The sequence below is a fragment of the Brassica rapa genome, chromosome A03 (assembly GCF_000309985.2).
Source record: "Brassica rapa cultivar Chiifu-401-42 chromosome A03, CAAS_Brap_v3.01, whole genome shotgun sequence".
In the NCBI taxonomy this organism is placed as follows: Eukaryota; Viridiplantae; Streptophyta; class Magnoliopsida; order Brassicales; family Brassicaceae; genus Brassica; species Brassica rapa.
Genome location: NC_024797.2, coordinates 20,694,819 through 21,233,869, shown reverse-complemented (window position 1 = coordinate 21,233,869; position 539,051 = coordinate 20,694,819). Strand labels below are relative to the sequence as shown.

Genomic DNA, 539,051 nt, shown 5'->3' with positions numbered 1-539,051 from the left:
AAGTAAATCAGTTCAGGAAAGATCAGCTTTTCCACTCATGCATAGAAATGAACAAACTCATGTTTCAGAAAACGAATAAACTCAATTTTCAGAAAACGAATAAACTCTGAAGGCAGACTGACATATGACATACTGTACTTAATGTGCTAAATAAGTATATGTGTATACATGTATCAAAACTATACAGTTTTGTAATGTGAGAATCGGATAATAAGCAGAACCGAGTCTAATATTATATTATGTAGGACTAAAGGTAATGAAATAACCTTACAACCCAAGGAGCAATGGATAAAAGGTTCTTGAAGACTTCGGTCACATGAAGTGCAATAGTTGCCAGCTCCTTTGAATTGTCTATTTTGTGGTCTCTTCTTGATGAACACCACTTTTGCGCTATTTATTGTATAAGCCTGTCCACAGTTTACCCGCAAACGAATTTCTATATAAATATATATATATATATATATAACTGTATTGAGACTAAGAATACTTTACTTACTTGAACGTTAGAGCAGTCGATGAGTCTCTGAAGATCTTCAAGCCGAACAACATCGTGATACACATAGCGGCGAACCTGAAGGAGTCTGTGATATCTATGCGAGGGTACACAGTGAGGGCATAGACTGATGCAACAATCAAGACAACACACGTTCTTCTCATTCTTCTTTGCCGTCTCATGGTACGGACATCCTACGAAGAATTTCTCTGCGTAAAGCGCATCCAACCATGCGGGTTTCTGAATTCCCTAACACACACCATTTACACAACTTATAATTATTTAAGTAAACAAAAATACATTTTCATACCACAATTCGGTAGCTTCTTATATCCATATTCGTATCTATAGAACGTACCAATGATTCTACACATTTACAAGGTGTCAAGATGAACATTAAGCCACAATTATAAGGAATATGGTATGATTACTTAGAATCGTATAGTAAAGTAACGGAGATGAAAGTGAGAGATTTAACACTTCAGCTGGTACCAAATTGAACAAAAAAAAGAGTAGAAAAAGTTAACCTACCATGAGGACACAACTCAGAGTAACTAGGCTTTGGAAGATGGAATTTTGGCCACTACTCACTACAAAGAGTAATAATAGGAAGAGAGACAGGTCAGTGGGGTTTGAGATGGTAGGATTTATGGAGGATCACAAGAGAGAGAGAAAAATATCATATTAAATTATTCCTCGAAAGTATAACTCTTTTTACACATTTTAAATTTGGTTTGTTGTTTATTAGTGTTGGTGAGATGAGAGAAAAAAGGAGAGAGAGAGGGGAACGTGGGAGCTGTTTCCGTGTCTCCTACTTTTAGCATATATTATTTGGTCATCTCCTTGGCTTGAGAGCTCAATTAGGTTAAACCCTCCTTGAAGAAGCTGCTCTACTTCCATTTTTTATTTCATCATTTTATCTTATAGTTCTTCATTTTATGATCAAGCAAATATATGAGATAACTGGATGACTCTTCCAAGTTGGTGTTTTAAGGATTTGTTTTGATAATCATTACTTCATTAGCCAATCGACGAAAATATCAAACTACTTTCCCTTTCGTTTCTAAATGTTTTAAAATAATTTTTTTCAAAAAGTTACATGTATCATTTTTAAAATGTAAATTCAACCAACATTTGTGTAATATATGGAGTATGAATTGTCATTTGTCCCAACATTTCGAAATGAATAGGTGTCGTGGTAATCTATAAATAGTTTGATAGGCCTGTTTTTAGATATTCATATAAGGTTACAAATTCCAAAATATTTACTGTGGATTTGATAAACATTGAATATTGATGGACGAGTCAAATTATTGCCTAGTAACAATATTACAATAGTAGCGTTCTAAATAGAAGCTATGAACCTAGCAGGGCTAAAGAAAAATAATGAACTATATAGATCTCTGTATTGCAATCCTTAAACCTTTAACTAGGACCAATATAGCCTGTACATATTAATGATTAATAGATACAAATGTAACACTATATATTCAACAGCTTACGTATGCTTATACTTTGTAAATATGGTATATTTCTCTATGCATGTAAATTACTTAGGATACTTCTATCTACTAAAGCCTCACATATTTTTGGTTCCACCAATTTAGATTCATGGAAACAAGCCACCGTCAAATTCTTAGTATATTTTATATTTAAATCACTTGTTTTATGCCGGATAAAATAATATATCGGTCTAATAGGAGTAGAAATGTACAGAGCATATGGTTAATAATAATGTTAGTAATTTATTAGTTACAATAACCAAGGAGAAAACATCAAGAAAAAGATTCGTCTGTCTTACGCCAACTTGTTCTATTTTATTGGCAAAAACGTCTAAATGGTACTGGTAAGAAAATAACGTCTGAATGGTACTTCTTGTATTGGCAGACGATTATATTTAATATGTAACCATATTAAATAATAGAATGAATGTTTTACAGGAAATTAAGGAAGATTAATTTGGTGTATATATTTAAAATATTATTTTTAAATTCTTATTATACTTATAATATTTTAATCATCAGTTCTGCAAAAATTATCGATAACAGTTTGAAACATGATTGTATATTTATAGCCTATTTATATTTTACGATTCAAATAAATTTTAATTTCATATTCTTCTTATATTTCATATCTATTAGATAGTATAATTTTAGCTTAACTATAAAATAATACAGTAGCAAAATCATAAATAAGTGAAAGTTATTTTACATGATATCATGATATTTGATTTAATAACACACAATAATAACCCAATTTATATACGATTTTAAATACGATTTTATCATCCCTTCATCCTTCATTTTTCAAACTATCTCCCTACAAAAAATTATCATGGTGGTTCATTGTCCTGGACATTAAACTCTCTCCAAAATCATGCTACGTTCAAACTGTTCTTCGTTAATATACCGCGAAGAGATATTTTTAAGACCGTCTCCTACCTTGTTTCATTATTATTTTTTCTTTATATTTTTAAATTTTTTTATTTATTTCTTGCAAAGAAATAATGAATAATTTTATTTCAAATTTGAAAATAAATTATTCACATCTTGATTTTTAAAGGATTATTTTTTTAAAATTATAATATGGTCTTTAACATTTATTTTTTATTCTGCCAAAATAATCTATATTATTACAGAAGACACTGAAATTTCTCAATTCTGACCAAAAAATAACTGAGAATTTTCAAAAAAATCAACAAAACTCTATCAAAAAGACATATAGAAAAGCCGTCATGATTCTATAGGGAATTCCCGACAAATTTCATTATGTTGGAAAATAATCCAAAATTCCTAACAATTTTCCAAAGAAAGTAGTATGTCAAAAAATTACTGATGGAATTCTGAAAAAAAAACTATGTGTTAATTCTTGATGGATTTCCAAAGATTATTTACATTATAAAAATTAAATAAAATTTGACCAGATTAAAGTTAGAGCAATTCTTTCAAATAATTATTTTTAATTTTTTGTCACAAAAATAGTTTTCAATAAAGAAAATGATCAAAATAATCATTTTTTTATTTTGAATTTTTTTTTTAATTTGAAACCCTATCTTCAAAGCACCACCCCTTAACTCTAAACCCTAAGTATAGATTACTTAACCCTAGGGTATAAATCCATTTTTAGTTTTTAATAAACTTCTTTTGATCATTTTTCTAATTGAAAGATATTTTTGTGACATAAATTAAAAAAAATGCTATCTTAAAAAAATTCTCTTAAAGTTATGGATGACCTCTTTACACTTTAAAATTATAAAAGTAAAAATAAAAAAAAAATCCATTTTAATTTTTATAAATTATATTTATATGAAATTATGTTATTCCGTAAAAATATAAATATTATAACTTAATGCAATACATATTGAACTAAAATGATTATTTAGTTAAAACTAAAATATTAAATTTTAAATAATTACGTCTTCATTTTATATAATACAGACAAAAAAATTACATAACTAAAAATGTTTTATATAGTACGGGTTAGAATTTTCTTCAAAACAAAAAAAAATCCCATTAAAAACTATTTAATAGTCATATACAAAAAATTTAGGGTAAATTATAAAAACTCGTAAAATCAATTTTTTTTTGTAAAAAAATAAAATCAAATATTTTAAATTTATAATTTACATAAAAGAAAAAATTTGTTAGCCAAAATATAATTCCACCTTTAAAAAAGCATGACAAAATCTCATAAATACTCTTCATTTTTAGAACTCTTTGTATTTGACTATGCAAAAACAAATAATCACACTCTTAAACTAACAAAACAATACATGTTAAAATCTGAACCAAAAAACTTATGATACTTATAAACCGAAAATATATTTGGCATTTTGAAAGAGTGATTTAAAATAGGTATTCTATTAAAATAAACATTAAAATTTAGACTAAAATATTTATTTTGGACTTCAATTTATATTTTCAAGTCTCATTTTTTGGTGTTTATTTGGATTTCTGAATTCTCTAGATACTCAATTTCGATTGGTAAAACTTTGGGTTCAGGTTTATTTTATACCTATCTATCTATGGAATCAAATCGGGTATCTCGTGGTTTTTGCCCATGCCCACTCTGAACAAAAAAATTTCTAGCCAAAGAGAAAATAGATACTATACTAAGGTTATAAAAACAATCTCATAAATCAGTTTCTGCAAGCAAATCATACTAAATACTAAGCGAGTTCCACACCAACCCACATTGGCCCTGCAAATAACTCTCACGAGTATTATTATTCGTTTATCTACAAACTCTTTTTCTACATCAACCAGAATCCTGAGATGCGTCCAACATGACCAGGTACTCATTTATAGCTTCGACCTCCTTGTCAAGATTGATATCATAAGCCGACAAAGCGTCAACCTTTGCAATCTCATCTGCTATGTCTCCTTCTATCTCAAGGTCCCGCCCTTCCTCCTCACCGTTGCTTGCAATCTCATCCTCCGTATCATCTTCCATCTCAGCGTCCTCTGCCTCCGCAACAATTTCATTGTTGGTGCTGCTCGTTGCACCGCCATTTTCTGTGAAAGCAGAACCTGAGGCAGAGGCGGTTCCGGGGTTTGCTGCTGGTGAAGATAGTAGCCTTTGGATTATATCTTCTCGTTTGCCACCAACCTCCAAAGCAGACGTTGCTGCAGTGCCAAAGTAGACATGTAATGAGATATAGTCAAATTCTTGACGTTGGCAATAAGAAACAAATCGAGATGGGACAAGTACCTTGTCCTCGTTCAAAGCCCATTGAAACAAGTTCGTCAACTGTTACGCCTACGTGTTGTTCTTGACGTTTTCTTTTCCTAGACTCAATGTAAACCTGTATACTTGAATTAACGTCAGGGCTTGTAAGTGCATCAAGGGCTTTCTGAAAATCGTTCTCATGTCTCCGGAGGGATTCAGCAGCAAGATCCCTTGCATATCTGCAAAGGCCAGCGTTTTAAAAAAGGCATTGAACAAACACCAACGCCAATAGCTACTTCCAAAGCAAACCAATCCTATTAATAATATAAAGAGAGACTTAAGGGCGTTCTAATAGTGATTTATCTGTTCTTGCGCAGAAAATTTTTGAACATTGTTTACCCTTTTTCTGGAACTTTTCTTCAGTGCGTCTAGAAATAATATTTTCACTGTAAAGTGGCTGTATAAAACGGTAGGATCTATTTATAGTGCATTTCTTACCCAATCAAGACGAGCCTGTCAAGCATCTGCATATCAACAGCTTTATTCATGGGTGTCACTCCATACGTCTTCTGCTCACTGAAATATCAGCTCTAGTTTAAGTTATTTAGTTAAAGATGTGACAAAACTAGTATAATTTTTGGTTATAAAAACATACAGTATCTCCTTTTGTCTCTGGAGATCGTCCTTGTGCTTTTGAGCTCTTTTGGCCCTCTCTTCAATGAGGAAATCAACAGAAGTCGCAATATCCTTATTGTTCAGCCGCAAAGCTCTCTTAGCATCCTTCTCATGGAAGCCCATACCCATAACTACGGACAGCGTTTCATCGGGTATTTGTAGCTGCATCACAATCCACAACAACAAATATTTAACTCCGTAACAATTGAATACTATCAGTAACAGTGAATTTACTAAAGTATACATACACCACTCACTGACCTGCAACAGTTTAGCATGGGCGGACTTGAGAGCATTCAAGGCTTTATCATTTTGACCAGTGTGATATGCCACCACACCTTCTAGCAACTCCAGTCTCACATATCTAAGCCAGTAGAAACAACAAATCTTCATTAACAAAGCTGTGTAAAACTACTCTGCAGATAATAACTGATACAAATGAAACAGAGCTCACAGTGCTAATTCAGGACATTGACCAGCTTGAAGGAGTCTCACACGAGAAAGGTCCTTCCCATGAGCACGCTCGAGCCCTTTCCTCGCTTTCACTAGCCGAAAGCCAGCATCTGACAAGCATTTGAGGTCCCGGAGCAAGAAATAGCACCACACAATGTCGATTTCCATTATAGGGATGTTGTCAACAAGCTGTGAGATAATGAGTTGAATTCATCAGCGAAATACAGCTTTGAGTTTGCGTAAGGACATTAAGTAAAGGATAGGGAAAAAAACCTCGAGAATCTTGGGATCACAGAGCAAGAAAGATTCCTACAAATCACACAAACAAATCAGAAACAAGGCAATGAAAAAACTGATTCCCAGCAAGCAAGAAGTTGCAGCTTACCTCAGCCATGGCAAGAACTTCAAGAGCATCAACATACAAGTCCGTCTCTATTAGACTTTTTGCCTTAGCATGTAACATAAGACCCATCATTGCAGCACTGTGGAGCAAACAAAAACAAAAAAAACAAATTTCATTAACATAAAAGTTACGAGTGGTTTCAAGTTTCAACCCTGATTGACCAATAATAATACCTCTGATCAGTCTCTGATCCAAACTTAACTTGCTGACCACCCTGATCTTCCAGCTCTATGTTATAGTCCTCCATCGGTAACGAACCATCCACGTGTCTCTTCGATAACGCCGTAGCTGCAGCTCTGTACAAGATTCAACATATACATAATAAACCAATCACGATCAAATTTCGAAAACTAACAACTAAACGCTACCGAATTGGAGAAAACTTAGGACTCACTTGAGACGTGAGAGGCGTCTCGACCTTTCTTCCTCAGCCATGATCGCCTTGCCTTCGCCTGGCGCAGCGCCTCGGCTGGAGAGGATCTTCGAGTTTTCCTTGATTCCTAATTGAGCAAGGGTCTTAGGATCATCGGCTTTGAGGATTTTTCCGGCGCAGATTAGTTTGATCGATTCGGGATCGAGGCCCGATCGGTTAGCTACTTCGTTTCTGAGCATGGTGAGAGTCCAGTTGTCGAGGTCCACCTCTAAGATGCCTCCCCATGTCCCAGCTACCTTGAGCTTCGTCATATTGATCAGTCGCCTTCTGTTAATTAGGTTTTTTGAGAATTTTGTAAAGATTAAGTTTGCGTATTTATACGATTTGTTTTGCTAGGGGATAAATATGTGTTTAATTTATATAAGAAAATACAAAACCTAGTCCCCAAGTTAGAAGTTTAGCTAAAACCCCTTCAACTTCCTCTCTTTCTCAAAACCAACCACGACTTTACGGAAATAATCTTAAAATAAGTCAACGTCAGATACTTTTAAGTAATAAAAGTGTTGCAAAAGATAAATCCTAAAGTGTGTACATCTAATGGACTAATGGTTGTCATCAAAATTTTATTTGAAATGAATTTGAATTTTGTTCCATGGCTGCCCTCATCATTTACCTCAAAAATAGAATATTCTAAGTATATTCTATTATTAATACTTATTATTAATTCTAATAATGCTATGTATTTTAATAACTTACAAATTAATCCAAATATATTTTTATGTTAAATAAATCTTTATTTAAAAACTTACAAATTTGAATTTTGTTCCATGGTTGCCCTCATCAGTTTTAGTCTCCTCTGGTAGTGGCTCTTGCTTGGTACCATGAGCCGGAGGTTTAGATATGTTTAGTCTTGTTTCGTTGCGAAGACCAGTGCATCACTTACTCTCTCTTGTGTGGTTTTCAATGCTTAGAGGTCTAGTTTCTATTCTCCTTCTCAAAGATTGTTTATGGGTTTAGTCGTTTAGAAGTAGCAGTGCAAACTAATCTAGTGATTATTGTAATTTTGGTATGTGTTACCTTTTGTTTGGGTTTGCGATTCCTTCTTGTTAAACATGTTTCCGAGAATTTAAGGTGTTTCTACTGGCTTTTAGATATTACCCTTGTATGTTTCTGAGTTTTATCAATCAAAACCAAATGTTAAAAAGAAATAAGAACTACAACCATGAAATAACATAAGAGGATTTCTTAATACGAGCTTCCTTATCTAATTATATTAACATATCGAAAACAAAAGTTCTTCTTCATGATGAGCTCGATAATGTTATCCAATTGGGTTTGGATATGAGAATAGATATGTTACAGAAAGTGTACTTCCCCAAGAAGAATGGAAGAGATGAGCAAGAACAGAAGAAGGAAACAGAGGAGGAAATGGGAGTCAACAAGGAAGTTTGACTTGGGAAGGAGAGGCTTTGACTAGAGTCAGCAGATCATGAACACATTAACCTAGCAATAAAAACAGTGAATCAGTACCCAACACACGAACCTTTGTTCATACAGGTTCAACTCTTAGCCAAAATACTATTTAAGAGAAAAGTTTCTGAGAACCTATAACCGTAATCCGTTAAATAAAACCATCACCCCTAGCTCACACAAACTGTGACAAAAAAGACATCCTCTAGTTCATCTTCTACACAATTTACAAGATCAGACTAGAAAGGAAAGCTTGTAACTGTAATCCATTTCATAAACCATCAACATACGTTATCTACCAACCGCAAGCCAGAAACTGCATACTAAAATGGACTTGCACAATTTACAAATTCTCAGACGAAGCCACGCGGCTCAGGTTCTCCGCAATAGCATCTCTGATCCTTCTCGACCCAACATATTCTTCTCCTTCATACCTCCTCGTCTCCTCCTCACACTCTTCATCTTTCATCATCACACTATCATCACGAGCCACCACCACACACTCTTCCTGCAAATCACCGTCTCCACAATCCACAAGAAAGTTATGCAACAAGCAGCCAGTAGTCACGACAAACGGCAAAAACTCGACCATCTCCAGTTTCCACTTCCTATCAAGAATCCGCCAACGAGCTCGAACCTTAGCAAAGGCAATCTCAACGGCACGCAACGCAGCGCGAGCCACGTTGTTGAATTCAAAACCATCTTCTTCATCATCGTTTGAACTGTAAGGAGTCACAAGCCACGGCAACAAAGGAAGACGAGAATCTCCGAGAACGTAACGAGGCACCGATACACCGTTTCCAAGTTCGCACGGCGCTCCATTCAAGAAGCTTCTAGAATCCTCCTCCGCCACGGAGAAAAGCTTGGTTTGCCGGAGAATCGCTTCCGGTTTCATCGTGCTCGGCCATCCAGCTGAGATATCCGCGAATCTGCCGGCGGAATCGACCAACGCTTGAACGATCAGCGAATCGAGAAGCTCCCCGTCTACATCGAACCTCGCGAATCCCAACGCGCCGCAGCAATTGGGGAGCAATCGAGGCGAATAATCAGGTTTGGGATCGTCGAGTCGCCCTAGTTTCTCGTGCACGAGCTTGCAGACGGTGAAGAAGGCGCGGGAAGCGTCGGAGACGGAATCGAACCCGAAGCGTTGAGCAAGGGAGCTGTAGGAAGCGTTGTGAGCGAGGCGGAAGAGTGTAGCCGCGAGCGAGGACGAAGGAAGGGGAGGAAGATCGGAGGAGGAGGAGAGGATTGAGAGGAGTTTGGAGAAAGTCGGCTTCGACATTCGGAAACAGTGATGCCAGCGAGGATCGTCGTTTTCTGAGGCGGAGTTTACGAAGCGGTGGAACCACGTGGTGGAGGTGGAGTGGGAAGGAGCGATGGGGAGAGATGAGAGGAGAGATTCGATGCGGAGAGACTGGTGTGGAGGGAGGAAGAGATCGTTGGTTTGGAGAAAGGAACGGGTCGCGGCGGCGGCGGAAGAGAGACGGCGAAGCAGTGGGTCATTCGGAAGGAGTTTTTCGGATTTATTAGTTGGGTTTCTGTGGGATTTTCGTTTTTTGGAATTCACGAACGCGGGAGTTCCACTGGCAGGGGATTTCATGGTGGCGGGTGAGTTTCCGGCGGCGGCGACCATTGCTTTTTGGAAACCAATGAGATGGGATCAAGTTGGAAGTTTGAAAATGTCAGCACTATGGACATTCCAGTGTCAGTAACCGTGTTTTGGTTTAGCTTCGGTTCAAGAATTTCGCTTTGTTATGTGTTTTCCGAATTACTAATCAAAATAAATCGAATATCGTCGCACCAAATATATATAGGGCTGATTGGGTTGATGTTAGGAAAAAAGTTTCCTAACTATACGATGTTTACTATAATACGGTAGAAACCATCCGTTGTATGAGAATGTGTCAACAACTACACGAAGTTTATGTTAATACATATTATATGTACGAAGTAAATAATAATATGACGGTAACATCACAATCGGGTTTAATTGATTTTAAACTAATTTAATGGGGTCAACCCGTAATTTATTAAATTTAATAAATTTAATGATTTATTATGTTTAATAAACTTAATTTATTTTGTTAATAAACTTAATAATTTATTAAACTTACTTAATAAACTTAATAACTTTATTAAACTTATTAAAAATAATAAATTTATTAAACTTAATAAACTTAATCATTTATTAATAAACTTAATCATTTACTAAACTTAATAAATTTATTAAGTTTAATAAATTATTAAGTTTATTAAGTTTAATAAATTTATTAAGTATAATAAATTATTAAGTTTATTAAGTTAAAGTTTATTAAATTACTAAGTTTATTAATAAATCAATTAAGTATATCTTATATATTAAAACAGAAGTCACAACCTTGATTCATGTGTGATTTTTTTTAAAAATGGACCTAATGGACCTATTCATAGAAATTCATACTATATTTTAATTCAGACTAATAATAAATATAAGTTTTAAAATATTTTAATCATAGTATCTTTTGATATCTTTTCATTTTAAATATAAATATATTTATTTTAAAATTCTAACAAATCTATTTAAAAAGATTTTTACAAGATCTTCATTTTCAAAATTATATTTAAATATTTTCACTAATTTCGAAATTAGTTTAAAATATTATTATACATTAATATATTCAGTTATATAAAATGAAAAATAAAAAAAATCTATAATATTTTAGTTATTATATAATCATAATCAATCATATTAAATTAAAATTATTATATTGAGCTAAATATAATAAAATTGTATTAAATTTATATATTATATTTTCGTAATTATAAAATATTTATGTTCAAAAATAAAATCTAATATGTTGGTAAGATGAGTTAACATTATCAAACTATATAATACATGTATAAAAATTAACATGTATTTCTTTAAAGTTAATAATATAAAATCTTTGTAACTACTTTAATCATAATATATTTTCATTTTAAATATAATATATATTCATATATTATATTTTAAAAATTCTAATAAATCTGTGTAATATTTAAACAATAACTTAATGTATTTTAAGTTATCGTTTAGAAATGAAAATAAATAAATTATATCCTATTTTGTCTACTTTTATAGTCATGATCATGTTAAAATATAATTATTATACTAAAATAAATATGATAAAATTATATTCAATTGATAAATTTATAAATTTTATTTTCATAAATATAAAATATTTATTTAAAATATCATATGATGATAGAACGGCTTAAAATTAACAAACTATATAATACTTGTCTAAAAATTAACATATCTTACACTTTTATATATACAATAATAAATTATCTAAAATGAATAAGCATAAAAATATTGGTAAAAAGAAATCCAGTTTTGAAATACGGGTCAGAATTTAGCATAAATTAAATACAAAATATCTTTTAAATATATTTTCTCATGAATATATTAATTTACTTAATAAATAAATGAAAATACAATAAGATAAATATATAATAAGAAGTGGCAAATACATAAGGTTTAAACAACTAATTAATTATAACATGTAAATTATAAAATTATTGTATTTGAAATAGTTATATAAATATTTAAGTATATGATTAACATTAAAAATATATACCACTTATGTTCTAAAACAATAATTTATGTATAGAAAAGTGAAAACAAACACCCGTGCGGTTGCACGGGTCAAAATCTAGTTAAACTTAAAAAATCATTAAGTTTAGTAAATTACGGATTAACCCCATTAACTTAGCTTAAAATCAATTAAACCCGATTGTGATGTTGCTACTATATTATTATTTATTTCGTACATGTGACATGTATTAACATAAACTTCGTGTAGTTGTTGATACATTCTCATACATTGGATGGTTTCTACCATATTATAGTAAACTTCGTGTAGCTAGGAAACTTTTTTCCATTAGTTTTCTCGCTACAGCCCAGTTTTAAAACAATTATACAAATCGTTACAAAACATTCCGAACCTCTTAAAATCAAAAGCTGGTTTCAGCTAATGTTTTCGGTTGCAAGCGGTTGCGGATAGAAAAATAAGTATAAAATTATTTTCAAAATTATTTTAAAATAGAAATATTATAAAAAAAAATATATACATATTTTATATATTAATTAAAATTCACAAACAGTATCATAATTCGCTTTATAAGAAATTTAAACTAACTATTTATTAGAATTTTTAAACATTTATATAATGACACCTACATAAAGATATACGCGTATATAAAACAAAATAAAAATTTTTAAAATTTTTTTTAATATAAATCTTCAAAACAAATTTTATTTAAATTATAACTTTCAACTCATTTAAATTTTTTATAAATAAACATAATATTTTTATTAATCGTATTATATTGATAATTATTATATTTTATTACAATAGTATGTTTTTCTATTTTTAATGTTATAATATGTTAATATGGGTAATTTATTATTAAACTGCTGCAATATCTTATAATCAACCAGTCACTAATATCCCGCAAACGCAAAAAATTTCAAACGTTGTACCAAACATACAAAACGCTTAATAACGTTTGAAACCGTAAACTCCCGCACCCGCAACCGTAACCGCTGCGTTTAAACCAATCGGACCATAGCCACATGTTCAAGTGACATAATTATAGATTTATACTAACACTATTACTTAATTTAACAGATTTAAACTAATTAAATTAATCTAATTTAGAATGGTTTAAACCAATTTCGAATGATCTACATTAATCTGAGTTGTATAAAGGGCTTATTGGCAAAATAGATATATTTGAGAGACAAATTAAAGAACTAACATTGATTTTGACATAATTTAATGTCAGACTTTTTGGTCTCAATCAAACTGGTTCTACCCCTTTATTTAACAAGTTGCCAGTTTCACTTCCAAATATAAGAGACGTGGTTTTTTAGGGACACTTAATTATATGAAGCATATATGACAGCTGTATACAACACACATGATGGAAAAGAAAATGTTCTATTTCATCTCACCAACATAGTAGAGTACTATAAACACAATTAGAATCATAACCAACCTCTAACCCCAACCAACCTCTAACCCAACCAACCTCTAACCCTGAAATACTAGACCCTAAACCAATCCACCTCTAAATCATAAATACTAACCCCTAAACCCAAATTCATAAACCCAAACCCAATGTAAAATATCTTTTATAAATTAAAATACAAAATAGTATATAATTAACTATTCTATTTCATCTCACCAACGTAGTATAATACTAAAACCATCAAAATTACAACCAACCTCCAACACTGAAATACTAAACCCTAAACCAACCCACCTTAAAACCATAAATACTAAACCCTAAACCCGAATTCATAAACCCAAACATAAAATATCTTTAATAAATTAAAATACGAAAATAGTAAAATTTAACTGTTCTATTTCATCTCACCAACATAGTATAGTACTATAACCATAATCAAAATCACAACCAACCTCCAACCTCAACCAACCTCAACCAACCTCCGACCCTGAAATACTAGACCCTGAACAAACCCACCTGGAAGCCCTAAATACTAAACCCAAAACCTGAATTCATAAACCCAAACTCAAATGTAAAAATAACATAAATAAATCAAAATACGGAAATAGTATATAATTAATTGTTCTATTTCATCTAACCAACGTTATATAATACATATTGCTCACATTTTGAAGTGTTTATGATTGCAGGGAAGGAGGTAATGCTTACACCAAATTCAAATTGACGCATATGGAATGTGATTTCATTCTTCCAGTGTAAGCAACAAAAAGGAAGAAGATACATAGAGTTGGAGTCACTACATAAAACATTACTACAACACGGAGGTAGTTTAGATGGTAGTATCTAAAAACAAGAAGCAAAGCTAGAACATAAAAACAATGCTTAGAAACCATAAACCCATGTCTACACGTCCTGGGTGAGTGCTCCGGCTTGACACAGTGCCAGTGTTTCAATCAAGTAGTTCTCCTCAGCTACACAAACATTTTCTTCAGTGAAAGCCACACACTTCAATTCCATCCCAACACCGTGCATTTATAACATGATAAGTGTCACTACAGCGGAGCAACCTATACAAAGCCAAAGTCGCTTAGTTCTATAAAAACATTTATTCTAAGCCAAATGTATTTGTCTTGGAATCACAAAGAGAATATGACATGAGCGAACTGATACATAGCACAAGATAAACATTTCTATTTATATGGAATAGTAAATCTATATATGACATGGTACACATGGTTACATAGAATGGAATTGTTATACATTACCATTTGCGAGGAGTGAACTACACTCGATACATAAAACAAGATAATTATTTCTATTTGATATAGTATTGTATATATACGTATAACTTGGAACACAAAAGTACATTGAATGGAATATAAATTCTAAATACCTTATGATTGTTTCTACATCATAAAGAAGTGCAAAACGGAAGGGTACGTGAATGATTAACAATTTAAGCTATTCCATGTCACATAGCATAGAGCGATCAAATAGCTCTATATATACTATCTTTGTCTCGATTCCAAACAAAATTACCATAGACTTCGATGTAAACAGATGAGTAAGACAAATCGGTAAAAGTTCAGCCCTAAATCGATTCGGTGACCTTTGTCTACTAGATCCGACATGCAACCCAAATAGGGAAAAAGAGCATCGCAAGAATAGAATCTAAAACACACACCCTAGAACTTACAGTATTGTAATATATCTGAGAAAAAGCGCCGATGTGAATGGAAAAATGGTCAGTGTGCTCCTTCTCCCCGTTTGGACTGTCACGACGTCTTCTCGCAATAGATTCCCAAAGTGGAGACGATTCCCTTTGCAACACAATTAGAGAAAGAAATAAACTCAGAGAACACAGACGGTGGCGATGGGGAGGAGGGAAACGTGGTTGGAAGAGGTGGAGAAAATTATGGATCAATTTCTCAAAAATTACTAAATAAAGGTAAAAGAAAATATGTGAATATGATTACACCACGAGTAATTTGAAACAGCTAATAACTAGGATTTTTTATTTTTATTTTCTTCAGGTTTCACCGGTAGAATGAAATGGTATTTTGGCAATATTATAGAAAAGATAGATGGTGTATCGATATATTAGGGAAATTGACTAGAAGGTGAATTATGGTTTTTTTCAGCGTCATACAGCCAAATTTTCCTTGTATAAATCAATTTTTTTTAAAGCATTTCAAGACGTCATCTAAACCAATTTTTAGAATAATGTCAAGGATTATAAACTTTATTGAATAAAAATTTTGTATTGTCAAGTAAAAAGTTCTTTATGTATTGGAACGACTGTCTATTCCCCCCTCTAAATAGCACAACCCTATGTATTCCCCCCCATGCTATCAACATCTTGACAAAACCCCCTAAAGATACAAATTCTCTTTACATAGCCCCCTTATCTCTTCAGTCCTGCCCAGATCCCCCTCTAATCTAATTTCGAAATTGAAGTTAAAAGGGTGATCAATTGCGTTTATGAAATAGCGATTGCCCACTAATTAAATCCCAACCCGACCCATTAAAATCTGACCCGAATATGTTTAAATGAAATCGATTTGGGATTTAATAAAATATAGGGTTTGGTCTATCCCCTTCCTCAGGAAGAACAGAGAAACGAGGAAGAACTGAAATAGAGAGAGACGAGAAAGACTCGGTGAGACGAGAAAGAGAGTGAGAATAACAGAGAGAGAAAGAGAGAAGAAGAACAGAGAGAGACGAGAAACAGAGTGAGAATAACAGAGAGAGAGAGAAGAAGAACAGAGAGAGACGAGAAACAGAGTGAGAATAAGAGTGAGAATAACAGAGAGAGAGAGAGAGAGAGAGAGAGACGAGAAACAGAGTGAGAATAACAGAGAGAGAGAGAGAGAAGAAGAACAGAGAGAGACGAGAAACAGAGTGAGAATAACAGAGAGAGAGAGAGAGAGAGAGAGAGAGAAGAACAGAGAGAGACGAGAAACAGAGTGAGAATAACAGAGAGAGAGAGAGAGAAGAAGAACAGAGAGAGACGAGAAACATAGTGAAAATAACAGAGAGAGAACTGAGAAGGGTTCCGAGAAAGAAAGGAGAGCAGAGGGAGTGACAAAGAAATTTCTGATCAATCATGAACAGCTTTCATCAAGAATCATGTTGTTTGTCTTTGATGCTAGGGAAAAATGGAGAGGCATCTGTTCAAATGGGTAGATGAAGTTGTGATTGATGAGATAGGAAATGTTGATGCAAAACGTGAGGAACTTGTGAATGATGTCAAGGAGCTGCGAAAGAGTATGATGGAGCATATTGTGTTTCAAAAAACAAGGTCTGATAAGATGAAGAAATGATGAGAACAAAGAGCACTTTGAGTTTCAAAAATCATATTGTCTGTGTGGTTTTGCTATATGTAATGAATTTCTTGTATGTGTTTGGAACATGTCTTTAAACTTACGTAATGAATTTCTGTCTCTATAATATGTGTTGGAACATGTCGTTGAACCTAAAGAACATTTCATCTTAAAACATGAGTTTAGACACAAACTTAAGTCTTAAAAAACAAGTCTTACATAACATGAGTTTAGACACAAAATCATTAAAAAAAGTTTTACATAACCAGCATCACAAAGTCTGACTGAAAACAAAAGCACAAGATAATTGAGACACAAAAGTCACCAACACGACTGAAAACATAACCCGGCTAGCTCTGACTCTGCGTAGGCTGTGTAAGTCTTACTTCATCTTGCCCATGAGAAGTTCCCTGAAATTAAAACCATGCATTAAATTTCATAGTATTATGCAATAAATCAAACACAATATCTCATACCTCTTCACCGCTCATCTTTTTCTTTTTCTTTGGATGAATCTTACAACCGTTTGCATTATGACCAGCCTCACCACACTTCGAACAATGGATTGTGCGACCACCTCTACCAAGCTTTTCAACCTCCTTTTTCTTTTTCTTCTTCTTCTTAGGTGATTCATGTTTGCCTTTTATTCTAGGAAACTTCTTTTGTTTCTTCTTCTTCTTTCTTCCAGGCATATCAGGCTCTGGAGGAGCAATTATTAGTGGCAAACCTGATTTCATCCACACTCTTGGTCCTCTAACTGGCTCAAGGTTGAGGTTGTAAGTGTACTGCCACATCAGTGTAGAAAAGAAATCTGACACATACTGATCAGCATTCAAACCAGCATCAATCATTGCTCCATAAGCATGTTCACAAGGAACCCCACTGATTTGCCACTTACCACAAGAACATGTATGTCTAATAGTGTTAACACTATAAGAATTTTCCTCATAGGTTACCTCAAAAACTCCACGGGTACCAGGTGTAGTTGTACATAAATCCGCAATCTTCTTCTCTTCTGTAAGCATCTTAGCTACATATTTTGTACGCATTCCGTCATGTTTATGTGAGGCTATGTTTCGTTTGGCGATGCGCTTCATGGCTTGTCTTCTTATCATCTCAAGCATCGGTACCATTGCCTTTGCTCTTGCTTTCGTGATAGTTGAGTTGAAAGACTCGGTAGCATTGTTATCCACATCTTCACAGCAGCTCCCAAGTCTATAAAAAGGTCTAGACCAAGCTCTTGGTTCCTCCTTCATCACATCATTGTATAAACTTAAGTCGTATGCCTTTAACTTCTTTACATTGTAGTCAAACTCTGTTGTAGAGTAACTCCGAGCAATGTCCCACACCATTGGTTTCAACAAATCCTTCTTGGCATGATTTTTCTTCAAGTTTTCAACAATGTGTTTTACACATTTCCTATGCTCAGCATTTGGTAACTCTGTCGCAACAGCACTCTTCAGCCCCTTAGATCGATCTGAAAGTATTACAAATCCACTGCCATCTTTCAGAACTAAGTCTCTCTTGATTTGTTGGACAAACCATAACCAGTTTTCTGTTGTTTCAGATTGGACCACAGACCAAGCAATGGGATATATTTGATTGTTTGCATCATGCCCCACAGCAGTGAGCAACACACCTTTCACAGCAACCTTCAAAAATGTACCATCAACTCCAATAACTGGCCTACAATATCCTCTCCAAGTGTCTCGAAGATTCGCAAAACATACATAAAACCGATTGAAGACATCTTTACCGTCCTTGTTTTTGTAGGTGTCTACTATGGCTGTGGATCCGTTGTTTGTGAAGAGGATCTCTTCTGCATATCCTCGCAGGTGAGAAAATTGCTCATCGTACTCCTTTTCAAGCCATCTTAAAGCTAGAAGTCTCCCTCTTTGGCACTGGTTCCTTGTGCTAACTATTTTCCACTTCTCTTTGATGATGTTTTGGATTTCTTCAGGCATTAAGTTTGCATTTTGCCTTAGCTTATCCAAAAAAAGTCTTGCAATCACTGGACTCTTCAAAAGCTTGCATTTTCCATTTGGTGTGCAGCTATGGTATTTGTACTTCGTCTTCAGTAACCATTTCTGACTATCCTTATCGTACGAGCAATAAAGCCTCCACTTACACTTCCCACCGATGCCACACACAAATGAAACTTTTGTCTTATCCCACCTATCTTGCTTTATGTTCTTTCCCTTAGTCAAAGCATACTCTAAGACAACCTCTTTGAACTCATATACGGTGTAGTAACTACTTCCCACAGCTAACTTATCATGTTTTCTATTTCTCATTCGCTTATCACGCAAATCAATTTCATCCTCAGAATCATCATCTGAACTATCTGGAATCGCAGTCCTTTCAGTCGGTATTTCATCCTCAAATTCAGCTACTGATTCTTCAATCTCAAACAAGTGTCTGCCCAAAGTATCTTCAACTTCATCCATCTTACCTCCTTTACCAGACTTGGTGTTCTCATTCTCAAACTCACTTTCATAAACTGCTTCAATTTGTGTCTCAGCAGTTTCATCCTCGATCACCTCATCTCTGTCATTACAACCGTTCAAAGTAACTCCAGGTTCAAGCTCCTCCGAACCGTCCATGAAGCTGTCTCTGTCTCGTGGTTTCTCTATCTCGTCCGAACCGTCCATGACGCTGTCTCTGTCTCGTGGTTTCTCTATCTCGTCCGAACCGTCCATGACGCTGTCTCTGTCTCGTGGTTTCTCTATCTCGTCTGAACCGTCCATGAAGCTGTCTCTGTCTCGTGGTTTCTCTATCTCCTCCGAACCAGACTCTCTCGTCTCCATTGACTTTGTTTCTTCTCTCCCTCTCAGATTCTATCGTCTCTTTTCTCTCTCTCTCTCTCTGTGTCGTAGAGATCGTAGGAAAAAAAACCTCCCGTTTGATTTTAGGTTAAAAAGTCGGGTCATGCAGCTCGGGTCGGGTCGGGTCACGCAAGTCGGGTCGGGCGGAGCTCGGATTGGATAATCGATTCTGTCTAATCGCGTTTTACACCCCTTAATCATGAATTTCGATTTTGTATTGCAGAGGTTTAATTGAGCAGAGTTAAAATAACTGGGGGTTAATATGAAGCAATTTATATGTATGGAGAGTTTCCTAATGAGATTAGTAGTTTGGGGGGGAATAAGTAGGGTTTAACTATTACAGAGGGGAATATGCAGTCATTCCTTATGTATTTTGAAAAGGTTGGAACAGAATCTAGGTAGCCAATAAAAGTTTTGTCGAGCTCGAGAGCATACCTTATCTAGAGCAGAGGAAGGAGAGATATAACTATAGTGAAGATTCATCTCAGATTCCTCTCCAAACAAAGAGACTTTAGCTCTTCTTCTTCTTCCAGAATCCTTCATTTTTATCGAAGAAGAGATAATAAAAAAAAAAACGAAATCAAGGTAAATCTCTTCAATTTCCTTGTCGTCTTCTACTGCTATGTTCTGTATCGTATTTTGAATTATCTGTTAAAAACTGTGGCTTATGCTCCTTAAACTATAACTTGTTACTTTGACTTGTTGTTTCAGATCATGGTATCATGCCGGGCACTGACGGTGACAATGGCGTTGATGGTGGTCACAGTGGGGTGCAATTTCGTTAAAGGGTATCCGGAAGAAGATCTGGTGGTGAGGCTTCCTGGTCAACCAAAGGTAGAATTCCGACAATATGCTGGATATGTCAATGTGGACTCCAAGAATGGTAGGAGTCTCTTCTACTACTTTGTTGAAGCCGACAAACAACCCGACACCAAACCCTTAACCCTTTGGCTTAACGGAGGTTTGTGTTTTTTTCTTCTTTCCCTGAAACTTTTACCTATCTATTATTGAAGATATTGGTCTTATTGCAGGCCCAGGTTGTTCTTCAGTTGGTGGAGGAGCTTTCACTGAGTTGGGTCCTTTTTACCCAACTGGTGATGGCCGTGGCCTCCGCATCAACTCCATGTCCTGGAACAAAGCCTCAAACCTTCTTTTTGTGGAGTCTCCGGCCGGTGTAGGATGGTCTTACTCCAACACAAGCTCTGATTACAACACCGGAGACGAAACTACTGGTGAAAATTTAGTATCACTTTTTTGGTTATATTAGAATTTAGAAGACTGATGTTTCTTGATATGTTTTGTTTTTTGAACAGCAAGCGATATGGTTGTCTTCTTGTTGAGATGGTTCAACAAGTTCCCAGAGTTGAAATCTCGTGACTTCTTCCTCACTGGGGAAAGCTACGCAGGTTTGTCTTTGATTATTCTGATTCTTAGTTTGAGAAAATTGCTAAGAGATTCCCAGATTTGCTCTTCTTGTTATTCTGAATATGCAACTTGACTGTCTTCATATACAATTTATTGCAGGACATTACATACCGCAACTGGCAGATGCTATACTCAGCTACAATATACACTCACGTGGGTATAAGTTCAATGTCAAAGGCATTGCGGTAAGCAGATAATCTTTATTCTTTGTTAAAACCAGGACTACTTTCATATATGTCTTTACAACTTTGAATGTAATATAAGAGGTGAACGCCACCCTCTCGTGGTTACCATAAACAGTAGAAAACGAAGATTGATCGTCTACGAATCTCATAGTTTAGTTGTTTAGTGAACTTGTCCGTGTGATGGTTTAGTAAAGCTAATAAGGTTTTGTTTGATCCGAGCTTGTAACCAAAACTTGAATTATTAACAAAGTAAATATTAGAAGAAAAAAAACAACAATTTGTTGAGAAGAAGACTATAAGTGGCAGGGTAATTGACTTTCCTGCAATTTTTTTGCTCTCTGATTCTTTTTCTTTTTTTTCTGTCAAGATTGGGAATCCACTTCTGGAGCTTGGGATGGACACTTCAGCCACGTACGATTTCTTCTGGTCGCATGGGATGATATCTGATGAAACGAGAGGCACAATCACAACCCACTGTGATTTTTCCAATCTCCATAACATGAGCAAGGTCTGTAATGATGCCCTCAAGGAAGCCGACACTATCAATGAATACGTCAACAACTACGACGTTCTCCTCGACGTATGCTACCCTTCTATTGTCCAGCAAGAGCTGAGACTCAAGCAAATGGCTACTAAGATTAGCATGGGGGTGGATGTTTGTATGACTTACGAGAGAAAGTTCTATTTCAATCTCCCTGAGGTCCAACAAGCTCTTCACGCCAACCGCACTCGTTTACCCTACCAATGGTCTATGTGCAGCAGCCTGGTGAATTACAGAGACACCGACGCGAGCATCAGCATGCTTCCGATTCTTAAGAGAATTATACAGAACAAAACTCCTGTTTGGATCTTCAGGTAAGATCCCTTTTATCTCCTTCTCATGTATTATGCAGTTAAGCTTGTTATACTTAAGATTACATGTCTAACTAAAATAATAACATAATGTTATTTAAAATAATCTTTAATTTTTATACATAAATTAGAGCTTAATGTAACATTTATAAATATATGAAAGAAAAATATAAATAAATGAGTATAATTTATTTATTTTGTAGTGGAGATCAAGATGCTGTTGTTCCACTTCTTGGTTCAAGAACTCTCGTACGAGAACTTGCTCATCATCTCAACTTCAAGACCACACTTCCCTATAGACCCTGGTTCCACAAAGATCAGGTAAGTTCTCTAATTTTACCTCTTGCCCCTCCCTGCACATGTCTCAAACAGGTTGAAAACTTGTGGTTGTAGGTTGGTGGCTGGGTCACCGAGTATGGAAAGCTATTGACGTTTGCAACGGTGAGAGGGGCGGCTCATATGGTGCCGTATGCGCAGCCTTCACGAGCTCTGCATATGTTCAGTAGCTTTGTGCATGGCCGGAGACTGCCCAACAACACACATTACTCTCCCGATGAATGAAAGAGAAGAGATATCTAATATTAGATGAGGCAGTTATGATTAGTATCAATTAGCTTGAAGTATTCTGTTTCTGCTTGCTCGCTGTGGAATGATCTAGAAGTAACGTGACTAAGATACATTTACAAGGGAAACTATAAGGTTTCACACTCATACTTTTACTGCTTTCCAGGTTACTTGGGCTGAATTTGAGAGGTTAATGATCTGAATGGTTTCTTTGGGCTGATTGGAGAGATTGTGATCTGTTAGTAATGGTCTTTCATGACAGTCGATTGCATAATGCCAAATTCATTAGCAACCGTAGAGCTAAGCTTCCCACTGGATCTACTGCAATAGTTGACTAGATAGGCTGTGTTCATCTTTACCTAACACTTTCAGTTCACAAGGTTTCTCTATATTCCAACTTTCCCATTCAATCTTCTGACTTCTGAGTATAGGTCGCTTTGCTGATCTTAAGCTATAAAGCTAATGAAACTGCAAAAACAAATATATATTGTGTAATTTCATCTCTTGTTGAACTCCAAAAATAGCACTACTTTATCAAATTTGGTATTTTGTTAATTGTATTACATCATAACACTATTCACCACACCAAATATATATATATATATACACTTTATTTTAATCTTTTCTTTAATAGTCTAATTAATTAATTCAAAATTTGTAAAATTAAAACGTATCCTAGTAGTTTGTACTTTTCGTTTTATTTTCCTACATTGAACATTAAAATATTATATTATTTTTTAATAATATAATTATATTAGTATTTATTAAATAGTTACAATGGTAACCAATTATTTTGTGTTTTTCATATTTAGTAATACAATATAAATATCATGCTATTTATTAAATAGTTAAAATTTGTAACTAAATGAGAAATGTTTTTAAAACATTATATAAATTGAAAAAAAATAGAAAAATTTCATTTATCAATTTTATTTTATATAAAATGATAATTAGCAAATTAAATTAATTACTATTTATTAATTAGCCAATATTATTTTTAATGTGGTAATTAGCCTATATTATTTTTAATGTGAAATTTGGTGTTGTGACTGGAAATGAAAAATAAAAAGAATATCAAAACACAAGCTTTGATGTTATTTCAATACTAAATTTAGTGTGTGGTTGGAGTAGGTCATTGAGTGCCATAAGATGTGAATTGAGCGTTGACGATCTCTATATTCAGAAACTTTCTTATTTTCCACTTGAATAATCTTTCAAACTCCAGTTTTTTTTCTGCTATCATCTCTCTCACAATTTGCCACAGTATCCTTGGACATCCGTGTCATAAAAATCAAGTTTTTTTCTGGTTGGTTTCGTTTTGCTTTGAAGACTTCAAAATAAATAATTGTAAGCCTTTCAGTTATCCAAGCAAAAACATATTTATTTTCCTATCTAAAAGCTCTAGTATCTGAACATATTCAGAATAAATAATAAGTTATTTATAATTATGTATAAAGAAAATAAATTATCTAAAATTTTGTATATTATGATACGGTTTTCAAAATATTTTGTGTGATAACTATAATTTCCCATCGTGTATTGTTTAAAAAATGTTTTATACTTCAAAATTAATCAGTTTACCTAATATTCTAGTACCATGTGAAAGGCGGAGACTAATACAAAACATGTTCAACAAATCAAGTAAAGTTGGAGAAAGCGAGATAACGAGAGAGCGAGAGGAGTGAGGTATATAGGTAGAGGTTGGGTTAAAGACAGGTACCACTTGGGGCTACCCACTTTAATGTAATAATGGATTACTTTCGGCCAATAAATTAGGGAGTGGAGCATCGACTACTGTGCATCTGCTCTACCAAATTTATTTGTTGATTAGTTAACCATTGTGGTCCATCTTGTAGGAGTTATAGTCGACTTTGAGTACGATTTTTATGATTTTTGTTTACTTGGAAGCAATAGTTAACTTGCGATCCGTTGTTTGGGAAAAGTACCCACTCTATTTGCACTAGCTTAATTCCCCACATGTGCAAATAGGAAATAGGTGGTTCAATCCGTTGATCCTCAATTGAAGATCAATTAATGATGCTCATTTTTAACATAAAGTGAATATCAGTTCTCATTTATGTGAATTATTTTTAGAAATTAGAACCATGATCAACACCAATAAGCGGAGCAAGGTCCGTGTAATCGTATCTTTTTATAAATGAAAATGCTATATTTTCAAACTGTGATGTGAGCTCTTTCAGTATCACATATTTGTTTTTCCTTAAATCACTGAAAGGTTAGAGTGCTTGGAAAACAAAATTATTCTAAAGTCTCAACCACTACATATTGCTTTAGTTATCTGTCTCCCATCATGTGTGTGTCCCTCGTATTAAATAGGCGAAAATGTTTACATTCATATATAGTCTTCAAACTCCCATAAGATCAGCCACACAAACAAGATGGATTGGTTCTCGTGGCTATCAAAAACCGACCTTGACCCGACCATAAGCTACGAGTACGGACTCATATTCGCCCAGAAGAAGCTCAAGAGTGAAGACATCGCACTTTTCAACCACAATTTTCTCAAGCGACATGGCATTAATGTGGCCGAACACCGCCAAGAGATTCTCAAGCTTTCGAAGAGAGAAACAGAAACAGTTAGCTACTATCACCGTCGTCCAGCCTCGGCCAAACTCATCTCTGTCCTCATTAAGGCGACCAAAAGTATTGGTAACCGCTTTAACAAGTGGCTTTTCCTCGTAGGAACCGCCGTGGTTGAACCGGCGAAGGAGAAGCAGTCGCCAGAACCTGCCAGCCGTGGAGAAGCGTTTGTGAGTGGTAAGGTCAAGATAATGCACCTAATCACGACTTTTTGCAACAGGATTTTCTATATAGATAACTACTACAAAAATAATATTTTGTTATGGAAATGGGTAACTATTTTTTAATTGTTAATCAGGAAACTCTAATCGGTTTTGGTTTATGCATTTAGGTTTTGTTATTTACATATGCGCACTTCTAAAGCTTCAGGTTACAAAAGAACAAATATATATAACTGAAGTGATTAAATAGATGAATAAGAATGAAGCAAGAACTCTATATTTGTAAATTAACGGATTTGCTATATAGATAACTAGACGGAACCTATTATATTAGTCTGGTATACGAACCAAACTGCATGTACAGTATGAATGAAGCAAGAAGTTCATATTTGTACATTAACATATGAAAAGGTAGGAGAAACTCGCAAAGTAATCTGCTTCTAAAAAAAAAATTGTCCGGATAATTACGGTTTATTGCTAGTGTGGTATTAGTTAAAACTTTTTATGTTAAGATAAGAATGTTGATTGAAAACTTTCAGGAAATAATAAAGCTAATAACGAAAAAGCTGAGTTCCAAGTGGAGAGATTGCCTGTGATAAGGAAAAAGAGGATCGCCAAATCTGGACCGTTGGATTTAAAACACCGAATGCAAGAGAAAACAACATTTCCAGCTAACCGGAGCATGAACCTATCCGGACCGTTGGATCGAAGTGTCCAAGAAAGACTCGTATTAGCATACAGAAGTCCTGTTGTGTCGGGACAGTTAGATGGAAACTTAAACGAACGGCTGAAATTATCAGGGCCGTTGAAAGGAAGACCACCGAGCCCAAGTGTGTATGTGGAGTACAGTAAAAGAGATGATGACACACGGTGGGCTACTCTATTTCACAACTTGAAGCCTACATAGATCTCAAGTATAAGTGGTTTTTGTTTAGTTTTTGGAAAACGGTATGTAGCTAAGGTACTCAGTTTGGGGTATCTGTCGTGCTAAATATACAAACTATTTCCTTATGCTCTAAAAGCATCAGCAATGCTGATACTGATGGCTTGATAACCAACGCAATTTTTTTTAATTATTTTATTAGTTTTTCCAGCTTTAAAAAAAAAGAAAAAAAATAGTAGCCAATCGCGGATTCTTACGTAGTGATGGGGTCCGCGCACAGTAACGTATCTGTGAGTAAAACGATTTTTAGCTAGGGATTAAAAAAAATAAAATTGACACAGATTCTTAAATTATTTGGGTTCCACAAATTATTATAATAATTTAATTTTAAGGATTTTTGGTTAAGGATCAGCATTGCACATGCTCTAACTTATGGGGCTATTTGTTTCTTCTATCATTCGAGTATTGCTCGTTCTGACAAAATTTAAAAGGTGAACTTGTATGTAGAAATTAGGATGCAAAACAAGTTGATCCGAGAAGTAGGCATGCAACGACCTAAGACATGTAACTACGGTTAAAAGTTCACCTTAGTCATTCGGATCAGATACATATTGTTATATCTGACTAGTTCTTATTTCTAATCTACAATCTTCCTCAATAACCGTCCACACAAAACGAATTACATGCGTTCACACAGTTCTTTTTTGTCATCTGTTCGTTTAACTTAATATGGTACGTCATTCATGCTCTTTTTTAGTGAAATGTGCTTGAAATTCTCAAATTCCATTATCAAAAAGAACAAGAAATCATGGGGGAGTCTATTGTCATCAGTAATTCTATTCTCGGACCCTAAGGCTTAAAGCTTCATGCATAACATTGTCAATGGTATCTGGAGCAAACATCTCCGCGACATTACAGTCTCCAAACTTGAAGGAAATGCATTACTGTTCCATATTCCAAACTTGACAACTCAAAACTGAGTCATAAACCAGCGGTTATGGTAGATTGAAGGTCAAACAATGTTTTTTTAAATGAAATTTTAAATTTATTGATCATCATCAAACAAACAATGTTTGTTTCTCAATGGAAGCCTGAAAACCTTCCTGATAAACATGATCTCACCTCTGCCCATATCTGGATTAAGCTACTTAGTGTTCCATTCCAATTGTTCAATGAAGACGGTCTTGAACGTATCACATGCTTACCTGGGACACTAACTATCTCCACCCATCAACAACAAATTAACAAAACTTATTTGGAGGTAGTTAAAGTACTTGCTCTTATCAGCTTAAGGAAACAGTTTCTAGAGGCGGTTAGCATTCAGTTTGAGTCTAGAGATATCAGCAAAGTGGTTGTATCCAATCCGTAGATGCCCTTGGCTTGTACCCATTGCAAAGAGATTGGTCATACAATCAAATGTTGTCCTGATGTTCCAATAACTTGCTCTGGTTGTAAATCTACAGCTCTCTCCTCTGAATCATGTCCCCAAAACAAATGTCAGACACACAAGAAGAGTACAAAGCGCTTTGTTACTCTGTGCAACAACACCTTTTCTTCTCAAACAACGTCTTGGATCCTGCGATTAGCTCATTTGACAGTTATGACGTTCCACCTGCGATTGATGAAAATTTTGCCCCAGTTATTAAGAAACAGTTACAAAGACACCAAACGCAGAGATTGCTGAATCTAGCAAAGCAAGTGGTTTTATCTGTCTCTGATTTGAGAAGATGAGTTATATTGTGATTGCGATTTGGTCCAAATTTTGATTCTCTACAAGTGCAGAAGAATTTTGTTTTAACTAAAGCACTAAAACAACGTTATTTTAGTATAATTGATTTAAAATAAACAAAAACCAAAATAGACCAATTTATGTAACAAACGCTTTTAATTTAATGGCAATAGTATATTTTCGTACCAAACAAATTTTGATTATAGAAAAAGTTTGAATTTTATATTAAAAAGTAATTATTTGTAACACCATATAAATTGAACTCATATAGTCACATTTTTAGGTAAGTTGCGCTCGCCTCTAACAAAAAAAATAAAAAATTAAGTTACGCTAGTTTTACCAAACTGCTAACATTCCGAATACCGTCAAAAATACGTGGCGAAAGAAATTATGGGACAATTATCTTTCCTAAAAATCGACAAAAAGTTTCATTTTCTGATAATGAAAGTCGCCAAGTGTGACTTCGCTATTCGCACAGCAAATAAACGCTTAAACAGTTACAAGTTCTTTTTTTCAGTGAGACAAAGACTACACAACAAAACTGAAAGTCTTTTTTTTTTTTGGTCTCTTTTTTTGTTAACTTTAAAATGGAAATGGAAACGGAAAGATTCGAATGAGAAAAATTAAAAAGTAAACTTAAATATCTGTAGAATTAATACACGCTATATTAAGAAACTGATTAAGAGTATGAATGGGGATCATATAATAAGTGGTCGATACACACCAAGTGGAAGGACTGCTTCTCTATTTCCATTCAACAATTTATTTAAGCTAATGTTAGACTACTTTTTTAAAATAATAAAATAATAATGAACCACTAGCAGTTCTATTGTATGAACAAAAGTTATAGAACCACTTTCTACAGTAATATATAGCAAATCCAGAGTGTTTCTTGTGTGTAGAACCACTGTTCGTATTTTTTTTTTTTAACTATAAGAAATAATATTTATTTGTGATTGTAGTATGTTTTTTATATCCTTACTGTTTCGCACTTGTGTTCACAATATATCATTTGAAAATTACACTACTTTATCAAAAAACAATATTGTTTTTTAATCATCCAAATTATATATATATATATATATGTTAAAATTAATTTTCTATTATATTCTGAATTAAAAATTTATATTCATTGCATTTTTTAAATAACCATAAAATTAATTTAAAATCTAAATAAAAATTTAATTCTTAACGAAATTATTTTAAATTTATTTTATACTGCTTTTATCAATTTCAATGCATCCAAAATCAGACACATATTTAATTTTAAAACTCAAAATAATAATATATATGCTTAAATCATTTTTCTTAAATTTGAATAAAATTATATAATTTTCATTTGTAAAGTGTTTTTAAAAATAAATAGTATTATAATTTCTATAGATTAATTTAGATTTGTACATTACTTTGAACTACTTTTTATTCACTTTAGCATTCAAACATATGTTTTGTACCGCCAAATCCGCTTGATCCACTTTTGTTCCGTTCGATCCGTTCGATCCACTCTTGTTCCGCTCGATCCGCTTGGTCCGCTAGATCCGCAACGCTTGATCCGCTTTCTCCATTCTGAGCCTTAGATACAAAAAGGAAATAAGCTGAGCATCTTTTGAAAAGAATTAAAAACTGTGGGAATGCACATGAAAAAAACTACTTTGGAAATGGGGAAATAATTAAAAACAAAAAAAGGAAATGTGATTCGAGGAAGACAAGAGAACCGCGTCAAGCGGCATCTCAAAATCAATCAAGCAAATCGTGTTCTTAATACGTCTGCAATTGTTTCTCTATCACCATTCGATAAAAACATAAAAACACTGAAACGAGAGAATAAAACAAAAACAAAAACAAAAACAGAGAGTTATGTTGTGTTCCAGATCTAACAGAGTGTTCTTACTTATTTGTATTCTTTCTTCACTTCTTCTTGTCGCCGCAGGAATATCGATTGCTGGTAAGACACAAAATAATTGTCGATTTTTCTTGAGTAATATATCGATTAAAGTCTCTTAAAAAAATTTGGATTGGATTGTTCCAGAAGAAGAGGAATGGGGTAGAACAAGTGTAGAAGGAAGGTTTATGGCAGAGGAAAGTGGAGAAAACTCATCTTTGGTTTTGGCTGCAAAGAGAACCAAAAGAAAAGATCCTACTGAAAATTTCAAGCTTTACACTGGTGGCTGGAACATAAGCAATTCCCATTATATTTTTGTGAGTGTCTTTATTTCTGTGGTCCATCCAAAATTCTCTCTTTCCCCCCAAGTTGGGTTTTGACTTGATCAAAAGTTTTGATCTTTACCATTGAAACCTCTGGCTTAGTGGAGTCTGGTTCTTTTAAGGTGTAAACTATGCTTTTATCAATTGAAAAATTGGATTAGTATTTATAACTAGACTGAACTAGTTTGCTGTTGATATGAATGAATGTTTTATGAAACTATTCAAAAATCTTCATCTTGAGGATACTTGTGACATGCTTATAAGCAGTTTCCTGCTTCAGAATTGGTACTTAGATTCCCTAAATTTATTTAAAATTTTGATTATTAAATGTTTAGTTATGATTATAACGAATTAATCAATGGAAACATTTAACTAGCATTTATAGTTACATGTTTGAAAACAATCTATCATATTCCCTCCTTTTTTTTTTCTTATGAGGAGGGTCTTGAACATTTTGGAGGATACTTGTGATATGCTCTAATCATTCTTTCTCATTCTTGTGCTTTTGGTGCAGTCTGTTGCTTATACGGCGCTGCCTTTTGCAGTTATAGCAGGAGTCTGGTTTGTCTTCTTTGGGCTATCCTTGTCTCTCATTTGCTTTTGCTACTGCTGCTGTGCCCGTCAACCTTACGGCTATTCCCGGATTGCTTATGCTCTCTCCCTTATCCTCCTCATATCCTTCACAATCGCAGCAATGTATCATACACTCTCTCTCTCTCTCTTTCTTTTACTGCCTCTTGTTTCTTGATATATTGTGTTTTGATATTTCCAGTGTGGGATGTGTTTTCCTTTACACGGGCCAAGGAAAGTTTCACGCCAGCACGACAGATACTTTGGACTATGTGGTGAGACAAGCGAATTTCACGTCGGAAAACCTCAGGAACGTGTCAGATTATCTCAACGCAGCGGAGAAGGTGGATGTGCAATCCTTGGTTCTTCCTGGGGATGTTCTAACGAAAATTAACGATATACAGAGAAAGATCAACTCCTCTGCAACTACTCTCTCTGTCAAAACGATGGAGAACCAAGACAAGATTCAAAGTGTCTTGAACAACATGTAAAAAATCCACTACCACCATATATTGTTATCTATTTTTCACCCTTTTTTTTATTTTGCTTATAATGTGTCTCTATTTTGTTGCAGGAGACTTGCTCTCATCCTCATCGCTGCTGTGATGCTTTTCCTTGCATTTATTGGATTTTGTAAGTCGTCTGGCTGCAAATTCTTAGGGATTGTTATTGATTACATGCTGATTATTGTCATTGTTGTTACATACAGTACTCTCTATCTTTGGACTGCAGTGCCTTGTGTATACGTAAGTGAAGTTACATTCTAATGTTTTGTTTCATCGTTGGTTAATGTTGATAAGCTCTTGTGATTAACAATGGATAGGTTGGTGATCCTTGGTTGGATTCTCGTCACCGGTACTTTCATTTTGTGTGGTGTATTTCTGATTCTACACAAGTGAGTTCTCTTCCCTTTCTACCATTTATTCAAATAATAATAATAATAATAATAATAACAATAATAATAATTCCTCTTTGTCAGCGTTGTGGGGGATACATGTGTTGCAATGGACCAATGGGTGCAGCACCCAACAGCTCACACGGCTCTAGACGATATTCTACCATGCGTTGATAATGCAACCGCAAGAGAAACATTGACTCAGACGAAGCTTGTGACATACCAGTTGGTTAACCTTCTTGACTCTGCCATCAACACAATGACCAACAGGAACTTCCCACCTCAAGCCCGTCCCTTTTACTACAACCAGTCTGGTCCCTTAATGCCCCTGCTCTGTAATCCATTCAATGCTGATCTCTCTGACCACCAGTGCCAACCCGGTGAGGTCCATCTTAGCAATGCTACAGAGGTAAACCTAAGTTTCCATCTCTCACAAACTACACGTTTTGTTTCAGAATAAGAACGACTAATATTGTAGGCCTGGCATTTTGAACTGAACCCGCCGAACCGAACCGAAATTTGGGTTAGTTCGGTGAGAAGTTTGGTTTGTAAAAAAAACTTTGGTTTTCGGTTCGGTTTCGTAATCGGTTAGTTCGGGCACAAAAAACAAATTGTTAACCAAATTTCGAACCAAACTAAACCAAAATTTTGAACCGAAGGTAACCGAAATTATCCGGATTTAATCGAATTTTGAACCGAAATATAAACCAGGAACTTCGGATAGTTTCGGTAAAAAAATTAAATACCGACCTACCCCAGTACTGAACCAAACCGAATTTTTTCCGGTTCTATCTGACGAGATTCTAGTCGAACCGAACTACCTGAATTTCAAACTACCCAAACCCGCATGCCTAACTAATTGAATACAGTATCATATATTGAAACTAGTAGAATATGTATTACAATTCGTCTCATGATTCTTATTAATTGCAGGTATGGAAGAATTACACATGTCAAATTATAACAGTGGGAACATGTAGCACGCAGGGACGCATGACACCAAAGCTTTACACCCAGATGGCTGCAGCAGTTAACGTAAGCTATGGTCTGTACAAGTACGGTCCATTCTTGGCAGATCTGCGAGGGTGTAACTTCGTGAGGTCCACATTCACTGATATAGAGAGGGATCATTGCCCCGGACTGAAGAGATACACGCGGTGGATCTATGTCGGTCTTATGTTGGTCTCTACTGCTGTAATGCTGTCTTTGGTTTTTTGGGTTATATACGCTCGAGAGAGGAGGCACCGGGTTTACACAAAAGACTACATTGCTACGCATTCTGAAGCTCCACGGGACAAGGGTCCGGAGTGAGATGTTATCATCTTCTTTTCCGGTTTTACAGTGAATATTATGTGTGTGAGAAGTTGGTGTTCTTTCTGTATAGTGGATGATGGGAGGAATCTTTGATGTTGTGATTGTTGTCAGTAATGTTCTTTATATGTTGTTAACTACTTCGATATTAGAGCTGGTGTTGCTTTGTTGAACTACAATCCTATCTTTTATTTTTTTTACTCAATGGCTGTCCTGAAGGGCAGGTAGATCAGTTGTTTTGTCTTGTAATTGTACTACGCATCAAACACCACTTGTGGTATCAATGATTTTCCAGGACATATCAATATAAACACTTGAAGATTTACTAATTCTCTATCTCTGGTCTTGTCGAGAGGGGTTGTGGCAATCAGAAGAGGCAAGCAATTTAGTAAATCTATCTGAATTTGTCTATTTCTAAACACCACTTGTGGCAATCTCTTGGAGCTTGGTGTGTACCTACATCAGTTATGGATTCGATTCCCTCTGAAAACTAAATTATCACTACTTGACCAGTTTATGCTTGGGATTCGGTCCAAGTGGTTTACATGGTAGGCCATAACAGATGATTGGTCCATCCCGTGGCATTAGTCAGAAGATATTTCAAACTCGGATCAGGCAGTATGGTACGCTTTTGGGCTAGTCCATTATATAGCACTAAGTGTGTTCCTTCCGGGGCCGACCGGATCAGCCGATAGGGTTTATCAAAAAAAAAACATAACCTATTACATGTACTACTTGACATGTCTGTATCTAAATCTATCGTCCTTTATGTTTTAGTTCTTTAATCAAGTAATATCTTTACCCTGACGAGTTTGATCCTTCCATGCACCAATAAAAAAAAAGATATACGCAACAAATTTGTTTAATGAGAATGATTGTCTCGTTTCACTACAATATATGAATCACACTAAGATAAAAAATTCAATCAGTTAGTTATGCTTATCAATAACTGTTTAGCCAACTTAACTGTTCACAAGCTATTGAGCCACTTCACAATCCAGTCATGCCATAACAAGTAGCAATGCTCTAAACACATAGACTGACCCAAACAAATAAAAAAAGGTAACCGTTACTTGGTTTAAGCTAGCAGTACTATGAATCAGAAGAAGCAAGCAATTTAGAATAGTTCATAGCATCCAAAGACTAAGTGAATTCAAGCAAGACCACAAGTTTACTATAGTCACGATCATACACTCACTTAGTCTTTTAGAGTCTATTTACAAGTATAGCCACAATTTTTTTCAGATTTCAGTGTTTATACCAACTCGGACGATATTGAAGATATGCAGTTAGGTATAAATCCTTCTCTATGATAATCTGGTATTTTTAAAAACTCAAAACGATAAATTATTTAGAGTAATCATAAACGATTTTTTAACGTTAATAAGACACGTCAAAGGTGAATATCAAGTGTGGTTTGAAGAAAATACAACAGACATACCGAAAAGGCAAACAATGCTTCATCCAGTGACTGCTCAAGTTGTAAGCTTACAAAACATTTGCATGGTGGATGAATCATAAGCTATCTAGTGAAGCAACTAAAAGAAATCGTATATTCAGTGGATGTGGATGAGTTAAAAGAGATTATCCGGTTGAAACCAACTTATAGGAATAAGGAACCAAATTAAGCATGTGCCTTCTCTGCATACGGAACTGGACGCACTTTTTTTGAAGACTACTCAAGCTATCATTATTTTGGAATGGGCTGTAAGAGTCTGATTTCAATGATTCAAGAACCTGTTAAGCTAGATGAACTTTTAACCTAAAACCAATTGGTGATAAGTGGAGTGACCCATCTATATTATATATTACTTATGATATCTTCCAACTACCGATGTGAGACACTTTGTGTCTAATAAAACCAATGACATGATCAAGTTGTTCAAAAGAACTAAAAGGGTTAAAAATGTTAAGAGATATTTTAAGATTGTTTATCAACATCAAGCGCAAAACATGACTGTGGATTCATTAGATAAGAATACATGTCTCAAAAGTTTTTTTTTTGTTTGCCAATGTTTTATTCCGGTTTGGCTTTCTTTACCACACTTAATTTAAGTAATAAAATAGTTTTGTAAAAAAAAACTCAAGGTGGAAGCACCGTAGCCTATTGGTTAAGGTTTAAAGGCTTCTACACCCAGGTCTGGGGTTCGAATCCCAGACTATGCAATTTATTGCAGATTACAAGAAATCCAGGTTTCAAGTCCCGGAGAGAACGGTTTATTAAACAATTATGCAGACTACAGAGGAAAGGCTTACAAGAGATCTTCAACATGGTGCAAGTAAATCTGGTCAGGCGTGGATCTTCATAGGACGGCTCAGGTGATGCAGTTAAGCGTAGGTTTTCATAAGAGGCAGGTAGTATTGTCGGTTGTCGAATCGTCTATGTAATCTTTCCTATATCATAATTGTAATATCATAATAAATCAGCGTTATAAAAAAAAAAAAAAAACTCAAAAACGAAAAAAAGAAAAGAAAACCTACTCGGACCAAATCTAGGGTATACACTTGACCCGTTGACCGGATCTAGAGACACATAAGCTATTCAGGTTCTCCCCTCTCTCTCTCTCCTCGTCCCCTGTAGGATTTCGTTAAAGGCTTTCTGTCTCCTCATCTCTTACAGTGTGTCCTTTTCAGTTTCAGCTGCAGTTGCGAGTAGATATGGAAGTGGTTGCCGCTAGGTCGATGGAGACGCAGACATGGGCTTGTTCTGTCACAGAGACGCTTCTCATCCTCGTCGGAAGGAACCTGGCTTGTCTGCTCCTTGCGGTATACACCCGTTTTTTTAATCTCTGACCATTATCGAGATAGCTACGTGTCCTGAATCCAAGGTCTATTAGATTTGTTTTGATTCCTTGCTTTATATGTGCATATTCAGATTTCTGTGTTAGGGATAAGATTTTTTGTCTTGCTTTTATCAATTGGTTCTAGATGGGTCTTTGTACAACTGAAGTTGAATGCAGATTTCAACAATGGCAAGTGTACATTTGCCACTTTTACTGTGTAGCTTTTGCCATATGTTGTTGGGTTATTTGGTAATAGGGATATCTTTCTTGGATTTGTATAAGACAGCAAAACAAAAAGACTTCATTTATCCAAGTTTTAAATCCATACAAATTGACTTTAGCAGTATAAGTTTTATGTTATTTGGTGTTTAAACACCTTTTGAGGTTTTTACAAAAAAAAAAAAAAAAACTTGCATATTTTTAGTATGTAATGATGAACTTGCTATGTGTATTAATTCATTACATATTTTTTCACATTCTGTTGTTTAGTTCTACTATCTTTACTGAAAGTTCAGTATTGTATCAATTGCATAAGACATTTTTGTCTAACATTAATTCTGGTGTGACAACCGCAGGCGGAAACGTTGCTGATTGGGTTGATTGCTGAAGATCAGAGGTGAGTAGAACAGCCACACACACGTTTCCTTTCTTTTTTTAAAATTGAGTCAATCTGAATTTTATCTTTTCTTTTCTCCAGGCTTTCTGTGAAGGAGGGTTACAAAAAAGGACGTCCTGATGAGGAAAACAAAGATGGTAGCGACTCTGATGATAACGATGACGACGACGATGATGAAGACGCTGATGATGATGACGAAGATGAAGATGATGCTAACGATGAAAACTTCTCTGGGGATGAAGGGGGAGAGGAAGCTGATCCAGAGGATGACCCAGTGACGAATGGTGGAGCAGGAAGCGATGATGATGACGATGATGATGGTGATGAGAGTGATAGTGATGATGATGATGAGGATGATGACGAGGAAGAAGATGATGAGGAGGAGGAAGATGACGAAGATGTTCGCCAGCCACCTGCTAAGAAGAGGAAATGAAACGTGTATTGGGATGAGTGGGGGAGTGTTTATGTGTGGTTTAAGACTTGAGAAGAGGATCGTACGTGTTGGTTTTAAGTAGTTCAGTGAAACCTACTCTTATTCAGTTTCATCTTGTTGTGTTACCATTTGTTGTTATCTCAGACTTCCGACCTGGATTTTAGTTTATGTTTCCTGTTTAGAATGTTTGTCATTGAAGGATCTTTCGCCGGGCTTCACAGTTTCTTTGTTGCTGTTTAGAATGAATGCACATAACACCACGCTTGTCTAATTAGCTTTATTAAAATAAAAACAAAGAGTAGTGAGGATATAAAAATAATATTGCTTCATACATCTCATGTCTTTTTTTCATGGTGATAATCTGGCTGTTGATGCATTTATCGGCATCTATAAGAAGTCAAAAGTCTCTCCTGGCCGCCAAACTCTCTGTCCCCAACTGGTTGTTTAAGGCCTATCGGAATGTTTGCCGGATAGTGAACTGAGTCGAATCATCCTGGTCGGGTCTAACGGCATGGGCTTCTGTAATGGTCAACTTCAAGGAATGAACAACTAATGGTGTAACATAGCAGCTATCACTTCTGCCGAAGGTAGTTTTTTTTTTTTTTGGTTCAACTTCAACTTTATATTAACCAAAGAGTAGTACATGATTTCAACCACAAGAATTCAACCACATTTACAAACAAAGTGATCTAGTACCACCCAGGAACACATAGATGGATCCTACGCTACTCGATCTTCTACTTTGTTGTAATTCTACCGAGAACAAGTTCCCTCCACGACTTGAAGAGAACTGTCTCTTAAACCCTTACAATTCGACCATACAAGTGAACGAAACATGAAACCGAGCTTAACTAACCTTATCAGGATTAAACATTAACACCAAGCATTGGTCTCCAAAACATTAGAATGCAGCACTCGGACCAGTACGTCAACACCAAACGGCGCATCTCCTGACTCGATTCAGTATCATCGATCTCAGTTTTTGGTTATAACCATATTGTTTTGCTCCTCTCAGGCTTTGGTTTATATCTTTTGCTATTTTGCTTCTTTTCAAGTTGTCTACTTTTAGTAATTTTGATTATTGTCCCTAGCTCCAGTTTTAGCAACGGTTAAGGGTCTCGTGGATAATAATCGATGTAGTGTTTGTTCCCTCTCCCGGTAGTTTGAGATTCAACGGTACTTGGTTATAGTCTAACAGCTTGCATGTTTTTACTTTTTATATATATAGTACTTGGTGGTGTTTCCATTCGTGGGATTTCAGCAAATATATATATAGCAAAAAAGATACGATGCAAATGGCCATAAGAAATAGTGTAAACAGAGATCAATCATCCAATTCAATAGTAAAACATTATTAGATGCACCATTTCTTCAACCTTAGAGATACTCCGTGAACTCATTATTAGATGCACCATTTCTTCAGTCTTAGATACTCCACCTATTCAATCCACATCATAGTAAGTTAGATTAACGTAAATAAAACAAAAAATGTAGTAAACTGTCTAAAGCATCCGTATGAATTAGATCCCAATATAAATCCTAAAACACACCACACAACATTATATTAACAATCATGAAATTAAAGGGGGGAGACTAACCAACCATCAGTCAAGGAAGCTTTCCCGAACGGAAAACAGCAAACTTGGTCATATCCGAATCCTTAAACTCAATATTGTTCGCAGAAAGAAACTCTTCGATCATAGACTTGGCACGTTCGGGCTCCTCAGTCTCGCATTCAATCTCATAGCAATTCCCAAAACCAAACTTAGTCTCATCAACCTCGAGTGTCACGCCTCTCCACTCATACACATTCCTCACATTCTCGAACCCTCCCAAACACACAAACCCCTGAAAATCCTTAAACCCGTACTCCTCTCTGACCCTCTTCAAAACCCTAGATCCAAGATCCGACAGCTTCCACGGCGAATCCACGCACTCTCCACCCAACCCCGCGTCGATCTCCTCCTCGTCTTCCTCCACGCGGCTGATCCCGTTGGCCAGCGTCGGCTTCGCCTTCAGAGAGAGGACACAGCGCTGCTGCTGCGATGTGTTGTGGAGGAAGCGGAGGCGGAGGACGGCGCGGCGGAGGGAGAGGTCGTTCTGGGGCGTGTCGAAGAAGAGGTTGCGCTGGTGGAGGGTTTTGAGGTGGAAGGGGGTGAGGAGAGTGGTGAGGCGGAGGTGAGCGGCGGCGGTGAGGAGGCGGAGCTTGACTTCGACTTCCATGGGGGGATTCTTTAGGAAGAGGAGAGGCCGATGCGGTCGGATTTGGAGGAAGGGTGTTGGCGTTTAGGGTCGATGAGGTGGAGGAGGGAGGAGGAAGATGGAGCGGTTGCGGTTGCGGTGGTGGTGGTGGTGGGTTGTTCTGATTTGCGGGATAGTTCAAGCTCGTCGCGGTCTTCGATTTTGAGTTGGATTTTTGTGGGTTTTCTTCTCAACATTTGTGATCCACAAAACTCTTTGCTTTCTCGAGTTGGTCTCGTAGGGTTTGTTGACACTAATCAATGGCTCAAATATAATGTTTTGAAAACCGGATAAAATATAATAGTCGTAATCCAACCCGGTTCAACCAAGTTTTAATTATAATCATTTACTAGGCTAGGCGGAGATCCGCATTTTAGACGGACTAATACATATCCCAAATCAATTTTAATATTAACAATAATTTATTTTATTAAATTAGATATAAATAGTAAATAAATATTACAAAATATCATCTCTATAATAATGTGAACTATTTTGTTAATGTTTTAGTTTTGAAATAAATTTCTGTATTTTTATTTATAATTTCTGTTATTTATTATAAATTTGCGAGTTACTATTTTCTGTAAAAGTAAATTATTTTATAAAAATTTTAAGCACAGAAAACATTTTTTTTTTTGTCAACAGGCACAGAAAACATCTAAAACTTCGAATATCATATAAGAAGATAATCTATTATATTAATTTTATCATTTGAAAACTCTAAATTCTAAAAACCAAAATCTAAAATAAAAACTATTTTTAAAACCCAAACAATCAAAGCCTAAAACATAAATTCGAGACCCACAATGGAATACATTATCATATAGAAAAAAAAGTTATTTCAATCGTTTCATAGGCGGAACAAGAAAAATATAATCAAAGTTATTTCAAGCAAGTGACGGAGGGGAAGGAAAATGCTGGTAGATTGAAAAGCTTTTGAAAACCGTAACACTTGCTCTCTGCTTTTTGGTCATTGGAAATTAATTAAACTCTATTCCATGCAACAACTCATATTAAGAGGATCTGAGAAACAAGATTCATAAATAAGACTGACGGAAACAATTTCTCTGAAATGTGAATGATCATAGAAAGATTTGAAAGCAATAGGAAGAGATGCAAAGTCTGATTTATTAGCGTCAAGATCCAAAAGTGATCAGTCGCGTTCACTAATGGCCGTCAAATGCTCCTCGATCTCCTCCGTTTCCAGGCAACGGAAAATAGGGTTATCAGCTCTCACAACTCCCACCTGCCAATTAGCACGAAAAAAAAACGTTATGCCTTTCACAAAGCTTTAACCAAATTCATTTCGCCCTAGCACTTTTATTCAAAACTATGATACTTCTCTGGCCAACAACAGTACAAAAAGGAGTAAAGAGTGTGTTGAATTCTGATACCTCAATCTCAGTTGCCTTGAAGTCTTCTTGAAGAACTGATTGCAGAGCGGATATGGCAGTCTGCAAAAGTCAGAAATATAATTTCTTTTTAGAATCTTGTTGGTGCATGCGATCCTATTAATTTAAACGTTTTACGGTAACATAGAAAATAACTACTAAACAATCAAAGAAAGGAGTATCGGCTACCTGCACCGTTTCATCATATGTGAAGGCAGGGTTCTCTTTCATTTTCTTCTCCAAGAAATTGATTGCTTCTTGCTCTTTCATACCAGCACTAGTTGCCTGCATCACATTCACATGTTTGCTTACTTATTACTTGAGACACTAACTATATAAACAGAAACCCTCCTATTTGCATTGTAGCTTCTGTCTTAACCCAAACAAATAAGCTATGTACGTGTACAGGCAAGATAAGATAAGCATTGGAAGCGTACAGTCTCTGGTTACACAAGATTGATAGAACACTAAATTACAGAAGAAGTAAGTGCAAGATAGCAGTAACACTTTTTTTTCCACACAGGTTTTTTTTTTCTTCAAATGCAGTAGTCTAAATATCAATATGAGTGACAAGTAGAGTGGGATTATTACCTTGTGACCGTAAAAATGACCGGCTGGATCACATTTGTAAAGCAGGGGTCCTCTCTCTTCATCCATACCCAGAACCATCGCAACTTCATAAAGACAAACAAAAACAAGAATCAGCCATAACAAGTAGATGTGTAGATATGCAAATAGGTAGGGAAGTGAGTGCAAAACTTGCCTACGCCAAGAGGTCTCATGTAAGCATGTTGAGTGTAGACCTGTGACTTGTCTGCAATCCTGTTGACAACATGATTAGTCACACTCGATAAGCACAGAGGAGGAAGAAAGGGTATTATTACCATTTAGCAAGAATGTCGGCAGGCATCTCGTAACCATATTGAAACCTAAACTCAGCAGCCTCGTTCCTTGCTTGCGTGACCAACGACCTTGAATCAGCCGTCATGCCAGTAGCTAACAACCCAAGGTACTTAGTGACAGGGAAAAGGTGAGATACGCTTGACTCATCTAGAAGCTTGTCCTGCACCATTCCCAAATAAATAAAATTAAGAAAGCAATCTTGGAACCAAAGCCCTTAAAAAGGGAAACACTCACAGGGACTTTCTTCTGGGTAACGACGCATACTGAATCCTTTCCTCGAACACCAATCGATGTGATTCCAGATGCTTTCACCGCTTTGAATGCGTATTCTACACATAAAAAATTGGGGGTGAGGGAAACAACGCGAGAAAAGAGAGATGTTGAGTTTAAAAGGAGAGGATTCGATTCGATTCGATTACTGACCTACTTGGAAGAGACGACCTTCTGGAGAGAAGATCGTGATGTGACGATCGTATCCACCGCCGCTTCCTCTGCTCATTTTTTTCTTCTCTATCGGACTTCGGTTTTTTTTTTTTTTTGGTTCTCTTCTCTGATCTAATTTTATTTAGAGTTTTCTTTCTATCTTTCTCATCAAGCCAACTGATGTAACAAAAACTAACATTATCATCATCATTCATTTATAAAATTTTCCAATTTTTTATTTTACTACTCCCTCCGTTTTTTAATATAAGTCGTTTTAGAGCTATACACGTAGATTAAGAAAACCATTAATTTCTTATATTTTCTACATTAATTTTTTATATTTTCTAGACAAAAACATCATTAATTATTTACCTAACCACAATTCAACCAATAAAAAAATAGAAGATATATTACCATTGGTCATACAATATTAATTATTAATAAATTTTACATAGAAAACCGAAAATGACATATAATTTGGAACAAAAAAGTTTCTCTAAAACGACTTATATTAAAAAACGGAGGGAGTATTATTTAATCCAAATATTTTAATATCATAAACTAAAATTGTGTTTCAACATATTTTAATAAAAATAAAGTAAACTATAATAATATATTTATAATTTAAATTTTATTTTATTTTTAAAGTATTTAGTGAATATGCTACTTAATCCAAATTGTAGTACACACTACACAATACATCTTTAAAAAAATTATTTAGTGAACAACGGAGGATATGGCAGCTGCAACTGCTTTCTTGGCGTCTGATCTTACAACACCGGAGAAACTTTAGTGGTTGCCAGATGAATGCCCTCCAGTTTCTGAATCAAAACCCCGCACTAGTAATAATAATTCATATATCAATAAAACTTGTTGAGGGACAAGAAAACCACACATTTGTTACTGTTGTATGATCGTGTAATGTGTGATACTTTAACGATCATATTGAATGGTACTAAATATAGAGAACATATCTTATCTATACGTTCGTGACAAGCTACGGGAAATAAGAGTCCAACCATCTATCTTTCTCCTTCAGGTAGCTCAGATATTTTACGACCAAATAGTAAGGAAAGAGAGAGAAAAAAAAATTTAAATGAAAAATCTCATGAGTATATTACACTAGCTAGGGGTTTACTTCCCATAGGATGAATCCAACACCAGGAAGTGAACCACAAGTCGATAACTCTCGTTGTAGAGATTCACTAACTTCACAATGTGTTCAAAAATATCACTAGTACAATTCTCTTCGGCATATATCTCAATCTCCTTCAAACACGGGAAATACTTCAAAAAATGCGCTAACACTCCCATCTCTACCGTTGTTCCTCTAAACCCTTTGATCTGTATCTTTTTCATGAGCAAACGACTTTTGTCCTCCTGAGAAACGCAGTCACATGCATCCCGGCATTTGTCTTTCCAATACTCTGTGAGACCCTGCAGGAAGCACAATATATAGAGAGAAAATAAAAAAAAGACTTCAAAAGAATTAATGATCTCTCTTTTGTGCGATCTTTTGACAAATGACATGTGTTTATACGTACCTGAAAGACTAGAGTGTCTAAATGTGGACATTTCCTTAGGATAACCGGCATTGCTTTACATCCATATGGACTGAAATAAATAAACCGTAACCATTCGAGGTTGTTGACCAGTTCACAGCATAGAGGAAACTGACCTGGAAAGTAGAATCTGACACAGCAAGTTTCTTCACATTTCTAATACCATTCATGAGTTTCCACACATTACCATACCACAGAACCTCGTTGTTATTATTATTTGACGATCTTATTTGATTGATTTGACTTGTACTTGCAATAATGTTGAGTACAACCTCAACTACATTACTGAGGTTAACTTTTGGGTAGTCCTCCGCCATGAAATCACAATAGTTAAGGTAAAGCAGATTTGGAGTATCAAACGAAAAGCTCTTTGAAATTGATGACTTTCCTTCAGCCGTGACAGTTATACCTAGCTACTTTAGGCTCGCACTTGACACGGTACAGCGCGAACGTCTCCGCGTCAAAGGGTGTATGTATAATTCCTCAAGCACAGGGAGAATAGGAAGAAGCGTCTCAAGCTTATCCGAATAAACCCGAGCCTCCTTTAAAACAAGAGTTTTAAGCATTGGTAAGAAGAAAGCCCCTTCAACTCCCCCAGGCAAACGTGCGTTCCTTAATCTCAGCTTTGTAAGTGTTCTACTGACTAACATCTCTTGAGGCAGCAAATAATCAACATCATCCTCGATGAGAAGTTCAACGTCCGAAACACCACGCTGCAGGACATTACATATCCAACGATCCACACGATCCCTCGAGGCAGTTTTACATTTGAGAGAGAATTCCCCAATGGGAGAATCACCCTGCAATGCCAAAACACTATCCACAAACGCCATGAAACTTTGCAGAATCTCGTACCTTTCTCGCTTACGCAGTTCGGGATGAAGAAACGCAGAGTCATCGATGTAAAGATTAGGGACAAACGCAATCAGATCGCGCCACCTTGTTGAGAGAACGGATGTCAAAGCAGCACGCTTTGTCGGAACGAAGGACAATATATGACAAAGAATCTCGTCTGGTAACCCGCTAATATGATCCATCTTCTACACTTTAATCGGTTTAGACGCAACAAAGTGGTTTTCTGTCTCTTGTCTGAGAGAAGCTAGTCTTATGGTTGGTTACTAGGGTTTTACCTATTGTGGCTTCCTTATAAATCCATATAATATTTATAAATCCAAGTAAAATATGCAAATCCGGAAGTTTTTCCTCCGATTTGAGTCTTTGTATTTTTAACAAAAAAATCCAAAAAAATCTATTTAAATATATTATAAAATCAAATATATTAGTAAATCCGTAAGATTGAATAACACTTGATTTGATATTGAATTTATGAATCATTAAACTAATAACACATGATTTTAATACAGATTTGAAAATCATAGAACCAATAACACTAGATTTAGTTCGGATTTTCAAATCCATTAAAATGCAACAACCGATAACTCCTACTCTCTTTACATCTCGATTTAGATATAGGAAATTAGTTTTAGGTGGTTTTTAGTCTAGCGAACCTAAGCTTAACGTTTTTCCGTCATGTTTCGTTGCTCTACAAGTTATATCCGTTTTACAAAACGAACTTTACAAAGCAGTTTGATCTTTTATCTTAACTTTTGTAAAATGAACTATGTTCAACTTGATCTTCGAAAAAGGTACATAGATAGCCTTTCAAAAAATCCAGTCCAAAGTTTATAAAATTCTTTTACTTTTTTCGTCTTTTTTTGTTTTATGTGTTTGTCGTAATTATCGTAGAAAATCTGATTCTACAAAAGTTATGTTTTCTATTACAAAACTTTAGTTTATGTTAATATCAGCAAAGTATTAAAATTGAAATACGAAAAAAACATGACACAAATTGTTTAGATTAGCCCGTTTTCTTCCAAATGTTTGAAACTTCTTGTAGGAAGTCAACAGATTTTCCCGCAGCTAACTCATACGGTAATACCACCGATAAACAAGGAAGGCCATTGGAAATTCCTTTTTAAATCTAAGCAATACCCCCTCGAAAATAAGTCGGCACGTAACACGTAAAAACATTTTTAAATTTCTGGTACAAATTACAAGTTAGAAAACATGAATTTTGTTTTACTATTTAATATTAGTTGGAATGTCAAATTAATTAAGAAGAAAACTATTTAAATTCATCTAGGAAGTAATAGAGTAGATCAAAGCTAGCAACGAGGTGTTTCCCAACGGTAAGTAGCTTTTATCCAGGCTCAAGGGAAAAAAGTTGGCATGTATAGTTTATTTTTTAACTCAGTAGTCCGACTTCTAATCTTTGCTCTTGGGATCAGCGATAGAAGCTGAAGCCAAAGCAATCAGATGGGCCATTGAAACATTCTCTGCCTTTTAATATCGCAAGGTGTGTGTGGAATCTGATTTGCAGGTGCTAGTCCGAATGATAAGAGGAGAAGAAGAGGTATGGCCCCTAAGTTAAGACCGATCATTCAGGACATTCATCAAGGCTTCTGCAATTAATGCCCATAATATGTGGTGATGTATCAGCAGAGAGGGGGAAACATGGCAGCAGATGGGATAGCTAAGGAGATTTTTTCTTTTGAGAACAATGTCCCTCGGTTGTATTCTATAGTGTCTATTTGGTTAAGCTCTTTTGTGGAGGTTGACAAACTTTTGTAATTATTGGCTAATATAGGTATTAAAAAAAAAATATTTGCTCTTGAGCTTGTGCGAGAGAATCTTATAGGTATCTCATTTCAAATCAAATAAAATCCTCAAATGAGAAAGAATCAGTATTATGTAATAACAGAGAGACTAGCAAGTTGTGTACGTGTGAAAAGCAATTTATTTATTTCTGTTCCACCGACCGCCTAAGATAACTGGATCTTATAGCCCAAAGCTGCTTCCCGACAGCTTCCATGTCCGGTCGCTCTTTCCGTGTCGGAGCAGCACACTGAAAAGCCAAACTGAACATCTTCTTCAGTATCTTCTCGTCTACTCGATCCCTCGCGTTTGGATCCACCAACTCAAACACTTTGCCCTCATTGTATTTCTCAAATGCCTGATTATTCGCAAATGAAGATTTATTTACTATATATACGTAACAAAACTTTTTAAAAAGTTAGCTTAGCTTACCCATCGAACCGTAATCCTCTCATCATGAGGTCGTCTGGCCTCTACCGGACGACGGCCAGTGAGTATCTCCACAACCAAAATCCCGAAGGAGAAAACATCGCTTTTGGCAGTGAGTTGATAAGTCCTCATGTACTCCGGGTCGAGATAACCAACTGTTCCTTTCACTTGTGTCAATATGTGGGTTTGGTTAGAGTCCGTAGGACCGCCTCTCGCAAACCCAAAGTCTGCCACTTTGGCTCTCATCCCCGTCGTGAGGATAATGTTGGACGATTTTATGTCACGGTGAATTATCTGTCTTTCTGTTTACAAAACGATTAGTAAAAATAAAAAAAAAGAATCTCAAAATAAGAGCAAAAATAAAAAAACATTATCTATACCTGCATAAGAATGGAGATATGTCAATCCATGGCAAACATCAATCACGATCTCCAACCTTTGATTGAAATTGAGAATGCTTCCGTTAGTACCTGCAGTAGTTTCTTATACTGTTTAAATCATATGTTCTTATAGCGCTATTGAACGTGTGGAAACAAAGTTCTTACCATCCAAGTGATCCCGTAGTGTACCATTTCCGACGTACTCGGTTATGATAAGTCGCTCGTCTCCTTTATCAACATAACCAAGTAGCTTCACTAGGTTCCGATGACCTATTTTCGACAAAAGATCAACTTCACTTTTGAATTCCTTCCGCAGATTCTCAAAGTGTTCCTGGTTGATCAAGTAAAAGTTATATTTCTGGTGTCTATGAATAAAAGAACAACATAGAAAATTGAAATAGATCAGACACGGTCAGATCAAAATTTGGTATAGTGATATTGTTAGCTGACAAAAAAAAAAGAACAACATAGAAAATTGAAAAAGGGTACCTTTTTGGCTCGTTTAATGGCAACGACCTGACCGTCCTCTAGAGTGCCCTTGTAGACTATACCAAAGCCTCCTTCACCAATTTGGTTACTGTCTGAAAAATTATCGGTTGCTGCAATAATTTGACTCATGGTCAGATTCAAGGGTCCCATCCTAGCACTAGGCCTCGGGGACATAGCATATCTTGATGGGCTTTCAGGTACCCGGGATGAACTAGACGAAATCATATCAGATGAAGGGCTCATTTCAAACGACGAACCTTGGTGCACTGTCAATAATAGTATTATATGAACCAACCAACCTCAATGTCAAATATCTAAACATTCAAAGAAAAAAAAAAGAGGGATATTTAGTCACCTGAGTTAGATTCTTTGGGTAGTACTTCGTGACTATTTGCTTTCCTCTCTTTGTGGAAGCAAGGACAACAAATCGCACAGCAGAATAGAAGAAACCCACTTGCTGCCAAGCTTACTTGAACATGGCTATTTTCAGATTCACCAGAATCTTCTTCTACATATTTTTCTTTCAAAAACCTTCTCCCTGCATAAAAACCAAATTAAAAAAAAAAAAAAATCAGTAGCTACAATAAATAACCAACAAACTCAAATGAGAATGTGCATACCTAGTAGATGGTGAACCGTGCAGAAGTCGTCTATAAAAGAGTCCCCAAAGACACAACCTTTGGCTTTATGAATCTGTACGGCTTCGCAAAAGCGAACTATGTGCACTGGATCTCCGTTTATTGCGAACAAACTCGGCTTTGTGTAGGTAAAGTGATCAGACTGACATGGACTCGATGATGACGATGCAGTACTTTCCTTGGGATGCAATAACATTAACAGACACAACAAAGCAGCAAACACCAATCTTGTGACGCTTCCACCCATAATTGGTGAGAGAGAGATAGAGAGTCTTATCCACAAAATAACTCAATAGACAAGACTCAGCCTCAATAAAGAGCCATTCCTGACCTAAATCATCAATTCATAAAACCTGTAAAAAAAGAAATAAAACAATTTCAGCCCGACAAGGATCTAAACTTCAATTCTCATAAACCGTAGCAAAGATCTAGCAAAAAAAACTGATAAAGGTCTCCTCGAAAACGTAATCAAGAGTGTGATGATACCAAGACCTTTGGACCTGACATGTTCAGCAAACCAAATTACAAGAAACCCAGAAGAGTTGAGCGAGAGAAGACCAAACCTGGAAGCTGGAACGCAACTTTGTAGGTTTGACTTGACTGTAAAGTACTTTGAATCAACGAAACTCTTTCCCTTGTTTCAGACAGATTTTTTTTTCTCCGACTATTTCATTTTAATGAAAAGGCCCGAAAGGGCAATTACATAGATGATGGAGAAAGTTCAACTCAACATCATTTTACATCCTTTATAGTAATTTGTCCATCCTATTTTACCCAATATACTCTGGTAAAATAAATTTTAAAGGGAACTATGTGTCTTGAAAATAGAATTGTCCATCTCATTTTCGGATTATATTGTCATGATTATCCTCAGAACTATGAAATATCAGGTAGTTTATCTTTCATTAGCAAGTATTTCTAGAAGCATATGCTGAGAATGAAAAGGAAACCTTCTGCGGAACTTTTAACTATGATAGTTTTGTACTTTTTATCTAGTGTCATCTTTGGAACTAAAAAGTATTGAGAAAAAGCACCATCTGTAGATTCTTTTTTTTCCCTAAGAGCCAGTGATGATCTAGGGATGTACAACACTTTTATATCCTTTAAGCAAAAAAAAAAAAAAAAAACTTTTATATCCTTCTTGCTTATTTTAGATTTTTCTCTAATATTACAAAGAACCCTTATTTTATTTACAGTAACAACAAATTAATATATACTTTTAAAAAGGAAAACAAAAATATTCTAATATAATTTTGTGGTACAAAGAACTAAACTTCTACATATTTAATTTAAAATCTGGAGTGGTTTGATTTTAATGACTTTTAGATAATTTTAGGAGAATTTAAAATTTTGGCATAATTTTTATTAAATCATTATAGAATCTTATTTTAAACCACGAGAATTAGATTTTTATTTTTATAAATAAAAACACCTCTCAAATATTCCAGAGACACTTAAATTACTCTTAAATCTACAATTCAAAATTTGTTCAATAATAGTAAATTTCAGATGCGATGATAAGTTTAATAACACTGATTTTTAAAGCATTTTTAAAACTCACGTTTAAATAATATAAATTTCTCATTTTAATACGAATCACTTTAAACTTTGTATGGTTTTACAACAAAATCAAATCTAAGTTTTTTATACTTTAGTATAAAAACCAATAAATTAAACCCGAAATTGAAATAAAAGTTAAACAAAAAACAAAAAAAAGAACTAAAATAATAGTTTAAAATTTTAAAACCAAAATCTGAAAAAACCAAAAACAGAAAATTACTCAAACAATAAGGCCTAAATAAAAATTGTGTAATAGTCTCGAAAAATAAAATATCCGAAAGAGGTTACGGTTAAACCTTAAATTTCCGGTTTGCGACGAAACCGATCCGGTTTGTGTAGTTGGGACAAAAACTTCTCACTTAACTTCGCCAGACACAACAGACACCTCGATCTCATCGAACCCACTCCCCTTACATACCCCACTTCACACCAAAGCAAACCTACTCTCCTCCCTTCTCTCTTCTCTCTTCTCTCTCTAGGATCTATCAGGTACCTATCTCTCCCTCTTCCTCTTTGCTTCTCTGTTTGTTTGATGGAAAAATGCAGATGTGTTTGTATTTTTAATATCTCACTCGATTGAGTTTCTCTGACGAAATATCAGAACTTGTGTCATTTGTTTTTGTTATGTCAACTTGGTTTGCTTATTATAAATCAAATAATTTGAAAACTGCAGATGGGTTTCTGAGACTTTTTCAATTCGATTTCTCCAGTGTCCTTGTCGATCTACATTTTTGTGCACATTATTATAACTTGGATTGTTAGAAAGTATTAAGGTGAGAGAGAGAGAGAGAGAAAGCTCAGAACTTAAAATCTTATCCACATTAACTTAAAATGATCAATGATTCAATGTACATGAGAGCACAAAGAAATGACTATAGCTGTACACGTGGAATCGATATGAAATATCTGATAGAAAGAAAGCTCATTGTCATTGGTCTTGTTTACATTTGCTTAAGACATGTTTTGATTCTTTACATGTTGTGACATTTTCTTTTTTGCACAGAAAAATATTTAAAATATTGTGAAGGATGGCGGCAACATCAGCAGCTTCGAGCTTGCAAATGGCTACAACAAGGGCAAGCATTTCTGCTGCCTCTAGCAAAGCAAGGACCTGCATTGTCGGTGCCAATCCAAGGAACGCATCGTGGGACAAAATTGCTTGCACTCGCCATCTATCGAACCTCGGGTGTTTGAGAAACGACAGTGCTCTTCCAGCTTCTAAAAAGAGTTTTTCCTTTTCGACAAAGGCAATGTCTGAATCCAGCGAAAGCAAGGCTTCTTCTGGACTTCCCATTGATTTGAGAGGTTACTATGTAGTCATATCTTAATCATCATTACTAAGATTGGTTGGTATTTAGAAGACAGTGAGCTGTTTGAATTAAATCAACTGCGTTAAATGGTTTCTAGGGAAAAGGGCTTTCATTGCTGGTATCGCTGATGATAATGGATATGGTTGGGCCATAGCCAAATCTCTTGCTGCTGCTGGTGCTGAAATATTGGTTGGCACTTGGGTTCCTGTAAGTTTTTTTTTTTTTTAAAACTCTATTGAGCTGCTTTTAGTTTCCTCATGTACACTGACCTTTGAATGGTGCTCTACTAGGCACTTAACATTTTTGAGACGAGCTTGAGACGTGGAAAATTCGACCAGTCACGCGTGTAAGGACTTACAACAAAACTGATCAACTCTTTGTTTCTTTTGTTTTTCCACATCATCTAATATCTCAAATTCAGGTTGCCAGACGGATCATTGATGGAGATTAAAAAGGTTTATCCTTTGGATGCTGTCTTTGACACTCCTGATGATGTCCCTGAAGATGTAAGGGAGATTTACATCTTTCACATCATATTAAAACCCTTAATATCCAAATTAGTTATGATAACATTTTATTTTTCCAGGTGAAAGCGAATAAGCGATATGCTGGATCATCAAACTGGACTGTACAGGAAGCTGCAGAATGTGTGAGACAAGATTTTGGAAGCATTGACATTCTTGTCCACTCACTTGCAAATGGACCAGAGGCAAGAACTCTATCTGAAACTGTTTTACAAGAACTTTATTCTGTTTTGCCTGATGGGAGATCTTCTGATATTTTTAGGTTAGCAAACCTCTTCTGGAGACAACGAGGAAAGGCTATCTTGCTGCTATTTCTGCTTCCAGCTACTCCTTTGTTTCCCTCCTTAGCCATTTTCTCCCAATTATGAACCCAGGTATGTCACAAAACTTTGTATTCCTCTTCTTCTTTATAATTTTTTTTTAAAAATTTTATTTGTTTCTCTATTGATTATTTAGGAGGTGCTTCTATCTCTCTTACTTACATTGCCTCTGAAAGGATCATTCCCGGGTAAGGGTCATACTATAGCTTCACCACATTGTTTGGTTTCTCAATAGATGATTACAAGTGTCTCTTTTAATTTCTGTTGTTAGGTATGGTGGAGGTATGAGTTCTGCCAAGGCCGCACTAGAGAGTGATACACGTGTGCTTGCATTTGAAGCTGGAAGGAAACAAAACATTAGAGTCAACACTATCTCTGCAGGTCCTTTGGGAAGCCGAGCAGCAAAAGCAATTGGGTTCATAGACACAATGATTGAGTATTCATACAATAACGCGCCTATTCAGAAATCACTGACCGCAGGTTCATTCATTTTCCTTCTATACAAGCATTCTCTTGTTGGCTTTCAATTTTTTTTATTGGAAATTTTATTAAAAAATGAGGAATATGATTGATGATGCAGATGAAGTTGGGAATGCAGCGGCCTTCTTGGTATCTCCATTGGCCTCTGCCATAACTGGTGCAACCATCTATGTGGACAATGGTTTGAATTCAATGGGTGTTGCTCTGGACAGCCCCGTTTTCAAAGACCTCAACAAGTAGGGTCTTCTTGATCGACGAATAGAGCATATGATCTCCCCATCGGCTTTGTTTTTCTTTTAAGTTTCAAGAGAATATGTTATGTTTCTAGTTTGTCACTTTAGCGAATGTGTAATAACTGCTGCATTATTTCTCTGATGATTGAAGTTTGCACGTTTCTACTTTTTAATTCAACCACTTCACATGTTTTATGGTTTCATAGACGGCTTTGTTCAAGTTATTTTCATTCTGTTCTAAAACTTGCCTAACCGGATCAAATGTTGATATATTATCCATGGGAGAAAATCACCTCTCAAATACTCTAAAGACACTTAAAGTGTTATTAAATCTACAACTCAAATTTTGTTTAATAATAATAGATTCCAAAATATTTTATGAAATGATAAATTCAATAACACTGAAATCAATTTTAAAATTTACGTTTGAATAACATGAATTTCTCATTTTAATACGAATCACCTCAAACTTGGTATGATTTTACAACAAAATCAAATCTAAAATTTTTTATACTTTAGTATAAAAACCAAAAAATAAAAAACTCAAAATTTAAAATAAAAATTAAACAAAAACAAAAACAAAACATAAAATAATAGTTTGAAATTTTAAAACCAATATCTGAAAAAACCAAAAACAGAAAATTAGTCAAACAATAAGGCCTAAATAAAAAAAATTGTGTAATAGTCCCGAAAAATAAAAGATCCGAAAGAGGTTACGGATAAACCTTGAATATCCGGTTTGTGACGAAACCGATCCGGTTTGTCTAGTTGGGACAAAAAACTTCTCACTTAGGTGATGATTGTTGCAATAGTTTTTAGTTTTAGTTTTTGGTTTTTAGATTTTAGTTTTTGGTTTTCAGTTTTTGGTTTTTAGTTTTTAGTTTTTAGATTTAGATTTTGGTTTTTGGTTTTGCAGTATTTTTTTTATTTTTGCAAAAATTAAGTAATGAGTTACTTTGAAATAATACAACAAAATAGAAATAAATATTTATATTTACAATTAAAATTGTCAAAATATTATGATAATTATTTTAAATTAAAATATAATAACATATTTTAATTATTATAGTTTTATTAAAAATTATATTACAATAAAATATTTATCATAAAATTTATATAAATTGCAAAAAAATAAAAATATTTAAAAGTTTGAAACTACTTAGAAATTTTTTTTATATAAATTATTTTTAATTTTATAAACTTATATAGCAATATTTTTTTTAAATATTATAAATTATATAAAAATAAAAATACTTAAAATTTTGAAACTAATTATAAAATTTTCTCATATAAATTATTTATATTTTCTTAAAATTGAATGGCTATTTTTATTTTTCATGACTAATACAATATATTGTATTACTAAAACATATTATGTTTTTATAATTTTAGTTATTTTTAATGTGACTAGTAATTATTAAAATTATTCTATTATTTTATATAGAGAAATTAATAACTAAGTTTTAAAATTAATTAATATTATTTATAAACTATATAAATTTATTTTACAGATATTAAACACAAATAAGTTATATCACATTATTTTTTAAATTATAGCTAATGTACTAAAAATTGTATGATTATTTATCTTTATAAAAATGTTATTTATTAATTATTAATTAATTAAATATTGTAGTTTCTATCAAAAAAAAATCAAAATTCGTTTTTCCTTTTAAAAGCTCACAAAAGTTGGTTTTTGGTTTTTCTTCACAAATTGGTTAAACTTTTCAAAAACTAATTTCTCTAAATTTTAAGAAATCTATTTATTAAAAATCTTGATTGGCAAATCAAATGATTTCTACAAAAACAAAACTAAAAACTAAAAATTAATTGGATGAAAAATGGTTTTTGTTTACAAAAACCAAAAACTAAAACAAAAACCACATACAATCAACCTCTTAACTTCGCCAGACACAACAAACACCTCGATCTCATCGAACCCGCTCCCCTTACATACCCCACTTCACACCAAAGCAAACCTACTCTTCTCTCTTCTCTCTTCTCTCTTCTCTCTTCTCTCTCTAGGCTCTATCAGGTATCTATCTCTCCCCCTCTCTCTCTTTGGTTCTCTGTTTGTTTGATGGAAAAATGCAGATTCGTTTTGGGTTTTTAATTATCTCAGTCAATTGAGTTTTCTCTGACGTTAAGCTGCGAAAAATCCAGAACTTGTGCCATTTGTTTTCTTTGTTATGTCAATGTGAACTTGGATTGCGTATTATAAATCAAATCATTTTTATAAATGCAGGACATTTTCAATTCTATTTCTCCAATGTCTGTGTCGATCTGCATTTTGTGCAGATTATTATAACTTGGATTGTTAGAAAGAAAGCTCATTGGTCTTCTTTACATGTTCTGACATTTTTTTTGCACAGAAAATATTTGAAATATTGCGAGGATGGCGGCAACATCAGCAGCTTCGAGCTTGCAAATGGCTACAACAAGGCCAAGCATTTCTGCTGCCTCTAGCAAAGTTGTTAAAGCAGGGATTGTCGGTGTCAATCACGGGAACGCATCATGGGATAAGCTCACTTCCACTCGACATCTATCGAACCTCGGGTGTTTGAGAAACGACAGTGCTCTTCCAGCTTCTAAAAAGAGTTTTTCCTTTTCGACAAAGGCCATGTCTGAATCCAGCGAAAGCAAGGCTTCTTCTGGACTTCCCATTGATTTGAGAGGTTACTATGTAGTCATATCTTAATCATCATTACTAAGATTGATTGCTATTTACAAGACAGTGAGCTGTTTGGATTAAATCAACTGCGTTAAATGGTTTCTAGGGAAAAGGGCCTTTATTGCTGGTATAGCTGATGATAATGGATATGGTTGGGCCATAGCCAAATCTCTTGCTGCTGCTGGTGCTGAAATTTTGGTTGGGACTTGGGTTCCTGTAAGTTTCCTTTTTTTTTGTATTACTACTTTTAGTTTCCTCATGTTCTGACCTGTGAGTGGTCTACTAGGCGCTTAACATTTTTGAGACGAGCTTGAGACGTGGAAAATTCGACCAGTCACGCGTGTAAGGACTTACAACAAAACTGATCAACTCTTTGTTTCTTTTGTTTTTCCACATCATCTAATATCTCAAATTCAGGTTGCCAGACGGATCATTGATGGAGATTAAAAAGGTTTATCCTTTGGATGCTGTCTTTGACACTCCTGATGATGTCCCTGAAGATGTAAGGGAGATTTACATCTTTCACATCATATTAAAACCCTTAATATCCAAATTAGTTATGATAACATTTTATTTTTCCAGGTGAAAGCGAATAAGCGATATGCTGGATCATCAAACTGGACTGTACAGGAAGCTGCAGAATGTGTGAGACAAGATTTTGGAAGCATTGACATTCTTGTCCACTCACTTGCAAATGGACCCGAGGCAAGAACTCTATCTGAAACTGTTTTACAAGAACTTTATTCTGTTTTGCCTGATGGGAGATCTTCTGATATTTTTAGGTTAGCAAACCTCTTCTGGAGACAACGAGGAAAGGCTATCTTGCTGCTATTTCTGCTTCCAGCTACTCCTTTGTTTCCCTCCTTAGCCATTTTCTCCCAATTATGAACCCAGGTATGTCACAAAACTTTGTATTCCTCTTCTTCTTTATAATTTTTTTTTAAAAATTTTATTTGTTTCTCTATTGATTATTTAGGAGGTGCTTCTATCTCTCTTACTTACATTGCCTCTGAAAGGATCATTCCCGGGTAAGGGTCATACTATAGCTTCACAACATTGTTTGGTTTCTCAATAGATGATTACAAGTGTCTCTTTTAATTTCTGTTGTTAGGTATGGTGGAGGTATGAGTTCTGCCAAGGCCGCACTAGAGAGTGATACACGTGTGCTTGCATTTGAAGCTGGAAGGAAACAAAACATTAGGGTCAACACCATCTCTGCAGGTCCTTTGGGAAGCCGAGCAGCGAAAGCAATTGGCTTCATAGACACCATGATTGAGTATTCATACAATAACGCGCCTATTCAGAAAACACTGACCGCAGGTTCATTCATTTTCCTTCTATACAAGCATTTCTTGTTGGCTTTCAATTTTTTTATTGGAAATTTTATTAAAAAATGAGGAATATGATTGATGATGCAGATGAAGTTGGGAATGCAGCGGCCTTCTTGGTATCTCCATTGGCATCTGCCATAACTGGTGCAACCATCTATGTGGACAATGGCTTGAATTCAATGGGTGTTGCTCTGGACAGCCCCGTTTTCAAAGACCTCAACAAGTAGGGTCTTCGAATAGAGCATATGATCTCCCCATCGGCTTTGTTTTTCTTTTAAGTTTCAAGAGAATATGTTATGTTTCTAGTTTGTCACTTTAGCTGATATGTAATAACTGCTGCACTATTTCTCTAATGATTGAAGTTTGCAAGTTTCTACTTTGTAATTGAACCACTTTACATGTTTATGGTTTCATAGACGGCTTTGTTCAAGTTGTTTTCATTCTGTTCTAATACTTGCCTGCCTAACCGGATCAAATGTTGATATCTTATCCATGGGAGAAAATCATTTTCAATACTCATTTCTTTGGGATTAAACAAAGAAAGAACAAGAGTTCAATACACAATCATCACATCCTATACTAGGACGAACTGTATCACCAAGCTAGACTACAAAGAGCTTAAAGAGAAACTAGGCCGGATATAAACTGGAGCCACAAGCCGACCATCTCGGAGACATTACAACACAAACTAAACCTTAAACCTTAAAGACACAAATCCTTCACCAGAATCACACTTCCACAAAGTAGCATCAACATAACTGTTAGGGAAGCCAAGAGCCTTAAAGGCGCTATCTGAGAAAGCCAACGAATCCAGAAGCAAGCATCAAGACCATTACAAAGATTTCACACCAAGGGTTAATCCCTCCAAACCCAAACCAACCCGCAGCTTGACAGAATAAACCTCCTGGAGATGAGAAGAACCACTTACTCAAACTGGAACCATTCTAAAGGAACAAAGCCTCGTCGGTTTTTACCGCTTAAACCGAGGCCATCAAAGACAAACATGAAGCGACAGGATACCGGAGACACAAGAACTCTGTGCCAAAAGTAAGACTCCTAAACTGACGGAGTGAGAGCGAATATGCGGTGGGGAAACATGACTAAGACCACTGGTTCAAGACTTTAGCTAATACATGTTGCTCTCAAAGCAAAACAAAAAGGCAACCACTAACGATTCAATGAAACACGAACAAGCAGGCCACACAGGATATATACTATATGATTACCATTGTCATTTTACGGAGAATTTATTGGTTTACTATAACATCAATAAACAAAATAACATCAATGAATTGATGTAGATATCTATAAATCTTCTCCTCGTTTCTCAAACTCAGAGGCGAGAAGCTGGAGCCAAGAAGGAATAATCTGTGTAGCCAACAACGGGGTCTTGAGTGTAAAACGTCTTCCGATTATATTTATTCAACTTCGCACCAACCTTAAACCGCGAAAGCAAGTCAGGGTTTGCAATAAACAGCCTGCCAAAGGAGACCAAATCAGCACCCCCTTGCTGAATGGCTTGCATACCAAGTTCCTTGTTGAAACCTCCACTAGACATAAATGTCCCATTGTAAGCCGTACGCAAGCTCTTCATTAACTTAGCTTCTTCCTCATCACTGCCTTGCCTTCCAGATTCTGTTTGCCCATAAGCGTGGTACCGAGGCTGTGTTACGTGAAGGTAAGCGAGCTTGGAGCCAGTATCGTCCTGTAACTTATTGAGCAAATCAACCACGGCAAGCCCGAGGGAGAGTGGGTCGGAATCAGTTGCATCGAGATGGTCTATTGCTGGAGATATCCTCACGCCAACTTTACTAGCTCCTATGGCTGAAACCACACCTTTCACTACCTGCAATCCACCCAATATTTTTTTAATGACATAGCTCATATCATAATATGAACAAGTTTTAACTCTAAACGCAAATTTCAGAAGAATTATGTTTTACTGACATTTGTATTGAAATAATTCATAAAATAAAAGATATTTTATTTTAAAACAAATAAACTTTCTTTTCACATTAGATGTTTACATATAAAGTAAAAAACTTTATAAATTAATAATTTTGTGATTTTAATATTTTTATTAATTTATAAAGTTATTAATTTACATAAAATTTTATTTGTAGATTTATATATATTAAAGTATATTTTATATAGAAATAAGAAGAATATTTGATTTTTTTCAAATATAACAATTTTTATCATTTTATATTACAGAAAATGTTAATTTCAATGCAGAGTTTGAAGAAACTCTGTTTGTATAAAACAAAATATATTTTAACTTTTTTTGAAAGAATATATTTAACTTTTAAAAAATTGGCACCTGAAGTAAGAATCTGCAACGGTTTTCAATGGAGCCTCCATATTGGTCGGTACGGTCATTGATCCCATTTTTCATAAACTGATCAATGAGGTAACCATGCGCTCCATGGATCTCAATCCCATCAAAACCAGCTCGGATTGCGTTAACAGCCGAGTTGCAATAATCTTCCACCACTCGAGGTATCTCCGAAGCGTGTAGAGGCCGAGGTTTAGGATATTTCGCGTGTGATCCATCAGGCAACAGAACTCGCCATCTTTCTGATATGGCTTTGTCCGTTGACGATATTGGCAATCCACCATTAGGTTGGTACACTGTTCAAAATCAAACTGAAAATGTTAAAATGATTTTCCAAATATTTTCAGAAATATTTAGTAAATAAAAAGACATACACGGATGGGAAGCTCGTCCAACATGCCATAATTGACAGAAGATGAAACCTCCTTTGGAGTGAACTGCTTCCACAACGTGCTTCCATGCCTCTACTTGTTCCTCCGAATAGATTCCTGGTACATGTGGAAACCTGAAAAAAAAATCAAACTAATTGGACTATTTGCAGCCGAGTAGCGTACATTATTATACAAGTCTTGTATATATATATATATATATATAATTTTTGTTGAAACTACAAGTCTTGTATATTGCGACATGCTAATAACGTAGGTAACGAATTTTAGTGTTCTCAAATATGTAATTCTCAACCTTTTGTCTGAATGTGTGCTGAGATTTAAAAACAAACACACATCTCCATCCTTATCTTGGCACTTAACTATTGGTAAGTTCTTTACCTACGTTAAAGCAAGTCATTTCTTTTTTTTTCGTCATAATAAATTATTTTGGTGGCGAATAGTTAACATTTTCAAATCATACACGTTTTGTTAATGGTTTATCTTTGCCTTTGATCATATCTCAATATTTTAACAATGTAAAAAGCTTTTAGATTTATTTTTGTATAGCAAAGGCTCCCACAGAGCAATAAGAATTAGTTGATTTTACATTTTAATTATAACAAATATTATAAAAGTTGGGTTATAGAGGATATTTTATAACAAAAAACTACTATGATCTGGAGAAATAAAATCTGATTTATTTCTTAGTTATTAGTTTATTACCCTTTTGAGAATAATAAACAGAACAGTTAACAGCAATTTCATCGTTGACGTGACGGGGAAAAGAAATTACCCTGCGGATCCGGGAGAGATCATGGTGCCCTCCGAGATGAGAAAACCGCCGGGAGTGGTGCGTTGAGCGTAATACTCCGCCAACGCCGCGTTCGGAACGCCGTTCAACGCCCTGCAACGTGTCATCGGCGCCAGAACCACTCTGAAACACACAAACGCGGTATGAGATTCACTATAATTCATCAAATCAATCAATCAATCAAGCTAAAATCGAATCACCTGTGAGAGAGATCGAATCTTCCCATCTTGTAAGGAGAGAAAAGTGTGTCCGTGGAGTTTCCCTGCGCCGCCATACCTCCTCCTCCGATCGATCAAGCAAAGAAAAGTCTCAGATCTGAGAAATCAACTGTCAAAGCATTGATTGGTTAGCTAAAACTTCATTTACTAGAAGAACAAAACAGTGTCCGTCTACACACAAAAAAGAGTAACCAAGTCTGTGAGGACTTTACCTTTTTAGAATTTAGAAATTGAAAGAGTGAAAGTTGGGTGTTGTGGACTTGCGATTGGTTATTGTTTTTTTATATACACAAAAGGTGAGCGGAGGAGGAAAGCTCTCGGCACTTGGACCGACCACTTTTTTTTTTTTTTGGTGTAAGACCGACCACTCTTTTCACGTGCTGATTTGTTTAGTTTGGTCCGCGTGAGCGTGAGGTGTGTTTTATTCCTTTCTTTTTCATTTTGACTTTTTTTCGCCGTATGCTGAAAAGTTAAGTCTAAGAAGCAAAATCAAAGAGAAATTGCTAGACGCTTAGTTCGCTAAAGAGCTAGGTTGCTGCTGTACATTCTTGTGTTCCATTTTCTGAAGATCTTCGACTTGTTTTTATAGCTTCGTAGACTGACCTCTCGATTCTATACTCTTTTCATTTACCTTGTATTTATAGTAATAGATCGCTTATGTAAATCTTGGGTCTATCATGACATTTTAAAAAAATTCGTTTGTTTTGAAGATATTTTTATCTTTATTCAGAATTTGCTCATGCCTAACCGGCTTAAAAATCTCATAATACCAATATATTATGCTCGTAGTGTCTGTAAAATTTCTCATATTTCAGTTTATTTTTAACATTTACGATATTCAGATTTTTAATTGTAATAAAACGAATAACTTTCTTACGTATATTTTGTCTCCCTAAACTGGTGTCGAAACAAAAAAAGAAGTAACTTTCCATTTAACAATCACAATAATAATAAACAAGGCTCAACCCAAATAACCCAATATTTAAAACTGATCCTTGGCATGTGAATGCTATTTGTCCTCGCACTTATCACTCCTAGGAAAATTGAATAAAGACAACCAATGGAATCTTTATCACTAAAGTTTCAAACACAGAGATCTGTTAAGTATGAAAGATCTCAACTGGTCTACTCCTCATCGTTCAAGTTAGCATCTTCTTCTTCTTCTTCCACATTGCTCTCTTGCCTTCCTGGAGAATTCTCTTTCTGCGGGCTTGAATTTGGCTTACTCTCCATCAATTCACCTTCTTCATCTGATGACGAAAGTGCCCTTCTTCGTCTTGCAACTGAAGCAGGTACCTGCACCCAAGCAAAACCGACGTCAAAACATTGTCTTTGATTCCAACCGAAAAAAAGAACTGGCATTGTCATTACCCCATCATCATCATCAGCATCAGGATCTTCAAGCCCAGCAGCAGCAAGAAGATCATGAGCATCATCATCATCCACAGGCTCCTCAGCTTCTTGATTCTCCTCTTCCCTATTATAATTGGTGTTGGCGTCTTCATCTTCCACTTCATTATGATCATCCATAGTAGGTGCTTCTTCATCATCATCCTCATAATGTCGAGCCCTTGAGCTTTTGTCCTTCTTTCTTCTCTTCCCACCTTTCTTTCTTTTCCGCTCGCTCGGCCTACCTTCCCCATCATCATCTTCAGCTCTATCCTTACGCTTAGATCCATGTGTGTTGCTCTTCCATTGTTCCTTAAACATTCAAAATTAAAGAACAAAATCAGAATATCCTAAACGTCTAAAGAAGTAAGCCAAGTTCAAAGTATCAAACATCATGTTTTTCTTCTTCTCGAGACTACACATCTGCATTGTAATCAAAAGCAGGGGACCACACACCTTTATGCGTTGAATTTTTTCTTCTTCTTGCTTGAGTCGTCTCAGTTCGTCTTCCTGTTTTCTTTTCTCCAACTGTCAAAGAGAGAGAATCCATCAATGCATATCACAGCCTTGAAAATATCTTCAATATAGCTAACTTGCAAGTCTGCAGTTACCTGATATTTCCTATGCTCTTCAGCTTTACGGCGTGCTTCTTCTGCCAAGGCAGCCTGACGAGCAACTTCTAGTCTCTGCCGGTTCTGTAGCTCCTCGCGCTCAGCAGCTTCACGGTGAACTTTCGCTCCTTCTAAAAGGTGTGTGCAATAGTGAACATGGGTTTGTATTTTCTTACTATCAAACCCATGAACCTGTAGGTCTGAAGCAGCAGACAACTGAGTGAACACGCGAACAGCGTTCTCTGCTTCTGTCACTGTTGAGCGCACCTGCATAGTCAATCAAGCAGATTCACTTGTCAGTTAAAAAGTCAATTATTCCCTATTCCACGAATTATTAGTGTAACTCAAACTAGGATTTCAAATCTTAGCCATTACTATACACATTGTAGAAGCATTCTAAAATCTGTTTATCTTCCCAAGTTCTACATAAACAAGCTCGTAGTCCTATCTATTCCCAAACGATGCATGCTGAAATCTGTTGATCGTCAAAGCATAAGAAACACAAGGGAAAATAGTACAAGAGATTATTTTTAGTATGACAACCTCATCAGCTGTTCTCTTCTTCTTTTGAAGTGTGGAAGATGATGATTTCTGCATAACAGCACCCAAATCAAATCTGAATGTGTAATTCGAAGGAGTCAAGTGAATGGCCCTTAACAGTGTCTTTTTGCACTCTTGCCAATGCTCAGCCTCGTAGTGGGTACGGGCCAAGTAAAGAAGAATTTGAGAGTCTGTGTTGTAAAAGAACTTCCGCAAGCAGTTTTGATACTGAAATGGAATAGAAGACATCAGCAAAACGTTGAAATTAAACCAAAAGGAGACGATACTATATAGAAATGACAAACCATTTTCACGGCTAAGGCAAAATTCCCTTGAGCGAAGTACACATGAGCCAGATTCACCCATACATCAGGCATCTGAAGAAACACACTTCCGCTTGCAGCTTCTTGAACCTAAAATATTGTCGAAGTTTCAGTGACTTGAAGAATCTAACTAGCCTAAGCATGAATGGTAAATGATCTAGCTGACCTGAGTAAAAATATCCTTGGCGATATCGAATTGTCCTTTCTCTGCTAGTATAATGCCAGAACCGTTGGCAGCGTACATGTTGGAACTATGTTGAGTCAGGACCTGTTAATCCCAACGACCAACAATGAGTAAAACTATTATCATTGACGCCCTATAAAAATATTATTGAAACGTCCACCACCCTCCACCAAAACACAATCAGGATTTATTTCCAAATTGGTAATAACGAGAAGAGAGAAGCGAAGAAAATTATACTTTAGTATAAAGTTCCTTGGCCTTCTCCAGATGTGTAGCTTCTAATTTTGGATTTCTTTTCTCATTGCGCATTGCTGCAAAGTAGTTCCAGTTTCCCTGCACCATTGCAAGAAGAAATTTTACGCCCAGCAAAAGATCTTGTAGAATAAGTGGGAACAACCAGAAACCATCTAAGGCCGTACCACACTAAATGGAAATAGAATAATATACCAGAGAAAGAATAGCGTATGAATCCTTCCCATCAGTCGCATCATTAGCAGCTCGAAGGGTTTCTTTTGCCTTAACCCAGTCATCATTTTTAAGCTCCAATTCACCAAGCAGAGACAAAGCATTTGGATTTTTATCGTCCACCTTCAGAGCTTCATTCACCTAAGAGGGGAACGTAGAAAACGCGGTCAGAAATAGAAAACAAGCTAATATATTAAAAAATGAATAGAATGTTGAAAATTGTAGAAGACCAGTTCAATAGCTAGAGGAAGGTTGTTCTGAGCTTTGGCAGTCGCAGCAAGCCTCAAATAAGCATCTATGTAGCCAGGATACTGCACGAAATAGATAGTCAGAGTAAGTCCACCGAAATCAAGAGAAGCAAAATCATCAAGCATTCAAAAAAAATTACGCGAGACATGGCAAGTATATCTTACAACCATAGAAACAAATAATACCACAAGAGAGTAAGAGTTATTATACCTTGAAAAGTATCAACCGATACAGAAAAGTCGCTGTTTCAGTTTTGTGTAACTGCTCAAGTAATCTAGCCATGTTAAACAAGGTTGTGACTTTGTTCCAAGGTACATCGACAGAGTGACCATTTTCAATCAGCCTATGGAAAATTCCAGTATCCTTGTACCCTTGAACAGATACACCTGTTTCCTCTAATTTTTCTTTTTCGTCAAGGAAGCTAATCCATATTCCATCTCCCAGAGCCTCCTTAAAATTGTCTAGCGCAGACTGAAACGACCAAGTGTATTGAAGACAATAGCCAAATTTTAAAAGAAACGAGCAGTAACAAAGGCATTACGAACCTCAAATTCTTCTTTCTCAAAATGTAAAGCACCAATGTCATTCAGGACTTCTATAGGCACTTCTTGCCCTCCCTTTTTCATGAGCGTCCGTGCCTGGGCGTTTTTTATGTTTTCAGACAATGCTCATGTACTTGAACAGGAGATACAATTATCAATACATACTTCAAATAAAACTAACCATTTTGAAGGCGTCAAGTGCAGCCCCAGTGTCAGATGATATCAGCAGCTCACCAAGGCCAACAAATGCCTACAAGATTTATGTAGAAAGTAAAGAAAGAAAATGCTTCAAAGCTTGGAAACAATTGCAATAGATAAAGATCCATAGCCCTACTGAATCTCGAGCAACATTTAAGATTTAAGAAGTTAGGAACTATGAATAAAATAACCGAAAAGGTGTTCTCAAGATCAAGTATCAACATTTTGAAAGATCAGGCTTTTGAATTATGAAACCAAACTGACCTGGGCATCACGTGGATCAAGTTTTGTGGCCTTCCGCATGTACTCAAGGGCCTTATCAGTTTTTCCAAGCTGAGTGTATAAGTGTCCGAGAGCCTAAATAAGGAAAAGAAATTTGAACATGAAGCATTTCAAATGAGAAAATAAAGGATGAAAGACCAATAAGAAAAAGCATGACCTTCAGAGTCTCGCAGTTGTCAGGGTAGACTTCTAATACTTTCTCAAAGTTGGATACTGATCCTTTGAGCTCCCCTAACTTTAGTTGTACTTGACCCAAACCTGCAACGTCAGCAAAAACAAAAACAAATGATCGACCTGAGTTAAACTAGAAACAGATAGTATGATCTTTGCTAACGACTCAGATGGTAAAATACAAAGAATGAAGGGAATTCAGTAGGGCAGGAAACAGGAATTTACCAAAGTAGGGAAACACAAACTCTTGTGGCTTATTGTTAGTTTCTTTGATGGCTGCCATATAGTACATCCCAGCCTTTTCATAGTCCCCCTAGAAGAAGAACATCATCGAACATCAGAAAGGTAGATTACACAAAGGAAACAAAATGATATATTCTCCTATATGTCAAATAAAATCGTTAAGCAAGCTTTTCTCTTTATCTTCCTCCATTTTCTTAACACTGGCAAGTTCAGAGCTTTTTCACCCTAACGTATACTAGGGTAGACCACATAGTTCCTGGCTAAACTTATCTTCAAGACAAGGTAGGCAAGATGATACAAAAAGATGTCAAACCTTGCTATGATATGACCGTGCTAAATTGTAAAAAGAATGCGACTTAGTTGGCCCATGAGTTGAGACAGCTAGTGCCGTTTCAGTCAGCTGCTCAACGAGAAAGTGCTGGCCGGTGAAAAAAAAGTGATTGGCTAAATAATTCAGGGCTGATGCGCAGTAGGGATAAATCTCAAACGCTTGCTGCATTTTCTCCATTCCTTTCCTCATTCCTAAAGCTACACACATGAAATGTCATCAGTAAAAGCCAAAAAGAAGTTTATTTAAAAGAATCTCTTCAGTAAGATTTAAAACTGAGTTATACTTACAATCATTTGCTTGTAAATCCATGATCCCAAGTGCCACAAGAGCTTCAACATTATCAGGATCTAGCTGTAGATATAGAATATGGTAAATAGCACTCTTTATTGAAGCTTTCAATAGGCTGTGTCATAAGAAAGTGAGATAAAACATCCCAGTCCTACTTGCCTGCAAAACGCGATCAAACGCTTGCCGTGCTTTATCTAGTTGTCCCAACTTATAACGACAAAGACCAATTCCCAGTCTCACAGCAGCAGGACAGCCGGGATGTAGTTGCAAGACCCTCTTAAGATAGTCAATGAATAAATGAAAAGATTATTAATTTGTTCCAAATATAGACCATATCAACTATAAATTCAAAATTTGCAAACAGAAATATATTAATTGATGATAAAAAAAAAGCATACCTTGTACAGTTGCAATGACTCAGAAAAACGTCCACGGTGAAATTCCACAGAAGCCTGTATATGTGACAGGGTAAGTTATTGATATGCAAAGTAGTAGAGAATAAGCTAATACTCCACTGTAAGATCCGGAATCTGATATACCAGCTAACTCATAATGTTCGTTTCCTAGATACATATATGTATATGTGCTTCAAGAAACAAAGAAGACATTAATGTCTTAAACAGACATAACTGTACCTACAATTCTAAATCAAGACTTTCTCAAGCAACCAAAGTTATGCTCCAAGAAACATGACAACCATGATTGTTCTTCAAGAAACTAAGAAAAAACTAAAAATCATATATAGAATCCAACAACCTACAACTCATTAGTTACGTAGCATAAAATGAAAATCATTACAGAATATACCTGACCCAGAAGAGCAGGAACGTCCTCAGAAGTGCCTAACCCAATCGTAAATGCCTGATATGCATTATCTATTTCACCCTTAGCCAGTAAGAGCTGACCTGCAAACCGACAAATTACATTTCAGGATCTTATTATCTTGAAGGCATTGTACAGGAGAATAAACATAGCTGTATCTAGTATCGAGCATGAGAAAATGAATAAGACAAGTGAGAGTGATTACCTTTGCCAACCCAAGTGGTAGGTTCACACATATTGATCCTGGAGGCTTTGTTGTAGTATTGAGTAGCCAAGATAAAATAATCTTCTTTTTCCTTGTGTTTAGTCTCGGTTTTACCAAGGTAGCAGTAATAGGCACCGAGAGCGTTCAAGATTGCTATCCTCTCGTACTTAACATCAGCATAGTACTCGTCAATATCTTATCAAGAAGAATACAAACAAATTGAGTATTCTTTCAGTTAAAATCATAATCTGAATGATGGCAGCAGTATTATCATGTACCAGAGCTTGAGCCTTCCTCCAATATTTGACGGAACTGATCAATTTTCCCTTGCTTGAAGTACTCTCTCTTCACCAAGCCAAAATCAGAAAAATTAAATTAGAAGTTATTTATCAATCCATTTAATCTGAAGAGAGCTCGATAACGAACCGCGATGATGAGCCAGAGATCGAGAGGAGCTTGTTCGGCTTTGAGGATATCGAGGATATCGGAGGCGTCACGAGGGAGCTGGTCAAGAACAACCCTAACTTCTTCTTCTGAATTCTGAACGGGGATGTACACACTCGCCATTGGATTGCACGCCGCCCTGAAAGCGAACCCTAGATTTGGGATTCTCGTTCAGAGTCAATTTTGCACTGCTAATCTGTTGATATAGAAAGAGAAGAAGGATTTGTTGACCAAAAAAAAAGAAAGAGAAGAAGGATTAGTAGAAAATAACTCTAATTTTTTTTTATTATTATTTTTTTATTTGAATTAAATATAAACAATTACCAAAAATATCAGATTCCTAATATCTTTACACTGATCAATTTTAAACTCATTTTTATTGAAAAGCAAAAGATATTTATAGCCCTAAATTAACTAATCTACGCTTAGATTTTAGAGTTGAAAAATAGAGTATAGTTTTTATAATGTGAAATTTATGATTATAACAAATACTTAAATAAATAAATAAAAAATATAATTATTTTTTTAAAAGTTACAAACATAATTTTTGATTTTCAAAAGGAAATTATGAAAAAACAAATAAATATTTTAAAAAAAATCGAAGTATAATTCGAAAACATAAAAAAAATTATTTTTTATTAAATTATTTAAATAATTATTTATTATATATAGTGAACAATGGTATAAGAGTCTTTAGCCACTTAATGAATAATATATTTTTATAGATAAATAATTACATCAAAAAAGTGGTAAACATACAAAATTTCTCTTTTTTAATTGAACCGATTTTACTAAGATTATTTTAAAAATAACATTAAATAGACCACTCAATACTTTACTATATATATCATCAAATTCCAATATAAAAATGAATAAACATTAAACTCTTTCTTTTGATGTTTTGTCATTTAATGTATCAAAAAGAAAAACATGATTATTTTCTGGAAAGAAAAATTGGAAAATGAAGATGGAGCCGAAGGGATTCCTACAAATTTTACATATTTGTATATATAATGTTAAAGAATAGTTTGAGCAAAATTTGGTTGTATAATTTATTCTTTTTTTTTTGCCGATAGATAATGATTTTGATTCTCTCGATTGAAGCTCTGAAAGAAAAGGTTATATTTTTAGTTCAGCCAATTTGAATTTGTTTGGGATGAACATAAATTTTAAAAATCTATAAAATGGCTGAATAAAACTGAACGTGAAATCATATTACATTTTTATAAACATAAAATCAAGTACGATGAAGTAAACAAAAAAAAATCAAACTCAATTTTTTAAACAACTACCACCATCAAATCAGTAAAATAAAAACAACTAGAAACATTATATGTTATTTTCTGTAATGTTTATATTTTTATTAATTTGAAACATGTTCTTACACTTAGAAGAAAGAAAAACAAAAATACAAATACATCATTGATTTTAAATTGCAAATGTATCATTATATTAGGTATTTTATCTCCGGGTCATCACATAGTTATATATTCTTATTTAAACAATGACTTTTTGGTTAAAAGTTAGAAAGGAAATATGTCTCAACCAAAAGAGTTAATGAAAATCATATGGCTATGATCGAAGAAAAAAAACATTATCATACCGATTGAGATTAAACTTTCATTAATGTCAGTTTGTTAATATTGCTATCCTTATAGCCATATAAATTAGAATTGGTGATAACAGATATTTTTGTTTTTCTCCTGAGGGTCATACTAGAGCTGTGTCCAAAAGTATAAAGGGACAACAATGAGATTTATAAATCAGGGACCAAATTATGAAATTATTACAAACCCACCCTCAAATCGTAACCATATCTTTGGTTTGCCACATTTTCCTTTGAAGTTTAAAAGTAATAGGGTAACAGTAAATATACAGAAACCGAGAACGCCTCACATTTTTCGAAGGTTGTCCAACCTTGCCTGAAGATCACTATCTATTCCCCCACCGTCCTCAGCTCCGGCCGCCTCAGCTTGCACCACCTTGTTCTTTGCTGCTGGTGCTGCCACCGCACCAGAAGGAGCATTCACCAGCTGAAACACCAACAGACCAGTTCAATCAAGTTAAGCATTTGCAGAAGCAGCCAGTCTCAGTTTCAATTCAGATTCAGTTTTGTTGATTGGATATCTAAAAAGAAGAAGAATGTGATTACCTCTTGGTTGATATCGATACCGATCTCGTCAAGGACTTGGCTAACAAGATCTTCAGTCTCTTCCTCTTCCTCATCTCCTTCCAGAGCATCATCAATAGCATCTCCCATCACCTCAGAGACCATCTCCATCTTCTCGTTCTGCCTCTCAAACTCTTGCATGATTTTCTGCAGAGACGGCAGGTTCATCTGCCTGTTCATCTGCCCCATTGCTTTAGTCACACCTTTCATTGCCTCTCCCATTGCTTGCGTTGATTTCAGAGTCTGAAATTAACACAAAACATTAGTTTTGGAAACGGAACTTTCGCAATAACCAAAGGCAAGAAGTAAAAGCATATACCTGGATCCTAAGAGAAACACCTTGGAGTTGGGATTTAAGCTTGTAAAACTTCTCAATCTGGTGTCGTGTTCTGATAAGGTCCTTTGCCATCACCTTCACAGCTCCCTGAGAGTACCAAAAATCAATTAAAGTCAAACTGTGAGTTAAACACAATCTATTCAATCAAACTTATAAAGCTCATTAAAAACTAAAAAGCATAATAAGCCAACCAAACACTTCATAACTCTAATGTACACAAGATATAGGTTAACATAAGAGAGACAAAAACAAACCATCTGTCCCTGCTTTGCTGTCTTTTTGATCTCGGTAATAAGCTTCTTCTCTTGTGTCTGAAGGCCTTGCCTCTCCCTCTCAATGTCTCTGATTGACTTATCAAGCATCCTCTTGTTTTCCCGCAGAAGTTCTGAAAACCCAAATTAAAACACCAGACGGAGGAGAAGATGTCACAAAACAATAGATCAAAATAACAGCGATGATGAAAGCCCTAACAATTCAATTTTTTTTCTTTTTTGTCACAGAAGCAATTCGAGAGGGATCTGAGGGTTTGAAGAAACCTGCGGGAGTTTTTCGCTTTCCGAAGATGGAATTCATCATGATCCAAGACGAATCTCAAACCTTTGAAGGGAAGATTATTCCAATTAGCAGAACGAGACTTCGATCGGAGTTGAACAAAAAAAGCTTTTGGTCAGGAAACGCGGAAAGTGATTCTCTTCTCCTTTAAGTTTTCTTATATTATCAACTATAGCTTTAAAATCTTTCTCATTATTAACTTCGGATACATGTATATTTCGGAATAACCCCCTCATTAAGTATTCTTTTCTATTTATTTCCTGATAAAAATATTACTGTACTTTAATAAAAAAAACCTAAGAGTGACCTCAATAGGATTTCTCAACAAAATGTTCACAAAATACATATATGTATATCTAAGTATTAATATCTATACTATTATTTATGAAGTGATTCTGCTTATTTGTCATGTTCTCCATGATTTTAGGTAATTTTGCTTATTTGTCATGTTTTTATTAGGTTTTAGCTTAGTCATTGATTTATTAATAATTTTTAGCTGAATCACTAATTTATTAATTAAAAAATATCGTAATGAATTTTTTATATAATTAAAAACGAATTTTTATTTAATAATATTAAAATCTATATGTTATACTAAAATTCTTATTTTCTTATTTGTCATATTTTATTAGGTTTTAAACTTTTATATAGGTCATTGATTTATTATTAGTTTTAACTGAGTATTTATTAATTTTTACAAACCCGTAATAAATTTTATATATAATAAAACACGCATTTTATTATAATAATATTAAATTTACATGTTATATTAAATAATTAATTATAAATTAATATAATAAAATTGTGAAAATATATTTAAAATTAAGAGAATTCTTATATATATTGTTTAGCTATCTGAAATAATATTTTTTATTATAAAGTTAAAAAACTAAGATATAAAACGGTTTATAATTGAATATTAGTCAAACAAAAATATTTATATAAAGATATTTTCTAAACTATTTCTAATATATGCGTGTTTTAAAACTTTTAACACAATAATAAGTCCATAGTTTGATGAACGCTTTTTTGACATATATAAATAATTTGATGTTTGATTTAACTATTTAAAATCATAAATAATAACTTAACTTGTGACTGAGTTTAAAATAAATTTTCTTGCTTTTACTTCAAAACCGGTTTAAGTTTAATTCGTGAAAAACTATAGCTTCAGTTGGTGACCACTAAAAGAATGAAAAAAATGAACAAAATAAAAAATAAAATTTCATTTGAGGAATTGAAAAAATAAAAAAAAATATGAATTTTTGTTCAATTTGTTCCTTATCAAAATTGCATAAGGAAATTTTTTCCTATAAATTCATTTCTCCATGGGGAACAAAGAATTCACCATAATTTTTTTTCCTTCAACATGTTCACCAATTAGAGTTTTATAATGCCGATTTTTGGATAGTAAAATAAGTATTCGACAGATGATTATGCCCGCATGTGCGGACAAAACACCTAGTTTTAATTATTCGTATTTCAAAATTACGGAAAACTCAAACATATTTTTTAAAGATTTTTTGGATTGGTAATTTGTATTTTGAGAACTTTAAAACTTTTCATTGGAGTTGCTCTAAAACATGATTTTTTTTCTCATTTGAAACGATATTAGTTAGAGATTGGTGCATGCCGTTGGATGTTTATCCATGATTGGTTGATAGATATGTATTTAAGGCTCTTAAATTAGACAAAACGAGTGTTTGCTCTTCAATTAGGGGATAAGTCTTCTTGCTTCATTAGAATTATCAAGTGCTCCCCAACTTGAATGAAGTCCTCTCTTACTACTATGGTGCCTGATATTGTGGTTGGTTCATGATACAAGCCTAGGTTGACAAATTCTTGTGGAATCGAGGTGGCAAAACTTGGCCGTCTTAACCAAAAGTGGATTCAAAGACTCGATCTAATCGTTTCAATGGATTCCGCTGGTGAACAATAATAAAGCGATTGATGAAGATGGAACTAAGTGTACCACATAAGTTGTGTAAAACTTGTGATAAAAACACACAATCAACTCTGGCCTAGAAGGTACTGCTCTCATGATCTAAGCAGAGAAGTTTCATTACAGCTGTTGTTTAAGTTCACAAAAAAAACAATTCAGTTTGTTTATTGATATTGAGTAAATACTACACAGCTGTAATGGACCTTATATATAGTCAAGTAGCTGGTGCTTTCTAGGGTCTTTGAAGCAAATAATTACATACAAAAAAATTAAAAAGCTAACTGGCGACGTCCATTTATTCAGAATCAAAGACGAGCTAAACCAAATGGAAATTCAAAAGAAACAAGGAACAAAAACCATTAGTGAACATTGTATTCGTTTGACAAAAAAAAAAAACATTGTATTCAAATACTTACCTTTTGGTTGAGATTAGGAAGGTGTCTAGGTGCATTGTTCCTTGGTTTCTTGGTTTCTAGTCTTGTTGTTCGATAGAAGAAATGATAAACAATTGGAGCTTTGGATATAAGAAGTCGTGTGGGTTGAACTCTGAATATATTAAACCCAACACCCAAAACCTAAGTTACGAGGCTCCTTAGATCTTTAGTTAGTGACACCAGAGATTGTGGAAATCTTTTGATAAATTGGTTTTGATATGAGGAGTCACACCAAAGATCGACTCTTCACAATGAACAAATTAGAATCACTCTAGAAAACATAAGGTTTAAAATTAGGAAAAAAAGAGTTGGTTTTATTCATAGTACCTAGGACGATTTATATAGAGCTGCAAATGTAGGAATCGAGATGGACCGTTAGGTCGAAATGGACCTTCAGGATCAAGATGGATAGACGGATCGTGATGAATTTTGGGGGTGGGTCGTGATGGACCTTCGGGATCGAATATGATGAAGTGACTGAGTAGTAGGAAAATGGGCTAGTAGTGAGAAATGGCGAAGTACGGAATGATTTGAAATGGAATGATAAGTTGCTGGTATGAAATTCATTGCTGGATGTTATATATGTTACTGGTTCATGTGGGCGGTTTTGAGCTCTCTGACCGAGTATTTTTGTATACTCACTCATTCTCCTTCTGTGATTCATGTGAGGAATAGTTCTGTGGACCCGACTGTGGGACTATGAATACCATCGGGGCTAGATATCTATAAACTTGGAGGATTTGGGAGCTTTACAAAACTTATTCACGTTGTTGAAAAAAAAACAAAACTTATTCATATTGTATACGGTCATTTAACTTGGTCTTAGTAATAAAGTTGTAGCGTCTATTATGTCTGGGAACAAAAAAGACACACAAGCACAAAAATGATCAAAATAAGTTTCATTAGAGTGATAAAAAAGAACTATACCCTTACTTTTTTATATATATATAAAAATATTAAAAATAAAATATGTTTTTTAATTTTCTAAAAACTATATTCAAAACTTTAACCGAACTTTTGTTTTTTATCTTTCTTTTTGAACTTTTTTTCTTTTCTTGAAACATTTTCTCTTAAACTTTTCTTTTCAAATATATATCTGAAATTGTTACTTTAAATTTTATTTTCTAAATCTTAAATTTTAAATTCCAATCCCTTTTTCTAAAATCTAAACCCTAAGTTTATATTAGTTAATTCTAGAAGTGCAAATATACTTTACCTCTTTAATGAAACTAATTTTGGTCATTTTGACCCTTGAAACCTATTTTTGTAATAAAAACTTTTTAGTTCTATAGTATTCTATTTTCTTATGTTTGCTTGATAAAAGTTTATTACAGTTTTACTAAGATCAATAAAACATTATTTTGATTTCATTGATCGTTTGCCTCTTGTTTCTATGGTATTACAAAGAACCCGACATTATTTACCTAATAATATTTGATAGATTACTTATTCGAAGTTACTAACTAAACTAACAAGTAACAAATAATATATTAAAAATAGCAACTGAAATGTATGATGTAACACCGCAAAAGTTGCCATATTGATGTAAATTAAGTTTTCTTTGTATACAAAAAATATTATCATATTCTTCTCCATATAAAATATTGTTACGTGGTTTAGAGGCTATTTTGCCTTTCCAGCTTTCCCTTGGAATGCCGTTAAGTTCGTTACTTTGCCACCACTGATGCTCTAAGTCTCTGCTTTATACATCAAAATGTATTCGTTTTTAGCAGCAAACACAATAATTTTTAGTTTAAATATTTTAGATTCTCATCCACATGAATGTGTATCGAGATTCGAAAGTCAGAGGGGCGTGTTTTCAACTGTTTCACGAACACAATAGGATTAAATACAATAAACTAAAAATACGATTTCGCACGCTCATTTATTTAACATATTGACTCTCTTGACTTAACACGACTAACTCGATCGTCTTTTAAGAAAGTAGATATGTAATTAAGTCCAGCTTCGTTTCAGGAAGATTGGATATAAACTGACCGAATAATGGACCGACCATTTAAAACAGACACATGGGTGCTACTCGGTAAAATGATCTTATTTTGGCTGTTCCACCTTATATACAGGTATGAAGAAATATGGAGATATCAAGGGTGGTTCATTAAAGTCTTTATCTTTTTCATTGTTCTAAACTTGCGATTTGCGGAGAGATATAGCCATATAGGACGTCCCAAGAAAATTATTTCAAAAGTAATTTGCGGTCTATTTTTGTACAATATGGAGTTTAAACCATAATCCGATCCTCTTTAGAAACAGTTTTCCATCAAAAGAAGTACTCACACATATATTAAACGTATCCAAAATAAAGCAATAGTAAACATTTTTAGTGAGATTAAAATTCATAATTGCAATCTTTATGATGAAAATAGATTAATTACTTTTCTCTAAAAACAATAGTGACAAAAACTATAACAGCTAGAAAAATAATATAAAGAACTTTTATAGTTTTTGCGGTCGCTTAGTCTATTAGGAGGTATACCATATATAAATTATATTGTTTCTTTTTTCTTAGGTGTAAATATTTTATGACTTTCGTATATATTTCTGTAAAGAACGTTCGTAAAATTTTGAGAGTAGATATAAAAAATTCTCCAAATCATTTATGGTATCCGTCGATATTTGATTGATGTTTGATGTTTGAATGATAATGAATTTCTTGAGACTGGAAGACAAGAAGAAAAACTGAGGTGCGAATGACGCTCCTGGTTTTAACAGAAAAGGAATTAAAGGAATCGTTCCTTTTGAAATAATGATAAGACACGACGATAAGGTTATGAGGTTTACTGCGCTCCTATTGCTCTAAGTATATGGACACGATGTTAGATCCTACTATCAAGTATACATATATCCAGATTGGCGGCATGGAAGTATAGAAGAGACAATAGATCGAAGGTGGTTCATGGATCGAAGGTAGTTCATGGGTGTGAAGCCAGGTGACGATTATAGAAAATTGATGTTACACATGTTTGACAGGTGTTGCACACAATAATCTCATATTGATCCAAAAGCTTTAATAGGACTGACAAAGATCAATGAGAAAAAAAAACCAGTGCTCATATAGTCATACTAGAAGCTCAGAAATTTGAAAACATCATTTGAAACAATTTTTTTTAAACATCACTTAAAATAAAACAGTGGAAATATAATTTGTTTTTGGCAATGGAAGTAATTTTTTTCGTTATTATGTATGCTAACACTTAATTAATGCATGATTAAACCATGTCGGTGACAGAGATGAAGGCAAAAGCTCGTGATGTTGTTGTTGCCACAAACGACATCTCGAAGAAGACCTAACACCCAATGATAAATGACATGATCAATCTGTCTCTATCCAAGTTGCTATTCTTGTCTTGAAGGCGGCCTCATCATACACTCCACATGTATTCTTCCGATAATTGACTACATTTTCTTTATTATGAAGATGAATATTTCACATGGAGGAGTGTGCATCCCCTAAATATTGAACTTACAAAATCGACTTGTATAAAACAAGAAGTAAGTGGATCATAAATTATGGTGGGTCAACGGTATGATAGTATGTCATTACTCTTAATATATTCAAGTACTTCGGTAGGGTTTTTCACAAACGCTCTTATCTTCTTTATAGCTAGCTAGCTAGTGGGTAACTGAAAATTGTTGATCTTTAAAATGTTTTAACTTAATCTGTTTCATTAAGAATTATTTAAAAGTTGTGTACATATGTCAAGAACAAATAGATAACTAAACATATTATAAGATCCTTCTAATTACTAAACACCAAACTATTGATGACTACATTTGATGAAAACATAACGTAAGTTACATAAAGTTCTTCAAAACATCAAAAACATAGAATTGGGCAATGAACAATTGAACATAACGAGGGATGAAAAGTAGCGAGGCTTTTGAAAACAGAAATGAAATAACCCAACCAAGAAAATAAAAAATGGAATGGAATGGCTGTATCTACTAAATTCCTTGTTCAGCTGCGCATTCGACTCAGGTTTTTAATCATTCAATTAGAATTTAACTTTGTGGCATAGAAAAGTAAGTTACAAAAGTGTATTGAGTGTGCTAGAGAATGTTTTGTCAACACCTTCTACCTTTTATCTCGTTTTTATAGTTCAAAATCATATTTAACGTTTTTATCTACTCCAGTTTTGGCTTCATCAGTTTTTTTTTTTGCTAAGAATGCTAATATCATATTAATGATGTTCAGATTTTACAAAGTAAATCTAATAATACTCTACCCCGGAGAAAACAAATAAAAACAAGGTAAAGCAAAAGGAGGCAACCTGCCTAAAATTACATGATCCAAAGGGACAACAGGGACCGAAATTGCTTCATCAGTTTACTGCTTGGCTCTTAGAATTCTAACTTTCCTTCCAAAATTATCTGAGTGAGAAAGTATTGAAGCCAATCTGATGATCGGTTTTAGACAGTTCGGGAAACATAAGAGAAACACTGTGGGGACCCTCCAACGTTTTGATTAGATCTCCCTGCTCCATCTTATCAGCATTGTGGATGTCGACTTTATTCTTTTGTACCACTGATAAACCAGAAACTTATGGTTTTTGTTTTTGCTTTTGAAGAGGACATGAAGATTTCTCATGTGTGATGCGGAGACATGAGAAACATCATTTATGGAGCTTTCCATACTTGTATTCAATAACAATTGTTTTACAGAGAGGAGAAGTAAGATTTTAGATGCAGTTGTTGGATTCTCGATGTTGAGCGTTACTTTAGTCCTCACATGATCAGTCATCTGAGATGATTTCAGGTCGTAGGCAATCTCTTCAATTCTACCAATCCTCTCTTCGAAGGTGTAAATTGTCTCTGTGGTGTAATAGTTAACGGCATGTGCCTTATCATGATCCAACTTCCGTAGAACAGATAAAATATGGTGGTAGATAAGGAGTCCAACCCTCCAAAATCATTGTCTAATGGTAATAAACTAACTATAATTGACGTAAAGGCTGTATTTAAATTCATCACTTTTTGTTTATTATATGAATTGATCATGATTTCCTATTATTTTCCAAAGAAAAGAGTAAGTTTATACAAACGGACAGTTTTGTTTACATTTAAAATTATATTTGTATAGCAATTAATAAGGTAAACAAAACCCAACAGTACACAACCACAAATTCATTACATTGATTTGAAAGTTAATTTCTACAAATTAACTCTGATTAAAAAAGTATACAAATTAGCCACTAGTTTGTATTTGAAGAAAATGTATATAAGCCATGTTCTTTTAATGGTCGCTGCGGCCAGCAGTTGCGTCAAAAAAAAATTACTATGACAATGGTAAACTGAACGAGTTTTGAAAACTAAATCTAACGCCAACAAGCTGACAAAGACACAACTAGAGAAGGTTGCTAACGCTGCTACTTTTCAGCGTCAGGTTTATTTATATTTTTGCCGTAGCGATTTGGAAAACAAATCGGTTTTGTCCCGCCAGCGGTGTATTTGCCATAAAAATAGGTGTAAGTTTTGAACGCCGACGCTGGTTGCAGCGTTTGCAAAAAGAACATGGCTATAATGTAGTTTCATCTTTTCCTAAACAGCCTAGAGATGGAAGTCCTACAATTTAGTCATTTATATGAAATTAGTCAAATGAAATACTGAACTGTGTTAGTAAGAAGACAATGAAAGACTCGTCTAGTTTTGTCAACAAATATGTCGCAACTCGAAATATTAACACAATTTATTTACCCAACATTGCATAATATTTTATAATGAAATAGAAAACTGATTGTGAAAGCTGTATAGCTGTACGTATGATGTCCATATTACAGTTGTAACCCATTATAATTTGAGTTCTCACAAAAGAAAGGTCCGCGAAACTTGAAAATAAGTTGGATTTTTTAAAAGTTTATTATCGTAATAAAGAAGAACGTCCCACCAAAGAATTCGTTCTTATATAAAGCCACCCACACCCCCTTAGCTTCACTCACCACATCATTCATCATCATCTCTCTCTCTCCCTCTTCAGACCGGCAATGGCTGTTTCTTCAACTCCATGGGCTCTCGTAGCTCTGTTTCTGATGGCCTCTTCTACTGTAATGGCAATTCCTCCACGGAAGGCCATTGATGTGCCATTCGGCCGAAACTACGTTCCAACTTGGGCTTTTGACCACCAGAAGCAACTCAATGGCGGTTCCGAACTCCAACTCATCCTCGACAAATACACTGGTACATTTACTACTGCAAGATATTTTGGATGGATTAGGTTCGGTCTGAAACATAGGCAAATAAAGATATATAGCTTTGGGTTTCCTATCTTTAGTTTCAGTTTTTGAAACAATATTATTTCACATTAACTTAAAAACCATACAAAAAGGTCTATATTTAGATTTTACGCAAGATATCCAAAAACATTGGGACGGCCTGGAATGGTCACTATGTTTATTTATTTTTTGTTTGGGTTCAATATTCACTTTGTTTTTATTGGGGTGAATGATAACAGGGACAGGGTTTCAATCCAAAGGGTCATATTTGTTCGGACATTTCAGTATGCACATAAAGCTGCCAGCTGGTGATACCGCTGGGGTCGTCACTGCATTTTATGTGAGTCTCACCGCAAATCTAAAAAAAAATGTGACTAAAATAGAAATACTAATCCTTTATCAAACAAACAAGAAAAATGCTAATATGTTTGTATAATTGCCGTCACCAATACAAATCTAACTAATAATTGAAAATTTTTATGTGTGAAGCTGTCGTCGACTAACAACGAGCATGACGAGATAGATTTCGAGTTTCTCGGGAACAGGACAGGCCAGCCAGCAATATTGCAGACGAATGTGTTCACAGGAGGAAAGGGAAACAGAGAGCAACGCATCTATCTCTGGTTCGACCCTTCAAAGGCTTATCATACTTACTCCATCCTCTGGAACCTCTACCAAATTGTGTATGCACTCTATCCTCATTACTTACATTACACTTTCGTATATATTAGTATATGTTAAAAGTTGTCAGGTATAACATGGTCCTACCACCACCATTATTATTTCTTTTTTTCCTATCTTGTCGCAATTTTCAAATTATTATTATTATAGTTTTCTTAATAGTGTAATTTTAACCTCGGGCGTGACCCAATCTTGATCCTGTAAAAAGTAGTGGGGTCTTGCAAGATTTTTCAGAGAGACAATTGAGTCAAAAAGACAAAAAAGTTCAGCTTTTTTTTTTTTTTAATATTCAAATGAGCTAGCATAGATGGATAGGCTAGTGACTCATTCAATCTGTCAATCATGTGCCCTAATACGGGGTTCAAATTTTAATTATAGAACGTCATATGTTCAAACCGCTGGGGTAAAACTAATACCGGTTAGTTTGATTTTTTTTTGTATTATATCAGATTCTTTGTTGACAACATACCAATCCGTGTGTTCAAGAACGCTAAGGATCTAGGAGTACGTTTCCCATTCAACCAACCGATGAAGCTATACTCGAGCCTTTGGAACGCTGACGATTGGGCCACGAGAGGAGGGCTAGAGAAAACCAATTGGGCTAATGCACCCTTCATAGCTTCCTACAGAGGATTCCACATCGACGGCTGCCAAGCTTCTGTGGAGGCCAAGTACTGTGCTACTCAAGGCCGCATGTGGTGGGATCAGAATGAGTTCCGTGACCTTGATGCCGAACAATATCGTCGTCTCAAATGGGTCCGCATGAAATGGACCATCTACAACTACTGTACCGACCGTACTAGGTTCCCAGTTATGCCAGCCGAATGTAAAAGGGACAGAGACGTGTGAGTACTATTAAGGGTTTCAAACTTTCAATGAACCGGATTACTATGAGTATTATGCTTCTGTTCAAGAGATTGATATGAAATATGTATGTTTGTTGGTACGTTATGATTATGCTTTGCTTGGACCTAAATTTATGTTATTATTCTATTGTTTAACTATGTTTCTTATAAAGTTATGTGACTTATAACACTTGCAAGTCTTTTTTTTTTTTTGGCATCTACAAATCATTTTTAGTGGTAAAATGTGCAATTGGTATTAACATTTTCTTGATTACTATTATAATTACACATCGAAATTTGACGGCAGTCTTATTATTTCCTTTTCGACCAACCGCCTAAATTTCTATGAGCAAAAAAGCTCGTCCCATACTCATTTGTTTGGGGATACTGTGTACTACTAAATGTTTTTATTTTATTTTATTGTTTTAGTCATCTAAAATATTTCATTAATCACTAAATATACTATCAAGACTACAAAATTAACCGATAAAAGATCTCTGGAACCAAAATTGGAGAAAGACAAAAACTTTCCACAAATTGTCGGCTAGCATAAATGTTATCTAACTCAATATAATTTTAAGAATTAGTTCTTTTTTTCGGCTTAAACTTGAACTACTCGTCGGTTATTCAGCTTAAGTTTAGACAAAATTGTTCAGAATGGTGAATTGCTCCACCAATAATAATACCAAAAAATAATTATGTAAAAAATATCATTTAGTTTCTTTTTTTATTGGAAACAAATAATGACAGTTTTATTATTACTTTGAAAATAATTAACTGTGGTAATTTTTGAAAAGAAAGATTAAACTTTCCTAACAAACTCTTCTGCAAACGATATCATTCTAGTATTTTTTTTTTGGAACACATGATATCATTCTAGTTTAAGTATTAGAAAGAGATGCATTTTAATAAAACTCCGTACTTAGTGTTCAAAACTAGATAATATATTTACAACTAATTAATTTAAAAAAATAAATTCATATGAGATGACAAAATTGGACTATGGAATCAAATACCCAAAGCCTAATTACACATCACATATGGTCCGGGAACAAATCAACCCAATATAAAGATTGTAATTGAAACTGGATTAGTTTGGATCCAATAATCCAATATCCAAATCGAAAAAGGAAAATAATCTACGGTTTCTGGATCCCTCTAGAATATCTGAGAAAGTGCTCCTCCTCCTCCTTTTCTCTCCTCTCTCCCAAACCTCTTCGGAACTAAACTTACTACTTAGCTCTCTACTAAAATTTAAAAAGCTTCGCGAGCACCTACCTCTTCCCATACTCTTCATTCGCTGGAAGATTCGCTTCGGTCGCCTCTTGTCAAAAGAAAAAACATGGCGGGATACGATTGTGTGCCGACGAGGATGAAGAGGAAGGAGATTGACCGAGTGAACGACGACTTCTCCGATTTTTCCCTCTCTTCTCCCGCCTCAAAGATTCGCCGACTCGTAATTTCTCTCTTCTGATTTTCCTGAAAACCCTAAGTATGTATGTTTATTTGATTTATTGTGTGTTTTGCGATGCATCAGGATTTGGATTTACCACCGATTATGGAGGAAGAGGTGGTTATGGAGGATCACGATCATATCCAGTCTTCTCCCCTAAACCAAGAGAGAGCTATTGTGCTCTTCAAGCCTCCTCCTCAACACCACCACCAGCCTCACCTCTTCGTTGATAGAAGCTTGATCTCAGGGTTGAAGAGTAAGCATTTAAGAGAGTTTATTAGAATCATTAATTAGCCTTTGAGAAGCTGTTAGACAGTGTTTAATTGGTTAGTTTCTAATAGGTGTCTTTTTTTTTTTTTTTTATCTTATTGTGCAGATAGATTTCTTCATGATGTAGGTGTAGCTGATGAAGAAGATTACAAAGCTAACAAGGAACAAGCTGTTGTTCCCTGGAACCCATCTCATTACCAGTTTTTGGAATCCAAAGGAACCTTCCAGGAACCTCGCGAGCCAGAGATTGTCGAGTTGGATGGTGATGATACTATGATGGAAGAAGCAGACATGGATGTGGAGGAAAAAGAAAACAGTAGCGTCACTAGTGGTAGTAGTGTTTCTCTGCCTGAGTGGCAGCAGCCGCAGCAACAGCAGCAGCTTCTTCACTGTATGATGCCGCAGCTTCCCCAAACGAACTCTACTCCGATATCTTGGTTTCGGTGACTTATATTTGTAATCATAGAAGCAGTGTTTGTCATCAGTAGTTTTCTAGCTGTGTATTTCACTCTTTTGCTAGGCGTTTCAGTGTGATCTTCTTCTCGGATTGAATGTAAGTCAATGTGTTTAGTAAGCGTAATGAACTTCAATGAGTGAGAGGGCCTTTTGTTCTATTTTTTGTGTGATTCAACTATAAATTTAGGATTAGCTCGCTTTATCCTTCTTAATAAAAAGATTATCTGAGCAAAAGAAACAGTTCTTTACAACTTATCATAATCTTCGATTTAAAATGACCGTCTCGTAGATCTAACGAAGTGGCCATGCAAGAACATAAACATATCAAGCGAAGCTGCACATATCGTACCCGGAGTGCCTATATGATAGACACAGTAGTTCCTCTGGCATAAGAAGATATGATCCACTCTAGAACAATAGGGAAATATACCATACAGTCCATACTAGCTGGATATTTATCTGCAAGCAAGGAATTTTTTGATAGGGTTTGGCTATCTTATAAACTGAATAATAGGGATAGCCTGAGAGATGTGGTGTTTCTTTTCGTTATGCTCTGTTTTGTTTTTGGGAATAATAGGCCCTTTTGACTCCTTATTTTCCCTTTTATTTCAACTACTTATGCTTTAATAAAATGTTCACACAATGTTAAAAAAAAAGGTGTTTACCTTATAAAAGCCAAAGCTTAATCATTCAAAACTCACAAAATCAGATGCAGTAATTGCATCTGGCAACATAGGAAAATTTTTTGGAAGATTCATTTACACTTTTAGAAACAAATTAAATTTTTCTTCATGGCTAGGGGTTCTTCACCATTTCACAATAAAACAAGCTGATGAGTTTTTTTTTTTTTTTTTTTTTTTTTTACTGTAAGTCCATTTTAGTAAGTAAGCTGATGAGTTTTCTTACTTACATTTGTGTATTCCTTCTTCCTCTTCACACGGCCCTCTACTCCCTCTGTATTACCTCCTCAAGAGGATGTTCAGTAATTAAAACTTCCACCATTCCCATATTTGTTGAGACATGGATCGCTTAATATCTCCTAAAACAGGTTTAAAAAGAAGTAGTGGTTTAGAAATCAAAGACATGCTACGTATAACAAAACTGAAGAGATAAAAGAGAGGCATTTACGTGGATGCTACACTATCAGTTCCGCTGTTATTCTGACATGCTTTCTTCAGCTAAATCCATGAGCCTCTTAAGCTCAGGCAACACATCCTTCCCCAAGTTAGGTCTGTCTCTCCGCCTCAACTCAGCGCATTGTAAACCAATTTTCGCTAAAACCAAGGCCTCTTCGAGTGGCCAGTCATGAACATCAGGATCTAAAATCTCAGCAAACGTCCCTCCTTCAATCGCCTTTTGCACCTGGTGAGTCAAGCTCATCGGTGGCTTCCCCGTGAGTAACTGCAGCACCGTGATCCCGAACGAGTACACGTCTGATTTGGTTCCAAGCATACCCGTCTGCTGGTACTCAGGATCGATATAACACAAGGTCCCAGCAGCTGACGTCACTCGATACTGCGTCACGGCGTCAGAGACCGAGGGAGGGACGAGCCTAGCGAGACCCACGTCGGCGATCTTGCTGACCATATGCTGGTCGAGCAACACGTTAGCCGGTTTAAGGTCCCGGTGCACGACCGGCTCCGGTTTCATCTGGTGGAGGAAGTTGAGACTAGTGGCGATTTCGGCTGCGATGCGGAACCGTAGCTGCCACGTAAGCGATGGAGAGTTGTTTCCTCGTTTGAGGAGAAGGTCTTCTACGCTGCCGTTTTCGAGGTGTTCGTAGACTAGACACCCGTACTCCGTGCAGGCTCCTAGCAAGAGAACCAAGTTCGGGTGTCTTATCGAGGTTAGGACTTCCACTTCTTGCTGGAACTGCGATCTTCCTTGCCTTGCGTCCGGTCTCAAGACTTTTATCGCCACTTTTGTGTAGTCTAATGTGCCCTTGTAGACAGGTCCGTAACCTCCTTCTCCAATCTTGTTATTTATTGAGAAATTTTCTGTTGCTTCTTCGATCTCCTCGATTGTATATTCCCTATACCTTCTATCACTAGTGTTCTTATCTTCTGCTTCTCTCAGAGACGCCGTTTCGATTTGTTTTCTCTTCTGTGCTTCGATTTCTGCTATTCTATTAGCGGTGGCTATTGCTTCCATTGCTGCTCTGGTCTTTGCCTTCTCGTTCTCAGCCATTGCCATTGCCGCTTCTTTGGCCTGTCTTGCTTCTTCTAGCTTGTGCTCCTTCTCTACTCTCCATTTGTGTAACTCTTTACTCTGAGAATACAAATATTTAAATGTCATTTATCTCAAAATTTGTGTGATTTTATTTCGATTACATATATTTATTACCATGTTCTTGGCTGTGATTGCTTCTTTACAGGCGGTGCTATACATTTCCATTGTATACCTGAGCTCCATTTTCAATCTTCTCATCTCAGCTTGTACATCATCCTGTAAAGATTTATAGAGTCTGTTAATGATTGGTTAATAAAAATAATAATAAAAACTGAAAATGATTAATAAATAGTATTATTTACCTGGAGTGACCACGTGGAGAGTCTCCCACTTCCCTGAGAGCCTGGGGAGAATGCCGAATATGAAGAACCCAAGTCTACGGATTGTTTCTCTGATGAGCATGAGGATGTGGCAAAGCTGCATCGGTTGTCTTCGAACTCAGAGTAAATAGAGAGACGTGACGTTGGGAACATAAGATCGACGCTTGGCCTATCACTACTCACAAACGACATGTCGGAGTCTGTCACTGAGGCCTGGTCAAATCCTCTTTGAGACCTATTCAAATTATTTGTTACTTAGTTTTGTGCAACAGAATATGAATAATAATGACAAGCACGTTGTTGTTTACGGAACATACTTATACTTGATCACGATCTCGTCCTGAGTTTCACCTTGGCCCATTGAGTTGTTGCTAGGCCGAGCTGTTATTTGTGGACGTATTGCGCAAAGTGGGGGAGGTGAAGACGTAGCTGATCTAACCGACGATATTTTACTTCCGGAGATTGCATAAACCGTACAGAAATTAGCTGCCCCTTTCATCACCATGCTGGTAACATCTGCCGCTTTGAACCGTCTATTGAAACACACAAGATTACAACACTCATAATATACTATTTTTGTGTTGATAATTAAAGAAGTTGCGTGAAGAAATATGCATACTTTAACAGAGTCATCTTGGATGCACCGAGTACTAGAATATCAATTGCATTCTCTTTGACATAGTCTATGATTCCTTTAGCAGCATCGACATCCTCCAATACCGCATCTTCACATCTTATCTGTTAACAATACTCCCAATCTTCAAACATTTTGACCATATTACGTCTATCTCTACGAATATATAATCATAAAAAGAACTAACTACTAACCAGAGCCGGACTTGTGGACATTATACTGAAACATTTGAATGGACCCCCACCCTTTGGGGACCCCCATTTTTATTTTTATTTTTCTCAAAATATACAGATATGTTTATAAAAGTTCAACTAAAATAGGGATAATTGTCCTTCACGTGATTGCAGCATTTTTTGTTCCATCTTGTTCACTTTTATATTTTATTATATGGTCAAAATAATAACTCTATATATAGACTTTTTGTTTATTTGTCAAGGTGAACCATATATAAATTCATATTATATTTTAATTATTATGGTTAAGATATAAATATATATATTTTATTATAAAAACTAGAATATTTAAAATAACAGTTTTTGTTCGTAAATTCTTTTAAAACTATATATTAGTTTGAGTAATTTTATTTCGAATAGGATTCCATAAATCACAGTTTTGGCTTTGGTACTAACCTAGGTGATATTCATATTAAATGTTTTCTTGTGACGATAATACTAAAAACCAATGAAGAGAGGCAAAAAAAAAAACTCACGTCTTTTCTGTTGCAGAAGCAGCGGAATGGAAGAAACAATTCCTTGACGTCATTACTAGACTTATTGGGGTTGGCTACAAGATCAACACCATTGAATCAGCATAATGATTTTTAATTTGTTTATGTAAAATAATTTGAACACCAATTTGAATGAATAGAGAATAAGCATCTGAGCGATACCATTTATAACTAAAGCTTGTTTGAGTTTGACATGAACAAGAGTAAGACTCTCTCCCGAGGTTACAAGATTATCAACAGCCCATTTCAGTGCAGCCTGGCTACCTTTGCCTCGATCAATCGCAACCACAACCCTTTCGTCTCTTCTCTCGCTTCGTACCATCTTTACACAATTTCCTTTTGAAACTAACAAGATAATAAAAAAAATGTTTTAAAATGAAACATTTTGGGTTTCAAAAGCCGTTGGAGTATATGCTAATTTTAGCAACAAAAAACATATAAACAAATCTTTTTCTGTTATTCTTCTGTTTCCTTTCCAACTGTCCTTTAAAGTTTTATTTTGGTGATAGCTAATATTTATCAATGTTCAAGAAATCGTTAGGTGGTAAATAGGCGACGACAAAGTTTATACATTACATGCCTACATGCCTTTTATGTAGTTATATTCAGAAGATGCAGCATAAACATGATATAAAAAGAAGAATAATACATGCGAAAGAGTTTGGAAATTGGTATCTAGTTAATTCATTGAAGTCAAAGAGAGGAACCATCGAGCATCCTTGGGATTCATGTTAGAGGGAACAAGGAAGCATTTGAGTGTATTGGTTGCAAAGATGAACACATAGATGTCCATGTTAAAAGGTTGAATTCCAGATTCAGAGGAAGTTTAGCTCATGGTTAGGTTATCCTGATAAAGTCTGAACTCTGGGAGAGTGTAGCTGAAGGTTAGTTTACCTTAAAGAGTTCATGATATAGAAGAGAGCGGTGATCCAAGAGGGTTGTGCTTGTGTTACGCGTTTGCGAATTGGTTGTAATTTACTTTCTCATTCTAGTGGATTCGAAATCTGGACGAGGTCACGAAGATGTAGGAAACGAACCCCATTAACAAACTTTGTGTACCGTTTACTCTTTGCTCTATTTATTTCTAACTCATCCGCACTTACAAGTCATTGAATTACATGTAGGTAGGCATTCATTTGTTAATTTCTTGTTTTGTATCCTCCACTAACTAGAATACTACTTACCATAGAGCTTAAGATTGATATGTACAAGTACAAAATTTCTCCATTTTATGGCTTCTCTAAGATCGTGGGGTGGATAAATACTTATTTAATAGTTTGAAGGTATCTTCGCATTTAGCATCTCATTCAACATATGTGTTGTTCCGCAAAGAGCAGGTGCAGCACTTGTGAGTCGATGTACCTCTTTTGTATTTTTTGGAGATGCGTGGTCAGTAATACTGATGATTTTTTTTTTGGGTTTGCCTCGATTTTTTTTTTGCTGAAGATATAATCCAATAATTTGCTGTGGGTGACAATGAAAATACATTTGGTTGGGTTGAATTTCATTCCGTGTTTGTTGAGGTTGTTGAAATAGGCCGTCAAATGCTTGATGTGGTCGTCAATATGAGGAGATTTTATGAGTATCTCGTCTGTGTATGCTTTCATTGTATGCCGTGGCTGTTTGGCAAACATGCAATTGATCAAAGGTTATTAAATGGCAACGTCGTTTATAGTTCAAATGGCAACCTTGTTTACTTTGCTTGGCCTATCGTGAGCTAGATTTTGAGTTTTACCAAGTGTATTTTACTCTGGTAATCTTATTTTTATTTTCGAAAGCAAAAAGCATGTATGAGAGGGCACAAAATAGGCTCCTTTTTATAAAGAAAATATTTATATAAATAAATATGAGAAATATTTAAGAATAGTACTAAATTTTCTTACAAATATAGCATACAAAACTCAAAATAACCAAAATAAATTTTATTAAAGAAATCACGTACATTTATATCTCTAGAGTTTAAATTTACGGTTTAGATTTGAGAAAGTTTGAGAGAATTAAGATTTTTAAAATATATATGTATATAATTAAGATTTAAAATAATAATTTATAAATATGTCAAAAAGAATTTTTGGATTTGAAAATAACTTTTTTAAAAATTGAAAAGTAAGAAATTGAATAAAGTTTTTTTGAAAATTAGATTTTTTTTAAATTTAATTTAATAAAACCTCTTTTGGATAATATTTCTCCTCGTATGTTTTTTTTTTAATTAAAAACTCTTTCTGAGTATTTGAAAGATGTGCCCAATAAATAACATTACCATTTATACGAAAATGTTCTAAAATGAGTTATGTGGAGTAGTGACAGATAACTCATAACAATACAAAATTAAATAATTTGGTTGAGCGAAAGGGTCCACAGGCTTCACTATCGGAACTGTATCTAGAGTGTATCACATGATTCCCAAGAGCTAATTCAGTACATCTCTTCTTCACATCCAATCTCGCCAAAATGTGGAAACTGAAGATCGCCGAGGGAGGTAGTCCGTGGCTCAGAACGACCAACAACCACGTCGGAAGGCAGTTCTGGGAGTTCGATCCGAACCTCGGGACGCCCGAAGAGCTCGCCGCCGTCGAGGAAGCGAGAAAGTCGTTTAGAGAGAACCGATTCGCGAAGAAACACAGCTCTGATCTGCTTATGCGCCTCCAGGTATCTTTCACTCCTTCGTTGACTTTCGCTGGCCATATGAATCGTACACTGTTACTTAGGAATGTGAAATGATATATATAGAGAGAGAGAGAGCGAGCGAGGTGATTTGATCTGTAGTTTTATTAGTTTATTGGAGTGGATTTTACGTAATTTCGCCTCAAATCGAATCGAATCAAATCAAACTTGTCAGCAGCGTGTGAACTGAGTGCTTTTGAGGCTTCGAATGGTGACCATCGTAACAAAAATCTCTACATATATTATATATTTATACATTTTTATAACTGTTAGAACCGCACTGTAGTTAAACCGCTTGTCCCGCACCGCTCAAACCGCAGTCACCATTCGGAGCCTGAGTAACTATAGCTCAGTTCTCAACATCTTTGTTAACTTATTGCTGCAGCTCCCGGAGGCCTTCTCTTATTGTAATCTCTTGTGTGTTGTAGTCTTCGGTTTTCTAATGGTTAAATCAAATCAGTATTTATTTGATTTCGAATTGAATATATTATCTCTCTCTCTGTATTGTAGTTTTCAAGAGAAAGCTTGAGCAGACCAGTTTTACCACAAGTGAATATCAAAGACGGTGATGATGTTACAGAGAAGATGGTGGAAACCACTTTAAAGAGGGGTGTAGATTTCTATTCAACCATACAGGCTAGTGACGGGCACTGGGCAGGAGATTATGGTGGTCCTATGTTTCTTCTACCAGGACTGGTTTGTTCCTTTTTTTTTCTTTTTTTTTTTTCAACTTTCTAAGCCAAAAACTAACACTGCTTACATTCTTTTCCAGATAATTACACTCTCCATAACTGGAGCTCTGAATACAGTATTGTCAGAACAACATAAAGCTGAAATGCGCCGTTATCTCCATAATCACCAGGCAAACAAACACTATCTCCCTATAGTTGTGTTTCCTATTGTGTTCTGTAGACACATAAAATGTCAACTTCCTGATTTTCTAAATCAATTGGTTTTAGAATGAGGACGGAGGTTGGGGTCTACATATTGAGGGCCCCAGCACCATGTTTGGGTCTGTCTTGAACTATGTTACTCTGAGGCTGCTTGGAGAAGGACCTAACGATGGTGATGGAGCTATGGAGATAGGGCGTGACTGGATACTCAATCATGGTGGCGCTACCAATATCACTTCTTGGGGGAAAATGTGGCTTTCTGTACTGACCTCTATCTCTCCTTCGATGTTTAAATCATATTTAGTATTTCTGTTACTTTATTCATTCTTTTTTTGCTTGGATCTGTGATTGAAGGTACTTGGAGCTTTTGAATGGTCTGGAAATAACCCACTGCCACCTGAGATATGGCTTCTTCCGTATATTCTGCCAATCCATCCAGGTGCTCTATACCCTCGCAAATTGGATATTGTTTCTTTTACCAGTTTACAAATTGAGTGCCTCGCATTATCAGTTCTATGTTCAATGGCTGTTTTATAACATGGATCACAGCAAAACCAAAATTGCCCATTTCTGTTTTAGCTCCTTTATGGTTCCTTAGGTCTCAGCTATTAACAATTGGACTTTGTATATAGTTGTTTACCCTGCTTGGAAATGTGCTCTAGTAGCATTGCGACTTTATGTGATATGGTATACCATTAATCATGGACAACTCAAGTAAACTAAATCTGGGAAGCATTTTTTCATCTGATCATAGATTGCAATCTATTCTGCTTTGCACGCTTGTTTAAAAGCACACAGTTATCAAATGGTTGAACTGTGCGTCCATTTATAAAGATAGATATGTTTTTTTCTTAATACAGCTTGTTTTGTAGTTCTTATTTAGATATAGGGCACAGTAGAGCTAAAGCATAATAATAATTTTCGTGCTCCAGGAAGGATGTGGTGCCATTGTCGGATGGTCTACTTACCAATGTCGTATTTGTACGGAAAACGGTTCGTGGGTCCCATAACGTCCACTGTTTTATCACTGAGAAAGGAGCTTTTCACTGTACCATATCATGAAGTCGACTGGAATGAAGCACGCAACCTTTGTGCAAAGGTTAGTCGAACTGACGTTGAATTGTAATCTGAGGATTTTTATTTTATAATGAGATCCTTGGCTGGCTGGATAACACAACTAATGATTCTTGATAGAATACAGAATATGCAGTAACTCATAGTTGCTTTTATATTGAAGGAGGATTTATACTACCCACACCCACTTGTCCAAGATATTCTTTGGGCATCACTTCACAAGATCGTTGAGCCTGTTTTAACGCGATGGCCGGGTGCAAATTTGAGAGAAAAGGCTCTCAGAACCACTTTAGAACACATTCATTACGAAGATGAGAACACAAGGTACATCTGCATAGGACCCGTGAATAAGGTATGCAAATCCAAAATTCACAACATCTTCGGTACCATTTTTTCATTGTCCATTGTTATTATTATCTAAAATGCTCAGTTTGGGGATATTTCAAAAACCTCATGCTCTATTCTGTTTTTAAACCCTCTACTTTAATCATCTTTTCCTTGTTCTCTTATAACAGGTATTAAATATGCTTTGTTGTTGGGTAGAGGACCCAAACTCAGAGGCTTTTAAGTTGCACCTACCAAGAATCCATGACTATCTTTGGGTAGCTGAAGATGGAATGAAGATGCAGGTACCGAATATTTTTTATACATGATTATGATATGTTTGTCACATGGAAGAAGGTGACTGACTGCCGAATCAGTACATTATCACGCCGCTTGAATCATTAACGCAACAGTATACAAATATAATCTTTTTTTGTTCACAAATATAAATCTTTAAATCTAACAGTAATCAGAAATCACATTACTATACTAATTTATGTGAACTTAGGAATTTTACTATAGTATGTGTTTAATGTAATAATTCTGGAGTCATAAGAAAGAAAGAAACACTCTTGAGAGCATCTGCATCTCCGTGTTTCATTCTTTCCTGTCAACCAAAACCCTTCCTTGCTTTTTTTATCCATACTCTAATGCAGCCGCAATTGACAGGGTTATAATGGAAGCCAGCTATGGGATACGAGTTTTGCTGTTCAAGCTGTTCTGGCAACCAACTTAGTCGAAGAATATGGGCCAGTTTTGAAAAAAGCACATTCATATGTCAAGAATTCTCAGGTTTGCGATAGGTGGCATCTCAGAAGATCTGCTATGTGATGTTATTTTCCCTCTCATGCTTGTTTCTTCTCATGGGATAGGTGTCAGAGGACTGCCCTGGAGATCTGAGTTACTGGTATCGACACATTTCTAAAGGGGCTTGGCCTTTCTCAACTGCAGATCATGGTTGGCCTATCTCCGATTGCACCGCAGAGGGACTTAAAGTAATAAAAAATGTGAAAGATTTAGTTACCTTTCACGGTTTCTTTTCTGGTGGTAATCAGTTTGTTTTTTCTTTCTCTCTCTTCAGGCTGCTCTTTTACTATCCAAAGTTCCTAAGGAGATTGTTGGTGAACCAGTAGATACGAAACGGTTATATGATGCTGTTAATGTTATCATTTCGTTACAGGTTAACTTTTGCTTACAATCCTTGTATCAAATACGTATTGATAACTCATAGGTTTTCTTTCCGCAAAGCAAAACAACTTCTTTGTCTGATTAGCAACTAATTTTTAATTTCAGAATGCAGATGGAGGTTTTGCGACATATGAGCTCACAAGGTCATACCCTTGGTTGGAGGTAAAGTCTATGTACCCAGATGTAGATCAGTAATGTTCTCAAGCTTGTATCTATGTGGCCAAGCTCTCAGAAACACATATGTACCTGATACCCCTTTGCTTTGCTTATATATGTTGGCAGCTAATCAATCCAGCAGAAACCTTTGGCGATATTGTTATTGACTACCCGTAAGGCGCTAGCATCTTGCCATTTTAATTGATACTTTATGCTTTGGGAAATGTTGCTTGATTCGCTAGAATGGTTCTGTAGTTACGTGGAGTGTACGTCAGCTGCAATCCAAGCGTTGGTAGCATTCCGAAAGCTATATCCTGGTCATCGGAAGAAGGAAGTAGATGAGTGCATTGAGAAGGCTGTTAAGTTCATTGAATCTATTCAAGAATCAGATGGCTCATGGTTTGTCTCTACTAGTCATGATAAAAACTATTCCTTCTTTCTGTATCTTCTAGTAGGTTTGTAAGTTGTAACCTGTGATATATATATCTGTAAGGTATGGGTCATGGGCTGTTTGCTTCACGTATGGGACATGGTTTGGAGTGAAAGGGCTTGAAGCTGCTGGAAAGACATTGAAAAACTCTCCAACTGTTGCGAAAGCTTGTGAATTTCTCTTGTCGAAACAACTTCCTTCGGGCGGATGGGGAGAAAGCTATCTTTCATGTCAAGACAAAGTTAGTACTCACTTTTGTATGTTCATTAGACTTTATTTACTTACTGCTACTTGATGAATCGTTCCCTTCTTACGAATATAGGTATATTCAAACCTTGAAGGCAACCGGTCTCATGTGGTGAATACAGCATGGGCTTTGCTATCACTCATTGGTGCTGGGCAAGTGAGTTAATTTTCAGTCTATTCTTTTTAAATCCATTTCCATTAGCACTTATATATCTCTTCTTTTTTTTGTGTGCTTAGGTGGAGGTAGATCAAAAACCCCTACATCGAGCTGCGAGATATTTGATTAATGCTCAAATGGAGAGTGGTGATTTCCCACAACAGGTAACGAGATGGATTAACACATTGGTCTTTAACGAGTTTCTGTTGGTTAACTTGATAATTATTCTCTCTCTCTCTCTCTCAGGAAATAATGGGAGTCTTCAATAGGAACTGCATGATAACGTACGCTGCTTACCGAAACATTTTCCCTATATGGGCGTTGGGGGAGTACCGTAGTAAGGTATTATTGCAACAAGGAGAATGAGTAGTAGTTCATGTTCTCTTGGGGGAGGAACTGTGTTAGCTTCAGTGCTTACTTTTTTCCAAACTTGTGTGTTTCCGTATTTCTTGTGGTTCAGTTGTCCAATCTTTGTGTACTTTACTCAAATCTTGGTTCCAGTTTTTTTTGTGGGTTCTCTGAAATTCCGGTTTTAAGAATAATGTCTTTTGATGAAAATACCCCTGCAGCCCACTTCTTTAAACACGGCCAGTATTTGATTCTCAATTCATGTTTATTGAAAAAAGATTGCAGGACCCGAAAATTCAGATTTAGTTAATGAATCAAACACTAATTGAAATCATTATTATATAAAATATAATATTTAAGAATGAAATAGATGAATATGTGCAAGTGAAATTTTATCAATTTTTAGTTCAGTAAATCTTCTGCTGTTGTTTTGGAATCAACTAAGATATATATACGGATATACCGTATACACCTTGCAAGGAGCCAAGCATCATATGTTGTTTGCATAGAAATCCAAATTGGGCGTCTGGCTAAATTCGTTTAAACTTTCCATTTTGTTGTAAAAAGAAGATATGAGATTTGTTGTAACTTATCTTATTTCGCAATAAGGTGAGTTGAATGAATGAGATGAGGTGATTACTTATTGTGGATGAGTTATGTGATCCGAAATAACTAGTTCTCATTTGATTTAGTAAACAATCTTATGGCTTTCTCAACCTATTTCTTTCTCTGTATATTTTTTTTTTTTTTAACACCAATTGCATTAATTATTCAAAAGATTTTACATAGTCATTATGCAACAATGGTGAAACTGATCTAGGAATATAATAGTAAAATTCAAATAATGCCAGTGTATCCATCTTGGATAACTTGTCCGCCACTTCATTGTCAGCTCTGTTGATCCATTTGAATTCAACCTCTTGAAACTGTCTGCTCCACCATCTTGCTTCTCTAACCCAATTATACAAACCAAACTGCAATTCCCTTGATTGTAGATTATCAAACATTTTCTTGTTATCACCTTCAAGATCACTTTAGTATATCCTCTTATCCAACATTGTTGCATAGTTACTATTAGTGCATTATATTCCGCTTCCAACGGAGATGAAACCATATTTCCTTTCGCATGTCCTGCTCCTTTATATTCACCATAATCACCACGTATCACACATCCCACCTTACATTGGGTTGTAGTTGAAGTAAAAGATGCATCAAAGTTGCATTTACACCATCCTTGTCGTGGTTTATGCCATCTACCAGCTCGAGATGTGTCAGTCAAACCACTATTATTGTTCTGTTGTAGAGGAACCGTATATCTTGCCTTTGACCACTCTTGTGCCTCTGTTTTCGCTTGTTTCAGAACTCTCCACCATTCTGTATTCCGATGTTGGAATATGAGGTTATTCTTACTTTTCCAGATTCGCCAAAGAACACTTATAGGAAAATCTTGGAACTGTGGCCATCTTGATGATATGTTGCACGTGAGACAGACATCAATCTTCTCTTCTAATGTAGCTTGTACATTGAGTAATGTGGTATTTGATATTCCGGAACCTCGCCAAATACGTTGAGCATAAGGGCAGTCAAAAAATAAGTGTACCTCTGTCTCAGGAGCAGAACAACATAGTTTACATAGATCACCTTGAGTAACATGTCTTCTTTTGAGGTTGCTCCCAGTGGCTAGTGATTTTGATAGTAATCTCCACAAAAAATGGTTAATTCTTTCTCTGTATTCTATATTTACTCAATTTCGCTTATAAAAATAATTTCAAAAATTCTCTACATAAACAAAAATGAATCTAAATATTTGAAGATTCGACAGACTATACATATTTAAAAGACTTTAGTGATTAGATTTCTACTTGACATACATATTTTTAGTTTAATTTAACATTTATTAAAAAGGTATTAATTATTTATTTTAACATATAATTAAAACATGTAAATAAACTGAACTATAAAATGTAAGTTTTTTTCTGTTCCAAGTGAATTAAGCTCGGATTTGATTTTTTCATTTGCCACTTGTATTATATGATACTATTTTAAAGTCTAATTTAAACAGTTTTGAGAAAGTAAATGTTTTAGTTTGTTACTGGAGTACTGTAAGTTTACTATTTATGGAGAGGCAACTGAATCGACTTTTTTCGTTTTCTTTTTAGTTAAGAAACACAGAACAAAACAAAGCGATGCATAAGAAAAGGCATGAAAACAGTTCAAAATTGGACACATACATTGTCAAAATACCTGAAAATAAGGTCTGCCACAAACCATTAAACCATACAAAGCCACCTATGTAAGTGTGTGTGTATATAAACACCACTTCTGTGCCTCCACAAAACATCACAAACTTAAAGAAAACCTCTCTTTTCTGGCTTCAAAACAGCTTGAAAGGGAAAAAGTTACATTTTCATTGTTTTTGTTTGTTCTCTTGGGTTGATTCACCATGGCTGCTGATATTTCATGGGAAGAAATAAAGAAGGAGAACGTTGATCTTGTTAGTATTTTATTTTATTTTATTCCTAACATATTCAGAATATCAAATATTCAAACTTATAACATGGATTTAATTTATCTAATTACAGGAGAAGATTCCGGTGGACGAAGTGTTCCAACAGCTAAAATGCTCAAGGGAAGGTCTGTCATCAGAGGAAGGAAGAAACAGACTCCAGATCTTTGGGGCCAACAAACTGGAAGAGAAAGTGGAAAACAAGTTCCTAAAGTTCTTAGGGTTTATGTGGAATCCACTTTCATGGGTGATGGAGGCAGCAGCAATCATGGCCATCGTGTTGGCAAACGGTGACGGAAGACCCCCGGATTGGCAAGACTTCGTTGGGATCATGTGTCTGCTTATTATAAATTCAACAATCAGTTTCATTGAGGAGAACAACGCAGGTAATGCCGCGGCTGCTCTCATGGCCAATCTTGCACCTAAAGCAAAGGTATTGAGAGATGGTAAATGGGGAGAGCAAGAAGCTGCAATGCTGGTGCCAGGTGACTTAATCAGCATTAAGCTGGGTGATATTGTTCCAGCGGATTCTCGTCTCCTCGAAGGTGATCCTTTAAAAATCGACCAGTCTGCACTCACCGGTGAATCTCTACCCGCCACTAAATATCCGGGAGACGAGGTCTTCTCTGGCTCCACTTGTAAACAGGGTGAGATCGAGGCCGTTGTCATCGCCACCGGTGTGCATACCTTCTTTGGCAAGGCTGCTCACCTTGTTGACAGTACTAACAACGTTGGCCATTTCCAAACGGTATAACAATGATTAAAACTAATTCTTCTGATTTTTTACTTGCGATGCAAGCAAACATTTAAACTGATTGGCCTTTGGATGTTTCAGGTCCTAACCGCGATTGGTAATTTCTGTATCTGCTCAATCGCGATAGGAATGTTGATTGAGATAATAGTAATGTATCCAATCCAGCATAGGAAGTACAGAGATGGAATCGACAATCTTCTTGTCCTTCTCATCGGAGGTATCCCAATTGCCATGCCAACTGTCTTGTCAGTGACAATGGCTATTGGATCTCATAGGTTGTCTCAGCAAGGTGCCATCACAAAACGTATGACCGCCATTGAAGAAATGGCTGGCATGGACGTTCTTTGCAGCGACAAAACCGGTACCCTCACTCTCAACAAACTAACCGTTGACAAGAACTTGATTGAGGTAATTTAATTAAAAAATTATCATCATCGCATTAATTGATATGTGTATTATTTAAATTATTTTTAATTAAAAAAATCTTTGTAGGTTTTCTGTAAAAACGCGGACAAAGATACAGTGATACTACTCTCAGCAAGAGCATCAAGAGTAGAGAACCAAGACGCCATCGATGCATGCATTGTCAACATGTTGGGCGATCCAAAAGAGGCGAGAGCTGGAATAACCGAAGTCCATTTCTTACCATTCAACCCCGTCGAAAAACGTACCGCAATCACGTACATCGATGGCAGTGGAGACTGGCATAGATGCAGCAAAGGCGCCCCCGAGCAAATCATTTCTCTCTGTGACCTCAAAGGAGAGGCACTAAAACGTGCGCACGACATCATCGACAAGTTCGCCGAGCGTGGCCTTCGTTCTCTCGGCGTTGGACGCCAAACGGTTCCTGAAAAGGACAAAGAAAGCGCTGGAACTCCTTGGGAGTTCGTTGGTCTTCTCCCGCTCTTCGACCCTCCGAGGCACGATAGTGCCGAGACCATCAGACGTGCGCTTGATCTTGGTGTCAATGTTAAGATGATCACTGGAGATCAGTTGGCTATTGGTAAAGAAACTGGTCGTAGGCTTGGGATGGGAACTAACATGTATCCTTCCTCTTCTTTGCTCGAAAACAAAGATGATGCCACCGGTGGAGTTCCGGTTGATGAGCTCATTGAGAAGGCGGATGGATTCGCTGGAGTCTTTCCTGGTAATTAACTAATAAACCTTTCTCACCAATCATATCAGATATTCTAAATTATTATTATTTATTTATTTTGGCTCAATAATTACTTGTATTATAGAGCACAAGTACGAGATTGTAAGGAGACTCCAAGAAAAGAAACATATAGTTGGAATGACCGGTGACGGTGTGAACGACGCGCCAGCGCTGAAAAAAGCAGACATTGGTATAGCAGTGGATGACGCAACCGATGCTGCAAGAAGCGCTTCGGATATCGTCTTGACCGAGCCAGGTCTTAGTGTGATCATCAGTGCGGTGCTCACAAGTCGAGCTATCTTTCAACGGATGAAGAACTACACAATCTATGCGGTTTCCATCACCATTCGTATTGTCCTAGGCTTCATGCTCGTGGCTCTCATTTGGGAGTTTGACTTTTCTCCCTTTATGGTTCTCATTATTGCGATCCTTAACGACGGGACCATCATGACCATTTCGAAAGACAGAGTCAAGCCTTCTCCGATTCCTGATTCGTGGAAGCTTAAAGAGATCTTTGCTACTGGAGTTGTTCTTGGAACATACATGGCTCTCATTACCGTCCTTTTCTTCTGGCTTGCTCATGACACTGACTTCTTCCCGGTAATAATAATTCAATTTAATAAAAAATAGCAAAAATGTCCACCGTTCTAATTAATTGTTTTGGTGGTGTTTGGTGAGTGTAGCAAAAGTTTGGAGTAAGATCACTAAAAGGACAACCAGAGGAGTTGATAGCAGTTTTGTATTTGCAAGTCAGTATAATTAGTCAAGCACTAATCTTTGTGACACGATCAAGGAGCTGGTCCTTTGTGGAACGCCCTGGATTTCTTCTTCTTATTGCATTCCTTATTGCCCAACTGGTATGTGGTTTGGTTCCATATAGTACATACACATTAATTATGGCATATAAATTAATTACTCTTATAATCTTTTCCCAAATAACAACAGGCTGCAACATTAATTGCTGCTTACGCACATTGGGAATTTGCGAGAATCAAAGGGTGCGGATGGGGATGGTGTGGAGTCATCTGGATTTACAGTATCATCACATACATTCCTCTTGACGTCCTCAAGTTCATCACCCGCTACATCCTTACTGGCAAAGCTTGGAATAACATGATTGAGAATAGGGTATGTTTTTAATCTTTATTTTTTGAACTACATAATATGCTGACATTCTTGCCTTTTTATAATAATCAAAGACTGCATTCACAACCAAGAAAGACTACGGAAGGGGAGAAAGAGAGGCCCAATGGGCTCTAGCTCAACGTACACTCCATGGACTTAAACCCCCGGAGTCAATGTTTGAAGACAAGGCAACCTTCACCGAGCTCTCTGAGATCGCTGAACAGGCTAAAAAGCGTGCTGAAGTCGCAAGGTATGTAACTGACTACTTCCAAAGATTCAATCACTAGACATTTTTCTATTACAAGATTGGTGAGGGTTGTGGTGTGCATGCAATGCAGGCTAAGAGAAGTTCACACTCTCAAAGGCCACGTGGAGTCTGTCGTAAAGCTTAAGGGCCTTGACATTGACAATCTTAACCAGCACTACACCGTCTAAGCCAAACTACAATGATATTTTAAGCACAAGACGTATGACGATGATTTGATCAATAAAGTTAGAGAAAATGGCTTTATAAAGATTAAAGATAAAGAAGGAAGCTCCTATTTGGAATATTCTTCGGTTTTGATTTCATTTCTCTTGGTTAAGAAATGATATCAATAGTGAAATTATTCTTAGCTTAAGGATAAAAAAAGAAGCTGGTGACAGGATGGACGAGTGAGAGAATAAAGTAAAGGAGACGCATCGAGAGTTATGTAATAAATTATTATTCTGTTCTTTTTTTTCTTTCTATTTCTTGTTTTTTGTTATGCTTTTGTTATGTTCTTTTTCATAATAATAAATTGAGGTTGATGGTGCTAGAAAATAAAATCCTTGTTCAACAGAAATGAAAAACACAGAGTATGTTTACAGTATGAATATATAATGTCCAAAAAACCATCCAAATCTTAAAGATAAAAAGAGACATAGACAAAAGTTTTCATAAAAATAAACTTCCAGAAATCAGAAGATAAATTTACTATTTGTCATGATGTTCCAGACAATGGCGGTCCTGAGGGGAAGGCTATGGAAGCACTGGCCTCCAGCCCTCAATATTATTAACAAATTTCGGCCTCAGTAAAATGTCTATAGTGTAGTGATTTACGTATCACCGGTAACATCAATTTCTTAGTTCAATCATTGATAACAGCTTCTCTTTTTTTTTTTTTTGCTTCCCGTCAACAAAAAATCAGGACCGGTGCAGTGCAGGCTCATCGTATAAATTATAAATTGGTTACATAACTCATCATATAAATTGACTAATTATCGGTGATTGCCATCTATAAAATGGCTACTTGTCATGGCGTTTCTACACATCGAGAGTTATGCAATAAAACATGATTCTATTGTTGTTATGCTTTTGTTATAATCTTTTTTATATTAAGGATATGATTCTTTCTTCAAATTCCAACCAGAAAGATAAAAGATAAACGACTATAAAACTGTTATCTCAGTGGTCATCTGGCTCAGTGTCATGAGTTTGCAGACACAACTGAAGATGATAGTGTCAGCAAATGGATTTACTTGTCCTAGATTGCCTCTAAGAGTTTGGCTGCTCGAGAAGAATTAAGAATCCTTTGCAGGATAGCAGAGATTGTTGTGAGTTTTACACTTCCGTTATTATATAAACACTGGTGAATTATTAATGTTGATAAGAACATCGTCTATACAAATACAATATGGCTTTTTAATTGAATCCAGCTTCCGTTAGACGTGGTTTAACCAGTGATTGTTGTCGATGATGGTGTTTTGTTTACCTATCAGCTAACTAACTCGTAAAGCTTTCTTAACATTTGGTCAAGAAGAGGCAACACAAGAAAACATTGGTGAAGAAAATATTAGTTTCAAGAGGGCATAAAAGTTTACTAAAGGATCTTCATCAAATACACATGACGTAAGTTTCTGTTCCTCCAAATTAACTTAATAATACTGAATATTGTCTTTTTGAAGATCCTGAGAGACTAAAGAAGAGAGATAGTGAGCGAAGAAGATCAAGCTTTGCGGACAATGGAACGTCTCTCTCGCTGGTACTCAACTTCACCTCTCTGATGCATTATCAACAGAGCCCTCCTCACCTGCCATTTTTAACATTCACACACAGAGTCAAAATCCACATCACTAATTGGTGATGGGGAATAAACAACTACAATTGATTTTGTATAATTAGGTACTTACCATTGAATCGTTCATTCCCATTCTAGCTAAATCCTCGATAAGTCTTCTCTCTGATAACCTTGCTCCAATCCCCATTCTTCTCTTGATCTGTGTTTCCGCTTGCTGTTTTCACATCAACTCAATTAGTCAAAATACATCTCCATCAACAATATAAAAGCTATATATGATTTTATTTCTTCCCACTAACCTTTATCTCGTTGGCCATCTCGCTCGTTATGTTAATCTGTTGATTTATCCCTGACCTTGCTGCATCCATTGTTGAGGTATCGAAAAGCTTAAAAGCTTTGCCTACATCATCTTCTGTGGCATCGTGTGACCTGGCCGATATAGCAATGTCAATACACGCCCAACAGGTTTCAGGAATCTTTATGCTAACAAGAAGATTTACTTACAGTCTCATTTTTGCAAGCGACTCACTCAGTCTGACAATAGCTTCGAGTTGTCTGACTGTGATAGGTATTGGGGCAGCCTCTCCTGTTTCATGTGCACGTCTCTTCATATCCTCTCTGATCTTGACATATTGCTGCTGCAGCTTCATAGCTGCGGCTTCTGTGAGACGGGGATGACATCTTGATCGACAGTATTGTATATATCTACAGTGACAATATCATTACATTTTAGAGACACAACTTTTGTATAAAAAACTTCAAAAGACATGATGAACGCAACACACCTCTTGAGCCAATTATCTTCCTTAGAATCTGTGTTTTCATCTGTAACTTTGTCTGCAGATGCATGAACCCTTATAATATGGCTGGCTATTTCCTGTCAAGAGATTATTCCAACATTAATCACATGTCTACTCAAGCATTCAAAGAAATCTACTATCCCAATCAAACAAATACCTTGTCTTGGGAATACTTTCTGATGTCCTTGACAATGAAGATAAGATCAAATCTAGAAAGAATTGTCGTCTGCAAGTCAATGTTGTCCTGTGCAGTCTGCAAACCCAAAAACAAAAAAAAAACCTAAGAATACTGCAAACAAGATTAGGTAAAACAATTATACTGACAAAGAAGAGTACGAGATGTCAAACCTTAAGATCATCATATCGACCAGAGGGAGGGTTAGCAGCTGCAAGAACCGAGGTTCTAGAGTTTAGGACAGTTGTTATTCCAGCTTTTGCAATGGAGATGGTTTGCTGCTCCATCGCTTCATGAATAGCAACTCTATATGCATGAAAAAACCTTCTGTCAAATTCTATTCATCAAGAAGAATTAGATTCTCTTTACCCTATGATTCTGATTTGAATTACCTATCTTCCGGTCTCATCTTGTCAAATTCATCAATACACACAACGCCTCCATCAGCCAAAACCATAGCACCACCTTCAAGATAGAACTCACGCTGCAGCAAAACACAATGTGTAAAATGAATGACAATGTCACAGCAAACTGAGTTTGAAGATATCTAAGAACAGAAAAACGCAGCAAGGATAGGACTTACTGTGCTGCTATCTCGAATCACAGAAGCAGTGAGTCCAGCAGCTGATGAACCCTTTCCAGATGTGTAAACCGCAATGGGAGCCGTCTTCTCCACAAATTTTAGAAACTAGAAAAAGAAAAAGGAAGCAAAATTAGTTCCACATCTAAGCTACAAGTGCAGTTAATAAGACTGACTTTCTTGCAAGGGTTTTAAAGAAGAGAAAACAATACTTTTAGTTATTTTATAATCATTGATACTGAGACCACAGTACCAACCTGTGATTTTGCAGTTGATGGGTCTCCTAGAAGCAAAACATTGATATCACCTCTTAGTTTCACTCCATCTGGTAGGCTCTGAATGAAAGATAAAATGATATAGACATGTCAAAATTTGCATCCAAATGCGCAGAAAAATGATAACTTAAATCGCAGTCACCTACCTTTCTTGATCCTCCAAAGAGAAGACACGCCACTGCTTTCTTCACGTCTTCGTGACCAAAGATAGAAGGTGCTATCTTGGTGCAAATGTTGCTGTAAACATCTTGACTAGCAGCAAATTTTTTGAATTCCTCCTCCTAAAAGCAATATTGTGAGAGACAAAACTGATGAGCTAAACTGCATAAAGCGATGTTCTAAGCCGGCTTATACTAAGCTAAAGGAATAAAGCCTTTTTTCCTAAAACACAATAGTGTGCTGTGAAGGTGTGAATGATGTAAGCTATCAAATACAAAAGTTCCAAATGATGCAATACTAACTTCGTCAGGAGTGAAGTTGGCAGGGCCACGGGAACTGGCCTCATTCGTGTCTTCCAATCCAACAACTCTGATGTAAGGCTGCCGAATTGCAACCGCTCCTTTATGCCTACATCAGATACACGATTGGTACAACTTTACCAGAATACAAATCCACAATCTGATTTGACAAAAAGCTTACGAGTTAGAAGATGACGAGGCTTGGAAAATGCTGTAGATACCCATCACAGTCAGTCTGGTTCCAGGTACAATTAATTGTACAAGATGCCTATCAACTGAGAGAAGCATATTTCTTGGAAGCTCTCCAGTAGGAACATCCTACAAAAGCCAGAAGATAATCAATACACTGAGATGCAAACAAAAGAGTCAAGGGATCGTCATTACCTCCGGGTTCTCCTGTAGCTTCAACGTCTGCTGATCAACATACTGGCTCCTATCAGGAACCACCATCCACGGATCAAGAGGACAAGGTTCTTCTCCAGGCTAAAACAATGTCCAATTATTGGTCTTTATCAAAAAACAGCAAAATTAAAACCACCACCAAACAGAAGAGATGATGCAAGTACCTGAGGAACATGATCACATGAGCGAGGAACAATGGCCCCACCGAGGCCAGGACGGCACGGAACCTCCCTGGTTTTCCTACAGTTCTTGCATACTAAAAACACATAAGTCGCCTTAGCCTTCACCCTGGAAGCTGCAATGCTAATCCCAGAGATCTTCACCAACTTTGAGATGTACTGTGCCTGTGGGGAAAGTTAAAGATTAAAAAATCTCCAAGTAAACAGATAACATTCAATCAGACAATCACATACCCCAAGTAATCGCATAGACACAGGATCCTCCCTTGACGTCAGCAGAATCTGCACATCACTTGGCGTAGGCTCCTCCATTTCCCCCGTCTCATTAGCTTCCCTCATTCTCAATCCAGCCAACACTTCACCCGCTGCTTTCTCGAACTAAGAAAACAACAAACTTGATTCAAACACCAATATCTTCAGGAACCCTAATTTATTCTAATTTCAGGAACCCTAATTGAGGGAATCAGGGGGTTATACCACGGGGAGAAAGTCGGCGGGAGCGGAACGGATGAGAGAAGGGAGATCGGAATCGAAGGAGAGGAGATCTTCGAGGTGGACGAGGAGTCTCTTGGGGTTATCGAGAAGGGCTTCCCTGTAGGGGAAACAGTTCTGCCCTATCTCGAAGGTTCTGATGAACTCCTTGAATTTCGTCATGACGGCATGAGGGCTGACGGTGGCGGCGTCTCCGGCCTCCGGGAACTGAGGCTGGTCGCTGTAGTATACTGCTCCTTCGTCCCACCCAGACATCTTGTTTCGTCGTCTTTCTCTCTTTCGCTCTCTCTGTGGAATGTTGTGGTGACGGAAAGGAGAGTGGGGGATGAGGGCTTTTTTACTCCGACGATGAGTTTTTGGCGGGAAGAGTGTGGCGGGAAGTAGATGGGCCGGGCTCGCTTGATCTATGAACGGATTTCTTATTTTTGGCCCATTTACCTTTTTGTATTTTTGAGTGGTTAAATTAGGTTTCAATGATGGCGGAGAAATGTACACTGTAACTTTCATAATATATATATTTTTCAAAGTATATTAGTATTATTTTATTTAGGGAAATTTTTTAAAAATACTCTATTTATATTTTAAATTTTGAAAATTACACTTCTTTAAAATTATGATAAGACATAATTTTTATCCATATTTTAATTAGATATTACAGATTTAAATAGCTAATATCAAATTTAAAACATAATTATCGTTTTCATCATGTGTAGGTTTGCTATTTTATGTTTTCTTAAAATTGCATAATATTGTTGACAGGATGTTTTATTATTTTCTAGACAAAAAATAAATACATTAAAAATGTTGGTGTGGATTGCAGTTATAAGTTTCCTTGTTGTGATCTCAGTTTCTTTTACGTTCGTCTACGACCACAAGTAACAAGAGTGCATTACATTTAGTTAATGTATGGAAAAGTGTTGACAATATCCGATTTACAACATCAGTTTGTATCAGCTTATGGATGACATTTGAATAAAAAATGTTTTGTTCTTAACTTAGATCACAATGTCTTCCAGAAATGACATAAGAATTTGGTAAATCTATTAGAAATGATGGTCTGCATTCCATGGAAAGTTGGAAACAAACAACCTGTCTAAATAACAACTAGGTAATCAAAAATGCATTATCAGTCTTATGACAAGGAGTTAAATGAACTATTTTTGAGAACCTATCTAAAGCCACAAAGACACGATACCTATCTTTTTTAGTTCTTGGAAGTTCTAACATAAAGTCAATTGATTCAGTCCAACGTTCCTTAGAAATCAGCAAAAGAGTGTGTCAATACCATGAGGCGTGCCTTGGCATTAGCCTTAGCCTGCTTACGAGAGACCCATCAGCTACAAATCTTTCTCACATCTCTCCTCATATTTGACCAATATAAATGATTGTGAAGAGTGCTCAAGGTTTTGGCAACTCCAGAGGGCCCTATCAGACTTCTTCTATGTACTTTTATATTGAACACATTTTTTTTTTAAAAAAACTGAGACTTCCATCAATAAAAATGTATTTTAGAAGGTTTTTTTAAAGAAAACTTAATTTGATTTGTACTTTGATTATCATAATTAGAAATGTATACTCCATATCTATTCAGAAAAATGACATAAAAGTGAAACTTTTACAATTAAATTGATGATAAGTTTGGACAAGAACTCAATTCGATTGTAAAGTTAGATATAATGGATAAAGTAAGGGCAACATTATCGGGGTCGTTAGCTTAAGTCCTTAGGGATTAAAAGATTTTATTTAAATCAAAATTGCAGAAAAAACGCAGGGACGCGTCCGTTTCGTCCTTAGCTAACATATTTTTTTTTTGTCCTTAGGTGCTACGTGTCGGCAAGGGAATGGTTGAACGGTTTTCTCTCTTGTTCTCGTTTCTCTCTTGTTCGACATTTCTCGTCTCTCTCTTGTTCTCTCTGCCGGCGATCGAAAGGGCGATTTTGCCGACAACGGCGCATCTCCTTCGTGACCGTTATCCCGTCGACGAATCTCCTCCCAAGTAGTTTCCGTCGACGGATCTCCTCCCTCGTCGTCTCCTCTCGACGAATCTCCTCCCAAATCGTCTCCTCTCTACGGATCTCCTCCCGAGGCATCTCTCTGCGATTCGAAGGTGAAAGGGTATGTGTTCTTCTTCCTTATGATTTGCATGTATTTGGTTTATGTTTGCGATCTACTTTAGATGAGGTTTGCATGTATTCAGACCGTGATTTGCTTGCTTTGCAATAGCTTTAGGGAATTCGTATCATTTATGTGTGAAAGGGTATGTGTTCTGTTATCGATGAAACTGAGATGTTTGATTAATTGTTGTTTATCTCATGAAACTGAGATGTCTGTTTACATGTTTGCGAGGTTATTAGGTGAGGTGAGGTTCGATCACCAGGATTGTATTAGCAAGGAGATCAAAGAGAAACAACCATTTCCTCCACAGTTTAAGGTAAACTTCTTTCTCTTCAGGTCGAATGTAATGTAGTTTGCGACCAAAGCTTTTAGATTGTGTTTTCTTTCTCTGTTTTGTTTGCGACCAAAGCTTTTAGATTGTATACTAGTTAAAGCATATAGTTTGTTTGCAAGGCCACACTTTCTTGGTAGTGTTGAGACCGTTTTCATTGTGACCAAAGCGTGTAGTTTCTTTGCAAGGCTAGTTTCTTTGGTAGTTAATGCAATTGTACTTAGGTAATTATGGTTGTGTAATGTGAAGTTACTGAGATGTACTTGTGTAGTTAGCTCATTATGGTAGTATACTTAGATAATTATGGTTGCGTTTTCTTTCTCTGTTTGGTTTGCGACCAAAACTTTTAGATTGTATACTAGTTAAAGCATATAGTTTGTTTGCAAGGCCACACTTTCTTGGTAGTGTTGAGACCGTTTTCATTGTGACCAAAGCGTGTAGTTTCTTTGCAAGGCTAGTTTCTTTGGTAGTTAATGCAATTGTACTTAGGTAATTATGGTTGTGTAATGTGAAGTTACTGAGATGTACTTGTGTAGTTAGCTCATTATGGTAGTTTTAATTACCATTTTCTACTATTTAATCCTCCTTTCACAATATCGATTCTATGTCCATCTTCTTCTTTCTCTTTTCTCTGGTATAACTCTGTCTCATTCCTTTTTCTATTCTCTTTTCACTTCTATCTTCTTTTTTCTATGGATCCAAGGAATCCGTATAGCCAGTCTGCTGGTTATACGGGCCTTCTTTACAGTCAACACGATAGTGTTAATGATGGAAACTCTCCTTTTGAGAGTTTTCCTTCTGGATCTTCACAGATCCCTCAATTCAGTTCTCAACAGGGTGAGGCTCCAACTCCACCCGCACATCCACCCGTAGAGCGTGGGAGGAGACACAAATGGACCCCAGCCGAGGACGAGATGCTTATCAGTGCCTGGTTAAATACCTCTAAGGACTCAATTGTAGGGAATAACCAAAAATCAGGCACTTTCTGGAAGCGAGTTGGAGATTATTTCTTCGCAGCTCTTTCTGGTGGAGATAGTGTTGAAAGCAGCGAGCATGTCCACTACAAGCAGAGGTGGCACAAAATAAGCAATGACACTTCCAAGTTTTGTGGTGCATTTGCGGCTGCTGAGAGACAGATATCTAGTGGTCAGCATGAGAACGATGTACTGAAGGTGGCCCATGAAATATTCTTCGCGGACCAGGGGTCCAAATTCACACTGGAGCATGCGTGGTGTGTGTTGAGGTTTGAGCAGAAATGGCTCAACCTCAACAGCACTAAAGCTCCTGATAGTTCTAAGAGGAAAACCGTTGAATCAGATTCCCAAACTACAACCACAAGTGTTGGTGAAGAAGAGATACGTCCTGAAGGTGTAAAGGCTGCAAAAGCTAAACGTAATGCAAATGGGAAGTCTGTTGATTACTATACGACGGTCCTTGAACTGAGGAAGGTGGATTTGGATAGGAAAGAAAAACTCCAGAAGCTAGCCATCTTAGACACTCTCCTAGCAAAAACCGGACCACTCACTGAGGCTGAAGAAGCAGCCAAAATCAAGCTCCTCGCCAAATATATTTAGAGAAATATCTCCTACAACCTTTGTGTGTCTTCTGTCAGTTTGTTTTTATGTTTTTAATGTGAACGGTGTTTATGTTTTTAAAGCTTTAGCCCTCCCGGTTGCTTTGTACTGAAACCTTTATCAATGAATCTATTATGTTTACTTGCAAACTTGTTCTTTACTTGCTTGTATGATGTTTATTTGCCCGTATGTTTCGCTACTATGAATGTCCATCTCTAACTTTTATTTTGTAATTTTTTGTATTTTTCAGATTACAAATGGGTCTTGATTACAGCTATTCACAACCTTCACAGGATGAGACGTTTGGTGGGGCTGAGACGGACAGTGAGTACAATGAAGTGGAAGCTCTCATTCAGCAAGACCAAGCTCAGTTACACGAAGCTCTCATTCACCAACAGGAAGCTCTCATTCAGCGTGACCAAGCCCATGCGTTTGTGTACCCTCCGCAGCCGGAGGTTGAATTCGGATTTCCACAGATATGCTACTGTGGGAGTGAACCGAAGATAGCAACGTCTAGCATCGAACCAGGACGCAGATACTACACATGTAGAAATGCAAACGATGGAGAGTGTCATGTGTGGAAATGGTGGGACGAGGCTGTAATGGAGGAGATGCGAGCTAGGGATAGACACACACATCAGTTAGCCGAGAAGGTAGATTCTATGACATTATTCAATGACCAGGCTACTGAGCAGAAGCTCGTTAGATTAGAGAACATGGTGTGTGAGTTGGCCAAGAATAAATCAAAGTGTAGCTTAGATTACTTTGTTCCGGTTATGGTTATGGTCTTTATTTTCATAGGTCTCATCATCGTATTTGTCTAATGTGTTATGGTTATGGGGAACTTCTTTGTAATGACTTCGGGTTTGTGATGTTATGGTTATGGAAACTCCTAACTAAAACTTCTTTGTAATGAACTTTTAGTAATGACTTCTTTGTAATGACTTCGGGTTGGTGATGTTATGGTTATGGAAACTCCTATGCACGTTTTAAATTCAGAAGAAGTGAACCTAAAAAGTTGTTGAAAATGTCATGAGGCAAACACGTTGTGTAACTAAAAAGTAGTTGAAATGTTCACAAGACAAACAATGGACAATCACAAGATTGTAACTTCATGAACCTATAAATGTGACGGATATTCTCGTTAAAATTATAACTTCTCTACTTCCTTCTTATACTAAAAAGAAAATTACAACTCCTCTGCTTCCTTCTTATATTAAAAACATTGCCTTCTTTTTTGATTCAAAATGGCTTCTTCTTCACATTATCATTATAACCAAAATGACGATGATGATGATCCATTTGAAAATATTTTTGAAGCTTTCTTAGAAATCCCAGATATTCTTCCCAAACCGAGAGAGCGAAAAACACGTATCTTTATTGAGAGAAACCGGGAAGAAGGCCAGGACCAGCTTTGGAATGATTATTTTAGCGAGACTCCCACATTCCCGCACAATATTTTTCGGAGACGGTTTCGAATGAACAAGACATTGTTCTTGCGTATTGTGCATCGTCTCGAGCAAGAAGTGGATTATTTTAAACCTTCAGAAGATGCAACCGGTCGGTCTAGCCTAACCGCGCTCCAAAAATGTACCGCAGCTATTCGTCAGTTGGCGTATGGTGGTGGGGCTGACACCGTTGACGAATATGTCCGACTAGGTGAAACCACAGCTAGAAAATGTTTGCACCATTTTACCAACGCGATCATCCACTTGTTTGGTGATGAATACCTTAGATCTCCTACTCCGGAGGATCTGCAAAGACTACTTTATATTGGGGAACAACGTGGATTTCCGGGAATGGTTGGAAGCATCGACTGTATGCATTGGGAGTGGAAGAATTGCCCTGCCGCTTGGAAAGGAATGTATTCACGAGGAACCGGAAAACCGACAATTGTGCTGGAGGCGGTTGCTGACTACGACCTTTGGATATGACACGCGTTTTTTGGAGCACCAGGTACTATGAACGATCTTAATATTCTTGATCGATCACCTGTTTTTGATGACGTTATTAACGGAATAGCACCACAAGTCAACTTCTATGTTAATGGTCATCCATACCATTTGGCCTATTATCTCACTGATGGGATTTATCCTGACTGGGCGACTTTTATTCAATCTATCCGTCTACCACAAAGTGACAAACATTCATTATTTGCTAAAACCCAAGAAGCTGTAAGGAAAGATGTGGAACGTGCCTTTGGAGTCCTGCAAGCTAGATTTGCATTCGTCAGAAATCCATCTAATTTATGGGATAAACACAAAATAGGAAATATTATGAGAGCATGTATCATCCTCCATAATATGATTGTCGAGGATGAACGGGCAGAAAGGACACAATATGTGGTTCCTGGATATGAAGAAAGTGAAGAGGAAAGATTTTCCGTCAATATGCCTTCGCCACTCGGTAATACAATGGATCGTCGAACAAACGTTCGCAATAGACAAGCCCATCATAATTTAAAAAATGATTTGATTGAAAATATTTGGACTAAATTTGGGCATCTTCCAAATAACATGTAATTTTTAAGTTTTTGAATTTAATAAAATGTTTGTTGTAATTTTTTTTTAATTTAATGTTAAACTTCTCTTTTATGTTTTATTTAAAATGTATCTTTTATATCTAATCACACATTAAAATAAATAATATAAAATATGCTAAGGACTTTTTTTGTCCTACCAATAATCAACAAAATTAAAAAAGTCCTTATGCATTTGTCCCTAACTAAAAAATAATACTATTTTATTCTAAGGACAAAATTAAGTAGAACCAATAATGTTGCCCTAAAATCTATTCGAGCATATTGATTGACCTCAATTAATAAAGTAAACTGAAAAAGCTTGTGCAAGAATTGATTCCATTCACCCAAAACCCAAAAAAGAAATAATTCTAATCATCTTATTAAAATCTACAGAAAGAAGAGACTGAATCCTAAAGCAAACAAACTACTTCAATAATGGAGGTCATCAATTGGAAAAACCACCACCCAAAGAAAAGAATAATAATCAGAATCTAAAAAGCAGCAGCCTCTGTTTCCTCATGAAAGCATGTCAATATAATTTATACTAAGTAGGAGGGAAGAATCTGTTGAGGTTAAAGGGCAAATTGTAGAACTCTTCATTACGGTTATCTCCTCGAAAGTTCCTAAACTTGACCCACCAAGGCATCCCTCTGTCTTTCTTCGACATCTCCACTTCAACTGTATTATCCATAAAAACCGCAATGATCAGACCAACAGTAGCTGGAGACATGAACACCGTGTTCAAGAAGGCGTTGAACCATCCCGCGTCTGTATGAACTAGCCCGTAATGTCTAGCGTCCCAGTAATGAACAAAGAACTGAGGTATCGAGATTCCAAGAAAGAGCGAAAGACCAGTGATCGTTAAGTTTCTCATGCTGTTCATGTTTGTGAACTGAAGAAACGAGAGACCAACCGCAGCTGCAAAGAAATGTAATCAAGATAAAGATTATGTTCTAGTGTTAGCCATGACATGTTTTCTATTAATCTTAATGGACTTACCAACGAGGCCGAAGAGGACACAGTGCAATGCTGCGTAGATAGGCACTGGTATAGACGCAAAAACAGCACCGAATTTGCCTGCTCGAGACAAAAAACAACACAACTTCAAGATCACATGAGAAAATACAATAGAAGTATGACTTAAGGTGTAATACCTAATATAGAGAAGAAGATCATGAAGCCTGCTGATACTTGAACAACGCGACGGCTTCCTACTCTTGTTAACCCAAGAAGTCCTACATTCTCTCTGCAATAACACATTTATTAGAGAGTGTCAGTGTGTGTATATATAAGAACATAGAACAGTGAGCTTTACTTACACTAGAACAGTAGAGCCTGTGCCTGTGCCGAAAAGACCATCAAGCAACACACCAATACCCTGACAAGAACATAGCAAATACAAATATAAGAATATGTATTTTTTTAATGTGTTTCTTTATGAAAACTACTTATATTCACCTGCCATCCAATGCCTCTACTCAATACATAAGCAGGAGGGGGTGTGGCTATAGCTAATCTTGAAGCCGCCATGTAAGCTCCAGTAGACTGCACAAACCAATCATTAATTTTAATACTCAAATCTCATTTCATCCTTCTCTAACCACAGTCTGCTTGTTTTATACCTCGACCATGGATACAAGAACCGCAGACATCATAGCAAACGAATGGCCTACTGCAAACGTTGGAGGGCCCCACTGGAGAGGGTATGGGAATTTGAACCTGGTGAGACATTAACAATGAGAATATGGAGAAAGTAAACCACAATATAAGAGCTGTTCATATACATACCATGGAGCGGTTGATATAAGATTAGCTTTGTCTGTGCGACAACTAAGCTGTGTAAGAGATGGCTTGTGTCTGTATGCTCCACTAGCGGTCAAGATAATGGCGTATATCCAAACAAATGTTACACAGATCAAGATCGGGAATCGTTCGAAGATTGGGACATCTTTGAATGGTCTGACATGTTTAAGATACTGCCAAGAAGAATGTGACATAATAATAAGCAAGAGAAGGAATGAAAGAAAAATGAAACTTAGACAAAGCTTTTTTTACTTGAGTTAGTCCAATGACAAGCAGTAGCATCGGTAGTCCAATCTCAATGCAGTTTCCAAGCTGAAAATTCAAAGTTTATAAATATATATAATTAGTTGGTGTTTAATTGCAAGTTGGGGGATACAAAGCTTCGGCCCCGAACCTCCTGGTATTCAAAAAAAAAAAAGCAAGGGTGCGGAATGGGTTACCTGTGGAAATCCTCGCTGGAACATTCCGAGACCAACCAATCCAACAACTGGTGCCATTCCAAGAGGACTGAAAAACCTGAGATTCTGAAAGTAATGAGAATTTTGGATAAAAAGAATGTTTATATAGTAAAAGGGCAATGAATGTACCTTGAGAAAAGACCCCATACTTGGCTATAGCCAAGAATGATTTGTATGCTTGATGCTACAATCAATGCCCCTTGTATAGCTCTCATAGTATGAATAAATCTCTACAAAGAACACACTAAACTTGATTTACCACAAATAATCTTGTGTGGCATATTCTGTAAGCTTGAGTTCACATTACCTCATGATCATTGGAGATCTTTTGCAAGGATGAGTCATTAATGATGTAAGCAATGGGGATTACATAAGCGAAAGAGCCTCCAACGACAGCAGGCAACCTCGTACCAAAAAGAGATTGAACAAGTGTCTTGATTCCAGCTACAAAGAGTAGCGTCTGCATAACCCTTGCTTTGTCTCCCTTTTGGACACAGATTAAGGTTTTATATTAGATTAGCACGGACATTGAACATGGAAACGTACCAAGAGATGTTGTAAAGAGGGCTTACATCAGTCCCACCCATTGCTGGTACGAGCAATGCGGGTATAAAAGCACTTGATCCAAGCATTAGAATGTAGTTTTGAAATGCTAGTAACACCGTTTCAGCTGCAATAACACACACAAACAGTGGTTTAAATTGGATTTTAGAATGTTGTTGTTACAGTTACATCCAAAACTCGTGTTTCCTTAACTAGAATTATTTAATTAGAAAATTAAGTTCAGAAGAGTCATTGGTCCATCAAACATATATAATAATATTCAACTGCACACAAACTATATAAATATATAGAAAGAGAGAGAGAGGGGGGTTTATTACGCCAAGGAGGATTAGAGTCGATACAATACTCAAGGTCTTGAAGCTGTTCCATTGGAGGATGGCTTATCTCCGCCATGGCTTCACAGCCAGAGGAAGAAGACGACGTAAAGGAAGAAGAAGCAAAAAAAAAGTAGAAGAAGCCAGGTAAAGTAGAGATATAAAGTGAGAAAAAAACAGGAAAAAATAAATAAATGTTAATATGCAGTTTTAAAAAAAAGGAAAAATAAATAAATGTAAATAAAAAGGAATCTGCAAAAGAGAGACAGTGGGCACAGCGAATTTAAAAGCTTCTCTGTAACTTCTCCTCTGGCGTGGCTTTGAATTGATGAAAGAGAGACCCTTTCCTTCTCTTTCTCCTCTTTTTGAAAATTTTGGTTATTTACGGATTCGCCCCTCATTAACTTCTCTATCGGCCAGTACTAGTAGGTGTGGGTGGGGCCATCATTACGAAGTTACTTCATTTCTCAGGTTTTTTTGGTTTTTAAATTTGTTGTTGCTAGTTGTTTGCATGACGAGATCTTTAAATGCCAAAATCTTTTCAACTTGTTTCCGAAAAAGTTCTAATTTTAGTATAAATTTTATAATATTTTTTTTTTCAAATTTACCTTTTTTAAATAATTATTTATAAATTAATTCTGTTAAATCATTTATAAATGTTTATAAATCTAAACCCAAACCATTCTTTAAATACTAAATTCTAAACAATAATTAATAATTTCTAAATCCAAATGTTAACGTATTTTTGATTGAAAATATATATTTTTTTAAAAAGCAATCAACTTATGGTATTTCATATAATATCTCAAGTTTAAAATGCAACTTTTCATTTTTTTTCCTTATAAAATATTTAAGTTCAGCCAGTTGCAAAATTATGGGTTGTATATCTTATATTTTTTTTATTGACAAGCATATTTTGTAGTAATTAGCTTAAGCCTACTGCCTAGTGTCAAACAAAATGTTTTTTTGTTGCAAGAGATGAAACCGTTTCTTTTTCTGTGTAAGCTATCAACTAAATAAACATAAACCATCATATTAGGTTGTCCAAAACTAATCAACACAACTAACATACAAAGTGTTGTTATATTTCCAAGGCTAGTAACCAAAAATAAATGAAATTTGATACCCAAAAAGATGGAGTTACTGAGGTTTGGATTTTGCATTGTACCAACAAGAAGAGTAGGCAAAAGAAAATACAGAAAAAAAAGAATAAAAATGGGACAATGCTACTACGCTGATGCTTATTCTGTATCTTTAGCAGGTCCCGTGTAAATGGTGTAGCTCACCGACATGAGAATGAGCAAACACCCAACAAGCCGGCTAAACAAGCCTGACGATCCTACTTTTCCGGTACCAAGTATCCATAACTGCGACAACACCACCTAACCCACAAGAAAGACAACTCACAACTAAGTCTTTCTACTTCACACCTTAGTAGCGAACCGAAGCCAGATTCATCATCTCGTCCTAAACCCTCAGACTGTCATTATTATTAAGGAAATGGAACTCTACCTCGATGTACAATACGTTTGCGGCTTTGCTGATTTTCTCAAGCTGAAGTCCACGTGCCAAAAGTACCTTTTAAACCAGTAGAAAACACACACATCAGCTTAATCATGAGACTTGCCTGCAAAATAAAAAACTGTGCAGAAGCAGAAGGTTGTTGATTGTCTCACCTCAGCGCAAAACGCCAGCAACCCAAGTACAATCATGCAAATAAGGGTCTCAAACGCTGGCAGCACAAAGCTCTGTATAAGAAGAATGAGTCATGAGTAAGAGTAATGATCAAGCAACACTTTTTTGTACTTGCACAAAACATACCTCCAAGGAAAACATACAAATAGCTGCAGCTGGGCAAGCTACCAAACCAAACGAAAGGACCGTGTTCCTGCGAAAATGCAAATCATTGATTGATTTCTTCATTAAACTTCAAAATTTTCACTAAAGAGGCAAACCATGTTGGATCAACGACACATCTGAATCTTAAATCTCACACTGGCTGTTCCGATGCTTTAGCAGCTGCCTTTATGAGACAATAGCTGACTCCTCCAGTGATTGATGAAAATAAACCCAACAAGAGCGCATAAATATGATGGGTTCCTTTGAGATTTTCACTCTTTACTTCTGATCCAACTACCAAGAGAAGCTAAGTGAATCAACATGACACCTTCGTTTCCTCATGCATAAAGGACATCCAGGTGGAGTTTTATGAATACATTAAATGGAACTATTTTGTTAACTCACTTCTGTACCTTGGACAGTAAGTGTTGGGCCGAAAATAAAAAGAACGCCAAAGAAGCTGCAAGCAAGACCTGGACCAGTGCAGAAAAAAAGTCAAAACACTTGCTTTGTTGTCAGCTCACAGTGCATACACATCAGGAGCTAAAGCTAGAGGAAAAAGCTTTGTACCTCCAATATCAGTTATTTTCAACTTCTCATGCAGAATAACACGTGCTGCAATGGAAGCCATAACTGGATTCACAAAGCTTAGTACAATAGCTTGGGACAAGGGCAACATTTGGATGCTGTGGTTCATAATGTCAACAACACAAGTGAAAAAGAGGGTTACAAATCTCATTTTGCTACCAATGAAAAATTGAAAACAAATTGATATTATGGTTAATAAAACGTGAGCAGAGTGTGAGTGTAATTACCTAAAGATGAAACTAAACAAAGAAAGATAACCCACAAGGGCTCGTGAAATCAAAAGCTTCCTGGCATGCGCAGGTCCAAACACTGGTTGTCCGATTCTTTTCAAGCAAATGTACGATAGTATCAAGATAATAGTGCATCTCAGGAACGCGGTCTCAAACAAAGGAATAGGCTGAACTGTCATAAGCAAAGGCATACATCAATATACTTGGATACCTGACAAAGCTAAAACGGTGAAGCAAGATTGCGCTATTCTAAGTAGAGATTCCATTTTCAACTGGATAAGACAAGCTAAAAACAGGTCCACCGTTTCAGACACCTAAACATCCCACCATGTGAGCAAAGGACAAGATGCAGAGCTTTAAACACAAATAATTTCAAAATATATAGATAACTGATAAAGCTAAAATGGTTTGAAGTAAGCTTGCACTATTCTAAGTAGAGATTCCATTTTCAACTAGAAAAGACAGAAAATTTACAAAAACATCCAATATAGATTCCCACAATGTGAACAAAAAGGACAAGATGTAAACACAAAAATAATTTCTATATGTTGAAAAGAAGTAATAATTCTTTCTAGTCTTCTCCAGATGATAAAATCAAAAGGAGAGTCACTAACCAGAAAAAGAAACTGAAAGTAACTCCATGAAGAGGTAGAGTGTGGATGACAAGGCCATACAGAGTAAGCCAGAGTAACGAGACCCACTCCACACCCATGATGAAAACTGAATGATTGGAGATATCTCAGTTTCACTTACTCTAATCACTTGCTCCTGCACACAAAACACCTCACACTCAACATTCCAAACGAAATCTGATCTCACTATCAAAATTCGCATACACTACATGGAGAATTCGTATCGAATTGTGTTGATCAAAAGCTAAGAGGAGATATTTGTCTTACCCTGGGTCTGCGGCGAGCGTAGGAGGGGGAGAAGATGTTGAACCTGGGTCTTTGGTTTTGACTCAGGAGAGGGACGATTTCGCCGGAAGCTAATGAAGGGGCCGAGGCTGATTTTTCCAAATCCGGGGAATCGAGATCGCGGACGGTGAGCTCAAGGTGGTCGTCTTCGTCGGCGATTCTGATCTCTGCCATCGCTACAGAAACTGCATCTAACGGGAAGATGACGAAAGAGTCAAAAAAAAAAAAAAAGCGCCGCGTCGAAACTCTTTCTCCAGGATCAGGATTTGACGTTTGCCGTTAAGAGGCGGCGTTAACGGCGATGATTCTTTGCTAAGTCGAAACACGGGCTTAAAGAACAGAAAATATAAATTTAATTAATATGGTTCAACGTACAGTAGTTGGAATTGATCCTCTGATTTATTAATAAGGTTGATCACACTTGGAATGGATCCTAAAATTTAATCTTATTAATAAGGTTTGATCATACTTGGAATTTGATCATTAAGTTTTTTAATTTCTTAAAGAAAGTTCGACATGGATCTGTTGTTTGATTACTTTTGTTTGAGGCCATTGTTGAATAATCTTTAACATTTGATTGCTATTACATCCTCAGCATTTTTCATTAATACAAAGATTTAAAAGATCTACTGAGACATGAGAGAGAGATTTCGTTTTTATTTATTTAGGAGAATAATACATTCATGCCTTGCAAGTTGCACAAACTTAAAAGGGAGCCATACGAGTAAACTACCAACTGAAATCTCGACAGACTTATCTGCCTTTAAAAAAATCACATTATGAAAACAGGTCGTAAAGCTCCTTTTCTCTTTATTTAAAAAGATGTGTCAAGTTCCTTTCACCATTTCACACTACTGCTTGCTCAAGTTTCTGATCACATATGGAAGTATACCTCCATGGTTGAAGTATGCCAATTCCACCTGCACATTTACTCCCATTAATTAGTTTCACATTGAGAAAATGCCTTTTTGAAAACGGATTATTCTATTCTCTTCACTTACCTCAGTGTCAAAGCGGACTGTGCACGTGAAAGACTTTCCGTTGTCTGTGGTGACGGTAACATCTTGGCCAGGTCTTATCTCTGAGATATCGGTTGGGAGATGGATCGTGTAACGCTCATGACCCGTCAATCCAAGTGTGTCTGCATCTTCGCCGGACTTAAAGCACAACGGGATGATTCCCATTCCCACCAAGTTGCTTCGGTGAATCCTTTCAAAACTCTTGGCTATCACTGCTTTCACACCCTGAAAAGTTCAAATGTCTCAGTGGATGTAAAATTTAGTGACAACTGACAAGTTTATGCAAGCGAAAGAGGATCTACGCAAACCTGTAGCATAGGTCCCTTAGCAGCCCAATCACGTGAGCTACCACTTCCATACTCGGCTCCAGCTAGGATAATTGTGTCTTCACCAGATGACTTGTACCTCTGATAATACAGTAGACATTAAACATGATCAACGTATAATCAATAATACACATTTTGACTAGATAAAAGCAACCAAAAAAAACATACCATGGCTGCGTCAAAGACTGAGAGCTTCTCTCCAGAAGGAATGTGAACAGTCTTGGGTCCAACTTCCCCATTCATGAGCTTGTTAACGATACGGATGTTAGCAAAAGTTCCCCTGGCCATTATTTCGTCATTACCACGGCGACTTCCATATGAGTTGAAGTCCTTGCGATCAACGCCACGCTCCATGAGATACTTTGCAGCGGGACTGTCCTTTTGGATGTTACCAGCTGGAGAGATGTGATCGGTGGTGATACTGTCCCCAAAGTTGAGCAAACAGTAAGCATCCTTCACACTGTGTGGACCTGGAGGATCCATGGTCATGTCCTTGAAGTATGGTGGCTCGTGAATGTAAGTCGACTTGGGATCCCACGAGTAGAGTGTGTTTTCAGGAACAGACAGCTCATTCCACATGGGGTTACCCTTGGTGATCGACTCGTATGTTGCTCGGAACATGTCAGGCAAAACACTGGACTGAACAACCTGATCCCATATGTCGAAACACTAATTTAATAATCCTGTATCAGCGGGATATTTTTTTCTCTGGTTGTAAGTTGGATATATACCTCAGCAATTTCTTCCGTGGTTGGCCAGATGTCCCTTAGGAAGACGTCCTTGCCGTTCTTTCCAGTGCCAATAGGCTCTGTTTCAAAGTCAATGTTAACCTGGGAAATAAGATGAAAAAAAGAGTGTTAAATTAGCAATATGATGATGACAAAAACGTAGGTTGAAATTTGACAAGTTCACGCAATTTATTACCGTTCCAGCAAGAGCGTAGGCAACAACCAGAGGAGGAGATGCAAGGTAGTTGGCTCTTGTTAGTGGATGAACACGACCCTCAAAGTTCCTGTTTCCAGAAAGCACAGCAGCCGCCACAATGTCTAACAATAAGCAATAACAAATTAGCCACATAGATTAGTGTAATGTAAAGGCAGAAAGTCCAAAGTAAGTCTCAGTCGTGAATCTCAAAAATACCATTTTCTGTGATAGCAGCTCCCACTGATTCATTAATTTCTCCGGAGTTACCAATGCACGTAGTGCAGCCATATCCCACAATATTGAAACCCTGCTGGTTCAGATATTCTTGCAGTCCACTGCATAGAGTGTAATGTAAACTTAATTCTCTCCACACAGAAGCAAGAACCAAGCTTCAAGCCTTTAACAACAGAGAACTTGAAAATAATATGACATACCTCTTTAGTAAGTATTTTGTAACAACTCCTGAGCCTGGCGCAAGACTTGTCTTTATCCAAGGCTTAACCTAGAGTGGCAAGTTTTTTTTATAAGGGATTAGAAAAGATCAAAGTATCAGAGAGATTTCTAGTTTGATCTAGTGATTGAAACCAACCTGTAGGCCAAGGTCACAAGCCTTTTTCGCAACAAGACCAGCACCAAGCATGACACTGGGGTTTGACGTATTAGTACAGCTTGTGATCGCAGCAATCACCACACTTCCATGTGTAATCTCTGCTGGTTTTCCATTAAACGAAAAGTTTGCCACTTTTTCTTGTGCCTCTTTAGGGATTGCAAAACCCTGCAAAAAATGTTAAGCACAATTCGTAAATAAACTGTAATAACATCCACAATGTGCAACGACAGACAGTACATAGATCGAGTAGGCGCTTAAGAAATAAGACTTCCACATAACGAAGCTTCTAATTACATACCTTGAACCCAACTTTACTATCGAGACATGAGTTCCAGTCAGCTTTCATTTCCTTCAAAGGAACACGATCATGTGGCCTGCACAGTAGATATCAATAAGATTGTCTGATCTAGTAATAAGACAATAAACTTAGTGACTACAAGAATCAAGAGAACCCATACCTCTTTGGTCCAGAAATGCAAGGTTCAACATTGTCCAGGTTCAGTTCTAGATATGACGAGTAAGCTCGATCTTGCTGAGGCTGAATTTAATCACAAAGCAAAAGAAGTCAAATAAAAACCAGAAAGGGGACGGCCAAAACCCCAAACATGTAAAGAACAAGGCTGATGTACCTCATTGTAGTCGACAAACATATTGTTTGCCCGAAGGTATGCTTCAATCATGGCCACCTGCCATAAAAGTATTAAATCAGCTCAGAGATGTGAATATACATAAGAAAGAAGATAAAAAGACAAATACTTACAGTCTCATCACTTCTTCCAGTCAATTTGAGATACTGTAGAGTAACATGATCCACAGGGAAGAAGCCCATGGTTGCACCATACTCAGGAGACATATTGGCAATTGTGGCCCTGTCAGCTAGGGACAGACCGCTCATACCATCACCTAATAAGAAAAAAGACTTAAAATTCTCCCAAAAACACGTCTTTAAAAAGGAGCAGAACACTTAAAGAGTTCACAAGGAAATAGATTACCATAAAACTCAACAAACTTTCCAACAACACCATGCTTCCTGAGTATTTGAGTCACTGTTAGAACCAAATCAGTAGCCGTAACACCATTACGCATTTTCCCGGACAGCTTGAATCCAACGACACCGGGCAATACCATACTCATCGGCTGACAAAGGAAAAAGATTTATCATTAGAAGGACGGCTGAATATAACAAAATAATTAATAGAAATGGAGAAGAAAAGTTAACAGAATAAAGTTGTCCAAGCTATATCCGTAAAGTAATCTCCGGAGTTACTAGTATAAGATGTTGGTAATGTCAACAGTCAATAGTTTACCTGGCCAAGCATAGTCGCCTCAGCTTCAATGCCTCCAACTCCCCATCCAGCAACTCCCAAGCCATCAATCATAGTTGTGTGTGAATCAGTTCCAACCACACTGTCTGGGTAGAGAACGCCTTGGGTGTTGAACACAACTCTTCCAAGATATTCCAAATTGACCTGAAATTTTCAAATCAGGGTTAAACCGAGACCAAAACTACGCAAAATCCCAATAAAACATCAAAACGAACAAAGGAAGATAATAAAATGTAAACAACATTTCAATACAGTGGAAACATTTGAAAATGATATATACGGAGAACCAAAAACATGGAGTTGCACACTGCAAAATAGTTACCTGATGCACAATACCAGAGCCAGGAGGCACAACAAGCATGTTCTGGAAAGCAGTAGAGCCCCATTTAAGGAAAGCAAACCTCTCCTTGTTCCTCTGGAACTCAAGCTCCATGTTTGCTTGCACTGCATTCTCAGATCGAGCAACATCAACTTGAACAGAATGGTCAATCACAAGATCCACCGGAACCTGGAAGCCATTGCCCAACGTAAGAAAAATCCAGAAGCCTAAGCTAAAACACATTGCAACAAAAAAAAATTGAAAAAAGTACCAAAGGGTTGATTTTGTTGGAATCACTGCCGAGCTTGTTCATAGCATCACGCATACAAGCAAGGTCAACAACAGCGGGGACTCCAGTAAAGTCCTGAAGAAGAACACGAGCTGGCTTGAACGGAATCTCGACTTGTTTAGGAGCAGTCTTTTCCCAGTCGATAATCTTCTCAACATCTCCCTTGGTGACTTGGAAGTTATCACAGTTACGAATCGCGGATTCGAGAAGAATCCTGATAGAGTAAGGCAGTTTATCTACAAAACAGCGATAATGAAATTAGATCAGCAAAACGAAGAAGATGATTTTGTGTAACAAACTTTCTGTTATTCTCGTTAGCTCTTATAGTATGAGGTGATTCCGGTTTACACGGTCCAATACAAACAGACAATTAACCAACCTAAACCATACAATTGATTTACTCTAATATAACTCCCTCTAGTGAATCAATCAAACCGTTGATAAGAGATTAATATTTACCAATCCTTGGATCGTTGAGAGCAGGCAAGCTGTAGAACTTCCCGAACTCGCCACCACCAGGCTTAGGAAGAGTAGTGAAGATCCCCTTGAAGGGATGCTCCGACGCTGAAACAAATAAAGAAAAACTCTTATGATTTGCGAAATCGAAGCTAGATCCGATCGTTTCTCAGAGAAATTATTACCCATGGAAGAGAAGTTCCTCTCGAGGCGGTCTAAACCGGGAGAGACGGCTCTGATCTGGGAGCTGAGGCGAAAGGGAGACGGTCTGGAGTGAAGGCAGTGGCTCCATCGAGGAAGCGATCGGAAAGCGGGTGAGGATGTGGAGAAAGATCTACGGCCGAGAAGAGACGACGACGGGGAAGGAGATGCGGATGCGGCGGAGGAGGAGGAGGATTGAGTCAGAGACGATCGGGAGGAGAGGAGTGTGGAGCGAGAAGAAGCGGCTCGAAGGAGGGAGGAAGATGTGGTTTTATACATGATGAGAGAAATCAAATCACGGTTTCAGATTGAGGATGGTGATGATTATGGGGGAAGGAAGGAAGGAAGGATGATTGATGATGAATCAGATGGAAAGGAACATGGAGGCGAGGTCTGACGAGTGAAGGAGAGAGAGAGAGGCGTGTGGAGACTATACGAAACGAAGACTAGGGCCGCTGAGAATATTGGATGTGCGATAATCTCTCTGTGGGCCCTGTTTGAACAAAGCATTTCTTCCCCTACCTAATAGATCGATCAGAAATGATACTCTGGACTGTGAAAAAGGTGTGAATACTGTTGTAATTGGGCTTGTTCAAATCCAATAGGCTCAATTTCAGTTCGGTTTATTGGGGTTTTCAGTTTTTTTTTTGTTACTAAAATATAATGGGAAATTGCATTCACAATACAAAATAAAAACCAAAATTCATTAACTAACTAAAAACACCATCTCTCTCCTACTTTCTCTTCCTATCTCTCTCTACTCTCTCTCTAAAAATCTAATTTCCCTTATTTTTTTGGTTATTTAGCAAATAACCCCAAATATAATTGTCAATTTAAATGGAGTATATTTTTTTCTCAGGAAGATTTTTAGTCAAATGGTTTGACTAATGGTTCACTAAATGTTTCTACACCTAGAGGTCTGAGATTAAATTCCAAAAACCGTAAATTATACATATTATGGACAAAAATGATTACAAGATATTTTCAACATGATTCAGAACGTATCATCGAACATGAATCTCATAGGACGGCTCGGAGTGACGCAGTCAGACCTGTATTCTCATCTGGTGGTAGAATTGTCGGTTATAAATCGTCTATGTAATATTTTCCAGCGTTGTAATAGCATAATTAATCTGACGTTAAAAAAATTATTTTTTCTTGATACCATCAAGGGAAAAAAGAAAAGTCATGTTTCTTTTTAATGCTGATTTATTAAGATATTACAACTATGAGAAAAATTATATAGATGATTCCACAACCGACAATACTATTTTATGAAAACCGTCTAACTACATCACTAGAAATGTCCTATGCAGATCTACGCGTAACCAATTTTATTTGCATTATGTTGAAAATTATTTGTAAGTCTTTCTTCCTTAGTCTGTTTAATTATTTAATAAAATCATTTTCTCTGGATATTGAAATCTAAACCTGTTGATGTAAAAGTATTAATAAACTCTTAATCAAACCATTGGACCAAAAGAGTTTTCACGATAAAAAAAGTATGTTACGAAAGTAACCATTAATAGAATATCAAAGAACAAAAAAGAATAGAGATGTTTCTATCATCAAATAAAATAGTCAATCTAGAAAAGTTCAAAATTTTAAAATAAAAATAATCAAAAACAAAATATAAGCATGAAATAAAAGTTTTTCCACTTTTGCATAGGCAATAGTTGGTGTCCGTTAAAGTCATACTTCCCCTCCAATTAAACATGAAAATCTGTTCGTTTATTAATAGATGAAAAATTGTCAAAACTGTTCAGACAAAATTTTAAAAATGTATTTGGTAAAATGTATCTTCGTTAATATGTGAAAACCGCATTTGATGTTTAAGAAGGTAACCTCTTGAAAAAAAGTAATCTTAGCTGGCAAAACAAATTAGGGTATGTCTGGTTCAAACATGCTGGTTGCGGTTGAACTTGCGAGAGTTTGCGGATACGGATGGTTGTAGTTTCTAACAATTTTAAAAAATTCATATGACTGGTTATGCGGTTAGAAATTTGTGCATTTGCAGAATACTTATGACTAGTTAACTACCAAATGCAGCAGCGGTTAAATAATAAATTAACAATATTTATATTTTTATATAATTATATAAGAGAAAAAGACTAGAATAGCACCAAACCAAGTTTTTGTTTCCAAAGTAGCACTCAAGGCTCAAAATCACAAAAATAGGTTTTATTAAAGAGGTAATGTACACTTATACCCCTAGGGTTAATTAATCCAAACCTTAGGGTTTAGAGTTAAGGGGTGGGGTTTTGGAATTAGGGTTTAAAATTTTATAAATAATAAATAATAAAATAAAAAATAAAAAATAAAAATTTTAAAAACAATTTCAAAAAGTATTTTTAAAATTATAAAAGAAAATCTGAAAAAAAATAAATAAAAAATTTGAATTTTTTTTTAAAAAAATTATAAAAATTTCGAATCTGAAAACATATAATCTGAAACTATAAAAATTATAAAAATTTTTTTTATTTTTATTTATTTTAGTTTATTTATTTAATTTTAAACCAAGGGTATTATAGATATTTTACCTTTTAATGAATGTCATTTTTGTGACTTTCTCCTTCTAGTGCTATTTTTGAGCCATAAACTTCAAAATGTGCTATTATTGACAATTGCCCATTATATAATATCAAAATCATAATATTATAATAAATATAAAAATTATATTTAGAAAGTTATAGTTTTAAATTTTTAAAAATTATAGAAATTATCATATTAATTAAAATATGATAGATATATTTTAGTATTTTATAATTCTAATTTTAAAAATTTATTGAATTTTTTTTTGTATTTATATTGTTTTTTTAGAAAATAAAAAAAATTATCTTCCCACAACTGCAAATGCTAACTGGAACCAGCTTTTGAATTTATACGATTTAGAGCGGTTTGAATGATTATTGCAAAACGCCAACAACCGCTATCAACCGGAAAATCTGCGTTTGCGGGTGATAGCGGGAAACCAATTATATCCTTAATATATATATATATATGTAAAGACTATAAATAAGGTCAACTGCCTCGTTCGATATCCGAATTCGACGTTTAGCAAACCCTCCTTCTCAATCATCTTCTTCTCTCCCTCTCTCTCAGCGAAACGCGTGCAGTTATGGCGATCAGTTCCTTCAAGCAAGAGCATCCTCTCGGTTAGTTTCGCCTTTCCCCTTTTCATCTTCTGATTTAACCCTAATCGCCCAATCTCGGTGATCGTTGTATCTCATCCCTCGAGTTTTTAGCTAAATTTCGAAAATCTAGTTTGCCTTAATCTTAGAAACATGTCAATTCGAGTACCAGGTTTCGTCAATTTCAATTGCTTTTCGCATATGCATTGATTTAGAGCATACGATTGAAGATTGCACTTGTCTCTCCAATTCTCATATACAATACTAATCTCTGTCCATGTATTGGAACTAATCGATGATTAAAGATTATCAGATGCACTTGATTTGTTACATAGAAACGCCATATCAGTCTTTTGGATTAGTGTATACATAATCTTGATTGAAGCTCCATATTATTATCGATACTCTGTGTTCAAGTAGAATAATGATTGCTCTTAATATGTTACAGAGAAGAGACAAGCTGAAGCTTCTCGTATCAGGGACAAGTATCCAGATAGAATACCTGTATGTACTACCAGACTCTTCCTCATTTATCTTCTTCCAAGAAAGTTTCATACTTTGGCTTATTCTGTGCGTTTGATATGTTGTGCAGGTCATCGTGGAAAGAGCCGAGAAGAGTGATGTCCCTGATATTGATAAGAAAAAGTATGTTTCTTTTTTTTCGAAATTCTTGATTTCGTAGCTTATTGCTTAGGGATGTATATGCATGTTCTTGCTATGGCTTCCTGACTTGTGTCATGTGAAAAACTTTCAGGTACTTGGTCCCGGCTGATCTGACTGTTGGTCAGTTTGTTTATGTTGTGCGCAAGAGGATCAAGCTCAGTCCGGAGAAAGCCATCTTCATTTTCGTCAAGAACATTCTTCCACCTACTGGTTTGATTATTCCCTTATCATCTTCTTGTCCAATTACTTTTTTTTTTGTCAGTGGAAGCTAATAGTGGTAGTGTTATCATGTTTTTTTTTATATTGCAGCTGCTATAATGTCTGCCATTTATGAAGAGCACAAAGACGAAGATGGGTTTCTCTACATGAGTTACAGTGGCGAGAACACGTTCGGGATCTTCTAATGCGCTTGGAGCTACCAATATATCTCTGAACCTTGATGCATCGGTCTGCTATGTACATTCTTTCGATTTCTCTCTCTGTTTAGTTATGTCTGAAACTACGGAAGTTGCTTTGTTATGATGGAACATATATTCCATCTCTTGTACTCTTCGTTTTCTTGGTCTTGCTTTGCTTTGATGCTACTATTATTAATCGCATTCTAATTCTCTTTAAGTCATCTTTACAAATATCTTTCATTACTGTCACGTTGTAATATGTACATTGTGACAACAACTTGGCTAATTAAAACAATCCGCGTAAATTATGATTACAGAAGCCACTTGGCTCACACATTGACTAATCTGATTAAAGAGTGGAAAAGAAATAAAAAAATATAATCGGACGGTGGAGAAAGAGTGATGTAGCAAAACCACAATCATATTTGTGGCTATCGTTTCTCCATCCAAAACCAAAATAACACACAAACCTCATCTCTCCACCATTAGCAGTTTATCACAGAGAGAGAGAGGAGCTGATTCCTATGGCTGCTGCTTCACTTTCTGCGAATCAAGGTTTACTAGGAACTTCCTTCTATGGAGGTTGGGGGAGTTCAATCTCCGGCGAGGATTACCACACCATGCTCGCCAAGACAACTGCGCCACGGCAAAACTTTGCTAAACTCTCACGGAAACCCATCAGAGTACAGCCAATGATGAAGAATGTCAACGAAGGCAAAGGCTTGTTCGCTCCTCTAGTCGTTGTCACCAGGAACATAGTAGGCAAGAAGAGGTTCAATCAGCTTAGAGGCAAAGCCATTGCTTTACACTCTCAGGTTTAAAATTCATCATTCTCTAAATTAGATCTTGAAAACTTAGTGCAAAGAAGAAAGAATCAATAAGTTTGTATTTTGTTTTGTTTAGGTGATTACAGAGTTCTGCAAATCGATAGGAGCTGATGCAAAGCAGAGACAAGGATTGATTAGGCTTGCTAAGAAGAATGGAGAGAGGCTTGGCTTCCTCGCTTGAGATCCCTCCCTCTTCTTCTCGTCTCTGTATACAATCATCTTCTTCTTCTTCTTGTCTCCTGTCTAGATGTATTTTTTCCAAACCTCTTTGAAAACATAAACTGCCATTCTCATTCTCAAAGTTATCTGCATCACTCTCTGAGATGATATTACTCTTTGAAACCCACATTAATCTTATATGTATAAAACAAAAAAATTACACTTTTGTTCTCAGAAAAATAAAATGTCAGAGCTGAATAGTATTCTTGGTAACACAGATACAATCATGTAAAACTCTGGAAACTGTCTTTAAGCCTAATCATAACTTTGAAACAATTAACAGATACAAAAAGATGGGTAAGCTTTCTTTTTGAGATAATATCAATTCTCGTCAAAGAAAGAATCTCCAGGATCAGGAGGAGAGGTACTGAGACGCATGCGCAAATCCCCACAGCTGCAGATTTTTAACAACATGAACATGAATTGCTTTACTTCAAGATTCATTGTATAATTATTATGTAGAACTTGATATGTTACCTCGACATTCTTCAATTCAAACTCTGCGCTGCTAGCTAAGCATTCGTTGCCAAATGTTTCAGAAGGTCCACTTGTTGCTTTCAACCTTGTTCAAGTAGAAACATAAAAAAAAAAACGATTAAAAATGGGAGTTTTCAAAATAAGATGGAGCAACAAGAATGTGCCTTACAAATCTTCGTCTAAACATAGGGCAAAGCTTCCTCCACCTCCAAAAGCCAAAAACTCATTCATACACATGTAGTAATATCGGTTGGCACCTGCACAAAATTTAACCAAGAAGGTCACTTGAGTACATATCCTTGAGGGGCTTCACTTTCTAGTTCAGGGATGATCATACATAAATTACATGAAGAGCTCTTCTAAATAACAGAAAGATTTCAACTTCCACAACATACCCTTAACAAGTTACTTGCCCCTTCCATCATCTACTATACAAAGTCTATCTTCCTTCTTTCATTAGATGGTTTTATAGCAACAATTAAACTACCTAGAACAAGTGTGGATCAAGTTTCTGAAAGAACCCAACGAAGTTCTCATGAGGAACAATTTTGAACCAATATTCAGAATATTGCCATGACAGTGGGAGAGACTTGACACTTTGAGCATTCTACTCAAATTTCACTTTACCATATTCTCCCTCTCTCATATTATCTTTTCCTCTACCTATGCGTGGTGACAATATATAGTTCATAAGAAAACAGAAGAAGAAATAGTACCGGTAGGTCTAAATATGCGAGGTTGACCATAAATAGTTGTGAACAAAAATGTCTGGCTTGTACCCTAAATCATCAAAACAACATGTGAGAGAATCAGCAATTTGAATATAAACATCACAACAAGTAGTAAGCATGCCTGATATTTCCTCTTAGGAGTAGTTGTTAACGGACATTCCAGCATAGCACCAAAAACCGCACCTTGTTTGTCTCCAGCAACCTACACCATTACCCCCCCCAATCATCACATCTCTCCTATTCAACATTTTTTTTTCAGAATGTATCTAAGAGGGCATGGCAGCAAACAAACCAGCAAACAAGGACCAGGAAGCTCAGCACTTTTACGCAGAAGCGTACGAAGCGATATCCCATGCTTCAACGTACTGCCCTTCATCCGAATTAAAAGTAGTTAATAACCAAAAAAAAAAAAAACAAATCTCTCTTATTCCAACAAAGTAAACATCATTATCTTTTTTTTGTTTACCTGTATACCAAGACCCATTTGCATCCTCTAACGATATTAGGAAGACACGCGTGCAAGAACTCGCACAAGTCAGGAGAGATAAAAGCAGAGCTCTCTGTTAACTCCTTCATCTCTCCTTCGTAGTCATCATTACCGACCGTTGTCGAAGAAGCTTGGTTCTTTTTGCAATTCTCAACAGACTCGTAGCTGTCTGTTCTAATTGGAGGAGGAGGAGGTGGTGGTGATTCAGATTCGGTGTCTTCGTTCTCGTTTCGAGCACCAAATGAGAAATAGGAAGTAAACGATTTCCCTGAAGCCTACACCATACGCATTCAAACGAAACGCATAAGCAATTGAGACAATGATCTTTTGGATTCGATCGAGATCCAAATCAGAGGACAATAGAGAGATGATCGAGAGACGTGAAGGAGATATACCTTGGGAGAATCGGTGAGGGAATGGCGAGGAGATGCAGATTGGGAAGGGGAATCGGCGAAGAGATTCGAAAGCTTCTGGGAGACTTTGTCCTTTAGAGCGTGCATTGCGATGATCAGAGACAGACGACTTTTGTCGGAGATGATGGATGGTGTGTCCAGATGCGGAGAGAATTGTCGGTGGTGTGGGGAAAGGAAAGGAGAGGAAGAAAAGAGGGTGAGACAGAGAGAGAACCTGACTCGCATGAGTCTCGGAGATGACAGCTCTAAAAAAAAAAAAAAAAAAGAGAAGACTCGAGTCAAACATTAATTAATCAAAAACAGAACAGACGATAACTAAAAAGAGGAAACTGAAGTAATTTGCATTCGTATAATGATAAATTTTGTTATAAAAAAACTTTATAAAACCATTAGACACTTGATCTTAATTGATATAATTACGATTGATTACATTAGAATAAATGAAAAATTTGCGGATCTATTTACTAAAGATTTGTCACGATATCAAGTTGTTAAATCACCGACGGAGACATTTGTTGGAAAAATTAGATTTTGGGCACGATGTAATCGTCACCTTGAGTACCAAATTATTTTTCAGACTATTCACATATATTTGGTTTGATAGATTTATTTTTGGTTTTGGGAAATATAATTACCATTGTTATAGCTTGGGAATAAGAATGCTCTGAAACCATCATATTACGGAATGTTTAAAAATTGAAGAAAAAAAAATTATTGTCAAATTTATGATTCTTCATTATCAATGTATTTTGATATTATAATTATAATTATGATTTATTTTCTTATTATTTTTTACAAACAGATGTTATCATTTAGTAAATTAAGGTTCCTACAAATATTCCATTTTGTCACAATATCCTTGATTATTACATGAAGATCGGTTTATTTTGGTTAGATAAAGGAATGTTAAAGACAAAAACATCACTAGTAAAGATTTTTAGTGATAAATTTAATTTCAATAGCATGTTATATCAATTACTATGAAATGGAAGTTTTTAAAAAAAAATTCCAAAAATATATTTTTATGTTTCTTATGAATAATATATAAATATTAAAAAAATTGGACTTAGTGAAATACAAATCGATAACTGAAAATGATGCTTCTACAATAATGATTTAATGAGTTTTCAATACTACCTTACAATCATAAAAATGCATATTTTTCCAGTTCGCTAAAATGTCACTTTAACATATTTTCACATGGACTAAGAAAAATAAAATACATTAGTGTATCTTTATTTAATGTACATATTTAAATAAAAAGAATTTAAATAAAATTTGTTGATAAGTTAAAAAGATAAAATAAATTGTATATATTACATTAAAAATATGGAATAACACTTTTTGAAACAATAAACAATCGTATAATAACACTTTAAAAGAATAGAAAGAGTATGTTTGAAAAAATTGTTTCAGACAATACGTTTTTGTATTTTTGATATATATTTGATAAAATAATGATGATGACTTATAAATTTCAAAAAATAATTGCATTTATTGAATTAATAATTGGTTTAGAGTTATGAAAAATATATAATTACTAAAATTATGCATTCTGTATTAAAATTTAATATAATTATTACTATGTGAAAATTCTAAAACATTTATTATTTTGAAACAGAAAATAGGATATGTGAAAACACTAAAAATCTATCTTTTAAAAATGAGTTAGTAATTATTTGACGAGATTTAATTTATGAACCAATAAAATGTAAGTTCATAAAAGTGTATACCTACCGATAAATAAATTATAAATCTAATAGAGTTGGCTTGATAAGAAAAAGAAATCTATAGAGTTGGCATGTGTATCAAATTGTTGCCGCATGTATGTCGGAGATGATGAATCGATTGTAGGCTTTTAATATCTTTTGATAATTCGTAGATCCGATTTGGTTTGTGTGATTTTTATGCGTTTGGTGGTTTCGAGTTATTTGAACGTTTGGCTGAATGGGTCAGTTCCGGATTCGACTCTGCTGTTGACGGTGGCCATTAAGTCGTCGTGGCGCAGGCTATGGTACCGGAGGAAGACGGGAGGCGTGCGTAGATCGTGCGGCGCATCGCCCGCTAGGATTTCGTTTGGTTATGGACTTTGGGCCAAGTTGCTTTCTTTGGTGTAGGGCTTTTGTTTTTGGGCCTCCTTTTGTTGTAATGTATGTGTGGGCTTTGGTCCTTGGACTTTATCATAATAATAACATTCAGTTGGGAAAAAAAAAAGAGTTGGCATGTGTATTGAATGCTCAAACTACTCATGCTTGTTCATTAACTTGGGGTTTGACTATTAGCGCTATCTTCTCTAACAATAAATGCGGCATGCTATTTTTTTCTGCGTCTCTCCAGACCTAATAGAGTCAAATAGATTTCGCCCACTGACGCTATTATATAGGTCAGAGGTATCAATTTGACTTATATGAGTACGATATTTAAAGTCAAAAAGTAAACCAAAACACAGGATTAGAAATAAATAAACAAATATATATATATATATATATTTATCCGTTAAATTTGATTCAGTCCGTTATTTACTTCGGTTCGATCTGAAAAATTCAGATATCCGTAAAATTTCGGAGCAAATCAAATACTAAAAATCAATCTCTATTATTAAAAGAGAAGTACCAATATAAATTACCCCTTAGTTTTCAAAGTTATTTACATTTGAATGCCACTGAAATAATAAATTTACCTACCTTTTAGTATTCTTGTCTTTTATAGTTTAATTAATGCATTTTCCTAAAATAAAGTATAACAAATTATGTTTATTTATTTAAAAAATGTTTCCTATAATCTAGGTAAACAATAAATTATAACAAGATTTTATTATAACAAGATTTTAATCAATGTCAAAAATATAACAAGATTTTATTATTACGGGGGTGATTATTTTTATTTTGGTATATTAACGACGTCTAAAAAACATAAAAGTGTTATAAAAATACATAATATAAACCACAAAATTTTAAATAAAATATTAAATTATTTAATCGTATAAATCAAATATAAAAACAGATAACCATTTTATTTTACATTAAAATTTTGATCCATAAAAAATACATTTGCACGAACACACGAGTTATATTTTAAAAATATGGTTGTAACAGTTGACGGGTCAAAAAAATAAAATAAAATTATTCATTATAAATTCTAAAATGATTGTGTTTAGAAATATATTAAATAATTATTTAGTATATATATATATATATATAAATTTTAAAAACATATATTACCATTTATATAAGATAAATATTTTTTTTTGCAAACCAAAAATGAATACCCGCGCGAATGCGCGGGTCAAGCTCTAGTATTCGTTAAAAACAAAGCAAATCACAAATACTAAAATTTTAAGAACCGGATTTCCAATATGCTCTGACAGCTATATATATATTGACTAAATGTAGAGTTTCAAATGTATGAGTTTATATAATTGATATTTTAACATATAATTTAATAAATTTTAATCACAGTATTACTTATAAAAGTATTAAAATAAAAAAATAAAAGAAATTTTATGATATCTATAACTTTTTCTTAAGTTTCTTTCTTATAACTAATTTTAAAATTTACAAATATATAATTTTACTGCTTCTTTTATTTCTTATTTTATATATCATGTAAAAATATTTAAAGAAAAATTGTATCTTCATTTTTTCTAGATTATTTGTATTAACTAAAACAAAATGATATATCTGTAACTATTCGTAAATATCCGTAAATATTTACATATTTTTTGGATATTCAGTTATTCCAGAGCAAAGTAAATCGAAAAATTTGATATCCGTAACATACGAAACAAATCACAAATATCTCCAAAAACCCGGATATCCAATCCGTGTCAAGCCCTAATATATTGTAGAAATATTGGAGGTACTTTTTGTGCACTTAACCATATTTTGTTTGTTTGTTTGATATCTCAACAAATTTCCCCTAATTTTTTTACAATATGTACCATAATGTCTTTAATTTGTATTTATTTATTTCATTTCTTAAAATTTATTTGCTTTATGTTCTTCATCACATAATAATCAAATTAGGCATTCAACTGAAAATATATATATTTTTATATATAACATTCTACACATATATTTCTATTTCATATGTGTATCATTTCCTTTTCAACTGTATATTTTTCTCTTATGATTCCATTTCAAATCTATGATATATTTTTATCTGTTTATATCAGATTATGATAGTTTAGAATGTATTCAATCATTCAAATCAAGATTGATAACAACGAGTTTTGTCTACACAGAACTTTAATTTATTTCTCTATTTAATTATATTTTATTTTTAAATTATCAATATCTAACTTACAGAAAACTAGACAAATATTATGAATTTTTTTATTTATAGCTAGATGGGTAAAACATGAAAATATTTTTGGTTATTGGATTATATATACACGATTAACATATATATCCTACTATATAAAAAAGACTAATTTAGAGCTCAATTAGAGGTGCCACATAGGATGAAATATTCTCATCCAATCATACTTCCACATCATTACGAATTTAACAACCCTAATAATAATACTAATACTAATCCTTTGGCCCAACACCAGCATAATCCAATATCTTTGAAATCTGTTTTGATAACAAGATTGTCCTTCTTCTTTGAACTTCATGGATTCAAATTTATAATGTGTCTTAATAATCAATAAGACCATTGAATATAGATCCAGGGATATAGATTAAAAATGTTTATGTTTGAAATTATATACCGTATGACACGCATGTATCGCAGTTACCGACGAAGCAAACAATTGTTTTTTAAAAGCACTATTATTAAAAAAATATGTATGAACTTTACAATAAATAATACATATATGAACCAGAAAATCTATAGTGGTAAAAATCCCTATTTGTTTTACTAATTCAAGTCAATACTATTAAATTAGGAACATGTCCAGTTAATAAAAGTTGTGTCCAACTTAAAGAAATCTAATTACATTTAGAAACTACATTTATATTCTATATATTTTGTAACCCCTGCAAATATATATTTTTAAATTAGTCTAAAATATGCCAACAAATTTAACTTCTAATGCATAAAAATATAAAGATGATGTTGTGAGATAAGAATGTACACACAAAATTTCAAATAAAAGAATTGACAAATTACATAATTTTTTAAAAAATATTTTATATAATAACTTAATAATATAAATCATAATCAAAAATACTATTCGTATCACATTTTTATTAACCGAAAAAACTCGTGCTTTCGAAGCGCGGATCAAAATATAGACTAATATAGCTCCTAATATTTACTTTAAAATTAAAATTCTCAAAAAAAAAAAAAGATTATAGACATCTACCAAGTCTGTTTAAACTATATAGTGGTTTGTTCTTGCACCAGAATCTTGGTTATACAATTCAAAACCTATTATGTTGTTTTGTTACTTTTCTCCTTAAAACAAAGACAAAGAGTAATGAACAAAGAAAAATTATGAACTTTTATTATCAGATTGTTTTTTTTTCTCTCTCGCTTCAATTTGATGACTGTAACTAATTATTTCAATTCACACAAGACTTTCAAATTTTAAACGTATCACATTAAATATAAAAATCTTCAACATATTATAATACCTAAATGTTCTTCTCGATAGACAATAATATCAGAAAGGCAAGTAGCACATCTCCTGCCACAATCAACGGCTGCACTGAAAGTTCAAAAAAATATTTTGTCTCATCAATACAAATCAACAAAATATACGAATACATTCAGTAACATTGCAAATTTGATACAAACCGGTTAACAACCTCAGCTCCACATAACATTCACATCATCTTCCACTCCGAAATTTGCAACGAGAAGAAAGGCGGAGACAACTATTACGTGTAAGTTACTCAATCAGTGGATTTCCACATTTCAAGATCTCTCTCTTTCGCTGACTCATTTTCTAATTATTTCTTTCGTCAAAGGGTCGTTTTCCTCAACACGATGGTAAAATCAAACCACAATTATCCTCCACCTGCTGGAGGTAAATCAAAATTACGATTTTACTGTGCGTTTATAGACTTCTCGAACACATACGAACCCAATCACCCCTCTATGGAATCCAAGAAATCAATTGTCCAAAATCCAGACAAAACATCTTAACTATTAAGTACAAAATCAAGAGTAGAGATAGTTTGATTTGGTAGGTATACTACGAAAATAACACAACAAAACCTTAATATTAAATTTTCGATCAATTTATCTGGTTTTTTAGTTCATAAGTTTTTTTCAAGGGGCCCTTTTTCAATGTAATTCATAAAATTTCTAATTAGTTTATTAATGGAAGACCTAAACACACTTTTAAAAGATTATTTCCAAATTCAAAACACCATAATGCTAAACAATATCTCAATTACGAAGTACTTTTACATATTTTTAATTTTCAACACGTTAATTTAATTTCCATTACTACAGAAAACCACTATACACAACCAAAAACATCAACTCCCTTCTACTTTTACATCTCTATCGATTGACTTCCAACTTCATTCGCATAAAAATAAATAATCAATCTTAAAAAAACTCAATGTCATATATTCCTTCTTATAATTGCTTTAAATCTATTTTAACAACAATCAGAAATAGCCACAACTATGGTCATACACAAATTTTAACTTCACCCAATATCCGCGCGTAGCGCGGACACGATCCTAGTATTCTTAATGAAACATTAAATATTGATTGCTGGGTAAATTGTTTTGGAGGTAAACTTACATTTTCACAAACACTACTTAAAATACAATTTTTATATTGTAGTAACGACACTTTATAAAGATTTTTAAAAATTCTATATTGATTGTTAAATCATCTAATTAAATACATAAATGAATAACAAAAATGGAGAAATATATACACTAATTACAACAGTAAACATGAATTAGATCTACAACATATGGAATACTAAAATAAAAATCTAATCAATGTATATTGGAAGGGGTTGAATATTTGATGTTCTTATAGTATATTGCAGATTGAAATATATTATATCAACGTATTATAAGAGATCTAGCAGGTAGCAACTCATGTCGTTAAATCCATTACGTCAAGATATAATTATTGTAAGTTCTTTTGTAAAAAGATAAAACTATTGTAGAATTTGGCTGGGAAAAGATGCAATACCGCAAATGTTCAAAAGAAAAAGAGATGCAATACCTGCACAAAAGGAACACAAAAGAGAATGAGAGAACAGGGTCTCATAATATTAAGAAACTCTAATATATGATTAATATATTAAATAAAAGTAAGCTTTCAGTGATAACTGCATTTTAGATGCGTAGCATATTAATATATGATTCATATTCCATACATCAAACAAACTTTTTATCACACAAACATTTATTACAACACCACTCTTTTTTTGGTAATCTTATTATAACACCACATTAGAAAAAAAAAACTTCCATTTTCTTTTATCTTTATGACAAACTTTTCAAACCCTGGTACTTCACTATATATATCTTAATTGATTCTCGTTTATTTGACTTGAGACTTATACTTCACAACCATTGCAGCATGAGGAATCCAATATGCATGATTTTCTAGTGAGCTGGATCAGTACTCTCCGGCTGAGTTTGAACAGCCTCACCAGCATAAGCACAGCACCTAGAGCAGCCACCGTAGTAGCCTCTGTAGCAACAACCATAGCGACAGTATCCTCTTCCACGACCTCCGTATCCGCCCCTACCACCGTATCCACCACCGCGGTTTCCGCCATATCCGCCACCTCGGTTTCCCCCATATCCACCACCGGGGTATCCTCCGTACCCTCTTCCTGGATACCCTCCATACTGGTCAGTTTGCATTCCTTCTTCTCTCTCTGTTTCTCAAACCCAAAACATTTGTGAATACATATTCTTCTTGTTTTGAATCTAATCAATACAACAGTAAGGGGAACTCGTACTTATTTTACAAATTACTGAATAAACATGAGTGATTGGTGAAAAAAAGAAGAAACAAGGCAATAGTGATTTCTGATCACTTTTGACTCACTCGTCTTGAAGCACACCAAAATTTTCGGAAGGGTTCGAAATAGGTTTTTCTAATTCAAAGAAAAGTTTCTACATGCTGGAGATAAGAAGGTGAAAGGTATGACAAATCAAACTTCTAAAGTGACTTCAACTTTCATGAATATTCAAATGGCCTTACATGCTTGTTCCGATCATACGTATTCAAAAATAATAATTTTCTTAGGGTATAATGACATTTCTACATACCATTGTTCTTATTTTCTGCCGAGCTATCAGCTAGGTCCCTGGCTGCCACCTCAGAGGCAATGAGGATAACAACAATGAGACTTAAGAGAAGCAAAGATTTAGAAGCCATCGTAAGCAATCTCTCAAAACACCAATGATCTATCCAAAAGTAATAGCGAAGAAGGAGCTGGTGAGTATAGTGTCCCATGCAGAACCCCTATTTATAGGATGCATGCAAGGTGGGGTGTACTTGTAAGTAAATGCTACGTGTTAACAATCCACAAGAAAACAAGAAGTTAGATTTATCTTTAAAAAGTCAATTCAATAATATGAAAAGATGTCTAAAAAAAATAGATGTCAAATGGATAAGCACAAATTGGTATCGCAAGGGCCCATAGTACGGTTAGTTGTTGGATTGGTCATAATCTTTTACACTTCGCTAATTTTGGAGTTCATAATACGCGTCATAATTATGTATGATTTTGTCAACCATAGCAAACATGACACTCTTTATTTTTTTCTAACACTGGATTGTATCATTATATAATCTCTACTATAAATGATAATAAACTACCTGCAATATATTCATGGTCGTGCCTGAATTTCGTGAGTCCCCAAGCACAAAATATATTTTTGGCTCTCCAATTATTTATTTTGAAAAAAAATTAAAATTTATGTGGCAATGAGTTTGAAAGAGTTAAACTCACGGCCGTTTACAATATAGAACTGGACAAACACCGATAGAACTAATTACACTTTGGTGAAAATATTTGGCATTTATAATAATTATACACATCACGGCTCTAACCATATGCTTGGTCAGCTTGTAGTCATACATGAGTCAAAATATATGCAGTATTGATGAATAATTTCAAGGAAAATTTCACGATGTAGTTTCTATATATAGAACCATAGACATGGTGTAAAAGCCTTTGAACCTTGAATACTAGGCCAAAATACTTCTACATAACACTTTTTTAACAAATATATATATATATATATATATAAATTATATTATTTTAAATTTATTAAAGAAGGTACAAGAAAATTAGTAATAGTAAAAACGACGAAGAAAAACAAATATCATACTAAACAACCACTAAGAAAAGATTAGACGACAAAGATTTTGAAACTTAGGACCGAAAGAAACTGTCGTCGATACGTCAGTACAATATGACAACGGAACGAGAACGGTCCCAAGCAGTCATGATAGGTGGGAAGACATTTCAGTTGCCATAATAACCGCGAGAGAGGGGCGCCCTTCAGATTTAACCACTAATTTATTCAGACCGTAAACGCATAGCGAATCCACGAAAAATCAAGGTTACATTACGATTATGCGAGAGAAGAGTAAGCTAAAACAAAAGAGAGGTTTTTGTGTTTTGAACTTGTAAGAAACTAACCCATAGAATGTAAAAACGATGTAAATTAACTTCAGAGTGGGTACCTGAAACAATTGATAGACAGAAAATGCACTAAGAATCGTTTTCGATTCTCAAACAATGTGGTTAGATTAACCTATTTCTGCAGTCTAAACTGTATGTATTAGAATTTTAGAGACTAGATTTTCGTTGAATTCATATTGTAAAAATGTATAAAGATCGAGTTTGATTCATCAGATCGTGCATTGGTCCTATTGTCTTCGAAGTTGAGGATGATCCAATTAAATCACTTTAATTCCAAGGATTTTAGAAGGTGGATGGAAGAGGAAATATTAAGATCAATCATAACAGCTATGGAGTAGGAATATGCTTTGGAGTCGTGAATTAAGGCATATATCACATTATCAAATTACTTGGAATTCGGAAACAACATAACATACAACAATAAAAACTTGCCTTGATGTTACTAATCGATTTCCAATTGTGAAAAGACAGTAACAGTTTGTGGTGGCTTCATCAAAACAAAAATAAATATTGAATGTAAAAAGTTAAGATTTTCGACTGATATGCACCCTGCCAAGATACAAAAGGAAAAAGAAGAAGAATATATAAGCAACTTCCTGATTCATATGAAGCACCAAGTAAAACATAAGTGAATGATCAAAGACATCATCCTTCTGAATTTCATAAACTGCTGAGAAACCACACTCGTCGTTTCAATAAATCATTAAACCAACGAATGATACATAATTGAATTTCTTTATCCAAGTTAGAAATTCCTAACTTGGAAAATCAATATATATTTTTTAATGAGCGACGAGTCAATTTAAAAAAAGAGAGGAAGAGTTACTTTTGGAAGGAGAAAATGCTTTCATGTAAACAAACATATATCATATATGCTTTGTCATTATTTCTGAATTATAATAAACATTTAAAATATTTTCATTTATTTTCGAATGAAATTTATATTATAGCTTCCACTATTTTGTTTCTTGTTTTTGTCAAAAATTATAAGCTTATAACCTCGCTAAAAATATCTTGATTCAAATAAAATGATTTATATTATAATGCTTATTTTATTGTCGTTATAATAGTCGGTAAATTGAAATTATTTGCTGATTCAACAGTCAAATTATGAATTATGTCTCTCACATATATGTTTTTTTGTTAAATCCATAGCTAGATCTATCCATAGCTATCTTTCTTTTAAAAAACTTATTGCCAACACGGTTGTTTAGTCGAAGTTTCAACACCTTTTAACCGTGGGGATTAGGATCAAATCACCTAAAATCAGTTTTTCTAAATTTTGAGTGTTAAATCATGTATTAAGATGAAATTCGATGATTTCTGGACATAAACATAAAAAAAAAATGGAATACTGTAACAAATAGTGGAAACAAATTTGGAGGCAAAATTAGGGTTCTTCGTCAACAGAGGCTGAAGGAAGAAGATGGAGATATTTTGATAATCAACTAATGAGAAAATCAACGAGAAATTAACCTCTATTTGAACCAGACCTGTGATTGTTCAACAAGGGCATAACACTAGGACACGTTAGAATCACATGTTTTTAGTACATGTAATAATATATACATATACTTAAAAAAAAAAACTGATCTCTGTTTTTTTTCATTGGATATTAATTAGGTCTAACCCGAACGTACTATGATATCTAGCGAGTTTCTGAACAAGGGTTTGTACAATGCAAAAATTAATAATTGATTAACTACGTTGATCGACCCCAGACAGTGAGCTCATCCCTGGTCTCCAAACGATAACCTCTAAGGATGCGAATCCCAACCCAATACTTAAAATATGTCGGTTGAGATTGGAAGGACGATGAATAACCAATAAACTCTCCAATAATGTCCAGTACTATTTTTATATGACTATATTCGTGTGAATGCGCTGTGTTTAAGACGTTTTATAGAAAAATCTAAAAGACTAGTGGGGATTGCCATTTATGGGAGGTTCAAAATTATTAACAATGAATCCAACAACCAACCATAAAGTGGCCCGACGCCATTGATACTTATCTCCTTACAGTTTGCTTAGTATTTTCCATGACTTTTCATTTTGATATTAAATTCCCTCTTAGTTCTATTGGCCTAGAGTCATTTGACTTTTCTCATTTGCTCTGCCTCGTTTTCTTTAAATAGATGGCATACATGGTAACATTTCATTCATCACTTCTCCATACAACAAATAATTATAAACAATTTAAAAATGGCTTCCAAGGCATTAGTTTTGTTGGGTCTCTTTGCAGTTCTTTTCGTCATCTCAGAAGTTGCCGCGACATCCGAAGGGCAGTCAGGTACGTAAAACTCTTTTATATATTGAGTCTAAATAGATAAAAATTTGTGAGGCTAACTGAATTTGAACGTATATTGAATGTTGTAAATTTTACGTTTCTTTTCGTTGGAATCTTTACACAAAGCCCAAAATTATTGCAAGGATACTTGGATCCAACTATTTCGTTCCCTCTAAGTCAGGAAAGTTGGTTCGAACTACGATATTTTGACTTACTCAGGTCCAAACATATAAGTATGTAAGATGTAGTCAAGAAGTCTTATTATGCGTATCAGGACCATCTCAAACATTTAAAGCAAATTTTATATAGAAATTATATACAATGTTGTGTACCATATCTTTAAAGAAAAGTTATATATACTACGAATTTATATAGATGATTTAGAAAGATTTCAAGAGAAAATTTTAGAAATCCGGGAAAGGAATGCACATCTGCACGTGCTATAATAGTATTTTTGAAAATGTGCTGTTTTGGGTTTGCAGTGAAGTCAGAGAGTGAGGATACCTTACAACCTGACCATTCTGGTGGTGGTGGCCAAGGCTACAACGGAGGCGGAGGTTACAACGGAGGGGGAGGTTACAACGGAGGGGGAGGTTACAACGGAGGAGGACACAACGGAGGAGGATACAACGGAGGAGGACACCATGGAGGAGGAGGAGGCCGTGGAGGAGGAGGATACAACGGAGGAGGCCGTGGAGGAGGTTACTGCCGCCACGGCTGCTGCTACAGAGGTTACCGTGGCTGCTCAAGGTGTTGCTCATATGCCGGCGAAGCTGTTCAGACACAGCCTGGCCACTAAAAGTCGATACTGTATTCACCACCACCATATATGCAATTATGTGTCTTTATGAGTATACATAAACCATGCTGGTGTGTTTGTAATGGTGTAAGTCCCTCAAATATAGCAAGGCCAGGATAGAATAAGAGGCCAAATTATGAGAATAAAGTTTGATTATGTTATGTCTTTGCGTTTGAGTTGTAATCTTCGTGTCTGTCATAATAAAATCGTTTGTAGTTTATGAATTCACTTTTAGTTTTGTATATCGTGTTAGAACTCAGATTTTAAGACATGTTACTTATATATTTTTGGATAAGTTTCCAATAAATTCAACAAAATGACCGAATCATAAGAGTGATTGATGCATCGCTTCAAACACTATGGAATAATGTATTGGCACAAACACAGAGTTACTCCATGGCCCGAGATAGTTTGATGGTCACGAAATTCCAATTAACGATTCTAAATCTGTGAACCACTAGATTAATATTGTATCTCACACTTGAGAACCTAGAACAAGAACAGCTCAACGAACTTCTTTGAAACCAGTGGTTTCTATATTAACTTGTTTGATCAAAATGTGATTTTACAGTAAAAATATTTATCGGCTTCCACAGGTTAGTACAATGATATACTAAGAAACTAATTTGAGCAAAGAAATTCTTAAAGTAAAGAAAATGGATATCTGATTAATTGATAGCGGAATCAGCGAAAATTAAGGTATGTGATGTTGACTTTGTATATGGATGGTATATGAGGATACTGGTATAGGAGGATACTTCTAAAGTTTTTCTTTACTTTACTTCTAAAGTTTTTCTTTGTATTTCATTTGTAAAAGATCTCATATATCTCACTTTATGGAAGTTTTATGAATCAATCCCTTTCATTTGTGAAATCTCTTTTTTTTTTGTTCAAACATTTGTGAAATCTCTTTATCTTCTAAAGTCTCTTTTATATTTTGCGATCTCTTTTATCCATGATTGAGTATATCTATTTTGGATTAATGATTTTTAAGGAGAATCTATATGGTTTGGTAGATAGATTTGAGTTATATAGTGACATTTTTATTAGGTCACGATAATTATTGTCTACTTTCGGTTTTAATGCATGTTGCTGGTGTATACACCTAGATTTGATATATGGAAATTCATGTGCATGAATCATATGGTTACTTACCTGAATTGGAATGGATATGTTATATATATAGAATACTAATCCTATTTTTGATTTAAACTTTTGTTTGTAGACTAGATTATCAACTTGTTTGTTTCCCGGTGATTTTTTTCATTATGTTTGATTAAGATTTTCTGTTACAATCTATTTATATATTATATAATTGTAAAACAATTTGTCAAGTTTGATGTATTTATTGAGAACTAAATAGTTTTTAACAGTGTTACAAAAAAAAAAAAAAAAAAAATAGTTTTTAACTACAAATTTGTGACTACAATATTTGTGGCTACAATATTAGCCATAAACTTGTTAGGAGAGATTGCCACTAAAATTTGTAGCCTCTGAGCTATAGAAACACAGTAGCTTTTAAGTCTTCACTAGTTAGTAACATAATAAGTCACTGTTACAGTCTCACTATAGGCTACAGAAAATGATCTTGCGAATACCTTGCTAGTGTGCTATAGATTAGCTACAAATCCATTTAGCGTTGGCGCTGAGGCAATGTAATAGATCTATTGCTATCTGCTTCCTGTCTAATATTAGCTATAGATGTGTGCTATATAGCTACGTAATAATCAGAAATATTATAATAATTCTTGTAGTGATTAAACATGCTTGCAGCTTTGTGTTAATATATTTCTCTTACTTATGAAATATGATTTAGATTCAGTATCATAAATCAAATTGAGAAAATGAGATAGTGTTTTAAGTTCAGTGAAAAAATGTATGTGTCTTTAATTGATGAATGCTGAATAATGTGAGTCATGGCTTCCAACATTTAGTTTACATTGCTTATTATTACTTTCAGTTCACATTTAGTTTACATTGTAGTTACACAAAACTTAAGAGTACCTAGCTCGATGATGATATTTTCTTAAACGTAATAAAGAGATAAAATAGTTTTCCAAATGAGAAACCACAAATATTTTCATATATCACGTGTTATTTTATAATATTATTTATTTATTTTAATAGTTATATAAGATTATATTAAAATACTAATATAGTTTTTTAAAAAGATTATTAGCGCACTTTAGGGATGGAGATGGAGATGGTGTTGCGCAAATCACAACTCGAACACAGAGATATGACATTATGACATTTTATTCCCATAGTTTATTTTCTTAAACTTGAGTCACTTTATTACAAAAGCACCAAGTTTATTTTATCGTCATACACACACGTAAGTGCATACAAGACTTATATATAGATAGATTATGGATATTTAGTGACCGGACTGAGTCCGAATAACTTCTCCCCCGTGCCCCCCGTGTCCCCCATGGCCCCCGTGGCCTCCATGGCCCCCGTGGCCTCCATGGCCCCCGTGGCCACCTCCAAATCCATCAGGCTTAGTCTGAACAGCTTCTCCTCCGTGGCCACCTCTTCCTCCTTTGCCCCCGTGGCTTCCTCTTCCGCCGTAACCTCGTCCATTGCCTCCATGACCACCTCCGTATCCATCAGGGTGCACAGTTTCCTCACTTCCGGACTTCACCATGCCTGCCCCCAAAAACACCACATTATTTCAAAGATTTTTGTTTAGCACGTGCCTAGTGCTATGTACATTCGTCTCCTCATTTTGATGTTAAATTTCTAATAAAAGCTTTTAAATTTTGAATATAAATTGGAATTTCTATTTTTCAAAAAACAAAGAAACATAAAACTGATGTTCTGATAAAATCGCATCAGACTTCTAAAATATTTTGGGATATTCTAATACGTATATAACAAGGATTTGACATCGTAAGTTTGTTTCTACTTAGTATTTCTAAAAATAATATACCAACTTCCAAACATAAAACGAACAAAATAGGCTGACGAATTCTTTTTGGTTTCTATAAAATAGTTTAAGGTACCCGACTGCCTTGCAGATGCCGCGGCCATTTCTGAGACAACTAGAAGAAATGCAAAGAGACCTAACAGAAGCAAAGTCTTGGATGTCATTTTCTTTAACTGCATATATATAAGTTAGCACGCTCTTTATGGAGAAGAAGAGATGAATAAAATGTTACCCTGCATTCTCTCTATTTATAGAAAAAGGAGGAGGGGATGACAAAAGACGAATTAAGTAATCTATAGTGCAATAAAAAAGATGAATATTTCTAAAAAAAAAAGAAGATGAATGTTATTCTTTTATCAAACCATAAGCAGGCCCCGGTTTTAATCATTCCGGTAAAACAAATGAATGGGGCCTAAGATTTTTGGAAACCGATTTCTTTTGTTTATTGTTAGTAATATCATCTTTTGAAGAAGATAGGAATCCACAAAAGTTGTGAGACATTTTAAAGATAAAAACAAGTAAATCTTAAATATTATTGTTCTTTATTTTAATATATAAGAAAAGTAATAAAAATATTATTTTCTTTTAAATTTGCTTTTATGAATTATTCAGGTCCCAATTTTTATTTGAGTAAATTAGCTCAATATACAAAAAGAAGTGGGATACCATAGAGTTGAGGGAAAATGGTGATGATGGGGGGAAAAAAATTGGGGGGAAATAGGGTATGGAGTGCAAATAGGGTATATGTTGTGTGTAGGGAGTACAAATTCTCTTTTTATTTTTGTATTGGACCGTACGTGATATCTCAAGACCGGGACTGACCATAAGTATCCCCTATATATTAATAGAGAAACATTTAAAAATAATAACATGTAGTTCGCACTAATTTAAAAAGTATCATGCTGAGTTGTCACGTAATTAGAACGTTAATTTTACTTACGAGGTGGTTTGAAAATCAATTGAGAGTTTTGTTAGTTCAAAATTAAATTGCTAAAGAATGTTGTATTATATAGTATGCCCGTTATATATTATTTCCTTAAATAAAACCTACAAAATTACCTAATGTGATTAAGATATATATGACAATTACTGATTCTAATTAATAAATATTTGCTAACAATCTGTATACTTTTATCATTTTTGTTTAGTTATTTATTATTAAAATAAATTACACAATTACATTAATCATATAATAAAAATTTAGATTTTTTTGTATATGTTGTATTTTTAATTTTTCAAAACAAGTATAAATTATTAAAACTGTTAAAAGTCTCACATAAACATTTGTGATCAAGGGTTAAATTTTTTTTCTATAATAAGATACAATGATTATAAAATCATATGAATAAATAATTTTATTTTAATAGGTGTTTATGTTAATATATATTATATATATATCATATCGTTTAAATTAAATTATGAATCATATGAAAATACATATTTATATTTTGATATATGCGTTGAACATATATTGAAAAGTTAATATTTTAATTTTAAAATCTTCATTGTTTTTTTAAAATGATTAAATTATTGAAACCACTAAATATTCCACATTAAAAAAATCGTTGGTGTAAAATTTTGTTACACAAATATGTAAAAAATCATAAAATTATATGAGTAGAAACCTCATTTAAAAAATATACATATTAAAAGTATATTAGATATCTATATTAATATCATTTAAATTTAATTATATATCATATACGGTAGATAAGATTGATTGTTTTGATTTATTTACCCTAAAATGATTGCAAATAAACATGAACGGTCTTTTGATTTATATGCGCACACTAATTTATTTCATATTAGTAACTGATTTTTTAATTATTTAAAATATAATTATTATTTAATTATTTCATATGCAGAAAAACATAAAATAAGTAATAACTATAAAATATTTATTCTGCATAAGGCGCAGATCTTAACCTAAGTATGTATCTATTTAATAATTTTAACTCTTAAATATTTTCTAAATCTCAGGCCAAAATAAAATAATGAAATGAGAATAAACTCAAAAATTAATATTTATATCGAGCAATAACCAAAATGAAAAAAAAACGACACAAAAATGAAAAAAATATTGAAGATAGATAGGATTGACACGTGAACGTAAACTTCTCATAACCATCATTAACTTTTAAATTGCTAAATCATGATGTAAAACCGAGCTGACATAGTTTCATTGTAACCAAATAGTAGGTCTGAGATTCTTCGGCCTAAACGTTGGGTTTTTATGCGATAATTGATTTTTTGACCTAAAATATTTTTTAAAAATGAGATCAGCTCATCATCAAACAAATTATGTAATTAACAAAAAAAATAAAAAAATATTTAAGAGCCAAAAATATTAATTCGATCAAGAATATAAATTTTGTTTTTTCATACAATATTTCGTAAATAATTTTCATATAAATTCACACTCCACAAAGCGCAGATCTTATCCTAGGTAATTGCATTATTTTCAGAAAATGTCAGTTTTAGTAGCATTTAAATAACAAGATATATATTTGCAGCTTTTGGTAATGGGATAAGTATCAAACAAAGTATACGTTATGTTGGCTCCTTTGGTGGGTTGTTGAATACATTTGTGCAGAAACTTTAAACTCGATAAAGGGCAACCTCACTAGTCTTTAAGATATTTCTTATCGACGTCTTTAGAGATAGAGCAAGCAGACACATGTTAATACATGTAGAGTTACATTATTTGATCATAGTTTAGTATTATTATTAATTGGGCACAGAAGTCGTCCACTATCTCTACTTTAAAGATCTTCTGGAAATCTTAGCCCGACAGATTTTAAGCAGTCGATAAAGACGGATCTATATCCATTGTAACTTGTAAGTAGAGCATAGAAGTAGGGATGAACAAAATATCCGTAAGTTTTGATTCGATCTATTATTCGTCGATTCGATCCAAAAATCCAGATATTCGTAATTTAACAAATCAAAGCAAATACAAAAATTCAATATCCATCAAAAGCTGAAAAAATCACAAATACTAATATTTTTCAAAAACATATATCGGATTCATCCGTTATATACATGTATATGAATATTATATATATATATATATATTAATTTTATATCTCTATTAATATTATAGTATTTTGTTCACCAAATTAATTATTTAGTTATTAAACTTTTTTAGAGTATGTAATTTTAAAAATATTTGTAATGAAATATTATTATTTTATATCAGATTTTTTATTTTTTTCTTTATTTTATATTATTTTTACAGACCGAATCGGATATAAAATGTCCAGAACAACGGATATCCATATAGTTACGGATCGAATCAAATCGAAAAAATCTATTATTCGTGCAAAGTGGAACAAATCACAAATATTTTTCAAATTATGGATATCCGCTTCATCTGCACACCTACATAAAAGAGTACGACGTAATTAGTAAGAACTACAGTTGGAGTTGCAGGTAAAGACCAAATTGGGTAGAGCTAAATGGGAACTTCCACCGAGAGGATGGAAGATGTGTAATGTGGGTTTTGCTTGGAACAAATCCACTAAACTAGCAGGTGGAGGTTGGATGATTCATAATGATAAGGGAGTAGTCATGTGTCACAGTAGAAGAGCTTTTAGAAATATTCACTCTTTTGATCATGCTTGGCTTGTGGTGATTCTCTGGGCATTGGAGAGTATGGGAAGTCAAAGGATCTCTAACGTTGTTGTGGCGGGAGAGTTTGCGGAATTTTTTGGAGCGGTTGAACGGCCTCAAGCTTGGCCCTCCTTCCTCCATCAAGTTGGTGAGATAGAGTTGGGAAATGATAGAATAGAGGGCTGTCAGTTACTGGTGGTGGCAACTTTCATTGCATAAAGTGTAACCAAACAAAGTTTGATGAGATCTTATGTTCAGAATGGTCACCTTCATTGGCTGTTTGAGCTCTTCGTCAATGAAAGCCGCAACCTCTGATTATAGGTTTCCTTATTTTTTGGGTTCGGGTATGGATGTTGGTTATCATGCCTTAGCTAATTTTTTGGATGTAAGCTGGAATGTTAGTTTGAGTTGCAGTTGCTGGTCCTTTTTGCTGCAGTCTCTGAGTATGTATGTTTGGTTTGGATTCTCAACTATCAATGGAAATTCAAAGAAAAAAAAATCCTCTTTTTCATTAATTAGTGAAAATGTACTATTGTGGGTTTATATAAGAAATTGATCATGCAAAAACCAGAGCGTGTAACGCCCATTCCCTTATCCTCACAACAGTTTTAACAAAATTCATTTCCAGGTTTAATACTTCATTGAACTATTCGTGTATGATTGAATTTGTAATTAAAAAAAATACTTCATCGAATTTGTAATTAAAAATATCTCTTTCAAATTTTGATTGATTTCGTGCGTCGTCATTTGCATCAAAATCCCGCCCGGAGAATGTTGTCTCTTGTTAGCTGACTTCTGCTGCCATGTCGCTGTAAATATGTGCAGCTCGAGGATATACAAAAACTCTATATTTTTAGTGTGTTGTGACAAAAACTCCATATTTTTAGTTTCTCCATCAACCTAAATTAAATCGGATAATTATATCAAGATCATTGTTAGCAAAAAAAAAAAACATCATCAGTATATATATATAAACTAAAAAGTTGAATTACTAAAAACAAAAGAGAGGTAAGCTTATTATTTTAATTTTTCTTGATTCTTTTATAATATTAAATATATAAATATACTAATTTGTTTTTATAGCGGAATACTAAATATATACTCACGTATACTTTTTTAAATATAAATATAAATATAAGTTACTAGTTGACAAAAAAAAATATAAGTCACTAAACTATTTTATTTTGATATAATGTAAATTGTCAGTGAATATTACATGTTTGAATACTCTATACTATCTATACTATTAAAGCAGGATCATGCAAATTGATCATGCAAAAACCAGAGCGTGTAACGCCCATTCCCTTATCCTCACAACAGTTTTAACAAAATTCATTTCCAGGTTTAATACTTCATTGAACTATTCGTGTATGATTGAATTTGTAATTAAAAAAAATACTTCATCGAATTTGTAATTAAAAATATCTCTTTCAAATTTTGATTGATTTCGTGCGTCGTCATTTGCATCAAAATCCCGCCCGGAGAATGTTGTCTCTTGTTAGCTGACTTCTGCTGCCATGTCGCTGTAAATATGTGCAGCTCGAGGATATACAAAAACTCTATATTTTTAGTGTGTTGTGACAAAAACTCCATATTTTTAGTTTCTCCATCAACCTAAATTAAATCGGATAATTATATCAAGATCATTGTTAGCAAAAAAAAAAAACATCATCAGTATATATATATAAACTAAAAAGTTGAATTACTAAAAACAAAAGAGAGGTAAGCTTATTATTTTAATTTTTCTTGATTCTTTTATAATATTAAATATATAAATATACTAATTTGTTTTTATAGCGGAATACTAAATATATACTCACGTATACTTTTTTAAATATAAATATAAATATAAGTTACTAGTTGACAAAAAAAAATATAAGTCACTAAACTATTTTATTTTGATATAATGTAAATTGTCAGTGAATATTACATGTTTGAATACTCTATACTATCTATACTATTAAAGCAGGATCATATTGTCATAATTACCTTAGGGGCATATTTTCTTCACTAACATTGCATGTTTCATTAAGGGCAATTAAGTAATATTAATAACAAATCTATATTGAGTCATTATTTTTGGATCCAGCCCAAATCAAATCTTTCTTGGGCCATTTGAGCCTATTAAAAAATCAGATTCAATTCTCACTTTTTTTTTCTTTGGGCCATTGAGTCCAAGTTCAAATAATTTTTTTTCAACTATTCTTAATTATTATTTTTTTATTTTCTTAATATAATTTAAGCATTCATAAAAATAATTGAATTTTTTTATTGAAAAGTATAAATCTTTATTAAAAGTATATAATTTTTTAATTAAAATATTAACCCCATAATAAAATTAATTTATCAGAGTTATACCAACTTAATTTATTAAAAAATAAAGTTTATTTTTTTTAACATAAATAGTCATTTAAAATGAAATCGATAAATAAAGATAAAATTTTTAAGTCTTTTATAAAATAAAACACAAATATAGAAAAATATGACATTTACTAAATATTTGTCAATTAAAAAAATAATAATAATAAATCCGCGCTTTGAAAGCGCGGATCAAAATCTAGTACTATACTTATTTCGGTTGGCTTGGCCTTTTGGCCCTTGTTGTTTATCATTGCTCTTGGGCTTGGCCTTTGTCAATAAAATTTTCAGTTGACAAAGAAGAAAGTTAAAAATATTTGTCAATGTGTGACATTTGTTAGACGTCGTAAACTTAATCTTTATATGTATCTATACTATTATTTGTTAGTAGAGGTTCTCTTCTTTCATGTGAGAACCCGAGTTCCAACCGTGTGCCATTTTCACTAGAGAACATGCCTTAGTGATTTTGCAAACACAAAACTCAAACCAAATCTAAACAAACAGCAATTAATACACACAAAACATAACAATAAAAATACAACAAGAAACCAAAGGCCAGTAGTGTCGCAATACCACGTGAAAAGTAAAGAGTTACTGATTATATCACCACTAGTTTACTCGGAAGTCCCTACGCTCATTCAAGGAGATGCATCTCTGCTTGTAAAACGATACATAGTAGCAAAATCCAAACACAAACGCCGATCCCTTTCGTCTCCCCAACCTCCCCAACCTTTGAAACCAGCTTTATAACCAGGCTGATGTTCAAACACCCGAACTCCCCATTCCTCCTTTACGTTCACAACTTTATCCGTTTCCTTAACCTCAATGTTCACGACCCCATTATCCATACAATCACCTTCCCCTCCTCTACCTTGATGCAACCCGCATTTCCCAAAGTGAACCGCACTCGTCCTAGGCCCTCTCAATGTGTAAACAGGCGAACCGAACGAAGGGAAAACCGTCGCCCACATAGTTATATCCCAATTATAATCATCAAAGAAACAAAACTCTCTCGCCTTGTGGCGTATCTTCTCCCACACACTTCTGTTAAAAGAGTACCCAACGTTCCCCATCCTCTCCGCCACCAAACTATCAAACCCTTCCCCCTTCGACTTCACATCAGACGGCGCCAAGTTAGCAGCAAAACAGTCAGGACATTTCACCCGTTTCACCCTCGCGAGAGTCTGAATATTCCGGTAAGCATTAGGGAAAAGAAAATGATCTTCTTCAATGAAAAGGACGTGACCGTCGTGATCTCTACTCTCCTCCAATCCATCCCACACGGTGTTCATCATCCACCACCAGTGATGCTTCAAAGAAACAATCTTCGGAGACCGGTGGTTCCCATACTGATCCGGATGGCCTTCACAATCCTTATCACCTTTGCTTTTGCAGTCCTTCGCCGTCGTCCCAGGGAAACTACCTCTAAATATATGAGGAGAGTAAGGCGAGAAGATCTGCTTCACCTGACAAAACTTAATACTCTCCACAATCTTGTTCATCTCTTCGAAGTAACCGTCGTGGCTAACGATAAGCAACGTCTCGCTTATCCCTTCGACTTTGGATAAGCTTTCAACCGTTACTCGAAGATACTGAGGACGATTGTGCACGTACAAGACGATAACCACACGGTCTTTCCCTAGATTCGGGTACAGATCCAGATTTCTCGGCGGGAAACTGTTCCTCCTATGCAGCCTAACCGAGATTGGATTACCTCTGGCGACACTTAGCAGTGAGACGTTACGGTTGGGTGCAAAATCAATGTCGGAGAAGGGGTTGTTTAAAGCTGTTCTGGGTACAGAGACCAACATGAGAACTAAGGAGACTGTGACTGCAAAGAGAATCCCTAAACGACATAAGGCCGTATCTTTCAATCTCTGCTTCTTCCAAGGAGTCTCCATAGGCACAAACTAGTAATAAAAAAACACAAACTCTTAAAGCAGCCTAAACAACACAAAACTCTAAATTTTCCAAATCTCCTTAAACTCCTCTGGGGAAAAAAGTTGATTCCTTTTTGATTGAGGGGAGTAATCAAACCGTGGAGAAGGATTAGAGAGACTCCAGATTTGACTTTAGAAGAAATCACGAGATGGGTGAATGAGATTTCATCAGGAAGTGAGAAAGGAAGGAAAGGAGGAGAGAGTTTTTGTGAGTCACTGAAGAAAAGTCTTAAAGAAAGACTCTTGTTTGGTTTTTGACTCTAGTGCCGAGTCTAGCGTGACTTTGGGTTTCGCATTTCATTGTCAGCTAACGATGGTTTGCTCGAATTTACATTTCTGCCATCCAATTCTGACTGCTGTTTTTTTTCTTTTTGTTTCTGGAAGCTTTAAAATGATACTTGTAAATAATAAGCAAAGCATATGGAACACCAATTTTTTTTTAATAACTTGTTTGCTTAAATTGCAATCAACATTTTGTGCGAATAGTTCGTTAGGATGTACCATCATCCTCTATGACGTAATGCATTTTACCACATGGATTAAGAAGATGCTTCACTTTAAAGATTACTAATTAATTTTCGGACTACCGACTTATTTTTACACCAAAACTTTCGTATAATAACAAATGTACACAATATTTCAATCTCTTCATAATTACACACAATTGTAGTATCTAAACATATTACGTTACTACCCCAATCAGAAAGATTGAAACTCAAAACCACACAAAGTTTAAGAACGAACTAAAACTGACAAATAGCAGTTTAAAGTTAGGTTAATATTATGTGTTTTAAAAATTAACAAAGGACTTAACCAAATTAAACCTAAAACAACTCTATCATAACCCGATTAGAAAATTTAAACCGGATTAACCCGAAATTGAAATCCCTAAAACTTTAAATCACCAATATACAAGAAGATGAACCAGAAATCGAAGAAGAAGAAGATGAAGGTGTTAATGACGGACTGAATAGAAGAACTGTGCTGGAAAATCTCTTGGTGAAGAAAGTTCTCAAGCAAGAGCCTGAGATGCTTCCATGCCACGCATCTGCTTCCCCACTCTCTCCTCAGCTCTCTTCCCTCGGCACACCTCGGCCTTAACGTTTTATTCCTATTCTACAAGGTCAGCTTATGCTTTTACCAAAAATCAATACTTGTTTGGCAAATCCGGGCCTCTCCTTAGGAAGCAAAATTTATAGAACTTCAACACTTCCCTCAGGCTTAAATCTTCTTTTGAAAAGCTAAGACCAGATCCCATCCAATTCGAGAACTACTCGTATCAATATGAACTAGTGACAGTGTCACTGTCTCATGTAAAAAATGCAGAGCAGTGAAAACCAAAATTCATGTCCTCGTGTATTCCCCTTTGCAGCTTGTGTCTCAGAATTTTTCCATCCGTTTACAAAAATAGACGGTGCAAGTATTGACACCATGGCTCATATTTGAGATTCTTGCCGCCTGATTATCAGTTTAAACTCTCATATCTCTTTGCTCTTTTTTATTGAATCTTTTAGACTTTTGGTGTGACAGAATAAACCCACCTTTGAAAATAAGATAGCTACAAAGGCTGGCTAGTTGTTCAATTATTCTTTAGTCAACCGAAGGTATCACCTAAATATGTCTTCCTCAATTGTCAAGTCCCTTTTACTCTTAAGTGCTCCGCTGAAAAAATTCACCCCAATGTTGTTACACAACATTGATCTCAGTTGCATAAGCTATTACATTTAATTAAACTGTTCTTTTGTTGCAGTTGATTCTCATCTCTCTCCTCACGGCAAACACTTACGTTGTTGATTTTCAAGAAATTATTCATAACATTTTACTAAAATGTTCAAAGATATATTTTGTGATTAATTTCAATGTCTTCGTAGGTTTTTGAATTAGTATATGTGTTTACTAGATTCGATCGGTAGATGTGTTAACGTCAATGTTTATTTGGTTTCAAGGACTAAATGTGTCAATTAGAATATAAGCATATGATGGATGTGCCTATTAGTTTCAATGTCAATGATCACAAATGTCTAAAATGAATAGTTTCAGTGTTAATTATAGAACATGTATAGGATAGATGGGTCAATTAGTTTTTGTCAATGTGACTCTATATTAGACTATAAGATCGATGTTTCAGTGTCACAATGTTTGATTTAGTGTTAAGTCATGTGCATGAAATAGAGGCTTCTTAAAAGAATTGTATCATAATTTTGAAATACCAAAGACATTGAATGAGGCAAAAAGAGAAAAAATGATGAATGAGTAAAAAAATGATTTTGCTTTTACAATAAGAAAAAAAAACATCAATGACGTAGTGAGACTGATATATAATATTTTTGATAAATGTAATGATTTCGCTAAGAAGCATAAGTACTATGATGCAATAAAACTTTTCAATGAAGAATTCATTAAATAATATAACATGTAATTATATATCATAATATTTACATGTTACACTAAAGATCAAAAGCTGCATGACAGACTAAATGATGCGAAATATCTATTAAACTCAATCCAAAATTGTTGAAAGCTAAAAAGGAATAATGTAATTCTTAATAGAGGAATCTTACAATAGTATGAAATTGTATCAATATGGTCTTGAAAATGACTTAAACCACAGTTCTTGCTCACTGTTAGTGCATTTGAAAACAAAAAAAAAAAGAATAATTTTTATATGTATGATAACTCATCTCTTTGTTTTTGCATCAAAGAATAATGTTTGATGCTTACAGAAAATTTTATCACTGCAATGGAAACATTTTTAAAAGTAATCATTTTTACAATTTTCAAGAAATCATTAATAACATTTGTGTATTGAATAATAAATAGTTCTTTTGACATTTCAATTTCTAATTTCATTCAATATAAAAATGTATCTTTGAACATTTTAGTAAAATTGACTTTTTTTTAGGCAGACAATTATGAATAACATTAGCAAGCATTACTATCCCGAAGCTATAAAACACTTTGGTGAAATGTTTATCAAAATCAAAAAGCACCCTACTAACCCAAAAGTAAGGTTTATTTTTAAGTTTCATCAACTTGCATCATTTTCAAATGATTCATATGTGTATTAATTTGTGTATTATATATAGGTATACATTAACAGATTTATCTGCTATATCAAGCTTGGAAGGCTCACTGAGGCTCTATTGGATACCGAGAAAGCTCTTGAGTTATGTCTTATTTCTGTAGAAGACATCTTTAGAAAAAAACAAGTGGAAATGCTCATGAAAGATTTTGATTGTGCCATTGAAACATTTGTATTAGATTAGCGCTTGATCCAACCCGATTTTGAGATGTGTTAGAAAATATATCATTTTAACTATTTTATATGCTTATGTGACAATGACTTTCATTAACCAAATTCTAAATGTCGTATATGCAGATGTATGATTAATTAAATTTCTTTAGTCCATACTTTTTTTTTATAGTTTCAGAGATGATTAATTAAAATTCAACATGGATAACTCAATTTTATTTACATGTTAAATGACAAAATCTATTAATTAATATTCTCTTAATCAGCCAGAAATAGTTTTTTCTAACTTTCAGCCTATTTTACTTATTTCTACAATGTTCACTTTTTTACATTTGACTAATTATTTCAAGTCATTTTAACAATTTGACATCTTTTTCAACGATTATTCGATTAATTAAATTGTCACAATTAAACATTTTTAAAAAACTTATAAATAAAACAAGATAAAATATGCGCACTACTCATCACTATGCACGTAGATAAAGTCATCAAGTTATTAAGAAATTAGCACCGTTTACTTTCACTCCAATATTTACTTTACAACCAACAAAAAAAAAAAAAAATCCCCGAAACTATAGATCGCCGTTCAACGGCAAATCTCGATTTTTTTTCTCCCCCGGCGATTCACTCCGTGATGCCTTGAATCGCCGATTACCCAGCAACTTTCACCGACACCACAAATACTAACTTTACTGTAGCATTGATTCCAAACCCCCCGCTTGGGATTCGTGCTTTCGCTACCTCGATTTCGTTCCCGATCCGCTCGAGCTAGGGAAGAAGAACCTTCAGCTATCTATTTCAAAGCCTTGTTTCGATTTCCCCACCAAAAATCTCAGTAAGATCCGATACCTCTATTCTCTTTGCTGAAAATAAGGGTTTGTTTTAGTTCAATGTTGTTATTTGTAGGGTTTCTAATTTGAGAAACTAAGTTGGGGCTTTTAAGTTAAATCCACTGAAAAGGGTTTATCTTGATTCATTGAAGAAGTTAATAGCTTCAATCTAACGCCTTTGGTGGAAATTTGTTGAAAATGTAGCTCTTTTTTTTTATTTCCATTTACTTTAATTATCTAAATCTATTTGTTTAATTGTTTGATTCTCTCAGATGTTTAAGTGTAAGCCATGTTTTAAAACTCGTTAGGCGCTACGCGTGCGGCAAGGTAGCGCCTAGCGCCGAATCAATAAATCGGGAATTAAACGTAGAATAATCGGCGATTTATTTTTGTTATCTATAATATGTTCCAGAGATTATTACATAAAACAGCTGTGGCGTAGTGGATGAGACTCACTAGATAGACAAAGCAACCTGTGTTCGAACCCTTGGTGGTGTATTTTTTTACATTTTTCTTTATTTTTTATTTAAAGAAGGATAGAAACGTCATTTACCAATCGTCTTCTTCTTAAGGGTTTCTGATTTTCTGCGACTTTAACACGACGGCTGTGTAGTTTTGATGGTTTTTGAAGCAATTTTCTTTGTTTTTCTTGATGTTCTTGCTTAAGATTAGTAGATCTAACATATATTACTCGATTTTGAAACCTAAATGACTAAAAACTCAAGTTTTTTTTGTAATCCGATTTTTTCACCGCATACCTTCAACTCGCCACGCTAGATCACCGTAGAGCGCTTTCTCGGCCGCCGAATCGGCTAGGCGGTCATCACTGTGTAAGTGCTGTTTTGTTTAGTTTTATCTTTTGGTCTGAAAATGTTAACTTTAAAAGAATAATGCTGTTCTCTTGAAATACTTGCAGATAATGATGACCTGTTGGTGCTTGCGAGAACGGTCTTAGTTTCCTATTTAGCAAGAGTTGGTTTTTATATATTTGGTTCTTCTATCAACAATGGAAGCATACAGAGAGGAAGCTCTTAGAGTGAAACAGGTCGCCGAGAGGAGATTCGCTGAAAAAGATTTCGCATCCGCAAGGAGCTACGCATTGAAAGCTAGGTCCTTATCTCCTGATTTGGAAGGTTTGGCTCAGATGATTGCCACGTTCGAAGTTTACTTGGCTTCTCAGTGTAGAAGCGGCGGCGGTCAAATCGACTACTACGCGGTTCTTGGACTCAAACCCTCTGCTGGGAAACGAGACGTGAAGAAACAGTACAAGAAGATGGCCGTCTTGCTCCATCCGGACAAGAACAAATGTATTGGAGCTGACGGTGCGTTCCATCTCGTATCCGAAGCGTGGAAGTTCTTGTCCAATGAGTTTAACAAAAGCACTTTTTATTACAAGAGAAAGAAGCATATCGAGTCCTCCACGGTGGTTCAGAAGCACCGCGCAGAGTACGCGCCGGGAACTGCAGCGTTTGATCGGTTTCCACCATCGTCATCATCAGAGAGACTCGACACTTTCTGGACTGTGTGCACCTCTTGCAAAGTTCAGTATGAGTACCTGAGGAAGTACGTGAACAAGAGGCTTTCGTGTAAGAACTGCCGCGGAGCGTTTATAGCTGTAGAAACAGGTCCAGCTCCCGTTAGTGCACCTTTTCATTACACGCATCCATCTCATGCGCCTCCTCCTCTGCATAGTAATGGCTATAGCTCGCATAGCTACGATGCACGCATGCCCACAAACTCCACCTATCTCTTAGGCCACCACTATCCTTCGCAGGGACATGGTTATGAATATGGTTCATATGATTGGAGCTCATCGTACCCTGAAACAGCCTCCCCAGGGAATCTTGATTTGAAGCGTGTGTCCTCTGTGTCCAACGGGTATCCTTACAAGCACAGCAAATCAGTAGCTACCACGGGGATAATAAATAAAGTTAAAGACGGTTCCAACGGGACAAGCTCGGTTAAAACCAAACCGGACGGTCTGATCTATGCTAACCCGCCCGGCCTTTCTACTCACACGGCTGCAGTTAAGGTCGGCAGACCTGAGAAGAAGAGCAGAGTATTTATTGAAGCGTCTGTTAATGGATTTGTTGAGAACCCTTTGATGAGATCTGCTCCAGTGTCGAAGACAGCGAATGCAGAATTCAAACTTCACGGCCAAAGCTACGGTTCAACTAGGCGGTGGTCTGCTGCATCAGTACTGGATACACGGAAGCCATTACTTCAAAAGGCAAGAGCAGATATTAAGCAAAGACTGGATTCAATAAGATTGGCTTCAGAGGCGGCAGCAGCAGCAGCAGCAACGGCGGCTGTTGAAGAAGACACGAGACCAGTTGATTCCTGTAAGTTGGGAGATGTTACGGCGGGGCGCAAAACCAGTGGGCCTATAACGGTTCCAGACTCTGACTTCCATGACTTCGATAAAAACAGATCGGAGGAGTGCTTTGAGCCAAGACAGATATGGGCAATCTATGATGAAGATGACGGCATGCCGCGTCTGTACTGTGTGGTCAGGGAAGTGCTCTCTCTTGAGCCCTTTAAGATTGACATTGCCTACTTAAGTTCCAAAACCGACATCGAGTTCGGGTCCATGAAGTGGGTACAATACGGGTTCACAAAGTCCTGCGGACATTTCAGGATACAAAACTATGACGTAGTCGAACAAGTCAACATCTTCTCGCATCTTTTAAGAGGCAGGAAGACAGGGAGAGGTGGCTGTGTCCGAATCTTCCCCAAAACTGGTGACATCTGGGCTGTCTACAAGAACTGGTCGCTGAACTGGAACGAGTCGACGCCTGACGAAGTGAGGCACGAGTATGAGATGGTCGAGATCCTTGATGAGTATACTGAACAGTACGGTGTGTGCATTGCGCCTCTTGTTAAGCTGGAGGGATACAAGACAGTGTATCACAGGAGCGGGAAGGAGGACGGTAAGAAATGGATACCGAGGAGCGAGATGCTGCGGTTTTCGCATCAAGTGCCGTCTTGGTTTCTCAAAGGTGCAACTAGCGGCTTTCCTGGGAACTGCTGGGACTTGGATCCGGCTGCAATCCCCGAGGAGCTGCTTCACGTCGGAGCAGAAGCCTGATTGATGATTCCAGTGAGGAGAAGGAAGGTTTCAGATTTAGACCCAAGTGTAATAGTTGTATCAGCGAAGACTAGAGATGTAAGAGAGAGACTGTTGACACGCAAAAGATTCTGTTTGGTCACTAAAGCTTATTGTATTAGGTGATGTTCAACGAGTAAACAAAGCGTAGTTGGTTTTTGTTTGCTCTCTTCGTCTCCTTCTTTTTACATTATTGACATTAGCGATGACAAATTTTACAGTGCAGTTATTAAAACTAGCAATTTATCTTTCCATTTCTTACCAATTTTTTAAAACATTTAGTTATGGAATATATTGAAAAATTCCACAGACGGAACCCAATTTTAGATACTTCCACTATGTATACCTTTTAAAATCATCAATTTTGATATTTTCAAGAAATGATGTAAAAACTTTTAAAATAATTGATGTGGAGAGGAGAAGCCATTAGAGAACTCAGAGGTTGTCATTTACTCGTCAAAGTTAACTGGAGTGAATCAATCTCAGTTGAATTCTCCCAAAAACCGGTTCTCATAGGAGGAGAAACCGATGCCGAGGGAGGCTGGATTTGAACCGATGACATGTGTTTTGAGGTAAAATTAAACATTATATATGAAACATATAGAATATATGTTATTATCAATTATTTATGAGTTGTTAGTGATAAAATTCTTCAACTATTTTTAAATCGTAAATAAATCTCAATTAATTTTTAATATCTTTTAACATTTAACTTACAAACTGTTCCTTAGCTTACAAACAATTAACGAATTCATTGTAACACAATACACACCTCCTCTTCTCATCCCGCAATAAATTCTCTTTCGCATTTTTGTTATATCAATATTATTTCTATTCGTACAAGTTTTTTGTCTTTCTTTCTATTTTCAGATATAATAAATTATACATATTATTATAATACATTATTAATTTTCTAATCTGTAATCACAAAGAAAAAGAATTTTTTTTTTGGGGTTTCGATGTTATAGAAAAGGAATTTTGTAATCGCCACAAACTGTTATATATATTTTAAAAAAAGTCTCACTCACAGAGGCAAAGGAAAGATAGAGGGTCTCGTTGCACCGTTGAGAGTTGAAAACAATAACGAAGATGTCCAATCTTCCAAGGGATATGGCGGAGGAGGTGCTCTCTAAGGTTCCACTGACGTCTCTGAGAAAGATCCGATCTACTTGCAAAGAGTGGAAGACTTTATCCAAACGCAGGAGCTTTGCGAAGAAGCACCTTGGTCAAGCAAGCGTAGGAGCAGCAGCACACAAGGTGATCATGATGATGGACTTAAGAATTTATTTGATGAACATCAACCTTAACAACAAGAACGTTGAATCATTATCAAGCGTGAAGGTAAACTTATTCCGGGTTCAGATGAAGTCGATATCTCTCGAGTCTTCCACTGCGATGGCTTATTGTCATTCATCCCTAAAGACAGCACACTAGGCGCGTCGTTTGTAACCCGTATTCAGGGCAAACCGTTTTATCAAATCCACTTTCTATTTTCGCAACTGGTGGAACCATTCGTATGCTCTCGGGTACGAGAAGAGCAGCAGCCGCAAGCACAAAGTTTTGCAGACAATGGAATAAAAATTAAAACGTATCTTTAACTTTAATTTTCACCAAACTAGATATTTGTATTGGTCTTAAAGGGGGTGCCAAAAAAAACAAACCAAACCGACCCAAATGAAAGTATATATTTAAATCATTTGGTTCAAGATTTCATCAATCCAAATGGATTAAGGTTGATTGGGGATTATCCAAAAAGGTTAAATCTATGTTTTATTCTCCTTGGTGGGTCATTCTCTAGATCCGCTAACTTATTGATATATTGATTAATACTTTACATTTCATGAAAATAAATTAACATTTTTCATTGTAACTGCAATTTTAAATACTAATAAACTAGATGTTTAACCAGCACATGCGAATATAATTTTGTTACAGATATTTATTAGTTTATAACTTTTTAATCCAAATATCAATTATGATGCAGCTTTATATTTAAAATTAAAATCTAGTTAGATTATCTACAACTTTTATTATTTTGTTTGTTCATGTTTTATTTATTTTATTAAAGCAACTAAGTGGTTTAAAAGTGTACTATATTTCTACATCAAAATAAAAAACAACTACAACAATATAAACTATAAACTAAATTCTACCATTAAAATTTCTACATAGTCCAATCAATCATCTCCAATAAAACTTTCTTAAAACTAGATTGATTATCATAATGTACAAGGAGATATGATCTATCAGCATAATAAAATTGATAAGTGAGAACATGCAAAAAAAAGAAACAAATTAAACATTTTATGAAGTTTTGAATAATAACAACGTGTACTTTAATTTTCTCGTTCATGTTGTAGTTGAAGCAAACAACTTGTGTGTTTCTATCAACTCTTTTTCTCTTTGGTGTTATTGCTGAAGATTCTAAAGTTGCCATGCAAGAACATTATTAAAAAAAACTCTCTTTTCGCTGATCGATGATTATTAGATCTTTGTGAAATTTCCTCTAACCTTTATGCTCCTATCTTCTCTTCTCTCTTTTGGTTAGGTATTAATCTCTTCATCTCTATGTAACTGTTGAAATCTCCTTCCCAGAAAGGGAAGAAAACGGACTCTCTGGTAGATTCAAGACTTGGTTGTCCATAGGTTCACAATGGATTCTCCTGAAAAAAAGAAAAAAAAGCATCATATGATAAATAATACAAGTCTTAAATCTGTGTTCGTTAAGATCATCTTTGTAGCGTACCGATCAGTGTCTTTGCAGTTAGTGGATATGTTCAGGACGTTATCTTCGGTATTCAAATACTCCAGCAGATAGCTCAACCGTCCTGCTTGTTCCTCTAGCTCCGCTACAAATTAAGAACATCAAGCAATTGATTGTGTATTATTTTATATATTCAATTATTGTTATATAATTACCATCTGCTGTTAGTTTAAAGTCATCGGAGAAGCCGAGATAGGAGTAATTAGTAGGCAAGGACTTTGAAACCGATTGCTCATGTTCCTCAAGAAACTGCTTTCTCATTAGTCTTGAGCTCTCACTTACACGCGCTGGCACTTAAAATCAAAAGAAAAAACAGTTAAAATGAAACCTTAAAACCAAGAGTATTGTATATATATAATAAACTGATTTTGATAGTTACTAACATGTGTTCATCTCCATGTCTCTGTCGATGTATTGGGAGCCATAACGCATCCCGTGAAGAGGCTTGTTATTGTCAAGATATCGACTAGAGCGTGATTTTTCCCGGTAAGGCTTGACGAGAACACGAGCCCCACAGATGAAATGAGGATTGCCTTTAGCAAGAATGAGTCTGACGGTTTCGGTGTAAACAAATGTTACGAATCCAAACATTCTCTTCTGTTGACAAGGAATCCTCACATCTTCCACGTGTCCAAACTTGGAGAAGTAGTTTGAGACATCATGCTCGGTGAAACTACTCTCTGCTGGGAATGTCAGGTAAATCTGTTTGGAACCAGCAAGGATCGCTCCGTGTTCGTTTCTCTCTTCCATGTATTCCACAAACTTTGGTACATCTTCTGCTAATATAACCGAGTGCTGCCCATGAGGCCTGAAAATTCAAACACCATTTTTTTTTTTTGAAACATAAAATTCAAACACCATTTAGTAAAATAAATTAACATTGAAACAAAACTTTAGATGGACGACTCCCAATGTGACAAGCGGTCCGGATTCAGTCTCTCTTGTCCCCGTATTTCTTAATAGTTAAGAGTTTTACTTTTTTTTTTAAATACATGTATTTTATATTAAAATAAAAAAGGGTCCAATTTTTTTATATAAAATTATTTAAAATTTTTCACAGTTTTATTTTAAAAACACATGAATATTTTGAGAAAAAAAATATATCTCTCAGATTTTTTTTAAAAAAAATATTATTTTGAAGAATTAAATTTGTTTTTGCCTGACAACTAGCCATGTAACAAACTAACCTGTCGATGAGACGGATGGTGTTCTTCAAGCGAGCAAGAAGCTTGGTGAGGCTATAGCCAGCTTTGCCATGTCTTTGTGACTCAGTGAGATATCCTTCAGCTTGAAGGGTCCTACCGTATTTTTCGAAGTACATCATTGGCAACGAAGCTATGGAAATTGGAGCGCCTCTTCTTGATTTCAGCAGTTCGATGATCTCTCCTTCAAGCTTCTCTAGTGATCCAGGAGAAACAACGTGCTCTTCATCACTTACGTTGTTTGGATTAAACATCTGAGAGAAACTCTCTCTCTCCGGAATGATCTGCCCGTGGAAGTAGCGGCAATTGTTGCCGTGCTTGCAGTGCCCTTTGCTGAAGTAGTGACATATTTTTACCGGGAACTCGGGTAAACTCGGTGATCTCCTGCTCGTTCTCAAAGGCAGACATTGGTGATCCCGGGAGAAGAAGCCACTAGAGAACTCAGGGCTTGTCATTGACTCGTCAAAGTTCAAGAACTGGAGTGAATCAACCTCAGTTGAATTCTCCCAAGAACCGATTCTCAGAGGAGGAGAAACCGATGCCGAGGGAGGCTGGATTGATGAACCGGTGAAAGATCCAAAACTACTACGAATAGGAAGGTGATCAGAAGGAGGGCTGTAGTAACGAGGATCTTTAGCTAGTTCGCATTTAACGAAGTTGATCATGGAACGCATCACAGAATCAGGGCAGAAGGCGAGACGGATCATGTCCCGGTCGCCATGTTCTTGCATCAACAAGAGATAACCAATGATTTTGGAAGCATTTTCAGGTTCGAGTTGTTGGATTCTGTTGTGCACAACGTTCATAGATTCTGTGAAATTCATCTCTAATAATAACGTCTTATCCCAAAAGTCCTCTGCAAAAAAAAAAAAAAAATCACTCAAATTGTTCACTACTTCATCATTATTGCACATGTTTTTACTCAAACACTTATATGGATGAATCAAAGTAACAGAACAACAAGCTGAGAACAAATAGAGTAGAAACGTGAGACTCACTCAAGAAGACACATGTTAATAAATTTTACGAAAATGGATTTACATTTTAAGTCAAACAAAGAAAATACACAAAGATATGGATAAGAGGAACAACGAATTAGATCTGAGTCATGCTTATACAATCAAAACAACATTAGACCCCAACATCTTAACCATTCGTTTGTAAATATATAACAGTGATTTAAAAAAACAGGAAAATGGATTACCTTAAAAAATAAGGAGAAGTCTTCTTTTCTTAAGGCAAAAGATGAAGAACAAATCAAAAGACTTAGATGTGTAACCTTTTAATGGATCTGTTCGTGAATTTCCTCCATGTTCATAGACTCATATACTCTCATCGTTTCTCATGGACAAGTTTCTGGTAAAACATTTGTGTCACATAATAAATATGTTTAATACAATCCAAACAGAGGTAACGATCTTTGTTCATATGAGAAAAAAAAACAGTAATATATTGAAACACTGGACATAAATTAATAATAATTACCAATGCTAATGACAATTGTGGTCAGTGCCGGCGCTGGGACAAACCTGGATTTTGCAAAAAAAAATGAAAAAAATGATTTGGTCTCTGTTGAAGGAAACTGAAAGGCTCAAGACCGTGAGAACCACAAACGAAAGAGCACTTTTTAAAACAAAGGTAAACAGAAAAGGAAATAGAGAACGTAGAAGACAACAAATGGGAGATCGTGCAATTTTTTAATTTATCATTTTAATCTTTGCAGACTTACAGTAACTGTAAAACAGATAAGATCTCTCAGGGACTCTTGGATGGTAGAGAGAATAAACGATAAGTCCTAGATACAACTTAATTTGTTTTTTCTAATAAACAAATTCTTGTTGCGAGTTGTTTTTTAAATAAAGGAAAAAAACTTTTTGAATTTTTCTTCGTTTGACAACTAGTTCCATTCCATATCGTTACAGCAAATATCGGAACTCAGTTGGAAGAATATTTAAACTTGAGATTTTAAGACTTTTTAATTACGTGATATAAGTATAACTATTCAAAAATAAAGTCCCGGCTTACGCTTTGTTATTTTAGTTTGACAAAGCTGTTACGATTTTGTATATTTAAAATGATTTTATATTTAAAATAACCGTTTTTTCTCTCTCAAACCGTGCGACTTCTGAAGCGATAAATAAAAGTCAACACCTTCTTCACTATAACCTCCGGCCGGCGCCGGCTCCGGCGTCGGTACGTACTCTTGTTTTTCTTACTGTTTTCTAGTTTGTGTTTTAGTGTGTCAATAAAGTATGATTTCGTTGAAATCATTGTCTTCGACTTATCGTTTCAAGCGACGTGTGTTATCGTCACACCGTCTCTTCTATTCCGGCCAACGTCGCGTGATGGTTTCGCAGTGGGCATACAAGTTTCTGTTTATCAATTGGCTCATTGGGCAGTCACGGCGTTTGGGTCCGATTTGTGACAAATCCATCTTCTCCCTAATTGGTGAGTTTTTTATCTCCTTAATTGTTGAGTGTGATCTTCTGGCAAACAAAACTTGGAGGTTCTGTTTTGTCGGTGTGTTCCCATGGCTGGTAAGTCATGGCGGTTTATTCTCTCCAGAAAATTCTTTGAAAGTATTGAGAGCCCCATGTAACAAAAAAAGGAATCTCAAACCGCCATGGACATGGAATAGATTACGTACTTCGTGTGCTTTAGACAATCTATCTTGGATGATTGTGGCTCCACTACTTCAGAGAGATAAGATTCAGCATTATTTGACAATAAGAAGGGAAATGGATCGTTTATGTGAAGGCATGGAATGGAAGACGATGGTGTTTGATTATTATCAATGTCAATTTGAGGAATTATGTATGGTATGGATATGGAATACAACAAAGCATGTTATCTCTTGCAGCGGGAGTGTATGGAATGGGCAACGATGTAACAGATGGATCGTGCCTCCTGATCTATTAAGTGATGAAAGGCGTTGGATCACAATGGATGATAGCCGAACACAAGATCATATAAGGCCGAGAGCAACGATAGAAAAGTTAGCGAATCAGTCTATCCTGCAAAGTGAGTTAGGAAGCATCGTGTTATTACTTTTCTATTATCATGTTCAGCTTAAAAATGTATTTGTTGTATGTTTTGATTCTGATACTTTGTTAAACCTCAGTTGATATTAATAAAATTAAGGCGTTAAAAAAAAAAATGATTTTATATTTATAAAATGTACAAATTTATTATAAACACCGTTTAATTTTGGTGATACATATATAAATTGATCGCTGACTTAAACATATGTTATATTAAACAAATTTTGGGATAGTTTATTGCATTTTTTGTTATTTCTATACAATTCAATTTTTTTTCCATCAGTTTCGTCTTGTGAAACTAATAAAATTATAATCTAATATAGTTCTTGGATCCAAAGCTGACATATTGGCAAGATCCTAAGGAGATGAGCTTTTATAGTATCCAAATGAGACTAAATATTGTGTTCCCAAAAACCCCGAATCCAAATAAACTTTGAACCGAAACCGATTGGACAACCGAACATGCATGCCTAGTGGAAGGTCTGTTTTTCTATTGGTGGTGAAATGATTGTGAACGATAGCAATAGTATCAACAATATAGAAAAGTTGGAGTCAGCGGAAGCGAATCTTTGCTGATGGATATTGTGATTTTAGTCCAGAGATTATAGACAAGGCATATTTCCAAGCGAAAAGAAAGAGTAGTTTAGTTCCAGCTGGCCGTTGAAGAGATTGCATGATCTGAATATAAAACCGAATGAACGAACTTTAGCTGGTTCAAAAACGGTATTATCCGAGCTTAAGGTGTTATTGGTTTATATATTTTGATTGATTTAGAAATCCATATAGTATTTATAAATCCAAGTAAAATATACAAATCTGGAGGTTTTCCCTCGGCTTTGAGTCTTTGTATTTTTAACAGAAAAATCCAAGCAAATCCATTCAAATCTATTATAAAATCAAATATATTAGTAAATCCGTGCGATTGAATAACACTTGATTTGAGATAGAATTTATGAATCATTAAATCAATAGCACATGATTTTAATACAGATTTGAAAATCATAGAACCAATAACACTAGATTTAGTTCAGATTTTCAAATCCATAAAAATACAACAACCAATTACTCCTACTTAACTAGATTTATCGATTCATTTAGTTTGATGTTAATAGACATAGATCCGGCTCATCTTTCACTAGGCCTAGGCATTTTACCCGGACCCGAAGATCCGACCCGAAACCAACCCGAAAAACCCGGTTCGGGTATGAACCGACCCGATCAAATTACCCTATCGGGTCTTGTTGCAGAGGAAGCGCGAGTCTTGGACCCGACCCGACCCAAACCCGAAATCCGATGGGTACCCAAATTAATAATGTAAATTAAATAAAATGCATCAAGGGGGACTCGAAGACGAATTATTCATCTAGAGAACATGGAGGTCAACCACTAGGAGACAACAAATTGTTATTGTATTTTGCATAGTTTAATATATATACACATTTTAATATGATAAAAACACAAATTTTGAATAAAATTTTGAATATTTTCTGATATATAAATATTTTCAGATATTTTTTTTGTATTTTTAGGTTTTTTTTTTAAATCGAACCTGAACCGAACCCGACCCGAAATCGAACCGAATCCGAACTGATAAATTCTAGTTACCCGAATGGGTCTAACTATCTAAGACCCGACCCGATCTGATCCGAACCGACCCAGAACCGAGAATCTGAAATTATCCTATCGGATCCTAAACTCTTAGACTCGAAAAATCCAAACCCAAAAGGACTCGACGACCCGAATGACCAGACCTATCTTTCACTTTCAACTTTCGACAGCTTTACTTAGCATCATCACTCTAATCGACTCCTCTGAACCGTCTGAACCAAATCCTCCTTAGACGGTTCCAATTAGAGATGGCAATTGGGTCTTCTCGTCCCGTCCCGTCCCGCCCCGCCGCGGTCTTCAGTTCAAACGGGTCTCAGCGGGACAGGCCCGCGCGGGATTCGGTCTTGTCGAGGGCTGACCAATCCCGCCCCGCATAGTACTTGGGCTTTGCGGGTCGGCCCGCGGAACGTCGGTTCATCATACCTGCATAAACAAAACAACATGATCAGACATAACTCACTTGCGTCTGGACACATAAACTCTTGTTCGGTTATCAAAACTAGTTTTTTTCATTAGCTCTAAACATTAAAACATGCACGATTGGTTGTCCAGCTATAGGAAACAAAAGGCTTTGGAATATTCTGTTTTTGGAATATTCAGGGACAAGATTTAGAAACACATAATCAAAAAACATAGCAACGTCTTGCTTGTTTCTTAACAAATCAGATGCCGCAAACGTATGTAAATTTCTTGTTTGTTATATAGACGCTTGACACGTGCTGAATCATTCACAAATTTAACTAAAAGTCTAACAAATCAAATCCTATGAGACTAAACTATCAAGCAACCATTCAGACTCAGATCAGTATACTTAATTCATACAAACCTGATTTATCATAACATCTCAAGTCTAACCTGATTTATCATAACAGCTCAAGTCCTAACAACAATCAGTATTCAGTACGTAAGCAACCATTCACAATAAATGCAAACCTAAAGTCTATCAGCTCTTATCACCAGCTCCAGATTTAATTATCATTCACGTAAGACATATTCTCCTCTATAGCAGAGATGTATTGTCTTCCCCTCTCCAGTCTCTAAGAGGAAGAAGAGAAGCCGTAAGAGATCAAAGAAGAGAAGCCATAAGAGACATGCTTTCTAATCGCCACTTCTTTCAGGTTATTTTGTCGGTGAGAGTTTGAAGACTGAAAGTGACGATGTCTTTGCGGACTTCCGCGCGTTCTGCGGTACAAACCGAGCCCATTCCGCTTCTGGCCTAATCCCGCATAAGCTCAACCTGCTAGGCCCGCTAAAAATTTGGGCATGAGTCTTTGTAACCAATTCCGCCCCGCAGCAAGTTCAAACAGGCCGGGCCCGCGGGCAGGTTCATGTTTTGCCATCTCTAGTTCCAATAGAAACATATTGACTAAACCATACCAAAACCATACCCGAACCGATCATGACAATTACAGTGCATACCCGAACCGATCATGACAATTACAGTGTCGCCGAGTCTTTAACGCAATTCAAAACAATTCTCGCACTCGCCTTCTTCACATAAAACCCTAAACCCCCCTTTCTCGCTCTCTGCAAATCATCGAACATGTTCTCTCCACTGACGAAGAGACCTAAGCAAAGCTCTCGCACTCCGCTCCACCGAGCCGCTCCGCCGGATTCTCCACTAACTCCGGCACCTCACAATCGCGAATCGGCTAACCGTGACCATTTCATCTCAGATCGTCCCGCCACCGGAACTCCTGCGCCCTGGGCTCCTCGTTTGTCTGTTCTCGCTAGGTATTCCGATCCCTTGCTTAACATTTCCCCAGATCTCGTATTGATAATCCCTCTTCGTCGTTGTTGTTGTGCGTAGAGTTTCTCCTGTGAATGATGCAAACCAATTAAAGCCTGTGTTCGTTGGAGAGTTTCCCCAATTGGTTAGAGATGAACAAACGAGGAATAATACTCATCCTGGTTAGTACTAGTACTACTCTTTTGCATTTTAATCGAAACAAGGGAGAGTATGTGTTCTTAGCTTTTGACTTATTCTTCTTCTTATTCTCCAGGTGATGTTTGTGTATCAGGTGGAATGGATAGAGAAACCTGCCTTTCTTGGTTTATCACTGGGAGTAAACTTTTTGTTTGGAGTCACTTGACAGCCTCACCATCAAGAAAATGCGTTGCTCTTGAACTTCCTTTGGCCAATCAAGAGTCTGTTAGTAGTGATGGTAAAAGCTGGTTGGTTAGTGTTGTTTCTTGGGATATTTCTCCTGGTGCAGCTGCTCGATCTCGTAGTCCTATTGGTATTGTGATGGTTAACAGAAAAACTCGAGGTGTTGTGTTCTGGTCGGACATTTTTTCTAGTCAGGAAGCTTCTCCTGTTACTAGTCTTGGATCTTTTGACGATACTGGTGTGTATAGTTCTCCTAAGGTTAGGAAAAGCTCGCGACAAAGCAATGGGATAAGAGGCAATAGATCAGGATATAGTGATCTTAATGCTTTGATTACTGCCTCGGTTGATGCAACGGAGCGCATTTGTGTTGCTGTCGCGTGCAGTTCCAGCGGCGAGCTGTGGCAGTTTACTTGTAGCCCTACAGGCATTAAAAGTAATCAAATACACTTGGACGTCAGCTCTTCCTCCGTGAGTGAAGGTTACCCGAGGTCTCTGGTCTGGCGGTTTTCGCAAGGATCGCCTAGAGAGTCTTGCTGTCAATTTTTCATGTTAACGGACTGTGACATACATTGTTTTGCAGTTGAGCCTGATCTAACTGTTTCGGAAGTCTGGCGTCATGAGATTGTTGGCAGTGATGGCGATTCTGGTATCAAGAAAGATATAGCAAGTCAAAAGCAGATTTGGCCTCTGGATTTGCAGGTGGATGATCAGGGTAAAGTGATTACTGTTCTTGTTGCTACTATCTGCATGGACCGAGCCAACAGTTCAAGCTATACGCAGTATTCGCTTTTAACCTTGCAACAAAAGTCTGAGACGAGATTGGCAGATGGCAGAGAGGAGAGGGTTCTTGAGAAACAGGCTCCTGTCCAAGTCATTATTCCGAAAGCAAGAGTGGAGGATAAAGACTTCTTGCTCTCTATGAAACTCAGAGTTGGTGGTAGACCTAAAGGGTCAGCTATGATTCTTTCAGGTGATGGAACAGCTACAGTCTGCTACTGTCATGGTAACTCCACCCGGCTGTATAAGTTTGATTTACCTTATGATGCTGGCAAGGTCTTGGATGCTTCCGTTCTCTCCTCAACTGACGAACATGAATGTGGTGCATGGACTGTGCTAACTGAGAAAGCTGGAGTGTGGGCTATACCGGAGAAAGCTGTCGTACTTGGTGGAGTTCAACCTCCAGAGAGAAGTTTGTCTCGCAAAGAGAGCTCAAATGAGAGATCACGAGATGAGACAAGGAGCTTATATAATATTGATAGAACTGCTAGATTGGATGATTCGGATTTACAAAATAGTGAAGACAAAGTTAATGCTAAAATGGGAGTTTTTCGTCAAACAGCCCGTGATGAAGAGTCGGAAGCTTTGCTTGGTCAGCTCTTTGAGGATTTTCTGTTATCTGGGAGAGCTGATGGTTCCTTGGGGAAGCTTAGTCAATCAGGTGCATTTGATAGAGATGGAGAGACCAATGTTTTTGCTCGCAAAAGCAAATCTATAGTTGACACATTAGCTAAGCATTGGACAACAACTAGAGGGGCTGAGATTGTAGCTATGACTGTTGTATCTACACAATTGCTGGAGAAACAACAGAAACATGAGAAATTTCTACACTTTCTTGCCGTTTCCAAATGCCATGAGGAGTTGTGTTCTAAACAGAGTACCTACTTTGATCTCTGACTGTTTTTTTTTTAAACTACTGTAGCATGATTCTGTTTCATCTATTTTAGTTTAATGCTCGAATATATATCTCTACGTTAGAAGTAATTTGTTCCCCAGTATCAGATGGGTTGTTCATGTTTAATGCATACTCCGGAGGTGTTAGAATATTCTGGCTGGCATGACTGCTGTGCTAATGCATCTCTTTTATGACAGGGCATTCTTTGCAAATAATTTTGGAAAATGGTGAAAAACTTGCTGCAATGATTCAACTCCGGGAACTGCAAAACTTGATTAACCAGAGCCGCTCAGGCAGATTTGGCTCGCCGCATGCTGTCTCAGAGGACCAGGTTTCATGTGCCCTTTGGGATCTTATTCAGTTTGTAGGGGAGAGAGCCCGGAGAAATACAGTTCTGTTGATGGACAGAGATAATGCTGAAGTTTTCTACAGCAAGGTATCTGAAATTGAGGAAGTATTCTATTGCCTGAACAGGCAGCTAGAATGCATAATCAGAGCTGAACAACCACTGGGAGTTCAAGTGCAGAGAGCCTGCGAACTCTCAAACGCATGTGTTACAATTCTTCGGGCTGCCTTGGATTACAAAAATGAGCATCAGATGTGGTATCCGCCACTTGAAGGTTTAATACCTTGGCACTCTCAGCCTGTCGTGTGTAATGGGCTGTGGTGCATTGCTTCCTTTATGCGTCATCTGTTAACTGAGGGATCTAGGATTGATATCTCTGCTAAATCCGAGATATACATGCATCTCGAAGTGCTTACTGAAGTTTTGCTAGAGGCTTGTGCTGGTTCTGCCACTGCTAAATTGGAGCGAGAAGAAGAAGACAAAGCTTTGCTTGATGAGTACTGGACACGACGGGATACCATTTTCGACTGTCTTTATGAACAGGCCAAAGAGTTAATGGAAGCAGATTTCCAGGTTAGCATTGTTCTTCTCATGCACTGCACTGCATATTATTTTTTCAGTTAATTACATTATGAACTGGTTTTGTATCTGTAGAACGTCAATGAAAGAGCTGAAATGACAGATGAAGACATCTTCAAAAGCCGTTGTTCAGATTTGCTTTCTATTGCAAAGCGACATGCAGGCTATAAAATTATGTGGAGGATATGCTATGATCTCAATGATACTGGTCTGCTCAGAAACTTAATGGTATGATTGAACTCAGGCTTCTTTTTTCATGTTCCTCGAGTTTCACTAGTTGTTGTACTGTGTTGTTTCTTGTTGCATCATTCGGACATCTTTGACTTTACTTTTGTTTAGTTAATCATCTATTTCTTTATCTTAGTTGTCTTGCTTCGTTTCCGTGTTCCTGCCTAGTTAATACCCTTGATTTTCCTGTGCAGCACGAAGGTGTGGGACCACAAGGAGGCTTCAGTTACTTCGTGTTTCAGCAACTTTATGATATGAAACAGTTCTCTAAGCTTCTAAGGCTTGGGGAAGAATTCCAAGACGAGCTATTGATATTTCTGAAACGCCACTCTGATCTGCTGTGGCTTCATCAAGTGTTTCTTCATCAATTCTCATCTGCCTCTGAAACTCTTCACTCACTGGCTCTAGCACAAGATGAAGAGTCTATGACAGCTACTAATGAAAGAACGGTGTCAGAATCTGAAGATGTACAACCAACATTTGCAGACCGCAAGCGGTTCCTGAACCTTTCAAAGATAGCCTATGTGGCAGGTATAATAGTTTATTTTCCTTGGTGTTATTAACATACTTTTGTTCTTACTTTTTTATGATGAATATCACGTTTCAGATAAGGATGCTGATTCAAAATCGATTGTGAAGCGCATTGAAGCTGACCTCAAATTACTGAAGCTGCAGGTTAAGAGATCTTTTCAGATACTTATAATTAGCTGTGGTATTTTCTCTATTAACTAGTTAAGCCGTACATTTATGCAGGAAGAATTAACAAAAGCTCTTCCAAGCGATGAACAAACCAGAAACCGACTGTTCCGACCAGAGGAGCTCATTGAAATTTGTTTAAGCATCCAGGGCCGATGGACAGCTATAAAGGCTTTCGAGGTGTTTGCATGGACGAGCTGTTCATTCCGTGAGAAGCACAGGAGTCTCTTGGAAGAATGCTGGAGAAACGCTGCGGATCAAGAAGACTGGGACAGGCTTCATCAAGCCTCTGCTAACGAAGGCTGGAGCGACAAGGAAACATTACAGAATCTAAAGAACACAGCGCTTTTCCAGGCTTCGAAGAGGTGTTACGGACCAAACCGAGTCAACGCGTTTGATGGGGACTTTGCACAAGTCCTTCCCCTGAGACGAGAGAACCCTGAGGATAAAACTTCTTCTGTAGAGGACTTGTTGATGAGCCACAAAGATTTCGCCGAGGCGGGTAAACTAATGCTAACTGCAATCATGCTGGGTTGTGTAGAAGAAGAAGGTATCGAAGCAGAAGATCTTTCATCTCCGATGGCGTAATTGAATTGTCTTTTTTTTTCACGGAAAAATGACGGTGTAATTGATGTTGAAGGGATGCCATTGATTTAGGATGATTTGCGTTGCACCTCTGATGGTTCTGTATTTCTGTTTTATGAGTTCATATTGGAATTTGGACTCTCAGGTTTTGTAACAATGTTTTTCTTTTAAACGCCAAGTACGTTAAAATCAGTCCAACCACAGAAGAGAAACCATGTTCGGTCTATAGATTATCTATAAACCAATTCGAACCAAACCAAAAGATATCCTTGAACTGTTTCAGTTTTTCAAAACCAAATGATTCTATTGTGTGAATTTGTTTTTCACTTAACAAGTTTTCTTTACATTTAAACTCATATTTCCACCTTTGCATTATAATTGTATAAAGTATCTATAATTATTTTAAGTATATTTTTAAATTGGAAGTAAATACAAGGATGCAAAAGTTAGTCCATAGTGATCATGTCGTTTTTCACTACTATGCATATAATTTGGGACTTACACTCTGGAATTATAAACCAGTCAAGTTCTAATTATGATACAGAATAAGATAAAGGTAAAATAAATGAAATCCAAAATATCAAGAAAGAACAGCCAAAAAAATCAATCCAATAAAATCTGTGAAACAATATCTTCTCACTGAGCCAGAAGATCTTCCACTGCCAGGTGGTATCACCAGAACCTCTACATTCTCCTCCAAGGACCAAGCGAATCTAAATCCAACTCTTTTTAACCAATCAGATGTCGCTGACGTGTACATCTGATCATCCCTTCTCTGTTATAAAACCCATTTGGTTTCACTCCTTTCTCAACTCACACTCAACTCTTCAATCCTTCTAGCTAAGACTTGGATAAGAAATGGCCACGTCAGCAATCCAGCAATCCTCCTTCGCTGGCCAAACGGCCCTCAAGCCCTCCAACGATCTCCTCCGCAAGGTCGGTGTCTCCGGCGGCGGCCGCGTGACCATGCGCCGCACCGTCAAGTCCACTCCTCAAAGCATCTGGTACCAACTCTAATCTCCTCTACTTTAATTAACTTAATTAATCATTAACTCTGTCTGAACAACTAACAATATGATTATTGTAACAGGTACGGACCAGACCGTCCCAAGTACTTGGGACCGTTCTCCGAGAACACACCATCCTACCTAACCGGAGAATACCCCGGAGACTACGGCTGGGACACCGCCGGGCTCTCCGCTGACCCGGAGACATTCGCTAAGAACCGTGAGCTCGAAGTAATCCACAGCAGATGGGCAATGCTGGGAGCTCTAGGCTGCACATTCCCCGAGATTCTCTCCAAGAACGGAGTCAAATTCGGAGAAGCCGTGTGGTTCAAGGCAGGATCCCAGATCTTCTCAGAAGGAGGCCTCGATTACCTCGGAAACCCTAACTTGATCCACGCGCAAAGCATCTTAGCCATATGGGCTTGTCAAGTTGTGCTCATGGGCCTCATCGAAGGGTACAGAATCGGAGGTGGTCCTCTCGGTGAAGGTCTTGACCCGCTTTACCCTGGAGGTGCGTTCGACCCGTTGAATCTGGCAGAGGACCCAGAGGCCTTCGCTGAGTTGAAGGTGAAGGAGCTCAAGAACGGGCGTCTTGCCATGTTCTCGATGTTTGGATTCTTTGTTCAAGCCATTGTTACTGGTAAAGGCCCCATCGAGAACTTGTTTGATCATTTGGCGGATCCTGTGGCTAACAACGCCTGGTCTTACGCTACCAACTTTGTCCCCGGAAAGTAATTAATTATCGTATGGATTTGCTTCACCGTTTTATCTACTTTGTAAAACCCATTAATGTATTGTTCGTGTTTATGTACTTAGTGACTGGCTCTTTTCATTGAATGGATATTTGGCATATGAATGAATAAAAAACAAGACTCAAATCTTATTGCACAACTAACCAACGCAGGTCCGTAATTATATCCAGCCAATGCACATTGCTTGTCGCCAACTTAACATCTTAGACTTTCATATAGTAGGCAGTAGGCAGTTCCATCTTTGTGGTACTCAAGTCCTTTCAGTTGTGGCAGCTTAATGGATTGATGCATCACATATCCATTCATTGTTCGGTTTCCTCTGTTATGGAGTTTGTTCCTCTCCCAATTTCATCATCTACTTTATGTGGTTTTGTTGCAGGGAGTGTAATGTTGTAGTTTAGAGATACTTCTAACACTGAAGTTCTAATCAAAAACTTTATAGTCATGTTAAAGATTGTTAATTGTGCATTTGTTGCTGCTTCAATCTTGGGAATTATATCACTGATTGTGGTCTCTAATTTCTAAGGCGTCGTCTCACTTTACAACTCGATGGTCGTTGAGATTAGAGGACTTCTCGACGTCATTAGTTGTTTAAGCGTTTTGTATGTCATTATCCTTCTATGTTGTATTTGCTTCTTTGTATTAAATGTTTGTTTAGCCTATGTGGCTTTGTTTTCATGTTTCATGAACACTTTCTCCATTCGTGGAGAGTAAGAATCTATAAAATTTCAGTTTGACCACAAAAAAAAAAGACTTTCATATAGTCAATCCGCACATGGTCTTGAATGAAGCCCGACAGAACAAAATTCAGTTTTGTACTGAAACACGTTTCCAACTTCGATTTTTGAGGGACCGATCCACTTCTCTTTTTTTTTCTGTACACTTGCTTCCCCCCCATTCTCTTTAAGACATACAACGCTTCGTATAGATCCCTTCCGACCTTTCTCGTCACGTTTGAAATCTTGATGCTTAATGTACATATTATATATGGGGAATATATATCGACCAATCCTCTACTTGGACACTACAGTTTAGGCATTCAAGTTTACATGGAGTTATTGAAATTGATGGCTTCATTACTAAATAAAATTTCATAAGAAATTAGATATTAGTGATGACTACTTTTTGAAGCTCGTTTGATTATATTCAAGTCAATTGCTGGTCCACCGGATATGCAGAGAAAATGCTCGTTATATTTATATATAGAAGGGGAAGGCAGTCAACTACTTAAGAAACCCAAGAACAATGCACAAACGGTATGTGATTTTGTAGGCTCGAATACAAGGTTGAAAGCATATGTATTAGAACTTCTGTTAGCAACTTGAATGAACGGAAACTCTTTGCTTGGGAGAAACATCGCCATTTACAATATATATATATATGAACTCTTTAGAATAAAAAAGGCAGATAGTCATGCACACAGTACTCGGAAATAGCCGTCCCATGTAGTTCACATGGATTCAGAGACCAGCACTCCGAGAAGCAATGGCGCACTGCAGAGCACAGGGAATCCTACAGCTTCACTGCCAAATGGACTCGCAGCAGCTTGTTAAAGCGCTGATTTCAAAATCCCCAACCCCGGAGATCTATGGAGTTGTCTCAGACATCCTGCTCCTCGCTTCATCTTTTCTATCTATTTCCTATGAATGGTTCCCTAGATCAAAAAACAAAGTTGCTGATGCCTTGGCAAAACAGGCTTTGTATAATGTATGTCTTGTATTCCCTAATCTGGACAATGGGGTCTGATTTCTTTTAATGAAAGTTTGTGTTTCAAAAAAAAAAAAACAATGACACGCAATAACCTATACATCAACTGTCGAAGGGTCATATCTCGAGGTATGAATGAAAACCCTCTAAACAACAATCAAACTCTTATCTCATGAACAATGATCGATCTCTTCCTTGAGACTCTACAAGATTTACATACAGAAACTTTGAACTCTCCTTCATATTCTTTCTCCCAATCCATGTTTTGAATATCTCTTATCTTCACCGCATCAGAATCTCTGAAGCCAAGATTATCAGTTGAAACTGAATCTTCAGTTACTGATTCAACATAAGCAGCGATGTTGGTTTCCACTATAGTCTCTGGACTCATTGCATCTTGCGGCATCTTCTTGACGAAAATCTTTATCATCTCCGAACTAACGAGGTTCCCTGGACGCAAGTTTACACTGTCTCTGTCAAACTGAAGCCCAAATCTCTCCAAGAACAAGCTCCTTATGAATTTAAGCTCCCTCAGCTCCCTGATTCTTGATGCGGCAAATAAAAGTCCAGCGATTGCTTCTTTACTTTCTTCCGGTAAGAGATGAACATCGCTGAAAGAAACACAAGGAATTAATTAGGGTTTATGAAACACTATAGATATTTTATTTTACGTGTCTCGCAAGTTCTCAAGAATATCAGCTTACCTTTGATGTTTTAAATCAGAAAAATTCTGCAAGATGAATGAGCAGAAGTATTGGACCTGAGCGTAGGCCGCTAACCTTGTCTTGTCTTCACAGATATGCTTCCTCTGGGATTTCAATTCACAAACCCGAATAAAATTAGTGAAACATTGATCAATATATTTAATTTGGATCAATTACGCAAGAATCTACAGAGAAAATATCAGTTACCTTAGAGATTGTTTCTTGAACGCGATTGCTGAGAAGTAGCTGATTAATATCTGACTGTGCGTGTCTAACCATGCACTCTTTTCGCCTTTGATGTGCGTCGATAGAACACAACAGAGTCTGGATAAGGAGTTTGCTGCAAGTGAGACAAGATTTATTTAGTTCTTTGAACAATCAATTAAAAAATTTATTGTGCAAGGGAACGAAACCAATATTCTTACCACTTGGAAGCTTTTCGCCATCTTGAGGAACAAATCATATCATCAAACACGTTATCTAAGCAGCCAAATTTTTTATAGTTTACGTGTGTGTTATCTGAAAATATGTAACATTTATGAGGTTATAACAAATATATATATATATATGCGAAGTATCTAATTTGTTTTTTTCAAAAAAAAAAGTATCTCAGATTTCTTTTTTTTTTTCTCGTATAGGAAAGTTTTAAAAGGTTTCCTTTTTTTCTTTTCCTTTTTCCTTTTTGGTATCAGTTTTAAAAGGTTTCCATTGTGGGTTTTCGAAGTTAACAACACTTTTTTTTTTGTTCAACCGAAGCTAACAACACTTAATATTATTGTTGAGCTTTCTTTTTATGTTTTTATTTGTTTATTTTCCTGTAGAGTTATAATAAGTAAATAAAGGAAACCATATAAAATTTGAAAGCTGTAGACGTGAAATCCAAACGAATCCAAACTATATCGTATCCGAAAATCTATATTATTAAAACTGAAGTATTTTTTTGGTACTGTTTAAAAATATGAATAATACTATAAATGAGAATTGTTTAGAAACATAGATACCAGTATAAATGAAAACTATTTGGAAACATCAATAGCAATATAAAAAAAAATATAGTCACTCAGTTTAACAATTTTATTAATTATATTACCTTAACAATACATCACATCATTAGTTATATTACCATAATAATAATGCAGATTTTATTTATTAGTTAATGAACATTAATTTTGTTCAAATTATAAAATCAAAAATGTAAAATAACTGAATTTTGCATATGGTTAAATTTTCGGTTTAGTTTGTTTTATTTTATTTTATTTTAATTTCAGTCGGTGGAAAATTACGTACCAAAAACATAATTCAAAGACATGTTTTGTGAATAAAATAATAAAAATGTATTACATTGATTTTCACTTATTTTTCACTCTATATAATTATTTTACTAAATAATTTTTTTCTATTTCACTTAATTTAGCCAAACACATAGAAATAATTTTTTTATTAGTTTATAAAATCAATCAGACATGAACATTGGCTATACATTTAGGTACATGTTGTTCTTTTCGGGTATTATTTTTTTTAAGAAAAATTTAGGTCTCGTTTGAATATTATAAATTTATGTGTGGGTTTTAAGTTGGGTCATTCTGGGTCTGGATGAGTTCAGTTTTGATGTATAGGAACCTAAAAATATGTAAATAACAAATGTATTTGAAACGGATTCGGATATGTGTACCAAAAATAACCATATTATTCGATTTAGTCCAGGTATTTTGAATACAATTAGTTATATTACAACTTATTTAAAATATATAATACTAATAATGAAAAACAAATATCAATGTATAAAAATTTAAGAACCAATATCCGCGTAGGTGCGCGGATCAATCTCTAGTTCTAGGTTAAAGTTGAAATCGAAACTATATAAAATATGAAAATTGCAAACTTAAGCTGAAATCTAAACTATATTTGAAAACTGTAGTGATTGTGTGAGTTGAAACTTGCACAATGATACACTAAAAATGAATCCTTGCTACTGTCAAGTTAACAGTGGTAATTGTAATATTTGAGATTCAATCCAGATGACCAGTTTACTCTTTACTCTTATGAGTTCAATGTCAAGCTGAGAAACAAGTGGGTTTTGAGAATTAATTGCGACAAAAGTAACAAGAATGCCTAGGTAATTTGAATTCAATTTAAATGAAGCTGGCTTAGGGTCAATAATCGGATGTTACTTGCAGAACTGAACAACTATTCAAGTGCGATGAAATGCGATCTAGAACTCAGATCACTCAGCTGGAACAACTCACTATCGTGATCTTGATCCCTATGCGAGTCGGTCTTGAATCCTAAGCTCTCGCTTGGAACAAGACGCGAAAGCAAGCTTTAGATGCGAGATCTGATTAGTTCACTTAATACCCTAATATCTACTCTCGCTGATTAGGGATACTAAGCTCATTCAATATAGGTCGACTTATCTCCTAACGGTTAGCTAGAGGATTAAATCATAGATCCGACATTAAGTGATCAGTTCAATGCAGGCAGTAAGATCAATATGAATGAAGATAGTTGAGATCACTTATTTGTGTTCAGTTCATGCGGCTAACACCCTACAACCCTAAGCAAGCTTTGCCTACTACTCAATCATTAAGCAGGATGACACAGACAAGATTCCTGAATAATACTGCATATAAAATAAGTAAAAAGACAAAGGGTTCAGGGAAATCTTCTCGTGAGAATGAGAGATGGAGCCTTCTCCCTTACAAGTTGCGTAAAAATCCAAAAGAGTAATCTAGGTTTCTTGTAAAACTCGTGTGTCCTCTAAGAAAACGATAGCCTCCCCCTTTTATAGAGAGGCGCTGGTGATAGGAGAATAAGAGAAAGAGAAAGTCGAAACTAGGGCAAACTCCAGAATAGGAAGTTTCCTTAATGAACGGGAGCAGTCTAATGCTTGATCTCTTCGGGAGCAACCCTTGGGTTGTTCTAAATGACTGTTCCACGTTGAATCCTTCGAAACAGCATCAGACTTCCTGAAACTCTCTCCTTTACTCTTTCACCTGTTCCCAACCTAGAATGATGTAAATTAAACACGAATTAGGACTGAAAATGAGCTCAAAGTGCACATGTATTGGTATTAAAAACACCACATATCAATTCCCCCAGACTTAGATCCTTGTTTGTCCTCGAACAAGACCAAGCCTCAAGAGCAGGGAGAAAGGTTTGAAGGAGCGGGAACTCGCTTTGTCTGAATAACCATGCTCTTACCACACATCTCTGAACCATACAAGCTGTAGAATCAGATCGCACACCCTTACCAGAACACCCCACGATTGCTGTTCGAAGATCAGCTCCGTACTCTGTATCTCATACCTGAAAAGGTTGCACTATCGAGACAAAACTCCTTTAAGAATCATTTAAGAACAGCGTGAGCTTCTCATTACAAGCACTATTCAGGGTAGACGGGTTGATAAGGAATAGGCTGTTTTACGGTGGAGCTGAGAGTGTTTAGGGGTTACCGTGTTTGAGTGCATGCAGGATATCGCGCAAAATAGCAAGAGAGGACGGATCTGTTGAAGCCCACAACCCTTACTCATCTCTGCCTCACGGATTAGATTGTTCTACAATGTGGATCAATCGTGCCACTGTTCTCCAGCTCTTGACTTCTTTTTATTCCTCCAAAATCTGTGCCCACTTCTTGCTCACCCTTTTCCAGCAGCATGCATCTCGAATCTACCCTCTCCATCATAAATAAATTAAAGCATTCGGTTTTTTTTTTTTTTTTTTTTTTTTAAGTGGAGATGGAGGGAGGTATCGGGACGAATGTTTTGCAGCCGCTGGGGGTCTATCCTCTGTTTCTCACGGGGTGCCATTGTTCCATGCGCCTTCGACTGTTCCTTTCTTTAAGGATTGATCTTGTCGACTGTTATTAATCTGCTTGTTCTTCTCTCTGAGTGTCAGGCGTCAACGAGTAAGGGGCTGTGTCAATCCTATCCTCTCCGGCCCTTTTGCACATATCTGCACATATGACATTGAAAAACAGAGTGCATGAGGGTGAAAATAAAAGTTTAGGTAGAAGGTTGGAACTAGCTAAAAATGAGCTAGCCGCTCAGGATCAGCAAGATTGGTAAAAAGAGTAAGAAGCCCTGAGCGTTGGTCTCGTTTCCCTGATCTAGTGCCCATAACAAGAAGAATTTCAGTCAAGATTAGGTTCAAGTTGGGTGGAGTTGAGTCTACCCAGTGTAACCTGATCGGATGAGAGCTTCTGGAGAGTCAAATGAGATGAGTCAAAGGGTGTTCCAGGTCCAAGTATGGGCTCTTTCATCACTGCTAAGGTCACTGGATAAGAATGTTAGAGCACGAGGTGGTTAAAAGAATATATCACAAGGTCCTAATTCCCACAAGAGTTTTAACTGACTCGATCCTAAACTGACTCGATAAAACATCAAAATGACGCAAGGACTGACTCAAAAACAAAGAAACAAAGAAATAGAGTTTCAGCACCCAGTGCTTTCCCCAGACTTAATCGACACCATCCCTGGTGGAAATGAAGCTGAGGTCAGCCAAAAAGCAACACAGCATAAAACAAAATAAAAATAAAAAGTTCAGATGGATAGAACAATGGATAGAGGATAGTCCTTGCGGACTCAGTCGGACTCGCCGCTCTCGGCTGGGTCAAAGGATCGCCTGTTGCGCGAGCGATGAACCTCTTCTGAAAAAGGGCCAGTTCCCATGGGCTCCTTGCCTGGTCGGTGGGATCTTGGTGGTCGATCTGTCGTAGACTGGCGCTGGGCGCTCCCTCCAATGCATCCCCCAGTGACGAGGTGGAGTATTCTCCGCATGAGGCTGTTGTTCTTTCGCTGCGAGTCCACCATCCAGCGTCTGTAAGCTTGATCATCGGTCACATCGGCGAGCTCTCCTAGGTCGTACGATGGGTCGGCTTCAGGGGTGATGTCCTCAACATCATCCATGTCTTCGTCAGGGACCGCAGCACGTGGATCAGTGCAAAGGAGCTCGGGGGGAGGAAGAAACCGTATGTTCTCAAACACGCTGAACCTGGTGATCTTGGGGTGAGGCAGTTTGGTGAATAGCTGAGTTCCGGCTTTATCGTAAAAGCTGTAGGTCTCTTCATCTCGCATGATGTGGCACGCCATTAGGTACCTAATGTCGAGGTACTAGACCTCCTTGTTGACACTGTATTTGGTGAGATCAATGTCAAAATGCTTGAAAAGCGGTGTGAGCAGGCTGCCGCTCCTGTCTTTCTTCTTCGAGCCGTGCATAAGGCACTGTCGCCGCTCGCATATCATGGTGATGAAGTTGAATCTGGGATTCGTCTTAACCCTTTGAATGGGAATTTCGGAACCAGAGGCGCGAATTTCATCCTCAATACCAGTGTACAGGGTTTGCAGCTCCCCGTTGGTGACCTTCGATGTCAGATCCTTGGCGAACAGGAGGTTTGAGATGATCTTCGCGATGACACGAAGCGCGGGGTTCCGAATCTGCGACTGGTAGACCTTCCCTGCTGTGAAGTTTCCATTTGCAATGCAGTCCCAAAAGGCGTTAGAGGGAGAGAACTTTTTCGCCACCGCTACCCCCTTCGGTTCAGCGGCCATCTCATAGATTTCATTGAGCTTGTCGAGGGACAAGCGACAGTACTCTCCATCCGCCATGAAAGAGAACGAGCAGTTGGCGTAGGAGGGTGCGTCGGAATCCTCGTAGGTGATCGTGGCCGTGGCGAGCATCTGGCGAACAAGGTCTGGATAGAGCTCGTGCGTTGTGTAGCACAGAGGAGCAATCCCGATGGCGTGCAGCGTTTCGAATACATCCTCGTCGATCCCAAGATCAGCCAAAGTTTCTGTGTGGCAGAAACGAGTGGGTAGCATGTCAACTCGGAGGAGGGCGTTGTAACGAGCTGCTGTCCCCTTATCCCACCCCTCGCAATTGAAGTCCAGGAGCAATGGGCTGTCGAGATCAATCAGTTCACCCTCTTGCTCGCGGGGCCATGGGTAGGAGGCGGACGTTTGTTGCTGCACTTGCGGGGGTGGCGTGCTGCACGTGGCTCTCGTTCGCTTGGCGGATTGCTTAGTTCTTGCCATCTGTGGAAACTGGTAAAGTGATCTGCAAAAACAGAGAGAACTCGAGATTCCAAACGAATGAGAAGCAAAACCACTTAAAACGGTTGAGAATCAAAGATTTGGTGGTTTGTTTGGAGAGAATCGCAAGTGGGGGATCAGTGTACGGCGGACTGAAAGGGAAAGTGAAGGGTGAAGCCTTAAATAGGCAAAACCCTAACTGTTCCCGAAATTATTCCTTTTTTTTTTATTTTTTTTTTTTGTTCGGAACACTTACCTGGAACAGTCGATGGGTTGTTCTAACAGAAGAACAGTCCGTTGGTTGTTCTGAGTGAAGAGTCCGATTTTCTTTTTCTGCAAAATAAATTAGAAAAGGAAAAGAACAGACTATGTAGACAATGTATGTACTGACCAGTGGGTTGCCTCCCACCAAGCGCTTGTTTAAAGTCATTAGCTCGACTTGGACCAATTGATCAGGCAGATGGGGGCTCGCTTAGGGGAATTTCTTCTCCCTCTGTGATAGTGGAGTCAGCAAGGTAGTGCTTGACGCGCTGTCCATTCACTACAAACTCGTCCCCTTTTTGTCTAATAACACAACTGCTCCGTAGGGTCGAACTTCCTTAACAGTGAAAGGCCCGGACCATCTAGACTTCAACTTCCCTGGGAATAATCTCAGCCTCGAATTGAAAAGCAAGACCTTATCGTTTGGTTCGAATTGTCTGGCGATGATCCTCTTGTCATGGTAGGCCTTGGTTTTCTCTTTGTAGATTTTGGAGCTTTCATAGGCGAGGTGCCTTATCTCCTCCAGTTCATGAATCTGGATCATGCGTCTCTCGGTTGCTGGCTTGATGTCGAAATTCAGTAGCTTGACTGCCCATGCAGCCTTGTATTCAAGCTCGACGGGTAGGTGACATGCTTTACCATACACCAGGTGGTATGGAGTCGTTCCTAGCGGCGTCTTGTAGGCTGTTCTGTAGGCCCATAGCGCATCGTCCAGCTTAAGCGACCAGTCCTTTCGCGATGTGTTGACAGTTTTCTGCAGGATGCTTTTGATCTCCCTGTTTGACACCTCAACCTGTCCGCTCGTCTGTGGATGGTAAGCAGTTGCCACCTTGTGGTTCACTCCATTCTTTTTTAAAAGGCCCTGAAATGCCTTGTTGATGAAGTGTGTTCCACCATCGCTGATTACGACCCTAGGCACTCCGAACCTTGGGAATATGATTGAGCTGAACATCTTAGTCGCCACTTTTGCATCGTTCGTAGGGCTTGCCACTGCTTCTACCCACTTAGAGACGTAGTCAACGGCGACAAGGATGTACTCGTTCTTGAAGGACGCAGGGAATGGTCCCATGAAATCGACTCCCCAACAGTCGAATACCTCAACCTCTAGAATGTAATTCTGAGGCATCTCATTCCTCTTGCTGATGTTCCCAAGTCGCTGGCATGCATCGCACCTGGCTACGTAGGCTTGAGCATCCCTGAACATAGTCGGCCACCAGAACCCTGCTTGGAGGACTTTAGAAACCGTTTTGAATGCAGCGAAATGACCTGCGTAAGATGAACCATGGCAGTGGTGCAGAATTCCTGGAATATCTGCCTCTGGAACACACCTTCTGAACAAACCATCCTTGCCTTGTCTGTACAAGAACGGTTCATCCCAAACATAACGCCTTGCCTCTCTCAGGAATTTTCTTGTCGTTTCCTGTGAACTTAAGTGGTGGCTTTTCAGCAGCTAGAAAGTTAGCAATCTCAGCAAACCATGGGAGGTGAGGATATTGCTTTTGGATCAAGGCGACATGATGTTTCGAGATGTGAGAACAATCGGGCGCTTTCCTCGGAGGTTGTTCCGCGATGCTGGAACAGTCTGACATGGTTCTTAGAGATTGTTCCGCGTAACACAGACCAATCGCGTTGACGTGTTCAACTGGGTGTTCCTCATCAAGAGTTGTGTCGTCCTCAATCTTCATTCTGGACAGATGGTCAGCGACCCCATTCTCGACACCTCTCTTATCTTTTATCTCTAGATCAAATTCTTGGAGAAGAAGAATCCACCTTAACAACCTCGGTTTCGCATCTTTCTTTGTGAGCAGGTACTTAAGAGCAGCATGGTCTGTGTGCACAATCACTTTAGATCCCACTAGGTAGGACCTAAATTTTTCGAAAGCAAAAACAATAGCCAGAAGCTCTTTCTCAGTTGTAGCGTATCTGCACTGAGCTTCATCCATAGTTTTGCTAGCGTAATAGATCACATGAAGTTTCTTGTCCTTACGCTGCCCAAGTACTGCTCCAACTGCAAAATCACTTGCATCAGTCATGATTTCAAAGGGTAGGTCCCAGTCTGGTGGTTGCACAACAGGTGCACTGACTAGAGCTCCCTTGATGGTGTGGAAAGCAGCTAGACACTCACTGTCGAAATCGAACTTGATCTCCTTACAGAGCAGTCTGGTGAGTGGTCTTGCTATCCTTGAGAAATCCTGGATAAACCGTCGGTAAAACCCAGCGTGACCCAAGAAACTCCTGATGGCCTTCACGTTTGTTGGTGGTTGCAAACTCATCATCACTTCGATCTTTGCCTTATCCACCTCAATTCCTTTCTCGGAGATCTTGTGCCCTAGAACAATCCCGTCTGTGACCATGAAGTGGCATTTCTCCCAGTTGAGTACGAGGTGTTTCTCCTCACATCTTTTAAGAACCCTGCACAAGTTTGACAAACAGACATTAAAGGAGCTTCCATAGACGCTGAAATCGTCCATGAAAACTTCCATAATGTCTTCAATCAGGTCAGTAAAGATCGACATCATGCAGCGCTGGAATGTTGCTGGCGCATTGCACAAGCCGAATGGCATTCTCCTGTAAGCGTACGTTCCGTAGGGGCATGTGAACGTCGTTTTCTCCTGATCGTCTGGATGGATGGGAATCTGAAAGAAACCTGAATAACCATCTAAAAAGCAGTAATATGGGTGGTTAGCCAATCTTCAAGCATTTGATCAATAAAAGGGAGTGGGAAGTGATCCTTTCTAGTTGCTGCATTTAATTTCCTGAAATCTATGCACATGCGATGTCCTGTCACCGTCCTAGTAGGGATCAATTCATTCTTTTCATTTGTGATAACAGTGATCCCACCTTTCTTAGGTACAACATGAACAGGACTGACCCATTTACTATCAGAAATCGCATAGATCACACCTGCTTCAAGAAGTTTCATTATCTCTTTCTTAACGACATCTTTTAGATTCGGGTTTAACCTCCTCTGATGTTCGACAGAAGTCATTGATTCATCTTCCAAGTGGATTCTATGCATGCATAAATCAGGCGAAATACCAGGGATGTCAGCTAGCGAATATCCTAATGCCTTACGATATTTTCTAAGCTCGCATAAAAGCAATGCAGTTTCCACATTATTCAGCTCAGCATTCACAATGACAGGATATGTGGAATTCGGACCTAAGAAAGCGTACCTGAGCCCTTTGGGAAGGGGTTTTAGCTCAACTTTGGGAGCCTTGAGCTCGCTCCAGGGATCCTCTGGTTGGTCCGGTTTAGGGGTCGCTCCAGATGGAGTGGTCTCGCACCTGTTGATATCCTCCCCCAGACTTAGACTTGCTACCATTCTCCCCATACTCCTTGCGGAGTCAAGCATCTTGGCATATCCATCAGCATCAATGTTCACCATACTCTGCTCGGCTTCAGCACGTACCAGTGCAAGTTCCAGTGGGTCTTCGGTAAGAATCTCCTCGATCATTCCTTCTTGTGGTTGGAGCGGATCAACCCCTTCATTGACCTCAAAGGTTTGTCCATCCAACATTGGCTTCTTTAGCAACTCATCCATTTCGAATTGCATAACTATGTCCCAAGATTCAGATCAATCTTTCCCTGTCGCACATCAATGATAGCTCCGACAGTACATAAGAATGGTCTTCCCAAGATGAGGGGGTCTTTAGACTCTTCTTCGAATTCCAGAACAACGAAGTCTGCTGGAACAGTGGTGTTCCCTACTTTCACTTGGAGATCCTCTAGAATACCAACAGGAGATTTGACTGATCTGTCTGCGAAAACCAAGGACATCTTAGTTGGTTTGAAGTGCGTGTATCCGAGTCGTAAAGCGACAGAGTAGGGCATGAGATTCACGCTAGACCCAAGATCCACCAAGGAGCAGGCAAAAACTGTCTTCCCAATCTGGATAGAGAGGACAAATTTGCCGGGATCTCCTCGTTTTTTTATTTGCCTGTTCTGAAGCACTGCGCTGCACTCCTTGGAAACTGTCATGAACTCGCTCTCGTCTGATATTTTCCCTGAGATCAACCCCTTCATAAAGCTACGCATGGAGGGCATCATCTGAATCGCATCCATCAGGGGAAGTCGGACGGTTAGATCTTCCAGCATCTTCCTGCATTTTATTTCCTCCTTGTCCTTACGAGTGACCTTCGCTGGAACAGGGTAAGGGACTTTTGGAATGTATTCGCGAGGAGGAACAGCCTCTGGAATCGGGCGCACTGCTTCAGCCGGTTGTTCTGAGCGTGGCGAGGCTGTTTCAACTACCGGCTCTGTATTCCCCTCATCTGCTTGGTCGGCTGGTGGTTGCTCTGACTCATTCTGCTTGCCTTTCTCAGCCGCGGTGAACCTTCTTCTTTCTGGCTCGGAGAGTTGCTTCCCGCTTCTTAGCTGAACCGCATTGCACTCCTTGGGGTTTTTGTCTGTTTTACCAGGTAGAGTACCTTGCTGTCTCTTGACACTCTCGGCAGTCTGAGCTATCTGAATGTCCATCTGTCTCATATGGCTTGCGACATTATCATATTTGGTGCTCAGGTCTCTGAACATATGGTTCATCCTAGTATTGATCTCGGTAGTGACCTGGTTCAGCGCTTTCCCTTGGAGCTGTTGTCCTTGGAGGAGTTGCTGCAGCATGGTTTTAGTTTCATCTTGCGGAACAGCGACAGGGGTGGAGGTAACTTGAGTGTTCTGGTGGTTCTGTATTTGAGGCTGATTGCTCTGCGGTTGGCTTAGAACATATGTTCGGGGTTGATAGTTCTTCTGATATCCCGAATACTGGCCCTGGTTGTTCTGCGCCGGATCAACTTGTTTGTCCTTCTTAGGCCAGAAAAGTTGTGGATTGTTCCTTACGTTAGGGTTTGGGTGATAATTCTTCAGCTGCCACCCTTGTCCATTTACGTAACTCACTTCCTGCTGATCGTCTCCTGCCTGCTCAGCTTCAAACGCCTTGTCCCCCGCACTCTTCTCAGGAGTTGCTTCTTCCATTATGAAGACCTGGCTCTGGTTTCCCTTCAGCAGTTGGTCCACCTTCGCCGCTAGATCGTCTATGCTGTTCACACTTTTGGAGCGATCATGCTCCTTGTTCTTGTTGAGTGAACTGGAAGCCATGTTCTCAATCAACGCGAATGCACCAGGGGTGGTCTGAGTCATGAAGTCTCCGTTACTAGAGGAATCGAGGGTGTTCCGGTACTCATAGCTCACTCCATCGTAGAACACCTCCAATATGTAATCGTCATCAAACCCGTGGTGTGGACATTCCCTCTGGTACTCTTTATACCTCTCCCAAGCTTCATAAAAGGGTTCATCAGATTTCTGCTTGAAGTTGGAGATTCTATGCCTTAGAGCCGCGGTTTTGGACTTTGTGTAGAAGTGGCTCAGGAATGCTGATCGAACCTGATCCCATGAGGTTAGAGAACCGGTTGGGAGAGATTGCAGCCAACGTGCAGCTTTCCCTTCAAGAGAAAATGGGAACAGCGTGCACTTGACGTAATCCGGTGGCACTCCATTTGAGCGAGAGAAATTGCAGATCCTCTCAAAGGCCTCTATGTGATCCATTGGTATGTCTGAAGTGAGGCCACTGAATGTGCTCTTCTGTACCAGACCAATCAGTGCAGGTTTGATCTCATAATCCTGTCGAGTACAGGGTGGAGGGTTGATGGGGGAGCGGTTAGTAGCAAAATTCCTCGGAAGGTTTCGCTCCCCAATAAGAGCACCACGCTCCTCTCGCGCAGCGTTCTCGGCTGCTTGCTCTTGTGCAGCTTGTTGCTGATTCTGGATGGTTTGCTGCATCTGCTGCATCTGCTGTTGCTGATTCTGCATTTGTTGTTGAATGAGTGCCAATGCAGCAGTGAGGTCATCCATATTGCCATGATCACCCATGTTGGTGTCGGTTGTTCTTGGCTGTTGACGGTTCTGTCTTTCTAATCTTGCGAGTTCTTCGTTAGTCAGCTGATGTAGTGGTCCTTGTGCGTTGCTCCGAGTATGTCTACTGGTCATGCACTTGGATCATCTGTTCCAACAAAGAAGTAAAGCAAGTTAGATATCTCAGACTAAATATTAAACTGAAAAATAAAGGTAAAAGCTTAGTCCCCGTCGCAACGGCGCCAAAACTTGATACACTAAAAATGAATCCTTGCTACTGTCAAGTTAACAGTGGTAATTGTAATATTTGAGATTCAATCCAGAGGACCAGTTTACTCTTTACTCTTATGAGTTCAATGTCAAGCTGAGAAACAAGTGGGTTTTGAGAATTAATTGCGACAAAAGTAACAAGAATGCCTAGGTAATTTGAATTCAATTTAAATGAAGCTGGCTTAGGGTCAATAATCAGATGTTACTTGCAGAACTGAACAACTATTCAAGTGCGATGAAATGCGATCTAGAACTCAGATCACTCAGGTGGAACAACTCACTATCGTGATCTTGATCCCTATGCGAGTCGGTCTTGAATCCTAAGCTCTCGCTTGGAACAAGACGCGAAAGCAAGCTTTAGATGCGAGATCTGATTAGTTCACTTAATACCCTAATATCTACTCTCGCTGATTAGGGATACTAAACTCATTCAATATAGGTCGACTTATCTCCTAACGGTTAGCTAGAGGATTAAATCATAGATCCGACATTAAGTGATCAGTTCAATGCAGGCAGTAAGATCAATATGAATGAAGATAGTTGAGATCATTTATTTGTGTTCAGTTCATGCGGCTAACACCCTACAACCCTAAGCAAGCTTTGCCTACTACTCAATCATTAAGCAGGATGACACAAACAAGATTCCTGAATAATACTGCATATAAAATAAGTAAAAAGACAAAGGGTTCAGGGAAATCTTCTCGTGAGAATGAGAGATGGAGTCTTCTCCCTTACAAGTTGCGTAAAAATCCAAAAGAGTAATCTAGGTTTCTTGTAAAACTCGTGTGTCCTCTAAGAAAACGATAGCCTCCCCCTTTTATAGAGAGGCGCTGGTGATAGGAGAATAAGAGAAAGAGAAAGTCGAAACTAGGGCAAACTCCAGAATAGGAAGTTTCCTTAATGAACGGGAGCAGTCTAATGCTTGATCTCTTCGGGAGCAACCCTTGGGTTGTTCTAAATGACTGTTCCACGTTGAATCCTTCGAAACAGCATCAGACTTCCTGAAACTCTCTCCTTTACTCTTTCACCTGTTCCCAACCTAGAATGATGTAAATTAAACACGAATTAGGACTGAAAATGAGCTCAAAGTGCACATGTATTGGTATTAAAAACACCACATATCACACAATTTAATTTGTTTATGTAATTTTTTGATGAAACCGAAGTATTTGGTTTGCTCACACCAAACATGCTAAAGTAGATCATAAGAAATGCACAAACAAGTGAAAGAGAAAATTTATTAATAATTTACGTAAAAGTGTATAAAAGATCGGATCGCTCAAGTGGATTCGTCTAGAATGCAAAAATATCAGAGACAAGATAGATCAAAATGGAATAATCGTCTAACCTAGTTCACTAGACTAAAACCCACATAAAATATAAGTTCCTAAGCTAAGTTGTTGATGTGTAGATGTCCTTGGCTGCTACATAAAGGTCTTTCATGAGGAGCTCGATTAGGAGAGGATCATTATGAGGTTTGCCGATCCCGTCTGTAACCCTTTCTTCGAATGATACTACGTTATTTGAGAGACCAAAGGAGGAGATAGTTAAGTTTACGCTTGTTTCTACATTCCGCTGATACATCTTTGAGGAAACCGAATTGTGACAAAATTTTGATCATGGTGATCATGTTTATTTTTCTCCAATTGTTGTTATGGTTTTGGAAGTTTGTATTTTTGCCCCAAACTTTCATCTATCCTTTACTGATAGCAAAGTCTAATGCTCATTAGAGAGTGTAGTCTAATGCTCATTAGAGAGTGTTTTATCGATTCAAAAAATGCTATTATATTTATTGTTGTATTAATTTATAGAATTTCTAAGTAAAAAATTAAAAGAAAATACCAAAACACAATTTGGTTTTGGTGTAAGAGTTGGAGTTTAACCACAAACAATAGACTGATCCATTGTATTTGTGCTGGATAATTTTTGCACATCTTTTATAATCATTTTCTCTACTAATTACTCTAAACCCAGAGATAATCAAACCACGGGACGAATGTGGCTTCCACTAATTAAAATAGTTAAAATCTGTGAAAAAGCAAACATCGGCAGGGAAACAAAGAAAGCGAAGTCGTCATGCTCTTCCTTCTCTCCAAGCGCTCTCTCTCTTCTCTTCTCCTCCGATCCACTTCCCATCTCCGCGGCGATGCTATCTCCTCTTCCTTCTCTAACCTGGTATACACTTCCTCATCCCAAAATCAAATGCCATCATGGATTCAAAGATCAGAGCTTTCTTTCGTCGCCAGATTAAAAAAGACTGCACCTTTGAACTGAACTGTTTATGGGTTGAAAAGTTTTAACCTTTTTGCATCTTAGGAGTAGATTAGGGATTTTTTTATTTCTTTTTGCAGCTAAACCCTCTGAAAATCTTACAGGACGGAGTAGGACGCAGTGGGATCAGGACGTTGCATTCTCTATCTATGTTACTGAGAAATGGTCATCTGTGTTGTTGTTCTAAAGGAACCTTTCTTGATCAAAAACGGGTCTTGCTTTCCATTTTTCGATGCTTCAGCGACGCCAGTGGCAGTGGTGGTGATACTCCTCCACCTCGCTTGGACCGGAACTTTTTGGCTAAGCTATGGGTTTCTGATATGAAAAAGCTTAAGGAGAGGGAGAAGCGATTTGGGAAAGCTTCTACTAAGCATAGAGGAGAGAATGCAGTTTATGAGCAGTCTTCTTTAGCACACTCTGATGAAACTCATTACGAGCCTATCCTGCAGCAACCGCCTGTTAGCCAGTCTATGTCTGGTCCTCTCAAGCCTAAAACTTTGGATGAGGTTACTCTTTTATATATCCTTTGGCTACCATACCATACAAATGCTTTCTTTATTTTAAAGTTTTTTGCTTGAGATAATCTTTTTTTGTGTATAAATTGGATTTGTAACTTGCGTTTATAGCTCAATGTATATCTGTGAGATTAGTATGGTCTAAGACTGAACACAAACAATGTTGTTTTATCACTTGTGTAGATGTATGGAACCAAGTATGGGCTTTTTGATCAATTTCTATATGAAAGTTTTATCTGTGTTTAATTGGGTAGCTTACAGAAAATATTGAAGCTAGCTCATTGTATTCTTCATCTTCATGATTTTCTTGTTAGGCCAAAATTGCAACGCTGCTTGCTCGGTCTAATTTGCTGATTACAAGGGACATTGAATGGGCAAACCTGGTTCTTGGTTTCGAACAGGTATATTTTTTTTCTGCCAGTTCTCTTGTTCCTCATTAGACTATGTCATACTGTTTCTGGTTTCTGATGAATTAACTTTACCATGTTTGTGACTCTTACACATGTATTTCCCTTCAATTTCATCCCTGTCATCTTCTCTCTCCCAACGTTTAGCTGTCTAGCTTTTATACCACTCGTTTACTCTCTGCAGGAAAACCGCTATGCTGTAGTTGATGTTTGTTATCCTGAGGCGGTAAGTGATACAAAAGTTTTGAGCGTGCTACTGATACCTGAGACCTTGAGTTCAAATCAAGTTTTCTGAATTTCAAACCTCTCTTTTCTCTCTTCCTTGACAGCCTGTGGGGTCTATCCGGGAGCAAAGTCATGTAATTGCGCGGCAGGTTACATTCTCACTCTGAACTTGTAGTTATTTTTTATTTCGTGTCCTTACCTCAAATAATATCAATATGTTGTTATACTTTAATTCGTCTGTCACCAGCGAGCAGTGAGTTTTTGATATATTAGTTTCATTCATCACTCTCTGAAGGCTTGCATTGTGTCTATCTTTTATCCTCAAACCAATAAGAGTAGACCTGTGTGTATATTCCTTTGTTAGCTCAGAGAAGTTGTGTACGATCTACTGAGTACTGCATATCTTGTTAGGCGTAGTTTTCGTATGTGTCGTCCAAATGAGAATGATCTTTGTAACATCTGCAGCTGCTTCGTACCCGGCGACCATTTGTTGCTTCCATAACTGATGCTTTGGGTAACGAGCTTTTCCGGGTGAGGTTTCTTGGATTCTCTACTGTGTGGAACATTAAGTCTTCAATTTTGTTTGAGCTGAAGTAGTTCTCATCTTCATCATTTTAGGTTCGTAGACCTTTCTGGTGGATCACAAGTTCAATATATGCTGAGATTGATGGAGAGGTACGCTTGTGTTATCACTTACAAAACAGTGATACGATGTTAGGTCGTCTCACCTCTCGTGTCTGCTACTTGGTGTGTAGGAAATTGGTGTGGTTCACCGACGATGGCATCTATGGAGAAGAATTTATGATTTATACCTCGGGTAGACTTCAACACTAATTTCATTTTTAAACTTATCAACTTCGAACCAAACATGTGACATATACAGTATGTTGGTGTGCAGGAACCAGCAGTTTGCAGTGGTGGAGAATCCAGGGTTTTGGAACTGGACATTCACAGTGAAGGATGCTGATGGAGAAGTGTTGGCCCAAATAGACCGTGACTGGAGAGGATTCGGCTTTGAGGTTTGTCTTCTCTTTAACTGATAACGTAGTTTAGTTATGAACTTATGATGATGACCAATAAGCCTTGATACACAGATATTAACAGATGCTGGGCAGTATGTGATCCGATTTGGAAAATCTGATGCTGCATTCAAAAGTGGCCCTGCTAAAATGGTAACTCGGTGTATTTTTTTTTACTTTGGTGGAGAATAGAGAGATTTTTGATTGAGAGCTTTTCAACACATGGCAGATAGAAGAGTTACTTGTGAAACGGCCATTGACCTTGTCGGAAAGAGCTGTTGTCGTTGCTCTTGCTATTTCTCTAGATAATGATTACTTTTCAAGACATGGTGGCTGGTAAGTACTCTGTAGGAATCTTTTCTATTTCTTTTTGGGCTTATGCAGTCTCTTAGTGGATGAGACAAAGAAGCTTTTTATATCTGAAACCATTGTTGTTGGTGGCAGGGGTATCCCGTTCATGGCTGTGGGCGAGTAGCTTAGGTTTCAGCTTTGTCTTTTGGCACTTGAGAGCCGCCTTGTGTTGTGTTTCTCTATCTCTCTCGTTTCAACTCTTATGAATATCCAAGACTAAATGTAACTTTGAGTAATCCGATATATAATTTGGGTTTATTTATATAGTGAATGATCATTTTGGAAGATGATGACCAATGGGTCGAAATATTATTTGTATGAGATACAAAGAAGCCAACTCCACTTCGGCTTCTATATTTTTGTTGTTTATCATTTTTTCCTGTGTGAATATATATAGTGGCTTAATTATATTTGAGAATGTTTTCTGCCGGCATTATGTCATATTTTTTTCTGAAATGGAATAAGGTAATTTAAAAGGATAGTTTCTTAAAACGCTGTATAAAAGATAACAAAAAAAGCACGTTTTTGTAGTGGACGTATTGCCCAAAAGGAGTCGTAAAGAAAAAGAAAGACTTAGCAACCACCGAACTTAGTTATATTATTAACACATCCTTATTCCTCTTTTATTTTTTTTGTAACACATCCCTTATTCCCTATTAGTCTACTGAACAAAAGTTGTTGTTGTGTCATTTTCGTCTACACATAACCTCTTTTCTCTCTTCTCCACCAATGAAACTCATTACTTTTTAGTTTTATATGACGACTTTTCAATCTAATAATACAACCACAATTTCACAATATATATGTATTTGATTCTCTCTCCTTGTTTTTTTTTGGTATATTCAAGACACAAGAAGGCCGGTTAATCTCTTACCTGTAAAGTTTCAATGTCTAATCTCATAACTTTTAAGGTTTCAAATTTTCAATCGAACTCAAGCGTGGTGCTACTGCTAGCCATTTTAGCATTTTCTTTTACAATCCTGTGCGTCCATTAATAACTTCTCATTTCTTGATGCTTGAAATGCTTACATTCATCCCATTTCCAAATCTATAACATATAAAAGTTTAGACTTCTTGAAAGATCTATTTTGAGTAGACTCATTATATATATAAATAAATATCCAAAAATAGGTATTTGAGATTGTGAATGATATGATGATATGATGATCATAAAAAGAATAAATATGTCAGCAAAATAGATGTCAATGTATGATGGTATGTAGTTTAATATAAAATACCAAATCCCTTTTATTTAATAATAAGAGAAATATTCTAAATTGTAAAAATATTGTGATACAGGAACAAATTTTCTTTTTTTTGTTCCCTTACATTTTCAATTAATCTTGGTTTTGTCTTTCTTATTAACTGTATATATTTAGTTGTTGGTAACAACTAATTGTTTTTCCTTACCATACGAACAACATTAAAAGTGTATAGTTTAAGCTAATTTTGTTTATATTCAATTTACTATTGAAATTTATATTAATTAGGCTTCTTACAAATATAACATAAAATTCTTAATCAAATACAAAATTAACTCATTTTCATTTTGCTATATTTCACTACTTTCGTCATATTTCATTCTTAACATATCAAATTATTTATGAAAATATCGTTATATGTTCTGTTAAAAAATAAATATATATATATATATTTTTTTTTTCTTACTGGATCTCTTGCATATCCGGATATTGAAGACGAAATCCACGTGTTTTTTCAAGAATTTTTGGTGTTTTTTTTTCTTGCAACCACATGTGGATCTCCATTTATTTCGTCGGCGAAGAGAAAGACGTTATAGTGGCTATAGCAGTGAAGATCTTTAGTTTGTTTAGTTAGTTTGTTTGAACTACTGGTGGCTGATGAGTAGCTCGTTGCGTTGAGGGCTGCAACGAATCTTGAAAGGAGCTTCAGCAGCGACTAGCTATGGCAACGGTTGATCCCTGGTCGAATTAGCATCTTTCTTCTCGTAATCCTACTTTTTATGTTCCATCGAGGAGCTTCTCCTTCATAATCTTTTGTGTTTTGGTATTTGTAGTTCAATTCTATCAGGTGGTGGTCTTGTCGGTGTGCTTTGGTATTCAGTTCATCAGAGGCTTGTCTAATCTCTGCCGTTTTTGGTGGTTAGACCATCTACAATGCTACACTAAAATTTATTCTATATTTCATTTTAAAATAGAGTAACTCTATTATAGAGTTGGATTTACTCCAATGGTTCACTCTATAATAGAGTTACTCTATATTAGTGTGAAATATAGAGTAATCTTGTTTTTTTTTACTCCAAATATAGAGTAAAAAAATAAGATTACTCTATATTTCACTATATTATAGAGTAAATCTATTATAGAGTGAACTATTGGAGCAAATTCAAGTCTATAATAGAGTTACTTTATTTTAGAATGAAATATAGAGTAAATTTTAGTGTTGCATTGGAGATGCCCTTAGTTGTCCATAGGCGTATTCTGACATTTACTTATCTTCCGATTGAGCGGTTAGAATTTTTTTATTACTGTTAAATATTTTTGTAGATATTTTGTGTTTTAGTTTTCTCCTACGAAATCTATTAAGAGTTGGATCTTTTAAATCTTTTTTTAATAAAAGAAACTAAAATGTTTTAATGTAAAATATAATAATAATTCAATAATTGTAAAAAAAAGATCGGGTCAGACTTTTACATTATTAAATTGATGCTTCTTCAGGAACAAAAAAAATGATTGTTGGAATGGCGTTGCTCTGTGTAATTTTTATTCAAACAAGTCGGTCAAATATTTACTTAATTAAAAAAACATTTTATGTCAACAGCACATATGAATGTAAAACATGGATTCAAATCCATGTCTTGATTCAGTTTCACACTTAAAAAAAGGTATTAGATTACATGTCATGATTTTTAGTTAATTAAAACTAATTGTGTATTTTATAATGTTTCAGTAATTACCTTCCCCGCGCAAGATGATTATTATTGATGAGATCAGCATGGACCCAAAAACCACAAAAATATCAACATTGAGTGCATCAAAAGAAAAGAAAAAACATAAAAATAAAATGATCAAAAGAGAATTAGAAGTCTAGAGCATAGAGCTACTTAAAGAGAGAGAGAGAAAGGAGATCTGAGATTTCTCTCCGGCGTACGGCCGGCGCGTGAGCGTCCGTGCCGTCGCCGGAACCCTTATGCTTTTTCAAAGAGGTTGCTTTTAACCTCTTCTTCGTCGCGCCTCACCGATCGCTTTGTCGGAGCTCTGGATTGGAACCATCATTCATCGGTTGTTTCCTCGCGTGGAGGGAAGACGCGGTCGCGTGGTGGCTAACGGCGTGAGAAGAGAGGCTTGCATGTGTCAGTGGTTTGTTTCTCCGGGAGGTGGAGGCTTCTTCAGCTTCGCCGCCGCCGGTTCTAGTTCCCGGGAAGGGGAGGCTTTCTCTGCTCCGTCTTCGCCGATTTTGGCTCCGGAGGGTAGGGGCTCATATAGACCTACGCTGTCGGTTTAGGTCCCCGTTCTCTTTTGGGGTTTTCTTTCTTTCTTTGTCCTTTCTAGTTCGGTTTGGGTGATATATGTGGTGTGGTTTCTTGTCGTTTGGGTGTTTTGTTCGGTTTAGAAGGGATGAGCTATCGATAGTCGATGAAGCTCTCCATCGATGGAGACGATGACAAGAGAAGGAAAGCAGAGTGCTTGAGTCTCGGGCTTGCTTGGCCCAGTACGTGGAGTTGATGATTGGGATGAGCTCTCGGTTAGTCCGATGACGCTCTCCGTGACAAGCGCGGTGGATGTGAGCCGTTCGACGGTAACCGCCGGGATGAGACGAGACGGGATTAGGTTACGCCGACACGGGCTCTTGGATTAGGGCAGTGTCGGGGTTTGGGTTAGTGGGCCTTTTGGGCCGGATTGTCTAGGGTTTCGTAGGTTTTGGTGTTTGGGCCGTGGGCCTTTTTCTTGTAATTTTCTTGGGCTGGGCCCTTTTCTATTTTAATGAAATGTTGACGGAAAAAAAAAAAGAATTAGAAGTCTAGAGAGAAGTGACGTTCTTAAAAAAAAAAAAAAAAAAGAATATCATTGGCAACTTTCTCATCTCTTTGTCCAAAGCCTCTGATTATTGAGTTTGAGTTCGTCCAGTTTAGTTTCTCAAGGAGGGGCACACACCAACTTGGTCTTCTTCTTCTTCTTCTTCCCATCTTTCTGTTCCAAAATAAAAAAGATAGAAAGATTTTTATATTTTTCTCTCTCTCTTTAGTGAACCATGTTGTTTTGCTCAAAGCTTAGCCACGAAAACGACTGAGTTTTGGCTTATCTTGTCTTCTTTAGCTTCATCACTTAGTAAAACTTCTCTCTCTCTTTTGATTCTTCTCAAATCTTGATTTCTAGGAGAATTCTGAAAAAAGAAATCCCCCCAAATTCTGAATCTCAGATTAAAAGGGGTCTTCCCCCAAGAATTGGTAGATGTGGTTTTGGTGCCGGCCGACATGTCTATAGCTTGTGAGCTCTCGAATCCCAATTTAAAGAAGACAAAAGCAGAAAAACGGATACCAACCAAGATTCTGCTTATCCGGGTTTTATGTGGCTTAGTTGTTCTCTGGCTCTGCTTAAGCTTAAGCTTAGGCTTCTTATGTATATGCAAGAAGAAAGAGGCTGCTGCTGCTGCTGATGACTCTTCTTCTTCTGCTAAAGGGATGTTGTTCAGGAATCAGAGCAGAAGTGAGATTGATGCTATGCTTTCTCTCTTCTTTGATTCAAATCAGGTTTCCCACTACTTCTTTCTTCTTTTTATTATTGTTTGACAATTTAATTTACTTAAAGCTTTTGAATAATTGGAGAACAGGTAACATCTTTTGAATGTCGCAAGGAGAATGGTGGTATTACATGTTCCTTGTCAACACGTTCCGAGAAAGGAGACGAGGAGGAGGAGGAGGCTAAGAGACATGTTGTTGCAGAGCTTATGTCATCATCTGAGAATGAAGAAGAAGGAGGTGTGCTGCATCAGGTTGTGTTGTTTTATGTAATGAACAAATGTCATTGGTGGTTGGTCCTTTGTGTACTACTAGTGGGCGGCGGCCGTATGATATTTGCAAGAAAAGAAGTTTCTTCTTTAGTACAAGACAAGCAGCAGCAGCAGCAGCAATGCAAAACAGCTGGGAAGTGGAGGAAGAACATGCTTCTACTCGGCATCATCGCGGGAGTTTCTTTGTCTGTTTTATGGTTTTGGGATACAAACGAGAAGATCTTGTTCCAAAGGAAAGAGACGTTAACCAACATGTGTGAGGAACGAGCTCGGGTGTTGCAGGACCAGTTCAATGTTAGCATGAACCATGTCCACGCCTTGTCCATTCTCGTCTCTACCTTTCACCACGGAAAAACCCCTTCTGCCATTGATCAGGTAAACTTAGAGTCCGAATGGTAACATGTGGAACAACTGCGGTGCGGTTCTAATAGTAACAAAAACGTATAGATACATGTGTAAATCTAGAGATAATAGTAACAAAAACGTATAGATACATGTGTAAATCTAGAGATTTTTTTTAATCTAGAGATTTTTTTTTAACCTAGAGATTTTTTTTAATGTTAATTGCGGTGCGGTTTAACAGTAAAAAAAATGTATATATACATGTGTAGATCTAGAGTTTTTGGTTAATGTTAACTGTGGTGCGGTTCTAATAGTAACAAAAACGTATAGATACATGTGTAAATCTAGAGATTTTTGTTACTGTTAACTGCGATGGTGTTTTAATAGTAACAAAAACGTATAGATACATGTGTAAATCTAGAGATTTTTGTTACTGTTAACTGCGATGATGTTTTAATAGTAAAAAAAACATAAATACATGTGTATATCTAGAGATTTTTGTTAATGTTAACTGGCATGTAGTTCTAATAGTAAAAAAAACGTATAGATACATGCGTAAATCTATAGTTTTTTTTGTTAATGTTAACTGTGGTGTGGTTCTAATAGTAACAAAACGTATAGATATATGTGTATATCTAGAGATTTTTTGTTAATGTTAATGTGCGGTTCCAATAGTAGCAAAAATGTATAGATACACATGTAAATCTAGAGATTTTTGTTAATGCTAATTGTCGTGCCGTTCGGTTAGTTATAAAATTCCATTCTTAAGATTCTTAACTGTTGATATTTTTTTTTTTCAGAAAACGTTTGGTGAGTATACAGAGAGAACTAATTTCGAAAGACCTCTCACGAGCGGTGTTGCTTACGCATTGAAAGTCACACACTCTGAAAGAGAGAAATTCGAGAAGGAACATGGATGGTCAATAAAGAAAATGGACTTTGAAGACCAGACTCTCGTCCAAGGCTTCGATCCAGCTCCTGTTCAAGACGAATACGCACCCGTTATCTTCGCTCAAGAAACCGTCTCTCATATTGTCTCTGTCGACATGATGTCTGGAAAAGTAAATCCCACTTAAGCTTCTTGTTGTCATAGTCTCAGACAGTTGATTAAACCAATCTTTACTCTTTTGCTTTGTAGGAAGACAGAGAAAACATCTTGAGAGCGAGAGCCTTAGGGAAAGGAGTGTTAACATCACCTTTCCAGCTTTTGAAATCAAACCATCTCGGCGTTATATTGACTTTCGCTGTGTACAACACCAACCTACCGCATGACGCTACTGAAGAAGAGAGGATCCAGGCAACAATTGGGTACCTTGGCGCATCGTACGATATGCCTTCACTAGTGGAGAAGCTTCTTCAACAGCTTGCGAGTAAACAGACCATATCTGTAAACGTTTACGACACGACTAACGCGTCGTCTGTCATTAAAATGTATGGCTCGGAGGTTGGTGATATGAGCGAAGAGCACATTAGTAGCCTTGATTTTGGTGATCCCTTTAGGAAGCATGAGATGCACTGCAGGTTTGGTTTCGTTCAGTCTCTCTCTCTACACTCTCTATGATCATTCACTCAGAGATAATGTGGTTTTTTTTTTTTTTAAACAGGTTTACACAAAAACCACCGATTCCTTGGTTAGCTATAATGCCACCAGGCTTCGCATTGGTTATCACGCTTCTTCTTGGTTATATCTTTAATGAAGCCATTAATCGAATTGCTACTGTTGAAGAGGACTATCAGAAAATGATGGAGCTTAAGGCTCGTGCTGAGGCTGCTGATGTGGCAAAGTCACAAGTAACTTTCTTGTTCTTTTTTTGTTTTTTACTTATGCCTAATCAAAGTTCTTATGTTTTGATCAAAATGTTTATTTGATGATTGGCAGTTTCTAGCCACTGTTTCTCATGAGATACGTACCCCAATGGTTGGTGTTCTAGGTAAAACGAGGAAGAAACTTAATTATGATTATTACCGTTTTTTGGATTTTTGTTTTCTCTGGAAGTGAAACATGTAAGGGATTGTTTTTTTGACAGGGATGCTGAAGTTGCTGATGGACACTGATCTTGACGCAAAACAATTGGACTTTGCTGAAACGGCTCATGGCAGTGGGAAAGATCTAATATCGCTGATAAACGAGGTTCTTGATCAGGCGAAGATTGAGTCAGGAAGACTTGAGCTTGAGAACGTGCCTTTTGATCTACGGTTCCTTCTGGATAATGTTTCATCCCTCCTCTCTGGCAAGGCTGCTGAAAAAGGAATCGAGGTATACACAACATCAACACAAAGTTTGGTCTTATTTCATTCAACTCTTTTTCTAATGAATGTTTTCTTTCTTTTGTGTCAAGAACAGTTGGCTGTTTATGTTTCTAGCAATGTTCCAGCTGTTATAGTTGGTGATCCGGGTCGGTTCCGACAGATAATCACAAACCTTGTTGGAAACTCAATCAAGGTATTTACTGCTACCTAGCTCTAGGCATTCGGGTCCAGTTCCGGCTCGGTTCTTCAGTTCTAGAGGTTTAGAATCCGTTCAGTTACTTAGAAAATTTGGTTCCGGTTCGTTCGGTTCTCAATTTGGTTCGGGTAATAAAGTTAGGAACCAGCTAATATCCAAATAATTTCGGATTGTTCTGATTTTTTTCCGGTTAATTCGGACTAAAAAATTGAAAAATTCGGATTTAAAAAAAAAAATTGGGGTTTCTACCCCAGTATAACTTTAAGAACCAACATATAAGTCTCTCCTGATGTTTTGTTCTTTTTCCATAAATAAAGTTCACACAGGAAAAAGGACACATATTCATCTCGGTGCACCTAACCAATGAGGTGAGAGAACCGTTTGAAACAGAAGATGAAATACTAAAACAAAGACTTGGTTCGGATGAGACATCATGTAACACGCTTAGCGGGTATCCAGCTGTGAATGCAAGTGGAAGCTGGAGGAACTTCAAGACATTTCAGGACCATAGTTGTGATAAAACTGAGTTGCTTGTTACTGTGGAGGACACAGGGATTGGCATTCCTGTTGATGCACAGTCTCGGATCTTCACTCCGTTTATGCAAGCCGACAGTTCGACATCACGGACTTACGGTGGGACAGGGATAGGTTTAAGCATAAGCAAGCGTTTGGTTGAGCTCATGCAAGGAGAGATTGGGTTTGTAAGCAAGCTTGGTGTCGGCACTACTTTCTCATTTACCGGAGTTTTTGGAGAACGGGAAAGGGATTCATCAGTCACTGCCTTGGAGCTATTTGATCAATCTATTCAGGAGTTTCAAGGATTGAAAGCATTGGTTATTGATAGCAGAAACATTCGAGCCGAGGTTACTCGTTACCATCTTCAGAGAGTTGGTGTATCTTCTGTAGACATTGCTTCAAGTCTTGCAACTGCATCTTCTTCCTGTGCCAGGTACTTTTGCTTTCCATTTCTTGGTGGAAGTGTCTTAAACTCTCGGTACCGTATGCCTTTTAGGATTAGGAAAAGTACTTTTAATGGGATAAGTTACTATAAATACGGGTCTAAGAGATTGTAAATTATTTGTTTTCACATAATCAATAAATAAGTTTCTTTGCTTTCTTCAAAGTTAATTCGCGTTTGTTGCTTATTAACGACACTTGTGATGAGATTACTTCATGTGTTACTCAAAAATTTTAAAATTGTTTGGCAGTAAATTAGTGAACTTGGATTTGATTCTAATCGACAAAGATGCATGGAACAAGGAAGAGTATGTAGCATTTAACAGTGGTCAAGAGCCCTCTACGAGACACCCAAAGATTATACTTTTGGCTACCTTTACAACTCCAGCAGAGCTCAGTGAGATCAAATCAACTGGTTTGGTAGACGAGGTGGTGATGAAACCGCTTCGAATGAGCGTCTTGATATGCTGCTTGCAAGAAACCGTGGGAAGTGGTGGCAAGAAGAGGCAGACAAATAGAAAACCAAAGAATCTTGGGAACTTGCTTAGAGGAAAACATATTCTGGTGGTAGACGATACGATGGTAAACAGAAGAGTGGCAGATGCAGTGCTAAGGAAATATGGAGCTCTTGTGACTTGCGTTGACAGTGGCAAAGCTGCAGTTGCAATGCTTAAGCCGCCTCATGATTTTGACGCATGCTTCATGGATCTGCAGATGCCTGAAATGGATGGGTAAAGTCTTTTGCTTTTAACGGTTGTGGATATGATGATGAATGCAAAAACTCATGGGTAATCTCTTTTTTGTTTACTGGTGCAGATTTGAAGCAACGAGGAGAGTACGTGGTCTGGAAGAAGAGATGAACAAGAAAGAAGAGTCAAGGAAGTGGCACACACCAATATTAGCTATGACTGCTGATGTGATCCAGGCAACAAATGAAAAATGCATCAAGTGTGGGATGGATGGTTTTGTATCGAAACCGTTTGAAGAAGAAGAGCTTTATTCATCAGTGGCAAGATTCTTCGAAAAATAAAAAAAAGAACATATATTATTATCTATAGTTTAGGCAAATCCATGAAGTTTGATGGTATAGTCAGATTTGTCTATTGTAGGAGTTTCGTTTTTTTTTTCTTTAGTGTGAGAAGAATGCAGATTATCATTGTATAGATATATATACATGAAATATAATATAGGTGTATAGATTCAGGACCAAAGGGTCTCTTTTAGCTGTAAAACAGTTTGCTTGTTGTGTAGTTAAAAGATGAGTTTAGTTGTTTGCAAGATTGTTGTGTACTTTTCAAGTATCATTTAAATTGAATTTGTCTACATCAATACCGAAAACATAAAATTGCACTTTGTAATGCTAAAAAGGAAACTTAAGTGGAAGTAGTAGATGGATTTGTCTTAATACCATTAATAAAAGTTGGAACAAATCATATACAATATCCCCAATCTACAACTATTACAACACAGGCTCCATCAACAAAGAAAGACACTCTTGTTGTGCTACCCAACTCTTATTTGAACCAAATCGAAATGGCTTAATGGCGCATGCTATATAATATAAAGGGTCATAAGCATACACTATTCCCATCATTATACACTAAATCTAATCCGGTTCCCGCCTGAAACACCAAACTGTATGCCTGTACTAATCTCTATGTTAAGCATCTGTATATCATTTAACACCGATACATATGCCCTTAGCTTTGACCAGACTCTTCTTTGGGTTTCTGTTCCTCCTCACTCTCCATAGTTCTTGATGTGTTAGCATCTGACTTTGTTTTGGCTGCTTGATCTTTTGTTACCTCTGATCTCTCCTTTATTTCCTCCATAGGTTTTGCATCCAAGACTGGACCTTGATCAAGACTTTTCTCAAGGCCATTACTCTTAGCTTTCTTTTTCAAGTGATGTTCTTCTTTTGTAATAAGAGCTGAGCTCTGGGGAGTTTTGTTGACTTCAGGGTCTTTACCACTCGGTTCTTTGTCATCAACTTCAGAGTCCAGCGTGTTGTTATGAGTGACAATCCTTCCTGGTGGCATATCGTGGTCGTGGTTTCCCTCGTACGTCATTATAAGCATCTTCGTGTCACGAGAAGACCTCTCCACGTGTTTCTTGACCGGGCATCCAGAACTTGAACATCTATAGTAGCTCCTAATAAAACAAAAAAACAATGTGAGTGCGGGAGAGGAGTATATAAAACTAAAAGTTTGTAAATCGGATCACTTACCTTGGATATGGACTGCCTTTCACAGACTTCTGACCATATTTACGCCACCTGTACCCATCATTCACAATATCAAACAGTGTCTGAGTATGAACCACGTTGCGTGATTCATTGTTTGGCCTCTCCATTGGAATCTGCTCTATGCTCCCTCCTTTCTTTCTGATTTTAGTAAACATCAAACATGAGAAGAAACACACAAACGAACATAAATGAAATGTGATTATCAGTACCTTCGCTTTGAGGCAGGACTAATGTTATCCTTGTGAGTTATGTCGCTCTTTATCCTACTTGATGGTGAAACATCAGTTTTCACTTCATCAGCCATTGGAACAACAGAAAGATGTAATCCTCCATGGACCTTCGGTGGTTGATGTGTCTGAACACTACTAGATCCAGATGATTTCTCTGCAAACATAAACCAACATCATAAGCTGCAAAGATTGTTTTATACTCCCTCAGTATACAAATAATTGATTGTTTTAGTCTTTTTTTTTTCTTGTATACCAAAGATATGAGGTTCTAGCTTCACTTAATGCATTTTGCTTAAAAAAATAAAATATAAATTAAAAATGTCAGTGGTTAGATTTTTATTGGAAATCAAATAAAACTTTACAGTAATCAAAAGTAAAACCAAAAAGTAATAGACAAAAATAAATATTTAATTTTTCTTACCATGTGTGAACAACCTTAAACATTAATCTTTTGTATACAGAGGGAGTATAAAAAAAAAAGAAGAAATATTCTTACCTTTACTCACAGCCGTCAAGACATCACTTCGTCTATCTTGATTGATAGGAATAGCAGCACCACCACCACCAAGAGGCTTAGGATGATCATGCTCACCAAAGTAAACAGTATCCACAATCTGTCCACCCGGAGACCGTTCCAGTTGCTTCTTGGCTTTGCAGTTAGGGTGCGTGCACCTGTAATAGCTCCTCACAAACTCATTCCCTTTAACAAGTTTCTGTCCATACTTCCTCCAGTTGTATCCGTCTTCCATAACTTTCTCCCGGATAAACGGGCTACTACTCCCTTCCGTACCAGACTGCAAGGTTAAGACAGTACCAGTTTCAGGAACCTTTGGTGCTTTCTCCGAAGCAACAACAACTTCTTCAGACACTGAAGCTGGAACAGGCTGTAGTAGCTTCTTGCTGTCCGTAGATTCCGGAATCTCGGCTGAACATTGCTCAGTTTCAGTAGCCACTGGTGTAGCCTCCATTTTATCAGGGGAAGCAACAACAACAACATCAGGTGCTTTTTTAGTCTCGCTTGAATTGTCACTAACCAAGACTTTTCCCACCTCAGCCATTAAAAGAACCAACAAGAATCTCTAACCAGCAGATAGTAATTTTTAATCAGAGCTTAACATTAACCTGAAAGAGACCAATATAATCAATCAATCACCACAAAAAAAAAATTTAAAAAATATTTCAGCAAATACAAAACACTAAAAACTAATCTCTCGTGAGTATAACAAACATAAAGTTCTATGCTTTGGTCAGACGACAACATTCTTAAGAGTCAACCTTAAAGACTACCATTAAAAAAAGTGTTATTAACCAAACAAAAACAAATGATGATCCCTTATATTACTACGTTAATCTACCATCTTGAGAGAATCATCGTTTGTCCTTAAAAACCATCAATAGCATCTAAAATATTTTCCTTTTATTCTCCTCAAAAACATTTAATATTAATAAGCATTATTAAGTTCTGAATTAAAGAACTTTTCTAAAAAAACTATAAAAGAAAAGAAAAGAAAAAAAAGTAATCACCTAGCACAGACATCGAGAAGATCACCATCCGACCAAGATTTTCGAAAACTGAAGCTTCTCAAGTTCCGGTAAGAACAAGAATCTGCAGATCGAAACCGAACAACCTCAAAATTAGGGTTAAACTAAAAGCCAGAGAGAAAAAAGGGGGTCGTGTCCGAATATCAGATTGGTTGGACTTGAGAAGGACTTTGGAGGAGAGAAGTGGGAAAGGAGGGGATATTATTCGGTGCGGTGCGGCGCACTGAAAGATATGTGGATACAGTTTGATCTGAATACGTTTGCCAAGTCTTGAGATGACATATATTCTCTCCCACTCACAACCTGCAAGCCGACAAAATTAAAGTAAGCGTTGGGACCCACTCAGTGCATAATAATCTCGTGTGTCTCATTAGTATTGTGCCTGGTGGCCCCCAGAGGGTCATAATGTGGGAGAAATTCAAAAATACAGGGATCGATTTTTGCAAATAATAAATCATTCAAGGAACAATGGACTTTAGTAGCAATATAATTTAATTGATTTCTTAAAAGCGAGTTTATAAATATTTTTTACGATTTTAATACGAAATAGGAAAGTAAAATATTAAGTCTATATTGATTGACATGCAGAGCAGCTTCTCATGGAATTTTCATAAACTAAATTAATCAAATGCTGAACCGAACCAACTTTTTGTTTGGTCCATTTCAAGATTGCAAACTAACCTAACAGAAAATCGATTTTCCTAAACCGAACTCACCGTTTTAACTAAATCCGCATGCTTACCTACAACATTGGAACGTTGCACATGTGTAGCCATAAATATACACAACTTTTTAACATTTGCACCCAAGAAAATTAAAAAAAAATAATAATATATATATATATACAACTAAACCAAAATTTTGAAACTAGAGGTCACTAGTAAGCAATATAAAGTATAACTAGAAAAGAAAAACATATATTTTTAATCTTTACATTGCAAAAATTCAAGACTGCAATGGGGGGAAATGAATTGAGATTGCATTTGTGATTTGTGATTTGAGTTTTACATCATTAAAGTTTTATGTATAATTGTGCTTTCTATTCAGATCATTCAAAGGACGGTTTTCTTGTGGAAGTTGAAGCTACTAAAGGAAGGAGACCTTTTAATATTTTGCGATTTTACAATCATTTTATGATGTCTGAAGAGAAACATAAGCATGCCAAGAGAGCCGGCCCTAGGCTCAAGCAGTAGAAGCAATGACTTCCGGCCGCTAATTATTATCAACAAAAGCAACTACATTTTCTTAAAAATGTGTGTTAGTGCAGTGGTTGATTAGCCATTGTATTTATATACTAAACCCCGATTTGAATTGTCCCACTAACAGAATTTTTATTTTCAGTCATTTTTTTATTTTTGGTTTCTGGCCTTAAAATTTCTAGGACCGGCTCTGCATGCCAAACACAATAACTAGGTTTTGATTCGATAAATTCATAAACTTAAACACAGAAAACATATAATTAGCCCACTTTCGTGACTCAAAATCGTTTAATAGACTCAACTATTGGTTATTATAAATTGAAAGTATAAATCAAACCACTTTCTCCGAGGAACAAGGCATCGATTCTCACACAACTTGACCTTTTTTTGGACTACTTTTATTTAGGACCTCAAGTACTTTTGTAAGTAAAGTTAGTAAAAGAGCATTTTCAAGAGTCAATTTGTTGAACCACCACTGATCCTCAACACTTTCGAATTTAGGTAAACAATTTTGTTAATTTATTCAAATATTCACAAAACTCCAAACGCGAAATTGTAGTGATCAACGCTACACTCTTTACAAAGATTAATAGAAAGTGAGAGAAAAGAACATTTTTGTTGAATAAATTAACTAAATTTTTCCAAAGTGAATGAACACTATTTCATGGATGGTTTAACAAACATTTATATAGTAACACAATCATTTTGAACTCAGACTGAAATTAAACTGTCTAAAACAATGACACTAATAATCCATTTGTTTCAAATATGAAAAATGAACTATTGTTTGTGATTGGTATTTTGAAAGTTAGTTTTACCATTTGACCAACTCAAATGCATCATCTATAACCTGTTTCATGCTTCTTTTATCTTTATTCTGTAACCTCTTCTACATCTATCTATATATATATAAAATTGTCTGCCTCTCTCCTAGGCCATCCAGCTGGAAACTCGCTCTCTGAGAGGTTGACACGTGTCAATTAAAACGCGCCGTATCACTTAACTCTGTCGTCGTGGGCTTTGATCGCGTTTTCTGAGATTTGGCTCTGAATCCGGCCCGCTGAGATGAATGTCTAACCCTAATTGAAGCGAAGAAACGATGTTCGTCTCTCCTCTTCATGCGGCGTTTGTGTGCAGCATGTCACGAGCGTTGACCAAGCGGCATGACAAGCGACGAGATGGACATCATTGGAACAAACGACGGAGTGTGACGAGAGATAGCAAAGACAATTGCTGCAGTTCAAGCCTTCATAGGGAAGCTGGATAGGCTCTCGGACAGGGTAGGTTACAAGAGCTATAATCATTTTGGTTTCATTTTTTTTGGTACAAAAAAGAGGAACGAAGGTTTGTGTTTAAGTTGTTTTTTCTTTGTTTTTGCAAATTGGTATCATCAGGCTGGGCTAGGAGGAGATCGGGACACTACAAATGTCTTCGAAAGTTCAAATCTTGCCGCATCAGTCATAACAACCATAGGTGAGGAACGCATGGCTGCTCTTGGAGGTTCCTTGGAAACCATAGCAGAAGCCAAAGCCGGAATTACTAAACATGGTCGTCCAGTTAGGTGGCTTTTGCTTTTATGATCATTAGCTTATAAGCACATTACTTGATTGAGTTTTATAAAACTTTTAGGTTGGTTTAGGTGGACCTTTTCTTGCTCATATCAAGGACATTATTTACTCTAAAGCAGCTTCATTGTCGTCACCGGTTGTATTGGCATCTAGCATTGGGTCTGGACGTCTGGTTCATCAATCAAAGGCATCACCAACAAAGATGGGATTGGGCTTTGTCAGTCTTGTGACATTGTTATACAAAGTGAAAAAGATGATAAACCAGTAAGTTTCAAAGACTTTGTTACTTTTCTATTTGAAGCAAGAACTTCATTTGTGTTTTTTAACAATTTGTACATATCAAACGCAGATTGTTGAGCTTTGTGATGTAAATCTACGCATGCTTGGAAACCACCAGCTCCAAAACGATGTACTGCCACATGTATATCTTCGTGATCAAGGTATGTTACATTTTTCTTCACAAATACTAGCTATGTGTATTGAAGTAATTCATTATATTTTCCATAGTTTGAAGAAGCTGCTGCACAACAAAGCTGAAGCATTCCTTTCAAATGACTACTATGAGTCACACCTTGAATGGATGGACTAGGTACATGTTCTTTGCCCGTTCATGTTTATAAACAAGTAACAATCCATTTTTATAAATAAGAAATAAGAGGATAGTTTTTATAAGACGAGCTCTGTTTTCTTCTATTCTGATTTTCTTCTTCGTGGATGATATGCCCAACACTTGATCAGACACTAACGACAGTTGCTGATATGCTTAGTGATGGAATATCAGACACTTGATCTTCTATTATGCTCATTTTAAACATAACCACTCTTTGCTGTCTGTGTGTTGTGGCACATGAAACAAGAGAGTATGTTTTGATATCATGTGTATATTGCAGGGAGGTCTGGAAACTTATCCTCTTACGCCTTGATCCAGTTTGCAATCTATTTTCTTCATGGCTACAGCTCTTATCATGGTTGAGGCAAGGCTCAGCAGCTGCTCCTAAAACGATGAGGACTGTGGTGGCTCAAGCTGCAATTTTTTCTTCTATGGCGTCAACGCAACAAACGCAACAACGTTCTTCACAACCAAGAGTCAATAAAGGTCATAAGTTTGTTTAGAGTCATCAACCACAAGTGCGTGACTGGTTTCCTGTTTTTTTTTTCTGTTGAGAGCACTACTCTGTTTTGTACTAGCTTCCTGTTTTTTCTTTATTTTTGCCATGGAGTTCAGTTAGATTAGGTTCTTACATTTATAGTTTCATATTTCATTTTTCAATGATATTAACATATTTTAGCCAAAAAGAAAAATAATACTATCAGACTTTACAACACAGTTTGCATATTATCTGAAAGTGCTATTTATTTTCAGTTTCGTATGTTATATCGATTAGCAAATTTTCTAACGTATCTTACACATGAAGGATGAAAGAGTCAACTTTAGTATACGAAAATAATACATGAGGAGAATGTAGCTTATGGATAAAAAGATTAAAATGTTTTTCCGATAACATATTTTGTAATGACAAGATAAAGAAAACTTAAACGTCAAAAACGACATCCCTAAATATGCAAAAAGTTACCCAATATATGATATAAAACAAATCAACTTCAGAATTCTACAATTTCACATGCAATATATCAAATTACCTTCTCCAGGTATTAAGAATTTTTTAAAAGCAATAAAAGTTAATACAAAAGGTTAGCATTTGTTTCTATTATAGAAAAAAATAAAACCAATAGAAACATATGCAAATTGCTTAAAAAATCATCCCATTATATTTTTTGAAAAACGTTATATAAAAATATAATCCATTGTTTTCAAATAAGTCGACACAACTGGTGTAGAACATAACCTCATAAAATATAATCCATACAACATAAACTAATCAAACATACTTATAACTAAAAATAATAATAGTAATATTAGAAAAAAAAACAAAACAAAAAATAATAGATTGCACAAATTTTAAATATATATTGTTAAGTAGAAATAGTCATTCGTATAGTTCGATGGAAAGCAATATATATATATATATATATAAATCATGAAAAGGGTGATTGTTTTACTAATTAACAATTGATATTAAAAATACAATACAACAATTTAGATCAAATTTTGAATAATTATTTAGTTTAATATAATAAATATTTAGTTGTAAACTATTTTCTGTACGCTTTTGTATTCTTTTGTATTATGTTATAAATATCTAAACATCAATCACAAAATTTCTGTAAGAATTTAACAACTTATTAATTTATAGTCTTTTTTTTTTCAAGTTCAAAACATAATATATACTGAGTACGGAAAACATAAAAACCCCTAAGATTTGATAATTATATATTATTTATTTCAGTCAAATGCTTTATTGGGTTTTAAATATAAATATATATATATATATATATATATATATTATTTATTTTAGCTTATATTTTACTCTTAATTGGGTACTTATGCCGTGGTTTTGGATGTTATTATCATATAATAACTTATGAGGTGCATCTAATATTCAAAAATATTGTGTAATTATTGATTTAGATGTATATATTAAGACACTCACACCTAAAAAGAATATGAACTCTGCGCTGTATGCATCAACAATATTGTAAGCAAAGAGAATTCAACGAATTGCCATGCAATCATATTTTTCACCACCAGTGTATCGTTGCTTGGTTTATATCAAATTTAAGCTGTCCAACATGTCAAGCCACGATATTTTAATATTATTGTTTTCGGTTTACACGACTAATAATTAACCGATCTAATAATAAATTTTACTCATAACTGTTTACTTAATCTATAATTACAAGTTAGTCAATTTTTTTACAATACTATTTAGATTCATCCAACCCCATAAAATTACCAAAAATGATGTGATGGTACCATAAAAAAAATACTTATCAAAACATCATGGTATATTTAGTCTCCAAATACAATAACATATACATAATTTAACTAATATATATATTTTAAAATATAACAATTTATATTGAATATTTACTCTAACTATTTTCATTATTTTCAAAATAATATCCCGTCTGTAGGGCGGGCCGACCCTAGTATATTTAATAAAAAGATGCGTAAGTTATTATAATCATCTAAATCGAAGTTGGTGTTGACCCAAAAAAAAATCGAAGTTGGTTTTTGTCACCTACCTGTTCATGCTTCTTTTATTTTTCTTCTGTAACCTCTTCTACAGAAAAATTAATATACTTCTAACAAAAAAAAAAGACAGTACTTCAACAAAAGAGGTTTAAATAAACAAAACAAACCAGAAAAACTAATTCAATTCCTCTCTGCAGCCTTTCTTTGTTAAGCCACGACAGAGTTCTCTCCTCTTCTTCCAAGTGAAGACGATTCTGCAACATTTCCCCCCATGTCTATTCCATCTTCTTCCTCTCTGTTCACGTTTTCTTCATTACTTTCCTTTGCTGCATCATTGTCTTCTACCTTTGATTCTCTATCTTCTCTCTTCACATCATAGCTCTCAGGCAGTTCCCCTAGGCCCTCCTCGCCGGTCATGGCATTGCTTGTACCAACAACATCCAGCGACGACGACCCACCATCAATCTTGTTCATGTCTTGAGCCTCTGGCAACTGAGGTATCTCGTCGCAAAGCTCCATGTCATCCACTTTGGTGACAGGATCGTACATATGTGTTCCATCGTACACCGAGTTCCCATGATGGGTAAGTGGTAAATGCAACTGATCAACCTCAAGGACAGGTCCTCCAAACTGTGATTCATCTTCACTACCTCCGTAGTCTTCCATTGGATCAATACCTTTCCTTCTCTTCCCCATCCCTTTCCTTCTCACCCTCTCTTTACCTCTCATCCTTTTCCCAAGCTCTATCTGCTGCTGGCTCTCCGTTGGCGTTACTCCCACTTGATCTCTCAGACAATCTTGCGCAAGGCTGATGATCCTTGCCATCATGTTCCCTCTTTCAAGGTCCAAATCATGCGTCGGAAAATTCTCAGCCAACTCCAATATATCCCTCACATTTGCAATCTACAAAGGAGGAATAAAAGTATTAAGAAACGTACATGTCATGAACAAACGCAAATCAACTCGAAGAAAGCAAAGAAAATTTAAGAATCAAAAACGTATTGGAGCAAATACTCAGTTTAAGGTTTGTATATAATTACGTGAATGAATAAAATTTACAATCTCTTAGACAACATATTTATATTAGACTCAAAACATAACTGAGTGTCAAGAAACTATATTACCGTTCTTTGAAACTCGCTTGAGAGAGAGATTGGCCTTCCCACAACTTTGCGGGTGATTCCTAGATACCACCTCATGTAGTCCGCTTCATCAACACCAAGAACGTCATCAGGCACTATATTGTCCCAACGCATCTCCCATTCGTTTAGCTCTGGTTCCATTTTACTTGAAAAGTTCACACCTCCGTCGACTCCACGGGACTTTCTTACCCACTTGTGCACATCCTCCGGGATGCCTTGGAACAAACCAAACTGTTTCAGACAGCGATCAGGTAGGTGTCTCTCCGCCTTGTCGAAAGATATCAGCATCGTCCTCGATCTACCTAACTGCAGAGAGTTTCTTATGTGTTCTGGTATGTATCTACCGTCCATGTTTTCATACGGTAGCCACTCCACCTTAAAAAAATTCACAAGGAAAAAATAAAAATCAAAAGAAGTATGTATACACTGATAAAAAAAAAAAAAGCTTACATCAGATGGCTTCAAGACGTCCAGTGCTTTCCGGTAAAAGATCACATCACGGTTTGCTGTTGGACCGTTTTGTTTACCCTTCCACCTAAGCACAAATGGGAAATGATCATGGACTGGCTCACGGTTCAGCTTTGGGCGTCCAATGTTCAAGTGATAGTAACTCCAACACTACACAAGTACACAACAACAACAAAAGGAATAAGAACAAACTGTTTCGGGAGACAAGAAATGAAACTAAAGAGAGCCACCTGTAAGAGCGTCAAGCAACCACAAATGGTGCTTTGGGATTTAACAGAAGCATTCCCAAGCGCTCTATACAAGAAAGCCAAAGCAGCTGCACCCCAAGCAAACGTTCCCGCATCATCAAAATCCTCGAACAGCGGGAGATACATAACAGGCACCTTGTTCCCAGTGGTCGTAGAGAAGATAGTGCTCCCAACCAAGTACAAGAGGTAAGCCCTCGTACGCCTCTCAACTTCTTCGAAAGAAGCGTCGTCAGGACAGAAGGAGAAAGTCTCTTTCAACCAGCTGAGCTTCACCATCCCCCCGCTAGCGTAAGTAGAATCAGGTGCCTGGCCTAAGTACCTCTCACAAACCGAAGAACAAGTCGTGTACGTGAATCCGATCACAGGCTTGCCGTCGATCCCTAGCCCGAGTAAGAGGGCAATGTCCTCGAGAGTCACGGTCATTTCACCGACGGTGAAGTGGAAAGTGTTGGTCTCTCTCCTCCACCGCTCCACCAAGGCGGAGATGAGAGGGTTGTCGAGACTAATGGCGGGGATACGTCTCAAATACCCGAAACCAGCTCTCTCCACTAACTCAATCTGCTTTGAGTTGAGCTTCCACTCGCTCAGCTTAGAAGTGTGCTCATGACACCTCAACGCACCTCGCTCCTAAAAACAGTTTGTTTCCATGTCAGTAAAAGAGGAGACATCAAATCTTATATGAAGAAACAATAGAGAAGGATGTTGAAACCTGGCCATCCCAGACAGCAGAGGAAACATGTTTCTCTTGATCATAAAGGACAATGTCCTTAAGTGGACCAGGATTCGTTATAACGTCCATCAGCATCAACACTCACCTGTTTTAACAATGTTCCAAACCAAAATAAATCTTCAGACTTTACCATTAAAAATTAAAACTTTGATGAATTGAGAGATGCCCAGATGATATTCAATGTCATGAAAATTTCGAAACCCTAGCAATAAAAATCGAATCTTTCAGATGAGGCCAGAGATTTTTTCCCGAATTCAATTTGATTTACAAAGGATAAAAGAGAGAGCTTTGATTTGGGTTTTTTTTTCGATTGTAGAGACAAGACAAAGGAGGTGAGATATTGGAATGAGACATTGGGATGAAACGACGCCGGAGAAGGGAGACTAACCTGAAAACAGCGCGGAACAGAGATGAACTTTGAATGAATGAATCAAAACGACGACGGATCGAGAATAGGGAGCCTTTGAAGAAGATCTCGGGAGATTGAAGGAAACGGTGCGCCAAGCAAATAAAAACCCTCAAAACGACGGCTTCCTCGTCGTAAGGGATAATGCCTCTCTACTTCTCTCTTTTTCTATTTTCCAGTTTTTTTTTTCCTTATACAAAAATAAAGGTATTGCGTTCAATATGGGCCTTAAGGGCCCAAACATTGAACTGCCTAAATTAATAAAGATCAACCGGTTATGTATATACAACCGGTTGACATAACCAACCAAGATATAAAACATATCTAAAACTAAAAAACATACCGACATCATAGAAAGCATCAGAGACTTCTTACTTGATCAGTTTGTCTGTTGTGTCGCAAACCTTCACATACTTTTTGAGTAAAATCTAGGATTCCGACAAGAACAAAAGACTTAGAGAAGTCAGTCATTATGCGAATTAGCAAACCCATAACTCTTTTCACTAAAGACCTTTCTTTCTACCACTCTCTACTGAAGTCTTTTGTTCATGGTGATAACTCTTCTTCTCCGATCACAATCTTCCGTGACTTACTTCGTTCATCTCTCAGACCAAACCATTTTACAATGTCCATCCTTCTCCAAGCTTCTTCAACCTCCGTAGGTTCCTTGAACTTAGTCCAAACCCATCTCAAGAAATCAGGGATTGATCGCTTTGTCTACGTGAAAACATCCCTTCTCGATCTCTATTTGAAGATGGGTTTTGTAGCGACCGCAGGCAAGTTGTTCGACGAAATGCCTGAGAGAGACACCGTTGCTTGGAACGCGATGATCTGTGGGTATTCACGTAACGGCTGTGAACGTGACGCGTGGCACCTCTTTATTGTAATGCTTCGACAAGGGTTTCTCCCTTCCGCAACTACGCTTGCGAATTTGTTGCCCTTTTGTGGACAATGCGGATTCGTTTCCCAAGGGAGGTCTGTTCATTGCATCGCTGCTAAGTCCGGCCTGGAGCTTGATTCTCAGGTCAAGAACGCGCTCATTTCGTTTTACTCAAAGTGTACAGAGTTGGATTCAGCGGAAGTTTTGTTTACAGAGATGAAAGATAAAAGCACTGTTTCTTGGAATACGATGATCGGTGCTTATAGCCAGAGTGGTCTTCAGGAAAAGGCCATTACTGTTTTCAAGGATATGTTTGAGAGGAGCGTTGAGATTAGTCCCGTCACTGTTATTAATCTTCTCTCTGCTCATGTTAGTCACAAACCGTTGCACAGTCTCGTTGTTAAAACCGGAATGGTGAATGATAACTCAGTGGTTACTTCTTTGGTTTGTGCATATTCAAGGTGTGGGTGTTTGGATTCAGCAGAGCGTCTTTATGCATCTTCGGCTCAAGACAGTATCGTTGGTCTAACTTCGATTGTCTCAAGCTACGCCGAGGAAGGAGATATGGACATAGCGGTTGCTTATTTCTCTAAAATGCGACATCTGTGTATGAGAATCGATGCTGTAGCTTTGGTTGGGATTCTCCATGGATGTACAAACTCCTCCCACATCGAGATTGGGACGTCGTTACATGGTTACGCGATTCAAAGCGGGTTGTGCACACAAACGCTGGTTGTGAATGGACTTATAACAATGTACTCTAAGTTCGACGACATCGAGACTGTCCTTTTTTTGTTTGAGACAATGCACGAGACTCCTCTGATTAGCTGGAACTCGGTGATATCAGGGTGTGTACAGTCAGGAAGAGCAAGTACAGCCTTTGAGATATTTCATCAGATGAGTTTAAGCGATGGACATGTGCTTCCTGATGCTATCACCATAGCGAGTTTACTTGCCGGCTGCTCCCAGCTTTCATGTTTGCATTTGGGGAAGACGCTTCATGGCTATATTCTTAGGAACAGCTTTGGAAACGAGAAGTTTGTTTGTACTGCTCTTATAGACATGTATGCTAAATGTGGAAATGCAGAATTATCTGAAAGAGTGTTCAAGACCATTGAAGCTCCGTGTACAGCAACGTGGAACTCGATGATATCAGGATACAGCTTATCAGGTTTACAAAGCCGAGCTCTTTCTTGTTACTTGGAGATGAGAGAGCAGGGAATGAAACCTGACAAGATCACCTTTCTGGGGGTTCTGTCCGCATGTACACATGGAGGTCTTGTCGATGAAGGGAGAGTATATTTCAGAGAAATGATCAAGGAGTTTGGGATATCTCCAAGTTTACAGCATTATGCACTGATGGTCGGTTTGTTAGGTCGAGCGTGTTTGTTTAGTGAGGCGGTGAGTTTGATTTGGGAGATGGATGAAAAGGCGGATTCTGCAGTGTGGGGCGCTCTGCTTAGTGCTTGTATTGTGAACAGAGAGATTGGGATTGGGGAATATGTAGCTAAGAAAATGTTTATGTTGGATTACAGGAACGGAGGCTTATATGTATTGATGTCAAACCTGTATGCAACAGAGGAAATGTGGGACGATGTATCAAGGGTAAGGAGGATGATGAAAGATAATGGCTATGATGGTTATTTGGGAGTTAGTCAAACATTATAGTTTTTCATTATGAGAAAACCAGAAAACAGGTTTCCTTAAATCCTTTTGAAGAATAATCTTATTAGGACCACTGATAGAACTGAAAATGACAATAGAAACTAGTTGTGTGTTTTAGTAGATGGCTTCTTGTGAGTGCTGCAAATATATAGAACATGCATGGGGTTGTTAAAGCTAATTTAAGGGGTTGGTGAAGCTTCTTTAGCAATGTTGTAGCAATGTTCAAGAAATCTCTGGGTGGTGGTTAAATGCTTTATAGAAAATTATTGTTTAGATGGGTGTCTACACTGACTTTTTTTAACAGCTAGACCGTTTTTTGAAAAATTGTTTCGGTTAGATCGATTTTTAGAACATTGCTCCTTAGTATATGAAAGTTCAAACAAAATCAATATCTTTCTATGAACACTGATGATTACACCTCAACAATGTATATAGCCAAAGCAAAAATACATAAAAATGGTATTGTCTCTCTCTCACTCTCTCTTATAATTAGGACAACAAGAACTAACTATGAATGAATCCCACTGCTGCATCTATCATCAGTCAAACCCTCTCGCTTCATCTTCTCCTCTTTAGCCTTGCGGCAAAACACAACCCACGAGTTAACTTCCATCGCCACACAGACACCAACTAGCGTGGACAGACACATACAGTAACCAAGCTTCGCGTACGATCCTCCTTCCCTCAAAACCTCAAACCCTTGGAACACATTCACCACGCCCATCACCACGCAACCGTACCCGACAAAATGATGGTAAGACTTCCAGTACCTCCTGAACTTGTTAGTCGTCTTTGGTCTGAACAGCAAAGCCAGCGTTTGCAGCGCCGCCAGTGTGAACGTTGCTATCCCGAGGCTCCGGTGTAAGCCGTAGGTCACTCCGGGGGAGTTCCGGCCGAGCACCATCCCGAGGGAGAAGCCGATTGTTCCGAGGAGGAAACCGGTTAGCTGTATGGCTGCGTGAATGTAGAACCAAGTTGGTCCTATTGACTGCATTTGACGAAGGTATCGAGCTGTTACTGCTCCCGCCGGGAGGAGAAAACCCCACGCCACCGCGTTGATAACTCCGTGTGTCACTTTCAAAGCTCTTGACCCGCTGTTTCTTTTAACCGTTGCAAAACCTATACCATACAAAACAAACTCAAACTTATGACTGTTGAGACAAAACTAATTAACCCTTGCGGATTGTCTGAACCGGACCGAACGGAAATTTTTGGTTTTTGGTTCGGTTACGGTTTTGAGTTAGATATGATTTTGAAAAATAATTTGTTTTTTTGGTTCAGTTTGGTTTGTGATTTTCGAAAAATAAATAAATTAAAAAACCAAAACTATCCGAATTTTGTAAATAATTATACCAAAATCTACCAAAATCCTCAAAATCGATTATTTTTGGAAAAAATATAAAACCAAACCGAACCAATTTAATTTCGGTTCATTTCGGTGGGATTGTAGCTGAATCGAATTAACCAAAACCAAAAATACATGAACCAAAATAACCGAAAGCGCATGCCTAAAACTAATATTACATTGTTGTGGTTTTGGTCATGGGAGATTACTTGTTTGGATCCTGAACCTCCTGGTATCCAAAAAAAAGAAGTGACTATACCTGAAGTGACATCGAAGGTGGAAAATGAGGAGAGATCAGTGGAAGCGGTGGGATGAATGGTCGGAGAGTAACCTTGAACGTAAAGACCTCTGTTCCAAACATGGTGGATCTTAGTGTTATTCGACGAGAGTTTCACCGATGCGTAAATCTGAACGGAGGCGCCGTTACGTATAGTCGCCATGTTCCCTCCGTACAGAGAAGCGGAGGAGGAGGAGAGACGGAGGATGTCAAGGGGACGAGAAAGGAGAGGACCTTTCTGGAGCTTGACGGAGGAGTCAAGAACGTAAGGGAGGAGGATGAGCTGACCCGAGTTAGGATCCGGAAAGGCGATGAGGACTCGAGACCCGGTCATCTGGGAGGGAGTATCTGGGTTGATACCCCACCCGACCCACCCGGAAGGCGAGATGAATGTTCCGAAGAAGCAGAGGTCGAGAGTCGCGTTGTGTGGATGGTATGTCCACGCGATTGAGGCTTGTTGTGTAGGAAGAGAGATGCATTTCTCGAAGGTTTTGGTAGCTGTGGTGGTTGTGCACTTGCCGGAGACTGACGCCGAGAGAAGGAGGAAGAGGAATGTTAGAGTCAACGTTAAAGTCGTCGACATTGCTCGATTATCTCTGTTTTTTTTCTGTTGGTTGAATCATACTATATGTAGTGAAATAATATGGTTACCAGAAACTCAATGACGCCTTTTTAAAAAAATTTAATAATTTGTATATTTTTTGGAGATGGAAATAATGATTTTTCCATTGAAGTCTTTGCTTTGAAGGTAAGTGATCACTCGAGTTGGTTGGTTGTGTAATGTTTGGACATCTTTTTACGATATCATTATGATCCTCATGCGGATAGATTTAATAAAAATCTGACGTGGATTAATGACGACATTAAAACGACACCGTTTGGTTGATTCTTGAAAGTAATTATTATTCTCTGTAAAGAAAAGGAGAAGAAGAAGATGGGGAAGACGACAACAGTGACGATGAAAGTGAGCTTGGAAGGGAAGAGAGTGGTGTTGGTTCCGTACATGTCGGGACATGTCCCAAAGTACCACAGTTGGATGCAGGACCCGGCGCTTCTAGAAGCTACTGGATCTGAGCCGTTGAGTCTGGAGCAGGAGTATGAGATGCAAATCTCTTGGACTCAAGATCCCAATAGTATGAACTTCCCTTGACTCTTTATTTCCATTTCTTTAATTTAAAGTTGGTTACTTTCCTGTGTTAAACTCAATTAAGGTTTTAGGTTTTCTTTCTAGAATCTCAATGTTGACTTTGCTTACATCTAGGTTTTGATCATTAAACCTTTATAATCATGATTCTGTATTTTGAATTTGTTACTCTTTAGTAAATTTGATGTCACCAGTTCTCTAAATGTGTTGACTGTTCTGATGCTAGTCATATATAGCTTCTTATCAAGTACAATTTGTGAGTAGAGTAGATTCATGACGTTATGTTCATGTAAAAATTTCATAATGCTTCTGTTGTTTTTTTACGATTGCAGAGCGGACTTTCATTGTGTTGGACAAAGATTTCATAGAGGGAGACTTGGCTCCTGGCGAACCTCATGTAGAAGGTTTGTTTCCTGAGTTACTTCACTTTAGGAGGAAGAAAAGGAGATTACTTTACCATATGCATTAGTTTGTAATCTTCTATGTAGCTACTGTGACTAAGCGGCTTGTTATCTACCCATGTTTGCATTAGTGGAATTGTTCTTACTGTTAAAATGCATATAGGTTGTTGGAAATGAGAACACATCTACAAGTCTGCTCCTTCGTTAGTGGTCTAGATCATTAGTGAGTGGTTTTGCTTGATTGTTGTCACGCTGAGTCATTATTAAGAAGTAACCAAAGCTTTTGTGTGCAGCCATGACGGGTGATGTGAACATTTACATGAACGATGTGGATGATCCTAAGGTTGCGGAGGTCGAAATAATGATAGCTGAGCCCAGAAGGTAGCTTTCTTCTCTCATCACAAACGTTTTAACTGGTTTCTCAACGCAATCGACTTATAGTTAAGCTGATGTTATTTCTGTGCACATGATGAATCTTCTTTTTGGGATACACAACCATTGGTGTAGAGTAGCCGTGGTAAAGGAATAGGAAAGGAATCTGTGTTGCTGATGATGGCTTATGCAGTCAAGAACTTGGAGATTCACAAGTTTACAGCCAAGATTGGGGACTCTAACACAGCTTCCCTCAGCTTATTCCGCAAACTGGTACAATTAATAACCCTCACTCTGAATAAACAAAGGAAAAAAAGAAAGACTAAACACACTTGTTTGTGTTTGTAGGGTTTTGAGGACTCTTCTCACAGTGAAATCTTCAAAGAGGTAACTAAATAGTACACTCTCTCCAACAAGGATATTCTTCTGCTCTTGTGTTAAACTGGACTGAGTTTCTCAAGTCTTCCTTACCCGATAGGTTACACTAGAGTACACGGTGACAAATCTACGTCGAGCAGAGCTGTTGAAGTTATTGGAGGATGTTGTCACGCACACTCATTCATCCGACAACAAATCAGATTCGCTGCTAACAGGAGAAGCTATTGGATAATGTGCTTATTATTTTTTAGAGAATAGAGATCATGTATCGTGCCTGATGTTAGCAGGAAGAAGGACTTTATGGAGCTTCTAACGAACCATAATATGTGAGCTTATGAACAAGAGACAACTCTATTTTAAAAACAATCGCGAACAAGAACTTCAGAGATATCTAATCTTTCATTTCAGTTATACCTGTATAACCCAAAGATGTTAAATCGAAATTTCATTTACAGACCCAAAAATCAAAACTAATATAATAATGATTTTCTACAAAACCGAACCTAAATCAAACACAAAACCAAAACGTGGTCTTATGTTCTCCAAAACAATCAGAGAACCTTCCACCACACCACAGAATGATTGTTCCATACTTGTAACTGAAGATATTAAACCAACCAAACCAAACTGAATTACATAAACGGTTTTCTATAAAACCGAACCGAACCGAAATCAAATTATAATTAAAAAAAAAAACAAAACCAAAACGTGGTCTTGTGTTCTCCTCCAGTTCAATCCATTTTATCAGACAAGTTCCACACCACAGATTGTTCCCATAATCTCAAAATCCCAGCGAAGCCTCGCGGGCTTCTTCTCTTCTTCTTCTCTAATGGCCTCCTCTCGTTCTCTTCTCCTCTCCTCTTCCTTCCTCTCCAGACCCTCTTCCTTCACTTCCTCTCTAAGACGCTTCGCTTACCTTCCATCTCCCACCCCCAGATTCTCTCCAAAACGTCATGGTTTCTCCACCGTCCTCTCCGTCGCCACCGAGCCAGCAGCTATCTCCAGCACCGCCCCCAAGAAGTCAGAGCCAGCGACCGTCCCGCTTCCCAGTAACGACTCATCCGATAAGCTCCTCAAAATTCGTCACACGGTTACACATTCTTGCCTCTGTTTCTGTTCTTCTATTCTGAGTTCAGTGGTTTTTTAGGACAATTTTGTAACATTTTGACCAGTTTCGCAACTGTTATGATGTTAGCCAAATTGGGTTTTGCAAAAGTCTGAATTTTGATTCAAATCTCAGGAGAAATGTGGGCTAGCTATTTTTAACTGGCATTGGTTTTAAATAAGATTTTATAGTTTGATTATTAAAATTAAATCTGCGGAAATATGAATTTTTAACATTGATTGATCAGAGTTTGGAAGACATTTGATGCTATACAGTGAAAGTGAGTGTGTGCATTTTCTGAGATAATAGTAACTTGTTGAGAGCTGAAGAGTGTAATTAATGTGACTACAGTGTGCACATGTAATGGCCATGGCAGTTCAGAAACTCTTCCCTGATGCTAAAGTAACCATAGGTCCCTGGATCGACAACGGTTTCTACTACGATTTCGACATGGAGCCTCTGACAGACAAAGACCTCAAGAGGATCAAGAAAGAGATGGTGAGTCTCTGATTCAGATGAGTATTCATTAGACTAGCATCTTTGATTTCTCGGTTTACATGTAGGATCGTATCATTAGCCGGAACTTACCACTTCTACGAGAAGAAGTATCTAGAGAAGAAGCGCAGAGAAGGATCATGGCCATCAACGAGCCTTACAAGATGGAGATTCTCGAGAGTATCAAAGAAGAGCCCATCACCGTTTACCATATAGGTAACAAGCTGTAGCTTCTCTCTCTCTCTCTCTCTTTCTTGAGTATCTGTAAACTTTGTATTTAGTTTGGTAATATAGCTTGTGCAGTTAAAATGCTCATCTAGGTAACGAATGGTGGGATCTTTGCGCTGGACCTCACGTCGAAACCACAGGGAAGATCAACAAGAAAGCCGTCGAGCTAGAATCCGTCGCCGGCGCGTACTGGAGAGGGGACGAGAAGAGGCAAATGCTTCAGAGGATCTACGGGACGGCTTGGGAGAGCGAAGAGCAGCTTAAAGCCTATCTCCACTTCAAGGAGGAAGCTAAACGCAGAGACCACAGACGCATTGGTCAAGACCTCGACCTGTTCTCGATCCAGGACGAAGCTGGAGGAGGGTTAGTGTTCTGGCATCCCAAAGGCGCCATCGTTAGAAACATAATCGAGGAGTCGTGGAAGAAGATGCACGTCGAACACGGTTATGATCTGATCTACACTCCTCACGTTGCTAAAGCTGATCTCTGGAGGATCAGTGGTCACTTGGACTTCTACAGAGAGAACATGTACGATCAGATGGAGATCGAGGACGAGCTTTATCAGCTAAGGCCCATGAATTGTCCTTACCACATCTTGCTTTACCAAAGAAAACGTCAGTCATATCGAGATTTACCCATAAGAGTTGCGGAGCTTGGTACAGTTTACAGATACGAGTTGTCTGGTAGCTTGCACGGTCTCTTCCGTGTCAGAGGGTTCACACAGGTTAAGTCCTAATCTTGTTTTTAAGCACTAGGATTGACTTTTAACTAAACGTTGTTTTTTTGGCCAGGACGATGCGCATATATTTTGTTTAGAGGATCAGATCAAAGATGAGATCAGAGGTGTGTTGGATCTCACGGAAGAGATATTATCGAGGTTTGGGTTCGATAAGTATGAGGTGAACTTATCAACCAGACCTGAAAAATCAGTGGGGAGTGATGATATATGGGAGAAGGCAACGTGTGCTCTTAAGGATGCGTTGGATGATAAGGGATGGAGCTATGAGGTTGATGAAGGAGGTGGTGCTTTTTATGGACCAAAGATTGATCTTAAGATCGAAGATGCATTGGGAAGAAAATGGCAGTGCTCAACCATACAGGTAAGTAAGCTTTTCCCTTCTACTTTTATTAAAATTGATAATAATTTTATTAATTTTCTTTGAATAAAATTTTAGTTTGAATTATATATTTTATTTAAAAAAAATTATTAGTTTCTATAACTTTACAAGAATAATATTTTTTATTTAATTTTGTTCATTTTTAAATCATAATAACACAAATTATTTTCTATTAATTAATGCATAGTGAATTTTTTTTTCTAACATTTACATTGCCTCAAGCCTCAGCTCTTATAAATGTCAGGATGCTTCTCTGTTAATGTGTTCTTGTTTGGCAACGCAGGTTGACTTTAATCTTCCTCAGAGGTTTGACATTACTTATGTGGACACAAACTCGGATAAGAAACGCCCTATAATGATCCACAGGGCGGTTTTGGGGTCCTTAGAAAGATTTTTTGGGGTTCTCATTGAACATTACGCTGGGGATTTTCCATTATGGCTCTCTCCTGTTCAAGTTCGGGTTCTGCCCGTCACAGACAATCAGGTTCTGTCTCTTTTGAGTCTGATGAACATTTTGTCTGAAAATTTGGAATCCATGTTCTGACTTAGTGAGTGGGGGTTTGCAGTTGGAGTTCTGCAAGGAAGTGAGTAAGAAGCTGAAAGCTTGTGGAGTAAGGGCTGAGCTGTGCCATGGAGAGAGGTTGCCAAAGCTCATAAGGAACGCAGAGACACAGAAGATCCCATTAATGGCGGTTGTGGGCCCTAAGGAAGTCGAGACCGGAACTGTCACCGTTAGGTCGAGGTTTGGAGGAGAGCTTGGAACCATTCCTGTTGATGACTTCATCAACAAAATCAACATTGCAGTGGAAACAAGAACTGCTTTGTAACCTTTATTGTAAGACTAGGACCACACAGATCTCTGTTAAGACTTTGTTCATTTATCCTTTGAATGCTTTAAAGATTGAAATGGCCAGCTAAATCTTTGGTGACACTGAATATGATTTTAATCAAAAACAAATAAAACGAATAAATTTGTCTTTTTTTTTTTGTAATAATTCAATATTAAAATTAATGATTACATGGTCTAAAATATATTTTTTGCTCGAAGGTCCTTGATGATATTGAGCCGGTCCTGCTTTCATTTAAAGCTTGTAATACGAAATGTTAATTTTTAGTATATAATCACTCCCTCTGCAAGATGTGTTTATAGTTCACACCTCTCTCTAACTCTCTCCCAATTTTTTTTTCATTGGTTGATCAAGCGGTTGTACAGTTTCGTATTTGGAAAATTTCCTTTTTAATTCCATAGGGTGAATCTTGTTTTAGATTTATCGTTTGTAAATTCAGTTTCCCTCAGTGCTTCTAAACTCGGGCTGGATCAAATATCGAACAAGGTTAAACCATTACCCACCAGGAACATATCTATATTGAACACAATGAACAGATAACAAAACTCAAAGATTGTTGAACCAGTAAAAACTAAACTCATGTCAAACCGCAAAAAAAACTTGGAAATCATCAAACCAATAAAATTGGATATATTTGTTAAATCAATTTTGTTAATTATTTCTTCTTCTTTTGTATATAATAAAGTTTATAAAAATACTTAACACCGCCACAATTAATTGTCATTTGCCAAATTAAGTCCAAAATAATTGAACTATTGGATTATGATAATGGTGGCATGCAATGCTTTAATAAACTACTTTCTAATCTTTCCACTTGTTACATAAGGATTCCAACTCAAACAAGATAATCTATAGAAATTTGTGGAAGTACATACACTTCAAAGAACTAGTGGATCAACAAACTTACACATTCATTGGTTGCTGAACAAAAGGAAACATTTCATTGAGCGAAAGTCTTAAATTGCAAAAGTGTAAACCAATAAACGGATTAGATTCATGGCGGTGTGATTTACTTCATCATGATTATGTCCGCCATTATTTGCCACCCGAAATAGAAGAGGAGGTTACTCATCTTATTATGTCTAATCATAATCTAAATGAATATAAAATGTAAGTAGCAATGGTTTAATTAATCTTTAATATGTAGCAAAGGGGGTTTCAGTACAATCTAGATTCTATAAATTTGTAAATTCTCCAATCATGTAAAAGAAAACAATTAACAAACGTCAATTACAATGATGGGATGATTCATAGAGCGAACCGCACTGAGAACATCACTATCCTAATTGTAGTCGACATAACGTAACAGCAATATATTTTGTTTAAAATTAAATTTGGCAATGATTTATTAAAAAAGGGTCGGTTCATGCTGTGTCGCACTAAACATGGACATGAGTATTTCCGCATCCTGTTACTATCCCGCGTTAGGTAAACTTCATTTTTGACCCATCTTTAACCCATCATGTTACACCAATTTTTGTTATCATCTACAGTTTACACACACTATTATAATACAACAGCGTTAGTAACACAAATGACTAGACGACAAACTTTGGTGGATCAGACTATACCAACTCGATTATATTTATATCTATTAAGCTCTAATAGTCAAAGTGATTTAACGTCATAGTAATGTTGAGGTTAACGCAAAGTGATTTAACGTATAAGCTCTATTTTGTTAAAGTATATAATACTGTATTGGGATAATGGTTTGAACTAATCCCATTGATTTGTCATTACTCGAAACTAAAGCCGTAGAATGCATGTTGACCAATTTTTATAGTAAGCCATAACTAAAAAAGTACACGATTGTAACACTTTTTTTTTTGTGCAACACACTTTTCTTTATTATCTAATATTCTGTATGATAAATTATCCAGGATCTCGGGGTTCGACCAAGCCAAGTTTTCTTTCTGTTAGCATTATCATCTTGTTTCAAAGGGAGTTTGTAGTCGTTTGACTTGTTTGGCAGATTAGTAGAGTCAGAACTTGAATGAAGCAGTAGGAGCGGATGAGATTTTGGGTAATTAACAACCTTAAATCTGTAACTCATGGCAGCTAAGCAGCTAAGAGAAACTCTCCTTCGCAACTCATGTAGCGGTCGAAGTTTTTAAAGACTGGTTTTTCTACTCGTTTGTGTTAAGTCCTTTTTAACTTTTCATAGTCATTTGTTGCGTTTTGCATAGTGATGTTTAGATGTTTTTCATTTTTCCGCTACTAGTTTACTATATATTTTCTATAAATTCAATTGTAATAAATCTTAATTAACATGTTGACCTAAAAAAAATTATATGACAAATAATCCAATTCTTGGCAAAATAAATCATTATCATTTTTGCAGCTGGATGATCTTTGACCAATAAATAATATGTGCACATATTTTATCTAACACATCGATCTAGCACTATTTTAATAGTTTTTTTTATCAAGTTCAAAATTGTCCAAGTTGTATAATAAAACATGACCGTGGGTAGTTATCTTACCAATAACACTAGACATTAAAAGGTTTCAGCGTTCAGGCCAATTGCCCTAATTGGGGTTAAATGTCAAAGTAAAAAAATTTAAAATATTATTTTTTTGCTAAAGAGAAAAGTTAAATATTCCTATGAAATCTTCTGGATTAACAAACGCCTCATGGACGCAAGAAAAGAAAAAAAGGGTGAAATGAAAACCCACTGTATATCTCTCACTAGATTCCCTAAATAGTAACTAAAACCATCCATCAACAAAAGAAGAAGCAAACCAAATGGGTACTGAAGAACGATCGATCGATGTATAGAGAGTATAGAGACAAAAGTGGATAATTACATTAAGAGAGCGTATCTCATGCCATCACAAACCATGAGATGGTTAACCTCCGAGACCCTTCCGTAATCTCCCGACACCCACACACCATCAGCCCTGCTACCACGTGGAACCGCAAAGCATGACATGATCGATAACGGAAACTTCATCATCACGCCGTTTTCTCTCCTGTCTCCGTTAACGGTCGTTGAAGGCAACGCACTTTCGTCAGCAACACGCGGGCTTTTTCGAAGACTTTGGAGGTTTCGTCGTAACACAGATAACATCTTCAGCATCTCCTTCCTTTGTTCTGTAGTATCAGTTTTAGTATTTGGAGAGAGCAACGAGTTTCTTGAAGAAGGAGAAGCGAGATTATGAGGGTATTTATTGGGTAAAAAGTGCAAGTGGCCAATTGGGAAAATTCCTTTTTAATTTGTTATCACCTAGTAGTCGTAGTGCTTGTGTTTATCATGAATATTATTCTGTTTTAATTTTTCTAAAAAAAAAAAAGTTTAGGAAAGAAAAAACAAGAAGATAGTGGAGACAGAAACTTGAGGGTTCGCTTTAGAAACTTACCCCATGATTAAGAGAGATGGTGGGGTCTGGTTCACTTGGGTATCTCTTCCCATTTCTTAAAGGATAATTGACAAGAAACAAAACCAAACTGAGTGGAATTTATTTTTAGGTTTTGAAAGGCGACACTTAGTTGACAAATAAATAAAACAAATTTTCCATTGTGTCAACCATTGAAGCTTCGTGATGCCTCTTAGTTTCCAAACAAAGCTTCTTCACCATTGTTTGAACTCGTCACATTGCTAACTGCTCTATCAATGAAAGGCTGCTCACTCTGTTATGAACCAAATATCTAGTGTGGAACATGTTCTCACGTTATTCATTACCTACTTTTTGGATTGAACATTCAAAACTCGTCCGGTCACCAACAAATCTCCTTTGACTAGGGGCGTTTAATTCGGAAGATGGTAAAGAGTCTGAAAATTATCTTTTTCCACATTGTTGTTCTTAAGAACCATGGCCACGTCATTTGTATCTTGCTTTCTGCCTTAACACATAAGAGATTCATTAGCACACTTTTTAAGGTAGTAGTTTTGATTTTACCTCTAGTTTCTTGGCTGAGGGGTAAAAGCAGTTTTGCTTTTGGCTCTTGACTAGCCGATGTATCCTTTGAACAACTTGGCTCATGGTTCATTGCATCAGCTGCTAAGGATAGACACGTGGCTGTTCTCTTTTGATTGTTCTTCTCACAACATTAAATTCTTGTCGCCACTCTTTCTCCAAGTCTGCATAGCAGACTAGTAGTGTTGTCTACTGAACCGATCATCAATTTTTCTACATCATGATATCTTGCATATTTGCATTGTTTTATCCATTCATCCATGAGCATTTTCATCATATAGATTAGGATTCAGACATGTTTAGGTTGCATTTTGGATACATGAGTCTCTTTTAGGTACTGGAGTACCACATAAGGTTATTTGGAGCTCAAAAGAGGTGAAAAGGTGACCATTGGACGAACCGAGCATGGGAGCGACCTCCCGGAGCGACATCACGAAGTCGCTGTGTCCCGCTTCTCAGAGCGACTTTCCTAAAGCGACGCCATGAAGTCGCTCGCGTTCTCATTACTCCGAACAGTCTTAGATGACCCTGGAGCGACCTCTCAGAGCGACCTACCAAGGTCGCTCCCGATCCAGAGCGACCCGTTGGAGCGACTGCACAAAGTCGCTCGCGTTTTCACGTCCGGAGACACACAACTCGCTCTCGGAGCGACCTCTCGCAGCGACCCAGCGAGGTCGCTCCCGAAGCTTGGAGCGACCTGTCCAGAGCGACAGAGAGAAGTCGCTCGCCATCTTGGTTCCCGGAGACAAGAAATCGCTCTCGGAGCGACCTCTCGCAGCGACCCAGCGAGGTCGCTCCCGAAGCCTGGAGCGACTTGTCGGAGCGACGAGCCGAGGTCGCTCCGCGCCTATTATCTGCTCGATTTCTATTTTACTTAAGGGCCTTTTGGTCATTTCATTATGCACGTTTTGCACTTGGAAAAACCTATGTTTTAAACATCTTTTGTAGCCACCAGAGGCAGATGATCTTTTGATCTTTTATCTATTGAGAAGTACACAAGAACTCTCTTGAGAAGTTCATCTCTTGGGTTTTGATTTGTTATGTTCTTGTGTTCTTGTTGATTTCTTATCTATTTCTCTACATGATTAATCTGAAATCCAATATGGGTTTAAGAGGAATCATGGAGATTAGTGAGTAATCACCTTTTGAATTCATGGGTTAGGGAGATTAAGGGTGATTAGGTTAGTTCTAGGATGTTTTAGTGTAGATCATTCTTGTTCCTTGCTAGTAGAGTATTCATAATGCATCTTCTGAGTTGGCCACTCAAAAGTTGATCAATAGACATTTCCCACCCAAAAGGTGTTTGATGAAATGCCTGAGACAACTCTCCTAGGCTTTTAGTATACTTTGCCAAAGACATTTGTTGTTAAAGATGCTAAGATAGCTAATAGACTTGTTAGTAATGATTGCTTTCATATTATTCAACCAAAGACATTTGATGTTTGAGATATGTTAGCAAATGAGCATTCATCTAGACATAGAGCTTGCTTAGAATTGTGTCTAGGCTTAAGGTTGATAGTTTGATTGATCATTTGCCATCCTTAGTTCGATACTTGATCACCCAAGGTCTAATCCCTATGCCCATGAATTCTCTTTTCCTTTAGTCAAGAAAGTATCATTCTGTTATTGCTTTCTAGTTTTAGTCATAGTTTAAAACCCATCTAAATCATTGGTTGCACTTAGATTAAGTGAGTACTTGCATTCTCAGTGCTTTGATATCCCTCAGAACTGGTTCGACAATCTTCTATACTACAACATTTGTCTTAGGAGCCTTGAAAACTCCTAACATCAAATTGGCGCCGTTGCCAAATTCTGAGTAGATTTGAACATTGAGATTTAGTCACTTGCTTGAGACTAAGTCATTTTTATTTTCTTTTGTTACTGATTCTCTTTCTTCACCTCCCTTTAATCTACAGGTGTATGAACTTGAGGAGCAGGGGTCCATCAAACCTAGTTCCAATAGCTGCAGACATCAGAGCTTTAGAGAGAGAGTGTGCTAGAAATAGAAGAGAAGAAGAGCAACAGGCTCACTTGCAGAGATTGAGTACTGATATGGGAGACATACCTCAAAACCAACAGCGAGCAGCTCGACCCATTGGCACTTACGACCGCCCCAACATTCATGGTCATAGATTGGGAATCCGAGCACCCGCTGTGGCAGCCAACAACTTTGAGATCAAATCAGGACTCCTCAACGTGATCGAGAACAACAAGTATCATGGCTTGGCTCTAGAGGATCCATTTGATCACTTGGACAGGTTCGACAGCTACTGTGGGTTGTCAAAAACCAATGGTGTGTCCGAAGATGCCTTAAAGCTCAAGCTATTCCCTTTCTCTTTGGGGGATAAGGCACGTCAGTGGGAGAAGTCTCTACCCAGTGACTCCATCACTACTTGGGATGACTGCAAGAAAGCATTCTTGGAGAAGTTCTTCTCTACTTCAAGAACTGCTAAGCTGAGAAACGAGATTTCCAGCTTTCAACAGAAGAACTTGGAAGGCTTCAGTGAAGCCTGGGAGAGATTCAAGGGCTACCAAGCTCAATGCCCACACCATGGCTTTTCTAAGGAGAGCTTGCTGAGCACATTCTACCGTGGTGCTCTTCCTAAGTACAGAGCCAGACTGGATACAGCTAGCAATGGGTTCTTCTTGGGGAGAACTGAGGAGGATGCAGAAGAGCTGGTTGACAACATGGTAAAGAGTGATGCAGTCTACAGTGGAGACCACGACAGAGGCAGTAGAACAGATGATAAGCAGACGAGGAAAGAGATCAAAGCTTTGGAAGACAAGATCGACCTACTCATTGCTGAAAAAGCAACCCAAGAGCAGCTGAAGTTTGTTGGTAACTCCAAGCAGGAAGATCCACTTGCTGTCAATGAGGTTGAAGGTTTGGAAGGTCAAGAGGAGTTGTGTTTCATCAACAACAATGGTAGCTGGTACAAAAAGGAGCCCAACTTTCAGTACAACAACTACCAACAGAAATCCTATCCAAACAACCAACAGAGTGGCTATCCGCCAAGAAACAACCAGCAAGGCAGCTATCAGCCTCAGCAAAACCCCTCGTCTGGTTCCTCTGCTCCTCAAGAGAGCAGCACTGATACCTTACTGAAGCAAATCTTGGAGTCTCAGACTAGAAGTGAGAAGCAAGTTGGTTATGAGTTGAAGAACCTTCATTCCAAGATTGATGGGAGCTACAATGAGCTCAACAACAAATTCTCACACCTTGCTTCTACAGTCAGGAATTTAGAGAATCAATTTGCTTCCATGAACACTCACCAGAATCGCCAGCAAGGATCTCTACCTGGAAAGTCTGACCAAAATCCCAAGGAGGCCAAAGCTATCACCCTTAGGAGTGGTAAGCAGTTACCTCCTAGAACCCTCACCAAGGATGCTGAGAAATTAGGTGAGGGGGTTGCCATCAACATAGATGATGAAGTGGTGATTGTTGATGAGAAGATCAATGACGAGATCTTGGAGAAGATAGTGGAAGCCAAAGGTAAAGGAAAGGTTGGAGAGGAGAAGAAGACAGTAAAGGATGGTGAAGTTGTTACTCCAGCAAGTGAAAGTTCTTTTGTTCCTCCTCCCTATGAACCCAAACTTCCATTCCCTGGTAGATTCAAGAAGCAGCTGCTAGAGAAATACAAAGCTCTGTTTGAGAAGCAAATGAGTGAAGCTCAGGTTGCAATGCCCATCATCGATGCTTTCATGTTGATTCCTCAATACAACAATTTCCTGAAAGATGTTGTAGCTGCAAAGAAGAAGGAGATGGAAGCATGATGATTCTTACCCATGAGTGCAATGCCATCATCCAGAGGCTTGATGTTCCAGAGAAATTAGAGGATCCAGGAAGCTTCACACTACCTTGTGCTCTTGGACCTATGGTATTTGAGAAAAGTCTCTGCGATTTGGGAGCTAGTGTCAGCTTGATGCCTTTGTCTGTTGCAAAGAAGCTTGGATTCACTCAGTACAAGAAGTGTAGACTCTCTCTGGTGTTAGCTGATCGTTCAGTGAAGTATCCTGTGGGCATCTTAGAGGACCTCCCTGTGAAGATTGGAAGGTATGAGATACCTACAGATTTTGTGGTGCTTGAGATGGGTGAGGAGGCTCAAGATCCATTGATTCTAGGAAGGCCATTCTTAGCTACAGCAGGAGCTATTGTTAATGTGAAGGAGGGCACGATTGATCTCCATTTGGGTAAAGAGAACATCCTCCACTTTGACATCAAGAGGAAAATGAGGAAACCAACTGTGTTCGGGCAAGCCTTCTACATTGAAGAGATGGACACCCTGCTGATGAGCACCTTGAAGAGTTACCACCTGAGGACGACGAGGAGGGAGCATCTCCCTCTACTCATTCCCTATAGAAGGTAACCCACCACACTCCCTTGTATATACCATTTCATTTTTGCATATTAGTCTTCTTTTCGGTATCTCTCTCTACTTGACAACACAGAGACTGTGTAACTCAAGTTTGGGGGAGGTACCAAGTATTTGATCATGTTTGCTTTGATGTTGTTTCATTGAGTCATGCATTGCATACCTATTTGCATATTAAAAAAAAAAAAAAACAATCATTTAGTTTGCATCATTTGCATTTCTAGGAGAGTCTAGAGCATATAGATTGCATTCACTTGCATTGGGAGCAATGATTTTAAATGCCTTGTAAAGAACACTACGTTGCACCTGAGTAGCTTTTGCACCTCTCAAAAAGACTTGTATGTTTCGAGCCTTGAAAACTCTTCCTGAAACTTGTTGATTGCTGAAACTCAGTCTTTGAAGCCAACTACAACCTTATTTGAACTGAACGAACTTAATGCTTCTTGCTCATGGTCCCTTGTGTACTGAGTCATGGCTATACACACTTGAGTTGTCACATCTTTTATACCAATCTTTTTTGACAAACTCTAGTGGTAGACCACTCCCAAAACCTTTTCCTCCTTTTAAGCTTTCATTGTTTGATGAGTGAGGCCTTTTTCGAAAAGTCTTACATGTGCATAATGTTGAGAGTATCGGGAACGACAATGCTTGATCTTCATTCTTGCTAGATTGGACACTCTATTGTCTAGCTATAGGTGGGGGTGAGTGTTGTGATTATGATTTGGGAGAAATGAAAAAGGAAAAGAATAGACTCTTTGTGCTTAAGTGAATTGTTTTATTGGGACCAGTATAGAAGCCTTTAGCTCAAGTTTTGAAAAGTCTTGGCCCCCAGCCTAAAAAAAAAAAAAAAAAAAAAGGAAAAAGAAAAACGAAAAAAAAAAGAGAAAAGAAAAAAAAAGAAAAAGAAAAGAAAAAGGGGGGCTAGCAAAGTTGTTAGGAGCTAAGAAATGTTTTGAGGTTGTGAAAAATCCCTTGTAGATTTTAAAGAGAAGGAGTTAAAGTTCTTAGGATCTTTTGGTGAGAGATGTGAGTAGGGTTTGACTTTGGGAAATGATTGTGTGATTTGTATGTTTGGGAAAAGGGTAGAACAATGGAGATTGAGCATTGTATGCATGAGTTGGTCCCTTTCTTAGATATATTATGTGCAATGTCAAGGCTACTTGTTTTGAGAGTAAACCACCTTAAAGATCATATGTTTTGAACCTCTTCAATCACTTGAATAAAAGCCTTCCCTTACCCAACCAAATGACTTGGACCAACTGACCATTTGCAAGAATTCACCTGATGTTTTGTGCTTAATGAATGTGAGAGTTGGTTGATTTGAATGTGTGGATGCTTGATGATGAGTGTAAGAACAAAAAGAGTTAAGATAGGCCTAGAGAAGCTAGAGTGTAATAAGAGAGTGTGCTAGTTGTGTTTCTTTTGGCTATGTGCTCCCACCTTCAACCTCTCTTCCTATGAGTTCTAGAAAGTTCACTTGTGGACAAGTAAAAGAACAAGTTTGGGGGAGTTGATATCTTGCATATTTGCATTGTTTTATCCATTCATCCATGAGCATTTTCATCATATAGATTAGGATTCAGACATGTTTAGGTTGCATTTTGCATACATGAGTCTCTATTAGGTACTGGAGTACCACATGAGGTTATTTGGAGCTCAAAAGAGGTGAAAAGGTGACCATTGGACGAACCGAGCATGGGAGCGACCTCCCGGAGCGACATCACGAAGTCGCTGTGTCCCGCTTCTCAGAGCGACTTTCCTAAAGCGACGCCATGAAGTCGCTCGCGTTCTCATTACTCCGAACAGTCTTAGATGACCCTGGAGCGACCTCTCAGAGCGACCTACCAAGGTCGCTCCCGATCCAGAGCGACCCGTTGGAGCGACTGCACAAAGTCGCTCGCGTTTTCACGTCCGGAGACACACAACTCGCTCTCGGAGCGACCTCTCGCAGCGACCCAGCGAGGTCGCTCCCGAAGCTTGGAGCGACCTGTCCAGAGCGACAGAGAGAAGTCGCTCGCCATCTTGGTTCCCGGAGACAAGAAATCGCTCTCGGAGCGACCTCTCGCAGCGACCCAGCGAGGTCGCTCCCGAAGCCTGGAGCGACTTGTCGGAGCGACGAGCCGAGGTCGCTCCGCGCCTATTATCTGCTCGATTTCTATTTTACTTAAGGGCCTTTTGGTCATTTCATTATGCACGTTTTGCACTTGGAAAAACCTATGTTTTAAACATCTTTTGTAGCCACCAGAGGCAGATGATCTTTTGATCTTTTATCTATTGAGAAGTACACAAGAACTCTCTTGAGAAGTTCATCTCTTGGGTTTTGATTTGTTATGTTCTTGTGTTCTTGTTGATTTCTTATCTATTTCTCTACATGATTAATCTGAAATCCAATATGGGTTTAAGAGGAATCATGGAGATTAGTGAGTAATCACCTTTTGAATTCATGGGTTAGGGAGATTAAGGGTGATTAGGTTAGTTCTAGGATGTTTTAGTGTAGATCATTCTTGTTCCTTGCTAGTAGAGTATTCATAATGCATCTTCTGAGTTGGCCACTCAAAAGTTGATCAATAGACATTTTCCACCCAAAAGGTGTTTGATGAAATGCCTGAGACAACTCTCCTAGGCTTTTAGTATACTTTGCCAAAGACATTTGTTGTTAAAGATGCTAAGATAGCTAATAGACTTGTTAGTAATGATTGCTTTCATATTATTCAACCAAAGACATTTGATGTTTGAGATATGTTAGCAAATGAGCATTCATCTAGACATAGAGCTTGCTTAGAATTGTGTCTAGGCTTAAGGTTGATAGTTTGATTGATCATTTGCCATCCTTAGTTTGATACTTGATCACCCAAGGTCTAATCCCTATGCCCATGAATTCTCTTTTCCTTTAGTCAAGAAAGTATCATTCTGTTATTGCTTTCTAGTTTTAGTCATAGTTTAAAACCCATCTAAATCATTGGTTGCACTTAGATTAAGTGAGTACTTGCATTCTCAGTGCTTTGATATCCCTCAGAACTGGTTCGACAATCTTCTATACTACAACATTTGTCTTAGGAGCCTTGAAAACTCCTAACATCAAATCACTGAGAAATCATTTTCTCATCACGGCTATAGTCATGACTTTCTTCATCTCTGGACGGTTAGACTGTTCTATGCTTCTCATAACAGGCATATTCAGTAGCCTGGTTGGTTGCGTCTTTTCCTGCACATAATCAAACTTGTAAAAAGCCAATGTGTTATCTTTTCTCAAAAACTTTTACTTTTTTTTCCAAACAAAGCTTTTGTAGAAGAATTAAATCTGTAATTCTGTGGGATCTTCTTCTGTCTACTTCTCCTTTTAACCGAACATCTTGTTCTTGCGATTACTAAATAAACAAGTTAGAAGTAAAAAAAAGCTCACGAGGTGTTTTCTCTCTAGATCTCTCAAGCAAATGATTCTCTTCAGTGAAAGAGAACTATCAATAAATCTTAGAACTTTTCACCAAAGAATCAGATGGAAAATCAAGAGAATAAGGAAGAAAATAGTCATATTGCAGATTTGGCCGGCACCGGATTGACCAAGCCTTCCTTGTTAGATTTTTTTATGTGCAAATCTTCCATTAATTTAAAGCTCGATACCAGAAAGGTTATGATCAGTTGATACCACTTGATGCTACCCTGATCAAGTTTATGATCACTTGGTTCAGATCCTTCCAAGACCTTACACTTCAAGGTGGTAATGATATAATCCTAAATTTCCTTAATTAGGCTCGTGTAGACCCGACAAGAAGTATATTAAACCCAATGTTTGATACGAACAACAATCCAACAAAAAGATAAACGGTGAACCTTGGGATGAGGTTTCATTTAGAACCAATGAGAAGTATATGAAACTCTGACACATTAACTATCTAAACACGAAACAACACTGGTAGAATGGCTAAGCCACAAAAGTCTACGGAGATACTCTTGATAAATCAGTTGATCTCGGAATCACACTAAATTGATCTTCTTCTACATATTTTATGTTTAACCTCTGTCCGACTGGTAGAAAAGATACTTATTAGGGTTCTCTCTCACTCGTTCCAACGAGGATACACAGTAGAATCTCTATGTATTAATACTCGGTAAATTAATAATTTTTATAAAATAATAAATTTTACCGGTCCCAACTTGAACCGGTGTAAAATATGACATAAATCGATAAAAAAATAAAATAATAATATTTTTAAAACTCTCATATAAATATATAGTCCCATTAAACTATAAATTAATATATATATATATTATAATTACAAACTAAACATTATTTGTTGATTTTATATTCACAATAAAAAGACCTCTATTTTTCTTAACATTTCAATATATTTTGATAATATATAGTAAAATTATATCAAAATCACATAACAATTCTATGAAACATAAAAATATACTCCAAATAAGATGATAAAACAATATAAAAATCAAACTTCTAAAATTTAAATAATGTATATACGGTAAAATCAAATATTTTTTGTATTTTATAAATAAACATAATTAAAAATAGAAATGAATCTAAAAAAGAATCTAATAAAATTTTAAATTGCCAACATTATTAATTTATAAATGTTTTACTGTATATTAGGAAAAATTACCAAAACGAAACAAAAAAACCAGCATGGTTGTTCCTTTGGTATAATACCATCTTTAAATTTTCCTTTTAGTATAATTTTTTTTCATAATTCCTAAACTAACCCTTGATTAATCAAATTAAACACATTAAACACAATTTAAAATTTAATTGAGTTTTAAAAAGTTTAATAAAGAGAAAAAAACACGTTTTAAAAATATTAAAATTGAAAAGTTTAGCTTTTTTATTAAAAAGTTTAATAAAAGTTTTAAATTTTTTTATAAAAATGAACTTTGTAAAACGTTTTTTATTAAAAAAATTTCTAGTCTTATTTTTATTTTTAGAAAGTTTAAAAGTTTATTTTTATTAAAACGTTTCACAAAGTTTTTTTTATTAAAAACGTTTTACAAAGTTTTATTTTAATTAAAAACGTTTTACAAAGTTTAATTTTAAATTTTTACATACGTAAAATTTAAAAAGTTTATCTTTTTATTAAAAAGGGAGAAAACGTTTAAAAATAATAAAAAAAATTAATAAAAAGAAAAAGTGCATATACGTTTTAGAAAAGTTAGAATATTACAAATATTTTTAGAATATATTTTCTTAACTGAAACTTCCATAATTTTTGCCAAAATCAGGTTTTCTTATCCGTAGAAGGCATTTTCTACACTACGTAAAACCAAGACAAAAATTCCATAAGCAGATTCTACCTCATGTAGACGTACGTATGAGTATTGTCTAGATTTCGTATTCTGAGAATCTTAGAATACTTCATAAAAGTTGAAACTGCATTATGAGAAAAAAAACTAACTTTACAATTAGTAGAATTCACATTCCATATAATTAGAAGTTTAATTAAAAGTAGATTGTTCGTATTAAAAAATATATGAATTTGTTTAATCTTGAATTCAATTTTCTACTAACTCATTTTCTATAAAAGATGAAATCTACTTTTAGTAGAACGTAAATTAAAATTTTAATTTATCAAATTTTGCAACAAAAAGAAAAATATCAGTTTATGAATATGGATGTTTTAACAATTGTCTCTATTTTTTATAATATTTTGACAATAATCTGAAGAAATAAATCGAAATGATTCTTTTGACTTAAAAATACATTTTACGTATATTTGCTTTCTTATATATGTTATAACAATCTGAAGTAAAGCAAAAATATAAAACATAAAAGAGGTTAAGAAGATATCATAAAAATGGCTATCACCAAGAAAATGCTACTTGCATTTGTTTTACAATTTCTTAAACTTTGATGTAATTTTTAACATGAAAAAATATATTTTTATGAAAAGACACTTCTTTATATTTTTGTAACAATACACCTCGTTATACATTTTAACACAATTAAAAACAAATGAAATGGTTAAGTTGAAAACACACAACCTTTCATCATTTTATTATTAGCTCCATTAATGAAAATTTTATTTTGGAAAATGCATGTCAAAGATTAGTTATAGATTTTAAAAATCTTTTTGAATAGTCACAATTCTTCAATTTGAATAGTCACATTTTTCTAATTTAATAATATTTATTTTAAAAAGATACTTATAAAAATAATTACAACTTTTCACTTTTTAAAAGATGTTTATATAAATTTTTAGAAAAAATACAACCTTCCAACATTGAACTTTTAGAAAAGACACAACTTTTTGACATATTTTAGAAAATACACAACCTTTCAACAGAAGTGAGATTCACAACTTTTGGAATTAATTGGGATTGCTATTATTAGTAGTAACAATACACCTCTTTATACATTTTAACACAATTAAAAACAAATGAAATGGTTAAGTTGAAAACACACAACCTTTCATCATTTTATTATTAGCTCGATTAATGAAAATTTTATTTTGGAAAATGCATGTCAAAGACTATTTATAGATTTTAAAAATCTTTTTGAATATTCACAACTCTTCAATTTGAATAGTCACATTTTTCCAATTTAAAGGTAATTATTTTGGAAAGATACTCATAAGAATAATCACAACTTTTCACTTTTTAAAAGATACTTATATAAATTTTTAGAAAAAACACAACCTTCCAACATTGAACTTTTAGAAAAGACACAACCTTTTGACATATTTTATAAAAGACACAACCTTTCAACATAAGTGAGATTCACAACCTTTGGAATTAATTGAGATTGCTATTATTAGTAGTAACAATACACCTCTTTATACATTTTAACACAATTAAAAACAAATGAAATGGTTAAGTTGAAAACACACAACCTTTCATCATTTTATTATTAGCTCGATTAATGAAAATTTTATTTTGGAAAATGCATGTCAAAGACTATTTATAGATTTTAAAAATCTTTTTGAATAGTCACAACTCTTCAATTTGAATAGTCACATTTTTCCAATTTAAAAGTAATTATTTTGAAAAGATACTTATAAGAATAATCACAACTTTTCATTTTTTAAAAGATACTTATATAAATTTTTAGAAAAACACAACCTTCCAACATTGAACTTTTAGAAAAGACAAAACTTTTTGACATATTTTAAAAAAGACGCAACATTTCAACATAAGTGAGATTCACAACCTTTGGAATTAATTGGGATTGCTATTATTAGTAGATTATAGAAATTTATTTTAAAATTAAGTATGTCTTTTATGTTTACCAACTATTTTTTTCATGAAATATTAAAATATTACCCTACCAATATTGAAACATAATTAGGAAATGTAATATTTTCTTTTGACTATAATCTAAAGAAATAAATCGAAATGATTCTTTTGACTTAAAAATACCTTTTAAGTATATTTGTTTTGTTATATATATATATATAACAATCCGAAGTAAAACAAAAATATAAAACATATAAGAGGTTAAGAAGATATCATAAAAATGGCTATCACCAAGAAAATGCTACTTGCATTTGTTGTCAGTATCTTCCTCATCGTATCTTCTGTGCACTGCTCTGATCGCATTCTTGGTATTAGCTTATTATTATAACTCGATTTTACTTTTATTGTGAACACATTTTTTTTTGCTTTATATAACGATTTATAATTGTTGTTACATCATAGGTGCTGGAATCAATAAAGAGTTAAAACAATGCTTCCCAAAGCAGCCTTGTGGGAAGACTTGCGAAGAGTACTGTGTAGGACACATTAACGATGAATGGGGTATAAGGACATCTTGTGAATCTGGCGCATGTTGTTGTATAAAAGATGGTGCTGTATAACCACGAGATATTGTAATTTCATCAAATATATGTATCTCCTAGAATAATAATATCATTACTTTTCATATGGTTTGGATGTAATAAATGGTTTGTGTATTGTGCTCTCGATCTTCCTAGCTAAAGAAAATCATTATCTTTTTTCTTTTGATTGTAATCTGTTGAGAACATTGAGTCAAAGCATAAGAATGTGAAGGAATCTTTTATTCAATGTTGTAAGGCGGATTGCCAGGTACAATTGTAGAAAGAAAAGTTTAAGATACAAACTCAACGCGCAAAATAACCTGTATAAGGTGATTACAATTGAGGGAAACGATACTTGCCGAAGAAGAATGCTCACATCACATGCTCACATTAAGTATCAGGATTTCGTATTTTAAAATTATGCTCTGTTTGGATATTGTAAGTTTATGGGCATAGTTCGAGTCGAGTCCTCAGTTATGATGTATAGGAATATAAAGCTATCCAAAAACATAAGTGTTTAGAAATGTCATTAAACAATTTATTAAAAACAAGAAAAAGTAGAACACAACAGATAAGCGGATCAAGTTCTAGTTAGATTTTAAAACTTTAGAGAGGATTCATGTCTCTAAGGGGAGATTTGAACAAACATTCAAATCACGGATTCGATAAATCAAAATTTTTTTGCTTCCTTTGATATATTTGACTATAAAACTATACTTTGTTTTTATTCATATTATAGAAATTTATTTTAAAATTAAGTATGTCTTTTATGTTTACCAACTATTTTTTCATGAAATATTAAAATATTACCCAACCAATATTGAAACATAATTAGGAAATTAAATATTTTCTTTTGACTATAATCTGAAGAAATAAATCGAAATGATTCTTTTGACTTAAAAATACCTTTTACGTATATTTGTTTTGTTATATATATATAACAATCCGAAGTAAAACAAAAATATAAAACATATAAGAGGTTAAGAAGATATCATAAAAATGGCTATCACCAAGAACATGCTACTTGCATTTGTTGTCAGTATCTTCCTCATCGTATCTTCTGTGCACTGCTCTGATCGCATTCTTGGTATTAGCTTATTATTATAACTCGATTTTACTTTTGTTGTGAACACATTTTTTTTTGCTTTATATAACGATTTATAATTGTTGTTACATCATAGGTGCTGGAATCAATAAAGAGTTAAAACAATGCTTCCCAAAGCAGCCTTGTGGGAAGACTTGCGAAGAGTACTGTGTAGGACACATTAACGATGAATGGGGTATAAGGACATCTTGTGAATCTGGCGCATGTTGTTGTATAAAAGATGGTGCTGTATAACCACGAGATATTGTAATTTCATCAAATATATGTATCTCCTAGAATAATAATATCATTACTTTTCATATGGTTTGGATGTAATAAATGGTTTGTGTATTGTGCTCTCGATCTTCTTAGCTAAAGAAAATCATTATCTTTTTTCTTTTGATTGTAATCTATTGAGAACATTGAGTCAAAGCATAAGAATGTGAAGGAATCTTTTATTCAATGTTGTAAGGCGGATTGCCAGGTACAATTGTAGAAAGAAAAGTTTAAGATACAAACTCAACGCGCAAAATAACCTGTATAAGGTGATTACAATTGAGGGAAACGATACTTGCCGAAGAAGAATGCTCACATCACATGCTAGGCTATGCACCGGCCTACCCCCCCCCCCCCCCCCCCCCCCCTCCCCCACACACACACAGACACACACACACAAACACATGTAATCAGGTGATAAGACTGATGATGTGGTTACGGTATTGAATTCAGATTTGGTTTGGTTTAAGCTTTGTTTTTGTTTTTCTTTTTTCGATATGTCGATTTATAAAAATTAGCTACTATATTTGAAACTATGTCTACTTTGGATATTTTCGGTTTGAATATTTTTGGTTTAAATATTTTTGGTTTTCAGAGTTAAATAAAAGAACTATAAATATCGTAGTTTATGTAGTCAATCTATTTTCTTAAAAATGTATTAGTGATAAAACATATTTACTATTTTTCAATAGAAAAATGTTTTAATGATAAAACACATCAACCATTTTTCAATCGGAAAAATATATTAGTGATAAAACACATCAACTATTTTTTAATCAGAAAAAGACCGTCAATTAATTTTTAAAGTTTTAGTCCCTCAACTTACAAACTGCTAATATTTGTCATATTTCGTTACAGAACTATAGACGGATAATGACATACGTTAACAATTTGTAAGTTAAAGAGTCATTAAAAATTAAGTGAGAAGTATTTTGAAGATTCAAAAATAGTTGAAGGGTTTCACTATTAAAAACTTTAATAAATATGAAAAATAGATAAATTTACAAAATATATATAAGAATATATTTTTTAAAGGGATGGATGATAAATGGTGAGAGGTTTTAGCTCTGATACCATACGACGTAGGATCATGAACATGTTTTTATAAGCGTGAACTTATTAAATCAAACAACTGGTTGTGTAACTCATTTTAATTAATTAGAAGATGGATTCGAAGCGGATGAAGATGTAACTTAATTTATTGGTTGTGTAACTCTCTAGTTAGATGGATGGATTGATGAATAGTAACCAGGGGGAGGGGACCAAGTATTTTTTTTTTTTTTTTTTTGGGACCAAGTATTTAACAGCTAGCTAAAACCTAAAACATACATAACCTAAATTGTATAACTCGAAAATCTACATCCTCTACAATACATAACGAATGAAAGTCTTACGTACACATAGGTCTTAATAACTTAAGTTATTATGTCTTTTAACGAAAAGGTCTTACGCTATTTTCGTATTGGACTCCGCTTGGCAGACTAGTCTACTTTGCTAAGAAATCTGGTGTTCGTTTCCTCTAATTTAAAGTGAAGCTAGACGGACTAAAGGGAGATTTGTCCAGAAATCAGAATAGATTTTGGGTTTGATACAATTTTATCGTTCTCTTTGTGTTCCTAATTAGATTCCAATTCTTTATAGAGTTCGGATCAAGATAACAAACAAGGATTTAGAAATTTGAGTTTTAAGACATTTTGGCCTTTTGATTTTTGGCTTTGTAACTAGCAATCTAAGAATAATAATATTGGGTTGTGCATTTGTCATTGGATGTAATTCTTATAGATACTAGAGATTTTACCGCGCTACGCGCGGTTTGTTTGTCTATAAACATTAAATCTCATATTTAAAAATTAAGTTATTTTTTTTAATATTATATCATTTATTTGTTTCAAAATATTTATTTGTTTGAAATGTCATTAATTTATGTTAACATATTAAATGTCTCTATTAATCTTTTCGTAACCATGTTTAAATATTTTTTAAAATTTAAAATACTCTACATTTAATAAATAAATAAAATTCTATCATCTTATGTATATTATATATTTTCTTATATATCGTCTAATTGATTTTGAATTTTTTTTTTGAACTATAGGTAAATAACCTTTATTTCATATAAATATATAATTTTATAAATGTGTAATAATTTTGAATACTTAAATCTGTAAATTTTGATAACCAATAAAATGATTCAGCAATTCTTTAAGTTTTGAATCCATCATTTATTTTCAATATTAAACTTTCTGGTATTCATTATTTTGTAAATAATTATTTGTTATAAAAATGTGAAATATGTAGCAGATTTCAATATGAACAATTATGTATTTAGTTACTACACAAAAGGATATTGAGAACCATTAATATATTCAGAGATGGTTACTTATTTAACTAATCTTAAAAATTATCTCTTAACGTCAAAAATTCTTAAGTTGAGTTTCAGGATAGAATCTTGTTAACATATTCTCTCTCTGTTAGAAAAAAATCAGAGACGTGTAAGAAATCGGAAGCATAATATTGAAATATGGACACATGCCTCTCCATCAATCATCAGCATCTAAAGGCCGAAAAGAATGCCTCCTTTGGAATTATTGCGAGCTTTCCAAAAATAGATTAGCTTAAAAAGCAATTGGGAATCTCCAGGTCTTGATGAAACCTTACTGAAAAAAAATGGAGAATGAACTTGGGTGGTGGTGAATGCCGTTTGATTTTCCATAAAGCTACGAATGGATTTAAGGATATGAGCAATAGATTTTTGGCTTGAGGAAACATTGTTATGATTGAGTAAGAGGAGGGATGTGGAAAGTTAGATGCCGATTTATCTGAAGGAGTAATTAAGTAGCTTTAATTCGTCATTATAGCCGTCACAGTCGTTATACGGAGGAGATAGGAAGACAATTAGTTCTGGAAGGTATTTTGTAGACGTTGTAACAAAATTAGGTTGGAGTAAGAAGATGTCAAAACAAAGGTCATTAAAGCTAAGTGGCCTATTACGCAGCACAAATTCGTGGCCCAACAACTTAACATCCATGATGACATGAACAAATGATTGGTTGCGATTTTTTTCGCTGACATGGACAATTAAAGAGGGTTTCATATTCTCCTTTTAATAGTGTAAGATTTCTCAATTATTTTATGAAAGCGTAACTGTTTTAATTTGTTTTAAATATTTAATCTACTTTAACTTTATAATAGTATAAATTTTATTAAAACAAATTTGGTCGACTGAGTTTAATACAAAACAACTGATTATTTTTATTTTTTATTTGTTTAGTTTTAAATTCATTGTTCTCTTTATATATTCTCTTAGAATTCTTGTTTTAGACGATTAAAAAAGGAATAGTAACTTTATTATAACAAAAATTACTTTAAGTTAGGTAGGTAGCATGAAAACCTAATATCAATCGTCACTATTTAGAAATGCAGATATTTATTGGTATTTTATATATGTTATTATATATATATATATATATATTTTTTATATATGTTATATGTTATTATATTTGGATATCAAGTAAACTATATTATCTGAATAATATGAGTTTACATTGACTTTATTATATAAGTTATTTCGTATAGTAATTTACTATATTTTATTATTGATTTTTAAAAGTTATATTTTAAATTTGTTACAATTTTAGTTTGTTTGTTTATTTAAAAGTTTTTTTTTTATTTTTAAAATGTATTTATCTATATGGGGTTCCTCCTACTCCGCTTTCTTTAGTATGTTTTATGAGAGGATAGGAGAGCCATGACTCCTAAGACATAGACATATAGAGTGAATAGTTAGTGTAGAATCAGGTTTTGACTTTTTATATATAAAGTTCCAGGGTAATTAGCAGAAAACAGCAGCTCAGTTAGTGTAGACATAGACGTATAGAGTGAATAGTTAGTGTGGAATCAGGTTTTGACTTTTTATATATAACTTTTTATATATAAAGTTCTGGGGCAATTAGCAGAAAACCGCAGCTCAGTTTCTGCAAAAATAAGGTTATGTATATATAAAGTTCATTCATGGTCATTAAAAGAGAATTCATGAAACATACAGAGCCAGCGTGTCAAATTCAGGTCATTTTGTAGCTAGAGCTAAGAAAGTTAAGTTGCAGCTCTATACACATGCTTGAGTACCGGAATGTCTACATCAAACAGTTCTAAATGATGATGAAAAATTGTAGAATCTCAATCTTTCACAAAGTTTTTGGCAAAGATCTCATATATTAACACAGTCCAAATACATGGTTCCTTTAACGCTGAATGTATTCTGCATTCAAGACAACCTATTTGCATTTCCTGATCCCAACTGGACCATCTTTAAATCCGTAAAATGTACTTTCTTTATCACGCTCCTGCAAGTGATCCGAAACCGAAAAAAAATTACAAATCAATAGTAGACCAAATAAGATACAACAATACATAAAGCATCATTTTGAGACATACAAAAATGTCTTTTAAACACTTACCAAATGGTCCATATATGACAGTGTGCCCACCAGGTGCTTGACCTCCAGAGAGAATAATACTGATCTTCAGTTTCTGTGATTTCGAAGCTGCCCATAGTGGCTTGTTCCCGTACCATGTTGAATTGTAAGACTTATGAGCTTCCAGTACAATGTACGTGTCTGCAAAATTGAACAGCTGCTTTGCATATTTTTGAAGCCATGGCTGCAGCAATCTCCACAGCAACCTCAGTCCCTGGAGTGTCTGCACAATTTTAATGGGTCTCTTTTCTTTCATGGTCTCTGGTCTCTCCCAGCAAGGATGATTTACATTTGAATCCCTTGCCTGAGTGCACTTGCTTACCTAAGAATCTATCGATAAGGAAAGAGTTGCAACGTTTGTAAATATCAACTTCTCTCTAAAAGGTATTGCAAATACCTTTCTGTTTCAAATATTTCTGGACTGACAGTATCATGTCGAACCTGTCAAAGAAAACAGTGTAAAGAGTACATAAACAACAGAGAATATTGCCAAAATAAGAGCTAACTTTAATTTGTAGCAGCTATAGGGACTCCATGGCTGCCACCCAAGGTTCAGAACATAAGATAATGTTGATTTCACATATTAACTCAACTAAATCCCTAAATACCCGACAAAAGCAATTTTACAAACATAATGAGAAAGATGAGAGATTCGTTGCTCAAACTTCAGAGCTATATATTGAGGAAAATGAAGCTGTGAAACAATGGTAACAGAATCATGCTAATAATATAATCTTAACCTTATACAACGGTGATCCAACAAACACTTGTCCAAGACCACCTTCCCCCCGATTTCTCTTTACCTTATACAACGGTGATCCTCCAACTTGGACCTGATAAGAGACATATCATTAATCATCACCTTAATAAGCATAAACCAAAAATATTAAACCAAAAATATGCGTAAATGATCATCTTTCAAATTTCTCGCCGCTAATCTCGTCCTTGGTCTCCACTCCGCCTCTCCACGGCTGCTTCTGTTACTCCGCCAGAACCCCTGTTGCTGTTACTCTTCCTCTGTTTCTTTTTTTTAGGCCGATTCAGAGCTACAACGTAAGTTACACAGCCACGGCAACGCTCCAGCATATCTAAAACTCTATGCAATCGATGGTCCGATTCGGATTTGGACAGAGCGGTAGAAGCGTTTGGTTTCATCACAATGGCGGAGGAAGCGGTGGACTTCCCGTTTGGTCTCGCAGTCTCGGAGGAGGCGACTGTCTTCTCGTTGGTCTTGCGGTCGCTGGAGATTGAAGAGTTTCCTTTAGGTTGGGATGATTGTCTGAGAGAAGCTTTTCAATTTTAATCCACACATAAGTCAAGAGAATGAGATTTGTAAATAGACAAATATAGAGGAAGATGAAAAGAATCCATTGAATGAGATCATGCAAGGTTTGATTAGAGCAGTTAGTGGTGAAAATATGCGTTAAAATGGATTTGAAGAGAAGAGCAAGGGAAGGTACGGAAGTCGAAAGGTAAGAGAAGAAAGGCATGATCATCCAAAATAGAAGATAGAATCAGTCGACAAAGGCAAGAGAAGAAGCCCTAAACAAAATAAAGAACGGTAAAATAAAAAGTCCAAAATCAAATACGAAGCCCAAATCAATATCATAAACAGATGACATGTCCCATTGCTCCAACCTCATTGGTTGATTTTCTGATCTGATGTGGCATAGCTAAAAAGCCTCCCTCAAGCCCTTTTAATATAGTATAGATTACTAGAGCGGATGTTAGGTTTTTTCTTTTTTTTTTTATTATAAATTGTTTAGTAATATTTTTAAACATAAATGTTATTTGTCTATTTTAGGTTCTTACGAACCTCTCCGAACTTGGAAGAATCAGATTCGAACGCCACACAGAAATTTATTATAACCGAATGAAGTTTAATTTTAAAATCCAAAAACACTAATAGCCGGGGAAAAACCCGATATGTACTCGAATGTGTACTTGAATGCCAACATTTAACTAATTCTGTGAACAAATATTTTTTCGTTAACTGGTTTTGAATTTTCGTCACGAACGGAAAAATTTCATTTAAAAATTGTGAAATTATTATGGTTAACAAGTTAAATATATGATGTCGAATTATTAAAGTAAACAATTAATGAAAATAGTTTGGAAGAGTGGAAAAAGAAATAACAAATATATAATTAAATAATTAAAAATAGGTAAGTTCTTTTTTTTTACTTCTGTAATAAATGAATTCAAATTAATAAAAAAAAACTATAAATGAAACGGTTAGAATTATAGAATTAGTTAAAAATAGAATAAAAATCTGTAAGAATTCACATAAAAAAGTAATTATTATTTTGTACTTCAATTTTAATAGAATAAACTAGTCTATATATATAAAGAAATGTTCGCCTCTCTCCCGTGAAGCCACGTCATCAATTCGTGCGTTCTGGGAGTGACACGTGTCCCATTTTATATTTGGAGCCAAAATAAATGAATGCAGTTAAGGGTAATTGAACCCAGCACCTCTAGCACTGGTAGTTTCTCTTAGAACCACTAGGCTAACGTCACTTTTTATAAATATGTGACCGCGAAAATACTTATTATCGTGTCAGCTGGAAGCCCATGCTTCTTCTGCTTGTGGCCAAGGCCGACACTGAACTGACGTCAAGATGAAGATCGTGAAGTTAAAAACTTTGCTCTAAACAGTTTTGCAATGTTTCCAACCTTTATAACTTGATGCATATAATATATATCAAAATACATTTGTTGTACACGATTTTATTAGTTTTGCTTTTAAAAGAAGGTATTTACAGTTATAAATGTTTTGTGCCAGTGAAGTAATTGTTGAAAAATCTCTATACATATGTCATTTTAAAATAACACCCAACTTCTATATATAGTCAATACATATGTCCATGTTATATTCTAGACTAAATATTTTCTCTTTTAAAAATATAGAAAACAATTTTTTTAGTCTACAAGCAAATGTTATAGAGCAAGTATGCATTATACAAAATAATATATATTTAAAATCCATACACAAAAACATAAAAGTTGTTATAGGCATCTTTCTGACACATGCACACTCCACTACAAATAAGAATTAATAAAAAAAACAGTATTGTCATCAAACTTTATCACAAATCCACATTTGTACATCTATAATTATGAGTTGGATAATTAGTTAATTTGATACAATACCAAAGCAAGAATAATCGACAAACAACTATACCACCACATACTAATAAGTAAGATATAACAGATAACCAAATTCTTGAATCTTAAAACAAATTTCAACTCGAGCATTTAGTGAATATCAAGTTAACTAATATTCCGCCCATAGGGCGGGCCGACCTAGTTTCATATATTGTATAGATTTTGGGGGTTTGGAAACAACAGGAAGTTAGAAGATTTACGTTTTGGGTTTCTTGTTGGTTATATTGGTTTGTGTACTTGTCATTTGGTGTTGTTATTCGTTTTAAAACTTACAAGATACTTATAAGTGCTGGCCATATATCTTGGTAGATAAGTGAACATATGTTTCATCCATTCTTGAGGTGGATGCTAACTGCGGTAGCTACTCGTGAATCGCTCAACAATTTGTACTTCTCCGGTAAGATGTTCAACAAGTTCTGTGGATGAAAACAAACCAAGACTTACGAGACTTTATTATGTTATAAAAAACAAAGTCAAAGCTTGTAATAGTACCATTGGTATAATGTCGGCAATCATGAAAGCCAACTCTAAGACCAGTTACCCATGAGCTATTAAACTCAATTGCCATTTCCATGGCATTATTCCCTTTGGATGATCCAACCATCCAACATTTTTGTTTAGGAACATTCTTCAATTTTCTTTGCATCACCACACCTACAAACCAAAAAAACTTTTGTTCAGAATCTTGACTACAATTACATGATTCCTACCCTTTTATTTTAATACTTTACAAGTTATCAACATGACCAAACATTTGCTGAAATATTGACTACACTTTAAAGATAATATTCGATATGATTGTCTGAGAATCAGAACCTCGAATCGATTTTCTTGATAAAATCGAGATTGCTGCTTCTATGCTTTCGGGATTAACAGGCTGGAAATCAAACACGATTGCCTGGAAAGCCCCACATATGTTTTCGTTGATGCATTTGTACAAAACACCTTATAAGTCAACAAAAGAGAATAATGAAGAAACCTCTTGATGAATGGGAAAAGAAGGTTTGATGAGAACCATGAAATGTTGTAAACTCCATATAAAAGAAGGTTTAATTTTTTTTGTCGATGGCATCCGGACAACCGTTTTATGTTTTCTACCTCAATCCTGAAGAGAATACTATTCGACGGTTTGAAATCCAAGGTTTTGGAGAGTACTATGAAGCATCCAACAATCCCCGTAGAGTCCATGTCTTTGTAGACGATTGTAGTAGTTTCTACAGATTTGCTGACAATGTAGAGGATCTTAATGTTAACGATCAAACGCTACTCAAGTCTAGCATCTATGCTCCATATGTGTACAACGAAGAATCAGAAGAAGAAGAGTCGGATGATGATGATTATGGGCGTCTTTTTCGTGGTAACAAGAAGAGAGGATGAGAATGAGGATGAGGAAGGAGAAAGAGAGCAGAAGAGGATATTGCTCTGATTATTGAAGTTGGGTGAATGCAATGGGCAATGTAATTTTGTGCTTTTAACCTCTTGAGTTTTGTATCCTCTTTCAAACTATTTCAATAAATCTTGTTTTTATTTAATATTTTGCATCTTTCTTCAGATTCTAAGTATATCAGCGGTAACGAATACAAAACCAGCGATTCTGGAGCAAAGGAGTAGAATCTACTACGAGTTAAAACTTAAAATATACTTTCAGGTGCTCGCCATTTATCCATTCTTGAGGTGGAAGCTAACTGCTGATGCTTTTTGTGAGTCGCTCAACAATTTGTATTTCTCCGGTAAGATGTTGAACAAGTTCTGTAAATGAAAACATGAAAAAAAAAACAAGACTTAAGACTTTGTTATGTAAAAAAACAAAGTCAAAGCTTGTAATAGTAACCATTGGTATAATGTCGGCAATCATGAAAGCCAACTCTAAGATCAGTCTCCCATGAGCTATTAAACTCAATTGCCATTTCCATGGCATTGTTCCCTTTGGGTGATCCAACCATCCAACATCTTTGTTTAGGAACATTCTTCAACTTTCTTTGCATCACTACTCCTACAAACCAAACCAGAACTTTGGTCAGAAATCATAATATTGACTACACTCCCTTTGACCAGACACTTTATGAAATCTTGACTACACTTTCAAGATTACATTCGATATGATTGTCTGAGAATCAGAACCTGGAACCGATTTTCCTGATATAATTGATACTGCTGCTTCTATGCTTTCTGGATTAACAGGCTGGAAATCAAACACGATTACCTGGAAAGCCCCCACATAAGTTTTCGTTGAGAGGCATTTATACAAAACACCTTATAGTCAACAAAAGAGAATAATGAAGAGACCTCTTGAGGAATTGAAGAAGATGGTTTGATGAGAACCATGAAATGTTGTAAATTCCATATATTTAGTGAGTAGGCCATTGACATGATAAGCTGTGGTGGACCACCCGTTGCTCTGAGCGGCACGGTCGCAACATAAACGGCATCTCCGCCGCCACTGGTGACGTTTGCTGATGGTATGAAGAATTGAGACGCCATTTCCTTCCTCTGTATATTTCTACTCTGAGTGGACCAAATACAAAGCTATATCCATATAATTAATTATTTTCTTATTTATTATAATATATGACGTCATAATTTAGTTGTTAAATTTAAGGAGACTTTTCATCATTATTGATAAAAATAAATGTGAATATTTCACTAATGTAATTTTATTACAATATATAGTCATATATCCAAAATGAAACTTTTTTGAAATGTATGTCCTTAATTTAAAAAAAAATTATTATTTGATAGATCTATTTAATCTTCTCTTCTTAACTTATATTAAATTTTATTTTGTAGTAGCGAGAAACTCGTTAATGTATCTTTGTTCTTAAAAAAGATGGTATTTAACTTAGCTTGCAAATGAAGCAAAATAAACTAAAATAAATATAAAAAACAAAATGGAGGAAAAAACTCAATTCACAAACACTGATAATTGACAATAATAATGGTAAAATGTATAAAATAAAAATGGTGCTTAAAAGAAAAAAAAAATCAAAAAGACAAATTTGGAACAATGTAATACAAATCTCTTTCACAGTTGTAACTTAGAACATACTCAACCAACAAAACAAATCCATCATTCTTGTTCTCACAAGAACAATGCCACCAAACCGGAAACCACCATAGCGACTGGAGCTAAAGCCAGCGTCTGTGCTGAGTTCTTGTGCGACGACTTAGGCGAAGAAGCGTTGGCTTCATCAGAATCAGCAGAAGGCGAATCAGAAGGAGAGCTAACCACAGGAGCAGGAGCCGGAGCAGGCATTGGAGGAACATCAGTTCCAAAGATCGCTTCAGGCAAAAGCACCCGGTTCACTTGGTAAACCGCCACGGGGTCGGTGGAGAAAACGCTGCTGCTGACTTTAGTCCTGGTCCAGAGCGTCTCGATCCTAACCGTACCGGAAACATCAGTGAACTTCAAAGGGTACTGTCCACCGGCGAAGGTGCTAACCGGACCGGATTGGCTCAGGTTCTTGAACTCGGAAAGAGAGTAGTAGTGAGGAAGAGCGTGGGAGAGGAGAAGCTGCTTGAGCTGGTCCTTGGTGAGGTTCGAGAGAGGAGGATTCTTCTGAGCCTTGAAGGCATCGTCTTTTGGGACGAAGATCGTGACGCCTTCCTCGGTGTTGTTGGCTTGGCTTTGGAACGTTTCGATGACTCCTGACGAGAGGAGGTAGTCGAGGAACGTGTGGAAGGGACCAGCTACGCTTAGAAGCTCGGTGAGATTCACGTGGTGTGGGGCCGGTGCTGGAGCTGGTGTCGGTGGTAGCATTGGAGCTGGTGGGCTTGCGGTTTTGGCGTTTGTTGATGCAGAGAAGACGATGAAGGCGACGGCGATAAAGATTGAAAACTGCATCTTTGCCATTGCTTCTTTGATCCTCTCTCTCTCTATCCTATTGTCACAGAGATTAAACAATGCAAAGATCAGATCTTTATCAAGAACCCATGAAAACCCAGCATGAGATTGAACAGAATCCAATCTCAGATCCGGATCTGTTTCAAGAAGAATTGATCTTCCACATCGAGTTGAAGTCAAAGATTGTAAGTAACAAACTAAAGTAGTGTAAAATTAATCAGATCTTGCACATTACTTGAAAGTTGAGTAAAACAAACCGACACACTAACACATTCAGAGACAGTAAGTAGCTAAAGTTGACGACACGTAATGCAGAAACAATGATAAGAGAAACTAGATCTGGATCAGACAGAACATAAACTTATTTTTAAGACAAGTATACAGAACTTTTATAAAGTAGTTCAATGGCATTGTGATTAAACTGTAACCAAAGTGGAAGAGAGAAGAGAGAGAGAGAGGGGAGCTGACCTGAGCAAATAATGGTAAAATGAAGACTTTCTTGGAAGATGGAGAGAGCAGAGGAGGAGGAAGAGAAGGTATTTAAAGAAGTTTTTTTAATAGTTTCTATAGAAAAGGAAGGAAAGACAGGCTGTGTACTATTCTTCTTGTAAACTATGAGGTGTTGGTGTTGTTGTTGCGGCACCGTCTGGTGTACTTGTTTTGTAACCGGTTATTGCCGTTATCCGTAATCATGGTTTAACCTTAAGGCATAAAACACACTCATCTTTTCACATAATTTATTAGTGGGGTTTTATGTCTCCCTTAATCATTTATTGTTGCTTCAACTTTTTTTGTGGGTGTAAAGGTTTGATTGGTAAACAAATGAAGTCAAAAATTAGAGGAGAAGACAAAGTTTCTTCATCCGGTCTAAATGTTTCTAGTCCGTGAGGTTCAATCTACTGGATTTATAAATTTACCAGCATCTTCGTATCAACACTGGCGATTAAAGTTGTAAGATTTATGAGTACTTATGTATACTTGTGAGTTGTGACACACCAAAAGTGAATTACTACTAGTTCGGTTCCAAGCACTTTTTGGCATCATTTACAAATTCGATACTTTTGTTTTTGAACATAGCTACACCACATATTCACAAGATCGCTCCACTTCTTTGTACATATGTTTATATTTTTTTTTATAACGAGACAATATGTTTTTTCGCCAATTCTTTTGTTTTAATCAAAAGAAAGAAATTCAACAAAGGGTAACGCTACTCATAGAAGGAAAATTACATATTTTTTTGTCTAATGGTTTAAATATGGTGTCAGGAAAATTACATATTTTTAGAAGGAAAATTACATATTCACAAGGGGTAACATAACGAGATCTGACTCTAAAATGGATTTAAAAAATATTAAATGTATTAAAACACCATATGTATGGATATATGGAACCTGATTTGTTAAGTTATTTCATTCGTGGATGTAGAATGTTCTTTTTGTTAATTCTTAAAGTTATAGGAAAGAGCCTTGGTTTTTTCAACTTTTTATTAATTTAATTTAATTGGGAAATTCTTAAAGTTATAGGAAAGGAAAACCTTAAGTTTTATTTTTCAACTTTTCTTTGAGTAGGTGAACAAATTAATCGAGTTTAAAACGAATAGAAGCAATTATGAACATCACGCTTCAGGCATTACCAAAAAAAGTCTTAGCGAATAATTTCCCATAATTCGTGAATTGCAAGTAAAACAGAAATAGATCGATACGGAAGAAACTTAAAAAGCAAATCGGAATATGGTGATCTTTCTTAATCAGCCTTCCACATATTTGTCTTCTCCTCTAATTTTTGACTCGTCACCAACCTTATGGTACTCGCTTTATTTTATTTGTTTTTGACATTGTACACGGTGTATTTAATTATTCTAATCTATTTCACACAAATCATATAACGTGTTTAGTTTTGCATGCGAACCTTACTTTCATATCCATATAACTGGTTTTAATACCTTTTAGCCATTTGCGGTGTTTGTCACTCGATGTTTGTGCTGCTCTATTGTTTGTGTGTTTGAATACGTTACACGTATATATTCAAAATTTATTTGATACACAAATACAGTTACGTTCGACTTTGTAGACACCATATATTTCAATAACCAAAGTGTTTAATACACAAATACAGTTAACGAACCATTGTTCCGCGCCTAGTACAACAATATGAGGACGATGATACCAAACTTTTATAAACAATGAACTTACTTACCATTTGTTGATTAAACAGAATAACAACGATATCCAAAATACGTAATTACTAATTTGACAATATAACAAACTATAAATATGGAAGATTATTATTGGTGATACTTCAAATCCATGCAAATACCTCAATAAAATATGTGCCTGTATATCTATTTAACATCTTTGTATGTCTTAATCGCTGCTTTCTCACCGACAGCCGTGAAAAGCAATTTCCCGAAATAATATAACTGATCAGATATGATATCATACTATATTTGAAGTTGTATTCAGTCAAAATAAATCATAATTCGGAAACTGATTACCTTACACCTGTTTTCGGCTATGATGTGTGGAACATATTGTGAAAATGAAAAGAAGCATATGAATTTGTATAAAGAATGATGATAAGTTTAATCGACTAAACTATCTCGACCGACAATGAAGAAAGAACGAATACAGGCAGCGGTCGATTGAAGACAATCTCTGGTGGCGAAGACAACGACAAACGATGGAGATATGGATCGTTTTAGAAATTTTCTAACAGAAAGAAAAAGGTGAAAGGGTTAGGAGCTTTCTTTACAGCCCAAATGAAATACTTTATTTATATGTTCGGTAATTATTCTGATTTGGTTAAAAAATTATTGATTGAATTTCAATTTTGCTCAAGTCGAAGATAAAATTCAAGGGTAGCTAAATAATTTTTGGTTTGGCATACTTCTTTAAGTAGTCTTTTAAACCTCAAGTTTGTCTTATGTTTCCGGAGTTCCATATGAAATCTGCTAGTACATAACTGTTTGACACTCTTAGATGAAACTTTCTAATCATAAACTCTAAAATCGAATAACTAAATTAAGTAGCAATAAATCAACTTCTTTAGTGCTTAATATATACACACATTAATATTTTAATGTGAAAATAATATTTTAAAAATATATTTACGAATATAAAATTTAATCATAGAAATATAAATGTTATTTCAACATATATTACCAAACTCTAATCAATGGAGAATGATTTACAATCTGTTTTCTTTCATCTAATTTACAACTATACAATTTTATTAATTTTAGCTTACGTGGATTTTGTTGTTTGTATTTTAAATGATTTAATTTATTTTTGATCAAAATATTTTTTTTTAATTTATAGTTTAATCATAAAATTAAATGTATAAGAAGGCTTCTCACAACAGCGTACTCATAAGACTTTTTTGTTTTATACAAATTTTCAAAATTAAAATCATAAAATATGTTTCACTCTCTTTTACGTTATTTTGCATTTGATTGAATATAAAGTATATATTTGTATTCAAAATTAAATTATTAATTATTTTGACAAATTATGCTTTATAATATTGGTATTCTAATATTGGTATTGGGTTAACTATACAAAATCGAAAAGATGGTGGATGGATTATTTTATTCATGCTTTTTATTAAAACTATCGATTCACGTTGAATTCATATATATTGCACGCTATAATTAAAATGGACATACTTATAATAACATATATTTTTCTAAGTACAATCCCAACAACCGTTTCGATTTTTATATCTTCATCTTAAAGGAGAGCATTAGCATAAATGAAAATATTAATATTATTTGCGAACGCAGAATCGGTATAAGATTCATGCATTTTTTTTGTTTGAATAATATTCATGCATTGATGTTACAAAAAAAAAGATTCATGCATTGCCATGAAGACATTAATATTATCATGTATTATCTCACCGTCCAAGATATATGAACAGCTTGAGCGTATTGTTACAGATAATACTATTATTTTTGGCCGGACAAGCTTAAATTTATTTTTCAATGGAAGTTGTTGAAGGTGAGTGACCACGTAGGATATAATCATCTAACCCTCAAACACAACATTTAATCATTAACTCATACTCCACTCCTGGGACAAGACAGCTAATCATGCATCATTTAACGGCATCGTATCTTTCTACGGCCGTCCCGTAATCCTTACCAAGTAGGCCAGTCCCCACTATGTGGAGGCAAACCATTGATGTTTTTGAAGTTGTATTCCTTCTATTGTTTAAGTATCGGGGAAATTGCGTAAAAACGTTTTTTTTTTGTTAAATTAACTTTACATTCTATAGAAGAAAGAGGTTAAATTAGCTTTCACTGATCACCTGTTTTGATCGCTCTTAAAATTTACAAATTAAAACAACTCTTAAACTAGAAAGTAGAAACCCAAGCAAGATTTTTTGGAAAGATGATTGCACATTTTTTACCTCAATGCATCAATATTCGATTTCTATTAGGAATTATATAGTTTTGCTTGGACCTCTTGGACTCCTGAATTTTGGCCAATATATTTAATGTATTGGATTTGTGGAAAACTCATACTATGAGTAAAGTAATTTCATTCTCATTAATTAACTTCAATGTACAAGTCATGTATTTATACTATGTACAAACTCATGTCTACCGCTATACAAGGAGACTCAAACTATACAAATGACATAATATAAGTATAGGATAATACATACTAATACGAGACCTACTCAACCTCGTGCGTCATTGAAGTTGAATGACCCCTTCCTTGGGTTTTAAGAAATCGGCCACCGGATAGGGGATACCCAATGCTAATCTAATAAGTCTTAAAATGGGGAACAAGTACATCAGCAATGACCTATCTCTGTCAGTTTTGATACAAACTTACGTACCGATTCTTTTAAGAATACGCTAAAACTAAAAAAAAAAATATCAAACAGCCAAAGAATTTCCTACGGTACTTTTAGGAACTATAACTATTTTGATACCTCCGCTTTTCATCTCCTTGGCCTAATATCTTTCTCGCCATCTGTTTGTTCCCCTTCCTTACTTTTTGCTAGATGATTACCGCATCTTTTTGTTCCCACCGGCCACTCTTATATAAACTCCTCTCTTCCCGTGGTTACTGGGTTATGCTCTTATGTATCTTTGATGGGCTATGCTTAGATTAAGATAGGCTAGAGTTTTGTTTGGGCTTGTTGTAATAAGGGTGAGATTAAGAGCTAGAGAAATGTAAGAGATGGAACGAGAGTTGGATAGTAATATTTGTTTAATCCCGTGGAGAAGTATAATAAATTCTGGATCATACACCGCACGTGATTAAACAAAGTAGTTATATATTGTGTTGTTTCTTCATTTCTTTATTTTCTTGAAGAGTGTTCGAATCCGTGAGAGTTCGAGCTATTGAATGACTAATTGACTCCAACACCCATATATTATACACAAATTTTCGTAAAGATAAAGTGAACCTACAACATTTAGTGTGCATTATTTTTCTAAAGATAAAATAAACCTACAACCTTTAGCATCTTAAAAGCAGACCACATTTGTTAATTATAAACGCTAACATAAATACTATCCATTTAAACTTAAAATTCAAAATTTATTTTATCACAAAATGAATAAAAATGATACACCTTTTTAATTATGAAAATTTCATAAAAATGCTCAAATTAAATTTAATTGAACTCTTTAATACCTGAATATTTGTTCTACCCAGTTTAATACATTAACTAATTATTTTGTTTATTTTAAAACATGAACTTTTGCTCAATCTAATACTAAAACTATGATTATTTTATTGATAGTTAGAATTTCCCTTTATTCTTTAGTTTTAAATAAGTTTGTTTATATGTATGCTGTCTCATGGATTGTCTGAAGAGAGTTCGTAGACATCTATCTCTTTTGCTGAGATGGTTGCAGAAGATGAATGAAACTTCTCGAGAAGAAAGATGATTTCACCTACTGGATTAACACTCTTTCCCTGCTGTTTTAGGTGTGGTTGTGTTAATCTGTCTGTATGTTTATACAGTGATAACAAGTAAACCAAAAAATGATGCTTCTTCTATTGGCTGCTAGGATCATGATGAAGAAAGACAACGTAAGCTCTATGACAGAATAGATCTCCAACTTATCCACAGAGAATGAAATTATATTTATCAACATCTAATAGTATGTTTGATCGTATGTGTAAAGAAACGCTTGAAAAGGTTCTATATAAAATTACGAGAAAGGAGTGAAAGTATATATATGAAAACAAAACAGACTCAAAACTTGTCTTCACCAGACTCTTTAAGGAGAGAACCAACACCAATCATGGACCGGTGTCTCTGTTGTCCTCTGCTTCTGACTCTAATTTCTCTTGCTCCGCCATTTCCACAAGCATTCTGAGGCGCTTATCGAAAATCAAAGCACTCTCGTCTCTCATGTCAAGCTCCAAAGCCTCCGCTTCAAGCCACTTCTCTCTCAGATCATCGAGCAAATTCCCTTGGTCTGTGGTCATCGTTGCACCTGGTGCACTTGGAACAGTGGTCCGAAGTGAAGAGTCCCCTGATGGTGGAGGCAACGTTAATAGCATTGCCCTGAACTCGCGGGTTTCCACAAACGCCTCGAAATTACAAGCAACCAAGTCTAGACAATACTCCCTTATCTTCAACACACCGTACCTATACCATTCAAGTTCGAATCAATATCACCAAAACGAGCTTCACACAAGAAACTATAGACACAGTAACTCCCACAACTAGTAGTTAAGAAGAAAAATCATACATATCTGACAAAACAAGCCAATGACAGAGCTCTGCAGGTGTGGCTGATTCCAAATGAGGCAACAAGGCGTCAGCCACAGCGCGTTTAAGAGGAAACAGTAAGTAGCGAGATGCAACATCAAAGATCTCCTCAGCCTACAAAACGAGCAAAACTATCAGAAAACGTAAAAACACATTCCAAATTTTTCTACATGGCAGACAAGTTATTTTTACCTGATCTGGACTGATCTCCTTCAACCCATCAGTGTACCTGATAACGCTTATCGAGTTAGCTTACTGTACCAATTACAGTTTTTTTAAAATAATCATTGACGCTTGCTTACATATACTCAATCATCTTCTCGAAAGCCTCAGCGCTCAAATCATGTTCTTCAAGAAACGCAAGACTATCACCAGGCAAACCATTTTTCCCCTCATTAAAATCATTCACTCGTGATAGCCTCGCTCTGAAGTACTCTGACCTCGACGCTAGTATCACCTGATGGCAATAATAACTCCTTTTATCAACTCTAACGCAAACGTCAGCAAGGCTATCCACTCCAAGAATCCTACCCAAGGAAGCAGGAAGCCTGTCTTCCTCCGGAAGGGCCACACCCTGCAAGATAAACCGTTTCATTGAGTTATCAAGATCTCTATGCGTCTTGTACTCAGCATATCTCTGGTGAATCAGCTCCTTCTCGACGATCTTCTGCAGAGATTCGCATTTGCAGACTTTGCAGATCCTTACGAGATCTTCCATATCGTCGACGGAGATCTCAAGCCTATCAGAGTAGAAGAAGTGGATGAGGCTGCAGAGAGCGGGGTACGAAAGTTTCTCTTTGGAGAACCTGACTTCTCTCCGGTCTTTCCATTCGTTCTCGAACTTTTGCTTGAAGAACGGAGACCGAGCGCTTAAGATAACCCTGTGTGCTTCAACTGGTCTGCCTTGAACGAAGAATGTCACATCCGGTGGGAAGTAACTGGAACTACCAGTCTCATCAACTGAAACTAAAAATGCAAAACATTCTCATTAAACACACTCATCCTAAAAAAAATTTAGATTCTTGTCAATGAAATGTTTTTTATGTATCCGAACCCGAAGTTCCGACTAATCCCAGCAAGCCTGGGTTGCTGTGGCAAACCCGGATTGCTACCAGCAATCCCGGTTTGCTGCAGACAATCCCGGTTTGCTGCCGGCAAGCCCGGTTTGCTGCAGACAATCCCGGTTTGCTGCCGGCAAGCCCGGTTTGCTGCCGTCAAACCCGGTTTGCTGCCAGTTGTTCTAGTTAGATATCTATGCCACCTGGCCACGCACCTAATATAAATCTAAGTGGTAGGTTTCAAACCCGAGGGCACTTAGCACCTTTTGATTCAAGAACTCAAGCATCTCCTAAAAAAGTTAGATTCTTGTCAATGAAATGTGTTTCTTATGAATCCGAACCCGAAGGTCCAACTAATGCCAACCCCATTGGCAAGCCTGGTTGCTTTACTTTACGTGTTAGTTAGATATACACGCCACCTGACCATACACCTAATCATGGTCAGGTGGCGACTAATCCTATGATAATTAGATATCCACGCCACCTGGCCACACACCTAATCTAATCTAAGTGGTAGGTTTCGAACCCGGGGCACTTAGCACCTTTCCAAATGAAATGTTAATACTAAACTTAACTAACTCCAAAACGTACCACTGTTCCCATCAGAACCTTGTTTGAGATAAGCTTGATTGTGGCGGCAACCGAGAAACGTATCCCTAAGAGAAGCTTGCAAGGGAGCAAGAGGAGGCGGACGAGCTTCGAAAGCCTTGAGAAGCTTCCGGATTCTTAGATTAAGAGAAGCGTAGTGACAACGGTCGCCGTCGAAAGTATGCTCGGAGCAAATGGCGCCGTTTTCGAGAAGCAACCGAGCGGCGTCGAGGCGTCCGGTGAGGCAGGCGTAGTAGAGAGCAACGGAGTCCCAACGGTCGCGAGCGTTGACGTTGACTCCGGTCTCGAGGAGGTAGCGGAGCCTGTCGACGTCTCCGGCGCGGGAGGCTTCGAAAATGTCTCCGTTGGGGACTTTTTTGGGAGGCAGGGGAGGTCCGTAGTCCTGGAGGTCGATGTCTAGATCCTCTAGGTCGGATTCGAGTGTCCAAGACGACGAATTCTCGATCGGAGACATTTTTTCCGACGAGTTAACTCAGGGAATCGGCGATTTAAGAGATGAACGCATAAGCCCTAGAGGAGGAGGAGGAAGTGGTGAAGAAGCTCAATAGGCTCTAATTTGATTTCGGTTGGTTCTACTCGGTTCAGTTCAACATCTCTAATACCGATATCAAAACTTTTTTAGTTTTTACATTCTTTGTAGCATATGGGTTCGTTCAACAAAACTTTTCTTCAATTCATATCATTTTCGCTCAAGTTCACGACACTCTTCAAGAGTGTAATATTTCCTTGTATTGCAACATTACATGCTTAATAGCTTTGAGTCCGCATAGCACGTCTTCCGGTGTAGATTAAGTTCTTTATTCAGTGATTTCATCTATGAATAGATCATCCATTATGATGTTGTACATGCACCATTTTTTTAAGAAACTGCATAGTAGTAACTTGTACATAGTGTAGCAACAGAAATAGTAGATTTTACGATTCTTACTAACATTTTAATCAACCCATAATTTTATAAATTCAGATTTTATTTTAAATAAAATCATTGAAAGTAAAAATATTTCTGGAGATGGCACAAAAATAGAAAGCACAAATGCTACTTGTTCAACAGAGATGAACTTTCGTTTACGGTTTATATGACATCGGTTTAGTAAATAAACCAACTTTCTAAGCTCGGTTAAAGTGTAGTAAAACAGAACACATATTTAGTTAGTTATACGGTTTATATGACACCGGTTTAGTAAATAAACCAACTTTCTTTTTTTTTTTTATCAAAAAACCAACTTTCTAAGTTCAGTAAAAGTGTAGTAAAACAAAACACATAGTTAGTTAGTTATACAAAATAACACAGTAGAGGTAACAGAACACGGAAACTACAGTAGAAGCTCCAGTCCAAATTTACACAAACCATATTTACGTCTTCAACGAGGCTCTAAATCGGTAATCGACACGTCATTAAATGAATAAGTAGTAGGTCTTCCCGTAGATTCATTTGATTCTAATCCCTCAGATACGTGGACCAGTTCTTGCCTGCTTCGTGGGAAAGACCCCGGTAAGCAAGGAGCCGGTAGAGTGCTTGTGTTACTACCGAGCATCAAGATGATGTTTGATAACAAAGGACGGTCATCTGGATTTTCTTGAATACATAAGAGTGCGATATGGATGCATCTAGTGACTTCATTACTCTGATAATTCCTTCCAATAGCTGGATCCACCAGTTCTAATGGTGACCCGTTTATCCAAAGCCTCCATGCCTAAAACAGTGCACAATCAAGAAAAAAATGTTATATGTTTGATGAAGTTAAACTTTTATAACGTTGAGGTTTTCATGCTCACATAAGTGACCAAGTTTCCAGCAGTACTAGTTTCATCCATCTGGTAGACACCACTGTTTTTCTTTCCGCTTATAATTTCGAGAACTAAGACTCCAAAGCTGTATATGTCAGATTTCATGGAGAATTGACCATGCATCGCATACTCAGGAGACATGTAAGCGCTGAAAAATATACAACTCAACCTAAATTGAAACACAGAAAGGTTCAAAGGACTTTGAATTTGTCGTCCATTACGAGCATAACTTACTAAGTGCCAGCAATTCTGTTGGTGTTGCCTCGAGTTTGCTCCATTCTAAAAATAGTCGCCAATCCAAAGTCTGAAATTTTTGGGTTCATATTGGCACTTAAGAGAATGTTGCTGGCTTTGAGATCTCGGTGTATTACTCTGAGCCGTGAGTCTTGATGAAGATACAGAACTCCTCGAGCAATTCCCCCGATAATATTATATCGCGTTTTCCAGTTCAGCTGACCCTGTATTGAAGAAGGGTCTGCAGAATAGTCTCTAACTATAAATTTGGTAATCCATTTACACCAAAAAAATTTGGTAATCCATGTCTGGAAATAGATATAGGTAACTAGAACTTTTGAAGCATATGTAGTGAATCGGACTCACCAAAAAGGAAGTAATCGAGGCTTTTGTTAGGCACAAACTCATAGACAAGTATCTTTTCATCTTCTTGCACACAAAATCCAAAGAGCCGAACCAGGTTTCTGTGTTGAAGCTTTGCCACGAGAACAGCCTCATTCTTGAACTCTCTTCCACCTTGTCCTGATGTTTTTGAAAGCCTCTTAACTGCAACTTCCCTTCCGTTAAGAACAGCCTATACAACAAATCAGACGACACCACTGTTTCGGTCCGTCTTTAAACTTCTTACAAAATTAAAGAATCAGGTACTGATCACAGAGACGATAAAATGATACCTTGAAAACATCTCCAAATCCACCTTGGCCAATTAAGTTTCTCTCTGAAAATTTATTTGTTGCAGCTTCAATGGCTTTGAAATCGTATTGTAATGAGTGTATAACCGGGATCTCAGTACTTGATCCTGCAAAAGGGTAATAACACTCATGTTTTCTCTGTTAGTGCATCTCCAAAACTTTTTAGCTTGTAATCTACCAATAAAAATAAAAATAAAAACTCATTTATCACTTGAAAACGCCTTAATTGATCATATATGGAATCATTAATGGAGATGATTATAATGAATAATTATGGATTTTTTAAAAAATTTAATGAATTATTTTGTATGTTTTTATTTACATGCAATATTTTACTATAATACAATAATTTATTTATTAATTTTGTTTATAATACTTTGTTGTGTATTTTATAGTTATTGTAAGAATATTTATGCATTTAGTTAAGTTTATTAAATGTAAAGACTATTATGTAAAAATACAAAAGTTCTAAGGTTTAATATAAGATTTTATTTTTGGAGAAAGACACCCTCAAACCCTATATTTGAAGTTTTTACCAAACCTTATAATAATGAGGATTTTGGAGATGTTCTTACCACATATAACCATATATACAGTTAAGCCATCTCTTCTCAAAAAATTGATTTCCACATGGTAAAAAAATTCATTCATCCCTTATTATAAAGTAAATACTACTCTTAATTTTTGTTTCATAAAAAAGTGTAATTAACATTTTTAAAATTAAAAAAAAAATATTTTTTTATTTTCAATGCAAATTTTTATATACAATTTATTTCTTATCTTTTTAAACGATTAATAAACAAAATCATTTTGATGTAAACAATTATACATTTAATATATTTATTACTTTCTTAATCCACTTGAAATATGTTAAAGTGACAACTTTTGCTAAACTGATGGAGTAATGGATAAAACACAACAGCTCACCTTGGGAACCTAATGCTCGGCATGACTTTCTCCTCCTATATATAAAAAATCCTAGCGCAAGCAGTACCAAGAAAATAATAATAATGGCAGTTTGAATAACAATTGCCTTGAAGATTCCTATTGAGATTGTCTCGCTACCTGCACAATCCCGAATGTCTGAAGGATTTAATGAATTATGAATGATACACACTACACATGTGCTTATAGTTTTGCTACTCGAAGACTCACCTTTCTTATTGGTCACGTTTCCTGCTGGGGCTTCAGGCGGAGGTTCCAACGTAATACCGCTAAAAGCTTCAGAGAAGGGATATAGTTCCCACCGAAAAACACAGCTGGCCCGGTAAACAATGCCACCTTGTTTCCCATAGCAGCATGATTCATAGTTAGAAACACTTTGTGTTAAACAGATATTGCAATCCTCCAGAGATAAGTCCGGAGTGCATTGCATTAACGCATATATAATCTGGAAAGATGTCAGGGACAAAGATGCTATGTCAGCTGCGTAGTACTTGCGTTTCGATGAAGGTAAAGTGGCACTGGCTATCATACGACGTGCTAGGTCTCCCCACACTTGATCAAACACTGTTGAGTTGTACCTGATATCGTCTTGATTGGGGGAATGAAAATGTGGTTCTGCCTTGAGCGATCCAAAAAACGAACGGTTGGAGTATCGTACCATACATAAGATCCGTACTTCCGGCCAGTTGAGGCCTTCTGTCTGGTTGGGACACCTGTCTAATAACACATTAGACGCATGATCAATACATTTGGAGCAAACATCTGGTTCAGCACCTTGGATGCACATCCCTAGAGCATAAACTCGATCAGGGCCTTGGCCTATTGAACCATTGAAGAAGCCGCCTCTAGCTGAAACGTCAGAAGCAAGAGAAGAGAGGATAAGGCCCCGGTTTGTGTCGTACCCATCACCGGGAATAAAAGAACCAGTTCGCCCACATTCTTGTGCAGACACAACAATAAAACCTACAAGGACAAACCAGAAGATTTGGAAGAAATTCTTTAATTTCATTTTCAAGATTATAATTTTGGGTAATTAAGTTCACAAAGCAGCTATTAGTACTATTTTTTTCCGCTGGTAGTTATGTGGACCATCAATACACCAATCAGTGGCCTATGTTGACTCGTTTATAATCTTGGTTGAGTCAAACGTATTATATGGTTTTTGGTACATGTACATTGTGATTCTGTAATTATCACGTGACCTCAAGAAAGAATACGTCATAGAATCTCCTTTGTAGAGACGATACAATTTGGAGCCAATCAGAAAAAGGTTTGGCGAGAAAAAATGCAACAAAAAAAAAACATGAAGAAGTCAAATATAAACATGTACCTTTCTTACCTGATTAAACAGTAAAAAAGAAACTTGCAGTTTTCCTAAATTTGTAGTGTTTGAATTTGTCAAACTAGTATCAGTTATTAAATATGAGTTTATATATACTCTTGGAATTTTTAATTGGCCTCTGAATGTTGCATGTTCAAATCCATTGGAAAGGGTCTCTTTACCAACATGGAATTAAATTATATAGTCAAAGTCTTGTGTCTTATGGAAATGTACGAACCTATGAACCGAAAATTTCCCATTCATTTAAAACAAAAAGGGAAAAAAACTGATATTGGCCTTTTTATATACGGTCGTAGAACTGAATAAGAAAAATCTCGGACCTATTTTATTTATGATGAAATAGAGAGGAATTGATGTCTAATTCTTTGTCCAGTGACTACAATATATACGGCAGCGCTAAAACTTAATAAATATATATGAACTCATTTTATAAGAATATGATAGATAAATGGCCTTTTAGTTTTTCGTATCCTAATTATTCTCGTATGAGTGCTTCAGTATAGTATAGAGAAAAATATACCTATGAAAGTGGAAGGGAGAGTCCATATGTTTTGTCCCCCTTCAATGATAAAACCTATCCATTACTTATTTTCTCAACTCTCCACTTTAATTACTTCTCTTACCTTAAGGTATATATTAAACTTGTAGGATAATTTGTTGTTACAATGTCTACTACAAAAGCTAAATGCATGGTAGTGGGAGGGAAACAATTGAAGTCATCTAGATTGAGGGACTTGTAGGTTGTGTTTTGGTCAAGGTGGTGTTCATGTACATTTGATAGCCGGAATGTCATACTAGGACAAAGCAAATAGTTGTAGGATTTCATAAGATCATGGAGTTTACGGCTTCATTAGAAAACTTATTGCAGAAGGTATATATGTCGAGACATGCATACATGTTGGCCAAACCTATTATGGGAGAAATTGAAGCAATGCTTTGATTTATACCTTGTTGGCCGTTGTGAGAACCAAAGTGGTTCCCTAAAGAATAATGGGATAAAGAGTTTTGGAGAGATTTTTCATTCATATAGAGTTTAGCATTTCTAATAGTGATATAAATATTGGTACATTATTCTCTTTTATATTTAGAAAAATTCTTTTTGTATTTAGAAAACTTTATTTTGTGTTTAGAAAAGCACTCTTTTAGATGTGGAACATTTTTCTATTGAAATTATTTTTTGGGATTTCTTAGGATTATAGATACATGTCTAAGAACTGTAAATTACTATATGTTTCTAAAAGACCTATGTTTTTATGTTTCACATAGTATTAAGAAAGCATAATAAAATTTGATTAAATGTATTGTTTTCAGAATTAGTTTTTTCCCATAATTTTAAACTAATAGCATTTCAAAAAGTACAATTGATTTTTTGAAAGTTTACAATTTACCACTATTAATTAATAAAATTTACATAGAAAACTTCAAACATGCACATTTTTTAAACAATTTTTTTAAGAGATGAATATTTTTAAAAACTATGCACATTTTTTAATAAAGGAACCAAAACTAGGGTTTGTTTTAAGAGAAATTAGTTAGAATAACACCAATACTATATTGGCAATACATCAGCGTCTCTCCTACGTAGAGTCTTTTTCAGTATTAGTTGAGTCAAACGTAGTAAACATAGCTTGGTAGAAAATTGTAGCAATTCTCATTTCTTAAAACTGTCACCAAAAAAAAAACACGTCGCTGAATCTCATTCGTAGAGATGATAACATTTCGAACCGGAAAAGGGGTTCGCGAGGAAAAATTCCAAAATATAAAAATATATTCAGACCACGTCAAACATAGCTTGTCCGTTTCTTACAAGTTTAAAAGCAAATCGAACTCTCTCCGAAATTTGTAATGTTGAATTCGTCAAACTTTTGGGGTCCTTAAACTTGTAAATACGGTCATAGAACTAGATCGCAAAATAAATCAATGCCAAAAGTCAATTATATTTTCTTTGTTCACACGTAATGTTGAAATTTCAAATGTGACTCTGAAAATGACATAAAGGAATTTCATAGGCGATGGAGAGGGACTAGAAAAGTATTTTGTTACATGAGCACGTAATTTATGAAAATTAACGTCTGTGATAAGGAAGCTGAGAGCATGTGCATTGAGGGTTTATAGGGAGAGTTCACACAGAAATCAAGAAAAAAATAATAATAAAATAACTTAATCACATGAACTCCTCTCTCCTAAGAGCACTTGCAACGGGGGATGACATCGAGTCCGTTAGCCAGGTCCGTTGCACTTTTTTGATTTTTTAATTAATATAAACCCAGCCCATTTGACGGATTGATCCGTAAATAGCATCTTGACGGACCCGGTCCGTGGGCGACGTGGCGGAGAGAGATTGGACGGAGGAGCGTTTGTGTTTGGTAATGGGGAAAAAAAATTCATTTCGACGAAAGCAAAGAAAAAAAAAACCTCTCAACTCTCTAGGGCGATTTGTCGGATTCCACCGTCGCGATTCAACTCCGTGTGATCCTCAAGGTAAGTCGAAGCGTTTTCTTCTATATTAATCGAGCTAGATTGTTTCCATTTATATTCAATCGAGTTGGGATCGTTTGTATCAAAATTAGGGTTCGCAAAAAAGCTGCGATTTGGGGATTTTTTATATTAGGGTTTGAAAACCCTTTTGGGTCTCGGTCGCTTTAGGGGTTTGAAAACCCTTTTGGGTCTCGGTCGCTTTAGGGATTTGAAAACCCTTTTGGGTCTCGATCGATTTTGGGGATTTGAAAACCCTTTTCGGGTGTCGATCGAATTATGGATTTGAAAATTGTGCATTTTTCCCATTCGATTTAGGGTTGCCGCTCTATTTAGTGTTGATAAGTTCGTCTTTCTTATTGTTTATCAACATTAGTGCTAATCTTTGCTTTTTGCTTGTCTCTTTCTTTGCAGGTTAACAAAAATGGGAAGGTATAGCTATAGCCAGCCGTCCTCATCATCAGCGTCCGTCGACATCACCTCACTTCTCGAAGCTGAAGCTCAGATCTACGCCGATGAAGCTCAGAGTAGCTTCGGTAATGGAGAGCCGTTTCAGAACCAACCTCAACCTGAGGGGGATGATGGCATCCCGACGATCTGCTACTGTGGGAGTGAGCCGGTTGTTGCTACAGCCTACACGAAAAAAGATCCAGGCCGTAGGTATTTCACCTGCAACAATGTCGTTGATGGAGCCACTCACATCTGGAAGTGGTTGGATGTCGCGGTCTTGGAGGAGATGAGGGACTTTCAGACGGAGATAAGAAGGCTTAAGGAAGCAGTTGCAGAGAGAGAGCAGAAGCTGCTGCTGCTAGAGAAGACTTTGTACGACGCAGGAAAGGAAACCACACGAGTTAAGCTAATGGTGTGCCTGCTAGTGGTCATAGGTTTGGTAATCTTGGTTCTACATGGTAAGCTCTTGACTTATTTGTATTTCATTTTCAGTTTATGCGTTTGTATTAAAACATTTGACTGCCTCATGTTACTTATTTGCAGGAGTAGCTGCGAAGGCTTCAATGGGGACTATTCTATCACATGTCCAATGGCGAAAAAAGTAAAGGTACTCTGCTTTTCTTTTCTATCCGTTAAAAAAAAATTCAAATAGGATTGTAGATTTATTGAATGGTTTTTGTAGGTAGATAAAAACCAGTGTGATTTGATTGGTTTTAAATGTTCTACGTTTAAATTGCTGTATAATTGAATGGTGTTTGGTTAAATAGCTGTTATAGTACATAGGATTTAATTAGACAACCTAAATAACTAGGACTGTATTAATAAATGCTACTGATATTTGTTAATTGCTTTTAGTTTGCTTCCTATCTTCCAAACTGCTCAGATTTGATAGGGTGTTATTGTATAATAAATTAGAACTTGTATTACTTAAGGCTCTGTGTAACTACTTGAGTAACACAGAGCATTTTTAGAGCATGTCGGGTTATAGACACCTTCTGTTCAGTCAAATGCCAGTAGATCTTGAATCACCCGAGCCTTTTTGGCTTGGGTCTCAAACTCCTGATGATTCTCCTAGCGAAATCTCTCCTGAGTGTCCTAGCCAAATCCCTCCTGAGTGTCCTAGTCAAGTCCCTGGTCAGTCTCGTAGGCAAGTCCCTGGTCAGTCTCGTAGGCAAGTCCCTGAGGAGTCTGTTAAGACCTTTCCAGATAGAAGGAAATATACACCCAAAGAGGATAGGATCCTTATTGGTGCTTGGCTTAACACCAGTAAGGACCCTCTCGTAGGCAACGAGCAGAGAGCTGTTGCTTTCTGGAAGCGTATTGTAGACTACTACAACGCCAGCCCTCAGCTCGTTGTGGAAGTACCGCGGGAGGTTACTTCTTGTAAGCAGAGGTGGTCTAGGATCAATCATGAAGTATCCAGATTCACTGGTTGCTACAACCAGGCGCTGAGGGAGCAGAGAAGCGGCCAAAATGATGATGATGTGATCAAAGCTTCTTACGACATATTCTTCACCAAGTACGATACCAAGTTCACACTCGATCACTGCTGGAGAGAGCTCAGGCATGAGCAGAAATGGGCCTCCACATATATGGCTAAGGATGGTGGAAAGGAAAAGCGGAGGCCGGTGGTGGATCTTGACGGACCAGAAGAAAATGTTGTTGGAGAAGATGAGGATAGACCCGTCGGGGTAAAGGCTGCGAAAGGTGCCAGTAAGAAGAAGAAGAGTGGTCGAGATGAGGAGTTGTCTAAGCTACAAGGCGTTTTGGAACTTAAGGAAAAACTTTCTAGAAATAAAGTCCTTGATCGCTTGCTGGCCAAGAAAGAGCCATTGTCTGAGATTGAAACAACACTAAAAATGAAGCTTATGTCTGAAATGTTATGATGTGTACTGTGTGTTCTTTGAGGTCACTTGTAGGAAAAGTTAGTACTTGTTGTGTGATGTGTGTACTTGCTTAGTTGTTACAGCTAAACTAACCATTTTTTAAACGTGTTGTTGCAGGTAGTTCTTTGAGGTCACGGGAGTTGTCACGGGTGGATTTAGAGTACTGAGAGCATTTTGGCATGTAGCTCCTGCTCATAAGTCACGGGTTTTCCCTTCTTGTAGTATAAGTACTCGGATATGTATGTCTTTCTCCTCAACATCAAAAACCTTATCATCAAAACCTTTGTAATATTTTGGAACGAAAACCATTGTAATATTTGTCTGCTACTTGCTTCTCTCAATCCTTTGTATCCATCTCATCAACTTGCTTCTCTGTACCATAACCATAATCAGGTTTCGGTTGTTGTTTCATATGGCTTACATGCATTTTGTTTCAGTTTTACATGCATTTTGCTCGCTATCGTCTTTGGCATCTTAGGTTTTACATGCTTGTTAATATGGCTTACATGCATTTTGTTTCATATGGCTTACATGCATTTTGTTTCAGTTTTACATGCTTGTTAATATATGTTTTAACTTTTAACTAGTTGTATCAGTTATAAGAACGGCTATATTTATTCTCACTTTGTTTCTAGAATTTTCTTCATTTATAAAAACTAGAATCCCAAACTACCAAAAAATAAGAAAAGATTTAAAAGTAGAAAAATTCAAAATATTTTTAACTTATAAGAAAAAAATAGAAAAGATTTAAAAGTAGAAAAAATCAAAATATTTTTAACTAGAAAATATTTAAAAGTAGAAAAATTCAAAATATTTTTAACTTATAAGAAAAAAATAGAAAAGATTTAAAAGTATAAAAATTCTAAATATTTTTAACTAGAAAATATTTAAAAGTAGAAATAACCTAAATATTTTTAACTTATAAGAAAAAAATATAAAAGATTTAAAAGTAGAAAAATTCAAAATATTTTTAACTAGAAAAGATTTAAAAGTAGAAATAATCTAAATATTTTTAACTTATAAGAAAAAAATAGAAAAGATGTAAAAGTAGAAAAATTCAAAATATAAGAAATCTTCTAAGCAACTTATTATTTATCCACCAGGATAAGCAATGTCGTCATCTTCATCTGATGAAAATGATGAAATCGAGGAGAGATTGGATGATATTATCGAAGATTTCATTGACGAAATTTACGACGATATAGTGGAGGCCGAACCCATACCGCAAAGAACCCGTAGCTATACTGAACGACACCGCGAAGGAGGACAGCACCAGCTAAGCAATGACTACTTCAACGACGACCATTCGACATATTCGATACAAACTTTCAGACGCCGATTCCGCATGAATAAGGGATTATTCATGCGTATTGTCGATGGCCTTGAACAATTCTTTCCATTCTTTCAGCAAAGAAAAGATGCAACGGGGAGGTGGGGTCTTACTGCACTACAAAAATGCACGGCAGCAATTCGTCTACTTGCTTATGGAAATTCGGCTGACACGGTTGACGAATATCTCCGACTTGGTGAGAGCACTGCACTTTCTTGTTTACATCATTTCACTGATGGGATAATACAGTTATTCGGAGATGAGTATCTGCGACCACCCACAGCAGAGGATCTTCAACGACTACTCGATATGGGAGAGAAACGAGGGTTTCCTGGGATGGTCGGGAGCATTGACTGTATGCACTGGGAGTGGAAAAATTGTCCAACCGCTTGGAAAGGACAGTACGCCCGTGGCCACGGAAAACCGACTATTGTTCTAGAGGCCGTAGCTTCACAAGATCTTTGGATTTGGCACGCATTTTTTGGTCTTCCAGGTACCTTAAATGATCTTAATGTCCTCGATCGATCTCCTGTGTTTGATGACCTTTTAGAAGGTCGAGCTCCCAGTGTGAGGTACATGGTCAACAACCACATGTATAAGTTGGCATATTACCTCACAGATGGTATATATCCAAAATGGTCAACATTTATCCAAACTATCGCACTCCCTCAAAGTCCTAAACAACAGTTATTTGCTCAAGTTCAAGAATCAGTCCGAAAAGATGTCGAACGGGCTTTTGGAGTATTGCAAGCTCGGTTTGCGATTGTGAAAAACCCGGTTCGTACAATGGCCAAAGAGAAGATAGGGAAGATAATGAGAGCATGTATCATACTACACAATATGATAGTTGAAGATGAACGAGATGGTTATTCAATGCGGTACGATATTTCAGAATTTGAAGAAGGAGAATCTTCCAGAACTTCGGAGGTCCTAAACGCAAACCCTACACTAAACGAAATCCCGACAATTCTCAATAATATATTTCCCAACCGAAATGATCTTCGTGATAGGCAAACTCATGAACGATTGAAGAATGATTTGATCGAAAACATTTGGAATAAATTTGGCGATGAAGATTAATAATTAGTATCTTTATATTTAAACCTTGTATCTTTTAATCCTTGTATCTTTAAATTGAATCCTTGTACCTTTTATTTTAATTATGCAATTAATAAATTTTCAATTTCAATTTTTAAAAAAAAAATAATAATATTTTAATGTTAAGGACTCCGTCTTCGGGATCACCATTGAACGAGCTTTTTGGACTCGAGTCCTTCACTGTTCAAACAAAAACAAAAAGCAAAAAAATTTATAATAAACAATTCCCAAGGATCCCAATGTGGGGATGACCATTGCAAGTGCTCTAAAGCTCTCTGGGCTGAACTCATTTCTCCTAAAGTTCATCACTGTAGCGTAGGCTCCACATGTCGTGACGGCCCGCGATTGGTCTTTTTTTTTTTTAAATCAAAAAAAAAAATTTTAATAATAAAAAATTGAAAAAATGAATTCCAAGAGAGGGTTTGCTGATGCTGATGCTCTAAGCATAAATGTCAAGAAAAGCATAACTTGACGTTCTCTGTTCTTGTTCAATCGGAGACTGATGATCACATCTATTCATATCAGCTTGTGTCTACATTTAAAATTTTAAATGTCACTGAATAGTGTAAAACATCTAGATTAAAAATATACAATAAAAAATTTTAATTTTAATTTTTTTACAATAGTCTAGATTTAGCCACGAATCAAAATGTGACTAATCGGTTATTTGGTTCACGTTGTTTTGTAACATTTCGTGACTAAATTTAGTTGCGAAACGTTTTGTCACTAATTAAGCCACAAAATGTCACAAAAATTGTTAATGTTTTTGTGGTTTTTCGTGACAATAGCTGTTTTCTACTAGTTAATACTTAAACAAAAACACATGAGCTCTTTTTTTGTCTACTAAAATAAGCTATATAGGCACACCATAATACAGAAAGAAACATAGGTTACGCTATTTAACACAAAAGCAAAGTCTAATTTAATACATACAAAGTGCATAATTTATTGGATCAAAAATATGGGAAACAAGCCCTGTAGACACCACACCCTAATAATAATATTACTCTCTTCTCCATCCTCCGTTCCCTAGACACACACACACATATAAATCATTACAGGAAGTGAGAGAATGTGTCGTTCATGAGAAAATTGGCCATGATGCGATGAGTCTTCTGTGTTGGATGAAATGAGTCCCAAAACACATACTTGTCTGCGTTTGAACATGTGAATGGATTATTCCTTTGGCAACTATATCCCATCTCGAACATCCCCGTCGCACAGCAAGCCGCTGCGGCCACCTCGAACCCAAAAGAGGAAGGGTTCTTGATGATTCGCATAAATGGTTCATAGGGATTTGAGAAAACGAGGACGGAACCTGAAAGCTCTTTGCTCAGCTTCTCAACAAGCCTCTCAAGCTTGCCGTTGAACTGGACCGCAATGTCGTTAAAGCGTCCAACGCACTCACCTCCCGTGCCAATGTTGGTGGCTCTCTCTAAAGGCATGCATCCCATTGGAGGCAATCCACCTAGTGAAATCTTCCTAGCGCCAAGTCCGTGCAGCTTCGTCACAAAGTCTTTGGCGATTCCAGCTAGAAAATCTTGGTAAAGATCGACCGAGTATTGAGAAGAACGTCCCGGAAAGGCGAAGTAGTTCTCCAGGAAGTCGTTGGTCCCTATGCTTATGAGGTAGAGAGAATTGGTTATGGTTTCTGTGGCTCGGTCTTTTCCTTGGTATGCTTCTAGTTTTGTTTGGTATTCTTTGTAGTACTCAAGTTGTTTCCACAGTGGTAGAACCGACTGGAATCGCCATCAATGGAATGTAGTTAATAGATTGTATAGAAAAAATATATAAAGACAACATCTTCTTATAAATAATATCATCGCAAACCCTTATTTCACAAAATTTATATCCAAAGACGAAATTATTTCATATATATTATTTATTTATTCGTTTGTAGTAGGTGATAGAAACTATACTGGACCCCTCTTTTAATAATAAATATTTTTTTTTGAAACATAATAATAAATATTTAATAAAAATGAATATTGCTATGTATCTCCTAGGCAAAAAAAAATGTCGTCAAAAACCAAACATTTCATTTTTTTCTTCTCATAACATCAGAGTTAACATAATTTGTACGCATATATTTATACAGACATTTTAATGATAAAATACAAAGCTTTGTTAGATTTACGATTTGTATTTTTTTTTATAGATGTTATCTATACTGTGTCATGAATCATAAATAAATGCCTATAAAGACGTGCGGATTTACGTAGATGCATAATTCATAAATACAAGGGAAAGAAAAGTCCGTACCAGCACATCAGAAGTAGCGTTGTCGTAGCCGGTGGCAGCAGAAGCAAAAGTGACACCTGTTGCAAAATCTGAAATGTTGTAAGAAGGATCCAAGTATGCCGGAATTGTTGGTTTGAGCCCTATGGCTTCCGACATAAAATCCGTCGCAATCTTTCCGTTACAAAACCTCCCAGTGGGTTTCCCACCATCAAAGTCCCGTCCATATGGCTCAAAGTTGCTTCTCGCGACCGTTGGGATATAGTTGTTGTTACCCGCATCAACGGTTGAGTCGCCGAACACGATGACCGCTGGTATTTTACCGGCAAACGTTACGGCTAGCGACGTAGTTATTATGAAGAAGAAAAGAAGTGTGAAAAGACTTTTGAGGTGTACCATAGTGTAGCTTGTGATTTTGATTTTGATTTTGATTGTGATGGTGGGATTCAATGAGCTGCTTGTCTTTTATAAGAAAACATGAGTGTTTGAAACTGTGGTTTCATTGAATAAGGAGAGGTTTGTTGTGTGTTGAAATTAATGCTGAGAAATTCTGGTGAGACATTATTATTTACAGCATGATCTGTTGTTTGTTCGTTTGCCGCGCCATCAATACTAGTCTTTTACCGTTGGACTTCATTTTTGCTATTCACTTTAAATATTTTAGTTGGACCAAGTGGAAATGTTGATATATTAATTCTGCAGTTAGGTTTCACTTTACAAAAGGAATGATCTATCGTCAAGACCTAAATGATATATTGATTAAAGGCTTGATTAGCATCTTGTTGGGGAATAATATTCTAGAGGATTTGATTGCTGGCAGGCTGGCAGCCCTTGCTGCTGTCATTTCTTCCTTTATGTCTGATATGTCTGCCTTGACAGCACTAACATCAGTCGTGATGCTTTTGGGTTTGTCTCCATACTAGATAAACGCATCTCCATTTCGAAGTTGTGAGCAAAAGAAGCTGAGACTTCTCTAAATAGAAGGTGCTCCCTGTATTAGGCGCTGCCAAGGCCATAGACATATCTTTTTTAGCATGAGATGTCTATGAAATCAAAGCCAAAACAATCAAAAATAGAACGCATCAAAAGAATTCAAACAGGACACATTACAAATATATTGATTGTAATAATAAACAGGCAAAAGACACATTAACATCAGATCTGAAACACATTCTAAACACAACATATTGAAATAATCGAAGGCTAACTTAAAGCAAAACATAACACATCAAACAGATTATACAGAACTCGTACACAAAGCAACACAACACATCAATTTGTAATAATCAAAGCCTAACTCTTTAGTAAAACATAACACACCAAACATATATATACTCGTACACTAACACATCAGTATGAAATAACCAAAGCTTAACTCTTAAGTAAAACATAACACACCAAACATATATATACTCGTACATTAACACATCAGTATGAAATAACCAAAGCTTAACTCTAAGCAAAACATGCAATTAACAACTTCTATCTATAATTTTAATACTAAGCAAAACATAACAACATTGTAATAAAATATAACCTTCAAAATAGGCTTTGTTTAACATGAGTGACGAGTTCTTAAGCTCGGTACTCCACAAATGTCTTGTCTTTGCGTGTGTGTCTTCCAGACAAGCTCAGTTATGGTGGTGGTTCTTTAACTATCTCAACCATCTCAAAAACAAATATAAACAACATTAGAGATAACAGATATTTAAAAAAAGGAAAATATATGAAATGATACCATGTTATATTCAATTCGTGCAAAGGACCGAGGTCCTACATTATACTTGTAAACTCTTTTACCCACAGGGTCTAAGTTGCGGCTCCTGACAATTTCCTTCTCTTCTTCCGTGCTGGTTTTGTTGACTAATTGTCTAATTCTATACGATACGTCCAGTCTTCATCGTCAATGTACTTTGGTTCCTTATTTTACCTCTTCTTTTCTGCTAATCCTTTTCCCATCGGTGTGCTAGCTATGCTGTATAGTGAGGGTTATGTAACTAGAGCCGTGGCCCGTGGGTGTGCTAACTATGCTGCAGCCCACGAACTTCCAGCCCACTTGCTAAGCGATCCATAAAGTTCTAGCCTACTAGAGACTTACTGGTCCTTATGGTGATATGCGCATTTGCTTCTACATCAATATATCACTTCTTTAAAACAAGTTAAATGTCTACAAAGGTTCCTCACGGTGAATGATCAGAGATTTTGCTAAGTCCGTACTAAATGAATTCAAGGCTTAATTAAATATTGAAGGATTGTAAGACAAAAAGTATTGGATGTCTCAGCTTATTTGATTTGAAGGCTAAGTAAGACAAACAGACGAGATAGATACATGTAACAATGAGGATAATGAATTAAACAAGAGAAAGATGCTTCCTTTTAGCAAACAGATATAGATGCAAAACACCAAACCAACAAAGATTCATCTCACATAATCTCTCACGCCTGCACCAATATCCATTTACAGAAAGGAAAAAGAAAAAAGGAAACCAGTATGTTTTTTTTTTGGTGGAATGAAAATTTGGTTTCAAGAGCCTTCCATGGTAATATCATCGCCGGTAGTTGGCTTTGGTGGAGCAGCTCCAAAAGTGAACCCTTGAGGAGGGATACTTGAAGCAGGGGATGAGAATATAGAAGAAGCAGGAGCACTGTTGAACACAGGGACTTGCGCTTGAACGTTATTAACCTTTGGGAAACCAAACCCAAATGTTGGAGGATCGTTGAGACTCATAGCCGACATCATTCCTTCTCTTGATCCGAATACGGCCTGCTCAAAGGCCTCAAGTTGTTGGTAGAACTCTGTGCGGATTTAAAAAAAAAAAAAGCAAATGAGCAATTTTTTACTTGCTTAAAAATCCTTTAAGTGTGAGTTAGTTAATACACTTGCCTGGAGATATGTCAGTTGTGGGTCTTCGTTGCTTAACCCACTGATGACTCTCAGCAAGTCTCCACCCTTTACGTTTCATCAAGTACGCTATAACAACCGCTGGTGATCTGTCAAGTAATCGAAAAACATTAAGTTAAAAAATTTACTGTAAAAAGGTTAAAAGGGTCTACTACACATAATACGTTAAGCAACCACAAATCTATCCAAGCGTTGATTTATAGTTGGAGTATACGAGAATGATAAATGATACTCACCTGCTTTTCCCTGACATGCAGTGCACAAGAACACGTGCCTTGTCCTTCTCACATTGGTCTGCACAGTAAAAAATCAAGCAGAACACAATAGATGGTGGATCAAAACCCCAAATAAATAATAAATAAAATTTAAAAAACCAATGGTTTTGAGGTGGGAATACGAATCAAACCTAAGAACTTGATAGCATCATCAAATTGCAAGACTTTGTCATCAGAGAGTCCATGATAAGTGAATGAGTTCCTGTATAGATTCTGGCACATAGGAACCGTCTGTTCCAAATAACTCGGTTAAGACTAAACCAATTTCATGTTTCAATTGAGATAATAAAACCAATCAAACACAGCTAAATTCACAACCTTTAACCTAATTAAGTTCCTAACCCTATTACGAATTAAACAGATTCATATGCTCTCTTACGGGTCAATGATTCAACAAACCAATTCAATAACCCGGTTAAGACTAAACCAATTTCATGATGCAATTAGAGATCAAACCAATCAAAACACAGCTAAATTGTCAACCTTTAACCTAATTAAGCTTAACCCTAATATGACAAAGAGAAACTCACATTAAGAACGCGAGAGATTCCCTGAGTCTTGAGAAGCTCAGAGCGGGAGGCGTTGTCGTAGCTCCCGAGGAAGAGAAACTCCGGCAAGATCTCAGACGGAAAAGCGCTGACGTGGACTTGAGGAGCCGGCACATCGGAGGGATCAGGCATACGGTGGCCACAGATTCCACAGACTTCTCCTTCCTCGTACTTGTGGTAATGCCCGCAAAGCGAACAAGGGTTCTCCCTCTCTCTCTTCCTCATAGTTCAAGCCTAGAGATCCGATTCAATTAGGGGAAGGTTTTTGAAAGGGGAAGGATCGGGGGAAGAGTGAGAGACTTGAAGGAGAGGAGTTTTGCGAAGAGAATAAAAAATATTACAGAGGGGCTTTTGTTTGTTGTCCTCTTCTTCTCTGACTCTCTGAATTTACGCCTAAATACGGTTCGGGCAGAAACACGCCACGTGGTGTTGGAATTTATGTTAAATCTAGTAACACTTGATGTAGTTCTGTAAGAAAAGTTAAAGTTTATTAAATTTTTTTACATTTATTGCAGATTTTACTTTTTTTGTTTTACAAACTTTTTCCCTTTTTCTTTTCTTCTTTAACTTTTTCTTGTTTTTATCTGACAAAAATAATTAAAAAATTTATGGGTAAAATCTGGAAAATAAAAGAGAACAAAAAGGATATGAGGGATAAAACTTTTTCTTGTTTTTATTTAATTTTTTCTTGTCTTTTATCTGACAAAAATAATTAAATGCTACCACTACTTTCTCAAAAAAAAAAAAAAATGCTACTACTAGCACAAAAGACACAAGAGATTGGTTAATGGTTAGGTTAAAACGAATTTAGAGACAACAGAAAATGATCCTTCGCACAATTTTATATCAAGAGAGGCTGCATATAGTGAAGTTCTAAGTAGTTTTTTTTGGATATAAAGTTTGGTGCCTTAAATTTATAACAAATTGTAATACATGTCATTTTGTTAATTACTACTAGATTTTGATACATGTGAAATAAAATTTAATTAAAGGAAATACAAGTCAAGATATCACCTATATAAATAAATAAAAGACACAAAATTAAATTGATTCAAAACAAGAAGAAAATCCCTAAATATTTAAAATATGAAAAAGTTAATCAAAAATCAAATAAAATTAAAAATTGAAATTTTATAATATCAAAATTTATTTTGTTAGTTTACTTTAAAACCAGTTGTGAAGTTTATAATATTATGAATTGTAATTACAAGTAAATTATAATTACAAACTTTTGGAATAATCACATTAAAAACATGAACTCAAACAATTTTAACTTCGCTTATATTTCGTTTTTTACTATTAAAACACTTTAAATTAATAAAAGGTACAAACTGAATGATTTTCTGTGGGGGAGTTAGAGCATCTCCAACCCTATTTTATTTTTCACTCTAAAATAGAGTTTAAAGTAAAAAATACTCCAATAGTATTTTATTTCTCACTCTATTATAGATAGAGAAATATGTTTACTCCAAATATAGAATAACTTTTTTTTTGTTCATCATTCTATTTTCTACTTTAAAATAGAGTACCATTAAAGCAAACTCACTTTATTATAGAATTAGTCTATTTTAGAGTAAAAATTAGATTAAGCCATTAGAGAGGGTGTTCGGGGTCCTACTAACCAAGAACCATTCTAGTTTGAAATTGTTTGCAGTTGCATAATTAACATGCCTGACTTACCGATTGATTGGTTAAACCACCGGTTAACTAAACAATCTAACCGTTCTCTTCTTATTCAAGATAAAAAAAAAACTTCAAAAAACAAATCCCTGCTCCTCCTCTTTATCGCCGTCGTATCCAGCCGTCACCGCCGTCGTCTCTGCGCGCGAAATGGCGACCTCTTTCCTTCGCAGAAACTTGAACACTACTCGCTTCAGCTTAAACCGCTTTATCTCTACATCCTCTTCTTCTTCTTCCTCACATCGCCGCGTTGTTGTCACCGGTCTCAGTCTCCTTCAAAGTCTTCCATGTCTTTTACATATGCGTAAACTCCTCTGACTTAACTTTGTTCCTTCAGGTCTGGGAATGGTGACTCCACTTGGACGAGGCGTTGAGACAACATGGAGGCGTTTGATTGGTGGAGAAAGTGGAATTAGAGGACTGACACCTGATGATCTCAAGATGAGTTCGTTTGATGAAGAGACAAAGTTGTATACTTTTGATCAGCTTTCCTCTAAAGTTGCCGCCTTTGTGCCTTATGGATCAAACCCAGGTGAATTTGATGAGGGTCTTTGGCTAAACTCCAAGGTATCTTAGCTCAACTTCTTACCTGATGTGGTTTGTCAGATATATTCATATATATTTAAAGGTTCTGTTATAATGCATTTTTTTGGATCCTGGAGGCGATTGCGAAGTTCATTGGATATGCTTTGTGTGCTGCGGATGAAGCATTGAGAGATGCAGAGTGGTTACCAACCGAAGAGGAAGAAAAAGAAAGAACAGTTAAGTGTTAATGATTTACATCTGCCATCTTTATTTTTTTGGTTTGGTTTCTTATAGTTTTTGGAAATTTGGGAATATCAGGGAGTGTCTATTGGCGGTGGAATCGGAAGTATAAGTGACATTGTAGAGGCAGCTCAGATGATTTGTGAAAAGGTTTAGACATTTCTCTTGTCTCTATTGGTTCATGAAGTTTCTGTGTATCACAGCGTAACGATTATGGTGATGATGCAGAGGCTGCGGCGGCTTAGTCCCTTTTTCATCCCAAAGATATTAGTAAACATGGCATCTGGTCACGTGAGCATGAAGTATGGATTCCAGGTTTGTTGGAGTTCTTGTTACTTTTGTATGATAAAAACAGTATGAACATCTTAGATTATGAAAACATGAGTCCTAGTTCATGCTTTTGAATATAGGGGCCAAACCATGCTGCTGTGACAGCTTGCGCAACTGGTGCGCACTCTATAGGGGATGCCACTAGGATGATTCAGTTTGGAGATGCAGATGTTATGGTAGCAGGTGGAACTGAGTCCAGCATTGATGCTCTCTCCGTTGCTGGATTCTCTAGGTAACTAACTAACACGCTTTGTCTGCTTCCTTTAAAAATTCACTTGTAAATTCATTGTTCTCTTTTCTCTGTCCAGATCAAGAGCTTTGTCGACTAAGTTCAATTCATCACCGCAAGAAGCTTCACGGCCTTTCGATTGTGGCCGGGATGGTTTTGTGTGAGTTACATTCTCCTTGGTTGTTTATTTGAAAGAATCTGTTTTGGAGATATTGAGGTCATAACATTTTTTAATTTTGGTTGCAGGATAGGGGAAGGCTCAGGGGTTATAGTATTGGAGGTGAGACTCTAAACTAAAGTCACCCCCTCAGCTATTTTATTGGTTTAAATCTCTTCTCATTATGGTTATAAACAATAGGAACTTGAGCATGCAAAAAGACGTGGAGCAAAAATTTATGCTGAGCTTTGTGGATATGGGATGTCAGGTTAAGCTCTCATACATTACAGTAAAAACAAAGTAAAACACATTTTGAGTTTTCATAAGAATGAATCTTGTTGGCATTTAGGCGATGCACACCATATTACTCAACCTCCTGAAGATGGAAAGGGAGCTGTTTTGGCCATGACACGTGCCTTAAAACAGGTATAAGCTCCATAGCTGTTGTTATAGTACACTATGGTTTCTGTTGGATCATTTATGTTTTTTTTTTTTATCGGTTTGAATTCTAGTGATTTGCCTTTTACTGTCCATGACTTTTCAGTCTGGTTTGAGTCCAAATGAAGTTGATTATGTAAACGCACACGCAACATCTACCCCAATAGGTAAAAAAGATTGAAACCTTTTGTTTAATTAATTCTATTTAGTTTTACAACTCCGTTGTTAACTCTTGCATCCATTTTCTAGGCGATGCTGTGGAAGCAAGGGCTATCAAGACCGTATTCTCTGATCACGCCACTTCAGGCACATTGGCTTTCTCCTCCACCAAGGTTAAAAAAAATCCCTGGTGATGTTATTGTATTAAGTAGTAACTGTGTCGACAATTAAATAAGAGTTTGCTTGGTTTGACTTAAAAGGGAGCTACTGGTCATCTTCTTGGAGCAGCCGGAGCTGTAGAAGCTATTTTCAGCGTTCTTGCTATACACCACGTAAGCATTCACACTTCATTGTGCTCTTGTTCAATGACTAAAGATTTGTAGCCTAACCAAACAAACTTTGTAGGGAGTTGCTCCTCTGACACTGAATGTCAAGAATCCGGATCCCATCTTCGACAAGAGTTTCATGCCTTTAACCACTTCGAAAGAGATGCTAGTTAAGACTGCGATGTCAAACTCTTTTGGCTTTGGTGGAACAAATGCATCTTTGCTCTTTGCCTCAATCTAAAGTCAGCATGGCAAAAGTTTTGTACCAATCTTTCTTCAATTACAATGTTGCATAATAGAATAAATTTTCTTTTCATTTCTCCTAGTTAACTTACATTCGTTGATAAAGATGGTTTCAAATCACACTATTATTGTTTGCACTCTCTCAAGAATATCTTGACTTAAATCCTTCTGTAAGAGGAATAACTTTTGCGGACACTTTTGATTGCAACTTGAGCACAGCTTCACGAATTTCCTGCACATTACAACCACAAGTATATGATGAAATACATGGTAAGGGATTAAACAACTATAACTAAGATCATGAATTCAAATGAGATGATCACCTCTATATTGTAACGTGATGAGAAATGCGTTAACAACACAGTTTTGCTCCGAATCCACTTTGCATTCTCAATGATCTGCAATTTGCTCATGGAAGATTCCTTTTACAGTGTAGTCCTACGAATGTTTAAACATAAAATAGAATCGATCATTACCTGAGATATATGAGTGTGACCAAGTGACTGCGCATGCTCATTGCTAAAACTTTCATCCAAGAAGGTAGCCTGCCAAATACATTAAAAGCTCAGAAGCTATAGTAACTAAATTTTAGGATTTTAAGTAAGCAAGCACCTCGGTTATAAGAATTTTAGCTCTCAAAGCATCAGCGTTACGAGGGTCAAGCATATACTCTGCAGTTGTATCTCCAGTGAAAGCTATCTCAGGGGACAATATCATATCTGTAATCTGTAATTAATTTCAACATAATATGTTTTCATTTCTCCCCCTTTTTCACATCAATTGGCAAAATATTGACTTCACAAGAAACAAAACCTCAACGCCAGTTTTTTTAATCTTTTCGATCTGTTTGCCTTTAAGGTGACCATACTGCTTCTTCAACTTGTTCCTCACCGAGTAGATCACATATCCCTAAGAGAAAGACATTATTAGAAAAGAAGCAGTAGAAAAAACTGGTATATACTATAAACGACATCGTCTAGTAGTACCTGACTGGGTATGACGTGGTTGGTAGCAAATGGTCTAACGACAATGTCATTGCGCAACTCATATGTCTCACCAACGCTGAGTGGAATGAGTTCAACGTTGAGCTCGACTTGACCCATACTCCTGTGAATCTCAAGAAGCTTCTCAACATCTTCTTTAATTGACGGCGGCACGAATATCTTCGGCGGCTCGAGGTTGTATAACCCACGGCTAGCCACATACATCGGTAAACCTCCCTGAGACAAGAACCATCATCAAAACCTTATCCATTCAAATAACTGAATCTTGAACAGAGAGAGAGAGAGAGGTTACGATGTGATCGAGATGCGCGTGGGTGATGAAAAGGAACTTCTGCTGGATGGCGCGTGAAGGGCACCGTCCGATGTCGAAGACGCATTTGAGCTCGGGGACGATGACGCAGGTCTCGTGGCCGCCGACGGAGACGCCCTCGATGGCGTAGCCGTCCAATTCGACGCCTTTGCGGTGCACGGCGGCGCGTGCCTTGCGGTACTCTTCTTCTTCCTCGATTGCTCGGCTGATGGAGGAGAAGTAGCCGGAGACTCGGAGGGGGGTCGCGAAGCTGGCGCGGGGGGTGTGTAATAGGTGGTGGATCGGTGGAGGGCCGAGTCGATTGGAGAAAGGGAAGATTGGTGGTGAGGGCTTGGAAGGTGAGATTGGAACCGAGAGCTGCATTTTTTTTGGATAGAAAGGTTTTGCGGAGGTTTTTGGGTTTTCTCTCTTTTGCAGTGAAGAGTGATGAGGGAAACAAAAGATAGGGAAGAACCCAAACCAAACCGAAATGTTTCAATCCAAACCCAGACCGATTTTTTTTTTTTGTGGTAGAAACCCAGACCAATATTTAAATCTGTTATTTATGTATTTAAAGAGAAATATCATTAAATCAGTTTTTTTAAAGAAAAAGCCACACAATGAAAAATATTCCTTAAACATCATTAATCAATATTATATATTTTTATTTTTGATTTAGTGATTACAATTTATGATTTAGTATTTATGAAATATGATTAGGGCTAAGAAAATTTAATATATTTTTTTGTCAACAAGAAAATTTAATATCTTTATTAGTTTATATATAATATTTTAAAAAAGTTGATGATAAAAATAAAATGTATATTTTATAATATTTGAACTATTTAAAAAGACTTTAAGTAGAGATTAATTCTTTTAAATTTTTATATATCCAACACTTAAATTTTATTAAATTTAGTTTAAATACTAAAATCATTAATTAAAAATTGACCAATGGAAATTGGACTAAAATTAGGATCCCAATATATTTTGGTTTAAAGATTTCTTTTACAAAACTCAAACTCAATAGATCGCTTACCTAATCAGAACCAAACATAATTGTTTGGATTTAAATTTGTTTCTTTTTTCTTCTAAACCAAGTAACCCGAACCGAACCGATCTGAATTTGGACCAATACCCAGGCCTAGACCGTGTGTTAGACTGGGAGAATAGAGAAATGAATGGCATGGTTTGGTAATAACACCTAAACCAAAGTGGTATTAAAATAACAAGCACCGACCTATCCAAAGAGATCGATAAAAAGGTCTTTCGCAGCCGCACGGCTTCAGAAAAAACGTTTGATCCATAACCAAAGAGAAACAGAGGAATCTCCGAATCTAATCCCAGCCCAGAGGTTTTCTTCTTAGCTTTGTCCCAGATCGCTTCTTAGTTGTAGATCCTCGTCTTCTATGTGATTCATTTCATCTCTTACCTCTAGATTTAAGGTTCCCGGTCTCGTAATCGTTAATTGAATCGGCGAGGTCTATGTATCTTCGATCGATCTTGCTACCACCAGCTTATCGTGATAGTGTTTGATTTTGTAGTTTTAGGATTCTTCTGTACTCCTTGCTCGAAATTGAATCTGCTTTTGTTTTCTAAGAGACAAGAGTTTTGTTTTTTGCATGTTTTTAAGACAGAACCTTGAACTGTTGTTTTTTGCATGTTTTTAAGACAGAACCTTGTGAACTGAATCATTTGTCTATTTAATTTAACAGTTACCACCATGCCGAAGAACAAGGGAAAGGGAGGAAAGAACAGGAAGAGAGGAAAGAACGAAGCTGACGACGAGAAGCGCGAGCTTATCTTCAAAGAAGACGGACAAGAATACGCTCAAGTCCTTCGCATGCTCGGCAACGGAAGATGCGAGTGCATGTGCATCGACGGCACCAAGCGTCTCTGCCACATCCGCGGCAAGATGCACAAGAAGGTCTGGATCGCGGCGGGCGACATCATACTCGTTGGTCTGAGAGACTACCAGGACGACAAGGCTGACGTCATCCTCAAGTACATGTCTGACGAGGCGAGGCTTCTCAAGGCTTACGGTGAGCTTCCGGAGAACACTCGTCTCAACGAAGGTATCGTTGGTGATCTCGAAGAAGATGATGAAAATGACGATCAAGCTCTTGTCCACTTTGAGGATGAGGATATCGATAGGATCTAAGGTGTTGTTTGGTTTTTTTCTTTTCTGGCTTGTATTGTCAATTTGAGACGCGTGACTTTTTGAGTTTACAGAAGAAACAGGTGGTAATACATTATTGTTGGATACTTTTATGTTCTTAGATTGGTTTGGATTCTTAGTTTCTTGTTACAGTGATTAAAATTTACCAAAATACAGAATCTATTCAACAACAAACAAAAAAAGAGAATGTGAATATAGTAACGCTAAGCTGATAAATATGCTCTAAAAACAATCACATATCTAAGAGGTAAGTAACGTCCGGGACTCTGATCTGATCCCAGCCTTCATCCTTCTGATGAACTCCTCACATTTCTTGTTCAAATCTTCAGAACTTAATAAGTTGTCATTTATCTCATCATCATCATGCTCATCTATTGTAATGACAGTGAGGTCTTTACCTCCATTGTCATCCTCAAAGACTATTGTAACTTCTTCTTCTCGAAATAAATCAACCCTTTCTTCTCCGTCTTCTTCTTTGGATACACACTGTTCTCCAACTAGTGCCACTACTTCTCCTTTGGATACACGCTGTTCTCCAAGTAGTGCCACTACTTCTCCCTCTTCTTTTTTGGATACACGCTGTTCTCCAAGTAGCGCCACTACTCTCTTCATTTCTGATTTTCGCATGTGGTTGATCCTTAGTTCTTCCGTTTCTTCAACGATGTTCATGGCAGTACTGCCGTGCAAAAGGGTTTTGAAATTTCCCATGATAAAGCCTACAATACCATTGCATAACAAGAACATGTACTTCTTGTCCACAAGGCTGATATACATGGAAAGCAAATGGAGACTTTGTTGAAGAGAGGAGACTAAAGAAGAGTAAGATAGAAGAAGAGAGAAAATGGAAGCCAAGGCTATAATCTTAGCGACTATCTTCATCTTCTTCACTCCTCTTTCTTGTTTCTGAAATTCCGTCATTTTCTCTTTATCTCCTCTTTGAACTGAGTGAAGAATGGTGAATGAGAAACAAGTTTGGGAATCTATTTCTCCTTTTATAGATGAGTGGATGGGTTGCGCTTGACTTCGTTATTTATTTTATTTTTTTGGCTAAAACAATTTATCTTCTCTTTTGAAGCATTCAAACGCAACGCGTCTTGTTTTTCTTTTGGGTTTGATTATTTCGGATTTATTCATACGTTAATTTTACTTAGTTTATGTTTTTTTTATTAAGAAAACAACAATTTTTTTTGTGATGATAATTTTTTCAGTAACATTGGTTATGTCGGATTTGAACTTCTGTGATGGAGATGTCGATAATTATAACACAAGCTCAAGCTACATGTCCTCATCTTTGGTTGTTTCCGAAGATTTGTTTTTTAATAATACATAATGTTGAAGTATATGTAAATAAAACATTCCAATGATGTACCATCTCATATAATTTCTCATATAATTTTGCATATTCCCCCTATTATAATCTGCCCTCAATTATTTTTTGAAATAGCCGTATAGCATTATAGTTTCTAGATGTGTAATTTAATTTACTTAATCAACATAATATTTAGGAAAATATTTTAAAAGACAAACTAGATTTTGACCTGCGCTTAAAAGTGCAGGATTTTTTTTATTGATAAACTTATTATTTGTTAGTTCACTAATATGTTTAAAGCTACGCGTTCGGTTTCGATTCAGTTCTTTTTAGGGTTTTAGTTCGGTTTTGATTCGATTTTTGATTCTTTTATTCAAGAAATATAGGAGCTGTTTAGTTATTTATAAGTTTGAGTTTGGTTTCAGTTTAGTTGTTTTGGTTTTTAGTTTGTTTTAGATACCAATCTTAAAAACCTGTTAAAATCTTGAGTTCAATTCGGTTCTCGTTTGGTTCTCGCTTTAAGGATAATCTTAAATAATTCAGGTAAAAGTCATATTTTTATTTTTGGATGAAATATCGGATAATTCAGATAAATTTAAATATTTCTTATAAGAATATTGGAGTGATTCAGTTTTTTCAGTATTAATAATCCACATTTTTATTCACATTTTTGAGTGATTCATATTTTTCAGTATTAAGAATATCTATACTATTGAACATATGAAAACATTTGCGATTGTTATAGCGGTTTTGCACCTTGCGTGGATGTGAAGTATTAACGAACCTATATTGTTTGGACCATTTTATTAAGGGGAATTAGTTGAACCATTTTGTAAATATATTAAGGTAGACAAAATTTCACTGACCATATATTTTATACACCAGTATATATATTTATTATTTTCAGGATTTAGAGTTTAAGATTATCCTTCCACATATATACACATTCAGGGACACTGCTCTAAGGTTGACAAATATATAACTGTAAATCATTTTAATATAAACTCCATGGACTATATACAAATATAAAAATCAATATTGTTAAACTTGTGTATTCAGTAGATCTGATATGTGTTTGATATGTGTAGTTTTAGCTTTACCAGTCAAAATTATACGAAGTCGTGAACCATAAATTGTTAAAACTGTAAGTAAATATTTTCTGATTGCATAGTCTATATGTCATGTGTTTAAATAATGATAGTCCACTCGTGAATCTCACAATATTTTGTTTACATTAAAGAAATGAGTATTATTTATTATTAATTAATATATAGCTAATTATCTTTTAGGCTATATTGTAGATATGATCGACAAATATATAAGTATCACAGATGGCTTTGATTCATGTCACAAAAATTTAAAATATTTTATTTAAGGCAAATCTTAGAAAATTTAGGAAATCTAGTTATATCACCTATTAAATTGATTAAATCATTGTTAAAGAAATATATGGTAATATATTGTTAGTATAAATTTAAGATAAGACAAAAATATTAATAATCTAGTGAAAGGGTCTAACAATCTTTTATAAGTAGATTTTTCAAAACTGATTTTCTTTTAATAGTATAGATTTCTTCCAGTTAAATATGATCAACTGAAAAGAACTGCTTACATATTATATTTCATTTTTAACAAACCAATTTGATGTGCACAAAAAAAAAAACAATTTGCATAATTTTCTTAGATTCGTTTATTTTTTCTAAATTTTGGCCCTTAAATGGTATTCACAAGTATTAAATAGTTTATTTTTTGCAGTTATAATTATTGTCAAAATTAAGAAAATATTTTTCTTCTAATAAATATGTGCAATCGATCTGTTCCTTTTTTGTTTTGTTTGTTAAAGATTTTTTAGATCGTTAGAGATGCATATTATGCACGACAAAACAATACATTTATCTATAAATAAACATTTTAAATCAAAAAATTTAATTTTTTGTATGATTTGAATCAGTCCTGAGTGCAAACAATATACTATTCGTGAATTGTGATTTGTGAGTTGGAAGGTTCGATATATTGTAAAGTCAAGTCAACTTATCACCTTCGAAGTAAATTCTTGAGTCCTTCAATTTTCTTCCTATGGGGCCATGGGATACCTCTTTTGTTTTGTTTTGAAATGGTCACTAAAAACGCCAAAACTAAAAGACCATTGACTTGAGATATAAAATAAAAGCCAATATTACCTACTTAGAGTTAGAGTTATAAAATAAAACGCAAATACTACCTTTCCTAGCCTTGGACAATGAAACCGAGAACCAAAACCGAACAAAAAATTTGAAACGGAATTGATGTTAACAAATATCTGAACGATTTTTTATACCAAAAATAAAATAAAATCGAACAGAAATCTAATCGAAAACTTAATGGATACCGAATTTCTAAAATTCAGTTTATTACCTAAAATATTAGGATTCATTGCAAAACCAACCCAAAACTCTTAACACAAACAAAACTAACCAGTTTTTCAATTTACTGTATATTTTTATTTTCATATTTCATCCCTAACATATCAAGTTGTTTACAAAAATACCATTATATATTTATTTTTGAAAGTCAAAAAATATATCGAACAACTTTACCACCTTCATTTATTTATGAAATTGTCATTATCATTATTTTGTTAACAACCATAAACAACAACAAAATAACAAGGTTTATTGAAATTTACGTCGTCTTCTTTTATTCCTTAAACACACGACTCTATTATCTTCCATTTACCTCTAATTTTATCCAATAAGTTTTTATTTTAAAAATCACATTTTTCATTAAATTTTTTTTAATTTGGGAACTATTAGTTATTAACGATTGGTAATTTTTACTTAGCTGAAGTTCGAATTTCCGGGTGATTGAAGGAGATAAACATGAACTCTTAGTGGATGTATGTAACTATTCGCTTGATTTTATTGTGTCAAGCAGACTTTGAGTAAATTCTATAAGAAATCCAACAAAGCGTTCAACATGATGTCTTTAGAAAATCATAAAAATAGCAAGAACAAACTCTTTATTCCATTCTAATTTTTCAAGGCTCATCTCTACTTCAGATCTTTCCTGTACACACAATACCAAGAATCAACACACTTAACCATCAACCAACTCTCACATTCAATTATCATATCTCAAAGTGTAGTCTCATAAATTAGAAGTTGATCCCAATCAATTGACTTGGTAAGAAAAGGTTTGAAGTGGTTGCTTGAGCCTTTGAGGCGGTTTAAATCTCAAAAATAGAATGCTAAAAATAGTATGCATAATTTTTGTAAGACAGAGCAATTTATGTATATAATTACATTTTTCATTTTCTTACCAGTACTAGATTGCATTATACTCTTAAATCAACTCAATTCAACGCACACATCTCTTGAGAGATCTAGCTTGACATACATCCGTTTAGAGTCATATTATGTTCGATCTTGTGTGAATGATTCGATAATTAGATGCGATGAAATGTAAAGCAGAAAGCGTAAAGAACACAAGTGATTTATTATCCAGCAGTTCGGACACAAACCGCGATCCTATGTCTGGCCGAGGTTTCTCCTCGGAATCCACTAAGAGGTATGAGATAAAAGGACGTCGTCTCTCTCTATCAACGAAAAACCGCCGAGACTCTCACCACTGTACTCTCTCTTTTTTCTCTCTTTAATACAATGTAATCTCTCACCCGAAACCACAATTGATCTCACTTAGCTCTCGTACAAAATGACTCACTCTCCCCACTCGAGTATACACACTCATCGACTCGACGTGACATGTCACTCTGCGCTAACCTCCTTGTAACAAACTCTAACGGCTTCCCTTTGAGTCTGCTTTGACTTTGTTAATTACACAAATCTCATTAAGCTCTAAACCGGACTTCTTAACCGGGTCCTCAAGCTTGGTTCAATTCAATCAGATCCCTCCGGTTATCATGATTGAATCCTATATCAACCAACTTCCTTCGACAACATCTTTTGATCATTTTTCAAACCATACTCTACTCAAAACCATTGTGGTCTACAAATTTGAACTCTTCAATACAACTTGGGTTATCTGGAAGTTTCTTTTTCTTTTTAGCGATCAGCTCTTTTTGTCGTCTCTTTCATGTTTATATTATTTTTCTTTCATGCCAATGCTTTTCAATTTTACTTGGAGCTTTCTCATTCATTTTTTACTTCCCAAGCCTTTTGTCACTCCATGTGCCCATTTTCCATTTCACTCTTTAATTTTCTCTCATCCCAATTCCAATCACATGAGTTATTCCCCCTAATGCTAGCCATTGATGAACTCCTAGACTAGCCTAGTGGGAGCTAATCATTGCCGTTCTCATTCAATCAAGATGTTGTATATGTAAGCATTATCTCAAGAACAAAGATTTAGCAGCTACGTTCTGATTGTTCTTCAATGCGTTGGTTTAGCTATGGTTTTCGGTACCCTGTTTGTTCCGGGTTTGTCGGCTTACCCGGACCATTAAGTTAGGTATTTCTTCTGATTTCCTTTGGTTAAGGGTTTCTTTATCAAGCCCACTTAAAATTTTGACAAGGCCCCTGTAAACATCAGAAACACACAAAAAAATCAATATATGAACCAAGAAGATATTTTAAAAACATTGGGCCATTTTATTCAGATCTAGAAACTAATTAGACATTTCTTTTTTAGTACTTTCGAAAAACTTGAATTTATTATTTAAATGAAATCCATTTTCCTTAGGTACTTTTCTGGAAGTTTTGATCTTGTTTTTATTTTCTATCTTTTTAACTTTGGCAGGGTTTTGATCTTCTTGAGAAACAAATTTCAAAGTTAAATATAAACTTCATAAAAGTTAGGAAACTCGATTTTATTAATGTAGATTACGATACATGAGGTTTATTTTTCTGACAAGAAAACATTAAACATAAGAGGTGAAAACGACAATTAAAAGAAAATTAGATAACAAAGGAAGACAGATGCACTCTTCTCTTTTCATCTACCCCTCCCTCTCTATCAAGAGTAAAAGGACAGGAACAGACAACAGCAGCATTGATAGTCTTCCTCACTTTCTTACCTACAAATTTAAAAGTACTCAAGTAAATCAACACAATTATAATCGCAATATAAATTGATGTTTTTATTTTTTAAAGAAAATAATTAAATCGGTCGTTTTGAAAAAGTACTTATGATTCCTAAAATTTCTAGAGCGAGAAAAATACAATTTGATAACCTACGATTTGTAACCAGAGGTTGTTGAGAAATAATAGATCTATAATATGGTTGGGACATGAAAACTCAAATCCTTCAGACAATACACGTTTCAGTGATCAGATCTCCAGTTTCTAAATAAAAAGTAAAGAAATGAGAAAAAAAAAAAACACAAACCTTAATCGCTGTCGCTGTCACTGCTGCTGCTGTGGTGACCATCATCATGGTGTTTCTTCTCCTTCTTGTCCTTCTTCTTTTTCTTCTCACCGTCATGTTTGTGGTCTCCGCTGCTGTGGCCTTCTCCACCGTGGATCTTGTCTTTGATCTTATCAACGATACCCTCTTTGTGCTCACCACTCTTGTGCTCGTCGGCGTGTTTCTTGTGTTCCTCCTTCTTGTGCTCGTCTTCCTTGTGGCCTCCTCCGATATGGAGAGCATCACCGATCTTGTTGATGATTCCTGCCATCTTTGATCTCTTTCTTTTCTATTAAATTAAATCTCTCTTTATGGTTGTTATTGTTTTGATGATAAACTATAGGATCTCAAGGGTCTCTATTTATAGCGTCAATGGGTAAAATATCCGTGAATGATTTTGTCCAATTAGGTAGTGGTGGCGTGGCGAAGATAAGATTTACTTTTTTCAATAGACAAAATTGATTCTTTATGGCAATAATAATATGAATTATTGGGTAGATTATATTCATTTGAAAAGAAAGAAGAGAATTGTATTCTTCTAGATATTTTCAACTATATATGTAAGATATAAGTTTTCAATTTGCATATAAAATATATATTTCCTTTTTTTGTCGGCAAGTATATATTACTTTAACTATGTCAGATTTATGACCCGGTTTAGAACAAAATATTTTCAGATGGCAATTCCTGATTGGCTCTTTGGGGTTCGACTCTAGACACCTACTAAATCTCAACAAAGTTGTTAAATGAAATTTACTCTTTTAAAATAAATTCATTATATATAATCTACTATATAAAGGTTAGTTAGTGACCAATCATTAGTAACTTAATAAATCATAATATATCATAAATTTATATTTGATTAAAATATGAATATTCTTTAAATTAACTTTCCCTTCTATTATATTTACAAAATGTATTTTTCAATTTATTTTCATTCAAATAATAGATTCATTCAGTTGATACTAGTATTATTTACCGTATTAATGTCGATATATCATATTAATGATTCTAGAAAATAATTTTTTTTTATAATCCTGGTATAATTCCAAAGATTTTTTAAATTTAAAGACTAATTACCACGAAACTTTCAGAAATTATATTTTTTAATCACTTAAAATATTATGAGTGACCAAGATAAATCGAATTCAAAGCAGGATTTATAGTTGTGAGTCTTTTACCCTTAGACTAAAACACTTGATTTTGAATTTTGAGTTTTCCCAATTAAACGCAAACTATTTTTCCATCGTCTGTGAAACATTCTTTTATTGCCTATGAAACATTGCATATAACACTCGATTGATTTTTCCCATTAATTTTTGACAAAGGAACAACACTCGATGATACCCATAGAATTATGGAACTGAATTATTAAATTTCCCAAATGCAACTACGAATCTTTATGAGATGAACGCATGCAGAACGCATGATCTCGAACTTTTATTCTTTGTGCTATTTTTTTTAAACGTGGGTTGCACAACTTTGTTTCATTAAAAAGATAAAATAAAACCTATAAGCATTATTTATCTCAAAAATTAATTAACACATATTGAGGCTTAGGTGGTTTGACTTGATTAGGTTTTCCTTGTGATTTTCCTTAGATTATCTTTAATATATTTTGCTATTTTTTAAAAAATTTATAATATAGATTTGCCAGGTTTTTAAAAAAATTTTACCAAGGGAATGATTGATTTAGGCTGTACATATTTTCGACAGCCAAAATTTAGTCTAGAGCTATATATGTCAACCAATCGAGTTTTGCTTTTTTTTTAAAAAAATTCACATCAAAAAAATCTCTGCAAAATTAAAATATAGTTGTAAAAACCTTTATTTCCAGAGCAAACAATTAGTGCTTTAGAAAGCTACAACAATGAAAGTTACAGCAAATAAATTTACGGATTAAATTCTACAACAAAAAATATAAAGCTACAGCCTTTACCAATCATCCTCCAAGTAGCATAAAAATCCGCTTAAATATATATATTAACCAGTTTTACTAACTTCTATTTTTTATTATTTTAACTTTATTACAAATCTTTTGACTATATTTTTTCTAACCAACATCCTTCATCATGAAAATAACATTCTTTGATTAAAATTTTAAATAATAATATACTTATTGCGTTTTTCTATTAATGAAACAATTTTTTTTATCAAATATTGCAATGGTTTGATACTTAAATATAAACTAATAACAATATAGTATCTTAATAAATTTGTTTTATTAAAAAGAATATTTCTATTCTATATCTCAGTAAATATTAAAAGTACATATAAAAATTATGGATATATAAATATAAAAACATACAAAATGATATGTTAATTGTATTCTAAATAATGTAACTTTTTATTTTTCTATTTACTTTAAAAATAAATTTGATCTCGATCTGCACAACCGTGCGTGTGATTATTTTCATTTTTATACACATAATTAATTATTTTACATGGTTAACTATAATATTTAACATATTACAAATTGTTTGATATAATATTTTAAACACACAACAATTTTATAGTTCACATGCACTAACTTAATTTATATGTTTTGAATTTTCAGTGATAGCATATATTAAATTATGTGATATGCAATTCTAAATTGAATAATGTTATTGATTAAGGATCAAAAAATTTAATTAAAAATTATTATATTAAATTAGTATCGTAAATTTAGTAAAATATTGTACATGAGATTAGTTATAATTACAAAATTAATTAGATATTTTAAAATTTTGTTTTAGTTAAAATGAAATATATATTTAATTTTTAAATAAACACGAAATAAACTAAAAAATTAAATTTTTGTTTAAGTGAAAAATAAAATATACATTTATTTTAATGAAAAATGAAATATATGTGGAATGCGCAAATCCAAATGTAATTCGTTTGTTATGAATCATACAATTCTTAATTATATTTTAAGGTTAAAATACATTTATTTGATCAACTAGAAACAAATATATTTATAATTTTGAATTGCGATCCAAAGTTTGGACCATTGTATTTAGATCTCAAAACTAGCATCAGACAACATATTTTAGCAGTAGACATTTCTTTAATATTAGTACTTTCAAAATAATACATTTATAATTTAAACATTGAAATCTTTTTTTCATTAGGTACTTTTTCTGGAAGATTCTTTTTGAATAAATACTTTCTCTTTCTTTTTTGAGAAAGGGCTTAACTTTTTCTGAAAGTTTTGATCTTGTTTTTATTTCCTATCTTTTTAACTCTGGCAAGTTTTTGATGTTCTTGAGAAATAAATTTCAAAGTTAAATATAAACTTCTTACAAAAGTTAGGAAACTCGATTTTATTAATATAGCTTAAGATACATGAGGTTTTTTTCTGACAAGAAAACATAAGAGGTGAAAATGACAATTTTGTTTTTGTCAACGGTGAAAATGACAATTAAAAGAAAAATAGATAACAAACGAAGACAGATGCACTCTCCTCTTTTCATGTACCCTCCTCCTCTGTCAAGAGTGAGATGATAGGAACAGGCAACAGCATCAATAATTGTCCTCCTCACTTCCTTACCGACAAATTAAAAAAATTCATAATATATACATATTTATTATAGACCCGACTTAATCAACTCAATACTTTTTGTCGACATCTTTTTTTCTCTAGCCTAATTTATGTTTTCTATATTTTTACGAAAAAAAATGAAACCGACCTTAACACGGCTTGTTTAGAATGTTAATTGATGTTAAAAATGAAACCGACCTTAATACCGCAATTATTCTATGACATCTAGAATATTAATTGATGTACTTCTATCCAGCAACGACATTTATAGGGCTTGCTTTTGAGGATCATCCTCTTCAGTTCATGCTATTGATAGCTTATGTCCAACTAAACCTGATGAATAATAAAAATAAATTGGGTCCCAAAATAAATTACTATTTTAACTCGTGTTAGAGCATTATCAAAACCGACTTCTCCTATGTAGAAGTTGAGAGGTTAGTGTGCTTCATTCACCATTATACCAAAAAAATCTCTCAAAAGTTCTTTGTTTTTATCATATCAACCAAACTGGCACATAACATTAAATCAGTATATTGTAATCTAAGAAACATGACCTCCGGTGAAAACAGCCATCAACTCAGCCACAAGCTTCTTATTATCATCACCATGCTTCATCACATACCTTTTCAAAAACGCACGGTCCGTACACACCAAAACAGAGCCGAGCGAAGGAAGCTCACTTCCTAGCAAACCTTCCGACATTAGAGCCTTGATTACATTACACCTCGGGATAGTCCTCTTCTCCAAGTTGTATCCAAACACCGTAGGGTTCGAAACCAAAGCCTTCACAGGCCAATTCATATCCTTCACAAGAAACTCAGTCTTCCTCTTCACCAGCTCAGCAGAGTAGTTAAGACACTGAGGATGACACTTGACCAACACCGCAAACTCATCTCTAGTAAACCCTAACCCTAGATACGCTTCGATGGAGTTCAAAACGTTCTTCTCAGAGAGCGGTAGAAAGCTCGGATTCTTCTTGAACATCTCCCACACATCTTCCTCAGAAAAGCCTAACTTTCCATAAAAACTCAGCTTCTCTTGTACTGTCCTCTCGCTCAGCTGGTAAAGCATGCGGAGAGCTTCAATAAACCTGAAGGTCGCGGGTTCGAATCCCATCTCAACAACTTTCTTGAGAGTTTCTTCAAACTTTTCTTTCCCACAACAGACGTGGTGATTGGAGATAAGCAAAGGGAGAAGCAACCTCTGAGGCACGCCCATATCTCTCAAAACCAATACATTCCTCAGTTTGTTCCCCTGCGCACTCCCCTCCGGCAAAGAATAATAACTCTTGTCGGTTGCTGTAATAATCTCTCTGACGAAATCGTAGTACCTGCTCAAAGCTTTGTCCTTTTTGATTCCCAGGATCTTAGGGACTTTGGAGAGAATCTCGGTGAGCTCGGAAGTTGAAGCTCCTCTCGAGGTTAAGAACCGAAGCTTGGGAGCGAGTGATGACTCAGCATCTAGTGAGAGAAGCCGTGGGTAAGTTCTGATGATGGTGGAGATGTGAGAATCTGTGAAACCATGACTTTTAAGAAGAGTGAGAACAGAGTCTGGATTACAGTTGGAATCCTCTGTGGTGACTTTCCTCAAGATTGATTCTGCGAGTTTGGTGGTGAAGCCTAGAGATTCGACGAGGTAAGAGACGGTAAAGTTTTGACCTTTACGAGGGCTCACATCAGCAGAGGAGAATGAGCTGGAAAAAGCAGATGGGTTTTGAAGAGAATACAGTGAGACTCTAAAGTTACGCCATTTCTGCAACGCTAATTGCTTTCTTTCACGGATTATCAGAGAAAACATGAAAGTGAAATGCGATAATCTGAAGGAGCAGACGAGAAGGAAGCGAAGCGACCAATAAATCTCAGAACTTTGTTCAAATTAAGTCGTCGACAAGTGACCCTAATTTTGTTTATGACACTGACGTTGTCTGAATTAGTGTGTTGGGCCTTAATTGGGCCTTGGTACGGCAAGGAACGAGTTTTGTGAATTTGGATTAATAAAATTATTACGCATATTCGATGTCTAATCGGGTTTAGTTCGAGTTCAATCAAATTTCAGTTTTACTGGAGTATGAAATTTTGTCTTTTGAAGTTTGGTTCGGATTCGGTTCAGGTTTTCTGAGTTCAGTTCGGATATTGTAACACATTGCAAACCCGGCTGATCGCATCTTAAATTTTGGATTTTGGTTATCTAAGAACAAAGACACTAACCCAAGAAACAGGACTGTGAAGAGAGTCTTGGCATACATAGCAAACTTGCTGTTATTATCTATCATACAGGTACATAGAACAGTCAAAGAGCAGACCAAAACATGGATACTAGATTGCAAAATAATTATAAAAATCCAAAACTATAAATGTATTTTGAGGTTTAAAGCCAGGTACATACACCAGTTTCTTCTTCCACTTCCCTAACTGCTCCTGTCCAAATATGAAATATCCTCACCCTATGGATTTAGATATTTCAGTTAGCTTAGGTATCATAATAGAGGGAGTCAGGGAGATACATAAGCATAAAATATATCAAGGGTTTTGTTAATTGCTAATAAACCGCAGTTGATATCATCAATCCTGATTAATGGAACCTATGTGTGACTAAGTAACTAAGTAAAAGGATCACCCTATGGCAACTCGACCAAGAAAGTCAACGGTGTCGAGAACGACCTGAGATTCCAAATTCAAATGCGAATAAGAAGAGATGTGTACACAAGATACATACATTCAGTTATATCATATACTAGGTGAAGACCCGTGCCTAGCACGGGGTGAGTTAAGATGACAATTATATTTGTTGATTATAAACATTAGTGTGATGCCAATATTAATTCTGTAAAGCTTATTTGATGGAACTTACAATGGTTAAGCTACAAATAATTTGCATCGTTCATTGAAGTTTATTTGATGGACCATCGTTATGACTTAGCAACTAATAGGAAACGTCCAGAAATTGGTATTCGAGTTTTAAAACAAATTTTATAAAAATCCATGAACTCCAAACAGTGTATATCCTAAATACGTAGTACTAATGTTTTCGAAATAATTACATTTACTATACATTTTATATAACATATTTCCAGCATGTTCTTTATATAAATTATAGAACATGCTATATATTTTTCTTATAGAACATGCTATATTAAATTAATGGCTGCCATAGAGTATAAGGGGGTGTTAGTGGGACTTAGATTTCTATAGAGTTTGTTGATTTTAAAAGTTGAGAGATTTGTTAAATTTGGAAAGAGATGTAGAGAATTTTGTATATTGTGAAAATCTATGAAAATAAAGTAATGTAATGATTCTAAGAATTCAAGGTAAACATGTAGTATTCTCAAAATCTTAATTTGTGAGTTAAAATGATAAGAATTCAACTCCCAATAACACTTACTTTAATAGATTTGTAGAATCATTAAAATCTAAACTTTTTGAATAACAAATGATTTTGTATAGAGTTATAGAATCATCAAACCAATAACAATAGATTTCAATGAGAATATGAGAATCTATAAACCAATAACACTAGACTTAGAAATTCTAAGATTCATTATAAATCTCATCCCCACTAACACCCCCTAATGGTTTATGAAATCTTTCGTGTTGGAGGGAATGATGAATCCTTCAATCTTGTTTATAAAGAATGTAGGAAGAAAACTAATACTAATAAATACGAAAATATATTACAAATCAATATTTTGGATGAATATAAGGAACCAATAATAACTACGCATTAACCTATCTGCCTTATTTGTTCAATCACAGCACTAAAATTGATGCCACTACGATATTCTGGCCAGAAACACAAAATATCACTGACTAATATGGTGTTTTGACTTGGTCAGAAAATTTACAATAAATACCATTAAGTAACCGTATTTATTAGCAATTATTCCGTATGGCAATATTTTTTTTTGACATATTCCGTATGGCAATATAGTTGGAGCAAATCGAGCAGATTTGCCTTTTTCAAAAGTTTTTCTGCCATTTGTCTTGGAAAACTTTATGTTGATTTCATATAATCAATGACAAAAAAAATATAAAAAATCTAATTCCATAATTCAAAGGTATGTTGTCTGAGGTTATAAATATGAATAGTAAGGTAAAAAAGTGTCATGAACAAAATGTTAGTTTGCTCGAGAACCTGTAAATTCAGTTTAGACTGGTAGAATTAGTGGTAACATGCTTGGACAATGGAATGTTTGTTTTTATAACCATTGATATTTTGATTCGAAACAAAGGTGTTTGTTGTGGACCGTATATTTGTTCATGACAATAGGTTTTAAAACAACACGAACCATTGTTTTAAGTCTAATAGACATAGTCAAGCTTGAGTTTATTCCAGGACAATACGTGATAATAATTTTATAGGTTCATGTACCAAAATATCAGTTTGTCTCTAATAATGCCATACTTGTCATGAACAGAATGAACAGAAGGACAAAAAGGCACTTACAAAACATACTAATACGGTTGTGTTTATTTCGTATGCGAAGATGAAGAAGTCACGATTTTTTTCAGCCAACGATTTAAATTGTACATAAATTTGATTGATAAACCCGGTTAAAACAATTGACAATGTCGACCGGTTATTGTATTACGAACCAGGTAAAGTTGTATGACAAATATCTTTAATCTGTTATTCAATATATGTCTTAATATATGTATAATAGGTACCAATGGCAATACTGGTAAATATTCTAGTAATTTAAGGACTATTAGATTAGTTGGCTGAGAAGAGCTGTGAGCTTGCCACATAGGCTATAATGGCAAAGTTGTTATTAATTTACCAAAGGAAGGTTATTTATTAAAAATGCTTCTTGATTAATAAGTAAGGGATGTGGGAAGGGATGGAGGGAGAGTCCAAGGTTCTATAACCAGGAGATGAAAGTAGAAGATAAGAGGATGACTCAAAAAGTAGAGACTTTGAAGAGTTTCCAAGTAAATGATAAAATCAGAGTTGCAAAACTTTAAGTTTCAGAGTTTAATGAGACACACTTGGAAGACTTCGAGGAAAGTCTTCTAACATTTAATGCACTAGAAGACTTCCAAAAAGTCTTTTGACAGAGCCTTTTCTCATGTCAAGTGGAGTCCAAACTTGTCTTTGTGAAGAAATTATCTATAATAGTTTTGTTTATGATATGTTTTGTAATTTGTATGTGTACTATTTTAGTTTCAAATTCTTTTGTAAATTTGAAATGATATTAATGGAATTTTTTGGTAAATATGTTCATGTCTACAATATTATCTTGCCAAAAGTACTTGAAATTATTAAAATTATTGATATAATTTTAATAGCAAAACAAAATAACACAAAACATTAGTCAAATTTGCTACAACTAATGGAGAAAACTTCTCAAAAAAACCTTAGTCAAATTCATAAAAGATCAAACATTACATTAGTTCAAACATAAAACAGTTTCACTAGAAGTCTTCCGAAAGACTTTTGGGATGTCTTCCCAAAGACTTCTTCTCAGAAGACTTCTCGGAAGACTTAAATTTCTAGCGAGAAATTTAAATATAAGGGAAAAATTTAAGCGGGAAACTCAAATTTTAAGTGAAATTGAAATTTCAAATTTCATAAAAGTATATTTTATGATCTAAAAAGACACATTAAACCATGTGACTTGATATTCTTGAAGTTACTTAACACTTTTGAAAATTAAAAAATATATATTTATAGTTGAAAATACAAGTTTAATAGTTTAGAGAAAACGAAAGTTTATTAAACGTTGACGACTTCCACGGAAATCGTCCGGAAGACTTACAAGGAAGTCTTCTGGTCAATGCATAGAATAGTTTTGCAATTGACTTTTATGTGTCAGAAATTTGATTTTTTCTAGACGACTTACATGTAAGTCGTCCAATAGAAAAATAAAAACTAAATATTTATTTTTTTCTAAATGAGTTCCATGTAAGTCGTTTCAAGTTACTTTTGCAATTAGAAAATAAAAATTAAATATTTTATTTTATCCGGACGTCTTCCATGTAAGTCTTCCGGTAGAAAACTTAGACGAAAGTCTTCTAGGATTTTATTCCGAGATATTATGATTTTAGAAAAAGATGTATTGCTATGGTTTTAGTAAATATTTACGATTTGTGAATAGTTGTGATGTTTGTTAAATTTTTTTCATTTTTAAAATACTCAAAACATCAATAATACAAGGCCGGGGAAAAGAATAATTTCTCTGGAAATAAATTAAACGAAAACATGTTTCTACGGAGACTAATCCCTAATATATACAATTAATACATGATAAACAAAATAACGCATTAGATATAAAGTTACTTTTTTGAAACTATATAAAGTTATTTTTTATCTTTTAATTACACGTAAAGACTTTATTTTAAGCCTAAAATCGATGATCTTGCTACATAAATATGCGATCCTTCAAAACAATATAGACGATTTCATCTCGGATTTATTTTTGCAACACCATTAATGTTGGCCATTTAGGCTTGCAAATGATAAAGATTGTGAAGATTATTATTAACATATTACGATAAAAATAAATGGTTTGAAATGGTGATGATTGTGAGTAAGTATAAATATTTTGAAAACATGCAACTCTAAAATATTACATTAAAGGTTGCAAGATGTTTTTATTTATATAAATTTTAGTTTTGTCAAATACTATATATTTGATATCTTATTTTGTTTTATATTTTATATAATTATCTATGATTGTACTTTCAAAAACTTGATGTGAACATATTTACATTACATATGTAAAACTTTGTCATATCTGTGTTTTGCTATTATAAGAGAAATCATAATATATTTTTTATGAAAGATTGGAATAACCATATGAATATATTGTACTAAATATATTGCACATTATTTATCAAAATCTTACAAAAATAATAATTTATAAAAATTTATAAGTTTAAAGTGAATTAAAAAATGATAATTCATAATCACTTTTCATCTAAAATGATATAAAATCAAAATTCATAAAAATTGAATGAAAATAATAGAATAAATTAAATATTTTGTTGAGTTATATATACATTAAAAATGAATGAAAATAATAGAATAGATTAAATATTTTGTTGAGTTATATATACTAACGTTAATGAAAAATATTTAGTCCATAATAACAAATTTTAATTTATATTTATTAAGTTTGAAAAATACATTTCAATATACAAATTATATATGGACAAGGTAATATGAAAGAAAATAGAAGTCCAAACTTTTGGTAAGAAATCACTTTTATATTATTTTGACTATAATCTAAGAAAATTAATTGAAAGATTTTATCTAAGAAATTCCTTTATGCAAGTTTATGTTTATATATATAATATCAATCTAAAATAAGAGAACACTCAAACAATTTAGAAAACATCCTACAAAATGAGTCTCTTCCAAAATATATTAATCTCATTTGTTTTCACTATTTTCTTCGTGACTTCAAATGTTCACGGCACCAATAATGTTCCGGGTACTAGAATATTACTTTTACATTTAATTTAGTTATTCCAATGTCTTTATTTCTACCTAATTTTAATATTGTATTATTTATTATTATTTGAATAGATTTTGGAGTAGAACAAAAAATTACAAAATGCTATGGTCCTTGTAACCAAGGAGCTGCAGGAGCTGCAGAATGTGACGGGTTTTGTAGAGCCAAAAATATTCAGTCAAAGGGAACTTGTAGTTCTGGCTTTTGTTGTTGTGTGTGGCAAATAAAAAATTAGAATAATCTTATTAGATATTATATTTTTAATAAAAGGAAAATAACATTACCAATTAATACATAAATATGTTATGAAACTAAAGTTGCTTTGATTAATCTCAAGAAAATATTAGTCAAAGTTTACTAAATATAAAAAATGTAATAAACTATACATGATATAAAACTGTAAAAAAAGTAGGTTTTTGGTAAACCAAGTTTTCATATGATTACCTATTTACCTTTGATAATTATTTGTACGTTTAGCATTTTTCTCTCGTATGAGTTTGATCACTTCTCACGAAAGTAAAAGGTTTCAATTTTATTTTGTAATTGTTTGTCGATATAATTATGTATTTTATAGATTAGAATAGTTAAGAATAACATTTTCAATAGTGGTTTTGTTCATAACCTTGCAGTTAAATATCATTTAGTTGTTTCATATCACTTTTACTTTCTGTTATTGTTTATTCTAAAATACTATATTAATTAGATAAACAAATATAATTTATATATATAAGTAAATATTGTAAGAAAGTGTCTTGAGTGTTTGGTGATATGAAATAAATGATCATAACTTTTTGGATAATGACAATGAAGTGGAATAAAATTCTACTTGAGAATTTCAAAAGATATTAGTGAATCGAAATGTAAGATTTTTGTATTCATCAAAAATAGATTACAACATATAATTAATGGATGATTTATTAAGTGGGTATCAAGAGGAGGGAAATATATTCTTATAAAATCCATTTTTTTGCTTTTCCAACCTATGTTATGTCCAACTTCCTTTATTGTTGGATATCTTTGAAAATTTCGCGAGTGCCATTACACGATTTTAGTGGAGCTCAAATCCACATAAGCGAGAGATGTATTGGACCAAATGAAAAAAAAAACTGTGTTGCCAAAAAGAAGAAGGTGATTTTGGTTTCTGTATGATCCATGGTTTTTTTTTAACACTGTGTGAAACTTCATTACTCAGAAACTGGGAAACAAGAGTTTTAAATACAGGGCGTTGAGAGGCACCAACATGACCTTAACCCCAAAATTACGATAACACAGGAAAGCAAGAATAGAAAAAAAAACACATTCCAAGTAAACAGAAGGCCTGAGATAGCTACTGAGATCAGAGTATGCTTGATAGAAGACGTCAATCATTTTGGCCATGGGAAGCTTCCTCTTGAATTAAACCCGCTAGCCAAACAAGACCACTCCTCGCAATATACGAATGGTAGCGATGATCATGTGTGACAGTAAGTGCAATCTCATCAGCTGGATGGTTACCTTCTCGATGAGTAAAGGCGATGGGAAAATTTAAGCGGGAAGTTAAAATTTAAGCAGAAAACTCAAATTTTAAGTGAAGATTAAAATTTCAAATTCATAAAAATTAAAAAATATATCTTATGATCTAAAAAGACACATTAAACCATGTGATTTGATATTTTTGAAGTTACTTAACACTTTTGAAAGTTAAAATATATATATTTAAAGTTGAAATGCAAGTTTTATAGTTTCAACTAGCTTCATAGCTTCAACTAGTGAGACAACTTGTTTAGCTTCTCCAACCACACAAAACCTCACCACCAAAGCAACCCACTTGTTATGACCAAGAATGATGAGCTCTATGAACCTTAAAAATTTTAAAATCAAAATCTTGGATTTTTTTTTGATGAATATAGAGAGAAAATGAAATAGATCTTGTTTTTAATTCATAAAAAATGAGATTGAAGGAGTCAAAATCGATTTTTAGGTGAATTAAGAGCTTCAATGATAAGGGACAAAATCTAGTGTTTTTAATCATAAGCTCTTTTTTTTTTTCTGTAAAGAACGTTCTGCATGGTTTCATCTTATAACTAACTAACACGAGTCCATTCAACAAATCAAATTTTGCTGCAAACTGATCTTTTGACTTCACAAAGCAGCGGCAATGGTTGTAATCTCCGAAATCACCGACGACGATAACGGCGACAAGAAACCGCAAGAACCCCCCGGAGGAAAAACAAGAATTATAACAACGACGTGGCCGATGGTATCTAACGTGAGGATTGATTTCGTGACGTACGCTGTGGTGAAACAGAGGATTTACACGTTGAGTCCACCGTCCACGTGCGTGGTGTCACGTTTGAGAAGACGTCAAGGAGGTGAGATTAGGGGGAAGGTTGAATCAGTTGAGGTTGTGTTTAAAACCACCAAGTCAACGCCTAGTATTGAGCTTTCTCGAACTGTTATCGTTTGATGATGAGTACATATGGTTACTTACAGGTATGTTATGTCTTCTGTCATATTGAATTTGATGAATTCTTATGGTTAGAGAGACACCTTCAAGACTTAATTAGACTTTTTTCATGAACTTCCAGGGGAAGGATCTTATATTACATGGATTTGTTGAAGCAGAGTAACTTGCAGACAAAACAGTTGTAGTCTGCGAAACTTGTTGAGATGCATGCATCGTTTGTTAGCTTTCTTGGACTTTTGTGAAGTTTGCACTGACAGTGTACTCCAGTTCTTTCTGTTTGCTTTTGGATATATGTTATGATATACAGTAAAAAAACAGCCTGCTTCTACTAGAGGAGAAATTTAAAATTTCGGTTTAGATATGAAGCGAAACAAACTGGTTTAGCAATAAACCGGTAGCTTTGACCCTATCTATAGGTAACTAGAAGTCACCCTCTTGGATTTTTGGATTGTGCGTAGGACAAGGGCCGCCCATTACCAAAGTTTGGAGAATGGGATGTGAATGACCCTTCCTCAGCTGAGGGATTCACTGTTATCTTCAACAAAGCTAGAAACGAGAAAAAAGGTGGTGGCGTGTCTGACTCACCACGGAAAGATGAACCTCCTGGATTTAATAAAAACGGCTATGTCTTTGGAAAACCCACCGTAAGCGACAGCATCTCTTCTCTAAACTCAAGAAAAGTAAAAATAGTTGAGAGGTAGCTGAGTTGTATTAGAGCTTATTATTGGTGCTGTTTCATTATTGGTGCTGTTTCTTTGCCATGATTTTGTAGAAAAAGTGGTTTTGCTGTATAAAATCCACTCGCGCAGAATAAGTTGGTGAGGTCTTCGCCTTGCAAGGTCATTTTATCTATATCTATAAGTCCTACTGCGTCATGACAGTCACTTGTGGATATCTGGTCGGGGTTGTTTCTGAGTGGTGTTTTCGTGAGTCTCTGGTGCAAGGATGATGAATGTATTTAGATAACAACGATGTCGTTTCTTTGTATTGGTGTGATTGGTTGTCTGGTATATTGTATTCTTCACTTGTTTGTGAGTCATCTATCACTTAATATTGCTTGCGATTTCCATTGATAGTGTCTTTTTTAAAATTGTGTTTCCAAGCGCTTCAGTAAATCAAATCTTGATTCAATTTATTCAGTGGTTTTTCAAAAATTCTGATGCAATAGAGAAAACAAACAAGCCTTTCTAGTCTCACTTCAATTATCATAGAAACAAGATACAAATGTACCAACAAACATAGTTGGAGATGTGAGTTTTAGGGACATGGTTTCTAAGTCTGAGAAATGTTCCTCCCAAAGAGTCCAGCTATGCCTTTCTCAGGGTCGTTTTGCTTCACAATGGACTCACCAACCAATACCTGTAAAACCTCAAAAATCAGGCATCATTTCATTTCAATCATGTGTGTAAGAACTTGCACAAGTTACCAAGCAACCATAGATGGATAGCTGTGAGAGCTTACCGCTTTAACTCCAGCGGCTTGTACATAGGCAATATCATCAGGTGTAAACAGGCCGGATTCGCCAACCACCTTAAAACCCCCCACATAACAGAATCATCATGGTCAGAAACTCAGGAAGATGTCAAAAAGACATTAATGGAAACAAGAACTACTTACAATCATGTCTTTCTCGCGGATTTGTCTACCGTGCTCTCCTTCAAGAAGCTTCTTTGTATTACTAATGTCCACTTTAAAAGTTTCTGAACACACAAGAAAACTTTAATTTGTCAGACTCATCAGGTCAACTAAACTAGAGATACTGTATGTAACAAAAGCTTGTTCATTACCAAGACTTCGGTTATTGATGCCAACAAGCTCGATACCTTCTATTCCAAGAACACGACCCATCTCTCTCTCATCGTGCACCTAATTAAGAGCCAAGCGTATTTTAAGAGCATAACTAAAAAGGAATACTAACTCTCTCTCAACAATAATAATCAAAAGCAAGGTAAAAAAAAAGACCTCAACAAGGGCAGCCAAACCAAGCTTCTTGGAGAGCTTAAGCAAGTAGGTTATTTCAAGGTCGGTCAATATAGCAGCAATAAGCAATACTGCGTCAGCACCTTTAGACCGAGCATAGTAGATCTGCCATGGATCTACAACAAACTCTTTGCATAATAGTGGACACTGCAAATAATATTCAAAAGAAGCAAGGCTTACAAAAAAAGTGTCTTCATCATCATAAAAACAACAAAAGAAGAAACGAGACTTTGCTAAGAGAATAATACCTTCACACCAGCGCTTCTTATTGCTTCCAAGTTTTCAAAGCCTCCCTGTCGAACCAAACCAAGATAAGAACTACCAAATGTTAAACACACATACATTGATAATGTGTATAAGATATGCGCAAATGAATACAGAACAAGTGAAACCTTGAAATACTTCTGGTCAGTCAAAACACTGAGACACGCTGCACCACCTCTCTCATAAGCTTGAGCAATCTCGACCTGTCAGCAACACAATCATATAAGAACAATAGAGAATCATATATGTGGAACTATTCAACAGAAAAAAAAGTGTTTGATCAATTCCCCAAGGCCAGAGTGAAAATGTCAAAGACTACAATTTTTCTTCAACTTTAACTAAGCTTAATCAGAGTCCAATAACTATATCCGAAAATATGATATTCATCATTAAGAATCAACTATACCGGGTCAAAGTTCTCTTTCAAGATTCCTCTACTTGGAGAAGCCTTCTTAACCTCAGCGATCAAACCAGGGAAGCCAGTTCTTTGATGAGCCATCCTAAGTGCACCTACAAAATCCCTGGTGGGAGGAGCATTCTCTACAGCTTTCTTTAACGCCTCAAGTGGGTTCAGTTCCTTCATCTGAAGAAAGAGACAATCAGTACCATTAACAACTCACATAGCCTTGAAGAAGCCAAAAGGGGTTGCAAAGAGATAAAAAAAAACTCTTTACCCGGGAAACTTCTTGGTCTTTGAACCATGTAATCTCCTCCAAGATGTTACTGGGAGAATCAGCAACTTGGCCGTTAAGCAATCTCAGCTCAAACGGTCCAGAATAACCCAGTGGAGCCTTGCTTGGAGGTTTTCTCCTGATCCTGATACCTTGGCTAATAGCTAATTCGTTCTGATACATGTCTACTTCCCATTCCTTGATTCTAACATCAGAAGAAGAAGCAACACCGCCTAAGCTCTCCTTCAAATCCGACTACCAAACAGAAAAAGGCAAATACTTTCAGCAACATAATTAGATAAGAATACTCCTCAGATTGGTTTCAGCTAGGGTTCATAACTCCAACATGAGAAAGTGCGAGAGAGAGATCAAAAAGAATCAAACGAAAGACTCGACCTTTGTTAATGGGTTTTTTTTTATCATAGAATCAAAAGAGACAGAAGAAGCAATAAAGTTTAAATCACAAAGAAGGAGAAGACGGTGACGCCGCACCTGCTGAGATCGGATTGTGAACTGCGACGGAGATCTAGAACTGATCCTTGTGTCCATGGCAAAACCTGAAACAGAGCGTCTGATGGAGACAGAACCGATACACCGATGGAGAGAAGGTGAGACCAGTCTAAGCGGAAGTCTCTGTCCAGCACTTTGAACCGGAACTAATGCATCCATTGCCGGAAATATGAAAATGAAAATGAAAATGCTTTCGGGGGATTGATGATGATTCTAGTTGAGTTTTATTATTATGAAAATTGTTTGGCAGTTGGGTGATTAACACGTGGTTTAATAATAAAACCAACGTGAGACTGAAATGGTTGGTGAAAAAACTCAAACACATCCTTATCAGTCCAACATTTTATGCCAGTATAGACTCTATATGCATCCTTGTACTTTTTGGGATTAGTTTGTGACAAGGTTGACAAACAAGACCAACAAAAAATGCATACTCTATTTAATTAATTTCGTGCATCTTAAATCAAACTACGGTAAATCACAATTTTTTTCTCAAATCTTTTCAAATTAATAAACCCAGTTTCAAAATGCCAATCATAGATTTGTTTTCAGTCAATTTTTTTTTTTTATAGCAGACACAAGACTTGTACTTTTTGAATAAGCTACTGAATTAACAGGGGGGTGGAGAAAACCCCATCATGATCAAACTTTATTAGTGAAAGTAGTCAAAACCCAAGCATATGAAGTGTGTAACAAGTAGTTTACATAAGATTTTTAGGCATATAGCTTGTGGAGTTCATCTTTGAACTTGGCCTTTATTTGCTCCCTCTTTAACTTGAGAGCAGCTGTGACTAGCCCCGACTCTGGTGTCCACTGCTCCGGCAATAACTTTATCTTTGCTGGGATCTCAAACTTTTCTAGCTTTGCCGTCTTTGCTGCCTGGAACCGAACACATTTAGCATGTGTTGTAACTGTGAACCAAAAAAAAAAAAAAAACTAGAGACAGGTACTGAAACACAAACCTTGATAAGAGATTGCTGAACCTCCTTGACTGCTTCACCGTTCTCACATAGCTCAGAGAAGTCGCTGGATTTAACGCCTGCTTCCTCTGCCCATTTCTCTAATGCTCCGTGTGATGGTACAACAAGAGCTACACAGTAGCTGTTCATTGGGTCTGCGTGTACCATAATGTTGTCAACGTAATTACTTGAACCCAAAGCTGCCTCCACCTGTGATTTATGATGCAGACAGTGCAAAGGGATAAAGAGATTTTATAATATACCATCCTTTACTTAGATTTTGAGTTTTGATGGGCATACCTTTCCAAGGGATACATATTCCCCGTGTTGAAGTTTAACGATATCTTTCTTTCTGTCAATAACTTCAAGACATCCATCAGGGTGGAATCTCCCAATGTCTCCTGTGTAAAACCACCTCGTGCCATTCTCATCAACCTGAAATCGTCATGTTGATCATCAGAAATCTATACAGCCAGCAGAACACCTAAGCTTCCGGTATCTGACATGGCATGCTTCTTTTACCTTGTAAACCTCATCTGTTTTTTCTTGATTGTTGAAGTAACCTGCTGTTACACTGTTACCACCTACCACAATCTCCCCCCGAGGCATTGGTTTGTCTGAAACTCTATAGCCACCTTCTTCCCAAGAAACAAGCTGCAAGATAAATATACATTGATGAAGCGTGTTACTCATGATTACAACAATTTTACATACACGCATCGTTGAAAACCTTAATGTAACCACATGGAAGTGGTGGTCCCACGCGTCCAGCAGTAGGATCGTCCCACTCAGAAAACGTAGCTCCAGCACACGTTTCAGTTAATCCATATCCTTGACCGATGGGAGACCTAACGGAAAACAATGCGCAATCACAATCAGAACAAATTAAGAAGAACACAGCTAAGCACAAAGTACATGAAATTCAGCAAGCAAAAAGAGTTCAAACATACCAACGTAGAAAATAATGTAAGAGAAAAACAAAATCCAAACGAATCCAATGGCATTTGCCTAAGACAACATGGGACAAGACTCGTATTGCAAAGGAAGATTCTCTTACCCCATGCAGATATTGATGAAGCGTTGCGAATCAGGAGACAGAGGAGCCCCTCCAACGAGCATAAATCGAATGCGTCCACCAAGCACAGCGCGTATTTTTGTGAAGACTAGAGTGTCCCAAAACATTTTCTCCAAACCCCAGGCACCAAACCAACTTCCGTTCACAGCTGCTAACCGGCGCTTGTATGCAAAGTTAAAGAGAGTCTTCGCCATGCCTCCCTTTTCCTCAACCTAGATTTGTCACGCACAAAAGAATACCTGATTCTAGTAAGTAACTGCAAAAACACTCACAACATCGACGATGATACCTTTTTTAGAACTCCATCACGGACGCGATCCAGAATAGCTGGAACTGCAGTCATGAGAGTTGGGTTTAGAACTGAAACATCTCCTTTGGTTCCTTTCTTAACTTTATTTGAAGTGTCAGTTAAAGTCATTGCTGAGCCATAACCGATGGCACTACCCCATGTAAAGACCACAATCTGAAAATAACCATAATTTGGTAAGAACGAGTAAGGTAGAAGCACTAAACAGAGAGCGAGAGAGCTCAGAAAAATACCTCAGCTTCCAGCTCGAACACATGCGCCAAGGGTAAATATGCAATATACACGTCATTCTTATTCAGCTTTGGAATCACCTTCATAACTCCTGCAGCAGTTGCGATTAGATTCCCGTGGGTAATCATAACTCCCTGAGTGAATGCGCACAAATGTAAGGTTAGGATAACACTTATATCCTCTCCTAAACGAAACCAAAAGTTTCTTGGTAAAAATTCGTAACTAAGAGAGTCAAGCACACACCTTTGGTAGACCGGTACTACCACTTGTAAACATTATAACCGCAACTCCATTCTTGGAAGGAAAGCTCGGCTCAACAGGTCTCTCCTTCCCCAGTTTCTCAACTTCAGAGATGGACGAAACCGTTATATCACCAAGACCATTCACCTCACTAGAAGCAACCTCAACTCCATCTTCTTCAATGTAAATAATGTTCTTCACAGTCTTCAAGCTTGATTGTATCGCAGACAACTTCTTGAGTTGCTTTGAGTCGCATATCAGGGTCGACACTTGAGTCTGTCAACAACATAACACCAAGATTCAGAGATCCAGCACTAAGACTAGTACCAACAACAAAAGAAAAGCCTCCACACTCCACACCAACCTCATTGAGTGAGTAAATCAAAGCCTCCTCTCCCAAAGAAGCATAGATAGTCACAACAGTCAAGTTCTGCCTAAAACACCCCTGCATTTAACAAAACAAAATCAACTTCCATCAACTAAGTAAGGCCTACTAATAACAAAACTCAATCAATTTACCTGAAACGCGATAAACCACTCAGCTCTTGTATCAGAAAATATAGCGACACGTGTATCAACGTTATGTCCAACACCAACAAGCCCAGACGCAAAGTTGCAAACACGTTCAAAGACCTCTCCATAGCTCTGCCACCGATACTCCCCGAGATGAAGCTTCTCGAACTTCCTTCCGTCACTAGACGTAACGATCTCCTTGTCTATAAACTCCCTAGTCCCGAGCAACCGGTTGCTCGAGTACTTCTTGCAAGCCTGCTCGAACAAAGCAGCCATAGTCGTGGCTCCTGGCCAAGGAACGTCGACGAGATCGGGACCTCTGGCGTGACGCATCGCGTAGCCTTCCTCGCCGCCTACTTTCACCGGAACGCCTCTCTTCTTCCCCTTTTTGGTTCCGGTTAAGACGACGGAGAGGAGAACCGGTACTAGTAGAGCCGCGACTCCGCCTGCTACGATCGTGGAGAGTCCGTACTCGCTGATTTTGGAATTCTCCAGAAACGATGAAGCCATTGGAGGATCTTCCATAACCACCTGGTGGATCCGATGGTTGATCGGTTAAAATCAAAATCGGCAGATCACAAAAGCTAAAAACAGAATCAAAATGGAGAAGAAGAAGAAGGTTAAGGAATCGTGATTACCTCCGTGAAGAATCGAATTGATCGGAAGTTTCTTTCGAATCGGATTCTAGAGAAAGTGTGTAATCAAAGCAAAGCTCCGATGGACTCCGTCGTGCTTTGAGGATTAAAACCAATCGCGAGTAGGGAGATAGACACGTGTCAGTCGACAGATGGAAGAGAAATGGTAATCGGTGAATCGACGGACACGTGTCGTTCAAATGGCACCGGTACATAAGTCAACAAGACTTTCATTGCGCCACGACGCTAAGGAAGCTGCTAGTGCTCCCCACTGAGTGAGATTCTCTGATTCCCCAATTTTGGAATTGGAACCGGATACATCTGAAAACGTGTATTTTCAAAATTGGTTTATTTCGAGTTTTTTATTTGGTCGGCAAAATTTTCTATTACGAGAACTATGTTACATGTATAGTTTACTAGTATTATTTTGCTTAACACACTTAGCAAGTTGATCAATATAGATAAGTTTTTTGGAAGATACATATTGGAACCGTGGTATTCGTACAAAGACAAGACGGCGACAATGTCTTGGACATAGATAGCAATTGCTACATCACAGCAATCCTGCGCGTTCATGCTTCTTATCCATGGCTAATGAATCATATAGATTCTTAGCATCTTCTTCAAAAACGATTACTTATACAGTTATACCGCATCTTTCTCAAACATCCATCTTGAACGCCAGTGCTCTAGCCCCCAGTGGAGATGATAAGACTTAAATGCTCGAAGAGTCTATAGTAGTCGGTCTATTTCGGTGTAATAGTTTGCAAATCACAAAAGAAAAAAAAATATATTTTTAAAGTTTTCATTTATTTTATCACATTCTTTTTAAATATTTCGGTTTTAAATTGGTCTATTTCAATTTAATTGGTTTAAAAGCATTAAGAAGATGTATTGGATTAAGAATCTGAGGAATTTTAGTTAAAACTACAAAGAATTGAAATTAGAATAGCTTTTGTAAGGTTTTTGTTACAAACTTTAAGGTGACTTTTCTAACATGTATTTTTATTTAATTTATTTAAAATGGTACAATTTATCCTTCAAAACTTTGTTATGATTATTTTTTATTTTATAATATACAGAAAATATATACAAATAAAATATTTTTTGCCTAGATTATTTAGAAAAAAAAGTGAGTTGAATTAGCTTATTTAAAAACTTCTAGCAATATTATGGTCATAGATTTTTAATTATAAATTAAATTTTGACACACACATTTAAAAGGTACCATTGTTTTTGGATGATGAAAAAATTATTTAAAAGCTTTTATTCTATACATTTGATCTATTTTTAAGTTTTTTTATAAATTTATGTTTACATTTCTGTGCATTATTTGTTTTCTTAAGGATATTTTTTAAGTTTTGAGAAGAATTTAGATCTGCTATATATAATTACTTTTAATTTACATATTTAAAAATTGGATGATTTTTTAGAAGTTTTTATATATTTTTGTTACATGTGTATAAATTTAGCTTTTCAATATTAAATTTGCGAATATAAGCTAAAGTCTTACAAAAATAAAAATAGAGTAACCATTAGATTTTAGAAAAATATGTATTGCTATGGCTAGAGTAAATATTTATGATTTGTGAATAGTTGTGATGTTTGTTAATTTTTTTCATTTTTAAAATACTTAAAACATCAATAATACAAGGCGGAAAAAAAAATAATTTCTGAAAATAAATTAAACGGAAACATGTTTCTATGGAGACTAATCCCTAATATATACAACTAATACATGATAAAAAAAATAGCGCTTTAGATATAAATTTATTTCTCTTTTGAAACTATATGAAGTTACTTTTTATCTTTTGATTACACATAAAGACTATTTTAAGCCTAAAATCCATGATCTATGATTGCAGATTTTTATAAATATCCATGATCTATGACTTTATTTTAACACATGTAAAGGTTGCCAGATTTTTTTAGTTATATAAATTCAATTTTGACAATTACTAGATATTTGATATCTTTTATATATATAATTATCTATGATTGTACTATCAAAAACTTGATGTGAACATATTTACATTACATATGTAAAACTTTTTCATATCTGTGTTTTATAAGAGAAATCATAATATATTTTTAATGAAAGATTGGAATAACCATATGAATATATAATACTAAATATATTTTACATTATTTATCAAAATCTTACAAAATAATAATTAATAAAAAATTATAAGTTTAAAGTGAATTAAAATGAAAACTGATAATTCATAATTAGTTTTCATCTAAAATGATATAAAATCAAAAATTCATAAAACATTAATGTAAATAATAGAATAATTAAATATTTTGTAGAGTTATATATACTAACGTTAATGGAAATATTCAGTCCATAATAACAATTTTAATTCATATTTATTACAGTTTGAAAAATACATCTCAATAGTCAATATAAAATTATATATGGACAAGGTAATATGAAAGAAAATAAAAAGTCCACACTTTAGGTAAGAAATCACTTTTATATTATTTTTGACTGTAATCTAAGAAAATTAAATGAAAGATTTTCTCTAAGAGATTTTTTATGCAAGTTCATGTTTGTATATATAATATCAATCCAAAGTAACAGAACACTCAAACAATTTAGAAAACATCCTACAAAATGAGTTTCTTCCAAAATATATTAATCTCATTTGTTTTCACTATTTTCTTCATGACTTCAAATGTTCACTGCACCAATAATGTTCCGGGTACTAGAATATTACTTTGACATTTAATTTCAGTTATGCTAATGTCTTTATTCCTACATAATTTTAATATTGTATTATTTATTATTATTTGAATAGATTTTGGAGTAGAAGAAAAAATTACAAAATGCAATTATCCTTGTAACCGAGAAGCTGCATGTGTCTACTTTTGTAGAGCCAAATATCAGGCAACTGGTAGTTGTAGTACTGGCCGTTGTTGTTGTAGCAAATAAAAAAATTAGAATAATTTTATTAGATATTATATATTTAATAAAATGAAAATAATATCACCAATAATACATAAACATGTTATCAAACTGAAGTTCCTGTGATTAATCTCAAGAAAATATTAGTCAAAGTCTACTAAATATTATAAATGTAATACAATATACATGATATAGAACTGTAAAATAAGTAGGTTTTTGGTAAACCAAGTTTTCATATGATTACCTATTTACCTTTTATTTGTACGTTTAGCATTTTTCTTTTGTATGAGTTTGATACTTCTCACGAAAGTAAAAGGTTTCAATTTTATTTTGTAATTGGTTGTCGATATATATAATTGTGTATTTTATATATTAGAATAGTTAAGAATAACATTTTCAATAGTGGTTTTGTTCATAATCTTTCAGTTAAATATCATTTAGTTGTTTCATATCACTTTTACTTTCTGTTATTGTTTACTCTAAAATACTATATTAATTAGGGTAAACAAATATAATTAATATATATAAGTAAATATTGTAAGAAAGTGTTTTAAGTGTTTGGTGATATAAAACAAATGATCATAACTTTTTGGATAGTGACAACGAAGCGGACTAAAATTCTACTTGAGAATTTCAAAAGATATTAGTGAATCGAAATGTAAGATTTTTGCATTCATCAAAAATAGATTACAATCTATAATTAATAAATGATTTTTTCAGTGGTTATCAAGAGGAGAAAATATATTCTTATAAAATCTATTATCTTTCCTTTTCCAATCTATGTTATGTCCAACTTCCTTTATCATTGGATATATGTGAAAAGTTCGCGAGTGCTATTGCATGATTTTAGTGGAGCTCCAATCCACATAAACGAGAGATGTATTGAACCAAATGAAAAAAAAAATCTGTGTTGCCAAAAAGAGAAAGGCGGTTTTGGTTTTTGTATGATCTATGATTTTAGTTTGATATTATTGACAAACAACTATGGTGTATGGTACGGTTCTCATATCCTCTTCTCACAAGAGTATTGTGTGGAAAGTATTATAGACAAAGTTTGTCTTTGTATTCAGTTGCTATTGATAGTTCTTCTTATGTTTGGACAAGTATATCAGTAGCTATGCTCTTACCATTTTCAGATATCTGATAAAAGTGCATTCTAGATTGAAATAAAAGCATAGAAGGATCCATGGATTCCAACGAGTCATGTGAGACCAGCTCGGCCTAATGTCTTGGTTGTTCATCCAAAGATGACAGTGATCAACTTAAAGAGTGAAATATAGATATGTTTTGAACCAAATGATATACCGTTTATTCAGAATTTGTCCGTTATGCAATCCACCCGAGGTGATAAATTTTGTTGAAGCTACAAAATAATGTTGATTATACAATAAAATCTAGTTATAATGTGGCAACGAATATTATAACCGTGAATATGAGGCTATGGTAATTGAAACTAGCATCACAAAGCTTCAAGTCTTTTCTTGAAAAATAAGTGTTCTTCCAAAGATACGTCATCTTATATGGCAGATTGTAAGATATGTCATCTTGTATAGCAGATTGTAAGATATGTCATCTTATGTGGTAGACTGTAACAAGACATTTTGCGGTAACACGAAACTTAACACATCGTTATATGCAATGTGATAATTATTACCTTCGATGTGGAGAAGTAAATGAATACATTAATCATGCTATTTTGAATATTTTCATGTTTTGTAGGCCTGGACATTACCATCTACACTTTCATGTCCATTATTTTCCCCATTTTTAATGTTTATATAAACATAGATTATCTATTATGAAAAAAAAATGTTATCGAAGATTCATAACTGGAGAGAGACTTTTTGTCCATGAGTAATATGATATTTGTGAAAATTTTGTGATGACAAACTATTTAGGAGAATCACGGAAGCGGAAGGTGAATGTAAAGCGTGTTTTAAAACGAATACAAAAGAAACTAAGGAAGTGCAACCATTTCATCATTCACTGACACCTTACGTTTATAAAACATATGTTTAGTGGATGGTTCTTGGACTTATGAAGCATAATTCAATATATATGGAAGGGTACGGAAAGAGCCTCCAAAACAAACATGGACTATAGAACTATGATTCAACACACAATCTATCAACATTGTTAGAACATATTGCAAGTTTTTAATTTCAATGATTCAAGATCCAACATCATGACCAGACTTCTCAAAAGGTTTGAATGAATTAGTTATCATTAAAGACATATTTTTAAGACTTGAAGATTATCTATCATTTTTGTTATTTTTCTCTAATATTTGTATAATCTGAAAAATTAACGAGCGATTTCGTGCATAAACTAAATGTAAAAGAAAAGACAAACAATAATATCAATGATATTTTATATATTATAACAAAAATTTTATTAACAATCGTACAAATCACTAAGCTATCATCAACACCAAAATTAATATCTTTTCTTTTAGAAACATGGTCTACTCTATTAGCCTGTGGGGAGATTATGTGTATATCATTATAAAAAAGAAGAGCAAATAAAAAATTGCAAAGGAAGTACAGTTGATGATATAAAGTAACCATGGTTAAATCCAAGAACACGAAAGGCTGAGATAGAATAAACTGGGTCGACTAACCATAGTTAAGGCTTCTCTGGTTAAAGATGTTGGAAGCTCTGTGATGTGCTTAACTATTTATAAAATAACAATGGAAGAAGCACTCAAACCAAACCCATCTCTCACTTTTCAGATTCTCCGAAACACCACACACTACCTTTCACCAGAGGAAAACACACACAAAGGGTATTAAGGTAAATTATATCTTTCAATCATCGCCTTTCATACTTTGACTCCAGGTTTTTGTTTACTTGATTTTCATTTGTTCCCTTTGTAATTTCGCTAGGAAAAAGGTTGATGCTTTATCAGATAAACTCTTGATTCTTGGTTTCTTGATAAATTCTTTGATTAACTCGTCAAATCTTGAATCCATTAGTGAAGTTTTCATCCAAGTTCCTTGCTTTAGAGGCAAATATTGTATGACTCACTGACATGAGCTTTGATTAAATGAGAATCATCTGTGTGGATTCAAGAATTACTCTGGCAAATTATTTTATTTTCGGATCATTTGGAATCTCTCAGTCTATAATTGAGTCTCTCTACGCCTAGTTGGAAAGTTTGATATGTAAATTTTTTTTCCTTATTTTTTGTAAAAAAATTGATATATAAATTTTGATAAGATTAGCTGTGTAGGGTTGAACAAACTTGGTTTCAAGTTTCATATGAGACCAAAAGTGAATATATAAATAAATAAACAAAACATTTCCTCAATGTCTTTTGAGTTCGGTTTGAAGCAAGTTTCTGTTGTTTATTTATTGAGCCTCAATGTTTTTTGATTCAGATCACATCCCTTTGAGAAGAACAAAGATATAAAGACAAATTACATATAGTTCGAAACATCTAAAGAGTTGAAAGATGGGTCTATCGAGTCTTCCTGGTCCATCAGAAGGAATGCTATGCATTATATTAGTCAACGCAGCATTATCAATCTCCATGTTCAAAGGCATTGTCAGATCAGTGCTTCACCTAGTAGGAATCCGTCTCTCTCCTTCTTCAGTAGCATCTTCAGAGATTCCAACTTCCGAGACTTTCGATTTCCGGATCTGCCAGCCTGAGAGTTTCCTTGAGGAATTCAGGAACAGGACTCCAACGCTCAAGTTCGAGAGCTTGTGCAAAAAACAGGAGGACAACGAGTGTTCGGTATGCCTGACAAAATTCGAAGAGGGTTCAGAGGTCAACAAGCTAAAATGCGGACACTTGTTTCACAAAACATGCGTGGAGAAATGGATTGACTATTGGAACATCACTTGCCCCTTGTGTAGGACTCCTCTTGTAGCAGAAGACCAGCAGGTTTCTTCTTATGTTTGGTGACTACTTTTCTTTGGTATAGAGGCTGTTTTTCTTTTGGTTGGGTTTGGGTGTGTTTGTTGTTGTGTACAGCTACTGCTTTTACTAGGCTGCGTCACGGTTGATTCTTCAGCAGATTTAGACCGGGGATGGGGTAATCTGATGTACATACATATCATGTGAGTTATATATGTATACCCATGTGTAATGGAATCTCTTGTTTGAACATAGTCTTGATGAATCTATCTGTGTGTGAGTGACACAATGAGTTTACATTCAGATTTGAGGTATTACCTGCAATTGACAGTTGGGTGTAACTGAAATGATATTTGAACTATTTAAAAGGCTTGTCATACAAATGTGGAAAGAAGAGAACATTACTACGTAATATCAATATGGTAGCAGATAAAGTAAATACATCACTCCAAAATCTAGATTCTAGATTCAATGTAAGATGGGGATAAGAGTGAGTGGCCTACACCATTTTTACTTATGTACAACTGTGCACACAGGTGTCAACCAATTATTAACGTTTAAAGTCTTGCATGAATAAGGTCTTGCCATCATTAATATACATAGGTATACCTGGTATCTTGAAATGTAGGCATGACATGGTGAATTCAGTTTTTTTTTTTTTTTTTATGGTGAACAAAGAGTTTCAGTCTTTTTTTTCATAAAACAATTTTACAAAATGCAAACGTAAACACTACATGAAAGATGACAAAACAATCTAAGTTTGAATGAGAGCAACCAAAATTAGTTATAGCCTCACCTATTCACATATACAGAACTCCCCAAAAAAAAAAACTAAATTGTGACAGAGAAAACCTTTTGGTGATGTACTACTAGTGTAGTAGTCATTGTGCCATATTTACAAAACAAACCAGCAAAATATGAAGTGTTACGAAATGAGATTATCATCTCCTGCTTTCTGAATTCTGATTGCAACAATTTGGAAACGCAACGACAGAGCCTCAATATCCGAGGATATCCGACTCCAACACCATCCAATGCATATTCTATCTCATTCATCAGTTGTTTTAACGCAACACTGTTTCTTTTTCTGCCCGAAACTTCTAGTAACTCGCAAGTAATTATAACGTCACCGGGACGCTTCCCACTGTTACAACAGAGTACACACAGTTTCATTATCCAAAGTCTTTTATTCACAAGCTTGATAAATACTAACACAGTTTCATTAAGATACTTACTGTGTCAAACATGGCATATCTAGAGCCATGCTTACTTTTCTCAAGATTTTGTAATCAACAAAGCTAATTTGATCCTTGGACCAAATTCGGTATCTCCATCCATTCCAGCTAACTGTAATTCATCAAGCCACATTTAGCAGACTATGTAAGGCCAGGCTCGAATTCTGCATTCTCAGAACAAAATGAGTCAAAATTCAGAGGTCTGGCCCAAAAAGATTCAAGAGAAAGTGATTCATTCTTCTAAAGAAACATACAAACAGCAAGGACAAGGCAAACATGACTTGCCACAAATATATCCATCAAGATAGAAAAAAATACCTAAAATATGCCATGACAGTATTAAGAGAACCATAACAGTAAAGTTAGGGATGGCTAGGAAGTATATTGAGGAGTGAAGAGGGCATAATGAATTAGGGAGCATTTTAAGCAATGAATAGCTAAATACAAGTTGTGGTCCGTTTTGCGTCTTTCCTGTATTGTATCCAATGTTGATAAACTAATACGCTTGCAAAACCGCTTGTGTAGGCTACCTTCTAACTCATACGTGGCCTTACATAGTCTGCTAAATGTGGCTTTGTGTACTTTTATTAGTCCTTGATTATTATGTCTATCTGACAGGACTATTCTTTTTTTTGTCAGCAATTACAGGACTATTCATAAAAGCTATTTTTGTATTCCACACGTTTGTATTTTTTTCATGTCAATAATTTTTTTTTTCATGTCAATAATTTCAATAATAGCCTTACCAAAAACTCTAGAAAAAGGACCAATGAACTTAGTTTTCCTTTCTTCTCTGTACAGACAACTGAATTCTATTGGTCTAGTTAGTGAAGTTTTGTGACTTCCTTTCAATTTAAAACATACAAATGCGTTTTAATGTGTATGTCAAATGCCCGTCGGAGTAATTCTATACACTCAGAACGTTTAGTTAAGTAATTTTGAGATAACGATCCAATGCTTGCATCTAATCTACATTTCTAGATTATAGTTGTCACCATGAAAATGTATGGTATCTCATCCAAAGGATTTTAATCGATATAGCAATAAAAATATGTAAGTTTGAACGACTTAAACCAATTCATGGATGATACGAGCGTCGTAAATTAAAGAAGGTGTGGTGGTGCCACATTAAAACGTTGATTTTGGGATCTCAAGTTTTCAATTACCTTTACTAGCTAGTTAGCATCCAAAACAAGTAAAGTAGCCTCCACGCACGCACGCGTATGTAAATATTGGTAGCAACTAGCAAAGATGCATTCAAAGACATGGATAAAAGTAGGGAATGGGTCCATTTGGGAATCATATGAAACCAAGGATGTTGTCTAATTTGTCATTCTATCATTGGTCCATTACGTTATCTTCATGTTCGCGTGTGCAGTTCAACCTTACCGGATTTAGATTCTTCTATCTCTTTTTCTTGTTAAGAATATGATTTGAATATAGTTTTTAGAGTTATAGCCTTTCGATAACATTTGTAAACTTATGACAGTTTCTAAGGTTTCTTTAATTAAAAAGAAAAATATTAATATGCAAATGCGTAATATATTTTTACTGCATAATTATGATATTTCTGATATGTCTATATTTATTTTTTTTTAAACAAAATCAGTTTTTTTTTTGTTTTTGACAACATACATACATCTAATAAATCAGTTAAAATCTTATAAGTTGTTATATTAAACACACGTCATTGGACATACATACATGTTACATCTGATTATAGTCTTAGACAAAACTTGTATTCTCTTTTTTTTTTTTTTTGAAAAAAAACAAAACTTGTATTCTCAAGATTAAAAAGAGAAGAAGAAAAAAGCTTTTTCTTATTTCTCTATATCCGGCGTAGATTTATTAGCAATACATTCTTGAATCTCACGGATACTTATTAAAAATTCAGAGGATGTTCCAAGAGCTCAGCCCATATTCCTAAATATATACTCCCTCCGTTTCATATTGTAAGTAGTTTTAGGGAAAATTTTTTGTTTCAAAATGTAAGTAGTTTTCATATTTCTAGGTAACTTTTACATTTATTGAATATAGTGTGACCAATCAAATTAAATAAACTTATTTTTGATTGGTTAAGTTATATCTAACCTATTTAATATACAATACTTTTTAAAACATAATAATTTTCTTAATCTTTGTGCTTTTAGCTAAAACTACTTACATTATAAAACGGAGGGAGTATCTTCTTGTTCCATCCAACAGCTCATTTTCTGTGTAGACAGCTCTGAAGGGATTCTACATGCTTTCACACATTTTAGAAGATATATTGCAAGGTGAAATTAAAGGTCTCCAAATGTAAACTGGAATATAATTTAAAGAGAACTTTAAATAGAATGATTAAAAATGAGGAATCATTTTATTTTTCAGGCATATGGATATTTTAGTCAAATTTTATAGTTATTTAGTCAAATTTTATATTTTTAATTTTTTCATTATAATAATGCATGTTTAAGAAGTATGATTTGTTATAGTAATATTTTATTTACTTGATAAACTATAATTTTAGCATGATTATCCGTAAAAATAGTGTTCTTAATTAAAAGTCTCTCAGTTAAAGATAGTTGGGATAAAAGAATCATTCATTAAAAATTCATACAAAATTTCTTGATTAATTTTCCGCTTGTTTATGTTGTTGAGAAAAATAGTATAATGAAAATGCAATTAACTAAAAATGATTGGCTAAAAATCTCTCAACTAAAAAAACTAAAATCCTAAATAATTTTTTGTTAGTTTTTAACCTCTGATTCTATAAATCACAAAAGTTTTAATTAATATTATTTAATTAAATTGTATATTTAGAATATAAAATGATATATATTATAAGGGTTGTTAGGAAAAAAATCAATCTGAATCCAAATCCAGAAAAATCCAAACTGAAAAAAATTCTTCTTTCAAATAAAATTTGGTTGCGAGTAGGCTCAAACAAGTAGTAAATACTAGGCCTGGGCATTCGGGGTCCCAATCGGGTTTCGGTTTAGTCCAATCGGGTTTCGGTTTTTCGGGTTTATCAAAATCAGCCCCATTCGGGTTATATGAAAATTCGGTTCGGGACCGGTTCGTGTTCTGTCGGGTTCGGGTCGGGTTTAGTAAATCTTCAAAGAACCGGTAGAACCCGATGTACTTTCGGGTTCGGGTCCCAATCGATTCTTCGGTTTAAATGTACATGATTTATATCTACTTTGTAACCAAAAAGTAACTAAAATCGGTTCTTTGGTTTTAAAATACTTGATTTCTACTTATTTTGTAACCAAAACATAAATAAAATCGTTTCAAAAAAAAAGAAAGGTACATCAAATGTGATCATTCAAAATCAAGTGAAAAGTAAACATAGTTATTGATCGAAAGAAATCCAAATAAAGGAAAGCACGAAACGAAAATCAAGTTATCATGAAATGAAAAACATTATTCAATGAAAACAAAACTCAAATCTAAAAACTTCAACCTTCAACCATCAATCTTCATATAATAGATAATTATTTTAGATGTTCAATTTATTTTGAATACATATTAGGAATTGAGATCATGTTTGGTACAAGTTCTTTTAGAAATTTTGAATGTTTCGGGTTCTATCGGGTATCCATTTAGGTTCGGGTTCGGTTCGGATAATACCCATAACCCAAAATACCATAAAACAAGATCCATTCGGTTTTTATGTCGGATTCGGATCGGTTCGGATTCATTTTTATCGGATTGGGTTCGGTTCGGGTTTTCGGGTTCGGTTTATTTGTCCAGCCCTAGTAAATACCCAAGAATTTCTTGTATATTTTGAAATACATTTTGGTTAAAAATATTACTAGTCATTAGAAATTTTTTACAAAAAATTATTGTTAGTCTTAGTTTGGTTGAAAAGAAGAACTTTGACTTTCAATTTAAAGATTTTTTTTTTGGAGGGGGGAGGGGGGGGGGGGGGGGGGGTATAGATTCAAATTAGTTACGAATTAGTTATTTTGTTAGAATTAAATCTTAAACATATGTTAGTCTTGATTTTCCAAATAAATGATATATATTTGGTAACGATTATTAAGTTTTAGTAGCGTTATAAGCTGAGGAGTTAAAATACCAACCAATAATTATTTGAGAAAAATTTATATTAGTTTTAATTGATAAGTACCAAGTGATCTTTATTTGAAAAGTTTTTTTTTTGGATCAAATATTTGAAATGTTTTTTTATCTGTTGGTTTTAAGTAGGTAGCATGTCCTTTTTTTGATGAAATTTCATATTTATTGATCAAAAGAGTAACATTTACAAAAAAAAATGAGTTTGATAAAAAGAATGTAGACTAATAAGGCCAAAAAGAATTTTTATGGAGCAATTAAGAAAACTAAGGAGTCACTTCAAACCATCTCCGCATAAGCTCTTCAAACTTGTGATCTCTTCCATACTTAAGAGAAGAAATACGGTTACGCATTGTTCTATCAATGCAACGAGTAACCTGAACAGCTGTCGACCAAGATTTCTGGTGCCTTCTCCTATTATGTTCCCTCTAAACACTGTAAATTGTCATCTGGTGCCTTCTCCCATTACGTTTCCTCTAAACACTGTAAACACCGAGTCCAGAGGTGGAAAGCGAGCATGTCTTATTTTAGGAAAGATATATATTGTTTCTAGGGTCCCTTGTTTTTACATATTTCAAACTGTACAGTTTTGATTGTCTGCGGAAAGGTCAAAAGTTCAAAACATTATATACAGTTATTTGAATACTTATATTATAATTTTAATTCGCAGAGTCTATATGAATCTGTTTGTTGACGACAAAAAAAAATTGTAATTTTAGTTGAATGACTTTTGTTAGTTGATAGTTTCTTCTACTAACTCTCCTCCTAAAAAAGTTTGTAATTTTCTATCGTTGTGCTATCTCACTACCTTTTATGCTAATTTTCAAAGGTTCAATCTAGTAGTCTAATACAATTTTCCTTATTATAAAGATCTAATTTGTTTTAGAAATACTTTTCATCGTTGAAATATAGACAAAACAATCCATGATTAGACTAGGACCAACCAGTCGGAAAGAAAAACAATACTTTTATCAGTTTTTGCTGCCGAATATAGATAGCATCATTGGGACTCGACTCCATTATTGTGACGCAATGTGACCACTTGAGCATCTTATCATTTTTACTCCAAAACCACCATTATTTCCTAAACTTTCCCCTTTTCTGCAACAAATTAATGCTGGAAATCAATTTCTGAAAGAAAAATATATAACTGGAAAAATTAATAAAGAATATAGTCAATAGTTTACATAGAAAATCACTTGTTTCGAGATGATTTTTTTTTTTTTTGATGACCCTGGTATCTAGAACCTCGAAAAGATCCGATTAGCGCCAATGACCGTCCATCAGAGTTTAGCCTGGGAGTCCGTCGAGGTATCCAGGAGAACTGGTGATTACCCTATGTAAATTTTACCAGTTACCACACGTTAGCAGGTTTCTTCGTATTGGACCTGAAAGTCCCTCAACATAATCACTTCCTAACAATATTCGAATCTATGACTTCTCAGATTGAGTTTAACCACTGGATCACTAACACGTGGTTATTCAAGATGATATTATGCAGCGCTTTTGGAAGTGATAAGCATATCGTTCTTATTAAAATATTTTTTTACATCATCGTTCTTATTAAGTTCTACAAAACGATATATTACATTACTACTTTTCATATAAAGCTGATAATATATTAATAAAGTAATTGGAATTTTCTCTGGAATAACACTACAAAGAATTTTCAGTTCAAAAAAAAAATAACACTATAAAGAAGCAACTCACAGCACGACCAAAACAAAGAGTCTAGCAAATATACAGAGAGAGTATCAACAAGAAGAAGAATAGAAGAATGAAGCGTACAAATCTTTTATCGTTTCTTCCCTTTCTAGTTCTTCTTCTTCTTCCTCACTTGGGTTCGAAACCCATCCTTGCATCTGAAGATGTACATTCATTACTCCTTTACCATAACAAATATTTCATTTCGCATTCAAAACACTTCTCGATTAATCATTCTTTTCAATGTTTGATGTGTATGTGATTTCAGGTGTCCTCATATGTGGTGTACTTTGGAAGTCATTCCCATGTCGGAGTTATAACCCAAGATGCTATGGATCGAGTCAGAGAAACACATTACGACTTTCTTGGTTCCTTCACTGGAAGGTCTTTTGAACAACCCACTATTTTGTTACTATTTAATATTCATCCTCCATTTAATTGACGTGAGTCTTCATTTTTGTGGAAAGCAGCCGTGAGATTGCCACAGATGCCATTTTCTACTCATACACAAAGCACATCAACGGCTTTGCCGCTCATCTCGACCACGACCTAGCATCAGCTATCTCCAGTAAGTATACACATTGCAGTCCTACTCTTTTGGGAGGTCTCTCACAATATTAAAATTTTGTGTATAGATCGTTGGCTTTTCTTTCTAGTAATATTGAAAGAAGCCTTAACTTGTTTTTTTACTAAACAAAGGTCTTAAAAACCAAAGCATAACGTTATTTGCCTATTCTCTGTATTTGGCTTGAATATACATTATGCGTATGTGTCCGTTTTTATATTTATGATTGAGAGTGACTCTACTACTTCTTTTGTCTTGATTTTTCAAGAACACCCGGAAGTTGTGTCCGTATTTCCAAACAAAGCCTTGAAGCTTCACACGACTAGATCATGGGATTTCATGGGTTTGGAACACAACTCGTACGTTCCTTCCTCTTCCATTTGGAGAAAGGCCAGATTCGGAGAAGACTCCATCATTGCAAATCTCGATACAGGTTTTCTCCTCTTCTCCTTTAAAAATTATTTTTTAATTGTCTTAAATCTATTGGTCCAGCCTTTGCAACTTTGGGAGCCTTGAGATCGGTCTCGGGGAAGATACGCACCTTCCTTTAAAATTAAGAATTACACAATTTCAACATGGATTTGACTTGCACTACAAGAAATATACATACTGTATTTATTTATTTATTCATTAGCTAGTGGTCAAGATCTCTAGATGTCAGCAAGAATCAATCCGCCATTTATATTTCACGCATGTGCGCATGTGCATATTCATTAATATACATATTCTCTTTTCTCAACAAGAATTTTAGCGTCTCTTAATTTTTTTTTTGGTAAAATAGCGTCTCTTAATTATCTCTAATAATATTCTTTATGACTGAATCATATAGTTTGACTTGAATAATAGACAACAAAGATTAACCTTATGATTATAACCGCTTCGCAAAATTAATGTAAGCTATTTTTTATCGTAAGAATAATAATAGAGAAATCACTTAAAATATCGTAAGTTAGATAGTAATTTTCAAAAAAAAATTTATTCAAAATACTCTAGCACAGCTTTAGTGATTATTATTTAGGAAAATAATTCAATTTATCTATACTATTAAAAGGGAATCACTCCTAAAAAATCTACTTAAACAAAGTTGTTGGACTATTTCATTAGATTTAACTATTTATTTGGTCTTAACTTATATTTTTCTAACTATATAAATACTTTACATAGTTTAAATGAATTCATTTATTATTATCTCATAATCTATTATATAATTACTCTAACAATAAATCCATATGAATATATGATAGATTATTCAAATGTGATCATTACCACATATAATTCTATTAATAGTATAAATTTTTAATGGTTTAGTTATATTTAATAGGTATATAATTTGTATTTTAAAATTTTAAGTACTCATTTGGTCCTTACTTTGGTTTCTATTTTTCCTATGCTCGATTATTTATGAGATTCAGTTTAATTTTGAGTTTTTTTCCCAGTTTTGTACGGTTCAGTGCACTCGGGTAAATGTACTCAAACCTGTACATTATTTCTTATATAAGAAGAATTTATTTAATTTCAAAAAAAAATCCGCGCTTTCTAAGCGCGGGTCAAAATCTAGTATTTTATTAAAGAATTATTAAACATTTATAAATTATTTAAAATAATACTTTTAATTCGTTTCATCACTAACTTAAAATATTTATAAAAATAGTTATCATTTAACGATAAATTTAAAAGAAATATCAAATTTGTGGTAAAAATAGAATTTTCCGTAGTAATACCACATCTAAATTGTTTGGTTGTGTGATTATCAGACACCACAAGACATTAAAAATATTTCCACTTATAAATAAAAATTTGGAATCTAAAAAAACACTCTTTTTGTTTCATACTAATAAATGTATTTAGATTTTTCATACAAGAAAAATAAAATAAAATTTGATCATAAAAACATCATTTTCTGTAGTTACCTATTATCAATAACTTTAAACTAATACCAATTTAATACACATAATTATTGTATGTTTATAAGTTGTTACTATTAATTAATGAACTTCAGAGTTTATTAAAATTATATATTTTAGACAAAGTTATTTTTGTAAACGGAAAATACTGTTATAATTGATTTTATTTTCCAAACAAATAATTTTGAAAATGATTGTGTCTGGTAAAAAAGGTGTGTGGCCGGAATCGAAGAGCTTTAGTGATGAAGGCTTGGGACCAATTCCTTCAAGATGGAAGGGAATATGTCAAAACCAGAAAGATGCCACTTTCCATTGCAACAGGTTTCTTTTCTCTCTCTCTCACACACACACACATGTTTATCCTTCCAAAATGGTGTTTTGTCATTTTCACGTTAAGTAACTATATCATAAGATTTTTTTTTTTTTGTAAACTAGTAACTATATCATAAGATACAAACAAAATATGATCACCCTATTCAAAACATAACTGAGTTGACTATGGCTGGAAATAATATAGCTCCTTTTAGGAACTTTTGATGGGTTTCTGTATATTCTTCTGTCACTCACTTTGCCGACTGTTGTAGAATCTTTCTTTTTTATCTAGACACTTGCTCTTAACTTTCTTTGACACCTTTCTATCTATTTTTCTCGGCGAAAGATAAACATGGAATCCCAAAAAGAACAAAATTACTTAGTTTAGTTTCTTTTTAAAAGTTTGAAGAGTATCTTTGTTATCTTTCATTGACTAACCGTAAATAATGTCTATGTAGATGTTATGCAATAAAATTCGAATGATTGTTTTAGAAAGACAAGTAAACATCCAAAGAATCCCAAAGCCTAACTAAACAAACCAAATTGAATTGCAAACAGTTTTTAAAAAAAAAAGTTTCGATAAATGAATAAACAATTATTCAAACCAATCACATTTTTAGGTAATTTACTTTTTATATAATCAATAACGTTAAACTAAAAATTTATTATTAATGTTGGTTTGCTCAATGATTATTAATGAAGTTTTAATAAATGCATTTCGTAGCCTGTTAATTCATCAATAAACACATGTTTAGATGTAGGGAAAAACTAAACTATTATTGTTGTGTAATTGCCTATAGAAACCATATTATTTTATTTTTCAAAAGAAAAGTAATTGCATATAGAAAATAGTGAATTTTTTTACTGACATCTTTGACTGAATAAAAATTGTGCATGAAAGGAAGCTTATCGGAGCAAGGTACTTCCACAAGGGCTACGCAGCTGCCGTGGGACCTCTCAACTCCTCCTTCGACTCTCCACGCGATATCGACGGCCATGGCTCCCACACTCTCTCCACCGCCGGAGGAGCTTTCGTCCCCGGAGCCAACGTCTTCGGCCAAGGCAACGGCACGGCTAAAGGTGGCTCCCCACGTGCCAGAGTCGCCGCCTACAAAGTCTGTTGGCCACCGGTCAAAGGCAACGAGTGCTACGACGCCGACGTGCTCGCCGCTTTCGATGCCGCCATCCACGACGGTGCCGACGTCATCTCTGTCTCCCTTGGAGGCGAACCAGCCTCGTTTTTTAAAGACAGCGTAGCGATCGGGTCGTTTCACGCCGCGAAGAAAGGGATCGTTGTCGTCTGCTCCGCCGGGAACTCTGGACCGGCGGATAGTACGGTTTCCAACGTTGCGCCGTGGCAGATAACCGTTGGAGCTAGCACCATGGACCGCGAGTTTGCTAGTAATCTCATTCTTGGTAACGGAAAGCATTACAAGGTTAGGTTAAGTTCTTGAATCATTTTCTTGAATTTTAGCTTGAATCTTTGACCTTAATATTATTCTTGATTGCTTTAGGGACAAAGCTTGGCACCATCATCTTTGCCACATGCTAAGTTCTACCCAATAATAGCAGCTTCGGATGCAAAAGCTAAGAACGTTACAGCTTCGGATGCGTGAGTTTTTTTTCAGACAAGCTCAAGTTGTTAACTCATTCCAAATTTTTTTTTGCTTAATTAAAAAAAATATTATGACCATCGTTGACTTTGTGTCATCTCTTTATGCAGACAATTGTGCAAAATTGGATCGCTTGACCCGCAAAAGGCAAAGGGGAAGATATTAGTGTGTCTTAGAGGAATCAACGGGAGAGTGGAAAAGGGACGAGCCGTGGCTTTAGCTGGTGGTGTAGGGATGGTTCTCGAGAACACTAATGCCACCGGTAATGATCTAACCGCTGATCCGCATGTCCTCCCTGCCACACAGATCAGTTTCAAGGACAGTCTTTCCCTGTCAAGATATATCAGCCAAACCAAGTAAGAGGATTATATTCTTCAGTCACTTAACTCAAACCTAACTTGTGTCTTAAGTAATAAAAGAAACAATCATTGTTTATGTATGTAGGAAGCCTATTGCGCATATTACTCCTTCAAGGACAGTTTTGGGAACAAAACCAGCACCCGTAATGGCTGCCTTCTCGTCTAAGGGTCCTAGCTCGGTGGCTCCTGAGATTCTGAAGCCGGATATTACTGCTCCTGGTGTGAGTGTGATCGCTGCCTACACTGGAGCAGTATCTCCAACAAACGAGAAGTTTGATCCTCGACGTCTTCTGTTCAATGCTGTTTCAGGAACCTCCATGTCTTGTCCTCATGTCTCTGGCATTGCCGGTCTTCTCAAAACTCGCTACCCTTCTTGGAGCCCTGCAGCCATCCGCTCTGCCATCATGACTACTGGTATGAATGTATATCTTAGGCATCACGTATAAACACATTTAAGTTTTATTGATTGAGGCCTTTTAACAAACTATTGTTTCTTTCATGAATATGTTTTTTTTTTCTTGTTCGTGTGTTTGAAATAGTATTTGTTTTTCGTAATCTTTTACTTTATCTTTTTATTTATGAAGTTATATTAATTTACTCGGTGTTTGGTTTTGTAGCAACAACAATGGATGACATTCCCGGACCCATCCTAAACTCAACCTACATGAAGGCAACGCCTTTTAGTTTCGGGGCAGGACACGTCCGACCAAACCTAGCTGTGAATCCTGGTCTGGTTTACGATTCAGGCATCAAGGACTACCTCAACTTCTTATGCTCCCTTGGATACAATGCATCACAAATCTCTGTATTCTCTGGGAAAAACTTTGCATGTTCAAGCCGTAAAGCCAGTCTTTACAACCTTAACTATCCTTCCATCACAGTTCCAAACCTGTCATCGAGCAAAGTCACCGTCTCAAGAACAGTTAAAAACGTTGGAAGGCCGTCGACCTATACCGTCCGGGTGAATAACCCAGAGGGTGTTTCTGTTGCGGTTAAACCGACGAGCTTAAATTTCACCAAAGTTGGAGAGCAAAAGACGTTTAAGGTGACCATTGCGAAGCGTAAGGGGAAAGTGGCTAAGGGTTATGTGTTTGGAGATTTGGTTTGGTCAGACAAGAAGCATCGTGTCAGGAGTCCCATTGTGGTGAAGCTTTGACTTGGTTCAATCCAAGTTTATATATCTATAAGAAGGGACTAACTAGATCTTTAGTGCCGATGATGATATTTGTTCCATGAATTTTAAGTTGTTTATGTTTGAATTTTAAGGCTTACAAGAAGAATGGCCTAATTGTGATTTATGTTAGAGAGACTCATGGTCATTCTTCCGCAGTGTACTTGTTTGTGCTGATCATCAAAATAAAAATGGCACATTATCATTCTGATTGTTATAAAATTTAATTTAAGCTAACCGGTTTTTCTTCAAATTCCTGATAATTTAAAAGATGATCACAAAAGATTCAAAGCAGAGTTATGAATAGAGCCTAAATATATAGCACAATATGACTTATGAATGATAATCTAAAGCTTGAACACTTTGGCTGCTAATGAAATCGTTGCCAAGACAGAGAAGAGTATGTCATATTCTGTATGTATTAGATTGCTCATAAAACAAGGGAAGAGAAGGAGAAAGCCGATGAAAAGATGGTTCACAATATTATATCAAACTTAAATAGAATGAAAGAGAGAGTTTGCAAGTATGAAACATACAAACGTAAGTTCGTAAATAAGATATGTTTGAATATTATACATCAACACACAAGATAAAACGACTTATCACATCACACACAATCGGTAGCATATCAGGTCAAGATTCTCACCTGCAAGCCAAAAAACATAAAAGCTTAGATCAATGTATAATATAATATAGTTGAGACTGTCTAACGTGACTTTCAATTCACAACTAACGCCAAAAAGGATACATAACCAACGAAATTGACATAAACACCAAAAAGATTTACCTGGTAGACTTTATTATTCTTATTCGCCCACACAATTGATAAACTGAACATCAGGAATGTGTTGGACTCTGCAGTAGTGTTCCCCACCTGGTTCCAATTTCTTCGTCCACTCCTTGTTCATTCTTTGAATCTTCAGTTCCTTCAAGCAAGTTATATACTTCAACCCGTCAGGTAGCTCCTTCAACTTTTCACATTTCTCTATAGTCAAAGTACGAAGACATGGCATCGACCCTTCTTCTACTATCCACTCTTCCACTTCTTCTTGTTTAGATATTTGTAGAGCACATAACCGAGGGAATCCAGATTCCGAGCACACCATTCTCCTCCCGACGAAGCAACTATCTGATAAATCAACCGACTCCAGATGAAGCAGCTTTTCAAGAACCCGCATTGGATCCTCCTCCATCCTGCAATATTGCAGACATATGTGTGCAAGTAAAGGAGGGAATTGATCTTGCTCAAGAGACCTTGGCATATGCATGACCAGCGTTAAACTCTTTAGACGATTGCAGTCCCTAGTGAAATCTCCCCCGTTATAAACATGTGTTTTGTCAGAAGCAACTAAAGTAAACTGCTCCAGCTTACTTAATCCACGAAGAGATGAAGATAGTGTTTCAGAAGTACACCCACCATTGAGATATACACGGAGAGTCCTGAGCCTAGTCATACATAGAAGGTCTGTCACACTGATGTTTTTCGTTGGGAAATACCACAACGTCTCCAGCTTTACTAGAGCAGCCAATTCCAACTTCGTTTTATCGTCCATAAAAGCTGGTAGCAAAAGGTACCTCAACTCTAGCATCTCTTTTAAAACATTTGGGACATGAACTACCTGATTGACGCACAAGTTCAAATAGAGCAGAAACTTTAGGTTCCCTAGGGAATGAGATAGTTTAGATACGCAAGCCCCGCGTAAACTCAAGAATCTCAAGTGGATGAGCTTCCCAATACTGGAAGGTAACTCCCCTCCTTTAAACTTGGCTCCATTCAGATCTAACATCCTGAGTAATGGTAAACTTCGGAATCCTCGAGATGACTGCTTCCACAAGTTTCCCTCAGCTCCAAAACACAAAATAGATCTAACCCTTTTATTTTTTTTACGTCCCAGCATATGGAGTGCACTGCCACCATGTACAACGAGTCTTCGAGATCTGCTAGGAATGTGAGCATTGATGGTAGTGGTGGAAGTATGTGCGTTGATGAAGTCAACAAAGTTCTCTTCTTTGGCTTTTAATAAACATACTTCTCTCATGATGTCATGCATCTGACAGTAACCTCTTCTTTGGCTTTTAATAAACATACTTCTCTCATGATGTCATGCATCTGACAGTAACCCGATCCCCAGCTCGAATAGCTATTTACAATAGTGACCATATTTCTCCTAACTAGGTCTTCAAGGTAGTCTTCTTTACTTTCTTGAATGGTCGCTCCATTGCAAACTGACTTTATTATTCCTTCTGCACCCCAGTTTGTGAATAATTCCTCAACGTCCATTTTGTAGTCTTTAGGGAAATGAGTCTCCCAACTCGAATTGCTTTTTACAACTGTAACCATATTTCTCGTTACAAGCTCTTCGAGATAGTCTTCCCCACTTTCCCGAATGGTGGTTTTCATCTAAACAGATTCTCGTGCAACTTTGTCACATACTTTTTCCCATTCAGAAACCGTAGGTTTCTTAGCTAACAAGCCTCCTAGCACTTTAACGGCCAAAGGTAGTCCTCCACAATGTGTGAGCATTATTTTCTTACCCATGGCTTCTAGTTCTTCATCAACAACAAATTCTGCAAACCATCACAAGGCAATATTTTTAAAAAAAAGATTTTAGCCTCAAAATAAATAGGTTGCATAACTAATATACGTAGGATCAAATATGATTAGACGTATCAAATATAGTTTAGTGAATTAATCCATAATTTATTTGATATAATAAACATTTGGAAGGCATAACTCATAAGAGAAATCACGATTTTTGGCCTTACGAAATCATAATATTCTTATGAAAACGTACCAGTTGCATCTTGTTTAGGGAATACTATGCTCTTACACAGCTGCCAACTTTCTTCGAGGGTAAGGGTTCTTGGTCTAAAGGGAAAACATGTTGGATCTGCGTGTAAACCCACACCTTCATTGCGAGAAGTAAGTATCACCTTAGAACCACCTGCCAAATACTTTTCATGTTAGCTAGGGATGCATTTCATAACCCACGTGAGTTGTCATGCTATAATCTCTTTTATTACAGTAATTGATGAAACGGAAAAGGAAAGTAATGTATATGCAATCAGAATTTACCTCTTTTTAGGGGAAACGCCGCTTTGATTCTGTCCCAAGCTTCATCTTTCCATACATCATCGAGGACAATCAAATATCTTGACGTTTCCAATAATTCACAGAGTTTTCCTTGAAGAGTACACTCATCCATCTGTTTAACGTCTCCATCAAGTGGTCTAAGATCTTGCAATACCCTTTGCCAAATGTTCTTTTGAGTGAACTCTTGCGAAACATAGATCCATGCAAATCCTTTAAAATGACGTCGGACATCAACATGCTGAAAAACTTGTTTGGCTAGTGTTGTTTTACCAATACCACCCATTCCGGATATGGAAACCACTTGGATGTCATCATTGTTATCCACCAAGTGACCAACCAGTGTTTTAACACTTTGTTCCACTCCCACGAGATTGTTTTCAGAACTTGGACGAAAGGTTTGTTGGGTCTCCCGTTGCACCCTTTGTCTCTCTTGCGAAGACACTGAACAGTCACCATCGATGATCTTGTGTATTCGAAAATCACACATTTGGGCAATCAGCTTAGAGATTCTCTTATTTATGCCTTCAATATGTGTAGCAAATTTCAGGCGATTATATAAGAAGAAAGAATTTCTTTTCACACACGTCATGTCCCTTTTTCTTCTCTACGATTATATAAGAAGAAAGAATTTCTTTTCACACACGTCATGATCCCTTTTTCTTCTCTACTACGTTCTTTCAATAGATAGGAATCTTCTGTAGCTTCAGCATCCTCAATAACGTCCTTGACATCTTCCAAGAGGTTTCTCAATCTTTCACACCCATATTTCTTGGCATCTGCATCTTCCAAAAATGATTGTAGCGCTCTCTTCTGACGTATTAAATCATCAACTTGCTCGTGAACTCCACGCAATCGCTTAGTTTCTCGATTCACGACGCCCAAGAGTTTCTGCATTCCATTTACGGACGATACAACTTCCTCAGCCATAACTACTCCTGTTCCACCGTCAACACATTAGCCAACAAAATAGTACTACAAACTTGTAGTGAGATCTAAACCTCTTTACAAGAAATAATTGTTTGATCTACTGAGACATGAATATCTTTTATTCTTTCTTCAAACAAACTGGTAAAAGTTAATGATTAAATGATTCACATGCGTCAAATTCCTAAAAAAAAACAAGATTTTGTACAAATCCAAAGATTTTATATATTAATGCAGATTCGACTATAACAGAGTACACAAGACAGATCAAAGCAAGTGCATAAGAAATAATAATGCAAACCGGAAAAAAAAAACGAATTACCTATCCTGAATCAGCTCACTCTCTTCTCTGGTGGTCGCGGCGTTCTTTGGAAGAAAGAGGTGATTGAGAGGCAATGAAATAATAGACTCCTCGCCAATCTTTTCAACGACCTGGATCAACAGTGTGAAAATTAGAATTTCAAAAGTTTTGAGAATTTAAAATATTTTTTTAAATAAAACAGTGTACGGTCCAGAATCCATGCTCGAGTTTACCTTTTTACAATAATAATCTACCCCAAACTTTAAGTTACTCCAAATTCAACTAAAAACTCAAAACAATTACTCTCTTTACTGTCGAAACAACTAAAAAAAAGACTAATATGTATTCTAGATTTTGTTAGGATAATAAGATTTACTCTATTTTTCCTCTCTCCTTATTTTTATTATTGTTTTTTACTCTTTTCCACTTCTTTGTTTGCTCTGTTTTACTCTAAATGTTGACAGAAAAAAAAAAAGAATCATTGTTCCTTCAAAGAGAAGAAATTGGTACAGGGAAGAAGCCAAAAGAAAAGAAAAAAAGCAAACCGACCTAGCCGACAAAGCTATTCCACTGACACATTTCTTTGCAAAAGTATTTTCACGGCCAAAACATATGAACACTCTCAGACGAATTCTCTTTCTCCCTCAAATTCACGAGCATACCACGTCATCCTCTCCCGTAATATAGGCCAAACGTAGGGGAGGGGGGGGGGTATAAAAGTAATGTAATAACTAAAATTTATTACCAAAATTAAACATCTCCTCCTCTATATATAATAGCGACTAGGTTTGGGTGGTTGGCAAAAAAAAAAAACTTACTGAACTTATTTCACATTTGGTAACTTCACCGAATCATCGCTCAATCAACACAATACCGCTTTACCACTGGCCTTCAAATTACTTTTGCAGGCTTCTCCCACTCAGATTTGCTAGATTTTTTAGTGTGATTTCCATCAATCGTGAGCAAGTTAAACACCGCTACAACTTCTAACAATTTCAGATTAAAATATTTGCTAGAACGCTTTCATACAAGAAAACTCTAACTCTACTTACTTCAACTCAAGAAGGGTTGAAGAATAACCTCAAAACTCAACTCTTCAAAAGGAAGAACTCCACTCCATGAGGATCAAACAAATCCATAAGAGAACGAAGAAAATTTAGAATCTAGAAATAAATAATCAAGCAGAATCACATGGGAAAGAAAACACATTAAAAAAAAAAAAACAGAAGGATGCTAGAGAACATGTGAGAGAGTTATTATCAAGAAAACAAAGCAAACCAAATATGCAGTCGGAAAAACAGATTCGCGACAACGAAAGAAAATCCGATCAAAATGGAGAGATAACTAGAGAAATTTTGAGACTCTACCTCTGGTGGATTTTTTGATCTATTCGGATTTTAGTGGCATGGTTTCTCCAGATAAACTACCAGCTCCCCCAATTTCTACGGTAGGTTTATTTGTCGTTTCTACTTATCATACATGTGATGTTCCAATCATTGACTCTTCACTTTGTGGCCCAAATCGAAACCATATCAGAACCAGTTGAGCTATGCACCATCACTGCAGAAGATTTTCCAAATCTGATGAAGTTCGATCAATGTATCATTGATTCCTTCCACTAGGTCTATGCTGAAGATGACACATGATGAGATAGAATCGCTCCACCTTCTTCAATCCAACTTGAAGATGAGACTATGTTGCAAGCTGGATATCTTATGTTGACTGATAGTGCAAAATATAAACCAATTCTACACACTGTTATGTTTAGCTCCTACTCCCTAATCTTGGTCTCCTTATGCTACAGTGATGAATCATGTGCTAAATGACTAAATGAAAACTCATCATCTAAAGATGGTCTTTAACAAGGAGCTTCGGCAAGCGAATCCAAGTTGATGGTTGTTTCCTCGGTCAAAAGAATCCATCTAGTAAGAGCTCTCAAGATCTTTGGATCTCATCCAATGGAGGAATCACAAGTATAGGCACAAAGAATCAACTCCTAAACATCATCTTTCAAATGTAAGGAAAATAGAGTTACCCCATTTGCAACTCAGAATTATTCATCCTTCATCTCAAATGCTAAAGAACACCTTTGGAATGCACGGATGAAAGGCAAATGTAACTTGAATCGTCACTAATTCTATATACTTGGAGAACGGTACTCCGATAGGCGATAGTAAGTATTTCCAGACACATTCTTTATGAAGGGTTAGATAAATCAATGGGAGTATGTGGTAGGATATAGATTAATAGATAGTTTTATCGATGCTTAGTGTCATCTGGAGGTCAAAATCACGTTGTAGTAAATAATCTCCTATAGGGTAGTAAGGGTCTCGCATATATACTCGCAAGTTAGGGAAATTTTCATTTATGTTTCATATTCTTGATGAGGGAATTGGTTCTTTAGCGTGGAATTTGGCGTGTAGATGACTGCTTATTGTTTGTATCACCGTGAATCCCATCCAAAACTAGGTTATTTGCCAGTTATCTCTATCGTTCCCGTTTAAAGACATCCCAAACCTAATATACTCTTTTAAGGGCATAGATTAGATTGCTTAAAGTGATGCAAGATTAGAAACCAACATTAACCAGTCCAACCAAATACCGACCATAAATACTGCTCCAAAGACACGTTCCGGTACAAAAGATTTAAGAAAAAAGTTTAAGCCAGTCAATTGAAGTTCTCTTGGCTCGACCACCCAACTTAGACGATCTAACCACCCGGTTCAACCAGCTCAGTCTCGACCAAAAGACAATCAGACTAGAAGAAGGCATAGTTGAATAAATCGACCCAAAGGAAGTGTTTGCAAAGGTTAGCTCAAATCCAGTCCAACCCAGCTTCAGCCCAGCTGAGAACAACAAGGAATGACCCATATTTCCATCAACACATTGCCTCACCTTGCTTGTTATCGACCCGCCCCAACCATATCTGACCCGCCTAACTCGCCTAGACAAGAATCAACCCACAGATAATTCTAGGTTCATGCGTGTCCAACCTAGCCAAAGACATTCATTGTCGATCAGCTTAAACAACGTAAGTGTGATATCGCAGTGAATTATTGAATTAATTGATTAACAATTTGTTTCCTTTGGGTTTTATTTTTTTGTTTCCTTTTGTTTTCCCATTTTTGAGTAAGAATAATATTTCAAGGCCATTTTTTAGCCTCTACTTAAGGTCCAGTCGAGTCATGTATGGTAATTTGTTTCCTTTGAGTTTTATTTTTTGTTTTGTTTTCCCATTTTTGAATAAGAATATTTCAAGGCCATTTTTTAGCTTCTGCTTTAGGTCCAGCTCGAGTCATGTATGATAATTTGTTTCAAATCTTCTAGAAGGGCATAGCTGCACCGGATCTCATATAAATCCCTTATAAGCAGCCTTGTATCATTTAGCTCATATCAATTTAAAAAACTGAGTTTTTGCCATAGCAAAACATCTACCCTAAGTCTTTGTGTGTGTGAAGCGGCGCATAGCATCTGTCCAAGAATCTTGTGGCGTTCATCAAAATTTTGTAATATTTTTTTTTTAAATCAAAATTTATCCAGAGGCTAAATCAAATTATTAATTTTTATGTTTCTGTTATTCACAGATATTTCAAAGTCGTTGCTGATATGAATCAGGCTATTTATTTTATGGAAAGTGTACTCTTTAACCAATAAAAAAAAACATAATTCACTAGCTAACCAATATTACACTATATTTCCTATTTTCTCTTCATATCTCTCTTTACAAACTAATTTCTCCTTCTTGGTTATTTCACAAATTAACTCTTTACTTAACCATTTGAGTTTTGTAGCTTTCTTCAAAAAATATTATAGAAATTTCACTCTCATAAACCATTAGGAATATGTAAAATTTAAACTCGACAATAGCAGTGGATACAAGATTGAATGTTCAAACTGCCTTGTGGTGCAAACTAAGTGACTTTTCAAGTGATAATTCATACTCGTCTTGATGTAAATAATTCAATATATAAATGAACGGTGCTCGTAGATAACAGAGCATTCATTCATCTTATGTCATAGATTGGATATTCCGACCACTAGTAGAGTAGTAGTCATGCTTTCAAACAAGTCAAAAAGAATATTGCTACACTATCTGCTTCGGCAGCACGTTCGTGACTGTCCACTTGTTTAGCGATTTTAGTCGTTGACAAGAAACGTGATCCCCAAGTTTAAATACGTTTAACAAAAAAATCAGAGAAATTCTTTTTATTTATGCTTCTTTTTACATGGTATTAGAAACCGCAAAAACGATGAAATTACTACATATCACCAAAGAAAAGGATGAAGATGTGCTTTTGAGTATTAAATTGGCTTTTTGTTGGATGAATGTTTGTGCCAACTACCCATGAATTAATCCTACCAAAAAAAAAACTACCCATGAATTAATCTACTATAAAAATATTTAACAGCTCAATAAATATTGGGCTAATAGGAGATATAGGCTCCCAAAACTGATGAACTAATAGGAAGTATGTATAGGCAAAAACATTAGTAATCTATCTTATTAAAACTCAAGTACAAAATTGGAGTGTTTGGAGACTTGAATAGGATTTTTAAAAATTTGGAGTGTTTGGAAACATGGATTGCAGTCTTTTAAAAAAAATATTTTTATTTAAAAACAAGGATAGTAGTATTAATAAAAAAAGTAATGGGCTTATGTTTTTTTTAAAAACTGAAAGTTATCTAGGCCACTTTTAAAATATACCAAAATGGGTCAATCTAATTCCGTAAATTTTTTTTTTCTAAACTAACCATAAAACAAGATTTAAACTTTATATACATATTTCAAATCAAAATAATAATTCAAATTTGATTTATATCAAAAATTGATTCAAAAATATACATATATTCAAAAATAGATTTTTACTAAACTATTTTTCAATAACCATTATAAAAAAATATTGTCAATATATATAAGAAAAATATAATACAAAGCCCAATTTGAAATACCAACTCAAATTATGGTTTTCATATTTCATATTAAGTTTTAAAAATATAATATATGTAATTATTTATATGATGGTATGTATAAAATACTATTAATTATATGATTACTTATATGATGGTACATATAAAATACGATTAATTATATGATGATAAAATACGATATATAATAATGACTAGGGATGGGCTTTTGGATACCCATACGGGTTTAGTTCTGATCGGTTTGTATTTTGGATTTCGGGGTCAAAGATTTCAGCCTTATTAGAATGTTTCTAAATTTGGTTTGAGTTCGATTTGGATCTTTGCGGGTTTGGTTTGGGTTTGGATAACTAATTTAAATTATTTTTAAAGTCTTAAATCATTATATATTTTAAATTTCTCAAAATGTATAAATAAAATAATATATTACGTATAAATTTGAATAACATATGTCATAATACTTAAGCTTAACATATCAATTGGCTTGATTTAAAATTTTGGATACGAAATCAATAATTATTTTAAGTATTTTTGGTGATTTGAGTATACTTTAACTATTTCAGATATTTACTTTTGACTATCTATATATATTTTCAAGTATTTAAACCAATTTAAAAGTATCTTTTTTGATGTTTTATATACGTTAAATCTAAAAATAATTAATATATATAAGTATATAAATCTATTTTTAGATAAATTCGGATACCCAAATACTTCGGTTCGGATCAGATTCGGTTCTCTAAATAACAAAATTTTGAATAATTAGAATATTTAATCAATTTATGTTTGGGTTTGGTACTATATCTTTGGATCGGTATCGGTTATGTTCCTCGGATTCATTTTTCCAAATCCTAATAATTACATGAAAAACAAATATCAACATATTTTTCAAAATATACACCCGCGCGCCTGCGCGGGTCAAAATCTAGTTGCTGATTAACAAAAAAAACTTATCGTATAAATCTTGATGCATCCCATGATTCCAACACATTTTAATCGGTTATTTAACCTAATATAGTGTTTATGCCCATAGATTTCGACCTCATTATATATTTTAATTTCTCTTTATTATATCATGATATGGAAAGTTCACACCAATTTCCTCGTGGAGTGTTTCCTTTTTTAACTCGACCCAAAAGTCATCTAAATTCTCTTTTTTAAGTCATCTAAATTCAATAATAATAATCCTATATTTTACAGAAAGAAAAGTCTTCACAGACATTGACACATTGGTTCCTTCTCTTTATAAAGATTCAAATTATCTTGAAATCAAAGGCAGAGACTTCAACACTTCTAAGACGATAATGGAAGAGCCATTTCTTCCGAGAGACGAGGAGCTAGTCCCAGGTAAAACGACATGGCAAAAAGGTCATCTCACCGTCGAACTGAAGAAATTGAGCCTCTTAGCCGCTCCTATGGCCATCGTGACCATTGCTGAATACCTTTTACCTGTCATCTCAGTCATAGTTGCCGGCCACAACGGTGAGCTTCAGCTCTCCGGCGTCGCTCTTGCCACCTCCTTCACAAATGTCTCTGGTTTCAGTATTCTGGTAATAACTATGCCAAAATTCTCTCCTCTTTAATTCAAGAATCTAATTGAATTGATTCTCAAGTCTTGAAAACGCTTTGTGCAGTATGGTTTAGTGGGTGCTTTGGAAACTCTTTGTGGCCAAGCTTTTGGAGCCAAACGATACGAAATAATCGGAACCTACACATACTCAGCAATCGCCTCTAACATCCCAATCTGTTTCCTCATATCAATTCTTTGGATTTACATCGAGAAGCTTTTGGTCTCCTTCGGACAAGACCCTGACATCTCCAGAGTCGCTGGCTCCTACGCCTTTTGGCTCATACCGGGTTTGTTCGGACAAGCTGTTGTCATACCACTCACTAGGTATCTTCAGACACAAGCGTTGGTTTTGCCTCTGCTCTACACTGCCGTAGCCACACTTTTGTTCCATGTCCCAGTTTGCTGGACTATGGTTTCTGTGTTTGGTCTGGGAAGCAATGGAGCTGCTATGGCTATTAGTGTGTCTTTCTGGTTTTATGCATTGATACTCGCATGCTATGTGAGATTCTCCACATCTTGTGAGAAGACTCGCGGCTTAATATCTGATGATTTTGTGTCTTGCGTCAAACAATTCTTCCACTACGGAATCCCATCAGCTGCAATGGTTTGGTAAGTCATTTTCAAGTTTCTTGTGGATCAAGTTACACTTTAAAGCTAATATTTTCGATATTTTTATTCCAAAAAAGTTTTTATCATAAAATATAAAATAGACTAAATAGTATACAAGCGGTGACGGCCCTTGGACAAAGCCACCTGCTTCCAGCCGATTATTTTATAAATTAATTTCTGCCACAATTTTCTTAAAGTTCCCATTCGACCAGTGGTATGTTTGTTCCAAGTTACGGTCAACAACCAGCTCCTTTTTTTTTGTTTCTAGTCCGTAAATTCCTAGTACCGGCTCTTTATATAAAACCAAAATAGTGTTCATTAAAATGTCTAAAATATATAAACCTAGGGTTAATTTAAAATTAGGGCTAAGATATTTAGAAGTGGAGTTTATGGATTTATGGTATAAAATTCACAGTAATACTATTCTAAAATATATATATTTTAATTTTTTAAATTGTTTTGTTAATTATTGCGTTATTCAATGGGAGTTTTTTAGTATTTAATAAATGCTATTTTGATAAGGAAAACATTTTTTTTCTCATTCGGACAACTATTTAGTTGGACCAGTGCTGGTTATATACACTCTGGCTTCCTCTCATCCCGCTTGCATTTTTGTCTTTTTATAGCCTAGAATGGTGGCTATTTGAGCTACTCGTACTCTGGTCAGGTCTCCTTCCTAATCCAAAACTTGAGACCTCTGTTCTTTCGATATGGTAAGTATCATATATAAATACTTTTTCTTCTTCTTATTTTTTTTCTCTTTACTAGTGATGATTATTAATCCAATTTTTTTTATTTTAGTTTTACAACAGCAGCTTTGCACTATGTAATTCCAGGTGGAGTGGCCGCGGCTGTGAGGTATGATTTAAACTCTCAGACCTAATCATCTCCACAATTCCTTTCCTCAATATTTTGTGATTGGTTTCTTGCAGCACACGTGTGTCTAACAATTTGGGAGCTGGGAATCCTCAAGTTGCTAGGCTATCAGTATTATCAGGGCTTTGTCTCTGGCTTGTAGAGTCAGTTTTCTTCACCACACTTCTCTTCACCTGCAAGAATATCATAGGCTATGCATTCAGCAACAGCAAAGAAGTTGTGGATTATGTGGCTGACATAGCTCCTTTGCTCTGTCTTTCTTTCATCCTTGATGGCTTTACTGCAATTCTAAATGGTGTTGCTAGGGGAAGTGGTTGGCAACATATTGGAGCTTGGAACAATGTGGTGTCTTATTATCTCATAGGAGCTCCGGTTGGAGTTTACTTAGCTTTCTATCGTCATTTTAACGGAAAAGGACTGTGGAGCGGTGTTGTGGTTGGATCCGCTGTGCAAGCCATTGTACTTTCCATCATCATAAGTTCAATGAATTGGAAGGAACAGGTTAGTACTTGGAATAGAAGACTAGCCATTCCAGCTTGTTACACTTCCATATTCTGTTTTGTTTATAATGCTTTGAAGTAATTGGACTCTATGATTTTGCAGGCTGAGAAAGCTAGGAAGAGAATACTATCAAGTGAGAAGGGATTGTCATAAATGAAGGGTGTTTCAGTTACTCTATTTTGTTTCTTAAGTTTTGATGTATAAATGTAATAGTTCTATAATCAACAAATGAATAAAAATATATTTTGACCAAAAAAACAAATATTTTGATTAACATTGTTGGTTTAGCTGGTCTGGTTAACATTGTTAGTTTGTTACTAATTCTCATGTATATTAACATTTTTAGTTAGTGTTACAAAAAAAAAAAAATTAACATTTTTAGTTTAATTGAAAAACATAACGTTTCTTTTGCATCTTCTTCTCCAACATCTTTAGCATGTAGTCTTTCCTTGATATGGTATCATAGACAAAAATCAACCTGCAACATTAGCTAATAGCTATCATTAAGTTATTGGTTTTTATAAAACATTTCATGTCCACCGTCCACGCTAAATAAGCTTGGTATCAGTGCTTTTAAAACCAGATCAGAAGACGAAAGAGATAAATTTTTGGATCACAATTCAATATGGTTCGACCGGGTCAAACATAATTCAATAATCTGGTTTAATATATTTTTATTGTATAAATTTAAAAATAATGTTAGTAAATATGATACATAATTAAAATATAAATGAATTTAAAATATAAAACATTATAAATATATACTAATTTTGTGTATATATGAGTGGTTTATAGATTTTTGATAGTTTTAATGTTTTTATCAGTTTAATAACTCTACGATTCATGATCGAACCAATTATTAGATTTAATCCAGTTATGCAACCGGTTCATGGTCAAACCCTGTTCAGCCATCGGGTCGGTCGGTTTTAAAAATACTGGTTGGTATATTAGAATGAGAAAAACCCTCAATCTCTCAGAATAGATTGGAAACACAAAAGCCCAAATATAAAGTCTAATGGGCCTCTGTAGAATACATACCAATCCAGACCGTTAAAACATTAATCAGCCCAGATAAATCGCGTCCGTTGAATTAAGCGACAGCCCAAGAAGGAGTCGTCTAGGGTTTTTCATTATAAGACCTTCGCATTTAGGGTTATACCGCCTCTTGTCTTCTCGTCACTCATCTCACACCCTCAGCTTCAAACAATGGTAAGCCCTAGCCTTCTCCTCTCTATCTTCTTCTTCCGCCATGGTATCTCTCCTCAAACTATCTGATTCTGCATTTCATTTCGTATAGAAGTCTCTTGCATTGGTTCTCCTCTGTTTCCTCAGCTTATTTTCATATTCTTCTGAGCTTTGTTAACGAGAATTCATGAGTCTGTGGTTGTAATCTTCATGGGTTTTGGACTTAGATTTATAAAGGCTGTACCTTTATGCTATGTTTTATAGGTCACGGCTTGAGGAGAACAGTTACATCGTTAGATCTTAGGGATTTATATGAAAGTCTTAATGAAATAATTTGATTTGTATTGATAGGTGTTTGTGAAGCCCTCGAAGTCGAATGCTTACTTCAAGAGGTACCAAGTCAAGTTCAGGAGAAGGAGAGGTATTTTTATTTTATTCTTCATTACTTTCTTTGGATTGTTATTGTCGTTGTTCTGATAGGTTTGTTCATTTTTGTGCAGATGGTAAGACTGATTACAGAGCAAGGATCCGTCTCATCAACCAAGACAAGAACAAGTACAACACACCAAAGTACCGTTTTGTTGTCCGCTTCACCAACAAAGACATAGTTGCACAGATCGTGTCTGCAAGCATAGCCGGTGACATTGTCAAGGCTTCTGCCTACGCACATGAGTTGCCTCAGTATGGTCTCACTGTTGGTCTTACCAACTACGCTGCTGGTACTGATCAGTCCTTTGCTTTAGTTTGTTTTCTGGTTATGTCTTTATAGCTTGCTAAAGAGTACTTCTTTATTGTTGTAAAAACCAGCTTACTGCACCGGGCTTCTTTTGGCTCGTCGTGTTCTGAAGATGCTGGAAATGGATGAGGAGTACGGGGGCAACCTTGAGGTATGTTTTTACTTTTGTTTCATGTACTGGTCTCTAGCTGTAATCTCTAATCTTTTAAAATAATGAACAGGCTACCGGAGAGGACTTTTCCGTTGAGCCAACCGAGTCTAGGAGACCATTCCGTGCTCTTCTTGATGTTGGTCTTATCAGGACCACCACAGGAAACCGTGTCTTTGGTGCACTCAAGGTAATATATAACTGTTGTAATACCTTATTCTTATCTGTTGTGTTGTGTGTTTCATGAGTTTGTTTATTGTTACTGTAGGGTGCCTTGGACGGAGGACTTGATATCCCCCACAGTGACAAGAGATTTGCCGGTTTCAACAAGGAGAACAAGCAACTCGATGCTGAGATCCACAGGAACTACATCTATGGTGGTCACGTCTCAAACTACATGAAGATGTTGAATGAGGATGAGCCAGAGAAGTTTCAGACTCACTTCAGTCAGTACTTGAAGAAAGGAGTTGATGCTGAGAGCATGGAGGAGTTGTACAAGAAGGTTCATGCAGCCATCCGTGCAGACCCCAACCCCAAGAAGACTGAGAAACCTGCTCCCAAGACACACAAGAGGTAAATCATTTACAAAAACATTTCATTCTTTCTTAATGCTTTTGGTGCATTGGTGCCTGATTGTGTGGTTTTGACTGATAAAACAGGTACAACTTGAAGAAGTTGACCTACGAGGAGAGGAAGAACAAGTTGATCGAGAGAGTTAAGGCATTGAACGGAGCAGCTGGTGGTGATGATGATGATGAGGACGACGAAGAGTAGAGCGTCATAAGCCTTTCTCCTGATGTCTCTTGTAGCTTTTTACATTTTTGCCAGACTTAAAACATTAAGCTCGTGTTTTCACATTTTATGTCCGTTTTGAGTATGAGAATTGCTATTTTCTATCAAGAAGTTAATTTTTTTTTTGACATTTTCATGATTTTGGAATTTTTATAGTTTGATCTTATGCGTACTTTAATGTTCATTGCTCAACCAATCAATCATTCATTATCAGAGTCTGATATAACCTTTCGAACAATTCAATGGATTAGACAATACATAAAAATCTTGAGTATGCAAAATAGACTTTTAACTCTTTATCTGAAATTAAGAAAGCAAAAAGTGATGTCTAATGAGGGTGTTCCAAACGATTATGAATCAATTTTTTTCTTTTTTTTTATTATTAATTAATATTGGTTAGCATTGTTGGTTTAGCTGGTCTGATTACGCTCTTTATGTTTCTTAAATATGTTGATCATCACGAATCAAGTCTTTTAGTCTAGAAAGCCTCTGGTTAACTATTCCAGAAGCTTATTATTCAGCTAAACGATCAATCTCACGATCACACGTTGCAAAGCCTTACATACCTTCCCTACTTCATCAATCACTAATCAGAAAGTCATTGTTGCAATATTCACGTTACATATTGTTTCTTTCCATTCTACAGATCCTATAGCAAATGGCATTAGCGCTCTCCTTAGTCACACATGCACATTTCACAGCATTTGATTTTGCATAATGTTTTTTATGGTACTATAGGGTTTAAATTTATTGAACTCTCCTTTTTCTAATGAAAATTTATCGACTAACAGTTATGAGAAAGATGATGTCTCAAACAAAATATTTACATTGCTGGAATGGATACAGTTCGTTGAATTGTAATGCACCATAGGAATATAGGATACCAATTCAGCCTAAGAAAAAAAAAGCTTTGTCAATTCTCTTAGTTTCGAGGTACCAAATCCTCCTTCACCTTAAGGAAACAAAAAAAAAAGTATTTACATGTCTCAAACAAAAGAAAAAATATTTACTATGAGTTCATGACCATGAGAATACACAGCATCACAAAGGTCCCATGGTAGGTCTTTGGAATCCCAGAAACCGAGCACCAGCAGCTAAAAATGATATACATTTTATGAATTGTGATCTGCCTGTATGAAAGAGGTTTCAAATTCTTTCAAGTGGATAGGCGGTTGTGGGTTTTATAATCATGACTGGTAACTGTTTTGGTGGTAAGGAAAAGACCAAGATATAATATTGGTGGAATTCCCACACTTAATCTAGAAATCACAGTTACTACATTCAAGTCGTAGCTATATATTGCTGCAGACCATATTGATGATTTAGTTACACTAAAACACTGATTACCAGTCATGAGCCACATGCTCAAGAACTACACAAATTACCAGCCCTGAGCCACATTCTCAAGAACTACACAAATTACCAGCCCTGAGCCACATGTTCAAGAACTACACAAACTAGTTACAAATTTCTAAGAGCATAACGCAGCACCCCATTAGGGGGTGCTTATTTTTTTAATTTTTTTAATCTGATTTAAGAAAAAAAAACTATCGCGGACCGCCACATGTCGGTGGAGTCCACGGACAATACAAACAACCCACATAATTCGACGCTTATCTGGGAGTATCAAGCAGCGGCTGTTACATTTGGATGGAGCCCACCGACTATTAAACTAATTTTTCCTATGCACCCCCTTCCTAAGCTATCCGTTAAAGATGCTCTAAGTTGTACATTTGTTTTAAGCTACCGCATATTATTCAGTTTCCATCATTTGTACTCTGTTTCAAAAAAAATACCATCATTACAGAAAAAGTCTCATAATAATGTCACACCCAAAATATTAAGATAATAGTCCAACACATATTTGCATCAGATAAATAATTAGAAACTCTTGTTGACAAAAAAAAAATATCAGAAACTAATAAAATAAAATATTGTTGAGTTATTGCATTTTTATAAAACATTTTCGAGCTAAATAAGCTTAACTCAGAATAGTTTGGGAAGACAAAAGCCCAAATATAAAGACTAATGAGCCCTTGCAGAATCATTATACCGATGTAGACCGTAAGAACATGATTAAGCCCAGATAAATCGTGGCCGTGGAATAAAGGGAGAGAGCCCAAGAAGGAGTGATCTAGGGTTTTTCATTATAAGATCTTGCATTTTGGTTTATGTTCCGCCTCTTGTCTTCACGACACTCTCAGCTCACACCCAAAGCTTCCGCTTAGCTTCAAACAATGGTACGCCCTAGCTTCCATCTCTCCGCCTTCTTATTTTCTTCTTAATTTTCTCAAACAATAAGATTCTGCTTTTCATTTCGTTTAATATGGAAATCTCCTACATTAGTTTTCTCCAGCGTTTCTTTAGATATTTTCATATTTGTCTGAGCTTTGGTAACGAGAATTCTTGAGCTCTGCTATAATCTTAATGGGTTTTGGTCTTGATGTTTAAAGGCTGTACCTTTACGATCTTTCACATAGATCTTTGCTTCTTTAGGAAGAACAGCTTCATCGTTAGAACTTGGGCTTTATATGATAGTTTAACGATATAAGATTTTTTTTTTTATATTGATAGGTGTTTGTGAAGCCATCCAAGTCGAACGCTTACTTCAAGAGGTACCAAGTCAAGTTCAGGAGAAGGAGAGGTATTTTTATTTGACTCTGCATTACTTTCTTGTTGATATTGTCTGTGTTCAACCCGTTCTGATAGTTTGTTCATTTTTGTGCAGATGGTAAGACTGACTACAGAGCAAGGATCCGTCTCATCAACCAAGACAAGAACAAGTACAACACACCAAAGTACCGTTTTGTTGTCCGCTTCACCAACAAAGACATAGTCGCACAGATCGTGTCCGCAAGCATCGCCGGTGACATTGTCAAGGCTTCTGCTTACGCTCATGAGCTGCCTCAGTATGGTCTCACCGTTGGTCTTACTAACTACGCTGCTGGTACTGATCAGTCGTTTGCTTTAGTTTTCTTGTTATAGTTGTTTTGTTCTGTCTTGCTAAATAGTTAGTACCCTTGTGAAACACAGCTTACTGCACCGGGCTTCTATTGGCTCGCCGTGTTCTGAAGATGTTGGAAATGGATGAAGAGTACGAGGGCAACCTTGAGGTTTGTTGGTGCTTTTGTTTCTTGTATCTGGTTTGAGCTTTATCTCTTGCTGTGATCTCTAACCGTACAAAATCATGAACAGGCTACCGGAGAGGACTTTTCCGTTGAGCCAACCGAGTCCAGGAGACCATTCCGTGCTCTTCTTGATGTTGGTCTTATCAGAACCACCACCGGGAACCGTGTCTTCGGTGCACTCAAGGTATATAAATTGCTGTAATGTTTTATCATTGTTCTTATCTGTTGTATTGTGTTTACATGACAAGCTTTAATATTCTTTTGGGTTTGTTTATGGTTTAACTGTAGGGTGCGTTGGACGGAGGACTTGATATCCCTCACAGTGACAAGAGATTTGCAGGTTTCAACAAGGAGAACAAACAGCTCGATGCTGAGATCCACAGGAACTACATCTATGGTGGTCACGTCTCAAACTACATGAAGATGTTGAACGAGGATGAGCCAGAGAAGTTTCAGACTCACTTCAGTCAGTACTTGAAGAAAGGAGTTGATGCCGAGAGCATGGAGGAGTTGTACAAGAAGGTTCATGCAGCCATCCGTGCAGACCCCAACCCCAAGAAGACTGAGAAACCTGCTCCCAAGACACACAAGAGGTGAGAGCATTTCAATCTTTATTAGTACTATTGGCTCGTTTTGGTGCGTTGGTGTCTCATTTGTATGTTTTGATCTATAAACAGGTACAACTTGAAGAAGCTGACCTATGAAGAGAGGAAGAACAAGTTGATTGAGAGAGTCAAGGCACTGAACGGAGCTGCTGGTGGCGACGATGATGATGAGGACGACGAAGAGTAAAGCGTCTCATGATGTCTCTTATAGTTTGTTACTTTTTTTGCCAGACTTTAAACTTATGTTTTCACATTTTAATTGCGTTTGAGGATTTTGAGTATGAGAATGCTAAGTTTAATCTTTTCGACTTTTTCATGCTTTTGCAGTTTTTATAGTTTGATCTTAAGCCTATATTCATGCTCATTGCTCAACCAGTCAATAATTCATTATCAATCTTTGATATAACTTTCTTGGCAAAATATTGGCATACGTTATATATCATATATGATTAAACATCTCATACTCTTGTTATAACTTTTTTGGCAAAATGTTGGCATACGTTATATATCCATATATGATTAAACAACTCATACTCTTGTTATAATATCTTGAATTTGCAGTCGTCTTTTAACTCAAGTTTAGCATTCAGTATCTGAAATTTAAAATGCAAAGAGTAATACATCCAATGATCAAACCCACAGCTGAGAAGTTAGTTCTGAGGCAATTCAGTCACTACTAACTAGCCTCTACTCTTCTAGAGCTCTAGTTGATCCATGTCTTCATCAAGTTCTCTGATCTTGACTTCAGCGTCTTCTCCAAACTGAATGCACTTGTCGATTTCAGACAGTACATATTGTATGCTGCCCCACAAAACATTTATCAGGTACATTTTCATTTTCATACTAAAATTAAACATGCAAGAAGCTAAAAAAGTAATTGGTTTTGAGTTTACCTCCTCTCTTTCCTCAAATCAAGTGGTGTGAATCTCACCATGCTATACTGCTCCACCTTCAAAACAAACAATTCAAAATCAGGTTCCCATGATCCAACATTCAACTCGGTTTCAACAACGTGTAAGAGCCATTACCAATTCAATGAAGGCTTTGTTCAGTTTTGCAAATTGAGGAGCCATCCTTTGGTCTAACCCAGCCAGCATTGTGCGAGGCTCCGCATCCAAATATCTAATATATATGTGTTAAAACAACACAAGCAAATATGAATATTATTAAATTTCAGGAAGAAAACAAAAACATGGTTAGAGTAAGAAGAAAAAGACAGTCACAAAAAAAAAAATAGAGTAAGAAGAAAAAGAGAGAAAGCAAAGACTAACTCCTCAATGTTGCTTTTATCCTGTAAGAGATCCATCTTAGAGAGGATGTTAACATGAGGCAGTTCAAGCTGTATCATTGCAGAAAGAGATACCATACATCCGCTGATAAACTTGGTTACGTCCGTTACAAACTGGTCCAAGATACATTCTCTTCTATCTCAAAAACACTAAATGTTTTTTTTTTCACTAAAAACTCAAAAGTTAAGGGAAGAAAAACCTGAGAGTCAAGCAGATAGACAGCACAGACACTGAAGTCATTCTTCTTCAAATGCTCCACAAAGTTTTTGAGCACAGGTACATGTGTAAAAATCTCTATCTGGCCTATAACCACACAACATAAAAGTTAAAAACAACAATCATGGACTACAGATGTAGATAAAGTCTTTAAGAGCTATAAGAGAGAGTAGAGACACCTGGACAGTCAAAGACTAAGTAGTCATCGTCTGTGAAATTCTCCAACTCTTCATCCAACCAATTATATAGACTGTCCTCAAGGTACCTTTGAATTAAAGTTAAGGTTTCTTCACGAAAAACAAAATCACATAGACTGCTAAAGGCCTAAAAGGATACTCCATACAACGGATGAGAGCAGCATTGGGACCACATTTAAGCTCCTCCATAACAACATCAACGGAAACAAGCTCTCGGATATCTGCATCCAGACAAGAGGATCATTGTGAAACTAAATTAAAAAGAAAGAAAAACAGGGACATTGAAGAAGCAGAGAAGTGAGAACTCACCCATTGCCACAGGATAGTTAAAGACTTCTGCAGCAGGATCCAAGTTAACTATGTGCATTGTTCGTCTGATAGTTTCACAGTGTTGGTTTAAAGATGAGCAATAAGTTGACTGCTCCACAAAAACATAAACTTCAACATGGATTCTTGTATTAAAAAAAAATAAAGAAATGCAGAGATGGTTTTGTATGAAAAAGAAACAAACCTTTCCGCTGCCTGCTGGGCCAATAACAAGCTGTGCATAACGCATTGTATCAACCTCTCTCTCACACAAACTCAGATGGTGAATTAACTGGTAAGCAAGATACTATACAATAATAACCTCAAAAATGTGAGAACTTTAAAGACAAATATAAAAATATAATCAAGGGTTAGAGTTTAGTTTGCATGAACCCCTAAACCAAAGCAAATGAAACTAACAAGCCTAAAAAAAACTGTAAGCGCCATAAGAAAAAAATCCCAAAAGATAGAAGATCATAAAGTTGCAAACTTTGAGATCAGAAACGAAATTGCAAAGAGAAAGATCAAAGCAACTCTTTACCTCTTTCGACTCTCTCTCGGACTCGTCGTTTTTTCTTCTAACGTTGTTCAGAAAATTGAAGAAATGAGAAAGCTCTAAGGGACATTTATATATTATTGGGCCTTTTATCATAAGAAATAAATCTTGGGCCAAGTTTTATGAGACCTTTTTCGTCATAAGAAATCATTTAGAGATATAAAACGTTTTGAGGCCTTTTTCTCATTTTTCAACAGGTTGGAAACCTGTAACTTGTAAGCCGTATGATAACTCTTCAATTTTTTTTTTTTTTTCCGCCAAGGATATTTTTTATTAAAAAGAAGGGTACTAAGCCCAAACACATATTACAAAGCATAAGCCCACAACAGCAGGGCAAAGATCGACCAAACCTAATCGGGCCTACAGCCCAACCAAACCAAGCCACACCTAGACGGGCCGGACGTCTCTCTTTTGGCCCACGCGTGAAGGAGCGGGGACACGTGTTAGAATTTTACATCAGCGCTACACGCGTCTCCTTTGCTCGACTTGACCCGTCACCGCTTCGAGAAGCCGCCGGAACCAGCCACCGAAACCCTCGTTACGCCGGAGCTCAAACCCGCAGAGCCTCCACCGAAACCACTTTCCTTCAACTTTCTGACCTCTCTGCGGAGAGCTTCATCGACCTCATCAAGATCTCATCCGCCTTAAGAGAGTCGCAAGCCACAAACCTCATAAACCCGATCCAACAACAAGACCACCTTTTAGAACCGCTAGAGCCGGCGACGCAAGACTGTGTGAGCCTTCACCCCCCGGAGACAAGACCGGCGCGGCGATGCTGAATAAGCCAACCACCACCCGGGAACAAGAACCGGCAACGACAGAGCTTTAATAGCCTCTACCTCCCGATAACTCTTCAATTTTAATATAGTTTTTTTGGGCATTTTTCTATCAAAAGAATATCAAAGCAGTGGTCATATAACCAGAGCCGGCCTGGGTTTAAGATTCTCTTCTCCCAACCTGGGTTCGAATCCACTGATAAACGGCCAATTTTTTAAAACTTGCTTCTAGTCTTGTATTCCCTAGGACCGGCACTGCATATAACATAGTATTCGGTTAGAGAGAGCTGATAGTAGCGATTGAGATGCGATTGCGTTCTTCTCTCAGTTATCCAATCAAGGCATGAATAAATGAGTCGATGGGATAGTAATATGCTTATGTGTTTTTTTTTTGTTCTTTTCTCTAGTTTAGAAGTTTTTCAATTTAATTTATGGCGGATTAAATTCTTTCTTCCAATTTGTTGTTACAATCTACTGCATGTATGTTTTTGCCATGATCGATAAGACAACCTACCCAATTAAGTTTAATCAATCAAGTGTTTTTGGTGGTTATTGTGATTGTATGATGACTTTTTGATGTTTGAAACAAATCTTAACAGATTTTTTTTAAGAAAACAACGTCCACCAGAAAAAAAAAACTATGAAAGAGGATTTCAAGAATGAATGAATAATTTACTTTCAGAATTCAGACAAAAAAAAGAAATTTCCAGAATTTATATTTATTTTTGGTATCAAAATATATCGTTGAAATCACAATATGCATCAAGGAGACAACAACAATACGAATTTGAAGATATTATTGTTTCTCTACTATATTTGATATTCGTGCAATCGTTAAATTTTTATTTTTTATGGTTGTATATCTACATTGTATTCTAAACCAAAGAATATCCATTGTTCATAAAGAAATAAGTAATTATTTACATTTAAAAAGAACATAATTTATCATTCACCTAAACATAATTTGACGAATAATAAAATAGATTTTATAATACCATTGGTCATATAATAAAAGTTGTTAATATATTTTACATAGAAATTTTAAAATGTCATCTAATTTAAAACAAAAAAAAATCTTTAAAATATCAATCTATTAAGAATGGGAGAATGTGGCATTTAATTTTTTTAACAGTGGCTCAGGCCTGAGGCCAGTGGCGGACGGATAGAGTAGTGTACGGGGTCACGTGCCCCGAATTTCTAACTTTCTTTGACAAATACTATAATAAATGCCACTAACCCAAAACTAAAATGCAGTGAAGAAAATTTATGTGCCCCCAATTATGTTTGTTTCTAGATCCGCCCTTGCTTTACCGAGGCTGATGACTAAACGTAAGAAAATCTCTTGTAGGAAATTTTTGAGCCTTCATTGTCTCTTCTATAGCAGTGATGTTAACCCCATTCTGATGCTGCCGAAGCCTTATTAACTGGAGACCGTTCTCGACAGCCCAGTTGATGGGCACTAAATTAGTCCTAACTAATGCAAAATGTGGACTTTGACTAGCCGATATAATGGGTTGGTACACGACAGATCGTTGAACAACAGAATATTAAAAATAGAATTGGCGGAGTGTCATGCGATTTCATGCTGTGTTTACTTTGTCAAGTCAATAAAATTCGAAAGCAATTAATTTTAAATCACCACTGGTAATATCATACTATATTCGTATATATCTCATATTTTAAGCTATAATATGTAGTATGTCAGAGGTTCAGTGGAATCTCGAGCTTCGAGGCTTGTTCTTTGTTTGCAGCGCAATTTACAAAACAAAAATAAATAGAAAAACTAAATTGCCTACACAATTATTGTTCAATAATACGACCAATGCACATACTCATATGCTTTTAGTAGTGCACATCATATTTGTTTTTGTTAAATGCAACTACATAACATAACTAATGAAGTTATTATCACAAAGAGAAGTTCGTCCCTCATGCATTGCTGAATTCATCAAATGTAGCAATTACAGGTGGCCACATGTTAATATACTCACATTTTAACTCCAATTGTATAGTGATAGAGCCACTTGTTCGTTTATGTTTGCTAATCATTATTATAATGAGAAAATGTCATCATTATGTTTATGGCATATGCTTTAGAAACCTTCCCGTTGTTTATTTTGTTGTTTGCTTCTAATAACTACTTTAATACTGATATTCATTCAGATTTCAGTGTAGATACTTCTACACTTTTGTTTACTGTTTTGTTTTGATAACACACTTACTAATAATATACACCCACCATCTCTCAAACTCCCGCATGCAGAATTGTTTTTAGGACAGACGCTTAATTGTTTATTATTGAATGATTAAGAATGCGCACTTCATAATATTTGAAACTAAGAGTTACTACAACTCTGAAAAGTATAAAATGTTGGATTAACAAGTTCATATTGTTAGGACATGGATGATACTCGCTTAAAAAGGAAAACAAAGGAGGATAATATTTATGAAACTGTATTTAAAACAAATAAAATATCCAAAATATTTGTTTTTAACTTTTGCATTTTCTTTTATCTTAGTTAGAGTTTTTTTTTAAGTATAGATCATTTGATATCACCTTCCATATCTTGACTTTAGGGGTTGTTTAAGAACAAATTTGTTCCGCCCTACCTTTTCTAATTTATTATTATTATTTTATTTGTAAGAATTAGTAACAAAAAAGGTAATTAAATGGCGACATATTTGCTATTTGGCAGTGTGTTTTTCTTCTCCCGTTGATAAACATTCAAGATCTTAATGAGTTTTGATTGGTAAAGATTTTTCTTAATGCAGAACTGTAAAGAAAACAATTAAGTTGCAAAAAAATTAAAACATGCATCAAACAGGTGAAATGATTTTCTTGTGTGACTGGATAAATTTTGCGAACTACAAATGATATATGTCACATATTTTATGCACTATTTATTCTATTATAAAAATAATAAGTATTATTACAAGATAAAAAAACAAATTAAATTTATTTCAAATATTTCACTTGTCTTACCCTTATAAGTATTTACTTTATTTCAATACATTTATAATAGTAGATTAGCATCATAATGATTTATTATTTAAAAGTTATTAGTATTCATTTTAGAATTTAAAACATTATTATCATAATTAATAATATAAGATATTAGTAAAAGAACTACTAGAGATTCGGTTTTTTTCCCTTGACAGCCTTTAAGAGTTTGAAAATCTTTTAAAGAGACTCTTAATTAATAAGAACGTAACTGAACGAAATGTTCAAGGTTCTAAATGAAATGTGTCAGTTGAGTAACCGAACGAAATGTTCAAGGTTCTAAATGGAATGTGTCAGTCGAGTAACATTGAAGAGCTTCTGCATGGTTTTGAGCCAAGAGTTTGGGTAACTCGAGTCGCAACCGTTTGTGTAATACAATTACTAATTTAGTTACATTGTGAATTTGTGATCAGTGCCTAATTTAATTACATTGTGATCGGTGCCGTGCGAACCTTTCTTGGGGCCTAAAGCGAATTTTATATGTAACTAGGGTTAAACCCGCCCTACGGGCGGGTAAACAAATATACAAATAATTTAAATATATTTAAAATGTTCAATTCATTTTTAGCTAAACATTAATTTACTTTTTTATATATTTATCATGTTAAACTTGTCTATCTATTTTACAAATCATAAATTTAATTAACTCTTAAAATTAGGGCTGTTCAATATGGTAAAACCGAACCGTACCGAACCGAACCGAAATAGACAATATGGTTTGGTTTTGATATATACCATATAAACCGAATGGATATAATTTTATAAAAACCGTAGGATTTGGATATGCTTTGGTATATAACCGATTAAACCGAATAAACCGAACAAAAACCGATTAAAAGTAGAAACATGTAAATATGTATCTATTTATAACAATACATGAAAATCTTTTGTTATATAAGTTAAATTTGTGTTAATAACTATTACCATAATTTTATAGTAATAAAAAACTTTAATTTGTAAAACACTTGAACTATAACTAAATAACAATACATCGCAATTCAGACATCTTATTTTCTAAGTCTTTTTTTGATCTTTTTGATTTATTTTAGTCTTCACTAAATTAATATGAAGATTATAAATTTGATGGAAAATTTTCAATTGAAAAAGCATGACTTTAATGAACACTAAATATGGAAGAGTGGAAAAACTTTTCTTTCATGTTTCTGTTTTGTTTCATATTTTTATTTTCAAAATTTCAAGCTTTGATTTTAGTTATAGATTTGATTATTTTATTTGATGGTAGAAGCATTTTTACTTTTTTGTTCATTTATTTAAACATGTAATATATTTTTAATAAATGACTGTGTTGACAATATGACTAAAATTCATATAATATGATCTCAAACAAAATAATTATGTTTTTTGGTATAAAACCGAATACACCGAAAACCGACGGTATATAAACCGAACCGAACCGAAGTAAATATGGATTTAGAATGGTAGTTATATTTTACTAACCAAAATACCGAAAACCGAAAATAACCGAACCGAAACCGAACCGATATCCGGATTGAACACCCCTACTTAAAATCATAAAATAGATTTTTTGTTTAAGTTTGTTATAATTTAGCTTATAACGATATGTCACCTCAATTATTTTTAACAAAACAACATCTTTTTTTTTCTGAACAACAACAAAAAAACATCTAACAAATAGTTGTAGACTTAATCTAAATCGAATGTTAAATTTTCTAAGTTGCTCTCATTTTTATATACAGTCACACACGAAAAGTATTATCGTAAACTAAGTTTGTCATCATCTACCTTTATTGTGGAAAATCATCATCTGTCGACTTAAAAGAACCGTTTCTTATGTGTTTGCCTCTTAAAATTTTCCGACAAACAATAATGTTTTTTTTATTTTAATATATATGAAGATGTTTAGTTATTATGTATTGTATATTTTATATTTACTTATTCGTATATACAAAATAAGAAACAATAATGTTTACCTTGTTTTCTAAATTAGCACATCTCATTTAATTTTCGATGATCCTAGACTGCTTTTGTTACAATGAAACAATAATGTGATAAAGACCAAACGAATATTATTAAAATTCATCACATTTTTTGACCGAGCTACGATTCATTAAAATAAAAGCAAGTTTACCCACCACAAAAAATTGTCAAGTTTAGAGATAAGAGAGTTGATTTTGCCACTGCATCAACCTCTTTATTACATAATATAGGGATACGATGGAAAGAGCAAGCTTTAAAGAAGCTGCTGAAATGGTCAATATCAAAGAGAATGCCATTACTCTCCTTGATGAGTGTAGCTTGGAGAAAATTAGACAACATGGATGCCTTAAAATCGAAGAAAAAAATATGAACAATAGTTTGTCATTTACTTGTGCAATAAGTTGATCATGCTAACCGTTATCCGTATATACCTATAGATATTATATATTAAAATTTGTATAACTTTATATATAATTTGATAGTAAATGTGACGATAACGTTTTACAATAATACAATGTTTTCTAAATTAAATTCTTATCCTAAAAAATGTGTAAATAAGAATTATGATGTTAATATCTGAATGATGAAAATCAACTGATAAAATCTACACTATTATTTATGAAGTGATTTTGCTTATTTGTCATGTTCTCCATGATTTTAGATAATTTTGCTTATTTTTATTTTTTTTTTTTGTCATCAACAAACAGACTCATATAGATTCTGCGAACCAATACGGTAACTCCGCATCCATGTGAACGACGAAAGACGATTGTTTTCTGGCACATCGTGCTAGACTATCCGCCTTTTGTTTTTCTTGTCCGGGGTACATGAATGATCTCTGAGCTAGTAAAACATGTCTTCAGTAGCTTTATGTCGTGCAGATAACTCTCAAACGCCGGCCATTCCTCTGGTTCCGAAACCATCTTCACCAATTGAGAACAATTCGTAGCAAAAGTAACTTGAAACTGATGTAAATTCTTCATACATTCCATTGCCCATATCAATGCTTCCATCTCTGCATGAAGAGGTGAAATACATGCCCTAGAATTTCTTGCACCCATCAATCCCTGAAAGCCCTCGAGTATGCTATACCATCCTTGACCTGAATAAGGTTCTTCATTTTTCCAGGAACCCTAATTTTGCTTATTTGTCATGTTTTATTAGGTTTTAACTAAATTATTGATTTATTATCTGTTATTAGCTGAGTCATTAATATATTAATTTAAAAATATCCTTAATGAATCTTGTATATAATTAAAACGAATGTTAATAATATTAAATTTTTGTGTTATATTTTAAAAAAAAATAAACAATATCTTCACTGAATTTTATATATTATTAAAAATGAATTTTATTTTAATAGTATAAATTTTATATGTTATATGTTACATTAAATAATTGATTATAAAATAATATAATAGAATTATAAAAAATAAGATTATTCTTATCTATATTGTGTTGCTATCTGAAAACAATATTTTATTATAAACTTTAAAAATTTAAGATAAAAACAATTAATAATAATATTACTCAAGCAAAAAAATCATATAAAAAAATTTTCTAAACTATTTCTAAGATATGAGTGTTTTAAAAAAAAATAACACAATAGTAAGTATATATTTTGATAAAAAATATTTGACATATATAAATACTTTGATGTTTGATTTAACTATTTAAAACAATAAATAATAACTTATTATGTTGGTTTTAGATTAATAAAACATAAGCTAATAAGTATCCATAAGAAGTTTATGCCCATATGTGCGGGCAAAATACCTAGTAAATCTTTATTAGTAAAGAAGAGTAAGCCAAACCGATGGTTACGTTTTTATACATGCAATAAAAACATAAATTATAAAAGAAAAGTAAAACATATTTATGGATATTAATTATGAAGTAATCGAATTATTAAGTAATCGATTGAAGTTAAACTTGTGATCACTCTAAAGTCTAATGCCATTGTGCTCACTCTAATTATTAATTATTAAATTATAAAAGGAAAATATATTTATGGATATTAATTATTAAGTAGTGCCATTGTGATCACTCTAATTAAATGGATGGTATATATTTTACATTCAGAAATTTCTTACTCACCTTTGTGAATAGTAACATATTTTGTTATTATTAGTGGTTGTGATAATGCTTATTAAGACGTCGGCTGCTATTCCGGATGAGTTTTAGTTTTGATTTACTTGCATGAGAAGTAAGGAAGAATATGTGTTTTAATTTTGTAACCATATATGAGAGTGAATAAAATAACATTAGAGAGGATGAGTTTAACATTTTCACCGAAGCAACATATAAACTATCCCTCCACAGCTTTAAAGTGATTTGTTGTCGTTCACGCATGATGTTATGTGTCATTCTTTTTTTTTTTGGCTTAATGTTATGTGTCATTCTTGCACTCCTAATGTTTTGTTTTCAATATATCTCGTGGAATGTTGTTATTATGTAGATTTAATGAACCATATGTAACTTGTTTGAGATGTTAGTGATGGTATCAGGAAGTGTGGTGTCGCAGGAATAAATTATTCATTTAGATAATAATGCTTTCGATGTGCAGACGATTTGAAGTGAAGTGTGGTGCTTATTTCTTAACAAATAGAGCTAAAGAAATAGATGTGCTGACGATTTGAAGTCATATGACTTTGTAGTGATTTGAAATTAAATTAAAAACTATAAGGCGTTGTGAGTGTAAGCCGGTAAGGTAAACTGGATAAGGCCAGTCTGGGTGGAAGTGCAAATTTATTAACTTGCAAATGTCTGAGCGGTGCAAATTTAGAAAATATAGAGCAACAAAACATAATCTATAAAAGACTTGAAGTGCTCTGACTTCGTTGAACTTGGAAATAAAATAAAAAAGCTAATGCAACGGACAGTCCACATGTCTTGCAACTTCAGCTCCCTTTGTTCTTCTAAATTACTTATTGTGTTGTTTCTTTCCAGAGGACTCAGCTTTCTTCTCTTGTCATCATCGCTTCTGTTCCTATAAAGACAATGCTTTAATTAGATAACAACTTGCTTTTGAAATCGAACATATCAGACGAACAAAAGATCATAGAATGAGAGAACCACACAAAAATCCATTTTTAGAATGAGAGTTCAGAAGCCTGAAGTTTATAAAAAGTGACTCTTGGCTACCAAAAAAGTTTTGCAGAGAAGGTGAAAAAAGAAAAATCAATCAATTGAGCAGACTCTTGGAAAGGAAAACACTTCGGAAGAGATTTTTCAGTGAGTAAACGCCTCCTTGTCAACCGAGAGTAACCGAGTAGTCAGTCATCTTGAACGGGTCGATCAATTATTTCAAGGTGAAGTGAGAGCTATCATCCTCATCTCAACTCCATCTCCTCACATAGCCACGTATCTAAACACAGATAAACAGCAGAAAATTATATTTTTGGCATCAAAAACACATATGGATTCAAACACTAAATTTCTCTCAAACAGAGCTACAAAACAATGTTGCGCTTGTGGTTAAACACAAACAATCCAAGACCTAAACTTTCTATGTTAAATAGACAAAACAATAAGCCTTACAGACAATCAAGCAATATTCAGGACATCAAGGATACACTTTCATTTCGTAGACGAACTAAAACTCCATAATCCATAATCCAATATCAAATTTCAATTTCAGATTCAAATCATAAGAAGAAGAAGAAGAGAGTGACCATGATGACCGAGATCCCGAGAGGAGGAATGAGAGGTACAGAATCAGAGATCTCCACGACTCCTTCGTGCTTAGGGCTGATTCGAACCGATGAGGACTCTCCGTTCATCGCAGTTTCTTGTGTTGCAGCGAGAAGCCACTAAAGAAGAAAGATTGATTAGTTAGCCATTCACACAATAAAATTAACTTTGGTGTTATCACGGATTGAGAGGATGATGTTCAAGGAAAGAGGGCTTACCTTTTATAGGTGCATAGAGACCAACTTGCAGAGGGATAAGATGCATCAATCTCAGATCATGCTCGACGCGGATTGATGGTATTAAGAGGTTTGTTAAAGCGATGAATTAATAACCTCTAACGTTTCGAAGAATTAGAAAGGAACGTGTAAAGACGCAACCGAAGCTTCTTACAGATAGGCCGAAAACAATATATGATTGGCCCACAAACAATGTCCAATTCGATGATCCAATATTCGGTGGTGATGTGGAGAGATGAAGCTATATGATTGGCTAGAATTTATAGTCCTACGTGGACAGGCTAAATGGGGTTTATATTTGGCTTTTAGTATAGGTTAGATTATTAAATACTTTCTCTGTTTTTTTATTATTTGATGTTTTACTCTAATACACAAATATTAAAAAAAATTATTTTTTATCAAAAACATCACTAAATTACAATATAAATTAGTTTATTTAATTATAAATAAAAATAAGAAAAATTTAATTGGTTACACAGTTTTTGATAAAATTAAAGTTACATAAATTTATACAAAATTCATCTATTATGATTGATGTGTCATAAATACAGGTGTGATTATTCTCGATCCTAATAATATCGCATCATTGCATTTTGCAACTAAAAGAGGAAAAGGGAAGGTTAATGGACTTTTTTAAGTTTTCAAAAAGGCAACGTTACTAATTTACTATACTCACACATCTTTTTGTGAAAAGCTTCCACGATTCAACTTTTCTTTTTATCTTTTGTCTGTGGCAATAGAGCTGAATCATTAATTTTGAGTGTCTGGATGCGGTTATGATTTTAGTGGCCGTTCAAAAAAGAAAAACGTGACCAATCAGACCATACACAGATACACTTATATGCGAATCTAGTTTCACAATTTTCACTACAAACATAATTGTATATAACTGTCCTCGGTTCCCAGGCACTAACCGCCACGACCAAAAATAACAACTGATGACAACGATCAAGTGACTAAGTGCAACGATCAGCGATAGGCAAATAACTGTTCAATTATTAAGGATTAAACTTTATAAACTCAAATTTTCATATTTCAAACGAACTAAGACTAGTCGCAAAAACTATCATTGCGCAGAAGTGAACAAAATCGTAACATTGCTAGAACATGTTGGGTTTGATTCACTAAAATCTAAAGCTACACTACTATTAAATGAATAAGATTTTAGGTCACATGCCGCTGCCTCCAGGCTCCAGTGACCACAAAACATCATTATAATATGTATAGAATGTGGATTGTTGGGTGTTTTAGGCCTTGAGTGAATTTTTTTTTAATTTTTTTTTCTCCGTCTTCTATCTTTTTGACTCATCTTTTGCTTATTTTTAGAAAGTTAATGATATATTTAATTAAAACTTTAATAACAAAATAATATTATATAAATGTAAACATGAAAGTATTAGTTATATACTATACACATATTCGACTAAGTATATATGTATTTATAACAAGGTTCCCAAAAAAATTATAACATATAAGATACGGGAAAATGAACATTTAAATCTTCAACTATTTAAAATCAACAAGTTTAATACCAAAGTATTGCTTGCACAATTTTATTCTCCAACTAATAGTTGACTTGGCAAATTAGTGACTAAAAAAATCAGCCGTTAAGTCATAAACTATTCTTGTTAGTTTTATATCAATTATCTTCGACATTGAACCAGGAAAATTCGAAATTCCAAAATTCAAATCCTAATTTTGAGTGAAGACGATTTCCGATAGTGCTTGACAATACATAGTTTTTTTCTCTTCTTAAGACTTACTTCTAAGCAAAAAAAAATAATCTATTAAAATTTCTTTTATATGTAATATTTTTATTTAACTGAAACCAAAAAACTTAGAGAAAAGACAAAATCATTAATTAACATGATAAAAATAGGAGAAATTTTATAGGATATGCCTTTCTAAATTTTTGTCCGACAACGAAAAAAGTGATTTCCAGTGATATTTGTTTAGTGATCGGGCCGGATTTGCTTCTTTATCACTGGAAATCGCCTTTGTTGTCACCAAAAATCGTTATCATTCAAAGTTAGGGTTTGAATTTGGGAATTTTGATTTTTCAAGTTCAATGACGAAGATAATTGATATAAAACTAAGGAGAATCGTTTATGATTTAACAACTGTTTTTTTTAGTCACCAATTCGCCAAGTCAACTATTAGTTGGGGAATAAAATCGTGCGAACAATACTTCGATATTAAACTTGCTGATTTCAAATAGTCGAGGATTTAAATGTCTATTTTTCCTATAAGATACGTTAGATAAAAACCCTCAAACTTGCGAGTTGGTGAGCTTGTATAAGCTTCTCTATTAGATTCAAAGAAGAAAGCATACATCTTAAATACTTACAATTCTCCAAATACAACCATTTTCCTTTTGAAGTGAATTTGACCGATACTCTCAAACACCTATATGATGCTTGATTTTCTTTGACAAGCATATAACAGTTATATAAGCCGATTCTTGTTTGATCTTTAAACCCAACCCTCTTTGAGTAGATCATTGGCCTAAGAAACTTCACAACTTCCAATTTCAGTAACCTAATTAGCTTTATAGTAGATAGAGCTAGTTACTAACTTCTTACATTCGCTGAAGATTACATTTCCACTTCATTGTCATCTACAAACAGAGATTATCTTATTTAATTTGATGCATCTCATTAGTTTCAATAGCTTAAATGTACACATTATTATATTTTGCTGAGGTATGTGTTCCTGCTGCTCTATACCATATTTAGTGGAAGAGAAAATAGTAAATGACACGAGAAAAATTCAGTCAAAGCTTCACATATTGCAAAATGGTCGTTAAAATCGCGAGGAATAGACTGCATCACAGTAATCAGAGTTAGACTACTTGTAAGCAGAAAATCTAGTTAGTGGTATGAATATACAAACCTATTGCAAAGGAATTATGAAAGTACAAACAGCCGTATTCAAAAGTAAAATTTCGAAATTTTAAGTATTAGCATTCATTTAATTTTCAATTTAATATTTCGTATTAGATGTTAGAAACTATTTATTAGAAATGAATACAGTTTTACACTCAATTATCACATATTCTTTGTCAGATTTAGTAAAAAAGGGTCTTGAACCGATTGATGCGCCTGGTGGAATGTGATCGGTTTGCTCCTACGAAGCATGGTGCATACATTGCCGTTAGAGTCTAGCAACGAATGATCATACTCAATTACTAGTTTCTTTGGTTGCCTTATTGTGGCGTGATTTCGTTTGGCAAACCATAAATGTTTCTTTAACAGTCATTAATAAGAAAAAGTTTTTCAGTGAATAATGATAACTCTAACAACTTGTCTAATCAGTTATGTTTAGCATTATTAAATTATTAGAAACGAATCAAATCATTGGTAGTCTAGATTATTTAAGAACCTATCAGTAAAATTAGGAAACAATAATGTGGAAATGAAAAATTTCTGTATATATATTCAGAGACATCGACGTTGGTGGCTGAAAGTCATATATGTACTTGTACATTGGTTACGGGTGTTATAATCTTTAATCCAACATTTGGTATACAGAGCATCTGGGGGAAGCATGAACCGACCATCAGAGAAGTGTCGGTAACAAAAAAAACAATTCCCACAACACACCCACTTCCTCAAACAGTAATACACCATCATTTTATATTTAAATCCACAAGAGCATCATTATTAATGAATTTTCTACTTGGAATGAGTTTTCATGATTAAAATAAAGAAAACCAATAAACAGAAAAGAAAAATAAAGATAGAAAAAGAAGAAAAAACGATTGTCAGATGAAAAGTTTTAAGAAATGAGAAACTCCTTTTGAGCACGTACTTATTTGATTACCGCCGAAAGAAATGGAGTAATAGACTACGTTGCACGGAAGCTTCATCGGACGTCCGCTTCCCGCTTCGGAACCGGAATCGGAATCGGAACCTTGCGGAAGCTTGCGGAATCTCGCTTCCAAAACGTTTCTAAAATATTCTCTTTAAAAATTTGTTGGAAGCTTACGATTCCGTTTTGGAATCACGCTTCCGTTTTTAAAAAAAATGCAATGTATATCAATAAAATATAAAACCATAATTTTAATCTATATAAAATAAAAAAAATTAATAGTAATGAATATTGAGTTATAAATATACAAATATACAAATAATACTATAAATTATCTTTATGCATTGAGATTTTTTATCAAAGATATAGCACATATTGAAATATATTGTGTCAATTATTTATGAAGTATTAAAAATGATTAATATAATATTTTTTGTAAACTTCATTTATGTGTAGTTTTACAGTTTTAATATAAAATCATTTCAAAATTATTATAAATGAATAAATGCATTATTTCAAATTTAAATCATATAATTTTTAGTCCTAATTTTTTTTTAAAAATTAATATATATATATATATATATATATATATATATATATATATATATATATATATATATATATATTTATATATGGATATACGCTTCCAACACGTACCCGCTTCCTAATATTTTAAAAAATCTCGCTTCTGCGTTTCCTTACGCTTCCGCTTCCACGTACCCGCTTCCCGTTTCCATGTAACATAGGTAATAGATGATTTACAATATTTTTAGAATAATAGAATAAAATAACAAATCAACTTGCATCGCAGTGTGCACTGTGCAGTGTGTACACTGACGCGGTAGAAAACCAACGCTATTACAAAGTCCACGTCTTGAACACGTGTCAAAACATAACTAGTCATGGTCAGAAACACAGGCCCTACTACGTGTAAGGGAATCACTAACCACTCTCCTTCCATCAGCTCTTTTGGACTCTCTGCTCTCTCCCCTCTTTACACTCTCTCTCTCTCACCATAAGTAAAAAAAAAAAACACGAACCCAAGGAAAAAAAAAGAGTGAAGAAGATCGTTCGACCATTACAGCAGAATCTTAGCTGGATCCACCACTCCAAATTGTTTTCTCATTTTCATCGAGAAAATCCCGAAGAAGAAAAATAAACAGAAAGAAAGAGAGAGTCCCTACAGTATCAGATCTAGTTCACTGAAAAAGAACACAATGCTCTTCTTATTGTTCTTCTACTTCCTCTTCTCCTCCTCCGCCCTCGCCGACCGTCGAGTCCTCCACGAGCCCTTCTTCCCAGTAGATTCTCCACCACCATCACCTCCTCAATCTCCACCCCTACCTAAGCTCCCATTCTCCTCCACCACTCCTCCAGACGCCACGTCACCTCCTTTCTTCCCTACATACCCTTCACCTCCTCCGCCTCCCTCTCCAGCCTCCTTCGCCTCCTTCCCCGCCAACATCTCCTCTCTCATCGTCCCTCACGCCACCAAATCTCCACCTAGCTCCAAAAAGCTCCTCATCGCCGCAATCTCCGCCGTGACCTCCGCCGCTCTAGTCGCCGCCCTAATCGCCTTGCTCTACTGGCGACGAAGGAGAGGAAGAAGTAGCCAGGAGAGTAACGCACCCGATGATAGCAAGACGTGGACAACCGACAGCAGCCGCAGAGTCTATCCACCTCCTCCTCCGACGACAGCAGCGCCTTCAGCACGGCGCAATGCTGAGGGTAGAGCTAGTAAGCAGAGAACTACGACAACGACGGCGAGGAGCTCAGCAAACACTAGCTCAGAGTTTCTCTACTTGGGAACGATGGTGAATCCGAGAGGAGTCGAGGATCATCAATCCGTGAGTAACCGTAGCAATAACGGTTCGAGCTCGAGGAAGCTCGAATCTCCAGATCTACAGCCTCTTCCTCCGTTAATGAAACGAAGCTTCCGGCTAAATCCGGAGGTTGGATCGATAGGAGAGGAGGATGAAGAAGAGTTTTACTCCCCCAGAGGCTCAGCGAGCGGGCGGGAGACGCTAACCCGGGTCGGATCCGAGTCACGGAGAGTTTTCTCATCGGTCCCGAATCAAAACGTTAGATCTGTGAATAACGACACTATCTCCTGCTCATCGTCAAGCTCAGGCTCCCCGGGGAGATCGACCTTCATCAGCATTTCTCCGTCGATGAGTCCGAAGAGATCCGAGCCTAAAGAAACTGTAATCTCCGCACCGGAGCCACCACCACCGAAGACTTCTCCGGGAAGCTCTGAATCATCTCCGTCGAAGATAACTGACTTTCGATTAGTTAGATCTCCGTCCCTCTCCCTAGCTTCCTTATCGCCGCGTCTCTGCCCGGGGAAAAACGCTGAAGGAGGAGGATTAGGTCAAATCTCGAGATCTCCGACGGTTACATCTCTAACGACTTCACCAGAGAGAGAGAACAAAGAGGAAAACTCTCTCCAGAACCTCGACGACGACTCTCCTCGAAGCTCTTCGCGATCATCCGCTTCAACGTCCCCGGAGAGACGACCTAACGATACTCCAGAAGCTTACTTGCGATCGCCCGTGCATTCATCTGCCTCCACGTCACCGTACCGATGCTTCCAGAAGTCTCCAGAGGTGTTACCTGCGTTCATGAGCAATCTCCGTCAAGGATTGCAGTCTCAGCTACTCTCTTCTCCGGGACAAGGCTTCCTCAACGAGTTGGATGCGTTGCGTTCGGAGAAAACTTCTCACAAGTCGCCGCCGGAGAAAGGTTCTCACGATCCACAGTCTGCTTCGTCGTCGTCTCTTTCGTCTTCTCCGGATAGAGACTTTAGCCATAGCTTAGATGTGTCTCCACGAATCTCCAACATCTCATCTCAGATTCTACAGCCTCCGGTGTCTGCAGCACGAGTGCCGCCGCCGCCTCCGCCACCTCCTCCACCGTTTCCGACGTGGGCACGGCGGAATCAAGCGACTCCTAAGGTGTCCAGACCACCTCCTCTCACGCCGCCTTCGAATCCTTTTGTGATCCCATCGGAAAACCTTCCAAAGACTTCACCGGAAGAGACTCATAAAGAGACGTTTAGTGCCAATGAGCCTGCAGAGGAAACTCCGAAACCGAAGCTAAAGGCGTTACATTGGGATAAAGTTAGAGCAAGTTCCGACCGTGAGATGGTCTGGGATCAGCTTCGATCAAGCTCCTTCAAGTGAGTTAATCTCATAGTTTCTTTGTCACAATATGGTTGTTGAAATTTTATTGGTGTGGTTGCAGATTAGATGAAGAGATGATTGAAACGTTGTTTGTGGCAAAGTCGTTGGACTCCAAACCAAATCAAAGCCAGACCACTCCAAGATGTGTTCTCCCGAGCCCGAACCAAGAGAACAGAGTCTTGGACCCTAAGAAGGCTCAGAATATTGCAATCCTGCTTCGTGCACTTAATGTCACTATTGAAGAAGTTTGTGAAGCTCTTCTTGAAGGTAACCTATACTTCGTTTCACATTTCATCTGCGTTTGCTTAGCTATGATCTAAGAAGTTGATGTACTGAATGATTGTTCGTTGTTATGTTTTTCAGGCAATGCTGAAACACTTGGGACTGAACTTCTTGAGAGCTTACTCAAGATGGCACCAACGAAAGAGGAAGAGCGCAAGTTAAAAGAGTACAAGGATGATTCGCCTGTGAAGCTTGGACATGCTGAGAAGTTCCTCAAGGCAATGCTAGACATCCCTTTTGCGTTTAAAAGAGTTGACGCAATGCTCTATGTAGCTAACTTTGAGTCCGAGGTTGACTACCTGAAGAATTCTTTCGAGACTCTTGAGGTAATGTATAAAGCAAAGCTATCTTCTCTCTCTTGTTACCATTTGTGTTTGTAACGAATCATACCTTTTATGGGGTAGGCTGCTTGTGAGGAGCTGAGAAACAGCAGGATGTTCTTAAAGCTTCTAGAAGCGGTTCTAAAGACAGGAAACCGCATGAACGTTGGGACGAACCGAGGCGATGCACATGCGTTCAAGCTCGACACGCTCCTCAAGCTGGTCGATGTCAAAGGCGCTGATGGGAAAACAACTCTCTTGCATTTCGTTGTACAAGAGATCATCCGAGCAGAAGGCACACGTCTCTCAGGTGACAACAATACACAAACGGATGACATCAAATGCAGGAAACTCGGACTCCAAGTTGTATCAAGTCTATCTTCAGAGCTTAGCAACGTCAAGAAAGCTGCTGCGATGGACTCTGAAGTGCTAAGCAGCTACGTCTCCAAGCTTTCTCAAGGCATTGCCAAGATCAACGAAGCAATCCAAATCCAATCAACGGTCACAGAAGAAAGCGGTAGCGAGAGGTTTTTGGAATCGATGAACACGTTTCTGAAAAGAGCTGAAGAAGACATCATCAGAGTACAGGCTCAAGAGAGCGTAGCGTTGTCTCTCGTGAAAGAGATCACAGAGTATTTCCATGGGAACTCGGCTAAAGAAGAAGCGCATCCGTTTAGGATATTCTTGGTGGTTCGAGACTTCCTCGGAGTAGTGGACAGAGTCTGCAAAGAAGTAGGGATGATAAACGAAAGAACAATGGTTAGTTCTGCTCACAAGTTTCCAGTTCCTGTGAATCCAATGCTGCCACAGCCTCTGCCTGGACTATTCGGACGAAAGCAGTCTTCTTCTTCTTCGTCGTCTTCATCTTCAGACGATGAACATAACTCATCTCATTAGTTTATTAAGATGGGATCAGCTTTGTGTTGTGTAAAATGTATCCAGTTTGTTTTGCCATAATATATAGAGAGAGAGGAGGGAAACAGAGACGGAAGTATTTATTTTTTCTAAATTTGTGTAAAATAATATAGGTTTACATTTTAAATTTGTTCATCTTAAATTTTATGAATAAATCAGAATTCACTAGAAAATCAAAACAGTAGTGTTTGAGAATACTGTTTTTTTTTTCTCTTCTTATGACTTACTTCTAAGCAAAAATAAATAATCTATTAAAATTTATTTCATATGTAATGCTATTTTATTTAACTGAAACTAAAAAACTTAGAGAAAAGACAAGAGAATTAATTAACATAATAAACTGCTATAGACAAAAAGCTGGGAAAATTTGTTGATAAAATTGGGATTGGCAATTTTATCTAAATTTATAGTTCTCAAAACATTATTTAATCTAAATTAATAATTGACAAAAGTAGTTATTTACAGTTTTGCCATCATATTTTAGTGTTTATCCAATTTTACAAGAATAACCCTTCATTTTTTTTTTCTTATCCTCTTGGCGCTTCCTTCCACACTCATCGTCTCTCCTCGCCATTTAGTTATGTCGTCTCTTCCGACAATTCTCGCATCTTCTCCTCCGCGAAACCTATCCAAACCCTCCACTCCTCAAACTCCAAATTCCGACCAAACTCGCAGAGCTCCATTCAACAACATATCTCCTTCACTACACCTTCTGTCCAAAACCCATCTCTGTCTCACCCTCCCTCAGACCATCCTCTGTTCCCCTGTCCTCGCATCAACAGCCCCCTTCACCTCAATCTCCGACCAATCCACCGGCAAAATCGACCTGGAGTCGATTCTGATCACGATCGACAACTTCTTCAACAAGTACCCTTTCTTCGTGGCGGGATGCACATTCATCTACCTCGTCGTCTACCCGGCGGCGATCTTCTACCTGAGGAAGTATAAACCGATAACCGCCATTAACGCGTTTCGTAAGCTCAAGAGCCAGCCTGATTCGCAGCTTCTTGATATCAGAGACGACAAGACGTTGGCTTCGTTGGCGTCGCCGAGTCTCAAGTTTCTGGGTAAGAGCTCGGTTCAGGTTCCGTATAGCGAAAATGATGAGCCGGGGTTCGTGAAGAGAGTTAAAGGAGGATTCTCTGATCCTGAGAACACAGTTGTTTGTGTACTTGACAAGTAAGGATATTTAGACCAAAAGCTTCAAACTTTGTAATGATTGTTGGACATTGCTTTGTGTTTGTCTTACATGTTTTGATGTGGAAGGCAGTTTTGATGGTAACTCCATGAAAGTAGCTGAATTGCTGGTTGAGAATGGATTTAAAGAGGCTTATTACATCAAAGGCGGCGCCAGAGGGAAGAATGGTTGGTTGGTATGTTGTCTATGTGTCTTCAGATGTTTCGGTTTTTGGTAGATATAGACTACATTGGTTGTTTATGTTTTTGGTCATAATGGTTTTGGTCTTTGGTTTGCTGTCTCCAGGCCATTCAAGAAGAGCTTTTGCCTCCACCTGTGCATATGTATACTGCCAAAAATGCAAAATCTTCAAATAACAATGAAGCGTCCATTGTTGGAACTGAAAACTGATTCGAGAACATAGCCTAATGTGGTATGCAGATTCACGTTCCTCGATTTTGTGCTTTCACAAAAGTTATATTTCTCTCCCGTTTCAATTTTTTTTGCCTCCATTTTACAGCGGCAAGACATGATGATGATACTACAAGACCATTAAAACATTACAATGAGAAAGCTTCCCTAGGTAGAAGAAGACTTGTTATACATTAAAAGACATGTTTTAGATCTCAAGAGCTGTTTTTGCTTTGTAAAAGCTATCCTTTTGCGACAGTCCGAATACTATTTTTCCTTTGCATTTGTATGATAAGTTTCAACCATCAAAGGAAGAAGTGTTCATGTATAAGACCAAAATACTCTTCTTAACATCCTTTGAAATAATTTAACTTGAGATTACTTTGGAATTTATCTTTGGGATAAATGATATCATCAAAAAAAAAAAATAGTTTTAAAATGAGGAGTGACGATAAACAATAGTATTTCCCCAAGCAATGAAGATATATAAAGTCTAGTACTACTCTTCTTCTTCGGTTTTCTTAACAGTCCCTCGGTCGAAGCGAACCAAGAACTCTATGTTTCCATCGGCGCCCTTGATGGGAGATTCGATAAACCCTTTGTTGGTGAATCCACAGCTCTCAACACCATTTATTATCCTCTCAAGAACCTTCATACAGACATAAACAAGACATCAAAAATTGTAACTACTTCGTTAGAAAGAACAGACAAAGATTCATTTGCCACAATGACTAAAGGGCAATACAAACATACCTCCTGATGTACTTCAGGGTCTCTCACTATACCACCCTTCCCAACCTTGAAGAGAAATAAAAAAGTTGAAGAACAAATTGTAACAAATTGCAGAGATGATTCGATATAGTATGCTTTTCTCAGAGTTTACTGGGTAAATAATCAAATAGTTTTGATTACCTGTGATCGTCGAGCTTCAAATTGAGGCTTAACTAGGGTAACTAAAGTTGCATCTTCATTCATCACATTCATAACAGCTGGCATCACCTGCATCAGTTTTAAGCATATAAGAAACATAACAATCATCATAGTTTCTGCAAACAAAATGAACAGAACCAAACTTACCTTGAGAATGGAAATGAATGAGAGATCAAGTGTCACTACATCGACTTTCTGTGGGAGACCTGGGAGGTATCTCACATTTGTCCTTTCCATAACAGTCACTCTCTTGTCATTACGAATTTTATCCGCAACCTGTTACAATACACTGACTAATTAGTAATGGAGACTCAGATTGCAGGAAAAAAAATCAAACAATCTGGTTTGAACAAAACTTAGCACCTGACCATAACCAACATCCACACCATACACATGAGCTGCACCATAACGAAGCAAACAATCTGTAAACCCTCCAGTAGAAAGTCCAGAATCAAGAACCACTTTCTCAGAAACATCAACATCTAGCTTCTCTATTGCAGCTTCCAACTTCAGCCCACCTCTGCAATTTGAAGATAACAGTAGAGAGGACAGTCGACAAAAAAAAAACGAAGATCTCAAAGCACTAAGGAAACCTTATAAAGATAGGGTAGGAATAATCACCTACATACGTATTTGGGAACCTCAGCTGTAATCTTTATGGATACATCATTTCCTACAGGCATCCCAGCTTTACTAGCTCTTTTCCCATCCACAAGCACTTTGCCTAAATTAACATACACACTACAGTTAATCCTTTGTAGCATAGTTAACACTAAAGATTAAGCTACACCAACTTTATGTATGTACCTTGTAGAATCCATGATTGTATTAGAGTGCGACTGTATTCCTGATACCTTTCGAGACATGCCTCATCCAGTCTCTGCTTCTTGCTGATATAGAGCAAGAAGAGTTTCATTCATTACAGAAAGATGTAAAGCTTCTTGATTTTGATATTAAAAGAAAAGACAGCTTACTTCTTCCCACGTATAGCAGAAGCAAGACATCTGACAGAACTGGCTTCTCCTGCTTTAACCCATCTCACTGAACAGATAATCACAAATCATCAGTGACGAAAATGAAAAAAAAAAAAAGACAAAGCTTTCAACATTTCATCTAAAACTGAACAACATTTTTTTAATCACAAAGGTTGTCTCTTTCCTCTAGAACTTGACAGCTAGGACTATGAATTTGGGTTTTCCCATCGATTATATTGATTTTGTTCGCCTAACATGAAATTGACAATGCACTCTAAGTGTTCGTGGAAATTACTCAACCAAGAAACTTCAGACAGAAGAAAAAACAGTCTCTAGCAACAAACCCATAAGATAAGCAGATTACGTACATCTGCGAAGAAACCATAGAACATACCAGAGAGAAGAGGATTGCGAGAGTTGGAGAAGAAGCCCACGAGGGAGCTGCTGTAAGAGCGCAAGGTAATGGGAGACTTAAGAACATGAGAACCCATCTTTTTGTTCCTCCTTGGGGGAAAAGATCGACCAAAGTATTGATCTTCCTCTTAACTTCAAAATGGAGAGGATTTGATACTTGTTTTAGGTTGCGAGGACCGAAGCCTCTTCATGAGTAAAAAGGTTTCCGTTTTTTTCATTTCTTATCTTTTTACTTGTCCATCAAACCAACTATGCTTGAAATAATTAAAAAGATCCTTAAGGTTTGTTTGTTGACAAATATAACCCCTAACTAAAACGACAATCAGCCATATAGACCATGATTAACTAAGAAAAACTAAAAATCCTCTTTTAAATAAGAGATATAAGAATATCATTATCTCTGGTTTTTTAGGGTGAGATTGTTAGGAAAATATAAGAAACTGTTTCTTAATTTTTAACTTAAATAGAAGAGACGGGGGTTAATCATGCTTGTTTGGAATTAACTCAAATTCCATGAAAGTTCTTGCAAATAATTCAAAATTTATGTTAATGCTTCCAGGCTATAAAACTTTTCTTGATCCGCCATGACCACCAGCACTTTTTTCCCCTTGAAAGAGAAGGATCACTACGACGATATTGATGTCGGAACTTCCACATGATTAGAGAAGATATTCTGTCGTGTTCCAAAATCATAATGATTATTCGAATACAATGACGGTTCAACTTTAAATACTTGAGCCTTGGGGCATGCTCATGGAAAATTTCCGAGTGCCCAAACCTAGCCTTTTTTTTTATTCTCGTATAATATGTTTGGATTTTTTTTTAAAAAAATAATTTTGCCAAAGTGAGAGTTTCTTACCTATATGTACAGTTATTTTAGTCAAATTCTCTGATGTTAAGAAATAAACTTTATTTTAGAGACTGAGATTCTCTAATATTGGTAGTTCCAAAGATTATATTGTGTAGGTAGGTACTCTGATAAAACCCATGAACATATGTTTTAGGTACCAAAGCATATTAAAAAATTTAGAAAACATGTTTTAGAAACCGGGACTTCTAGCTCTAGTGGTAAAGGGCTTACAGCTGTGAGTATCGCCACCTGGGTTCAAATCCCGGCCACTGGGGAATTAACAGTTCGGCATTACCAGAGACAGAGGACCGACACGTGTTTTTTAGATTTTGATTGTAATGCAGTGATTAATTTTGCTACTACACGACGGACAAGGCCAGAATGACGGTTAGAAAATCTTCTACAGTGTATATAACATTGGTCTAACAGCTTGTGTGCTAAATTAATGCCATGAGTTTTTTTTTTTTCCTTTTTTCTTTCTTGAAATTTTTCGTTTTGATAAGGAAACTAATTTGGTCTTATAACTTTGGATATATAATATTTTAAATGGAAAGAGTTAAAAATAAGAAAATCAAATAGGAAATTGGATAATAGAACCAAATAGGAAAAAAGGAAGAGGTTCTTAAACAGATATATACTACTCAAGAAACATAATCTGTTAAAAAAAAAGAAACATAATCTGTTCGTCTATATTCGAAAACCCTAAACAACACCCATATCCACCAAAACTCACAAATTGATAATGTCAGAAGTAACATCCAGCGTTAAATTAGACCAAAAAAAACATCCAGCGTTAAAATATCACGATGTGGGGATAAAGAATCCAAAACTGTCCTAGGCTGTGGGCAAGTTTCTCAGGAGTGCGGTGCGATTGATGAGTGCTGTTGGGTCGAACGCAAAACTGTAAATTTCTTATTCATCCAGTTTTTTTCTTTTTTTTTTTATAAAAGTTTCTCATTCCTCTATATTAAAACTGAACCACTGATCTCTAAACTTATTGCAGATTCAGATACAAGATAACATATGGCTTGAAGGAGATCCTGGCTTCCCAATACTAGAACAATGCTTCCCAAAACTAGGAAACTGGAGAATACGGTTGATAAAAAAAATGGATTGTGTTACACCAAGAAGAGGACACGCAACAGAATGATGATGTCTGATCTACCAGATGATTTGTTAGAGGAGATACTATGTCGCATTGAGGCTACATCTCTGAAACGCTTACAATCTACTTGCAAACGATGGAACCATTTAATCAACAATAGGAGATTCACAATAAAACACTTCGAAAAAGCTGCAAAGCAGTCTCTGAGTCTCATGCTGAATCCGAATGGGGTTTACTCGGTGAGCATCAATCTCCATAGATCTTCACCTGTAGAGGTCACGGAAAAAATTGACCTGATCTATCCTCATTCAAGTTTAGATGAATGCAGGATCTCTGAATACTGTCAGACTGACGGCTTATTGCTATGCGTCTGCATTAACGATGTGTTTGATTTCTCTAACATGTATAATCAAGATGCTAGGTTTGTGGTATGGAACCCGTGTACTGGTGAAACCAAGTGCATCCAACCCAGGTATCCTTCCACGCTAAGCCACACCTATTCTCTTGGATCCTACAAAAACAAAAAATCCAACGATATTAGCTACAAAATATTGAGCCAGTGGGGTTGTGGCGAAAACCAAGAATTCGATATCTACGATGTTAGCTCTAATTCATGGAGGACTCTCCATGTCACTTTGGACTGCAGGTTTGAGTTCTTTAGTAACGTGTCTTTGAAGGGAAAGACTTATTGGTTTGCATCAGATGAAAAAGAGAAACAGCTCGGCATATTCTTAGTCAGTTTTGACTATACAACTGAAACATTTGGACGTCTTAGTCTTCCCCATCAGCATCCTAGCTATCAAACAATGTCTCTATCTGTTGTTGGAAAAGAGAAGCTTTCCGTGCTATTACAACACAAAATTTCATCGAAGACAGAGATTTGGGTGACAAATAAGATTGGTGACACTAAAGTGGTGTCGTGGATCAAGGTCTTAGCAGTCGATTTAAAGCCTGGGCTTGATACTTATCATTGCATAAGTTTCTTGGTGGATGTCGAGAAGAAAGTCCTAGTGTATAGTGCATTCGTGGTAGGAAAAAACGAACACGTGGAATACATCGTCGGGGAGGACAATGAAGTTAGGGAAGTGGCCCTTGGAATCGAGTATATTCCATTTTTTCTGAATTACGTCCCAAGTTTGACTCAAATCGAAGCTACACGCAAACCTTTGTATTTAGAAATTTCATAATCTGTATATATTTCACTGGTTATCTTTTTTTTTTCTTTTTTTGAATAAATGTTAAATTTGTATTCATAAAAAAAATCTTTATACATCAAAGTGCATCATCCTTTAATCTAATTTATATACTCCAAACTGAATTCACTCCTTATAAAATATTCACCTTCTTGTACCAAACCATACTTGTAATGTACCTTCCATTCCCTTCACTCTCTTTGATCTCAACTGACTCAACTTATTCTCACTCCCTTATCCACCATTTTCTTCAAGATTGTCAACGGCAACATTTTTTCTCCATGTCTGACTTTGTTTCTTTCACGCCACAATGCATAAATTGCAACCTGAAAGGTATACCGGAGACAAAAGAGCAGCTTATTTTCCATCGATCTACCAGCGATTAGTTGCACTATATCAGACCAAGAGTTTGTAAAGGAGGTTCCCATGATTCCTCTAGTGAGGCTTTCCCAAACTTGAGATGAGTAGGCGCACTAAAAAAACAAATGATCTCTATCTTCCGGTGCACTCTTGCAAAGCACACAGGTAGTGTCCACTCCATGATTCCACCGGACGATCCTATCCATTGTAGACAATTTGTTCAAGTTGGCCAACCAAGCCATAAACGCATACTTAGGTGTAGCCTGCAAGAACCAGATACACCGAGCCCAATCACATTTGTCCTTTGTTTCTCGAATTAGCCTCCAAGTCTCTCAAGACGAGAAAGAGGCTTTGATCGATCTTCTTTAACTACAAAATGCAGAGGATTTGACAAAGCCAACACAGAAACTTTGGATACTTGTTTTTAAAGGGTTGCTAGACCAAAGCCTCTTTCCGAGGACAAAGGTTTCCGTATTTTTTTTTTCATTTTCAATCTTTTTACTTGTCCATCAAACCAACTTACTTGAAATAATTTTAAAAAAAACCTTAAGGTTTGTTTATTGACAAATATAACCCCTAAAAGTTTAAACAACAACAATCAGCTACCAGTAGACAGCTGGAGACGTCCGTTACTACGACAAACGAGGTCATGTGCCGGCTAAAGTTTGATTTTTTTTATGTAACCATCTTAAAATTAGCTCATGAAAGTGCTTCCAAATAACCATTTTAAAATTAGCTCAAATTTCTTGAAATGACTTCCAAATAATTCAGATTATGCTTATATCTCATTTTTCTTCAGAAGAGAAACGACATCCTGCTCAACCTATCCAAGAAAATGAAATATAGAAACAGATACAAGAAGTTTCTTATTGAAATCAGAGACGATCATCCACCGTGGTACGTGTTAGCTTTGTTTGTTTGATAACCCCTTACTATTTTTTTGTATCTCTTCTTTTCTAACTCTTTTTCTTTGTATGTATGTATGTCAAACCTTATCTCTTAGTAAATCCTCACGAGCACATGCAAAGAAAAAAGAACCAGTGACTGTTGATGCATGCTCCATATGCAATAGACAATTTTTTTCAGTCAGAAAAAATTAGTGAAGCATGAGAGGACCTTTCGTGAGATAGAGGAGAAGCAAACATGCCGGAACATCTTTAATCATGCTGTGAGGAAACTAAGAACACCCATAGTTAAAGTTGCAAGTTCTTGGGAAAAATAATCCAAAGTGTTGATGCATGCTCCATATGTAATATCAGTCTTTGGTTTGCATGGTTTGTCTTGTATTGGGAAGCCAAGATCACCTTGTAGGCAAACAACACCAAAAAATCAAATTGTAATACTAGATTTTCTCCCTTCTCAAAGTCTCCAATTTATCAATAGATGCACTAAAAGTTGACATCTCATCAATTTTTTTAAAAAAATATTAAATCTAATAACTTAATTTTCTATATCGCCAAAATTCTTTATCAAGCATCAAATAAATAGCAGTAGTAAATTAGCACGTGTTAATCTATCTAAAAATCTAAAGATCTAATTCATCAATATACAAGGGTTATACGAATTTAACTAATTAGGTAGTTTTTGTTAATATTTTAATAAAGTTATTAGTCACATTCTAACACACATATATATTACTGACATAGAAATTAAATTAGTATTTCATCAGACATGGCAAATCATAAGGTAGTGAAACTATCCCTTAAGACATCTAATATGAAGGTGCAACGTTAGTTCAGTTTATTCTAAACTTTTTAATTAATTTTGCATGTTAGACCTCCATAACCAAACATAGAAAAATGTTATCAAAATATTCAAAAATCGACTTATCAGTTAGTCTAGTGATCTATATATCAATATCTCTACATAAATAAATTATGTTTTTCTCTTTTCTCAAACTTCCAACTCATCAATGGATGCAGTTGACACCTCATCACAATTTGTTTTTAAATTATTAAATTAATTTAGTTCAACCAATATTTTAATATCAATCATTCTACAACATGTATTAATTTAAAATACATAATAAATTAAAAATACATAAATTTCAAAAATAAATAAATAAAATCATAAAAATAAAAAAAATATTAACTATACATATAAAATAGACTTTTCTTTCTTCTCATGAAGCAACCTAGACAAATGGCACCAAAATCTAACAATTCATCACCAATTTTAAAATTTTATAAATTCTTTCATTTTTTTATTTATTATTTGGTCAAAATATTTAACAAACCATTTAATGGTTCACAAATTTTTGTTCTAATTACATGTTTTCATGATGACATCATCTAGAAATAAAATATATCATTTAATATTTAAATCTAAATTTATCTACATATAAATATATTTAAACGAATATGAAATATCATTTTTTCTTTTCATGATGGTTAATTTTATGTGTATATTACATAATTTAAGATTTATTTATTTTAAACTTATATATATGTGTGTGTGTTTAAATTAATAAGAGATATCTTTAATGAATTTTAGCATGTTATATACACAACTAAAATAAATAAAAACTTTATTTGTCAATTTTCTGTTGTAAACTGAAACTGAAATCTTTTTTTAATTATATTTTAATTTTAAAATTAAAAACTGATTACTATAATATATTTAACACTTTATATTTCCAAACTTTTTTAAAGGGATATTCTGTTAATTATTAATGTTACATATTTAAAATCTCATTACATAATAAATATTATAAACATGATATATATCAGTCAACTTTCTGTTTTCAAAAAAGTTTTGTATTAGTCAAAATGAAACTAGAATACATAATAAATAAAATAAAAATAAGATAAGATAATTTTTATAATAAACAGTTATCGTAAATTGTTAAGTAAATAACAGAATAATTATTTATATAATAAAACCAACATAAAATAATATTACAAAAAGGAAATAAAATAAAATAATAGAATCACTAATTATACTCTGAAAATTAAACAATAATATTTAGTTTAAAAACCTTAATCAGTTTGGATGATATCATTTATTTGATAAGTTTTTAAACAAATATGTAAAAAAAAAACTTAAACTATGTTAGGCTATAAGCTAATTTGATATAAAAAATTTTTTTAGTGAAAATTAACTTTCATCCTATTTAAATCAATATTTTTTTTAAAAAATGTATAATAGAAACAAAAATTAACAGTAAATTTAATATATATATATATATTTATAATGTAGTGATAAATAATTCATAAATTATATATTCAATCTTAACCACAGTTTTAAGTAATTTTATTTTACTTATTAAGGTAAAACAAATATTTAGAATTTATAAAAATTATATAAAATTTTCTTCTTAAGTAGACAAGTCTATAATTTCTAGCAAAAATAACAAAAAAGTGAACGTTAATGTTAGATAATTTTCAGTTACTTTTTCATTTGTTTCGGGAGTTGTTGATAAAACGCAGACCAGTGTGGTACCCCTCACCGTGCTTAGCTAAACGGAAATTTCAAATTTCGTTCTTGAAAAATGTTATTTTTGAAATTTCTTAATTAGGGTAGAATCACAAATTATGAAACTTTAAATGGGTTTTGTCCAAAAAAAAAAAGAATCTTTAAATGGGATAGTTACTATTTCGTCCCTTTATTACAGTGACATCCCAACCATCTTGCGAACCACCACAAGCACATACTTTGTCTTGTTTTGCTTAATATCTTTTCGCCCAGAAAATATAATTAAAAAGATTAATGGTGTTAAGAACACACAAGACCGCATAAAACAGCTCGAGCCTAGAGCCGTTAACATCTTTTCCGTCGAGCCATCCCGTGACCGCTTTAGTGATATCCACAAGAACCGTACTGAGGAAGAAACCTAATGCGGTGGAAAACCACCCCAACGCTGTGCTGATGCTCTTCATACTCGCCGGAGATTCTCTATAGAAGAACTCTAACATTCCTCCAAGAGTCAACATATCCGAGAAACACAGCAAAACATACTGAAACTCTAACCAAAACAAAGAGATTTTGATGTTGTTGTGAACCAACTCGTGTTTTCTCTTGGCCTCCACGATGGCTGCTATAGCCATTGAAACAGAGGTGAGAGCTAGGCCTGCTCCTATGCGTTTAAAATTGAAGCTCGTTGACCTTTCGTTATTGCTTGAAGAGATTCTTTTCCCAAATAGTTCGTAGAAAGCTATAGAAAAGAGCAAAAGTAAGAGAGCAATAGCGTTGAGAGAAGCGGGAGGAACCTCGAAGGACTGCGTGAGTTTTTTGTTCATCAACATGCCTTGTTGTACGGAGTAGGTTGATAGTTGTGCCAGGCAACAGTTCATTACAATTGTGCTCGCAAAAATTGGTAGGAGAGCCAGAAACGTTCTTGTTTCTTCAACTTCTGTTGCTGATATATTATTGTTGAGCTTCGCTTTATTTAAAAACCTGAAAATCAAATACCAATAACGGTCTTGAAGCTCTATTTTGTACTGAATCATAATTATGTTATAACGCATTTGAATCATATAAATCATAAATCGTTAGATAAAAATGAACTTTGTTATATATATACAAAAAATAATGAGAATCTATAGCCTTTTTTTAATATGCCAATCTATGGCTTTTGACAGCCATTATTACTCCCTATGTTTCAAATTGTAGGTAGTTTTGGCTAAAAGCACTAATATTAAAAACGTAATTATTTATAAAAAATATCATTTAACATATAATTTCAACCAATTATAAAAAGCTAACATAATTCAATTGGTAATATAATATTCAACAAATACAAAAATTGCATTGAAATGCTAAAACTATTTATATTGTGAAACAAAACATTTTTGCTAAAACTACTTATAATATGAAACATAGAGAGTATTAAATTTACCCACCTTTTTCAAAATTAGTTACAAGAGTCTAATTATATACTCCCTCTGTTTCATAATAGATGAAGTTTTGGTTCTTTGCACACATATTAAGAAATTATCTTTTTTAAACAAAAAATCATTAAAATATAATTTAAAACTATTTTATTTAATTATAAACAAAAATAATAAAAACACAATTGGCTACACAGTTTTTGATAAAGTTAAAGTTACCTAGATATGTGAAAACATCATCTATTATGAAACAAAAATAATCACCTAAAACATCATTTATATTGAAACGGAGGGAGTATATCTAATCATTTTAATTGAAAAATATATTTTTATTTATAAAAAGCAAAAATATCAGTTGAAATACATGCACAATCAAAATTATGAAAGCTTATAGTTTCTTCATTAATTTCTATGGGAACCATGTTTAGTTTATCTTGTTTTGGGACGTAACTAGGAATTCGGAGGATTATGTTAGTGCAAATATAAAATAAAATAAATAAAAAGTACGTGTTTCGCATTACTTGAATTTGTTGTGATGAATGCTTTTGTCGGTAGAGTTATGATTCTGCGTCATCTCTGCATCCGCTACAAACCTATTTCGGTTTCTTGCGGCAGAAACAAACACGTTAACAATTCTGGTCAAAGGGCTTCCCGTTGGACGCTTGAACCGATACATAGGAAATCCCACGGTGAAAATAAAGAGCGCAGAGGCTAAAATCACGGTGCAGATATCGAAGCTGGAGCTCCAGCCTTTGTTCTCTTCAATCCAAACCATAATTGTAACGGCCAAGAAGCCTCCAAAGCAGAGAGAAAAGAAGTACCAACTGAAGAATCCTGAGATAAGTTTCTGGTTTCGACTATCAAGCTGGTCGCCTCCATGAGCAGGCAAAGAGGCTTTGACACCTCCAACACCTGTAGCAACTGCATAAAGCCCCGTGAATAGAACCACTGATTGAAGAGTCGAAGGAGTGCTATCTCCTTGTGGTTGTAACTTAGGGATATGAGCTTGGATGGTCAACAAGATCAAACCCTATAAAAAGGAGATATTTTTAAATTTTATATAGACCCTTTGATTATTTTAAATGATTTAATGGAGTGTTTTCTAGTTACCAGGAGTTCAATGGAACAAAAGATGACGAAAGCGGTGAAGCGAGTGAGAAAAGAGTCAGCAACAAAACCACCAAAGATAGTGAGCAAAAACGACGTTCCTGTGAAATTGGTCACCATGTTTGATGCTTTGGCTGGTGAGTAATGCCATGATTTCGTGAAATATGTGATGAAGTTGGTTGAACATGCTAAGAACACCATATTCTCCATCATCTCCACAACTACAGTAGCACACACACCAAATCTCTTATAAATAATGAAAGTATAAGGGTCTTTTTGTTGAGTTATAGAAATTTACCACAAGCAATGGAAGCAGCTTTAATCCCACCATGCTTGCCAGGGGTTGCCTCTTTACCTCTCCAATCTTCAAATTTCTCTTCCATCTCATTCTGCATCTCTACGATCCCTTAGAAACAAGGATGATTGAATAGATATATTTGTGCCTAAAGTGATTTATTAGGTGCCGTGTATATATTAATATTTTGACATCACCGATGGTGGTTGCTTTGTAGATTTAGTTTATATAAGAAAATAAGATGAGAAATGTAAAATAAAGTAATTAATAGCAGAAACGGAAAGCAATACTATTTATTGACCTGTTTTACAAATGTCCACTGATTAGCTTTGCTTGGACATTTGCAGATAATGACACTATCATTCCACTTTTATACATTTAGTAAAATTGTCATATATTTTTAAAAATACATTGAGAAATGCAAGAATATCTGTATCGCCTTTTTCTGTTAATTTGTGTTCATGTATTCAGAATTATTATCTAACATGACATAGAAGTGATAGTGTAGCCACTGAATGATATCCATGTATTGTATCAATTACAGAATACTTATATTCAGAAAAACAAAAAAATTACAGAATATTTGAAATTGTTATAAAAAAAAAAACTCTAGGATAACTTTTTAAGTAATATTGGATATATTTGTTCAAAAAAAAGTAATATTGGATATCATGCAGTCAAGTCAAAAGGTTCATGCATCTACAATTTTTTATCCTTTCTTATATTCAAAATCAAAAATATACCAAAAATAAGAAATTTCTAGTTTCTTAGACTTGCATGGAAAGGGGAAACATTCACAAAACTCTTTAGCTAGCATATTTTTTTTGTGCACAAATTAATTAAAATTAGAAGCGGCATGCCCAAGGTCAGGCCCGAACTGGGTCCATTTCTAAAGTAAATTTTGCGAAACAATCAGCATCACCATAGCATCACCATTACATTGACTAAGAAGATGGAGAAAACAAATATCGACAAAATCAGAAGAGAGCTGTTGGATATCTTTCATAATACCATGGCCACTTTCTTCCGGATATCGTTGTTGCGCTTTAAATCGGGTAATTTAGGTTGTTTGGAAAAAAATATAAGATAAATAATTAATTATTAATTATTTGAATAAAAAATATTCGAGTTATTAATTTTTTTTGTTTTGCATAATTTAGTTTATAAATAATATTTATAGAATATTTCGTTATTTAGAAATCCAATGTAATTAATATTTGTAGGTATATAATTTGTATTTTAAAAATTTAAGTATTCATTTTGGTTCTCAGTTCTGGTTCCAAAAATATAGGATATTCTTGGTCATTTATGAAATTCAGCTTATGTTTGATTTTTTATCCAGTTTAGTACGATTTAGTGCAACCGGATAAATGTACCCAAAACCATACAATATCATATATAAAAATTATATAAGAAAAATTTATTTAATTTCAAAAATTAATCCGCGCTTAAAGAGCGCATGTCAAAATCTAGTAGTTAATTATATATCCTATATTTTTTCCAAACAATCTAAACTACCTGATTTAAAGCGCAAGATATTTTACATTTGTGAAAATTCAATAAAACGTATCATATGCATTGTTAGAATTTGTAAAGTAAATAAACATGTTCTATTTAAACCAGTTTTTTTACTAATTCCATTTAAATTTCCAACCCGTTTAGACCCATTTGATATTTTTTTATGATAAGATTATTCATTTAGTTCACATATAAGAATGTAAGATCAAATCTTAATCAGTGATTGCATGTAATTAATTAAATTAATATTTCATAATTGAATAGTTGATATTAAGAATTTTAGTTTCCAATTCAAGTAAAAATGAAAAAAAAAATGGTTATACATCAAAGGATTCTCCATTACAATCTATAAATTAAATATAACTAAATCATTGATAGTATTAAACCATAACTAAATTTTATACTATTAATAGAACTATATGTGATAATGGTCATGTCATGTGTAAACATGTTTGAATAATTTATGATATATTCATGAGGATTTATTGTCAAAATAATTATGTAATAGATTATAGGAGAATAATAAATGAGTTCATTTAAATTATGTAAAGTACTTATATATGTAAGATTAAAAAACATAGTTAAGTCTAATAAAATGGTCCAACAGCTTTGTTTAAATATATTTTTTAAGAATCATAGTTTAAATTCGGTAGAAAACAAAAATGAATCGAAAAAATGAATTGGGCTTGTCCAACGTTGGGCTGGGAAAATGGTCCACGCCGCATTCTTCTATTTATGAATCCTTTTGATGATGACATCATTTTCATCACACCTTCAAGTTGCTATCGACCGACTCCCCCCCCCCCAAAAGAATCCGTCAATACAAACACGGATCTTGGTCAACTGATCCAAGACTAAGAAACTATAATTCAGTAGTGCTGAAAACTATGTTAGGAGAAAATTTGGGAAATAAATCTTATCTAAAATGAAACTAAAACTTTTATAAAATCTGAGCTAAAGATAAAAATGACTCGGTAAAAATGAAGAAAAGCGTAGCGGCTGCAAGTAAATAACATTGAAGAAGTACTAAGAATAACCCCTTTTACCACACACAAAAAAAACAATAAACGTGGGGACGAATGAGAAGGAGATGGAAGCATGTCGTCTGACAAGGGACGAGGGGCAAAATGGAATGGGTTCACTCACTCCCGTTTGAAGTTTTATGTGTAAAAATATATTTTTATTTTTCAAACAAAGTTGTATTAAAACGCTTTGAGTTTCATTTATTTATCTATCTATATAAAAAATTGAGAGGAAAATGGAAGCCATAACCAAATATGGGTCGCATATTAAAGCGCTTATTCATTTTTGGTGAGAGAACTCTGGCTCGTCATCCCGGGTCGCTATCTAATTGGTGATCATAAAGTGACAAATCGTCCATTGATTCGGTTTCCGTCCGTTCTATTGGATGATCGCTTATGTTCTGTTTCCGTTGATCATCCGATACATACAGGATATGACCCTTTTATATCCTATTTGTAAAATTGTAGCGGGATAAAACTATTTGAAAGTTCTGCGCAAAATGTTTGTTACAAGTATAGTTGAAGAATGCCGCATGGAGGCAGACTATCCATAGAAAAGGCTAAATGTATGGACACATAAGAGTGGAATTTGGAGGACATCTATATATAATAGCAAACCTTTTTTATCCAACCCATGACGCCATCATTTTTTTATAGGAAAAAAAAATCAAAATCTAACGGTGAGTTTTGTGATTAGAATATAATCTAATGGTTAAGATTTTGTTTAGGAACAAAAGTATGACGCCCTAGATTCACGATAGCAAGCGACGTCTTCATCACACCTCTTCAAAGGCGTCCCTTACATTCACCATAGCAAAAGCTGTGTTGTCATCCTTTTTTTATAGGAAAAAAAATTTCAATCCAACGGTGACGTTTGTTCTGGATATGTAATGTAATGGATAAAATTGTGTTAAGATAAAGACTATGACGTCATTGATTTAATCACCGTTTTCAATTCACTAAAGTCACAGCTCCTCAAAGACGCCGCTTAGACAAGCTCCAGAACCGTCATCAACTTCAAGAGTCATCTCTTTTCACAAACCTATTAATAGAATAAAACTGTACAGATTTGCAGTTTTTTGTAGTTAACTCATCTGTTTCTCTCACTCACTTTTTATCTCTTTCTGTTTTCTTAACGTCCAATTCCTGTCAAATATTTTTTGGTTCAGTTCACAGACGCAATCAATCATTCTTCGAATCTTCCATACATACATCTTCCCTAATCCATCTTTCCACCCATAATTGTCTGTAAACCATTTGTTTGTTTTAATATATCCCTAATTCGAAGAGGTTTCTTTTCCGTATTCTCGTCGTACGTCTGATTAATTTCTGCCTCTTTACTTTTGTTAATCTTCCTCCTTTTTAAGTATACTTATTTTTTCTGCAATATTTCTTATCACGGCTTGTGGCTATTTGAATTCATTGTCTCTGTGATCAGATCTCTTTTTGAATGGTTAGTCATTTCAGGGAGGAGATGGAGTGATTTGCGTCTTATTTTATAGCCGACGAACGATCCGCTTGTAACTTTCCTCTCCCAGTTTTTGTATTACAGTCTATTCGATTTGCATTGTTTTGTATTTATTTCTTAATTCTGTTTCACTCAGTGAATGGTTCGTGACGTTTCGCCAGAACTGATATGAGAATCACGAATGATTTATGCATATACTCTTAACTTGTCTGTGCATGCGTTTAAGTGGGGAAGTTTTTAAAATAATTGCGTTAGAATACCGAAATAGTTTCTTCATACAATGACGTACCCATGTATTTAATGCATTTATCTGCTTTATAGTGTTTAGAAGATGTATTATATTTAGTTGTCTCGCCCTTTGTCCCTCTAGCAGATAATACAACCGAAAAAGATATGAAGTAACCAACCATATGTTTTTTTTTTGTAATTGGCCAACCAACCATGTGTTTGTAAATATATTTTATGATGTTACTTTTAGATTCAGTGAAGCTTAACCTCACGTAGGATGTGAAGATGGGCAGGCGGAGTGGATATTCTGGCCGAGAGGAAGGAGAAGGTTTTCTTTAACGCACACACTATTTATTTCCGGTAGCTGGACCATAATTTCCTTTGATAATCATAATAGCAATTGTATATTTTTCATTTTTGTTGGCCGTACTAAATCCAAAGAATTTAGTACTTGGGTAACTTGCACAAAATAAAAAGGTGAAATTGTAAGGTAATGGCTATTTGTGGTTATAATATAAACTTTAGATTGTATGATCATGTTCATTAAAAAAAAAGAAGTTGAACAACTCTAAATTAAATTTACCATATGAAGTTTTGATTAAAGGCTTAGTACATACTCGAGTTATATATAGTTTGTTGACAAAAGAGAGTCATATATAGTTTTGATGATGTGAATAAGTACCAGCAAAAATAAGTACCAATATGGGGGAATTTCAATACTTTAGTGAAAATTACAATATTGAGATGGTCAAATACTTAATTATGTTGAAAATAATATATTTCTAATAGCTATCACTCTGTACACACCAACAAAAAAAAATCTAAAAGAAAAAACTGTCTTTAATCAAATCAGTATTCACGTAACGGGCAACAACACACATAAGCTGCGCGAAGAATTGGTTTAACTTGCGTTCAACGTAAATTCATAAACCGTTAGTTTTATAAAAAAAAATTCATGTATATGTTTATGTTTTGTAATTTACATATAGAGTAGAATATATTATTTTATAATATAAATAAATTTTTTATTTGTACATAATATTGTGTTATAACTTGATGTAATTTGATGTAATTGTATCAATTGGTGACAGCTTGTCCTGTGGGAATGCTGTTAAAGGGTGAGGTCCTGGGTTCGAGGTTCACCAACAACCTAATTATGGAGTTAATGAGTACTCATAATAGAGGGGTTGGGGTCGGTGCGCTGCAGCGTTGTGAACCTCGGGTTCCCACGGGGCGGGTTGACTGTCTTTAATCAAATCAGTATCCACATAACGGGCAACAACACACATAAGCTGCGCGAATAATTGGTTTAACTTGCGTTCAACGTAAATTCATAAACCGTTGGTTTTATAAAAAAAACTTCATGTATATGTTTATGTTTTGTAATTTACATATAGAGTAGAATATATTATTTTATAGTATAAATATTTTTTTTATTTGTACATAATATTGTGTTATAACTTGATGCAATTTGATGTAATTGTACTATTCATATATTAATCTATTGTTTTTATGTTAATTTATTTTAAAATAATACAACATACTAAAAAATTTAATTTTTTGCATTAGTTTTCTATGAATTATTATTAATTTTATGATATTTTATTTTCTTGAAAATTGAACTCTCTAAATTTTTGTATTTGAATAAACTAAATAAGGTAATACTATATTTAAAAAAAATTATATAATATATACTATATATTTCAGTGAGTATTTTTATTTTCACCATAAATAAACAAAAACCATTGTAATTAACTAATTTAAATTGATTTTAAATGTAGTGACAAAATCTATAAATAAAAAGAAATACAAAAAGAAGTAGTTATCTTTTTATAAATGCAATGGCTAAATGTGTAAATGAAATAAAGTACTTAATCTATTATCCATATTTTCAAACAGGTTTTATTTATACATCTTTCCAAACAATATCAAAATGTACTTCAGTTTTAATATTATAAATAATATTAAATTTGGTATTTTACTAATATACTTTAATTATTATCTCCAATCAAAAAATTAAATTTTGTGTTCGTGTGTATTACATTAGTTATATATAAATATTTTTGTTTAAAATAATTTATATACTTATTTATTTATTTTTTAGTTAATTCTTATATGTATTATAAATTAAAAATTTATACAAGTATTTTAATTAAATTTTTAATTTAATGAAAAATATTAAGTTAATATCATTATTAAATAAATAGAAAAAATATTTGATTTAATTTCGTGTGATGAATAATGTTACACCATGTTTTTATTTATGTAAAATCTCAATAGATACGCTTTATACATATGAATTGTTTTCATAATATCGTATGTAATCAAATAATTCAAATATAATACTTTTAAAATGTGGGCTTTTACTATACTTATTATGAATTTTATATTTTATAATCACTGGTTTAAAGAAAAAGACATTTTAGTATTTTATTTTTACCCTATATTTCAATACATAATCTTATTTAAAAGTATTTATTAGATTGTTAGAGATAAATAAATATTTTTCAGTAGTACAAAATTAGACTTCATTCAATTTTCAACAAAATAAATTTGGAAAAAAATAACATGTGGAGAAAATGAAAGATTGGTCAATTTTGGAGAATCTATAATGTTTTTGAATATTCAAGTGAATTATTATAACAATGGCTTTAAGTAAACAATTGTAATTGTGTAGATGAATATTTTCAATTATTTAAAAGAAATATTTAATTTTTATAAAAATATTCACAACTTTTAAATGTTCCACTGTAATTTTTAATAGTTAACATTGCAATAATTGATTATTAACATTTCAACCGGTTGATTGTTGCAAACTAAAATTTTAATTTTACATTTAAATTTTAACATCATTTTTTTGCGGTAAAACATCTTTCTCCCCCGCGGACCGCGGGGGTTCGCAATCCTAGTAGTTATTAATTAGATTCTGTACAAAGATCTTCCCATTGTCCTGCTTTTTATCTATGTACATACATACAGTTTGTCAATGGCAATCAAATTATTATACATAGGAATTTCATTTGTAATGAAATTGCATATAAGCTAACTTGAAGAGAAGTCCTAGTTTCACATCAATAATGTAGTTTCCATACTTGTCAAGCTTTCTATCTAATATAATGTAGTTTCCCAAAAAAAATTAAACAATCACATTAATCATATAATAAAAGTTTAAGTTTTTTGTATATATTATATTTTTAATTTTAAAAACGACTATAAATTACGAAAAACTGTTAAATGTTTCCCACTGAATATTTTGATCAATTGTTTAAATTTTGTGTTATAATAAGATACAAATGATCATAAAACCATAGATATTCAGATTAATATATATATATATATATATATATATATATATATATAAAACTATACACCATATAAAAATACATAAATATTTTAATTTAAAAAATTTCGCTGACCAACTATTGAAAACTTAATATTGTAATTTCAAAAATTTCATTGAATTTTCAAGAAATATTATAAATTATTAAAAATACATGAAGGTCACACACTATAAGTTTTGTTATTAATGGTTTAATTTAAAAAAAATACAAATGATTTAAATATACTAGGAAGTTTCATTTAATAGATAGTCATATTAAAAATATACTATATATATATTAATATTATTTAAATTTAATCACATACCATATAGAATAGGGAAAATAATTATTTAAATTTATTTAACAAAAATGGTTGTAAATAAACAAAAATGATTTCTTTAATTTATGTATTTGTGTCAATTTAATTGTATATAACAGTTAATAGTTTTTTAATTATTCTATATATATTTATTAATTTGTTTAACAATATGTAAAAAATTAAATAAAAAATAATATGTAAAAATAATTTATATATCTAAAATGTTAATTATCCGCAAGGCGCGGATCTAAAACTAATAAGTTGTTAAAATACAAGCATATGGCTATTAATTCAAATTAACCCAGTGGTAGAACGTTAACTTTGACATCGTGGCCTTAATTTTAAGATGCTAGTTAATATTTTAACTTCTTAGATCACCTCCAACAACAAGTTTTTATAGGAGTATTTGTTAGAATTTAAATCATATAAAAAAAAGTGGAAAGAGAAGAAAAAAAAGTATCTGATTTACAGACTTATTAGTTATTAGAAACCTATCTTAAACTTCTTTCCCTATGTGTCACTTTCTTATCCGTGTAAATACCCACCGTAAGAAACTTAATGGTTAGACATGCTGTCTCATTAAAATCGATGGGAAAAAAGTGTAGTTAAAGATTTCTAAATCCATGTTTGGATTTGATTCGCTGACTTTGTAATTTCTTGCAGATTATATGATTTAAAACTTATTGGACGTTCCATAGTACTGTAGGCATAGCCGTTCGTTGTGGTTGTCTGCTGCAGAGAGAGCATGTCCATCTAGGATGTCGTACATGCAGAATTGTCCGTCGATCTAAGTGTTTTGGGGAGAGCTTCGTTTTTATATGTAGAGTTGTTCATCAATATCTCATATGTTGTAGGTAGTTGATCATATGTAATAGAGTTAGAGTTGTTCATCAATATCTCATATGTCGCAGGTAGTTGATCATACCTAATACATTTATAGATTATAGGATGATGTAATGTGTTACTCAGTGTTACAAAAAAAAACGTAGTCCCTATTTAATACTAGTACAGGCTGCATGGATGCGGTGCATGGATGCGGATCACGTCCTAATGAACAAACGTGCATTCACGGCGTCATCAAACCCCACAGAGCGACAGCTAACGGCGTCTTTATTCAACGTTGTCACTTCCAAACTAGATCCAGCCCTTCTCGTGCACGGACCGAACCACTTGTGTTGCAGGTAAGAGAATCTCCGCCATGGCGGGAGAGACAAGCCAAGACTCTTCAACTACCAATTCGCCGCGACGCACGACTCTCTCACAATCGTCCTCAGATTTTCCTCCTTTCCAACAAAAACACGAGGCAGCAACACACGCAGTTAAATTTTTTTTTTTTTTTTTTTGGTATCTGGGTAGCCACATTCCCAACTATCTCCCCGAAAGGGGTCCAGCGCCCCAACGGAAGGGATGTTAAATCCGTTGTGGCCAAGACTCGAACCCGGGTGGCGGGCAGTACAGCTGTACCTCCTTTAGCACCAAGCTATGAGCGCTTGGTTACACGCAGTTAAATTTCCCTTAACATTTTAGATATTTTTCAATTACTTTTTCATTTGTTTTGGGCGGGTTAAACCCTAGTTGTTAATAAAACGCTGATCAGTGTGCTACCACTCACCCTGCTTAGGTGAAGGGAAATTTCGTTCTTAAAAATATTACCTTTGAAATTTGTTAATTAGAGTAGAATCACAAATTAAGAAGATGGTTACTATTTCGTCCCTTTATTACAATGACATCTCAACCATCTTTCGAACGACCACAAGAAACAAGTACACAAGTGACTTGATTTAGACTTCCACTACATCACGAGACCACACATACACACATTATGCTTAGCATCTTCACTAAAAGATTATGTCAATCTTTAACAAAACTAAAGAGTACTTTTGACAAAAGACGACCACATACTGTCTTCTTCTTTTTTCTTAATATCTTTTCGCCCAGAAAATATAATTAAAAAGATTAAGGGTGTTAAGAACACACAGGACCGCATAAAACAGCTCGAGCCTGGAGCCGTTAACATCTTCTCCGTCGAGCCATCCGGTGACCGATTTAGTGACATCCACAAGAACCGTACTGAGGAAGAAACCTAATGCGGTGGAAAACCACCCCAACGCCGTGCTGATGCTCTTCATACTCGCCGGAGATTCTCTATAAAAGAACTCTAACATTCCTCCAAGAGTCAACACATCCGAGAAACTCAGCAAAACATACTGAAACTCTAACCAGAACACAGATATTTTGATGTTATTGTGAACCGCCTCGTGTTTTCTCTTGGCCTCCACGATTGCTGCTATGGCCATTGCAATAGATGTAAGAGCTAGGCCTGTTCCTATGCGTTTCAAATTGAAGCTCGACGACCTTTCGTTGTTGCTTGATGCGATTCTTTTTGCAAAGAGTTCGTAGAAAGCTATAGAAGAGAGCATAAATAGGAGAGCAATAGTGTTGAGAGAAGCGGGAGGAAGCTCGAAGGACTTTGAGAGTTTTCTGTTCATCAGCATGCCTTGTTGTACGGAGTAGGTTGAGAGTTGTGCTAAGCAACAGTTCATTACAATTGTGCTCGCAAATATTGGTAGGAGAGCTAGAAACGTTCTTGTTTCTTCAACTTCTGTTGCTGAGATCTTGTTGTTGAGCTTCGCTTTATTTAAAAACCTGAAAATCAAATACCAATGCCGATCTTGTTATAACGCATTTGAATCATATAAATCATTAAATAAAAATGAACTTTAATACATACAATAATTAACGAGAATCTATGGCTTTTTTTAAAATATATATGCCAATCTATGGCTTTTGAAATAAGATCAATACCCATTTTTATTGACCCACGTCTTTTAAATTTAGTTAGGAGAGTCTAATTATCTATTTTAATTGAAAATATATTTTTATTAAAAGGTAAAAAGATTAGTTGAAATACATGCAGAATCAAAATTATGAAAGCTTATTGTTTCTTCATTAATTTCTAAGGGAACCATATTTAGTTTGTTTTGTTTTAGGACTTTGGAAGTCAACAAAACATAATTATGTTAGTGCAAATAAAAAAAAATACGTGTTTAGCATTACTTGAATTTGTTGTGATGAATGCTTTTGTCGGTAGAGTTATTCAGCGTTATCTCTGCATCCGTTACAAACCTATTTCGGTTTCTTGCGGCAGAAACAAACACGTTCACAATTCTGGTCAAAGGGCTTCCCGTTGGACGCCTGAACCGATACATAGGAAATCCCACGGTGAAAATAAAGAGTGCAGATGCTAAAATCACGGTGCAGATATCGAAGCTGGAGCTCCATCCTTTGTTCTCTTCAGTCCACACCATAATTGTAACGGCCAAGAGGCCTCCAAAGCAGATAGAGAAGAAGTACCAACTGAAAAATCCTGAGATAAGTCCTTGCTTTCGACTATCAAGCTGGTCGCCTCCATGAGCAGGCAAAGAGGCTTTGACACCTCCAACACCTGTAGCTACTGCATATAATCCGGTGAATAGAACCAGTGATGGAAGAGTTGAAGGAGTGTTATCTCCGTGAGGTTGTAACTTAGGGCTATGTGCTTGGATGGTCAACAAGATCAAACCCTATAGGAGTATACTTTTTAATTTCTATAAGTTTAAATTATCATTTTAAAAGATTCAATGGAGTGTTTTCTAGTTACCAGGAGTTCAATGGAACAAAAGATGACGAAAGCGGTGAAGCGAGTGAGAAAAGAGTCAGCAACAAAACCACCAATGATAGTGAGCAAAAACGACGTTCCTGTGAAATTGGTCACCATGTTTGATGCTTTGGCTGATGAGTAATGCCATGATTTCGTGAAGTATGTGATGAAGTTGGTTGAACATGCTAAGAACACCATATTCTCCATAATCTCCACAACTGCATCAGCATACACCAAAGCTCTTATAAATAATGAAAGTACAATTTATAAGGGTGTTTTTATTGAGTTATAGAAATTTACCACAAGCGATGGATGCAGCTCTAATTCCACCATGCTTGCCAGGTATTGCCTCTTTACCCCTCCAATCTTCAAATTTCTCTTCCATCTCATTCTGCATCTCTACGATACTTTTGAAACAAGGATGATTTAATAGATACTTTGTGTTTTCGTTTATATAAGAAAATAAGAACAAATTGCGTGAGAATGTAAAAACAAAGTAATTAAAAGCAGAAACGGAAAGCAATTACTATTTATTGACCTGTTTTACAAGTGTCGACTGAATAGTTTTGTTTGGACATTTGCAAGTAATGACACTATCTTTCCACTTCTTATATAATTAGTAAAATTGTTATATATTTCTTAATATGTATTGAGAAATGCAAGAGTAATATGTATCTCTGTATTGGTTAAATCAGTTTATTTTGTATTCATGTATTCAAAATTATTATCTAACATGCCATAGTGTAGTCACTGAATGATATCCATGTATGATGTATCAATTACAGAATATTCCAAATCTTATTTTAAAAATGCTCTAAGGTAACTTTTAAAGTAATATCGGATATCATGCTGCCAAGTCAAAAGGTTCATGCATCTACCATTTCTTTCCTTTCTTATATTCAAACCCAAAATATGCCAAAAAAAAAGAAATTTCTAGTTTCTTAGACTTGCATGGAAAAGGAAAACATTTACAAAACTATTTTTTGTTTAGATAGCATAAGTTTTTGTAGTGGCAAAGGAAAAGAGTTGATGGGTTCGTAATAGACGACAAAAGCTCTGGAAAAGCGTAAGATACATACATACAGTTTTGTCAGTGGCAATCAACTTATTGCATTTGTAATGAAAGCGCATTTAGGCTAACTTGACGAGCAGTCCTAGTTTCACATCAATAATGTAAAACTATTATTAACACAATTCAATAAAATATTCTTACATGTCCAATTTCATATCATAGGTTAATAATGCTTCATTGTCATATAATATGACTCTCATAATCTCAGTTATTAATTATCACAACTCTTAGCATGTGATTATTATTAGTTGTTCAAAACAAAAGCATATGATTATTAATGCCACTTAACCCAGTGGTAGAACGTTAACTTTGACATCATGGCCTTAATTTTAAGATGCTAACTAGATTTTGACCCGCGCTTAGAAAGCGCGGGTTTGTTTGTTTTTCATTTATTAATCGAATTGCAAATTAATTTTAATATAGTTTTTAAAATTTTCTTGAACACTCGTAATTGCCATATTAATATTATGTATAAAATGACATTATAAATGGAAAAAAGATATTCAAATATGTATATGATATATGGTGTAGGATATAGGATTTTGGTTTGTATTGAAAAAATGTATAATATTCAAATGATCTGTTTTGAATATTGATATGTATATTTAAGAAAATGATATTTTCATGTTTGCTAATTTATTTATAGTTTGTAATATATTTATACATATATTATATTTAAAGTTAGTATATCTTTTAAATATATATAGGCCCATTATTTATAGATCTATTTAGGTGTATATGTAGACCCAAAACTAAAAGACTTAAATGTCATTAATGAATTTTATTCATCCTTTGTAAAAATAAGGGTATTTTTGAGAAAGTGTAATTTTCATTAAGTGAATGATCCTCTTTTAATGGTATTGATTAATATTTTAGTCTCCTTAAAATCCATTGGAAAAAAAGTGTAGTCCCTACTTAACTATTCATTTAATACTAGTACATGCTGCATGGATGCGGATCACGTCCTGATGAACAAACGCCCATTGACGGCGTCATCAAACCCCACAGAACGACAGCTAACGGCGTCTTTATTCAACGGCGTCACTTCCAAACCAGATCCAACCCTTCTCGTGCACGGACCGAACCACTTGTGTTGCAAGTAAGAGAATCTCCGCCACGGTGGGAGAGACAAGCCACGGCTCTTCATCGACCTCTTCGCCGCGTCGCAGGCCTCTCTCACAACCGTCCTAAGATTCTCTTCCTTCCCAACAAAAACACGAGGCAGCAACTGCAACACACGCGCGTATTGGGGTGTGGGCCTCGCGATCTCGAACTCAGAAGCAAAGTCTAGATCGACAAAGTAACGAACTGATGTCTTATCACCAGGGGGTTTGTAAACCACGTCGATGAAGTCGTAACTCCCGGCGGTGAGTTTAGATGACGAGTTCCATTTCGAAACGCAAACGGCGGCGTTGTGTCCGAGCTCTCGTAGAAACGATGCTACCTTGTCTTTGAAAACATGTTTCCGCTTGGATCTGAAAGCGGAATATGCTTCCGCTGCTCTCGAAACGTGAGCTAGCAATATGTTTTGGTAAGGATCATAGTCGGAGAAGGTCAAGGCCATTTTTAAGATTTTCTCACTAGCTTCTTCACTGGAACGTTCCGTTGCGGAATTTTCAGACAAGTCCGAGTCAGAGTCGTAGAGTGTTTGTGATTTGTCTTCGAGACCATCTTCTAGAAACTCGAGTTCGCAGATTTCGGGAGAGTCTTGGTCTTCTAGTGTGCTGCTGTGGTTGCTGAAGATCCGAGCCTTGGCTTCTTCGTCTAGTGGGTCCGTGACACGTTTTGTTTTAGTGAAGATCGCCATAGATGAGTGTGTTTAGTGACGAGTGAGAAGTGAAAAGGTGAGAGAATCGAATTTAAAGTGAGCGTTTGAGTGGTTATGGTGGAGCATTTAGCTGGGAATATTCCTTTGTTTCTTTTTTCTTTTCTATGTTTGTTTTTATTTTTTGCCTTTTACAATTTGTTATGGTATCTCATCTGACGTAAGACCAGTGCCTAGGAAGGATATCCGATGGCACCTGAGGATTTTTTCCAAGTCGTATGGACGAACAAGATTTAGAGCAGCCAAGTATATTCCTTTTTAATTCTTACAAGAATATTAATATACCCTAAAGCAAAGTTCATTTTATGCACCGTTCGTGTTTCTTTTTATTCTTCATTGGTCACATCAATTAACGTAGGACGTTTAGTAGAAGTGCTTCCATCCTAATTGGTTGAACTTCGGTAGAAGAGCAAGACCGTGTTTGATTTGATCAAAAAAAAAAGAGCGAGAGCGTGTTTGATAAGTTTTGATAGAACGTGGCAAAGCTCTGAACAGAGCAACCAAAGTTGTGAACGATTAGGAAATCAACATGTAAAAATTTTCTTGGTAAATTCTAATCGATTCACACAAGGGACGACGAGAATCTCGGTTATAAATTATCAAAAGCTAACATTTAATAAAGAACAACAATGTCTTGAGGAGTCTTATCTAAAAACACAACTTAATCGAAATTAGGCAAAGGTACAGAAAAGAGAAAAACATCCAAAGCCAGTGAACCACATTCTCCACGATGCTGCTGCTTCACTTCTGCACATTCTCACCCAAATAAAGTTCGGTTAATTACGCTTAAAATAAAAAAAAAATGTGCTGGTAAGATTAGAGAGATACTTACAGAGAGTTTTGCAAACATGTTTCCGTAAAACTTGGCCTCCTTTTTGTTAAACTCCTTCATTTTCTCCTTCAGCCTTCTCTGCTCCACCTTCACTTCCCTATCATTTCGATAATAAAAACAAGCCAAAATGTCAATTTAGATTTTAACTTTACTATAACGTTCACTCAGTATATGAAAGAAGACAAACCTGTTGTCGGGATCAACTTCAAGGGCCTTCTTGACATCAAACTCAGCCAAGTCCAAATCAGCCAACTCCATGTAAGCCTGCGCTCTCCTGTATAGGGCCTTCACATTGGTGCTTTCCAGCTCTAGCACCTAAAACATATATCCAAAGCAAATCATTTTCCATTATTATTGGCTCTGAAGTTATAAGAAAGAAAGGATATGTAAGTCTAAACCACCACTTAGTCTGTACCTTTGTGCATAGCTTTTCAGCCTGCCTGTATTCTTTCAACTTCAGTTTGCAAGCTGCATCGTTCAGATTGCACGCCACTTTCAACGCTTTCGCTTGCTTCTTCTCCTCCTCGCTGAAGGATGAGTCGTATTCAATGTATTTGACAGCCTGAGAAGAAACCAAACCATGTGAGATGATCTTCAACGTAAAATAACACTAACGCTTCTTCAATTTATTACCTTTTCGTATCTCTTGGAAGCGAGTGCGTATTTGCCTGCTTTGAACTTTGCATTTCCTTCTTCCTTCTTCTTACCAGCAGCTTCAATCTTCTCCTCAGTGTTCATGTCCCACGATTCCCTTTCCTAAAAGAACAGTGACAAACAAGTGTTGGAAACCTATATTTCCTTTATTCTCTGAATGAGGCGTAAACATCCAAAACTGAACTAACCTTGTCGAAAGACACAAGGTCAACCTCATAATAGAGGGTTGAGTTTGGCGGCACCACAGCTAATTCCTGCTTTGACTCAGTTGAACCAAAAGCATACTCTGGGTCTATGGTCACCAATGCCACTTCACCCTTCTTCATCTTCAACAGAGCTTTATCAAGCCCATCGATCACTTGCTCTGTTATAAAGAGCCCCCCAGCAAAATCAATTAGAACGATAAAAGTTGGAACATCCAACGAAAAGTTTACAGAAGTTTTGCAGAAGTGTAGTTACCTTCATCTGTTTTGAACTCAAAGGGCTCTTCACCATCACCGTGACCTTTCTTTAGGAACACAGTACCATCTCCAAGTTTCCCTATCAGTTTCACTGCCAGAAAGAAACAAAAAAAGAGACATTTAAGAAACTGTTATTGGACAAGAGATAAGTGCACTCAAAATCTGAAATTTAAACCTTTCACAACCGCCCCCTCATTGGGACGCTCATATCCTTCCCCTTCTTTCAAGATTTTCTTGATGACCTTGTTGTCATCGGTCACTTCAGAAACTGTCTTCCAGGAAACTAACTCCAGCTCGATCTCAAGGGTTGCGTTTGGAGGAACCGCAGCTTCACCACCAGAGGCTGGCTTTCCCTTCTCCCCGAAACCATCTGTCGCATTAATAAGCAAGTTGGAATAAGAGATGATGTGCAACACCATACCAAGATCAATAAAAACACAATTGAAAAAAAAAACCGGTCTTACATTGTGGTTTAACAGTCAGAAGAACCTTCTCTGCCTTCTTCATGGTTTTCACAGCCTTAGCAAGTGCAGGACAGAAGTAACCTATGTAATGACATAAACCACAAAGATTGTCAGAGACAGAACATACTACCTTACATCTCCATCATTTGTCAGAAGAAACAGAGCACTAACCGTCTTTAACAGTGAACTCAACACCATCAGATTTTCCAACAACCGTACCATCCTCAAGCTTAGCCACATACTTAACTGAAAAAAAAAATACACAGGAAAACACCGTTAGAGAGATCGAAACAAACGAACACAATTTTCTTAAGAAAGTGGACACACACCAAGAACTTCATCGAGATCCTTAGGCATTTCCCACTTCTCCCCCGCAGCAACAATCTTCTTAAAAACGCCACCATCCTTGCATATATCCTTGACACTCGACCAAGAAAGCAACTCCACATCAAACTGAAGCGTGGCATTAGCAGGGATGGTCGGCGGCGAACCAGATTCACCATAAGCCAGCTCCGAAGGGATGGTGAATACAGCGTTTTCACCCTTCTTCATAGTCTTAATACCAATATCCCATCCTTTAATAACCTGACCTGCAACACACATTGCCATTACAAAAGAATCAGCAAACAATTCACACAGATCTCTACCAAAGTCAATCCCTTTAGGTCAATAATGATAAACCTAGCAGCAAAATAATATACTAAGCTTTATCGATCATAATCAAAGAGGTTTCAATTCACTGACCTTGACCGAGAGTGAATTTGAAAGGCGTTCCTCTGTCAAGGCTGGAATCGAACTTGGTCCCATCGAGCAAAGTACCAGTGTAGTGCACTGCAGAAGAGATCGATCAAGTTTCAGCTGAGTCAGATCGAAAGATTACAAATTGGAGGATTCGAATTCGATGTTTATGTTTACCTTCGACTTCATCGCCGTTCTCAGGAGTCTCGAATCCTTGGCCTTCCTTGAGGAGCTTCTTCTTCAAGCCTTGCTGGATCTCCTTCTCCTCGCCGACTTTGAGGAAGGAGGCGTCGTCGCCGAAGTCCATCTCGTCGTCGCCGTTCATTCCGCCGACGGGAGGCATCTCGAAATCTTCATCCATCTCGATTCAAAAGCAGCGTAACGAATCGCAAGAGAGAGAGAGAAAGAGAGAGTAGCGGTTTGAGAGGAGAGCTGAGGTTGGTAATGTGGTTTTATATATAAAAGGTTTTGTGAATAAAAGGGTTTCTAGAGACTTCCTTTCCTTTGAGCTCCCTTGAGATAGAATATTTGTACGGGAGGGAGCAAAAGGATGAGAAGATGACGGCGTTAACTTACGGAAAGATTGTTCCAGAACACTAACAAATATTGGCTTCGAATGTTGCAAACCGCTCTGTCCGCACCGCAGTTAACAGTGACAAAAATCTCTACATATACCATATATCTATACGTTTTTATAATTATTAAAACGACACCACAGTTAAACCGCTTGTCCCGCACCGCTCAAACCGCAGGGAACCAATGTTTCGCTTGTGACGCCGTTAACATCTTGTACACTATGTTGATGACGTGTCATGATTACGTCAGATATATTATACTGGGCTTTAACTATTTACAATGAACTCTTCATACGATTGGCAAAAATGTTAAATAATGCCCAACCAGATTTGGTTAAACAAAAAAAAGTTAATTCCACGATCTTTCGTTTGATTAGGGTTCGGCTCCGGTTAGTAAGTGGTGATATCATGGCGATTAGTATTTTTAAATTCCACGATTTTGTAACTTTTACAAAAATTAATAACCACATTGACAGGAGTGGTACGTACATCTTCCGAAGTTACTGTTTTAGCATGTCTAGGATTCAATCATGTGGGTGAAAGAAATACTGATCAAAAGTAGCTCACTCGACAAACCTGCCAAGATAAAAATGACTATATGCTACTTGAGATTTCCTCGTTATTTCGTATTCAAAGATAATTCGGTTTATTTTTTCTGTTTTCATTAGTCATAATGTTATGAAAAACTATGCTTTATTTTATGGTCATAACATTTTATTGTCTGCAAAGATTTATCTTGGACTAACACAGTAAAATGGATTTATAGACCGACTTTCTGCGCTTCCACGTTATTTTCCAACTGCCAAGTGCCAACATAACTAATGTTATGACCAAACACGCAATTATTGTCCTTAACCAGCCAAAAAGTAAACGACTCTAGTCTCTACCATGTTCGAGATTCAAATGCAAATGAACACGACTTAACAGGTTTCATTTGAAATGAAAAAAAGTAGGAAACGGATGCAATCAAAGCTCATTCTTCGTTTTTGCATCGCCGGATGGTTTCCCGTTCACAGCAACTAGCTCGGTGTCGAATATCAATGTCGCCCCACCTGCAATTCACCACCACATTCACTTTCTTTCTCTTTTTCTTTTCTTTGCAGATTCAAAAACCCCGAAATCTCTATAGCAATATAGGCTTCTGATGAAGTATTTATGTATAACCTCTATCTCTTGGTTATTATTTAGTTATCATATGTTCTCTTCTAGCCTCGTCATTTATATAAAAGGATGGAAGATAAGATAAACTACCGGGGATTTTCGGTGGTGAGCCGTTGTCACCATAACCAAGCTTGGACGGGATTTTGAGCTTCCTCTTCTCACCTACACAAGCTCCTAGCAGACCCTGGTCCCATCCTGCAACATTTAGATTTATTGCACTACATTCAATTTCTATCCGTCAATTAAAAGAGTAACAATAAGGGGGCAAACAAATGCAACTGAAAGACACACCTGGAATGACTTGACCACTTCCAAGCTCAAACTCAATAGGATCACCTCTCTCAAAACTTGAATCAAACACAGTTCCATCTGTTAACTTTCCCTGAATGAAGAAGAGGACTACGTTAACCGTCAAGCACTTTTTTAGATCAGATTCATTATCTTAATTTGCTCTGAAGCTAATCCGATACCAAAACGAATGAAATGAATTTCTCCAAATCATAATAGCAAGAAACTTCAACAAGACACTTACTCGATAGTGGACCTTGATCTTGTCCCCTTTGTGAGCCTGAACATCACATGTCTTCGGCTTGAACTGTACAAATGAACAAAGCGTAAGAAAAATAAATTACATAAACCAAAGAGTAAGGAAGCTGCGTGAAAGAGCATACCTTAACACCAATCTGCAACTCTGTCACATCACCTGACTTCTTCGCATAAACTGAACATCATCAATTCATCAACAACAACACAAAAGCAAAGGAGATCAGCTCGAATATCAATTAAAACACATTGTGTACATGATCAATCACAGTGCAAGCAATCGAGAACGATAGAGAGAAGACGCTGCATTTACCTGATGTTAAGACGGCAAGGAGAACCAAAACTCCAGCAGCTTTCATGGCGGATGATGCAGAGCTCCTCATCGTCTTCGATCTATCTTACTTGCTCACCTCTCTAGATCTGTTTTTTTTTTTTTAGTATTTGACTTTTTTTTAACAGTGACCAAGTGTTTTTAATGGGCCTTCATATAGCCCAAAAAGCGAATATACGATCCATACAGATTTGCTCTCCACGTGATTAACGTGATTTTAGGCGGCGAATCACAGACATTGAGCGCAGATCACGAGTCATTTACATATTGTGCCTTTTTCCAAAGTAGCAAGGGAGTTATTCAATTCTTGCATTTTTCCACATTTTTTTTTATCTTTAGACAATTGTCGATAACTTTAGTTGTCTATTCGTGTTTATTTACATTTCAATCAAATTAATATACGTAAGTATTTCTTCTTTAAATCTGAGTTGTTTGAGTGTCCACTGTTCTTTAATAACTAAGACCATCTCTAATACTCCTTCCGTTTTTTAATGATAGATTTTCTAGGAAAAATGTTTGTTTCATAAAGATATATTTTTTGTGTTTTTTATGAAAAAATTGTAAATTTCAAGAAAATTAATTGACTTTATTGAATTACTATTGGTTCAAAGTTATTAAAAATTGAAAATTACAAAAAGATACATTTATTATGGTAGTTTAATGTGTTTTCTTAATATGTGTGAAAATATTAGAAAATCTATCTTTTAGGAACAGAGAGAGTAGTTTATTTAATTTTTACTCTAAAATAGAATAACTTTATAATAGAATTTGAGTTTGTTCCAATAGTATTACTATTTTACAGTAGAAAATAGAGTGATAAAAAAACAAATTACTCTATATTTGGAGTAAACCTATTTTTCAATCTATTATGTAGTGAAAAATATAGTACAATCAGATCATTTTACTAACTCTATTTTAGAGTGAAAAATAGAGTGAAATTGAAAATGCTCGGAGAGTGTGTGATTCATGTTAATTATCTAGAAGCCATGAATTGAATTTGTTTCTGTCATACAAAATTCATGGTGAGAGAGTCAATAATTGCATCACTATTTCATTTTTAGCCATAAATCATTGACAAAAGGAGTAAAGAGTACCCTTCGGCCATTTACTTGTTTGTGAGATCAACCACCACTCCACTTTGCATTGTGCAATCAGCAATTTAAATTTATAACACAAAAGTTAGAGCAAAGCAAACAAACAACTATATTTTCGGAGCGCCTCCTTAACTGCATCTTGAGTTTAACATAAAGAAAGGTGTTAAACGGAAAGAGAATTAAACGTCTGTATGTGAACATACATGTTGCCGTATACCTAACTCTCTCAATGTTCAACTTTCATCCAAAGACACAAAAATGCATGATGTTTCATCCAAAGACACACAAAGTGCATAAAAGACAAAAACTAAGCCCACAAAATATCACCATTCTAGTCCATTCTTGAGGATGGCTCAAAGTTTTCGAGGGATTTACTGTAGAGTATCGGCCGTGTGTAATGGTTTGTGGAACAATTACAAGGGTGGTTTTAATTATGTCTACCGAAAGTTACTTAAGTAAATTATAGTTGATGTAAACCTATGCATTCCAACATTAATGGATAGTTAATGAGTCTTAGAGCAGTCTGACTTTTAGATATGGAGCACAAAACCAACACTCTTTTAATAATTAAACAGGTGTTCCACTCCCGTTTTGGATAAAATTCAAAAGTTAGTTGCTTGCATGAGTAGGTCCGTGACCATTTTTTTTTCTTTTTTTTTGGACAGCAGGTCCGTGACCATTATAATACGTACTACTTGCATATTTTTTTTCTTTCAAAGGCTCCCAGTGGAGTACTGTGTGGGGTACGTAGATCGAACAATATCAGAATTCATGGAAATTGTTGCTATTTTACCCACACCACACTCATCTTACACTAGTCTCGAGTTTAGATATGCTAGTACTTTAAATAACACTCTATAACCAGTAACCAGTTCTTGTAGTTGCGTTTGGATATTTTTCAGTGCTTTAATGAGTACCCTGATTAGTAAAGGAGACGTTCCCTGCTGACTTCTAGGTATTATCACTTAAAATAAGTAAACTGTCAAATGAAAGATCGATTAACAAAACCATTTATTTAACCTTTTTGGGTGTTTATTGTGCGCTTGATGTATTTTACATTTCATACATAGTTGAGGTGAGATAGCGTGCTTATATGATACAAACATTATTAATTGAGATGCATGAAAACAAGATGATCACCGAAAGAGTGTCTAGATTTGCATGGCTTCGGAACCAATGAACTTGGTAAGACCAAAGGTAAGAACCATAGCCATCCAGCCACCAATCACCACCCTAACGCTTGACTTGAACACACTTGTTTTTCCCAGGACCGCACCGGTCACTCCAAACACCAATAATGCCAGGGTGGCCACAATCGCTACCACCGCCATTCTTACCTTATGATTCTCTATGAATACAGCTGCAAGAAGCGGCATTGCTGCTCCCACTGAAAATGCTAACGCTGATGCCAGTGCTGCTTGTCCTGGATTTGGTAGCCGCTCTTTCTTCTCCTCCTGCCATTAAGTTTACATATGTCATGTCATTAAGGTCCCAGTATAACATCCCATAACCTATTGGTATCTCTTATATATATAAAATGTTAGTTTCAAGTGTTCAAAAATGCCAATTTATATATTAGCATTCATATGTCAAACAAAATAAATACTTTTTGCCAACACAATTATTTTCAGAATATATGTAGACGGTGAAAATTCAAACGCAAACATATTTTGTTTAACATAATGCTGCGCTTTTGGCTTACGAACCTCATGGTATTTAAAAAAAACGATGCGGATTTGGGTTGGAAAAAAAAAAACAAATTGATATCAATCTTACACATATTGAAGCAAAATTTATACTATAGATTGGGATGCATTTTTCAGATACAAAACAATCGTGACGGATTACCAATCTTTCGGTTTATTTTTATGGGAAATACGTAATATCAATTTTTTTTTATTTTTATTGTAGTTAAGGTTTAGTGTTTAGAAACCACATGGTTACTGTGTATACACTTTACCTCATCTTGTTCGTCGATTGCTGATAGTGATGTCTCAGTCTCAATAGCTCTCTTCATCTGAGCAGTTTCAATATCCCTTTGTGTGCACACAGAAACAAACTCTCCAATGGCCATACTGCACGCACCTGCTACAAGGCCGGCAAAACCAACAAGCAACATTGCTTTTACGTCTTCTTTGATAGAACCAACACCCATCATGAGAGACGCGACTGTGACCAGACCATCGTTGGATCCGAGCAAGGCAGCTCTTAGCCACTGAGCTCTCTGCATGTAGTCCACCTCCTCCTTCTCTGCTCTTGGACTGATTCTATGTTGTTTTGGGCTGCTTCTTTCTGAAAGCTCAAAGTTGGAAGCCATGCTGTGTAATTCTTACTAAGTAGTACTTAAACTTTGTTCTATGAGAAGGCTTGTGGAGAGCTCACGCCTTAAATAGAAAATAAGAGTGGGAAAATTTGTTTATTGATTTTTTTTTGTGCACTAAGAGTGTGGAGAGCTCACGCCTTAAATAGAAAATAAGAGTGGGACGATTTGTTTATTAATTAGTTGTTACTTTTGTTACCTAATAATATACGGTATACAAGAGAAGTGAGAGAATGGTGGTAGTAGTGGTGGAAGCGGTAACGTTGGACACTATACTGCTTTAGAGTGGAAATAGAGGTGGATGGATTTAAATAGCCACCCAACAGTGCCATTGTCGTCAATTCGTGATAAACAATATTATTGGTGAAATACTGAAATGAGTGAATGTGGTGTATCTCTTGAATAATATGATTGTTACTATTTGAATTAATTTTTCACCTGATTGTCGTGACTAAGTATCATTGGGGTTCTGTTTGTTAAATTGACAACGGTTTTTTCGATTAACAGAGTAACCATAATGGTTTAAACGTGACCTATTGCTGGATCTTGCTAGATAATCCCATTATTCCTTTCGTAGGGCTCAGAAGGCTTCTGCGGATTAATATATTATACGAACAATTTAAATACTTTTATAGTTAACATACTAATTTATATGTTTTTGTTAACAATTATGAAATAAAAGGAATATTTTATCTAGTAAAAATCTGTACACTAAACGTCTGAAATAAATCTTGCCATATATCGTATGTAACAACTCTCCAGGATTTTTTTTTTGGTTAACAAAGTTAAACTCTCTAGGATAGAAATTTAATAACTCGTGGTAATAAAAAGCAACAGAAATATTAGTCAAAAAAAGCAACAGAAACAGAACAACATTTTGTATTTTGTTTATGTTTTACCTTTTTATTAGAAATGTAGAAAATAATATTAGAATTGTAGAAAATAATAATTATTTTCATGTCCATGTCATTGCTAACATCATTTTGAGTGATATGTCATTGCAAACATCATCTCATGATCCATTTTTATTTATATTTTAACCTAATCTCATGAGCTAAAAATGTTCCTTTTGTTAATAAAATCTTGCATGCATTTCTCTCTATATGCGTTATGAGTGGGACTGATATTACTAGTACACAATTTGAATTAAATTGATAATCTTGAATATGAGTGGGACTGATATTAGTACACAATTTTGAATTAAAATTTGAATGGAGAGTCCTTATTATCTACTGATGATAAATAATTTTTTTGTTTGTCTTACACCATTCTTTAAATCATGATGGTTGTAGATGACAAGGTGAATTACACAACGATAATGTCTACAAAGAGATTGGAGGCCTAATCTGAAACGATTCGATAACGAGTGTGTGGAGAAAGTGCACATCGATTAGTATTTGAACCGACAAGATGCGGTGAGGGAAAGGATAAGGTAAAGGTTATGGAAAATTAGAGAAAGGAGAAGAAGGTTAAGGTTCTTAAAAGCTCTTTCTAAGAACTTGAACCTGTTCTCAAGCATGTGGTTTGGTCTTGATCTAGAGGCCGGTTTAGTTGCTGAGATTCAAAACAAGACAATCTCGGTAGGAGTGATTCAACAAGAAATCAATTGATGATGATCTCTTATGTAAATTCACTTTCGTGGTTGAATCTTATGATTTTTTTTAATCACGCAGGAAGCAACATGGATTCTGTTTAAGCAACTGAATCGGTTGAAAAAATAGGAAAAGCTGTTGAAGAAACGGAGGGAGAAAAGAAAGCAAAACTAAAGCCATGAAGATGATGACTGAACTGGACTCTGAATAATTTTCTTAGTAGTGATTGTGGCAAAGGAAAGGATGTTGACATGAGTCTCACAGAAACAAGGCTACATGGCAAAGGAAAGGATGTTGACATGAGTCTCACAGAAACAAGGCTACACCAAACGTTAGAGTCGAGAACGACACTTATAATGTGATGAGGATTCGGTTAGAACACCTTCTAATGCCATTTGTGTAGGAGTTGAGTTGCAAGATGTGGAAACTTTTGTTGCAAGTTTCTTTGGTGAAGATTTTAGCAGAGGAGGTCTTTTGAGTATGTCTCCTATTGAAAGTGTGTAAAAATGATCGAAGTGAAATATGCATAGTGTAGTGTTCTCCTGATTATAGACATGTCCTCGTGAATTTTCCAGTGGAACCTTAATAATATAGGCATCTTTTCCGTACTTGACGAAGAAAATATATTGACGTAAGGCCTGTAACAATGAACTTAAGGACAAAGCCTTTGAAAGGTATCAGCCCTGACGATCTAACTGTATTGAAGACTAAAACTGCTGAAGACCATACGTATTTCAAACTGTGGGTTTTTAAATATATGTGTCCAGAAACAGTTTGTTGTTATAAGGAAGGCCACAATATCTCAATCTCATCTAGCTAGCTCTATGTATTAAGTTAGGTAGCTGAAACACCATTAGTCTGAGCTTCAATGAGAAAAGCAATTTTTGTAACTCCTCAGGAGTTGCTTCTCGAACAAAAATGATGGTTATTGTGACCAATAATAACACAGCTGGTATAAGCATGGTGAACAAAACGATCAAGGACGTGCACAGAAACTTTCACGTAATAGAGAGGACCATATATGCATGTGCAGCTGCAGAACAGAGAGTGCATATCACATGAGCTAACAGAGAGGATGAAGTGATGAATAAGAGCTACGTCTTCATTGATGTGAGTTGGGCCGCATAAGCTTACAACAAAGTTGTGGTTATTTATGGATTATGACACAATGAAAACAGAAGCTTACGGTGTCAAAAGTTGTTTCTTATTTTTCTTTTACGTATTTAAGCATATATGCAGGGCTGGCTTAGGGGGACAAGCGGTGCGAACCCAAGCCCATGTTCCCAAGTATAATAATAATTAAGGGATTCAATTTTTTTTATAAATCTATATTTTTATATATATATAAATTATAAATATGATAAATATTGAAAATGGCTCAAAATTATTTGATATGTATATAGTTTTATTTTCATTATAAAATATTCAAAATATTACTGATTAAATTTTAAAAATATTTTAAACACTATCTGCATATAAATTTTAGGGGGTAAAATTTATTTTTGCCTTAAAACCTCTAATAATGTTGAGCCGGCCCTGCATATATGATATAATAAATTATATGATATGCATGTTCAATAACAATATTTTGAAAATTATAATATAATTAACTGTTAAAAATAACATACATTTTCAATACAAATTTCCAATCATAGTTCAGAGTGCTACTAACTAATTAAAGACATATGAGTTTATTTCAAGCTTAAGTCTTTTACCACTAGACTACCTTGGTTAACTTTCATAGAACAATGTTTTGTGACTTTTGTCATGTCTATTATTTAATTTTTGAAAAAAATTATACATTTGTGGTTTCCTTTGGTCAATTTTTGGCTACCTAGTCAGTTTGTTTTTCTGTTAAATTAAATATCGGTAATCTCTTTATTTATTAATTAATAAAAACCTTTTGACAAAAAATAATGTAAAAGGATACAAACGTAAACATAGTACGTGTAGAGACTAAAAAAAGTCGTTTGTGTTAAGTGTTAACTAACTTTCCACTATGCGGTAATCCGTTCGTCGGGATAACATAAGACTACATGTATCACGTTTTTTGTGGCCAGTGAAACTCTTAACGACTTTTACACCTCTTTGCTTCCTTTTGTGGTTTGTTTCGTGTTTGGTGTGTCCAATATGCATGGAAACGGATATTTATGAAAGTCTTCCCACATGTCAAACTGGAGACATTTAAGGATAGCCACATGAAGATAATTACTATACAACAATTAGTACGGCGGCTCATGTCGCTTTTGCTTGTAATGTATGGTGCGATTTACTACGGACGTTTTATTCAAAAGGGACATCAACAAAAAAATCAAAATATAAATCTATAATAATATTAGTGGCTCTGTTATTATATGGCCCAAACCATTCCTCCACAAAATTGATGGTGTCGTTAGATCTTTATCAAGCACTAAGTTCCTCCATAGATAACAACTCTTCATAAAAACGTCACACAAAATTTAGTGGTTGTAAGTTCGTAAGAACTTTTGACCAAGAAAAATAAAATAATAATAATAATAAGTTCGTAAGAAGTTATAAAAATATCCGGTAGTTTAGATCTATACTATTATTTATGAAGTGATTTTGCTTATTTGTCATGTTCTCAATGATTTTAGGTAATTTTACTTACTTGTTATGTTTTTATTAGGTTTTAACTAAATCATTAATTTATTATTTGTTATTAGCTGAGTCATTAATATATTAATTTAAAATTATCCTTAATGAATCTTGTATATAATTAAAAATGAATGTTAGTAATATTAAATTTCTATATTATATTAAAAACAAATTTTAAACAATATCTTTACTGAATTTTATATATAATTAAAAATAAAATTTATTTTAACAGTATAAAGTTTATATGTTATATGTTACATTAAATAATTGATTATAAAAATTAAGATTATTCTTATATATATTGTGTTGCTATCTGAAAATAATATATGATTATAAAAGTTAAAAAACAATTGATAATAAAATATTAGTCAAGCAAAAAAATTATATAAAGATATTTTCTAAACTATTTGTAAGATATGAGTGTTTTAAAAAACATTAACACAATAGTAAGTATATATATTTTGATAAAAAAAATATTTGACACATATAAATACTTTGATGTTTGATTTAACTATTTTAAAACATAAATAATAACATATTATGTTGGTTTTGAATTAATAAAACGTAAACTAATAAGTATTCATAAAAAGTTTATGCCCGCATGTGCGGGCAAAGCACCTAGTTGTTCAAATAAAAAATATCAACTAATCGAGCTATCCGAACAAAAACATCAGATACTTTCATATATTTGGATAATAATATTCAGATAATTCAATTGTTTTCTAATTGATATTTTAGACAATTTTAGATTTTTACAAATATAACTAGTTAATTTATAAATTATATTCTTAGATATTTAACTATTTCTAAATTAAATATAACTACTATTTTAGGCACATTAATTTTATTTTAGGTATTCAGATATTTCTATTATTATTTTTCATTTTGGTTTGGTTAGGATTCTTTAGATATATAAAATAAAAACCGTTTAGGTATTTAAATCTTTTGGTTTGATTAAATGTTTAATTCATTTGGTTTGGTTTTGTCTAATTATTTGGTTCGGATAGAAACCTTGCCCTATACTAAGTCTAAAACCTAATCTAGTTAAGACTAGGGCTGGTATTTTTATCCGTTAAATTTGATTTGATCGTTATTCGTTTTGATTTGATCTGAAAAATTTGGATATCCGAAAACTTTAGAAGCAAACAAAATAATAAAATCAGTAACCATTAAAATTGAAACAAATCATAAGTAATAAAATTTTGAGAAACATATATGTCTTTTGGCAGATATATAAATACATGTATATCTCGATTATATTTAGAGTTTTAAATATATATGTTTATATAACTAATATTCTGATTAAATAAATTCTATTCACATTATCATTTATAAAAGTATTAAATAGAAAAATATGACAATTATAAAATTTACAATACATATAGTTTCACTATTTATTTTACTGTTTGTTTTATAAATTATGTAAAATTAATTTTAAAAATTAATTGTATCAATTTTTATAGATTATTTGTATTAGACAAAACATATGGGATATCTGTAAATATTCATAAATATCTATATATTTCTGAAATCAAAAACTAGATATTTGCAACACATGAATCAAATCACACATACTGAAAATTCTGCAAATATTTTATCTGTGCCCACCCCCAGCCAAGAACCGATATTAAAAAAATTATAAGAAACAAAGGTTTACATTTTTATTTATATCAGCTATATTGGTTTAATCTGTAAATACTGGATTATAGATATAAGTCTATAACTACACAACAACTTTACATACAATTTTATTAGCTTTACAAATATTTCGATCTGTATATGATTTATTTGCATTACTACTACGATGGACATATTTCTAGGGTCATTGTTTTTTTTCTTTTTGTAAAAGAGCATCTAGGATCATTATTGTCTCACTGTTAACTAATTGAAATTTGACCTTTCATTATACAGTGCTAATTGATTATTGTCTTACTGTTAACTAATTGAAAACCAGGACTTGTAGTTTGGTGGTGATTAACTTGAGGAAAAAAAACTCAATACAGTGAAGGCACCAGGGTACAAGTCCCGGTCACTAAGAAATTAACATTTCGGCATTGCCAGGAACAGGAGACCAACACGTGACTAGTCTGGACCATTTCTGTGGAGCCAGGATATCCTTGTATAATTCAAAAAAAAAATTGAAATTGACCTTTCGGGACACATTTTGTAAATAAACTCCATAAATGTTTTTCTATAATATTGATCCTAATTCCTAAAGCATCATATTAAATGTTATGTAAGTTATGATACCTTCCATAGTGAAAACCCGAGCATTTCAAAAAGTAAATTCAAAATGAAATTTTTTTATTCCAAAATCAATTTTAAAATTACAAATTTTGAAGTTTTTTTTGTCAACTCGTAATTTCATTAAAAGCTCATCAGGCTAAATTTTGGAGTTTTAAATAGTCTAACTCCATATTTGAAATTTCAATGTTCACTTCATATTTAAAGTTTCATGATTTTTAGTCCTTTTAATTATCTAATTCTCATTTTAGTCTTTATTTTTATTTTACCTTTGAAAAATAAAAAGGAGAAATTCTAACTTTCTCTTAAATTTTATATCAATTTTCAAATTTATCATTAAATAATGACCATTTTCATAAATACCTTAAAATTATGATGAAAAGACAAAATTAGCAATTCTTAAATCATTTATGAATATTTTAGAGTTATTTATAGAAGTTTATAAATTTAACTCCAACTCTAGTTACTAAACCTTAAACAATAATCAATAAACGCTAAACCCGAATATTAGTGGTCTCTAACTTACTGTATTTCAAGCAATTTCTCAAATACAAATAATATTAATAACAATATTACAATACATAATTCAATACAAAATATAAAACGAAAAATATAAAACTTACATCATTAAAAAAAATACAATATTTCAACATTTATGCCTTGTAGTCTACAAATAAAAATAAAAAGACTCAATTTCGAAATGCATGTAATATTCTATTAGAATGTATTATCTTCCAGTAATAGCTTGTATAATATTTTTATTATATGTTCTATCATTATACAAAAAATTATGATTTTTATCAACATTATCAATAAGAAGAACTATAGCGTAAAATATATAACTTTTAAAGTTCAATTTAAAATTATTATTTTTGAGAGAGGAAAATAGTATTAAGTTTTGAATTTGAAGTTTTGCCAACTTCGAAATCAAAGTTGATTTTGGAGATGTTCTTAGCTTGTGTACTATATATAAGCGTCAAAGAGACCTAGCTATCTTCTCATATCTTAAACACAATATCAACCATGATTATTTTCTTTAGTATTCATTTTTCTCTATTCTTTTTGGTCCTTGCAATCTCCGGTTACGTTTTTCTTCGGAAACAGAGTAAATGTGAAGGTAACAGCTCAACCATCCCTGAGCCATTGGGAGCTTTGCCTTTGTTAGGCCACCTCCATCTTCTGCGCGGTAAAGAGCTCGTTTGCAAGAAACTAGCTGCCATGTCCGACAAGCTTGGTCCTATCTTCTCCCTCAAGTTAGGGTTTTACAGGCTCGTTGTAACCAGCGATCCTGAGATCCTCAAAGATTGTTTCACCACCAACGACTTGGTTCTAGCCACCAGACCCAACATAGCCTTTGGTCGGTATGTAGGTTATAACAACGCAGCCCTCGCGCTGGCTCCCTATGGAGACTATTGGCGTGAGTTACGTAAAATCACCACCGTTCATCTCTTCTCAAACCAGAGTGTGGAGATGCTTGGTCACATTCGTTATGCAGAAGTAAACGAGTTTCTTAAACACCTATACGAAGGGAGTGATGGTACTTCGACGGTGAAGATTGACATGTCGTTTGAGTTTTTGACCTTCAATATAATCCTTAGGAAGATGGTCGGGAAGAGGATTGGATTCGGCAAAGTGAAGAGCGAGGAGTGGCGTTATAAGGAGGCGTTGAAGCGTAGCGAGTACTTGGCTGCTGTTTTCATGATAGGCGACGTGATTCCATGGTTGGGATGGTTGGATTTCACGAAAATTGCTCAAATGAAAAGCACGTTTAAAGAGCTTGACTCGGTCATCACTAAGTGGCTCGAAGAACATCTTGAGAAAAGATCAAGAAAAGAGGAGAATCAAGAGAAGACTATCATGGATCTATTGCTTGACATCTTACCAGAAGATGTTGTGATCTGTGGACATGTACGCGATGTAATTGTCAAGGCAACTATTTTGGTATGTGCGGGTTTAATACTTTCTTTAATTTGGATATATATTATGAAACGCAACATCGGTAATAAGTTAAATAATACAGTAAATTTCTAAAAAAATTAAAATGATAGGACTATAAAATTTTATTAACTTAAATGGAAATTTTAAATTACATTTTAAAATTTTATATTCAAAATATATATTTGATTTACGGTATCATATATTTAAATCTCAAACATTTTAATTTCATCTATTTTGTTAGATTGTTAGATATATTTTTATGTATTGGTAGTATATATCATAGAATATATATTTGTATTTTGATAAATCATAAAATATTTTTTTTAAATAGAGCTGAACTTCAGTTTGATGAAAAAATAACAATGTTTTGTTAAAGCTCATTTGAAATTTATATAAATTATATATATAATAATTATTAATTTGTGATTTTAATGGACCATGTATTTATCTAAGAGTATTCTGAATTTTGTTATCTTATTCTTTTATAAATGATGTTATATTTTACATTTGAGAACGAAAAATATTATAAATTTATTGCGATAAGTACGTACTGGTAGAACCAAGATGAATGTCCGGTAACTTGTTGTAGGTTCTTACACTAACGGGATCAGACAGCACATCCATCACCCTGACATGGGCGGTATCACTGCTACTTAACAATCCGAGCACTTTAAAAGCAGCACAAGAAGAGATTGACAATAGTGTAGGGAAAGGGAGGTGGGTTGAAGAATCCGACATTCGAAACCTCAAGTACCTACAAGCTATTGTCAAGGAGACTCACCGGCTTTACCCACCGGCTCCTCTTACAGGTCACATATCAAAGGCTCTCGCAATTTCTTGTTTTGTCAAATATCCTTATCAATCTAGTAAATATTTTCTTGGTTGTGAATAATAAATAATTATCCTTTTAATAAATAATAAATAGATAATCATGATATTTGGACTATTTTACAAATATTCTCTCTGCTTCAAAAATGATGAATGATCAGGAATCCGAGAAGCAAGGGAAGATTGTTTACTTGGAGAATACCATGTTAAGAGAGGCTCACGCTTGCTCGTCAATATCTGGAAACTTCACAGGGATCCTAAGATCTGGCATGACCCAGAAACCTTCAAGCCTGAGAGGTTCATGGAGGAGAAGTCGCTATGTGAAAAGAGCGACTTTGAGTTCATCCCGTTCAGTTCAGGAAGAAGGTCGTGTCCAGGGATGAATCTTGGCCTAAGAGTCGTTCACTTAGTGTTGGCTAGGTTGATTCAGGGGTTTGAGTTGCATAAGGCGTCTGATGAACCTCTGGATATGGCTGAAGGGCCTGGTTTAGCCTTGCCAAAGATCAATCCAGTGGAAGTTGTGGCTATGCCCCGGCTTGAACCTGAGTTGTACCATTCACTGTAAACCATGTTAATGTATTGATATTATATGTATGGCATCTGAGACGAGAGAAGTATGGTTTTAACTCTCCCAACTCAAATAATTTACTATTTTAAAATAGATGTCTTCACTAGTTCTCACTCATTCCATAGGTCTATTTAACTTTTGCAAAACAAAAATAAAACTTAAACATTCTGTCCAAATAGTTTTGAACAACTAGGAAATTATCAGATAACTTTTTAAAAATAGTAAGTTATAAGAAGATAGATTAAGTTACGAAAAAAGTTACGAAAGCATTTTAGTTGGAGTGGCATTTTAATGTGCGGTTACCTACCACTCGAAACTAAACATAATAACAACATTTGTAATACGGTTTGGTTTTATGCAACTTTCAGTTTGAAGTTACGTTGCACGGAAGCTTCATCGGACGTCCGCTTCCCGCTTCGGAACCGGAATCGGAATCGGAACCTTGTGGAAGCTTGCGGAATCTCGCTTCCAAAACGTTTCTAAAATATTCTCTTTAAAAACTTGTTGGAAGCTTACGATTCCGTTTTGGAATCACGCTTCCGTTTTAAAAAATGCAATGTATATCAATAAAATATAAAACCATAGTTTTAATCTATATAAAATAAAAAAATCAATAGTAATGAATATTGAGTTATAAATATACAAATATTAAAAATAATACTATAAATTATGTTTATGCATTGAAATTTTTTATTAAAGATATAGCACAAGTTGAAATATATTGTGTCAATTATTTATGAAGTATTAAAAATAATTAATATAACATTTTTTGTAAACTTCATTTATGTGTATTTTTACAGTTTTCAAAATTATTATAAATGAATAAATGCATTATTTCAAATTTAAATCATAAATTTTTAGTCCTAATTTTTTTAAAATTAATATATATATATATATATATATATATATATATATATATTTATTTATTTATATATGGATATACGCTTCCAACACGTACCCGCTTCCTAATATTTTAAAAAATCTCGCTTCTGCGCTTCTTTACGCTTCCGCTTCCACGTACCCGCTTCCGTTTCCATGTAACATAGGTTTGAAGTTAGTAAGATAAATTTTAGATATACTTTGATAAAAAAAAAATTTTAAATATACAATTAGTTAGTCATTATAATACTTATGTAAAATCATTACATCCATTTTCATTTTCTACATTTAACTAAACTACTAAAATTTCAGTATCTTTGTTGATTTATTCGAGACATAATGGTTCTAAGAACTAAAATAGATTTCAGTTAAGTTTTCCGAACTAAGATAAGACGCACATTTGGTCGGTGTCGGCTTAAGCATTTTCGTATATGTTTATTTTTCTTAACTATGCATTGTATATTTAAAGTTTAAACCATATAGGTAAAGAGTTCAAAACAAAACTAGAAAAAAAATATCAATAAAGATCTATAGTAAATAACACATTTATTTTGTGTATGAATGATTAAAGATTTTTTCAAATCAAAAATCTATTTTTTACTTCTCGAATAGTTCTCAAAAGAAATAATCTTCATAATAATTCATTTTTTTTATTAATGCTTCATACTGAATTAACCATGATTGTCACTCTCTTTTTATTGACCATGATTGTCACTCTCTTTTTATTATTCTATTGATATCACCTAGTCAAAGAAATCATTGTATGAAGCAGTTTATTAACTAGAATTTTATATTATCTTTCGGAGTAATTATAGTTTTGACAATAACTTCATTACCATCAAATTAAGAATCATCAATAATTGAATCCAGTAATAAGATCTGTTGTCATCATCTGCTTTAAGATTTGTCAATTACATTTTTAAACAGTTCAACTGAACCGAAATTTTCATCTTTCCAAATCAATTAGAAAAAAAATCCAAAAAAATCAATCAAGACTTACGAAATTTAAAATAAATTGACAATTAAATAAATTAAAAGAATTGGAAAAAAAATCAACATACCAATGTACGTTTATAGAAACAAAAAAAATCAACTGCCATCGGTTTGAAGCAACAAATTTCTTTTCCTTTTTCCTTTCTTGACAGTAAAATATTTTAGTCTAAAAATTCGGTATATGGTAAAGTAGAAGGGCTTACTCTAGCCTACGAGTCATGACTCATGGCGACCAAAAACGGCCTAACCAATAAAACCTGATTTTGACCCATTTCAAAAGTTAGCCTCAAGACAAGAAAACAAAAAAAAAGATCTATGCTCTTAAATTCTTGACCAAGGAACGCTTGAGGTTGATTTAAGATTAGGCTCCACATACAAATTTTGTACAGCGTATAAGCTCCAAAGCATTAACAATGACATGAAAGCTTTTTCATCTTTGGATTCCGACACATTTTTTGAGTGATATTGACACATTTTTGTTGAAATTAAAATGTGTATAATGTTTTTAAAATAAATGTCCAAGATTTTTGTTCAAATGTGTAGGAAAAAAAGGATTCATTTGATTAAAAATTCCAGTTACCGGAAGCTGCAATTTCATAGTCGCTTCACAACCGACTTATCTCTCCACTGCTGCTTGATCTCTCATTCAACAAAGAGTTATTTCTTCACTCATATTTTTCAAGTGCTGCACATATTTAATAGAAGTTGGGTGAAAGTTCCCATTTGGAAGATAAGTTGATATGATGCATTTGAGCTTTATGTATTGGCAGTTCTATGGAAATTTTTCTTGATGAACATCGGTTTTGTAATGTAAATGAAAGCTTTTGATAGTGGCGTATAAAACTCAGCGGCAGCACTAAAAATAAAAGTTTACCGGCATTATTTTAACTGTTCCTCACGATCTTTACATAGCACGTTTTTCACATATATTATTTTCTTTATTTTATTATACTTGTTTAAAAAAATTGATTGGACTATATAAATTATACTTATTTCAAATCAAGTCTTTTTGTCATCAGTTCGATAAAACACGATCCATAGCCAGCTCTACAATCGGGAGAAACATGACTTAATGGAATCGACCTCCGGTGGGAAGTCACAGAAATGGACATTTAACAATTTGACTAGAAACACTTCCTCACTTTAGGGTTTAAATCAAGTTATAAATATATAAATTGTAAATGATATAAACCGGAGCCAGTTCTCGTGTGTGTACCGCCACCTGGATTCGAGTGCAGCCATCTAAAATGTTTTAAGTGATAAGAAAACATAGATTTTACGGGCCTCATGTGATTAGTCATTGAGCCTAAAAAACCTTTACAATCACACCACAGTTGTAAAAAAATAAAGTGAAATTTTATATATCGTCATCTATATAGATCTTGTGGATTCTTTTCCTAATAGAAGAGAAATGGGCATACAAATAATCAAAAGTCATAAAATTTATTGATGACCACGTACAATGGTTTCAACACCTATTTCATTATCAACATTTTCTTTTTCACCTTTTAACATTCAACATCATCTTCTTTTTTTTCCATTTCATTTATTCAACACCTATTTCATCTCAACTCTCCTCTACAATGGTTTTTGTTTTAAAAATTTCAACACCATATCCCACTATCTTTAATTTATATATTTATCTTTTACAACATAATAATTACATACTAATAATTTGATTGTAATTAAATACAAAACGAAACATAAGATATAAGGATTATTATTGAGATCCATTTAACAAAAATAAGTTTAAAACACTAAAAATAGTTGATTATAATGAAAATGACATTTTTCTGTATTCAAATGAAATGAGAGTAGTCTCTATTTATAGATAAATATAATTTTTATATAATTTTGATATTTTTTAAAAAAAATTATTATATCATAAATGCTTTCAAATTATCAGGTGAGAATAAAAATCAAAAGAAATATGCTCAACTAATAAAATTTGTTTTGTTCAGTCTAAAGCGACAAGTGGCAGCACTGTGACAAAAAGAAAAGATTTCAACAGTTGAACTTTACAACGGTTGTTGAATTCACGTAGATATACAATATTTCAATATTTTCATGAGGGGTTTCAATCAACACTTCCATTATACATAGTCTAATAAAAGGTGTGAAAATTAAAAACCCAAGGACCAATCAGTCCTACGTGTCATCATACCATTCGTTACTCAGATCAAAAAATAAAATCTCCACGTCACCAGCTGCATGCCCTCGTCGTGTCTCCCTTTACTCAACAAAACGTATCCTTCAATTTTCACCAACGTCGCCTAAAATCTCTGAAACACACACAAAATAACACACAGAGAGACAAAGAGAGAATTGGTTTTCAGATCGAAAATGGGAAAAAGAAGAGGAGTCTCCGCAGTGAACGTGGTTTTCGGGTGGCTGAGAAAGCAATCGAAGAAGGTTAAGATAGCTTTAGGGGTCATCCTCTCTCTGCTCCTCGTCGTGTTTCTTAAATTCACCGTTAAGAATTACAATCACTTCTTTATCGCCTCCGAGCTCATCCATGCAGCCGGAATCATAATCCTCATCTACAAACTCACCCGACAAAAGACTTGCTCCGGTAATAATCATGCTTGCGTTACTAATAAGCGCTGAGTTATTAATACAAGTGAATATTTTTTTTTAATGTTTTGTTATAATATAATAAGCTCTAAACTTTGGTTTGTCTGATGAAAATGTGAAATGCATGGTGTAAATCATTAGGTCTTTCTTTAAAGTCTCAAGAAGTGACAGCAGTGTTTCTTGCGGTGAGACTGATCTGCAGCATAAACATGGAAGGTGATATCCATACAGTTCTCGATTTCGCCACGTTGGTTTCGACGCTATGGGTCATTTATATGATTCGGTTTACGCTGAAAGCATCTTATATAAAGAGTCTTGACACCTGCCACAATTACTATGTGGTAAATATGGTTTTGGATTTAAAGAATGTGATAATTTGTTCCTTCTGTCAAGATGATTAAGTAACATGTTTTTTTTTTTTAATCCATCAGCTTGTTCCATCTGCTATTCTTGCGTTGATTATCCACCCGAAAACGAGTTATAACTACATACACAGTGTCATGTGGGCTTTTTGCGTTTACTCTGAATCAGTCTCTGTTCTGCCTCAGCTTCGATTAATGCAAAATGCCCAAGTAAGCCATTACATTTCAATGTTAGCTAATGTAGACGTTTTTGGTGACATATCTACAGAATTTCAGGATTAGTCTAGCCTTAACTCCATGATTAACCCAGTCATCTGTTATCTATAAAATAACAAGTGTAACATTTTTCTCTAACAAAAATTGCAGATCATAGAGCCTTTCACAGCTCATTACGTGTTTGCACTGGGAATCGCTAGATTCTTAGCATGCGCTCATTGGCTTATCCAGGTAAAGTAGTAAGATTCTTCCATAATTACTAAGCTTCAAGAGACTAATGAGTCTGAAAGTGGATAGGTCTTTGAGACGCGTGGACGTTACCTATGGCTGATCGGCGCTGGTTACTTTTGGTTCCCGGTGGCTCTAGTAGCCGAGCTCATTCAAACCTTCATCCTTGCCGACTTCTGCTACTACTATGTCAAAAGGTAATCGCAGAGTTTGTGAGCCAGAGGCATTAAAGATTTGAATATGTTTGTAACGATTTGGGACTTGCCAACATTGTTGACGTGTTTTATTATATATTATTTACAGTGTTATGGAGGGTCAGCTCGTACTGAAGATGCCGGTTTAGATCGGCACAGATGAATACATTTTAATGGTAAAAACAATCTAGACATGTTTCTTTCTGCCTTTTCCTGCTTTCTTGTCTAAGAATGATTAGAAAAGTTTAAGGAGTATCAATATAGCTAAGAATAATCTTGTTTTCCTTTTATCTATTTAGACTATTTATATTGTGGGGGAGCCGAAGATGAGTTCAGATCGTTCACTAACCACCCGAATCGTTTTTAGGCACCCTTTTTATTCATCATTTTGTCCGAATTGGACGGTATTTAGAATTACAACCATTTTTTGTTTCATAAAAAAAAAGAATTCAACCATTACTGTTTGATATTAATATTAAAAGCTTTGATTATAGGTTGCCACAGAATTACGACAGCTCTGAACAAAATACAATTATTCTAAATCCCCTCAAAAAAATATAAATAAACAGACAGAACAAACTAAGTTACAAATATCGTAGAAAAAAATAAAATGCTTAGTTCAGAGTCCGAAATTGCAAGCCTGGACAAACTCCAAGTCGTAGTCAACGTGTTTGGTCCAAAGCGGCCTAAACTGGTTCATAGCTATGTCCAGCCACGGCTTCATATTACCGTTGAAGTGTACCACCGCAGCGTTACGGATCTCATCCATACTAATGCTCGGATTATAACCCAACCCAAGCACATGCCACGATTTGTCCAACGGCTTTGTGGTCGAGTAAAACGTGATCAGCCCCGGTGGCAACGTCCCCAGCTTCCACAGAGCCCTGTTCTCATTCTGCAGTTCATAACAAAACAAAACTCAATAAACACATTCTCGTCAAACGGTAGAAACATTATCACAAAAAGGTTTACCAGGTTTTGCCAGTAGTGATACTCTTCAGTGCACTTCTCTCTTCTCCAAGCATCAAGATCGAAGAAGTTCATCCCATAAGCCCACGCGCAAGCTTTGGGATTAAACTTCTCTTTGATCAAAGGATGCGAGAAGTTCATGTACTGAGCATACCGATGGAACGAACCGAAACAAGTCTCTACAGCTCCATTCACTTTCCCATCCATATCAATCTCCCAAAGCCCAGTCAAATCCTTCTGCACAACCACGTCATCATCCAAGAAGAGTATCCTATGCAGCTTCGGGTACATCTCAGGCAAATAAAACCTCAAGTGGTTCAATATAGACAGATACTTCGGGTTCCTAAACTTCATATTGGTTGTATCTTTAGTCGCGTTCTCGAGCTTATTCTCGAAATAGAACTTCTGGAGATTCGAAGACTCCAACTGCTTCAACACGGGAACATACGAAGAGTTTAAAAACGTGTAGTCCTCCACAGCTTTCACTTCCACGTGAGCTCCTTTATACTCCTTGAGCTTGAACATAACCTGCATCGCCCCGAGATTCATCTTATCAGTCACCACGTGGAACACGTGCTTCCACGGCTCCTTCGCGTTCTTCACAGCTGAGTTCACCACCACCGAAGCTGCGATCACGTTATCAGAAAAGATCGCGTAATGGTAAAGACTCGGATCCTCTAGCTCCGCTGGTTTATCCTTCCCTTCATCAGTGTACTTCTCCGGATGAGCGATCCTCTCTTCCATCAGCCTCATCGCGAGGCAATGCAATCCTTTCGGGATCGATTTCGCGGCGATCAAGCTGGAGAAGGCGCCTTGCTTCTTGGCCTTGGTCAGCTGCTCGTTGACGGCGAAGATCGTGTCCTTGAGCTTCTGGATCTTGAGCTGGTTATCGAACGATTCTTTCGCTTCGGCGATCACCTGGCGAGTCATCTTGATCCGTTCCTTGACCTCTTTCTCGAACTGACGAAGCGTGGATTCGTCGATGGAGGACGATCCGTCGGAGTCGTGGAGAGATCGGTAGGAAGGTTTGTTGATCAGATCTGTGTAGTTTCTCGAGAGATCCGCGAAGATCCTCACGAGCTTCGAGTTCTCGAGCTTGAGTTTCCTCGCGTAGGACGCGTAGGCTAGGGCTAACGATCGGTGGTCGTCGGCTTGTTTCCGGATCTGGAGGAGGCGCGGCTTGAGCGGATCCGGTTTGATATCCAGCATGGATCTTCTGATGGATCCGATTCCCTATAATTCCACAAAAAAATGTCACAAATCGGAGATTGAATCGGAGAGATTGGTGGAAGAGAACTTACGGGAAGGAGGAGATCAGGTGAGTCGTTGTTAGACTCGGAAGCGAAGAGGAACGAGAGAGTGAAGAGGGAGAGTGCGATAGTGGCGACGAAAGCTGTGAGTCTGATTCTGCCACCGGAGCTGCTAATCGCCGGAGATCCGCCGCCGCGTAAGAGTCGGTGGTGATTAGCCATTTTGAGCGAGTGCACTTGTGTCTTACTTGCTTTACAGTTCCATTCACTTGAAGCTATTAATGGAGTGACTGGATCGTGTACGCGGCCGAATAAATCTCAAATGATTGTTTAAGGAGAAAAATAATGTCGGTAACCATTTTTCAAAATTTTGATGTTTAAATTAAATATGTTAGTCAAACTAAATGAGTTTCGGTAGAAACTTTTATCAAACTTTCATTCACATTGCCACTTGCCAGTTAGTGTTTATATACCAGATCTGTAAATTTGATTAAAAGAACTAGTCATGGGCATATTATCCGAAACCCGAAAACCGAACCGGAACCGAACCGAAAAAATCAAGACCGAAACCAGACCGAAAATTACAAAAACCCGAACGGTTCCTATATTTCTAAATCGGAAAAACTGAAACCGAACCGGGACCGAACCGAAAACCGAACGGATACTCGAATATTTTGAATATATTAAAAAATTATTATTTTTAATTTTAATATATATAAAATATAATTTATAAATAAAAAATATCTAAAAAATCCGAACTACCCGAATAATCAGGATATGTTTTCGGTATTTTCCGGGTTTAGATCAGGTTTTCGGAGGTTTTTCGGGTTTTTGGGCTTTAAACCCGAACCAAACCCGAATTATTTGTAATACGGTTCTATTTCGGGTTCTATAAAAAAATAGAAACCCGACCCGAACCCGACATTATCCGAACCGAACCGATCCGAAATATGTCCTGTTCCTAAACAGTTCCTAAACATCCCAACCTAAATAACCCGAAAACCAAATAAACCGAACCGACCCACCGAAAACCCGAATGCCCAGCACTTTAAAGAACATGTAAACTTTTATATAAGAAAAATACCTAACTGATGCATATATGAAACTTTCATAAAATAATTTCCAACGATGTTTAATTTTACCCTCCAAAATAGAGTTTGCAATTAAAAATTTATCCAGTTCTAGTAAATTTTCTATTCTACAATAGAATAAAATAGGAATATATTTTTCTTATTTTATAGATTACTTTTTACTAAAAATGAAATTAGATGAAGTGAAACTCATTCATTACTGTACTTTGGAAAAAAAAAAAGAATGGAATAATATTTTTTTGATCTACCCAAGTGGCGAATTTAAAAGTAGTTGTAATTGGTCTGTCTTTCTTCTTCTCCACCTCAGACTAGGACCCATCGGAGACACTTACTACAGATTCAAATTGATGTTAAACCCAAGTACCTTCTCCTCTTGTATCGTCTCTCTAACATTCTTCTTCTTTGCAAAACATGTTGAAGCTCTCGTGTAATGCGACTGATAAGTTACAGAGCTTCTCCTCGCATTCTCATCAATCGAATCCAGTTCATCGGATACATTCCTTCTCTGTCTCTTGTTCCCAGATAAGAAAACCTGGCTTGACTCCTCTGCGGGCGGCAGTATCTGCTGATCAAGAAAGTGTGATTCGAGCAGAACAAGGTTTGGACACACTCGCGGGTCGGCTCCGGTTGGGTAGCTTGACGGAGGATGGTTTATCGTATAAAGAGAAGTTCATAGTCAGATCCCACGAAGTGCAGAGTAACAAAACCGCTACGGTCCAAACCATTGCCAATCTTTTGCAGGTTAGATTGTAGTTAGTTTAAAACTATGTATGAATATTGATTGGTCAATATTTTAAAAATAAGAATTTTATTTTGTTGGTTTGATGTATTTAGGAGGTGGGATGTAATCAGTTTCAGAGCGTTGGATTTTCGACTGATGGGTTTGCGACAACACCTACCATGAGGAAACTGAATCTCATTTGGGTCACTTCGAGAATGCACATTGAGATTTACAAATATCCAGCTTGGTATTTTTTTTTTTTTGCTGTGTATGTTTTGATGACACAAAAATGAGCAGAGATTTTGAAAATTTTGGTTACAGGGGTGATGTGGTTGAGATAGAGACATGGTGTCAGAGTGAAGGAAGGATCGGGACAAGGCGTGATTGGATTCTTAAAGATCTTGCTAACGGTGAAGTCACTGGCCGTGCTACTAGGTTTCCCTCTCATCATTGTTAGCTTTCTCCATTGGTTTGTGCAATGGAATTAAATTTTCTTATGTTAAAAGATATAATTTTCAGTTACTTGGATTTATGGGACTGTCATGATTTGTTGTACCTATGTGTTACCGTTTCAGCAAGTGGGTGATGATGAACCAAGACACAAGACGGCTACAGAAAGTTTCTGATGATATTCGGGATGAGCACTTGATTTTCGGTCCTAAAGAACCCAGGTAAAAGGAACTTTGTGTCCACGCCAATGGAAATGCTTGCTGCTCAAACATACTGTTATATTCATGAAATGCCAACTACTCTTGTTTTATGTATATCTTTGTAGATTAGCATTTCCTGAGGAAGAAAATAACAGAAGCTTGAAGAAAATCCCCAAACTCGAAGATCCGGCCCAGTACTCAATCATTGGACTTAAGGTATAAAATAGAACAATAAGATTCTTTGTAGGACCCAACATTCCAAAAAGGACTTTATAATCATGTTTCTTTGCAGCCAAGACGAGCTGATCTCGACATGAACCATCATGTCAATAATGTCACCTATATTGGATGGCTTCTTGAGGTTAGTGTCATCAGGTTCTTTTCAAAATAACAACTTTAGTAATAATCGTATAACTTTGTTTCCTGTTAACGGCAGAGCATACCTCAAGAGATTGTAGACACGCACGAACTTCAGGTCATAACTCTGGATTACAGACGAGAATGTCAGCAAGACGATGTGGTGGATTCACTCACCACCTCAAAGAATGGCTCTGCAACATCAGACACACAAAGCCACAACGATAGCCAGTTCTTACATCTCCTAAGGTTGTCTGGAGATGGTCAGGAGATCAACCGTGGGACAACCCTGTGGAGAAAGAAGCCCTCCAGATAGACAATCTCTAAGCCATTTTAATAACACCATACGAGTCAAGGGACCAATCATTTTCACATAAACCTCTTTGGTTATTTGATTAAACAAGTTACATGATTGATAACAGATTCTGCCTATTACAATGTCTTGTAAAATTCCAAACAATGTGAGATAAATAAATAGAAAACAGAGAATTGGTAAAAGAAAAACAGAGTAAAGATACTTTCAGAGTCCTATGTCAAAGCTTCTCAGTTAATCTAATCATGAAAGAGTTAACCGCAGAAGCATCTAAGACGATCCATGAAGACTCAAACAGCTCATGGAAGTAATCAGCTCTACTCTCTTGAACTGCTTTTCTAAATGCATTACCAAAAGCATACAATATGGTCTATGTTCTCCAAAGTTTTCCAGAAATTATACTTAACAATGTGATAGTTCCTGTTGATTCAAAATCTGTCTAGGAAGTATTATCTAAGTCTTTTAAATGGCCAAAGTATCATGTCTTTATTATTGGTTCACAATAGCTTCATGACTGGATTCATAGAAATTGTTAAGTAGCATCTAATAATCCTCGACTAATCATTTTATTAACTATTAACATCTGATATTACAAATGTCTTTAGAAAGGAAGGAGTACAATGGAAATGTAACATCCCGGTTTGTTGGTATATGAAAAAGTTTAATATAATTAATTTGGCTACATATATCACCAAAGTGCACTTGCTTTTTTGGTCACATATCAGTTTGCAATTTTAAGATTAAATGTGCTTTATCTGAAGTAGCGAAATGATGGATGAGGTATAGTGTGAGTGAGGCCAAAACACGGAGAAATGTCATGTGGTGATACATAGTTAGCAAACAACACTTTTGAGCCTCCAAAAAATTAACGCAACATCCGTCATAATGGTATCTATGGACCGAATGAGCAGGCGTGAGAGATTCATTGAGATGTCGGGGCATTATGGAATATGCTCCATGGCATATGTGATACAATAGCTTTACGTGCGAGAAGATCTGCACAACAATTACTTGATCTGTTTTTGAAGTTGAAAGAAACCTGAGAAAAATGACTATGCCAGCAAAGGACCGGTTTAATGGGTGCAAACGGTGCAATCGCCTCGAATCTAATCTGATGTCTCCCTATTTCTTTATAGTTAAAAGTCCAGTTTAAAATAAAATACATGTAAATTATATGTTAAATATATATTTATAAAAGGGCAATTCTCATAAATAGATCATTTTCAAGTTTTGATCACAAAAATAGACCACAAGGAGGAAAATGACTAAAATGTTTCATTTAATAGGTAAAATGACAATAATACCCTAGATATATAAAAAAAATAAAATTAAAAAAAAAATAATTGTTTTTATATTTTATAGTTTTAGATTATATGTTTTCAAATTTGAACTTTTTTATAAATTTTTTTTCTTTTTTTGATTTTTTTTTTTAAAAAATTATTTACTTTTTCAAAATTTCTTTTTGTAATTCGAAAATACTTTTTGAAACTATTTTTTAAATTTTTATTTTCAAATTTTTAATATTTATTTTCTATTTTATAAAATTTTAAATCTCAAACTCAAGTCCCCACCCCTTAACTCTAAACCCTAAGGTTTGGATTAGTTAACCCTAAGGGTACAAGTGTATATTTATCTCTTTAATGAAACATTTTGGTCATTTTGATTCTTAGAATCTATATTTGTAATAGAAACTTTTTAGTGCTATATTAGGGTATTTCTCTTTATAAAAGGCCTAAAAGATTTTATATAAATTTCTATTTTTATCAAAAAAATTAGAAATCATTACTTACAATATTTGTTCTAAAAATATATTTATTGAAAATTTTAAGTCAATATTAATTTTAAGGGTCCAAAATTATTTTTTTGCACTAAAACCCGTAAATCTCTTGAGCCCCTGCCAGCACAGTATCGTATATATGTAATGATTGAACTGACTATATGCAGAACTGAGGATGTTGTTGATTGTTTCATTGTCCACTTCAAATACCACATTAGTATATCCTCTTGCCCGAACATGCTTGCATAGCCCATATAAAAGCTGTCAATTTTGCTTGTGCTGCAGTTTCTCTTCCCTGAAATTCTCCCATTCCACACTCCATGAACGCACCATTACTATTACGAATGATCAAACCCACGCGGCCACGCCTGAATCGTTGATTCCTTGATGGTGGGATGCATCATAATTGCATATGACCCACACTGTTGGAGGACGTTTTCATTTTCCAGAGCTATGGATTCTCGTTGTAGATGTTGTTTGCTCCGGTGTTGATGTAATCCATTCTTTCACATCTTTTTTTGTCAGCATTCTTTCACATCTTTGTGGCTCTATTTATCTAATAACCCTCCTTTATTAGAAACAAGGGTTACTGGTGGATGAGAAAATAAAACACAATAAAATAATATTTAATTGTAATATATATATATATATAGTTACTCGCAACTAAAAATAATATTAAATTTTCAGTATTTTATTTTTTGTTGTTCTTGTAAGAAATCACATGCTTGCAATTTTCTTTTAAATTAAATGTAATTATTTTATATTTTGATTTTTGTTCAATTTTATTATAAAGGTAAGTAAAATAAAAATGCTCGAGATTACCGTTTAAATTCAATATATAATCATGGACTATTTTTCCATCTTATATATTAATTTTTGAATTTGTTAGTAATTTTCTCTGATAGTTGGTCTGCGATTCACTCATGGAATTTGTTTTGAGTATATATTTTGCTAACACTTGTTTTATTTTGAGATGTTTTATTATTTATTATGTCTGAGTTTTTTTTTTATGTTAAATTATTTAATGCTATAATATTCGGTTTTAGTCTTGTTACGTAAACTAAATTCATAATAAGATTGTTGATACTATTTTCATTTTGAAGGTGTAGATCTTTTGGTATATTTGTCTTATTTTATATTGCGTCTCTTTTTGGATTATACAAATATTCTGTTTTTAATTTTATATCAATTTTGAATTTGTGCTTGAAGAGATTTTTGGAATTCATGACATAAGATTTTTTCGTTTTCACATTTATTTAAATACAATAATGATTGATGTGAATATAGTGATTGATGTGAAAATTTTGGTTAAATTGTTCCTTCCGTGCCGTAGGTCAATGAAATGATCTTTTTCAGCACAAGAAGTCTCATTAACTAGTTGATGAGGAGAAGTCTCAAATGCTCTCATTTGAGGAGAAGGAGAGAGTTACAGGATCCGAAGGAGATGGAAGAACCTGGCCAAAGTAAGTGTTGTGTTCAACCGTTAGTAAGTAATATGGGTTGGCTGGTTGCCGAATACCACATATAATCAAGAAAAGAGTACCTATAATCACATGAAAACCATGAAAGCCTGTTGCTAAGAAAAAGGTAGAACCATAAATACTATCCGAAATAGTGAAGGGTGCTTGATAATATTCCATTCCTTGAAAGCCAGTAAATACTAGAGCCAGTAAAACGGTAGCTACTAAAGCATAAACTGCTCGTTTTTCCTTCCCCGCGAGTATAGCATGATGAGCCCAAGTTACGGCAGCTCCGGATGAAGGGAGAATAGGGGTATTAAGAAAAGGGATTTCCCAATAGAGTATTAATTTGTAAAGTATTTATTGGTTATTAAATGTTTTGTTAATAAATTTGATCTAAACATTAAGAAGATGAATAATATAAGACAATTTTAAAAATTTTAAAAATTTATAGCATATATCAAAATTTAGCATATTTTTTGTTGAGTTGGCTGGCTATCTAAGAAGGGAGAAAAAACAACTTTATTATAATATATTTTCATATCGCTTTTATTTTTTATAATCTTTATTTGTTTTGTAATATCTGTTTTTGAAATATTATTAAATGGATTATACAAACTTCAACGGAATGGAAAGATGATATAAAAATATTAGATAAACTGAAAAATATCTTTCTGCAATACAAATATTTTTAATAATTAATTCATAAATTTACTAGTTCCTATAGTAAAAATATACATTTAGAATAATATAGACTGACAATATATTTTCAACTATATATAAGCATAAAAACTCACCTCTCTTATTTATTGGTAAATCTATTTTATTTGTAATAGTGTATTATGGACAAAGAGGTTTTGTATAACAAAAGCAGTCTTGTTGTCTTTAGGTTTAACGACAAGGAGGCTTAACAAAACAATTGCAGTCATGATGGTCTTTCTTCTGAACAATTATGTTTGTACACTCGCAACGCTCAAATTTTTGATTTGCTCGGTCTCGTGGTCGCTGTACTTCGACATGGCACTTCTTGTTTCCATCAGGGCTGCATTTTCCAGGAACTCGACGATACCATTTACACAAAGGGTCGAGCCCATTCACTTTAATAATTTTCCCGAGACCAACAAAAATAAACAAAATAAAGTTAATATTTGATAAAATCATTGGCTAAACAATGATTGATAAGATAATCAGATTGTTCTTTTAAAAAAAAAAGATAATCAAATTGTAATTTGCTTTTTTTGTTCAACGCCAACTATGTTTATAGGAATAATCAATAATTTCACAATTTTCAGATATAGAATCAAATGAAAATAATAAATAATATATTACCTTTGACAATGTTCGAAACGTGAGATATGAGAACGCACAACAGAACAACTGAAATAGCATACTTCATGATTTAAGAATTTGATAAAAAGATTGTTTTTGTTATGTGTAAAACTTTATGTTATTCTTTATCAATCTCGTGAAAAGAATGTGTTTTTTTTCGTTGTCCATACACATCATATATATACTGAACACACACTAAAAATAGATCTTTTATGTTAACTTACGAGGTAAAAACCCAAACAGATTAAAAACGTATGGTGTGGCCAATTCAACAAAGTCGATGAAATCGGTAGATTATATTTGAAAAAAAAATACTTATTTTTATTTTTTGCAGGGATTGAGAATACTTAGGTCATTCAAGTTGACATTGCCCACATATATGAAAATAAAAATCAACAGTAGCAATAATATATAATTTGTAGGGAAAGCTATTTTCTTAAATTAAATTAAAACTTAGTCTTCTTACTATTTTTTTTTAACAACAAATCTTCTTACTATATAAAGTAATCGTATGATTTTGTTTCTTACTAAATATCACTAGGTTTTCAGTAGTAATCGTATGAATTTGTTTCCTGTTAACGGCAGAGCATTTCTCAAGATATGGTAGACACCCACGAACTTCAGGTCATTACTCTGGACTCACTCACCACCACGACCTCAGAGATTGGTGGGACCAATAGCTCTGCAACATCAGGTACACAGGGGGCAAGCGATAGCCAGTTCTTACATCTCCTAAGGTTGTCTGGATATGGTCAGGAGATAAACCGCGGGACAACCCTGTGGAGAAAGAAGCCCCTCCAGATAGACAATCTCTAAGCCATTTTTCTCAAGTTTCTAAGGTTGTCTCATTTTTTAGTAACACCATACGAATCAAATTTCAACATAAACCCCTTTGGTTATTTGATTAAACAAGTTACATGATTGATAACAGATTCTGCCTATTACAAACTCTCGTAAATTTCCAAACAATGTGAGATAAATAAACTGTAAACTGGTAAAAGAAAAACACTCTGAGTTGAATAACAAAAAGATACCTTGAGAGTTGAGAGTCATATGTCAAAGGTTCTCAGTTAATCTAATCATGAAAGAGTTAACAGCAGAAGCATCTAAGACGATCCACGAAGACTCAAACAGCTCATGAAAGTAATCGGCTCTACTCTCTTGAGCTGCTTTTCTAAAAGCATTACCAAACGCATTCCCTCTTACCGCACCAAGCCTCGGCTTCCCACAAACTCCAACCACAAGTATCTTCCCTAGCTCTTGAGATGCGCAGGCACATAGCATCGGTTTCATCCTAGCTCCTTTCTCCCTCAAAGCATCCATCAGAAAGTAACAAAACTTTGTCAAAGCCTGAGGATATCCCAAATACTTAGCGTCAATAGAATCCTCAACCTTCACCCATCTGAACTTCCTTCCACTTCTGATGCATCCTGTCTTGGTGATTGCTGCACTTCCTTGTCTGAGAATCGCTCTTTGAACCTTGATTGCTTGCTGCATCCCGGACCGAAGCTTATCAAGATTGTTCAACGACAAAGCATCATAAGCTTCTCCAAACTGCTGTGAAGCAGAAGAGCCACCTGAACCAAGAAACGACTCAAGAAGCGCTGTGATACCGTACACAACATCAGCAGCAGAGACCCTTGAGCTGTATCCATGAAGCCGCAAGAAACTCCTGTAGTAGAAATCATTTAAACCATACTCAGGCAAAAACCGATCAAACTCTTGCTTCATTTTCCTCTTCACCTCGTTGTTCATGTAGGGAAACTTCTGCTGGCACTCGATGAGCGCGAACCCCATACGCGCTAGAAGAAGCTTCAGCTTCTTGATCCCGTTATCACTCCAAGTCTTGAGCTTCGTCGCTATGTACGAGGAGCAGAGCATGGAGTCAAACAAGTTCCACTCTCTCAGGAGCATAAGCCTAGGCTCCTCTTCGTAAGAGATTCTCGAACAGTCTGGCGCTCGAACCTTGGTTCCGTCTTTTAAAGTAACGGACGTGACTTTATCTATGTTCCCGGAGCTGTTGATGTGCTGCTCGAGCTCCATCACCGCGGCTTGGTATCTCTCGTCGGTTAGCCTCTCGTGAACGAACTGATCAGTCAAGGAAACGCAAGCCAGCCAGAGCAACTCGTTAGTGTTCTTCCTTAAAAAATGAGACAGCTCAAAGAGCAAGCAACCAGATGGCTTCCCGTGGAAAGTCCCCATCTTGTAGTAATCTCTCTTTAGCTTCTTAAAAAGCTTCACACCATCATCACCCATCTTCCTCCTCTTACTTGGCCTATCACCATCATCACTCTCTTCCTCCTCCTCCTCCTCTTCTTCATCCTCGTCTTCACTTTCATCAACACCAACACTTTCTTGACGCATCTGATAACTCTCATTAGCCAACTTCAAGACATCAAAATCATAAGCTAAATCCGCTTGCCTCTCATCATCATCAGTATGAAGAACAACAACCCTCTCATTACCATCGCTCAGGTTATGCAAATGAATAGGCCTATGACTATCCACCACAAAGACACGAGCCTTAGGACCTAGCTTAAGAACAAGCTTCAAATCACGGTGACAACCCCAATTAATCAAAAGTATAGTCACAGGACTCTCCAAGGAAGAACAGAGCCCAGGACCTGCGTACTTGTGGATCTCGAGAAACGACGAGACGGGGAAACAAGAGTACTGAATCGAATCGGATTCGAGGATGTGAGTGATGACCTTGAGGGCGCAGATCGAGTCGACGTCGGATGAGGAAGGGAATATCAGAAGAGGGTTGTGTGAATCGGAGGAAGTGGCTGATTCGCGGAGCTTGGCGTAAAAGGATTCTACTTTCTGGATCCTCACCATATCAGTGAAACTGGGTTTCGCACAGAAATTGGATTCGGATTGTGTAGAGAAAAGCCCTAAATCGAACCCTAATTTTCTCTGAGGGATTGAGAGAGAGAGAGAGAAGAAACACAGACAAAGTAACTGAGATTCGAGTTGTCTCTGGAGCGAATCACAACAAGCAAAATGAACAAAGATGGAGAGAGAGAGGAGAGAGAGAATGTGTGAGGAAGATGAAGATCTGGTTGAGGTGTATATTTCGTCAGGGATTGAAATGGTTTGAAAAGTTTTGGGGGTTAAAATCTTTAAATTTCGAAATGTTTTTTGATCGACCGCCAAAATATTGACGTTGGCGCTGAAGGAGGGAAGGATTCTTTGTGGATCGCATCTACGGAGTGGGAGTGATCTGGACCGTCCGTTGAAAGTTAACGTCCATTCTTTTCTTTTTTTTTCAGACACTTCCGACAAGTCAAAGAAGCAAATACAATTAACCAACTGTCTGTGTCATACATTTTTGTTTTTTTTTATTCATGATTCTTAAATTAATGTTTTGTTTATATGATTTTTTCTAATTTGATTTAAATTCTAATTGGTGTTAGCCTCTGTATGGACCCAAGCCTTCCTAATATTAAATTCTAATTTGTTTTACATTTTGGGTCAATTCAGAAGAATTTTATTACAATCTAGATACATTTCTAGAGGTAGTTTTTTAGAATGTAAAGACTAATATGTTATATGCCCTTACCTAAATATAATCTCCATCCAACTTAATCATTTCTTCTTTTTTTAAGTGAGTTAAGTTTTTAATTTGTTGCAAATTTAAAATTTTGACTTAACTTTATTTGCTTCAATCTGAGCCACGCAAACCAAGAAAAGAATCATTTTTACTAATTGGAAAGAAAAAAGCTGAGGTGAACGGGGATTATCAACTCAGCCAAGTTATCTCTTTCATCTTTACTCTTGTTACTGTTTTGACAGAGAAATAACACTTATTTTTACTCGAAATTTTGTTAGAATAACACTAATTACTCTATTTTTCTTCTTTTTTTCTAATATATATATTGATTTCAACCCAGAAAGGCAAATCGGTACGGGGTTTCCGGTTATCCGGAGAAACAGAAGCGACTAAGTTACATCGATAAGTAGACTAGATCCCTAACAGTTTACAAACAGAAACAGAAACAGAGTATAAGTCATCGACTAGGTTACATCTTTTCTCATTCTTCTTTTCAATCATTTTATTTTCAGCTGTTTTTCACCTCTTTTTTTACTCCACTCTTAGTATTGAAATGCCATTGGAAGTACATATATTGTTACTTCTTAATGTTTTACCAGTTAGTTATGATCAGTATTCAGTAGAAAGAAACCTTCAAGTACAGTAGGTACTTCATTAAGGTGGAAGATGATCCAAGTTCTGCAAGATTGAAGGAAAAGGGAACAAAAAAAAATCAGCCTGGGATCAAGATGTTCCAAGGTTTGTCTCCCCAAAAAGTTTATAAACAAAGATACTTCAAACACATATTTGATAAGCACAAAAAGCTACAGAGCATTATGGAAATACTCCAGTGGCGGATCATGATTGCCATCAGAATAAGAATACTCCAGTCTACAAGACTCCAAACACTTCAAATATAGATATGTTAATTAATTTACTCGGTTCATGAACATAATTATATGAATTGCTTTTTTCTTCTCTGTCTCCAGCTAAATCGGTTAACCAAATTGGTGAGCCCGTACCAAGATGAAATGATCTGCTAGCAGGTCCAAAACTGGAATGTGTAGAACGAAAACACCAAAAGTAAAATGAAAAATCACAAAACATACATAAAGAAGATATAGTATAAGTTTTATGCAAGTGTGACTGATATGCCTTATTCCATCTAAAGTTACTCGACCGTTTGATCATTAAGATTACATCACACATATTTCTCGATAACTATACACACACATTGTTCCGAAACAAACACGTTTTCCCATTCATTTTCCTCCAAAGCCAAAGCAGCAACACTGTCAATTACAGAAAAAAAAAACAATAACGAATATACAAAAAATATGTATCAATGAGAAGCAACGAGCTTGAAGGAGGGAGTATCTTACTTTGGAACTGCTGGAAGGGCTATTACGGGAGTTCGGGTGAGTTGGCGTTCTTGAAGATCCACTCACATTATTAGCTCCAGTGCTTCTCTCTTCACGGACTTTGTTGAAAATGTGTGTGTATCCATCAGCTGACGCCGGATTATTCTCATCCCAATCACCGAATTTTGGCACCACCGTCACTTTTTCAGGCTGTAAAAACATTTTGAAACTGTTAAATCCGGATGTATTATGGACTTCCAAATTAAAACCATTTAGTTATAAGTGGATTAGTCTTAATTCCTAAATTTTTGATATGGATATTTCATCTTTAATCCTCTCTCGATGGTTTTTATTGGACAAAAATCTCGGAACTTAAGATACTTATACCCGGTCGAGAGGATTAAAAACGACAATTATACTCAGGTCGAGAGGGATATATTAATTACGTAGAAGTTTATGGTGTTTATGATATATGCTCTAATACAATGTTAAATTCAGGTTTATTATTAACTTTGACTTAAAACCAATTAGTTATAAATGGATTGGTCTCTTAAATTTTTGATATGCGATGCTTTAACCCTAATAGAAACCTTAGATAATTAGACAAATAACTATGGAAGACAAAAGCAGCAAACAGAAGTAAGATCTTACGCTTTCGTCAGCTCTAAGGTTTGGTTTGGGCTTTGTTCTTCCAGTGCCATCATATGAATTCTTATGCAACGGAGACTTATCGTAGCTATTGTTCTGAGAAGACCTTCCTTGTCTTTTCTCGTTTGATGAACCACTACCATCACCACCACCACCACCAAACTGCTTCAACTCGCTCTCTTCTCGGCTTCTCGTCACTTCACGCGACTTTCTAACCGGGTCAACTTCCTCGGGTCTGGTTCTCGAAGGAGCTTGAGACTGCGAATCCGAGTTATATTCCGGGTCGTTCGGGTTCGTCACTCTACCGCCTGGAGCGCGTCCTTTACGCGCTTTCTCAAAGTAGGCTGTGTAAGGAACATTCTCCTCACCTTCCCAGTTTCCAAACTTGGGAACATTCGAACGCTCCTTTGCAGCAATAATAATGAAAATAAAACAATTCAAATCAGCTCAACAAACAAAAGGGTAGAATCGGAATAACGACCATTACAGAACAAGATAGCAACAAGACAAGATCTCTTTGCAGTTTCCTTGTCAGTACAGATATGGAAACTCCTATTTTTCTTATCTAGCAAATCGGAGTTGATTAATAATTACATAGATCGTAGTTTCAAGAGACTTACTGCCATGAGAGAAGCTAGTCCAGAGAGATTGCGAAAGAGGTACCTTTACGAAGAAAGAGAGATATGTGAGAAGGAGGAGAAACGAAGGAGAAGAAGAAAGAGAAGAGGTTTATCAAACGTTGACTAGTGATGCTTGACTTTTCACTTATCTGTCTTTGCCTCTATTTCTAATTATTTTAGATGAGAAGAATATATTTTTTCCTGTCAAATAGTTTTTTTGTGTGAAAAACACTCAACGCCGTTACCGTTAGTGGCGGCTAGATTTGATGGCCATGTGATAATGTTTCTTGTTAAAGATGTAATTAATTTTCTTTTGTCTTTACGATTTTGGATCAGCTGTGGGTCTAAAATTTGATGGTGATAATAGCAGTCCCAGAAATTGGTAGTTTTTTTTTTTTGAAACACTGGTAGATTTCTTTTTTATTCTGTGTAAATAGAGATAAATGATGATGCATAAACGATCTATAATAAGTTTTACAGTTTTAACTGATTTTTTCAAATGTTTTGTACTTTCTTTCTAATAAAATTGATTCGTTTTAAAAATGTTTGCAATTCTAGCCATGTCGTTTGAAAATGATTAACTGTCGCTAATAAAAAAAATCTAGATAGCTACGGTTTACTTTTTTGCCTATAAACTAATTTTTATAGCTAATCGGTTTGTCACGAAATGCCTGAAAAAAATAATTTGTGGTTAACTTGTAATACAATGAATCTATAGATTCAAGAAGTCTATGGATCAGCCTAATCTCAAAGACGAATCTACCATCAACCGAAGTGACTGAGGGACAACTGGCGCCCTGGATTCTGTAGTACATATGGACTGCGAGAAATAACCTTGTCTTCAGCGATAAACATATTACTACTGCTCGAGAATGGGGCTCATGCCAACTTGGAATGGGACCGACTTCTAGTACCCAGATGGTTCCAACCACATGCTCTGATCAAAATTGATGATGCTTGGAATGAGTCTTTAAAGCTTGCAGGTTTGGGATGGAAAGTAGTAGCGCAAAATTTCCACAAAATGGACGATCCTCACACTCTGTTCCTGCTCACCATATGAGATCCCCTCAGGCGGCGGAGGTACTGGTTTTGCGAGCAGTCGTCGAGAAGTGTCGCGAACTAGGACTAGCAAGAATCAGATGTGAATCGGATTTTGCCATTCTAGTCAAGGCGCTCAAATCAAAATCTTCATGCTTCTATAGGATTACGGCCGTTATCTTATCTTTAGCTGCTTTTTTTGAATGTATTTTTTTTAGTTGAATCTCTAGAGAAAAAAATGTAGAAGCTCATAAGCTAGCAAAACAGATTTTTTCTGTTGAACTGATTTTAATGGCGCCATCTACTTTTGTTTGAAGATTTAATATAAGTGTGTTTCAAAAAAAAAAGTTAACTCGTAGTAAGAAATAAAATATGGCAAAATCGTAGAAAAATTACAATTTTGACACAATAAAATTTTTCTAAAGAACCATGATTGTCAAGATTTATAGTAAATTAGTAATAAAATTAAACAGATATATATTAATAAAACATTCTTTTATTTGTTTTAATTTTTTGTAATAAAAAGTTCCTTTTTTTTTACATTGTAATAAAAAATTCCGAAAACCAAAATCTGTAGTGAATTACATTGCCGACATAAAACTCAGCTTCCTTTATGCGCTTGTAGTTATAAACTACACGTGGTCTCAGTCCACCATATTCCACACAAGTTTTTTTGGTCCTTTTCTTTTAGTTAATAACTAGTGACCACCACACAAGTGTCACATAGTTAAGTAATGAATTTTCTTGGAGAAAAAATAAGATGCTGGATTTGAGAAAACGAAAACATACTGAAAGAGAGACTGTTTTTTTTCACAAAGAAATAAAAAAATAACGGAGGGGGAAATACGTCGATCGGCTAATTTAGTTTCATAATTTGAATAATATGTTTTAACAAAAATGTCTACGAAAATAAACAGAATAAATATGACACCAGGTATTTTTTTTTAATTTTCTTTTGTTTAACACCAACAAGTTATTAATTACGTTTAGAAGAATTTGATGGAAGATGAGTAGCGTTGATTGCCCTAGTAAGTCTTTTGTTGACCACACTAGCTTGACTATTCTAACTCACACAAGTGGAGCAGTACTGGAGGCTGGTTGAAAATAAGTGCTATAGAAATAAATTTAAAAAAACACATGTATTTTTTGAACAAAAAAAAAACACATGTATTTATATAGTGGCTATTGGTTAAGAATGGAAGCAGACAGAAAAGGAACATTCTAATTCCTGAACATATTCGGGTATCTTGCATAAATAAGGTAAACTTCTCGCACATTACTAACTTTTGTTATGTTTTGCCTTTTTTTTTTGTTTGTAACACAATCGTTATGTTTTGCCATTTGTACTTTCTTCAACAAAAAGAAAGATACGAAAAGGCACATAACTAGAATAGTATTATTTATCTTCTCCCTCGTGTACACCGCCCCCTAGAAGAGATGGAACAGATTTTGTTTTTGATTTTGGTTTTCTTGAGTTTTGCGTTCTCCGGAAGATGCAGCGATGTTTACAGCAGGAACGACTTCCCGAAGGGCTTCGTCTTCGGATCAGCCGTTTCTGCTTTTCAGGTTTGGAATTCGAACTAAGTTTTTCTTTAACTCGAACTCATATGGATTTTGATAATCTGAAAATGGTTTTGAACTCTCAAAAAGTGGGAAGGAGCTGTTGATGAAGATGGAAGAATGCCTAGCATTTGGGATACATACGTTCACTCTAGTAATTAAGTTCTAATTCACTAAACACTTAAAGAGTTAAAACACTTAATGAGTTTATCTAGGGTTTAATAACAATCAATGTTTATAACGATTGCAGGTGATGGACCTACCGGAGATATAGCATGTGATGGGTATCATAAATATAAGGTTGGCCTAGTGATCCAAATTTGATCACTTTCATAATAAATCAGCTATCTATAAAAAATATAACATGTTGAAAATGTGACAATGCTGCAGGAGGACGTAAGGCTGATGTATAACATGCGTTTAGATGCATTCCGACTCTCTATCTCGTGGCCGCGGCTTATACCGAGTGTGTGTGTGTGTTTATTTGCCATAACTCGGGTTTTGTCACCTTGTCTTGAGTTTTAAAGGCCTTTTCGGTTTTTCAGGTGGAAGAGGTCCTGTAAATCCAAAGGGCTTACGCTTTTACAAAAATCTCATAGATGAGCTCATGAGATATGGTAAGAATAAATTTATGATTCTCATTTGGTTTGATTATGTCCTGTGTCTTGGAAAGAAGATGAATTAGTCTGTTTGGTATGAATGGGTGAGTACAGGAATTGAAACGCATGTTACTTTGTATCACAATGATCTCCCTCAGGCTCTTGAAGATGAATACGGAGGATGGATTGACCAAAAAATCATGTAAAGCCAAACATTTTCTTGCAATGACTCTATGAGTGAAGTGTGTGATGTATGTCATCTTATACGATCTTTTGTGGCAGCAATGACTTCACGGCTTTTGCAGACGTTTGCTTCAGAGAGTTTGGCAGCAAAGTGAAATCCTGGTGGACTATTAACGAGCCCAATATGCTAGCTTGGGGAGGTTATGACTTGGGCGTTAATTACCCCTCCTATGCATTGTTCTCCTCCATTTGGGATAGGCAATTGCTCCAGAGGAAACTCTTCAACTGAGCCATATATTGCACTCCATAACATGTTGCTTGCACACGCATCTACTGCGAGACTGTATAAGCAAACGTACAAGGTATAAGCTTACACACATATATCCATAATCATTTGAATGCTTGGTTTACCTCTATGCTTCTCTCGTGAGATGGTGTAGGATAAGCAGCATGGATCTGTAGGTATAACTTTATTTGCATACTGGATGGTTCCCTATACTAGTTCTGTAGAGGACAAGATCGCAACTCAAAGAGACAAAGCTTTCTACTTAGCCTGGTTCGTTGAACACACAATTCATATCTAAAATTTTCGTTTAAATATCATATTCATCCCTAGCCACATGAAACATTAGCATTGGCTTCCAAAACTTTTGAAGTTTTTTTTATGTAGGAATAGACCCCTAAATTACAAAAAAATAATTATTGAAATTCTTATAGAATTTTTTATAGCCTTCGAAATCTCAGATCAGCTCTGAGAGCTAGAACATTTTAATCTCTGAATCCTAGGGTTTTGCACCCGCTGGTGTTTGGGGACTATCCTGATGTGATGAAGAGAACTGTGGGCGAGAGGTTACCAAGCTTTTCGAAAGAAGAATCAGAACTCGTTAAAGGCTCATCTGACTTCTTGGGACTCATTCACTATACAACACTCTACACGGCACAGTTATCTACTAGTGTCCATGCAGGAGATTTTGATTCAGACATGAATGCTTCACTACTACGTATGCTTTTCTTTCATGGGATGTGTGTGTGTGTTTATATCTACCATACCATATTAGAGCTGGGAATTTTAATTAATGCCCGCGGCCCCGCCCCATTTGATCCGCTGCGGGGCGGGTGCGGGTCGAAGAATTTGAAAATTTGCAATGGCGGGTGCGGGTGCGGGTCAAGATTATTTTAAGCGGAGCGGGTGCGGGTCAGTCGAATTTGAGTCGCGGGTACTCGTTAACCCGCAAATTTAAGAAAAAAAGATTTTTTTTTTTTTTAAATGTTTTTTTTTTATAAAAAATATATTAAATCTCGTAAATATTTATATAATTTTAATTATTAATATATTATTTTAATATAATTTTTTTAAAATAATATTTTTTAACTATATAATAATTATTTTTAATATAATTAATATTACCCGCGGGTTAAGCGGGTTACCCGCGGGTTTTTGCGGGGCGGGTGCGGATAGAAATTTTTTTGTTTGTGAGTTATGCGGGTCGATTTTTTGAATCAAAAAAGTGATTCAACCCGCAGCGGGGCGGGGCGGGTCGGGGCGGGTTGACCCGGAAACCCAGCACTATACCATATTCTATAGCTGATTTTTTTTTTGGACAGCCATTGGGAACTCTACACTGTTCAAGGTGTGTTTCCAAAGACTGCCAATGTCAGAAGCACCTTTTCGTAAACCCTAACTCTATTTCATTAATCGTCATATATCTACAGTTTGATGTGCTTCCATGGGGTCTTGAAGGAGTGTTGGAATACATAGAGAAGAACTATGGCAATCTTCCGGTCTACATTCTTGAGAATGGTATTAATTTGTCTCTCTCACTTGTTCCTTACTTAGTTTCAAAACATTACAAAACATTGGCATCAACCCCTAGAGGACTAGTCGGTTGGGTCTCTGCCTGCCGCCTGCCGGATACCCCGGGTTATCAAAAACAAACAAAAAAACATTACAAAATATTGAGAGTTTCTATGTAAATACACATTAGGTCAACCAACTAACCAACATTCATCGCTTAACGACGTGGGAAGAGTTGATTACCTTCATGCGTATATTGCTGCTGTGCTCAATTCAGTGAGGTGTGCACTATAATATTCTCTTTGAAAAGTAGGACTTGTCTCTTAGATCGTAATACTAAAACGTTACAAGATTTATTATGTAGGAATGGGTCAGATATAAGAGGCTATTTCCAGTGGTCGTTCATGGATATGTTCGAGTTTATCAATCCCAATTACACATATGGATTGTACTATGTGAATTTCAGCGATCCAAAACGTGAAAGATCTCTGAAAACCTCTGCGCTTTGGTATTCTGCTCTTCTCAAAGGAAAGACCGTTAGTTTACAAAAGCTGAAGAACCGCTCGATGTCTTCTTCTCCTGGTGTTTCATGTCAGTAAATATATAAGACGATTGTCCCGGTTTGGTCTCTATTATAGTTTGGTTTACTTATTCAGCGAGAGGACGCTACGAACGTACCTAATTTAATGAATGCAACAAAAAAAATGTTGCAATAAGAGAGTGGAATGTATTCTGCCAGTTCTCAATGAGTGTTATTAGTCTATATATTTTAATTTATTTTAAAACTAATATTTAACAAAAAATAAATCATACAAATTTTCAGATCTACCATGTATAGTTGTTATTACAAATTTGGAAAAAAATTCTTGGATTTGATTATTTATATCTTAACAAAGAAATCCATAAAACCTGGTTCCTTTTACTAACTCTCAAGAAGAAGAGGTGACCATCAGTGACGCAAAAAATTCTTATTAGGCTTAGTTTGTTTGTTGAATGCAATTGTCCCGGAATAATGTTTTATTCTTTCAAAATAATAATGTTTTATTTTTAAAAAAATTAATAAATAAAGTGTTCTGCATCAGCTGGTGGAGTCTTTGTTTCTCATCCTCTTCTTCTTTACTAGGTTAGCAAACAATATGGACTATGAGAGAACACAATTAGATCAAATAACACATTCAGAAATGGATGTACATGTATTATATACATCTCTCATCTCAGAACTCAAGTCCCTCAACACTTGCAACATGTGATGATGCTCATGATGGCTCAGATCCTCCATGACAAAAGTCCTAAGCTGTCCATTCACCTCGATCACACTGTACCCTGGCACTTTCTCCATGGCCCCACTTCTCATCAACTTCCTCACTTTAGCCACTTCCTTCCACTTTTTCGCAGTAGCAAAGAAGTTACAAACCAGCGTCTGGATTCCACTGTTATCCAGATTCAACTCTAGAATCCTATTAGCAGCTGTCTCACCAACTGATAGATTCCTATGGTTAATGCATCCTGAGAGAAGAGCAACCCAAACGGGTAAAGCGTTATCAAGTTTGTCAGAGTTTATCATGTCAAGAGCTTCTTCCACTCTCCCTGAACGTGCAAGAAGATCAATCAAACAAACGTAGTGCTTCTCGCTCGGTTGGATACTGTATCTCTCTCTCATGGACCTGAACCAATGCTGGCCTTGTTCCACTAGACCTAAGTGGCTAAAAGCAGAGAGAAGAGACGCAAACGTGGCGTGGTCGGGTTCAATGTCTAATTCCGTCATTTTCACGAACATGGACACAACTTCTTCACCGTCTCCATGGATTCCGTAACAAGATATCATCGCGTTCCAACAAACCAAGTCTTTCCCTCTTGTCCGATCAAAGATTTCTCTCGAGCTTGCGATAACGCCGCATTTTGAGTACATGTCCATCAAAGCAGTAGCACTTACTCTGTCAAGAAAGTGCCTTTTCAAGATGTAACAATGTATGGATCGACCAGTCTTTAACGACCCGACTTGAGAACAAGCCAATAGTACTCCAACAAGAGCCACAAGATCCGGTTGAAACCCAAGTCTCTGCATCTCTACCACCGCTTCAAAGGCTTTATCAGCTAACCCATTTTGAGCAAACCCAGAGATCAACGAACCCCACGAGACAACAGTTTTAAACATCATCCCACTAAACACCCTTGAAGCAAGCTCTATAAACCCAACCTTTACATACATATCAACCAACGTGGTTTCAACCACAACGTTCATAGGAAGACCTGTCCTGATCAAATAGCCATGCACAGAGCAACCCATTCTCTGATCTCCAAGATCAGCAGAAGCTTGTAATAGACCAATCATCACGACCCCATCTCTACCAAACCCTTCCCTTTGCATCCCTCTGTAGAACTCAACCGCCTTCAAAGACTCACCAGCTTGTGCAAAACCTGTCACCATCGTTGTCCAACAGATAACATCCCTTCTCGTCATCTTTCGAAACAGAGCTTCAGCTTCATCAATCTTCCCGCACTTCATGTAGAGATTCAACACAGATGAACAAACAAAGACGTCGTTTTGGTACCCACATTCTATAGCTTTACACCACACTGCCTCTCCTTTCTCCAACACCATAGCGTTTAAGCACGCCTTGATTGTCATGGTGAAGGTAGAGCTATCTGGTCGGACACCTTCGTCTATCATCTCATCGTAAAGGCGCAGAACCTCGTTTGGTTTGTTTCCGCGGGAATACGCCACGACCATGGAGTTGTAAAGAGATACGTTTCTGTGAGGCAATTGGTCGAACACCTTGCGGGCGTGCGAGATCTCGCCGATTCGTACCCAGGACGCGACGAGGTCGCGAGCGATGAAGCTTCCATGAAGTAAGTCACCATTGGTGATTACGAGAGCGTGGATCTGAGTGATGTGACGGTTGTGTTTGGTAGATGATAGTAGGAATTTGAGGCGTCTCGGACAGAGAAGAGTCCGATGTAACATGCAGAAAAGTTTTGTTGTTTTGTTTTCAGACCAAAACCAGACAGAATCTTCAGACCAATTCGAACCAAAACAAAAATATACAATTTTGCTTTATAACTTTCTTCAAAATTCAAAACCAAAACGAACCGGGCTGATTTTACCCACTAAAAACAACCGGACTGTTAAGGCATTTATCATCGATTACAATTTAGACCCAACTTAACTTTCTAAATTCTAAGAAAGGTTAGTCATACAAAAACAAAAAAAAAAAGATTCTGGAGCTCTAAATAATTTAATAAAAATAATAAAATTGGGGTTGACCAATAAATTAAAAGATAAAAAATAAAATTTGGATTAATAACTTGGAAATTATAAAATCATGTAAAACATTTTTATTATAGTCTGGGATTTTATAATATTTGGTATCGGCTTTTTTGAATAAAATGTTGGAACTTTTGCGTTTACTGGATGAAATGTTGGTTCGATCTGTACAATATAAGTTATGACAACAATAAAAAACATTTGGGGTTCTATTACTGTAAAGTTCAAAAAAAACATAGTTCAATCTTGGGTTTCCATATCCATATCTAAACTATTCGTCTTCAGCTTTTCTCTCTCTTTTCACATAAAATAGCAAAGCCAAGTACAAAGTCTACTCAATCTAGAATTTAAGGTGATTTTATTTTTGATAAACTTTTAAATGATTTTAGGAAATTAAAATTTCATTATGACAAAAAAAATTCATTATAATGTATTAACATATTTGGAATTTTGTATAAACTAGGATATTTGGATTTTTATTTTTGTAACTAATAAAAACTCTACCAAAATACTCTAAAATAATAGAATAATCTTAAAATTCACAATTTTACAAAATTAATAACTGAATAACAATGAATTTATCGTTATAATACAAATCATCTCAAAATTTTATTGAATACATGAGTTTTTAATGATCCTAGAAGATTAGTTCATATTTTCATCTCTTTGGAAACTGTTACAAGTAAGAATTTTAGTAAATATACTCGTAGCTTTGCTATATAAATTCTCAGATCATTCACTTTTTGGTGTATTGTATATCTTTCAATATATTTTGATCTACTTCCTCCGTGCTCAAAAGTATGATTTTCTATAGTTATTTTTTATTTCAAAATAATATATTTTCTAGAATTTTAAAATATTTTTAGTAGTTAATGTTGTTAAATTGTATATTTTTAAAAAAGATTAATTAAGAATATTTGAATTGATTAAATATTATTGGTTGATAGTTATTAGAAAATGTATAGTGAAATAAACAATAAATTTAATTATAAATATTTATTATATTCTTAATATACGTGAATACTCTATAAAATCTTTTTTTCGGGAACATAAGGAGTATTTTATTTGAATGTCAAATTTTATTTACATATAATTTTATGAGCATTAGTTTTTTACATATACATTAATCATACCTTTATTTTGCAAAGTTACTGTTTTAGTTCATTGTAAAGCACATCTTTCAGTCATAAAATAAATTTGTAAGTTATTGAAATACTATTTCAAGTGCAGTACTTGAAAGTTGAAACCAAACATTTGTGAGCATTTTTATGGAAAAACAAATCAAAATTGTACAACTTTGAGCAACACTTACTTTAGTTCTTTTCATTCATAGAAATTGACCAAACAATTACACTTATTCAAAGTTCCATCTAACACGTCGGTGTAAAATTATATTTAATTGAGATTCGATTTAAACAAAGTTGACTGATATCCTCTCCGGCTCTTGCAGTCTTTAAAGTTAACCGGGCCCAAATCGTCATCTTTCGTGCTATTAATTAATTTTCGAAAACAGATAACAATCGAGCCTACGTCCGAAACTGCATCTCTTATATACACGAAATAAATGTCAACAAAATTCAACAATCGCCAACATTATATTTCAAAATCTTTTTCCTCTATAAATACCACCATGGCCGCAACAAATCTCATCATAAATTAATTCAGGTTATATTTTTTATGTATTAAAATATCATCACCAATTAGTTAAGGTTCTATCAAGTCATATAGAAACAAAACTACTTTAAATAATATAAGAGCATCATGATTTGACTTTTTTTATACTTTTCGACTAAAAAACGACTCTTATATATTTTATTTAAGAGACGGTTTTTAATTTTTCTTAATTAAAATATAAAAAAAAACTAAGAACTGTCTCTTAGCCGAAACTAAGAACTCCATTTAAAACATTAAAGTCAATCATGGTCTAAGTCAATTACATGGATCATAGTATTTTATATTATAATTAATTTTAAATTTAGAATACAAGAACGGACAATTTTGCAAATGGTGCTCGAAGTTAACCGTCTTATTTTGTTTACATCAGTTTGGTTAGCAGAGAGTCTTGATTGAGTCGTTTACGTCGATGACAAAAAAAAACTAATTCTAAACTGAAATTCAAAAATAAAAGTATGATTGTCAATTGATCCAATCTAAAATAATTAAACAGACGAGTCAATAGAATGCTCAGCATGTACAAACACACAGGTTCTTGTACGCCAAGATACATTTTTTTAGAAAAGTCAGACCTTTCGAATACAATATCGTTCAGTACAGAACATAGTCATAGAGTTGAAGAAATATACAATAACACCTTGTTTCTATGCTTAATGCTTCAGCCCTTGTTGTTTTCTTCAAGACCCTACGACACCCAAATCTAAGACCAGTAATATCTCTACATTAACAAAGGACACTTTTTTTTTGAAAAAGTAGTATAACTAAGAGATGTCTACCCTGCATCGAGAGCAAAAGATCTGGTAAAGTATAACGTGACATATCTAGGAGCAACCTGGAGGTAAAAGGAATGAATCAATCTCTTCTGATCTCAATGGTCGACATCCTCTGTTTCTTAGCTCTCATCTGTTAACCGCGAGTCTTTGGCTCTTCCTTGCCAAATCACCTGAGAAAAAATTAACAACGGAAAATTTTACGCTTGCCCAAAACCTGTTCTAGATCATTAAACCAAATGACCCAGGTGAGAAAATTTACCAGTAAATCTCTAGCAAGATTAAAGGAAATCTCCACGGAGGGTACAGATTTGACATCTCCAAGAGAAAACTGGACGGCAGAAAGAGAGAGCCTAGAAAAATTGTATCGATGAATTGAAGCTCAAGAACTGGTCGTAGTTGATTGAATGTCATAGTTGCAGACGTTTCTCAGAATCATCAATTGAGAGGAGGATCTGGACCGTGAGCGTTCACACAGCGAAGAAGAAGAAGAAGAGTCTAGAAAAAAGCCACGACAATGGTTTTTATCGGAGATTTGGTATTACTGAGATGGGCTTCATATTAGCAATGGATATTATTAGTGGCCCAGACATCTGGCCCGGTTTTATATTAGTCGATTTGAAACCTTGTATGACGTAGCAGAATATTACTCTTTGATTGGCTGAATATATCAACTGACGTGGATAGGTTTAGAGTGGAGGATATTCTCCTTTTAGTATAGGTTAGACCATGCGCATTGAGGTATCATGCGGGGTTCACGGGCTCGAGTTCATAGGCCCAATTGATTAAAAACACATAAAAAAAGGGTTTGTTTCGCCGAACCGGGCCTTACGGGTGAACTCGTAAGGGGCGGGTTCACGCCACGTGTCCTCCTCTCAGTGGCTTCTCCTTTCCGCGTTGGCGAGAGAGAAAGAAGGGTCTCGGCGTCTTGATTCATTTCTCTCATCTCCGTAAAAGCTAGGGTTTTTTTCTCTCTGAGGCGATTCTCTGTGCGACCTCCATCTCCGGCGGTATTCTCCAGCAAATCCACTCTGGTTTCTCTTCTCCACCTCTTAGGTGAGTATTGAGTTGAACGGTAGAATTCTCCACCTCCTCTCCATCTTTTTGTGTTTCGGTTTTAAATCGATTTGGGGATTTTTTGTTTGAGGGTTTCAAAATCGATAGAGGGTTTTCGATTAATTGATGTAAATCGGCATGCTCGTTTCATTAGGGTTAGTTTCTGTGAAATTTCAAATCGGTGACATTGTCATCTTCAAACACGAAGGTTGACCGAAGCACATGATCTTCGAATCGGTGACATTGTCATCTTCAAACACGAAGGAGACATGGTCTTTCATGTGACACCTTTTGGTCCTAGCTGTTGTGACATTCAGTATACACATCCTCACATCGTTAAGGAAGAAGCCGACGCGGATGATGCTCCTACTTTCTCATACGACTACTGCTTCTTGGCTGAGGTTACTGCTACAAATCAAAAGGACGACAAAATGGTGAGTAAAATTTAGTTATTTATTTGTTTCTAGTACTGCTTCTTGGCTGATGTTATGTATGTGTTTGTAGTTTCTTCCTGTGGAAGCTATGAGGTGTGGTGCTTTGAACCAACAATGCAAAGAGGTCAAACTTGTCAACAAGGAGGGAAAGTCATGGACTGCGCGCTTCGGATTTAGCGAATCAGACGGCGCATATTACATCAACAGAGGGTGGAGAAAGTTCTGTCGTGATAACAGATGCACCATCGGAGATTTGTTTGTGTTCAACGTGGTTGGAGACGGGACGACAACTCCATTACTGTGTGTATGTCCGGAAAGGAAGGAGTGTACTGAACTACTGATCAAGCACTTCAGCAGAATCGATGGTAAGTCTTCTCATTTGACTTGTTTGTGTTGTCTATAACTTCAATGTTACTACTTTGCTTCTGCGTTAACTTGTGTTCTCTTCTTCTACAGGTAGCATTGCTTCTACCTCACGAAATTAGATGGCTCTTTTGCGGTCTTTCCTCTCTATCATCTGAACTTGTTTCTTTTTGTTTCATTAGCAACTTATCAACTTATGTATTTCGGTTTGTAAAACTTGAATGGTTTTTCTATGTGAACTTTTATCCTAAGTTAAACATTCTCGAACTTAATTGCTTTGTTGAATGCGTAGACTGATCATCGAACAAAATGTTTCTATGAATTGAATTTAAGTTAAGAAACAACATAAACTCCAAAACTCTAACATACCTTTTCTACATCTGAAAACACATACCAAAATATTAAAACATATCTCAAAACCAAAACTTAAACTCCAAAACTAAAACATAGGTTGAATAAAATGTTTTCATAAATTTTATAATATATTTTAATATTGTATTCATGTATTCTGAATAATCTTAAATTTTTTTTAAAAATTAAAAAATATTATTATTTTATTCCTATGAACTCCTTCTTCAGGTTCACTAATGCAGAAAACAACAAATTCGGGTTCATAACTGTTCATGGACCCACAAAAAAATATTAAAAAATTTTGGTGAACCCCTAAGTGGGGTTCACCAATGCTCATGCTCTTAGATACCACATTTATTCAAAGTTCTATGTCTTCTATCTAATACATCGGTGTATATAATATTAAATATTTAATTGATATTTAATTTAAACAAAGTTGACTATCTTGCGCTCTTAGTTCTTACAGTCGTTAAACAAAGTTGACTGATGTTCCTAACCGGTTCTTACAAGTTTTTAAACTTGACTGGAACCAAATCCTTGTTTTTCCTGCTATTAGTTTATTTGAAAAACATAGATTAAGATTCGAGTCCACGTAAGAAAAGGCATTCTCTTATTTCCACGAGATAAAATGTCAACAAAGTTCAACAATCGCCACCATTGTTATTTCAAAAAAAAATTTTCCCACTATAAATACCACCATCGCCACAACAAATATCATCATCAAATAGTTCAGGTTCTATCTTATCTGCGTAAATAAGGATTTTAAATAAAAATACAAATCCATCTCTTTTATTCAAGTCATACACCTCTTCTATTATTCTTCAGATAACCATGAAAACAAGTCGTGCATTGATACTTTCATTAATGTTTCTTCTACTAATGGGGATCTACCTTCCGGCAAACGAAGCGTTTAGGTTTTTACCAAAAGAACGTCTTGGCAATTTACAGTTTCTACAAAGAGGTGATCTGCCTCCTTCCGATCCTTCAAGCTGCACACACATCCCCGGAGGCCACGGGCCGCCTTGCCCAGTCTAATAACGCCATTTTGCTGGCCACGGGCGTGGTCGTATGGCCATGCATGGACTTAGTTATGTCCTCCGACATGTTCATATATAGTCACCTCTGCCCATATATAGTACTTTTATATTAAGTCATTTTATGTTACTTATGATTCAAACTGTATAGTGTTTTTTCTATTCTTAAGATTCATTTGTTCGTTAAAAAAATATTCATTTGTTCAATTTCGAAATTGTATAATAAATTTTAATTTTTTTATTGATTTATACTCTTATCAGTTGAGATTGAATGAAATGTCACATTCGTATCTATTAACTATATCAACACACTTGTTTTTGTTTATCGTGAATTGATTTCCTTCATTCATCTCTCAATTTCTTAAAATCAAATATCCATTTGGATGCAGATATATCTGATACTATTGTGAAACTTACTTTTATCTCTAAGGAGGACAAAATTGAATCTAGCTAATAGAGAAAGGTTAATTTGACTTGTTAATGAAGATGGAGTCGTGAAGGAAACACATTAGACTGATATTCTCTATATAAAAATCGCATACGTCATTCTCATATAAATATTTCAATTAAGATAAGCTTGTTTTGCCTTTTTTTGTGGAAACACCTTTGCAATATAATCTTGTTTTGCATTATATCTGATGGTATTCCTCGTAGAATTGCTTCCGGCTTCACATACGTTTTTGAAAGTATAGTTAGAAAAGCAACTATTATCATATATATCATCTTGGTTTAATTTTTCTTTGAGGTACTATATATTGCACATATACAAGCTGGAACAATATAGGAAAACATGAAAGATACGAAGGAGAGATAATAGTGATAAGAATGAATTTAAATTCTCATTGCATCTCTCCCACACGTCAATTCTCGTTAACCCCTGCCCATCACGTTCTCTGTTTCTTGTTTTTCAAGATGTAGTTATCAATTAATTTCTCTCACCTACAATAGCTAATATATGCTAGTTCGATCAACTATGGGTAAGAACTAAGAAGTAAGAACATAATGATTTTGTATATGGAAACAGTAGACTAGTTATACTTGCAAGATTTGTCCTGTCGAAATATTTTAGTAACACTTAACAAAAGCTGAGACACGAAAAAGTTCAAAAAAGTGTAACAAGTTAGATCGCTGGAGTTTACATATAATCTATGCTCGTCTCATCCACTAACTACCAACAGAGTAAACTAGTAAACTTTCCGGCAGATATTGTATCCAGGCACCAAACTGAATCTCCGAAGGGTTTCCGAGCATCGCAAATTGAGAAATCAAGCTGGCAACTGGAGCTTTTTGTTGTTCTTCCAGCTGCAAACATACAAAACCGAGAAAGAGGAGTCAAAGGCAGAGGATTAGAGTTAAGGAATAACTAAGTTAGGAACAAGAGGAGAAGATGAGTTAAATGTGTTTTACCTTAGGAAATAGTAATAGAAGAAGTCGGCATAGAGCAATGTCTGAACAAGCCCCGCGATCCATGCTGCATCATATCGTTATCACACAGTTTCAGTTCACATGTCAGATTCACAAAGCATAATTAAAATAGGGATACACATAAATGCCCATGTGCATGTAAAATAGTGAGGAAAGGTTAAGGTAGTCGTACTTATCCAGTGAACAAAGTGTGGCTCAGTGAAGTAACGGTAGATCCAGTTTAGGATGTACAATCCCCTGTACCCCCTGCAAGAAGATGACAACAATAGAGAACACAAATCAAGATAAGCTAAAGAAGAAGCAATAGCACTTTACAAAGAAAGCAAGCTTATGAGATGAGACTGTACCCAAGGAGAAATATGTACTGCCCAGTCAAGTTATCAATGTTTCTAGTCCTTTGAAGCAAGACAAGCTGAGGTAATATAGCAACAGCCTCCAAGTACAACGAAAACGTCCACAGTACCTGATACATTGTAAAGCAGATAACCCATTACACAAAAACTGCAGCTTCTTTAACAAGAGCAGAAACAAACAAACCTCAAGAAAGGTAAACTTTTCGTGAATGAGAAGAGCTAAGAGAAGGCAAGGAAGCACGAGGAACCAATGGCGAAAGGTATCTTGCTCCCTGTCGTAAGTCCTCTGGACAGCCTTATGATACCTCATGTACCAAACAATCGAGAAGGAGCTTCCTAAGAAGACCAACTTCATGAAGGTGTTGTACACAGAGACAAAGCTCGTGAGAATATCCAAATAACGCGTAGCGAAGACGATTGCGTAGAGTTCTTGAGTCTTCAATGACACACCTGCACACAAAAATTATCATAAACCTAATGAATCGATTTCATTTTGAGAGCAATCTCTCCTGAAACTCGAATTGGATCCGTCATTTCTACAATCGAAACTGACCGTATACAGAATCGAATCGAATCGAATCGAATCATTTGGTCAACGTCAATTTTGGAACAAAAACGTAAAGGTGAAGGAAAAGGGAGATACCAGCGCAGGATTTGATGGTGTGGATCTTGAGGAGCAAGACGAGGACACTGGCGAGGTGAGTCATATCACCTGCTAATCTGAAAATGTTCATCTTCTTCGATCGATCGATGCTGAATCCTTCTTTCTTCTAGGGGGGGTTCAGTGAAAGCTCGTCTCCTTTCTCTACACCACACTACGGGTCCTCGTCGGTCCGTGCTAGATCTCGTTCGTTACTGGCGTTTCCACGAACTACTTCTCCTCCGGTGGTAAGAAAAATGAAAGGAAACTTCTCGTTGTTGGGCCTACTTTTGGGTAATAAATTACCTAACCGGATGCTCTCGGTTTTGATACATAACCGGTGTGTATCTTCATTAACCAAAAGTAATGTAACTTTTTTTTTTTTTTTTGTAACATTAAATTAAATGAAAGTAACTTTGTTCACAGAATTGACTACTTAGGAGGCGACTGGTTTTCCCGCTAATATCCGCAAACGCAGCTTTTGCGGTTGGTAGCGGTTGTCGGCGGTTTGTAACAATCACTCAAATCGCTCTAAACTAGGCCTGGGCATTTTAACCTGGACCCGAAGACCCGAACCGGAACCGACCCAAAAATACCCGACCCGGACCCGAACCGAAAATTTATAAGTACCTTTTGGGTCTAATTTTTTTGTACCCGAATGGACCTGGAACCGAAAGGAACCGATCCGAATAGACCCGGACCCGAAAAGAACCGACCCGAATAGACCCGACCCGATAAGAACCGATTTGTACCCGACTTAGAAACATGTATATCTAAAACTATAATGTTTTTGTGTTCTATTTTATATATATTATTTTATGATTTAGTTGAAATATCTTTTGTTAACAACATTTGTTATTTTTTTGTAATATTGTTTAAGTAATATAAAGCTTTAAAATGTAAAATTTAGAGTTTAAAAATGTTTTATGTTAATTATTAATAGTTTCATTTAGGTTATTTTGTAAAATTTTAGATATATATGACAAATATTAACTAAATTTGATAGAATTGGGTATGTCATGTCTTTTTTAGATCCTAAGTACCCGAACCCGACCCGGACCCGATATGGACCCGAAAAATTATGGATATTTTATGGGTATTTTAATTATAGACCCGAACCGATCCGGACCCGAAAAGAACCGACCCGAACCCGAACCGAAAATTTCTAAGTACCTATTGGGTCTAAATATTTAGGACCCGAAAGACCCGGACCCGAAAAGAACCGGCCCGAACCCGACCCGAAGACCCGAACGCCCAGGCCTACTCTAAACCGCTTCAAACCGCTCTGAATCTCATAAATTCAAAAGCCGGCTTCAGCTAGCGTTTGCGGTTACGGAATGGTAATTTTTTTTCTTTTTTTTAAAACAATATATATACAAAAATAAAAATATTTAATAAAAAATTTTAAAACTGAAATTATGAAATTATTAAAATATATCTATTATGTTTTAATTAATATTATAAAATTTTATAATAAAAACAATTTCAATAAATTTTCAAAAATTAAAATTATAACTTTCTAAATATAAATTTTATATTTATTATAATTTTCTTATTTTTGATATTTTTATAATTATATTAAATGTAAATATTGTTAATTTATTATTTGACTGTTACCGCATTTGGTAGTTAACCAGTCATAAGTCACCCGCAAATGTACCAATTTTTAACTGCAGTACCAGTTGTACAAATCTCTTAAAACCGTTAGAAACTACAACTGCTCGCATCCACAAACTTCCGTAACCGCAACCACTGCGTTTAAACCAGTCAAATCCTTAGTTACCCCATTCATTTAATTATGTTGACTTTTTTAGTGCTACTCAAATGGGTAAGTTGAATGATTTGTTTTGTAAACAGCAAGTTATTTATTATTGCACGAGTCTGTCAAAAGCCCAGGCCCATAACTCGAAGTTGAAGAGAGAGAGGGAGAGAGAGAGAGAGTCGCATACTGCTTCGAGGAGAGAGAGAGAGAGAGACCGAGAAGAAAAAAAACATCAGCAAGAACAACCCAAAAAAAAAAAAAATTCTCCCGAGAGGGAAACCAAAATTGAAAAGAGGAAATTCATGGAGAAGCTTCTTGTTTCCCTGAGAAATCGATTTCTTCTTCGAATTGAAGCTTAAACAAAGGCTCTGTTCATTCTTCAGGGGAACCCTAGGAGAGAGAGAAGCTAATTTTAGATTGGTGATTGCCCGAGCGAGTTCTGTGCCCTAGCTTTTTGCCTTACGTCAAAATTCAGGTCCTTCACTCTTCTTCAAGTCGTCTTTCCGAAGCTTTTAGCTTCCAAATGTGCAACAGTGTTCGTGGGCACTTCATTAGCTAGCTCAGCAGATCATTTAATAGTTTATGCAACATTGTTATCTACTACTGAGTCTGTCTTTTATATTTAATGGCGTGATCTTCGTTATGCTGGAAGCGAATGATTATCTGAAAGCATCTTTATATGTTTGTTAGTTTTTTTTCAGTTAAGGTATTTGAATAAATGGGGCATCCAAGGTGGTGATGCATGGATATGTTCTAGTAAATGCTGAGGTTGATTCCATGGGAGGAGTTATCGATAGTGGAGGTGATGGTGGTGGTGGTATTGGTCTCAAAACGTCTCCCACTGCTATTGAGAAGGCTCAAGCCGAGCTAAGGTAATTTCAGTTTGAGACACCTCTACATTTTCTACAACTGTCAATCATTTCCAGCGTGTAACGAAGACGCTTGTTTCTAACAGGCAAGAGTATGATGTCCGGGAAGAAAGGAGGAGAGAACTGGAGTTTCTTGAGAAAGTATGATTACATCTTTGCTGTTTCTCTCTTCTCTTTCCTTTGGGGAAACTTATTTTACTCTTCTATCTGCTTCAGGGAGGTAATCCCTTGGATTTCAAGTTTGGTGTTGCAACTTCGCTTAGCTTCCAGTCTACATCACTCACAGATCAGCAAGCAGAGCATTTTCTAAACAGGTACGTTCCTTTTTGTTATGGTTTCTTATTATATGTTATGGATTGACTCATCATTTTTAACGTATAAACCCTACAGTGAAGTCAAGGATAGTTTTGCTATGACTGCCTCACCACATGGAGACTCCGCGGAGAGTAGTGGTAGACCCGCAGTTCCTACAGTTTCTGAACCCAATACGGCGGATAATCTTTTACTGTTTGATTCTGGAAACAAGTCGGTTGAAGTAGAAAACAATTCGAAATATCCTAATAGGCAAAACAGGACGTCCGAGTCAGAACGGTCTTCCAAAGCGAACACGAACCAGAACACCAAAGAAACAGAGGATTCTGCAATCTTTCGACCGTATGCTCGGAGGAACAGAACAAAAATAAATCGGGATCCAGCACGGTCAAGTTCTGTGGATTTAGTTCAGAACCGTGGTGGTCTTGCAATGTCTCTCTCTGCTCGCAGAGGATCAGTGGACGGAAAGGGTTTTATTCCTGACGCAGCCAATCAAAAGGATAAGCAAACAACCTCTGTGTCTTGTCCAGTATTTGGAAATTCAAATGGTACCATTGTTCCGACAAATGTAGCTCCTAGCAATCTGCTTAATACCAAGGTGGATGGTGAACCTATCGTACGAGAGAGTGCTGCTGGATCCAGAACTAGTCTGATGAAAGATGGAGCAGACATTACATGTAGAAAAACCTCAGCAGATTTGCCTTTTGAAGAGGCTGGGAAAAAGGCAGACCTGGTTTTGAATAGTACAGAGATTGGTTCTCCCAAAGCTGCAGCAATAGCTGGCCAGAAAAATAATTATACCCAAGGAGATTCTACCGGAGAAAAAGAAAGTTTGACAGATAGAGGAGCTGCAGGGACAAAAGGGTTAGAGTCTTCTCATGCTAACAACTTAGAAGTAGATGTAGATACTGAAAGAGATTTTTACAGAGTGGACAAACTGGACTCAGATAAAAGCTCTGTGCAGAAGGCTTCAAGAGTAGAGGGGTTGCTTAATCATACAGTTGGTGAACTGATGATTGAGGATGAGACAGGTCGATCTACCACCATTACTGGCGAGTGCAGTCCTACGCGTGAAATGGACATGAATTCGGTTAAAACTGAAAATGAAAACTACAGAAGTACACCTGAGCTACAAAATGAAGAGAAATATTCTGACACTGAGAATGACAAGAAAGGTGGTAGTGTTTTAGCTAACAATCCTAGTAGCTCCTTGCACCCTGCAATACCTCAGGCATCTGTAGACGCAAATTCCAGCGTGGTTGGTAATAATGTATTGTCAGGAACTGACGTTGAAGCATTAAAACATCAGCCTAGCTCAGATGAAGGCTCAAAGGTGTTAGATAAAGTGAAGGAAGACTCTATTCTTGAGGAGGCACGAATTATACAGGTTTTCTTTTTCAACTTGGCTTGATTATCATGATCTTAAGCTGTTGAGTTTTCTGAGTTACTTATATACCTATTCATCTTTTTATGTCTGACATAATACACTAACAGTTAAAGAGAAGAAGAATTGCCGAGTTATCTTGTGGTACTGTACCACTGGAGGTTCGTGAGAAATGTCAATGGGATTTTGTCCTCGAAGAAATGGCATGGCTGGCAAATGATTTTGCGCAGGTATGGTCTAGTTGAATCAGCTTTCTGATTAAAATTCTATATAGCTGCGTGGAAATTGCTGCATTCTGTGGCTTGTTGTTCTGTTTGTTTCCAGTAGCATCTGGACGTTCCTATGCATAAATGAGCTTGTCCACATGTTTGCGGAACATTTTTCATTGATATTGCATGTTCCTTTATTCTTACCTTTTTCTTTTCGTCTTCTAGGAGCGGCTTTGGAAGATGACTGCTGCCGCACAAATTTGCCATCGAGTTGCTTTGACTTCTCAGTTGAGATTGGAGAAAGAAATTCAGTTCAGAAAGCTGAAAAATATAGCTTCAATCCTATCTAATGCTATCTTGGAATTCTGGAGTTCTGTGGAGGTTCCTGGGGAGCTGGAGGAGACAAACTTGGGAAATAATAAGGTATTTCACTCACAGACCTCTTTTGTGGTTTTTGATGGCAATGGTGATCATGTGGCTCTTCCCGTTTTTTTTTTTTTAAAGATCAGAATTATGCATATATAAACACATGCATACACAGTAGTTAGATTGAAGTTTCTGTCTACACCGTAAGCAACGCAATTCTACTGATAAATCCTTCGTTTTATTATCAGTCGGATCTTTCTTATCTGCTTAAATTGTCTTCCATTTTTACCTCCAGGAGTCTCTGGTTCTTTTGCTTTCTATGTTATTATTTTGTAAACTTAATGGTATATTGCATTGTAATTACCGTGCCTATCTGCAGGAGACGTGCCAAGAATCTAATTGTGATACTGGCAGAAAAAGTTTTGTTCCGGGTGTCAGGGAGTATGCAAGTAGATTCTTGAAGTATAACAACTCTTCTGTTCCCTATCATTCAGCTGCACCATCGACACCCGACCACATGTGTGACCCAGAAATATTGGATGTATCTCTTGTTGATCATCAGCTAACAGAAGTATGAAATTTTGTTAACTTTTCTGCAGTCTCAGTTGAAAATATTGCTCAGGATAGCTCTATAATATAGCTGATTGAGCTTTGTTACTGTGCAGGAAAGCCTATTTTATTCAGTTCCATCGGGTGCAATGAAGGTGTACCAAATATCTATTGAGACCCATCTCGCACGCTGTGAGGTATTTTAGATTGTTCTGTGCTAGGAGCTCTCATGTTGTAATCTTGATTTCACATTTTCCTGAAAATTAAATCTGGTATCCCAAGATATTTAACAGTATTAATTTGTTCCCAGAAGTATGGAAACAGCATGAAGGAGGAGGTTGATACATCAGGCTATGATGCTGCTGGAGGTATGAACAATTATTGGTTGGTTAAGCTTCACCTGTTAGTTAATAATTTGCTGACTTTTTTTCTCCACTGTAGATATAGAATACGATGTCACAGCGCTTGATGAGGATGAAGGAGAAACGAGTGCCTATTATCTTCCTAGAGCTTTCGAGTGCAGCAAATCATTTAATTTGAGCCACAAAAAAAGAAAGAATTTGATGAAGTCGCATTCTGCCCGGTCTTATGATCTTGGAGCTGATTATGTAAACTACACAGGTGGGTCTAACTCATCCAATTTGATGGCGAAAAGGCCTGGTAGTAATATAAATGCCGGCTCAGTTCCGACGCGCGTGCGCACTGCTTCCAGGCCGAGGATTGTGGGTTCTTTTGGATATGCTACTGCTGGGAGCTTACCAGTGCCGTCAAAGACAGATGCATCTAGTGGGGATACTAGTTCTTTTCAGGATGAGCAAAGTAGTTTGCCTGGTGGATCAGCATTTCAAAAAGGCACACAGGTTGAATCAAGTGGTACCTTTGAGAAGCAGCTACCTTATGACATGGCTGAAACGTCAGGAAAACCTAAAAAGAAGAAGAAGATTCATCTGGTAGGTTGCAGTTTGCGCATCTCTTACTTTTTTGGCTAAGAAATAGTTGCTATTAGTTTTACCATACATTGCATAATTTCAATTTCATTTGTTGCAGGGGTCTGCTTATGACCAAACCTGGCATCTCGATTCATCAGTCCATGCTGAACAGGTGATTTCATTGGTAAAATCTTATGAACAAATGTTTAGGAAAAGTATGCCTGAACTTCAGGTGGTGTGTTTTAATGGATGTTAATGCTTGACTAGCTTTTGCTAAAATGAAAATTTTGCTGCATGTTGGATTGGTTTGATGTTTGTAGCCTATTCTTGGGATTGAAATGTTTACAAATTTATTATTTGCTTCCGTTTTTCATATTTTTTGTAATTAGATCTTTAAGTTAGGATAGTTGGCAAATATGTATCCTGTACCAGTACTAGTAATGGACTTCCCATAAAAGGTTCTAATTTGTCCTTATTTTGGCAGAAGGACCACTGGAAGAAGCGACCAGAGAATCATTTCGATACGAATGGTATTATTTGCAACTTCGTTTTTACTCTCTGATGCATTGTAACTATAAAAATAAAAAGCTGGATACTGTGTAGTTAACTAGTTATAAACCTAGAGTGGAAGGTTGTAATTGGATTAATTCAACTGTTTCTGGAAACTTGCATAAGTTTGCTGCTTTATCGACATATTCCCTTTTTATGCCTCAATGCCTTGTTTTTAATTCTGACATATTTTGGTTGTATCGTATAAGGTCTGTACGGTCATCACGCAAAGAAGCAAAAGACCACCAAGCAATTGGTTGAGAACAATTTTGATGGGGCCATGGGTCTCACTGGATCAGTTCCTTCTCCGGCAGCTTCCCAGATGAGCAATATGTCCAACTCCAACAAATCTATCAAATTTATTGGAAGTCGTGATAGGGCCAGAAAAATAAAAGGCCTCAAGGTATATGCTGTTGAAGTTTTGCTAACTCCTCCTGTCGCTTTATTTCAAGACTTTTTTAACTTGAAATTTGGATTTACGCAGATTTCTTCCAGCCAGCATGGCTCTGGAACTACGTGGTCACTATTTGAGGATCAGGTGTTCTATTTGTCATCTTCCTTAACATCGATATACTGTTAGCTTGCTCTATGAATATCTAATTATTTTCCACCATTTAGGCGCTTGTTGTCTTGGTGCATGACATGGGCCCTAACTGGGAGCTCATTAGTGATGCAATGAATAGCACTCTCAAAATTAAGGTAAATGCATGTTATTTTGAAAAATTATGGGCTTCTTCTATTGATTTCACTTTTTGTTTCTTTTCTAGTGAACATGTGGGATTCGTTACTGACTGATTTGATCTGACTATTGGTTCCTTTTTTTTTCCAGTGTATATATCGTAATCCGATTGAGTGCAAGGAGCGGCATAAGATTCTGATGGACAAGACTGCGAGTGATGGGGCTGATAGTGCTGAAGACTCGGGGACTTCACAGTCTTATCCATCCACTTTGCCTGGCATCCCGAAGGTTTTTTCCTTAGCTCTGAAACGCTGAATAAAGTGTCCACTATGTTTAGATTAATTCAAATACCCATTGTATGTTTGTATATTCAGGGAAGTGCAAGACAGTTGTTTCAGCGACTGCAAGGGCCAATGGAGGAAGATACCCTAAAATCCCATTTTGAGAAGATTTGTTTAATTGGGAAGAAGTTACACTGTAGAAAGACACAGGTTGGTTCACCTAGTACTTTGTTACTGTTTGCAAGCTTGTAACCTGAAACTAGTGGACTTTCTTTCTGCATTTGCTTTTCCATTTTTATTTCTACGGCTGTGTAGCAATAGTGATCGGTCAAGTTTTAGTTTCTGAGTCTCTTGTTGGAAGATTACTGGATGGGTCTGAACTTATAGGTCCAGAATCTTCTCAGGGTTTCCACGAAATTAGTTTTTTAAGCTGCACTGGAGATGGAAAACGCTTTTGCATATAGAAATCCTTAGATATAGAATTTGAGAAGATAGTCTGTCTTCTCTTTTTATAGTCAGAGACTCAGAGTCTATGCTGTAGAAGGCATGTTTCAAAGCATATCTGTAAACCTGGCTAACATTTGCTGAAGTCATTAAGAATTCTAAGGTAATTTGTTTTCTTGTTGCTAATTCTGTCTGTTTTCTACTGTTTCATCGATCTTCAAGAATGATGGTCGGGATTCAAAGCAGATAGTACCAGTTCACAATTCACAAGTCATGGCTCTTTCTCAAGTATTCCCGAATAATCTGAATGGAGGTGTTCTAACGTAAGTTTTGGTGTTTCCGTTGTACATAATTTCCTGACAACTACTTCCGCGATTCTAATATTTTGCTACTCTCTGGATGAAGGCCCCTTGATCTCTGTGATGCGTCAACTTCAGGTCAAGATTTATTTTCACTTGAAAGTCCAGGTTCACATCTGGGTCTTCCAATGTTGAATCAAGGGACGCCAGTGCTCCCTTCTTCTGGAGCCACTCCATCCACTTCTGGATCATCTGGTGTGGTTCCGGGTAACAATTTACCAACCACACCTGGTCTACACAGCGCTTCTCCAAGGTAGACAGTGGTTTGGGTGAATGCACACGTTTCTGCATCTCCGCTCAATGTACTCGAGGATTGTTACTTCTTTGGTTGTTTATATTTTTTTTTTCCTTTTTTAGGGATGGTAGATTCAACGTTCCTAGAGGGTCTTTACCACTTGATGAACAACACCGACTCCAACGACATAATCAGATATCGGGTAATAACCTGCAGCAGAATTCTTTATCAACTCATGGAGCTGTCTCAGGATTGGGACATCGCGTGGTTCCTGGTGTAAACACTGTGGGTGTAAGTGGAACGAACAGGGGCACACCCATGTCAAGGTCTGGCTTTCAAGGCATAGGCTCACCAGCAGTGCCAAATAACGTTAGCATGCTGTCCTCTAGTTTGGTGGGAATTCCAAATACTGGTAATATTAACTCTGGAAGAGGAGCTTCTCCAAGAAACTCCATGGTCAGGCCGCCTCGTGAAGCCGTTCAGCATATGATGCGGGTAAGCTACCTGGCTTTTATTTACTGCTATGGTAACTGTTACAGTAATATTTTATGATTACTTCATGAGGGAACGTAGCATTTACTTCACCACCCGGAAATTTTTCTGCCACTTTGGTTTTAGTTTGTAGATTTACAGCGCTTCTGATTTTTTTTTCTACCGCTGCTCGATTGACTTTTGAAACTGTTTGACATCATTACGAACAATCCAGAGATGATGAAACTGATATGCCTGAGTTTCTGATGCAGGCTGCTCAAGGGAACAGTCAAGGGATCCCAGCTTTCGGTAGTTTGAGTTCTGGATTTACCAACAACCAGACAACTTCTGTTCAGTCGTACGCAGGCCATGTTTCCCAGCAGTCTCATGTACTAGGCAACTCGCATAATCCTCAGCTCCAGAGCCCAGGCCTAAGTCATGCCACTGGGGCACAGCAAGACGGATTTGCTCTCCGTCAAAGGCAAATGCACCAGAGGTATATGCAGCAGCAGCAGGTTGCAGCATCTAATACTACTGTGCCACATGGACAACAACAATCTCAGGGAACTTCTGTTTCTCCTCCACAACAATGTCCTCAGACTCAACCACCTGTTTCGCCTCAGCCATTACCAATCCCTCCAGTGTCTACCTCTCCTAATAGTGCTATGGCCCAACAGAACCCTCAAAAATCTCAGTTGCCGCTTCATGGTCTTGGTAGGAATCCTCAGTCTGGTGCTCCTGGTATAAACAATCAATCCGGAAAACAACGGCAGCGGCAACACCAGCAGCAATCTGGAAGACAACATCCACACCAGCGACAGCCAACGCAAGGTCAACAGCCGAGTAAACAATCAAAGGGGATGGGTAGGGGAAACATGATCCATCAGAACATCACTGTTGATCAGTCACACCTTAATGGTTTCACCATGCCCCCATCAAGTCAGGCTACCGAAAAGGGAGAGGCAGTGGTTCCAGTTAGGTCTGATCAGCAACTGCCAAAAGCATTTCCTGGAGCTACATCTCCGTCCCAACAACAACAACAAGTACAGTTACCTTCAGACGATTGCATTCAAGGCCAGAGCTCACCTGCGGTCTCTAGTCCGTCAATTTCACCAGCAGTTGCACCTTCCAACCATCAGCATTTATTGCTACACCAAAAGCAGCGTCAGGTGCAGCCAACAGCTCAGCGAATTGTTCATCAGAATCATCTAGGGAACTCTGATTTATCAAGGAAGTCCCAAGCTGAGTTTGTGCCACGTGTTCCGCAGTCTGTCACCAATACCACTAGTAGTATGAGTACGAGCAAGGGTATGCCTCAAGTAAGTGATGATTCGAAAAAAGTTAAAGCAGTTGGTTCTACTGCTGTGCCTTCTCCAAATGCATTGGAACCTCCAACAAATGCCGCCTCTGTGCAAAGCGCTGCTCCTAAAGTAGTAAACAGTTCTAATACAGATTCAGCTTGTAGTAATCCGGTAACATCACCTAACCAAGGACTAGCGCAGAAGCATTTGCCTGCTGGCGTACCTTGTCAGGAGCTCAAGGGCGTAATACAGAGACAGCCATCCCTACCTTCAGTAGAACAGAGACGACCAAAGTTGCCAGAGCAGCTGACTGTACAAAATCAGAAACATCTTGCTTCTGATGATCAGCCTCCTCAACTAGAAGAAGCACAAAAACTACCGTCTCCCAAACCTCCAGAGACAAAAGTGGAATGAGAGGCACATCATATGAAAAACCTAGAACCTCGAGTAGTTGTAAATCCTGCAAAGGGTTATCCTCGTACTCAGAACTGGTTTGTACTGAGTCGGGTCCTCACTGTGGCATTGGATTTGGCTGAGATGGTGTATAACTTGGTCCAGCCAAAGTAGATTGTAAACTCGGCAGGTTGAGTTTGCTTATTCGATGAGGGCAGAGGAAGATAAACGGGGAAAGGTGGATAGATAGTAGATTCATGATGGTCTTTTTGACATCTTTTGGACACAAGAGAGAAAGGTATTATGTATGTAAATTACCACCGCATCATAGAGTGAAGTCCCTTCTTGCTTCTCATCTCTTTGTTTGGGAGAGTAGAAACAGTTTATAATGTTTTGTATAGAAGTCTGCTCTTCCACCCACTCTTTTTATTTTGTTTACTCATCATGTGGCATATATTTAGGGCCTTTAGAAGCCTTTTCTTTTTGTTTGTTCCTTTCTAATTTCTACTCTTGTGGGTTTAGGTTAGTTTAATTTCAATGTATTATTGTTGTTCTTCTTTTTATGGTTGGTTATGAATGGGAAAGCAAACAAAAGAGACCATATGTTTCCAAGCTCCCATGATTACATATGCATATCTAGATTAGACCAGAACAATGTTATCTTTTGTTTTGTTAAAGAGCAACACTTCATTGTGCATTGCCTGAAAGTCATGGGGCTAGTCCGATGAAATCGATCCGATAGTAAAGTGAGTAGCAGAACCTACGTTGCACAGAAGCTTCATCGGACGTCCGCTTCCCGCTTCAGAACCGGAATCGGAATCGGAACCTTGTGGAAACTTGCGGAATCTCGCTTCCAAAACGTTTCTAAAATATTCTCTTTAAAAACCTGTTGGAAGCTTATGATTCTGTTTTGGAATCACGCTTCCATTTTCGTTAAAAATACAATGTATATCAATAAAATATAAAACCATAGTTTTAATCTATATAAAAAAAAAATAACAGTAATGAATATTGAATTATAAATATATATAAATATCAAAAATAATACTATAAATTATCTTTATGCATTGAGATTTTTATTAAAGATATAGCACATATTGAAACATATTGTGTCAATTATTTATGAAGTATTAAAAATAATTAATATAATATTTTTTGTAAACATAATTTATGTGTATTTTTACAGTTTTAATATAAAATCATTTCAAAATTATTATAAATGAATAAATGTTTTATTTCAAATTTAAATCATATAATTTTAGTCCTAATTATTAAAAAAATTTACATATATATATATATATATTTATATATAAATATACGCTTCCAATACGTACCCGCTTCCTAATATTTTAAAAAATCTCGCTTCTGCGCTTTCTTACGCTTCCGCTTCCACGTACCCACTTCCGTTTCCATGTAACATAGAGCAGAACTACACACTGTGCGGCTAGGATTGCGAGCATACAAGAGTGTAGAATTCAGAGGTACATATTTTTCTCATTTAAAATTTTCAAACTTAACCATTGATCTTAGAGAAAAGAACCAAGAACCATAACAGATTGTTCAATCAAAAAACCAAAAAGTCTCATTCCAATCTTCAAGTTTACAAGCTACCAAAAGCAGAAACAAAATTCAAAGGTAGAATCGAGAGGAGAACCAAATTAAGTATTAAGCCAAAAGACAGATGCCAATTCTCAGTACTTGATGGGTGCAAGAACATCGAGCTGCGAACCAAGCTTCTCCTCTGCAACCTTTTCGGCCTTAGTCCTGAGCTTGCTGAGCTGCTTCTTACGCTCATACACAGCCTGTGACCTCTCCTTTCTTTTGACCTCAAGCTCCTGCAAAAACAACATACCAGAAGGTAAATCCCAGTACAATCGTATTCCTAAGATTAAAGTTAAGACATATCTTCTTTTTAATACATAATCAACTTAGAATTCAAATAATGAAAACGATGTGAAATGAAATTCAATTGACAGAGCAACTATATTTGGTTTATCAGCAAAGCTTATTATATATTTGAAAACAATAGTAGTAAATGAAAATGGTTTTTTCCCAAAACTAAATAACTAAGAAAAAAAGACAAACCTTAATGGTATCGTAGTGGTTCCAGCCAACCTCAGAAGACAGACGTCCCAACAAGCAGTACTTGTGACCAGCCTGGAGCCTCAAAACCCTAAGCAACAACAAAAGAAAAGGAATGAAATCAGTTGAAAGACACCGGACATTCCATACAACAAAAGTGAAGAAGAGTAGAAAAGGATGATTACTTGAGAGCATCAGGAATAACCATTCTCTTGACCTTGTCGTAAGGAGGTGGGACTCCTTCAAACACCTTCAAGCGTGCAAGAGCAGCAGCTCCACGCTTGGTCTTGTGTGGAATCATCCTGCCACAACCAACAACAAAACATTTTCAAAAAACATCTTCTCACATAAACTTCCAAAACTACAGCAATACATTTCCAGACAGATGATGTCTGAAAAATACAAACTCCACAAAGCTTGAAAGGCTGACACTTTCTGTAACCCAATACATTCCTTAGTATAATTGCAGATATTGATACAAACACCCAATTGTATAATTTGGATCTTCATTTTCAATAACATTTTCAGACAGATGTTTACTGACAAATACAAATTACACAAAGAGTGAAAGGAAGACACTTTCTGCAACCTAAGACATTGATACAAACACCCAACAAGCTCAAAGTTAAGATGAAATGAGATTAGATAACGAACCCACGAACGGTACGCCAGAAGATCTTAGAGGGAGCCCTGAAGTGGATGGGACCGTGAGAAGGCTTAGTGTTCATGCGTTTCCTCATGAACCTCATGTACTTCATCTTCTGACGAACCAATCCACCTGACAGGCAAATCTCTTCGCATCTGACCACAACGACTCTCTGTCCGTTGAGCAACTCCTTGGCGATGATCGAAGCTAGACGGCCCAGCATGTGGTGCCTTGCGTCGACCACGACACGCTTCGAGCATAACCCTGACCCAGACACCATCTTTCTTCCTCTCGATTCGAGTTGGTTCTTCGAGAAAGGTTTCGAGTTGAAAACAATGGCGGCTTTATATGAGGGCTCCCTTGTTAAATTAGGGTTTCTCTTTAACCTAATCTTATTGGGCTTTTATTGTGATAGTTTAGGCCCAATAAAGGCTCTTTTTGTTTTCTTTGGACTTTTGTTTTGAGATGAAAGTTAGAGATTTTAAGTGATTAATAACGAAGTATTGGGATTCAAAGCTTTTCTTGGTATTGATTTGGTTGTAATCTCCTGAGGCTATGTTTCTTGAAAATGGCTAACTTGCAGTTCATTGGTTGTTACTTCATTGGTCAGAGTTTGATTTAAGTGTTTTGTAAATTTTGTTGTGTTAGGCTTTTTTAAGTCCATATCCAACTCTTTCATGTCCAATTAGTATGATATTTTTCGATCTAGATCCAACAAACAGAGTACATATTAATTTGATTTGGTTTTTTTTTCCAAAATGTTTCGCATTAATCAAAGTTGGACATTTTTTTATATACTAGACATTATTTATCTAAACGTGAGACTTTGATTACATTTACAACATGTTGTATGATTGTTCTTGGTCCACTAGTAACACTTGCATCAAATTCAGATCAATGTGTACGTGTTGAATTTTATAGATACTTCAAAGTGTCTCTCCACTTGTATGTTACTAAAAACGGCATGCTTGCTCATGTTTTTATGTTCAACAAGATGATTTTGCTTTACTTGTGGTCAATTAGGAACTTTGGGGTTATATCTTATGGAAGCTGCTTTAAACAAGATTGGTTTTGGTATTGTAGGAGCTCTCACAGCTAAGGTTTAAGTTGTGCCCACGTATCTTAATGGAACAACAGTTTTATAGAATATATTTCCAACATATGAAGAATCTTGCTGCAAAGTATCATGCGAAGTATCTATTGAGATGGGTTAGTATGAATTGCTGCGTAACTATCAAAGGTGAAAACAACGTGATGAAATTGAGATAAGTTAGTATGAATTGCTGCGTAACTATCAGTGCCGGTCCTAGATTTTTGAAGGCCGCAAGCGCAGAACAAAAAAATGGCTGAAAAAATTGAAAAAAAAATTATGTACATAATGCAGATTCGATCCTAGCCTCTCACATAGCTAGGGTGCACAACTAACCATTAGGCCATCATCAATTTTATGAATTTTGTGGCCGGTTACATAGTTAATAAATTGGTGACCGCAAACGGTTGCTTCATTTGCTTCTAGCAAGGCCCGGCTCTGGTAACTATCAAAGGTGAAAACAACGTGATGAAATGTGTAAGGAACACGTGAGATGCAGATATGGCACCATGGAAATATGAAATTATTTTAGCTATGAGGTGCTAACAGGCTAAAACCAGGAGGATAGGCCATGGAAACTTCTGAAACCATGAAGTTGAAATGTCAGAAACGAGGGAAAGGTTGAGTAATGGAACTCCATGAAGTTTAACGTATCTTGTGTACGCGTTGTGTAGCCAAGTTTAGGAGAGAACATAACAGGTGTAGTAACTTGCGGACTAGTAAACTCTTGTTGTAATCCAAGGGCTAAAATCATTCTAAAAGTGTAGTTTTTTTCTTCCCATGACATGATTTTTGCTTCACATTGTTGTTGGATATAAGAAGGATTCATAACCAAAAACCAAAAAAATACAGAAATGACTAGCGCTTGATCGGTAAAATAGTATTTCCATATGTTTAAGGGTGACAAAACCAAGAAGGCTACTGGCTACACATCTTTTAGAGCTGTAAAATGATCATGTGATATTACTAATATCAGACAAGATGCACAGTGGTGTTAAACGCATATGTAGTAATAGGAATCGACATCATTATTTAATGTATTGGTTCATCCGATGAACAAATGATCCAAAGAGGACACATACTTGCATAAACCAAGAAACAAAAACTCAGCTGCTAACTTGGACTTTTGATGAAAAAGGTCCAGAAAGCGAGACAGTGAGCGCAGTACCAATAAAGAAGAGAGAGAGAGAGACGGAAGCATATTGTTGCAAGCCTTGTCAGGTTAGAATATAAAATGTGAAGTATTATTGAGTTTATTTAACTAAATAATAAGTTTATAAAATGTACAAAAAAAGAGATCTCTCTCCTCTCCTAGAGAGAGAATTCTCTCTCGACAATTTTTTCTCTCTTACCAAATTTCTATCTTTCAGAGAGGCAAAGATCGTTTGAGAGTGAGAGAGATCGACCTCTTGGTTCCGGTTTCGGTTTCATCCGACCGGATTTTGTCTCCGGCGTTCTCGCCTTCTCCTCCGGCGAAGATCGGCCGGCTTTTGTCTCCGCGTCGCATATACCTTCATGTGACGGCGGCTTACTTCGGGTTGTTTCCCGTTTTCGTCGATCTACTCTTCTTCTGGCTATCACCATCCAATCGTCTCTCTTTCTTTCCTAGTCGGGTTGTTCTTTCCCTGAGATGGAAAGCCGGCGATGGATAGTTCGATTGTAGATGATTGTGTTTCCTTTGTGAAGTGTAGATCCGGTGGGCGATTGGGTTTCTTTGAAGCTGGCTCTTGTAGCAGCCGTTTCATCGTTGATCTCTGCTATCGGCGGAGTTCTGATGCGCCGCCTCCTTGCTTCCGGTGGACGACAGCGGACCTTCATCTTGACACGTGTTCATGCATCGCCGGGCGAACGTACACGCGGTGGGTGACGTGTCCCTCTCTCCTCGACGGTTTACTCTATGGGCCGACGGCCCATAGCTGTTTTTCTTTGGCTCGCCCGTTTGGTTGGGCTTTTCTCTTTGTTGCGTTGGCCCGTTTGCTGTTTGGGCTTTTTTGTAAAGTTGTTGGGCTCAGTCTTTTGGGCTTTGACCCACTTAATAAATCTCAGATGGAAAAAAAAAAAGTTTATAAAATGTACAACTTTTTTTTTGTCAGCTATAAAATGTACAACTATATATCGAAAAGAACTGGATAGTTATTTAGATAATTGTCTACATATCTAAGACAGTAAGATAAGTTAGAATATTGTTGCAAGCCTTGTCAAGTTAGAATATAAAATGTGAAGTATTATTGGAGTTTATTTAGCTACATAATAAGTTTATAAAATGTACAACTTTTTTTTGTCAGCTATAAAATGTACAACTATATATCTAAAATAACTGGATAGTTATTTAGATAATTGTCTACATATCTAAGATAGTAAGATAATTATTTAGATATATATTTAAGAGAAAAAGACTAGAATAGCACTAAACCAAGTTTTTGTTCCCAAAGTAGCACTCAAGGCTCAAAGTCACAAAAATAGGTTTCATTAAAGAGGTAAATATACACTTATACCCCTTGGGTTAATTAATCCAAACCTTAGGGTTTAGAGTTAAGGGGTGAGGTTTTGGAATTAGGGTTTAAAATTTTATAAAAAATAAATACTAAAATAAAAATTTTAAAAACAGTTTCAAAAAGTATTTTTAAATTATAAAAAGAAAATTTGAAAATAAAATAAAAAAAATTTCAAAAAAAAAATTTCAAAAAAAAAAAAAATTCAAAAAAAAAATTATAAAAATTTCGAATCTGAAAACATATAATCTGAAACTATAAATTTTTATTTTTTTTTATTTTTATTTTTTTTATTTTTATTTTATTTATTTTTATTTATTTTTGTTTGTTTATTTAATTTTAAACCAATGGTATTAGGGATATTTTACACTTTAATGAATTTCATTTTTGTGACTTTCTCCTTCTAGTGCTATTTTTGAGACATAAACTTCAAAAGGTGTTGGTGACAAAAAAAAAAAAAAAACTTCAAAAGGTGCTATTATTAACAATTGCCCTATATTTAATTATCTAAGTTGACTTATTCATTTAGTTACCTATTTAGATAGTTGTCTGTATAGTTGGGTAGTTATTTAACTATAGTTTTGGATAATTGTCTACTGAATATATCAACGAACATGAAGTGTTGAAAAGCACTGTATACACATATCTGTATCGTATTTATTTTTATTTTTAATAAAAGGGGCTTCATATTACATGTATGATTGATATGCTCCTCCAATTTCATTCACAAGCCTGCAACCTTCTGTGAGTTAGTACAACTACGCAAGTGTGAAACACCCAAATTCAGTCTCGTTATATACGGAAAGGACAGTATCAACAAGGAAGAGAGATTGGAAAGCCTGTGAGTGACGAACATTTTTGTTCAGAAGAGTTTGCCACTTTTGCAACTTGAAGCCAAAGTGAATGACTTGTGAAGTAAAATCAGATGCAGAACCACAAACTCAGACAAATAACAAGAGAAAACTATAAGGGAATGATACAGAGAATAGAAACATATCTAGCCAGTAAATATTTAAATTTATATTTTTATTTCTTGCAAATTAGAGAGATTAAAACATTACATTATTACCATTAATCCAAAAAAAAACATTACATTATTATTACCTTAACTAACAAGTTAACCCCAAGCCCCTTAAAAAAAAACCTTATGTTTGGGGTTTTTAGTAGGCTAGTCTTTGTTAGTCTGTGTGCAATTTTTCATTGCCTCTGTTCCAACACAGATCTTCCTAATGAATCACACAACTTTACAACATCATGTTACAGCCAAACCAGTTCATGGCACCACTTTGATCCATTCGTAACGTCCTGGCAATGGATTCTCCGACACTATGTCAAAGTTGTACCTGCAAAACTCCCAAAATCAGATAACAGACTCTGAAACTCTAAAACTCGTGATTAAAATGTCAAGAGGTGAATTTTTACTTTTCAGTGAAGAATCTCTGTTGTTGCTGCTCTGCGAATGCAAAGAAGTCTTCAATCTCATGAGAAGGCACACTTTGTATAGCTTCTTCTGAGTCTCTTTTCAAGCTACACGGCGTCGTTTCTCTGTATACGAAAAATATAAAAAAATCATATTCAAGAACTCAAATTATCATCTCTCAGTCTGTGTAACACTAAAGTTTACCTGTCTCCAGATTCGAACTCGAGACCTTTCTCTCCAAAACTACAACCAGACCCAGAGTTCACCAAGTTGCTACCACAGTCTTCTTCCAGATTCGTCGGCTCTGACGACAACACCGAGTTAGCTCTAGGGTTGGTCGTCTGTCGTTTACCGACACTGTTTATAAGCTGTTTCTGCTGTTGTTTTCTTGTGTCGGCGAGTAACGGAAGCTTAACGAGACGGCGGCTCCGGAGCTGGAGGTAGCGAAATGAGTCTGCGTCGACGCACGGCGGGGTGGAATGAGATCGGAGACGCTGCAGGGCGAGGTTCTTGGCGGCTCTGGTGCGAAAACTGGAAGCGGTTTGGTGAGAGATATCTTTTGCTGGAAGGGCTCCGCCGGCGATCTTTGACTTCTTTATGTATCTTCCCATGTTTGGGAAGATGATCGAAGGAATCTCTGGTTGAGAGTGAAAGGAGGGAAACGATGAAGAGGAAGAGAAGAAAGTGAATTTTAATCTTAAAAGTGAAAAACTGAAAAAGGACAATGGAAAAGGTTTTTTTAGGGAGGAAAATAATAGTGAAATGTGAAATGTGTCTAGGGAATTGGTTTTCTCTGCAGCGTTTTTTTTTGTTAAGGTCATCTGATTGATTAATTTTATAGATGTGTGATTTTTTGTCCAAAAAGTAAAGCATGAGATCAAGATTTAAAAGTGTAGAAAATGGCATTATCCTGACGAAAATATTGTCTAAACGAACAACATATTCAGATTCACAGAATGGATAATATAATTTTTTATATATTAAATTAAAAGATTAAGAAGTTCTTCAGCTATTTTGACCAAAACATAACTTTTGTTATATCATTAAAAGATGTGATTTTTACAAAATAACGAAAGTAAATTTATTGAAAATATGGATCATGATATAAGTAAGTAAAGATGTTCATTGTTGTGGTTCCAATTTTTTTTTGCTTAAATGTGGTTCCACATACTCTATTAAATATACATTTTTTATTTTGAAGATAATATAAATACATCTAATCTATTAATTTAGGGATTGGTTTTTATCTACTACTTAAAGTTGTCATTTAGATTTTGGACTCTTTCATAATTGTTACTAGAATATATCACTTCTCCTATAAAATGCAACCTATCAACTTAAATTAAACCAAATCTTTACCAACCTAGAAAGATTGAACTTAACCAATAACATAATTAAAATATTTTTGGTTATCTCTTAATATAATTAGATCATAAAAAACTGAACCACTCATAAATCAACGAGTTCCAAATCATTCCAAACATAAGAGAAAAAATGTCCGACTCATTTATAATATCTCTTCAATACAAAGACCGTGTATGCTTATGTTCATATAACTTTACCTTCATATATTTACTTTTCACCTGCATCATATCACAGTATGTAAAGGTGATATATAAATGTGGATTATCATCTAGATACGAAGATATATTTGATTTGATCAAATCATAATTTATATGAACCCATATTTATATTTTTAAATTAACTTTGATCAAATCTACTATAAGAACGTGGATCATTATATCATTATTTAATTCATAATAATATTAGATTTGATCAAATCTACTATAACTATCTTGAATAAAAAATTTATCAAAAAACTCAAACAAATATATATATATATATATATATAGTACACAAAAATATATAATATTATATGCACATATTATATATAACATATATTAAAATTAAAATTTGACAAATCAATCTCCGCCCTTTAGGGCGGGTAAGAATCTAGTTGTATGTTAAAAGCTGTTTTATAATCATTTTCACAAATTGTAATAAAACAATAATATTTGATCGTAAAAGAAAAAAGCTATTAAAAATAATAATAATATTAGTATGATTTATGAATGGTTGATGCAGCAACATATATAAAGAAAGCAATGGTGCCGAAAGTTACAAATACTATTAAGAATAAAGACCAATTAGATTATATTAATTATCCCAGTAGACCATCCTTTCATCTAACACGAACGAATCCACACCTGAAGAGTTAAAAAAGTTATTGTAATTGACTACCTGTGTCTGTGTGGATTAATTCTTTTTTGTTAATACAAGATGATTGTGCTATGTGCCTATGTATATCAAAAATGTTTTGATTTTAGGTTATAGCGCAGTTCTTTAACAAAGGTCAATCATCTATTTGTCCAATTTCACCAAAAAGTACACATTGTAAAAGAATATACTATATGACATCAATTATTGTTCTTTTAAATTTAAACAAGTGTCTTATAAATCAACATCATATGGCTGATCGCTTATTTATTTATTTTGGATTTATTAGCATTGGATTCCCTAATCCTCTTTAATATACTTTGTTTGCCGCTTCGACGTAACATCTCAACGTCCGTAACGTTCGTTTGATATATCGTTCGTCAAAAGTGTTAATTTATTGCTATAATGCTCGAGTGATTGAAGTACTTTTTGATACAACAATGAAATAATATATCAAAATAATTCATGGTATTCTAGTGGTTGAAGTGTTTTTCAAACTTTATTTTTGGTAGTAATCAAAATTTAATTGGCAATTGCATTGACATGGTTGTCGGTTGATAGATGTTACATATAATAGTAATAAAATCTTATTACTATATATTTTTCATTGTTTCGGTAACCATTTGTTTCAAGTATTGGGTTCACAAAAGAAGAAGAGAGTATTGAGTTCATAATGTCTTCGAACCAATGCATGCTAAATGTAGCCATCTTTCATCACCAGTCAATACACTGGCTGAGCTGCAGACACGGACTGTAATATAAGATCTTTCATAAATTTATATGTGCAATTTAGTATACATTATATATAACCCGTGAAATAATAAAGTAAAAATTTGGTGAGGAAACTCCCAATAACTACATAACATAAGTTTATTTTGAATTGTTCTAGGTTTCGTATTATATTATTAGTTAAAAGAAAGATTTATTCAGTATGAGCAAGATGAATTTCTATTAAAATTTTAAAACGACCAAAGAGGATTTCAGTAATTATAATCCTTACAACATAATTAGCACCATTTTTAGCAAAAAAAAAACAAAAATTAGCACCTCTCAGTCTAAAGAAGTAAAGAGTGTGAGTGTGGCAAGTGGACGTACTAATTTAACCACTACTTAGGGTAACTAATTTAACCGTTCGAAGAAAAAAAAACTAATTTAACCGTAGAATTAAACGCACACGTGCGATGACTCAAGCAATCATGAAACAGGCTCAAATCTCGACTCCACCGAACCTCTAAAACAATACGATTAATATTAAAGAGCAAAGGACAAAGAAAAATATTAAATCATACTGCAATACCCTTATCACGTCCTCCCGCCCTTTTTTTCAGGGCGCCAAAAAGAACTGTTACCGCACGCGTTATTTGCGCGTAGTTTACACTTTCCAAGGGAAATACAAATTTATTTTCTTTTGATAAAGTATACAAAAAGACAGAACCAGAGCAGCGATTTCCGACGCAAGAGAAACTCGGGTCCCACCTCCGACCAATCAAATCGTAGCTGCCTCACACGCACTCAAAGGCGAATCTTTCACCGGTGGGTCCCTTGATCCAGTTACTATTACGGCATTACCAAACCTCATTTTGGTTTTGGTTTTCGGTTTACTGGAATTTTGTTATGCAATTATATACTCCTAGATGGTTTAGCACAATTTTGCTTTCGGTTCGACTATTAAGTAATTTAGGGCTGTCCGGAAAACCGAAATGAGCCGATTCAAACCAAAATAAAAAATGAATTGAAGCCATATATGTTATTATTTTAAGAGTGATTTACGCAGTTTCTGACTTTTTATATCAGAATAAGACACTTTTTTATACTGAGGTAGTTTATGCCAACTAGTAATGACAAATGATTTAATTTACCCTTAAAAAGCGTAACTGAGCTCAAGTTGTTTTAGTTTTTTTTTATTTTTTGTCGTTTTGCAATTTGAATTTCAAATGAGAAAGTGAGTGGTGGACCCGAAGAAAAGTTTAACTGGATTTAATATTCCATCAATTTTTCATTTCTTTTGTTTACTGATGCTGATGTTAGAAAGAGAAATTGAGAAAGAAGAAAAGTGTTAGAGACGACGGCGATTGTGAGGTCCATTTACGACAATACGTTTAAAAGTCAACGTGTCTCCTCCTCGCCATGGTCGTCATGCTAGAGATCGTAGTTGTGGCTGCCAGAATCATCATCGCTTCACCCGCAGATCCGAGAGAAAGCTTGATAGGAGCAACAATGGTGAACTTTTTATTATTTACAATATATGGTCCTCTTACTCTTGCTTATTCTCTAATTCATCTCAAACTTCTAATCTGTTCAAGTTTCTTAACAATTACCCCCAATATTTTTAATTGTACAATCTAGACCAACAAATATTCTGATTTTGCATCATTGGTCCCTGCTGTTTTGTTTCATTTCGTTTATACCTAAAATGTTTCTGATTTGCAAATATTATGAGATGTTAAATATCATTAGATGTTAAATATCATGAGATATCACTCACCTTGTGTACCATTAAAATCATGAGATAAGTCTAAATGAGTCCTAAAAGAAACTTAAATGAACAAATAGCAAATGTTAAAACTCATTAAAATCATGAGATATCACTCAGCTTGTGTACCATGTATAAGTAAAATGATGTAGATGTGAAATATTGAGCATTAGTGTACATTTGGATACATCATGTACATATGTACACTTTATTGATAGTGTCCACATGTACACTATGATGGATACATTGTGTCAGGTGGATGTATTTAAAAAAAATAATACAAGTGGCTCATCAAGAAAGAGATTGTACATTCGGATACATCTAGTACATGTATACATTCTGGTATTGTTGTCCACGGGAAACTATGTAAGGTGGATGTATAACAAAAGATTACAAATGTGCCTGTACAAATGTAGAAAACATTTTGAGCACTAATGTACATTTGGATATATAGTGTACACATGTACACTTTGTTGATAGTGTCCACATATCCATTATGATGTATACATTGTGTAAGGTGGATGTATTAAAAAAAATATACAAGTGCCTCATCAAGAAAGAGATTGTACATTCAGATCGATCTAATACACATATACATTCTGATATTGTTGTCCACAGAAAACTATGTATAAGAAAAGATAACAAATGTGACTTTACAAATGTAGAAAATATTGGTTTGAAAGCAGCTTGTCTCATTATATTAGCTCCAATGTTCTCAATTTGAGAAACTCTCTATCACTTTTTATTGATTTTGTAGTTTAGTCTCTTACGGGATTTAGGTGTACACACGGTTTTCTGTACACATTGATAATGTAAATTCAGCGTACATGTGGACACACATATACATTCTGACATTGTTGTCCACGAGAAACTATGTATAAGAAAAGATAACAAATGTGGCTTTACAAATTGTAGAAAATATTGGTTTGAAAGCAGCTTGTCTCACTATATTAGCTCCAATGTTCTCAGTTTGAGAAACTCTCGATCACTTTCTATTGATTTTGTAGCTTAGTCTCTTACGGGATTTAAGTGTACACACGGTTTTCTGTACACATTGATAATGTAAATTCAGCGTACATGTGGACACACATATACATTCTGACATTGTTGTCCATGAGAAACTATGTATAAGAAAAGATAACAAATGTGGCTTTACAAATTGTAGAAAATATTGGTTTGAAAGCAGCTTGTCTCACTATATTAGCTCCAATGTTCTCAGTTTGAGAAACTCTCTATCACTTTCTATTGATTTTGTAGCTTAGTCTCTTACGGGATTTAAGTCTACACACGGTTTTTTGTACACATTGATAATGTAAATTCAACGTATATGTGGATATACATAAATAATAGAAAAATGCAGTTTTGTGGATTCCAGTATGTCTAACGCATGACTGTCTACTTATCAATTATGATTCTAATATGTTTGTTTATTGCATATCTTAAAGGATACAAATGCAAATTTGAGAGTTTTTGGGTTCAAAAACAAAATGTTGTAACAATTTAGGAGTCAAATGTTCAAAAAAATAACAAGATTCTCCTTCAAACAAGAGCTAAATTGTATATTCAAAAATCTAGGGTCAATTAGATAGGATGTATATGCAAATCAGAATGTTTGAGACAAAATAAAACTTAACCTAAAAATAATGGACTAATTATGAAATTACGAGAGAGTAGACCATTGTTGATTGAGCTTTCTCTTTGCGAATGCGATTGGAACTTGACAGCGACGATAAGTGTAGCGGCTCAGGCAGGTGGCCTCGCGGTTTGATACTACAGACAAAGATGCTCGTCATGGTTTGAGATTGTGAGTCAATCAAAATTGCCGGAAAAAAACAGTCACGATTCTCGCCGGTGGTGGTCTTGGTGGATGAATTTCTTGATTTTCATATTTTGATCCATGGTGGATGTCGGGTCTTCTGCATCGTCTTTGCTGTCGAAATTGCTCCACTGTCGTTTATGTCTCTTTCGTTGCTACGCCAGAGTTCTGTGCCGTTGATGACGTTTTCGTATATGTCATCATTATAAAACCATTATCGGAGATGTACCTTGACCTATCTTAAAAGATAGATTGAGCAACATAGACAATAATTATATGCAAGTCTTTTTGAAAAAATAATCTGAAAAATCAGATTCCAATTTAGAAAAGAAAATAGAATGTTTGGAAAGAAGAAGAAAGATAGAGGAGCCCATTTTGTTAAGACTTCATTTTCTCACTCTTGGGTACGGTTGCAGAGTCTCGCAACTCTTATCGGCCAACAGTCAATCATCATCAGAGACAGTCTCCAACCGATCTCAATTTTCATTGACGGGTCTTCAACGTCGGTTTTAAATTCGTCATTCTATCGAACAATTGGTTTTGGTTTATGATTTCAAGTGAAATTTTTCTATGAATCCATTCTTTCTTTTACCATCTCTATTTTCCATTATGTTTTACATTTTATAGTTTATCGTCTTTGCCGTCAAATGTATGGATACATTCTTTCCTTTACCATCTCTATTTTTCATTATATTTTATTTTTTTAGTTTATCGTCTTGCCATAATGTATCTCCGATTGTAACCGTCTAAACTTAATAGACTAGACCTTTAATTTAAGGGCAAATCTCCAAAATAGCACCTTTCTAAGTTTATATCACAAAAATAGCACTCAAAAACTAAAATGACCAAAATAGCATTTTATCTTTTGAAAAAATTATTTTTTTTTATTTTTCAAAATTTGAAATCTTATCCCCAAAACCTCACTTCTCAACTCTAAACCCTAAAACTTAAACTCTAAACCCTAGATTATAAACCCTAAACCCCACCCCTTGAGTGTTATTTTTGTGACTTTTGGACTTAAGTGCTAGTTTGGGAACAAAAACTTGATTTAGTGCTATTTTGGTCTTTTTCTCTTAATTTAATATTAATATTTAGTGTTAAAAAAAAGATTGCAAATAGATGTTAATTTAGTTCCAATTCACTTAATTTTCCAACATAAATGTTGAATATAGATCATCTATTTGTTTGGTTTGGATTTCTATTTAGTTTTTCTGATGTAGCGACTAAAATTTAACTATTTCAAAGTATGATTCAGTTTTGCATCAGTTATTTCTGTTTTGGGTTGGTTTTTCAACATTTAAACCTCTTAACTGTTGCTGAAGTTCTTTTTTTTTTTCGCAATTACATTTAACTGCAGTGTTAATAATATATCAAAAAGAAAAAAAAGTTCAGTTCTTTGAAATCTCTTATTGCAAAATACATAAGCAACCAAATGAAAACATAAGACTTGGTTTTTGTTTGCGTTTTATGTTTATAAATTAACAAATTAACTTTGTTTAAAAACCATATTTTAAAAAAGAAATATGCAAACACAAACGCAAACCATGCTTTAAGATTCCAACATACTTAAGCTGTGTTTCAGTCAGCGCTTGACGATACCTCATTAGAATCAGGAGGCCCTTCTTCCTCGCTATCATCATCATCATCAGCATCACTATCTTCTTCTCCACTCACGCCTTCACTAACCATCGGACCTAGAAGGAAGCCGATAGACTCGATATTGACAAGAACCTGAGGAACCTGGGCGAGCTCAAGCCTGTGGTCAGGGGTGTGTTGTTGGTTGAATCTCCCTGGAACTTTTGAAGGAGTCTCGTAACAGTCTTTGCAAAGGTCATAACCAATCTCTTCCTTGCAGTCTTTGCATCTGTATCTTTCCCCTATGATTGGATACACCTGCCAAAACCCACATCAACGTTTTGGTTTTCACTAATAATAAACAATCTGTTTTGAATCATGTATACTTACTCCGCAACAATCACAACCAGCTCCGATGTGAACATTAGATGCAGGGTTTGCCCACCAGGGAAGATCATTGTTGTTCTCGCCTGATAAGGATGGGCCTTCTTTGTGAGAGCTTTGAATGTCTACATGTCAAAATAAAATGATTATAAAAAACTATGACTCTCAGTGTAAAGATGGTTCATAGATTCCTTTGAACACAAGAACTTACTTCTTTTGCTAGTATGGGCAATCGATTTCTGAATCCCACTTCTCCTTGAATTGTACTCTTCAGGAAAGTTCTCCTCCAAAAGCTGCTCAAGAACCAAACAAACTTTCGGAAACCCTCTCGGGTCAGAGATATGACACTCTTGACATTTGATCTTTTCGCCTTCTTGAAACATATCTACTACGCATCCTTCACAATACACTGTAAGATGAACGAGACAGGTTATTAGCACATGACAAGGATTAAAGGGTAAATATATCTCAAGCAAGCAAGCAAGCATACCATGTCCACAGTTGAGTACCACGGGTCGCACTAGCAGCTCCTTACACGCTGAACAGAGCAAATCATCTTTTGAAATTTGCGTAATGACTTTGTTATTCTCATTAGGTTCTTCACTTGATAGTAACCTTTCTGCATTAGAGCACTCTTCCACCTTCCGCTCATCTAAAACACATAGAATTTTAACACTTAAAAAGAAGTTTATTACAATTCAAAAGCTTGCATAGGATCTCATAAAACTCACCAGAGACATGTAGAGAAGCTCCACTACATGAAGACTCCTCCTTAGGCTTTGGTTCATCAATCTGAGGTGAAAAACAATCTAGTTCTTGTTCCTCCTCTGAAACATGACATTACAAAAAAAACATCAACATCAAAGGAGAGAGTGTAAGAAGCAAAGGGAGAGGAACTGACTTAGAACTTGTTCTTCTCGCTTGTGGTGGGCAAGAGGGTAAATCTTCTTGAGGAGGAAGTGAAGCTTTTGGCAAACAGCAGGAAAGTGAACATAAGGGTCTCTACAAATGGGACAATGAGACTCTCGCAGCTCGTTCATTGACTTGTGTACGCACCAGAAACACGATAGGTGACCACATGCTGCAATTAGCAAATTCCAAAATAAAACAACAGAAAACAAAAAAAAATGATTAAAGTCAACTTCTTACATAGCACAATCGGTTTGTAAAGAAGCTCCCTGCGCCAAGACAAAAAAAAAGTCAATTTCGAATGATTAGTTCCCTTCCTTTGTCTGAACAGTGAAATCAATTACAGAACAAGACTATGAATCTACAATCAAGATGCTGTAATAAGAAAAACCCTAAATAAATAAAATTAAACCTAATAATGATTAAAGGCAATGATAAAGAGGTGAGGCGCTTACAGGCAAACGCAGCAGAGAAACTTGTCGGATATTTCTTCGTTGAGCTCAGCGTTCTTCATTGCAACATCCTCCATAGGTAGAGATTGGGATTGAGAAATCAAATTTTCTGCAAAATTATCAGACAAAAACGAAAATAGAGAGAGAGAGAGAGATCTGAGATTTTGACGGTGCGATGTTTTTGCTTAGGGGCTAAGGGACGGATTTAGGAATGATATGGTGGATAAAGAAAATTTTACTAATCTTGATTAGGAAAATCGACTTTAAAAGCTCTTACTTTTAAAGAAAAAAGTATTTTAATTTATTTAAATTTAGTTATTAATACAAAAATCAATAAAGAAAATTAGTTGATCTTTCACGCACCAAAAACATGTTTCGTCGTTTTATATTTGTATACACAAAAAGCAAATATTTAATTTTGTATATTTTTTAATAAAAACAAATTGCCTATATAACTAACCTTATTTTAACTAATAAAAAAAATAAGGACAATTCTTTTAAATAAACTATTTTCAAATTTTGGTCACAAAAATAAACTAAAATGACTAAAATGTTTAATTTAATAGGTAAAATAACACTAATATTAAATATAAAAAATAAAAATTTATAGTTTTAGATTATATATTTTCAAATTCGAAATTTTTAAAAATTTTCTTTATGAAATTTCTTTTTCGAATTTTTTATTTATTTTTTTTCAAATTTTTTTTTGTAATTCAAAAATACCTTTTGAAACTATTTTTAAAATTTTATTTTAAAATTTTAATATTTAGTTTCTTATTTTTATAAAACTTTAAATGTCAATCCCAAATACCACCCCTTAATTCTAAACTGTAATGTTTGAATTAGTTAATTATAGGAGTATAAATGTATATTTACCTCTTTAATGAAACAATTTGGTCATTTTGATCCTTAGAATCTATATTTGTGACAAAAGAAATTTTAATGCTATCTTAGGTTATTTCTCAAAAAATAAACTATATAAAAATTTGCAATAAAATTTTACAAGAATACTTACTTTTTACAAAAAAAAAATATTTTATAAAAACAATTAATATAAAACAGAAAGAGTAGTAAAAAATACATATCTATGCCACAACTATTTGCTTAGGAGTATAATTGAAGAAATTTTATTAACATCTTTTGTTTTAACAGGACAATAATTTTTATAATTTAGATGAAATTTTTTTTTGTTAGTATTTGTCAATTTTATTAAAATTTTAACTTCGATGAAAACAACGTTGAACAAATTTTGGCTGCAAAACATAAACTAAATATATAGCATAGTTGACCAAAACTAAGCGTGATTTAAAGAATGATCCATAATTTTAAATAGATTACAAACTTAAACACCAAAATCATGAAAATTAAAAAAAAATAAACCTAAAACAAAGAAGGTATGGAACTAGGGATTCAAACGAAAATCTTCTCCTATTGTTGTTGAGAACTTTTGACCAACACTGTAGCAGATTAGGCATGAACATTAAGATCTTGGTCAGAGGTTTTTGGATATTCAGTAATTCAGTTTTGAAATTTAAAATTTTAATCAGATAGTTTCAGATTTCGAGTATGTCTGAGTCGAATCTTTGGGGGTCAATGGGTTCAGTTCTACCTTTTAATAACCACAAAATAACCGAACATCCATTGTACTTGCATTCAAACCAGGTTATTTTACCCAAACAATTATTTATGATCGATTTTATCCCAAAATAACTTAAATGAGTACTTATGATATTTAAATTAACCAAATTAATCAAAATATCCATTAGTTATAGTTTGGATAGACTATTTTTATTTGTAAATAACCATAGATACAATTTGGTTTGGGTAAATTGTACCCAAACAATTTAATGTAATTTGAAAATATCCAAAATAACTAATATATTTGGATTTGTAATTCTAGTTTAGATATTGAGATTATAACAATTAATATAACTAATATTATATATTTTGAATATTTTTGGATACTCATTTGAGTACGAGATCAAATTCAAGACCTGAAATTTGAGACAATTTTGTTCTTTCAACTATAGATCTGCAAAAAATCAAAAGAGTGAGTTATTAATTTTCATGTGCCACCACCGGCCTACCAACTAAAAAAACTCAAAAAAGATCTACGATAAAAAATGTTAACCATTGCAAACACAACCAAAATGATATGATGAAATCCAAATTAGATATGTCAAAATAAAGTCAAATCAAAGAAGTTTCATAGTAAACCGTGGATCCGTAAAATTTCAAACTAAATCAAAATCTCTAAAAAACAAAAGAAACAACTTTAAGGCTCAAAGTCACCAAACTTGGTTAAAGAAACCAAAAGAAAAAAGTCCTGAAAAAGGTGAAAGCTGGTAGAATTTTTGAGAATGGTGATCCATAAAAATTAAAGACAACTTTGTCTGAATTGCAAATCTTAGATATTTATAGTTAGGATATTTGAACAAACGTGAAATAAACAAAAAAAAACTGAAATTTGAATAAATTGTAAGATTTTGGAAGTACCTATAGATATTCTAAGTGTTTTATATATTTTATACATATTTTTCTACTTATGCATTTAAATGTAAAACTAGATTTTTATCTGCGTTTTGAAAGTGCAAAAAAATAGTAACTATGTCCCTTTAGACTAATCTATATTTTGTGTCATATTTTCCTATAATACCCTTTAATATTTATGAAAATAATTTTAATAAATAGTTTTACAAACAAAAAAAATTTGGAAAAATAGTAACATTTGTTAAAATACCTATATGAACTTAATGGTATAGTTTCCAGTTATAAAAAAGTTATAATTATAAATTTCAGATTATGTTCTAAAAAAAGTAGAAATGACATTCTACGAAGTAGAAAACGAAATCTACTTTTTTCATTGAATCTACAATGTTTAGAATACGTGATCTACGTAAATAGGAGTATTCTACAAATATGTAGAATACACATTCCGCGCTTAACCTACCATTCTAAAATTCTTAGAAATCAAAATCTACACATTAATCTAATTCTAAAACATGTAGAAGCCGACTTCTACAGATTTACTATAAATCTAAAACATGTAGAAATCAAATTCTAAACATTACTATAATTCTAAAAAACTGTAGAAATTGATTTCTACATATTAGTTGTATTCTACGGATAAGAAATCAGTTCCTAAAAATATGGAAACAAAATATTTGAGAATATTCACTTTTATTTTTTTTTTAAAAATCGATTTTTTTTAAATAAAAAAAAACGAAAAAGAACAAAAAAAAAACGACAAAAAATACCTTGGCAACCTTCTTAGCCGTCTTCTATATTCCATTGATTGTTCACAAAATTTTCACAAAATTTTCACATTATTTCTACCATGATTCATGTCTATGCTTCATGTGGTGTTTGGGAATTGGTTGTATCTTCAGGTTGGAGTTTTAATGTTGATAAAAAGAAAGGGGGAAGTTTACTTGCTTTGGAATTGAAGTCTTCTCTGGAAGAGTTACAGAAAATTGTTATAGAGGATTTTGGTTTTGAAGAAACAGATGCTGATTTGGAGTTGAGTTACCTTCCTATTGGATTGATCAATTCATCAAATTGTCCACCAGTGATCATTGGAAACTCAAGGCAAGTTCAAAATTTTCTAGGGTTTTGTAAGAAGCATCAGTCAACTCAATTGTGTGTCAGCTATAAAGCAAAGCAAGGAAATCCAAATAAGATCGACATTGATCTTAATAAGATGCCAACTGATGCAAGTACTAGTGAAGAGAACAAGCGAAATCCTTGTGACATTGGGACCGCTTCAAATACTGTTAAGGGGGCTAAGCATAACGAGAAGAAGAAAGGGAAGATGAAGCAAAGTGAAGTTGATGGAGATGATTATGATGCTGACAAGCATAACGAGAAGAAGAAAGGAAAAATGAAGCAAGACGAGGTTGAAGGAGATGATGATGATGCTGAGAAGATCAATGCTGAAAAAGAAAACAGAGAAAAATTGGCAAAGAGTCAGGTGGTCGAATTGGTTAAGACGGGAGATCTTTTCCTCAACAAAACAGTTTTGAAAGCGAGGTTTGAGTTATGTGCAATGAAGCATAACTTTCACTACACAGTTACCAACTCCAATAAATCAGTTTGGTGTATTAGATGCGCTGATAAGGTGTGCTTTTGGGGTGCTCGAGCTGAGTGTTTGAAGGGCTCCACATATTTTATTATTAAGAAGTATGTCGGTGTACATTCCTGCGCACCTTCAAACAAAACCAGTGCCGGAAGGACAGCTTCAGCGAAAACGATAGGCAATCTGATAATGCATAAATATGAAGGTATCAAGGAAGGGCCTAAAGCGAAAGATATTGTTCAGATTATGCGCAATGATTATGGATGTGAGATCTCTGAATCTTTAGCATGGGATTCCCGTGAATATGCAGTCAACGCTGTTAGAGGTATTCCAGAGGAAAGTTATGGGAAAATACCAAAATATTTGCACATGCTGCGAGAGGCCAATCCGGGTACACATTCCTCTTACAAGACTGACGTCGATGGTAGATTTCGATATCTGTTTATAGCGTTTGGTCAATCGATCAGAGGCTTTAACACAGTCATGAGGCGTGTCATTGTTGTCGATGGAACATTCTTGAAGAGTAAATTCAAAGGGGTGCTACTGGTTGCAACTGCTATAGATGGAAATTCAAATTTATATCCTATTGCATTTGGGATAGTAGACTCTGAGAATGAGCAGTCTTGGGAATGGTTTATGAGAGAATTAAAAGTTGTTGTTGCTGATGATAATGGTTTGGCTTTTATTTCGGATAGACAAGTGTCAATAGCGAAGGCAGTGGAGAAAGTGTATCCCCTAGCGAGACATGGTATCTGTATTCATCATTTGTTGAATAATGTGATATCATATTTCAAGGGGAAGGGATTAGCTGGGTTGATTTCTAAGGCTTCAAAGGCTTATAGAGTGGTTGATTTCAAGAAGACGTTTGCTCATGTTTGCAATATCAGTCCAGCAATTGGAACGTATCTTATGGAAGCAGATGTCAGAAAGTGGGCTAGATGTCAATTTCATGGATACAGGTATGACATTAGGACAAACAATCCTGCAGAGTCGATAAATTCTGCGTTGCGTTCGCCGAGAGAGTTTCCCGTAATTCCTTTGTTGGACAGTATTAGAGAAATGCTGACACGTTGGTTTTTTAAGCGTAAGAAGTTGATTTCAAAGCACACCCACCGTTTGACCATAGATGTGGAGGAAAAGATTGATAGGAGAATTGGAAAGGGGAAAACTTTCGCAGTTTACCCTGTAACCGATAGCCAGCTGCTTGTTAAAGGCGATACAATTGACTGCTTTGTTGATTTGGACAAACGGACTTGTTCTTGTGGGAAGTACGACCTCTCGAAAATCCCTTGTAGACACGCAATAAAAGCTGGTTTCTTTGTTGGTAGAGAACCATATACATTGACTGATTTTTTGTATACCACGGGAGCTTGGAGAGAAGCTTATCAAGAAAGCATAAATCCCATTTCAGTTCCTGAAGATGGTTGGTCTGTCCCACAAGTTGTGGAAAATTCTGAAGTGCTACCGCCTGAGACAAGAAGATCTCTTGGAAGAAATAGAAAACGCAGATATGAAACTGTTGAAGACAAAATCCGATCATCACAAGGATCACAGGGGGGTCAGTCTCGTAAGTGCAGTAGATGTGGTCTTGGTGGTCATAATAGAGCAACTTGCAAGATGCCAATATAGTGGATTTGTTTGCTGTGTTCTTCACAATTTAGTGAAATTTTAACAAACTTCTTTTGCTTGATTTCTAGTAACTTTGTTTCTGTTTGTGACAACTTTGTTTCAGTTTTTCAGATTATATTTGCTTGAATATTAGTAACTTTGTTTCAGTTTGGGAGGACTTTGTTTAATCTTCATGCCGTATTAACTTGGTTAGGAGATCTGATTCAATCAATCCCTTAAACAAACTGTGATGTCCACTAAGTGTGGATCGATCGATCTGTATATTGAACGGTCGATCCATTGGTCGATCCTGATCAATATGCAAAACAAACAAAAACACGGACAATCTTTTGATCGACCTGGTATAGTTCTCTCGATCGGCAAAGCTCGATCTCGTCCCGACCGACCGTCCATATTGCCGATCGATCGGTTGCCCGTTTGGAACGATCGATCCCATACTCTGATACATCTTATTTGAACCGAATTTAACTCAGCAAAATAGAGAGAATATGATAAAAACCTCCATTTATCCTCTCCTACATGACTATACTTAATAGAATGATAACTTACCATAGGTTATATAATTAATCAAAGTTATAATCCAAACTGGACTAATAAAACATGCAAACAATCGAGATCCGAATTCGAAATGCGCAGAAAACTTAAAAAACCGGTGGAATACAATGGAAAGATATAACTGATACTGATCATTGGTGGTCGTCAGGACTGCAGCTCCTACTCTGTCCTGGTGCTCGTCTGCTCCTATGGAGGCGTGAACCTCGCTCTTCATCGGTTGCTTCATCAGATGGTTCATTTTCTGCGTCGTCTCTAGTCATATCAGCTGCCTCTGAAGTCTTTGGAGCGCGGCAGCAGGAAGGAGTAGGTGGACATCTAATCTTTGCGAGTGCACCCCACACAGTCTGCATCATCGTCGAGAGCTTGATTAATGTATCGGCAGTCCATGCGAACTGCTGCTGCTGTGTACCATCTAATGGTGGTGCTCCAGAATCAAACTGACCAGTATATGGTGGTAACAAATACTCCATAGAAGGGTTTGGAGTATGATCGACTGAGATATCCGGAATGGTGTCATCCTCACATTGTGTCTGTGCAGGACCAGAAGAAGAAGAACCACGACGACGTTTTGAAGCTGGTGGAGGAGGCGTGTAAAGAACTTCAGCAGGAGGCTTGAATTCCATGTTCTCCACAGACGTCAGAGATGTGATAGCGGGTTGTGGAAGCTTGCAGTGAAGGATTGTCCCATCAGGCATGGTAAAACGGTAAATTGTACCAGAATGAAGGATCTTGGTGTTTAGGAAGAACTGGGCATCAAATCTGTCAACCGTATCCACACAAGGAGTATCCGAAAGATCAATACCATGGTGCATGAAGATCCGAGTAAGTAGACTGCCAATAGACTCATCCAAAGGCTTCCTGTCAAGAGGACGAAGACCCCTAAACTTCCTTTCAAACAACATCTGAGCAAACAATGCTCCCATGTTTACCGAAAGCTCTGCTGGAGGTTCATCTGCAACACCATACGTCGGCCTGAGAGCTAATGGCAGCCCGTAGTGAATAAGCTGCGCTTCATCTTCAGTAACTGATCCTGCTTCTGATTTTCCTAGTAGAAGATGACCCAGATATTTTGCTACCACTCGCAAGACCGGGTTTCTGAGCATTGCAAGTTTAGCTTCCCGAGATACATAAGAACTGTCTGCAATCTGGCTCCACAACAAGTAAGCACAAGGGAACTTGGGTAAAGAGCATGCCTCATGTCGGGTCTCAAATCCGAATAGTATACACAGCTCGTGTATAGACATCTCATAAAGCAGTCCTCTACATAGGAATGTAAGTTTACCTTCGCTAGCAACTTTGTTTACCTCGGACTTGTAGTGCAACTCAACTGAAGAGAGAAACTGTATAACCAAGTCTGGATATAATGGTTGTGGATTGTAGCCAAGAGTCCCAAGTCCCATGTTTTTCCACATCTTTTTGACATCCCGCACAATTCCCAACTCCTTTGTAGTGTAATCGCAGATGAACTTTGTTGGTTTAAATCTCATCCGCTGCAAACCATTGTAGAGAATGCAGTGGTAATCACTCCAACCAGCATAGTAATCGCGGTGTGCGTAGGATGCAAGTTCTCTCAACTCCTTCTTACTTGAGATTTGTCGGTTATGAATTGTAGGGAGTTTAGAGAATGGAGTCAATGGGTCACGAGGCCAAGGGGCTGCTTCCCGAGGCTCATCACTTTCGGGCTGCGCTGAGGTCGAAGCAGCTGTTTCCTTGGTCTTTTTCGGTATTCCTTTTTTCACCATTTTCTGCACACAAACCTTAACAAATGAGTTCTCAAATGTAAAACTGAGTAAATTGACATGGACAATGATTCAACACCTATGCAACTCAACAACTAACATTACAGCATCAGTAATCTCACTCTATTAATTCCCAATTTTCGGAATTTTTTTATAAAATAAGTAACCCTAAATTTTTAAATCAAACTTAAAACTACGAATTAAGGCAAGAGCTATATGGAAAATCGTCACTAATCATCACCCTAACACACGATTTAAGCCAAAACGACTTAATAACACTAAAATTTCACTTTTTGCTATTTAAATTTCGAACTATAAAAGTGGAGATAGAGTTTCATACCTTCACAGATCAACCGAAAGAGTGGTAGATTCAGAATTATCTCACGAAATCGTGTGGGTTAGGCTCAAGAATCGTCCAAATCGGAGTTAAATCGAGAGAGATATGATTTATGAAGGGGGTTTTGATTCCATTCTCTGAAGAAAAATTGGGGAAGAAGATAAAAGTGAGGTTTTGATCTCACAATCACGATTTTATGAGTAAAATCGTGTTATTCCGGTTCAATTTAAGTGGGTATTAAACCGGATTTAACCGATGAAAACCATAAAATAGATTTATCAGGGTGCGGGATCGATCGATCCAAAATACAGATCGATCGATCTGAAAGCGATCGAGCTTTGCCGAACGAGCGTACTGGAACAGGTCGATCAAAAGATGCTGTGCGTTTTTTGTTTATTCTGCATAATGCTCAGGGTTCAGGATCGATCGATTCGAGAGACAGATCGATCGATCCGAATGTGATCGAGCTTTGCCGAACGAGCGTAATGGAACAGATCGATCGATCTACTTAGATTTACCGGATTCACAAAACTGATGCATAAAGCAATCCAATGGTTGCAATTGACCCAGACAGGAACGTACATCCGATCCACATCGACATTCCACAACATTTGTGTTCTTCCATGGGAAGGCAGTTCACCTTTATCGTATTGCAGTAGTAATGGATCCATAGTGTATTTTTTAATTCCCTTACAGAAATTCTGGTAATCCTTAGCAATGAGGTCGCTGAAGACGCATGTCATGAAAGCAACACGATCTACGTTCCATCGTTTCAATGTTGTTCTTTCCCGGAAAACATACATTATAGCATCAATTTCCTACAAAAACGAAGACAAATCTGTAATGTATACAGTAATATAATAGGTAACATTTTATAGAAATAACCAGTCGAATGCTTACGTAGTTTTTAAGCCAACTGCTGGCAGACATAATACGTCCGGCTAGATCACCGTCTAACATAGAAGGACCAATCTGTATAGCTCTGTAAACAAAATACAATGGTAGAGATGTCAATTATTAAGAAAATCAACCGAATGATATATACAAAGGAATAACATACGTTCGTGTATCTTGCCAGTCCTGCATCTTCTTAAAATCTGAAGGATGCACAAACACCAAGCAGCGATCAGGGAAATTTTCGCCGTCTAGCTCTATATCTCGGTCATCTAATCGGACCGCTGGCTTCTTCAATGATTTTTGAAGTTCCAATGAATCTGTTGGTTTCTTCAATGATTTAGGAAGTTCCAACCAATCCAATGAATCTTCGACTTTAGCTTGAGAAGGATTCAAACCTTTCACAAATGTGTCTAATGGAAGGTTCTTCATGCAACTTCCCAAAAACTCTTGTGTACCCATACGAAGATCACTAGCTGATGATTGAGTAACTTTTGCACGAGGTAAATTGACACACGAATCAGCAGTCTTTAACTCTTGGTTTTTTACAGCCTGTTGACAAACACGTACAATTACAAATTACACATACAAGTTTCATGTTCAAAATAGAGAATAGACATAAACGCCAAGTTTGAAATCCATAATAAACATACAAACTTCCAAATACATATTACATTAAATATAGTGATTACATAAACGACAAGTTTCAAATACATATTACCGCCTCATTCCAAGTTCTAACAACCTAGCTTCAAAGACCTACATTCCATCGCCTAGTTCCAAGCTTTCAACATCTTTTAACTCTTTCTCTTAGTAGTTACCTTTTTCTTTGTTGGAGCAGTGCCTTTTTTGCTGGTGCTAGGACCACTGTTGATTTTGGTCAAGCTAGGACCGCTGCTTGATCACTCTTTCCCACCAATTCAGTCACCACTAAACTTGTCCTGAGCTGTGTAACCTCAGCCTCAATTTTCCCCAATCTGTCGGTTACAACGGTCTCAAATTGCTCAGTTCTCTCTGAAGCTGTCCTGAGTTGTGTAACCTCAGTCTCAATCTTACCCAACCTGTCCGAGAACTGCTGACAGAATTTCTCCCCAAAACCAGTAAAAGAAGCTTGTACCAGATCCTCCAAGAAATTTTTCATATCTGTGTCAATATTTCCTTTTGATGAAGCAGCTAGGTAGCACAAAACATTCTTTTTCCTTGACTCTGCTCCTCGGTCTGCATGCTTTCTCTTGTTTCTTCCCGAAACATCAGCTGTGCCATCAACATTCCCTGCAACATGACTATTTTCACCTCTCTCAGTATCAGCTGTTTGATCCTCTCCTTTCTCTTCGCCAAATTCCTCAAATTCAGAGTTCGTAGCTTCTTTTACTCCCCAAACATGATTGTTTCAATCATGTTTACTATTGATCATATCTAAAATACGATCTACTCTTTCATCTTTCTTCTCATCCTTCTGTACAAAATCAGTTGCCAAAAGGACCACTCCATCTATGTGGGATTCCATGAATGAATGCAAAATCCCCTACATCAATCAAATCATTAGTAAAGTAAACAAGACAATAAATACTTTAATTTGAAAATAAATTTGCATACGTTTTCTGGGAATAAGTTCTCAACGCCAATGATATCTTCATAAGAACATTTTGCACATCCTCTCCAATTACCACACAGTGGACCTGTAAAATTTTTACTGACTTTTGTGCCACAAATCTCTCCTAAAGCAGGAACAGCTTCCATTATCCAAATTTGGAAACCAAACAAGAATCCTTCCATCAGATACCCCTCTTTCTGCTCTAATTTATGCCTTGTTTTATCAATTTGCTTCAGAAGGAAATCAAACGAATACAGACCCCATGGGTAATTCCGAAGCTTCTCCAAATCCATCGCCAACTTCATGTACAGATGCGGGATATTCACCTTCTCATCCTTTCCCATCACCACACCCATAATAACGCAAAGATATATCAGTCTCACCCTATCAACCCAAGTCCAGGTATTGCTCTCTTCCAAATGCTTCTTTTTTATGATCTGCAAATTTATTTTTCCATTTGTCTTTATCTGCTTGCTCCAAAAACCATTATCGTCTTTCCATGTCACTAGCCCACTGTTATTCTCTCGCTTCACTTTCAGACCAGTGACAGCATGATACTCTTGCAATCCAAAACGCAGAGGTCTCCTAGCGAAAGTGAACCACTTCTCATGTCTCTTGCTTGTCATCAACTCCTTACACAAGAAAGAGTGTACCAACCTCGCCGAAAACTTCAGATCATTCTTCTGGATAACCATAATCTGTGAAAAAATGGGATCTTTCATAACTTCATCGAATTCTGGTTCCATTTTTTCTTTTAGCAACTCGAGAAGTTTTAGTCGGCAGCTGTTATTAATCTTCTTAACCTGAGGTTCCAATCCCTCACCGTATAAACGATTAGGCAACTCCAACTCCATACCTGAAATTTGAAAACAATACAACATATATCTATTAATAACAAAAACCTAAAATCCCTAAATCTATCCCAAAAATATGATTTAAACCATGATTGTGTACAAAATCTTCTCTAATCATCACCTTAACACATGATTGAAGTCTAAATATCTTAACTAACTCAAAAAATTTACCTTTTACCTTTCTATTTTCAAACTCTAAAAAGAAGTGGAGATAGAGTTTCATACCTTTGCAGAACGAACTAAAGAGTGATAGATTCGTAAAAAGCTCACGAAATCGTATGAGTTAGGCCAAATAATCGTCCAAATCAGAGAATTGAGTGAGTTAGGGTTAATGAACTTTGGGTGAGAATTTGATTTTCTCTCCCTTTGTTCGTGAATGGGAAATTAAGGGTTTTGTCCCAGAGAAATCGAGCTTAAAAAGTTGAAATCATGCTTGGTCGGTTCAAATCAAGTGGGAATCAACCCGGATATAATCATACAAAACCAAAAAAATCGATTTGGGATTCTTTCCTGGGCACGGGATCGATCGATCTATTCTTAGTGGATCGGTCGATCTGTACGGAATCGACCTTCGCCGATCGAGTGAAATGGACCAGGTCGATCAGTATATATTTCGCGTTTTTTTTTGTTCTGAATAATTATCGGGATCGATCGATCCACTGTAACTTGTAAATCTGGATCGATCGATCCCGATTGTCGAACTCATTATTTATCTTTTTAAAAAATTACAATTTTAAGGGCATTACTGCCATTTTCGAAAAAATTAGTCTAATAGGACATAAAGTAGTACAGATTAGTCTAAAGGAACATAGTTTCCTTTTTTTTGCTCTAAAAAACAGATTTCCCAAGAAAAAAGTCCTGAAAAAGGTGAAAGCTGGTCGAATTTTTGAGAATGGTGATCCATAAAAATTAAAGACAACTTTGTCTGAATTGCAAATCTTAGATATTTATAGTTAGGATATTTGAACAAACGTGAAATAAACAAAAAAAAACTGAAATTTGAATAAATTGTAAGATTTTGGAAGTACCTATAGATATTCTAAGTGTTTGATATATTTTATACATATTTTTCTACTTATGCATTTAAATGTAAAACTAGATTCTTATCTGCGTTTTGAAAGTGCAAAATTGTTTTGATAAAATTCTAATATAATAAAAACAAAATGTTTGTTTAAAAACTTTGAACCTGTTTTTTTTTCTTTTTCTTTTTTTTGTTAATTAACACTTTTAGTTTTGTTTGAACTGAAATTGTTGAGTTTAACTGAACAGATAAAGTCAATTTACTGATTTTTGTAACTTATTATATCACATATTTGGTAGAACTAAATAAAACTATCGTGAAAATAATAAGATAAGTTGTCTATTAATCAGTTTCTCATTGGCTTAAAAATTTCAAGTTTTTATAACTGAAATGAGTTAATATATATCCATTCTCGGAAGGCGTCTTTACCTCCCATTTATCATTTCATTCATTTGTCTGATTCAATTTCTCTGTACTCCCGTATGTACAATTTTTTTTACCAACCCGATTGTACAATTTTAGATTTTATTCTCACGCTCCACGTTGTATTGAAGGGCCTACAATTGCGCTTAGGCTAATATTAATGAATCACTTAAATTAAACACTCATTCACAAATCCTTTCTTCAGACCCAATTATATCCCCAAAAATTATTTTCTCATTACCATCTTTCTTTAGTGTACAGGTATCCTCCGAACATGTTAGCGTATATGCCCATGTTAAATTTTATATCTTCATTTCTTAGATTTGCTTACCTTTCCTACAAGATATTTTGAGTGCAGGTGTTTGTGGTTACCTCTTTCCTACTTGTGACATGATCACATGAAGATACATGTGTAGGGGTTTGTTGCCTTGTTGGTGTTATCCTTATCCATGTTGTTGAAAATTGGCCAATTAAGTCATCTTTTTCACAAAATCACTTCTCATTTCGATATTCAAAAAACATATGGCCACATCTCAGGCTCTTAGACAAAATAACTTTAATTTTTTTTCACATATATTTATAGATAATTTAAAAATATTTGAACCTCTATTCCTAATTTTTTTTTTTTAAAGTGGGCCATTTTTCTAATACTATTTATACAAAAACAATTTGGACTCCGGACTCTACGTCCATTTCCCTATACCTAAGCCGGCCTTGAGAAAACATGTCCACAATATTGAATTGTGTCATCAACAAAATCTACGAGATAATATAACATTCATTTTAGGAGGGACATTGAATAAATCTATCGTTTCTCTTTATTTTCAATATCCATTTATCAACATAATTGTGATTGAATTTACCTTTGTGGAATCTATTATGAAAGATCGATTTGAACAATTGTAAAATCACGTCTTTACCTTATAAGACACTGAGTTTCAAAAGAAATTTATCGCCTCTCTTTGTTTTCATTATTTATCTATGCGGACATACAAGTTTGTCTTTATTTTATTTTTATATAAATAATTATAAATGCTATTATAATAATATACACAGAATCAAAAAGGAAAGAGAAGAAAAGTGGAACATCATAAAGCAAATGATTGATGGCATATAATTCAACAACGAGGAGATGATACGATTATAATTATCAAATCATCGTTTTTTTGTTATTCAGTTTTTTTTCCGTCTAGGGCAGTGTGCTTTAGTTGAGAAGACAAAAAGCTATGTATGGACGATTCTTCACTAATAATTTAGTTTCTTCTACAGTTTCTTGTCGTCAAACCTAACGAAAGAAAAAGCTGATCCACATTTTTGTGATGTATTTTATTTTATAGTAAACACAATCACAATTAATGGGTCTTCTCATCACTTATGTCTCTAATCGTATATCCTATGGTTGGGTTTGAATATCGCCATAACGGAGGGTCCATAGTAACCTAATTTATTATTATCTTTTTCGTTAATGACTTATTACTACATTCACTGTTAGGGAAGAAAATTGCTTTAGATAATTGATATCGGATATAGCTGTTTTACATTTTCTTTTCAAAACTATATTCAGAAAAGGAGACAGTTTTGCCAGGAGTAAAGAGATCTAACAACTGTTTGGGATCATGCCTCGAGATCTTCATTGTCATTGACTATTGTTACAAATAGAGTCTTTCTGTTCATGATCTACCTTTATAGTAATTAAACTATGATTAGAAAAATCTAATGGTAAAGGCTTCTATATGCCCCAACAAATTTGTGAAGGAAAAACATAGCAGTAGTGTATAAAGGTGGCTACATACACATGTGAATGATTAACGAATAATAGCATCTTCTTTACAACTCTAACTTCAAAACTTAAAAGCTGGAGGAAGCAATTTCAAAACGAACAAATATTAGGAAGGAAATGAACGGTACCAAACTGATCCATTCAAAAATATATACTAAATCCATAACAATTAAGTTCTTCTCTAATCTCCATCGATCAGAGGCTTCTCCCATATATAATAACATAATATTGATCTATAATAACTTATCTCTTAAACTCAGGGGTAAAACCAGATATGCCAACTCACCTAGTTGGAAATAGGGTTTGGACCACTAGGAACTTCATGAGCATCATTTCCAAACTCTCTCTTTCTAGAAGTGCGGCTGGGTCGTGGGTGATTCTTTGGACGCAGATCCATCGTGGATGAAGCTGGAGCCGAAGATTTAAGAAGAACCCTCTTGAAGAGAACAACCGTAGATGTGGATTGATGATGATTCATTGGGATTGTAAGGCCAATGAAGAGAATGAAAGATAAGAATATGAGGAAAAGAAGAAGAGTGTGAGAATATGATGATTTGGTATTGGTTTGGTCATTTGATGTTGCCATGCAATTTAGAAAAAAAATTTACCACCCCCCCAAGATCCCAAGAGGGTTCAGTATCCATTAACCAGAAACGAAACAACTCGAGAGCTGGTCAGAGCCGCCAGATAACAGAAAGCAAAGAAAGATGAAACAAAAGAGAGATCTAAGTAATTAAGAAGAAGAAGAAGAATTAAGAAGCTTGAGATAAAATGAAAAAGGAACAGAAGAAAAGAGGTTCTCAAACTTTCATACTCGTGAATTTCATTAATAAAGCAAAACCAAAAGTTGTATGCAAGATGGTCACGAGGTATGAATTTACCAAAGCACCCTTTGTGCTAGCTGCATCCGGAGAGAATGGGCATATATGGTGAATTCAGACTAGGGTTTGCATAACGCGAGACAGGACTTTTTCAGATTTTTCTTTCAAATAGATTACTATTAAGCCCCTGAAAAGACTTAAAATTGTCGGTAGGCATGCCACTGCAGAACGAGCAATCACATGAAACAGAACAAAACGTGTAATGGTAATTGAGTCATTAAGTAATTACCAACGAATCTTAAAAGCTTACGCAAAAGGAAAAGGTTATAACATAAATGAAAGGAGAGGAGGTGGAAGAAAGCAGGGTTCTTGCTTTCTTTCTTTTAAATTTTCATTTTTAAAATTTTCTTTTCCCAAGATTTTTTTTTTGACTAACTTGACCAAACACCAATTATATAACAACGTCTATCAATACTAGTCAAAAGAGAAAATAAAATAAAACCATTTATGATTAAATTATGCATTATTTAGTTCCCCATTATGTTTGGAAGTCAAATTATACCTTATATTATATGATATTTTTTTTGGTAAAATATATTATATGATATTTGTTTACAAATTACGAATGCATGTCCTCTGTACAATAATATCTATCATGTCGCGGAATAAAAAATATGATAATTAATATTCTTAGTAAGGAATAAAAATGAGGAAAGTAATATAGGAGAAAAACAAATTGAACTTTGGTTTAAATAGTAGTGTGAACGTACTCCCCGATACTATTTAGTACAACATCAAGATTAAAACAAACAAAACATCACGATTTCTGATGAAAGATAAGTAAGAAATGACATTATATAATGAAATGACACAACTAGAAAAAAACGATGAAGCTAATGTTGGAGCAAACTAAACCTTGGTTTCAATTAGAAAATCTATGGAAAGAATCCCTAGTATTATTCGATACCACTTGATGTAACATTTTGGTTTAACGATATAAATGGCGGTTATGATGGAGGGTAGGATAAAAGAAAGGGATATCTAACAAGCACAACGGCTTTTTGCATGGTGTTACGACGTATATAGTGATTAAAAATTATAGTCATATATACATAGATGTGTAATCAGTAATCTTGTACATATTTTTGAGAAAGATGTAATCTTATTAGTTCTAAAAAAAAGTAGATGTATTCTTATTGTACCTTCTTTCAGGTAAAATCGTAAAAGTGTGTGTGTTTTATACATTACCTAAAAACATAACACGGAAAGAATAAGAGTCAGCGCGCAAATTAGGGCGGTGGCGTGAATGTATGGAAGATGCGAGCCGGTGATGTCTTTTTCGTTCTGCCATTAAAAATGAACGTATAAAATATTCGATTAGATTTTATGAATATAGAATAACATTTGATTACGGAGAGACTATGCATGTCCCCGTTACGTGGATTGCATGGGTCCCTTGCTTTCTATGAATGATGCCGTTGAGAACGATCGTACGTTGTGGTTTTTTGCGTCATATTACACCTCTTTTTTCGTTTCTATTTATTTTTATGTTTTGTTCTTCCTCATTGTATGCTATTCATATATATTTGAAACTGACAATATATACACCGTCGGTTGGTCAATTTGAAACTGAAAATAATAAAAATATTTGTAGTAACAGAAACTAAAGAATAGATGTAAATAAAATCAACAAAGTTAAAGTTCATTTTCTTTAACAAAAGCAAAACCTCGACTTTTCATGATTAGAACAATTCCGGATAGTGGATGAAATTTTATTAGGTGACTATTTTTGTATACAACTATAGCTTTTGTATGCACATGATATCATGGATTGTTCACCATTTCTCAAACCACGTATAGTATCTAGCTATCTTTGCTATAGTGTATAGATCTATTTTTGAATATTTTCTGTGTTTATATATTTGGAGTTGTTAGAACACCCTAACTGCTAAAATATTTGAAAGGACTTTTTTTCTCTCAGCAAATTAGTATTAATATTTTAATATAATTTTTAGAAAAAATAAGTAAATCAGTGCTAAGGTGACAGATATCCCTTAAAGTATTATATGAGGTTTTTATAGTTTTTCATTTCAGAATTTCTCTTATCATCTTTTTTCGGTTTTCTCTTTTTCTAATTCTGTATCATTCAGATTCTCAATTAGAACATACTAATCTACTTGTATATAGGAAATGCGAAAACCAAGAGGTGATCAAGCTCTATGTAGAGATTTGGAAAGATGGTTGAGACTTGGGATGACCCCCAACAATGGGATGATCGCACGAGTTCCGTAATTTTATAGACGTCTAAAATACGACATTCATAATACGAAAATATTCATGTCTAAAAAGAGGATTTGATCTTAGAAAAAAAAAAGAATTCGGTGATTGTAGTATAGATGGATGAGCCATTTGGCGGTGAAAAGTCCAAATCTCCATGCCGCATTTGACATTCGAACAATAATGTTGACAATAAGACAAATGATGTAGTATAAAAGATTGTTTAACCAATTATAAGGGATTTTAAAGCACTAAGAATATAAGTACTCACATAATCTAAGTGCAACCGATGATTTAAAAGGTTTCTAAACTAATGATTAATGCTAATGAAGTTGCAAAATAATAAAAATGATAAATGAAGTGACTTTCTTTACTAAAGGAAAAGAGAACTCATGGGCATAGAGATTAAACTTTGGGTGATCAAGTTTCGAACTAAGGATGACAAACGATCAATCAAACTATCAACCTTAAGCTTAGACACAATTCTAAACAAGCTCTATGTCTAGATGAATGTTCATTTACTAACACATTTCACATCAAATGTCTTTGGTTGAATAATATGAAAAAAATCATTACTAACAAGTCTAATGGCTATCTTAGCACCTCTAACAACAAATGTCTTTGGCAAAATATGCTAAAAGTTTAGAAGAGTTGTCTCAAGCATTTCATCGAACACCTTTTGGGTGGGAAATGCCTAAGGATCAACTTTTGAGAGGCCAACTCAGAAGATGCATTATGAATACTCTACTAGCAAGGATTAAGAATGATCTACACTAAAACATCCTAACTCTAACCTAATTACCCTTAATCTCCCTAACCCATAAATTCAAAAGGTGATTACTCACTAATCTCCATGATTCTTCTTAAACCCATATTGGATTTCAGATTAATCATGTAGAGAAATACAGAGAATCGGTATGAAAACAACAGAATTGCAATAACAAAATGATCAATTGATTCAAAGAGATGAACTTTTCAAGAGGGTTTTGGTGGTTTTCTTTTGATAAAAGATAATCTGCCTCTAATGGCTTACAAAAGATACTTAAACATAGGTTTAGAAAATGTAAAACATGCATAATAAAATGACCAAAAGGTCCTTGATAAATCATAAGTTCGACCAAATAGAGGACGTGCAGCGACCTCGGCACGTCACTCTGACAAGTTGCTCCGGGCTTCGGGAGCGACCTAAGGTGGTCGCTCCGGCTCCATTTTGTGTCGTCGGACAATAGAAAAGCGAGCGACCTCGGGGTGTCGCTCTGGCCAAGTCGCTCTGAGCTTCGGGAGCGACCTAAGCTGGTCGCTCTGAGAGGTCGCTCCGGCTTCATTTTGTGTCGTCAGACGATAGAAAAGCGAGCGAATCCAGGGTGTCGCTCTGGCCAAGTCGCTTTGAAGAGTATGGCACAACGATTTCACGGTGTCACTCCGGTGACGTCGCTCCCATGCACTGCTCGTCCAATGATCACCTTCATCACCTCTTTTGAGCTCTAAATACACCCAAATGTCTCCAAGAACTCCATGTGGTACTCCAATACCTCATAAAGACTCATGTATGCAAAATGCAACTTAAACATGACTAAATCTTAGTCTATATGATCAAAATGTACATGGATGAATTGATAAAATAATGGAAATATGTAAGATATCAACAATATTTTATAGGTTATAATAATATAAAAAATGTTGCTTAAAACCATCGTGACCGTAATATGTGTTAACATAAAAATACTATAATGGATGACTAGTGTCTGGATCACACCCGACTAATCTAAAAGTAAACATGTCATATATGATATATTTTGAGTTTTCCGCAAGCTTATCTAGAAAAAGCATCCGGGTCAAAACCTAAAGTAAAAGCCATATATGAACATTATTTAGAATTCGCCAAAAAGGAACCAGAAAAACGATAACACCTTTAGGAAGAAAAATTAATAGAGATAAATATTTGTTTTAAGTTTTTCTTTTACTAGTATGAATAAATAAATTGTATATCTTTTTTTTTGTCAACGACATTTATAAATCACGGCAACGGCAAGACCTATAAATCTTTATTTATATTCTAAAATCCCATACAATTAAGAATAAAAATGGAAGATTTTTGATTCGAAGTATACGATACTGCAGGCAGGAAGAGCCTTAGACCCACTCCCTCAAAAGCATGTCGCGTCTGGCCCGTGACTCTGCATCCAGCCTTTGGCCCGATGTATTCCTCTCCTCGCCCCAGAAGGATCTATTTACATTTTCATCTATAAATTTAAATCACCTATAAACAACATAGGCTATTGGTTCTGAGTGGAATCGAATCCGGAACTATGAATTTACGCCATCATTCACGAATAATAAACGGTTATACAGAAGTAAATTATACTAGATCATAAACATATATATAGATATATGCAAGCGGGCGTGTGTATATATGTAAAGGTCCTTTGTATGGACGCCACCAAACGGGTGATATCGATAAGTCATATTTGCTTCACCATTTAGCGAAAGGCATGGGGGAGCTGAAATATTGGTCCCAGATCGCGCTCTCCTTTTTTTCAGTCAAGCCTTTTTATCTTTACTTTTTTCATCTACTTTATTTTTACTTTTTTCGCCTACATATTTTTACAATGTAATGTATTCTTTTATTTAAAAAGTTGTTCTTCTATTTCTGTCCACCCATTTTCATCATAATCAAGTCACTTTAACGTTGATGGGTTTGGCTCTTTGAAAAATATCAACACTCGACAATTTTCAGGGCCATCACAACAAAAGACTTCAACTATATTGCCAACAGAGCCATAGAGAGGTAGGTTAAGGAATTAAAACTAAGGAGACTTTTCTTAACTAATTGAACTATTTGAGGAAGAAAAATGAGCAAACATATAATTTCTCTCCACTAAAGGACGTTTTCTTTGTCGTCAATAAAATGACATATTTAATATGCTTTGTAGTTTGTAGTGTAGCTATCACCAGTCAAATTGAAAAAAAAGTTAGGGAAATTATGGGGACCATAGGCCTTCACTACACTCCAACCAAAACAAACCAAAACGATTTCATGACAATTATTTTACAATGATGGCATGTGATGCGAAACAGAAAGTAAGATGTTCATAAAAAAGATAGTGTAAAGACTTTGGAACGATATTTTTCTCTAGATTATGGAGTCTTGGCCTTTTTTGATCAAATGGAGTCTTGGCCTTATTCTTGAATGTGATGTTTTACCAAATTTTAAATGCCGTTTTAGAAAAGAAATCGCATGTTAGATATTTATATAATAATGTTGGGCTTGAAGTGACATGAAATTTCTATTCCATTTTCTTTATATGAAGTAACATAAATATTTAAAAAATATTGATATAGGAAAGAAATAAAAAGACCATGGAGATGCCGTTTTTCTTAGCAGAAAACATAAATTTTGGGATCATAAGCAAATATTGGATGAATGAGGCACTGAAAAAATGGACAAGCTTTTTTTTATTTTGCCCTTTAATGCTTTATCTTTATGTAAAGCTTTGCATGATAGATTAATCTCGGAAGTTTTTAATTAAAATTTAGACCAAAATGCTGAAAAACACATGTTGATAGTATATGATATGCGCACAAGTGTTAATGAATTGTCCTACGTGATTACTGACTAGCTTAATGATTTGAAGATATGTTATTCCATTTCCATGATAACCTTGGGGATCAGATATATCATATATCCCAAGCAAAATTTAACCTGTTCATTTGAAGATTTTATTTTCATTAGCCATATGTTTTACTTGATTATGCCCCTCAATTCTACTCTCATTGTAGTTATTATACTAATTCCTATTAACAAAAAGAGGGAAATATCAAGTACATGAAAAAATAATGTGCATTTAATAGAAATATCAATTCACAAATTTTCTTTTATGTTTCTTATATAGAAAAACATGAAAGTTAAAGTAGTTCTAAATGTTTACTTAAAACTTAATTAACTCACCAAAACATATATAATTTGAACCAAGAAAACATTTATACTTTTCTTTAAGTATATATTTATAATAACATTTTCCCTTTATGCAATGAGTGAATGAAACACATGTTAGGTCAAAACTATAGGTTTTTCTAAATTCTACAAACCTCCGTCAAGAGTATCAAGAGTATTTTTGATACAATATGTAGTTTATATATCTATGCTTCATTTCTGTTTGATTCCTCCGATTGGTTCAACTCTAATGATGTAACAAAGTGTCATGAACTTGTGGAACATGGAGCTTCAGTTATTAAGAAATACACTTCACTTTGCTCTTGGATCCTTCTGCTGCTCTTTCAGTATTTTTTTTTAATCAGCTTGTTTTGTATGTGTGTGTTTTTAGATTCAGCTGCTTTTGTGTGTTTTGAGTGATTAGGTTACTTTCGATAAGTGTTTTAAAGCAAATTGGTGAAGGAAAAAGTTATATCAATATGTCGACAGTTGATGCAAAGATTTCCTTGAACATTCAGTGAGATTTAAAATCATGTTAGATTTTATCAGGAACTTTACACATTCATCAATATGCTAGCTGATTTTCAAGGAATCGATTCCAACATAAGTAAAGATAAACTTGAATCAACCTCGGTATGAGTATATAGACATGAGCATGGACATTAGATTATATTTGTTTTGTTCTCTTTTTGAATTGAACCGAATAAAAGAATTTAGAAAGCTGATTCTTTGGTTTGGCTATTAAAATAGATCAATTCGGTTAACGGTTTAGTTTCAGAAAAAGATGAAGAATTTTGATATATTTTGGTTAAATTTGTATATTTTCTTTCTGTTATTGGAGGAGAAATCAGATAGGTCTTGCTATCACAGAAAAACAAAATTTTGGTTGGGTGTATAAAACATTTGGAAAAGCCTAAAAAACGAATCAGCCCAACCGAAATCATTTTCGAATTGTCGACCGGTTTGGACCCAAACCGAATGAAACCACAAAAAACAAAAAAAGTTCGAGTCGTTTCCATTCTGTTTGGGGTTTATACATATTGAAGAGACAAATTCGGAATCATAGAGAGAAGATGGAATCTGTTCTGCTCCCAACGCTAACAAAGAAGGAAGAGATTGATCGGATCATCAACAACACAATCGATAAAGTTCTTGTCCTACGATTCGGCCGTATCTCAGACGAAAACTGTCTTCTTCTTGATGACATTGTACGTTTACTTTCCTCTCTCTGCACTCATTATCTTCTTCGTCTCTCACTCTTCACCCAAAACCCTTAATTTCGAAATTTTCAGCTCGAGAAATCGGCGAGAGATGTCTCGAAATTCGCTACAGTAGCTTTGGTGGACGTTGATTCGGACCAAGTTCAGGTTTACGTCAACTACTTCGACATCACCCTGTTCCCTTCCACTGTCTTCTTCTTCAACGCACATCACATGAAACTTGATTCTGGGTAGATTCTTGTTTCACAAAAAAATTTCAAAGCTTTGATTTTTTTTTAAAAGTTATAAAAATTCTGATTTTGTAATTTTTATTACAGAACTGCTGATCATACCAAGTGGGTCGGTAAATTCCACGAAAAACAAGACTTTATTGATGTCGTTGAGGTAATTAAATTCAATTTCATCACTCTTTGTTAATATTTGCAATAAAAAAAAAAAGATTCCATGTTGAATTCAAAATTCTCTGTTATGTCTTGTGTATGAAGGTAATATTCAGAGGAGCGATGAAAGGGAAGTTGATCGTTCACTGTCCGCTACCTCCAGAGAGAATACCAAAATATCAACTTTTATACAAAGATGTGTAAAACAAAACTGAGTTTATTGTTCTTTACTTCCAAACTCTGTTTCTCATCCCCTTATGTTGGAATAAATAACATTTACATTTACATATATGTTTTTTTTTTGTACAGAATTAAACAAATATGAAGGAATGTGAACTTAAACCCGTTTCTTGATTCTCTTGATGTTTGTAAACGTCTTCAGGGTTTATTTTCTCTTTTCTTGCTTTTAGTGACGAGTTCCATAGACATGGATCGAAGTCTGCTTGTTATCTCGGTGAATGGAGGACGAGCATCCGGGTCTATGTCCCAGCATTGTTCCATCAGCTTTTTCCATTCCGGAGAACATGTTTTCGGTATGGGTGGTCGAAGCGTGTTCTTCACAATCCCACCTTTCAAAGAGGGAAACAAATAAGCAAAGAGCAAAGTGAAAAACAAAACTGAGTTAGACTAACCAATGATTGCTCCACAATGCATATCTGCATAGGGCTCCTCTCCTGTTAGAATCTCCCATAGGCAGATCCCATATGAAAATACATCAACCTGTTCACACCGAGTTACATAAGCTGTGTGTTTCTAATGGAATATAAAGTTTCTCTCTTACTTTCTCCGAGACCCGGGTGCTGCTTCCGTTCAAGAGTTCTGGTGCCATCCATGGAAGTGTTCCTCTCACTCCCCCAGATACCAAAGTGTTACGTTTGATTCTAGATAAGCCAAGATCTCCCACCTGAAGATTATTTTCATACTTAAGATTCAACGGGGATGAGATTGTTTTGTCATCAAGTATGTTTACCTTGCATATAGGCCGTTGTGGATCCCTTAGATTGACGAGTAAGTTCTCACATTTGAGATCAAAGTGGACAATGTTCTTCAAGTGCAAATACTCCATTCCAAAAGCAGCGTCCATTGCTATTATTATCTTTTTCCGAGCGTCAAGCAACCTGTCTCTCTTGACAAGAGCATGTCTTAGAGACCCATTCACCATGAACTCTGTAACAGTCGCTAATGTTCCTCCAGCTCCATCAGGGACTATACCATAGAATGCAACAACGTTTGGGTGATGGAGATTTGAGAGTATCTGTGCTTCCCTCCAGAAATCTTTGGTCTGATAAGAAAGCAAAGAACCTTAGTTCTCAATTTTGTTGCAGAGTTAGAATCCATGGTATGTGTATGACCAGACTCCACAGTAGGACTTAAGAGAGCAGCAAAAAAAAAACATATAAAAGAGAGACACAAAAGACTTGAGGACTAACCAAGCGTTCACGTTCAGATGATCTTCCTCCAAAGCAGCTTTTCCTTATTCTCTTTATTGCGACATCGGTTCCTCGCCATTTGCCATGGAAGACAGTTCCATATGTCCCGGATCCAAGTTCTGTTAGGTCTTCAAGATCAGCGTTCTTTATCATCTGAAGGTTTAGAATATGTAAAAGAAAAAATTCAGTTTCTAAAGCATGTCATACATAATTATCATTTTCTGTCTTAAAGTCAATTTTCCAAGCGGGGTTTACTAAAATTGGTGAATAAAAAAGTCATAATGTGATTAAGGATGACTCAGTTTTCTTAAGTAACAAGGTTAAGTACCTGCAAGCCATACACACTGGCTTCCATTTCAACTATGAGTGTGTCGGCAAAACTATTCACTTTCTCGTCAACATTAGCTTCAGCCTCCTGTCAACAAGCGACAATTATGAGAACAAAGACCATCTTGTAGCTTAGATGAAAAGTTCACAAGCAACTTAAATCACTACCTCAGAGAGGAAGAGAGGATCAATGCTGTCCAACTTTGTGTGTGGAGTGGTTACGAGTGAATCTTGCCTTTGGACAGATAGGATCTTCAAATTGTAAGTTTCATTGGCTGTCCCTGGCACTTGCTGATTCAAATCCATGCTTTGGATTCTCACATGGCCTGAACCACTTTCCCTTTGTACTCTCTGCACGTCATTATCAGTTTTTTACTACTACATCTGATAGAAAAATCATGTATTGGTGACACATATTTGGAATACTCACATTCTTTTGTGTTGGATCAAGTTCTAAAAGCCCTGTCTCATGAACAATCTCTCTCTTTGCTGCTTCCGAAGAGATGTTGAACAAGAAATCCACATCAGAGTTCGCTCTCTTATTTAACAACACCCCTGAAACTTCCATATTCCTTTCCCTGACAGCTTGATTTACAGGTTCTTGAATATGATCAAATAGTCTCCTTTCCTGATTTGGGGTGTCATCTGCAATGCCTTCGTCCAACGAAATTAGATTCCCAGATGATGTTCCAGCCATCAAAAGATCATTATCTTGAATTATTTGCTTCCATGGGTCAACATTAACCACTGAGGTGGTCTGGTTTCCATAGTTCTTGCATTCTATGTTAGTAGGGACTACTCTTGTCCCCATAACTTTCCCACTGTTACTTTCTTGATTTAGAAAAATCTCATCATAATGATTGCCTACATCAGATACCTCTCTATGCAATGCTGGTCCTGGTCCTCCTCCAAAATCGAGTATATTACTTTGTGTACGACGGCTAGATAGATCGATGTTCCTATGCTCCTGCACTGTCTTCTCTTCCGTTTGTTTCTTTGTAAAGTTCAACGGCGAAGACGGGCTCTGTCTCTCTTGCGAGAAGTAGCTAGAATGCCCACCGTTAACCTCCAACGTAGAGTCTGAGTGCGAGTGTGGTATCCCCAAGAAGGAATCATTCGAATTCGTAGAGCCAGAAAACGAGACCTTAGGTTCCTCAGGTATGCACGGTTTCTCGCAGTAGAACCTAATGGGAGTTTCATGGTTCTTGCTAAAGCCAATCCCGTAAGAGTTCTCCGCCTCATGCTTGTAAGTTTGAAAGTTCACTGAAGGCTCTGGTTGGGGTAGAGTGAAGGAGTTATTGCTCTCTGAGCTCGAGTTGTCGCCAAGGAACTGCGAGCAGTCCTTATGCTTGAACGGTGAAGGAGAGATAGGAGGCGATGGATAAGCAGACATGTTATACTGAACTCCATTGAAAAGTTGAGTATCAAGCCTTAGCATCTGGTCCAAATGGTTTACATGATAACTTGTAGTGTCACCAGCGATTTTCATTTCAGGCTGTCCAATAGGAATCAAGAACAGTCTAGGCCTCTGTGAGCCCTCAGGCCTTTCTAGTCCGTTGTACTCTTCCATCATATTCTGAAGATCTTCGTCGGAAGTTACTGATATCAGAGAGTCAAGCTCATCACCAGGAAGCTGGTACTTGATCGAATGCAGCTGCTGGCAAATAGCTGAGGTCTTCTTCTTGAGTTCTTCCCAGGAAAGGTTCTTGCGTATGGAAACAATATGCGTCTCTCCTCCTACGTATTTCAGCTTCTCGTCGCTGGATCTCGGCATGATCTTCCCACCAAAGCTGCAAAGAAACTTAACTTTACCAAACCTATCAAACTCTCCTCCTCCTCCTACAGTGTAGTTGTTGGGGTGAACACGCTCAGGTAAGATGACAGAAGGCGCAGACTTCCCTGTGACACTGACACATCCTTGGTTTGAGTTTATTTCGCCGAAAGCCTTCCTGGTTATAACTTCCTTCTCACCACCAAGATTGTAGCATGCGTTGTTGAACTGAGGCATGTATGTAGAAGCAGCTCTCGGGTCACGTCCGAAGTCATATGCATCAGAAGGACACTCAGACTCTATCCTCCTCAGGTCGTGAAACCCAGCTGGCTGATTCTGGTAGTAAAGGTCACCGAATCTATGGTCATCGTTATGAGCAGGAGTATGATCCTTGAGAAACTCCATGGAGAACTCTTCCCCGGTCTGAAGTGAAACGTTTTTATTCACGTTTTGCCGAGTCCATGTATCTGACATAGTTTGATCGTCTAGTTAGAATCTCTGAGCTGCCATTAAAATCTTCAGTTTATTAATAATATATATATAGTTTTCACCTGAAACATAAAAGGAAAGAAAATTATAATCAGAGTCAGTCATTTAAAATTAATTCAAAATCAAGAGTGAAAAAATAAAATAAAAGAGAACATGCATCAATCATGGCTAGCCAGCACAAAAGCTAAAACACAAAGCCAGCTCAAATATCCTTTTTGTAGGACCTGTAAAGATCCTACAAAATGAATGTATTCACATTTTCTAAGAACATGCTTCAATTATAAATCATGAGCGAATAAACAATCATATCATAAACTCTGAGAATTTCTACCACAACGATTAATCAAAAACACAGGATCATCAGATTTTGGGGGCGTAGATAAAATTACCTTCACATTCAAAACAGAGGGAGGCGGAGAAACGAATCTGAGAGAGAGAGAGAGAGGGAAACAAACAAAAGGAGAATCGAAGAAAACGGGAAGACGAAGGAGAAGAGGGATGAGAGAAAGCGTTGATTACACAGTTGTGACAGAGGACCGAAAAAGATCAACGTTTCCGAGGATTAAGCGCCATCGAACCTCCTTTACCGGAACTTCCGCTCATTTTCAAATTTTCGCTTTTCACTGATTTAGGGGGACGCACACAGAACAAAACGATGATTCAAACTACGTCGTTTTGTTTCTAAATTTCGATTGTTACGTGGTCCGGCCCATATATTTTAAGCCCAGTTTCGTTTAACTTGATTTTTTAAAAGCCCATGCATATAGACCCATAACTTGATGTAACTAAAGTCGTCGATAAGTTCTATTTTCTCCCCACCCATAGTACTAAACAACATTATCGTTTTCTACAGGATAAAATCGTGACCTCAAATGTCATCTTCTTGAGTTCCTATCCCTTCTTTATATTTTTTTCACATGACTGGACATTGTTTTTGTATTTTTATTATTAAATATGTTAGAACCAAAATTTTCTTATCAAATTTTATAAACCCAATAATATTGAACACCACTCATAATAGTAGAACTAGATTTTGACCCGCGCACCCGCGCGGTTGTATTTTTCAAAAATATTTTGCTACTTGTTTTTTATGTTAATATTAGTGCTTGAAAAAAAACAAAATCTGAAGAACGAAACCGATCTTGATCTGAAAGTGTAATACTAAATCCGAACCAAAATTGATAGCAAAATATTTTGAAAAATATGTTAATATTTAATCTGCGCGCCTGCGCGGATGTATATTTTGAAAAATATGTTGATATTTGTTTTTCATGTAATTATTAGGGTTTGGCAAAATGAATCCGAAGAACAGAACCGATACCGATCCGAAAATATAGTACCAAACCCGAACATAAATTGATTAAATATTCAAATTATTCAAAGTTTTGTTATTTAGAGATCCAAATCTGATCTGAACCGAAGTATTCGGATACCTGAATTTATCTAAAAATATATTTATATACTTATATATTAATTATTTTTAGATTTAACGTGTATAAAACATCAAGAATGATACTTTTAAATTGGTTTAAATACTTGAAAATATATATAGATAGTCAAAAGTAAATATCTGAAATAGTTAAGGTATACTCAAATCACCACAAATACTTAAAATAATTATTGATTTTGTATCCAAAAATTTTAAATCAAGCCAATTGATATGTTAAGCTTAGATATTCTGACATATGTTATTTAAATTTATAGGAAATATATTATTTTATTTATAGATTTTGATAAATTTAAAATATATAATGATTTAAAACATTAAAAATAATTTAAATGGATCCAAACTCGAACCAAACCCGCAAAGGTCTGAATCACACTCAAACCAAAATCTAGAAACATCCTAATAGGATTGAAATCTTTGACCCCGGAAATCCAAAACGCAAATCGATCAGAACCAAACTCGTATGGGTTACCGAAAGCCCATCCCTAGTCATTATTATGTATCGTATATTGTCATCATATAATTAATCGTATTTTATATGTACCATCATATAAATAATTACATATATTATATTTTTAAAACTTAATATGAAATATAAAAACCATAATTTGAGTTGGTATTTCAAATTGGGCTTTGTATTGTATTTTTCTTATATATATGTTGACAACATTTTTTATAATGGTTATTGAAAAATAGTTTAGTAAAAATTCATTTTTGAATATATGTATATTTTTCAATCAATTTATGATATAAATCAATTTTGAATTATTATTTTGATTAGAAATATGTATATAAAGTTTAAATTTTGTTTTATGGTTAGTTTAGAAAAAAAAGTTTTAGGCAATTAGATTGACTCATTTTAAAACTGGCTCAAATAGATAGTTTCTTATAATATGATGGACTTTCAATTTTTCTTAATAACATAAGCCCATTACTTTTTTGCTTAATAATACTATCCTTATTTTCAAACAAAGGTAATGGTTATTGAAAAATAGTTTAGTAAAAATTCATTTTTGAATATATGTATATTTTTCAATTAATTTATGATATAAATCAATTTTAAATTATTATTTTGATTTGAAATATGTATATAAAGTTTAAATTTTATTTTATGGTTAGTTTAGAATAAAAAGTTTAAATGATTTGATTCATTTTAAAACTGATCCAAATAGATAGTTTCTTATAATATGATGGACTTTCAATTTTTCTTAATAACATAAGTCCATTGTTTTTTTGCTTAATACTACTATCTTCATTTCCAAACAAAAGTAATATTTTTTTAAAAGACTACAATCCATGTTACCAAACACTCTTATTTTTTAAACTCATATACATGTTTCCAAACATTCTCATTTTGTACTTCAGTTTTAATAAGATAGATAATCCAATACAATGCGCATCACATGAACAGTGAACTGAAACATACGAGCGAAGACCTTTCGCCGAATAGTACCAAAACATCAAGACCCATAAGTGGCAACTAAGTCGTCGATAGCTTCAACTCCCTCTCTCTCATATCTTTAAATACTATTTTCTTCTTTGGCATTTGTCATCTACCATGTGTTCTACTCTCTCTTATTTGCTCCTCTGTGTTCTATATAAATGGGTCACATGAGTCACACTGATGAGTAAACTAAAACGAAATACTATAAGATGATGACATCTTCCATAGTCTCCTGCACGTTTTTCTTTTTCCTTCTTCTGATTGTGTTTCCGCATATGGATAGAGCCCTTGGCGAACAAACGGAGCTCCACAAACTCAGCAGTGAGCATTTTTTTTTGTCTCATGACTATTTTGGTTTACCAGTTAGGTCACTTAAAAATGTTAAACTATAATGTTTTCTTGGGTTTTCTAATTTTTTTTTGTATTTTTGGATTAAATGATACGAAATAACAAAGGTAATATTGAACATAGAACATCGTTTTAGAGAGAAAAAAAATCGATTGGTTTTACTTCATATATATTATAATAAACTAATTCTAACTTTTTAAAATTAAATTTTGGTATAGTTTTTTTGGGCAATTATATCAAATAGCTATTTTTAAGTTTTTGAGTGAAGAAAAAAACAATTTTAGTTGTCTTACAACCCAATTTAATTTTAGATTCGCTTTTAGCCACACTGAACTACAAATCAACACTAGAATTGCCAAACATAAATGAGTAATGCATTTAGTTGGCGTCTTGGTGCAGGAGAGACGAACTATCCTGACAAAGTGACAGTCCAAAGCCAACGCCGCTATTTTATCGGTCCTCCGTCAATTCCGTGCCAACTGTACCAGCGGTGCAAGCGTACTCCACCCACTCCAACCCCTCCGTGCCACATCTACAACCGATGCAAGGGTTCTCCAGGCAAATACGGATCTGGTCACTGATCTTACTATAGAATCAAATGCGTTATATACATATCGACGTTTCTACGATATAGTTTGCTTTCCAGTTTCTGTGGTTCATCGTCTTGTGTTGTCATGTTTTTTTATAGATTTATCAATTACACATATCAGTAAGTTCACACAATCTATACTATATTAAAAGGGTTATATGAGCATCAGAGAGTGTGTCCACGTAGGACAATTAAATCATCCAATCAGAATATTTCATTAAAACATGTCAGATTTCATTAAAACACGTCAGATTATTGAGTTACGTAGACGGAAGTCTCGAGATTGAGATTTACGGCTCTACCTCTTCGTCTTCTTCGCTTGATACCACAGTGATTCAGTTTGATTGATCCACTTCTGCATAATCAATACTCCACGATCAATCAATTTCTTCTTTATGATTTCGTTTCGGTTTTCTCTTTTCCTTCTTTATATACTCATTTTCTTCCTGTGTACAAATCAAACCCTAGAACTTCTCTAACCTCAATCTATGGCGATGAAACCAGATGGGAAATCCCCTATCACCTCCAAGGATCTCAGTCGCCGCTACTTCCACCAGCTCATCTCCGCCGTCGGTTACTGCCACTCACGCAGCGTCTTCCACCGGGATCTCAAGTTCCACATCATCTCGGGGTCTCCCGGTTTCAACCTCTTCGAGATGTTTTCCGACCGAGTTGAGCGGTTCGTGTTGGGCTGGATCACAGCTTCCCTACCTACTACTAAGAAGAATCACAGCTTCAACCCTTTTGACGATGCTAACGATGAGGAGGAGGTTGAGAAGAGATTGAAACCTTCTTTCAAGAATCATTTCCGTGAATCAGGAGGCGTGGAGAACCAGACGGTTCAAGAACTTGAGAGTTATGCTGTGTACATGTCCGATGAGACCACCAAGACCGTGCAAGGGTGTTTGAAAGTAGCGCAAGGGATAAGATAAGATGCTACCAGGACTTTGGTTATGTTGAATGAGCAAGGAGAGAAAATCACTAGGACTCACCACAAGGCTGTTGACCTCGATCATGATCTCACTCAGGTAAAAAGAGATGAGATTGAGATTTTTATAAATTATGAGAAACTTATTGTTATGTTTTGTGTTTTGGTTTCAGGGTGAGAAACTTCTTGGAAGCCTCGGAGGCATTTTCTCAAGGACCTGGAAGCCTAAAAAGACTCGGTCTATAACCGGTCCTGTCATAACTAGAGGTATGCCTCTTCTTAAGAAATGAATCTCTTTTGCTTTGTTACTCCACCTAACTCCTCCATTTTTTTTGTTCTTCTGAGAAGGTGAATCCCCTAAGAGAAGAGTTAACAACTTAGAGACTAGAAAAAAGCTGGGGCTGAACCAGCTACCTAAACCAGATTCAAGAACCAATGAACCTCTCCCTGAATCCGCTGATGCTTATCAGAAAATAGAGGTGTGGATCTGTGATCTCAAATGTTCTGTTTTTGTTTGCCAGTATATCTAAGAATCATGCTGTGTCTGCTGTATTAACAGATGGAGAAAGCAAAGCAGGACGATGGGTTTGCAGATCTAAGTGATCTACTCAGCGAACTCAAGAACATGGCTATTGATATGGGAACTGAAATCGAAAGGTTCTCTTTCATATCTCTCAACTATTGTACATACATTTTCTCTATGAGTATTCCTTGATGAAACTGATTTATATAAATGAAAATAATCTTTGATTTATATGTAAATAGACTATTTCGAATGTAACATGTATTTTTTTCCCTTAATGGGAGTCAATAGGAGAATTCACGTATCTAATATCTATATCTATAATATCTTTTATCTTTATTCTTGGAAATCGATGATGAAAAACATGAATCTCATGAAAACGAATAATATTTTAAAAGATAATATTTAGCAGAGAAAGACAAAAGGAAAATCATATTTAGTGGAGATATTTAGTCTTTGTAGCTGTAAACTTAATTATTTGTTTTAGAATATAAGCTGTAAATTTGTAAAAACAAAATATTGTAGCTGTATAATCTATTGATGTAGATTTATATCAACAACTTTCAAAGCACTAAATATAAGTTCTTAAAAAAAAGATTTTCATAGCCAATCTATTTTCAGTTTAACTTTTGAAATGTACCTTTAAATTATTTTCTTAAAGCATGATTGGTAAATTAGATTAGTTGTGAAAAAGTGTGGAAAGCATTCAGAGTACTTACCAATCACCTTTGAAAACTATTATATTTTTTCAACATTTATTAAATTTCAGAAAAATACTCAATAAGAAATTATCTTTTTACCTATTATCAAGGTATTTACAAAAGAAAATATTTATTGTATCTAACTTTTTTAAATTTGGAAAAAAATTTCAGCAACCCCATTTTATTTTTCATGCATACTTCTAGAAAGTTTAGTTTACTTGGTAAGAACTGAAACTATTAGCCACTAATTATACAATACGAATCAGAAAGATATAATGAACAGAGGAGTTACGAAATCAAAATTTAAAATGATTGAGATTTTAACTTTTTTTTACTGTGATAATATAATATATTTTATAATTATTTCTGTTTGCATTCTAATAATTAAATTTTATTTTAGTAATTTATATTTATCATAGTTTCCAGTATATACAATATCTTTAAATATACTAACATACTATTTTAAAATTAATGAAAATAAACCCGGGCATAGCCCGGAAAAGGCTCTAGTAATTTTAATACTGTATCTATTGATCATGAATGCCCATGTCAATAAATAAACGTTATTTTAATAAACAAATGTAGTTGTAACATTTGTCCCCTTATGACTTTATCTATTGTAATGCATTATAAAGTCATACAATTCACTAATTATTTAATTATATCGAACAAAAAATAAATCAAATACTCTAAATACCTTATATTATTATCTCATCCGTAGATAAAATATTACCTAACATTAGTTAAAATAATCATATTTATTTTAATTTGTCTGTTTTCTGAAAAAAACTATATAATATTAATTAAATTCATTAAAATATTTATTTATTTTAAATCTGAAATCTAAATATTATATCACATATATTTAAAAATAAATAAATCACATCTTTTAAATACCTATGTGCACACAATAAATATATGACAATCACAAGTGATATAAATTCGTTTATAAACAAAATATATACATTTATTAATACAAACGAATATAAATCTAAGAATAAATTATTTTAAATAATATAGTTTATAATAAATAAGTAAACAATATTAAACCCTATTTAAATAAAATTTCATAAAATCAATTATACTCTTTATTTTATGATTAAATAAAACTAAACTTAATTATTAGTACAAATTCACGAGTATCAGAAATATAAAATCTAATTTTACATATACAAATGATGTCTTCAGCCAGTGTTTAATTTTACTTGACTAGACACAGGTTTGAATTATAATATAAATTATTATATAATACTAATATAGAGTCAAACTCATTAAATCCATTAATCTATTTACTTATATGAGTTATGGATTGATCAAATCTATTAGGTAAACTATTTGGGTTGAACCATAATCTAATAAAAACTAAAAACATTTGGATATGGTTTAGTTTAAGTTGGTTTATCTTTTTTGACAACCACATGTATAAAAGCAGCTTATTAATCTTTTATATATGTTGATTAAAAAAATCTATATATATATATATATATATATAGCTCTCTCCTCATTTCTCCTGCAAACAAAGGAGAGAGAGCTTCAATATATCCAACAATGACAGTCTCGAGAAGCTTTTTCGCTCTCTCAGCAACTGGTAATAATTCTAGCATTCTTTGTCCATGTAAATGCATTGACAATGTAAGCTCAGAGATTCTCGAATTTTTCTACTATTTCGTGTTGTTAGTGGAAGCATAGGTTTCTGCATTCTTATGTTGCTATGCTTAACTTTTGGTGCTCTTAAATGCTTGATTAGAATATTTTTAATGGCATACAAAAATTTTATCTATATTTCACACCAAAATAAAGTAATTATATTATAGAGTTAGATTTGGTTCAATGGTTCACTATATAATAAAATAAAATATGGATTAATGTTATTGTTTTACTTTATATTTAGAGTAAAAAAGTAACATTATTCCATAGAATGAACCATTAAAACAAATCCAACTATTTTATAGTGAAATATAAAAAAGTTTGTTTGTACTGTCGAACGTGGTCTTGATACGCAGTTTTAGTTTCTTCATATTAGTTTTAATAGCATAACCCTCAAAACCCAAGACCGAAACTGAAGTAGATTCATCATATTAGCTTCTTCTGCTTTTGTTAAAACCACTGTCATTGACAAAAGATAAAACTAAAAATCAAAACAAAATCAGAATGGGTACCTTTCCTATGAAACAAATGCATATAACCAACAACAAAAGTGGGAGAATTACAAAATGCTTTGTATAACAACAGAAACCAAACTCAGCATGGTGTCTCAGCGTCGCTCCTCGTTTCCGTAGGGCTATACAACGCTGATCTATTCCTCGGCCTGTTCTCTTCCAACTGCTTCACAACCTCTTCCATACTCGGTCTAACCGTCGTAACAGGAGCACAGCATCCCATCGCCAGCTTCAACGCATGAACCAAACCTTCCTCCATCGGACTCCTGATCCCTTTCATCGCCTCCAAGTCGAAAACCTCCATCGTCGTCTCCTCCAACACCGCGGCTTTAACCAAAGAAGGCAGATCAACATACTCACCACCGTTCCTCCCACTCTTCCCAGGCTTCTTACCCATCAGTATCTCCAAAAGAAGGATCCCAAAGGCGTAAACATCGCTTCTCGGGTTGCATTTCTTCATCTTGTGAAGCTCAGGCGCCTTGTACCCGTCTGATTTCGCCTGCGAGACTATCTCATCCGCCACCGCTTGCACCATGATCTTATCAAGCCCAAACTCAGTCAGCCTAGCGAAGAAGAAGTCATCCACCAGCACGTTTTTCGATCTTATATTGCCGTGGATGATGGGAGCTTCTTGTCCGGTGTGAAGATAAGCAAGTCCTCTCGCTATCCCCAACGCAATCTTGTGTCTCCTGGCCCAGTTCAAAGCCGGCTTCCCCGGTTTACTTTCTGCACAATCATTCAAACAACACATGAATACTTTTTTATTTTTTTGAATTACCAGGAGGTTCGGGCAGAATCAACATGTAATATTAGTTTCGTCCCAGTGGTCATTCGAACTTATGTTGGGAATAATGTTACCATACCGTGCAACAAGTCATGTAAGCTTATGTTGGGGATGTAGTCATAGATGAGAAGCTTCTCTCCTCTCTTCCCCTGATAGAAAGCTCTCAGAGGAACCAGATTCTCGTGCCGAATCCGCCCTAACTGCTTTATAACAGGCAGACAAGAGCTTCTGTCCTTGCAAGTACCTTCTCTCAACAGCCTCAACGCAATATTCCCACCATCACTAAGCTTCGCCTTGTAGACCGTACCGTAGTTAGTCTTCTCCATGACTTGCCCCGTCGCGTTCAAAACTTCCTCCAACGTCAGATTCTCACCGCCTTGGAACACAACTAGCTTCCCTTCACCCTGACCACCACCACCATCAATCTCATCTTCTTCGTCGCCTTCTTCCAAATCATCTTCACTCTCTATACTACTCTTCCTCTTCTTGTTCTGCAAGTACCCTATCAGCAACGACGCGACAACAACGGCTCCAGACATTAAACCTATCACCAGTCCAGCAACAGCGCCAGGACTCAACCGAGAGGAGCCTAGACACGGCTTCAAAGGAAAACCACAGAGGCTGGGACTGTTCCCTTGGAAAGACTCAGCTCCAAACTTAGATTCACCGAAGAAACTCGGCAGCATCCCACTAAAGTTATTGTGAGAAAGATCGAGAGTTTCTAGCTGTAACAACCCCAAACCATCGGGAACAGAGCCTTGAAAGACGTTACTCGAAAGATCAAGCATCTTCAGAGCTTTAAACTTTGTTACATACTCAGGGAACTCGCCTGAGAGCTTATTACCACCCAAATCAAGAACTCGGAGACTACCACAAGTCGAGTTCGGCAAGGCGGGCTCAGGCAAGGCCCCGGAGAAGGAGTTACCGTGAAGCTTTAATGAGACGAGGTTCTCGCAGAGGTTCCAAATCGACGGAGGGAAGGCGCCGGTTAGGGCGTTACCGCTCAGGTCGATATCAGAGAGAGAGGAAGCGTAGCCGAGCTCGAGAGGGAGGGGCCCGCTCAAGGCGTTGATGTTGAGGAAGAGGCTTCGGAGCATGGAGAACTCGCCGAGCTCTCCGGGGAGGGAGCCGGTGAGGTTAGCGGAAGGGAGCTGGAGAGAGAGGAGGTGGAGGGAGGAGTCGTTGTAGAGAGAGAGGTTTGTCCATTGGGTTGGGGGTGAAGAGAGGGCGGTGCATTGGAGAGGGGAGCCGTCTGAGAATACCCATTTTACCCCTCTCCATTGGCAGACGGGAACAGATGAGTTCCAAGAAGACAAGAGGAGGCTCTCGCTGGTGCCTTGGAGGGAAGGTTTGATCTTTCCCACGAGAAGCTTCACATCGGAGGAGGTGGAGAGAGAGTGGCAGTTGATAATGAGATGGAAGAAGGAGAAGACATGAAGGAATCTCAGTGAAGCCATGCCCACTTCTGAGAGAGAGAAAGGTGATGGGTTTGTGTTTTTTTCAAGACTGCTAGTACTTTGTAGTGGAAAGAGAGTGTGTGGACCGTTTTGTAATAAGCACTTTGGTCAAAATAATGTAAACGGCTATGATTCAAACTTAGACCAGATCGATTGGTAACCGTTGGATGTACCTTAAAGTTGGTGTGTTTTTTTCTTTTATCAGAAAATAAAAAAAAAGTGTTTCAAAGCGATGGACAAGAATGGTATAAATCTACTGATTACTACTGATTTTATAAAGTTGCTTTTCTTTGTCCCTTTAATTGATTAAACCATTAGCACGCTCAAATTTCGAATCAAGACTCTTTTTTTTCTGCCAAAATGATAAAATATGTTTGTTGTTGTTAATCAGCGTGAAGTCTTTTCTGTATTGTGATCTTGAATCCTGGCCGTACATGAGTCATGGAAGACGAGAGATAAGTGAATCAACGGTGGATGAATATCAAATAGTTATGGTTTCGAGAAGACAACAATGTATTGTAAGAAACCAAGGAGTGTGGGAAAAGAGCCAAATTTTGAGAAAAAAAGGAAAGATGAAGCAGAAGTGAGAAGTAGTTTTTTTGTCTATGTCCTTTTGTGTATTGCCTGTTTTCGAAATTTAAACGGTGGCAATCGAGTACACGGTCGCAATCTATAAAAACATTTTAGAGTATTGATTGTATTTGTATCACTTACAAATAACAATGTAATATCCTATTCATGTTGATGAAATGTCGTTATGGAAAAAAGTTGATCCCAATCAGCTCAAACAAATTGTTAATAAACTTTTTTTTTGGTTTTATCAGACTTTTTCTATAGACTTTTCTTTTTATATTAAAAACTGATTTTTAAATTAAACAGGATCGAGAAAGTTTGATTTCACTCATTGCTCTTTGTTGCAAGTTGGAAACGTATTTAACGTCTAAACAGTAAGTAATATATACGAGTTAGTTGAATAAAAAGATGAGTAAAATGAACTGATAAATGAATAAAGATTGATTTCACTCATTGCTCAGGAATATAACAAATGAAATCATTCCTTGAGCTTTAATGTTTTAAACAAATACTTTTTCCAATGTGTTTTTTACTGGCGAGTTATTTTGTTAAAATAGATACTGAGTGTTAAGTATCTCTAAATAGCGAGAACACTAGAAATTGTCAAAGAAGTCAAATTTGATCATGTAATAAAAAAGTCAAATTTGATCATAATAATAAAGAGCAATTTTACATATGTTCACCAGATATGAATCTCATGCAACTTTATAGAAGAAGAAAGATAAAAACATAAGGAATCTCTGATTAGATTAAGACACAACTGTGTCACGTCTTTATCAACAACTAAAACTGTTCCACTCCCACGCTGTTCCTTTTGTAATCAACTTCACTTTCATAACATCAGACATTCTTCATCAATTCCACCTTTTTCTCAATAAGTCATATGTTCTTAAGTTTCAGCTCTCTCATGAGTCATGCCTCAGTAATAGGTCCAGGGGCATGTCGATAATCTTGAATCTCTATTATTCTATGCTGTGCAGTTTTAGTTTGTTACTTTAAAATTTAATAATATGATATTGTAAATTTTACCACGATACTATTAAACAATTAAAATTAAAAAAAATCACATTAACTTATCCTTCCGATGTGTGTGTGTGGTTGGGGACTTGGGGTGGGAGGGGCGAGGGGAGGGTAATACTGAATACAAGTCCCAAATATTATGACCAAAATTCCTTTTTGTCATTCCTGTACTGTGCCTCATTTTATTAGTTGTGCAACCTAAAACTCCATAATTCAGCCTCGTAAACAGCGAATCCTTCAACAATAACAAAAATTAGTCTAGTTTTGTGACTTCGATTTTCTGTATCCCATTTGATTTCTTTTTTTGAAGGTTCTACTACTAAAATTATGGAAAAATACAATGTTTTACAAGGCTCATAGGCCCAAATAGCTAAGTAGCCAAACTTGAATCACAAAAGTAGTTAGCCCATATAAAACAGGCTAACACAATTATCCGGTCCATGGCAACAGCTGAAGCAATGGTCGAACATTAAAGAGGGAGGAATGGTTTTTGTTGACCAGTGCATGTCAATAGTTGCATCCTTTCTATAGCAATTTGGGGATGCTCTCGAAGATTCGAGATCATATAACATTTCATGTTTTTAATTGGGTTTGAATTTTCAGTATTTAAAACATCTTGCTTCATTTTTTTCTTTTAAATAGAGCCACTTCGTAATTTAGTTGAATTTCATTCTAATCATACTTTATTGTAGAGTAAATATAGAATAAGAAGTCCAAAATAATTTTCACTATTTTTGAATTAATTCTATTTTTATTCCATTATACAAAGATATGAAATAGTGTTTCAGAAAAAAATACAAAGATATGAAATGAAGTTGCGTATGATTTACTTGAACTATTTGGACATTAAAATGAAACATAGTAAGATTAGAGATAGTATTATATTCGAAATGCCTTCGAAGTATAACTATAGCTACCCGTTCACAACAATCCCAATACGTAAAGTGATAAACTCTTTACACTACAAATAATTATCCATGAAAACATTACACACACAAACCATTCACATCAGAACGATATGTTAGCTCAGTGCATCATACGTGAAATAAACAAATTTACAACAACAAAAAGATACTGTAACGATCTCCCCTGAAATATAATACAAACACCATTTCCAGAATTAATTATCTCTACAACATCCTTAAGGTGACAGGAGGTATTTAAAACATCTCGAGAAAAAAGGAAAAATGGAGTAAAAGTTGGACCTCGACAAAAACTGCTTTAATCATAAACCTCCGTCGGTCCACGAGATCCCATGCATGCACGAGAAGTGGCACACTCAGGTACGCTGCCATTTTTTCCTTTTCGTCTCTTTATTATTTCGTACATAATTAATAATAATATTTATATTGTTTTCTTTTCATTTAACTGCTTGAGAAGTTGGTGAAGCGACTATATTTGCCGACGGAGAGTTGTTGTTAATGCTCCTCTGCGACTTGCTTTGTCTCTTCGTTACAGCTGCTGACGACGACGGAGCCTCTGGCTTCTGTCCCGCTGGTTGTCTTACTTTAACCCCTCGTATTAACTGCCATAATATCAAATAATTACGAGATTTAATTATGCTAACAAAAATTTGATAAATTTGAATATTATGAAAAATAAAGAAGATAAATGTGGTGTTTCTTCTTACATATTTTCCACACTTGACATCGGAGTATATGACTATGAAGTCACCTTCTTGGAGCCCATTTGTTTTCACAAAATCGCCTGTAAACATGTCAAGAAAAAACAAGTTATATATAAAATTAAAAAAAAACTATGTAGAGAAAAAGAAAAATTTAGTAATGAATGTTGTTTTTTGAAGATCGTACCGGTGTTCTCGAGGAGATACATTCTACTTTTGTTGTTCGGCCAAAATCTGCATACCAATTAAAGAAGAACGTTTCATGAATAACCGAAGATTGGCCAAGTTCCATTTCTTGACAAATATACACTAATAAATTCATTTAAAAAAAAATCAAAACGAGCAAGTTCACTTATTTCGTAGTTACCTATAGCGCAGGTTCCAAACACGAGAGGTTCCAATGTCTTCCATGGCCAGAGAGATGCCGTCTCTTGCCTCCAGCTCCGGCAAGTGCGTCTCAGCTTCTTTCTGTTTTAGATGAAATAAAATTAATAAAAAGAGAGAAATTTAATAAATAACAACAATTGACAAAATATTTTTACTCGTACGAAACTAATATATATAAAAAAAGGAAAACAAAGGTTCCAAGAAAAAGAAATTACAAGTAAACTCACTTTTGGCAAGACGATTCTTCCGAGATTACCCACGTCGCTTTGCTTCAACACTTTCTGCAAGAGAAACCGCAAGTTCTTTTCTGGTTTCCATCCCTGAAATTAAACAAAACACACCCAAAACATAGAAACAAAATCAAAACAAAAACACTCAATTTACATAGCAAGTATAATCAATATCTGCTTCATCCATTATAACAACATGTGCAATTTAACCACTCTTTGCATGTAGCTAAAAGTACTCAAAGAGAAGGACGATTTCGCATGTACAGTACCTGCCGGCGATCTGGTACCACCTGCTGACGTGGCATAACAGAAGAAGAGCCAGCTCGGTCCATGGTGGGCAGCTGAGTCTCCATCGCCGGTAGTTGAGATGATGATACCGGCGGTGGCATGGCAGGGACATTAGGCCAATACATCCAAGTCCCGCCCGTGGCTGTAGTAGGTACATGGTTAAGCTGAGGATCAACCGCACCACAGACTTCTCCGATTTGAGTCTGGTTTTGCTGATTGTTGTTGTTGTTGTGTCTATGGTGGTGAGACAAGAACCTCCTCTGTCTAGCCATCCTCTTCTTCCTTGCCTCTTTAGTAGCTGAGGAACACAAACGAAGCAACCCCTGATCTCTCATCTGTCCAGAAGAAGGAAGATAAGGATATTGATACGGATTCATGTTGTATCCAGTGAAACCACCTCCAGGGTCTTGAAATGGAGTATACTGAGGATTTGGCATAGTGAATTGCTGAAGTGGCATGGGACCAGACTGTGGTGGTGGCCACGTCGGTGGAGACTCGAGTAATGGAAGATACTCTTGAGGCGGATAATTTGGAGCAGGCATGTATCCATAACCCGGATCCGAAACAAAAGCCGGTTGTTGTGGTGGTGGTGGCTGAGTAGGTGGCGGAACCCACGTGGACGGTGAGAAACATGTTTGATCAGAGGGTGGGATTAGGTTAGGGTTTTGAAAAGGATCTTGTTGATACGAGAGGTTGTTGTTGTTGTTGGTGGTGCGTCTTCTTTGTAGATGATTAGTTTGGACCCATTCAAGAATCAGCTTCAAAAGCTGTTTCATTGCTTCTTTCCCACCCCCTAGCCTTTTAGCCGCTGATTCAATAGTTGCTTTCTTTATCTTCACTTTCCTCAGATCATCAGCTGAAACAGTCTCCTTGTTGTTCTTTAGCCACTCCAAGAACACAGCCGCAAGATCATCCTCTTGTTCCAACGAAGGATTCATCACTTGCATGTCTCCTCCACTATTATTATTATTATTATTCTCCAACATTGGAACAACGATCTTGTCTTCTCTCTCGAGCGTTTGGTCCATCAAGTTAAGGTTTTGCGTGTCCTCATCTTGGTTAAAGATGGCTGACGTATCAAAGAACTCGTTGCTATCGAGTAGATCCATGTACCCGAAAGTCTCCATCATATCAATGCAATCACCGCCGCCTTCGCCGCAACCGAAACCTTGAGTATTATCCAACTGAATCTCCATGGAAGCAGTGGACTGTAGTGCGGCTGAAGACTCGACATCACAGTTTCCTGATGCGTATTGGTTTTGATTCGGAGTCGGATCTTCACCGTCTGACTTCAAAATAGCCCAAGAAGCAGCTGAGGAAGTTGAGGAAGAAGCAGCGGAAGAGGAAGAGGCCGAGGAGACGATGGCGTTGAGGGGAGCTGGAGATGTTGAGGATGATGAAGATGAGGACATGCATGGGAAGTCAGGGAGTGTTGGTAGATCTCCGTAGAACATTGAAGGGTCATGGTGAACAATTATATCATCATCTTCACGATGACCATGACCATCTCCTCCATGGTCATCTAATGACCAGATCTCTCTACCGACCTCACCCATTCCATCCATCAAAACAGCCTCATCAGCGTCTCCGGCCAGTATTCCACAACCCTCCGCCAGATCTCCTCCGTTCGCCGCCACATGCAAGGTTTTCATGGTGTGGTGGATCCCTGAATAATCCTTTCTCGTGGAAGTAGAAATGATAATATCTTTTGGGGAGTGAGAGAGAGGGAAAGTAAGGGTTTTTAGTATTTTGTACGGACCGATAGGGTTTGTATGTGAGTAAGGGGGCAAAGAAAAAGGAAAAATTAACCCAACTTGGCTATAAATCTAATCCTCAAACAACATAAACTATCTGGCTATCCATCTCCATAGATATGCACATATAAACTTATATATTGCTATATAACCCTTTGAGAATCGGTAAGAGCTTGATGTGGTTGAGATTACTAAAAGAGAGAGAGAAAAAAAAGAGGATCTAAAACATATGAAGAGATCTCATCAAAGCTATTCCCATCAACTTCAGATGGACAAGACACGATTGTAATATGGTCCAACTTTTGCTTGTAGATCTGAAGTATAAGAGATGTAATTTGTTCACAAAGATAGGAATTTTGTTCTAATGAAAAGAGGTTTTGGTTTTTAGAGAGGACGAACGTATGAACAACCCAATATCTAATCAAAAACAGTTTTACTCCAAGGTAGGATATATACAACAAGACACTCTCTTCTTTTTTTATATTGACAATTATGGAGAGAGTATAAAACTAGTATTTTATATATATATAACTATATAAGAAACATGGTTAAAAATCACCCGAAGAAGAAAGTAACTTAAAATAAGAGAGCCCCATGTGTGTTCCAGTTTGTTCCATGATATATATGGAAGTTTTTACTATACTATTATTACTTCTATGATATAAAATATCTTATTGAATGGAACCCTTTTTCTGGCCGATAAGTGCAAATTTGGTTGAAGTTATTCGGTTTCTCTTTTGCAACATTCAATTAACTCGGCGAGAAGAAATGGACAGGGACAAGTGAGGTTTTAAGAAAAAAAAGATGTAACAGTTTTCAGCATCTGATCTTTCAAAGAAGACAAAAGCAAACGTTTTAAAATACTATATGACAATATTGACAAAGATGTTGAGGTCAGCAATATTTAGAACATTTAAGGCTCAATAAAATTTTTAAAAAAT

At 35.5% G+C, this 539,051-nt stretch overlaps 106 protein-coding genes, 13 long non-coding RNA genes, 2 other non-coding genes and 2 pseudogenes across 161 annotated transcripts in view; 53 read left to right on the top strand and 70 right to left on the bottom strand.

Annotated features, from left to right (window-relative positions):
* LOC103860369 overlaps positions 1 to 4,327 on the bottom strand; it is a 5,141-nt gene extending 814 nt beyond the window's left edge. The window contains exons 1-3 of one of the 2 annotated variants that reach the window (XM_009137960.2): positions 1,025 to 4,327; positions 497 to 742; positions 267 to 407 (exon numbers count right to left, since the gene is read on the bottom strand). In XM_009137960.2, the coding sequence (XP_009136208.1) occupies positions 267 to 407; positions 497 to 742; positions 1,025 to 1,027 (390 nt within the window). In that variant the 5' untranslated portion in view covers positions 1,028 to 4,327. The remainder of the gene's footprint in view (positions 1 to 266; positions 408 to 496; positions 743 to 1,024) is intronic. The other variant, XM_018657207.2, reaches the window with a different exon arrangement.
* Positions 4,328 to 4,574: 247 nt separating this feature from the next.
* On the bottom strand, positions 4,575 to 7,376 carry LOC103860368 (NEDD8 ultimate buster 1). Its single transcript, XM_009137959.3, has 10 exons — positions 7,087 to 7,376; positions 6,866 to 6,988; positions 6,675 to 6,771; positions 6,563 to 6,598; positions 6,291 to 6,478; positions 6,098 to 6,200; positions 5,817 to 5,998; positions 5,660 to 5,737; positions 5,204 to 5,400; positions 4,575 to 5,118 (listed from the first exon to the last, which is right to left on the bottom strand). Exons 1-10 carry the CDS (start codon positions 7,374 to 7,376, stop codon positions 4,751 to 4,753), a joined length of 1,662 nt encoding a protein of 553 aa, XP_009136207.2. The 3' UTR covers positions 4,575 to 4,750.
* Positions 7,377 to 7,738: 362 nt separating this feature from the next.
* LOC103860367 (protein ALP1-like) lies at positions 7,739 to 10,557 on the bottom strand. The gene is made up of 2 exons (XM_009137958.3): positions 8,826 to 10,557; positions 7,739 to 8,568 (listed from the first exon to the last, which is right to left on the bottom strand). The coding sequence occupies exon 1, from the start codon at positions 10,166 to 10,168 to the stop codon at positions 8,879 to 8,881; it is 1,290 nt and encodes a 429-aa protein (XP_009136206.1). The 5' UTR covers positions 10,169 to 10,557; the 3' UTR covers positions 7,739 to 8,568; positions 8,826 to 8,878.
* A 3,687-nt stretch (positions 10,558 to 14,244) lies between these two features.
* LOC117132734 lies at positions 14,245 to 15,816 on the bottom strand. Its single transcript, XR_004456259.1, has 2 exons — positions 14,984 to 15,816; positions 14,245 to 14,923 (listed from the first exon to the last, which is right to left on the bottom strand). It is a non-coding gene; the product is annotated as an uncharacterized LOC117132734 (long non-coding RNA).
* A 1,183-nt stretch (positions 15,817 to 16,999) lies between these two features.
* On the bottom strand, positions 17,000 to 19,716 carry LOC117132733. Its single transcript, XM_033287606.1, has 2 exons — positions 17,330 to 19,716; positions 17,000 to 17,263 (listed from the first exon to the last, which is right to left on the bottom strand). The coding sequence occupies exons 1-2, from the start codon at positions 19,658 to 19,660 to the stop codon at positions 17,204 to 17,206; spliced, it is 2,391 nt and encodes a 796-aa protein (XP_033143497.1). The 5' UTR covers positions 19,661 to 19,716; the 3' UTR covers positions 17,000 to 17,203.
* Positions 19,717 to 20,019: 303 nt separating this feature from the next.
* Positions 20,020 to 23,280, top strand: LOC103860365 (serine carboxypeptidase-like 42). Of its 2 annotated transcripts, XR_001958017.2 has the most exons (9): positions 20,020 to 20,263; positions 20,390 to 20,639; positions 20,710 to 20,910; positions 20,992 to 21,084; positions 21,203 to 21,288; positions 21,656 to 22,143; positions 22,344 to 22,461; positions 22,534 to 22,800; positions 22,871 to 23,280. XR_001958017.2 is itself a non-coding variant. In XM_009137957.3 (8 exons), the coding sequence occupies exons 2-8, from the start codon at positions 20,393 to 20,395 to the stop codon at positions 22,699 to 22,701; spliced, it is 1,401 nt and encodes a 466-aa protein (XP_009136205.1). In that variant the 5' UTR covers positions 20,020 to 20,263; positions 20,390 to 20,392; the 3' UTR covers positions 22,702 to 23,259. The 2 variants fall into 2 exon arrangements, 1 of the variants encoding a protein (XP_009136205.1); XM_009137957.3 differs by having other exon boundaries at positions 22,534 to 23,259.
* A 367-nt stretch (positions 23,281 to 23,647) lies between these two features.
* On the top strand, positions 23,648 to 26,885 carry LOC103860364. 2 transcript variants are annotated; one of them, XR_004456258.1, is made up of 3 exons: positions 23,648 to 25,482; positions 26,006 to 26,476; positions 26,770 to 26,885. XR_004456258.1 is itself a non-coding variant. In XM_009137956.3 (2 exons), the coding sequence occupies exons 1-2, from the start codon at positions 25,104 to 25,106 to the stop codon at positions 26,371 to 26,373; spliced, it is 747 nt and encodes a 248-aa protein (XP_009136204.1). In that variant the 5' UTR covers positions 23,648 to 25,103; the 3' UTR covers positions 26,374 to 26,542. The 2 variants fall into 2 exon arrangements, 1 of the variants encoding a protein (XP_009136204.1); XM_009137956.3 differs by lacking the exon at positions 26,770 to 26,885 and having other exon boundaries at positions 26,006 to 26,542.
* A 465-nt stretch (positions 26,886 to 27,350) lies between these two features.
* On the bottom strand, positions 27,351 to 30,210 carry LOC108871327. Its single transcript, XR_001958018.2, has 3 exons — positions 29,970 to 30,210; positions 29,533 to 29,650; positions 27,351 to 27,961 (listed from the first exon to the last, which is right to left on the bottom strand). It is a non-coding gene; the product is annotated as an uncharacterized LOC108871327 (long non-coding RNA).
* On the top strand, positions 29,722 to 33,343 carry LOC103860363. The gene is made up of 9 exons (XM_009137955.3): positions 29,722 to 30,023; positions 30,108 to 30,277; positions 30,798 to 30,979; positions 31,056 to 31,340; positions 31,428 to 31,486; positions 31,563 to 31,599; positions 31,677 to 31,748; positions 31,833 to 32,157; positions 32,682 to 33,343. The coding sequence occupies exons 1-9, from the start codon at positions 29,936 to 29,938 to the stop codon at positions 33,057 to 33,059; spliced, it is 1,596 nt and encodes a 531-aa protein (XP_009136203.1). The 5' UTR covers positions 29,722 to 29,935; the 3' UTR covers positions 33,060 to 33,343.
* LOC117132735 lies at positions 33,126 to 35,314 on the bottom strand. The gene is made up of 2 exons (XR_004456260.1): positions 34,922 to 35,314; positions 33,126 to 34,796 (listed from the first exon to the last, which is right to left on the bottom strand). It is a non-coding gene; the product is annotated as an uncharacterized LOC117132735 (long non-coding RNA).
* A 176-nt stretch (positions 35,315 to 35,490) lies between these two features.
* On the top strand, positions 35,491 to 37,116 carry LOC103860362 (phosphopantothenoylcysteine decarboxylase subunit VHS3). Of its 2 annotated transcripts, XM_009137953.3 has the most exons (4): positions 35,491 to 35,605; positions 35,694 to 35,825; positions 36,418 to 36,458; positions 36,540 to 37,116. In XM_009137953.3, exons 2-4 carry the CDS (start codon positions 35,718 to 35,720, stop codon positions 36,889 to 36,891), a joined length of 501 nt encoding a protein of 166 aa, XP_009136201.1. In that variant the 5' UTR covers positions 35,491 to 35,605; positions 35,694 to 35,717; the 3' UTR covers positions 36,892 to 37,116. The 2 variants fall into 2 exon arrangements, with proteins under 2 accessions (XP_009136201.1, XP_009136200.1); XM_009137952.3 differs by having other exon boundaries at positions 35,601 to 35,825.
* Positions 37,117 to 38,137: 1,021 nt separating this feature from the next.
* On the bottom strand, positions 38,138 to 39,391 carry LOC103860360 (triphosphate tunnel metalloenzyme 3). 2 transcript variants are annotated; one of them, XM_009137951.3, is made up of 2 exons: positions 38,490 to 39,391; positions 38,138 to 38,329 (listed from the first exon to the last, which is right to left on the bottom strand). In XM_009137951.3, exon 1 carries the CDS (start codon positions 39,112 to 39,114, stop codon positions 38,500 to 38,502), a length of 615 nt encoding a protein of 204 aa, XP_009136199.1. In that variant the 5' UTR covers positions 39,115 to 39,391; the 3' UTR covers positions 38,138 to 38,329; positions 38,490 to 38,499. The 2 variants fall into 2 exon arrangements, with proteins under 2 accessions (XP_009136199.1, XP_009136198.1); XM_009137950.3 differs by having other exon boundaries at positions 38,494 to 39,391.
* A 709-nt stretch (positions 39,392 to 40,100) lies between these two features.
* LOC103860359 (proteasome subunit alpha type-6-B) lies at positions 40,101 to 42,044 on the bottom strand. The gene is made up of 8 exons (XM_009137949.3): positions 41,850 to 42,044; positions 41,661 to 41,755; positions 41,408 to 41,586; positions 41,287 to 41,345; positions 41,115 to 41,197; positions 40,713 to 40,808; positions 40,527 to 40,586; positions 40,101 to 40,378 (listed from the first exon to the last, which is right to left on the bottom strand). Exons 1-8 carry the CDS (start codon positions 41,923 to 41,925, stop codon positions 40,286 to 40,288), a joined length of 741 nt encoding a protein of 246 aa, XP_009136197.1. The 5' UTR covers positions 41,926 to 42,044; the 3' UTR covers positions 40,101 to 40,285.
* Positions 42,045 to 42,983: 939 nt separating this feature from the next.
* On the bottom strand, positions 42,984 to 43,444 carry LOC103860357 (putative F-box protein At3g58950). The gene is made up of 2 exons (XM_009137947.3): positions 43,394 to 43,444; positions 42,984 to 43,286 (listed from the first exon to the last, which is right to left on the bottom strand). The coding sequence occupies exons 1-2, from the start codon at positions 43,442 to 43,444 to the stop codon at positions 42,984 to 42,986; spliced, it is 354 nt and encodes a 117-aa protein (XP_009136195.1).
* LOC103860358 (F-box protein At3g59000) lies at positions 43,391 to 45,816 on the bottom strand. The gene has a single exon (XM_033287605.1). The coding sequence runs from the start codon at positions 44,446 to 44,448 to the stop codon at positions 43,825 to 43,827; it is 624 nt and encodes a 207-aa protein (XP_033143496.1). The 5' UTR covers positions 44,449 to 45,816; the 3' UTR covers positions 43,391 to 43,824.
* Positions 45,817 to 46,061: 245 nt separating this feature from the next.
* On the bottom strand, positions 46,062 to 49,006 carry LOC103860356 (calmodulin-binding receptor-like cytoplasmic kinase 3). 2 transcript variants are annotated; one of them, XM_033287600.1, is made up of 8 exons: positions 48,562 to 49,006; positions 47,985 to 48,350; positions 47,720 to 47,902; positions 47,365 to 47,630; positions 47,041 to 47,206; positions 46,876 to 46,965; positions 46,499 to 46,797; positions 46,062 to 46,424 (listed from the first exon to the last, which is right to left on the bottom strand). In XM_033287600.1, exons 2-8 carry the CDS (start codon positions 48,247 to 48,249, stop codon positions 46,212 to 46,214), a joined length of 1,482 nt encoding a protein of 493 aa, XP_033143491.1. In that variant the 5' UTR covers positions 48,250 to 48,350; positions 48,562 to 49,006; the 3' UTR covers positions 46,062 to 46,211. The 2 variants fall into 2 exon arrangements, with proteins under 2 accessions (XP_033143491.1, XP_009136193.1); XM_009137945.3 differs by having other exon boundaries at positions 47,985 to 48,355; positions 48,566 to 49,003.
* An 844-nt stretch (positions 49,007 to 49,850) lies between these two features.
* Positions 49,851 to 56,865, top strand: LOC103860355 (enoyl-[acyl-carrier-protein] reductase [NADH], chloroplastic). 2 transcript variants are annotated; one of them, XR_004456256.1, is made up of 11 exons: positions 49,851 to 50,051; positions 50,567 to 50,867; positions 50,970 to 51,079; positions 51,163 to 51,218; positions 51,294 to 51,378; positions 51,459 to 51,581; positions 51,659 to 51,770; positions 51,853 to 51,904; positions 51,988 to 52,196; positions 52,297 to 52,496; positions 56,711 to 56,865. XR_004456256.1 is itself a non-coding variant. In XM_009137944.3 (10 exons), exons 2-10 carry the CDS (start codon positions 50,591 to 50,593, stop codon positions 52,434 to 52,436), a joined length of 1,164 nt encoding a protein of 387 aa, XP_009136192.2. In that variant the 5' UTR covers positions 49,926 to 50,051; positions 50,566 to 50,590; the 3' UTR covers positions 52,437 to 52,630. The 2 variants fall into 2 exon arrangements, 1 of the variants encoding a protein (XP_009136192.2); XM_009137944.3 differs by lacking the exon at positions 56,711 to 56,865 and having other exon boundaries at positions 49,926 to 50,051; positions 50,566 to 50,867; positions 52,297 to 52,630.
* On the top strand, positions 49,901 to 56,867 carry LOC103860354 (enoyl-[acyl-carrier-protein] reductase [NADH], chloroplastic). 2 transcript variants are annotated; one of them, XM_033287603.1, is made up of 10 exons: positions 49,901 to 50,051; positions 54,802 to 55,104; positions 55,207 to 55,316; positions 55,387 to 55,442; positions 55,518 to 55,602; positions 55,683 to 55,805; positions 55,883 to 55,994; positions 56,077 to 56,128; positions 56,212 to 56,420; positions 56,519 to 56,861. In XM_033287603.1, the coding sequence occupies exons 2-10, from the start codon at positions 54,825 to 54,827 to the stop codon at positions 56,656 to 56,658; spliced, it is 1,167 nt and encodes a 388-aa protein (XP_033143494.1). In that variant the 5' UTR covers positions 49,901 to 50,051; positions 54,802 to 54,824; the 3' UTR covers positions 56,659 to 56,861. The 2 variants fall into 2 exon arrangements, with proteins under 2 accessions (XP_033143494.1, XP_009136191.1); XM_009137943.3 differs by lacking the exon at positions 49,901 to 50,051 and adding an exon at positions 54,227 to 54,464 and having other exon boundaries at positions 56,519 to 56,867.
* Positions 56,868 to 57,513: 646 nt separating this feature from the next.
* On the bottom strand, positions 57,514 to 60,688 carry LOC103860353 (12-oxophytodienoate reductase 3). 2 transcript variants are annotated; one of them, XM_033287602.1, is made up of 6 exons: positions 60,380 to 60,688; positions 60,149 to 60,277; positions 59,931 to 60,071; positions 59,141 to 59,271; positions 58,752 to 59,062; positions 57,514 to 58,277 (listed from the first exon to the last, which is right to left on the bottom strand). In XM_033287602.1, exons 2-6 carry the CDS (start codon positions 60,220 to 60,222, stop codon positions 57,765 to 57,767), a joined length of 1,170 nt encoding a protein of 389 aa, XP_033143493.1. In that variant the 5' UTR covers positions 60,223 to 60,277; positions 60,380 to 60,688; the 3' UTR covers positions 57,514 to 57,764. The 2 variants fall into 2 exon arrangements, with proteins under 2 accessions (XP_033143493.1, XP_033143492.1); XM_033287601.1 differs by lacking the exon at positions 60,380 to 60,688 and having other exon boundaries at positions 60,149 to 60,374.
* Positions 60,689 to 61,076: 388 nt separating this feature from the next.
* Positions 61,077 to 67,693, bottom strand: LOC103860352 (protein CTR9 homolog). The gene is made up of 24 exons (XM_009137940.3): positions 67,436 to 67,693; positions 67,288 to 67,354; positions 67,010 to 67,204; positions 66,790 to 66,887; positions 66,381 to 66,434; positions 66,142 to 66,258; positions 65,982 to 66,045; positions 65,677 to 65,891; positions 65,346 to 65,433; positions 65,107 to 65,207; positions 64,932 to 65,024; positions 64,651 to 64,719; positions 64,473 to 64,565; positions 64,138 to 64,398; positions 63,909 to 63,989; positions 63,661 to 63,819; positions 63,451 to 63,546; positions 63,196 to 63,297; positions 63,012 to 63,119; positions 62,710 to 62,934; positions 62,167 to 62,433; positions 62,012 to 62,083; positions 61,538 to 61,867; positions 61,077 to 61,462 (listed from the first exon to the last, which is right to left on the bottom strand). The coding sequence occupies exons 1-24, from the start codon at positions 67,574 to 67,576 to the stop codon at positions 61,292 to 61,294; spliced, it is 3,267 nt and encodes a 1,088-aa protein (XP_009136188.1). The 5' UTR covers positions 67,577 to 67,693; the 3' UTR covers positions 61,077 to 61,291.
* Positions 67,694 to 69,189: 1,496 nt separating this feature from the next.
* Positions 69,190 to 70,728, bottom strand: LOC103860351 (vacuolar protein sorting-associated protein 2 homolog 1). Its single transcript, XM_009137939.2, has 5 exons — positions 70,497 to 70,728; positions 70,215 to 70,345; positions 69,943 to 70,047; positions 69,606 to 69,866; positions 69,190 to 69,486 (listed from the first exon to the last, which is right to left on the bottom strand). The coding sequence occupies exons 1-5, from the start codon at positions 70,534 to 70,536 to the stop codon at positions 69,346 to 69,348; spliced, it is 678 nt and encodes a 225-aa protein (XP_009136187.1). The 5' UTR covers positions 70,537 to 70,728; the 3' UTR covers positions 69,190 to 69,345.
* An 8,093-nt stretch (positions 70,729 to 78,821) lies between these two features.
* LOC103860348 (xyloglucan endotransglucosylase/hydrolase) lies at positions 78,822 to 80,841 on the top strand. The gene is made up of 4 exons (XM_009137938.3): positions 78,822 to 79,083; positions 79,358 to 79,458; positions 79,608 to 79,801; positions 80,249 to 80,841. Exons 1-4 carry the CDS (start codon positions 78,891 to 78,893, stop codon positions 80,646 to 80,648), a joined length of 888 nt encoding a protein of 295 aa, XP_009136186.1. The 5' UTR covers positions 78,822 to 78,890; the 3' UTR covers positions 80,649 to 80,841.
* An 869-nt stretch (positions 80,842 to 81,710) lies between these two features.
* On the top strand, positions 81,711 to 82,983 carry LOC103860346. The gene is made up of 4 exons (XM_033287604.1): positions 81,711 to 81,905; positions 81,949 to 82,100; positions 82,182 to 82,353; positions 82,474 to 82,983. Exons 2-4 carry the CDS (start codon positions 81,987 to 81,989, stop codon positions 82,812 to 82,814), a joined length of 627 nt encoding a protein of 208 aa, XP_033143495.1. The 5' UTR covers positions 81,711 to 81,905; positions 81,949 to 81,986; the 3' UTR covers positions 82,815 to 82,983.
* Positions 82,984 to 83,660: 677 nt separating this feature from the next.
* On the bottom strand, positions 83,661 to 88,824 carry LOC103860347 (U-box domain-containing protein 35). Its single transcript, XM_033287599.1, has 8 exons — positions 86,896 to 88,824; positions 86,716 to 86,789; positions 85,992 to 86,110; positions 85,690 to 85,905; positions 85,355 to 85,607; positions 85,167 to 85,268; positions 83,952 to 85,091; positions 83,661 to 83,862 (listed from the first exon to the last, which is right to left on the bottom strand). Exons 1-7 carry the CDS (start codon positions 87,053 to 87,055, stop codon positions 83,979 to 83,981), a joined length of 2,037 nt encoding a protein of 678 aa, XP_033143490.1. The 5' UTR covers positions 87,056 to 88,824; the 3' UTR covers positions 83,661 to 83,862; positions 83,952 to 83,978.
* A 226-nt stretch (positions 88,825 to 89,050) lies between these two features.
* Positions 89,051 to 94,448, top strand: LOC103860345 (cycloartenol synthase). The gene is made up of 18 exons (XM_009137935.3): positions 89,051 to 89,382; positions 89,908 to 90,093; positions 90,170 to 90,259; positions 90,357 to 90,551; positions 90,645 to 90,729; positions 91,223 to 91,389; positions 91,528 to 91,716; positions 91,880 to 91,993; positions 92,358 to 92,480; positions 92,561 to 92,683; positions 92,770 to 92,868; positions 92,982 to 93,038; positions 93,159 to 93,205; positions 93,288 to 93,431; positions 93,526 to 93,703; positions 93,785 to 93,865; positions 93,946 to 94,029; positions 94,112 to 94,448. Exons 1-18 carry the CDS (start codon positions 89,185 to 89,187, stop codon positions 94,229 to 94,231), a joined length of 2,280 nt encoding a protein of 759 aa, XP_009136183.1. The 5' UTR covers positions 89,051 to 89,184; the 3' UTR covers positions 94,232 to 94,448.
* Positions 94,449 to 96,656: 2,208 nt separating this feature from the next.
* Positions 96,657 to 100,189, top strand: LOC103860344 (ATPase 6, plasma membrane-type). Its single transcript, XM_018657498.2, has 9 exons — positions 96,657 to 96,707; positions 96,796 to 97,467; positions 97,555 to 97,881; positions 97,966 to 98,620; positions 98,715 to 99,229; positions 99,313 to 99,486; positions 99,575 to 99,757; positions 99,829 to 100,004; positions 100,093 to 100,189. Exons 1-9 carry the CDS (start codon positions 96,657 to 96,659, stop codon positions 100,187 to 100,189), a joined length of 2,850 nt encoding a protein of 949 aa, XP_018513014.1.
* Positions 100,190 to 101,536: 1,347 nt separating this feature from the next.
* Positions 101,537 to 105,476, bottom strand: LOC103860343 (DNA replication licensing factor MCM5). Its single transcript, XM_009137933.3, has 17 exons — positions 105,140 to 105,476; positions 104,897 to 105,040; positions 104,648 to 104,827; positions 104,466 to 104,564; positions 104,263 to 104,399; positions 104,085 to 104,190; positions 103,770 to 103,904; positions 103,606 to 103,683; positions 103,352 to 103,456; positions 103,161 to 103,252; positions 102,942 to 103,074; positions 102,751 to 102,846; positions 102,579 to 102,670; positions 102,298 to 102,498; positions 102,093 to 102,222; positions 101,906 to 102,007; positions 101,537 to 101,805 (listed from the first exon to the last, which is right to left on the bottom strand). Exons 1-17 carry the CDS (start codon positions 105,407 to 105,409, stop codon positions 101,722 to 101,724), a joined length of 2,184 nt encoding a protein of 727 aa, XP_009136181.1. The 5' UTR covers positions 105,410 to 105,476; the 3' UTR covers positions 101,537 to 101,721.
* A 1,864-nt stretch (positions 105,477 to 107,340) lies between these two features.
* Positions 107,341 to 111,955, top strand: LOC117132731. Its single transcript, XM_033287598.1, has 2 exons — positions 107,341 to 107,585; positions 109,425 to 111,955. Exon 2 carries the CDS (start codon positions 109,432 to 109,434, stop codon positions 109,996 to 109,998), a length of 567 nt encoding a protein of 188 aa, XP_033143489.1. The 5' UTR covers positions 107,341 to 107,585; positions 109,425 to 109,431; the 3' UTR covers positions 109,999 to 111,955.
* On the top strand, positions 108,293 to 109,174 carry LOC117132619 (glutathione S-transferase T3-like). Its single transcript, XM_033287373.1, has one exon. It carries the CDS (start codon positions 108,293 to 108,295, stop codon positions 109,172 to 109,174), a length of 882 nt encoding a protein of 293 aa, XP_033143264.1.
* Positions 110,653 to 111,108, top strand: LOC117132618. Its single transcript, XM_033287372.1, has one exon. The coding sequence runs from the start codon at positions 110,653 to 110,655 to the stop codon at positions 111,106 to 111,108; it is 456 nt and encodes a 151-aa protein (XP_033143263.1).
* A 50-nt stretch (positions 111,956 to 112,005) lies between the features above and the next one.
* On the bottom strand, positions 112,006 to 115,616 carry LOC103860342 (nucleobase-ascorbate transporter 1). The gene is made up of 13 exons (XM_009137932.3): positions 114,838 to 115,616; positions 114,529 to 114,626; positions 114,264 to 114,440; positions 114,086 to 114,186; positions 113,939 to 114,014; positions 113,751 to 113,810; positions 113,484 to 113,671; positions 113,318 to 113,414; positions 113,154 to 113,240; positions 113,015 to 113,073; positions 112,850 to 112,941; positions 112,695 to 112,772; positions 112,006 to 112,613 (listed from the first exon to the last, which is right to left on the bottom strand). Exons 1-13 carry the CDS (start codon positions 114,911 to 114,913, stop codon positions 112,240 to 112,242), a joined length of 1,563 nt encoding a protein of 520 aa, XP_009136180.1. The 5' UTR covers positions 114,914 to 115,616; the 3' UTR covers positions 112,006 to 112,239.
* Positions 115,617 to 115,851: 235 nt separating this feature from the next.
* LOC103860341 lies at positions 115,852 to 118,811 on the bottom strand. Of its 2 annotated transcripts, none has more exons than XM_033287597.1 (10): positions 118,391 to 118,811; positions 118,106 to 118,259; positions 117,489 to 117,663; positions 117,244 to 117,359; positions 117,087 to 117,146; positions 116,829 to 116,958; positions 116,656 to 116,722; positions 116,511 to 116,582; positions 116,347 to 116,412; positions 115,852 to 116,216 (listed from the first exon to the last, which is right to left on the bottom strand). In XM_033287597.1, the coding sequence occupies exons 1-10, from the start codon at positions 118,580 to 118,582 to the stop codon at positions 116,076 to 116,078; spliced, it is 1,173 nt and encodes a 390-aa protein (XP_033143488.1). In that variant the 5' UTR covers positions 118,583 to 118,811; the 3' UTR covers positions 115,852 to 116,075. The 2 variants fall into 2 exon arrangements, with proteins under 2 accessions (XP_033143488.1, XP_009136178.1); XM_009137930.3 differs by having other exon boundaries at positions 116,829 to 116,967; positions 118,391 to 118,804.
* A 234-nt stretch (positions 118,812 to 119,045) lies between these two features.
* Positions 119,046 to 124,323, bottom strand: LOC103860340 (aconitate hydratase 3, mitochondrial). Its single transcript, XM_009137929.3, has 19 exons — positions 123,862 to 124,323; positions 123,680 to 123,784; positions 123,203 to 123,456; positions 122,935 to 123,120; positions 122,595 to 122,756; positions 122,280 to 122,424; positions 122,048 to 122,190; positions 121,917 to 121,973; positions 121,746 to 121,825; positions 121,586 to 121,661; positions 121,267 to 121,452; positions 121,112 to 121,179; positions 120,894 to 121,012; positions 120,678 to 120,799; positions 120,485 to 120,583; positions 119,922 to 120,401; positions 119,736 to 119,834; positions 119,410 to 119,652; positions 119,046 to 119,328 (listed from the first exon to the last, which is right to left on the bottom strand). Exons 1-19 carry the CDS (start codon positions 124,154 to 124,156, stop codon positions 119,260 to 119,262), a joined length of 2,988 nt encoding a protein of 995 aa, XP_009136177.2. The 5' UTR covers positions 124,157 to 124,323; the 3' UTR covers positions 119,046 to 119,259.
* A 2,548-nt stretch (positions 124,324 to 126,871) lies between these two features.
* On the top strand, positions 126,872 to 128,290 carry LOC103860339 (autophagy-related protein 8d). Its single transcript, XM_009137928.3, has 5 exons — positions 126,872 to 127,032; positions 127,457 to 127,512; positions 127,601 to 127,653; positions 127,763 to 127,881; positions 127,981 to 128,290. The coding sequence occupies exons 1-5, from the start codon at positions 126,996 to 126,998 to the stop codon at positions 128,073 to 128,075; spliced, it is 360 nt and encodes a 119-aa protein (XP_009136176.1). The 5' UTR covers positions 126,872 to 126,995; the 3' UTR covers positions 128,076 to 128,290.
* A 232-nt stretch (positions 128,291 to 128,522) lies between these two features.
* Positions 128,523 to 129,279, top strand: LOC103860336 (protein PROTON GRADIENT REGULATION 5, chloroplastic). Its single transcript, XM_009137926.3, has 2 exons — positions 128,523 to 128,884; positions 128,973 to 129,279. Exons 1-2 carry the CDS (start codon positions 128,594 to 128,596, stop codon positions 129,075 to 129,077), a joined length of 396 nt encoding a protein of 131 aa, XP_009136174.1. The 5' UTR covers positions 128,523 to 128,593; the 3' UTR covers positions 129,078 to 129,279.
* LOC103860337 (TLD domain-containing protein 2) lies at positions 129,238 to 131,514 on the bottom strand. The gene is made up of 8 exons (XM_009137927.3): positions 131,206 to 131,514; positions 130,790 to 131,085; positions 130,616 to 130,688; positions 130,445 to 130,525; positions 130,309 to 130,372; positions 129,762 to 129,849; positions 129,593 to 129,677; positions 129,238 to 129,509 (listed from the first exon to the last, which is right to left on the bottom strand). Exons 1-8 carry the CDS (start codon positions 131,446 to 131,448, stop codon positions 129,468 to 129,470), a joined length of 972 nt encoding a protein of 323 aa, XP_009136175.1. The 5' UTR covers positions 131,449 to 131,514; the 3' UTR covers positions 129,238 to 129,467.
* Positions 131,515 to 138,469: 6,955 nt separating this feature from the next.
* On the bottom strand, positions 138,470 to 139,664 carry LOC103860335 (glycine-rich protein 3 short isoform). The gene is made up of 2 exons (XM_009137925.3): positions 139,431 to 139,664; positions 138,470 to 139,033 (listed from the first exon to the last, which is right to left on the bottom strand). The coding sequence occupies exons 1-2, from the start codon at positions 139,615 to 139,617 to the stop codon at positions 138,756 to 138,758; spliced, it is 465 nt and encodes a 154-aa protein (XP_009136173.2). The 5' UTR covers positions 139,618 to 139,664; the 3' UTR covers positions 138,470 to 138,755.
* A 3,182-nt stretch (positions 139,665 to 142,846) lies between these two features.
* Positions 142,847 to 144,143, top strand: LOC103860334 (glycine-rich protein 3). The gene is made up of 2 exons (XM_009137924.3): positions 142,847 to 143,105; positions 143,585 to 144,143. Exons 1-2 carry the CDS (start codon positions 143,018 to 143,020, stop codon positions 143,899 to 143,901), a joined length of 405 nt encoding a protein of 134 aa, XP_009136172.2. The 5' UTR covers positions 142,847 to 143,017; the 3' UTR covers positions 143,902 to 144,143.
* Positions 144,144 to 146,139: 1,996 nt separating this feature from the next.
* LOC103860333 (cold and drought-regulated protein CORA) lies at positions 146,140 to 147,372 on the bottom strand. The gene is made up of 2 exons (XM_009137923.3): positions 146,907 to 147,372; positions 146,140 to 146,550 (listed from the first exon to the last, which is right to left on the bottom strand). The coding sequence occupies exons 1-2, from the start codon at positions 147,007 to 147,009 to the stop codon at positions 146,279 to 146,281; spliced, it is 375 nt and encodes a 124-aa protein (XP_009136171.2). The 5' UTR covers positions 147,010 to 147,372; the 3' UTR covers positions 146,140 to 146,278.
* Positions 147,373 to 153,209: 5,837 nt separating this feature from the next.
* Positions 153,210 to 155,651, bottom strand: LOC103860332 (alpha-1,6-mannosyl-glycoprotein 2-beta-N-acetylglucosaminyltransferase). Its single transcript, XM_009137922.3, has one exon. It carries the CDS (start codon positions 154,699 to 154,701, stop codon positions 153,439 to 153,441), a length of 1,263 nt encoding a protein of 420 aa, XP_009136170.1. The 5' UTR covers positions 154,702 to 155,651; the 3' UTR covers positions 153,210 to 153,438.
* Positions 155,652 to 157,300: 1,649 nt separating this feature from the next.
* Positions 157,301 to 162,181, top strand: LOC103860331. Of its 2 annotated transcripts, none has more exons than XM_009137921.3 (2): positions 157,301 to 158,828; positions 159,740 to 162,181. In XM_009137921.3, exon 2 carries the CDS (start codon positions 159,830 to 159,832, stop codon positions 161,909 to 161,911), a length of 2,082 nt encoding a protein of 693 aa, XP_009136169.1. In that variant the 5' UTR covers positions 157,301 to 158,828; positions 159,740 to 159,829; the 3' UTR covers positions 161,912 to 162,181. The 2 variants fall into 2 exon arrangements, with proteins under 2 accessions (XP_009136169.1, XP_009136167.1); XM_009137919.3 differs by lacking the exon at positions 157,301 to 158,828 and adding an exon at positions 158,866 to 159,653.
* Positions 162,182 to 164,110: 1,929 nt separating this feature from the next.
* LOC103860330 (zinc finger CCCH domain-containing protein 18) lies at positions 164,111 to 168,218 on the bottom strand. Of its 6 annotated transcripts, XM_033289132.1 has the most exons (8): positions 167,625 to 168,218; positions 167,381 to 167,424; positions 167,100 to 167,251; positions 165,881 to 166,751; positions 165,077 to 165,501; positions 164,849 to 164,986; positions 164,676 to 164,778; positions 164,111 to 164,592 (listed from the first exon to the last, which is right to left on the bottom strand). In XM_033289132.1, exons 4-8 carry the CDS (start codon positions 166,717 to 166,719, stop codon positions 164,496 to 164,498), a joined length of 1,602 nt encoding a protein of 533 aa, XP_033145023.1. In that variant the 5' UTR covers positions 166,720 to 166,751; positions 167,100 to 167,251; positions 167,381 to 167,424; positions 167,625 to 168,218; the 3' UTR covers positions 164,111 to 164,495. The 6 variants fall into 6 exon arrangements, with proteins under 6 accessions (XP_033145023.1, XP_033145022.1, XP_018513021.1 ...); XM_033289131.1 differs by having other exon boundaries at positions 167,175 to 167,251; positions 167,381 to 168,218; XM_018657505.2 differs by lacking the exons at positions 167,381 to 167,424; positions 167,625 to 168,218 and having other exon boundaries at positions 167,100 to 167,269.
* Positions 168,219 to 171,964: 3,746 nt separating this feature from the next.
* On the top strand, positions 171,965 to 177,016 carry LOC103860328 (nuclear pore complex protein NUP133). Of its 2 annotated transcripts, none has more exons than XM_009137915.3 (8): positions 171,965 to 172,278; positions 172,355 to 172,455; positions 172,566 to 174,308; positions 174,524 to 175,245; positions 175,327 to 175,479; positions 175,674 to 176,010; positions 176,087 to 176,154; positions 176,233 to 177,016. In XM_009137915.3, exons 1-8 carry the CDS (start codon positions 172,088 to 172,090, stop codon positions 176,761 to 176,763), a joined length of 3,846 nt encoding a protein of 1,281 aa, XP_009136163.1. In that variant the 5' UTR covers positions 171,965 to 172,087; the 3' UTR covers positions 176,764 to 177,016. The 2 variants fall into 2 exon arrangements, with proteins under 2 accessions (XP_009136163.1, XP_009136162.1); XM_009137914.3 differs by having other exon boundaries at positions 171,966 to 172,278; positions 172,548 to 174,308.
* A 500-nt stretch (positions 177,017 to 177,516) lies between these two features.
* Positions 177,517 to 178,627, top strand: LOC103860327 (chlorophyll a-b binding protein 2.1, chloroplastic). The gene is made up of 2 exons (XM_009137913.3): positions 177,517 to 177,764; positions 177,851 to 178,627. The coding sequence occupies exons 1-2, from the start codon at positions 177,619 to 177,621 to the stop codon at positions 178,500 to 178,502; spliced, it is 798 nt and encodes a 265-aa protein (XP_009136161.1). The 5' UTR covers positions 177,517 to 177,618; the 3' UTR covers positions 178,503 to 178,627.
* Positions 178,628 to 179,279: 652 nt separating this feature from the next.
* Positions 179,280 to 181,017, bottom strand: LOC103860326. The gene is made up of 2 exons (XM_033289126.1): positions 180,931 to 181,017; positions 179,280 to 180,837 (listed from the first exon to the last, which is right to left on the bottom strand). Exon 2 carries the CDS (start codon positions 180,654 to 180,656, stop codon positions 180,384 to 180,386), a length of 273 nt encoding a protein of 90 aa, XP_033145017.1. The 5' UTR covers positions 180,657 to 180,837; positions 180,931 to 181,017; the 3' UTR covers positions 179,280 to 180,383.
* A 9,758-nt stretch (positions 181,018 to 190,775) lies between these two features.
* Positions 190,776 to 193,199, bottom strand: LOC117132617. Its single transcript, XM_033287370.1, has one exon. The coding sequence runs from the start codon at positions 193,197 to 193,199 to the stop codon at positions 190,776 to 190,778; it is 2,424 nt and encodes an 807-aa protein (XP_033143261.1).
* LOC117133140 lies at positions 192,442 to 192,548 on the top strand. Its single transcript, XR_004456981.1, has one exon. It is a non-coding gene; the product is annotated as a small nucleolar RNA R71 (small nucleolar RNA).
* A 2,113-nt stretch (positions 193,200 to 195,312) lies between the features above and the next one.
* On the top strand, positions 195,313 to 198,514 carry LOC103860325 (altered inheritance rate of mitochondria protein 25). Its single transcript, XM_009137911.3, has 12 exons — positions 195,313 to 195,509; positions 195,710 to 196,111; positions 196,435 to 196,521; positions 196,712 to 196,753; positions 196,857 to 196,901; positions 197,218 to 197,283; positions 197,371 to 197,427; positions 197,508 to 197,569; positions 197,651 to 197,771; positions 197,847 to 197,924; positions 198,001 to 198,107; positions 198,216 to 198,514. The coding sequence occupies exons 1-12, from the start codon at positions 195,411 to 195,413 to the stop codon at positions 198,244 to 198,246; spliced, it is 1,197 nt and encodes a 398-aa protein (XP_009136159.1). The 5' UTR covers positions 195,313 to 195,410; the 3' UTR covers positions 198,247 to 198,514.
* A 3,605-nt stretch (positions 198,515 to 202,119) lies between these two features.
* Positions 202,120 to 207,907, top strand: LOC103860324 (histidine kinase 2). The gene is made up of 11 exons (XM_009137910.3): positions 202,120 to 202,851; positions 202,932 to 203,486; positions 204,254 to 204,514; positions 204,592 to 204,974; positions 205,058 to 205,244; positions 205,333 to 205,384; positions 205,481 to 205,710; positions 205,798 to 205,896; positions 206,217 to 206,848; positions 207,108 to 207,587; positions 207,673 to 207,907. Exons 1-11 carry the CDS (start codon positions 202,576 to 202,578, stop codon positions 207,884 to 207,886), a joined length of 3,369 nt encoding a protein of 1,122 aa, XP_009136158.1. The 5' UTR covers positions 202,120 to 202,575; the 3' UTR covers positions 207,887 to 207,907.
* A 333-nt stretch (positions 207,908 to 208,240) lies between these two features.
* LOC103860322 (WRKY transcription factor 1) lies at positions 208,241 to 211,103 on the bottom strand. Its single transcript, XM_009137909.3, has 5 exons — positions 210,856 to 211,103; positions 209,828 to 210,453; positions 209,311 to 209,485; positions 209,084 to 209,239; positions 208,241 to 209,007 (listed from the first exon to the last, which is right to left on the bottom strand). The coding sequence occupies exons 2-5, from the start codon at positions 210,387 to 210,389 to the stop codon at positions 208,557 to 208,559; spliced, it is 1,344 nt and encodes a 447-aa protein (XP_009136157.1). The 5' UTR covers positions 210,390 to 210,453; positions 210,856 to 211,103; the 3' UTR covers positions 208,241 to 208,556.
* A 266-nt stretch (positions 211,104 to 211,369) lies between these two features.
* LOC103860321 lies at positions 211,370 to 215,560 on the top strand. Of its 4 annotated transcripts, none has more exons than XR_631347.3 (6): positions 211,370 to 213,352; positions 213,467 to 213,628; positions 213,702 to 213,904; positions 213,990 to 214,080; positions 214,148 to 214,229; positions 214,531 to 215,560. It is a non-coding gene; the product is annotated as an uncharacterized LOC103860321 (long non-coding RNA). The 4 variants fall into 4 exon arrangements; XR_631349.3 differs by having other exon boundaries at positions 213,467 to 213,633; positions 213,712 to 213,904; XR_631348.3 differs by having other exon boundaries at positions 213,467 to 213,633.
* A 1,199-nt stretch (positions 215,561 to 216,759) lies between these two features.
* Positions 216,760 to 219,954, bottom strand: LOC103860320 (protein MAIN-LIKE 2). Its single transcript, XM_009137908.3, has 6 exons — positions 219,714 to 219,954; positions 219,305 to 219,410; positions 218,578 to 219,222; positions 218,330 to 218,497; positions 217,862 to 218,254; positions 216,760 to 217,640 (listed from the first exon to the last, which is right to left on the bottom strand). The coding sequence occupies exons 2-6, from the start codon at positions 219,398 to 219,400 to the stop codon at positions 216,945 to 216,947; spliced, it is 1,998 nt and encodes a 665-aa protein (XP_009136156.1). The 5' UTR covers positions 219,401 to 219,410; positions 219,714 to 219,954; the 3' UTR covers positions 216,760 to 216,944.
* Positions 219,955 to 220,143: 189 nt separating this feature from the next.
* LOC103860319 (pentatricopeptide repeat-containing protein At2g04860) lies at positions 220,144 to 222,349 on the top strand. Its single transcript, XM_009137907.3, has one exon. The coding sequence runs from the start codon at positions 220,204 to 220,206 to the stop codon at positions 222,277 to 222,279; it is 2,076 nt and encodes a 691-aa protein (XP_009136155.1). The 5' UTR covers positions 220,144 to 220,203; the 3' UTR covers positions 222,280 to 222,349.
* Positions 222,350 to 222,636: 287 nt separating this feature from the next.
* LOC103860318 (cytochrome b561 and DOMON domain-containing protein At2g04850) lies at positions 222,637 to 224,727 on the bottom strand. The gene is made up of 2 exons (XM_009137906.3): positions 223,881 to 224,727; positions 222,637 to 223,395 (listed from the first exon to the last, which is right to left on the bottom strand). The coding sequence occupies exons 1-2, from the start codon at positions 224,479 to 224,481 to the stop codon at positions 222,785 to 222,787; spliced, it is 1,212 nt and encodes a 403-aa protein (XP_009136154.1). The 5' UTR covers positions 224,482 to 224,727; the 3' UTR covers positions 222,637 to 222,784.
* Positions 224,728 to 224,778: 51 nt separating this feature from the next.
* LOC103860317 (N-acetyltransferase 9-like protein) lies at positions 224,779 to 226,604 on the top strand. The gene is made up of 6 exons (XM_009137905.3): positions 224,779 to 225,031; positions 225,375 to 225,446; positions 225,737 to 225,824; positions 225,956 to 226,088; positions 226,164 to 226,202; positions 226,294 to 226,604. The coding sequence occupies exons 1-6, from the start codon at positions 224,833 to 224,835 to the stop codon at positions 226,423 to 226,425; spliced, it is 663 nt and encodes a 220-aa protein (XP_009136153.1). The 5' UTR covers positions 224,779 to 224,832; the 3' UTR covers positions 226,426 to 226,604.
* A 418-nt stretch (positions 226,605 to 227,022) lies between these two features.
* On the top strand, positions 227,023 to 230,118 carry LOC103860316 (threonine--tRNA ligase, chloroplastic/mitochondrial 2). Its single transcript, XM_009137903.3, has 7 exons — positions 227,023 to 227,283; positions 227,650 to 227,796; positions 227,862 to 228,009; positions 228,114 to 228,745; positions 228,813 to 229,121; positions 229,423 to 229,623; positions 229,706 to 230,118. The coding sequence occupies exons 1-7, from the start codon at positions 227,023 to 227,025 to the stop codon at positions 229,964 to 229,966; spliced, it is 1,959 nt and encodes a 652-aa protein (XP_009136151.2). The 3' UTR covers positions 229,967 to 230,118.
* Positions 230,119 to 232,540: 2,422 nt separating this feature from the next.
* Positions 232,541 to 233,181, bottom strand: LOC103860315. Its single transcript, XM_009137902.3, has one exon. It carries the CDS (start codon positions 233,065 to 233,067, stop codon positions 232,792 to 232,794), a length of 276 nt encoding a protein of 91 aa, XP_009136150.1. The 5' UTR covers positions 233,068 to 233,181; the 3' UTR covers positions 232,541 to 232,791.
* Positions 233,182 to 236,356: 3,175 nt separating this feature from the next.
* LOC117133116 lies at positions 236,357 to 236,463 on the bottom strand. Its single transcript, XR_004456957.1, has one exon. It is a non-coding gene; the product is annotated as a small nucleolar RNA R71 (small nucleolar RNA).
* Positions 236,464 to 243,237: 6,774 nt separating this feature from the next.
* On the top strand, positions 243,238 to 247,518 carry LOC117132886. The gene is made up of 3 exons (XR_004456609.1): positions 243,238 to 245,825; positions 245,920 to 247,125; positions 247,220 to 247,518. It is a non-coding gene; the product is annotated as an uncharacterized LOC117132886 (long non-coding RNA).
* A 7,431-nt stretch (positions 247,519 to 254,949) lies between these two features.
* Positions 254,950 to 256,305, bottom strand: LOC103861093. 2 transcript variants are annotated; one of them, XM_018657215.2, is made up of 4 exons: positions 256,021 to 256,305; positions 255,858 to 255,939; positions 255,534 to 255,695; positions 254,950 to 255,457 (listed from the first exon to the last, which is right to left on the bottom strand). In XM_018657215.2, the coding sequence occupies exons 1-4, from the start codon at positions 256,111 to 256,113 to the stop codon at positions 255,390 to 255,392; spliced, it is 405 nt and encodes a 134-aa protein (XP_018512731.1). In that variant the 5' UTR covers positions 256,114 to 256,305; the 3' UTR covers positions 254,950 to 255,389. The 2 variants fall into 2 exon arrangements, with proteins under 2 accessions (XP_018512731.1, XP_033144246.1); XM_033288355.1 differs by having other exon boundaries at positions 254,950 to 255,695.
* Positions 256,306 to 256,547: 242 nt separating this feature from the next.
* Positions 256,548 to 257,585, bottom strand: LOC103860312. The gene is made up of 4 exons (XM_009137901.3): positions 257,328 to 257,585; positions 257,163 to 257,244; positions 256,873 to 257,034; positions 256,548 to 256,790 (listed from the first exon to the last, which is right to left on the bottom strand). The coding sequence occupies exons 1-4, from the start codon at positions 257,520 to 257,522 to the stop codon at positions 256,723 to 256,725; spliced, it is 507 nt and encodes a 168-aa protein (XP_009136149.1). The 5' UTR covers positions 257,523 to 257,585; the 3' UTR covers positions 256,548 to 256,722.
* Positions 257,586 to 257,892: 307 nt separating this feature from the next.
* Positions 257,893 to 259,586, bottom strand: LOC103860311 (fasciclin-like arabinogalactan protein 7). 2 transcript variants are annotated; one of them, XM_009137899.3, is made up of 2 exons: positions 259,351 to 259,586; positions 257,893 to 258,919 (listed from the first exon to the last, which is right to left on the bottom strand). In XM_009137899.3, the coding sequence occupies exon 2, from the start codon at positions 258,889 to 258,891 to the stop codon at positions 258,121 to 258,123; it is 771 nt and encodes a 256-aa protein (XP_009136147.1). In that variant the 5' UTR covers positions 258,892 to 258,919; positions 259,351 to 259,586; the 3' UTR covers positions 257,893 to 258,120. The 2 variants fall into 2 exon arrangements, with proteins under 2 accessions (XP_009136147.1, XP_009136148.1); XM_009137900.3 differs by having other exon boundaries at positions 257,893 to 258,914.
* A 5,367-nt stretch (positions 259,587 to 264,953) lies between these two features.
* LOC103860310 (BTB/POZ domain-containing protein At2g04740) lies at positions 264,954 to 268,124 on the bottom strand. Its single transcript, XM_009137898.3, has 5 exons — positions 267,276 to 268,124; positions 265,929 to 266,592; positions 265,819 to 265,855; positions 265,607 to 265,740; positions 264,954 to 265,503 (listed from the first exon to the last, which is right to left on the bottom strand). The coding sequence occupies exons 1-5, from the start codon at positions 267,745 to 267,747 to the stop codon at positions 265,152 to 265,154; spliced, it is 1,659 nt and encodes a 552-aa protein (XP_009136146.1). The 5' UTR covers positions 267,748 to 268,124; the 3' UTR covers positions 264,954 to 265,151.
* A 244-nt stretch (positions 268,125 to 268,368) lies between these two features.
* On the bottom strand, positions 268,369 to 274,406 carry LOC103860309 (cysteine-rich receptor-like protein kinase 14). 2 transcript variants are annotated; one of them, XM_033288301.1, is made up of 7 exons: positions 271,531 to 271,834; positions 270,935 to 271,397; positions 269,990 to 270,114; positions 269,682 to 269,889; positions 269,316 to 269,556; positions 269,070 to 269,229; positions 268,369 to 268,987 (listed from the first exon to the last, which is right to left on the bottom strand). In XM_033288301.1, exons 1-7 carry the CDS (start codon positions 271,615 to 271,617, stop codon positions 268,655 to 268,657), a joined length of 1,617 nt encoding a protein of 538 aa, XP_033144192.1. In that variant the 5' UTR covers positions 271,618 to 271,834; the 3' UTR covers positions 268,369 to 268,654. The 2 variants fall into 2 exon arrangements, with proteins under 2 accessions (XP_033144192.1, XP_033144191.1); XM_033288300.1 differs by having other exon boundaries at positions 270,935 to 274,406.
* A 1,072-nt stretch (positions 274,407 to 275,478) lies between these two features.
* Positions 275,479 to 280,767, top strand: LOC103874279 (putative nuclease HARBI1). Of its 2 annotated transcripts, XM_033288313.1 has the most exons (3): positions 275,479 to 275,677; positions 275,763 to 275,826; positions 277,223 to 280,767. In XM_033288313.1, the coding sequence occupies exon 3, from the start codon at positions 278,217 to 278,219 to the stop codon at positions 279,513 to 279,515; it is 1,299 nt and encodes a 432-aa protein (XP_033144204.1). In that variant the 5' UTR covers positions 275,479 to 275,677; positions 275,763 to 275,826; positions 277,223 to 278,216; the 3' UTR covers positions 279,516 to 280,767. The 2 variants fall into 2 exon arrangements, with proteins under 2 accessions (XP_033144204.1, XP_033144203.1); XM_033288312.1 differs by lacking the exons at positions 275,479 to 275,677; positions 275,763 to 275,826 and having other exon boundaries at positions 277,376 to 277,498; positions 278,209 to 280,767.
* On the top strand, positions 276,194 to 277,105 carry LOC117132616 (glutathione S-transferase T3-like). The gene has a single exon (XM_033287369.1). It carries the CDS (start codon positions 276,194 to 276,196, stop codon positions 277,103 to 277,105), a length of 912 nt encoding a protein of 303 aa, XP_033143260.1.
* Positions 280,343 to 282,278, bottom strand: LOC103860308 (GDSL esterase/lipase At2g04570). The gene is made up of 2 exons (XM_009137895.3): positions 281,796 to 282,278; positions 280,343 to 281,272 (listed from the first exon to the last, which is right to left on the bottom strand). The coding sequence occupies exons 1-2, from the start codon at positions 282,168 to 282,170 to the stop codon at positions 280,589 to 280,591; spliced, it is 1,059 nt and encodes a 352-aa protein (XP_009136143.1). The 5' UTR covers positions 282,171 to 282,278; the 3' UTR covers positions 280,343 to 280,588.
* Positions 282,279 to 284,029: 1,751 nt separating this feature from the next.
* On the bottom strand, positions 284,030 to 286,008 carry LOC103860307 (protein-tyrosine-phosphatase IBR5). The gene is made up of 5 exons (XM_009137894.3): positions 285,479 to 286,008; positions 285,080 to 285,179; positions 284,910 to 284,967; positions 284,656 to 284,762; positions 284,030 to 284,567 (listed from the first exon to the last, which is right to left on the bottom strand). Exons 1-5 carry the CDS (start codon positions 285,719 to 285,721, stop codon positions 284,296 to 284,298), a joined length of 780 nt encoding a protein of 259 aa, XP_009136142.1. The 5' UTR covers positions 285,722 to 286,008; the 3' UTR covers positions 284,030 to 284,295.
* A 1,130-nt stretch (positions 286,009 to 287,138) lies between these two features.
* LOC103860306 (3-oxoacyl-[acyl-carrier-protein] synthase, mitochondrial) lies at positions 287,139 to 289,943 on the top strand. Its single transcript, XM_009137892.3, has 14 exons — positions 287,139 to 287,438; positions 287,514 to 287,743; positions 287,839 to 287,937; positions 288,020 to 288,091; positions 288,170 to 288,256; positions 288,352 to 288,503; positions 288,580 to 288,660; positions 288,747 to 288,780; positions 288,859 to 288,925; positions 289,007 to 289,083; positions 289,202 to 289,262; positions 289,345 to 289,427; positions 289,515 to 289,586; positions 289,660 to 289,943. The coding sequence occupies exons 1-14, from the start codon at positions 287,327 to 287,329 to the stop codon at positions 289,819 to 289,821; spliced, it is 1,389 nt and encodes a 462-aa protein (XP_009136140.1). The 5' UTR covers positions 287,139 to 287,326; the 3' UTR covers positions 289,822 to 289,943.
* Positions 289,745 to 291,645, bottom strand: LOC103860305 (tRNase Z TRZ2, chloroplastic). 2 transcript variants are annotated; one of them, XR_004456599.1, is made up of 8 exons: positions 291,120 to 291,645; positions 290,810 to 291,043; positions 290,637 to 290,732; positions 290,436 to 290,549; positions 290,300 to 290,368; positions 290,147 to 290,221; positions 289,911 to 290,055; positions 289,745 to 289,850 (listed from the first exon to the last, which is right to left on the bottom strand). XR_004456599.1 is itself a non-coding variant. In XM_009137891.3 (7 exons), the coding sequence occupies exons 1-7, from the start codon at positions 291,498 to 291,500 to the stop codon at positions 289,966 to 289,968; spliced, it is 1,059 nt and encodes a 352-aa protein (XP_009136139.1). In that variant the 5' UTR covers positions 291,501 to 291,640; the 3' UTR covers positions 289,823 to 289,965. The 2 variants fall into 2 exon arrangements, 1 of the variants encoding a protein (XP_009136139.1); XM_009137891.3 differs by having other exon boundaries at positions 289,823 to 290,055; positions 291,120 to 291,640.
* Positions 291,646 to 292,292: 647 nt separating this feature from the next.
* Positions 292,293 to 293,413, top strand: LOC103860302 (eukaryotic translation initiation factor 1A). Of its 2 annotated transcripts, none has more exons than XM_009137889.3 (2): positions 292,293 to 292,470; positions 292,832 to 293,413. In XM_009137889.3, exon 2 carries the CDS (start codon positions 292,840 to 292,842, stop codon positions 293,275 to 293,277), a length of 438 nt encoding a protein of 145 aa, XP_009136137.1. In that variant the 5' UTR covers positions 292,293 to 292,470; positions 292,832 to 292,839; the 3' UTR covers positions 293,278 to 293,413. The 2 variants fall into 2 exon arrangements, with proteins under 2 accessions (XP_009136137.1, XP_033144243.1); XM_033288352.1 differs by having other exon boundaries at positions 292,380 to 292,511; positions 292,837 to 293,413.
* On the bottom strand, positions 293,398 to 298,140 carry LOC103860304. The gene has a single exon (XM_033288341.1). The coding sequence runs from the start codon at positions 294,211 to 294,213 to the stop codon at positions 293,536 to 293,538; it is 678 nt and encodes a 225-aa protein (XP_033144232.1). The 5' UTR covers positions 294,214 to 298,140; the 3' UTR covers positions 293,398 to 293,535.
* Positions 298,141 to 299,391: 1,251 nt separating this feature from the next.
* On the bottom strand, positions 299,392 to 300,276 carry LOC103860301 (dehydrin HIRD11). The gene is made up of 2 exons (XM_009137888.3): positions 299,927 to 300,276; positions 299,392 to 299,615 (listed from the first exon to the last, which is right to left on the bottom strand). The coding sequence occupies exon 1, from the start codon at positions 300,213 to 300,215 to the stop codon at positions 299,928 to 299,930; it is 288 nt and encodes a 95-aa protein (XP_009136136.1). The 5' UTR covers positions 300,216 to 300,276; the 3' UTR covers positions 299,392 to 299,615; position 299,927.
* On the bottom strand, positions 299,392 to 306,600 carry LOC103860300 (transcription termination factor MTERF2, chloroplastic). Its single transcript, XM_033288317.1, has 2 exons — positions 299,927 to 306,600; positions 299,392 to 299,615 (listed from the first exon to the last, which is right to left on the bottom strand). The coding sequence occupies exon 1, from the start codon at positions 305,265 to 305,267 to the stop codon at positions 304,011 to 304,013; it is 1,257 nt and encodes a 418-aa protein (XP_033144208.1). The 5' UTR covers positions 305,268 to 306,600; the 3' UTR covers positions 299,392 to 299,615; positions 299,927 to 304,010.
* Positions 306,601 to 306,767: 167 nt separating this feature from the next.
* On the top strand, positions 306,768 to 312,207 carry LOC103860299. 2 transcript variants are annotated; one of them, XR_004456611.1, is made up of 3 exons: positions 306,768 to 310,902; positions 310,998 to 311,912; positions 311,976 to 312,207. It is a non-coding gene; the product is annotated as an uncharacterized LOC103860299 (long non-coding RNA). The 2 variants fall into 2 exon arrangements; XR_631344.2 differs by having other exon boundaries at positions 306,799 to 310,902; positions 310,998 to 312,207.
* Positions 312,208 to 314,480: 2,273 nt separating this feature from the next.
* Positions 314,481 to 317,066, bottom strand: LOC103860298 (indole-3-glycerol phosphate synthase, chloroplastic). Of its 2 annotated transcripts, none has more exons than XM_018657689.2 (10): positions 316,777 to 317,066; positions 316,288 to 316,527; positions 316,020 to 316,196; positions 315,742 to 315,816; positions 315,598 to 315,642; positions 315,332 to 315,496; positions 315,157 to 315,235; positions 314,987 to 315,069; positions 314,831 to 314,899; positions 314,481 to 314,728 (listed from the first exon to the last, which is right to left on the bottom strand). In XM_018657689.2, the coding sequence occupies exons 1-10, from the start codon at positions 316,951 to 316,953 to the stop codon at positions 314,642 to 314,644; spliced, it is 1,197 nt and encodes a 398-aa protein (XP_018513205.1). In that variant the 5' UTR covers positions 316,954 to 317,066; the 3' UTR covers positions 314,481 to 314,641. The 2 variants fall into 2 exon arrangements, with proteins under 2 accessions (XP_018513205.1, XP_009136134.1); XM_009137886.3 differs by having other exon boundaries at positions 316,288 to 316,539; positions 316,777 to 317,052.
* Positions 317,067 to 317,384: 318 nt separating this feature from the next.
* On the bottom strand, positions 317,385 to 321,016 carry LOC103860297 (long chain acyl-CoA synthetase 8). Its single transcript, XM_009137885.3, has 12 exons — positions 320,758 to 321,016; positions 320,126 to 320,650; positions 319,971 to 320,051; positions 319,610 to 319,882; positions 319,369 to 319,500; positions 319,118 to 319,291; positions 318,811 to 319,040; positions 318,484 to 318,601; positions 318,276 to 318,407; positions 318,054 to 318,188; positions 317,757 to 317,963; positions 317,385 to 317,673 (listed from the first exon to the last, which is right to left on the bottom strand). Exons 2-12 carry the CDS (start codon positions 320,642 to 320,644, stop codon positions 317,509 to 317,511), a joined length of 2,166 nt encoding a protein of 721 aa, XP_009136133.1. The 5' UTR covers positions 320,645 to 320,650; positions 320,758 to 321,016; the 3' UTR covers positions 317,385 to 317,508.
* Positions 321,017 to 326,198: 5,182 nt separating this feature from the next.
* LOC103860295 (probable E3 ubiquitin-protein ligase XERICO) lies at positions 326,199 to 327,793 on the top strand. 3 transcript variants are annotated; one of them, XM_033288350.1, is made up of 3 exons: positions 326,199 to 326,500; positions 327,043 to 327,047; positions 327,114 to 327,793. In XM_033288350.1, the coding sequence occupies exon 3, from the start codon at positions 327,117 to 327,119 to the stop codon at positions 327,570 to 327,572; it is 456 nt and encodes a 151-aa protein (XP_033144241.1). In that variant the 5' UTR covers positions 326,199 to 326,500; positions 327,043 to 327,047; positions 327,114 to 327,116; the 3' UTR covers positions 327,573 to 327,793. The 3 variants fall into 3 exon arrangements, with proteins under 3 accessions (XP_033144241.1, XP_033144242.1, XP_009136131.1); XM_033288351.1 differs by having other exon boundaries at positions 326,211 to 326,455; XM_009137883.3 differs by having other exon boundaries at positions 326,243 to 326,455; positions 327,043 to 327,791.
* Positions 327,577 to 334,171, bottom strand: LOC103860294. The gene is made up of 2 exons (XR_004456625.1): positions 328,760 to 334,171; positions 327,577 to 328,668 (listed from the first exon to the last, which is right to left on the bottom strand). It is a non-coding gene; the product is annotated as an uncharacterized LOC103860294 (long non-coding RNA).
* Positions 334,172 to 334,423: 252 nt separating this feature from the next.
* On the top strand, positions 334,424 to 340,653 carry LOC103860293 (subtilisin-like protease SBT5.3). Its single transcript, XM_009137881.3, has 10 exons — positions 334,424 to 334,688; positions 334,791 to 334,906; positions 334,993 to 335,090; positions 335,356 to 335,520; positions 337,204 to 337,312; positions 338,205 to 338,739; positions 338,818 to 338,915; positions 339,027 to 339,272; positions 339,361 to 339,689; positions 339,893 to 340,653. Exons 1-10 carry the CDS (start codon positions 334,596 to 334,598, stop codon positions 340,429 to 340,431), a joined length of 2,328 nt encoding a protein of 775 aa, XP_009136129.2. The 5' UTR covers positions 334,424 to 334,595; the 3' UTR covers positions 340,432 to 340,653.
* Positions 340,654 to 340,909: 256 nt separating this feature from the next.
* Positions 340,910 to 344,997, bottom strand: LOC103860290 (probable disease resistance RPP8-like protein 4). Its single transcript, XM_033288295.1, is given in 7 exon segments — positions 340,910 to 341,092; positions 341,234 to 342,508; positions 342,568 to 343,014; positions 343,242 to 343,391; positions 343,523 to 344,129; positions 344,189 to 344,475; positions 344,787 to 344,997. Coding segments are annotated over 5 exon segments (2,739 nt in total). The 5' UTR covers positions 344,468 to 344,475; positions 344,787 to 344,997; the 3' UTR covers positions 340,910 to 341,092; positions 341,234 to 341,252.
* Positions 344,998 to 346,081: 1,084 nt separating this feature from the next.
* On the top strand, positions 346,082 to 346,918 carry LOC103860291. Its single transcript, XR_631341.3, has 2 exons — positions 346,082 to 346,212; positions 346,302 to 346,918. It is a non-coding gene; the product is annotated as an uncharacterized LOC103860291 (long non-coding RNA).
* Positions 346,919 to 350,612: 3,694 nt separating this feature from the next.
* Positions 350,613 to 353,518, top strand: LOC103860289 (protein DETOXIFICATION 3). The gene is made up of 6 exons (XM_009137876.3): positions 350,613 to 351,238; positions 351,323 to 351,867; positions 352,494 to 352,580; positions 352,669 to 352,725; positions 352,800 to 353,244; positions 353,347 to 353,518. Exons 1-6 carry the CDS (start codon positions 350,993 to 350,995, stop codon positions 353,395 to 353,397), a joined length of 1,431 nt encoding a protein of 476 aa, XP_009136124.1. The 5' UTR covers positions 350,613 to 350,992; the 3' UTR covers positions 353,398 to 353,518.
* An 836-nt stretch (positions 353,519 to 354,354) lies between these two features.
* LOC103860287 (60S ribosomal protein L5-1) lies at positions 354,355 to 360,190 on the top strand. Of its 2 annotated transcripts, none has more exons than XM_018657764.2 (7): positions 354,355 to 354,453; positions 358,680 to 358,749; positions 358,834 to 359,052; positions 359,139 to 359,218; positions 359,301 to 359,417; positions 359,522 to 359,826; positions 359,911 to 360,190. In XM_018657764.2, exons 1-7 carry the CDS (start codon positions 354,451 to 354,453, stop codon positions 360,023 to 360,025), a joined length of 909 nt encoding a protein of 302 aa, XP_018513280.2. In that variant the 5' UTR covers positions 354,355 to 354,450; the 3' UTR covers positions 360,026 to 360,190. The 2 variants fall into 2 exon arrangements, with proteins under 2 accessions (XP_018513280.2, XP_009136123.2); XM_009137875.3 differs by lacking the exon at positions 354,355 to 354,453 and adding an exon at positions 358,150 to 358,345.
* Positions 360,191 to 360,383: 193 nt separating this feature from the next.
* LOC103860286 (GPN-loop GTPase 3) lies at positions 360,384 to 362,513 on the bottom strand. Its single transcript, XM_009137872.3, has 10 exons — positions 362,388 to 362,513; positions 362,052 to 362,153; positions 361,850 to 361,958; positions 361,680 to 361,761; positions 361,523 to 361,608; positions 361,327 to 361,430; positions 361,110 to 361,240; positions 360,867 to 360,960; positions 360,732 to 360,787; positions 360,384 to 360,639 (listed from the first exon to the last, which is right to left on the bottom strand). Exons 1-10 carry the CDS (start codon positions 362,496 to 362,498, stop codon positions 360,534 to 360,536), a joined length of 981 nt encoding a protein of 326 aa, XP_009136120.2. The 5' UTR covers positions 362,499 to 362,513; the 3' UTR covers positions 360,384 to 360,533.
* Positions 362,514 to 370,869: 8,356 nt separating this feature from the next.
* LOC117132888 lies at positions 370,870 to 375,896 on the bottom strand. The gene is made up of 3 exons (XR_004456614.1): positions 372,050 to 375,896; positions 371,813 to 371,950; positions 370,870 to 371,505 (listed from the first exon to the last, which is right to left on the bottom strand). It is a non-coding gene; the product is annotated as an uncharacterized LOC117132888 (long non-coding RNA).
* A 790-nt stretch (positions 375,897 to 376,686) lies between these two features.
* On the top strand, positions 376,687 to 380,743 carry LOC103860284 (formin-like protein 1). Its single transcript, XM_033288292.1, has 4 exons — positions 376,687 to 379,055; positions 379,121 to 379,326; positions 379,423 to 379,667; positions 379,746 to 380,743. Exons 1-4 carry the CDS (start codon positions 377,095 to 377,097, stop codon positions 380,556 to 380,558), a joined length of 3,225 nt encoding a protein of 1,074 aa, XP_033144183.1. The 5' UTR covers positions 376,687 to 377,094; the 3' UTR covers positions 380,559 to 380,743.
* A 353-nt stretch (positions 380,744 to 381,096) lies between these two features.
* Positions 381,097 to 382,510, top strand: LOC103860283 (rhodanese-like domain-containing protein 4A, chloroplastic). Its single transcript, XM_009137870.3, has 4 exons — positions 381,097 to 381,755; positions 381,847 to 381,949; positions 382,060 to 382,186; positions 382,274 to 382,510. Exons 1-3 carry the CDS (start codon positions 381,157 to 381,159, stop codon positions 382,162 to 382,164), a joined length of 807 nt encoding a protein of 268 aa, XP_009136118.1. The 5' UTR covers positions 381,097 to 381,156; the 3' UTR covers positions 382,165 to 382,186; positions 382,274 to 382,510.
* A 17-nt stretch (positions 382,511 to 382,527) lies between these two features.
* LOC103860281 (putative rRNA methyltransferase YqxC) lies at positions 382,528 to 384,724 on the bottom strand. The gene is made up of 9 exons (XM_009137868.3): positions 384,463 to 384,724; positions 384,069 to 384,135; positions 383,902 to 383,984; positions 383,716 to 383,818; positions 383,458 to 383,614; positions 383,242 to 383,370; positions 383,077 to 383,163; positions 382,918 to 382,962; positions 382,528 to 382,813 (listed from the first exon to the last, which is right to left on the bottom strand). Exons 1-9 carry the CDS (start codon positions 384,557 to 384,559, stop codon positions 382,664 to 382,666), a joined length of 918 nt encoding a protein of 305 aa, XP_009136116.1. The 5' UTR covers positions 384,560 to 384,724; the 3' UTR covers positions 382,528 to 382,663.
* A 550-nt stretch (positions 384,725 to 385,274) lies between these two features.
* LOC117132899 lies at positions 385,275 to 385,975 on the bottom strand. The gene is made up of 2 exons (XR_004456629.1): positions 385,760 to 385,975; positions 385,275 to 385,729 (listed from the first exon to the last, which is right to left on the bottom strand). It is a non-coding gene; the product is annotated as an uncharacterized LOC117132899 (long non-coding RNA).
* On the top strand, positions 385,711 to 390,916 carry LOC103860280 (putative F-box protein At3g25460). The gene is made up of 2 exons (XM_009137865.3): positions 385,711 to 386,235; positions 386,336 to 390,916. Exon 2 carries the CDS (start codon positions 386,395 to 386,397, stop codon positions 387,622 to 387,624), a length of 1,230 nt encoding a protein of 409 aa, XP_009136113.1. The 5' UTR covers positions 385,711 to 386,235; positions 386,336 to 386,394; the 3' UTR covers positions 387,625 to 390,916.
* A 642-nt stretch (positions 390,917 to 391,558) lies between these two features.
* Positions 391,559 to 394,576, bottom strand: LOC103860279 (protein NRT1/ PTR FAMILY 4.1). Its single transcript, XM_009137864.3, has 4 exons — positions 394,225 to 394,576; positions 393,930 to 394,147; positions 393,341 to 393,849; positions 391,559 to 392,385 (listed from the first exon to the last, which is right to left on the bottom strand). Exons 1-4 carry the CDS (start codon positions 394,319 to 394,321, stop codon positions 391,659 to 391,661), a joined length of 1,551 nt encoding a protein of 516 aa, XP_009136112.2. The 5' UTR covers positions 394,322 to 394,576; the 3' UTR covers positions 391,559 to 391,658.
* A 3,573-nt stretch (positions 394,577 to 398,149) lies between these two features.
* Positions 398,150 to 401,340, top strand: LOC117132894. The gene is made up of 2 exons (XR_004456623.1): positions 398,150 to 398,281; positions 398,708 to 401,340. It is a non-coding gene; the product is annotated as an uncharacterized LOC117132894 (long non-coding RNA).
* On the bottom strand, positions 399,971 to 408,913 carry LOC103860277. The gene is made up of 2 exons (XM_009137862.3): positions 407,672 to 408,913; positions 399,971 to 402,448 (listed from the first exon to the last, which is right to left on the bottom strand). Exon 1 carries the CDS (start codon positions 408,613 to 408,615, stop codon positions 407,767 to 407,769), a length of 849 nt encoding a protein of 282 aa, XP_009136110.1. The 5' UTR covers positions 408,616 to 408,913; the 3' UTR covers positions 399,971 to 402,448; positions 407,672 to 407,766.
* LOC103860278 (protein NRT1/ PTR FAMILY 4.1) lies at positions 403,784 to 406,834 on the bottom strand. Its single transcript, XM_009137863.3, has 4 exons — positions 406,037 to 406,834; positions 405,737 to 405,954; positions 405,154 to 405,659; positions 403,784 to 404,742 (listed from the first exon to the last, which is right to left on the bottom strand). Exons 1-4 carry the CDS (start codon positions 406,131 to 406,133, stop codon positions 404,016 to 404,018), a joined length of 1,548 nt encoding a protein of 515 aa, XP_009136111.2. The 5' UTR covers positions 406,134 to 406,834; the 3' UTR covers positions 403,784 to 404,015.
* A 244-nt stretch (positions 408,914 to 409,157) lies between the features above and the next one.
* Positions 409,158 to 412,262, bottom strand: LOC103860276 (peptidyl-prolyl cis-trans isomerase FKBP62). Its single transcript, XM_009137860.3, has 13 exons — positions 411,960 to 412,262; positions 411,789 to 411,875; positions 411,374 to 411,634; positions 411,216 to 411,290; positions 411,045 to 411,125; positions 410,756 to 410,950; positions 410,579 to 410,671; positions 410,308 to 410,483; positions 410,099 to 410,221; positions 409,881 to 410,027; positions 409,653 to 409,780; positions 409,466 to 409,562; positions 409,158 to 409,380 (listed from the first exon to the last, which is right to left on the bottom strand). Exons 1-13 carry the CDS (start codon positions 412,141 to 412,143, stop codon positions 409,375 to 409,377), a joined length of 1,653 nt encoding a protein of 550 aa, XP_009136108.1. The 5' UTR covers positions 412,144 to 412,262; the 3' UTR covers positions 409,158 to 409,374.
* Positions 412,263 to 413,091: 829 nt separating this feature from the next.
* On the bottom strand, positions 413,092 to 414,638 carry LOC103860275 (peptidyl-prolyl cis-trans isomerase FKBP15-1). Its single transcript, XM_009137859.2, has 6 exons — positions 414,375 to 414,638; positions 414,190 to 414,239; positions 414,051 to 414,113; positions 413,810 to 413,900; positions 413,609 to 413,713; positions 413,092 to 413,409 (listed from the first exon to the last, which is right to left on the bottom strand). Exons 1-6 carry the CDS (start codon positions 414,442 to 414,444, stop codon positions 413,324 to 413,326), a joined length of 465 nt encoding a protein of 154 aa, XP_009136107.1. The 5' UTR covers positions 414,445 to 414,638; the 3' UTR covers positions 413,092 to 413,323.
* A 1,835-nt stretch (positions 414,639 to 416,473) lies between these two features.
* LOC103860274 (vacuolar iron transporter homolog 2.1) lies at positions 416,474 to 417,803 on the bottom strand. The gene is made up of 2 exons (XM_009137858.3): positions 417,447 to 417,803; positions 416,474 to 416,940 (listed from the first exon to the last, which is right to left on the bottom strand). Exons 1-2 carry the CDS (start codon positions 417,801 to 417,803, stop codon positions 416,638 to 416,640), a joined length of 660 nt encoding a protein of 219 aa, XP_009136106.1. The 3' UTR covers positions 416,474 to 416,637.
* A 7,340-nt stretch (positions 417,804 to 425,143) lies between these two features.
* Positions 425,144 to 427,703, top strand: LOC103860272 (cytochrome P450 82G1). The gene is made up of 3 exons (XM_009137857.3): positions 425,144 to 426,199; positions 426,786 to 427,005; positions 427,186 to 427,703. Exons 1-3 carry the CDS (start codon positions 425,282 to 425,284, stop codon positions 427,587 to 427,589), a joined length of 1,542 nt encoding a protein of 513 aa, XP_009136105.1. The 5' UTR covers positions 425,144 to 425,281; the 3' UTR covers positions 427,590 to 427,703.
* Positions 427,704 to 427,734: 31 nt separating this feature from the next.
* On the top strand, positions 427,735 to 433,681 carry LOC103860271 (ER lumen protein-retaining receptor). 2 transcript variants are annotated; one of them, XM_018657863.2, is made up of 8 exons: positions 427,735 to 427,959; positions 428,639 to 432,036; positions 432,180 to 432,379; positions 432,470 to 432,610; positions 432,767 to 432,847; positions 432,914 to 433,041; positions 433,148 to 433,214; positions 433,338 to 433,681. In XM_018657863.2, the coding sequence occupies exons 2-7, from the start codon at positions 431,808 to 431,810 to the stop codon at positions 433,185 to 433,187; spliced, it is 819 nt and encodes a 272-aa protein (XP_018513379.1). In that variant the 5' UTR covers positions 427,735 to 427,959; positions 428,639 to 431,807; the 3' UTR covers positions 433,188 to 433,214; positions 433,338 to 433,681. The 2 variants fall into 2 exon arrangements, with proteins under 2 accessions (XP_018513379.1, XP_009136104.1); XM_009137856.3 differs by having other exon boundaries at positions 433,148 to 433,347.
* Positions 433,482 to 435,699, bottom strand: LOC103860270 (galacturonosyltransferase 8). The gene is made up of 4 exons (XM_009137855.3): positions 435,680 to 435,699; positions 435,309 to 435,625; positions 434,011 to 435,240; positions 433,482 to 433,933 (listed from the first exon to the last, which is right to left on the bottom strand). The coding sequence occupies exons 2-4, from the start codon at positions 435,477 to 435,479 to the stop codon at positions 433,658 to 433,660; spliced, it is 1,677 nt and encodes a 558-aa protein (XP_009136103.1). The 5' UTR covers positions 435,480 to 435,625; positions 435,680 to 435,699; the 3' UTR covers positions 433,482 to 433,657.
* Positions 435,700 to 435,919: 220 nt separating this feature from the next.
* Positions 435,920 to 443,978, top strand: LOC103860266 (oleoyl-acyl carrier protein thioesterase 1, chloroplastic). Of its 5 annotated transcripts, none has more exons than XM_033288326.1 (7): positions 435,920 to 437,089; positions 437,183 to 437,316; positions 437,391 to 437,504; positions 437,645 to 437,740; positions 437,845 to 437,935; positions 438,012 to 438,080; positions 443,563 to 443,978. In XM_033288326.1, the coding sequence occupies exons 1-7, from the start codon at positions 436,760 to 436,762 to the stop codon at positions 443,689 to 443,691; spliced, it is 963 nt and encodes a 320-aa protein (XP_033144217.1). In that variant the 5' UTR covers positions 435,920 to 436,759; the 3' UTR covers positions 443,692 to 443,978. The 5 variants fall into 5 exon arrangements, with proteins under 5 accessions (XP_033144217.1, XP_033144219.1, XP_033144218.1 ...); XM_033288328.1 differs by lacking the exon at positions 443,563 to 443,978 and adding an exon at positions 438,178 to 439,238; XM_033288327.1 differs by lacking the exon at positions 443,563 to 443,978 and adding an exon at positions 438,215 to 438,497.
* On the bottom strand, positions 438,443 to 447,272 carry LOC103860267 (cell division control protein 45 homolog). 2 transcript variants are annotated; one of them, XM_033288305.1, is made up of 2 exons: positions 444,010 to 447,272; positions 438,443 to 438,600 (listed from the first exon to the last, which is right to left on the bottom strand). In XM_033288305.1, exon 1 carries the CDS (start codon positions 445,791 to 445,793, stop codon positions 444,012 to 444,014), a length of 1,782 nt encoding a protein of 593 aa, XP_033144196.1. In that variant the 5' UTR covers positions 445,794 to 447,272; the 3' UTR covers positions 438,443 to 438,600; positions 444,010 to 444,011. The 2 variants fall into 2 exon arrangements, with proteins under 2 accessions (XP_033144196.1, XP_033144197.1); XM_033288306.1 differs by lacking the exon at positions 438,443 to 438,600 and having other exon boundaries at positions 443,804 to 445,270; positions 445,301 to 447,272.
* A 259-nt stretch (positions 447,273 to 447,531) lies between these two features.
* LOC103860268 (RPM1-interacting protein 4) lies at positions 447,532 to 449,367 on the bottom strand. Its single transcript, XM_009137854.3, has 4 exons — positions 449,117 to 449,367; positions 448,500 to 448,901; positions 447,870 to 448,058; positions 447,532 to 447,779 (listed from the first exon to the last, which is right to left on the bottom strand). The coding sequence occupies exons 1-4, from the start codon at positions 449,120 to 449,122 to the stop codon at positions 447,750 to 447,752; spliced, it is 627 nt and encodes a 208-aa protein (XP_009136102.1). The 5' UTR covers positions 449,123 to 449,367; the 3' UTR covers positions 447,532 to 447,749.
* A 255-nt stretch (positions 449,368 to 449,622) lies between these two features.
* On the top strand, positions 449,623 to 455,066 carry LOC103860269 (annotated as a pseudogene).
* Positions 455,067 to 455,430: 364 nt separating this feature from the next.
* LOC103860265 (putative pentatricopeptide repeat-containing protein At3g25060, mitochondrial) lies at positions 455,431 to 457,346 on the bottom strand (the record flags this gene model as incomplete). Its single annotated transcript, XM_033288314.1, has 1 exon — positions 455,431 to 457,346. A coding segment is annotated over one exon (1,893 nt), but the record flags the coding sequence as incomplete, so codon positions are not given.
* A 3,933-nt stretch (positions 457,347 to 461,279) lies between these two features.
* LOC117125663 (B3 domain-containing protein REM2-like) lies at positions 461,280 to 462,144 on the top strand. 2 transcript variants are annotated; one of them, XM_033288348.1, is made up of 3 exons: positions 461,280 to 461,490; positions 461,561 to 461,855; positions 461,947 to 462,144. In XM_033288348.1, the coding sequence occupies exons 1-3, from the start codon at positions 461,326 to 461,328 to the stop codon at positions 461,973 to 461,975; spliced, it is 489 nt and encodes a 162-aa protein (XP_033144239.1). In that variant the 5' UTR covers positions 461,280 to 461,325; the 3' UTR covers positions 461,976 to 462,144. The 2 variants fall into 2 exon arrangements, with proteins under 2 accessions (XP_033144239.1, XP_033144238.1); XM_033288347.1 differs by having other exon boundaries at positions 461,561 to 462,131.
* A 415-nt stretch (positions 462,145 to 462,559) lies between these two features.
* On the top strand, positions 462,560 to 463,483 carry LOC108871271. Its single transcript, XM_018657573.2, has one exon. It carries the CDS (start codon positions 463,036 to 463,038, stop codon positions 463,237 to 463,239), a length of 204 nt encoding a protein of 67 aa, XP_018513089.1. The 5' UTR covers positions 462,560 to 463,035; the 3' UTR covers positions 463,240 to 463,483.
* Positions 463,484 to 464,267: 784 nt separating this feature from the next.
* LOC103860262 (ER lumen protein-retaining receptor B) lies at positions 464,268 to 465,933 on the bottom strand. The gene is made up of 6 exons (XM_009137849.3): positions 465,660 to 465,933; positions 465,201 to 465,466; positions 465,011 to 465,126; positions 464,836 to 464,909; positions 464,646 to 464,709; positions 464,268 to 464,540 (listed from the first exon to the last, which is right to left on the bottom strand). The coding sequence occupies exons 1-6, from the start codon at positions 465,748 to 465,750 to the stop codon at positions 464,504 to 464,506; spliced, it is 648 nt and encodes a 215-aa protein (XP_009136097.1). The 5' UTR covers positions 465,751 to 465,933; the 3' UTR covers positions 464,268 to 464,503.
* A 155-nt stretch (positions 465,934 to 466,088) lies between these two features.
* Positions 466,089 to 466,835, top strand: LOC117132897. The gene is made up of 2 exons (XR_004456627.1): positions 466,089 to 466,423; positions 466,484 to 466,835. It is a non-coding gene; the product is annotated as an uncharacterized LOC117132897 (long non-coding RNA).
* Positions 466,836 to 467,080: 245 nt separating this feature from the next.
* LOC103860260 (chromatin modification-related protein EAF1 A) lies at positions 467,081 to 477,351 on the top strand. Of its 3 annotated transcripts, none has more exons than XM_009137848.3 (22): positions 467,081 to 467,893; positions 468,120 to 468,290; positions 468,374 to 468,428; positions 468,504 to 468,601; positions 468,678 to 469,986; positions 470,094 to 470,213; positions 470,418 to 470,615; positions 470,938 to 471,129; positions 471,224 to 471,304; positions 471,421 to 471,475; positions 471,549 to 472,057; positions 472,155 to 472,208; positions 472,521 to 472,566; positions 472,795 to 472,988; positions 473,070 to 473,123; positions 473,204 to 473,284; positions 473,415 to 473,552; positions 473,639 to 473,755; positions 474,212 to 474,312; positions 474,395 to 474,601; positions 474,706 to 475,078; positions 475,327 to 476,769. In XM_009137848.3, the coding sequence occupies exons 2-22, from the start codon at positions 468,157 to 468,159 to the stop codon at positions 476,767 to 476,769; spliced, it is 5,559 nt and encodes a 1,852-aa protein (XP_009136096.2). In that variant the 5' UTR covers positions 467,081 to 467,893; positions 468,120 to 468,156. The 3 variants fall into 3 exon arrangements, with proteins under 3 accessions (XP_009136096.2, XP_033144174.1, XP_018513179.2); XM_033288283.1 differs by having other exon boundaries at positions 467,082 to 467,893; positions 471,418 to 471,475; positions 475,327 to 477,351; XM_018657663.2 differs by having other exon boundaries at positions 467,082 to 467,893; positions 468,109 to 468,290; positions 471,418 to 471,475; positions 475,327 to 477,351.
* Positions 477,352 to 478,252: 901 nt separating this feature from the next.
* Positions 478,253 to 479,809, bottom strand: LOC103860259 (60S ribosomal protein L13a-2). Its single transcript, XM_009137845.3, has 4 exons — positions 479,485 to 479,809; positions 479,016 to 479,132; positions 478,834 to 478,921; positions 478,253 to 478,583 (listed from the first exon to the last, which is right to left on the bottom strand). Exons 1-4 carry the CDS (start codon positions 479,754 to 479,756, stop codon positions 478,440 to 478,442), a joined length of 621 nt encoding a protein of 206 aa, XP_009136093.1. The 5' UTR covers positions 479,757 to 479,809; the 3' UTR covers positions 478,253 to 478,439.
* Positions 479,810 to 484,063: 4,254 nt separating this feature from the next.
* LOC103860258 (cyclin-dependent kinase inhibitor 5) lies at positions 484,064 to 486,461 on the bottom strand. Its single transcript, XM_009137844.3, has 3 exons — positions 484,683 to 486,461; positions 484,481 to 484,603; positions 484,064 to 484,401 (listed from the first exon to the last, which is right to left on the bottom strand). The coding sequence occupies exons 1-3, from the start codon at positions 485,297 to 485,299 to the stop codon at positions 484,332 to 484,334; spliced, it is 810 nt and encodes a 269-aa protein (XP_009136092.3). The 5' UTR covers positions 485,300 to 486,461; the 3' UTR covers positions 484,064 to 484,331.
* Positions 486,462 to 492,357: 5,896 nt separating this feature from the next.
* On the bottom strand, positions 492,358 to 494,737 carry LOC103860257 (E3 ubiquitin-protein ligase PRT1). The gene is made up of 8 exons (XM_009137843.3): positions 494,308 to 494,737; positions 494,093 to 494,121; positions 493,845 to 494,024; positions 493,675 to 493,770; positions 493,434 to 493,595; positions 493,155 to 493,352; positions 492,950 to 493,068; positions 492,358 to 492,877 (listed from the first exon to the last, which is right to left on the bottom strand). Exons 1-8 carry the CDS (start codon positions 494,379 to 494,381, stop codon positions 492,563 to 492,565), a joined length of 1,173 nt encoding a protein of 390 aa, XP_009136091.1. The 5' UTR covers positions 494,382 to 494,737; the 3' UTR covers positions 492,358 to 492,562.
* A 2,904-nt stretch (positions 494,738 to 497,641) lies between these two features.
* Positions 497,642 to 500,008, top strand: LOC117132615. Its single transcript, XM_033287368.1, has 2 exons — positions 497,642 to 498,199; positions 498,275 to 500,008. The coding sequence occupies exons 1-2, from the start codon at positions 497,642 to 497,644 to the stop codon at positions 500,006 to 500,008; spliced, it is 2,292 nt and encodes a 763-aa protein (XP_033143259.1).
* A 4,131-nt stretch (positions 500,009 to 504,139) lies between these two features.
* On the bottom strand, positions 504,140 to 508,943 carry LOC117132880. Its single transcript, XM_033288329.1, has 2 exons — positions 505,130 to 508,943; positions 504,140 to 505,058 (listed from the first exon to the last, which is right to left on the bottom strand). The coding sequence occupies exons 1-2, from the start codon at positions 506,006 to 506,008 to the stop codon at positions 504,924 to 504,926; spliced, it is 1,014 nt and encodes a 337-aa protein (XP_033144220.1). The 5' UTR covers positions 506,009 to 508,943; the 3' UTR covers positions 504,140 to 504,923.
* Positions 508,944 to 509,323: 380 nt separating this feature from the next.
* Positions 509,324 to 509,854, bottom strand: LOC103860255 (CLAVATA3/ESR (CLE)-related protein 41). Its single transcript, XM_009137840.2, has one exon. The coding sequence runs from the start codon at positions 509,789 to 509,791 to the stop codon at positions 509,492 to 509,494; it is 300 nt and encodes a 99-aa protein (XP_009136088.1). The 5' UTR covers positions 509,792 to 509,854; the 3' UTR covers positions 509,324 to 509,491.
* Positions 509,855 to 515,730: 5,876 nt separating this feature from the next.
* Positions 515,731 to 518,126, top strand: LOC103860253 (thioredoxin-like protein 4B). The gene is made up of 4 exons (XM_009137838.3): positions 515,731 to 517,445; positions 517,530 to 517,687; positions 517,775 to 517,841; positions 517,943 to 518,126. The coding sequence occupies exons 1-4, from the start codon at positions 517,311 to 517,313 to the stop codon at positions 518,039 to 518,041; spliced, it is 459 nt and encodes a 152-aa protein (XP_009136086.1). The 5' UTR covers positions 515,731 to 517,310; the 3' UTR covers positions 518,042 to 518,126.
* On the bottom strand, positions 518,007 to 523,335 carry LOC103860254 (probable serine/threonine-protein kinase roco5). The gene is made up of 10 exons (XM_033288294.1): positions 523,318 to 523,335; positions 522,244 to 523,287; positions 520,025 to 521,916; positions 519,763 to 519,945; positions 519,596 to 519,682; positions 519,268 to 519,420; positions 518,808 to 519,119; positions 518,619 to 518,741; positions 518,470 to 518,557; positions 518,007 to 518,406 (listed from the first exon to the last, which is right to left on the bottom strand). The coding sequence occupies exons 3-10, from the start codon at positions 521,837 to 521,839 to the stop codon at positions 518,216 to 518,218; spliced, it is 2,952 nt and encodes a 983-aa protein (XP_033144185.1). The 5' UTR covers positions 521,840 to 521,916; positions 522,244 to 523,287; positions 523,318 to 523,335; the 3' UTR covers positions 518,007 to 518,215.
* Positions 523,336 to 524,812: 1,477 nt separating this feature from the next.
* Positions 524,813 to 525,817, top strand: LOC117132885. Its single transcript, XR_004456607.1, has 2 exons — positions 524,813 to 525,066; positions 525,493 to 525,817. It is a non-coding gene; the product is annotated as an uncharacterized LOC117132885 (long non-coding RNA).
* Positions 525,818 to 525,823: 6 nt separating this feature from the next.
* LOC103860250 lies at positions 525,824 to 527,421 on the top strand (annotated as a pseudogene).
* Positions 527,422 to 529,891: 2,470 nt separating this feature from the next.
* On the bottom strand, positions 529,892 to 535,122 carry LOC103860249 (putative kinase-like protein TMKL1). Its single transcript, XM_009137835.2, has 3 exons — positions 535,033 to 535,122; positions 530,857 to 532,336; positions 529,892 to 530,719 (listed from the first exon to the last, which is right to left on the bottom strand). Exons 1-3 carry the CDS (start codon positions 535,120 to 535,122, stop codon positions 530,076 to 530,078), a joined length of 2,214 nt encoding a protein of 737 aa, XP_009136083.2. The 3' UTR covers positions 529,892 to 530,075.
* LOC103860248 (B3 domain-containing transcription factor ABI3) lies at positions 534,900 to 538,518 on the bottom strand. The gene is made up of 6 exons (XM_009137834.3): positions 536,338 to 538,518; positions 536,066 to 536,158; positions 535,819 to 535,919; positions 535,639 to 535,685; positions 535,458 to 535,534; positions 534,900 to 535,352 (listed from the first exon to the last, which is right to left on the bottom strand). Exons 1-6 carry the CDS (start codon positions 538,006 to 538,008, stop codon positions 535,188 to 535,190), a joined length of 2,154 nt encoding a protein of 717 aa, XP_009136082.1. The 5' UTR covers positions 538,009 to 538,518; the 3' UTR covers positions 534,900 to 535,187.
* Positions 538,519 to 539,051: the final 533 nt, after the last annotated feature.

Coding starts and splice junctions, on each gene's coding strand:
- LOC103860293 (XM_009137881.3), top strand. CDS start 334,596: ATGAAGCGTACAAATCTTTTATCGTTTCTTCCCTTTCTAGTTCTTCTT. Junction 335,521..337,203: donor CATTGCAAATCTCGATACAG/GTTTTCTCCTCT, acceptor CTGGTAAAAAAG/GTGTGTGGCCGGAATCGAAG. Junction 338,740..338,817: donor GTAACGGAAAGCATTACAAG/GTTAGGTTAAGT, acceptor TGATTGCTTTAG/GGACAAAGCTTGGCACCATC.
- LOC103860343 (XM_009137933.3), bottom strand. CDS start 105,409: ATGTCTGGGTGGGACGAAGGAGCAGTATACTACAGCGACCAGCCTCAG. Junction 104,828..104,896: donor TGTCTATGCGATTACTTGGG/GTATGTGATTGT, acceptor CTTTCCCCACAG/GCACAGTACATCTCAAAGTT. Junction 102,671..102,750: donor GAAAGTATTCCCAAGACAAG/GTATTTGTTTGA, acceptor ATCTCTTGACAG/GAAATAGCCAGCCATATTAT.
- LOC103860319 (XM_009137907.3), top strand. CDS start 220,204: ATGCGAATTAGCAAACCCATAACTCTTTTCACTAAAGACCTTTCTTTC.
- LOC103860266 (XM_033288324.1), top strand. CDS start 436,760: ATGTTGAAGCTCTCGTGTAATGCGACTGATAAGTTACAGAGCTTCTCC. Junction 437,317..437,390: donor ATTTACAAATATCCAGCTTG/GTATTTTTTTTT, acceptor TTTTGGTTACAG/GGGTGATGTGGTTGAGATAG. Junction 438,081..438,155: donor ATATTGGATGGCTTCTTGAG/GTTAGTGTCATC, acceptor TGTTAACGGCAG/AGCATACCTCAAGAGATTGT.
- LOC103860255 (XM_009137840.2), bottom strand. CDS start 509,791: ATGGCAACATCAAATGACCAAACCAATACCAAATCATCATATTCTCAC.
- LOC103860307 (XM_009137894.3), bottom strand. CDS start 285,721: ATGAGGAAGAGAGAGAGGGAGAACCCTTGTTCGCTTTGCGGGCATTAC. Junction 284,763..284,909: donor TGCATGTCAGGGAAAAGCAG/GTGAGTATCATT, acceptor ATTACTTGACAG/ATCACCAGCGGTTGTTATAG. Junction 284,568..284,655: donor CACAACTGACATATCTCCAG/GCAAGTGTATTA, acceptor AAATCCGCACAG/AGTTCTACCAACAACTTGAG.
- LOC103860267 (XM_033288305.1), bottom strand. CDS start 445,793: ATGGTGAGGATCCAGAAAGTAGAATCCTTTTACGCCAAGCTCCGCGAA.
- LOC103860348 (XM_009137938.3), top strand. CDS start 78,891: ATGGCTGTTTCTTCAACTCCATGGGCTCTCGTAGCTCTGTTTCTGATG. Junction 79,084..79,357: donor CATCCTCGACAAATACACTG/GTACATTTACTA, acceptor GAATGATAACAG/GGACAGGGTTTCAATCCAAA. Junction 79,802..80,248: donor TGGAACCTCTACCAAATTGT/GTATGCACTCTA, acceptor GTATTATATCAG/ATTCTTTGTTGACAACATAC.
- LOC103860355 (XM_009137944.3), top strand. CDS start 50,591: ATGGCGGCAACATCAGCAGCTTCGAGCTTGCAAATGGCTACAACAAGG. Junction 51,379..51,458: donor CTGATGATGTCCCTGAAGAT/GTAAGGGAGATT, acceptor TTATTTTTCCAG/GTGAAAGCGAATAAGCGATA. Junction 51,582..51,658: donor CACTTGCAAATGGACCAGAG/GCAAGAACTCTA, acceptor TGATATTTTTAG/GTTAGCAAACCTCTTCTGGA.
- LOC103860360 (XM_009137951.3), bottom strand. CDS start 39,114: ATGGAAGTCGAAGTCAAGCTCCGCCTCCTCACCGCCGCCGCTCACCTC.
- LOC103860330 (XM_033289128.1), bottom strand. CDS start 166,809: ATGTGCAATAATGATGAAGTAGTGAACAATTTGAGTGATTTTTTTTTT. Junction 165,502..165,880: donor ACCATCCGTCTCATCGACAG/GTTAGTTTGTTA, acceptor TTGAATTTTCAG/GCCTCATGGGCAGCACTCGG. Junction 164,593..164,675: donor AACTGCAAAGACACTGATCG/GTACGCTACAAA, acceptor TCTTTTTTTCAG/GAGAATCCATTGTGAACCTA.
- LOC103860326 (XM_033289126.1), bottom strand. CDS start 180,656: ATGATAAAGATTTTCGTCAAGAAGATGCCGCAAGATGCAATGAGTCCA.
- LOC103860344 (XM_018657498.2), top strand. CDS start 96,657: ATGGCTGCTGATATTTCATGGGAAGAAATAAAGAAGGAGAACGTTGAT. Junction 97,468..97,554: donor ACGTTGGCCATTTCCAAACG/GTATAACAATGA, acceptor TGGATGTTTCAG/GTCCTAACCGCGATTGGTAA. Junction 98,621..98,714: donor ATTCGCTGGAGTCTTTCCTG/GTAATTAACTAA, acceptor CTTGTATTATAG/AGCACAAGTACGAGATTGTA.
- LOC103860300 (XM_033288317.1), bottom strand. CDS start 305,267: ATGTTTTCTCTGATAATCCGTGAAAGAAAGCAATTAGCGTTGCAGAAA.
- LOC103860341 (XM_009137930.3), bottom strand. CDS start 118,582: ATGGCAGAGATCAGAATCGCCGACGAAGACGACCACCTTGAGCTCACC. Junction 117,147..117,243: donor GAAAATAACTGATATTGGAG/GTACAAAGCTTT, acceptor GCACTGGTCCAG/GTCTTGCTTGCAGCTTCTTT. Junction 116,583..116,655: donor TTTGTATGTTTTCCTTGGAG/GTATGTTTTGTG, acceptor CTTCTTATACAG/AGCTTTGTGCTGCCAGCGTT.
- LOC103860248 (XM_009137834.3), bottom strand. CDS start 538,008: ATGAAAACCTTGCATGTGGCGGCGAACGGAGGAGATCTGGCGGAGGGT. Junction 535,920..536,065: donor GAAGAATCGTCTTGCCAAAA/GTGAGTTTACTT, acceptor CATCTAAAACAG/AAAGAAGCTGAGACGCACTT. Junction 535,686..535,818: donor GTTTGGAACCTGCGCTATAG/GTAACTACGAAA, acceptor ATTGGTATGCAG/ATTTTGGCCGAACAACAAAA.
- LOC103860367 (XM_009137958.3), bottom strand. CDS start 10,168: ATGGTCGCCGCCGCCGGAAACTCACCCGCCACCATGAAATCCCCTGCC.
- LOC103860297 (XM_009137885.3), bottom strand. CDS start 320,644: ATGGAAGATCCTCCAATGGCTTCATCGTTTCTGGAGAATTCCAAAATC. Junction 319,501..319,609: donor GTAGTACCGGTCTACCAAAG/GTGTGTGCTTGA, acceptor GCATTCACTCAG/GGAGTTATGATTACCCACGG. Junction 318,408..318,483: donor TTCCATGTGGTTACATTAAG/GTTTTCAACGAT, acceptor TTTATCTTGCAG/CTTGTTTCTTGGGAAGAAGG.
- LOC103860320 (XM_009137908.3), bottom strand. CDS start 219,400: ATGCTGATGGACGTTATAACGAATCCTGGTCCACTTAAGGACATTGTC. Junction 218,255..218,329: donor ACGTCTTGAAGCCATCTGAT/GTAAGCTTTTTT, acceptor AATTTTTTTAAG/GTGGAGTGGCTACCGTATGA. Junction 217,641..217,861: donor CAAGCGAGTTTCAAAGAACG/GTAATATAGTTT, acceptor CCTCCTTTGTAG/ATTGCAAATGTGAGGGATAT.
- LOC103860260 (XM_033288283.1), top strand. CDS start 468,157: ATGCATGGATATGTTCTAGTAAATGCTGAGGTTGATTCCATGGGAGGA. Junction 473,124..473,203: donor GGTCACTATTTGAGGATCAG/GTGTTCTATTTG, acceptor TCCACCATTTAG/GCGCTTGTTGTCTTGGTGCA. Junction 473,285..473,414: donor ATAGCACTCTCAAAATTAAG/GTAAATGCATGT, acceptor TTTTTTTTCCAG/TGTATATATCGTAATCCGAT.
- LOC103860270 (XM_009137855.3), bottom strand. CDS start 435,479: ATGGCTAATCACCACCGACTCTTACGCGGCGGCGGATCTCCGGCGATT. Junction 435,241..435,308: donor CACCTGATCTCCTCCTTCCC/GTAAGTTCTCTT, acceptor GTGGAATTATAG/GGAATCGGATCCATCAGAAG. Junction 433,934..434,010: donor ATCACTACTGGCAAAACCTG/GTAAACCTTTTT, acceptor TATGAACTGCAG/AATGAGAACAGGGCTCTGTG.
- LOC103860287 (XM_018657764.2), top strand. Junction 358,750..358,833: donor CAAGTTCAGGAGAAGGAGAG/GTATTTTTATTT, acceptor ATTTTTGTGCAG/ATGGTAAGACTGACTACAGA. Junction 359,053..359,138: donor TCTTACTAACTACGCTGCTG/GTACTGATCAGT, acceptor TGTGAAACACAG/CTTACTGCACCGGGCTTCTA.
- LOC103860317 (XM_009137905.3), top strand. CDS start 224,833: ATGGGGAAGACGACAACAGTGACGATGAAAGTGAGCTTGGAAGGGAAG. Junction 225,032..225,374: donor TTGGACTCAAGATCCCAATA/GTATGAACTTCC, acceptor TTACGATTGCAG/AGCGGACTTTCATTGTGTTG. Junction 225,825..225,955: donor ATGATAGCTGAGCCCAGAAG/GTAGCTTTCTTC, acceptor GGTGTAGAGTAG/CCGTGGTAAAGGAATAGGAA.
- LOC103860328 (XM_009137914.3), top strand. CDS start 172,088: ATGTTCTCTCCACTGACGAAGAGACCTAAGCAAAGCTCTCGCACTCCG. Junction 175,480..175,673: donor GTCTGCTCAGAAACTTAATG/GTATGATTGAAC, acceptor TTTCCTGTGCAG/CACGAAGGTGTGGGACCACA. Junction 176,011..176,086: donor AAAGATAGCCTATGTGGCAG/GTATAATAGTTT, acceptor ATCACGTTTCAG/ATAAGGATGCTGATTCAAAA.
- LOC103860310 (XM_009137898.3), bottom strand. CDS start 267,747: ATGTCTCCGATCGAGAATTCGTCGTCTTGGACACTCGAATCCGACCTA. Junction 265,856..265,928: donor GAGAAGATGATTGAGTATAT/GTAAGCAAGCGT, acceptor AAGCGTTATCAG/GTACACTGATGGGTTGAAGG. Junction 265,504..265,606: donor TGGCTTGTTTTGTCAGATAT/GTATGATTTTTC, acceptor TGAATGGTATAG/GTACGGTGTGTTGAAGATAA.
- LOC103860308 (XM_009137895.3), bottom strand. CDS start 282,170: ATGGTACACCTCAAAAGTCTTTTCACACTTCTTTTCTTCTTCATAATA. Junction 281,273..281,795: donor ACGCTACTTCTGATGTGCTG/GTACGGACTTTT, acceptor TGGCGATTCCAG/TCGGTTCTACCACTGTGGAA.
- LOC117132619 (XM_033287373.1), top strand. CDS start 108,293: ATGGATCCAAGGAATCCGTATAGCCAGTCTGCTGGTTATACGGGCCTT.
- LOC103860335 (XM_009137925.3), bottom strand. CDS start 139,617: ATGGGACACTATACTCACCAGCTCCTTCTTCGCTATTACTTTTGGATA. Junction 139,034..139,430: donor GGCAGAAAATAAGAACAATG/GTATGTAGAAAT, acceptor TTTGAGAAACAG/AGAGAGAAGAAGGAATGCAA.
- LOC103860368 (XM_009137959.3), bottom strand. CDS start 7,376: ATGACGAAGCTCAAGGTAGCTGGGACATGGGGAGGCATCTTAGAGGTG. Junction 6,989..7,086: donor AGACGCCTCTCACGTCTCAA/GTGAGTCCTAAG, acceptor AATCTTGTACAG/AGCTGCAGCTACGGCGTTAT. Junction 5,119..5,203: donor GGGCTTTGAACGAGGACAAG/GTACTTGTCCCA, acceptor TTGGCACTGCAG/CAACGTCTGCTTTGGAGGTT.
- LOC103860346 (XM_033287604.1), top strand. CDS start 81,987: ATGGCGGGATACGATTGTGTGCCGACGAGGATGAAGAGGAAGGAGATT. Junction 82,101..82,181: donor CCTCAAAGATTCGCCGACTC/GTAATTTCTCTC, acceptor GCGATGCATCAG/GATTTGGATTTACCACCGAT. Junction 82,354..82,473: donor CTTGATCTCAGGGTTGAAGA/GTAAGCATTTAA, acceptor CTTATTGTGCAG/ATAGATTTCTTCATGATGTA.
- LOC117132731 (XM_033287598.1), top strand. CDS start 109,432: ATGGGTCTTGATTACAGCTATTCACAACCTTCACAGGATGAGACGTTT.
- LOC103860272 (XM_009137857.3), top strand. CDS start 425,282: ATGATTATTTTCTTTAGTATTCATTTTTCTCTATTCTTTTTGGTCCTT. Junction 426,200..426,785: donor TTGTCAAGGCAACTATTTTG/GTATGTGCGGGT, acceptor AACTTGTTGTAG/GTTCTTACACTAACGGGATC. Junction 427,006..427,185: donor CCCACCGGCTCCTCTTACAG/GTCACATATCAA, acceptor ATGAATGATCAG/GAATCCGAGAAGCAAGGGAA.
- LOC103860304 (XM_033288341.1), bottom strand. CDS start 294,213: ATGACGGAATTTCAGAAACAAGAAAGAGGAGTGAAGAAGATGAAGATA.
- LOC108871271 (XM_018657573.2), top strand. CDS start 463,036: ATGAAAACAAGTCGTGCATTGATACTTTCATTAATGTTTCTTCTACTA.
- LOC103860357 (XM_009137947.3), bottom strand. CDS start 43,444: ATGCCGGTTATCCTAAGGAAATGTCCACATTTAGACACTCTAGTCTTT. Junction 43,287..43,393: donor TAGACACTCTAGTCTTTCAG/GTACGTATAAAC, acceptor TGCTTCCTGCAG/GGTCTCACAGAGTATTGGAA.
- LOC103860279 (XM_009137864.3), bottom strand. CDS start 394,321: ATGCAGAATGAGATGGAAGAGAAATTTGAAGATTGGAGAGGTAAAGAG. Junction 394,148..394,224: donor AGCTGCTTCCATTGCTTGTG/GTAAATTTCTAT, acceptor GTGCTACTGTAG/TTGTGGAGATGATGGAGAAT. Junction 393,850..393,929: donor TTTGTTCCATTGAACTCCTG/GTAACTAGAAAA, acceptor TCCTTTTTATAG/GGTTTGATCTTGTTGACCAT.
- LOC103860311 (XM_009137899.3), bottom strand. CDS start 258,891: ATGGCAAAGATGCAGTTTTCAATCTTTATCGCCGTCGCCTTCATCGTC.
- LOC103860364 (XM_009137956.3), top strand. CDS start 25,104: ATGGATTGGTTCTCGTGGCTATCAAAAACCGACCTTGACCCGACCATA. Junction 25,483..26,005: donor TGGAGAAGCGTTTGTGAGTG/GTAAGGTCAAGA, acceptor GAAAACTTTCAG/GAAATAATAAAGCTAATAAC.
- LOC117132618 (XM_033287372.1), top strand. CDS start 110,653: ATGAACAAGACATTGTTCTTGCGTATTGTGCATCGTCTCGAGCAAGAA.
- LOC103860277 (XM_009137862.3), bottom strand. CDS start 408,615: ATGGCGATCTTCACTAAAACAAAACGTGTCACGGACCCACTAGACGAA.
- LOC103860327 (XM_009137913.3), top strand. CDS start 177,619: ATGGCCACGTCAGCAATCCAGCAATCCTCCTTCGCTGGCCAAACGGCC. Junction 177,765..177,850: donor TCCACTCCTCAAAGCATCTG/GTACCAACTCTA, acceptor TTATTGTAACAG/GTACGGACCAGACCGTCCCA.
- LOC103860306 (XM_009137892.3), top strand. CDS start 287,327: ATGGCGACCTCTTTCCTTCGCAGAAACTTGAACACTACTCGCTTCAGC. Junction 287,439..287,513: donor TCGCCGCGTTGTTGTCACCG/GTCTCAGTCTCC, acceptor TTGTTCCTTCAG/GTCTGGGAATGGTGACTCCA. Junction 288,926..289,006: donor TTGTGGATATGGGATGTCAG/GTTAAGCTCTCA, acceptor GTTGGCATTTAG/GCGATGCACACCATATTACT.
- LOC103860359 (XM_009137949.3), bottom strand. CDS start 41,925: ATGAGCAGAGGAAGCGGCGGTGGATACGATCGTCACATCACGATCTTC. Junction 41,346..41,407: donor GCCGACATTCTTGCTAAATG/GTAATAATACCC, acceptor TGTTGTCAACAG/GATTGCAGACAAGTCACAGG. Junction 40,809..41,114: donor GTCATTTTTACGGTCACAAG/GTAATAATCCCA, acceptor AATGTGATGCAG/GCAACTAGTGCTGGTATGAA.
- LOC103860354 (XM_009137943.3), top strand. CDS start 54,825: ATGGCGGCAACATCAGCAGCTTCGAGCTTGCAAATGGCTACAACAAGG. Junction 55,603..55,682: donor CTGATGATGTCCCTGAAGAT/GTAAGGGAGATT, acceptor TTATTTTTCCAG/GTGAAAGCGAATAAGCGATA. Junction 55,806..55,882: donor CACTTGCAAATGGACCCGAG/GCAAGAACTCTA, acceptor TGATATTTTTAG/GTTAGCAAACCTCTTCTGGA.
- LOC103860339 (XM_009137928.3), top strand. CDS start 126,996: ATGGCGATCAGTTCCTTCAAGCAAGAGCATCCTCTCG. Junction 127,654..127,762: donor CCTGATATTGATAAGAAAAA/GTATGTTTCTTT, acceptor AAAAACTTTCAG/GTACTTGGTCCCGGCTGATC. Junction 127,882..127,980: donor GAACATTCTTCCACCTACTG/GTTTGATTATTC, acceptor TTTATATTGCAG/CTGCTATAATGTCTGCCATT.
- LOC103860336 (XM_009137926.3), top strand. CDS start 128,594: ATGGCTGCTGCTTCACTTTCTGCGAATCAAGGTTTACTAGGAACTTCC. Junction 128,885..128,972: donor CCATTGCTTTACACTCTCAG/GTTTAAAATTCA, acceptor TGTTTTGTTTAG/GTGATTACAGAGTTCTGCAA.
- LOC103860305 (XM_009137891.3), bottom strand. CDS start 291,500: ATGCAGCTCTCGGTTCCAATCTCACCTTCCAAGCCCTCACCACCAATC. Junction 290,733..290,809: donor ACCACGTCATACCCAGTCAG/GTACTACTAGAC, acceptor TCTTTCTCTTAG/GGATATGTGATCTACTCGGT. Junction 290,056..290,146: donor CATCACGTTACAATATAGAG/GTGATCATCTCA, acceptor TGTAATGTGCAG/GAAATTCGTGAAGCTGTGCT.
- LOC103860331 (XM_009137921.3), top strand. CDS start 159,830: ATGGAAGCATACAGAGAGGAAGCTCTTAGAGTGAAACAGGTCGCCGAG.
- LOC103860351 (XM_009137939.2), bottom strand. CDS start 70,536: ATGATGAATTCCATCTTCGGAAAGCGAAAAACTCCCGCAG. Junction 70,048..70,214: donor CAGCAAAGCAGGGACAGATG/GTTTGTTTTTGT, acceptor TGGTACTCTCAG/GGAGCTGTGAAGGTGATGGC. Junction 69,487..69,605: donor GTATCGATATCAACCAAGAG/GTAATCACATTC, acceptor TTGGTGTTTCAG/CTGGTGAATGCTCCTTCTGG.
- LOC117132617 (XM_033287370.1), bottom strand. CDS start 193,199: ATGACCAGTAGACATACTCGGAGCAACGCACAAGGACCACTACATCAG.
- LOC103860249 (XM_009137835.2), bottom strand. CDS start 535,122: ATGGCAGCGTACCTGAGTGTGCCACTTCTCGTGCATGCATGGGATCTC. Junction 532,337..535,032: donor TTAAAGCAGTTTTTGTCGAG/GTCCAACTTTTA, acceptor TTTTGACCAAAG/TGCTTATTACAAAACGGTCC. Junction 530,720..530,856: donor CTTACATGACTTGTTGCACG/GTATGGTAACAT, acceptor ATGATTGTGCAG/AAAGTAAACCGGGGAAGCCG.
- LOC103860337 (XM_009137927.3), bottom strand. CDS start 131,448: ATGCGAGTCAGGTTCTCTCTCTGTCTCACCCTCTTTTCTTCCTCTCCT. Junction 130,526..130,615: donor TTCCTGGTCCTTGTTTGCTG/GTTTGTTTGCTG, acceptor GTAATGGTGTAG/GTTGCTGGAGACAAACAAGG. Junction 130,373..130,444: donor CTCCTAAGAGGAAATATCAG/GCATGCTTACTA, acceptor TTGATGATTTAG/GGTACAAGCCAGACATTTTT.
- LOC103860342 (XM_009137932.3), bottom strand. CDS start 114,913: ATGGCGGAGATAAGCCATCCTCCAATGGAACAGCTTCAAGACCTTGAG. Junction 114,441..114,528: donor CAGCAATGGGTGGGACTGAT/GTAAGCCCTCTT, acceptor TGTGTCCAAAAG/GGAGACAAAGCAAGGGTTAT. Junction 114,015..114,085: donor GTATGGGGTCTTTTCTCAAG/GTACATTCATTG, acceptor TCAGAATCTCAG/GTTTTTCAGTCCTCTTGGAA.
- LOC103860340 (XM_009137929.3), bottom strand. CDS start 124,156: ATGTATAAAACCACATCTTCCTCCCTCCTTCGAGCCGCTTCTTCTCGC. Junction 120,402..120,484: donor CCACGGAAGAAATTGCTGAG/GTATATATCCAA, acceptor ATATGGGATCAG/GTTGTTCAGTCCAGTGTTTT. Junction 119,653..119,735: donor CTAAGGGACCTATGCTACAG/GTTTGCGTAGAT, acceptor TGAACTTTTCAG/GGTGTGAAAGCAGTGATAGC.
- LOC103860278 (XM_009137863.3), bottom strand. CDS start 406,133: ATGCAGAATGAGATGGAAGAGAAATTTGAAGATTGGAGGGGTAAAGAG. Junction 405,955..406,036: donor AGCTGCATCCATCGCTTGTG/GTAAATTTCTAT, acceptor ATGCTGATGCAG/TTGTGGAGATTATGGAGAAT. Junction 405,660..405,736: donor TTTGTTCCATTGAACTCCTG/GTAACTAGAAAA, acceptor ATACTCCTATAG/GGTTTGATCTTGTTGACCAT.
- LOC103860318 (XM_009137906.3), bottom strand. CDS start 224,481: ATGTCGACGACTTTAACGTTGACTCTAACATTCCTCTTCCTCCTTCTC. Junction 223,396..223,880: donor CACCTTCGATGTCACTTCAG/GTATAGTCACTT, acceptor TGTATGGTATAG/GTTTTGCAACGGTTAAAAGA.
- LOC103860347 (XM_033287599.1), bottom strand. CDS start 87,055: ATGGTACGAAGCGAGAGAAGAGACGAAAGGGTTGTGGTTGCGATTGAT. Junction 86,111..86,715: donor GCTTCTGCAACAGAAAAGAC/GTGAGTTTTTTT, acceptor TATTGTTAACAG/ATAAGATGTGAAGATGCGGT. Junction 85,092..85,166: donor CAATCACAGCCAAGAACATG/GTAATAAATATA, acceptor TTGTATTCTCAG/AGTAAAGAGTTACACAAATG.
- LOC103860325 (XM_009137911.3), top strand. CDS start 195,411: ATGCTCTTCCTTCTCTCCAAGCGCTCTCTCTCTTCTCTTCTCCTCCGA. Junction 196,522..196,711: donor TGGTTCTTGGTTTCGAACAG/GTATATTTTTTT, acceptor TACTCTCTGCAG/GAAAACCGCTATGCTGTAGT. Junction 197,772..197,846: donor GGAGAGGATTCGGCTTTGAG/GTTTGTCTTCTC, acceptor CTTGATACACAG/ATATTAACAGATGCTGGGCA.
- LOC103860365 (XM_009137957.3), top strand. CDS start 20,393: ATGGTATCATGCCGGGCACTGACGGTGACAATGGCGTTGATGGTGGTC. Junction 21,289..21,655: donor TCAATGTCAAAGGCATTGCG/GTAAGCAGATAA, acceptor TTTTCTGTCAAG/ATTGGGAATCCACTTCTGGA. Junction 22,462..22,533: donor CCTGGTTCCACAAAGATCAG/GTAAGTTCTCTA, acceptor TTGTGGTTGTAG/GTTGGTGGCTGGGTCACCGA.
- LOC103860275 (XM_009137859.2), bottom strand. CDS start 414,444: ATGAGGAGCTCTGCATCATCCGCCATGAAAGCTGCTGGAGTTTTGGTT. Junction 414,240..414,374: donor CCTTGCCGTCTTAACATCAG/GTAAATGCAGCG, acceptor GATGATGTTCAG/TTTATGCGAAGAAGTCAGGT. Junction 414,114..414,189: donor AGTTGCAGATTGGTGTTAAG/GTATGCTCTTTC, acceptor TCATTTGTACAG/TTCAAGCCGAAGACATGTGA.
- LOC103860258 (XM_009137844.3), bottom strand. CDS start 485,299: ATGACCTTAACAAAAAAAAACGCTGCAGAGAAAACCAATTCCCTAGAC. Junction 484,604..484,682: donor GAGTTCGAATCTGGAGACAG/GTAAACTTTAGT, acceptor TTTCGTATACAG/AGAAACGACGCCGTGTAGCT. Junction 484,402..484,480: donor CAGAGATTCTTCACTGAAAA/GTAAAAATTCAC, acceptor GGAGTTTTGCAG/GTACAACTTTGACATAGTGT.
- LOC103860253 (XM_009137838.3), top strand. CDS start 517,311: ATGGAATCTGTTCTGCTCCCAACGCTAACAAAGAAGGAAGAGATTGAT. Junction 517,688..517,774: donor CACATGAAACTTGATTCTGG/GTAGATTCTTGT, acceptor TTTTTATTACAG/AACTGCTGATCATACCAAGT. Junction 517,842..517,942: donor ACTTTATTGATGTCGTTGAG/GTAATTAAATTC, acceptor TTGTGTATGAAG/GTAATATTCAGAGGAGCGAT.
- LOC103860352 (XM_009137940.3), bottom strand. CDS start 67,576: ATGGCGAGTGTGTACATCCCCGTTCAGAATTCAGAAGAAGAAGTTAGG. Junction 65,892..65,981: donor GGATTTACAAGCAAATGATT/GTAAGTATAACT, acceptor TCATGTGTGTAG/CTTTAGGAATGAGGAAAGGA. Junction 62,434..62,709: donor AGAAGAGAACAGCTGATGAG/GTTGTCATACTA, acceptor TTGACTATGCAG/GTGCGCTCAACAGTGACAGA.
- LOC103860268 (XM_009137854.3), bottom strand. Junction 448,059..448,499: donor ACCTTAGAGCTGACGAAAGC/GTAAGATCTTAC, acceptor ATGTTTTTACAG/CCTGAAAAAGTGACGGTGGT. Junction 447,780..447,869: donor GCCCTTCCAGCAGTTCCAAA/GTAAGATACTCC, acceptor TGTAATTGACAG/TGTTGCTGCTTTGGCTTTGG.
- LOC103860345 (XM_009137935.3), top strand. CDS start 89,185: ATGTGGAAACTGAAGATCGCCGAGGGAGGTAGTCCGTGGCTCAGAACG. Junction 93,432..93,525: donor CAAGAATCAGATGGCTCATG/GTTTGTCTCTAC, acceptor TATATCTGTAAG/GTATGGGTCATGGGCTGTTT. Junction 93,866..93,945: donor CACTCATTGGTGCTGGGCAA/GTGAGTTAATTT, acceptor TTGTGTGCTTAG/GTGGAGGTAGATCAAAAACC.
- LOC117132733 (XM_033287606.1), bottom strand. CDS start 19,660: ATGGAGACGAGAGAGTCTGGTTCGGAGGAGATAGAGAAACCACGAGAC. Junction 17,264..17,329: donor AAAAGATGAGCGGTGAAGAG/GTATGAGATATT, acceptor TTTTAATTTCAG/GGAACTTCTCATGGGCAAGA.
- LOC103861093 (XM_033288355.1), bottom strand. CDS start 256,113: ATGCCATCGACAAAAAAAATTAAACCTTCTTTTATATGGAGTTTACAA. Junction 255,940..256,020: donor CTTTTCCCATTCATCAAGAG/GTTTCTTCATTA, acceptor GGGGCTTTCCAG/GCAATCGTGTTTGATTTCCA. Junction 255,696..255,857: donor ATCAAGAAAATCGATTCGAG/GTTCTGATTCTC, acceptor TTTGGTTTGTAG/GTGTGGTGATGCAAAGAAAA.
- LOC103860316 (XM_009137903.3), top strand. CDS start 227,023: ATGGCCTCCTCTCGTTCTCTTCTCCTCTCCTCTTCCTTCCTCTCCAGA. Junction 227,797..227,861: donor AGAGGATCAAGAAAGAGATG/GTGAGTCTCTGA, acceptor GTTTACATGTAG/GATCGTATCATTAGCCGGAA. Junction 229,122..229,422: donor GGCAGTGCTCAACCATACAG/GTAAGTAAGCTT, acceptor TTGGCAACGCAG/GTTGACTTTAATCTTCCTCA.
- LOC103860283 (XM_009137870.3), top strand. CDS start 381,157: ATGTCGTCTCTTCCGACAATTCTCGCATCTTCTCCTCCGCGAAACCTA. Junction 381,756..381,846: donor GTTGTTTGTGTACTTGACAA/GTAAGGATATTT, acceptor TGTGGAAGGCAG/TTTTGATGGTAACTCCATGA. Junction 381,950..382,059: donor GAGGGAAGAATGGTTGGTTG/GTATGTTGTCTA, acceptor TGCTGTCTCCAG/GCCATTCAAGAAGAGCTTTT.
- LOC117125663 (XM_033288347.1), top strand. CDS start 461,326: ATGGTCTTTCATGTGACACCTTTTGGTCCTAGCTGTTGTGACATTCAG. Junction 461,491..461,560: donor ATCAAAAGGACGACAAAATG/GTGAGTAAAATT, acceptor ATGTGTTTGTAG/TTTCTTCCTGTGGAAGCTAT.
- LOC103860333 (XM_009137923.3), bottom strand. CDS start 147,009: ATGCAGTTAAAGAAAATGACATCCAAGACTTTGCTTCTGTTAGGTCTC. Junction 146,551..146,906: donor GGCATCTGCAAGGCAGTCGG/GTACCTTAAACT, acceptor TTTTGGGGGCAG/GCATGGTGAAGTCCGGAAGT.
- LOC103860262 (XM_009137849.3), bottom strand. CDS start 465,750: ATGAACATTTTCAGATTAGCAGGTGATATGACTCACCTCGCCAGTGTC. Junction 465,127..465,200: donor AAAAGTTTACCTTTCTTGAG/GTTTGTTTGTTT, acceptor ACAATGTATCAG/GTACTGTGGACGTTTTCGTT. Junction 464,541..464,645: donor TTCTATTACTATTTCCTAAG/GTAAAACACATT, acceptor GTATGTTTGCAG/CTGGAAGAACAACAAAAAGC.
- LOC103860257 (XM_009137843.3), bottom strand. CDS start 494,381: ATGGAGGATGTTGCAATGAAGAACGCTGAGCTCAACGAAGAAATATCC. Junction 494,025..494,092: donor TTACAAACCGATTGTGCTAT/GTAAGAAGTTGA, acceptor TGCTAATTGCAG/CATGTGGTCACCTATCGTGT. Junction 493,596..493,674: donor AGCTTCTCTACATGTCTCTG/GTGAGTTTTATG, acceptor TATGTGTTTTAG/ATGAGCGGAAGGTGGAAGAG.
- LOC103860324 (XM_009137910.3), top strand. CDS start 202,576: ATGTCTATAGCTTGTGAGCTCTCGAATCCCAATTTAAAGAAGACAAAA. Junction 202,852..202,931: donor TCTTCTTTGATTCAAATCAG/GTTTCCCACTAC, acceptor ATTGGAGAACAG/GTAACATCTTTTGAATGTCG. Junction 206,849..207,107: donor GCATCTTCTTCCTGTGCCAG/GTACTTTTGCTT, acceptor ATTGTTTGGCAG/TAAATTAGTGAACTTGGATT.
- LOC103860259 (XM_009137845.3), bottom strand. CDS start 479,756: ATGGTGTCTGGGTCAGGGTTATGCTCGAAGCGTGTCGTGGTCGACGCA. Junction 478,922..479,015: donor GTTATTCCTGATGCTCTCAA/GTAATCATCCTT, acceptor GTTGTTGCTTAG/GGTTTTGAGGCTCCAGGCTG. Junction 478,584..478,833: donor ACCACTACGATACCATTAAG/GTTTGTCTTTTT, acceptor TTGTTTTTGCAG/GAGCTTGAGGTCAAAAGAAA.
- LOC103860286 (XM_009137872.3), bottom strand. CDS start 362,498: ATGATAAAAGGCCCAATAATATATAAATGTCCCTTAGAGCTTTCTCAT. Junction 362,154..362,387: donor CCGAGAGAGAGTCGAAAGAG/GTAAAGAGTTGC, acceptor ATTATTGTATAG/TATCTTGCTTACCAGTTAAT. Junction 360,961..361,109: donor GATAAAAGCAACATTGAGGA/GTTAGTCTTTGC, acceptor CATATATATTAG/ATATTTGGATGCGGAGCCTC.
- LOC103860301 (XM_009137888.3), bottom strand. CDS start 300,215: ATGGCAGGAATCATCAACAAGATCGGTGATGCTCTCCATATCGGAGGA.
- LOC103860254 (XM_033288294.1), bottom strand. CDS start 521,839: ATGTCAGATACATGGACTCGGCAAAACGTGAATAAAAACGTTTCACTT. Junction 519,421..519,595: donor CCAGTGTGTATGGCTTGCAG/GTACTTAACCTT, acceptor CTAAACCTTCAG/ATGATAAAGAACGCTGATCT. Junction 518,742..518,807: donor CACAACGGCCTATATGCAAG/GTAAACATACTT, acceptor AATAATCTTCAG/GTGGGAGATCTTGGCTTATC.
- LOC103860281 (XM_009137868.3), bottom strand. CDS start 384,559: ATGGGTTCTCATGTTCTTAAGTCTCCCATTACCTTGCGCTCTTACAGC. Junction 383,819..383,901: donor ACAATCATGGATTCTACAAG/GTACATACATAA, acceptor ATGTTAATTTAG/GCAAAGTGCTTGTGGATGGG. Junction 382,814..382,917: donor ACCCTGAAGTACATCAGGAG/GTATGTTTGTAT, acceptor GTCTGTATGAAG/GTTCTTGAGAGGATAATAAA.
- LOC103860280 (XM_009137865.3), top strand. CDS start 386,395: ATGCTTCCCAAAACTAGGAAACTGGAGAATACGGTTGATAAAAAAAAT.
- LOC103860315 (XM_009137902.3), bottom strand. CDS start 233,067: ATGCTGAAGATGTTATCTGTGTTACGACGAAACCTCCAAAGTCTTCGA.
- LOC103874279 (XM_033288313.1), top strand. CDS start 278,217: ATGTCGTCATCTTCATCTGATGAAAATGATGAAATCGAGGAGAGATTG.
- LOC103860312 (XM_009137901.3), bottom strand. CDS start 257,522: ATGGCGTCTCAATTCTTCATACCATCAGCAAACGTCACCAGTGGCGGC. Junction 257,035..257,162: donor ATCAGGAAAATCGGTTCCAG/GTTCTGATTCTC, acceptor TTTGGTTTGTAG/GAGTAGTGATGCAAAGAAAG. Junction 256,791..256,872: donor TTGCCGACATTATACCAATG/GTTACTATTACA, acceptor TTTCATTTACAG/AACTTGTTCAACATCTTACC.
- LOC103860358 (XM_033287605.1), bottom strand. CDS start 44,448: ATGGATCATATTAGCGGGTTACCAGACGAGATTCTTTGTCATATATTG.
- LOC103860356 (XM_033287600.1), bottom strand. CDS start 48,249: ATGGGTGGAAGCGTCACAAGATTGGTGTTTGCTGCTTTGTTGTGTCTG. Junction 47,631..47,719: donor ACCCAAAGAATCTAACTCAG/GTGACTAAATAT, acceptor TATTATTGACAG/TGCACCAAGGTTCGTCGTTT. Junction 46,425..46,498: donor AGAGGATTACGGTTCGATGG/GTAAGCTAAGCT, acceptor GCGAATAATCAG/GCATTTGAGAAATACAATGA.
- LOC103860309 (XM_033288300.1), bottom strand. CDS start 271,961: ATGAAATTAAAGAATTTCTTCCAAATCTTCTGGTTTGTCCTTGTAGGT. Junction 269,557..269,681: donor CCTCGATTACTTCCTTTTTG/GTGAGTCCGATT, acceptor ACTATTCTGCAG/ACCCTTCTTCAATACAGGGT. Junction 268,988..269,069: donor CTGGAAACTTGGTCACTTAT/GTGAGCATGAAA, acceptor GCACTGTTTTAG/GCATGGAGGCTTTGGATAAA.
- LOC103860298 (XM_009137886.3), bottom strand. CDS start 316,953: ATGGATGCATTAGTTCCGGTTCAAAGTGCTGGACAGAGACTTCCGCTT. Junction 316,540..316,776: donor TCACAATCCGATCTCAGCAG/GTGCGGCGTCAC, acceptor TCTGTTTGGTAG/TCGGATTTGAAGGAGAGCTT. Junction 315,236..315,331: donor GTTTGGCTGCCCTTGTTGAG/GTCTTTTTTTTT, acceptor GCTCTTAATTAG/GTGCACGATGAGAGAGAGAT.
- LOC103860363 (XM_009137955.3), top strand. CDS start 29,936: ATGTTGTGTTCCAGATCTAACAGAGTGTTCTTACTTATTTGTATTCTT. Junction 31,487..31,562: donor CCTTGCATTTATTGGATTTT/GTAAGTCGTCTG, acceptor TGTTACATACAG/TACTCTCTATCTTTGGACTG. Junction 31,749..31,832: donor GTATTTCTGATTCTACACAA/GTGAGTTCTCTT, acceptor CCTCTTTGTCAG/CGTTGTGGGGGATACATGTG.
- LOC103860362 (XM_009137953.3), top strand. CDS start 35,718: ATGGAAGTGGTTGCCGCTAGGTCGATGGAGACGCAGACATGGGCTTGT. Junction 35,826..36,417: donor TGGCTTGTCTGCTCCTTGCG/GTATACACCCGT, acceptor TGACAACCGCAG/GCGGAAACGTTGCTGATTGG. Junction 36,459..36,539: donor TTGATTGCTGAAGATCAGAG/GTGAGTAGAACA, acceptor TCTTTTCTCCAG/GCTTTCTGTGAAGGAGGGTT.
- LOC103860334 (XM_009137924.3), top strand. CDS start 143,018: ATGGCTTCCAAGGCATTAGTTTTGTTGGGTCTCTTTGCAGTTCTTTTC. Junction 143,106..143,584: donor GACATCCGAAGGGCAGTCAG/GTACGTAAAACT, acceptor TTGGGTTTGCAG/TGAAGTCAGAGAGTGAGGAT.
- LOC103860332 (XM_009137922.3), bottom strand. CDS start 154,701: ATGGAGACTCCTTGGAAGAAGCAGAGATTGAAAGATACGGCCTTATGT.
- LOC103860302 (XM_009137889.3), top strand. CDS start 292,840: ATGCCGAAGAACAAGGGAAAGGGAGGAAAGAACAGGAAGAGAGGAAAG.
- LOC103860295 (XM_033288350.1), top strand. CDS start 327,117: ATGGGTCTATCGAGTCTTCCTGGTCCATCAGAAGGAATGCTATGCATT.
- LOC103860271 (XM_018657863.2), top strand. CDS start 431,808: ATGGGAAAAAGAAGAGGAGTCTCCGCAGTGAACGTGGTTTTCGGGTGG. Junction 432,380..432,469: donor CCTGCCACAATTACTATGTG/GTAAATATGGTT, acceptor TTAATCCATCAG/CTTGTTCCATCTGCTATTCT. Junction 432,611..432,766: donor GATTAATGCAAAATGCCCAA/GTAAGCCATTAC, acceptor CAAAAATTGCAG/ATCATAGAGCCTTTCACAGC.
- LOC103860322 (XM_009137909.3), bottom strand. CDS start 210,389: ATGGCTGAGGTGGGAAAAGTCTTGGTTAGTGACAATTCAAGCGAGACT. Junction 209,486..209,827: donor CTTGACGGCTGTGAGTAAAG/GTAAGAATATTT, acceptor TTATGTTTGCAG/AGAAATCATCTGGATCTAGT. Junction 209,008..209,083: donor AAAGGCAGTCCATATCCAAG/GTAAGTGATCCG, acceptor TTGTTTTATTAG/GAGCTACTATAGATGTTCAA.
- LOC103860276 (XM_009137860.3), bottom strand. CDS start 412,143: ATGGATGAAGATTTCGAGATGCCTCCCGTCGGCGGAATGAACGGCGAC. Junction 410,672..410,755: donor TGAGGGGGCGGTTGTGAAAG/GTTTAAATTTCA, acceptor TCTTTCTGGCAG/TGAAACTGATAGGGAAACTT. Junction 410,028..410,098: donor CTTCCAAGAGATACGAAAAG/GTAATAAATTGA, acceptor GTTTCTTCTCAG/GCTGTCAAATACATTGAATA.
- LOC103860289 (XM_009137876.3), top strand. CDS start 350,993: ATGGAAGAGCCATTTCTTCCGAGAGACGAGGAGCTAGTCCCAGGTAAA. Junction 351,239..351,322: donor TCTCTGGTTTCAGTATTCTG/GTAATAACTATG, acceptor CGCTTTGTGCAG/TATGGTTTAGTGGGTGCTTT. Junction 353,245..353,346: donor CAATGAATTGGAAGGAACAG/GTTAGTACTTGG, acceptor ATGATTTTGCAG/GCTGAGAAAGCTAGGAAGAG.
- LOC103860353 (XM_033287602.1), bottom strand. CDS start 60,222: ATGGCGGCGCAGGGAAACTCCACGGACACACTTTTCTCTCCTTACAAG. Junction 60,072..60,148: donor AGATTCGATCTCTCTCACAG/GTGATTCGATTT, acceptor TGTGTGTTTCAG/AGTGGTTCTGGCGCCGATGA. Junction 59,063..59,140: donor TGGACGAGCTTCCCATCCGT/GTATGTCTTTTT, acceptor GATTTTGAACAG/TGTACCAACCTAATGGTGGA.
- LOC117132616 (XM_033287369.1), top strand. CDS start 276,194: ATGTCGGGTTATAGACACCTTCTGTTCAGTCAAATGCCAGTAGATCTT.
- LOC117132880 (XM_033288329.1), bottom strand. CDS start 506,008: ATGTTGTATTGTTTTCAAATTTCAGGTATGGAGTTGGAGTTGCCTAAT. Junction 505,059..505,129: donor AGAACTTATTCCCAGAAAAC/GTATGCAAATTT, acceptor TGATTGATGTAG/GGGATTTTGCATTCATTCAT.
- LOC117132615 (XM_033287368.1), top strand. CDS start 497,642: ATGATTCATGTCTATGCTTCATGTGGTGTTTGGGAATTGGTTGTATCT. Junction 498,200..498,274: donor GAAAAATGAAGCAAGACGAG/GTTGAAGGAGAT, acceptor GCAAAGAGTCAG/GTGGTCGAATTGGTTAAGAC.
- LOC103860274 (XM_009137858.3), bottom strand. CDS start 417,803: ATGGCTTCCAACTTTGAGCTTTCAGAAAGAAGCAGCCCAAAACAACAT. Junction 416,941..417,446: donor CAATCGACGAACAAGATGAG/GTAAAGTGTATA, acceptor ACTTAATGGCAG/GAGGAGAAGAAAGAGCGGCT.
- LOC103860284 (XM_033288292.1), top strand. CDS start 377,095: ATGCTCTTCTTATTGTTCTTCTACTTCCTCTTCTCCTCCTCCGCCCTC. Junction 379,056..379,120: donor CTTCGATCAAGCTCCTTCAA/GTGAGTTAATCT, acceptor GTGTGGTTGCAG/ATTAGATGAAGAGATGATTG. Junction 379,327..379,422: donor TTGTGAAGCTCTTCTTGAAG/GTAACCTATACT, acceptor TATGTTTTTCAG/GCAATGCTGAAACACTTGGG.